General features: G+C 42.2%; 4 protein-coding genes and 1 non-coding gene across 6 annotated transcripts in view; 3 read left to right on the plus strand and 2 right to left on the minus strand.

The window, feature by feature from the left end:
* The first annotated feature begins 6,117 nt into the window (after positions 1-6,117).
* Positions 6,118-286,415, plus strand: LOC126163119 (NAD(P) transhydrogenase, mitochondrial-like). Of its 2 annotated transcripts, none has more exons than XM_049920042.1 (19): positions 6,118-6,196; positions 183,334-183,580; positions 188,568-188,722; positions 191,711-191,851; positions 199,736-199,858; positions 200,901-201,088; positions 201,258-201,413; positions 223,972-224,389; positions 229,210-229,436; positions 236,452-236,540; positions 246,216-246,414; positions 254,531-254,697; positions 262,898-263,035; positions 268,668-268,888; positions 270,779-270,930; positions 272,590-272,749; positions 272,860-272,964; positions 282,036-282,247; positions 285,485-286,415. In XM_049920042.1, exons 2-19 carry the CDS (start codon positions 183,348-183,350, stop codon positions 285,635-285,637), a joined length of 3,237 nt encoding a protein of 1,078 aa, XP_049775999.1. In that variant the 5' UTR covers positions 6,118-6,196; positions 183,334-183,347; the 3' UTR covers positions 285,638-286,415. The 2 variants fall into 2 exon arrangements, with proteins under 2 accessions (XP_049775999.1, XP_049776000.1); XM_049920043.1 differs by lacking the exon at positions 6,118-6,196 and adding an exon at positions 176,868-177,004.
* Positions 286,416-330,688: 44,273 nt separating this feature from the next.
* On the minus strand, positions 330,689-330,763 carry Trnal-caa (transfer RNA leucine (anticodon CAA)). The gene has a single exon. It is a non-coding gene; the product is annotated as a tRNA-Leu (tRNA).
* Positions 330,764-364,930: 34,167 nt separating this feature from the next.
* On the plus strand, positions 364,931-388,690 carry LOC126163121 (uncharacterized). Its single transcript, XM_049920044.1, has 3 exons — positions 364,931-365,218; positions 382,219-382,386; positions 385,664-388,690. Exons 1-3 carry the CDS (start codon positions 365,170-365,172, stop codon positions 386,020-386,022), a joined length of 576 nt encoding a protein of 191 aa, XP_049776001.1. The 5' UTR covers positions 364,931-365,169; the 3' UTR covers positions 386,023-388,690.
* Positions 388,691-481,945: 93,255 nt separating this feature from the next.
* Positions 481,946-516,585, minus strand: LOC126149915 (uncharacterized). The gene is made up of 3 exons (XM_049915839.1): positions 516,535-516,585; positions 493,710-493,874; positions 481,946-482,637 (listed from the first exon to the last, which is right to left on the minus strand). Exons 1-3 carry the CDS (start codon positions 516,581-516,583, stop codon positions 482,279-482,281), a joined length of 573 nt encoding a protein of 190 aa, XP_049771796.1. The 5' UTR covers positions 516,584-516,585; the 3' UTR covers positions 481,946-482,278.
* A 45,772-nt stretch (positions 516,586-562,357) lies between these two features.
* The window catches only part of LOC126149931 (uncharacterized), a 19,165-nt gene continuing 4,806 nt past the window's right edge, over positions 562,358-576,716 (plus strand). The window contains exons 1-2 of the mRNA XM_049915841.1: positions 562,358-562,409; positions 576,357-576,521. Coding sequence (XP_049771798.1) covers positions 562,361-562,409; positions 576,357-576,521 — 214 coding nt within the window. The 5' untranslated portion in view covers positions 562,358-562,360. The remainder of the gene's footprint in view (positions 562,410-576,356; positions 576,522-576,716) is intronic.

Here is a 576,716-nt window from a genome sequence, read left to right on the forward strand (position 1 = left end):
TCGTGGTGTAGCAATTTTAATGGCCAGTAGCGTAATAGCAATAAAGTCACTATACTGTGTACTTTTTTATTTACATTATTACAGTTAACTGCAAATATCATCATTGACACAATGAACGTACCATTTGTACTGTATCTTACAAAACAGACGGCCATCAACCTCAATGCAAGCATGACTTCGGCGAACAAGATTATGACACATCCTGACAAATATCGCTCGTGTGTCTCGAATCACATCACATAGAGCTACAATTCTGGCAACTAATTTCAACTCCGTATCCACTGCGATCTCATACGCATGTGACTTCAGATGCTCCCATAGAGAATAATCAAGGGGACTCAGGTTAGGTGTCCTCGCATGCCATTGAGTAGGACCTGTCCTTCCAGTCCATCTACCAGGAAATACTTCATTGAGATGGTTGCGGACATCCACACTGAAGTGACGCGGTGCGCCATCTTGTTGTATCCAAATCCTCTCATGAACAGCCAAAGGTGCGTCCTCCAACAGATTAGGTAGAGCTCTTTGCACGAACCTCAAGCACAGGGAGAATTAAGACGGCCAGGTAGAAGATATGGACCAATGAGATTGTCGCCTACAAGGCCGGCCCAGATATTCACAGCAAGACGTACTTGATGGTGTGAGGGTTTTTCTCATCCCACACATGGCTACTCCTGCTGTTCGAAATACCATCACGAACAAATGATGACTTCGTCAGTAAACAGCACCATTTGGAGGAAATCCGGTCGATCAGTCCATTGTTGGCAAACACTGACCCTTCGTGCAAAGTTAGTCACAAGCATTGCATGGACTCGTTTCGGGTGATTTGGGTGTAATTGTTGTCCGTGGTGCACTCGCCACACACTAGCATGTGCAGTGCCCATTTAATGTGCAATACGATGAAAATTTGTAGTGGGTTCCGCTAAAACACGTTCCAGCAGCTGCTGTACCAAATCGAGTGTGCGAGTGGTCCTCATGTTTCCAGGTCCCTCGTTTCTTCTTTCCAGTGAACCAGTCTCCCGCATTCGTCGATCGATAGAAATAAACACTCGTCGTGAAGGATGACGCCTGAGAGGAAATCGTTTCCTGTATAGCCTTTCAGCAGCGAGAACATTGCACCGTACTTTCCCATACACAAGGTGCATGTCAGTGAGTTCTGCAAAACTGTACCCATACAGTTCCATCGTATTATACTGTACGTCTGTGAATAGAACTGAGTAATTTATGGGTCTGCGTTGACTCGTGGCATCTTCTGTCATGGTACAACGTAAATACAGTACAACGCAGCTGCCTTATGAACAAGTAAAGTAAACAAAACCTGCTTCAGGACTTCCTAGTAATCAGGCTCGTTCTCCTTGTTTCCTTGTTGTTGTTGTTGTGGTCTTCAGTCCTGAGACTGGTTTGATGCAGCTCTCCATGCTACTCTATCCTGTGCAAGCTTCTTCATCTCCCAGGACCTACTGCAACCTACATCCTTCTGAATCTGCTTCGTGTATTCATCTCTTGGTCTTCCTCTACGATTTTTAGCCTCCACGCTGCCCTCCAATACTAAATTGGTGATTCCTTGATGCCTCCGAACATGTCCTACCAACCGATCCCTTCTTCTAGTCAATTGTGCCACAAACTTCTCTTCTCCCCAATCCTATTCAACACCTCCTCATTACTTATGTGATCTACCCATCTAATCTTCAACATTCTTCTGTAGCACCACATTTCGATAGCTTCTATTCTGTACTTGTCTAAACTATTTATCGTCCATGTTTCACTTCCATACGTGGCTACACTCCATACAAATACTTTCAGAAACGACTTCCTGACACTTAAATCTATACTTGATGTTAACAAATTTCTCTTCTTCAGAAACGCTTTCTTTGCCATTGCCAGTCTACATTTTATATCCTCTCTACTTCGACCATCATCAGTTATTTTGCTCCCTAAATAGCAAAACTCCTTTACTACTTTAAGTGTCTCATTTCCTAATATAATAGCCTCAACATCACCCGACTTAATTCGACTACGTTCCATTATCCTCGTTTTGCTTTCGTTGATGTTCATCTTATATCCTCCCTTCAAGACACTATCCATTCCGTTCAACTGCTCTTCCAAGTCCTTTGCTGTCTCTGACAGAATTACAATGTCATCGGCAAATCTCAAAGTTTTTATTTCATCTCCATGGATTTTAATACCTACTCCGAATTTTTCTTTTGTTTCCTTCACTGCTTGCTCAATATACAGATTGAATAACATCGGGGAGAGGCTACAACCCTGTCTCACTCCCTTCCCAACCACTGCTTCCCTTTCATGCCCCTCAACTCTTATATCTGCCATTTGGTTTCTATACAAATTGTAAACAGCCTTTCGCTCCCTGTATTTTACCCCTGCCATCTTCAGAATTTGAAAGAGAGTATTCCAGTCAACATTGTCAAAAGCTTTCTCTAGGTCTACAAATGCTAGAAACGTAGATTTGCCTTTCCTTAATTTAGCTTCTAAGATAAGTCGTAGGGTCAGTATTGCCTCACGTGTTCCGATAATTCTACGGAATCCAAACTGATCTTCCCCAAGGTCGCCTTCTACTAGTTTTTTCTATTCGTCTGTAAAGAATTCGCGTTAGTATTTTGCAGCCGTGACTTATTAAACTGATAGTTCGGTAATTTTCACATCTGTCAACACCTGTTTTCTTTGGGATTGGAATTATTATATTCTTCTTGAAGTCTGAGGGTATTTCGCCTGTCTCATACATCTTGCTCACCAGATGGTAGAGTTTTGTCAGGACTGGCTCTCCCAAGGCCATCAGTAGTTCTAATGGAATGTTGTATACTCCCGGGGCCTTGTTTCGACTTAGGTCTTTCAGTGCTCTGTCAAACTCTTCACACAGTATCATATCTCCCATTTCATCTTCATCTACATCCCCTTCCTTTTGCATAATATTGTCCTGAAGAACGTCGCCCTTGTATAGACCCTCTATATACTCCTTCCACCTTTCTGCCTACCGTTCTTTGCTTAGAACTGGGTTTCCATCTGAGCTCTTGATTTTCATACAAGTGGTTCTCTTTTCTCCAAAGGTCTCTTTAATTTTCCTGTAGGCAGTATCTATCTTACCCCTAGTGAGATAAGCTTCTACTTCCTTACATTTGTCCTCTAGCCATCCCTGCTTAGCCATTTTGCACTTCCTGTCGATCTCATTTTTGAGACGTTTTGTAAGTAGGCTGTTTAGGTTTTCTTGGCGCTCTGTATGAAAATCACTGGCTGGGCTTTGTGCAGTCTGTGGCTAGTTTGCATTGTTGTCTGCCATTGTAGTGTTGGGAAGCGGCAGCTGGATGTGAACAGCGCGTAGCGTTTCGCAGTTGGAGGTGAGCCGCCAGCAGTGGTGGATGTGGGGAGAGAGATGGCGGAGTTTTGAAATTTATAAAACTGGATGTCATGAACTACTATATATATTATGATGTTAAGGTAAATACATTGTTTGTTCTCTATTAACATCTTTCAATTGCTAACTATGCCTATCAGTAGTTAGTGCCTTCTGTAGTTTGAATCTTTTATTTAGCTGGCAGTAGTGGCGCTCGCTGTATAACAGTAGCTTGAGTAACGAAGATTTTTGTGAGGTAAGTGATTTGTGAAAGGTACAGGTTAATGTTAGTCAGGGCCATTCCTTTGTAGGGATTTCTGAAAGTCAGATTGCGTTGCGCTAAAAAATATTGTGTGTCAGTTTAAGCACAGTCCTGTACAATTTTTCAAAGGGGACGTTTCAGTTTGTATTCCTTTTTGCCTGCTTCATTTACTGCATTTTTATATTTTCTCCTTTCATCAATTAAATTCCATATTTTTTCTGTTACCCAAGGATTTCTACTAGCCCTCGTCTTTTTACCTACTTGATCCTCTGCTGCCTTCACTACTTCATCCCTCAAAGCTACCCATTCTTCTTCTACTGTATTTCTTTCCCCCATTCCTGCCATTTGTTCCCTTGCGCTCTCCCTGAAACTCTGTACAACCTCTGGTTTAGTCAGTTTATCCAGGTGGGATAACTGCAAAAAGGTGGGAATTTAAGGAGATGGAATTCCCACCTTTTTGCAGTTTCTTCAGTTTTAATCTGCAGTTCATAACCAATAGATTGTGGTCAGAGTCCACATCTGCCCCTGGAAATGTCTTACTATTTAAAACCTGGTTCCTAAATCTCTGTGTTACCATTATATAATCTACCTGATACCTTCTAGTATTTCCAGGCTTCTTCCGTGTATACAACCTTCTTTTATGATTCTTGAACCAAGTGTTAGCTTTGATTAAGTTGTGCTCTGCGCAAAATTCTACCAGACGGCTTCCCCTTTCATTTCTTACCCCCAATCCATATTCACCTACTACGTTTCCTTCTCTCCCTTTTCCTACTACCGAATTCCAGTCACCTATTTTCGTCTCTTCACTTTCTGAATAATTTCTTTTATTTCATCATACATTTCTTCCATTTCTTCGTCATCTGCCGAGCTAGTTGGCATATAAACTTGTACTACTGTAGTAGGCGTGTGCTTCGTGTCTATCTTGGCCACAATAATGTGTTCACTATGCTGTTTGTAGTAGCTTACCCGCATTCCTATTTTTTATTCATTATTAAACCTACTACTGCATTACCCCTATTTGACTTTGTATTTATAACACTGTATTCGCGTATTCTTGTTCCTCCTGCCACCGAACGTCACTAATTTCCTCTATATCTAACTTTAACCTATCCATTTCCCTTTTTAAATTTTCTAACGTACCTGCCCGATTGAGGGATCTGACATTCCACGCTACGATCCTTAGAACGCCCGTTTTCTTTCTCCTGATAACGACGTCCTCTTGAGTAGTCCCCGCCCGGAGATCCGAATGTGGGACTATTTTACCTCCGGAATATTTTACCCAAGAAGACGCCATCATCATTAACCATACAGTAAAGCTGCATGCCCTCGGGAAATAGTACGGCTGTAGTTTCCCCTTGCTTTCAACCGTTCGCAGTACCAGCACAGCAAGGCCGTTTTGGTTAGTGTTACAAGGCCACATCAGTCAATCATCCAGACTGTTGCCCCTGCAACTACTGAAAAGGCTGCTGCCCCTCCTCAGGAACCACGCGTTTGTCTGGCCTCTCAACAGATACCCCTCCGTTGTGGCTGCACCTACGGTATGGCTATCTGTATCACTGAAGCACGCAAGCCTCCCCATCAACGGCAAGGTCCATGGTTCATGGGGGGACTTATTAAACTGATAGTTCGGTAGTTTTCACACCTATCAGCATCTGCTTTCCTTGGGACTGGAATTATTAGATTCTTCTTGAAGTCTGAATGTATTTCACTGTCTCATACATATTGCTCATCAGATGGAAGAGTTTTGTCATCTCATCTTCAACTACGTACTCTTCTATTTCCATAATATTGCCCTCAAGTACATCCTGCTTTTATAGACCCTTTATGTACTCCTTCCACCTTTTTGCTTTCCCTTCTTTGCTTGGGACTGGTTTTCCATCTGAGCTCTTGATATTCTTCAATCTTTTCTCCAAAGGTCTCTTTAAATTTTCCTGTAGGCGGCATCTGTCTTTCCCCTAGTGATGTATGCTTCCAAATCCTTACATTTATCCTTTACCCATTCCTGTCGTAGTGCGACCTTTGCTATGGTATGGTTCTTGTATTTGAGATTGATTATGGGGTAGGCACGACCGCACTGTTGGGATCGGAACAGATGGTTAGCCCATACGAAAGTATGACACAAATGCACAGGGAAAGTAAAAGGTTGCTGCCACTATCGTACATCTCTCGTAGGGGCTACGAGAATAAGATAAGAGGGATTAGGGCACAGACAAAGAAATACACAGTTATATTTCTCTCGCTAAATCTGCGAATGGAACAGCAAATCGCTAATAACAGGTACGATGTACGCTCTGCCTTGCGCTGTACAGTGGTTGCGGAGTATATGATGCAGATGTAGTGTGATAATGCTCTGATAGGGTCTCAGTGTGTAAGAGCTTTCCTTATTCCAATGAATTCTGCCATCAGTGTTCTTCGTGACTTCCTGCGCTACTGTGCGTGCGTGCTGGGTGTGTGCTTGCGCGCTGTTCATCTCGACCGCCGCTAGTGACATCTCGGCGTTGGGTTGGTAGCACTGCCAGAGACGTGCGGCACTTGTCGCAGAGTGGCTCTCAGTTCCTTGCCGAAGTGCTGCGAGTTGGACCTCGTGTACGGTAGGTTGTCACAAGCTGCTATTTTTTTTCCCGCCCTTCGCAACCAAACGAAGCTACCGGCGCTCCCGTTTCTGTCGCCTTCCATGATCTGCACACCAACCGAATTTCCTTTCTCGTGCAGTGTGTAATAGTCTTCGTATAGAAAGCTGTGCAACGGCCGTGCAGGGATAATCTGATTCGAAGCATCATCAACCGGCCGGTGTCTTCCGGTGATGTTTGAAAACCGACAACGTTTTTCTATTTATTGTTCAAGAACTATTGTAGTGTGTGTGCCTATGACTAACATCTACTCGCGAGACAGATCCAGAAGTTCGTACCGTTTGTGTTAAGCGAATGTTTGTATGCCACCGTATGTGTGACAAGTTATTCGAGCACGTGTTGCTGCTTTTCTGCGTGAAAATAGAACCGCCGTGGGAAAACACCAACGAATGGACGAGCTCCCACGCGCAAGCGCGGCACCAGAAATGAACTACGTGCGTGCCAGTCCACAACGCACTTTTTTTTTTTGTGACCGTCGGCTGCTTCTTTGTTGACCTATTGCAGTGTTGTTCACAGTTAATACTGTGTTATGACGCCAGTAGTTGTGAAATTACTTCCTGGATACTGAGTTTGTATATTGGCCATAATGAAAGAAGAAAATTACTTATGCGCATTCTTCTCCCACGCAGTCATTCATTTGTATCAATTTGCCCGGTCATTGTGTTCTAGAGGAAAGCAAAAGAGCTGCAGAAGCAATAACCTCGATCATTTGTATGATGCTTACAAGGCATTTTCTTCAAGTGTTTTAGTCCACGAAGTTGTTCTACTCCAGTCGCGTGGCAGATATCCAAAATATACATCCTGCGATAAATTATTTACATAAACAGTAGGGCTCGGATAAATTCGAATGGGTATCATGACAGAACAGTATAATAATGGCATATTTAACGCGTTTACACTACCATGCAATCGTGAATTAAATTACAGAACGTCGGTCTTCCAAAATTAATTGGACGTCATGCTCGTAGAAAATATGTTGGCGATAGGTTTTATAACGCCAGTTTTCAATGATCATTTTTACTGCCTGTGCTGCACTACAGAAAAGCGAACTTGTAGCTCGGTGTATTTAACCGACGAGAAGGAATTTGTAATAAGGTTTTTTTTTCTATTTTTAATGTGTGTAGTTACTGAAACAAATGGTGAGAGTGAAATGCTGGTATTGTCAATAAACAGTGTGATATTCTCGTTTGTCATTGTGATTAATTTTACGTCACATATTTCACGGTGTTAAAGCTTATAGTTGTTCACTAAAGATATAGTCCTGGACTGCAGGTCGTACCTGTTTATGTCGAAGAAGTGGTGGGACTATGGACAGAAGAGAGAGACAAATTTCTGTTCCTCTGTGTGACTCGAACTTACGTAAAGGCTGAGAGCACACTTTAACATTAGTGTGCAGCTGCCCTGTGCTGCGATAAACAGGTTGAACTGCTGCAACTTTCGCTCTCGATCCCCACTACAATAGTACGTGCCGCGACATGAAACCTGGCAGCGCAGTGTACCGTGCCGATATTGAAACAAGAAAAACTTCGACGGGAATTTTTACCCAAAATGTGTACGTACTAACATTCCCCAAAACGAAAATAGTTAGTATCGGGCGGGTGACAAAACGCAAAGCGGCTTGACTTTTGTACCAATGTGCATAATTTTATTTACAGAGACGAAATGCATTGTTGAGTTTTAATGAAATAGTGTTTCTTGGTAACACTTGAAAAGGGCACAGTGAAATAAGGCTTCGTCCTGTGCGCGGTAAAAGCTTTAACAAAAATATCCAGAAAATATGCTATAAGTGGACGACAAGCAAGGTTTCTGGGACAGCGCAGTTTCGCCTTCACCGCCACGTAAACATTGCGTAACTGTGCTGAAACTACTGTGCCAGAAACCTTGGCCCTCACTTCCAGAACATTTCCTGGATATTTTTGCAGCCAGTTCGACACGAAACAAACGATAGTTTATTACGCTGATTACAAGCGTCTTAAAATACTCATCCTTTATTGTTTCATTCGCTGACATGTTTACTCGTAAATATGATTGGTTGGATGGTTGAGTCTGGGGAGGGGACCAAACAGCGAACTCATTGGTCCCGTCGGATTAGGAAAGGATGGAAGGAAGTCGGCCGTGCCCTTTCAAAGGAACCATCCCGCCATCTTCCTGAGGCGATTTAGGGAAATCACGGAAAACCTGAATCAGGATGGCCGTACGCAGGTTTGAACCGTTGTCCTCCCGACTGCCAATCTATTGTTCTAACCGCTGCTCCATCTTGCTCGGTCCTCGTAAATATCGTGAACATTTCATTAAATAGTCTCTTGAAGTTTTCATGTTAGTTGAGAGTAATCCAAATCCCAAGGAATATTTTTCAAAGTTAGTTTCCATGTTCTATTTCGTTTCATGGCTTGATACAGTATTATGGTCAACAGCAGTTTTCCAAGATGACAACAGCTGGGAAAACATACGGGCTGTCTATTGAACTTATACAGGTTGCGGCAAAACTTCCATAAACTACAGTACGTTAGATAAGACAGTACGTTAGATAAGAGTGTTTGGGGTCGGAAATTTGAATAAAAAATCTTGCAGTTTGGTTTGTTTAGGTGCCATTAATGTTGCCATGGTAGAGGAAAATGGAATAATAACGCTAGACGTTACTTTTAGAGTTTTAAATTTTTCATTAATGACGGATCTTTGGGACACGAAAAAATGTGGTATTAAATCATCAGTTAACGACATTTGAATTCAGTGAACTCATACAGGCGCCTGCGTGTAAAGTCTGCGGGGACATGAAAAGTAATCATCACATAGGCTCAATCGAAGGTAATGCAAGTGGTAATTTTCCGCTCCTTGGCATAACATGGAGCCGTACCAGTTAAGACAAATAGGGGACATTTAACCTAAACAAAGAAAAGCAGTATGAACTGTCTGTTAGGCTCACGATACTGAAAACCCTGAACTATTACAGAACGAGGGCTCAACTGTGCCTCGAAAACCTAATTACTGAGTATGAAGGACCAGTATTAAGGTAGGACTCTAATGGAAGTGAAAAATAATTACAAGACATGTTGAATGGAATGAAGAGTCTAATGAGTACAGAATGGGGATTGAGAGTAAACCGAAGAAATATTAAGTAGCAGAAATTATATTAGCCATGAACTTAATTTCAAAGCAAGGAGGACATGCAAAAGAAGATTAGTACAGGCATGAGGACATGCCTGACCACGAGAAGATTGTCAGTATAAAAAATTGGCCTCAGTCTGAGGAAGAAATGTCTGAGTATGGATGTTTGGAGCACATCATTGCATGGTAGTGAGTAATGGAATGTGGGACAACCAAGTAAGAGAATCGAAGCGTATGAGATATGGCACTACAGTTGGATGTAGAAAATTAGGTGGGCTTATGATGTAAGGAATGACGGGATTTTCAGCAGTATCGGCGAAAAAAGAAATGTTATGGCAAGAACGTATGCTAATATATCAGGGTATAACTTCCAAATGGCATTAGAGTGAGCTGTAGACGGTAAAATCTGTAGAGGAAGACAGAGATTGGAATACATCCAACAAATAACCGAAAACACAGGGTGAAAGTGCTACTCTTGAGACGAAGAGGTTGGCATAAGAGAGGAATTCTTCGCGGAACACATCAAACCTGTCAGAAGACTGTTGACTCGAGGAAAAAAATTAAAAAAAGATCGCAAGGACAAGATTAAGTGCGCACAGAGAAATTTAAGCTGTCATTCTGCCGGTGCCTCATACGCGATTGGAACGGGGAGAAACCCAAATATGTGGTGCATTGGGAAGTACCTTTTGCTATGCACGTCAGTCGTTTGCTGAAAATAGATATAGATTATTTCCAGATCATTTTTTTTGGGGGGGGGGGGGAATTACAGGAAGGATACTTCAGTACTAGACAGCGCCTAATTATTTTCCACGCCGTTATAGAAAAGAGAGGTCCTGTGTCCCTACTGCCCTCACTATCTGCAGGACGCAAAATATTAAAACGTTGCACGTTAGAGTATTGAATGTTCCAGCTGCTGGTGCTCATACCGAAATACGTAACTGGTTTCCACTGGAGGTCGCAGCGAGCTAGTTTGGCGTTCGTATTTCTACTTACATAACCTCCCCTTTTGTAATCGGTGCTGCTGAGTTACTGTGTACCCGAAACGAATCCTCGTGTGCTGTGTTTCATCTCATATGAAATATTAAGTGCCACGCAAGTCAGTGTGGCGAAAGACGTCGAAAGAATTCAGAAACCTGCCGCTAGTGTCGTAACTGGTCATTGCAGCCCATAAGAATGAGTAACCTAAGTGCTCAGGGAACTTAATGCAGACCGTTGGAGAAAAGGTGAAGTCCTCGTGAAACCCTCGGTCAATTTATATAGACTATGCAATAATTTTACGTCTTCCGTCGTATATGACACTCAGGAATGGTGACCTTAACAGAGATTAGGGGGAAAACGGAAGGATATTCAATTTTTCCTAGCTCCTTGCGCAAATGGAACCAGCAAGAAAACACTAGAATTAGAGCACAAAGAAGGTGAATTTTTTCCTGTTTAAAAGACTGACTGAAATGTGAGGCTCCCAGCTACCGCATTTTATCTTCCTTAGTGCCTTTAGCCGGCCGCGGTGGTCTCGCGGTTCTAGGCGCGCAGTCCGGAACCGCGCGACTGCTACGGTCGCAGGTTCGAATCCTGCCTCGGGCATGGATGTGTGTGATGTCCTTAGGTTAGTTAGGTTTAAGTAGTTCTAAGTTCTAGGGGACTGATGACCACAGCTGTTAAGTCCCATCGTGCTCAGAGCCATTTGAACCTTAGTGCCTTTAAAAATTCTCACAGAAACTTTGGTTTGCGAACATATTCGTGCTCTTTTTAACATGCATCTCGCTTCTCATTTTCACAAGCTGTCCTAACTGTAGCTCACCCATACCCAGAAGTCCATCGCTATAAGTCGCTCATATCCGTTCAATCTCACTTGACCATTCTCACTCATTCAGCCAATTCATTGCCATTATCCCTTTGTATACCTCGTCTCTCCTTTGTTCTGTCCTACTACTGCTGTCTCGTGTCACTTCCCACTGTCTTTGCTTTCTCTTACTGCTTTTAATACTGTCTCATTTATTTCTCTCCCTCTCTCCCTCTCCCCCCCCCCCTCCCTCTCTCTCCCCTTACTCGTTGTTATAGATTTTCTCTCGTTATCACTGGCTTTCACCCACTTCCACTTTCTTCTTCTCCTCTTTTATTGATCTCTCACTTCCACTGTCTCCTTCATTCTTCTCCTAGCACTGTTCTGTCACTGTCAGCTATGTTCCAATGACACCGTGTCCCCGTTTCACAGTGCCATTTTCTTCGCTCTTTCTATACCACAACAATGGATAAAATTAAACTACGTTTTCGTCTCGCACCGGATTGTACGTATACATGTAAGGTAGCTTTGAACCTCTGTATACTTGCACTATAGTCTGGCGTGTTATAAATGTACATCTAAAACGTTACCTATTGGGAAGACTTGTATGTCAGTTTCAGTGATGTGAAATACGAAAGCTTTTATTTATCGTATGATTGATTTCAAAACCACAAACAAGCAGGAGAGCTTTTATTTATTGTGTGATTGATTTCAAAACCACAAACAGTAGGAGCGGTCATGTTTGAAATGGTACACTTAGCAGCATTCAGCTGGCCTGAGAACCGGTTTTCAATAGCCACTTGAGGAGGGGACCTACAGTTAAACGTGCAATCCATGACGGAGCAGCCTACCACTTTTCTCACGAAGGATTGCTCAATGTATAAGTCGTGTTAGCTGAAAAAGGAAAGAAAGCAAGTATGTACTTACCTGACCTGTGAGCAACCCACCCAGGACCCTTTTTCATGTCTACCAGGCCACACAATATCTTCTTCAAGTGTCAAATATCACGCAAGTGAATCTTACACCAGACCGTAGCGGGGACGAACTTCGTCGCGTAACTAGGTATAGTCACCTCCCAGTTCAAAGTCTTGACACCTCGTCGTGCAAACACGCATAGTGATCGCGATAAATAATTTGGAGGGTATCTGTGGCAGCTGGCTGTCATTAAATTTATTGACGATGAGGAGGAGAAAAGAGACAGGGTTGACGTAACAGGTGACCGAACGTACAAGCAAAATGTTAAGGTTGGGTAATTAGATGGTGTGCAACAACGGCAGGATGGAACGACGCTGAGCAGAATAATGATCAGTATGGCCGCCGAGGAAGAAGAAGAGAGCCGGCCGTTGAGGCCGAGCGGTTGTAGGCGCTTCAGTCCGGAACCTCGCTGCTGCTACGGTCGCAGGTTCGAATCGTGCCTCGGGCATGGATGTGTGTGATGTCCTTAGGTTAATTAGGTTTAAGTAGTTCTAAGTCTAGGGGACTGATGACCTCAGATGTTAACTCCCATAGTGCTCAGAGCCATTTGAAGAAGAAGAAGAAGAAGAAATAGTAGCAGTTAACTGCACACAGTAAACATCTCATTGATGATTTGGGTGAATGTGCTGTTAGATAGCAATCAGCAACATCCCTCCGAACCTGAGTCCTTAAAGAGTGGAACTCCTATGTATAAAACAGCTTCAAACATCTGATTACGTTACAAATGAGCTAATAGTGTTGAAAATTTGACGATGTGCTCCGTGTTTATGACACCATATTTCCTGAACCGTGTCGCACCGTGATGTTATTTTGCACGTGCATTCAGTGGCACATGTGGATACCGTCAGCAAAATGTGTTGTGAATAAAGTTAAAAGTGAAAAAGTATTAAACTATAACGTGGAGGCTGATGCCGAAGTTTTACTGAATGAGCGATGCAAATGTAGTAAGCGATAAATCTATTTATTTTCATCGTTCTGTGGAGGGCTTCAATGAGAAAAAGTTTCGGAAAGATTTGAAATTTTGCGTAAAGTTTGTTAGAAGTCGCTAATTGCTCTCACACTCAAATACTGGATGAAAATTTTGTTGTCTGTGTTACTAAACAAATTGGTAATCACACCAAACAAGCAAGAATCAGCAGAGGAAATTGAAAATAATGTCTTTCAGAAAATCAAGTGGTTCTCTGCAAATACACTCTCACAAAATTTTTAGAAAACGATAGTTTATACAATTCTGTACAGTAAATGGCATAATACCATTGATAAATATAGACTGTAAACAGAAGTCTGTTGCTAAGGCAGAATATTCAAAATTATGTTCCTAAGGCAGAATATTCAAAATTTCTGAGTGTGTGCATTGATGAGAAATTGAATTGGAAGAAACACATCGAAGATCTGCTGAAACGGTTAGGTTCATCTACTTATGCTATTAGAGTTATTGCAAATTTTGGTGATAAACATATCAGTAAATTAGCCTATTATGCCTATTTTCATTCACTGCTTTCATATGGCATCATATTTTGGGGCAATTCGTCAATAAGAGAGAGTATTCACTGCACAAAAGCGTGTAATCAGAGCCCACCCAAGATCATCTTGCTCGGGATACTCACAGTACCTTCGCAATACATATATTCACTTATGAAATTTGTCATTAATAACCCAGCCCAATTCAAAAATAGCACAAAGCTACAACACTAGAAGAAAGAATCTTCACTATTCTGCATTAAATCTGCCTTTGGCACAGAAAGGGGTGAATTACGCTACCACAGAAATCTTTGGTAATTTGCCAAATAGCATTAAAAGTCTGACAGATAGCTAACCAACATTTAAAAGCTAACTAAAAGAATTTCTGAATGACAGCTCCTTCTACTCAATAGATAAATTTTTAGAAATGAAGTAGTAAGTGTAAAAAAAAGTTAATTATTTTGTGCAAAGAAAACTTATGTTAACGTGACACGTTCCACACCATTACCGAAATGTATTCATGGTCTATGGAACAAAGAGTAATGTATGTATATGAGTTGACCCTGCCTCTGGGTAATTTGTGTGCCATGAGTCAACGCTGACTCAAAAGACGTACAGTTTTTCACTTTAATACTGCCTGTCTTAACGTAGAATTACACCCCATAATGAGCAGGGCATGACAACATTTAAATTTTTCAATGCGGTCAGTAAGTATATGAAATTAGCTGAAAAACCCGGCATTGCACGGATATTCATGTTGCTAATTTTCTACTAGAAACGAAAACAAAAAATGAACTGTTTTTGTAGTGTAATATCGTTATTTCATTCACACATATTCCTGAAAACGCCTTTGAAAGTCCTACTAATAAATATGCATACAGAAGATATGTGTGAGTTCAGTACCCAAATTAATAAACGTCGTCTCTGTACGGTGGGTTCAGCTACTTCGCGTGCCTACAACGCGATTTAGTAAACGGTTCTATGGCAATGCCTCTTCATAGCTCTATAGACTGTTAACGTTTCGCCTACAGCCGTTTGCGCTTGGCTGTTGAAAGCTGCCAAAATCGTTGCTAGATGTCATGGATCTCCTTAAGTTGAATGTGAATACTGAAGAATGGCACACAACCCGTCAGCTCTGCAAAGTATCGTCACGAGCTACAATAGACGATGCATTGCTAAGACGTTGACGAGTATTGAGAAACGAAGGGGTGCAGTAAAAAGAAAACAGATATTGAACATATACCACTCATATCCATATTTCCAATGTAATGTTACATTTATCGCTTCTTTCGCAGTAGAAAGTCCTAGTAGCCTTTTCTTCAGTTGAACTCTATAGCTAATCTGAAGGATAGGATACTGGTGCTAGCGAAAGCAAAAAAAAGCGACATTGGCGTGGAATACCTCAGCTCACATATATAGGTTGTATCTTATACTTCAGCTGACCTATATGCATATGAATTGAAGTACAGGATACAATTTTAACGTATGTCGCTATTTTCAACTGAAGAATAGGATACTAGTACTAACGAAGCCCAAACCTAAAATCTGTAACCCGTATTTTAGTTCACCTATACAGGTCAACGTAAGAATAGGATACAACGATGGTAGTTCAACTGAGGTTCAAGATGCCAGTGTTATGTACGTGTTGCTTTCGCCAGAACTAGTATCCTATTCTTCAGTTGACCTACACAGCACGGATACGAATCAATTGCAGAGGAAACAGCAATCGGAACGACCCACTATCAGACAAAGGTATATTTCAGCTTGTGTACACAAATGATTTAAAATTGCCTCAAGCGACAAAAAAGCGTACACAATATCAATACCTGAATAACACACTCATTTATTTTTATTTACGGTTATGACGCTTTGACATAGAAAATAACAGATTTATTATCTATACTTCGAAAATAAACTCATATCTATGACTATAATATGACATCATTGGTCAAAGCCGACGAGTTGTATCCCTGTTGCGCAGAATAAATGTATTAAAGCTTCATGGGTAATGTGGCATTTTTCACGGGTCTCAAGGCTTATCATGTCACACCTCTTGAACTATTTGTCGTACCGTGATATAGGCCTATTTGCGTAGGTACGTTCACCGCGATATGTGGATAGTGTCTTCTGAATATGTTGCCAGTAGAGCTAGTGGGAAAGAAGTAACAAATTTAAACGTCATTCATTATGTGGCATTTGTTCACGAATCTGTGTTTATTACGTCATATCTCCTGAAGTATGGGCCATACAATGAAATAATTTTGCAGGTACATTCAGCGGCATATGTGGGTACTGTCTGCAAAATGTGTTGCAAATAGTTAGTAAAAAAGAAGTAATAAATTTAAACGCCACGCACAATGCGGCAGTGTTTCGCGCATCTCATTGTTTATGACGTCATATCTTAAGAACTATGTGTGGTACCATGATCTAATTTTGTATGTGCATTTAGCGACATATGTTCAAAATGTTACAATGTGTGTGAATTCCTAAGGGACCAAACCGCTGAGGTCATCGGTTCCTAGACTTACACACTATTTAAACTATCTTAAACTAACTTATGCTAAGAACAACACACACACACACACACACACACACACACACACACATTTCCGAGGGAGGACTCGAACCTTCGGTGGGAGGGGCGGCGCAATCTGTGACAGGGCGCCTCAAACCGTACGGCCACTCCGCGCGGCATTTAGCGACATATACGAATCCTGTCTGCGAAATTTATTGCGAATAGGGTAACTAATACAGAAGTAACAAATTCAAACATGGGTGATGCAGCGTGTTTCACGCATCTCATTTTTTATTACGTCATACCTTCTGAACTATGATAGGTAGTTAGTTCTTACCAACGCCGCGATTGTTGCCTTACGGTATGGGATACGTGTACGAAGTCGAAATCGGTCCAGTGGTTTAGAAGGAAACGTTGAGCATACACACATACGTATATCTGTTTTTATAATATACAGGGTGTTACAAAAAGGTACGGCCAAACTTTCAGGAAACATTCCTCACACACAAATAAAGAAAAGATGTTATGTGGACATGTGTCCGGAAACGCTTAATTTCCATGTTAGAGCTCATTTTAGTTACGTCCACCTACGCTCAATGGAGCACGTTATCATGATTTAATACGGGATACTCTACCTGTGCTGCTAGAACATGCGCCTTTACAAGTACGACACAACATGTGGTTCATGAACGATGGAGCTCCTGCACATTTCAGTCGAAGTGTTCGTACGCTTCTCAACAACAGATTCGGTGGCCGATGGATTGGTAGAGGCGGACCAATTCCTCCTCCTGACCTCCTGACCTCAACCCTCTTGTCTTTCATTTATGGGGGCATTTGAAAGCTCTTGTCTACGCAACCCCGGTACCAAATGTAGAGACTCTTCGTGCTCGTATTGTGGACGGCTGTGATACAATACGCCATTCTCCAGGGCTGCATAAGCGCATCAGGGATTCCATGCGACGGAGGGTGGATGCATGTATCCTCGCTAACGGAGGACATTTTGAACATTTTCTGTAACAAAGTGTTTGAAGTCACGCTGGTACGTTCTGTTGCTGTGTGTTTCCATGCCATGATTAATGTGATTTGAAGAGAAGTAATAAAATGAGCTCTAACATGGAAGTAAGCGTTTCCGGAAACATGTCCACATAACATATTTTGTTTCTTTGTGTGTGAGGAATGTTTCCTGAAAGTTTGGCCGTACCTTTTTGTAACACCCTGTATATGGATCTTAAAATAAAATTTTGTTGCCCCTGGAAGCCGTTAGATAGGCATCTTGCAGATAGGATGCAGTGATAGTCTTAGCTGTTCAGTAGTATGTTTCTGCGATGTTCTAAACAATACAAAGAAATTCCAGCTTTCCGAAAATATCACATCTTTTGTCGCAGAGCTGTACTTGCTCTAGAGAAATTGGACAATATAATTTCCGAAAATGCATAGTATGTTAGATTTTTACGAAAAAAAAAGATTTATAATGGTCAGTCGTTCATTCAGACGAAACATGAATGCATAGTATTACACCGTGAATAAAGATTGCCACATTGGTAATGTCAGAGAAATATTGTCAAATGTGGTGTCTGGTGGGCCACGCCTTCAGCTTGATTTGCTGGGAACAAATGTTCATCAGAGAATAGTGTTTTTGTTGGCTGTATCAAACCCGTTTTGTTTTCGCATTTGCAAAGATAGTGCGCGAGATTAAAATCCAAATCTGTACCCAGTCTTTCCAAACCATTGAAGTACGCGGCAGAGGGTGCTTTCCATTGTGCCACTTGTTAAGGCTTCTTCCCATTTGCATTTGCGCATTGTGCTCGCTGTAATTGTCTTCGCTGTCCTGTGGAACCCTAGTCAAATGATCTCGCTTAGCTCTTTTGCATCGTATTTCTCTTATATTATTTTGTCGCTTATATTACAGATATGAAAGTTTGATTTTGTAGCTCTGTTGGATTCCAAAGACTGTGTCTGTGATTCCTGGTAGCTCTGACAATGTTGAAGGCTTAAACGAATCTTGCGCCTCTGACGGCACTTTGTGCAGTTTCAAAATGGCACAGTGCGCTGTGGTTAGGGTTTCATGTAGACCTGTCTGCCGCCCGTAACCGGTTGGGCGAGCAGTTTTTCAGCTCGGCCAACGATCTGCGTGTACAATCTCAAATAGCAGCAACGTATGGTGCCACCAATGTGACATCCAGCTTCATCTCTTGTTTGTGCGAAGCCAGGAGAACGTTTAGTTGGTATTTTATTGTCTGCACTGATCACTGTTCCGGCAGCCATGACTTTTTTTTTTCCACATCGAACTAGTTTCAATAAGTACGATATTGCAGTACCTGTATTGTGCCGAATTGCGATGCATACTTGTCCGGTCGGAATGGTACTATTGCGACTACAGACTTTATGAAATACATGAAATGCATTCGCAGTTGCGAGTATGGACAACCACAGCTGCATAACAGATTGACGACAGTGAAAATGTGGGCCGGACCTGGAATCGAACCCAGATTTCCCACTTATCGCTTGCGGTCGCCTTACTATTAGGCTACCAGAGCACGACTCGCGGCCAGGCCCAAACAAGGTTGACGGCGTATGGAAGCTTGGGTGCGGTCGTGAATCGTGCTGCGTAGCCGAATGGTAGGTGACCGCTCGTGACAAGTGGGAAATCTGGGTTCGATTTCAGGTCTGGTCCAGATTTTCACTGTCGTTATTCCGTTATGCAGCTGATGGTATTGTATTATATTGTATTGTATGTTAACCGGAGACCTAGAAACGACGGAGAGGCTCCGTCCCCACCGCAGCCGCAGTGGTCCACTACCCCACGACGACTACCGTAGTCCACTTCACCCCTCCGCCGCCCCACACCGAGCCCAGCGTTATTGTGCGGTTCGACCCCCGGTGGACCCTCCAGGGAACGTCTCACACCAGACGAGTGTAACCCTTATGTTTGCGTGCTAGAGTAATGGTGGTGTACGCGTACGTGGAGAACCTTTTTGCGCAGCAATCGCCGACATAGTGTAACTGAGGCGGAATAAGGGGAACCAGCCCGCATTCGCCGAGGCACATGGGAAACCGCCTAAAAACCATCCACAGACTGGCCGGTTCATCGGACATCGACACAAATCCGCCGGGCGGATTCGTGCCGGGGACCAGGCGCTCCTTCCCGCCCGCAAAAATCCATACTCGCAACTGTGAATACATTTCACAGTTTCAACAAGCGCTAAAGATAAATATACCTACGTGCAGCTTCGGCTCCTGATGATAGAAACCGAACTGCAGTCCACCTCTTTGGGTGGCATTGCAACTCACAAAGCGGAGACCTGGGGCTAATCTAATCGGTTTTAAGTGTGTCATTACTATATTTGTACTTTATAGTTGTGGAGTGCGAACATACCAATAATGATTGAATCAAAATCAGGAAAATTCATTGAAACTATTAAAAACTTGATATGTAACACGCTTTATAAAAAAACGTACGTGGGTGGAAGGGACCTCAGAACACTTGGGTGCATGTATATATTATTTTTAAGTGGGGGGCACATTTTAATCATGATACAAAATGATTTTCAAAGCAGATTTCATCATTGGTGTTTATTGCAAGAAAAATCCAAGCTTTTCCGAGAACCCTAGAGTTTATGCTATTTCAGTTTCCGGTAGTTGGTTGAAAAGATTAGATATAAAAGTTTTTACTAAATCTTTCCGAGGAGGGGAATCTACGCATGATGAGTAAGACCAATCAACAAAAAATCATTTTTGATTCAATAATAAAGCGTGTATAGATGAACCGACTATGTAAGTTTTCCTTTCTATTTCCATTAGAGAACGAGAGCTTTTTGTGACTGCACTATTCTCGCTTTCGTTGTGTGTGGCTTTTACAGTGCAGATTGTCAGACTTCTAACCTTCATTCCATATACAAACCATGTTAGTTACTGAACACCCACTTCTTTGCTCTTCAAATTATCAGTTTTAATAGTTTTCATAGTTTTTTGAATAGTTTTTCGAAAGTATGAATTTTGTTGTCCTTGCCAAAATACTTTTCTTCTTCTTCTTCTTCTTCTTATTATTATTATTATTATTATTATTATTATTATTTTGTATTCTGTTAAATCGCTGGTCCAGGGCCAATTGCACTTCATTTTCTTCTAAGTAGAATGCTTAATAATTCAGGAGCTGATTTTCCACTACTTTTTTGTTTACTGATTAAGTACAGTAATATGGACTCACCTTAGACTATTTCATAACTTCATCATGAAGATACCGTTCATAACTACGCATGAGCTATATAAAGGCTAGCAGACAAATGCGCTACTTTCGTAAGTAGACAATTCCAGGGCTTAGTTTCTTCAAAACTTGAATGGTATATCTTATTTCCAGTTTAAAAGTTGGTGCCTTGTCTTATTCAAGGATTATATTTATAAACGCAATTAATCGAAGCTACGTGGTCTTAAAAAGAAAGTACTCATATTTGGGACTGAGTTCGCTCTCACGCAACACATTAGTTGAAGGAGTTGAACAATGCTTCAAACGAGACTCCTCATTTTGCGTGCAATTTGTTCGCATAGGAGGTACCGCCATTGTAGACAGTTATGCAACACAGGTGTCTTTGTTAATGGCTCGCATCTACATTTCGCCATGAAAGCAAAACACACGGAGATGATGTCATGTATGACAATCATTATGCACTCCAGGATCTGAAAAGAGAAAGAGTGAGTCTTTGTCTTTCAATATCGTCAAAAGTTCGCAAAATGTTTGCCGAAATTGTGCTGCACCAATGTCTTAATGGAGTCATAACGAGTTACACAGAGGTACTTCGAAACTAGTAACACTTCTTGGAAAGTAGTACCTAATCAATCTCTAAAAGCTGTGTACCTGAAACAAAACATCCTTTCCAGCCGTACCATTGTACGCTTAACGGAGGAAACAAGGAAACACTTGGTTCTCTTTCTTGGAACTGTTTTGCAATAATCTTGCGTAACGCGATGCTATTGCGCCAGTCACAATTACTTGTATATTCACTAGTTACAATAGCCTCAGATTGATACGGATATCACGTGGAGCACTGTTCAGGGCGATACCACAGTATCAAGTATCTTACTTTGTCATACGCCCTTTAGAAGGTAATTGTATAAGAAAGAAAACACTTGACCACTTTCTGTCGTTAGCCACTTTGGTATTATTACTTCAACACGCCAGTGCACTCGATTAACTAATGCGACGGTTCTCGTGTGAGGGGGAAACAGGGATCATACTTTGTGCGGCTATTACTGCACATACAGGGTGAGGCATTTAAACTGTTTGTCGGAATATTTGGCGAAATACACATAGGATTAAAAGAAAGTGGTAGTAAACGCTGTTCACCTCGAAGAGGGACATCCATTAACATAACGCTCGACCAACCTGCAGCACCCCAGGGGGCGGGAGGAGGGGGGGACTAAAAAATATTAAATAGGAACCCCAGTTTTTTATTGCAGATTTGGATTCTCAGTGAAAAAATAAGTATTTTTGTATGAAAATTTTTTTTCGTTTCATGATAGATGGCGCTGTAATATGCAAACATGTAAATGAGGTGACAATTGTTGCAACACGGTACTATCTCAAACAAATACACATCCGATAAGGACAATCGAAGTACTTTTTTGAAATTTTTGATAATGCTATCATGTGACCACAATCGAATGCAGCACAGACCATGATCATGCGCTAAGTCTGCGGTCAGACTGTCGCATATTACTTCAGTGATTCAAACTGTACACGTCTTGTCGCAATTGTTCCGTGATGTTAATAATTGCAGAGAGGGTCGATATCATTGCAGCGTACTTTGAGGCTCATAGAAATGTTGACGAAGCTCCTCAAAGGTATGCTCCTCTGTTGCCCGATAGGAATGTTCCGTCTGCAACGACGTTCCGCAGTATTGCCCACCTGTTGACTGAAACGGGGAGTGTTAAACCTAGAGAAAAAGTCCGACCGCCGTCTGTGACAAACGAAAATAACACGGGAAAATGTTTTAGCTGCGGTTGCTGCATATCCTCACATTAGTTCTCGGCAAATTAAGCGAGGTTCAGGAATTTCGCAAAGAAGTGTTCTACGTATACCGCATGCACACAAATGGCACCAATTTAATTTATCGTTGCATCAAGAACTGCATGGTGACGATTTTCACAATCGCCTGAATTTCTGCAACTGGATACAGGAAGAACTGGCAGCCAATGATAGTTTCATTCCACAGATACTTTTCTCAAATTTTACGAATAGTGGTCAAGTGAATCTACATAATATGCAGTATTGGTCAGTGAAGAAAACCCATTGGGAAAGGTACGTTGAACATCAACGCCCATGGAATGTCAACGTTTGGTGCTGTATTTTAGGTGCGGATGTAACTGGTACATTCTTCATAGAAGGTAATCTGACTGGTAAAATGTACAGCGACTTTGTGGATAATGTTTTACCCATACTAATTGACGATGTCCCATTTCAAACAAGACTGGATATGTGGTTTCAACACGATGATTGCCTAGCGCATTATTCACGGCTAGCTCGACAAGTTTTGAATCGAAACTATCAGGGTCGATGGATTGGACGAGGTTTCCTCAAACGTGGGCTGCATGTTCACCCGATTTGACTTCCGCCGATTTTTTCCTGTGGGGATGGCTAAAAGAGAGAGTTTATATTGATGTACCAACAATCCCCGAAGATATGTGGCAGCGAATTCGCAATGAATGTGCAAACATTAGCGCAGAGGCACTAATACATGTCGGATTGCCGTGCAGACACGGAGTTGCAATGTGCGCTAGAAACAACGGACAACATTTCGAACATTTACTGCACTGAAACACTTGTTAGAGGCAAGGTGCTCACTGTAATCGAGTACCCCGAGATAGTGGAAGGCAAGGGGACTCACCAAAATGAAGCAACCCGAAGGTAACACATCACTACTAGGTCCATGCCGTTGTTCCTGGGTAACGCTAAATGTAATGTAAGAATGCATTGCGGGAGGTTAGACGGTGTCAGATTATAGCATTTTCCCAAATATCAAATAATGTACTTTGATTTTCCTAATCGGACGGGTATTTTTGTGAGATATTACTGTTTTGCAACAATGCCACCAAATTTTCATGTGTGTCGATTACAGCAACATCTATTATGAAACGAAAGAAATGTTTCATACAAAAGCTTCATATTTTTTCACGAAAACATCCGAATCTGCAATAAAAAAATAGGGGTTCCTATTTAAAATTTCAGTGTCACCTCTTCTCCCACCCCCGGTGGTGGTGCACGAGGGTCGAGCGTTATGTTGATGGATGTCCCTCTTCGAGGTGAACAACGATTACTATCACCTTTCTTTAATCCGATGTTTATTTTGCCAAGTATTCCGACAAACAGTTTTAAATGCCTCACCCTGTATATTCTGTCACCCTAACGTGAATGGTAAAAGTTACCTCGTGCCAATATTCGTGTTTCATTCTCGAATCGACCGAGGCAGAAATTATTGTGTGCCTCTGTACGTGGTCTATCTCGTACCTTCTTCACGTGATGCTGACGCCACACCTACGAGGGATGCAGCAGAATTTTCGCGTAGTCTCTCTCTAGTACCGGTTGTTTAATTTACCCCAACACGGTTTCGCGAGAATAACTTGGCTATTGTTACTTTAGTATGGGCTGTACTGACATACTACGATTCTACAGTAGCGCGGCTCTGATTTCGTAGGATGTCTGTCGTCATTCCCACTCGATAAGGATTCCAAACTCTGTAGCTGTACTCTAGAACAAGTCGCACTGTCGTCTTACTTCTTTTCCAGGCGAACTGCACATTTCCAGAACCATTACAACAAATCTCCCTTTTGCATTCCCTAATCCGGATTTTTACGTGCTCGTCCCATTTCGCAACATTTCTTAGCATTAACCCTGAATATTCAAAAATGTGATGTGCTACGAATATTCAACACTAAACTTTTAACCAGACTCTAACTTGTCATTTCTCTTTGTTATCGGCGTTCTTTCGTTTATTGAGATTTAGAGAGGGCTGCCGCTCATTACACCGTGCACAAATTATGTCCAAGTCGGTCTGCATTTCTTTGGATCATATAAAGGTTCGTGTAGACGATCAAACAATTTGTCAAACTTGAAGTGTTTGTCAAATTATTTCGATGTGCGCCACTTTGTATGACGTGTTTGAGAGAAATTTTGATTGATGAGCAGTTTGTCAAACAAGACTGACATTCAGACATTCGTTTTTCGCACAATAGTTTGTTTCTTGCCGGATTATTATCTGTAACTTTGAAATATCTGGCAACTGGAGCAAATTTCGAAGATTTAATGTTTGTATCCTGCGCTGTACGTCGTACATTGTCCATTAGGGTCAAAATACTTCGCTACACGATATGAACAGTGTGACACCTGCTTCAAAATTTAAATTTGACGAACTAGGTTGTTACGTATGCGCGTCAAGTGGATTGCAAACAGTGAATTTCGCAAACACGTATACAGTTTCCTCAAGGTGATACTTTTCTGTGCGCAACAGCTTCGTCAGCGAACGATTTGAAAATACTTCTGACCTCAAACGATAAGACGGTAACGAGTACTGAAAACGTTTCAATGATAAGATTCGCTAATATCATTGCTATCTTGAGTGAAAGTGAAGAAGAATTACAGGATCTGTTGAATGGAATGAACGGTCTAATGAGTACAGAATATGGATTGAGACTAAGGCAAAGAAGAAAGTAATGACAAGTAGCAGAAATGTGAAGAGTGAGAAACTTAGCATCAGAATTGGGGATCACAAAGTACAAGTTCAGGAATTGTGCTAACAACGCAGCAAAATAACCAATGACGGACATCGCAAGGAGGACACAACACGCAGACTAGCACTGGCAGAAAGGGCATTCCTGGCCAAAACAAGATTACCGATGTCGACCATAGGCCTTAATTTGAGGAATAAATTTCTGAGACTGTACTTTTGGACCACAGTATTGTATGGCACTGAAAGATGGACTGTGGGGAAAACCGGAACAGAGGACAGAAACATTTGAGATGTGCCGCTCCAGAAGAATGTTGAAAATTAGGATTATTGATAACGTAATGTTTGAGGTGGTTTTTCACAGAATCGATGAGGAAAGGGATAGATGGAAAACACTAACAAGAAGAAGGGACAGGATTGTAAGACGTCTGTTAAGACATCAGGGAATTACTTCCATGGTACTAGAGAGAGATGTAGAGGGTAAAAACTGCAGAAGAAGACAGAGATTGGAGTACAGGCAGAAAATACACTACTGGCCATTAAAATTGCTACACCACGAAGATGACGTGCTACAGACGCGAAATCTAACCGACAGGAAGAAGATGCTGTGATATGCAAATGATTAGCTTTTCAGAGCATTCACACAAGGTTGGCGCCGGTGGCGACACCTACAACGTGCTGACATGAGGAAGGTTTCCAACCGACCTCTCATACACAAACAGCAGTTGACCGGCGTTGCCTGGTGAAACGTTGTCGTGACGCCTCGTGTAAGGAGGAGAAATGGGTACCATGACCTTTCCGACTTTGATAAAGCTCGGATTCTAGCCTGTCGCGATTGCGGTTTATCGTATCGCGATATTGCTGCTCGCGTTGATCGAGATCCAATGACTGTTAGCAGAATATGGAATCAGTAGCAGTCGAGATGACAGGCATCTTATCCGCATGGCTGTAACGGATCCTGCAGCCACTCTCGATCCCTGACTCAACAGAAGGGGACGTTTGCAAGACAACCACCGTGTGCACGAATAGTTCGACGACGTTTGCAGCAGCACGGACTATCAGCTCGGAGACCATGGCTGCGGTTATCATGGCGCTGCATCACAGACAGGAGCGCCTGCGATGGTGTACTCAACGACGAACCTGGGTGCACGATGGCAAAATGTCATTTTTCGGATGAATCCAGGTTATGTTTACAGAATCATGATGGTCGCATCCGTGTTTGGCGACAACGCGGAGAACGCACATTGGAAGGGTGTATTCGTCATCGCTGTACTGGTATATCACCCGGCGTGATGGTATGGGGTACCATTGGTGTACACGTCTCGGTCACCTCTAGTTCGCATTGACGGCACTTTGAACAGTGGACGTTACATTGCAGATGTGTTACGACCCGTGGCTCTACCCTACATTTCAGCAGGATAATGCACGACCGCATGTTGCAGGTCCTGTACGGGCCTTTCTGGATACAGAAAATGTTCGACCGCTACACTGGCCAGCACATTCTCCAGATCTCTCACCAACTGAAAAGTCTGCCAGAATGAGATTTTCACTCTGCAGCGGAGTGTGCGCTGATACGAAACTTCCTGGCAGATTAAACTGTGTGCCGGACCGAGACTCGAACTCGGGACTTCTTCCTTTTGCGGGCAGAACGTCTGGTCAATGGTGGCCGAGCAACTGGCTCGTCACAATACGCCAGTTACTACTCTTGATGAACTGTGTTATCGTGTTGAAGCTGCATGGGCAGCTGTACCTGTACACGCTATCCGAGCTCTGTTTGACTCAATGCCCAGGCGTATCAAGGCCGTTATTACGGCGAGAGGTGGTTGTTCTGGGTGCTGATTTCTCAGGATCCATGCACCCAAATTGCGTGAAAATGTGATCACATGTCAGATCTAGTATAATATATTTGTCCAATGAATACCCGTTTATCATCTGCATTTCTTCTTGGAGTAGCAATTTTAATGGCCAGTAGTGTAACTGAGGTCTTAGGTTGCAAATGTTACTCTGAGATGAAGAGCCTGGTACAGAAGAGGAATTCGTGGCGGACCCCGTCAAACCAGTCAGAAGACTGATGACTCAAAAACTAAATAAATAAATAAATAAAAAAGACACCAGCTGTCACAGGAAACGAATATGAATGATGTGTAATGTTTAAATTCGTGTCATTACTTAAAGAATTATGACACTCTGTAGGCCTGTACGAAGATTCTGTGGCGTCTCGACTTACTTTGATAAGAACGTGCGTCGAAGATTGTAAAACAGAACGATGTGCGTTTTATCGAATGATGTATAGGTGGGTGCTCTAGCCGTTGCGCAATTCGTGTAACGCAATCGCTGAGTATTTCTTTTTGTAGACGTGCTACATTCCTTCTACATGTATCTTCGTCTACATGGCTACTCTGCAAATCACGCTTGAGTGCCTGGCAGAGGGTTCCTCGAAAAATAATTCACAATAATTCTCTATTATGCGACTCTAGAACAGCGGGTGGAGAAAACGATCACGTATACCTTTCCGTGCGAGCTCTGATTTCCCTTACTTTATCATGAAGATCGTTTCTCCCTACGTAGGTCGTCGTCAACATTTTCGCATACGGAGGAGAAAGTCGGTGACTGAAATTTCGTGTCCGGGACACACTCTCTCTAATTCTCTTTAAAACAAAACGTGCTGCTCTTCCTTGAACTTCCTCGATGTACTCCGTTAATCCTATTCGGCAAGGATGCCAGTGGTCAGCCATCGTTGATCAAGCTTACGAGACGTAGAGGACAGCCGGGAGTAAATCATGTCGCACTGACGACAGTTGACTTTTATGGCCAGTAAAATTCTTCTGGGCTGTTGACCGCATTGTCAATACATAAAATTGTCCGACGTTTCGGCCGCAATTTCAAACGGTCTTCCTCAGGGCTTTGTGCTGAATTGAGTACAAAGTCTAGCTCAGCACAAATCCCTGAGGAGGGGCGTTTGCAATTTCGGTCGAAACGTCGGAGTTTTATATACTGACAATGTGGTCTACAGCCCAGAAGAATTTTATTGAAACTGACAACGGCCGCGAAAGCCTACGCTTACATGTTGACATTTCTGTCTGGTTACTCGAGTTTGTGTGTATGTAGTATTTTGTCAATATTCGGGCCATCGTTTCCACATTAAGCAAAATCTCCGCCCTCAATAGAGAGCTGATGTTTTGATATCTTAAGCCCGCTGTTAAATAATATGTGTTTACTTTTCCCAGTTTCCCAGTTTCTCAGTTTCCACACTAGAAAGAATCTGAGATGACGATCCACGCTACACCACACTGCTGAAGGAGATACAATTTGCTAGAAGGCAGTACAGAGAGACGTAGAAGTAGGAGAAATAGGAAAGAAAAGGCTCAAAACGTGTCCCTAAGCCATTTCCGACACAAAAACGTGTAATATTCGATAAAATATTTTAAAATGTTTGTTACATCTCGTAAGCGGGTTAGTCTCTCATCAGCGTATTCGGATTGTGTACGGAATGTATATTTCAAATCTGTCATTTGAGACTTTGTCGCGGCCGCCCAAACAGATGCGAAGATAATGACATCATAAAATCTCTTGTCAGATGTTCTTCATAATTATACTGGCAACTTTATCATCTTAGATTGATACTATTAATTCTACATCGTTGGGTAAAAAAACTTAAGTGGCTTAAACAGAAAAATAATTTCCATTAGAATAATTGTGAAGCGATTCAAAACAGGGAGGACAGCACTTGGGGGAGGGGGGTACACTTATTACAGAGTCAAGTCTTAGCATCATCTTCAAGATGCCACTCCGCTTCTGCTGTTTTTTGTAATCTCGCAAACTACCGGCTCCTTTTAGGCTGTTTTTTTAATAATCGGATTTGCCTGTTATTTGTATGGAAATCTACTCCCAGGTGTTACACATTTCCATGGCATTTTTTAATTGTTTCAGTGCAGAACTCCACAGTTAATATTATGCCTCAAAAAGTACTGTGATGTTTGAAGATGTCGTTCAGCTTGGTGATTACTTCCAGAGATTGACTACAGCACTCTCTGGGTCTATTTTCTTCTTTGCATATGTGGAATATTAGGAGACGGTGGATCTAGCTCCCATGTGGGCAACGATAGGTACGTGTTCTCTGCTGAGAATAAGTTTAAAAATAGCTCGCTGCTTTGTGAGTAAGCAAAAGAATGGCGCAGTATGATTCGTACTGTTTATGAAGAAAACGCTTTCGTACGATCGTTACTGTGTTATTGAACGGATCTTTTTTGGCCAGCTTTCATTTAATAGACTGGGGTTTGTACTGTTTATGAAGGAAACGCTGTCGTACGATCGTTACTGTGTGCTGAACAGATCTTTTACGGCCAGCTTTTATTTAATAGACTGGGGAGCATTGGCTACCGATACCAGCGAGGGCTGCCATGTGTAGCGCTATAAAGGAGGGACGTTCTTGTGTGTGTGTGTGTGTGTGTGTGTGTGTGTGTGTTGCTGTTTCCCCTACCAGGGGCCAGGGGTGCCCACACGAGGCGTTTAACTGCTTGCAGGGGTGGACAGACTGTTGATTCAGGCCTGTTGATCATTATCCGCTCAAACACGCTACGCCGTGTAAACACGAATCGCATATCGTAAATACGAAAGTAAAATATTACGTCTATACTACTTTCCTGATGCTTCGGGGGCCTTGAATGTTTCCTAATGCTTTCTGGGTGCGTCTACCTCTCATACATTATTTCTGTATGGTAATAAATCGTTAAAAATTACAGACTCATATATACAGTCCTTTTTTGTGTTCCTGTCCGAAATAACATCCAAACGCGTAACTAGGTAACCTTGCGGGAACTCTTCGTTATGATATCAGGGTTGCCAAGGAGATAATTTCATGCTGTACTAATCCGTAACTGGTTTTTAATCTCTGGAATGTTATCTCTTATCTGGTTGACCCGGATGAAATATTCCACATTCCAAGTTTTGTCACAGATTGCTAACATGTGAAGCATCTTCCTTCCTTTATTGTTCTGCTTACTACAAAGAACCTATCAACTACTAAATATTCATTTACTTATTTTGCTTTCTCTTCTTCTTCTTTGCCTATTACGTCTTTCTAACGTTGTCCCGTGGTCGTAAGGTTCGCTTTATGGATGAATATTCGTGAGTTGTTTCAACACGTTGTGTGTTCAGGACGTAGTTCGACATTACTAGTATCTACATTATCTGTATCAGTCCATCGATTATGTGGTCTACATCCACCCACATTGAATGGGTACATATAGTCTGTCATTAAGCCCTACGCTGCTCTTTGTAGATACTGATGATTTCCCTAAATCACATAAGACTAGTTCCAGTATGGGATGGAATCTTTGAAACGCCACACCCGATTTCCTTCTCCATCCTTTCCCATACTTCCCTAATCTAAGTTCGTGCTCCGTTTCTAATGATATCATCGTCGACGTACGTTAAATCCTAATGTTTCTACTTTCCTCTGTACTGATGTACTGAATTGTGGAGCACGCCTTAAAAAAAAGTAGGATAGTAATGGGTCAGTAGAGTCCACACGAAAGTGTGACCAGTCATCTGTAGTTTGGTTGCTTTGTTGCAGCTCCCCTCAAGTCTCTCTCTTCCGAGATAATCAGCGAATGTAAATGGGAATCAAACTACGTAGCAGATTAAAACTGTGTGCCTGACCGGGCCACAAACTCGGAACTTTGGCTTCAACAAGTAATGACACTTACTGACTGAGCATGCAAGACAACTCGTGACGTGTTCTTACAGCTTCAATTGTCAGCACCCGTGTCTTGCCTTCAGACCTCACAGATACCATCCTGCACACCTTCGGGACTATCATTACTGGAAGAAAAAGGTATCGTGAGAAACTGCTTTGAATGGTTCCTTTGAACGGGCACGGCCGACTTCCTTCCCTAATCCGATGAGACCGATGTCCTCGCTGTTTGGTCTCTTCCCCCAAACAACCCAACCCCTAAGGACATCACACACATCCATGCCCGAGGCAGGATTCGAACCTGCGACCGTAGCCGTCGCGCGGTTCCAGACTGAAGCGCCTAGAAACGCTCGGCCACAACGGCCGGCTGTGTATGACAAGGTTTGTTTCAAAAAATATATACATCTGTCACTTAACCAATATATAATTTTACAAGCTGCTAGATTTTGATCATAGGGAGTGGCACGGATCGCAGTACCTCAGCACATAAATTTCAGCCAAAACATTAAAAGCAGTTTTACTTGGCACATCAACATTATAAATAGCTCGAACATGCACTGAAAAGCCAAAACATTATAACCACTTGCTTAATAGCTTGTTTGCCTGTCATTGGAACGAAACACACAACTGATTCTGCGCATCAGGGATCCCACAGTTTGTTGGTAGGTTTGCGTAAGTATGTGGCATTAGATGTCTACGCAGAGGTCACGTAATTAGCGTAAATAACGAGATGCTGACTTGTGTACGCAGTGAAAGCACCCTATAGGGATCCAGATGGATTCCGTAGGATTTAAAGCAGGCGACTTTGGTCTCCGGGACATCAACGTTCACTGTAATGCTCCTTAGACCATTGTAGCATGGTTCTGGCTCCGAGACATGGACAGTTATAGTTATGAAAGACGACGTCACCGTCGGGGAAGACATCAAGCATGAAGGACTGCAGGTGGCTCGCAGCTGTCGGCGTGCCTTCGATTACTGCCGCAGGTCCCATGTAGGCGCAGAAGAGTATCTACCATAAGATAGTACTGCTCCCACCAGCCTGCATCCGTGGCGCTCTGCACGTTTCGAGCCGCCGATCACCTTGATGTCGGCGTTTGTGTGGACGGCCATCGACCTAGTGTAGCGAAAGTGTGATTCACCGAAAGAACCTGTAACCTCCCCCTCACAGTGAAAAATTAAACCGCGTGTACCTAATGGAAATTTGGGAAAAGCAATCGTCACCGAGGTTAATTTGTCGGTAAAGAGGGAGGAAAGGGTTACATCTAAATGAAAGGAAAAATGCTAATGAAACTGGTGGAAATTAATTTTTAAATAGGGGTAAAGTTAATAAAGAAAGTAAATGTGCGGCCGTTACGTTAACAATCAACTAGCGGTAATTAGATATTTGAGATTTGGGGGAAATTACGGTCGCCAGTCCTAAGGACAATTACTATAGTAACTGAAAAAGAAAGATTACTACACATATAATTAGCACTAGAAGCGTGGCAACTGAAGGTTGACACGTTGTTGTTATGGTCTTCAGTCCTGAGACTGGTTTGATGCAGCTCTCCATGCTACTCTATCCTGTGCAAGCTTCTTCATCTCCCAGTACCTACTGCAACCTACATCCTTCTGAATCTGCTTAGTGTATTCATCTCTTGGTCTCCCCCTACGATTTTTACCCTCCACGCTGCCCTCCAATACTAAATTGGTGATCCCTTGATGCCTCAGAACATGTGCTACCAACCGATCCCTTCTTCTGGTCAAGTTGTGCCACAAACTTCTCTTCTCCCCAATCCTATTCAATACTTCCCCATTAGTCATGTGATCTACCCATCTAATCTTCAGCATTCTTCTGTAGCACCACATTTCGAAAGCTTCTATTCTCTTCTGGTCCAAACTATTTACCGTCCATGTTTCACTTCCATACATGGCTACACTCCATACAAATACTTTCAGAAATGACTTCCTGACACTTAAATCTATACTCGATGTTAACAAATTTCTCTTCTTCAGAAACGCTTTCCTTGCCATTGCCAGTCTACATTTTATATCCTCTCTACTTCGACCATCATCAGTTATTTTGCTCCCCAAATAGCAAAACTCCTTTACTACTTTAAGTGTCTCATTTCCTAATCTAATACCCTCAGCATCACCCGACTTAATTCGACTACATTCCATTATCCTCGTTTTGCTTTTGTTGATGTTCATCTTATATCCTCCCTTCAAGACAGCATCCATTCCGTTCAACTGCTCTTCCAAGTCATTTGCTGTCTCTGACAGAATTACAATGTCATCGGCGAACCTCAACGTTTTTATTTCTTCTCCATGGATTTTAATACCTACTCCAAATTTTCTTTTGTTTCCTTTACTGCTTGCTCAATATACAGATTGAATAACATCGGGGAGAGGCTACAACCCTGTCTTACTCCCTTCTTAATCACTGCTTCCCTTTCATGTCCCTCGACTCTTATAACTGCCATCTGGTTTCTGTACAGATTGTAAATAGCCTTTCGCTCCCTGTATTTTACCCCTGCCACCTTTAGAATTTGAAAGAGAGTATTCCAGTCAAAGGTTGACACATGTAGGTTGACACATGTAGTGTGAAAACTGAAAGTTTGTCAGAAGTAATAAATTTCGCTACGCTCTGACTTAATCTAGCAAAAGAATTAATAAAACAGGAAAATCGAAAGTTAATTTAGTGACTGAAGTTAATAGTGAGCTTTCTTTCTGAAGCACATCGAAATTCAGTAAAATACGGTTAGTCTTGGACTACCTCAACAATCATTTCAAAAGCTACTTGAATCTACGCAATTTAGAAATAAGAGATTTAACTTTGAACTCTAATTAAATGATTCTGAACAATTAACAATAGTAAAATTTAGTACGTACCAAGCTGAGCTGCAGTCACAGGTAAGCTAAAATACGGTAACAAAAGTCGCACTCTTAATTTGTGCTTGTGCAATCTAAATACTGTAGCCAGCTATGAATACCTTAACTGAACTTTGAAATTAAAGCAGTGAAATAAAATGAAGCTGGCGTTTGAATCTCAACGACACTCGGGTTCATTCCGGAAAAGGAAGGGATCCTGCTTGGTAATGCAACTGGGACAATGAGCAACAAAGGTTCATGCTAAGTTGCTGTAATTTTGAGAGGCAAATGGAACAATTTTAAAAGCTGAGGTCTGCCATACAGTTCTAAAACTTTACGTGCTTCCAGTCTTCCTTGTTGGTTGATTGAAGGTTTGAAGCCGTCGATCGAGGAGGTGGCGGCAGTCACTCATTGTCGGCCGTCGCTGTTGTAGAGGCTGGATGTTGGCGCGCCTTCTTCTCGACACGGTCACCAGACGAAACGGGCTCTTGATGTGCGCCAGCTAATGCTTCCCGTCCGCGACACCATGTCAGAAACTATCATCGCGAGTCGAGCGCAATTACATGCTGCCAAACCCCGAAAGCGCAGCAACTCGCGGGAGCTTCACACAACACACCTGCTCCACTCGCTACTCCAGCCAGACTCCCTCTGCCCACGCTCCACCCGGCCGAGTTAACACTACCAAAGATCCTACACACTTTGATTCTTCACACGACCTATCGATGTAATCGTTCGATAGCAGTTTTCCCTAGGCAAGACCCAGCGTAAAAAGACAAATAATATTTACGAAAAAAACCAATTATACATCGACATAAATGCATAAATATATATATACAAATAGTAAAAAAATTACAATATGTAAAGACACAGAAATGTCATATATTCAGGTAAGAAAAATAAGGAAAACCAATTTATAGTACAATAGATGGAAATAGGAGGATATGCATTTCCGGCGTTACAAACCGACACGTTTCCATTGTTCGACTGTGGAATCCTGATGGTCCCATGCCTGCTGCAATCGTAATTGACACCGTCATTGGGTCAACATGTGAACACTTGTGCATGGCCGGCCGCGGTGGCCGAGTGGTTCTAGGCGCTTCAGTCCGGCATCGCGCGACTGCTACGGTCGCAGGTTCGAATCCTGCCTCGGGCGTGGATGTGTGTGATGTCCTTAGGTTTGTTAGGTTTGAGTAGTTCTAAGTTCTAGGTGACTGATGACCTCAGAAGTTAAGTCCCATAGTGCTCAGAGCCATTTGAACCATTTTTGAACTTGTGCACGCACCAGCATTGCGCTCTTTCTGCAGAGATGCCCCAGACCACCGTGTATCCTATTTTACAGAGCAGTCAAGCCTCGGACACTCATGTTCTGTGAAGAGTCTCGGACGTCCGACCATTTAGCGCCTGGTGATAGTTTCACGTCTTCCTACCTCTTTCGGCAGATGATCACAACAGTGGCATGTGAACGTTCGACCAGCATCGCCGAGGTAGTCTTTTACAGACTCTGCGTAATAATAACCTGTCTTTGTCAAAGTCTCGTATCTCAATGGATCCCCCCCCATTTGCAGGCCATATCTCCTCTGAGGTGATTCCCCGTCCGTGTCTGCTGCGCTTACATACCTTATTAGCGCGTCACGTGGCAGTAACGCCACCAGGCGGCATTCAACGTCGCGGTGGGCAGTGGTCGTAATGTTTAGGATTATCAGCGTTATAAACCTTATTTTTAAGAAATGATGATTAAATTAAGTTCCTACGCTGCCGACAGGCGTTGGTATACATCAACGGGGACAGTTGGAAATGTGTGCCCCATCCGGGACCCGAACCCAGGATCTCCTGCTTAAATGGCAGACGCTCTAGCCATCTGAGCCACCGAAGGTACAGAGGATAGTGCGACTGCAGGGACTTACTAACATTGGAAGAAAAGGAACTCCTGTCACTTGTGGCTCAGTAGTATGTAATCCTTGTAACATCGAGATTGGTCATTATAGTTTCACTATAAAAATCGTTAGTAATTGCAGTTACAAATAACTACCAAAAAGGCCGTAAATGCAGTGCTTAAGGTTGCTGAATATCTGCTGATGTGAAATAGAGACACCCGTGTGCTGTAGAGATGGGCAAACTGAAACACTTATCTGTTTCGAAACAAATGAAACAGTACAATGTAATGTTTCGATACGCTGTTTCGAAACAGTGAAACAGTTTGTGTTTTGTAATCTAATAAACGTACACATTTAATCATCTTGAATGTCTACTGTATAAGTATGTCCATATAAACACAAGTGAGGTGCGAGAGCGCTAATCATTTCGCAGACAGTATGAAACTATCACCTGGGCGTCTTGGCAGTTTCGTATTTCCTGCAGCAAACGCGCTGCTTTCGTGTTGTGTGACTTTCATACTTTTCAATTGGCTGAGGACAGCCATAGCTGAAGACAGAAGAATCACCACGAACGGAACTGGAGGTAGGAGCAAACTGCAGAAACAACGGATATGCTACTGGGATTCCCACATTCCGTTAGTATGGGTAATATACCCATCCTGCTAATTTCCATGCACACAAAGGGAATCATTGTGGATAATAGGCACAGTGACTATAGACTCAAAAATAACGCCAAATAATTCGAATAAATAACAAAATAGAACAGAAAAAAATTTTGTCTTTCAAGGTGTTTCGAACCTTTACTATAAAGTCACCATGCTTCCCAGCCCTTCCCGTTTACCATTACACTATCAGTGATATGTCAAACAGATTGCTTGCAACTATACCTAGATCAAATTTATGTATGTGTCTAATAACTGTCACTCTAAGCCTTTTTTTATTCAAAATGTTGTAGGCTTACTTGCGTTTCTTAATACGATTACTGTACATGAAAAGAGAAGCGTATGTTATAAAAAAAAGTGTAATTTAATCGAATGATTTTCACATATTTATTGTTTTGAATGGGAATAGTATGCGTTGTTTCATTGTGTGGTTAGTGTTTATAAAGCAGATGTTACGCCATTTCGTAATAGGACAGTGAGCTAGAAACGAAGCTTCATTTTCGGATATCTTAAGCTTCATTCTATTGCTTGTCAAAAAGAATTCGACACTCTTGAAAGTGTTTCAATGAAGTGTTATGTTGTGTTTCAGTATCTGTGCCGAGCCCGAATCTCGTACGACACAGAGCGGAATGAAACATCACTGTTTCGATACAATTAGTCCGTTCCAAGCGCAGGTGGACTGAAACAGCCTTATTTTGTAACAACGATACAGTTTCTGTGTCTGGCTCGAGATCGAATCTGGTGCGGTTATCCGAAATAGGTGCGGAATGAAACACCACTGTTTCGAAGCAGTGAACCACAGCCGTTCCGAAACACTGAAACAGTTCCACGTATCGATACACTGTATCGAAACATAGAAACAGTGGCCAAGTCTAGTGTGCTGCGAACGAACTATAATGGGATAATTAGATCGTTAAAAGTGGAAGTGAAACTAAGGTTAGGAGCCAGTGCATGGAGCAGTTACCGCTTCGCAAGGAAGGTGACCAGTGGACGGAGAATAATTTTGTATCAGAATGTGTTTTGGTCCGTTCCATGTCCTTCAGAATTGGTTCTCCTTCCATTTCCGTTCGTAAAGGCGTAATTTTCGCATCCACAGAGCAGTGCAGGTATAGCAATAACCTTGTACGAGGATTGTTCGGAAAGTAAGGTCCGATGGGGTGCAAAATGCAAACCACAGTGAAAATCCGATGAAGCTTTGCACAGACGGCATTGGGCAGTGTCTCTAGTATGCCCGTCGATCGCAGTCATGTCGCTCTTTTCAGTTCTGAGCGCACAGTGAGCACGTAAAGATGCTAAGGACAATAGTGTCTCCCGCCAAGTTTGAGGGCCTCGTGTGAGATTTCGCCGCATGTCATACAGCTCACGTATAGTCTGTCGGTAAACTGAAGAGCGAGCGCGCGAGTCCCCACTCTGCCTACCCTGCCACGTCACAGGGCGCTTCTACAGGCTGTTTCACAACGTAGCGGCGCGCGCTTTAAAACTGTGACGACGCCGTGTACAGATACGTCCCGTCTGCGTTTATTTTTAGACAAATGCGTTAAGAGTATAAGGAAAACAAAAGACGATAGCTTCTTCCGAAACACAACATTATAGGGTAAGTAATATTAACGTAAGAACGGAAGTCAGGATTCTACTACAAACATAGAACCAAATGCCTGTTCACGTGAATGTATGTTACTCTATTGCTATTCGTAAAATGAACCCCATATAATGCAATGTCTGTAGAATTTAAGGCTTGTTCTTACTTTGTGTTTCTACTAAAAGGTAGAAGTTATCTTTGAAGGGCTGCATTAAAACATAACAATTCTGGCAACACGAAGAGTGTTTAAAAAGTAACCAGAAATTCATAATTACGTGTGTTGTATTAGTTCGATTCGCACTGCTTTTTTTGTCATTGTCTTCGTAAACGTGTCTGAAAAGTATTTCCAGGTAAATCCCATTTCACGCTATGTCTTGTGTAAAACATCTTTCTGGAACGAAAATGTATTTTTTTTGTTTCACGCCAGTGAGTAATTTCCGTAATGTGGGCATTATTTTTTGGTTTATGTAAAAGTCCTCCATCGTTTGTCGAATGACCGATTTTGTGAAACTGTCTATAACGATGGGTTTCCTCTCTAAATTATTAGTTTTTCTTCGCGGCGATTCCAGTAAACCATGCGCCTTGTTTTCGCGTTCCTTCCTTATGCGTCCTATTTTGGCGAGGCTGACGTTTGCATAAACTGCAGCCCTTCGATTGGGACTGGTAATATTAGTCAACAGTTCTTTTTGTGTAGCCTCCTTATCACAAGCTGTAATAACGTTAGAGACGATCGAACGCTCATTCTGCGCAAATATCTCCTTCGTATTCTGCACATTTTCTTGCAATGCAGAGCGATTATCCAACACTTCCGGATACTGAAGTGTATCAGTGAGTACACAAAGTCAACTGACTGAGATTGGCAACTAAGATCCCACGAACAGAAACGACGTATATCACTGCACGACGGACTACACCGCTAGATAGGTAGCAGGCAACTGATTTTGGGTTGCCCTGTAGGCCAGTGGAAGGGTTCTTCCAGGAAAGACCACTTCCCCCACCAAAAGCGCTGCTCGCTCTTGAGTTTACAGACAGACTTATAACAGGTGTCGAGCTGTACCTGCTGCTTGACAATTCTCGGCCGCACTCTGCAGGGGCAATGAAGATGCTCCTGCAGCGTTTTCGATGGGAAGTGTTTTTATCAACCACAATAGAGCCCGCAATTGACTCTCCCCGAATTTCATCTCTGCTCACATGAACAGCTATCTATGAAGACAATGGTCTGGCACAGATAACGAGCTTTAGACCAGCGTAGAGAACTGGCAGGAAGCACAGGCGGCTGCCTTCTATGACGAGGGTATCGTAAACTTCGTACAACGCTGCGACAAATGTCTCAATCGGAGCGGCGACTATGTAGAAAAGTAGCTGAAAAGTGTAGCTAACTGGTGCAAATAAAACATTTTTGATTTTCACAGTGGTTTCCATTTTGTGATCGATCGGACCTCACTTTCCGAAAAAGGCCTCGTAGAACTTAAGCAAAGGTTCGACAGAATCAGTTAAATGAGTCTAATTTATTTTGTATTTAATTTTGCCCCATACGTTGTGATATTAATGTAACGGTCCGTAGGCGTATGCGTCGTTCTCGTTGCATTTTGTACAACAGCCAGGCACGTACTGAGCAAATTGTTAATATACCCGTAAGAAGGGGGGGGGGGGGGAGGGGGCAGGCTGCAAAAAGTGCACTGGCGCGCGACGAACAGCTGACTCAAATATTCCGAGGAGCTGACCGGAAACATCGAATTTTTCTTTTGTTTCCTTTACTGCTTGCTCAATATACAGATTGAATAACATCGGGGAGAATTTAAAGTAAGTCAGACAAAATACAGCGCCACAACCGGTGGAGAACGAAGGTCGCGACGGGCGCTTGAAAGTTCCGCCGGGCAGCGCAGTAGCGACGTGCGGGCTGCGGCGACTTCCAAGGTCCAGCGATTAGCGTCCAGTGACTCGGCGGGCGGTTGTTGACAGCGCCGCTGCGCGGTAAACATGTCAGCCTCCACGGGCGTTCGCATGGCTGCCTCTGTCTTGCTCACAATTTGTTGCCCGTACTTGCAAGGGAGCGTCTCTGCCGCAAAGGATATAGTGGCGGGCTTTGTGGCCATAAGCTATCACAGTGTTCATCATCATCAGGGGTTGGGGCTTAGGGTTCGTTCTGCCTCCTTCAAAATTGTTTTCTCTTTCCACTTCTCTCCGTAAGGGTCCACCTTTCGCATCCGTAGAGCAGAGTTAGACGGAATAAGTTAAACGGGTCTAATTTATTTTTATTTCATTTTTCCCGCTACATTAATATTGCGCCCTAAATATTTAAATATATTAACTTGTTCTATGATCTGCTTGTCAGTTTCGATCGTAATTCGCATCAGATGTTATCCCAAAAATGCCATTGACTGGAGATGTTCAGACTATAATATCTGGCTATTTTTTTTTTTTTTTTTTTTTTTTTTTAAAGATGGGCTGGGGCACCTCTGTTTCTTAAAATTTTGGTTTGGATTTACTTTGTCAAACGTCTTTTTATAGTCAATGGAGGCAAGAAAATTCGGTAAATTGAATTTACGGTGTTTTTGTAGTAGCTCTGTCATCGTGAAAGTCCGCAGCTCGTGGTCTCGCGGTAGCGTTCTCGCTTTCCGCGCACAGGTTCCCGGGTTCGATTCCCCGCGGGTTCAGGGATTTTTCCTGCCCCGAGATGAGTAGGTGTTGTTGTATCTTCTTCTTCTTCTTCTTCTTCATCATCATCATCATCCATCCCAATTACGGTCGGAGGAAGGCAATGGCAAACCACCTCCGCCAGGACCTTGCCTAGTACTCTCCTCGGAGTGTGGGACATCATCATCATCATCATCATCATCATCATGGTCAGGGATAATTCCTGCCCCTAGATGACTAGGTGTTGTTGTATCGTCTTCATCATCATCATTCATCCCAATTACGGTCGGAGGAAGGCAATGGCAAACCACATTCGCTAGGACCTTGCCTAGTACGCCGGTGCGGATCTCCCGCATCGTCCGTTACGCTCCTTTGAGTATGGGACCTCATCATCATCATCAAGGTGAAGATACAGTCTGAGCATGATCTTCCTTTGCGAAAACCAATTCGGGCATTTGATAATATACGAATAGTTCCAGCAATTGCCGATAGTCGTTTTGTTAAAATTGTAGCATATAATGTATAACATGCATTAAAAAGAGGACTAATACCTCTGTAATTCATGCCTGTTTCCTTTCTTATAAATTCGGCATATTCGGGCGATATTCCATTCTTCAGGTAGATAACTACGTTGGCAGTACGTGTTCACAGAATCGAGTATTATTAGGATGAGATTTTCGCTCTGCAGCGGAGTGTGCGCTGATGTGTACCGTCCTGGCAGATTAAAACTGTGTGCCGGACCGAGACTCGGGACCTTTGCCTTTCGCGGGCAAGTGCTCTACCAGCTGAGCTACCCAAGCAGCCCCGCTGCAGAGTGAAAATCTCATTCTGGAAACATCCCCCAGGCTGTGACTAAGCCATGTCTCCGCAATATCCTTTCTTCCAGGACTGCTAGTTCTGCGAGGTTCGCAGGAGAGCTTCTGTAAAGTTTGGAAGGTGGGAGATGAGGTACTGGCTGACGTAAAGCTGTGAGGACGGGGTGTGAGTCGTGCTTGGGTGGCTCAGATGGTAGAGAACTTGTCCGCGAAAGGCAAAGGTACCAAGTTCGAGTCTCGGTCCGGCACACAGTTTTAATCTGACAGGAAGTTTCGAGTATTATTAGTTTGGCAATATTTTCAATGTGTTAAGCAGGTATTGAAAGTATATATATATATATATATATATATATATATATATATATATATATATAATGTGTGTGTGTGTGTGTTTTGGGGTGGGGGGGGGGTGAGGACCTGAAACGCTAAGGATTGTAGAGGCACATAAAGGCTTGAATTCATTAAGCTTAAAAGTGGAATTGTAGGCTACAGTAGTTGTGCAGAGATGAAGAGACTTAACAGGGTAGAAGTCGTGGAAATGAGCAGCGAACAAGCCTTCGGACTGAAGATACCACCACAAAAACAAGAATAAGTCGCCATTGGCCTGACTGCAAATAGAGTGCAGCCTTTCTTTGTTGCGGCGTTAGGAAGGGAAGGGTGGCAACCCCACCGTCCCGGCAGCTTTTAACCCCCACCCTCGTAAAAGGTATCAGATAGATTATATAATGGTAAGACAGAGATTTAGGAACCAGGTTTTAAATTGAAAGACATTTCCAGGGGCAGATGTGGACTCTGACCACAATCTATTGGTAGATTAAAACTGAAGAAACTGCAAAAAGGTGGGAATTTAAGGAGATGGGACCTGGATAAACTGAAAGAACCAAAGGTTGTACAGAGTTTCAGGGAGAGCATGAAGGAACAATTGACAGGAATGGGGGAAAGAAATACAGTAGAAGAAGAATGGGTAGCTTTCAGGGATGAAGTAGTGAAGGCAGCAGAGGATCAAGTAGGTAAAAAGACGAGGGCTAGTAGAAATCCTTGGGTAACAGAAGAAATACTGAATTTAATTGATGAAAGGAGAAAATATAAAAACGCAGTAAATGAAGCAGGCAAAAAGGAATACAAACGTCTCGAAAATGAGATCGACAGGAAGTGCAAAATGGCTAAGCAGGGATGGCTAGAGGACAACTGTAAGGATGTAGAGGCTTATCTCACTAGGGGTAAGATAGATACTGCCTACAGGAAAATTAGAGAGACCTTTGGAGATAAGAGAAGCACTTGTATGAACATCAAGAGCTCAGATGGAAACCCAGTTCTAAGCAAAGAACTGTAGGCAGAAAGGTGGAAGGAGTATATAGAGGGTCTATACAAGGGCGACGTTCTTCAGGACAATATTATGCAAAAGGAAGAGGATGTAGATGAAGATGAAATGGGAGATATGACACTGCATGAAGAGTTTGACAGAGCACTGAAAGACCTGAGTCGAAACAAGGCCCCGGGAGTATACAACATTCCATTAGAACTACTGACGGCCTTGGGAGAGCCAGTCCTGAGAAAATTCTACCATCTGGTGAGGAAGATGTATGAGACAGGCGAAATACCCTCAGACTTCAAGAAGAATATAATAATTCCAATCCCAAAGAAAGCAGGTGTTGACAGATGTGAAAATTATTGAACTATCAGTTTAATTAGTCACGGCTGCAAAATACTGACGCGAATTCTTTACAGACGAATGGAAAAACTAGTAGAAGCCGACCTTGGGGAAGATCAGTTTGAATTTCGTAGAAATATTGGAACACGTGAGGCAATACTAACCCTACGGCTTATCTTAGAAGCTAGATTTAGGAAAGGCAAACCTACGTTTCTAGCATTTGTGGACTTAGAGAAAGCTTTTGAGAATGTTGACTGGAATACTCTCATTCAAATTCTAAAGGTGGCAGGGGTAAAATACAGGGAGCGAAAGGCTATTTACAATTTGTACAGAAACCAGATGGCAGTTATAAGAGTCGAGGGACATGAAAGGGAAGCAGTGGTTGGGAAGGGAGTGAGACAGGGTTGTAGCCTCTCCCCGATGTTATTCAATCTGTATATTGAGCAAGCAGTAAAGGAAACAAAAGGAAAATTCGGAGTAGGTATTAAAATCCATGGAGAAGAAATAAAAACTTTGTGGTTCACCGATGACATTGTAATTCTGTCAGAGACAGCAAAGGACTTGGAAGAGCAGTTGAACGGAATGGATAGTGTCTTGAAGGGAGGATATAAGATGAACATCAACAAAAGCAAAACGAGGATAATGGAGTGTAGTCGAATTAATTCGGGTGATGTTGAGGCTATTATATTAGGAAATGAGACACTTAAAGTAGTAAAGGAGTTTTGCTGTTTGGGGAGCAAAATAACTGATGATGGTCGAAGTAGAGAGGATATAAAATGTAGACTGGCAGTGGCAAGGAAAGCGTTTCTGAAGAAGAGAAATTTGTTAACATCGAGTATAGATTTAAGTGTCAGGAAGTCATTCCTGAAAGTATTTGTATGGAGTGTGGCCATGTATTGAAGTGAAACATGGACGGTAAATAGTTTGGACAAGAAGAGAATAGAAGCTTTCGAAATGTGGTGCTACAGAAGAATGCTGAAGATTAGATGGGTAGATCTAATAACTAATGAAGAAGTATTGTATAGGATTGGGGGGAAGAGAAGTTTGTGGCACAACTTGACCAGTAGAAGGGATCGGTTGGTAGGACATGTTCTGAGGCATCAAGGGATCACCAATTTAGTATTGGAAGGCAGCGTGGAGGGTAAAAATCGTAGGGGGAGACCAAGAGATGAATACACTAAGCAGATTCAGAAGGACGTAGGCTGCAGTAGGTACTGGGAGATGAAGGAGCTTGCACAGGATACAGTAGCATGGAGAGCTGCATCAAACCAGTCTCAGGACTGAAGACCACAACAACCCTCCCCCCGGGAAAGCACCGCAGTATTCAGTTGGTAACAGGCTGAGTGGAGCTGGGGCCATCCTAGGGAAGTGGAACGAGGAAAAATGGGCTACTAGTAGCGAATTGTGCGAAGTAAGTGACAACTGAAAGTTTCACCATGAATTTTAACAATTATTTGGCGGCTGAATATCCACACCTGCGCAAATACACACAGTCTGTAATCACCTACAGAGCTAGAGGCTACAGCTCTATCCGCTCCACCACCACGCCCAAATTATACGAAATGTGCAAACATAATTATGATTGTGTTATAATTGTTCTGATCGCGCTCAATACACCCCTAGACAAAGAAAAAAGACGGATCACGAAGGAATTATGCGAATGGAACGGAAATGGGCAGATGTGATGTACATGAACAGGCAAACAAATGATTAAATCTTTTTATTCCAGTCTTTGATCACAATATAAAATCCTTCGATGATGACCGATTTCAGTCAGTAATGACCATCTTCAGATTTGTTCTACACCATTTCCTACTGTGGTACAGCCGTAATGGCGTCGTCAAAACATACAAATACACTCAGCAAAGCATGGTCACGTAGAACTAAAATGTAATGTAAAATAGGCCACATCATCCACACAGTCATTTTCCAACTGGCCGTTACTGACTGAAACCTGTCATCATCGAAGGACTTTATATTGTAATCAAAGACTGGAATAAAAAGAAACATTTGAGAGTACCTGGACCACGGTTTGTATTACAGACTACGTCGCAGCTTGTGAAACAAATGATTAGAGAAATGGTTCAAATGGCACTGAACACTATGGGACTTAACATCTGAGGTCATCAGTCCCCTAGAACTTAGAACTACTTAAACCTAACTAACCTAAGGACATCACACACATCCATGCCCGAGGCAGGATTCGAACCTGTGCGGTTCCAGACTGAAGCGACTAGAACCGCTCGGCCACAGCAGCCAGAAAATGATTACAGATTCAGAAAAAAAGTTGGATGATTTATTCAGAGAGCGAGCTTCAGAAACTGAGCACCAGTTGGTCCACCTCTGGCCGTTATGCAAGCAGTTATTAGGCTTGGCTTTGACTGACAGAATTGTTGGTTGCCCCCCCTGACCGATACTGTAACAATTTCTGTCCAATTGGCGCTTTGGAGCGTCAATATTTTAAGCTAGTTGGACGACCCTGCCCGTACAGCTCCACACGTTCTCAATTGGGGAGAGAAACGGCATCCTTGCTGGCCAAGGTAGGGTTTAGCAAGCGCGAATTTTGGCAGTAGAAACTATCGCCGTGTGCGAGCGGGCATAATGTTGCAAGCCCAGCACGGCTTGCCGTGAAGGGCAACAAAATGGGGCCTATAATATCGTCGATTGTGCTGTAAGGGTGTCGCGGGTGACAACCAAAAAAGGTTCTGCTATGAAAGAAAGTGACACTTGAGACACACTCTTTGTTATCCGACCTTATGGCGACAGTCAGGTTCGTATTGCACCTCTTCCAGAGTGTCTCCAAACGTCTTCGGCCTGGAGTCTCATTGACTGAAATAGAACTGCTTTCAGTGATGAGTCCCGCTTCGAACTGAGTCCCGATGACCAGCAGAGACGTTATGAAACGTCCCCTTAGAACAAATTATACACGACTGTGCTTAAACTGACACACAATATTTTTAGCGCAACGCAATCTGACTTTCAAAAATCCCTGCAAAAGAATGGCCCTGACTAACATTAATCTATACTTTTCACAAATCACTTACCTCACCAAAAATCTCCGTTACTCGAACTACTGCAATACAGCGAGCGCGACTACTGCCAGCTAAATAACAGATTCAAACTACGGAAGGCACTAACTACTGATAGGGATATTTAGCAAATGAAAGATATTAATAGAGAACAAAGAATGTATTTACCTTAATAGTCATAATATATATATATATATATATATATATATATATATATATATATATATATAGCAGTTCATGACAAATTACAAAACTCCCTCTCTCTCCCCACATCCACCACTGCTGGCGGCTCACCTCCAACTGCCCAACGCTATGCGCTGTTCACATCCAGCTGCCGCTGCCCAACACTACAATGGCAGACAACAATGCAAACTAGCCACAGACTGCACACAGCACAGCCAGTGATTCTCATACAGAGCGCTACGTGGCATTACCAATATAAAAATCTAAACAGCCTACTTACATAGCCCCCATGCTCCCCACAAAAAATTTTACAAATTTTTTTTGGCCAGTGGCCAATAATGATTTGATAAAATTTTTCATAATTACACTAACAAAGATATCCAATTCACACACTTATTGATACAAAGACAATGCACACGGAAGTAGTGGATTTCCATGCAGTCTTGAAGAAGTACTGTTGTCCTTCCAACTGAAAGACAGTGCTGACTCTTGACATGCTGATAGGTAATGGGCCACAACAGAGCAAACCCACAGCAGAGTCAGTCGAAGTTGATGAATATTGGTAGGTAGGTCATCACAGAGTAGACCCACTGTAGTCCTGGTAGAGAGTATGGTATTGGTGGGCCACCAGAGGTGCAGACCCACTGCAGTCCTTGTAGAAATAATGGTATTGGTGAGTCATCAAAGGTGTAGACCCACTGTAGTCCTTGTAGAGGCGGCCTGCAGCCATCTGTTGCAACTGTGCAGGTGCACAATCACCACAATGGCAGACAACAATGCAAACTAGCCACAGACTGCACACAGCACAGCCAGTGATTTTCATACAGAGCGCTACGTGGCATTACCAATATAAAAATCTAAACAGCCTACTTACAACGTGTCTGGAGGCGATGTGGGATATCGACCTGACCGCCGCCCGCCATACAGCCAGACAACGAGGAGTGCCATTGCATTGCATTTCAGAGCAGGACTGCTTTGGTTGTCGTCGGCGTCATCCTTACAGCACAGCGATACATCGACGATATTCTGCGGTCCCTTTTTGTTGCTCATTATAGTGAACCACCTGGACTTACATTTCAGCAAGATAATGCCCGTCCGCACACGGCGAGAGTTTCTATTGCTTGTCTTCGTGCTTGTCAAACCTTACCTTAGCCAGCAAGGTCGGATCCCCCCCCCCCCCCCCCCCAAATTGAGAACGTTTGGAGGATTGCGGTTGGAGCATACAGCTCGGGATTTTAATGGTCTAACGCACCAATTGGACAGAATTTGACACTACTACTCGGGAGGAGATTCGGTAACTGCCAGTCAGAGCCGAGCGGAACTACTGCTTGAACAAGGGCCAGAGGTGAACCAACGCGTTATTGTCTTTCTCGAGTAGCGAACCTCTTTCTCTTGAATAAATCAACCGATTTTTCTGAAATTATAATCATTTGTTTTGTCTGTACATGTACATGACATCTATCGATTTCTGTCCCATTCGGGCAATAACTTCGTAGTGCGCCGTTCACCAGCGCTCAGATACACAAGACCGCGGCAGCAGGATGTCTTAAAAGACACCACCTACTGAGTATCATCGCCACCCGCGTGGTTGAACGTTAGCGGAAAGAAGACACGTCTCTCCAACGACCCGACTAAGTGTTACAGACGTTCTCATCAGTAACTGCGCGGTCAACGCGGCAATTTGCTAACTGAAGGGGCTCCGGTTCGTTTCCCCGCCATGTCGGACTTTTTCTCTGCGCGAGGACTGGCTGTTGTGATTTACTTCCGTTCGTATCGTCTTATTTGGACATTACACTGCTGAGATGGCCATATGGACAGGTCCCAAAAGCTAATAAAAGTTGAGAAAAAAGAAGTGCTACGGGCTATTAGAACGGTTTGAAGTGGAATTTTTAATTTATTTATCACCTATAACTTGAATGCGAATGGTTTGGTGACCTCACACACAGAGGTGACCGCGGCTGAGCTGACTCGATTCACCTGAACCCGCATCTGTGCCCGACCTTGGGTGCTCGCTCACACGCGGCCTCTTGCCGACCTCGTCAATTTTTTTTCGCCCTATCGACTTGGGCTGCAAGTTTGACGGTCGCCTTCCCAAGTGATGTTCGCCGTGTGCTGCTGCTGCCGTTACAGGTGGTTGCTACGCATTTAACGATCTCGAACTTTGGTTGGCTGTGGCTACTGTACGTGGAAGGGAATGAACGCGATTAACTAAGCTAAACAAACCTGCCTGGCTGCAGGTTGACTCGTTCTTTCTGAACTGCAGTCGCGAGACCAATTGTTTAAATGGTTCAAATGGCTCTAAGCATTATTGGACTAAACATCTGAGGTCATCAGTCCCCTAGACTTAGAAATACTTAAACCTAACTAACTTAAGGACGTCACACACCTCCATGCCCGAGGCAAGATTCGGACCTGCGACCGAAGCAGCAACGCGGTTCCGGACTGAAGCCCCTAGAGCCGCTCGGTCACAGCGGCCGGCCGAGACCAATTGTCTCTGCATCTCTGATGCCCGTCGTGACCAGATATTCAAAGTAACTGTAGACTGGAAATGGGAAACACTCAAAGTACGAAATGTCACAACGTAAGAAAACAGGAAACAACCATAACAGATTAACGCTACAAATCATTTTATTTGATGGAATGCAAATTATCACAGCAACGTTAGGAAGATCACACGTTAATTTAAGCACGAGAGAAGCCACTCCAAATGTGAAATGCTGATACATTAATAACCGGTGTAATCACCACAATGTTGAATGCAAACGTGGATGCATTTTGTTGTGTACGTGCCGGAATCAGTTTGGGGGATGGATTTCTATGCCTGTTGCAGTTGGTCGGTTAATATAGGAACGGTTAATGCTGTTTGTGGGTGACGCTGGAGTTGTGGCGCGATGATGTACCATATGTGCTGGACTAGAGACAGATCTGATGATAGAGTAAGCCAAGGCGACATGTCGACAATCTGTAGTGCGTGTTGGGTTACAATAGTGGTATGTGGCTGAACGTTATCCTGTTGGAAACAACCGCCCTGTAATGCTGTTCATGAATGGCAGCACAACAGATGGAACCATCAGATTGACATACAAATTTGCGCTCAAACTGCTCCTGCTTTCGTTCGAATTCGCGTCCCAGTCGATAACTCCAGGTGTAGGTCCAATGTGTCTAGCACGCAGACAGGTTGGTTGCAAGCCCTCAACTGGCCTCGTTACAACCAATTCAAGGCCATCACCGAGGCAGAACTAGCTTTCATAAAAAAGACACAAACCTTTAACCTGCCCTCCAATGAGCTTTCGCTTGCTAGCACTGAAGCCGCAAATGGTGTTGGCTTGGGGCCAGGGGAATGCACGCTACAGCCCATCTGTCTGGAGTGACCCGCTTTATAACAGTTCGTTGTGTTCTGTGGTGCGAACTGCTGCTGAAATGGCTGAAAATGCATTACGATGCGCCAGAGCCGTACGCCGGACTAGATGGTCTTCCCTCTCGGTAATGCCACGTGGCTCTCCGTAGTCAGGTCTTCTTACGACCATATATTCTCGTGACCATCGCTGCCAGCAATCATCTACAGCGGCTGCATTCCTTCCAAGTTATTCTGCAACATCGCATCCCGTAGTCCTTTTACACGTACTCGTTCATTACTCAGTAAGGTGTTGATAATGGTGTCTTCGTCGTCTTAGACAAATCACCACGTCCAGTCTCAAAGGTAACTAAAGCTTACGACGGTGACAGCCTGTATTTAAATCAGACTTGATTTGTATCTTCATTATCTTTCAGATGTGCACTCCGTGTGCATACCGGGGGGAGTCATTCCAGATGTGGAAAGGGTCCTTCCGGATGCCATGAAGGGTACAGGGTGCACCCATCTGCAGGTGGTCGCTCATGTCGGCACCAATGATGTGTGTCGCTATGGATCGGAGGAAATCCTCTCTGGCTTCCGGCGGCTATCTGATTTGGTGAAGACTGCCAGTCTCGCTAGCGGGATGAAAGCAGAGCTCACCATCTGCAGCATCGTCGACAGGACTGACTGCGGACCTTTGGTACAGAGCCGAGTGGAGGGTCTGAATCAGAGGCTGAGACGGTTCTGCGACCGTGTGGGCTGCAGATTCCTCGACCTGCGCCATAGGGTGGTGGGGTTTCGGGTTCCGCTGGATAGGTCAGGAGTCCACTACACGCAACAAGCGGCTACACGGGTAGCAGGGGTTGTGTGGCGTGGGCTGGGCGGTTTTTTAGGTTAGATGGCCTTGGGCAAGTACAGAAAGGGCAACAGCCTCAACGGGTGCGGGGCAAAGTGAGGACATGCGAGGACCAAGCAGCAATCAGTATTGTAATTGTAAACTGTCGAAGCTGCGTTGGTAAAGTACCGGAACTTCAAGCGTTGATAGAAAGCACCGAAGCTGAAATCGTTATAGGTACAGAAAGCTGGCTGAAGCCAGAAATAAATTCTGCTGAAATTTTTACAAAGGCACAGACGGTGTTTATAAAGGATAGGTTGCATGCAACCGGTGGTGGAGTGTTCGTCGCTGTTAGTAGTAGTTTATCCTGTAGTGAAGTAGAAGTGGATAGTTCCTGTGAATTATTATGGGTGGAGGTTACACTCAACAACCGAGCTATATTAATAATTGGCTCCTTTTACCGACCTCCCGACTCAGCAGCATTAGTGGCAGAACAACTGAGAGAAAATTTGGAATACATTTCACATAAATTTTCTCAGCATGTTATAGTCTTAGGTGGAGATTTCAATTTACCAGATATAGACTGGGACACTCAGATGTTTAGGACGGGTGGTAGGGACAGAGCATCGAGTGACATTATACTGAGTGCACTATCCGAAAATTACCTCGAGCAATTAAACAGAGAACCGACTCGTGGAGATAACATCTTTGACCTACTGATAACAAACAGACCCGAACTTTTCGACTCTGTATGTGCAGAACAGGGAATCAGTGATCATAAGGCCGTTGCAGCACCCCTGAATATGGAAGTTAATAGGAATATAAAAAAAGGAGGAAGGTTTATCTGTTTAGCAAGAGTAATAGAAGGCAGATTTCAGACTACCTAACAGATCAAAACGAAAATTTCTATTCCGACACTGACAATGTTGAGTGTTTATGGAAAAAGTTCAAGGCAATCGTAAAATGCGTTTTAGACAGGTACGTGCCGAGTAAAACTGTGAGGGACGGGAAAAACCCACCGTGGTACAACAACAAAGTTAGCAAACTACTGCGAAAGCAAAGAGAGCTTCACTCCAAGTTTAAACGCAGCCAAAACCTCTCAGACAAACAGAAGCTAAACGATGTCAAAGTTAGCGTAAGGAGGGCTATGCGTGAAGCGTTCAGTGAATTCGAAAGTAAAATTCTATGTACCGACTTGACAGAAAATCCTAGGAAGTTCTGGTCTTACGTTAAATCAGTAAGTGGCTAGAAACAGCATATTCAGACACTCCGGGATGATGATGGCATTGAAACAGAGGATGACACGCGTAAAGCTGAAATACTAAACACCTTTTTCCAAAGCTGTTTCACAGAGGAGGACCGCACTGCAGTTCCTTCTCTAAATCCTCGCGCAAACGAAAAAATGGCTGACATCGAAATAAGTGTCCAAGGAATAGAAAAGCAACTGGAATCACTCAACAGAGGAAAGTCCACTGGACCTGACGGGATACCAATTCAATTCTACACAGAGTACGCGAAAGAACTTGCCCCCCCCCCCCCCCTTCTAACAGCCGTGTACCGCAAGTCTCTAGAGGAACGGAAGGTTCCAAATGATTGGAAAAGAGCACAGGTAGTCCCAGTCTTCAAGAAGGGTCGTCGAGCAGGTGCGCAAAGCTATAGACCTATATCTCTGACGTCGATCTGTTGTAGAGTTTTAGAACATGTTTTTTGCTCGAGTATCATGTCGTTTTTGGAAACCCAGAATCTACTCTGTAGGAATCAACATGGATTCCGGAAACAGCGATCGTGTGAGACCCAACTCGCTTTATTTGTTCATGAGACCCAGAAAATATTAGATACAGGCTCCCAGGTAGATGCTATTTTTCTTGACTTCCGGAAGGCGTTCGATACAGTTCCGCACTGTCGCCTGATAAACAAAGTAAGAGCCTACGGAATATCAGACCAGCTGTGTGGCTGGATTGAAGAGTTTTTAGCAAACAGAACACAGCATGTTGTTATCAATGGAGAGACGTCTACAGACGTTAAAGTAACCTCTGGCGTGCCACAGGGGAGTGTTATGGGACCATTGCTTTTCACAATATATATAAATGACCTAGTAGATAGTGTCGGAAGTTCCATGCGGCTTTTCGCGGATGATGCTGTAGTATACAGAGAAGTTGCAGTATTAGAAAATTGTAGCGAAATGCAGGAATATCTGCAGCGGATAGGCACTTGGTGCAGGGAGTGGCAACTCACCCTTAACATAGACAAATGTAATGTATTGCGAATACATAGAAAGAAGGATCCTTTATTGTATGATTATATGATAGCGAAACAAACACTGGTAGCAGTTACTTTTGTAAAATATCTGGGAGTATGCGTGCGGAACGATTTGAAGTGGAATGATCATATAAAATTAATTGTTGGTAAGGCGGGTACCAGGTTGAGATTCATTGGGAGAGTCCTTAGAAAATGTAGTCCATCAACAAAGGAGGTGGCTTACAAAACACTCGTTCGACCTATACTTGAGCATTGCTCATCAGTGTGGGATCCGTACCAGATCGGGTTGACGGAGGAGATAGAGAAGATCAAAGAAGAGCGGCGCGTTTCGTCACAGGGTTATTTGTTTACCGTGATAGCGTTACGGAGATGTTTAACAAACTCAAGTGGCAGACTCTGCAAGAGAGGCGCTCTGCATCGCGGTGTAGCTTGCTCGTCAGGTTTCGAGAGGGTGCGTTTCTGGATGAGGTATCGAATATATTGCTTGTCCCTACTTATACCTCCCGAGGAGATCACGAATGTAAAATTAGAGAGATCAGAGCGCGCACGGAGGCTTTCAGACAGTCGTTCTTCCCGCGAACCGTACGCGACTGGAACAGGAAAGGGAGGTAATGACAGTGGCATGTAAAGTGCCCTCCGCCACACACCGTTGGGTGGCTTGCGGAGTATAAATGTAGGTGTAGAAACATGCCTACGAATTTTCGACCTATCGAGGTGGCGCAGTGGTCAGCACTCTGGACTGACGCTGACGCTGCACAGGCGAGGGTGGACCCTCGACGTGATCAGGAAGTTCTAGCGCTGGTGCGCTTCGCCTTCCTCGTGGCGGTGTGGCGAGTGGAGTCGTGGCAGTATGGAATGGCATGACGGTGTGCATATGTTTTTTTTTTTTTATTTTTTATTTACCCAAAGATGACAGGAGAGTATGGACTGGTATTCGGGAGGACGAGGGTTCAAACCCGCGTCCGTCATTTCCCAAAATCGCTTCAGGCAAATGGCGGGATGGCTCCTTTGAAAGGGCGTGGCCGACTTCCTTCCCCATCCTTTCCCAGTCCGATGAGATCGATGATCTTGCTGTTTGGTCCTCTCCCACACATCAACCCACCGAGCAACCAACCAAACTTCCGTTTGTCGCACTATTGCGATTTGTTTGCCGTCATTTTCTATACAAAGAAAATGTAGGTAAAGATGTGCCAGCTTCACTTCCGAGGACTCATTGGATGTCCTCACCATCACCTCACTATTTCTGGGCAGTGGCAAAGATTTCAATATTGATATCACTGATACAACGAGAAATTCAACAAAATCAACCATTGCTAAGAGGCTCTCCCTAGTTAGTGAATGAAAGGCGAGTAGTATTTCGTTGGATGGGAAGATGATGCAGTGTGGACCCCAAATTCACATGGTATTTTGGTTTATTTCATGACGCTACACAATACATAGTTAAATTCTAATGATTTCAAATTAAAACACTTTGTGATGGTTCTTTCTGAGCAACAGCAGTCTCTTTTTTTTTTTTGTTACACACGGCTTTCCTTGAACTCATAGCTCAGTATTCTCCTTTACGTGTCTAATCTTGACGTACCTTTCCATCATAAAGCACTGGACATGAAGATTCACGGCGAAAATAACTGAAAAGAAGCGGACTGTTGCTTGTAGGAAAGCGAGCGAGAAACAGGTTATAAGGCGAAACATACTGGCAGATTGAACTGTGTGCCCGATCGTGACTAGAAACCGGGACCTTTGCCTTTCGCTGACAAGCACTTTCTTCACTAGTTCCATTAGTAGAGCAAAAGTTCCTGCGGTCAGACAAGTTCAGCACACACAACGTTTTTCATATCACGAACAAAGGAAGTTACACACTGCTAAACCTATCGGATGTCTTGAAGTATATGCAGGCATCTCTAGCACTACCAACCTATCTCACGTCATTAAACATGGCACGCCCAATGGTTTACAGGCAAAAAAGGAAAAATCTCTAGTTCTGGTACTCTCAGCGTTTCTTATTGCAGTCTTGAGAAATTAGTTTTCTGTAGGTTTGGACTGGAGGAGTAGTTACGATACCGAAGCCTGTAAGAGTTCGTACTTTGTGTTTCCCCTTTATGAGCCTAGTTCGTGTGATGCTTTCAGTCGTGGTTTCGACGGGGTTCCCTTGGCTCTTAGGTGAATATCAAAGATATCCCCAGTAATCCACTTCCAATAAATTCTTAATTGAGGGATATAATTTGCCCACCTCCCTTTTTGAATAAATTGTGTCAAAACAAATAATTCCTAAACCAGTCGGCAGAATGGAACTTACAAGAAGCACTCGAAAACTGGCCCTAACCATGATATATAGACAGAAAAACGCTGTGGGGGACTTTAATTTATAATAACATCAAAACGATGCCTATCGGGAGGTCGCATCTGACATTATAAAATATGCATGAAAAACTTGTTTCTCTGTAGATGAAAACTGAAATGCGCAGAGAAGTCTGGAAGTACCCTTTTGCAACAGTGGCTATCAAGTAAAAAAAAAAAAAAAAAAAAAAATAATAATAATAAAAGAATAGGCCTCCGTTACGTTCTGCCAGTCGTAAAAGGCGACGAAAAGAACAAACCACTAATAGGGCTAACCCCCCTTTTAGTGTGATTACTTGGTTCAGGACAGAACTAAAGAAGCCTCGGACAAGCGCCGTCATGGTCGGGGACGACGCTTGAACCCTATCCCCTCCCACAATGGTAACGACACTGCTAGCCAACTGGAAAATGATTTAAATCCAAATAGAGGTGTTTTGCAGGATATGCTTCCTGCAACCACCCTAGAAGGAAAACAGACAGAGGATGAGATGGTCAGATGAAGTTAATCGACACCTCATGTTCTGTTATTACCAAGCAACAAACCTAGGAACCAACGCAACTGGATACAGATCACAAGTGTACACAACATTTATTACCAGATACCCAGAATTAAAATTTTTAACAGAACAACGACTAGCTGATCAGATCCGTGTAATAATAAAAAATAACAGGATACCCCAGTCAGAATTAGAAAACATCAAACAACAAGTACAACAAGTACTGGAACAAAATAATGTACAATCAGAAGAAGAAGAAAATACAGTAATTGACTCAAACATCCCAGAGAAAACCAACAAAGAACATAACGCATCAATTAAACAATCAGAGGAAAACGAAATCTTAAGACAGCCACCAGAACAAGCACAAATAGAACATGAAGTGACACACATGTTAGATATAGAAGAAAAATTTCAGTTGACATATATAGAATACAAAGACACACATACAGACATTAGACCATTCTTGCATAGACCACCAAATAACCCACAAGTCGAAACAACAATAACACCTATCAACACAATCATACACAACAAAATAAATGAAAATACAACTATGGAAGAGTTACAATTACTGGTTTATGTAGGAGCACTCACTACACTAAATATACACACTAGGCAGAGATCAGAACCAACCAACACCCAGAAGAAACCCACAAAACCAGCATGGCAACACAGGCTACAGATCAGAATAGAAAAACTGACAACTCAACCAATTACTAAAGATAACAGAAGTATTCAGCAATGATATAAATATGGCTTTTGGAACAGACAAATGTAAGAAAAATAGCATAGTCAAGGGAAAATACACTAAACAAGAAGATTACATGTTGAATAACCACAGTGACTCCATAGAAGCGATGGAAAAAACAAATGCCTATAAATATCTAGGATACAGACAAAAAATAGGAATAGATAATACAAATATTAAAGAAGAACTAAAAGAAAAATATAGACAAAGACTAACAAAAATACTGAAAACAGAATTGACAGCAAGAAACAAGACAAAAGCTATAAATACTTATGCTATACCAATATTGACCTACTCATTTGGAGTAGTGAAATGGAGTAACACAGACCTAGAAGCAATCAATACACTTATACGTTCCCAATGCCACAAATATAGAATACATCACATACATTCAGCAACAGAAAGATTCACATTAAGCAGAAAGGAAGGAGGAAGGGGATTCATCGACATAAAAGACCTACATTATGGACAGGTAGACAATTTAAGAAAATTCTTTCTAGAACGAGCAGAAACTAGCAAAATACACAAAGCAATCACTCATATAAATACATCAGCTACACCATTGCAATTTCATAACCACTTCTACAACCCTTTAGATCACATAACATAAACAGATACAAAGAAAGTAAATTGGAAAAAGAAAACACTACATGGCAAGCACCCGTATCATCTAAAACAGCCACACATAGATCAAGACGCATCCAACACATGGCTAAGAAAAGGCAATATATACAGTGAGACGGAAGGATTCATGATTGCAATACAGGATCAAACAATAAACACCAGATATTATAGCAAGTATATTATTAAAGATCCCAATACCACAACAGATAAATGCAGACTTTGCAAACAACAAATAGAAACAGTAGATCACATCACAAGCGGATGTACAATACTAGCAAATACAGAATACCCCAGAAGACATGACAATGTAGCAAAAATAATACATCAACAACTTGCCATAAAACATAAACTAATAAAACAACACGTTCCCACATACAAGTACACACCACAAAATGTACTGGAGAATGATGAATACAAATTATACTGGAACAGAACGATTATAACAGATAAAACAACACCACATAACAAACCTGACATCATACTCACCAATAAAAAGAAGAAATTAACACAACTAATTGAAATATCCATACCCAACACAACAAATATACAGAAGAAAACAGGAGAAAAAATTGAAAAATGCATCAAACTGGCTGAGGAAGTCAAGGACATGTGGCATCAGGATAAAGTTGACATTATACCAATTATACTATCAACTACAGGAGTCATACCACACAATATCCACCAATACATCAATGCAATACAGCTTCATCCAAACTTATATATACAATTACAGAAATCCGTAATTATTGATGCATGTTCAATTACCCGAAAGTTCCTAAATGCAATATAACATATACCGCACAGTTAAAAGGAAGTGACGCTTGATCAAGGTCCACGTCACTTTCCATTTTTAACCAGACTTAACGTCTGAGAATAGAAAGAAATAATAATAATAATAATAATAATAATAATAATAATAATAATAATAATAATTATTATTTTTATTATTATTTTTATTATTATTATTATTATTATTATTATTATTATTATTTTCCTGTGTACTCTGTTGGGTAATGTAGTGCTTATAGATTCGTTTACTTGATCTTCCATAAGACTTTTATTCTCCTGCGTGGGCAGCTTTTCTTTCTTCAGAACACTTAGTTCCTGTTTTTTTTTTGTTTTTTTAAGCATCATTGTCACGCTGTATTTCCCACAAGTTTACCTTTTGTAATCTTTTTTAAATTAATTAACGACTTTCAGAGGTTACGCACAGCAGACAAACTGGCAGGTTGCTCTGCATATACAGCGATGTGAAGACGTTAGAAATTTGAACGAAGTCCGTTAATCATTATAAAGATAAAAGCGATAGTAGACCACAATAAAATTATTAGAATAATAGTAAATTGTCTTGGATATAATTCTCCATTTGTAATGCCAAGCTTTCTTAAGTTTAGGCTTTGACTGAACAGAATCCTGTATACTACTTCCAGTGCTTCTGTCTGGGCCTTCCCGAGGTCCTTTTTAGAACTTGGAGGCTCCATTGTTTATTCCTTCGCTCGTGCAAAACTCAGTACTATTGTCTCACATGATTTCCTGCGAACCATGGATGGGGGGCAACAAGTAGGTTCCATATTCTTAGATTTCCGGAACGCTTTTGGCACAGTGCTCCAATGCAGACTGTTAACGAAGGTACGAGCATACGGAATGGATTCCTGGATATGTGAGTTGCTTGAAGAGTTGTTAAATAACAGAACCCAGTACGTAATCCGCGACGGCGAGTATTCATCCGAGATAAGAGTATTGTCAGGGGTGCCCCAGGGACGTGTGACAGGAGCGCTCCCGTCCTCTGTATACAGAAAATGAGCCAACTAACAGGGTGAACACAGTCTGCGGCTGTTCTCTGATGACGCTACGGTGTACGCGAAGGTGTTGTCATTGAGTGACTATAGGACACAAGATGAGTTAGACAGAATTTCTAGTTGGTGTGATGAATGGAGGTTGCTCTAACTGTAGAAAAATGTAAGTAGGGTAAAAAATCACTTAGTGTTCGAAAAATGAAATAGTAGTGTGCTGCTTGACTCAGTGGCGTAGATTTAATATCTAATTCGTAACGTTGCAAAACGGTATGAAAGGGTAGGACGTGTAATGGTCGCCTAGTCGTAGATATAGCTAATTGCTATAATCGCACTATTTCACTCCCATTTACGGAGCTTGTCAGCACTTGATGTTAGGTTGGCGCCATTAAAATGCATTGTGTTGTGGTAATCGCTGCTACTTGCTGGATCGCTGCTGTCTCTCGATGCTGATGTTGGCTCTACATCTGGTTGTCTAGGGCTAAAAACATGAGGTCCCGTGTTTTTTATGTGCTTTTGATGATAAAGAACGAGCGAAACCAACAAATATGTAATCTTCAAATATTTATTACTCTGGTGGCCATCTTAATTCCACTGTCCACCAAAGACCATGACTCAACACAAAATAGTACTTCCGTTACATGTTCTTTGCATTGTTTATCCACCTCAAACAATAACACACAAACACACTTTACCAAAGTGACATTCCGACTGCCTCCCGACCGTTCTTGCTGCTTGTATTTATAACATTGTCAAAGAACTACTAAAAAGAGATACAGTTTACAAGTCACATGTACATCTGTTATCATAATTTGTGCAGAAAAGTTATTAATTTGCATCGAGTGACATAATTTAACATGTTATTAAAATGACAGGCAGATTTGTTGACTTGACAGAATAATTCTTTGTTACAAAAAGGCCGTTTTTTAGAAGTTTGTCAATTGACTTCTCTAATTTGCATAAATAAGTAAATAACATGAATTATTAAGAATTACATTGGTTTTCGTCTAAAATAGGATTGATTACGTGAATACTGAGTGAAAACGCTCCTAGTGAACAAATAGGTTTCACTGGGTGATTTTTAAGGAGATCCAAAATACTTAAGTTGGCCACTATTTTTCGTACTTCATTTTAATTATTTAAGATGAACTTAGTGTTTTTACATGATGACATTTGCTGTGTCAGTGATCAAGTGATATAAACTTTTGTGTGGGTCAGTTATTCAGTATAGATGATGATGTTTGGTTTGTGGGGCGCTCAACAGCGTGGTTATCAGCGCCCGTACAATTACCCAATCTTTGCTCAGTCCAATTGCGCCACTTTCCTGGATGATGATGAAATGATGAGGACAACACAAACACCCAGTCATCTCGAGGCAGGTGAAAATCCCTACCCCGCCGGGAATCGAACCCGGGACCCCGTGCTCGGGAAGCGAGAACGCTACCGCGAGACCACGAGCGGCGGACAGTTACTCAGTATAATTTAATGGGTTGACTGTTTATGCAGACATGTTACGCAATCATTGTTAACATACACAATAACTTTTCTATAATCATAAATACTCGTTAAACTGGTTGAATTTGGAGGGTATCGCATACTTCGGTACAGTAAAGCCTTTAATATGTTCCGTTACAGATGGCAGGGGGAAGACGAATGGTCGACTTCGGTTTATTCGTCGAATTTTAGGAAAGTGTCATTCATCTGTAAAAAGACTACGTATATAACACTAGCGTGACCCATTCTTGAGTACTGCTACAGTGATTGGGATCCCCACTAGGTCGGATTAAAGGAAGACATCTAACAAATCCAGAGGCGGGCTGCCAGATTTGTTACCAGTAGGTTCGAACAGCAGCCCGGGTATTTACGGACACCCTACGCGAACTCAAATGCAAATCCCTGGAGGGAGACTATGCTCTTTTCACACTGTTGAGAAAAATTTGAGAGCTGGCGTTTGAAGCTGACCGTAGAACGAATCTTCTGTCGCCAACGTACATTTCGTCTAAGTACCGCGAAGATAAGAGAAATTAGGGCTCATACGGAGGCATATAGACAGTCGGGTCTAGACCTCGGTCTCTTTGCGAGTGGAACAGGAAAGGAAATGACTAGTATTGATACATGCGCCAAACGTTGGCTTGTCTTGTGTTTATATTGATGTAGATAAGGTGTAAACCTTATTGCTGGGAAACTTTGAATGTGCCTATAAAATCTTTTTTCAATTATTTTTTTCTTTGAGCCAAGAATTTTCTTCGTAATCGTTCGTATTTCTTTCAGGATGTTCTCCAAATCGCCTTCAAGTTTGACTTGAAGTTTCGCTCACGAACGGAGCTTCAAGTTTGATCACAATGTTGTGATGTCTAACCTTTTTCATGTGAATGTGCACATTTTATTCTCTTGATGGCAATGATTATTATGATTACTATTGGTGGTAACAATTCGTTTGTGTTTAGTGTTAAGTGACTATTACCAGGATTGTCCGCATCTCGTGGTCGTGCGGTAGCGTTCTCGCTTCCCACGCCCGGATTCCCGGGTTCGATTCCCGGCGGGATCAGGGATTTTCTCTGCCTCGTGATGGCTGGGTGTTGTGTGCTGTCCTTAGGTTAGTTAGGTTTAAGTAGTTCTAAGTTCTAGGGGACTGATGACCATAGCTGTTAAGTCCCATAGTACTCAGAGCCATTTTTTTTTATTACCAAGATTCATTCCAGAGGCTTTTCAAAGACAAAATCAGGAATGCATGTACCCGAAAGAAATCATAGTCACAGCACGGTAAGATTAGAATTTTCGCGCCTTGGGAGGTGAAATTCTAACACGAACTTTCATTTAGTTTACATAGAAACATTGTCTTTAAAAATCCCCTGATTAGAGAAAACAGCCTTGTCCTAAGAGAGTACGCTCTTATGGTCGACAGCGTACTTTTTTTGAACAAAATTTCTACGGAAAACAACGGTTACTGTTTTTATAAGTTTCTTTCGCTACTAGAAGCTGCACCCAGTTATTCCGTCGCACGAAAAACTTTTCATGACCGATGACGATTAACACATGTGCATACAGTGGTTGTACCTCACGGAACGGCTCACTTGCGAAAAGGGACATCTTTGCTGATTACCACATAAAATCTCCATTTCGTATGTCTGTTTAGGCTTGCAGGGAGGCATATTGACAGTAATTCTTAAGAAAGCAAAGCATATAGGAGCACAGTCAGCCGGCCGCTGTGACCGAGCGGTTCTGGGCGCTTCAGTCCGGAACCGCGCTGCTGCTACGGTCGCAGGTTCGAATCCTGCCTCGGGCGTGGATGTGTGTGATGCCCTTAGGTTCGTTAGGTTTAAGTAGTTCTAAGTTGTAGGGGACTGATGACCTCAGATGTTAAGTCCCATAGTACTTATAGCCATTTGAACCATTTTGTAGTTTACGCACCAGAAACAGCACAAATTGAAGATAAACATAACAGAAGACCAGCCTTTCGTGAGTGTTGTCGTTGCCGCCTCCGATAAGCTGCATGAGCTCAACTTACCATCCAGCGTGTAATAGTACTCCTGGTGGCCGCGAAAGCCTGGCTAATTTGTCTTCATTGGCACACTCAGCAAGTGTTGTGTAAGTGAAGCTCTGTTCAGACACTCCTGCGAATCATGTGGTGCAGTTACAGATGCAGTGATGCTAATTCGCGGGTGTTACTATTATAACCAGGACGTCCGTGTCGTACAGTTCGCCCATACAGGCGTTCGACTACGACAAAGTGTCCTGTTTGTACGCCTGCGTGATATTTGCTGCGAAAGCGGTGTTGCGTTTCCTCTGAACAGTGTGTTCCACTTATACAGATTATTGATAGTTCCCGTAAATAGTCATACAGCTAAAACTTATCGTTCTGAATCGCTCCTATGTTGTCTGTATGTTCGTGATGATTCTTTCCTCATTTAAAACGAAAATACGCAACTGAGGCATTCACCTCTCAAATTCCTGCAAATTCCAGCAGAAAATCCTTAATTCCCCCAAGAATATACAGGCAGACGGCATCGAAGTCTTCGGAGTCGGAGAACAGAATCAACTGCAGTAAATTTAATGTGGCTGTTGTGTTGGCAGTTTTAGAGAGGATCGTCCGTAAAAAAGGCAGGTTGTTAGTTCGATTCTCAGTCCGATTAATGGTTTGATGGAGCTCTACGTTATAGTCCATGCTATGCAAACCTCATCATCTGTGCTTAACTGCTTCCTACATCCACTTCCTTGGGTGACAGAAGAAATATTGAATTTAATTGATGAAAGGAGGAAACATAAAAACGCAGTAAATGAAGCAGGCAAAAAGGAATACAAACGTCTCAAAAATGAGATCGACAGAAAGTGCAAAATGGCTAAGCAGGGATGGCTAGAGGACAACTGCAAGGATGTAGAGGCTTATCTCACTAGGGGTAAGATAGATACTGCCTACAGGAAAATTAAAGAGACCTTTGGAGAAAAGAGAACCACTTGTATGAATATCAAGAGCTCAGATGGAAACCCAGTCCTAACCAAAGAAAGGAAATCAGAAAGCTGGAAGGAGTATATAGAGGGTCTATACAAGGGCGATGTACTTGAGGACAATATTATAGAAATGGAAGAGAATGTAGATGAACATGAAATGGGAGATACGATACTGCGTGAAGAGTTTGACAGAGCACTGAAAGACCTTAAAAAAATGGCTCTGAGCACTATGGGACTCAACATCTTAGGTCGTAAGTCCCCTAGAACTTAGAACTACTTAAACCTAACTAACCTAAGGACATCACACACACCCATGCCCGAGGCAGGATTCGAACCTGCGACCGTAGCAGTCCCGCGGTTCCGGACTGCAGCGCCAGAACCGCTAGACCACCGCGGCCGGCGCTGAAAGACCTGAGCCGAAACAAGGCCCCGGGAGTAGACAACATTCCATTAGAACTACTGACGGCCTTGGGAGAGCCAGTCCTGACAAAACTCTACCATCTGGTGAGCAAGATGTATGAGACAGGCGAAGTACCCTCGGACTTCAAGAAGAATATAATAATTCCAATCCCAAAGGAAGCAGGTGTTGACAGATGTGAAAATTACCGAACTATCAGTTTAATAAGTCACAGCTGCAAAATACTAACGCGAATTCTTTACAGACGAATGGAAAAACTAGTAGAAGCCGACCTCGGGGAAGATCAGTTTGGATTCCGAAGAAATATTGGAACACGTGAGGCAATACTGACCTTACGACTTATCTTAGAAGAAAGAATAAGGAAAGGCAAACCTACACTTCTAGCATTTTTAAACTTAGAGGAAGCTTTTGACAATGTTGACTGGAATACTCTCTTTCAAATTCTAAAGGTGGCAGGGTTAAAATACAGGGAACGAAAGGCTATTTACAATTTGTACAGAAACCAGATGGCAGTTACAAAAGTCGAGGGGGCGGGAAAGGGAAGCAGTGGTTGGGAAGGGAGTGAGACAGGGTTGTAGCCTCTCCCCAATATTATTCAGTCTGTATATTGAGCAAGCAGTAAAGGAAACAAAAGAAAAATTCGGAGTAGGTATTAAAATCCATGGAGAAGAAATAAAAACTTTGAGGTTCGCCGATGACATTGTAATTCTGTCAGAGACAGCAAATGACTTGGAAGAGCAGTTGAACGGAATGGACAGTGTCTTGAAAGGAGGATATAAGATGAACATCAACAAAAGCAAAACGAGGATAATGGAATGTAGTCGAATTAAGTCGGGTGATGCTGAGGGAATTAGATTAGGAAATGAGACACTTAAAGTAGTAAAGGAGTTTTGCTATTTGGGGAGCAAAATAACTGATGGTCGAAGTAGAGAAGATATAAAAAGGAGATTGGCAATGGCAAGGAAAGCGTTTCTGAAGAAGAGAAATTTGTTAACATCGAGTATGGATTTAAGTGTCAGGAAGTTGTTTCTGTTGTTGTTTTTGGGGAAGGAGACCAGACAGCGTGGTCATCAGTCTCATCGGATTAGGGAAGGACGAGGAAGGAATTCGGCCGTTCTCTTTGAAAGGAACCGTCCCGGCATTTGCCTGGAGCGATTTAGGGAAATCACGGAAAACCTAAATCAGGATGGCCGGACGCGGGATTGAACCGTCGTCCTCCCGAATGCGAGTGTCTACGCACTGCGCCACCTCGTCCGGTCGAAGTTGTTTCTGAAAGTATTTGTATGGAGTGTAGCCATGTATGGAAGTGAAACATGGACGATAAATAGTTTGGACAGGAAGAGAATAGAAGCTTTCGAAATGTGGTGCTACAGAAGAATGCTGAAAATTAGATTGGTAGATCACATAACTAATGAGGAGGTATTGAATAGAATTGGGGAGAAGAGGAGTTTGTGGCACAACTTGACGAGAAGATGGGACCGGTTGGTAGGACATTTTCTGAGTCGTCAAGGGATCACCAATTTAGTACTGGAGGGCACCGTGGAGGGTAAAAATCATAGAGGGAGACCAAGAGATGAATACACTAAGCAGATTCAGAAGGATGTGGGTTGCAGTAGGTACTGGGAGATGAAGTGACTTGCACAGGATAGGGTAGCGTGGAGAGCTGCATCAAACCACTCTCTGGACTGAAGACCACAACAACAACAACAACAACAACAACAACAACATCCACTTGAACCATGAAGAATGTTGTGGAAGGAAATCGGGTGTGCGCTCTCAATGGAACCAACCCAGCATTAATCTGGATGACCAGACGGGGATTTACGTCAAGCGTGGCTACAGTAAATTACGGGAATCGGGCTCCACTTGATTATACAAAAAAAAAAAAAAAAAAAAATAAATAAAATAAAATAAATTCAGTTCCTAAACACATTTCAGCATGTTTGTGCCATTACCGGTGTTTTACGTTTTATTGTTGTGTGAAAGATACATGTCGTACCACATAAAGCCTGTGGAAAAACTGTGCCTTAAACATCTTTTTTGTCAACCGTAATCTGTACCATAGTTAGTATGAGGTCAAGCTACAAGGTAACTATTACTGTACTATATGAAAGGACCGTGAATTAGGTTGGTTGGTTGGTTTTGGGGAAGGAGACCAGACAGCGAGGTCATCGGTCTCATCGGATTAGGGAAGGACGGGGAAGGAAGTCGGCCGTGCCCTTTGACAGGAACCATCCCGGCATTTGCCTGGAGCGATTTAGGGAAATCACGGTAAACCTAAATCAGGATGGCCGGACGCGGGATTGAACTGTCGTCCTCCCGAGTGCGAGTCCAGTGTCTTAACAACTGCGCCACCTCGCTCGGTGACCGTGAATTAGTCACAAACTACGTCGTGCACACATTTTATTCGACATGTAAACGTCACTGCCATCACCTTGTCCTTAATACAGCCCCACAAAAAGGAGTCGCATGTGTTTAGATCCGGAGAATATGACGGCCAATCGCGGTCCACGCCAGTGGCCTCTGGCTATGCCACAGCCAGAATGCGGTCCCCAAGTGCTCCTCCAGAACATCCAACACACTCCTGCTTCGATGGGGTCGAGCTCCGTCTTGCATGAACGACATCTTGTCGAAATGAGGCTTACTTTGGATAATGGGGATGAAATCATCTTCCAAGACCTCCATGTACCGTTCGGTAGTCATCGTGCCGTCAAGGAATATCGGACCGATTAGTCCATGACTGGATATTGCTCACCACACACTCACCCATTGAGGGTGAAGGGACTAGTAAATCGCGAAATGCAGATTCTCAGTCACCCAAAAGCGCCAGTGGTGCCTATTGACGAACTCGTCCAAATGAAAGTGGGCTTAGTTGCTGAACCAAACCATACAGCGCATACTAATTCCCATCATGCCCCACGGCCAACCGGGCAGTTTAAAAGTCCTAAGGCAAACCGTTCAGAAGTTATGAAGATTTTATTTCATATAGTTGAATAATTGTTGCCCTGTTTATAGGACCGCAGTTAAATGGTAAAGTAGCTTGTCATCTGCAGCAACGTGTTACTTTTGGGAACTTACTTCGCGATTTAACAAAATCACTGTTTCTCCAATCGTAATTTCGTTGTCAGAATATTTTGCGAGAATATTATGTGTTTAGTTTTAGTCGTAGACCTTATCATATAGTTGTACAAATGGCAAGCTGTCTGTCGATTTAATTAATGTCCTGTAAACCCTAATGTTCAAGTTTTTTTTATGTTGCTCGTCCAGTTCCGTAGAATGAAACTGAAGAGCAAATCTTCATCGTCATCAAACGAGTCAGTATTAACACAATAAAAGTTAATACTAATAAATAAAAAAAATGTACACGAGTCTTATCCAGATGACAAGCTACCGATATTTGTATTAGAACAGTCAAAAATACAGGGTGAACATTAATAAAATCTGCAAACTGCAGGGACGATTTCCTGAGTAGAAATAGAGGAGGAAAGGTCCTATGAGGATGCGTCTCGAAATTGTCGGAGTGCGTGCAACGACAACAAATTGTCCCGGAACACAGGACAGACCTGCATGGAATTCACGTCACAACAGATGGGACAGGGATGGTAGCGGGTATCATGCGGGATACACACAATCGTACTGCGGCTTGTACCATGTTGGCGGGCCACTTGCCTGGAGCTTCTACTGGGGTTCGTCTCAATGTCCTGTAGAACACGGCCTTCCAAATCTGGTGGTCGTACAGTCCGCCGCCTCCCTGCATGTTCGTCTTTCTGAAATTACCCATGATCACACAAACCAAAAAAAGGGCTTGAAATGTTGCGTGGTGTGGTTGGTGTCTAGGAGAGTATTTGTTTTGGTATAGGCGTACTGCCTCTCGACCGTCCCTATCTGATTAGCCGTACACAAATACCATCTCGGCTTGTTCCCGACTTGAACACCGGACCACTCTGCTGCTTGCAGTACGCTGCGTCAGCCACACAACCTGAAACACACAAGGAACACACGTCACGTGGTTAGAGGAACCATCGTTCGTCAGCGCCATCTACTGTGGCAACGCTGCACTTCCGGACTCATGTACATAGGATCTTTCTTCCTCAATTACCAGTCAGGAATTCGCACCTGCAGTTTGTCGGTTTTATTGATGTCCACCCTTTCTGCTATAGTTGCTGAAAATTACAACCACGAATAAAATAACAATATTTTGTGCTGAGTTGAAGTTTTATTCATTTATCATTAAGTGGTAGAAATGACAAGTTATCTGCCTTTTTAATTAATGTCCCACGAACCCCAATGTTCTATTTTTTACTTTTGTTTTGCGCGTCTGGTTCCGTAGAACTAAACTGAGGAGCTAATCCATGCTCATCGAACGAGTCAGTACATGTAATTAACACCAGAAAAAACTGCCAAATATTCTCGAGAAAATCACCTTTGAAGTTTTCTGAGCACGGTTAATAACGTAAAACAATACCGTTTTCTCGATGAGCCGCGTGGATTTGTGCTTAGGTAGAATCCACGCCTTCCATTGGTGATTTGGGGTGAGGGGGGGGGGGGGGCGGCGCGGCTGCGTCAACACCACCTAAAAAAAGAAAAGCTGTGCGCTACTCTGTGACGTCATCGCGCGTAAACGGAGCAGGTCGCAGCTCAGTACGTTCGGAAAAGGGACCCTGAAGTCAAAATTTCTGAAGAAATCGATATGAACTTTATGATGACTTACGGAATTCCAACATTTCCTCTTTGAAATAACAATTATTTTATTTGAAACTTATTGCTGATTACTTTTAAATGGGTTTCAACCAATGCGAATGTTGTTCTGCTGCCTATGTACGACGCCATGTTGTGAAGTCAGACACTACGTGCACAGGGTTCGTTTTATTCATTTATTTATTTTTTAAAGATATGCTGGCAGGGTACTTGGCTGTGGTGAATATTTAAATAAAGTTGCATGTTCTACGAGCATTTCCGTGAAGCGTAAAATACAGAAAGCTGAGTTTAAAAATTCAATTTGTAATGCTTTTTTAAATTTAAACAATCTTCCATAAAATCGGTAATTAAGAATTTGTATTTTTAATGAAAACTGGATTTTTGTGTGCAATTTGTAATTAGAAATAAGTCGACGTTCATTTATCATAAGTCGGACGTTGTGGCCGAGCGGTTCTAGGCGCTTCAGTCCGGACCCGCGCTGCTGCTACGGTCGCAGGTTCGGATCCTGCCTCGGGCTTGGATGTGTGTGATGTCCTTAGGTTAGTTAGGTTTAAGTAGTTCTAAGTATAGGGGACTGATGACCTCCGATGTTATGTCCCATAGTGCTTAGAGCCATTTGAACAATCATTTATCATAAAAATTACAATTATAAATGTGCAGTTAGCATAAATTTGATGAATTTCATATTTAAGTGACGTAGTTATTCGAACCAAACTGAAAACGGAACCGAAAAGAGACTCGAACGCTACCATTTTTTGTCTTTGTGTTTTACGCTACACGGAAATGCTCGTAGGACATGTACCTTGGTTCAAAAATTTGCATCGGTCAGGAATCTTATCTAAGCCTCATCTCTGGTAGGCGAGGATTCTGCTACAGAGCTATACCGGCTGTCGAATCTTTGAGCTTACTATATGGGATTAAAGTTGCTCGGAAAACGACACAGTAGAGTTAGGTCGAACTGCTATGGGCTGTTGACATCTGAGTTCTGAACTTTGCGTACCGTAAATAAAAAAGAAAATCCAGTTGCCGAGTGGTGTCCTTGATGCTGGAAGTTTCTGATTCTCTGTAAAGATAGCAATAGCCTAATTTTTCACTCAGGAATTATTTTAAAAACAATTCTTTTTTTCACACCTCAAAAAAAAAAAAAGAGCCATGAGGATGGCACAAATGTGCCGAAACATATTTGAGCAATATGATTATACTTTTGTTGTTTGCATAACCAGGCGGAACGCAATTTGCGTAATTTAGTTTACAAACACGGCTATTGCTAGAGCATCAAAAATAAGAGGGTAATGAAGTGTCTATGGTACTTTAGTTCGAACCATAGTAATACAATGTTCAGTATTTCTAGGAGGAACGGCATGTAGAAGGAAGTAGTATTTCCCTAGATACTTGAAGTTTTCTTACTTGTTAGGAAATCTTTGTCGGGAGGCAGGCGTTATTCTCTCTTTCTCTGACATAATCCCACAAGTCACGCTTTTGGGATACCCTCCTCTGTGCCTGCTCTGTATCTCCAGTTAGAATATCTGGTCTGAATCACTAATATTCGAACAGTTTCTTCTCTCAGACGATCCTACCCAGGTAAAAGTTGTCTTGCCCCACTTGCAAAACGTTTCTCAATCGTCAGAGATGAGCTTAATGCCGTTCACTAGTATTACCAACACGCTCACGAATTGTGTAGGGGAGAAAGACAGCGCCCCCTTATATGGGAGCAGACGGCTGCGAAAGAAAGGAGAAAAGCTCTACCTTTAACTGCTTAGCTGTCATAAGATCTATGAGAATGCGAAAGCGTGAAAAGAAACCGGATAACACGTATATCGGCATCTGTACTATGCGCAGGTACCATACACCAACGTTTCCTTAAATCTTGTTCACAGATGGAACGTGGGAACAATTACTGCGTGTGCACCTTTTCGCAATCACTCTTTTGTGGGAAACCTGCACTTTGCCAGTATATCGCCATATATTGAAGATTATCGTGAGCTTTAGAAACAGCTGAACTATGTGATCGTTTCGAATAAGGTCTGTACAAATTGTAGCTCCAGGGTAATTTTAGGAAATGGCTGACTAAAGACGTGCACAGATTTATATTTGTCTGCATTAGCAGCAAGCTACAGGCCGGTATTCTGTCCAGATTTTGTTTTTATGAGATATAATTTCATCCTTTGTAACTCATATGTGGAAACGCTTACAAGGCAGCTAACACCAAATGTTAAACCGAGCGAGGTGGCGGAGTGGTTAGACACTGGACTCGCATTCGGGAGGACGACGGTTCAATCCCGCGTCCGGCCATCCTGATTTAGGTTTTCCGTGATTTCCCTAAATCGCTCCAGGCAAATGCCGGGATGGTTCCTTTCAAAGGGCACGGCCGACTTCCTTCCCCGTTCTTCCCTAATCCGATGAGACCGATGACCTCGCTGTCTGGTCTCCTTCTCCGAAACAACCAACCAAATGTTAAGTCATAAATGCATAAGGTGAATAATAATAGTCTGTTACACATTATAAAATTATAAACAGCCGACCAGTTGCAATGGATAAAGAATTCTTTACCTAGATTTCAACAAATTTAAATTTGTCTTCTTCAGAAGGTGGCAATTTTACATTAGTATGGACTAATGTACCATCGCCGTTTTTACAAATGTCGGCATAGATCCATTTGTCAAAATTAAAATATAGCCCTAGAAATAGGGTTTGTCACGTAAATATAAATTAGTACATGGATGTTGCAGAGCTCACATACTAAAACCTCCGGCATATGAGCTTAGGCTTTCAGAAAGTTTCGAAAGCTGCACTATACTTCTCTCATCGTAACCCGTGTGAAAGACACAAGTTAGGTTTCACATGGTCGATGTTTTCGAAATCAGTGTTGAATTCCCCCATGGATAACGCCATTTCATTCCAGGTAGGTCATTACATTGGAACTGCAACTGAATCTTTGAATTCTACTACAAACAGAGGTAAGAGATTCAGACTGAGTTCTATGTATCAATTGTTGATACGTGTGACTTGTGCCATTTTCCAGTAGCAGGGATTAATTCCGTGCTCAAGTAACTAAAGTCGTAGAGGAGCACCGTGTACTTAGCGGGGAGAAATTATGGCAGCTGGAAGAGGTAGTTCGACACAACAACAACAACAATAATAATAATAATAATAATAATAATAATAATAATGTCAGAAGACTGATGACTCAAAAATAAAGAAACAGCATCAAGGACTACTTAGAGACTGCAAGGAGGTTCAAATGGCTCTGAGCACTATGGGACTTAACATCGGAGGTCATCAGTCCCCTAGAACTTAGAACTACTTAAACCTAACTAACCTAAGGACATCACACACATTCATGCCCGAGGCAGGATTCGAACCTGCGACCGTAGCGGTCGCGCGGTTCCAGACTAAAGCGCCTAGAACCGCTCGGTCACAACGGCCGGCTGCAAGGAGGAATGCGAAAAATGGTGTGGACTAAAGACGAGTACCAGAATACGTATACTAAACAGTCGGTGATGGAAAAGTATGCTTTCGATTTTGCTACATTTTACAAGCACTTCAGAGTGATCTGGAAACTACACCAGCAGTTAAAATATTCCGGAATTGTAGCATGTGAGACGTCTGCTGTGTACAGGAATCTGTTGGTTGGAGAGTTCTTGCATGTGCATGATTTGTACTGTCGAATGCAACCTTGACTGGAAGCAACGCCAGTAATGTTGGTTTTGCTGGCCGTGCAGCTGTTATCGATTTCCAATGCACCGAGATGAAGAGATTGGGAGAGGGGGGGGGGGGAGAAGAGGGAGAGCGAGAGTCCATCAAATAATCACATCCCGTGCTGACAGCGACGTCATTTGCATCGTAATTACAACTGATGATTCTAACTACATTTTCTGCAGTACACATGGAAACTGAGAAGCACTGAAATCCATGGCGCAGCCAGTTCAAATGCACTCAGCACTCAAAAACTGCAACATACAACAGGAATGTAATCGCATCAGATGATCAAAATTGCTCGAAACAGGTCACTGAGTACGGCTTTACAGTAAGGCTTTTCTCAACTAGAAGATTACGTTAAACACACAGTGCATTAGTAGGTATGGTCGTATTGAAGTTTTTCCATATCAAGTGCCATAACCTTAAATTTATCAAGAGACATTTCCGTTGTCGTTGGCTGTATTATGATCACAGCCGTTTATTTCGTACGATCAGTTGATCTCGGCGATGTGCCAAATTCAAGTGCTTACACAGGGTGACTAAAATTACGAGGATATGAGAGCACTTGAAAATGGCACATCGCGTGTGAAACAACGCCAAGTGGAAAACGGAGTTGTCTTACCTATTGGAAGTCGTATGCCCTTTGCCTTCCTCCGCTCTTTCAATTGAACGTCGTAAAAAAAAAAAATGCTCCCAGTTTTCCATTCGGTATTAAAATTAATCACGTGTCATAGAGGAGGATCTGTTTGAAGAATTAACAGCCATTTGTACTGTGTGGAGGCTTATCTTGAGTAGATTTCAAACTAATGCAAAGATTGCCAACTTGGTGAGGGGTGAAGCGATGGCGTTGAAGGTAACAACGATATAGCATACACATATTTGTTTGTTCAGTTCAGTGACTGGCTTTGATGGTTACCACCAGAACCAGATTGATTTGTCTCCTAAACCTTATTAAAAGAAGCAAATAAAATTGTTAGCTTGTCGAGCATCGTCACAAAATACAAAAACATGATAAAAGCCCGATGAACAGTCATGGTCCTTGTCCTAGGGCCACCGCTAGTACACTGTCCTAAGATTGTGTGGTATGCTAACGGCACGGACCGTGACTGTTAATCACATTTTTACACGTTTTTGTATTTTTTGACTATGCCTATCTCGGCTAAAACTTTGTTTGCTTCTTGTACAAAGTTGGAGGAGACAGATTAATCTGATGACAGTAAAAGATGTAATTCGATTATTAAATTGAATTAACAAATTTTCGAGCAAAAACTGTTTCGGTTTCCGTGGTTGTCAACTTGTTTTGAAGATACAACAATATAAAATCGCGTATTACCAGAACTCAAAAAGTTGTCCTGTTACGAATATATAGATGAGGCCCAGCTGGAATCGATCAACTCTCACAAATACCTGGGTGTAAAAATCTGTATGGGTATGAAATGGATCGATACACATGTTGAGTTGTAGATAACACAGGTGACAGCCTTTAGATCATTGGCAGGATGCTTGGAAAATGCAGTAAGTCTGCAAAGGAGACTGCCTACAAATAACTCGTACGTTCCATCTTAGAATATTGTTCAAGAGGGTGGGACCCATACCAAGTATGTCTAAAAGGGGACAGTGAAATTTCACGAAGAAGGGCAGCAAACATGACTCCGGGGAGAACGTCATGGAAATGCTAAAAAGCCTGAATTGGCAGACGCTTGAAAATTCTAGATCTTGGCTGTAAACAGTGGTAAGCGACAGTTGTTGGGTAACTGAGTTATTGCAGGCAAACAAGTGAGTCATATGCTTTAGTCCTATTAGTTCAAATTTCCGTGATAATCCGAGGGATGGCACCTTTATCTCGAAATTCAGACTCTGCCTAGTAGCGACTTCGTTAGGATGTGTCCATGCGATCAGCGATAAGTGCCACAAATGTGGCTACCTGCAGTCGTAACGTGTGCGGCTGCCATGCCAAGAAAAACCTCCAATAAGGATCCTGCATATGTGCCTGAACGGAAATGTGCATTAAAAGGTGTTACTAAACGTGGAAACTTCGTTAAGAAAGAAAACAATTTTAAGTCGTGTCGCTTACCATAGTCTACGACCACTTACGGTGACAGTGCGATGGCAGGTATGTTAAGCACCATCCTTAACGTTGTTGACGCGCTGTAGTATGGTGCTTGCACTGGTTACTTATAAAGCATTATCTTCAGCTATATCCATACCCTGAAAACCTTACGGACAAATGTCAGTTATGTATTTCTCTGCTAAACGCACATTATTACCGCATTTATGCATTCCACAATGCCTATGTTGTCTGTATATTTATAAAACGAAACTTCCTGGCAGATTAAAACTGCGTGCCCGACCGAGACTCGAACTCGGGACCTTTGCCTTTCGCGGGCAAGTTCTCATTCTGGAAACATCCCCCAGGCTGTGGCTAAGCCATGTCTCCGCAATATCCTTTCTTTCAGGAGTGCTAGTTCTGCAAGGTTCGCAGGAGAGCTTCTGTAAAGTTTGGAAGGTAGGAGACGAGGTACTGGCAGAAGTAAAGCTGTGAGTACCGTTCGTGAGTCGTGCTTCGGTAGCTCAGTTGGTAGAGCACTTGCCCGCGAAAGGCAAAGGTCACGAGTTCGAGTCTCGGTCGGGCACACAGTTTTAATCTGCCAGGAAGTTTCATATCAGCGCACACTCCGCTGCAGAGTGAAAATCTCATTCTGTATATTTATATTTCGCGTTTTGTGTTGAGGAGTAGATACTGCAAACTATCGATGGATGTATTTTACTTTTGTGCATGAAATTATCATGGGATACGTGGAAGACGTTAAGCTTATAGCTTCAGAGGAACATCACAGAAATACATACGTCCGAAGTTGCACCACGTCCTGACATTTTTGCAATCAGATGCAGTTCATGGAAATGATAAACGGAGCCGACAGAGGTGTCAGAAGAGGGTAAAACATGGATGTATTCAGGAACAAATGAAGAAAAAGGGAAATGATGGAAAGAAATATGGTAGGCCTACATACGAGGGCAAGGGCGGGTGGTGTTGTATGAAAACACACAGGCCCTCCATGTGAAAGCTGGAAAAAGTGTTTTGAGCATATAAGTAAGAAGAAAAGGAGCGCATATTCACGAATGTCTGGCAGCTGCGTTACTGTGATATGCAAAATGCGCACCTACGGGGTTGTTTACTGTCGAAAACGTTATTCGTAAAAGGACCTTTGATATCTGTACGGTACTGCAGTGCCTGAACCGACAATGGGCAAGAGACGTTTCAAGTTTCCTGTACAGGAATATACACTGATCAGTCAGAGCATTATGACCGCCTACCTAATAGCCGGCATGTCCACCTTTGGAACGGGTAACGGCGGCGACGCGTCGTGTGGTATGGAAGCGATGATGCCTTGGTAGGTCGCTGGTGGGAATCGGCGCCACATTTGCACACACAAGTCAGCCAACTCCCGTAAATTCCGGGGAGGGGTAACGATGAACTCTGACGCCACGTTCAATCACATCCTAGATGTGTTCGATCGGGTTTATAACTGGCGAATTGGGGGGCCAGTACATCAATTGGGACTCCCTACTGTGCTCCTCGAACCACTCCATCACACTCCTGGCGCTGTGACATGGCACACGGTCTTGTTGAAAAATGACACTGCACTCGGGAAATACACTCCTGGAAATTTAAATAAGAACACCGTGAATTCATTGTCCCAGGAAGGGGAAACTTTATTGACACATTCCTGGGGTCAGATACATCACATGATCACACTGACAGAACCACAGGCACATAGACACAGGCAACAGAGCATGCACAATGTCGGCACTAGTACAGTGTATATCCACTTCTCGCAGCAATGCAGGCTGCTATTCGCCCATGGAGACGATCGTAGAGATGCTGGATGTAGTCCTGTGGAACGGCTTGCCATGCCATTTCCACCTGGCGCCTCAGCTGGACCAGCGTTCGTGCTGGACGTGCAGACCGCGTGAGACGACGCTTCCAGTCCCAAACATGCTCAATGGGGGACAGATCCGGAGATCTTGCTGGCCAGGGTAGTTGACTTACACCTTCTAGAGCACGTTGGGTGGCACGGGATACATGCGGACGTGCATTGTCCTGTTGGAACAGCAAGTTCCCTTGCCGGTCTAGGAATGGTAGAACGATGGGTTCGATGACGGTTTGGATGTACCGTGCACTATTCAGTGTCTCCTCGACGATCACCAGTGGTGTACGGCCAGTGTAGGAGATCGCTCCCCACACCATGATGCCGGGTGTTGGCCCTGTGTGCCTCGGTCGTATGCAGTCCTGATTGTGGCGCTCACCTGCACGGCGCCAAACACGCATACGACCATCATTGGCACCAAGGCAGAAGCGACTCTCATCGCTGAAGACGACACGTCTCCATTCGTCCCTCCATTCACGCCTGTCGCGACACCACTGGAGGCGGGCTGCACGATGTTGGGGCGTGAGCGGAAGACGGCCTCACGGTGTGCGGGACCGTAGCCCAGCTTCATGGAGACGGTTGCGAATGGTCCTCGCCGATACCCCAGGAGCAACAGTGTCCCTAATTTGCTGGGAAGTGGCGGTGCGGTCCCCTACGGCACTGCGTAGGGTCCTACGGTCTTGGCGTGCATCCGTGCGTCGCTGCGGTCCGGTCCCAGGTCGACGGGCACGTGCACCTTCCGCCGACCACTGGCGACAACATCGATGTACTGTGGAGACCTCACGCCCCACGTGTTGAGCAATTCGGCGGTACGTCCACCCGGCCTCCCGCATGCCCACTATACGCCCTCGCTCAAAGTCCGTCAACTGCACATACGGTTCACGTCCACGCTGTCGCGGCATGCTACCAGTGTTAAAGACTGCGATGGAGCTCCGTATGCCACGGCAAACTGGCTGACACTGACGGCGGCGGTGCACAAATGCTGCGCAGCTAGCGCCATTCGACGGCCAACACCGCGGTTCCTGGTGTGTCCGCTGTGCCGTGCGTGTGATCATTGCTTGTACAGCCCTCTCGCAGTGTCCGGAGCAAGTATGGTGGGTCTGACACACCGGTGTCAATGTGTTCTTTTTTCCATTTCCAGGAGTGTATGTTCGTCATGAAGCGGTTTACATGGTCTGCAAACAGTGTACGATACTCCTTGGCCGCCATGCATGGTGGCTTGCACGAGCTCCACTGGACCCAATGTTGCACAGACCGTAACGGAGCCACCGCGAGCTTGGCTCCGGCCAGCAGTACAGGTGCCAAGGAGCTGTTCCCCTGGAAGATGACGGATTCGCGCCCTCTCATCGGCATGATGAAGAAGGACCATGCAACGCTCTGCCACCTGTGTTAACGTTGAGTGCCGACGGTCACGTGCCCATTTCAGTCGTAGTTGCCGATGTCGTGGTGTTAACATTGGCACACGCATGGGTCGTCAGCTGCGGACGCCCATCGCTAGGAGTGTTCGGTGGGTTGTGTGCTCAGACACTCTCATACTCTGCCCAACGTTAAAGTCTGATGATAGTTCCGCTACAGTTCGCCGCCTGTCCTGTTCTACGAGTCCGCCCAGCCTACGACGCCCGACATTTGTAATGAGGGGTGGCCGCCCAAACCAACGTCGCTTGAATGTGGTTTCACCACTCCTTGAAGACACTAACCACAGCACTCCTCGAACACCCGACAAGTCGTGCGGTTTCCGAAATGCTAGTACCGAGCCTCGGTGCAACCACAGTCTACCCTCAGTCAAACTCAAGACAGATCGCGCGTCTTCCCCATTCCACACGGACAGCACGCTCACTGATACTACATTAAGAATGTGTGTGTGTGTGTGTGTGTGTGTGTGTGTGTGTGTGTGTGTGTGTGTGTGTGTGTGCGCGCACCAATTTGAATCGCGCGCCAAAAACACGTCAGCCAATCAGAGACTGTGCTCGACATCTATTGAGCCTCCCAGAGAGCATCCCAGAGAGCCCCAGAGAGCATCCCAGAGTGCCCCAGGGAGCTACAACACCAAGAAGAATCGCTTCTCGGCTTTTGGCAAGATCAATGTGTAGTATTTGTGGCCCTTGAAAGGGCCGTTTGTTGAGAACTACTACTTTCAATGATTATATAAAGTACAGTCACCCACAATGCGACAATCTTCCAAAGAAGAAGGACCACTCGCCCTCACCCATAAGTGAACGCTACAATCAGAATTTATCTTACAACGTCTACGACAAGACAAAGACAAACTCCCGTGCGGAAAAAGGTAGGAACCCTCACTAGCAATGATAATCTCAGAAACAGGTATAGTACGGTATACTAAGATTTCCCTAGTTTCAAAGGATTCCAAACCTGCTCTACCTGCATTGTTACAAGCAAAGAAAGCTACAGTGAGCCATCCGTTACCCAAACTAGAGGAAGAAGAAACTTTCATTAAAGAAAAATTTAACCTCGCACCACAAAATAAAGTGGGTCCATTAATAAGAACAAACTGAGTAGTTTTACCAAATCCTCTCGTTTCGTTCTGTTTACCCTTCGCAGAAGATGTCGAAGCACCTAGAGTGCCGTCCACATTGGTAAGTGATTTGTAAAACTACTCAATTTGTTCTTATTAATGGACCTACTTTATTTTGTGGTGCGAGGTTAAATTTTTCTTTAATGAAAGTTTCTTCTTCCTCTAGTTTGGGTAACGGATGGCTCGCTGTAGCTTTCGTTGCTTGTAACAATGCATGTAGAGCAGGTTTGGAATCATTTGAAACTAGGGAAATCTTAGTATACCGTACTATACCTGTTTCTGAGATTATCATTGCTAGTGAGGGTTCCTACCTTTTTCCGCACGGGAGTTTGTCTTTGTCTTGTCGTAGACGTTGTAAGATAAATTCTGATTGTAGCGTTCACTTATGGGTGAAGGCGAGTGGTCCTTCTTCTTTGGAAGATTGTCGCATTGTGGGTGACTGTACTTTATATAATCATTGAAAGTAGTAGTTCTCAACAAACGGCCCTTTTAAGGGCCACAAATACTACACATTGATCTTGCCAAAAGCCGAGAAGCGATTCTTCTTGGTGTTGTAGCTCCCTGGGGCACGCTGGGGCTCTCTGTGATGCTCTCTGGGGCTCTCTGTGATGCTCTCTGGGAGGCTCAATAGATGTCGAGCACAGCCTCTGATTGGCTGACGTGTTTTTGGCGCGCGATTCAAATTGGTCTCTGCAACACGCTGCCTCTGACAGACTAGCAGTCATTGCTCGCCAGGTGACAATAAAATAGCTGATGAGTGTACATAATTTATGTACGCGTACAGGAGGTTGTAGACACTTGGTTGACAATATATGGAAGTTTAGGTCTGGCCATGAGTCGTGCTCGGTTAGCCTAATGGGATGTACTGCGTCGGTGTAATGGTTATGCCGGCACGGTAACCCCGCGTGTTCGGTCAGAGGGTTAGCTGCCCTCTGTAATAAATAAACTGAGTTGATGGATCGACGACGACCTGAAACGGGTGTCTTGCGACGTCCGCCACAACCAGATGCAACGAACGAAAACGAGCAAAATGAGATTTAAGAAGAAAAAAAAATGGGAAAGCGACTACTCGCGACGAATCTTCGAATCCCGGTCCGGCACATATTTTCATTGTCTTCATTCCATTAAAAAGCTGATGGTTGCCTCTATTCGCAACTGAAAATACATTCATGTTTTTTGTATTTGTATTTTGGAGAGGTTTCGCAGTAATGTTTAATTAACTGGCCCAGCAAGTAAACAGCGGTACGTCAGTGGTAACTGATGTTAAGTGCTCTAGCTTTGTAAGTAAACAATGTTAAGTACGCACTGACGAAATTTTAAGAATAGAATTGTGGATATAATTTGTCAGTTTAAAGATATGTCATATATGAGAAAATAATGAGGAATATGGAAAAAAATCATTTGGATATCATGCAATATCTTATTTATGGGGATCTATTCAAACTTCACTGCGTGATTTCTTGAAACAGCCAAGAGATGCCGCATACAACTGTTTATAGCCGAGGTCTTTAATTACCCCGCAAAAGCCTACTTACAAAGTAGTAGATGGATGATCTAGGATATGAGTCAGCCCACTGCGTATCGCTTCCGTAGACATCGCGAAAGTAAGATTTGACCAACTGCATACGCGATTGGAACGGGAAGAAATCTTAACATGTGATACAGTTCAAAGTACCCTCTACCATGCACTTCCCAGTGGTTAGCAGTGTATGTGTGTGCGTGTAGATGTAAGACAGTGATGATGTAGCAATCTGATTAATGCTGGTTGTTGAAAGCTGTTTTCCATCTGGACAGCATCAATGCATTTGGCTTCTAACATATGGTGACGATAGATAGCTCATTACGCTTTCTAATTATGGCGTCCAGCTGTGGCACAACTTAGTTAAAAAATCAGAAAGTGATCGGTAGTGAGGGTGTTTCCTGCTTGAAACGTTAAAAAACGTCAGTGTTCTGCGAAATAACGAATAAGCGAACTGAAAAACGATATAATAGTTCGCTGTACAATTTTTGTTGTTGTTGTTAGATAGTGTCACAGAAAACATTTAAATGTGAACAGCTTCAGCCAAGCGTTGGCTATCTTCAGAAAGCATATTAAGCGTCATAAATAAGGCACCGTCAATACCGACCGGCCGCCGTGTCCTCCATTGCCAACGGCGTTATTCGAATACGCTATGAAGGGCATGGGGTCAGTACACAGATTCCCGACTGTTGTAGGCTTCCCAGACTTTAGAGTTGCTACTTCTCAATCAAGTAATTCCTCAACTGACATCACGAGGCTGAGTGTATCCACAATGGAAAAATCGCTGGAAGTACCGGGAATTGAACCCGGTTCCCCGGCATAGCTGCCAGGCGCGCTGACGACTTGTTCTTATTCTTCCAATGAAATATGGATATTTGCCACACATACTTCTCCCACCATCTGTTGTAACACATTTCAACTGGGAAACAGGACGGTTGACTGTACCCCTTGACAGACACGTTCTTCTGTTGTATCACGAAAGGAAATCAGATGTAGCAGTTCTTTCGTAGCATTCGAAGTCTGTATTAATACCTCTAAAAAATATGACTTGAGCAGTATCAGAGATGTCTGTAGATTCGTTCAGGGCTGTTGGGAACCAAGGAAACATAGACGCCTTTCTTGTAAGTGATTTTATAAATTAGAAGCAATATCTTCCACTGTATTTGCTAAAGAGTGACAGCTATATACTCTTCAGTTTTGTTAGAAAACAGTTCTTCAGCTGTAATTAAAATGCAGCTGATATGTAATCACGATTAGTGAATGGCTTGCCTTGTTCGGAAATTTTATTGGCAGTTCGTAATGGCTTAACGTTCCTGAACACGTTTCCTAAAAGTGTTTTTATTGAAAACGAAGTCCACGTTTCAGTATTTCGAGTTTATGTTCGCGAAGGTTGTCCTTGACTGTATCAAACTATGCACCATACTTTATTTCGTAGTGGCGACGAATATTGTATTTCTTAAGAATAATGATAACTTCGTTACACGTAACACATATGGTTTGTTGTCTCTCTATACTTCACGGCCCACTTATTGGAGGTACGACCTCGCTATCCACTTTTCTCTTTTTAATTTCAACGGACATACTGTGTATGTATTCGAAAGATAGAAAACTTGAAAGAAAGAACAACACAGGAAACACAGCTAGGAAGTCACAATCAGCTGCAGGCAGAGCGCTTCTGGTGGCATCTTTGTTATTTATGAACAAATGAAGGCAGAGCTCCTAGCGGTCTCCGGAACAAGTAAGTTAAGTATTACTCGAACGGGAAGAATCGCGCGCTGCCTTAAAGAAACTTTCACTCAAACGCGAGCCGGATGCGGCCGGCAAACCGTATTTCGGAGACCCTGGCCTAAAGTGTTGGCCATTATGCTACGGCGCTACTGATCATTGAGCGACAGGGCGTACCTTTAAGTATCATACGGCTGTCATAATGTCCACTGGATGCTCTGTTCACCATATGCTGCTTGAGACGTAGGGTTTCTTCTAAAGATGGCAGAAACCGTTCACTGTTAAGAGTGGGTTCTGTGATTGCGTTTAAAAGGAATAAAAGGAAGTGAGTAACACATGACAATCACTTTTCTCACTTTTTTATTCACTGAGCTCTAATCTACATTTATACAACGCAAGTCAACTTAGCATCTCTCTGTGGGTGCTTTCCTTTGTTCTCTGATCCATTCACAAATGGTGCGTGGGAAGAATTGATTTTTCTCGTCGTAGTCATTTCAGGAAACATGCGGGGCGGTGGGGGAAGTAGTATGTTGACAACATTCCGTGGACGGTATGCTCTCAGAATTCCAACAGTAAACCTTACCAGTTTCAGACTGTGCCACTTGGGTTTGTTGAGCATCTGCGTGACCGCTTCGCGCTTTCTAAATTATTCCGTGACAAAACGCGCCGCCCTTGGCTGCATCTTCTGTATTTCTATTAATCCAGCCTGGCAGCGGTCCCAGTCCAATAAGCAGTACTCAAGAATGAATCGGACAAGAGTTTTGTTTCTACAGTTAATTTTGTGTGGTCATTCCACTCCACGTTTCTTCGGTCGTTCACTGCTAGGTATCTTACGGTTGAGGTTCCATTGGTCTATCGTCAATCGGAGTAATACGTCTCATCGCCTATTTATGTGAAGTATGTAGAGGGTCTTTCAAAAATGACCGGTATATTTGAAACGGCAATAAAAACTAAACGAGCAGCGATAGAAATACACCGTTTGTTGAAATATGCTTGGGACAACAGTACATTTTCAGGCGGACAAACTTTCGAAATTACAGTAGTTACAATTTTCAACAACAGATGGCGCTGCAAGTGATGTGAAAGATATAGAAGACAACGCAGTCTATGGGTGCGCCATTCTGTACGTCGTCTTTCTGCTGTAAGCGTGTGCTGTTCACAACGTGCAAGTGTGCTGTAGACAACATGGTTTATTCCTTAGAACAGAGGATTTTTCTGGTGTTGGAATTCCACCGCCTAGAACACAGTGTTGTTGCAACAAGACGAAGTTTTCAACGGAGGTTGAATGTAACCAAAGGACCGAAAAGCGATACAATAAAGGATCTGTTTGAAAAATTTCAACGGACTGGGAACGTGACGGACGAACGTGCTGGAAAGGTAGGGCGACCGCATACGGCAACCACAGAGGGCAACGTGCAGCTAGTGCAGCAGGTGATCCGACAGCGGCCTCGGGTTTCCGTTCGCCGTGTTGCAGCTGCGGTCCAAATGACGCCAACGTCCACGTATCGTCTCATGCGCCAGAGTTTACACCTCTATCCATACAAAATTCAAACGCGGCAACCCCTCAGCGCCGCTACCATTGCTGCACGAGAGACATTCGCTAACGATATAGTGCACAGGATTGATGACGGCGATATGCATGTGGGCAGCATTTGGTTTACTGACGAAGCTTATTTTTACCTGGACGGCTTCGTCAATAAACAGAACTGGCGCATATGGGGAACCTAAAAGCCCCATGTTGCAGTCCCATCGTCCCTGCATCCTCAAAAAGTACTGGTCTGGGCCGCCATTTCTTCCAAAGGAATCATTGGCCCATTTTTCAGATCCGAAACGATTACTGCATCACGCTAGCTGGACATTCTTCGTGAATTTGTGGCGGTACAAACTGCCTTAGACGACACTGCGAACACCTCGTGGTTTATGCAAGATGGTGCCCGGCCACATCGCACGGCCGACGTCTTTAATTTCCTGAATGAATATTTCGATGATCGTGTGATTGCTTTGGGCTATCCGAAACATACAGGAGGCGGCGTGGATTGGCCTCCCTATTCGCCAGACATGAGCCCCTGTGACTTCTTTCTGTGGGGACACTTGAAAGACCAGGTGTACCGCCAGAATCCAGAAACAATTGAACAGCTGAAGCAGTACATCTCATCTGCATGTGAAGCCATTCCGCCAGACACGTTGTCAAAGGTTTCGGGTAATTTCATTCAGAGACTACGCCATATTATTGCTACGCATGGTGGATATGTGGAAAATATCGTACTATAGAGTTTCCCAGACCGCAGCGCCATCTGTTGTTGAAAATTGTAACTACTGTAATTTCGAAAGTTTGTCTGCCTGAAAATGTACTGTTGTCCCAAGCGTATTGCAACAAACGGTGTATTTCTATCGCTGCTCGTTTAGTTTTTATTGCCGTTTCAAATATACCGGTCATTTTGAAACACCCTGTAAGATTTATATACTTTGAGAATCAACAATCAGTTCCTGCACCAATAGTTGCGCGTGACTTTTCTAGGTTTTGTCGCACAACCTCATGCAGCTCCAGGATTTGTCCACTGGATCATTTATGTACAGTGTGTCATAGGAGAAATAGTATATATAAGGGGCAGTCATATGAAAACGAGACGGGGGGGGGGGGGGGGGAGTAAGTAAGTTGTTAATACATTTATCCCACCGTGAGACAAGATAGTCAACACCTTCAAGGAAAAATGTTAGCCATTGCAGACGGAACCATGATTGTACCCAGCCGTGCATCTCATCGTCCGAAGCAAATCGAGAGCCACGAATGTTTTTCTTCAGGTCTCCAAAATTTTGGAAATCACGTGGGGGAGAGATCAGGTCTGTATGAAGGATGTGTAAGGGGTTTCCAGTGAAGCTTCTGCAGCGTAGTCGAAACAAGAGGCACACCAGCTTCGGGAAAGTCATGGTGACCTTTTTCTTTGACTACAATGGCCCGCTGCTCATTGACTTTCTGGAACACGGCGCCACAGTTAACGCACAACGGTACGTGGACGCTTTACAAAATCTGAAGCGCGCCATCAAGTCCAAATGCCCAGGAATGTTGACGAACTGTGTTTATTCTGTCTCAGGGCAATGTCCATCCACATGCTGCAAAGATTGTTTAGACTACGCTGCAGAAGTTGCGCTGGAGAGGCCTTATACATCCTCCATACAGTCCCAATCTCTCCTCATCCGATGTCCAAATTTTTGGAATCCTGAAAACATTCGTGCTGTCGATTTGCTTCGGACGAAGAGGAGCACGCCTGGATACAGTCATCGTTGCGCAGGCAGTCACAAACATTTTTTCATGGAGGCATTGACAGTCTCGCCTGACAGTGGGATAAATGTATTAACAGTTAAGACGATTACTTTTGAAATGATAAGACAGTTTACTTACTTGTTTTTCCATCTGTCTCGTTTTCATTTGACTGCCCCTCATATTTTAAGAGGTGATCTATAGACCGATTCGAGTAAAACGTTCCATATAACGCGCCCATTTCTTATTGGTTACGGAGACACAGGTGTTGGAATGTAATCGAGACAAGTACTCAAATGAGATGTACTGATTACGTTTCAAAGTAATTTCCAAAAATTCCTCTTCAACTACAATGCACTTTCGAATCATCGTAACACCACTACTATAGCTCTTTGACATCTTCTTGGCTTCCTTTTATGAGGACAACACATTTCATAATAGGAACGATCAATTCGTCCCTTGTGTTTTTCTTTGTAGACTTCGGTGCGGACTTTTGGTGGCTAAAAAACGAGACCATTTTTGTCGATCCGTATTCCGGGAAATGTTAGGTTTCGATGTTGTGTCACCTGGCTACTAGACTGTGTAATAGCCATCGTTCTGGCCGAACCTGCCGGTCACTGTACACAAAGCAACCTTTTCCAATAATGGTGGTAACTCGTTTTCAAGGAAGTCTAGATTAAGGGGCCTTGAAAGACGATACAGTAAAACAACAGGTCTAATCAGCTGACTGTCACACCGCACCATACTTCCTTCTCGAGGGCGGTGAATCAGCTGTAAATGATGAAGATAGAGGTCGTGCATATGTACTGTCAGCTATATTCTTGCATGTGGATACATGCAGAAATTCCGCGCATGGTTTCGATGTACTGCATAACTGTACTCCATGCAGACTGTTCATTTCCATGTTCGGATGAAATAAGACTGTTGAGCACTGGACCAGTCGCACATAGTTTAGTACAACTCGCGATGTGGTCCCTAGATCGCCGCTTCCCGAGTTCGATTCCCGGCCGGTTTACTGACTTCCTTCGCTGAGGGATTGGGTGTTTGTCTGTTGCCATAATTATTTCATCTCATTTACAACGAAGCGCAAGTCGCTTAAGGCGTCCAGCAGTCGGCCGAACAACCACACGAGAGAAGAAATCGTATTTCTGTAAGCAGCTGTATCCATGTGACAATTAAAACTTGGACATATGTTATGTGGAATGTTTTATTCTAATCAGGCTATACTACCACCTCCTAAAATATTTAGTGTTACTAGTGTATGGGGTAAACACTGGCGCCCCTAAGAGACGCCCTTGAGAGTGATAATACGCCTTGAATTGAGATGTGTATGTTGAGTTGGTGTGTGTGTGTGTGTGTGTGTGTGTGTGTGTGTGTGTGTGTGTGTGTGTGTGTTTATGTTTATGAGAGAGAGAGAGTCAGGCTACCCGACTTATCTCAGAGGATGCATAGCCCATGTGCTTTACACCTGACACCAGCTTTGGGTCTTCTGTTAGAACCTCGATTCAGGAAAATGGCCATCGGCTGTCCATGCTCGGCATGGACAAATTCTTGACGGAAAATGGGCCATGTCCTTTTCAGAGGAACATCACCTCAGGCGATTTGGGAAAATCACTACAAAATCCAGACCAGGAAGACCAGTCCTCCTCTTCCGGTCTCTTTCGCGCCGCCGCCAGTTTCAACTACATGCCGATGGCAGAGGTCGCTGTCAACAATCGCGGATTGTAAAAGCGGTACACTGACCGTAGTACAGCAAACCACTCGCAAATTCAGTTTTGGACAACAGCATGCGGAGAGCATCTTATCATTGGAAGCCCTCTCTTCGCTATGGGGTTACAGAAAAAAAATTACTGCACAGAAGTGTGAGCTGGTCGTCACAGTAAGTAAACTGGCTAGATCTGTAGCAAAGACAACACTCGATAGGGAGCAGCTAAAAACGCTGGAGAGCTTGAAGTACCTGCGGACTACAGTGCAGGAACATGGAAGGAATGACGGACAGAAGAGAACGTGCAAAGCAAGCTGACAGCTTTATGAGAATTGTGAGATGAATGATACAGAACAAAGAACTCCAAAAACGAACCGGTGCAACTTAAAAACAAGAATTTTTTTAGATACTTTCAGGCTCTTATTTTTGACACCAAAACAGGATGGCTTCTATTCATGCAGGCTGTAATGAAGATGTTATTTTCTTCTTTCCCATTCTCCATTTATTATTGCCTCTTGCAAAGAGGTGTTAATTAAGTATAATTTTTTGATTTAGACTTTTACTGTTCCTGCTGTATATAAGATTGTATTTCGGTGTTTACTGCAGACCGCAAATTATGTAACTCCTAATTTTTGTCGGTGTATTTTTATAGTAACGTCGGTGTATGGTGTCTGATTCTTTTCTTAGGATTTATGGTGTCGATTACGCTGCAGGTAACTACTTGAATCTCCCCCCCCCCCCCCCCATCTTTCCCCATTATTTCATTTATTTCTCCCTTCTCTCTCTGCCTCCTCCGCCCTCCCCCCCCCCCCCCCCACATACACACAGACACACACATACACCTTTATTACTTACAAATGGCGTATTTCAGGTTTTTTATACTTGACTTACGTCATTGGTTCCTACAAAATTTTTTGGACGATAACGAAATAAAACGCTGTAGATTTGTCTTCTCTTAATGTTATATGGGCACTAAGTCTATTCCCGTTTTTATGTCAATCTTTTAATACTGTTGTTGTTTTCTAGTTAATTCAGTGCGATTCTTTCCCTTACCTTTGCGCACTTATCCTGGGCCTACATGTACTGCCCTACTGCGTCCTAAAATTTCATAAACTTAAAGAGATATCGGTGCGACGTCTGTTCACTAGCTGCAGTTGTGAAACACCTTCTAACAACAGTCAGCACGATATGATGTGATTTTATTACGAGGTAGTCGATTTTATCTTCGCTTGTGCCTTATGGCTACATTTTTAACATATCTTACAACATTATGTAACCAGTAAGTTACGAATGAAAACACAACACAGGTGTAATATTCTGCAATATTGTAGAATGTGTGTTTTTATTCACAACGTATAAAATATTCTACCAAGAACTGACGGAACAGTCAATCAGTGAAACCGGTATGTATAAAAATTCTTTTCAAGTCACTGATGTTATGTCAGTTTATTTTAACATGTATGTAATATTAACCATCTTAGATGTCAGCCATTGATCCTTTTGACCGGCCGGAGTGGCTACAGTCTGGAATCGAGCGACCGCTACGGTCGCAGGTTCGAATCCCGCCTCTGGCATGGATGTGTGTGATGGCCTTAGGTTAGTTAGGTTTAATTAGTTCTAAGTTCTAGGCGACTGATGACCTCAGAAGTTAATTCGCATTGTGCTAAGAGCCATTTGAACCATTTCTGATCCTTTTGAGACTACGTTTTTAAAGACGTCGAAACGTACGTCAAGGGGTTTTAACAAACACTTTTTACTAGTGCAGCTGATTTGGCTGTTTTCCACCTTCTTCTCGCGAAACAGCTCTAGAAAAGCAGGAATGTGCTTTACCAAACACATTGTACACCAAATCTGTTGTACGCTGCAGAAACGGGAGCCTTGAAGGAAAAGGACAGAATTAAGATGCGTCCCGGTGAAATGAAGTTTTTGAGAAGTCGATAGTTGAAACAAAAATGCAGAAGATAAAAAAATGAAATTGTTAGGGAAATAAAAACATGAGTACAACGAGAGAAGAAAAGACTTCAATGGTGCGGGAAAGTGGGAAGAGTGGATGAAACTAGGGGTGCTTAGGAACGTGCTCGAGATGAGGATGGAGGGCAAGAGAACAAGGAGAAGGCCAAGTGACGAGTGGCTAAAAAGAGAGGAGCAAAATACGAGGGCAGTTCAATAAGTAATGCAACACTTTTTTTTCTGAAACAGGGGTTGTTTTATTCAGCATTGAAATACACCAGGTTATTCCCCAATATTTTAGCTACACAACACTATTTTTCAACGTAATCTCCATTCAATGCTACGGCCTTACGCCACCTTGAAATGAGGGCCTGTATGCTTGCACGGTACCATTCCACTGGTCGATGTCGGAGCCAACGTCGTACTGCATCAATAACTTCTTTATCATCCGCGTAGTGCCTCCCACGGATTGCGTCCTTCATTGGGCCAAACATATGGAAATCCGACGGTGCGAGATCGGGGCTGTAGGGTGCATGAGGAAGAACAGTCCACTGAAGTTTTGTGAGCTCCTCTCGGGTGCGAAGACTTGTGTGAGGACTTGCGTTGTCATGAAGAAGGAGAAGTTCGTTCAGATTTTTGTGCCTACGAACACGCTGAAGTCGTTTCTTCAATTTCTGAAGAGTAGCACAATACACTTCAGAGTTGATCGTTTGACCATGGGGAAGGACATCGAACAGAATAACCCCTTCAGCGTCCCAGAAGACTGTAACCATGACTTTACCGGCTGAGGGTATGGCTTTAAACTTTTTCTTGGTAGGGGAGTGGGTGTGGCGCCACTCCATTGATTGCCGTTTTGTTTCAGGTTCGAAGTGATGAACCCATGTTTCATCGCCTGTAACAATCTTTGACAAGAAATTGTCACCCTCAGCCACATGACGAGCAAGCAATTCCGCACAGATGGTTCTCCTTTGCTCTTTCTGGTGTTCGGTTAGACAACGAGGGACCCAGCGGGAACAAACCTTTGAATATCCCAACTGGTGAACAATTGTGACAGCACTACCAACAGAGATGTCAAGTTGAGCACTGAGTTGTTTGATGGTGATCCGTCGATCATCTCGAACGAGTGTGTTCGCACGCTCCGCCATTGCAGGAGTCACAGCTGTGCACGGCCGGCCCGCACGCGGGAGATCAGACAGTCTTGCTTGACCTTGCGGCGATGATGACACACGCTTTGACCAACGACTCACCGTGCTTTTGTCCACTGCCAGATCACCGTAGACATTCTGCAAGCGCCTATGAATATCTGAGATGCCCTGGTTTTCCGCCAAAAGAAACTCGATCACTGCCCGTTGTTTGCAAAGCACATCCGTTACAGACGCCATTTTAACAGCTCCGTACAGCGCTGCCACCAGTCGGAAGTCAATGAAACTATACGAGACGAAGCCGGAATGTTTGAAAATATTCCACAAGAAATTTCCGGTTTTTTCAACCAAAATTGGCCGAGAAAAAAAATGTGTTGCATTACTTACTGAACTGCCCTCGTAGTTAAAGGGAGTCTGGGATAGCGTAGGGGCAGAGAGGTGGTGTGGGAAGACCAGAGAAGATGGAGGAGCTACTGTTGCCAGTAGACACTACTTGTGGCGGGAAACTGTGTAATATGGTGATGAACTGGAGCAGAGAAGATTTTTTCGGCCTCGCAGATAAACGTTTCCCTAGTTAACAGCGTCAAGTAATTTGTCTCAAGGGCTAAGAGCGCGTGAATTTCGGCCAAGGCGGCCAGTGGGACGTCACGGAAGTTCTCAGAAGGAAACGGAGGAACATTGCAACCTAAGTCGAGTAATAAGAAAATACCATTTACGTAAAATACTGTTATACACATATCCAGAAACGTAGAATGTGTGCCGACAAAAACTCAAGCGTAAGAATAAGCACCGCAATATGAGTACATAGTCATTCATAAAGGTAAAAACGTCTCTATGTACAATACAGCGCACTAAGCGCATTCCTTGCTTCTCGCGCGATGATTGGAGGAAATCAAATCAAGTGTAGCAAGTTGCTAATAAAGAATTCTTAAACGGTTGAAAAACTATTTGCGTTTTGTTTGCCAGGTAACTGGCAAGTTCTTGCGAAACGGGCCTGGCCAGTTGTTGACCAGCTAGTTAGTGGTCAGGTAACTGGTACGGTAATCGTGGCAGAAACACTGAAACACTGCCTTTTAACTGTTAAACGTAAACGTCTAACACACAGTTACTTGCTCTGTCACAGGCGGCATAACTGCGCGCACACTTGGTTTTGAATGTTAACTTCACGCGCTCCGTACTTTATCGAGCATTCCTAGAAAACAGAAATCGAGGCGATGCAACAAAAGTGCACACTAATTTTTAGGCGAGACACCAAAGCAGGTAGCTCTGGAATTTTTGTTAAATGATGTATTACTGTATACCATGAGCTGCATGTAAAATATTTAACTGCCAAACCTTATTCGGGTACAGAGCTCATCGTCAGTGAAATGTGATACAGAGATCTCAAGAAACAACGTAAATATATCGATATGTAAAACATAATAACATTTGTATACATATGTTGTAGACATTTTAGGCTCGGAAACGGGCGGTTGTGACAATAAGCGGTGTAAGTTCGCGCACCTCTTGTCGACTCCTGTTCATGAGTCTGGGTATTGTGACGCTGGCCTCTCAAAATATATATATATATATATATATATATATATATATATATATATTCTTTGCTGTCGTTTCTTGTTAACAATATCAGTTTATTCCCAAGAATTTGCAGCTTTCACTCAGTTAATACTAGGCAAAAATCCGTAACTCTTGTGCAGAAAGGTGTCCATTATACTGTTGCATTCATTTTCAATAAGCTACCACAAGAATTCGAAAATGTTAGCAGTAATCCACGCGCTTTCGAATCGAAACTGAAAAGTTTCTTCATGAGTCACTTCTTCTACTCTGTCGAGGAGTTCCTTGAAAAATTCAGCTGATTTCTATGCTATATTGTTGACTGTTTTTACATAACTTATGGCGTGTTTTTTTTTTAATTCATAGACGTTTTATTTTATCTGTTATTACTTTTAGGTTGTAATGTTATGTACTGACAAGTTCCACGACCTTGGAGATTTTCTCCTCAATTTGGCCCTACTGAACTAGACTTGTAAAATTAAAAAAAAAATCAATTCGTTGTTTGTTTGCCCTCTGTATGAGACGCCACTGACGATGGACTCTATTCCCCAATAAGGTCTGGCAATTAAACATTTTACATGCAGCTCACGGTGTACAGTAAGTAGATGTCTTTCAACAAATATTTAAAAAGTGCGGAGCACCAAGCATGCAAGATTTTCTAAAAAAATTGCTGATCATGAATTTGTTTTAAGTCAGTGACACCTCGCTGACGTCTACTGCCCCACGCACTACTTCCTTTGGAATTTATACCGGATATGTGTCGAAACGTTATCAACATATATGGTAATATGAAACATAAACAGTGTTAAACTTTACAGCATACGACTTAGGTTTCGTACAAGGAGTCAACAAGAAAACTGTCTCGCCAGACGCTGATTATAGAAGAGATTAAAACCACAACAACCAATGACAAGAATAAATCGACTCACGGTTTACGACTAAATCACTATTTCAGAAAATAAATGTATTACTAAATCAAAGAAAGAGATTTATATTTTTATGTGAAAACGATGCTCAAGAACTTTCTCTGCCTTCTGACTGGTCTGCTGCTGCCCGCCACGATTTCCTCTCCTGTGCCAATCTCTTCATCTCAGAGTACAGCTTGAAACCTACGTCCCCAATTATTTTCTGAATGTATTCCAGTCTCTGTCTTCCCCTACGGTTTTTGCCCTCTGCAGCTCCCTGCAGTACCATGAAAGCCATTCAAAAATGGTTCAAATAGCTCTAAGCACTATGGGACTTAACATTTGAGGTGATCAGGTCCCTGACTTAGAACTACTTAAACCTAACTAACCTAAGGACATCACGCACATCCATGCCCGTGGCAGCATTCGAACCTGCGACCGTAGCAGCAGCGCGGTTCCGGACTGAAACGCCTAGAACCGCTCGGTCACAGAGGCCGGCCTGGAAGGCATTCCCTAATCTCTCAACAGATGTGCTATCATCCTGTACCTTCTTCCTGTTAGTTTTTTTCCCCATCATCTTCCTCTCCCCTCGCCGATTCTTCGGAGTAATTCCGCATTCCTCACCTTATCAGTCAATGTAATTTTCAATATTCATTTATAGGACCACAGCTCAAACATTTCGATTACCTTTTTTCAGTTTTTCCTACAGTCCATGTTTCAATGGCATACAGTGCTGTGCTTAGGTCGACGATTCCTCTCAATTTTTTTCATGCCTTGCTTCCATTATCAAGCGGGACTACCACTCTAGTGAAGAGGGCCGGCCAAATGGCCAGTGCACAGGGCATTTGCCCAGAATTTGCCAAAGCAGTTTTAAATTCCGAATATCTGGGAATTTATAAGAAAGTACTTTTTAAAGTTTTTAGTGCTAGAATGGATAATTTACCAATTAAAATAGGAGCCGGGACGATATTCCCAATATTAAAATTTAGTAAATGTTTACACTGAAATTTACTTATACCGTTCATTGACACTATTATTATACAGGGTGATTCAAAAAGAATACCACAACTTTAGGAATTTAAAACTCTGGAACGACAAAAGGCAGAGCTAAGCACTATTTGTCGGCGAGTTAAGAGAGCTATAAAGTTTCATTTAGTTGTACATTTGTTCGCTTGAGGCGCTGTTGAGTAGGCGTCAGCGTCAGTTGATGCTAAGATGGCGACCGCTCAACAGAAAGCTTTTTGTGTTATTGAGTACGGCAGAAGTGAATCGACGAGAATCCGCAGGAAACAACTCAGTATGAACGTGACTCGCCTAAGGTGAACGTTTTCTGTGCCATTTCAGCCAATAAAGTTTTTGGTCCCTTTTTCCTCGAAGGTGCTACTGTAACTGGACTACAGTATCTGGAGATGTTAGAGAATTGGCTGTTCCCTCAGCTCGAACAAGAAGCACAACAATCCATATTTCAGCAGGATGGAGCGCCACCACATTGGCACTTATCTGTCCGTAACTACCTGAACGTCAACTACCCGAGGCGATGGATCGGCCGCCAGGCAGCCCGTGACAGAGCACTTCATCACTGGCCTCCAAGAAGCCCTGATCTTACCCCCTGCGATTTTTTCTTATGGGGGTATGTTAAGGATATGGTGTTTCGGCCACCTCTCCCAGCCACCATTGATGATTTGAAACGAGAAATAACAGCAGCTATCCAAACTGTTACGCCTGATATGCTACAGAGAGTGTGGAACGAGTTGAAGTATCGGGTTGATATTGCTCGAGTGTCTGGAGGGGGCCATATTGAACATCTCTGAACTTGATTTTGAGTGAAAAAAAAACTTTTATAAATACTCTTTGTAATGATGTATAACAGAAGGTTATATTATGTTTCTTTCATTAAATACACATTTTTAAAGTTGTGGTATTCTTTTTGAATCACCCTGTATTATTAATAACAAAAGGAAACAAGAGAGAAGCAAGTTGTCATTTTTCTTTTTACCATTTCTATTCTTCTCTCCTCCTCTCTCTCTCTCTCTCTCTCTCTTTCACACACACACACACACACACACACACACACACACACACACACACACCGCGTTGAACAGCTGTGCCTGCAGCTTGAAATAAGGAAGAGAGTTCTGGATGATGATGTTTTATGGGGAGAGTTAAGGAAATGATAAGAGCCCACGAACCCAATTATTAATTTGATTACAGCTTAAGAGGTAAACGAGCCTCAAGTTCACAAAATAGCCACAAAGTACAATAAGTTGAAAGGGGGTTTTCATCGAGAAACTACCGCTCTCTCCACTGCAGTTTGCAGAAGAAAAGTCAGTCTAAATTCCAAGCTAGGGAGGAATTCGCTGTGTGTTCTATCCGCCTTGCAGCTAATCTTCTTGATCTAGCAGTGCACGATAGTGATTGAAGCCTATCAAGATGCTTGATGCAACAAGATTTTTTTTGTGGCACAGCAAAGAACACTGGACTAAATATTACTCAGTTTAGAGAGCACTTGGCTGATTATATGGAGAAACAGAGAATTTGGTTCAGACAGTTTGTGTGGGAAGAAGTGGGTCATCATCCTCAAGACGACAAAAATCATCGTGTGAATTGTGTATTGTGGTTGCTAGGTTTCAGAGGAGTTTGTGAATTGCGGAAGTTGCTGTAAAAGTTCTGGGCGCACCAGTTACATCTGCTGCCACAGAGCGTTCCTTCAGCACTTTTGGATGGATCCGCAGTAAAAACAAGAAAGATCAAAGAAGGCTGCAAAACTAACCTATAACTCTTCTACAACTCGAAATTGATGACTGGAGCAGGAACACGACCTTAGCCTGTTGATCCCATGGAAAAACCCATACTGAACGGTCGAAGCAAAGACAAAATGGAAAGTAATCTAGTAGTCAGCGAGAAATCAGATTCAGGAGAATCAGTGACAGAGCCGGAACTTCATGTTTCTTCTTCAACTTACGAAGACCAAGAAACTTATTGAGCAATTTTTTATTTTTTTCTGCAGTAACACAATAGAAGCAAGATTACTACCTATAGGCTGGCTATGTAATACAACCTGTACTTTATTTCAGAAACGACTTTTGAACTTGAGTGGTGGTTTTTTTTTCTTACTACTCCAAGAATTGATCTCATTGGAGACCTTATAAGTTACGTTTACAGCCCAATTTATTTCCCCAAATAACTCTCTCCTAATCTGAAGCACCCTTTTCAACTTGATTACTCAACCACTTGCAGAACATCTTTTCCAATATAAAATACCAGCATAAATGTTTTTTTCATAGGCGCCGCTTCTCAATTAATCTTTAAAATGCATAAATGCCCGGGAATTTATGAATTTCGGGCCTTTGCCCATGTATTTATCCTGGGCATTTGCCCCAACTTGTAAATACCTGCCCGCATCTCGTGGTCGTGCGGTAGCGTTCTCGCTTCTCACGCCCGGGTTCCCGGGTTCGATTCCCGGCGGGGTCAGGGATTTTCTCTGCCTCGTGATGGCTGGGTGTTGTGTGCTGTCCTTAGGTTAGTTAGGTTTAAGTAGTTCTAAGTTCTAGGGGACTTATGACCACAGCAGTTGAGTCCCATAGTGCTCAGAGCCATTTGAACCATTTTTTTGTAAATACCCAGGCATTTTACACCACTATACCACTTTGGTGCCTTTGCGTTTCCTAAAGCCAAGGTGATCGTCATAGCAGATTCTCAGTTTTCTTTCCCATTCTTCTGTACATTATTCTTCTCAGCAACTTGAATGCTTGAACTGTTGATCTGGATGTGCGATAATTTTCACACTTATCTGCCCTTGACACTGTGGGGATTATGTGTATAACAGTTTTCCGAAAGACTGATGGTACGTCTGCAGACTCACAGGTTTTAGAAATCAACCTGAATGTTGTTTGGCAGCTAATTTTGCCAATGTTCACAAGTGTAACAGTGAAATCCTAGGCGTTTGGCGACGTTATCAGATTTCACAGTAGATGTGATGACAATCTAGTACAGTAATTTTCCAGCTTAGTGTTTGGAGCTACATTTGTACGCAGTATTCTAAAATTTACGAGATCAGAAGATCAGGATGTTATCCATAGGATCGGCGAAGAAATGAGTAAGTGGAATACATTGACTAGAAGAAGCAACAAGATGATAGGGCGTATGCTGAGACATCAGAGATGAAGAGATTTGAACAGAAGAGATAATCGGTGCACCGGCTGGGGTGGCCGAAGTTTCTAGGCGCTACAGTCTGGAACCGCGCGACCGCTACGGTCGCAGGTTCGAATCCTGCCTCGGGCATGGATGTGTGTGATGTCCTTAGGTTAGTTAGGTTTAAGTTGTTAAGGTGACTGATGACCTCAGAAGTTAAGTCCCATAGTGCTCAGAGCCATTTGGACCATAGTCGGTGCATGCCCATCAAACCAGTTAGAGCAGTGATGACTCAAAGTGAGCGAATGGCTGCAGGAGGTCCGTGGATAGTAGGACGTTCTAGATACATTGTTTTGCGCGATACAAGGTCTCTTCTAAAATAAGATCAAAGGCAACAATAAAGAGAGTCGCTAGAAATGGAGAAAGCCTTAATTTCACAAGGTTCTATTGTCTGCAGTAGTTTCTTCAGAGGAACCTTCCTTGCGTTCGTCTACAGCGATTTAAAGGATCCATAGAATTTCTGAATCAAGATAACCAGGTGAAAATTGCCCCGAATGCTGGTATAAACCCGCAATTACTGTAACGGCTCATCGCTTATACTGATCACTTCGAAAAAACTGATCTGGGCCGAGAAACTTGATGAGTCCTGAAGTTCTAGCCACCGTTGAATGCCACACGTTTTTCCTCAACGATCGATGACTTGGCGGAGACCTGGCTGTAGAAGTCTGCGTTTTGTCTGTTCAGGAAACGTTGCAACCTGAAAATACCGCCTTTTCGTTCTGGAAATCTTTGCCACGCAGTGGATTCATCATGCGAGGTAAGAGGAAGAAGTCAGTGGATGCCACGCCAGAATAATGTAGAGGGTGGGGGGAGGCAAAATCTGACAGCCCAAAGAAGCAATGGTTTTCATGTTTTCCACATTCCTGGCCGAACTGAATATTCTTGCCACGCGTTTGGGTTTCGTTAATAATGAGTTCACTTGGGGCAAGGACGTTGGGATTGTGAACCTGTTGTGCAAGCCTTATCTGTAGCCTTAGCGCGCTGATAACAAGTAGTGTCTACAAGCAGGAACAGACCTTATGTAATTACACATGCTGGTCGTGTTCACACAACTACCTGTTAGACTAGAGGTTTCTAAGTCGTAGGCGCGATATGCTTCTACTATAGCTCGAATAAAATAACTTTTGAGATTGCAGTAGGGTAAGGGGGGAAGAGAGAGAGAGAGAGAGAGAGAGAGAGAGAGAGAGAGAGAGAGAGAGAGAGAGGGGGGGGGGGGATGGGAGGAGGGAGTGTTTCAGGCGTGCAGTGAACCACACGTGACAATACAGGCAACACCATGAGCAGGTGGTTCCCGAGGAAAAAAGATTCGCTGGCCCCTACCAGTTGAGTCGCTGAAATGTCAGTCACAAAATTAGTTTAATCAAAGTATAAACATATAATTTTTGAGACTTGCGACTCGTGGCCTAAAAAGACTGAGATGAACTTGGTAGCTTTCTCTTTTAAACGGGAGAGTAATTGCGCTATATATCATAAACGCGAGCAGCCTGTCCGTATTCTATGGTATAGGAAATGTGATCAGATCTTAAAGCACCGGATTTCTGTGCCGTGCTGCCGGTGAAAGATAAATTCCTGTAAATGACGACAGTTCACGCGTTAGATGTTTCATAACGAGATTCTGAAAGAAGCGATTTTCTTTTTATACTGCAAGACATATGAGTGCAACCTTCTACCTACAAAAGGCGTCGTACCACCAAAGGGCAACCTAAACCATATCATTGTATTTTTGGTTTTAAATGGCTTTAGGCTACATAATGCACACAACTAGCATTAAATACAGTTGTACAAGTTGCAAATTGCATACACACACTATACAACTGTGTACAACGCTGTGCATAATATACAAGAAAACCATAAAAAAAGCACGGCTAATATTATATACAAACAAATTGAGACGTTCTCTAGAACAGCGACTTAAAAGAAGTTACACTGTCATGTCCTATACCCTGAAATCACAATTTTGTTTTATATGTCCCATGAAACTTAGTCCATGTGCGAGGGTTTAAAATGAATTAAAAATTATTTAAAATGTTTGATGCTCTGTGTCTTGATCTGAATACATTCCAGTAAAGCCGTTGTTCCGCAAGTGTTTATTTTTTTCAAACATTTTTACTCAAGATAATGAAACTTATTTTCCAAAATTTTTTGAATTCGTAGACAATTTTCTTCGTACTCACTGTTAAAATCTGAAGCTCTGTTGTAGCGCTCCACAAGTTTTTTGAGATCTTCTTCAGACTCAGCTGCCGCAAAATTGTTGAAGCTCTCACTAACGTCATTTTTCAGCTCGTTGCCGTTTTCATAGTTTTTTCAGTCCAAAAGTTGCTTCGAACTGGGAAAAAAGATGGAAACCGCTCGGAGCTAAGTCCGAGCTATGCAGTGAGGTGACAAGTCAACACCGTGTCGGACCTCCTCTTACCCGGCATAGTTTAGCAACTCGGCGTGGCATTGACTCAACATGTCGTTGGGTGTCCCTTGCAGAATTATTGAACCATGCGGCCTGTATAGCTGTCCGTAATCGCGAAAGCGTTGCCGGTGCAGGGTTTTGTGCATGAACTGACCTCTCAACTGTCCCATAAATGTCAGATGGGATTCATGTCGAGATGTCTGGGTGGCCAGATCATTCACTCGATGGCACATTGTCATCCATTAAGGGGCTCCGGAAAGGCTCAAAATCATGAAAAGTTCAATTTTTACTTTTTTGCGTTTTCTGAATCTGCAGACTATTACCTTTTAATAGATATATAATTTATTCAATTCCGAAGACTACAAGTATTTTTAAATTTTTTTTGAAATGTGGCGTGACCCACTGTGGCGCTGTTGAACTGCTGTCAAATGGTGTTATTATTAACGTCCGTGTTCATCAGGCACATTTTAGTGATGTGAGATAAAGTATGTGTTGTGGCTAACCTATTTTCAGAGACTTAGCAGCACCTGAACTGTTGAAAAAGTGTATTCACGGAAAAACTCAAAACTCAAAACAAGACTGTATTTGTTGGAATAGAAACACTTCACTTTGGTGTGTATGATGCTGTTGCGACTTTGAATGATGGAAACATTGTAAGGGGCATGGTATTTAGAAATATGGGAATGAAGATAGGTTCTAACATGGTACGAGCGATGCTTGCATTAGACAAGGAACGCCTTCGGGCTGCAGACAGGGCTGTAAAGAGTCTAGAAATACAAGCAAGAGTAAACAGGAGGAGGAACAAGAGAAAGCTGGAGGAGGAGTTTGCAGAGGATGAAGATAATCCATCCTATGGACCCGGAATAGACTAAAAAGTTAATCCAATCTTTGTCGCTCGATTCCCAAAACTTTTATTTTCTCATACTAATTACATGTTTTCTAAGGATCTTCCAAACATATTTGTTTCAAACTTTCAGTAAATGTTACACAGTACCTTCTGCATAATTTAACACAGCCTTTTTCCAAAAAACTGTAAATTTTTGAATATATAAATAAAAAATTGCAAAAAAATGTTGTGAATTTTCATTACAATTGAAAAAAATCATCTTTAATAACTGAACTAAAATTTTGTAAAATCCCTGTGTTAAGTTGTAGCCCATATTCCAATAAATAATCTGTAAAAAGTTCAACTTCCTACCTCAAATACTTCGTGAGGAAAGATGTAATTTATAAGCGTTATTTTAACATTGCAAGTATAGGGCGTTCCGGAGCCCCTTAAAATCCATAGTTATTTGGGAAAATGAAATGCTGCAAATGGTCTCTAAGTAGCCAAACTTAACTATTTCCAGTCAATGAACGGTTCAGCCGGACTAGAGGACTCAGTCCATCCAATATAAACTGAGCCCACACCATTACGGAGCCACCACCAGCTTGCACATTGCCTTGTTGACGACTTGGATCCATGGCTTTGTGGGGTCTGCGCCACTCTAGAACCGTAACACCAGCTCTTACCAACTGAAATCGGGACTCATCTGGCCAGGCCACTGTTTGGCAGTCGTCAAGAGTCCAACCGATATGGTCGAGAGCCCGGGAGAGGCGCTGCAGGCGATGTTGCGCTGTTTAGCAAGGGCACCCGCGTCGGTCGTCTGCTGCCGTAGTCCATCAACGCCAAATTTCGCCGCACTGTCCTAAAGGATATGTTCGTGACGCATCCCACATTTATTCAAATGTTCAAATGCGTGTGAAATATTATGTGACTTAACTGCTAAGGTCATCAGTCCCTAAGCTTACACACTACTTAACCTAAATTATCCTAAGGACAAATACACACATTCATGCCCGAGGGAGGACTCGTACCTCCGCCGGAACCAGCCGCACAGTCCATGACTGCAACGCCCTAGACCGCTCGGCTAATCCCGCGCGGCCCCACATTGATTTCTGCCGATATTTATCGCAGTGTTGCTTGTCTGTTAACACTGACAACTCTACGCAAATGCGACTGCTCTCGGTCGTTAAGTGACGGCCATCGGCCACAGCGTTGCCCTTACACCTACATCTACATCTACATTTATACTCCGCAAGCCACCCAACGGTGTGTGGCGGAGGGCACTTTACGTGCCACTGTCATTACCTCCCTTTCCTGTTCCAGTCGCGTATGGTTCGCTGGAAGAACGACTGTCTGAAAGCCTCTGTGCGCGCTCTTATCTCTCTAATTTTACATTCGTGATCTCCTCGGGAGGTATAAGTAGGGGGAAGCAATATATTCGATACCTCATCGAGAAACCCACCCTCTCGAAACCTGGCGAGCAAGCTACACCGCGATGCGCAGCGCCTCTCTTGCAGAGTCTGCCACTCGAGTTTGTTAAACATCTCCGTAACGCTATCACGGTTACCAAATAACCCTGTGACGAAACGCGCCGCTCTTCTTTGGATCTTCTCTATCTCCTCCGTCAACCCGATCTGGTACGGATCCCACACTGATGCGCAATACTCAAGTATAGGTCGAACGAGTGTTTTGTAAGCCACCTCTTTTGTTGATGGACTACATTTTCTAAGGACTCTCCCAATGAATCTCAACCTGGTACCCGCCTTACCAACAATTAATTTTATAAGATCATTCCACTTTAAATCGTTCCGCACGCATACTCCCAGATATTTTACAGAAGTAACTGCTACCAGTGTTTGTTCCGCTATCATATAATCATACAATAAAGGATCCTTCTTTCTATGTATTCTCAATAATTACATTTGTCTATGTTAAGGGTCAGTTGCCACTCCCTGCACCAAGTGCCTATCCGCTGCAGGTCTTCCTGCATTTCGCTACAATTTTCTAATGCTGCAACTTCTCTGTATACTACAGCATCATCCGCGAAAAGCCGCATGGAACTTCCGACACTATCTACTAGGTCATTTATATATATTGTGAAAAGCAATGGTCCTATAACACTCCCCTGTGGCGCACCAGAGGTTACTTTAACGTCTGTAGACGTCTCTCCGTTGAGAACAACATGCTGTGTTCTGTTTGCTAAAAACTCTTCAATCCAGCCACACAGCTGGTCTGATATTCCGTAGGCTCTTACTTTATCAGGCGACAGTGCGGAACTGTATCGAACGCCTTCCGGAAGTCAAGAAAAATAGCATCTACCTGGGAGCCTGTATCTAATATTTTCTGGGTCTCATGAACAAATAAAGCGAGTTGGGTCTCACACGATCGCTGTTTCCGGAATCCTTAGTGGGCAGTAATGCCTGAAATTTGGTATTCTCGGCACGATCGTGACACTGTGGATCTCGGTATATTGAATTCCCAAACTATTTCCGAAATGCAGTGTCCGATGCGTCTAGCTCCAACTACCAGTCCACGTTCAGAGTCTGTTGATTTCCCGTCGTGCGGCCACAGTCACGTCGAAAACCGTTTCGCATGAATCACCTGAGTACAAAATGAGAGCTCAGCCAATGCACTACCCTTTTATACCTTGTGTACGCGATGTTACTGCCATCTGTATTTGTGCATGTCGCTTTCCGAAGACATTAGTCAAGCAAATCCTTCCTCAAAGCGGCAGACTGTGAGCAAGCATTACTGTGAAGAAGGGTCATTGCCGCAGGGCAACAATCGTCGTCGTGTGTTTTACTCCGTGTTGTGCAGCCGGTGAAGCATCTGTCAGGGGGCCGCTCCATTTACGATCTTTGAACTGAGCATAAAATCGATGCGCAGGACTCCCTTTCGATCCAAGAACACTGTGTCCATAACCTTTTTGGTGATCAGAGTTTGTTTGCCTTGTTTTTTATTTTGTTGGGGATCATGGAGATATCGTTCGATTGACTGATGCGATGTTTCTGGATTTTTTATGTAAATATTAGGTCTTGTTACCAGTAACAGTGTGGTTCAAAACCTCTTCGCCATCCTTGTCGCATCGAGGGAGGGAAGTCAGTGCGGCTCCAGTACGTCGTTTCTTGGTTCATCTGACAAAAGTCGAGGTACCCACCTCGCACACACTTCTCTATAGCCCACTAACAATTAGGTAACCAACTGACCGTGGAATTTGAAGAAACCACAATTTCTGCCCATCAGTAGTGAACCTTTGATTCGTCAGCTGTAACTGAAGGTCGGCCTGATCGTGCTTCAGTATGAATATTCGTTCGTCCACCCTTAAACTTAATGCATCATTTTCGAACTGAAGTTTCATTCATCACGTTTCCATAAAGTTCAGTTATCTCTCCAAATTTCGATAAGGTGGACTTTTCCTCATTTTTGTACTGCAAACCTCACACTTTGCGAGACCATTCATTTTGTTCCATATTTTAAAACCGGTCAACTAAACGGTAAACGACTGTTTTTAGCATCATACGGGTGCAAGCGATTAGGAAGCTCTATGACATGGCAGTGGGGGTGGTGGGAAAATTGTGCGCCTCGTCGGATTAAGTTGTTCTTTACTTTTAGAATGATCCCTGTATTACAATCAAGGCGGAGCAGTACAGGCAACCCACGTTCCGCAGCCTGGAAGTGGCCACTTGACAGAATTAAACTCTCTATCGGCCGATTGGATGGACTGCTACAAATAGCCGAATGACCACTCGCTGGCTTTCCTCCGAACGCATTCGTCAGACGCAACCAAGAAATGAATATCTCCGCTCCACATTTTATTGTTAAGCGCTACTCACGATGCGTGATGTGACTGGAGACATATATATATATAACTTTCTAAGGCTGAACACAAATACTGTAAATATTCTGTATGAATCATGGGTGTGTACAGTGGTTGAACAAAAATTTGGAAACACCGAGAGAAACGAATGCTTGACCATTAATGCAGATGTTAGCCAAGGCTGCAGGTTGCGCTGTTGTACACTCCTGGAAATTGAAATAAGAACACCGTGAATTCATTGTCCCAGGAAGGGGAAACTTTATTGACACATTCCTGGGGTCAGATACATCACATGATCACACTGACAGAACCACAGGCACATAGACACAGGCAACAGAGCATGCACAATGTCGGCACTAGTACAGTGTATATCCACCTTTCGCAGCAATGCAGGCTGCTATTCTCCCATGGAGACGATCGTAGAGATGCTGGATGTAGTCCTGTGGAACGGCTTGCCATGCCATTTCCACCTGGCGCCTCAGTTGGACCAGCGTTCGTGCTGGACGTGCAGACCGCGTGAGACGACGCTTCATCCAGTCCCAAACATGCTCAATGGGGGACAGATCCGGAGATCTTGCTGGCCAGGGTAGTTGACTTACACCTTCTAGAGCACGTTGGGTGGCACGGGATACATGCGGACGTGCATTGTCCTGTTGGAACAGCAAGTTCCCTTGCCGGTCTAGGAATGGTAGAACGATGGGTTCGATGACGGTTTGGATGGCCCTGTGTGCCTCGGTCGTATGCAGTCCTGATTGTGGCGCTCACCTGCACGGCGCCAAACACGCATACGACCATCATTGGCACCAAGGCAGAAGCGACTCTCATCGCTGAAGACGACACGTCTCCATTCGTCCCTCCATTCACGCCTGTCGCGACACCACTGGAGGCGGGCTGCACGATGTTGGGGCGTGAGCGGAAGACGGCCTAACGGTGTGCGGGACCGTAGCCCAGCGTCATGGAGACGGTTGCGAATGGTCCTCGCCGATACCCCAGGAGCAACAGTGTCCCTAATTTGCTGGGAAGTGGCGGTGCGGTCCCCTACGGCACTGCGTAGGATCCTACGGTCTTGGCGTGCATCCGTGCGTCGCTGCGGTGCGGTCCCAGGTCGACGGGCACGTGCACCTTCCGCCGACCACTGGCGACAACATCGATGTACTGTGGAGACCACACGCCCCACGTGTTGAGCAATTCGGCGGTACGTCCACCCGGCCTCCCGCATGCCCACTATACGCTCTCGCTCAAAGTCCGTCAACTGCACATACGGTTCACGTCCACGCTGTCGCGGCATGCTACCAGTGTTAAAGACTGCGATGGAGCTCCGTATGCCACGGCAAACTGGCTGACACTGACGGCGGCGGTGCACAAATGCTGCGCAGCTAGCGCCATTCGACGGCCAACACCGCGGTTCCTGGTGTGTCCGCTGTGCCGTGCGTGTGATCATTGCTTGTACAGCCCTCTCGCAGTGTCCGGAGCAAGTATGGTGGGTCTGACACACCGGTGTCAATGTGTTCTTTTTTCCATTTCCAGGAGTGTATTTGATCGTGAACGGCACTTGTGCAGTGTCCTCAATACGTTGTAATAGTCAGTCGTGGTCACAACACTGTTCCGTGTAGTTGTAATGGCACTGAGTCGCAGCTGAGTGACTTCGAACGCGGGCAAACTGTTGGTGCTCCTAGGACGGGCGCATCTATGAGGCAGCCGAAGTGTTAGGTTGTTAAAGAGACACCGTATTGCAGATTTATACAGGGAAAGCGAAAAAAACATCATCCGCTTTATTTCAATAAGAGTGAAAATGTGTATCGAGAGTTCGTGACGCGCGGTCATTGAAGACGATTGTGACGAAAAATAAGACGACGTCAACTGCAGAACTGAATGTCGCAGTCGCGAACCCCGTCAACGCGGAAAGAACATGAATGGAGCTCCAGATGCATGGAATTGCAGGTCGAACTCGAATTTCCGAAACCGCTTACTGCAGTAAAACGTAGACCATGTAGCAATGGAAGAAAGTCATCTGGGACGGATGAGACTTGTTCTATACTGTTTCCAACTTCTGACGGAGTTTGTATCCCAAGAGCGGAACGTGGGAGGTGTTCGGTGATGCCGGCCGCTGTGCAGAGCTGTTATAGGCGCTTGAGTTCGGAACCGCGCTGCTGCTACGGTAGCTGGTTCGAGTGCTGCCTCGGTCATGGATGTGTGTGATGTCGTTAGGTTTAAGTAATTCTAAGTTTAGGGGACTGATGACCTCAGATGTTAAGTCCCATAGTGCTTAGAGCCATTCGACCCTTTGTTCGGTGATGATTTGGGCAGCCAAGTCGTCATACTTCATGGGTTCCTTCGTACTCTACAATATCGCGTCACTGCCAAGGATTATGTGACGATTCTGAGTGCTAAAGTCCATCCGCTACTACAGTGTTTGTTCCTCAGTGGCGATGCCCACGGTCCCCATTTATACAGCCCGTATCGTCCAGGATTAGTTTCGTGATCACGACGATGAATTGTCGTATCTGCCCTGGGTACCACAGTCACCGGATCTCAAGATTACGAAGCCGTTGTAGTCTATTTTCCACTATTTTGCAGGAAAGATAGTACACGATTCCGTTGAAAACCATATAGGATATGTATTTATCCATTCCGAGACGACTGGAAGCTACTGCGAGTGTCAACGGTTTTGTTCAAATATTCAGAAATGGTTCAAATGGCTCTGAGCACTATGCGACTTAACTTCTGAGGTCATCAGTTGCCTAGAACATAGAACTAATTAAACCGAACAAACCTAAGGACATAACACACATCGATGGCCGAGGCAGGATTCGAACCTGCGACCGGAGCGGTCGCTCGGCTCCAGACTGTAGCGCCTAGAACCGCACGGCCACTCTGGCCGGCTCAAATATTCAAATGTGTGTGAATTCCTAAGGGACTAAACTGCTGAGGTCACCGGTCCCTAGACTTACACACTACTTAAACTGACTTATGCCAAGAACACCCCACACACCCATGCCCGAGAGAGGACTCGAACCTCCGGCGGGAGGTGTCGCGCAGTCCGTGACATAGCGCCTCAAACCGCGCGGCCCAGCGTATTTGCTACACAGTGTTAGGCATGATAATGTGCTGTTTTTTTTGGGGTTACAATACTTTTGTTCACACCCTGTATGTGTATGTGTGTGATTGAATCCGTCATTTAATTTGTGGCATATCATGTAGTATATCAATGGCTGACTTAGTGGATGATGTCCTAAGGCCACATATAAAATTTTAAATAATGTTTGCGCAGATAAGTAATATGTTTTTCCAGTTGACGTTTCTTGTGCAGTTACTTTCATCCTGACACTGTTTTATTGCTCCCCGAATGTCAGACTCTTGGTAAGAGTTAACCCGAGGTACTTAGGGGTAGAGCTGTGAGAAAGTGGATTTCCTGACCAGGAGAATTTTAACACGTAGTTGGCAAGTTTGTTACGAAGGGGAAAGCATTGCGTATTGTTTTATTATGATTTAGCTTCAGGCTGTTGGCTTCGTTATACTTTCCCATGTCGGGGAGAGCAGACGAAAGTTCTCTCTCGAGCCTTCAGATGTCTTATGCTGGGTGGAGATTCCAGGTCGTCGGCATAAATAAAGTAGATGCAAACCCTGTTATGTGACTGGTCGTTCGTGTAAAAGTTAAGTACCATGGTAGTAAGAACGCTTCCTTCGGAAAACCCATTTTCTGTTTTTCGCTACCCATTTTCGAAATGTTTCCAATTGAATTATAAACTCGGACAGCAACAAAGAGGCAGATAGTTTCTCAGAAACACATTTAAAGCCTTTTATTGTGTGACTTGGCATAAGGGTACTAGTGCAGCTAGTGGTGGTGACAGTCCATTACTTTCCAGTAACTGCATCATCTTAAGTCATTTATCACTGACAGTCACGTGCGACGTATAATTTAACACTTCTCTGGTCATTTCCTTATGGTGGTGTTTATAGCCAAACCAGGTGCGTTTATCCCACTTTCACGACTGGTATACACCAAGCGTGCCGTTAATCGTACGTACGGTGCCATAATGTGTAGTTGTTTCTCAATTGATCCTGGGCATCGACCTTGTCATCCAACAGAAAAATTTCGGACTAGTGGAGGAATTTGTGGAAATGAACCACTAATGACGCTATGCCGGAACGCTCTGTGTGTGTTTTGGCGTTTACCCTAGAAACACACTAATGGAAACAGGACGGCAACAGTAATAGGGAGAGGTCACTGTAGCTTCCACAAATGACACTACAAAGGAAGGTTCCCCTAGTGTTTCAGGAGAGGAAAAAGGTTTGTGACCAGATTGGATTTCAATGGAATGTCTTCATTAAAAGTAAATCTGAAATCTACATCCACATTTACATACATCCTCTGCAAGCATGGCATAGTGTACCCTGTATCACTACAAGTTGTCCCATTTCCACTTCCTCTCGCAGCTGGGGAAACGGAAAAACAACAGCCTGCATGCTTCCGTAGGAGCTCTGATTTATCTATTTTGTGTTCGCTGCCCTCACACGTCATATACAGGGTGTTTAAAAAAGACCGGTATATTTGAAACGGCAATAAAAACTAAACGAGCAGCGATAGAAATACACCGTTTGTTGCAATATGCTTGGGACAACAGTACATTTTCAGGCAGACAAACTTTCGAAATTACAGTAGTTACAATTGTCAACAACAGATGGCGCTGCGGTCTGGGAAACTCTATAGTACGATATTTTCCACATATCCACCATGCGTAGCAATAATATGGCGTAGTCTCTGAATGAAATTACCCGAAACCTTTGACAACGTGTCTGGCAGAATGGCTTCACATGCAGATGAGATGTACTGCTTCAGCTGTTCAATTGTTTCTGGATTCTGGTCTTTCAAGTGTCCCCACAGAAAGAAGTCACAGGGGTTCATGTCTGGCGAATGGGGAGGCCAATCCAAGCCGCCTCCTGTATGTTTCGGATAGCCCAAAGCAACCACACGATCATCGAAATATTCATTCAGGAAATTAAAGACGTCGGCCGTGCGATGTGGCCGGGCACCATCTTGCATAAACCACGAGGTGTTCGCAGTGTCGTCTAAGGCAGTTTGTACCGCCACAAATTCACGAAGAATGTCCAGATAGCGTGATGCAGTAATCGTTTCGGATCTGAAAAATGGGCCAATGATTCCTTTGGAAGAAATGGCGGCCCAGACCAGTACTTTTTGAGGATGCAGGGACGATGGGACTGCAACATGGGGCTTTTCGGTTCCCCATATGCACCAGTTCTGTTTATTGACGAAGCCGTCCAGGTAAAAATAAGCTTCGTCAGTAAACCAAATGCTGCCCACATGCATATCGCCGTCATCAATCCTGTGCACTATATCGTTAGCGAATGTCTCTCGTGCAGCAATGGTAGCGGCGCTGAGGGGTTGCCGCGTTTGAATTTTGTATGGATAGAGGTGTAAACTCTGGCGCACGAGACGATACGTGGACATTGGCGTCATTTGGACCGCAGCTGCAACACGGCGAACGGAAACCCGAGGCCGCTGTCGGATCACCTGCTGCACTAGCTGCGCGTTGCCCTCTGTGGTTGCCGTACGCGGTCGCCCTACCTTTCCAGCATGTTCATCCGTCACGTTCCCAGTCCGTTGAAATTTTTCAAACAGATCCTTTATTGTATCGCTTTTCGGTCCTTTGGTTACATTAAACCTCCGTTGAAAACTTCGTCTTGTTGCAACTACACTGTATTCTAGGCGGTGGAATTCCAACACCAGAAAAATCCTCTGTTCTAAGGAATAAACCATGTTGTCTACAGCACACTTGCACGTTGTGAACAGCACACGCTTACAGCAGAAAGACGACGTACAGAATGGCGCACCCACAGACTGCGTTGTCTTCTATATCTTTCACATCACTTGCAGCGCCATCTGTTGTTGAAAATTGTAACTACTGTAATTTCGAAAGTTTGTCCGCCTGAAAATGTACTGTTGTCCCAAGCATATTGCAACAAACGGTGTATTTCTATCGCTGCTCGTTTAGTTTTTATTGCCGTTTCAAATATACCGGTCATTTTTGAAACACCCTGTATGTTGGTAGTACTAACTTTGAATATTCTCCCCTGGTAGAACCAGGAAAACTGCTTTCTCGATGACCACATATTCTATTTAAATGTGCTCCTTTGCCGATTACGCACCGTTCTGCGCAATTACGCATGCACGCAACGTTCGGACGCACCCTCCGCAGAGCTGACGTATCCTGTGCATGTAAGTTAACTGTTTCTCGTTCTGCCTCCAGAACTTGCAAGCGGCGTTATAAACTGACTCAGAGGTCCTGTTTGTATGCAGCTAGTCTGCTGCGAAAGACATTTCATTCGTAGAGAACGTGTTGTCTAAAACATTACACCTGTCTCCACATGGACTCCAGTTCCAATCGTTACGTTATTTTGGTGCAGGTTACAATACCATTCACGGCTTTTACGTTATTACCGTCATATGCGAGTAATAGTAGAACTACTAAATAAAAATTAACGTTTTACTATCGCTGGAGCTCTTGATTTTCTCAAGTATTTCTCACAATTTGTTTCTAAGGAAAGTACAATGTATAATATGTTATGGCGCTTATGACAGGCGATTAGTGATGAGGGAGCTCGAAAACTTTAGTAATTTTGTCGTTATAATAGACATAGAAATAAAAGAGCCATAGAACAGAAGGCTGTTTCGGACATTACAATGCTTTACTAATCATGGTCCGTTTGGGAGTCGTATGTTACGAGGTGTGGCTAGAAAAAAACCGGACTAGTACTGGTGAAACAATAAAACGAATGCAATAAGGCTGAAAGTCACGTGGCCTGTCACGTGACTCTCGCTCCGCCTACTGCTCGAGTTTCATCTGCCTCCTGCACTCAGTCTGCCCGTGGCGTCTGTTTTAAGTAGTTGACGTTTTGTCTGTGCGTCGGAAAATGTTGAGTGTACAGAAAGAACAGCGTGTTAACATCAAATTTTGTTTCAAAGTAGGAAAATCTGCAAGTGAAACGTTTGTAATGTTATAACAAGTGTACGGCGTTGATTGTTTATCGCGAACACAAGTGTTTGAGTGGTTTAAACGATTTAAAGATGGCCGCGAAGACACCAGTGATGACACTCGCACTGGCAGACCATTGTCAGCAAAAACTGATGCAAACATTGAAAAAATCGGTAAACTTGTTCGACAAGATCGCCGTTTAACAATCAGAGCAGAGCAGCGATCTTGTCGAACAAGTTTATCGATTTTTTCAATGTTTGCATCAGTTTTTGCTGACAATGGTCTGCCAGTGCGAGTGTCATCACTGGTGTCTTCGCGGCCATCTTTAAATCGTTTAAACCACTCAAACACTTGTGTTCGCGATAAACAATCATCGCCGTACACTTGTTATAACATTACAAACGTTTCACTTGCAGATTTTCCTACTTTGAAACAAAATTTGATGTTAACACGCTGTTCTTTCTGTACACTCAACATTTTCCGACGCACAGACAAAACGTCAACTACTTAAAACAGACGCCACGGGCAGACTGAGTGCAGGAGGCAGATGAAACTCGAGCAGTAGGCGGAGCGAGAGTCACGTGACAGGCCACGTGACTTTCAGCCTTATTGCATTCGTTTTATTGTTTCACCAGTACTAGTCCGGTTTTTTTTCTAGCCACACCTCGTATTGCCGCTCGTGGTCTTGCGGTAGCGTTCTCGCTTCCCGCTCACTGGGTCGCGGGTTCGATTCCCGGCGGGGTCAGGGATTTTCTGTGCCTCGAGATGACTGGGTGTTCTTGTGTCGTCGTCGTCATCATTCATCCCCATCACGGTCGGAGAAAGGCAATGGCAAACTACCTCCGCTAGGACCTTGCCTAGTCGGCGGTGCGGGTCTCCCGCATCGTCCCCCACCCTTCTCGGAGTATGGGACCTCATCATCATCACGTTCTTACCTTCCGTTCACTTGAGATCGACTTACTGGTGCAGCTGGAATCCGAACTATGGTGTAGCTTGTGGTTTTGGTCATGTAGATAAAGAATTACCCTCAATGAGAGATACATTTAAAGCCAGTTAGAAAGGTAGCACCGATTTTCTATTTTCCAGAATTTGGGATGTAGCATAATCCACAGTGCACATCATTACTTATCAGAATGAACAAAATTGGGAAAAATAGCTTACGTTATTGCGAAGGATCAGACGTTTTTATTACAGCAGATACTTAGAGGCAAAACTGAAACTGGCCTGGGAAGTTCCGCTGTGAACACTAGTCTCAACATTGTGCAGCGGCGTCTCAATTTCTTGATGAGATTTTCTGGTGCATAGAGAAGTGAATTCCGTGAGCTGACGTATTCGAACAGGCTGAACCTAGTCTCATCTGAAGAAAAAAAAACAAAAGCAGACAAGTGCTTCGATTACACTTCAGTCAGAAACCAGATGGGAGGAGAAAACATGCAAATTAGTCTGGAAGCTATAGCCCATGTACTACAGAAAATTTGTGAGGGTAAAGACGCCGGCCCTTTCTGATAATGTTCTGACATGAGGATATTTTAATTCTCAGTTTTTCTGGTAACCGGAGTTGGACTTCCTTGCAAAATTACCTTCCACTTGAGCAATATTTTGTGGTGTTCGGATTCGTACCGAATGGATTTCTAATTGTGTGTAGATTACGTTCTCATGAAATACCTAGAATTCTCTTCGGATCAGTATTACTTTGTCACCCCCGTAGAACCACGTGAGTAATGAACTCAGAAATAAATATGAAATAAATACATTCCATTGTTTTTTTTTACATGATTTTGTGTAAGGTAAATACAGAGTGGTTACTTCGAGGACATCGACACTGGGGCAGACTATAAGGTGCCACTTATTTGCAGATAGGAGTGCATTTTACTTTGTTCTCAATTTTGCTATGTCAGCAACGAGACATGTGGGGAAAGTTCATTTATTCTGGCGCGAGTCAAGGAATTATTAGTAATAATAGTTAGCTTATAATCAGTGTGAACAAGTTCATTTTAAGGTTTTTCTTTAATAAACGAACCATAATGGCATTCTATGTACTAATTATTTGCACAAAAAAAACTACTTCTCGCTTCATTACGTAAAACATACAGAGTGTCCTGCAAGGGGACATAAAACTAAGTGAGCATCTTCACATAATAGGTAGAAAGAATTCCTAGGAGGCGGCTCACTAAGTCAGTTCAAGGACGGACTGGCTTAATTATCCCAGAACTTGGGTGGGAAAGTATGGCCAGTTATACTGTAAGCCTGCTATACCACCATCTACGGACTCACCGGCTAAACTGAGACATTTCTAGAGGTTTAGTACGAATGAGGGGTTCTTGCAAGATGTAAAGGTAAAGGATAGGCATGCTGAAGGACTGCGGTTCAAACCCCTGTCCGGTCATCCTAAAACCATTAAGGCGAATGGCGGGATGATTCCCTTGAAGAGTTTTCCTCGCGCATCCATATGCTGTGCGAGCTTGAGCGTTCATCAGTAACCTAGTCATCGACGGGACGTTAAATCCAAATCTTGCATACTTCCAGTTATTTTCCTGACAGAAGAAAAAGGAACTCAAAGATAAATTACCCCTCATGACATCTGATTAGGTAACTTTCCTAACAGATGCTAATATCTACAATTATTTTGTCACATTTGTTGACATGCATCAGCGGCAAAGTACGAACAAAGTACGATTTAGGCCATCACCATCCTTTGTAAGCCGTTGATTACAGTAACGCATGACTCGCAACTTTAGGAAACATCCCTGCACCTCAGGACATTACTCCTGTGTGCTGGACCAAAATACTGACTGAAATTGCTGGAAAATGGAATGCTCTGTAGAATCATCGTCATTTATTATCTTACCATTTTGCGTTCTGAAAGTACCACAGGAGCAGCTGTTAACCATTTCAGTGTTTCCCCACAGCGTAACACGATAATCACCGACAAGTGCACCATGATACTTTTATCGAACAGGCATCCTCATGGAGGACGTGGTGATCTGGCACGGCCAATAAAGTGATGCAACAGATTCCATGTTCGTTAGTCCAAATCGCTTTTCCTGCCCAGAGAATTATAGTCTCTGTTAGTTATGCGTCAGATTTCTACATCTTCTGCTTCACGCAACGACCACAGTTACGGCGTCCATTTTCATCGAAGGGTTGTGGACATCTAAAACCTTTTCGACATTAGTTATTTAACAGCCATTCGACCACTTTCATAAGACGCTACAGGAAAGAGTTGACAATGTTTGACGACCCTCACAGATACTATGGTATTCACATAGAGTCGTAAAAAAGCACGACCTGACTTTGACAGATGTTACGAAAAACAACAAATTTTCCCACTCTCTGGCTCAGGTAGTCTATCCAGTGAGTGGTTGCATCTCTGGCATTGTTATATTCTCGTTGTACAGGGTTATTACAAATGATTGAAGCGATTTCACAGCTCTACAATAACTTTATTATTTGAGATATTTTCAAAATGCTTTGCACACACATACAAAAACTCAAAAAGTTTTTTTTAGGCATTCACAAATGTTCGATATGTGCCCCTTTAGTGATTCGGCAGACATCAAGCCGATAATCAAGTTCCTCCCACACTCGGCGCAGCATGTCCCCATCAATGAGTTCGAAAGCATCGTTGATGCGAGCTCGCAGTTCTGGCACGTTTCTTGGTAGAGGAGGTTTAAACACTGAATCTTTCACATAACCCCACAGAAAGAAATCGCATGGGGTTAAGTCGGGAGAGCGTGGAGGCCATGACATGAATTGCTGATCGTGATCTCCACCACGACCGATCCATCGGTTTTCCAATCTACTGTTTAAGAAATGCCGAACATCATGATGGAAGTGCAGTGGAGCACCATCCTGTTGAAAGACGAAGTCGGCGCTGTCGGTCTCCAGTTGTGGCATGAGCCAATTTTCCGCGGGCTACGCGTGAAACTTTCCCGCACGCGTTCAACCGTTTCTTCGCTCACTGTAGGCCGACCCGTTGATTTCCCCTTACAGAGGCATCCAGAAGCTTTAAACTGCGCATACCATCACCGAATGGAGTTAGCAGTTGGTGGATCTTTGTTGAACTTCGTCCTGAAGTGTCGTTGCACTGTTATGACTCGCTGATGTGAATGCATTTCAAGCACGACATACGCTTTCTCGGCTCCTCTCGCCATTTTGTCTCACTGCGCTCTCGAGCGCTCTGGCGGCAGAAACCTGAAGTGCGGCTTCAGCCGAACAAAACTTCATGAGTTTTTCTACGCATCTGTAGTGTGTCGTGACCATATGTCAATGAATGGAACTACAATGAATTTATGAAATCGCTTCAATCATTTGTAATAGCCCTGTACTTCGTCATATTGCTTGTATATTATCTACACGAATACGTTTCAGTGGTAAAGCGTTGGAGTTAGTGTTCTGATTCATTACACGACCATAATCTCACACACGGAAATTTCTGCAAACGTTTCGAAAGATTAGACAAAAATCGGTTTTTGTATTGGCTGTGTGTTCGCCATGCAACTTAGAACTAAGTACGTAAAAAAGTAGTATCCATTTTCAGGATGTAATGAAATGGAAGCAGGTGCGAACATTCTTAATAACGATAGGGTATTTCGCAAAGATTACGAACGAGTGATGTATTTCGTTTCAGTCGAAAACATCCAAACGATAAGGATTTTAGAATCGCGACATGGAAATTATAGAGGATGTCGCAAAATCATAATGAGGCTCAAGAACGGAGAATACCCTTCCGCAATTGCTTAGAGGTTGCAAATTGCTATCAGTAATTAATTGCGTCAGAACAGTTGAAAGTTATGTCCTCGGAATGCTTTGGATCACTGTGTGTAGGCGTTACAAGGAGGGTACACGTGATGCGTATTACCGATTATTGTAGTATTAGAACCAGAGCGGCGAAGTAACAATATCGCACCCGGTTTCCGCGGAAACGGCCGCTCAACAGAGCCACAGAGGCTATATAAGGAGAGGCGCTGCCCCCGAAATTCAGTCCAGTCCAGCAGCAGGAGGGGGCGGCACAGGGTGATGGCAGCTGACCGTTTCCACGAGAGAATGGCCAAGTCTGTGACTCCGCAGGTTGGTCGGCTAATTCGCGCCTGCGGCTCTTCACATCTGCTGCTCACACGACTGCACGTTGGCGACTTGGCGCGTCTGTGGTTCTACACATCTGTCTGGGCCAGCTCTTCTGCGACTTCTACATTTGTGGTGCAATGCGTCTGGAACTCTACCATTTGTGCTACAGGGCTGTGACTGAGGTATTTATGACCGTGTATCTAGAACTCATACGTTTCTGTACTCTGGTTGTCTGTGAATCAAGTCGTCGAGGGCTGTACGCTGGGCGTCTGAGAATCTTTTGCCAGTAGTTCGCGGTCTGTGAGTCTGTACTACGCATTCAGCAGTCTACGCACGCGCGACTCTACACTACGCGTCCGAGAGTCTACGCTGCGCATCCACGGGCCTGCGATAAAAGTCCACGAGGCTATACTCTGTGTGTTCACGAGCTTACGTGATGCTTCGGTCAGGAGAACAAAAACTGCGCAGGTAATGGCACGCCTGCACAGTATGCTTCAGACTGTCGGGGCTGACCGTTGGCGAGTGGACAAAGTGTTGTCTCGTGAATTTGTAGCGTAGGTTGCGTCGATTCGGCTGCGTCGATTCGTGGGCTTAGGGTGGAGAATCGCAGACGCTTAAGACTCGTTGATGCATCGTACAGACTCGCAGACTCGTAGCGAAGATTCTGTGACATGAAGCGTAACGTCCCCGATGACTTGAGTCGCAGATGTGTAGAGCAGACCCGTAGAAGGTTTAGGTATGTGGTTCTAAATATGTCACAGCCCTGCAGGCACAACTTTTAATGTCCCAGGATGTACCGCCCCAGACATGTAGGAGTCAGAGAAGAGCAGTCCCAGGCAGATGTGTTGAGCCACAGAGGCGTATAAGTCGCCAACGCTTAGTCGTCCAGACGTGTGAGCCGCGGATGTAGAGCGTCACAGACACGAATTCGTCGACCAACCTTTGGAGTCAGACGTGGCTACTCAGGCGAAAACACGCAGTTGCCGTCATCCCGTGTTGCTCTCTCCTGCTGCTGGACTGAATTTCAGGGGCAGCGCGACACACACTGCGCTACCGGTCGGTGATGCATCGACCGCTCTACGACTACGAGACACCTCAGCGCCCCCTATGCGGCACTTCATCAACTCTACGTATCTGCTCGGCGTCGTGGCCCCCCTGCACTGCGACGAGCTGTCTACGGGCAGCTGCCCCTCAGTTCCGACCAGGGTTTTCGGGAGGTTTTCCTTGGTTGTAAGGCGAATGCCGGAACTGTTTACCGCCTCCCATCGATCTTGTAAAGAAGAAATTGAGAAATAAAAGCTATAAGCTTAGTCTGCCTTGCCTTTTATTCAATTTTGATGTAAATGAATTGAGCAATTAGTGACACTATTCCATTCACTGTACTTGTGTAATTGCGGTGTATAGCTAGCTGACTGCATTGCAAGTTGCCGTAGTACGTGAAGAGGGATGTGGTGTCACCGCCAGACACCACACTTGCTAGGTGGTAGCTTTAAATCGGCCGCGGTTCATTAGTACATGTCGGACCCGCGTGTCGCCACTGTCGGTATTTGCAGACCGAGCGCCACCACACGGCAGGTCTAGAGAGACGTACTAGGACTCTTCCCAGTTGTACGACGACTTTGCTAGCGACTACACTGACGAAGCCTTTCTCTCATTAGCCGAGAGATAGTTAGAATAGCCTTCAGCTAAGTCCATGTCTACGACCTAGCAAGGCGCCATTAACCATTTCTAGATAGAGTCACTGTGGACTGGCTGTCTTGTCAGTCCACAACAAGGGAAATCAGTGGACATGGCCGCTGTTTTGAGAAAAAAAACACACACAGACTGAAGTGAAGTGTTCGCTTTTAGCAAGAGAAATGCTGCGGTAAGTGTAGATTCTTACTGGAACCAAACGAACCTACAGCAGTGTTCACACTGTGACAGAACTGCTTTCGTTAGAGCTGATGTGCTACATGGTTCCCCCTAGGGACATCACACACACATCCATGCCCGAGGCAGGATTCGAACCTGCGACCGTAGCTATCGAGCGGTTCCAGATTGAAGCTCCTAAAACCACTGGGACACACCGACACCGTATTTAAACCGTCATAAAGCAATTCGTTGGGATGCTCCGGAAAATAGGAAACCGTCCATAGTGTGTCTGACTTACTTGCAACAGGAGTAGAGGTCGCTAACGCACGCTTATGCGATGGCGCTCACCCTGTGGTGGCACGCTTATGCGATGGTGCTCGACACGGAGAGACGCCAGTTCGAACCCTGTGGTGGAAAATTTTCACTGCCAGTATTTGACCGGTAAGGGGAAGACAGGTGGCGGGATGTAAAGATTAAATTTCAAATCTTTCCGCAGTGTCTCATGAAGGAGGGCCACGTACAGCCTGTTGGAGACCCTTAGTCTACGTGCCAGCACCGGGTTTCACCCTCTCCCTTCGCTTCGTCCGTAACTTCACAAACCGTAACACTGTACAAGCACTCATCAAAGTCATCCACACGACACAAATACACCCTCGACACGCCATAACAGATCGGAGGAACCTCCAATAGAAGCTAGGCCAGGGCGGCGATACAGGATTCCTACATCTGCTCCCCTTAATACAGTCTCTGAGTGTAGGACTCCTTTATGCATCTTACATTTGCTTACGACAGCGACAAAAAAAAAAGACATGTAAAACACAGTCGTCAGTGGCCATTTGGTCTGTACAGTACCAAGGTGACCAAAAGAGCTCATGTTGTGAAGCACTATTCTAATGTTCAAATTTTCAAATGTGTGTGAAATCTTATGGGACTTAACTGCTAAGGTCATCAGTCCCTAAGCTTACACACTACTTAACCTAAATTAACCTAAGGACAAACACACACACACACCCATGACCGAGTGAGGACTCGAACCTCCGCCGGGACGTGCCGCACAGTCCATGACTGCAGCGCCTCAGACCGCTCGGCTAATCCCGCGTGGCTCTAATGTCCAATTACACAGTCTGTTGCTCTTTTAGAGAAGTAATCTCGAATAAGAGCGTCGTATTCTCGACCTCTGCTCTTGTATTTTAACCAATATTGTACTGCTTTGCTACATAAATGGACAGGAACGGCTTATTTATCGGTCTACATCTGCGTCTGCGTCTACACTCCGCAGGCCACATTGCAGTGTGGGGCGGAGGGTCGCCTTTGGTACCACTAACATTTTGTCATACTCGACTGTTGCAGCGCTCATCGAAGCGTCGTGTGTTTCCCCGGAGCAGTCTCAGGCAGGCCGCTTTTTACTGATGACGAGATACTGCAAATGAAAAACTGCGTGCCATTAAGGAGACTACGAATATGTGGCAGTCCTCCGTGCGGGCCTCTTGCAGGGACTCTGTGGTTTTCTGCCGGCTCCGCATCGGCCACGCTTGGTTGACACATGGCTACCTCCTGTGCAGAGGAAGATTGCACTGTAGTTCCTTCTCTAGATTGTCGCACAGATGACAAAATGGTAGATATCGAAATAGACGACAGAGGGATAGAGAAACAATTAAAATTGCCCAAAAGAGGAAAGGCCTCTGGACCTGATGGGATACCAGTTCAATTTTACACAGAGTACGCGAAGGAACTTGCCCCCCTTCTTGCAGCGGTGTACCGTATGTCTCTAGAAGAGCATAGCGTTCCAAAGGATTGGAAAAGGGCACAGGTCATCCCCGTTTTCAAGAAGGGACGTCGAACAGATGTGCAGAACTATAGACCTATATCTCTAACGTCGATCAGTTGTGGAATTTTGGAACACGTATTGTGTTCGAGTATAATGACTTTTCTGGAGACTAGAAATCTACTCTGTAGGAATCAGCATGGGTTTCGAAAAAGACGGTCATGTGAAACCCAGCTCGCGCTATTCGTCCACGAGACTCAGAGTGCCGTAGACACGGGTTCCCAGGTAGATGCCGTGTTTCTTGACTTCCGCAAGGCGTTCGATACAGCTCCCCACAGTCGTTTAATGAACAAAGTAAGAGCATATGGACTATCAGACCAATTGTGTGATTGGATTGAGGAGTTTCTAGATAACAGGACGCAGCATGTCATTCTTAATGGAGAGAAGTCTTCCGAAGTAGGAGTGATTTCAGGTGTGCCGCAGGGGAGTGTCATAGGACCGTTGCTATTCACAATATACATAAATGACCTGGTGGATGACATCGGAAGTTCACTGAGGCTTTTTGCAGATGATGCTGTGGTGTATCGAGAGGTTGTAACAATGGAAAATTGTACTGAAATGCAGGAGGATCTGCAGCGAATTGACGCATGGTGCAGGGAATGGCAATTGAATCTCAATGTAGACAAGTGTAATGTGATGCGAATACACAGAAAGATAGATCCTTTATCATTTAGCTACAAAATAGCAGGTCAGCAACTGGAAGCAGTTAATACCATAAATTATGTGGGAGTACGCATTAGGAGTGATTTAAAATGGAATGATCGTATAATGTTGATCGTCGGTAAAGCAGATGCCAGACTGAGATTCATTGGAAGAATCCTAAGGAAATGCAATCCGAAAACAAAGGAAGTAGGTTACAGTACGCTTGTTCGCCCACTGCTTGAATACTGCTCAGCAGTGTGGGATCCGTACCAGATAGGGTTGATAGAAGAGATAGAGAAGATCCAACGGAGAGCAGCGCTCTTCGTTACAGGATCATTTAGTAATCGCGAAAGCGTTACAGAGATGATAGATAAACTCCAGTGGAAGACTCTACAGAAGAGACGCTCAGTAGCTCGGTACGGGCTTTTGTCAAAGTTTCGTGAACATACCTTCACCGAAGAGTCAAGCAGTATATTGCTCCCTCCTACGCATATCTCGCGAAGAGACCATGAGGATAAAATCAGAGAGATTAGAGCCCACACAGAGGCATACCGACAATCCTTGTTTCCACGAACAATACGAGACTGGAATAGAAGGTAGACTCGATAGAGGTACTCAAGGTACCCTCCGCCACACACCGTCAGGTGGCTTGCGGAGTATGGATGTAGATGTAGACCCACTTCAGTGTCGGTGCGGCGCCCGGCTGCCACTGGCCCATATCTGGGTGAACTGAACTGTCCTCCTTTGACTGCCCTGCGACGGACTCTTCAGTTACTGGACTCGTTACCATTAATTTTAGCTGACAACGCTTCACCCGCAAATTTAGTTTTACGTTTTATACGTATCATCCTGTACAAGTTTTAGCGTATGTCCTTTGTCCCTTTGTGTTCTGTCCTCTGATGCTTTTAGGGTGGATGCTTTAAGGTGTCGCAGAGTGACCGGCTTTTCCTTTTTATTCTCGTGGTCGGCCAGCCACGGAGGTCTGCTCTCGTGTTGTCACCCCCCCCCCCCCCTTCTACCTGTTTTTTGCTCTCTCTCTGTGGTTTTCTTTTCCTGTTTTGTCCACAGTAGTGCTGGTTGTCCTCCTGTCGTTCTCTGCTTCTTCCTTTCTCCTGTTGTGCTGTACGTCTCCTTTCTTTTCTTCTTTCCCTTGCGTAATTATTTTACCGGGAACAAGGGACCGATGACCTAGCAGTTTCGTCCCCCCCCCCCTCCACCTCATTTAAACCAACCAACCAACCAACCCACCCACCCCTCTTCCCTGTTCCATTGGCGAAAGGCGCTTTGGAAGAACGAGGTTTGGCAAAGCTCCGTATGAAACCTAATTTCTCTGCTTTTTTCGCGTTGGTCATTTCGCGAGACGTGTATGAGAGAAAGTTATATTGTCCGATCCTTGTTGGAAAGTGACAATAAATCTCTCCGTGATATACAACTCCTTTTGTAAGTAGGCTGTTTATGTTTTCTTATTGGCAACGTTACGTAGCGCTCTGTATGAAAATCACTGGCTGTGCTGTGTGCGGTCTGTCGCTAGTTTGCATTGTTGTCTGCCATTGTAGTGTTGGGCAGCGGCAGCTGGATGTGAACAGCGCGTAGCGTTGCGCAGTTGGAGGTGAGCCGCCAGCAGTGGTGGATGTGGGGAGAGAGATGGCGGAGTTTTGAAATTTGTTATACTGGATATTATGAACTGCTATATATATTATGACTATTAAGGTAAATACATTGTTTGTTCTCTATTAAAATCTTTCATTTGCTAACTATCCCTATCAGTAGTTAGTGACTTCCGTAGTTTGAATCTTTTATTTAGCTGGCAGTAGTGGCGCTCGCTGTAGTGCAGTAGTTCGAGTAACGAAGATTTTTGTGAGGTAAGTGATTTCTGAAAGGTATAGTTTAATGTTTGTCTGGGCCAGTCTTTTGTAGGGATCTTTGATAGTCAGATTGCGTTGCGCTAAAAAAATATTGTGTGTCAGTTTAAGCACAGTCTTGTATTCTAAGGGGACGTTTCACTTTCTTGGAACGTCTGCCACTGGAGTTTGTTGAGCATCCCGTGACGAAACACGCTTATCTTCGTTCGATCTTCTCTATAGACACCAGGAGTGCGGTGCGGTAATCCCATGCCCCTCCATACCGCAGTCACATGACGACATTGGCAGTGGATGGTACGGCGGTCGGTCGGTCCCGTTAGCCCATCAGGGCCAGAACGCGGAGTTACTGAGACATAACACCCCCTTGGCGCACTCCCTAAATTGCCTTTACATTTGCCGATTTTGTTCCGTTAAGAACGCCGTGTGTTGAGTACTATATGCAAGGAAATCTTGTATCAGATCACAAATCTGGTCCGATACTCGTCAATCTCAGTCTTTTGTTCACTAAACGAAAGTGCGGAATGGTATGGTATGCCATCTGGAAATGAAGCAACACGGCACCAGCCCGAAAGCCTTTGTCGGCGCCGCTCTATATCTCATGGGAACAAAGCGAACGGAGTTCCGCAAGATCTCTGTCTGCGGTTACTTCGTTTCAGTACGTCTAATAGTATCCACAGGATACAATGAAGTACATTATCAACAAAGAATAGATTCCAAATTTACTGTGGAGAAATAACTAGGCTGTTCAAAATAACAATGATTTTTTTCCCATAATATCGATGTGGTGTTTGTGCCCAGCTAGTCCTAGATCTCAAAAACTGCCTTCCTTCGCAACGGTTCGAATAAACTGAAAAACATCAAAGTCGATTTTCTCGAGAATTTTTTAGAATTTCAGCGAACTGCTTTGGATGATTCATATTTGTTTTCCAAACTTCGCGTGCCACAAATATAAATACTTACAGACACCTGAGTATCGTGTGGCCTGCTTGCAAGCTCAAGGAGCTTGTTTACTGTCTGAATCTGCTAGTAACAAGTTTAGCAACACGCCTCTGAATTGCTTCGATGGTATTTCTTCAATCCGACAAACATTTTGTTCCCGGTCATCCTTTGTAGATGAGCTACGCTTTCTCACAACTCTACCAATAAACTGTAACTGCCCATTCGTCAGACCTGCAACGAAACAGATGTGCTTATTATTCTTTAACTGACGTGACACGAGTCAAGCAACAAAGCATTAATATTGTATTCGTATGTTATAAGAATGTTTCATTCCCATTCGCATTAACTTACATTTGTCCACGTTTAAAGCAGTCTCCCATTCATAGGACCAAATACAAATTCCGTCACTGTTATCCTAAACCCGCTGCCGCCGTGGCTGAGCGGTTCTAGGCGCTTCAGTCCGGAATAGCGCGACTGCTACGGTCGCAGTTCGAATCCTGCCTCGGGCATGGATGTGTGTGATGTCCTTAGGTTAGTTAGGCTTAAGTAGTTCTAAAGTTCTAGGGGACTGATGACCTTAGAAGTTAAGTCCCATAGTGCTTAGAGCCACTTGAACCATATCCTAAATCCACCCAACAATCACTCTATGACGACACTTTCCTTTTCACGCAATCAGCAAAGAGACATATATGTTTACGTCGTGTTCTTCACGTTCGCTAACACTTGCCGTCGCCGTCTCTCTGATATTCAAGTTCTAACCTTTGCACCTTAGCAACCTCAATTATCTGTATTTGTGGGATGTTTTCCAGCCACTGTCCTCCCCTACAGTTTTTACCCTATACAGCTCTCTCCATTGGCACGGAGGGTATTCCCTGATGTCTTTACAGATGTCTTTACAGATGTCGTGTTATCCTGTCCCTTCCTCTTGTCAGTGTTTCCAACATGTTCCTTTCTTCGCCGACTCTGCGAAGAACTTCCTCGTTCCGCATCTTGTCAGTCCACCTACTTTTCAAGATTCTTCTGTAACACCACATCTCAAACCTTCCTCTTCTCTTTCAGTTTTCCCCGTTTTCCACGGTTCACCATCATACATTGCTGCGCTTCAAAATTACGCTCTCAGAAATTTCTTCCTCAAATTAAGGTCTCTGTTTGAGACAAGTAGACTTCTCTTGGCCAGGAATACCATCTTCGCCTGTGCTTGTGTGCTTTTTATGTCCTCATTGCTTTGTCCCTCATCGGTCATATTGCTTGCGAGGTAGCTAAATTCGTTAACTTCGTCTAATTGGTGATCGAAAATTTTGATAAATTATTCACTGTTCTCATTTCTGCTACTTCCCATTACTTTTGTCTTTTTCCGGCTCACTCTCAGTCCATATTCTGTACTCATTAGATTGTTTATTCCTTTCAGTAGATCCTGTAATTCTGCTTCACCTTCACTGACGATAGCAATGTCCTCAGCGAATCTCACGAGGGTGGTTTGAAAAGTTTTGGAATCACCACGAGAGGTCAGCGCTACAGCAACGAGTTGTTCACCCGATATTCATTGGACTGTTGTCTTTAAACACGTGCCACGTCAGTGCTCTGGGAAGAGGGCTGTGGGGGTGACGTGGCTCTATTGTTGTTCCATCGTAGTGATTTGCTAAGATGGAAGAAATCGAGACTCGAGCAGTTATTAAGCAATTCGTAAAGAAAGGTTTGAAACCAAAGGACATTCATGCCGATTTCCAGAATACACGGGGGGAGGGAGGGGGGGGGGGAAGGACTCTGCTCCTTCGTATTCAACTGTTGCCAAGTGGACAAATGAATTTAAATTTGGTCGGGAGAGCTTAGATGATGACCCACGCAGTGGTCGGCCAAGATATGTCACTACTCCAGAAATCACTGCAGAAGTGCATAAAATGGACATGGAGGATCGTACAGGGTGTTTCAAAAATGACTAGTATATTTGACGCGGCAATAAAAACTAAACGAGCAGCGATAGAAATACACCGTTTGTTGCAATATGCTTGGGACAACAGTACATTTTCAGGCGGACAAACTTTCTAAATTACATTAGTTACAATTTTCAACAACAGATGGCGCTGCAAGTGATGTGAAAGATACAACGCAGTCTGTGGGTGCGCCATTCTGTACGTCGTCTTTCTGCTGTAAGCGTGTGCTGTTCACAACGTGCAAGTGTACTGTAGACAACATGGTTTATTCCTTAGAACAGAGGATTTTTCTGGTGTTGGAATTCCACCGCCTAGAACACAGTGTTGTTGCAACAAGACGAAGTTTTCAACGGAGGTTGAATGTAACCAAATGACCGAAAAGCGATACAATAAAGGATTTGTTTGAAAAATTTCAACGGACTGGGAACGTGACGGATGAACGTGCTGGAAAGCTGGGGCGACCACGTACGGCAACCACAGAGGGCAACGCGCAGCTAGTGCAGCAGGTGATCCGACAGCGGCCTCGGGTTTCCGTTCGCCGTGTTGCAGCTGCGGTCCAAATGACGCCAACGTCCAAGTATCGTCTCATGCGCCAGAGTTTACACCTCTATCCGTACAAAATTCAAACGCGGCAACCCCTCAGCGCCGCTACCATTGCTGCACGAGAGACATTCGCTAACGATATAGTGCACAGGATTGATGACGGCGATATGCATGTGGGCAGCATTTGGTTTACTGACGAAGCTTATTTTTACCTGGACGGCTTCGTCAATAAACAGAACTGGCGCATATGGGGAACGGAAAAGCCCCATGTTGCAGTCCCATCGTCCCTGCATCCTCAAAAAGTACTGGTCTGGGCCGCCATTTCTTCCAAAGGAATCATTGGCCCATTTTTCAGATCCGAAACGATTACTGCATCACGCTATCTGGACATTCTTCGTGAATTTGTGGCGGTACAAACTGCCTTAGACGACACTGCGAACACCTCGTGGTTTATGCAAGATGGTGCCCGGCCACATCGCACGGCCGACGTCTTTAATTTCCTGAATGAATATTTCGACGATCGTGTGATTGCTTTGGGCTATCCGAAACATACAGGAGGCGGCGTGGATTGGCCTCCCTATTCGCCAGACATGAACCCCTATGACTTCTTTCTGTGGGGACACTTGAAAGACCAGGTGTACCGCCAGAATCCAGAAACAATTGAACAGCTGAAGCAGTACTTCTCATCTGCATGTGAAGCCATTCCGCCAGACACGTTGCCAAAGGTTTCGGGTAATTTCATTCAGAGACTACGCCATATTATTGCTACGCATGGTGGATATGTGGAAAATATCGTACTATAGAGTTTCCCAGACCGCAGCGCCATCTGTTGTTGAAAATTGTAACTACTGTAATTTCGAAAGTTTGTCTGCCTGAAAATGTACTGTTGTCCCAAGCATATTGCAACAAACGGTGTATTTCTATCGCTGCTCGTTTAGTTTTTATTGCCGTTTCAAATATACCGGTCATTTTTGAAACACCCTGTAGATTGAAAGTGCCGGAAATTGCTCACGCTTGCCAGATGTCATCTGAAAGGGTATATAACATTTCAACTGAAGAATTAGAAATGAAAAAATTATCTGCAAGATGGGTGCTGTGACTCTTGACGCTGGATCAAAAACACATACAATGGACATATCGGACAATGTTCGGTCCGTTTTAGGAGAAATGAACAACCTTTTTTGCGCCGGTCTGTGACCACAGATGAAACTTGGGTGCACTGCTATACCCCAGAGACAAAACAACAGCAAAAGCAGTCGAAACATGCTGATTCTCCGCCACCAAAGAAAGAAAAGACAATTCCTTCGGCGGGAAAGGTCATTGGCATCAGTGTTCTGGGATGCGAAGGGGATCCTGTTTGTAGATTATCTCCTCACTGGGCAAACAATTATTGGAGAATACTATGCAACAATAGATATGCGAAAAAAGGCCATGTTTAGCAAGGAAGAAAGTCATATTCCATCTAGACAGTAGGCGCCTGCACACGTGTGCCGTAGCCATGGCAAAATTAGACAAACTAAGGTATGAATCGTTGCCACATCCGCCTTATTCACCTGATATGGCTCCGTCAGACTTCCATCTCTTCCCAAAACTGATAATTTTTCTTGGTGAACGAAGATTCACTTCAAACGAAGAATTTATAGCCAGAGCTGATAACTCATTTTCGAGATGGGATCAAGGCACTGGAACATTGTTGGACTAAGTGCATAAATCTACAAGGAGACCACATTAAAATAAAAAAAACTTTCAGTTATGTAAGTACTTTTTTTCTATTCCGTTACGAGAACTTTTCAAATCACCCCCGTATCATCGACATTCTTTTATTTCCGTCATTGCTTCTTCGATATTGAGATTGAACAGTAGGGGCAAAAGACTGCATCCCTCTATTACACCCCTTTTTAATTCTAGAATTTCGTTCTTGGTCTTCCAATCTTTCTTGGTTCAAATGGCTCTGAGCATTATGGGACTTAACATCTATGGTCATCAGTCCCCTAGAAATTAGAACTACTTAAACCTAACTAACCTAAGGACACCACACAGATCCATGCCCGAGGCAGGATTCGAACCCGCGACCGTAGCGGTCACGCGGTTCCAGACTGAAGCGCCTAGAACCGCTCGGCCACACTCGCCGGCCCCAATCTATCTTCTTGTACCCGTACGTATCGTATATTATCCGTCTTTCCCATTAGCATATCCCAATTTTTCTCAGAATTTAGAACATCTTGCACGATTTTCTTGTCGAACGCTATTTCTAGGTCAACAAATCGTGTATGTCTTATTTATCTTCAGTCTTGTTTCCATTGTAAAGTGCAATGTCAAAACTGCCTCTCTGGTCTCTTTACCGTCCTAAGGCCGAACTGACCATCTGACAGAACCTGTTTTCATTTCTTCTGAATGTTTGTCACCAGCCTGTATGCATGAGCTGTTGAGCTGATTAAACACGGAATGCTGAATTCTGAAAAACTATTGCTATCGTGTACACAGTAGCTTAACAGCGACTCCCCAGGCCAGATCATATTAAACGCAACACAAACAGCTTGTTTGAGGAGTACCCTGTACCTGTTCAGATACTGAGTACAAGGTGAACAAACCGGTAGGTTTCTTCTTTGTACAGTTCTCTTGCTTCATCGACCGCGATAGTGATAAAAATCATTCAGCCGTTATTCCAGGAGACATCACAATACTTCTTTCTCGAAAGGCTTTTTTCCCTTATTACCTACAGTTTTCCAGTTTATTAACACTGCACAATGAGTTCGCTTACTTAGTAACAACTGAGACTTCTTTATCATACTTCGTAACGTCCGCAAAGATTATTGATCTAAGTATTTTTAAGAGATAAAAGGCGCCAGACGCGAACTCTTTAATCGTCTAATCAAACGAGATTATAGTCATCACTCAGTATAATGTAATACTTTAAATTCTTCTATAATCTACCTGTTCAGAGATAATATCTTATCAACAACTCACTTCACATTTGTGCAACATTTTTGCAATGGACATGTATTAACAGATAACGAAAATATGCTGATAAGGTGCAGGTAACTGATGTCTGCGAGGTTACTCTTGAAGAGATATGACTAACTTAAATTTTTCCACTGAGGTATGACGGAAGAACGCAGTGGCTTATACGAGTAAAACTGTCTTCACATTGACATGACCCTTACATTTGGTAACAAAAAAAAAAGTTGCTTATTCTCTAGCCACGACAGCATGATGCATCGTATCTCTCAAGAACTACAGGAACTGACGTCCAACTCATTAAAAAAATCGAACAATATCATTTTCGTATTTTTTTTGTTTTCCGTCGTTCTTTAGGTGCTTCAAAATTTGTGGAGTTATTTTCGTCTGTGCAACTAATCGAAGGCAGTTCGTTTATTGCCTTATACGTTTCGCTTCTTTTATTTGTGAAGCATCTTCAGTGGCCTGTAATACATGTTTTTTTATACATATAATAAATGTATTATGTGGTAAATACTGTGATACATTTTGTCACGTTTTTATCGTGTTTTTTTTAAGGATAGAATCAACTTTTGTAGCACAAATTTCGTGATGTGAAATTATCGTTCTGTGTTACTTACGCCGTGCGGGATTAGCCGAGCGGTCTTGGGCGCTGCAGTCATGGACTGTGCGGCTGGTCCCGGCGGAGGTTCGAGTCCTCCCTCGGGCATGGGTGTGTGTGTTTGTCCTTAGGATAATTTAGGTTAAATAGTGTGTAAGCTTAGGGACTGATGATCTTAGCAGTTAACTCCCATGAGATTTCACACACATTTGAACTTTTTTTTTGTTGCTTACGATTTCCAGCGCTGTTAGCCCATATATGTGCTCCTGGAGATGCTCCAGTTGCCCGATTTCCAGCGTTCTTTCACTCACATTTGATTCAACACATCGCATACATCACTTTGCACTTACATTTTGTGTTCAACATACGTGTGCTTTCGGTGTGTAGTGTTGCCAACGTCATTGTGTATTTATCTTATGTCGTGTGTGTGTGTGTGTGTGTGTGTGTGTGTGTGTGTGTGTGTGTGTGTGTTTGTTTGTTTGTTTGTTTGTTTTGCAGCCCGACGACACATGTTACACAAAGTAAATAACATCCCACCAGCAAAAAATGCTATGAAAAAAAATTACAAACAATACAACTCATCGCCAAAAAATAATGGTTACAACACCCATATAGCACAAAACTCAACCAAAGAATTAAAACACAACTAAAGAAAAATGAAAACAAGCTGAGAAGACAAACACCAAAGCACCCCACAGACAGTACAGCATAGCACACATGGAAACGCAAAACAATGTCACTCATGACTTGACTAACAGAAAAAAAAAATAGTACACTTTAACGCACAGAAACAAAGCAACACACAAGGTAGCAAATATATTAAAGAAACAGGGGTTTCGCATTGCTTACAGAACAAGAAACACACTTCATCACATTTACAAAGAGAAAACTAATTAAATACCGAGAAGCAGGAATATGTACCAGTCAGTGACAAGACTGTAAATCAGTATATCTGGGGATGACAGGTAGGAACTTCAAACTAGATGTTCAAAATATGTAAGAAGTTGAAAATATGAAAATAGTCATTTTCCCCTTTCCGAACACTAGATAAAACATGGACACGAACGATCCAACATGGAACATGAGATGACAATTGTTAGACTGAATAATCGCAACAGAAATCTCATGACGTTGCATGGAACCTGTCGCATACAAAGAGCCATGGCAATGAAAAAGGTGCTCAATGACCAAATCCATACAACTACTCTCTAATCATGTTGGCCACTAAAACAATAACAAACAGAGATCCGAAACAAAGGCGTTCAAAAAGTTTTTCACAGTCGCCTCTAATTTTTTTTTAATTTTTTGCCTCCGTTTCTTTTGTTCTGTATCGTCTGTGTCTATTCTGTTCCTCGTTTTTATTCTCTGTGGATGTTCTTTGTCTTTGGAAAAAGGGACCGATGACCGTAGCAGTCTGGTCCCTTTCATCCCCCAAACCAACCAACCAACCATCGGTTGACACAGGGAATAAGGTATTTCTCACTATCAAATTTTTTACCGCGCAGGTGGGCGTTCAGACGACAAAAGAGGAATAATCAGACGGAGCCAAGTCCGGACTGTAGGGAGAATGAGGAACTATTTTTCAACCCATTTTCCTGATTTTCTCCTCCGTCATAAGGGCTGTATGGTTTTTGGCACTGTCATGGTGTAGTGTGATGAGCTGACCCTGAAGCTGTCGCCTGTGGGTCTTGATAGCACGTCGCAGCTTGTCCAGTGACAAACAGTAACGTTCCCGGTCAGTTGTGGAGCCAGGTTCCAAAAAGTCAACCCCAGAAGGAGGAGGCCATCACCTATCGGCCTGCTCTTCGTGAAAGTCTTGGTGTCTTCTTCCGAGGGGAACCCAGATGGCGCCACTCTTTGGACTGGGTTTTTCTGTCAGGTTCGGACAAAAACACCATGTTTCATCCTATATAATGATGCCGTCAAAACACAGATTCCACTCTTCAGTAAAGGTCTTCATGAGACCCTCGCACACATTCTTCCTCATAGTTTTCATTTCTCTTGTCTAGGCACCCAACGTGCACAGATTTTTCTGTGACCTAGTGACTGTACCAGTGATACCACACTGCCCAATGACAAACGAGTCGTTTCAGCAAGCTGTCGTGTCGTCAAACATCTGTCAGTTTGGATGATTTGATCAATGGTCTCCTTATTCACATCACTCACTGCCGTCGATGGTCTACCGCATCGTGGACTGTCCAGTAGAGAGAAAGCACCTTCTTTAAACCTCTGCAACCACCGCTGGATACAGCTGCGATCCACTGTGTCCTTCCCATAAACAGGGAGCAATTTCCTGTGAACTGATGTGGAAGAGTCATCGCCGCTCTTGAAGAGGAAGTCCATCACCGACCGTTGTCGCACCCTGACTTCTACTTCACGGTCCATTATGGCTCACCTGTAAACAAAAGAAAATACTTTTATGTACCAACTTACAGCTAAATGTTCCAAGTATGTTCACAAAAAATTTCATTCTCCTCCTGCAAAAAAGTAAAAAAAATTAGAGAGGACTGTGCAAAGCCCGCATCTCGTGGTCGTGCGGTAGCGTTCTCGCTTCCCAGGCCCGGGTTCCCGGGTTCGATTCCCGGCGGGGTCGGGGATTTTCTCTGCCTCGTGATGGCTGGGTGTTGTGTGCTGTCCTTAGGTTAGTTAGGTTTAATTAGTTCTAAGTTCTAGGGGACTGATGACCATAGATGTTAAGTCCCATAGTGCTCGAGAGCCATTTGACTGTGCAAAACTTTTTGAACGCCCTTTGTAAATCTACTTCCCCCCCCCCCCTCTCTCTCTCTCTCTCTCTCTCTCTCTCTCTCTCTCTCTCTCTCTCACACACACACACACACACACACACACACACACACAAACAACAAATCAAACCAAAATACCAAATCGCGCACACAACACAAACAAAAGACGAGAGATAAACACACAGCGATAGCTGACAACCCTACATACCGAAAACATACGTATGTTGAACACAAAATGTAAAGTGCAAGTGACATATGCGATGTGTTGAAGCAAATGTGGGTGAAAGAACGCCGGAAGTCGGCCAAGTAGAGCACATGGGCTACGGCTAACAACGCTGAAGATCGAAAGTAACACTTAACGATGATTTGTGCTGCAAAAGCTGATTGTAACCTAAAAAAACCTAACATAATAAAATACAGTAACTACCACGTAATACATTTATTATATGTAGAAGAAGAAACATGTATGGCAATTTGCCATACTAATTTGCTTTCAATTAGTTGCATAGTCGGAACATATCTCCACGGATATAGTTCTGTTGGATCAAACGGTTCTTGGAACATATTCCTCTGTATATATACACGGTGACACATTGTATAGTCATAACGGAGCGTAAGAAATAAGATTATTAGCGCCCTCTCTCCACCTTACTGGAATTAACAGTAGTGCGAGCGAAATATGTGGGCAGTCTTGAGACGCGATGCTGTATTCCTTCTATTAACGGTCTCCACACGAAACGTAAACTGAAGCCAGTGGAACATACACGGTCCAATTGATGAGACCACCGCGTAGGTCCGATGTCAAAGTGTAATAACCACTCACGACATGGTAGCAGTAGCAAAGCGTGTCGGGAGGACGCGGAAAACAGTGCACTCATTGTCTTAATGCGGAAACGGAGCGATTTATCTGACGTCAAGAAGGGCGTCATTGACTTTTGGGCAAAGGGTGGAAACATTTCTGAAGCGGCTAAGTTTGTAAACTGTTCACGTTCCGCCGTGGTTAAAGTATACCGTACATGCTGAAATGGCGCTATCCAAAACCGGCGCCGATAGAGCTGTGGTGCACGGGCCACAGATGGAAACGAGCGTTTGGCCTCATTGGCAGGGAGGCCCTTTACGGGGCAGGTCCGGCTGCCTTGGTGCAGGTCTTACTAAATTGGACGCCACATTGAACAACCTGCGCGCCGGATGGGGATGAAATGATGATGAAGACAACACACAGTCCCGGAGCGGAGAAAAATCCCCGACCCAGCCGGGAATCGAACCCGGGCCCATAGTAGAGATGGGAAAAATTGTTCTTTTCAGAGATTGGATCAGAACTGTTCACTCCCTGAAATGAATTAGCTCTTTTTCATGACTCACCACTCATTTACAATAGAAAATAAATGGAAGGCACATTGCCCTTTAAACTTGGTTTATTCCAGTACTATACCTGTATTTTGATCTTATTTGATCCTATTTTGAAGTAACACAGATAATGAGTAAGAATTTTGTATTGTTTATTGAAATTTCCACGATATTACAAAGTTTTTGATTATTGATTTATTTTGCACTATCGTGGTTTTTTGGGTGATCGGAAAATGTTGTAACTTGAGATTTACATTAACAATATTTTTGGCTATAATGTATAAAAAATTTCATTAACCTCATACAAATACATCGCAAGCCATATATTTTTAAAGTGAACGTTTCCTTCCGAAGACGCCTAAAATCGCAAAATCCGTACCAGAATAAGAAAAGAAAAATATAAATTTGACTGTAAAACGAAAGTGCTGCATGTAGCCTTACGCAGAATAAAACAAGGAAAATATTGGTGTATCACATTTTGCGATACGTTTATCGGTTCGCTCGTAATTAAAGCGTAAATTGGAGTGTCCATAATAAAAATCCTACAGTAAGAGGAGTCGTCAGGAACCTAATCTGATCAGTTTAAACAAATAAAAATAAAATAAAAATAAATGATGTATACATAACATAATAATGTAATATACATAGCGGTATTACTACGAAGAACAATATCCAGTAGAGACGAACTCCGATGCAGAAGCACTGAGTCGAGCAGGTCGAGTCGCGAGCTGTATTACTGCGTGAGCTAAGACCGCAGAGACCAGAGTGACACCTGAGTTGCTTTGCTCAACACTCTGGCTAGAGTCCGCAGAGACCAGAGTGACACCTGAGTTGCTTTGCTCAACGCTCTGGCTAGAGTCGAGAACGGTGGGGGCGAGTTCCGAGGGTGGGGGGAGCGGTGAACGGCCACCACTCACCCGCTCCGAGACAAATCGTCCGTTCCCTTGCGAGCAGGTTGTTGCAAGTAGTTCCTATGTTATCCGCTAGGTGGCTCTCTGTCCTGTTGTTCACATCAACTGCCCAGAGGGCAGGACGTGCGACTGAAACGATCGCCTACAGAGTGCGATGGGAAGTTAAGCTGCGCCAGACACTGCACGCGGCAGACGACGCACAGAGACGGCACGGCATATGTGAAACACAAAATCCAATGGGGCACTGCACGATGCAGGCAGCCAAGGTAGAAGCAGGGCAGAGGCCGGCGCTGGCTGTGTTGTGTGGCGTGCACTGTGCTGTGACCAGCAGAGGTGCTGCTGATATGCTCCGTCTCTCTCTCTCTCTCTCTCTCTCTCTCTCTCTCTCTCTGCCGTGGGAAACGTTTGGAGCTACCGTTCTTTTTTTCTGAATCACTGATTGTTCACTCCTTTGAAAGATTCAACTCTATGAATCAGTTCAAGAGCGGATCCCCCATCTCTAGACCATAGGACGGCAGTCCGTCACACTGGCCTCTCAGCTATCGGGGCGGACAGGGGCCATAGATGACATGGATGAACGACGGCTGTGGAGATGTGTGCACGCGACTAGACTTGCAGCTGTTGAGCAACTGACCGCCCGGATGAACCGAGTGTCTATACTCTATTCATCATAAGGATACACCTGATGCAAACATTACGCCTTTGTTTGAATCTCATTGGGTTTGGTTTCACGCGAAGCGGAAGCCAAGCAGTATGCAGTACAGTCAAGTATGATCATAAGGATACGTTTTATGCTGTGTTACAAGCACATGGACTGAGCGATAATGTGGGACAACAGCTCTAGCGGCGCATGTAACCTGGACAGCACTGGCGAGCCAGTTGGTCCAACTAACCTGCAGTGATGTGAGCAGTTTACAGGTTAGACGTAAAAATAGATGAGCAGAGAAACAGTATAGCTTCGAATGTCATTTAATTTCTGGAGAGAATGAAATAATATTCGACAAAACTCATGGACTACCGCACACTTCTTAGGTGACAAGACGGAAAGCATAAAATTCTCTCGTTCTCACCTAACATAGTATTCTAATTACAAACTAGAGTGATGAAAATTCTTCATTTAAACACAGAGTAATTTTTCTGAACGAGATATGTGTGATGCAAAAGCATACTGTAGGGGTTTCACCGTATTGTTGAATACTTAAGCCACAGAAGGTATTACTTACAGTCAGTCGTCTGGTAATCTCTGAGCTCCTTGCTTATCCGAAACCAAGAAATTCATTTCAGTTCTGGAACTGTCCTCTGCTGCGTTGGTAACGAATCGATCAACAACAGAATCCACGAAGCCACCTAGGCGCAGCATTTTCTCCTTTTACGACGTGCCGTTCTATGTCCCGCCAGCGTTCGGCAGTGACGTGTGAAAAAGCTTGCGTGTGATTTCTCGCGACAGATCTCTCAACTTGGCTCCAGACCAGTTCTGTTGGGTTCATATTGTAATGGTACAGAGGCAAATGTGTAAATGGAGCACTTGTATGGAATGCTCGATGCCGTGAAACTGACTGTTTTCCATGTTTCTACGACACTTATCACTCTGGTTCGTGGGAGACTGCATCTATGGTGTAAAACGATGGACATAGTTTTTGTCCTAAAAATTAAATTGTTATGGTTTATTAATTTAAGCAACCTTTATTAACAGTAGTTTATAAATTATCGATAATTAAGAATTTATATTTCAAATGAAAACAGGAATTTAGCGTGCAATATGTAATTAGAAACCAGAAGACGTGAATTATTTATAAAAAAGATGATGAATTTTGCAATTACGAGATGTGGGGATTTCAAATTGAACTAAAAAAGGGTGAACAAAACGAGACTTGAACTACACCAGATTATCATTCTGCTACGCTACTGATTCCGCTGTATCTCAGCTGTATCATATACAATCCGTCGGAAAACTTTAAAGGCGATTTTTTCTGCAAAGTTATGAATAACATTAAGAACAACCTATTTCTCAGCACTGTTTAACCGTATTCTACACGCGTGTTTCACTACGAAGCAGGAAACAGCCTCAGCCACTTACATACCGCGTATTAACAGCGCGACAATCAGAGCACAACAGTACAGAGACTGTGACTGTACACGAGTTTTGAAATAAAAACTACATAGCCAAAGCGTGGTTAAGAAAAATGTTGATGGTTGTTAAGACATTAGAATATCTTAAAAGTTTCATTTAACGTATCTTAATAATAAGGTATCTAATACATAAGTGGGACGAAATACCAATCACCACCAACATCCTCCTCCGAATGCGAAAATATTTTGTTGACACCGACGTACATAGGGAGGAACGATCACCACGATAAAATAAGGGAAATCAGAGCTCGTACGGAAAGATATAGGTGTTCATTCTTTCCGCTCGCTATACGAGATTGGAATAGTAGAGAATTGTGAAGGTAGTTCGATGAACACTCTACCAGGCACTTAAATGTGATTTGCAGAGTATCCACGTATATGTACTTCCAAGAGCTTAACAACACCAGTGTGTTCGTGTGCTACGTCTTCTGACCAATCATAGCGTTTGTGTTTGTTTACATCAGGTTTATTCTTATGATAAACGGAGTATACCAAAAGTGTCCCCTCAATGACAATTCAGCGAACATTGCTGCGAATGCGTCTCCGCAGCAGGCGCACTCATGCTGGCTGCTGTTCATCTGCGACGAAGGCTGGAATTTGCACGGCAACACCGTAATTGGACGTCCACTGAGTGGGGACTGTGGTGTCACCGCCAGACACCACACTTGCTAGGTGGTAGCTTTTAAATCGGCCGCGGTCCATTAGTATACGTCGGACCCGCGTGTCGCCACTGTCAGTGTTGGCAGACCGAGCGCCGCCACACGGCAGGTCTAGAGAGACGTACTAGCACTCGCCCCAGTTGTACAGCCGACGTTGATAGCCATGGTTCACTGAGAATTACGCTCTCATTTGCCGAGACGATAGTTAGCATAGCCTTCAGCTACGTCAATTGCTACGACCTAGCAAGGCGCCATTTACCTTTTGCTGGTTCTCTTATAAAGCCTGTACCGTCAGACCTATGTTCTCCAATTGTGGAATAAAGTTAAGTATTCTACCAGTTACCTCCTGTTTGCTAGTCTTATTTCTCTGACCTGTTCCAGACCTCACGACCGATTGCGTGAGCTTTCACAGCGTGCATTTCGGCCTCCTATAGCAACACAGTGTTGGCTCTTCTGCCAACGCTTCAGGGACAGATAGCCTTTTCAGATGAATCACGTTTCATGCTCTGTCCGCCAGATGTCCGTTGGACCGTCGAAAGAGCCCAGGAGGCAGAAGGGAGCCTTATGATCTGGTGAATGTTTCCGTGGAATTCCCTGGATGATCTTGTCGTTCTGCAAATCGCGGTGGATCAACACGAGTATGCATCTATCCTTGGGGACCATGTCTACCCCTGCATGCAGTTGGATTTTTCTCGGCGCGATGGGATCTACTAGCAGGACAGTTCAACGTGTCACACAGCTCGCAATGTACGTGCGAGGTTCGTAGATCACCAGGATGAGTTTACTCTACTCTTTTGGCCGCCAAACTCCCAGAATTTAAACCCAGTTGGAAACTGAGGGACCGCCTCCATCGGGCTGTTCACTCCATGGATCTTCATCCGAGAGACCTAGCGCAGCTGACCACGGCACTGAAGTTGGCATGGCTCCACATCCGTGCCGGTACCTTCCAGAACCTCGTTGACACACTTTCTGCGCGTCTCGCAGCGGTCCGCGCTGCCAAAGGCGCTTATTGAGGCTTTTGATAGGCGGTCACACCAATGTGAGTGGACAGTGTGTCTACAGTTTTGGTCGAGTACGGACACCGTGAATCTACAGATGTTATAAAGTCCTCTGTCGCGGTTTCTGTCTGTATGATCAGGTTAACCTCAAGAACTACTGTAGGTATTTTGGAGCGATTTTTACAGATAAGCAGATTAACGCGGAAATTTTTTGTATATAATTTATTACTGTAACGCCAGACAAGCCGTTCAACGGTAGGTACTTAGCGGTACCTGTGCGAAGCTTGGGCGGATCTCTAGTTCTTTGTGTCATTAGCTCATTACTTGGCGTTGTCCGGCTGCTTACGTGTCAATCAATCTTATACCAGGTAGGAAAAGGTGTTTGGGTCGATGAAGATAAATGGGATACTCACAAGGAAACCTCCCCATCGCACCCCCCTCAGATTTAGTTATAAGTTGGCACAGTGGATAGGCCTTGAAACACTGAACACAGATCAATCGAGAAAACAGGAAGAAGTTGTGTGGAACTATGAAAAAAAATAAGCAAAATATACAAACTGAGTAGTCCATGCGCCAGGATATGCAACATCATGGATAATGCGAGCTCAGGAGCGCCGTGGTCCCGTGGTTAGCGTGAGCAGCTGCGGAACGTTCGCAAAGTTATGATCTATCCGCTGTTCATTGACGTCTCTGTCCACTGAAATAAGTTTAGTGTCTGTGTTTTGCGACTGCACCGCAAAACCGTGCGATTAGTAAACGAAAGGACGTGCCTCTCCAATGGGAACCGAAAACATTTGATCGCAAGGTCATACGTCAACCGATTCCTCCACAGGAAAACACGTCTGCTATATTCTATACGACACTGGTGACGGCATGTGCGTTACATGACGGGAATATGTTGTCGACCCACCTAACTTGTACACTCGGCGAATGGGTAAAAAGATTCTTCTACCTTGCCCGTTTTAGGTTTTCTTGTGGATGTGATAATCACTCCCAAAAAAGTGATGAAAACATAAGAGTTTGTCACATAAACTGCAACAAATGTATGCAACAGTTTCACAGTCACACAGTTTTCCCTGTGCTCTGTCAAAACATATGTTTTTAACGTTTTCAAATTTTTCCGTGTGTAGACCGTCAAATCCTGAATATGTCCAAGCAAATCTGAACATGTACTGGAATTTTGGAGAGCGAAGTTGATTATGTGTAAGTGTCTAAACTTTCATAATTGTCTGAAAATAAAAAATTAAACTTTTCACTCGAGGGAAGACTTGAACCAAGGACCTCTCTTTCCGCAGCTGCTCACGCTAACCACGGGACCACGGCGCTCCTGAGCTCACGTTCTCCTTGATGTTGCATATCCTGCGCATGGATTACTCACTTTGTATATTTTGCTTATTTTTTTCATAGTTCCACACAACTTCTTCCTGTTTTCTCGATTGATCTGTGTTCAGTGTTTCAAGGCCCATCCACTGTGCCAACTTGTAACTAAATCTGAGGGGGGTGCGATGGAGAGGTTCCCTTGTCAGTATGCAAAACTTTCCTTTAAAATTTTTACACCATGAATGTTGTATGCAAGAAATAACATTCTGGCATGAAGCTCAGTACTGTGTCCTTGGATATAAGGGAAGATTACGCAGCAGGTTTCACAGTCAGAAATCGCATCTGAATATTCGTTGTTGTTGAGCTGATCATGTTCTGTCTGGTTTAAGAAGGCTACCAATACGTGCCGGGATTCGACATGGGCAGGATCCTGGAGATGTCGCGCGCTCTTAGTCAGGAAGTGGGCTTGTTCTCAACAAGACAAGTATCCACACCGACAGTATTTTGTCTTTTAAGGAGCTAAGGAGTACATAACATAATGTATTGGGTTCTTTTATTGGTTTTCATTCATGCATTTGCTCTTATATGTATAGGGAGAAAGTAAAGACGTACGATATGACGGGCTGGGAGACCTCGTAAGACAGATTCAGCGCACGCCTAATTGGGTAGGTTTTTCCAATATTTCAGGCCCTTAGGCACCTTTCCTTTGGGTAGTATGACAATTGTGTGGATAAGTGGAGGTACCTGTAGTGTGTGTGTGTGTGTGTGTGTGTGTGTGTGTGTGTGTGTGTTTTCTTCGTGTTGGAGGTGATGAGAGAAGGGAGAGGGCGGAACCCGGTGTCCGCCTATATAGCCTTTCTTGCGTCATCAGTCTTCTCATTGGTTTCATGCGGCCCTCCACGAGTTCCCCTGCTGTGCCAATCTCAGACCAACACTTGCAGCCTACGTCCTCAATTATTTGCCGGATGTATTCCAATCTTTGTCTTCCCCTACAGTTTTTATCTTCTACAGCTCCATCTAGTACCATGCTAGTTGTTGCCTGATGTCTTAACAGTTTTCGTATCGTCCTGTCCCGTCTTCTTGTCAGTGTTTTCCGTATATTCCTTTCCTCTCCGATTCTGCGGAGAACCACCTCATTCCTTACCTTATCAGTCAACCTAATTTTCAACGTTCTTTTGTAGCACCACATCTCAAATGCTTCAATCATCTTCTGTTCCGGTTTTACCACAATCCGATTTCCACTACCATATAATGCTGTGGTCCAGACGTACATTTTCAGAAATTTCTTCCTCAAATTGCGGCCCTGTTTGATACTAGTAGAGTTCTCTTGGCCCTGAATGCCGTCTTTGCTAGTGTTAGTCTGCTTTTTATGTCCTCCTTGTACCGTCCGTCATGGGTTATTTTTCTGCTTTTATAGCAGAATTCCTTGACTTCGTCTACTTCGTGATCCCCAATACTGATTTCAAGTTTTTCCCTGTTCTCATTTCTACTACTTCTCATTACTTTCGTCTTCCTTCGATTTACTCTCAATCCATATTCCGTACGCATTAGACTGTTCAATCAATTCAACACATCCTGCAATCCTTCTTCACTTTCACTCTGGATAACAGTGTTACCAGCGAATCTTATCATTGATATCTTTTCACCGTGAATTTTAGTCCTGCACTTAAATCTTTATTTTATTTCCGTCATTGCTGCTTCGATGTGCAGACTAAACAGGAGAGAGCGAAAGACTGCTCCTCTCGAATACACCAGAGCGGCCACAGAGCTTAACGTCTCCATCCGACGGGCGGATCACCATCTCCAGTGTCACATGCCCTCACTTCATGGAACACTGCGGAGAGGTCTGGAATTGAATCAGCACATTGGCGCAAAGGCTGATGATCGGGGACTTCACGCCAACACCCCTTCGGTACCCTCTGCCGTAAAGGGAAAGGCACAGTTGTCAACTGCGCGTGGCGAACACGGACAGTCACATATCCAAGTATTGGCCACGCCATGATGATGCCTAATTTCGGTGGTACGGCAACCGTTTTCTCCACCTCGGCACAACCGTTAACACCACCGACGAATCGTTTCCCGACATTTTGCTGTCACAAATTGTACCAAAAAGACCCAAGACACCGCGCTAGTGTCGTAAACTACATATTTTCGTAGCACAGGAGTTTCTCAGAAACCACCAAATACTGGCCGGCCGCTGTGGAAGAGCGGTTCTAGGCTGTTCTGTCCGGAACCGCGCTGTTGCTACGGTCGCCGTTTCGAATCCTGCCTCGGGCATGAGTGTGTGTGATGTCCTTACATTAGTTAGGTTTAATTAGTTCTAAGTCTAGGGGACTGACGACCTCAGATGTTAAGTCCCATAGTGCTTAGAACCATTTGAACCAAATACTGTAGCTTTAGAAAGTGTATTTCAATATGTTGTCTCTTGGGTTAAGTCTGTGGCGTAGAAAGCTATCTTCCATCGCATTGGTTCACGTTGCGAAAATCTGATGTGGTCTAACCCAGTTGTTCATTCTCGGAAATGTTCCGCGAAGTAAAGTTCTACGTTTTGACGTCACAAGTGTCCTATTCCATATTCAGCATCACGTTCACGTCTCTTGCAAGGGTCAATTTTGGGGATGTCAAAAGTGTGTTAAACAACCGTCACTGCCAAGTGGATCATACGCTAAAGTATTCCTCCTGTCGTATCACTAAGGCTTTTAAAAGCATCCATCAGAAATCATCTAATGCATTTACGACTACAACGCTCCAGTACTTAATTATTGATTCCTTCTCGCTGTGTAGAAGAAATAAGCTTCAAACTTATTCAGCACTATTCTTAAGTTAGTGAATTTCTCCCAAATAATTAATTTACTTCCACAAGTATAGATTCCGCAGAAAGGACGAAGAAGAATGATGAGTAGTAGTATCACATAAAAGATAAAAAAAGCTTAAGTATTCTAGATGGGTGAAGACTGGTGATAAATCTTGTGGAATTACATTTAATCAATAAAACGAGCTGACCGTATGATTAATTGTTACCATTTCCCCTCACAAGTATCCAGTTCCTTTCGGGCGGAGTATCTGATTCGATTCAGCTTCAGTGCTTGCAAAAGATTAAGTTATGAAAGCATGATTTAGTGTCTCTTTCATGAAGTGAATCAGTCACGACCTGAACTAATTATCTCTTAGATAAGGATATGTGGCACATAATAAAACTGATAGTATGTAGTTATGTAAGATGTTGACGTTAACCAGGAAGGAATACCAGTCAGCTCATGGAGATGGGCAAAGTTACCGAAACAGATACATGCAAAGATACATATAAAGCAGAATATGAAATAAAGTAAGTTCCGATGTCACTGAATTTGCTGTTCATAGCAGCATGGGCACGGCAATTTCAGAATATGTAGGACAACCTCAAAAAGAAATTGGACTTAAGAAGAGAAAAGAATATAATAAACTGTTTTACATTTAAGGTTGTCAGTAGCTACGACATTTGGTAAATTGATGTTTTAAAACCAAGTTTCCAGTGCATATGAAATGGAAGTTTACGATCGTTATGTATTTTTGGCGTACGGCAGCGAGAAAATTACATTCAATACGATAAATGTTGAAAAATCGAAGGTTTCTGACCAAACCGTGAAGGTACGCATTTGAGAATTTTTGGGGGGAGACAGGGAAACAAATTTCGGGAAGATTGGAACTGAAGACAAAATTTTACTGAAATGAAAACTGAAACAGAGGCTGCGATTGGCGGGACTTGTAATCGAGAGAATTTGCAGTATGTGGTCGGAGGAAGTCCTTTGATGAATTCCAAGAAGTAAGAAAAGAATTTTAAAAGGACTTCTATAATGCTCATGGGCAATACGTCATGTCAATCGTTTCTATTTATCGAGATGTTTCAAAAGACAAGATATATTAATCATGATATTCGACTTTCAACATATTCAGTTTATCGACATTCGTACTAGCATTGTAGCCTTCTTCACGACTGTCCTTGCAGGGTCGCCTGTTACCATATCAGCTTTGTGAAATTTTATGTAATCAAATCATTCAGTTATCTATCGGGACACTGTCGTAATTGATGAGAGAGATTACATCAGCTATTGTCGACATCCACGAGATTTCGACATGTCGATAGCGCTTGTGACCGATTTGCTTATCTTAATCGGCGCAAGTCCTTGACCACCTCCGAAGATGAGGTCCATAGTCACCTAACGACAGGGAGCAAGCGGAATTTGATGGCAAGATGGGCGTGGAGGTGAACTTCAGCCTGCATCATCATCATCATCATCATCATTTAAGACTGATTATGCCTTTCAGCGTTCAGTCTGGAGCATAGTCCCCTTTATAAAATTCCTCCATGATCCCCTATTCCGTGCTAACATTGGTGCCTCTTCTGATGTTAAGCCAGTTTCGTTCCACAGACCTGCAGTGGTGGGAAATTTTTCACAAAGGTACGGTAATACCTTTTTAAGAACGCGTGCCCCAAAACTCGTAAATATTTGAAAAATGCCATGATCCACTACCAAGTGCTGCTGATAAAAATTGATTTATTATACAACCAGTTTCGTTGCACAGACCATCATCAGGTATCGTAAAATACACTAACAGAAAAAAATCGCAGCACCAAGGAGGAGTTGTACCACATAAACAAAAGTTGGTAGGCTTCTTTCTACATGTGAAAGATGATTTCTATTGACATTTCGCGTAAGACCGCCATTAGTAGCGCCACTATGAGGCTGCAAATCAAGTTTGCTTTACGCTTTAACGGTCATGAGCGTTAGTTATATTTGAGATTGGACGTGGTGATGATGATGATGATGATGATGAGCTTTTGGCGTCATTGGCCGGGAGGCCCCTCGCGGGGCAGGTCCGGCCGCCTTGGCGCAGGTCTTATTACATTCGGCGCCACATTGGGCGACCTGCACGCCGGATGGGGATGAAATGATGATGAACACAACACAACACCCAGTCCCTGAGCGGAGAAAATCTCCGACCCAGCCGGGAATCGAACCCGGGCCCGGAGGACGGCAATCCGTCACGCTGACCACTCAGCTACTGGGGCGGACATTGGACGTGGTGAATTGATGGTAGTCAAGAATGCCTTTAAGGCGACACAGACACCACTATCAACTAGAGATGGGCAAAACTGTTCTTTTCAGAGATTGGATCAGAACTGTTCACTCCCTGAAATGCATTAGCTCTTTTTCATGACTCACCACTCATTTACAATAGAAAATAAATGGAAGGCACATTGCCCTTTAAACTTGGTTTATTCCAGTACTATACATGTATTTTGATCTTATTTGATCCTATTTTGAAGTAACACAGATAATGAGTAAGAATTTTGTATTGTTTATTGAAATTTCCACGATATGACAAAGTTTTTGATTATTGATTTATTTTGCACTATCGTGGTTTTCTGGGTGATCGGAAAATGTTGTAACTTGAGATTTACATTAACAATATATTTGGCTATAATGTATTAAAATTTCATTAACCTCATACAAATACATCGCAAGCCATATATTTTTAAAGTGAATGTTTCCTTCCAAAGACGCCTAAAATCGCAAAATCCGTACCAGAATAAGAAAAAAAAATATATAAATTTGACTGTAAAACGAAAGTGCTGCATATAGCCTTACGCAGAATAAAACAAGGAAAATATTGGTGTATCACATTTTGCGATACGTTTATCGGTTTGCTCGTAATTAAAGTGTAAATTCGAGTGCCCATAATAAAAATCCTATAGTAAGAGGAGTCATCAGGAACCTAATCTGATCAGTTTAAACAAATAAAAATAAAATAAAAACAATTGATTTATACATAACATAATAATGTAATATACATAGCGGTATTGTTACGAAGAACAATATCCAGTAGGGACGAACTCCGATGCAGAGGCGCTGAGTCGAGCAGGAGGTCGAGCCGCGAGCTGTATTACTGCGTGAGCTAAGACCGCAGAGACCAGAGTGACACCTGAGTCGCTTTGCTCAACGCTCTGGCTAGAGTCGAGACGGTGGGGTGAGCGTTGAGCGGGCTAGTTCCGAGGGTGGGGGGAGCGGTGAACTCACCCGCTCAGAGACAAATCGTCCGTTCCCTTGCGAGCAGGTTGTTGCAAGTAGTTCCTATGTTATCCGCTAGGTGGCTCTCTGTCCTGTTACTCGCATCAACTGCCCAGAGGGCAGGACATGCGACTGAAACGATCGCCGACAGAGTGCGATGCGAAGTTAAGCTGCGCCAGACACTGCAAGCGGCAGACGACGCACAGAGACGGCACGGCATATGTGAAACACAAAATCCAATGGGGCACTGCACAATGCAGGCAGCCAAGGTAGAAGCAGGGCAGAGGCCGGCGCTGGCTGTGTTGTGTGGTGTGCACTGTGCTCTGACCAGCAGAGGCGCTGCTGATATGCTCCGTCTCTCTCTCTCTCTCTCTCTCTCTCTCTCTCTCTCTCTGCCGTGGGAAACGTTTGGAGCTACCGTTCTTTTTTTCTGAATTACTGATTGTTCACTCCTTTGAAAGATTCAACTCTATGAATTAGTTCAAGAGCGGATCCCCCATCTCTACTATCAATGCCTCACTGAGTTTTAACGACGTCATGTAATAGGGCTACGAGAAGCTGGAAGTTCCTTCAGCGATATTGCAGAAATACTTGGTAGGAATGCAGCCACTGTACATGATTACTGGCAGCAGTGGTCACGAGAATGAACCGTCATAAGAAGACAGGACTCCGGACTGCCAAGTGACACTGACGACAGGGAAGACCATCGTGTTTGGTGTAAGGCTCTGGCGCATCGTACTGCGTCTGCAATAGCAATTTGTGTAGCAGCTGGAACTACATTGACACAATGAAACTATTGCAGATCGACTACTTCAAGGACAGCTCCGAGCCAGACGTCCTGCACCCCACTCACTACAAACCACCGCGATTTGCGACTTCGGTGGTGTCAAGAGAGAGCTCATTGGAGCGCATGGTAGAGGGCTGTTGCGTTTTCTGATGACAGCTGACTCTGCCTCGATGCCAGTGATGGCCACGTGTTGGTTAGGAAAAGGCGTTGAGGGCCTGCAACCGACCTGTCTACATGGTAGACACACTGGACCTGCATATGGAGTTACGGTCTAGGGTACGATTTCGTATGACAGCAGGAACACTGCCACCTGCCCTAACTGCAAACTTGTACGGCAGCCTGGCTCCTGTGCTGCCATTCATGAACCGCATTCCAAGGGGATAATACAGGGTGTTTCAAAAATGACCGGTATATTTGAAACGGCAATAAAAACTAAACGAGCAGCGATAGAAATACACCGTTTGTTGCAATATGCTTGGGACAACAGTACATTTTCAGGCGGACAAACTTTCGAAATTACAGTAGTTACAATTTTCAACAACAGATGGCGCTGCAAGTGATGTGAAAGATATAGAAGACAACGCAGTCTGTGGGTGCGCCATTCTGTACGTCGTCTTTCTGCTGTAAGCGTGTGCTGTTCACAACGTGCAAGTGTGCTGTAGACAACATGGTTTATTCCTTAGAACAGAGGATTTTTCTGGTGTTGGAATTCCACCGCCTAGAACACAGTGTTGTTGCAACAAGACGAAATTTTCAACGGGAAAAGCGATACAATAAAGGATCTGTTTGAAAAATTTCAGCGGACTGGGAACGTGACGGATGAACGTGCTGGAAAGGTAGGGCGACCGCGTACGGCAACCACAGAGGGCAACGCGCAGCTAGTGCAGCAGGTGATCCGACAGCGGCCTCGGGTTTCCGTTCGCCGTGTTGCAGCTGCGGTCCAAATGACGCCAACGTCCACGTATCGTCTCATGCGCCAGAGTTTACACCTCTATCCATACAAAATTCAAACGCGGCAACCCCTCAGCGCCGCTACCATTGCTGCACGAGAGACATTCGCTTACGATATAGTGCACAGGATTGATGACGGCGATATGCATGTGGGCAGCATTTGGTTTACTGACGAAGCTTATTTTTACCTGGACGGCTTCGTCAATAAACAGAACTGGCGCATATGGGGAACCGAAAAGCCCCATGTTGCAGTCCCATCGTCCCTGCATCCTCAAAAAGTACTGGTCTGGGCCGCCATTTCTTCCAAAGGAATCATTGGCCCATTTTTCAGATCCGAAACGATTACTGCATCACGCTATCTGGACATTCTTCGTGAATTTGTGGCGGTACAAACTGCCTTAGACGACACTGCGAACTCCTCGTGGTTTATGCAAGATGGTGCCCGGCTACATCGCACGGCAGACCTCTTTAATTTCCTGAATGAATATTTCGATGATCGTGTGATTGCTTTGGGCTATCCGAAACATACAGGAGGCGGCGTGGATTGGCCTCCCTATTCGCCAGACATGAACCCCTGTGACTTTTTTGTGTGGAGACACTTGAAAGACCAGGTGTACCGCCAGAATCCAGAAACAATTGAACAGCTGAAGCAGTACATCTCATCTGCATGTGAAGCCATTCCGCCAGACACGTTGTCAAAGGTTCCGGGTAATTTCATTCAGAGACTACGCCATATTATTGCTACGCATGGTGGATATGTGGAAAATATCGTACGATAGAGTTTCCCAGACCGCAGCGCCATCTGTTGTTGAAAATTGTAACTACTGTAATTTCGAAAGTTTGTCTGCCTGAAAATGTACTGTTGTCCCAAGCATATTGCAACAAACGGTGTATTTCTATCGCTGCTCGTTTAGTTTTTATTGCCGTTTCAAATATACCAGTCATTTTTGAAACACCCTGTACTTGCCACAAATCTCTTTTGTAACCCAACATGCTCTACAAAGTGTCGACGTGTTAGTTTGGCCAGCTCGATCACCAGATCTTTCTCCAGTCGGGCACATATCGAACATCATCGGACTACAACTCCAGCATCATCCACAACGAGCATTAATCGCCCCAGTATTGACTGCGCAACATGCATTTAACTCCATCAACAGGCAGACATCTGGCAGCTGGAAACAACGCATGGACGTTTACTGCATGCTTGCATTCAACATTCTGGCGGTTATACCGTTATTAATGTGCCAGTATTACACATTTTCAATGGGTTATTTCGCACTTACATTAACCTGATCTTGCAAAGTTAATCACTTAAATATGTTACCTAGATAAATGTGTTCATCAAGTTTCATTACTCTAAATTAATTATTTGTCGTATTCCGATTTTTTTTCCATCAGTGCATTTACAACAGAAAGACGACGTAAAATCAATAACGTCAAATAACGTAAAATCTATGGTTCGTCACTGTTGCCAAATTGTAATGTAAATTACATCTTCAGCAGTAAAAAATCTATCTGACGCTGCTCTCTTCCATGATATACTAAATCAGCTTAACACATTACAAGAGGAGACATTCATGGCAGTGGAGAAACATGCAGGAAAGTCAAAATAACTCTCGGTAAAAGTAAACGCAAGAGTGTCAGCAGTAACAGTCCATACTGAACGCAAATGAGAGCGCGGATAGGTGAATGGACTACGTTGAGTGTCATTGTGAGGCAGAGGAACTGTCTGCTGACGCAACAGAAGAAATAGGAGTCGATTCGGAAGAGGTGGTGCCAGAGATCTGAAAGAGCTGCGATCAAAAAAGGCAGAAGACCAAGATAATTTTCCTCAAGAATGTATAAAGCTGTTGGGGAAAGTGACAACCGAACAAATATTCAAGTTAGTATGTAGAATCTATGAGACTGTAGACGCACCTTGGAACTTTTCTTCAGAATACCATCCCCGCAACCCCGAAGATACCAAAGGCATACAAACGTTAGAAGTGATGAGCTTAACAGCTCATTCATCCAAGTTGCTCACAGGAATAATGTACAGAAGATTTGAAAATAAAATTGATGGGCTGATTGATGACGATCGGTTTGATTTTAGCAAAGGTAAAGGCACCAGAGAGGCAATTGTAAATTTGCACTTGATAATGGAGGCAAGACGTAAGAAAAATCAACACCTTCTTAAGATTTATCGATCCTGAATAAGATTTCGGCAGCGTAAAACGGAGCAAGGCTATCGAAATTTTCATAAAATTTCACTTTAGGGAAGGATGGGAATATATAGCATGTGAAAGAACAAAAAGAGAATAATGAGAATGGGAGACCAATAGAGAAATTCTCCTGTTAAAAAGGCCTTAAGGCATGGATATATTCTTTCGCCCCTGCTCTACAACCTGTATATCAAAGAAGCAATGCCGGAAATAAAAGAAAGATTCCGGTATGGGTTTAAAATTCAGACTGAAAATATATTAATGATAAGAATCACTGATTCTCGGTGAAAGTTAGAGTGAATTGCAGGACCTTCTGAATGCAGTGGACAGTCTATGAGCACGGTGTATGGAGTGAGAGTGAACCAAAGAAAGAAGGATGTGATGGATAATAGCAAAAATAGGACTGAATAATCATGTAGTAGACGAAATGATGGATTTCTACTAGAATAAAATTTTCACTCTGTAGGGAGTGTGCGCTAATATGAAACTTTCTGGCAGTTCAAAACTGTGTAGTGGACACAGATTCGAACTTGGGACCTCTGCCTTTCGTAAGCAAGCGCTGTACCGGTTGAGTTACCCAAACACGACTCAACCGGCCGGAGTGGCCGAGCGGTTCTAGGCGCTACAGTCTGGAACCGCGCGACCGCTACGGTCGCAGGTTCGAATCCTGCCTCGGGTATGGATGTGTGTGATGTCCTTAGGTTGTTAGTTAGGTTTAAGTAGTTCTAAGTTCTAGGGGACTGATGACCTCCGATGTTAAGTCCCATAGTGCTCAGAGCCATTTGAACCATTTGAAACACGACTCATGATCCGTCCTTCCGCCAGTACCTATCTCTACCTTCCACACTTTACAGCAAGAGAGCTTCTGTAAAGTTAGGAAGCTAGGAAGTGAGATATTGGCGGAAGTAACTCTGTGAGGACGGGTCGTGAGTCGTGTTTGGATAGTCCAGTCGGTAGAGCGCTTGCCCGCAAAGGCAAACGTCCCGAGTTCGAGTCTCGGTCCTGCACACAGTTTTGATCTGCCAAGAAGTTTCAGATCTCTGCTACTTCGGAAGCGAAATAACATTAGGCGTGCGAACCAAGGATGATACAAGAAGTGGACCGGCACAAGTAAAAGTGCATTCTTTGGCAGAAGGGAGTCTACAAGCATCAAACACATCTAGCGTCAATAACACGTCATTGTATGGAGGTGAATCGTGGGAGAACCAGAAAATAAGAGAATCGGATCGTTTGTCATTTGGTGCTGATAAGGTAAGGAATGAGGAGGTTTTTCACAGATTCGTCGAGGAAAATGGAGAAGAAGAGCGGAGAGGATAATACGGCGTATGTTAAGACATAGGGAATATGTCCATAGTATTAGAGGCAGTCGTTGAGAACAGAAACTTTAGGGGAAAACAGAGATTAGAATCTATCTCACAAATGATTGTGGAGGTTTAGTATAAGTGGTGCTCTGAGATGAAAAAGTTGACAAATGAGAGAGAGTCAAGGCGGGTCGCTTGAAACCAGTCGGAAGACTGATGGACTGCTTACATTCCCTCCCATCTAGATGATCATTAGATGATGATGCCTCGTGTCTGATGGGGTAAAGAAAGCACCATATGTTAGGAATTAATTGCACCTGCGATTGTAGAAGAAATACCTAAGAAACTGCATCAATTTCTCATTTAATACTAAATTTTATGCCCGCAAGTCACGAACAGGACGAAACCAGCTAATGATGGGGAGGTGATACCGTTTGCTTCATACTGTCAACCCCATATAACGCCCTAAGGACTTCCGTTTGTCCAGCACTCTTGGAGAAAACTCAACGGAAGTGCTTGTTAAATATTGCACTTTCAATGCCAAACTAGCAGAATCGTTCAGACGTAGAAACCAGAACAATCCCAGAATTGGGAAAGAGTCATAGGTGTATCTGCTAAAAACGCTGCGGTCTTATATCATACAGCCAATATTTTGACCAGATGTTTGGGCTGTGATTAATTGGACACGAGAGCAGCGAAAATGAGAGGTTATACAATGGAAAGTCTTAAATAATTACGAGAAACCTCTCCTTGCTTGTGGCTATTGCAACTCTGTCATAAACTGTTGGAGAAAAGATACCTAGTGCTACGCGATGTACAGCACGTCCGTCGTGCCGCTATCTGCCTGTCTGCAACCCAGGAAAGTACGCCTCTTCCCAAGGTGTCAGCCTTGAAAGATAAAGCACTCTGTCTAGACACCTTTACTGGGCGTACACGAGTCTCTTAATGCCGACTAGTAGTGCTGAGGAATTATTGCGACACAAACATTTAAATGTGGAAATTTCATTTTTTACTTCGTTACTTCAATTGTCAACCATTTCCAGCAGCGTTGAACAATTGTCGCTCAAAAAAAACGGACGTTCATCACTATTTGAGTGATAGAAAAGATTTTAGGCCGGTACTTACCAGCAGCATTACGCAGTGTCTATTGTATTGCGTTTAAAGACATTGCTGAACGCTGATTCTTAAGAATACGACCACTACTGTCGGTATTGCTATAGCGTCATTACTTCTATGGTTACTCTGTTCTTGCCGTCCGGGCTAACGTTTTCAAACTTGTGGAGCACTGAATACAACCTTCCAAATAGAGTATTCAAGGGGAACACGTTTCTACTATAAATTTGACCAAGCAGAGTGGTAGTTAACTGCCAGTGCTGAAATATTGGACTCATCATATTGTGATACATAAGATAGATATCTCAGCATGTTCCTGAGTAAAAAAGGTCCTAGGTTCTGGAAAATGAGACTAACGTTCTAACAGACGCGTATGTTGTGGGATAACTTCTGCCCCCACTTTTGAACATAACGTCCAAACTCCTGAGACAATTACATCTCGGGAGGGGGGGGGGGGGAGCATGGGGGCAGTGTCATACCGCCGTTTACAGCATTGCTGTTAACGAAGCGCGAAACCTTTCTGAAATGTGGGATCATTGATTTTGCACCACATTGCAAAGCTTTCTGTTTTTAAACAGCAGTATCACTTACCCAGGAGGATCATATGATCATCACCAACCTTGCGAGGCGGCGCAATGGATAATGGTTAAGACAATGGAATCGTGTTCTGGAGAAGGGGCTCCACTCCCCGTCCATCCAACCAGATTTAGATTTTCCGTGGCTTCCCTAAATCGCTTACGGTAGGTGATGGGATGGTTCCTTTGAAAAGCACAAGCCATATTTCATTCCCGATTATGAGCATGTGCTTCTTCTCTAATGACTTCTTCGTCGACGGGATGTAAAATCTTAATTTTCTTTCTGTCGATATCCCAAATTGGAAGTCTCACGTGTTTGAGGGCGGCGGCTGTAATCAGTGTATCGTCACGTTATCTGACATGGCTTCTTTTCACTACGCGGAAGGACGCCTGCACAGTATCGTTGAGATACTGCCCTACATACTTGAAGATTCGCTTAATTCTGTGTCGTGTGAAAGTTGAACTTTTAAGATGTTTCGTAAGTAGATAAGATTTTGATAATCGCCGTGAAAAGGAAACTCACAAGTGGCTTTGATCTTATCGTGAAACAGTTGGAAGTCATTTACACTGAAGAAAGAAAATCAGGGTGCTCATATATTGGAGAGTTCTAGAAGTAACTTCAAACGAAACCGATCTAGAAATCTTCCTGCTGTACTGTAACATTTATTGAAGTGTTTATATTTTAAAATTTTGTTGTTAAAACCATGTTGGGCAATTGTTTTATAGTGTACACAATTTTTTATTTTAGTCCTACGCCGGACAGCCGTTTTAATGTTTCGCGATCTGTTAAACTCATTCTGGAATTTAATTTATGTGGTGGTGAATTTATTCTACTGTTCAGCTTAACGTAATTTATATTTCTTAATCAGGAAATTGCCCTTGAGTGCTGCATTTGTTGTCGATATTAAATAATGCGGATAGTAGTACCAGCTGCAGGAATGTGCTTCGTGAAATGTACTACATTCTGGACGATAAGTAATTTGATTGTAATTACTATTTACAAAAATTATTGTGAAATAATTATCATCCATCACAGATAGGTATTGAAAGTTACGAGGGTTCACTGAACAGTAATGCCTCCACCTTCGTAACTCTTCAACAGTTGGTAGCATTGGTATGTGGCAGGTACTGGCTTGTTCCGTAGCCTCGTCTCTACAACTCCAGTGGGCGGGAAGTAGAAATGGGCAAACTGAAACATGTAACTGTTTCGAAACAGATGAAACAGTACAATGTAATGTTTCGATACGCTGTTTCGAAACAGTGAAACAGTTTGTGTTTTCTAATCTAATAAACCTACACATTTTATCATCTTGACTGTCTACTGTATAAGTATGTCCACATAAACACAAATGAGTTGCGAGAGCGCTAATCATATCGCAGAAAGTATGAAATTATCACTTAGGCGTCTTGGCGGTTTCGTATTTCTGCAGCAAATGCGCTGCTTTCGTGTCGTGTGACTTTCATACTTTTCAATTGGCTGAGGACAGCCATAGCTGAAGACAGAAAGGTCACCACGAACGGAACTGGAGGTGGGAGCAAACTGCAGAAACAACGGATATGCTACTGGAATTCCCACATTCCGTTAGTTTGCGTAATACACCCATCCTGCTAATTTCCATGCACACAAAGGGAATCATTGAGGATAACAGGCACAGTGACTATAGACTCACAAATAACGCCAAATAATTCGAATAAATAACAAAATATAACAGAAAAAAATTTTGTCTTTCAAGGTGTTTCGAACCGTTACTATAAATTCACCATGCTTCCTAGTCCTTCCCGTTCACCATTACACTATCAGTGATATGTCAAACAGATTGCTTGCAATTATACCTACATCAGATTTATGTATATGTCTAATAACTGTCACTCTACGCCTTTTTTTATTCAAAATGTTGTAGGCTTACTTAAGTTTCTTAATATGATTACTGTACATGAACAGAGAAGCGTATGTTATCAAAAAGTGTAATTTAACTGAATGCTTTTTACATATTTATTATTTTGAATGTGAATAGTATGCGTTGTTTTATTGCTTGGTTAGTGTTTATAAAGCAGATGTTACGCCATTTCGGAATATGACAGTCAGCTAGAAACGAAGCTTTATTTTCGGATATCTTAAGCTTCATGCTATTGATTGTCAAAAAGATTTTGACACTCTTGAAAGTGTTTCATGAAGTGGTATGTTAAATGTGTTTCAGTACCTGTGCCGATCCCGAATATCGTCCGACACAGAGGGGAATGAAACATCACTGTTTCGATACAATTAGTCCGTTCCAAGCACTGGTGGACTGAAACAGCCTTATTTTGAAACAATGATACAGTTTCTGTGTCTGGCTCGAGACCGAATCTGGCCCAGTTATCCGAGACAGGGGTGGAATGAATCACCACTGTTTCGAAACAGTGAACCGTAGCCGTTCCGAAACACTGAAACAGTTCCACGTATCGATACACTGTATCGAAACATAAACATAGAAACAGTGGCCAAGTCTAGCGGGAAGCCTTAGCATTGAACGGTTGTGTTGTTACAGTGTATAAAGTATGGAACCCTGCGCAGACGGTCGGTCAATGCGATTTAAGTAACGTGCGCAGTCATTGAATTCTTGACAGCAGAAGGTGTCACTCCAAAGGAGATTCATCAGAGAATGAAAGCAGTTTATGGTGATTGTGTTGATGTGAGTACTGTACTTCGTTGGGCGAGTAAGTTTAAAGATGTTGGGGCGGGAACACCTGACCTGCTTGACAAACAAAGAGTTCGACGTCCTGTGACAGCAGCCACCGAGTTTCACAAGCAAAATGCTGACAGATTGATTTAGGATGATCGTCGTATCATTCGGAGAGAAATTGCAAGCACAATCGGCATTTCACAAGAACTTGTGGGTCACATTATTGCTTTCCTTGACTAGCGGAAGATCTGTGCACGATGGGTACACCGGATGCTCAATCCTGAAATGAAAGCGCACAGACTTGAAATTTGCCAGGAACTCCTCTCGCGTTACGAGAATGAAGGTGACGCCTTTCTCCATTCAGTTGTGGCAGAAGATGAAACGTGGGTACACCATTACGACCCAAGACGAAACCTCAGTCTATGGAATATCGACACAAAGATTCGCCCCAGAAAAAGAAATTTTCAAGACGCAACCCTCAGCTGGAAAGAAATTTTCAAGACGCAGCCCTCAGCTGGAAAAATCATGGCCGCAGTGTTCTGGGACGCGGCGGTGTTATCCATGTTGATTTCTTTGATCGTGGAACAGCAAGAAATTCAGAGCGTTACATCACAAGAGAATAGAAGCTTTCGAAATGTGGTGCTACAGAAGAATGCTGAAGATTAGATGGGTAGATCACGTAACTAATGAGGAAGTATTGAATAGGATTGGGGAGAAGAGAAGTTTGTGGCACAACTTGACCAGAAGAAGGGATCGGTTGGTAGGACATGTTCTGAGGCATCAAGGGATCACCAATTTAGTATTGGAGGGCAGCGTGGAGGGTAAAAATCGTAGGGGGAGACCAAGAGATGAATACACTAAGCAGATTCAGAAGGATGTAGGTTGTAGTAGGTACTGGGAGATGATGAAGCTTGCACAGGATAGAGCAGCATGGAGAGCTGCATCAAACCAGTCTCAGGACTGAAGACCACAACAACAACAACATCACAACGCCGCGAACTCTGAAACGACGGCTAACAATGGTCCAAAAGGAAAAGGGAAATGGTTTCCTGTAGCATGACAATGCCAAACCACACACTTCACGTGCCACCACAGCAGAACTTCAGAGGCTGAATCTCACCACTGTACGGCATCCTCCATACAGTCCAGATTTAGCACCGTCTGACTTCCATTTGTTCTCGAGTATGAAAGACGATCTACGGGGACATCGTTATGCTTCTGATGAAGACGTTGAGAGAACTGTGAGACTATGGTTGCGGAAACAGTGTCGACTTCTTCCGTGATGTTCATCGTTGGCAGAAATATACCCAATTGGCTGGTGAATATGTGGAAAAGGGAATATTGGTAATTTAAGATCACATTGTAAGGATTCTTCCTGCGTTTCATTTCTTAAAATATTCCCATCTATACCCAATTAACGAAGGTGGAGGCATCACCCCTCATACTTACTTGCTTACTTTGTTATTTACATATTCCATGGACCGCAATTCCTACATCTCACTATGATAAGGAACGAGTCAGTTTCACAATTTCAGTACGTCTTTCCAGCTGGTAGTATGGCAGCATCTTTATCTTTCACATAATTGCTCAAGTTATCTGACCGAGCGACGTGGCGCAGTGGATAGCTTAATGGACTCGCATTCGGGAGGACGACGGTTCAAACCCGCGTCCCGCCATCCTGATTTAGGTTTTCCGTGGCTTTCCTAAATTGCTTCAGGTAAATGCCGGGATGGTTCCTTGGAAAGGGCACGGCCTCATCCTTACCTAATCCTATGGGACCGATGACCTCGTTATTCGGTCCCATCCCCCGACTCAACCAACCGACCAACCAACTCAAATTATTTGTTTGTCTTTTTAGAGACACGCGTGCTGTGATTTGTATTTGAATTTGACTATGTTCATTATTTCTCTCTTGCACGCACACACACACACACACACACACACACACACACACACACACACACACACACACACACACACTACCACCACCACCACCACCACCACACTACACAACACCAATGGGTAGACGGTCAAAGCCTGCCGGAATGGCCGAGCGGTTCTAGGCGCTACAGTCTGGAACTGCGCGACCGCTACAGTCGCCTCGGGCATGGATGTGTGTGATGTCCTTAGGTTAGTTAGGTTTAAGTAGTTCTAAGTTCTAGGGGACTGATAAGCACTGCAGTTAAGTCCCATAGTGCTCAGAGCCATTTGAACCATTAGGCGGTCAAAGATTGTTATGGCTTAATATCTCAATTCTTTCTGTGCCGCACTAAGGCTGAGCGTTAAGTATTTTTCCTTCTACTAGGGCTGTTATACACAGACGGACAAAACCTCGAGAAGCACCCATAAGACATGATCGGTTGTGAATGTAGCTCCGTTGTTGGCGGATCTGTAAATGATTTAGAGATGCAGTTCTCTTGACTGGTAGAACGGCCACCAGTGCTGATGTAGTGCAGTGTGTGTGCGTGTAGTGTGCCGTGTGTAAGGGAAGCGAACAGCATCAGATGTTGACTGATCACTTTGATCAGCTCCGCAACAGACCACCCCTACGTGTTCACACGTTGATCCAACGACACTGAGAATTACGACTGCAGTGTGCACGGGATCGTCGGGATTCGACCGTCGATCAATGGGAACGTGTCGGCTCTTCGGGTGAATCACATTTTTGCTACAATAGGTCGAAGGTCATCTCCACAAACGCCACCATCGAGATGAACGGGGCTCGAAATGTTCAGCGCGCCACGAACGCAGGCTCGTGGGAACAATATTATGCTATGGGTTCTGTGATAGTAATCGAAGACAAGGTCATCTTTCGGCAGTATAATTGTCCGTGTCTCGTAGCGAGAACCGTGCTACATGGGTTTGACGAGTATTTTAATGAACTCACGTTGATTCCTCTGCGACCAAATCCAAATGCAAACAATTTGGGTCGCAATTGGGTGCCATCACCGCATATGCAAATCAGCTGCCCGTTATTTACGCGATTTAAATGACCTGTGCGTAGATATCTAATGCCTTATAGCTCCTCAAACCTACCAACAAACTGTCGGATCCCAGATACGCCGAATCGGTGATGTATTTCGTTGCAAAGACGGACAAACAAGCTGTTAAGCAGGCATTCATAATGTTTTGGCTCATCAGTGTATGTACATTACGTGAAGTAAAGCGGTAAGTTTCGTGAATATGAGACGTCTGATATTTTAGGGTGAGGATGTTGGGAATCTTCCCGCCGGTATCAAGATACGTCCCCAAAGTAGCCCAGTGTAGGGGGCTGATGACGATGATGTTTCAGTACTGATGATGTCAGCAGCTGGGTATGAAAACTCAGAAGTGGTGGTTTTGAATGTGGAATACGCCTTGTTCTTGAACAGTGATCCAAGCGTAGTTCCAGAGACACTGGGCAGAATTCACGTTTTCCCTCTGCTGTGTCTCTTGAGTAGAGGGCATAGTGGTAATTGCCGGGACAACATAACAGCATTCCTCTCCTCCGTCTGTGGCCTCAGCTATCGCTGTCACGAAACTGGAGCCAGTTGACTCCCATTGCCACAAGGCGCGTGCCGGTGCCCTGGTGGAGACAAATCGCCTACCACCATGTCCACGCCGCGTTTTTCGGCCTCCCCGAAACAGTCCTAAGATCTCTTTCGGAATATAACGCGGTCTGCTGCAAGCTTCATTAAACGCAACGCTCCTCCTGTCATACGGTCGTTTCTGGAGTTTAAATCTCACGAATGTTTCAGCGAACTTTAAGATTTGTAATGTATAGAATTTAAAACAGACTTTGATAGCAGCTGTTTTCTTTAAAATCGTAAACACTACTTAGACGGTGAATCTAAACGGCAAGTCTTTTGTGTTTATCACAGTCTTATTAGACAGTGTTCGAAAACGACCTTTACAACTTCGATCACGTATGTTTCAGGAATGGGGATAGGTAGCAACATGCAGATTGCGGCATAATGTTCGCACACACCTAAAATTTTAATAGCCGCTTAGCAATGTGTACTCCATCAGTGGCACGCAGGATGTCTTTGCGATATTTCAGTTCCTCCCAGCCGGCCGTTGTGGCCAAGCGCTTCTTAGGCGTTTCAGTCCGGAACCGCGCTGGTGCTACGGTTGCAGGTTCGAATCCTGCCTCGGGCATGGATGTGTGTGATGATGTCCTTAGGTTAATTAGATTTAAGTAGTTCTAAGTCTAGGGGGCTGATGACCTCAGATGTTAGGTCCCATAGTGCTTAGAGCCATTTGAACCATATGAGTTTCTCCCACGTCATCAGTAAGGTGTGCAATAAATGCTATGATGGGAAATCGCAGTTCCTGCAGGCCCTGCACCACTGTCTGCTAGACAGCATCCTTCACAAAGACACGAGGCACAAAATGTAATAGGGTTATGCTTGGAGACCTTGAGGGGCTAGGAAATGGGTCCTCCCTGTCAGCTCATCGACCTCTAAATACACTCCTGGAAATGGAAAAAAGAACACATTGACACCGGTGTGTCAGACCCACCATACTTGCTCCGGACACTGCGAGAGGGCTGTACAAGCAATGATCACACGCACGGCACAGCGGACACACCAGGAACCGCGGTGTTGGCCGTCGAATGGCGCTAGCTGCGCAGCATTTGTGCACCGCCGCCGTCAGTGTCAGCCAGTTTGCCGTGGCATACGGAGCTCCATCGCAGTCTTTAACACTGGTAGCATGCCGCGACAGCGTGGACGTGAACCGTATGTGCAGTTGACGGACTTTGAGCGAGGGCGTATAGTGGGCATGCGGGAGGCCGGGTGGACGTACCGCCGAATTGCTCAACACGTGGGGCGTCAGGTCTCCACAGTACATCGATGTTGTCGCCAGTGGTCGGCGGAAGGTGCACGTGCCCGTCGACCTGGGACCGGACCGCAGCGACGCGCGGATGCACGCCAAGACCGTAGGATCCTACGCAGTGCCGTAGGGGACCGCACCGCCACTTCCCAGCAAATTAGGGACACTGTTGCTCCTGGGGTATCGGCGAGGACCATTCGCAACCGTCTCCATGAAGCTGGGCTACGGTCCCGCACACCGTTAGGCCGTCTTCCGCTCACGCCCCAACATCGTGCAGCCCGCCTCCAGTGGTGTCGCGACAGGCGTGAATGGAGGGACGAATGGAGACGTGTCGTCTTCAGCGATGAGAGTCGCTTCTGCCTTGGTGCCAATGATGGTCGTATGCGTGTTTGGCGCCGTGCAGGTGAGCGCCACAATCAGGACTGCATACGACCGAGGCACACAGGGCCAACACCCGGCATCATGGTGTGGGGAGCGATCTCCTACACTGGCCGTACACCACTTGTGATCGTCGAGGGGACACTGAATAGTGCACGGTACATCCAAACCGTCATCGAACCCATCGTTCTACCATTCCTAGACCGGCAAGGGAACTTGCTGTTCCAACAGGACAATGCACGTCCGCATGTATCCCGTGCCACCCAACGTGCTCTAGAAGGTGTAAGTCAACTACCCTGGCCAGCAAGATCTCCGGATCTGTCCCCCATTGAGCATGTTTGGGACTGGATGAAGCGTCGTCTCACGCGGTCTGCACGTCCAGCACGAACGCTGGTCCAACTGAGGCGCCAGGTGGAAATGGCATGGCAAGCCGTTCCACAGGACTACATCCAGCATCTCTACGATCGTCTCCATGGGAGAATAGCAGCCTGCATTGCTGCGAAAGGTGGATATACACTGTACTAGTGCCGACATTGTGCATGCTCTGTTGCCTGTGTCTATGTGCCTGTGGTTCTGTCAGTGTGATCATGTGATGTATCTGACCCCAGGAATGTGTCAATAAAGTTTCCCCTTGCTGGGACAATGAATTCACGGTGTTTTTATTTCAATTTCCACGAGTGTATGTCGTTAAAGACCTTCCTAACAATGTAGGCTTAATGAGGAGGGGCACCATCCACCTGCAGCATGATGTCGGGTTGCAGTTCTTAGGCCTATGGAAATGCAAACTGATCCAGCATGTCCAGATAAACAGGCAAGGTTATTGACGCCTCTGCCAAGAAAAACAGTCCGACCACACCACAGTTTACCTTTGGACTGTTGCGCACAATTTTCATGCTAAACTTGGGGTTCTCAGAGCCACAGATCGTCACGTTTTGTGGGCTTACTTTCCTCTGAAAGCAAGCTTCGTCCTCCAAAAGATCTTTTTCGAACATGTTGGGTTATTGTCGGTGCGACTCAGAATCTCAACTCAAATGGTTTACTCTCTGGCCTGTTATCTCGCTGAATCTGGGCACTGTTGCACCTGCTGCACTTGCTGCGTCATCAGGGACCCCAGGCTACCCACTGACACCACGACACTGCCAAGCACGGCTACTCTCGTGTCGTCAAACAGTCGACTGGAGAGTGGAATGGTACTCTATTGTCTTCAGTGATGGCAGTAGGTTCTGTCTGCATTGAGTGATGGACGTACACTTGTATGGCGAGGCACTCGAATCAAGCGTTTTCGTGGGGGGGAGGGGGAGGGGAAGGGGGCAGCACTTATAGAAATTTTGTACTACCGTGGAAAGAAGACGCCGTCTGAACAGGACTTGAAGACTCAACTATACCGACCGATCGCCGTGTCTTCCTCAGACCTTATGCGTCACTGGATGTGGATACTGTGGGGCACGTGGTCAGCACACCACTCTCTCAGCCGTTGTCAGTTTTCGTGACTGGTGCTTCTCGATAAAGTAGCTCCTCAATTGGCCTCGCCAGGGCTGAGCGCACCCAGCTTGCCAACAGCACTCGGCAGACCCGGACGGTGACCCATCCAGGTGCTAGCCAAGTTTGACAGCTCTTAACTCTGGCGAGCTGACGGGAACTGATGTTCAAAAAATGGCTCTGAGCACTGTGGGACTTAACATCTGAGGTCATTAGCCCCTAGAACTTGGAACTACTTAAACCTAACTAACCTAAGGACGTCACACACATTCATGCCCGAGGTAGGATTCGAACCTGCAACTGTAGCGTTCACGCGGTTCCAGACTGAAGCACCTAGAACCGCTCGTCCATATCGGCCGGCGGAACTGGTGTTACCACTGCGTCAAGGCCATTTTCTTGTATCGCCGTGAGGTCTCCAAATTCTGTGAGTAAACGAAGGAGTTTTCTTATTCTATTATATTACCAACTACAGCAACGGGAAAATTTTCGGGGCTGTTTAAGTATGAAACCTATGTTGCAAAGAATCTTTTTTTCGCTCTCTCTCTCTCTCTCTCTCTCTCTTCTCTCTCGTTCTCTCTCTCTCTCTCTCTCTCTCTCTCTCTCTCTCTCTCTCTCTCTCTCTCTATATATATATATATATATATATATATATATATATATAATAGAGGGAAACATTCCACGTGGGAAAAATATATCTAAAAACAAAGGTGATGAGACTTACCAAACAAAAGCGCTGGCAGGTCGAGAGACACACAAACATGCACACAAAATTCAAGCTTTCGCAACAAACCGTTGCTTCATCAGGAAAGAGGGAAGGAGAGGGAAAGACGAAAGGATGTCTGCTTGTGTCTGTGTATGTGCGGATGGATATGTGTGTGTGTGTGTGTGTGTGTGTGTGTGTGTGTATACCTGTCCTTTTTTCCCCCTAAGGTAAGTCTTTCCGCTCCCGGGATTGGAATGACTCCTTACCCTCTCCCAAAACCCACATCCTTTCGTCTTTCCCTCTCCTTCCCTCTTTCCTGATGAAGCAACGGTTTGTTGCGAAAGCTTGAATTTTGTGTGTATGTTTGTGTTTGTTTGTGTGTCTATCAACCTGCCAGCGCTTTTGTTTGGTAAGTCTCATCATCTTTATATATATATATTGTAGTTTGAGAAGAACCAGGTGTAGTTCTAAAGGGGGACGGGGAGCTGCAGCCCCATAGCCTGGATTCGCCTCTACAATGTAGACTTGGCGACCGCCCTATCCCAAATGCATTCACCCACGATACGCTTGCCGGCCAGAGTGGCCGAGCGGTTAAAGGCGCTACAGTCTGGAACCGCACGACCGCTACGGTCGCAGGTTCGAATCCTGCCTCGGGCATGGATGTGTGTGATGTCCTTAGGTTAGTTAGGTTTAAGTAGTTCTAAGTTCTAGGGGACTCATGACCACAGCAGTTGAGTCCCATAGTGCTCAGAGCCATTTTTGAACCACGACACGCAGGTCCCACACCAGGTTTCATGGTTCGAGGGGTCATCAGTTACAACTCGCGATCATACATGGTGTTTCTGCAGGATAAAGTAACCAGTGCCCACTACATTGCACAGGTCGTTAACCACGTGCTACAGCCATTTCTTCGACAGGAAGTTGGTGTGATTTTTTTTTAGCAGGGCAATGCACAGCCACATGCGGCTACTACGCCGCAACGTGCCCCTTCGTGGTGTACAACTACTGCCCTGACGCAAGATTACTAGACCTTTCACTAATTGAACACATGTGGGACATAGCGAAGCGGGAACTTACTCGCTGTCCAAAGTCTGCAAGAAAAATTGCCAAATTGCAACAGAAGATGCTTGGGACAGTCTATCTCACAAGGGAACCTCCCCATCGCACCCCCTCTCAGATTTAGTTATAAGTTGGCACAGTGGATAGGCCTTGAAAAACTGAACACAGATCAATCGAGAAAACAGAAGTTGTGTTCAAAAATGGTTCAAATGACTCTGAGCACTATGGGACTCAACTGCTGTGGTCATGAGTCCCCTAGAACTTAGAACTACTTAAACCTAACTAACCTAAGGACATCACACACATCCATGCCCGAGGCAGGATTCGAACCTGCGACCGTAGCGGTCGTGCGGTTCTAGACTGTAGCGCCTTTAACCGCTCGGCCACCGCGGCCGGTGAAGAAGTTGTGTGGAACTATGAAAAAAAGAAGCAAAATATACAAACTGAGTAGTCCATGCGCAAGACAGGCAACATCAAGGATAGTATGAACTCAGGAGCGTGGTCCCGTGGTTAGCGTGAGCAGCTGCGGAACGAGAGGTCCTTGGTTCAAGTCTTACCTAGAGTGAAAGGTTTACTGTCTTTATTTTCGCAAAGTTAAAATCTGTCTGTTCGTTCACTGACGTCTCTGTTCACTGTAGTAAGTTTAGTGTCTGTGTTTTGCGAACGCACCGCAAAACCGTGCGATTAGTAAACGAGAGGACGTGCCTCTCCAGTATTCATTGACCTTGTTATTGAAGTCGCGAGCTATATTTGCTGGATTCATATTGCCCACGGAATACATCTCACGTATTTAATGCATTCTCGTCCAAAGTAGCGAACAGTCAGCTGCCAGCCAGGGAGCCTCGTTAGCAGGAATACTCTCTTTTCCGTGCGCTGTAGTCGACTGACGTCCTGTGGCTAAAAATGGCTCTGAGCACTATGGGACTTAACTTCTGAGGTCTTCAGTCCCCTAGAACTTAGAACTACTTAAACCTAACTAACCTAAGGACATCACACACATCCATGCCCGAGGCAGGATTCGAACCTGCGACCGTAGCAGTCCCGCGGTTCCGGACTGCAGCGCCTAGAACCGCAAGACCACCGCGGCCCGCTGACGTCCTTTGTTTCGGTGTTTGTTTAGATGTAGCGTCCCCACACTATGGCGCAGTTACCTCGCATCGGACGGACGGACGGACAAACAATAATTGTCTGAAAATAAAAAATTAAACTTTTCACTCGAGGGAAGACTTGAACCAAGGACCTCTCGTTCCGCAGCTGCTCACGCTAACCACGGAGCTCCTGGATTCACATTATCCTTGCTGTTGCCTATCTTGCGCATGAACTACTCAGTTTGTATATTTTGCTTATTTTTTTCATAGTTCCACACAAGTTCTTCCTGTTTTCTCGATTGATCTGTGTTCAGTTTTTCAAGGCCTATCGACTGTGCCAACTTATAACTAAATCTGAGGGGAGTGCGATGGGGATGGTCCCTTGTCAGGCTGCCATCCCGCACCTTCATTGTCGTTTGCATGCGGGAATATACGCTTGCGTTGCTGCCTGAGGGTGTGCACTGTGTGTTGACGCGACTGTTTAAGCCCCTTTTCTGTAACATGTGTGTTTCATTTGGTCTGAATTTATCATGATATACTGTGTACTTGTACATTGATGAACTACCTGTCACAATCGTCACTTGTGTGTACCATATGGTCTGAATTTATCATCATATACCTGTACATTGGTGAACTACTTGTCACAATAATCATTTGCCAATAAAACGACCTTGTCTTTGAGAGTGCTGCTTTTTTACAACAGTGTAGATATACTAACTGTCATTTGATACTGAATACGTGTCCGCACATCGTAGTCAAATTAACGGACACTACCGAAAAAGAAAAGAAAAATCAGCTCAGATCCTTGGCGGTGTAGCGCATTCTGGCGCCCGTGATGGGACCCCCCTGGGACGTGTGTTCAGTCAGTCAACAAGGAGCTGTTAACGTCACTTAGTCCCTATTGCGTAAGAAATAAGGTCCTCTGGCGCCGCGGAGACGTACTACGCGCATTATCAAACAGGATCAAGTACCCACAGTAAGACGCAGTCGTCACGTACCTATTCTGGCATTAGTTCGGGTGCACACTAACATTGTTCAGTTCTGTGTAGTAAGGTACCAGATGAATAGTTTCTGCCTTATTTAATCCGTATAGATCGTTCTGATCACCTTCAGTCAATTAATCGTAATATTCTGGGAAAGGAAATATTCCGGTGCAAAGCTTGAATATCCTGCGTGCATTCGTAAAATTATTTGTAGTGCGGCAGCGCGGTTACTTTCGTCCATTACCAGCACCTACTTGCGAACTCGTTGCAGCAGATCGCCGGTAGGAAAGCCGAGCAGAAACCTACTGTACTGCAACTCGCACCAGGCTGCTGCATACAACGTAGCTATACCAAGAATCGGGAAAAGGTCTTAATTTTAATGAAAGATGGAAATACTGGCAAAACTTCGGTATATTCTGAACTCGAGAATTACGCGTTCACAGCCAAGCCCATGCTAATTTTAACACAGCCATGCACAAACCCTTTCATTCACGTTAGCAAGTTTATGGTAACGTATTTCCCGAAATTTGAACAGCTACTAAGCACAGATTGTTCTTAAATGAAAATGCTCGCCATACTATTAAGTTTATCGGTGTCTAACATATTAAAGTTTTTAGTCACCGATATGCTCAATATACGATGCGGAATTATTGTCTTGTCTCATACACAAAATTATTTAAAAAATCAGTACTTTCTAAAAAACACAAGAATAAATATGCCCTCACTTTAAAACACTTTTGAAACATGTAGCACAATAAAAACCGGCAAATTATAACTTCCTTCGAAGCTCATACTACACACGACCGTACCATTGCAAGGCTGGGCACCGACCCCTTTAGCATTCTCCATCTGCAAGAGAAAAGACGCACGAAGAATACTCCGTTTTCATTGGTCAGTTTTTTTTAGAGGCCAATAGAAAAACATTATTCTCCCGCGTTAGTCCGCGCTTTTCACAACAAACCAATCAACAAATAACACACTTTCGACCTGTACTTTTTCCCGAAATAAATATTTAACATTCTGATATTTTGTTTATACTTTTCGTTATTAACTATTTTCCTTTGCACTCAAATTAGCTTTTTTTTACCATAAACTGACTTAACGTATTATGATACAAAATTCGTCGTCGTCTGCAACCACACTGTCTTAAAACTTTCCCACACTACAGGATTCCTCAGTAGAAAATGATCTACATATTTACTTTAGACCACATTCACTCATAATTCATACTACTTAAAGCATATGCAAAACTGTACAAACATAAATAAACAAAAAAGCCTTCAGGAAAAAAATGACAGTCACGAAAACATTCTCTTGATCTGTTTCTTGAATGTCTGTGTACTGCTGTCCACTTAACAGATGAAAATTAGGACTACGTCCTCGACTGAACCAGCTTCAGACCATCTGTCACTGAGCACGTATGAGTCATTCTCCCGATACACAGGCCCTAGACAGGAGCGAAATAAGGCGCCACGCCTCAGTAATATTACTTGTCCTGAATTTGTCAGAATCGCACCGTAAGTCGATAGGAGTGGGACACAAGTTTCCTTCCAGGCATCGTAATGTAGGTTACTCGTGGTTTCCCTAAATTTCAGGCGAATGCCGGCATGTTTCCATCGAAACAGCCATGACCGAATCATTTTAATTTCTATCTTCAACCAAGCTGGTGCTCTCTTTAACGGTCTCGATGTCGACGGAATGTGTCTTGTCTTCTAGTTGTAGGATTTTATCCTCTCAACAGGGTCTTCTTCCGAGTGAGGGCGTGAAAAGTACTATGGAGCGAGAACAGCACTATTGGGCAGGTAATAAAGAACTGTGAAGCCTAGCCAAGGTGCATTGAAATCTGTCAGAAGCGCCGTAATTTTCTATTTGATTACTGGTTTTCCGAGACAGGCGACCATCTTCGGATTAAATCCTGCAGCAGCAACACATCAAAGACTGTATACTATGATGTGCACTGTAGTTTAACATAATATTTACACTGAAGCTGGTCTGTGTGCCAAACTGAAACTGGTAAGCAAATAAAAAAACTATGTGGCCGTGACGGTGTTAAGTACAGCAGACTATGTGTAATCACTGTTCCCATGGATTATGTTTCTGTTTGGGCTAGTGCAGTTAAGTAATACAGATTTGCAAATCATATGCTGGCGAGCTGTGCAGATGGAAGAAATGTAAGACAGCTGACGGGTCTAGATTTTAAACAGCTGGTTTTAAGCACCTCTTGTCAATTGTGGAGTGTTTGTTCCACATAGTACCATTCCGCAGTAATTACATCTTGAAAGGTCGTGCAGAAAACGTTCCAACATGCTACTCACCGTGAAAAAATCGTTGCTATAATCTTTTTGGCACATCTGAACTTTGGGACTGCGAGAGGCGGACAAAATGGTTGAAATGGCTCTGAGCACTACGGGACTTAACTTCCGAGGTCTTCAGTCCCATAGAACCTAGAACTACTTAAACCTAACTAACCTAAGGACATCACACACGTCCATGCCCGAGACAGGATTCGAACCTGCGACTGTAGCGGTTGCGCGGTTCCAGACTGTAGCGTCTAGAACCGCTCGGCCACCCCGGCTGGCGAGAGGCGGACAGTTTAACAGGAAACCACAACTTATTTTACTAGTTAGTTTTGTTTTGCAGTCAACCAGGGAATTAAAATTCTGAGAGAAAAAATTAAAATCTTAAGGTTTGAGATTAACGGGAAAAGGAATAACTATTGAACTATGCGTTCTGTTTTGAAAAGTGTTATGAACTGATCATAAAAAAGTAAAACAAGGATAACGGAACGTAGACGAATTAAATCAGATGGTTCTGAGGAGATTGAATTAGAAAGTAAGACACTAGAAGTAGTATTTGAGTTTTGCTGTTTGAGAAGCAAGCTATGATTATGACCGAAATAGAATATAAAATGCATACTGGCAGTAGCAATACAAACATTCCTGGAAGAGACAAGTTTGTCGACGTCGAATATAAATTTAAGCGTTGGGAACTTTTCTGAAGGTATTTGTCTGAAGTGTGGCCTTGTGCGGAAGTGAAATGTGGACGATAAGTACTTCAGGCAAGAGGAGAATAGACGCTTTTGAAACGTTGTTCTGCATAATAGTTCTGAAGGTTAGAGAGGTAGGTCGTACACTCTTAAGTAATGGAACGGTAAAGGTAGGTCATATAAGTAATGAACAAGTACTGGATCGAAGTAAGGAGAAGAGAAATTTACGTCACAACTTGACCAAGAGAAGTGATCAGTTGTAGGACACATCCTGAGACGTCAAGGAACCGTTAATTTGGTGATGGAGGGAATTGTTGATCAAAGCTTGTAAGGAGAGACCACAGCTTGACTTTTGTAACTTGTTTCAAATGGATTTGGGTAGCAGTAGTTCAAAGAGATGCAGATCCTTGGATAAGATAGACTGTCGAGGAAAGCTGCATCAAACCAGTCTTTAAACTGAGGCAACAACATCGAAGTAAGAACGCCCAGTTTTCTTCCCCGTAACCGTGCAACCCTTACACACCACTTAAAAAATTTTAAGAATTTCTTGGCGCCACGGTATGTGGTACTAGCAAAGAGTAATGATATCGTTTCATGTTTTCGCAGAAAAATATACCGTATTTTACAAACTATAAGATGCACTTTTTTCATCGAAAAATTGCCTCCAGTATTCAGGTGCGTCTTATACTCCAGTGTTTGAGTTCAAATTCACGCTGGTCTTAAAAATGGCCATGTATTCGATGGCGCGGAAAACCTACTTCAATGTGGCAACATTGGATTCAACTGGCAGCAGCAGTGCAGCGATGCGACGAACATGGGCAGTGGGGATTCACAAGCTTGCTAACACTGTCTCCCTCCCGCCCGCCATAACAAACCAAAGACACTATCTAGCCTATGTTGCGTCATTGCAGTCTACGTTGCCAGTGAACTTGAACTGAAACCGATTTGTGTTATCGATAACAGAACAATATTTTTGTTAGTAGCTGGTTTCGTAATGAAAAAAATGAAAGGTATTCATACGATGCGGGCTGTAAATTGAAAGTAACAGCAGATGCAGAAGAACATGGAAACAGAGCAGATTAGCGGCATTTCGGCCCTCCCCCAACAGAAGAAAGATCATTCGCTATTGGCGGACTAGTAAAGCAGAACTGGAAGAAACGAGGAGGACTATGTGCTAATAGAGCACTGAATGCAAAAAGACTAAAACTAGATTATGACGTACTGAAATGGATTCAAGGACACCGTCAAGATGGCATTGGAATTAATACAAAAATGATTCAAATACACGCTCGTAAGTTAGCGTTACAGTGGAACTTAACATACTTTGATTGGTGCTACAGATTCATGGAGTGTCATGGACTTAGCATGCGAAACAGCCAAAATATCTCAGAAAATACCACAAGAGTATGAAGAGAAAATAATTTCATTGCATCGCATTATTATTCAGCTTCGAAAAAAAAAACAGTGTGGGACTAAGCCAAATAGTGAATGTAGAGGAAACTCCTCTGACGCTTGATGTGCTAACAGTAATGTCGCCATGAAGGGTGGTAAAATTGTAACTGTGAAAAACAAGTGGGCATGCACTACACTGGTGCCCTTTCATGTTGTGCTTACGGAACTAAATCCAATGATCATTTTCAAGCGCGAAACAATGCCAGAACCTTCTGAAATACCGCTAGGCGTTGTTTGTTTACGTAAATGAGACGGGTTGTATGGATGAGACTTTTGAAATTGTGGATTAATAGAGTGTGGGAGAGAAGGGAAGACGCTTTATTGAAGAAGAGTGCTCTTCTTGTGCCAGATCAGTTTAGTAGTCATTTGAAAAATTCGGCGAGAGGGAAATTGAGACAGGGAAACGCAGAGCGTGCTGTTACTCCGAGAGGACTGACTTCACAATTGCAACCTCTTGTCCCGATAAATAAACAGTGTAAAGTGTGTATGAGAGAGGAATGGAAAAAAAATGGATGAGGGATGAAATTCAACATGAATTCACAACGAAGGGAGTTCTAAAACGACCCACAAACAAATAAGTGTTCAGTGGATGAAAAGAGTCGTGGTCTAGAGTGAGAGAAGACATTACTGTTAAATCTTTCAAGAAGTGCGGCATAAGTAACGCTCTCGATGGCAGTGAAGACCATCTTATATGTGGATGACGTTGGCGGCGGCGGCGACGACGACAAAGAAGAAGAAAAAGAAAGTTCAGATGACGATTTTCAGGGGTTTTAAAGGCCAGTTCGGTTTTATAAATGAATAATTTTTTTTTGTCAGGCCATGCAATCTATTAATGAAAATTGTGAAAATGTTATTTTTCTTAAAAATTAAGATGCGTCTTGTAGTCCGTAAAATACGGTAAACTGCACCGCTTGTTGGTGTGATGCCCACCAGTTTTCAGCCATCGCGACGTTCTTCAGTGATTCTTGAAAGAGATAAGTCCGTGCGAAACTTGTTTGGCGCTGACACCGTTTCTCGGTGCACACTGCATTGATAGTCCCTTTTCACTCAAATTTTTCTTGTAGTGCAAGTAACGACGACACACTACGGCGATCGCGTTTCCACCATTGTGGCGTGTCGTGAAATAGCCAATCTGCGACTACCTGTGTGCGCCACTTTTGCCAAAACTAGTTCAACCAAAATAGCTTACCTCTGAGGCGAGAACCTCGCAGACAGGCGGATCGCCGATGCCTACGCCTCGCGTCCGCTTTTTTTTCTCCTTTTTGTTTGCTTTGTAAGCGCATCAGCACTCAGAAAATAGTCAGAAAACCAGTCTGGGCAACAAAGAAGCAGACGTGTTACACAGTGTTTCGCTAGGATGAAAACTGAAAAGCAGTCGCGTGTAGTGAAAACATGAATGCAATTAATTTTGGGGACAAAATGTTCACTGAATATCTCGTGTTCAATGCGTTTGTCTTAACGTCTCTCAGAATGTATTGAGAAAGAGTTGTTTCGCGGAGAACAAAACAACGTTTGTGCATCTTCGTATATTGCAAGCCACTGTGAAGTGAATGGCAGTGTGTGCTGACCATGTACAACATGGCAGGGCTTGCTTCTGTTTTAATAACTCCGTGTGTGCTGTAGTTAATGTGGCTTTATTTTCGCGGCCCATATGGGCACGATACCTAAGGGGCCGAATTCTTCACTTAATACAGCTTCTTCGGACCTTCGCGGAATAAGTGGCGTTCATCTCCAAGCGCCTAAAGTTCATGTTTCGCGTGTTTCCCTGACGCTCTGCCATGAGTCAAACTAACTTTTCACTCTTTTTTTGTGACTGTGTAACTTGGGGATCCATCCCATCGTGAAGTGTTGCACTAGATACATATCTATCCAGTGTTTGCTCAACTATTCCTTTAAATTCGAGCCGCAGTTCCTGCTCATGCTCGTGCCCAAAGATGAATGTTTTGAATCCATACTTGAGCAGGTACGACATGATTGCATCTTTAGCTCGCTTCCTGACCATCTCTCTCTCTCTCGACTTTTTTTTAGTTATCTTTGGTACTTTCGTAATCGACGTTGCTACAACTGCCTCATCGTCACTGACAGCAGTTTCAGTGGGGACATCATTAAAATGCTCCGATTTAATGACTTAAATATAACATGTTTCCATGATATGTAGGCTTCCGATCAACTTCTCTGGAAAATTTACAAGTAATTAAGTCATACGGTAGGTATATGATGGAGGCTGTTCCTCCACACACTGGATATTCGTAGACAACTCCGTGCTTTACTATTACGATATTGCATCGTACTTCGTAACAGCAAAGACACTGCAATAATGTGTACCAGTGTCGGTTGTGACGCGTGATCGACGACATACGGTAGTGGGTTCTGGCTGTACCTGGTAAGTCGTACACGGATAGCCAAAGCGCTCAAGATGACCGCGTGCGTAAAGCGGGAAATCAGGATTCGAGAAACGGTCCGGCACAAATTTTCATTGCCGTTACTCCATTATGCAGCTGATGGCTGTCCGTATTCGCAACTATAAATACATTTGATGTTGCCTTCACTATTGTCCCAGTCAGCCACATCTACATCCAGCCACCTTACTGTTGTGACGAAGGGCACTTCGTATACTGTCAATTACCGCTCTGTAAAATGATTGCTGCTAAGCCTTCGAGTGAGCACGAAACTCTTTATTTTACCTTCACGGAGTTTTGCGAGGTACACACAGGAGGGTTAAATCTATTGGTTGATCCTTCTAGGAACGCACCCGTCGTAATTTTAACAGTAAAACCACATCGTGTTGCAAAATGCCTCACTTGTTGCGTCTGCCATCTACATGTACGTCTGTACTCTGCAAACAACTGTTAAGTGCATGCCAGAGGGTACGTCCCGTTGTACCATTTATTAGAGTTTTTTTTCCGTCACAATCACATATGGAGCGAGGGTTAATCATTGGTTAAATTCCTCCGTGCGTGCTGTAATTAATGTAACCTTGTCCTCGCGATCGCTTTGGGAGTGATATGTTGTGGGTTGTACTATGTTGCTAGAATCATCATTTCTAGAACTTTCTCAGGATAATTCACATCCATCTTCAAGAGTCTGCAGTTCAGTTTCTTCAGCATCTCTGAGATACTCTCCCATGTATCAGTCAAACTTGTGACCGTTCATGCCGCACTGTGTATATGTTCAACATCCTCTGTCAGCGCTATTTGTTACGGGTCCCACACACCTGAGCAATATTCTAGGAGTAATTTCTAAGCAATCTCCTCTGTAAACTGATTGCTTTTTTCTGGTATTCTACCAGTAAACAGAAGTCTACCACCTGCTTCACCCACGACTGAGGCTACGTGATCACCCCATTTCACATTTCATGTGAAGTGTTATATCAAGGTATTCGTATGAGATGACCAATACCAACTGTAATTCCTTGCTATTGCACTCATTGGAAATTACGTTTTTCCTTTTTGCAGAATGCACAATTTTACACTTCTGAACATTTAAAGCAAGTTGCACCACATTGAAATCTTATCAAGATCTGACAAATTATTTATGCAGCTCTTTTCAGACAGTACTTCGTTATTGGTAGCTGCATGATCTACAAAAAACCTGTGGTTACTACTAACATTGGTCTGCAAGGTCATTAAGATACAACATGAACACAGCAGAGGTCCCAACACACTTCCCTCTGGCACATCTGAAGCTATTTTCATCCAAAATAATTTGTTACATCCTCCGAAAAGAAAAAAAATCTCAGTCTTGTCACAAATTTCGTTTAATAGCCCATACAATTGTACTTTTGATAATAAGTGTAGATGTGGTACAGAGTCAAATGCTTTTTGGACATCAAGAAATACTGCATTACTTGACTGGATTGATCCAAAGCTTTAAGTAGTATGTCATGTGAGAAAAGTGTGAGTTGGGTTTCATGTGATCGATATTTTCGGGTCGGCCGTGTGGCCGTGCGGTTCTAGGCGCTTAAGTCTGGAACCGCGTGACCGCTACGGTTGCAGGTTCGAATCCTGCCTGGGGCATGGATGTGTGTGAAGTCCTTAGGTTAGTTAGGTTTAAGTAGTTCTAAGTTCTAGGGGACTGATGACCTCAGATGTTGAGTCCCATGGTGCTCAGAGCCGTTGAGTCCCATGGTGCTCAGAGCCATTTGAACCATTTGATATTTTTGGAATCCCATCTATTTGGCATCGAGGAAACCATTTATTTTTTATTTATTTATTTATTGTTCCGTGGGACGAAATTAAGGAGAAGTCTCCATGGTCATGGAACGAGTCAATACATGAAATTATAACACGATATTAGAAACAGATAAAATGAAATATAAAAAAATATATTCAGGTGACAAGTCGTAAGTTTAAATAAAGAAAATCAACAATGTAACACTGAAATTTGCTAAATTCTTTAGCTCTTCCAGGAGCTCCTCGACAGAATAGAAGGAGTGAGCCATCAGGAAACTCTTCAGTTTAGACTTAAAAGAGTTTGGGCTACTGCTAAGATTTTTGAGTTCTTGTGGTAGCTTATTGAAAATGGATGCAGCAGAATAATGCACTCCTTTCTGCACAAGAGTCAAGGAAGCGCATTCCAAATACAGATTTGATTTCTGCCTAGTATTAACTGAGTGAAAGCTGCTAACTCTTGGGAATAGGCTAATATTGCTAACAACAAACGACATTAAAAAAAATATATACTGTGATGGCAATGTCAGAATTCCCAGACTATTGAATAGGGGTCGACAAGAGGTTCTCGAACTTACACCACATATAGCTCGAACAGCTCGTTTTTGAGCCAAAAATACCCTCTTTGAATCAGAAGAATTACCCCAAAAAATAATACCATACGACATAAGCGTATGGTTGGTTGGTTGGTTGGTTGGTTGGTTTGGGGAAGGAGACCAGACAGCGTGGTCATCGGTCTCATCGGATTAGGGAAGGATTGGGAAGGAAGTCGGCCGTGCCCATTCAGAGGAACCATCCCGGCATTTGCCTGGAGCGATTTAGGGAAATCACGGAAAACCTAAATCAGGATGGCCGGACGCGGGATTGAACCGTCGTCCTCCCGAATGCGAGTCCAGTGTCTAACCACTGCGCCACCCCGCTCGGTAAAGCGTATGAAAATATGCGAAGTAGACTACTTTTCGTGTTGAAGTGCACTTATTTCAGATACTGTTCTAATGGTAAATAAATCAGCATTTAGTTTCTGAACAAGATCCTGGACATGGGCTTTCCACAACAGCTTACTATCTATCCGAACGCCTAGGAACTTGAACTGTTCTGTCTCACTTATAATATGCCCATTCTGTCTGATCAAAATATCGGTTCTTGTTGAATTGTGAGTTAGAAACTGTAAAAACTGAGTCTTACTGTGATTTAGCATCAAATTATTTTCCACAAGCCACGAACTTATTTCATGAACTACATTATTTGTTACTGTTTCAATATTACACACAAGATCCTTCACTATCAAGCTGGTGTCATCAGCAAACGGAAATATTTTTGAATCACCTGTAATACTAGAAGGCATAACATTTACATAAATAAGAAACAGCAGTGGCCCCAGCACCGACCCTTGGGGAACGCCCCACTTAACAGTGCCCCATTGGGACTGAACATCACTACCACTCTCAATATTGTGGAGAATTACCTTCTGCTTTCTGTTCTTAAAGTAAGAGGCGAACCAATTGTAAGCTACTCCCCTTACTCCATAATGGTCCAACTTCTGCAGTAATATTTTGTGTTCAACACAGCCAAAGCCTGCGTTAAATCAAAGAAAACACCTAGCGTTCGCAACCTTTTATTTAATCCGTCCAAAACCTCACAGAGAAAAGAGAATATAGCATTTTCAGTTGTTAAACCATTTCTAAAACCAAACTGAACATTTGACAGCAAATTATGTGAATTTAAATGCTCCAGTAACCTTGTATATGCAACCTTCTCAATAACTTTAGCAAACACCGATGGCATAGAAATAGGTCTAAAATTGTCAAATTATCATGTCTCCCTTTTTATAAAGTGGCTTCACTACTGAGTACTTTAATCGGCCAGGAAACCGATCACTCCTAAAGGAAAAGTTACAGATATGGCTAAGTACTGGGCTAACATACATAGAACAATACTTCAGTATTCTGCTAGATACCCCGTCATATCCATGAGAGTTCTTGGTCTTTAGTGATTTAATTACTAACTCAATCTCCCTCTTGTCAGTATCATGGAGGAGCATTTCAGGTAACAGTCTCGGAACACTTTTTTCTAAGAGCGCTATATGATTCCCTGTTGGGAATAGTTTCTATATAGTTCACCTGCTATATTCAGAAAGTGATTATTAAATAGTGTACATTCTGTTAGAGATACCACGTAATGTTTAAGCTCCGGATATGTTCTAAGATTCTGCAACAAAAATTGAAGTTTCTTGCCTACTGTGATAAACGCACACTGTCCTTTCAGTGTACACTTAAATTTTCCCCCAAAATCTCACTTCTGTCAGCTTAAGGTTTTAATCAGCTTTCTGTACCTAGTATTTTGTAAGTTTCGCTGCTTTTCAGGAGCACTTCAAACTCTGACACTTTGTTGCGATTGCTTTGACAGTTAAATACCAGGATTTTTATACTAACGTCTATGGGGGGTGGGGCATTACTTTGGATCTTACACTAGTATTTCCATGTCTTTGATAGCTGTCTTTATTTGGCCTGGATGGCGAGTTACATAATCTAAAAAGCCCTTGTTTGCATTCCACACACATTCCACTATCTGGATAGCAGTCTCTGATGTGTATTGCGAACTTGTCGCATTTAGTGGAACCCTACAGTTCTCTACCCTACAACACAAGTTTAGGAAGCCACAACTTAACCTGTCACAGAACCTTCAAAACCTCTGGTTTAGTCCTTCCACTCGACTTAGAACCAGAAGGCCATTATCATTACTGGGAACAATACAGCAAATTGTGACCTTCATTGAAACTCAACATGTGCAAGGCTTGTCTTCTCAACCTTGTCTGCCAATCACTGAAATGATGTAAGTATGACCTTGGAGCCTAGATGTCATGCATCATTTGTTTAAATGTGTGCCACAATCTGCAGTTGGCTGCACCCTCTTCCCTCAGATACTGTCAGAATAGCCTCTTCAACATGTAGAATGAGCACCCTTCATCTCTCGCCCCTCCCCAGGCGTACAGATGAAGTACACTTGGTGTTCCGTCCTGTGCCCTTCTGCTATTTCCCTAAGGGGTAGAATTATTCATCACACATTTGAACTGCTGATGATTAATTGGACTGCCCTTCTGGAAGTCAAGGTACACAGCATCTACCTGGATGCTTGTATGTACTGTTTCCGTGTCTTGTGGATGGACAGAGTAAGGTGGGTTTTATACAATCCTTGTTTGTAGAAACCATGTTGATTCATAAAGAGGAGATTTTTGGTCTTAAGAAAGTTATAATTTGCTAGCACAACACGTTTCAAAATTGTACAACATACTGACATCAGTGATATAGGCTTATAGTTTTGTGTGTCTGTTTTGACATCCTTCTTGAAAACTGAGAAGACTTATCCTTTTTTGCTATCACTAGACATGCTACACTCCTGCAGTGACGTATAATAGATTGCTGCTAGAAGAGTAGCAAGTACTTTCGCATAATATGCTGTGGTCACTTATTTTTATATCCATCAGTTTGTTTATGCAGAGATTTAAAGAAGGAACAGCAGTGCAATCTTCCTCATTGAAACAATTTTGCAAAAAGACATTTAGTATTTCAGTCTTCTCTTTGCCATCCTCTGTTTTGATGCCATTAGAATCATAATGTTATAAATATGTGGTTGAAATTTGGCAGCCATGAGACATGGTTTTCACATGAAACATATCTTTTAATTTTTGCTACTTCCTGCTACATGAGTGATGTTTTACATATATTATTATTTTAGAGTAGATGTTTTGTAACACTTGAAAATGAAAACATTTGTGGGGGCATGTGTTTTGCTTTGACATCTTCAGTAAAGTATTTTAAACTTGTTGACAGTTGTCAGATAACCTTAACATAGGTTATCAGCTGATGCAGTTTGGCTTTGCGCACATTCCTCTCTAGTGATGGGGAATAGTAACATTGGATAAAGTATACAGTTTGTGAAGAATCATCCTTGGTGTAAACAGTGTGACCGTTGTTAGTAGAAAGCAAGGAAGGAAACAGAGATCAGTGTGTACTGGAGTGTAGTAAGTAAGCCTATGAAAATTCTATGGAAAACACTGGGCTACTATTGTGAACATGAAATCTGTGTGGTTCTTAGAAGTGATTGACTGATATAAATGTAGTGAAATAATGTTTTACAAAATGTAATAGTCTGCTGGGAACACAGTAGCATAGTGCAGTGTAATGTTACAAGAATGATTGGCTTCCTTTCATTTAATAAAGAGGAGATATATTTGCTTGATGGATTTATCATTTTAGATTTTCCTTTAGTCCCAAAATATATTTTAGAAAATGGATAGTGACAGCACAATAGACAAGCTGAATAAGTATAACTATCTGCTTAATTTTTTAGATTACATATTTTTTCTTTCATAAGAATATGATTGCTTCTAACTTACTTGGTTAGAAAAGCCCTGCGATCATAATGTCATAATTTTATCCTAATGATATGGCTTTCATTAAAAACTGTGAATGCTTGCATTAAAAATTGCAAAGAGTTTTTTGTTTACTTATACTGAAATGAATAATGAATCTGTTGCTTCAGTGCTTCATTTGCTAGATATCAGCTATGGACTTCTGTTGTTTTGGAATCAATTCTACGACGTATATGAATCGCTAGTTCAACTTCTGATTGTTACATGACTGACCTATAGATAGATATACTACAACCACCTATGTATTGCTCTCACGGGGACAGTGGAGACAAAATTAGATTAATTATCATGTGCACAGAAGCTTTTAAACAGTGTTTCTTTCTGTCTCCATATGCAAATGGAAAGTGAAGAAACCATAATACAGGTACACTGTGAAGTTGCCTGTGCCATGCACTTCACAGTGATACAGTGATCTGCAGAGTATGGATGCAGATGTGGATGTTACATACAGTTCCATTAGCTTAAAAATCATTTGTTTGAAATGAAAGCCAACAGAAATTGAATTGAGCGCAATTGCTTAACACACTGTTAATAGCAGACATGCCCGAAATTCCATATATTCATTACTCTATTATTATTATTATTATTGACTTTTTTTTCTCAGACTTAAGTCTGGTTAAAAATGGAACGTGACGCGGACCTCGGTCAAGCGTGACTTCCTTGTAACTGTATGGTATATGTTATATTGCATTTAGGAACTTTCGGGTAATTGAACAAGTATCAATAATTACAGATTTTTGTAATTGTATATATATGTTTGGATGTAGCTGTATTGCATTGATGTACTGGTGAATATTGTGAGGTATGACTCCTGTAGTTGATAGTATAATTGGGATAATGTCGACTTTATCCTGATGCCACATGTCCTTGACTTCCTCAGCCAGTTGGATGTATTTTTCAATTTTTTCCCCTGTTTTCTTCTGTATATTTGTTGTGTTGGGTATGGATATTTCAATTAGTTGTGTTAATTTCTTCTTTTTATTGGTGAGTATGATGTCAGGTTTGTTATGTGGTGTTGTTTTATCTGTTATAATCGTTCTGTTCCAGTATAATTTGTATTCATCATTCTCCAGTACATTTTGTGGTGTGTACTTGTATGTGGGAACGTGTTGTTTTATTAGTTTATGTTTTATGGCAAGTTGTTGATGTATTATTTTTGCTACATTGTCATGTCTTCTGGGGTATTCTGTATTTGCTAGTATTGTACATCCGCTTGTGATGTGATCTACTGTTTCTATTTGTTGTTTGCAAAGTCTGCATTTATCTGTTGTGGTGTTGGGATCTTTAATAATATGCTTGCTGTAATATCTGGTGTTTATTGTTTGATCCTGTATTGCGATCATGAATTCTTCCGTCTCACTGTATATATTGCCTTTCCTTAGCCATGTGTTGGATGCGTCTTGATCGATGTGTGGCTGTGTCAGATGATACGGGTGCTTGCCGTGTAGTGTTTTCTTTTTCCAATTTACTTTCTTTGTATCTGTTGATATTATGTGATCTAAAGGGTTGTAGAAGTGGTTATGAAATTGCAATGGTGTAGCTGATGTATTTATATGAGTGATTGCTTTGTGTATTTTGCTAGTTTCTGCTCGTTCTAGAAAGAATTTTCTTAAATTGTCTACCTGTCCATAATGTAGGTTTTTTATATCTATAAATCCCCTTCCACCTTCCTTTCTGCTTAATGTGAATCTTTCTGTTGCTGAATGTATGTGATGTATTCTATATTTATTATTATTATTATTCTATATTATTATTATTATTCTATATTTATTATTATTATTATTATTATCATTATTATCATTATTATTATTATTTCTATTTTTCCCAGACCTTAGGTTTGGTTAAAAATGGAAAGTGACGTGGGCCTTCATCAAGCGTGACTTCCTTTTAACTGTACGGTATATGTTACATTGTATTTAGGAACTTTCGGGTTATTGAACACGTATCAATAATTACGGATTTCTGTAGTTGTATATATACGTTTGGATGTAGCTGTATTGCGTTGATGTACTGGTGGATATTGTGTGGTATGACTCCTGTAGTTGATAGTATAATCGGATCGGTATAATGTCAACTTTATCCTGATGCCACATGTCCTTGACTTCCTCAGCCAGTTGGATGTATTTTTCAATTTTTTCTCCTGTTTTCTTCTGTATATTTGTTGTATTGGGTATGGATATTTCGATTAGTTGCGTTAATTTCTTCTTTTTATTGGTGAGTATGATGTCAGGTTTATTATGTGGTGTTTTTTTTATCTGTTATAATGGTTCTGTTCCAGTATAATTTGTGTTCATCATTTTCCAGTACATTTTGTGGTGCATACTTGTCTGTGGGAACATGTTGTTTTATTAGTTTATGTTTTATGGCAAGTTGTTGATGTATTATTTTTGCTACATTGTCATGTCTTCTGGGGTATTCTGTATTTGCTAGTATTGTACATCCGCTTGTGATGTGATCTACTGTTTCTATTTGTTGTTTGCAAAGTCTGCATTTATCTGTTGTGGTATTGGGATCTTTAATAATATGCTTGCTGTAATATCTGGTGTTTATTGTTTGATCCTGTATTGCAATCATGAATCCTTCTGTCTCATTGTATATATGTGTTGGATGCGTCTTGATCGATGTGTGGCTGTGTTAGATGATACGGGTGCTTGCCATGTAGTGTTTTCTTTTTCCAATTTACTTTCTTCGTATCTGTTGATGTTATGTGATCTAAAGGGTTGTAGAAGTGGTTATGAAATTGCAGTGGTGTAGCCAATGTATTTATATGAGTGATTGCTTTGTGTATTTTGCTAGTTTCTGCTCGTTCTAGAAAGAATTTTCTTAAATTGTCTACCTGTCCATAATGTAGGTTTTTTATGTCGATGAATCCCCTTCCTCCTTCCTTTCTGCTTAATGTGGATCTTTCTGTTGCTGAATGTATGTGATGTATTCTATATTTGTGGCATTGGGAACATGTAAGTGTATTGAGTGCTTCTAGGTCTGTGTTACTCCATTTCACTACTCCAAATGAGTAGGTCAATATTGGTATAGCATAAGTATTTATAGGTTTTGTCTTGTTTCTTGCTGTCAATTCTGTTTTCAGTATTTTTGTTAGTCTTTGTCTATATTTTTCTTTTAGTTCTTCTTTAATATTTGTATTATCTATTCCTATTTTTTGCCTGTATCCTAGATATTTATAGGCATCTGTTTTTTCCATCGTTATTCAATATGTTATTCAATATGTAATTTTCTTGTTTAGTGTGTTTTCCTTTGACTATGCTATTTTTCTTACATTTGTCTGTTCCAAAAGCCATATTTATATCATTGCTGAATACTTCTGTTATCTTTAGTAATTGGTTGAGTTGTTGATTGGTTGCTGCCAATAGCTTTAGATCATCCATGTATAGCAAATGTGTGATTTTGTGTGGGTATGTTCCAGTAATATTGTATCCATAATTTGTATTATTTAGCATGTTGGATAGTGGGTTCAGAGCAAGACAGAACCAGAAAGGACTTAATGAGTCTCCTTGGTATATTCCACGCTTAATCTGTATTGGCTGTGATGTGATGTTATCTGAATTTGTTTGGATATTAAGTGTGGTTTTCCAGTTTTTCATTACTATGTTTAGAAACTGTATCAATTTAGGATATACTTTGTATATTTCCAATATCTGTAGTAACCATGAGTGGGGTACACTATCAAAGGCTTTTTGGTAATCAATGTATGCGTAGTGTAGGGACCTTTGTTTAGTTTTAGCTTGATATGTCACCTCTGTATCTATTATCAGTTGCTCTTTACATCCTTGTGCTCCTTTGCAGCAGCCTTTTTGTTCTTCATTTATAATTTTGTTCTGTGTTGTATGTGTCATAAATTTCTGTGTAATGACTGAAGTTAATATTTTGTAGATTGTTGGTAGGCATGTTATGGGGCGATATTTAGCTGGGTTTGCTGTGTCTGCTTGATCTTTAGGTTTCAGATAAGTTATTCCATGTGTAAGTGTATCAGGGAATGTGTATGGGTCTGCAATGTAACTGTTAAATAATTTAGTTAGATGTGAATGTGTTGAGGTGAACTTCTTTAGCCAGAAATTTGCTATTTTATCATTTCCAGGGGCTTTCCAATTGTGCATAGAATTAATTGCTTGGGTGACTTCATGTGGCAAAATTATCACTTCAGGCATTTGTGGTCTCATCTTGTATGAGTCTGTTTCTGCTTGTATCCACCGTGCATGCCTGTTTTGTTGTACCGGGTTTGACCATATGTTGCTCCAGAAGTGTTCCATGTCTGTTATGTTTGGTGGATTGTCTATTTTAATGTGTGTGTTATGGATTGTTTGGTAAAATTTCTTTTGGTTTGTGTTGAATGTTTGGTTTTGTTTCCTTCTATTTTCACTTTTTTTGTATCTTCTAAGTCGTTCGGCCAATGCTTGTAATTTCTGCTTCTTTTCATCTAATTGCTCTATTGCTTCTTGTTATGAGATTTTACCTAACCTTTTACGTTTTTTGTCTGATATTTCATTTCTTATAAATTGTGTTAGCTGTCCGATGTCTTTTCTCAGTTTTTCTATTCTGATCTGTAGCCTGTGTTGCCATGCTGGTTTTGTGGGTTTCTTCTGTGTGTTGGTTGGTTCTGATCTCTGCCTAGTGTGTATATTTAGTGTAGTGAGTGCTCCTACATAAACCAGTAATTGTAACTCTTCCATAGTTGTATTTTCATTGATTTTGTTGTGTATGATTGTGTTGATAGGTGTTATTGTTGTTTTGACTTGTGGGTTATTTGGTGGTCTATGCAAGAATGGTCTAATGTCTGTATTTGTGTCTTTGTATTCTATATATGTCAACTGAAATTTTTCTTCTATATCTAACATGTGTGTCTCTTCGTGTTCTATTTGTGCTTGTTCTGGTGGCTGTCTTAAGATTTCGTTTTCCTCTGATTGTTTAATTGAAGTATTTTGTTCTTTGTTTGTTTTCTCTGGGATGTTTGAGTCAATTACTGTATTTTCTTCTTCTTCTAATTGCACATTATTTTGTTCCAGTATTTGTTGTACTTGTTGTTTGATGTTTTCTAATTCTGACTGGGGTATCCTGTTATTTTTTATTATTACACGGATCTGATCAGCTAGTTGTTGTTCTGTTAAAAATTTTAATTCCGGGTATCTGGTAATAAATGTTGTGTATACTTGTGATCTGTATCCAGTTGTGTTGGTTCCTAGGTTTGCTGCTTGGTAATTAACTTCATCTGACCATCTCATCCTCTGTCTTTGTTTTCCTTCTAGGGTGGTTGCAGGAAGCATATCCTGCAAAACACCTCTATTTGGATTTAAATCATTTTCCAGTTGACTAGCAGTGTCGTTACCATTGTGGGCGGGCATAGGGTTCAAGCGTCATCCCCAACCATGACAGCGCTTGTCCGAGGCTTCTTTAGTTCTGTCCTGAACCAAGTAATCACACTAATAGGGGGGTTAGCCCTGTTAGTGGTTTGTTCTTTTCATCGCCTTTTACGACTGGCAGAACATACCGGAGGCTTATTCTTTTCCTGGGCCTCCATGGGGTTTATTATTATTATTATTATTATTATTTACTTATTTATTACCATAAAATTGTCGTCATATATTGCTCCTGGAGTATACATACCATAATGTCGATTTAAAAAATATGTAAAAGCGGATGTGAAGGCCTTAATCTTGCCAGGTAAAACAAATACATAAATAATAAATGCAGATATTATGGCAAAATAAATATTCTTGTAGATATTTGAGAGTGAGCCCATGGCTGTGGAGGTAGGAATTTTTTCATTACTTTAAAGAATTACTCCCTTTAGTGTGTGTATCAATCATATAAGCTCAGTTGCATGGCAGTGGGTATAGTCAGAATAACATTCATTGATCTGAAACCATGTACTGACTGACTTCCGAATTTCTGTTTAACTGTTGCAGTGCAGGAGTAAGAGATGCGCCAGGGAGTGCTGAGAGTGTTAAACCATCCAGGCCCCAGGGGCCTGGCAATGCTACCACTGTGTTGTGGCATTACTCAGGCTCCCCCCTGCCATCTCTGGAAGCGTCTCTTCTCCAGCACCGGGCATCTGCTGGAAAAAGTTGCTGCACCTGCACCTCCAGTTCGTGGCACTCCATACAAGCAACTCAAAATAGGGGTTCCCAAAGAGATATGGCAGAATGAGAAGAGGTAGTGGAAAATTTTACTTTGACTCATTTAAAATTTGGCAGTACATTGTCTTCTGATTCAGTATCCTTGCAGTAAATTAAATTTTTGTTCAATGAAAGTGGGCAAAGTGGATAACTGCACGTTCTTGTAGAGGTCTCTTTAGAGATCTTGGTATTCTTACACTCCCTTTCCAGTATATTTACTCCCTGATGTGTTTTTGTTACTGATAGTAAAAACCAGTTTCAACTGAATTGTGATTTGCACAACCACAGTAGACACAAAATAATTTTTATGTAGACTTTTGCCTCCTTTCTATGGTTCATAGTTGTGCTATATACTCTCATGTAAGATATTAAATGACTTCTCAGCTAATGTAAGCAAACAAAAACGGGGTGGGGTTGGAAATCCATGTCAGTTCAAGAGAAAATTAAAAATGTATCATAACAACCATTGTACCTGCAAATTACCTGTTTATCTAGATTCAAGGAGTGAAAATCCATGTTAGCTACAAAGGAAGTAGTATTATTCATTACCAAGGTGTTGACAGTAGTCATATTGTAGACAGACCTCTGTTGTTACTGACAGTGCTCTCTTTCTCAAAAAAAAGTTCAGGGATACTCTCACACTAAATATAATGCAGCAACAGCTACTGAAGTTACCAATATAGCTATTTTTTTATTTAACTATAAAACTACATTGTAATTAACATTACCTACATTACAACTGTTTCCACATTGGCATCAGTTTATGGCTGCTGTAGTCTTTTAGCCTCCTTATAATCCTATAACATCCTTTAAATAACTGATGATGGTTGAAGTAGAGAGGATATAAAATATAGACTGGCAATGGCAAGGAAAACGTTTCTGAAGAAGAGAAATTTGTTAACATCGAGTATAGATTTAAGCGTCAGGAAGTCATTTCTGAAAGTATTTGTATGGAGTGTAGCCATGTATGGAAGTGAAACATGGACGGTAAATAGTTTGGACAAGAAGAGAATAGAAGCTTTTGAAATGTGGTGCTACAGAAGAATGCTGAAGATTAGATGGGTAGATCACATAACAAATGAGGAGGTACTGAATAGGATTGGGGAGAAGAGGAGTTTGTGGCACAACTTGACCAGAAGAAGGGATTGGTTGGTAGGACATGTTCTGAGGCATCAAGAGATCACCAGTTTTGTATTGGAGGGCAGCGTGGAGGGTAAAAATCGTAGGGGGAGACCAAGAGATGAATACACTAAGCAAATTCAGAAGGATTTAGGTTGCAGTAGGTACTGGGAGATGAAGAAGCTTGCACAAGATAGAGTACCATGGAGAGCTGCATCAAACCAGTCTCAGGACTGAAGACCACAACAACAACAACATAAGGGGCAATCAAATGAAAATGAAACAGATGGAAAAAGTAAGTAAACTGTTTATTATTGCAAAGGTAATTGGCTAATTGCCATAACGTTAATACATTTATCCCACTAAAAGGAATGATGGTCAATGTCTTTATGGAAAAATGTTTGTAGTTGCCTAAGGAACCATGTTTGTACCAAGCAAGCACCTCTTCGTCTGAAGCAAATCAGCGGGCATAAATGTCTTTCTTCGGAGATTCAAAAATAACTGAAATCACATGCGTAGAGATGGAACTTTATGGAGGATGTGTAAGGGCTTCCCAGTGAAACTTTTGCAGCATAGTCAAAACATGTGGGTCCTCTGTAAAGCTCTTACACATGCTCCATACAGCCCTGATCTCTCTCCATGTGTGTTACATGTTTTTAGAGTCCTGAGGATGACATCCATTGCGTCGATTTGCTATGGATGAAGAGGTGCATGCCTGGATTCAATCTTGGTTGCATATGCAATTCCAAACATTTTTCCATGAAGTCACTGACCATCTTGTCTTACAGTGGGATGAATATATTGAGTTATGGTAATTATCTTTGAACTAATAAACAGTTTACTTAAGTTTTCCATCTGTTTTGTTTCCATTTGATCATCATGCCTTATACTTTACTCTTGGTATCAGTTGGAAGACATCTGCCTTTCATAAACCAAGTGTGTCCATAACCCATAGATTGGCAAACTTTTTAAGTTCTCCAGCATTGTAAAGAATTTCTTTTTCGGGCAGAAGAGTTGAGGCATACTCGTCCCCCAGAGAAAGAGCACTAGTAACAAATGTAAGCCACAGTCTTCTTTGTATGCTCCCAGTGTAATCAAGTAAATATTAATGTAATTGGATAGATAAAAAAATCTACTCACCGAGCAGTGTCAGGAGAACACACACACACACACACACAAAACGTTTTACTTATAAGCATAAGTAAAACCTTTCTTTGTGTGTGTGTTCTTCCTTTTTTATGTGTGCATTCTACTGCTGCCACTTGGTGAGTAGATTTGTTTATGTATCCAATTACCTTATATTTTCAAAAACTGGTTATTTTCATTGTTACAAATAAATATCAAGGTATCAATAGAAGATAAACAACAGATATTTAACTTGACTGAGGAAGTAGCAGCTTCTTTATAAAGTTGCAGTTATTACTATACGTTTAATGGGCACAGGCACAAATAGTGTTGAACAAAATAGTTATAGCTTATTGTCAATACAGTATGTAGAGTAAGTTCTAAGATTTTCTTGTCTTTTTGTTGACACACACCATGACTCATTCCACGTACCTGAAGGTTCACTTTCATGCCTTCGTGGTAGGATCAACAGAATATGGCAAATTAATTAATTAATGTAGTTCATTAAGAGGCTTCATTAGTACTCAGTTTGTGTGCGAGAGCAGTGAGAATTGTTTATGTTACTGTGCATGAGTGAAGATTATTGAATTAACTGGCAAATCTCTTTCAGATGAAGACATAATCTATTGAAAGTGCTAGTTCTGTGAGAGCATGGTGAAAACCTTTCATCCTGACAGTGAAAGACTGTTTTAGGGTCAAAATACACTTAAAAGTTTCTTTTTGGATCAGGGCAGTTTGCCCAACAATTTTCTAGCAAGTAGATTTCATCCTTGAAATGTGGTTGTGGAAGATTTGCAAAATGCCCTTCTGTCACTGCCATAAACTCTTCACAGGATTCAAAATGCATACCAGTTACAAATTTATTTAGATTCAGAGACAGGTGGCAGTCAGAGGATGTCAAACTGTTGAAGATGAAGATGGTGGGTTTTTGTAACAGTTTGTCCTTAGTTTTGCCTTGCAAAGTACTTTTGTTGTCAGGTGCATTGTCCTCAAAAAATAAGTGCATTGTCCTCTTTTTCAATAGAGGTACCTTCTTACAACTTTTACCCTGCTGGTCCAGAAGACTTGTGTAAAAAATGAGTTGTTGTTTTACCCTCTATAGTAGGGGTATTCAACCTTCTTCGCCTACTGCCCACTTTTGTATCTCTGTTAGTATTAAAATTTTCTAACCGCCATCTGGTTCCATAGTTAAGATGATTTATAACATAGTGAAGTAACTTCATTTTATAAACTTTATAAAGCAGAGTTACAACAAGTTAAAGCATATAATAATAATTACCAACCCAATACTTTGTCAAAACTTTATGAAACCATAATGAAATTTTTTAAAAAGGCCTTACTGCCTACAGCCTCCATTGATAGCTGAAATACTTACCATTGGGTGGTAGGGACCAGGTTGATTACCACTGCTCTTGGAGGCATAATGTCATCAATAAGGAGAATATCTTTTGCATCCCAGAATAAATATGGGTGTAGTCTTTCAGGCAGGTGAAATTAACTTTTACTTCTTTAATGAAAGTCAGGCTCTGGTGAAAAATTAAAACAATGAATTACTAACGTTATCCTGCTTATAATCAGTATGTGTGATCACTGGGAATGTTAGCCATCTGCTGGGTGTTACAGAAAAATCTGTCTGCAATCACCCTATTTTGATAATGGATAAAGATTGAAAGATGGAAATGAAATATCCATTGAATCTCTACCACAATTGAATGATGGATAGTGTTACAGCTGAATTATGTTGTCCTTTAATCAGGAGAAACACATAAATAAAGAAAATACAAAACACAGATGTGTTGGCATGAAGGGAAAGCTGCTGCAAACCATTCCTGAACTCGGTGTGTATCCAGATTTGGAATTTAGGTTGACATTGATTTCCCTTCTGTATCTGGAGCACCAGATCTGAAGAGTACCTACTGTTTCTAAATAGCTTTGAGACTTAAATACAAATCTGCAGACAAATATTTCCCAATTCTTCGACTTAGATTGTAATGTGCAGGCTAAATATTAAGACATTAGATTAAACTGACTTGTCTTATATTACAGGTATATGCTCCATACATGATGTAATCAAATGGGACCATGTAATAATCACTCAATCAACAGTTTACACTTTTTTCCTTTTCTTGTTCCATTTGAGCCTGTTCCTCTGGATGAAGAGAGTTTTTTAATATGCTGTTCAAATATTGGTTTACAGCTTTAAAAAATTGGACAGTTAATTCCATTAAGCCCCCCCTTCCTCCCAAAACTGCTCTACAGGAAATGTTTTGAATTGGCAATTTGTTTTAGTTGGGTGAACATCTTCTGGGCAATATAAATCATCAATAAAGCAATTATTTACAAATGAAGGTTTTTGGCATAATGTAGAAACATGTAGAATAGGTGTCTTTCTCATATATAGCTATCTCTTGCATTTGTATTTCATATCAAGGAACTTCGCACAAATGTGATTGTTGTGTTGATTTTTGTGAACCACAAGATGATCACTTCATCACCACTAGTCAATGAAAAGTATTATACATAGAGCAACTTTAGTGATTTTGTGATGACATTTTACAAAATCTCTAGAAGCTTGAGTGTTGCTGCAGTTCTTCCTGCCTCGGGAATAGGTGAATATTGTTGTATGCTGTACAGATGAGACACAAGTCTGAATTAATTTGTTGGAGCACTCTGTTATCTCATTTGACTGACACCAAGTTTAGAAATTATGAATGATGTTAGCATATGAGTATTTAAAACTTTATCATTATATTTTATTGAATATCGGTTTATTTATGTAGAGTGGCCTTAACTCCAGCCGTGGCTGCTACTCTTGTCAAGAAGGGCTTCACTGTTCAAGTAGAAGAAGGAGCGGGTTCAGAAGCAAAGTTTCGTAATGATGATTATACACAAGCAGGAGCCAAAATAGTGGATAAAACAACTGCATTTCACTCAGGTATAGAAGTAGTTACAAATCTACTTTTTTGTGTTGTTTGTTAATGGTTACTAGATACAATATATTTATTAAGATGCTGTAGATAATAGCAAGTTATATTCTTTACATGTACAAAATGTGTCTAACAAAATCTCATCTTACTTTTGGTAGAAAATTGACATCAAAGAAAGGCAGTTGGGCAACAGTGTATAGTCATATGTACAGCAGTTTAATGCTATTTTACTCTGCTGCACAGTTGATGAAATGGGTAATTTTTGTTAGAATACTCAAGTTCAAGAATTTGATTCTGGCTCTAAGTTTAGTTTTTTATTTTATTTTTATCTAATTTTGATCTGCCCAATAAAGTTGTAGAATACACTGTTTCGTAAATAATACATATCCTACAACTACAATTTTTTAACATTGAAAATAGGAATTTTTGGTCTGACATACCATAAATACTCATCAAGAGCAATAGTCAGTTACAGTTAATTACCTGTCATAGGGAGTGAATAACTACAAAACTTATCATTGTGGTGATGTTAGACATACACACCCCATTTAAAAAGAAGCAGCCAATTGAGTGAAAGCTGAAAGACACAAACATTTCATGATGATGATGATGATGATGATGATGATAAAAATAACAACAGAGTTTGGTAACTACAAGTGATGCAGGTTGCTATCCCTATGGGTGATGAATTCACTAAAGAAATCTAATGGGCAAGATACTTGGTACTAACCATTCAAACTAATGTCAGGAATTCATAACGGAAACTGGATCCAGAAGTAATTGATGAAGTACTGTGAAACAATATACTTAGAAAACATTATTTGTATGGTTGCAGGGTAACTACCCGACATAAAAGAAGTAGGGATAGAGCCAGGAGAAGAGGGTTGGTGTCAGTATTTTATTTTACATCGGGGGAAGGGGTGTAAGTGAAGAAAAGGAAAAGCTATACTGACAATAGAAGGGCAAAGATGGAGAGGTGGAGTGTGTGGATGGTTCAGATGGCTCTGAGCACTATAACATCTGAGGTCATCAGTCCCCTGGAGTGTGTGGAAGACAACAGAGTAAACATTTAAAGGCAAAATACATCATGAAAAGTATAAAAAAAGAACTCTAATTTCTGTGTTGGTATTAAATAGTTGCACATATTTTGTGTAAGACCTGCTGTAATTGTAGTAGAATGATTAAGAATCAAACACTTGAACTTGGGACATACAGGGTAGCCGCACAGTCGAAGGCGCCTTGCCATGGTTTGCGCAGCTCCCCGTCAGAGGTTCGAATCCTCCCTTGTGTGTGTGTGTGTGTGTGTAATGCAAAACTCCACCCATTGCACTAACTGGACAGCACAGCTACAGAATATTGAATTGAGACACTTGTCATGCATGTGATTATGAAGGGGGACTGATGACCTCAGATGTTAAGTCCCATAGTGCTCAGAGCCATTTGAACCATTTGATTATGATATTTTGTATTGCCGATCTTTGACGACAATTTTCTAACAAAATATGTGTGCTAAGAGATTTTGTAGTGACTTGTTTATGTTGCTTGAATACAAGTAATTGTGCTGTGATGTTAGACTGCACAATTTCTGGTTTACCATGTGTATAATGTAACAGATAAAATGAACATTATTTTCTTGGTTACTTGATGTCCTAGAAATGATGTAGTTTATGAAGGTGGGAAGACTGAATGGAGGACTTATATCATGTGGCATAGCTCACTTAAAGTAAAACCTCTTTAAGATAAAGTAAAAAATTAAGCTGATTGAAACCACATGTATAATTTAGCACAAAACTGTGAAAGACAAGACCATTGAAATTTTTTGTTAAGTTGAAATAAATTTGCTGGCTGTGATTAACTCTTGTGTCAGCTGTATTAGGTGCAGATATTCTACCTGTTGGTGAAATATGAAAATCTGTGCCAGACTGGAATGTGGCTTGGATTTTTTGCTTATTGCGAGTGGTGGTCTTACCATTAGGCTATCCATGTACACCTCCTGGACTGACCCAAACTTTTATATGTCACTCTGTCTACATCCTGATACCATATTCACCTACATTCATCACTGAATGCTCACGGCTTAATTCTGTATTCCAGCATTAGTGAAAATAAGACTATGGGGAAACAAGATCTATGAACTATCATGTAGTTTGTGCCGGTATGTAATATTTACATTGATGGTGATTACCAGCTATTTGAAATAAGATAGAAATAACTTTTCTGAAGGTAAATAACTTTGTGGTAGCTGTATTAGGTGCAGGTGTTCTACATGTTAGTCTGGGAGGCATGCACGGATAGCTTAATGGTAAGGTGACTGCTCACGATGAAATCTGACCAGGCACAGATTTTCATATGTCACCAACAGGCAGAAGATCTGCAACTGATACACCTGACACCAAGTTACTTGCATTCAACAAATTTATTTCAGTTTAATTTCAAATGGCTGTCAATAATCTTTATTGTAAATGTTACTTGCTGAGGTAGGCACTGGTCAATTATAGGTCTAGGTCTTATTCTCACTAATGCCAGAATACGTAATTAAGCACCAAGCATTCAGTGGAGGAGACTAAGGTATAGGGATGTCAAAAGTGTGAGATATGGAAGTTTGAGTCAGTATGGAGGATGTGCATGGATAGCCTAATAGTAAGGCAAATGCTTGTGATAAGCAGGAAATCCAGGTTCAAGTCTTGGTCTGCCACAGATGTTCATATGTCACCAGTAGGTAGAACACCTGCAACTAATACAACTGATGAATGCAGCAAATTTATTTTGATCTAATTTCAAATGGCTGTCAATTGTCATCAATGTAAATTTTTCATTAAGGTTTGAGTACATTTTATTTAATGAAGAAATTATCAAGTTTGATTTAATTACTTTCAAATTTTCTAATTATCATTATTATTGTCATTGTTATTATTATTATTATTATTATTATTATTACAGATTAAATAGATTATTACAACTCGAAACTCAGAAGCTTGTGTGTGTTTAATTTTCAGATTTAGTATTGAAAGTGCGCCAACCCACTCTCACGGAAGTTCCAAACTTCAGGAATGGAACAACTCTTATATCATTTATCTATCCTGGACAAAATAAAGAACTTGTGGATGCATTGGCTGCCAAGAAGATGAATGTTTTTGGTGTGTACTTCATAAGTTATTTCAGTTTGCCATAGATACTTCCACATCTCAAGACCCTCTCCATAGGATCCCATGCAATATGACTAACTTTAATGTAATTTCAGTATCACAGCATTTTATGTTTAGACAATTGTTTCATACAACAAAATATGCAGAATGTAGTTGTGGGGACTGCATACATCTACATCTACATTTATACTCCGCAAGCCACCCAACGGTGTGTGGTGGAGGGCACTTTACGTGCCACTGTCATTACCTCCCTTTCCTGTTCCAGTCGCGTATGGTTCGCGGGAAGAACGACTGCCGGAAACCCTCCGTGCGCGCTCAAATCTCTCTAATTTTACATTCGTGATCTCCTCGGGAGGTATAAGTAGGGGGGAGCAATATATTAGATACCTCATCCAGAAACGCACCCTCTCAAAACCTGGACAGCAAGCTTCACCGCGATGCAGAGCGCCTCTCTTGCAGAGTCTGCCACTTGAGTTTGCTAAACGTCTCCATAATGCTATCACGCTTACCAAATAACCCTGTGACAAAACGCGCCGCTCTTCTTTGAATCCTCTCTATCTCCTCTGTCAACCCGACCTGGTACGGATCCCACGCTGATGAGTGATACTCAAGTATAGGTCGAACGAGTGTTTTGTAAGCCACCTCCTTTGTTGATGGACTACATTTTCTAAGGACTCTCCCAATTAATCTCAACTTGGCACCTGCCTTACCAACAATTAATTTTATACGATCATTCCACTTCAAATCATTCCGTACACATACTCCCAGATATTTTACAGAAGTAACTGCTACCAGTGTTTGTTCTGCTAACATATAATCATACAATAAAGGATCTGTGAGGACTGTGAAGCAGTCAGAAAACATTTCAAATATACAGCCTCTGATGTCTACCTGAAGCAGATAAATACAGACATTCTTTGCTTCCAGCAGTCTGAGTCTGATTATTGTATTGTAAACATGTGTTTTAGCTTGTGCAGTGTTATTTGCAATGAAGTGGCTTTTGTCAACCATCTTTTGCGTATCTCTGTTAACCTCCCTACCCAGATAACTACATAGTTGTTGCACATATGGATGTTAAAAGTACGTATTGTGATTGCAGTTTTGAAGGATTGTAATTTTCAAGCATAGTGGCACATGAGAACATAGTAACCAGTAGTAAGAATTCAAATGTGTACGGTGGAATAAGTATATCCACTCTTCCTCACACCATGTTAGCATGAGCCATGTGGCTAGCACAGTAAAAGCTATAAGCTTCTGTAAAAATAAAAACTATAGCCACAATATACAGTATACAGCATACAGCATACAAGCTGTAGCTGAGTGGTCAGTGTGACAGAATGTCAATCCTAAGGGCCCGGGTTCGATTCCCGGCTGGGTCGGAGATTTTCTCCACCAAGGGACTGAGTGTTGTGTTGTCCTAATAATCATCATTTCATCCCCATTGATGCACAAGTTGCCGAATGGGCATCAGATCGAAAGACTTGCACCCTGTGAACGGTCTACCTGACAGGATGCCCTAGTCACATGAAATTTACATTTATATTTTTAGCTGATTTCTGTTACTGTGGTTGCCAAATGGCTCTTGCTTACATGGTATGTGGAAGAGCCAGTATACTTATACCATCATCCAACTATATTCCAGCATGTCATACCTTAACATTCTAGTGTGGAGCTTTACATCCCACTATGCTTGAAAGTGACAAAATGTCAAAATTTTAGTCACAAGAAATATTCTAACCAGCTGTGAGTGAAATGACTTGTCCAATAATTACATTAAGGCCATGGACCCAGTCCTCATAAAAATCTTGAAAATTTGCAGAAATTATGAGCAGCAAAGTCGGATCTGTTATGAAATACACCATGTAAATCAGGTATGCAGGTAGCACCTAATTTGTAAACAAAAAAATGCAAATTCAAATCTGATAGTCACTTCTCTCACATAGTCCCAAAATAATTTCCTTGTTTAGAAGATATGGATCTTTGACTGTATAATGATTATTCTTAGCAATTTAGGAAATATGACACATGCAGTATGTAGCTTAAAATGGGATGCATAAGGATCCCAGTAAAAAGATAAGGTCTTAGTCAGGATATGAATATTGTCCTAATTCATTGGATTGGAGAATATAAATACAGTGCTCTGACAGCATATATTTATTTGGCTGAAGAGGGCAGGTATGCCACCAATATCTGATGCCTTGTTGTCGTTTAATGTGTGGGATTTGTTTTATGTAACATTGATCACTTCAAACTAATTTTTTAAGATTCATGCACATGTTAGTAAGGTCATTCCTCAATACACTGAAAGACTACTGTCTTTGGTGGCGGATGGAAGATCAATTCAAATAGATTTGATATTTCTTTATAGTTCTGTTATTTAAGTAAAGTACCCCAAATAAGGAAGAAAGAATTTTTTGTACTCTTTGTATTGCTGTAGCTAATCTTGCATTCTGTCATAGAGAACTTGCTTGAATTAATGTCGATTGTAAGTGTGTCAGTTCATCCAGAAGTTTTGTACTAGCTTGTTCTGGAGATTGTCATTGTTGGGCACAAGATGGGACTTGTGAATCAATGTTCAAAGAATATCGTTGTAAATGACCTTGGCAACTGGGTGCCTTCACTTGTAAATCCATACTGCTATGGGAAAGTTTACAGTAAAAATAATGTCCTAAAGACCAATGTGCTCCTCCTGAACCACACACAAAAGCAGCAGACTTCCAGTTTTCTCACGTTACATGGTAAATTTAATATTCTTATGGACAGACTGCCTTCAGGAAAATTAAAGGGACCTTCGGAGAAAAGAGAACCACCTGTATGAATATCAAGAGCTTAGATTAAAAACCAGTCCTAAGTAAAGAAGGGAAAGCAAAAAAGTGGAAGTGTATATAGAGCTTCTATACAAGGGAGATATACTTGAGGGCATTATTATAGAAATGGAAGAGGTCATAGTTGAAAATGAAATGGGAGATGTGATGCAGCTGAAGGACTTGACAGAGCACTGAAAGACTTAATTCAAAACAAGGCCCTGGGAGTAGACAACATTCCATTAGAAATACTGATAGCCTTGGGAGAGCCAGCCATGACAAAACTCTACCATCTGGTGAGCAAGATGTATGAGACAGGTGAAATACCCACAGACTTCAAGAATAATATAATAATTCCAATCCCAAAGAAAGCAGGAGCTGACAGGTGTGAAAATCACCAAACTATCAATTTAATAAGTTGATGTTGCAAAGTACTAAAATGAATTCTTTACAGATGAATGGAAAAAATGGTAGAAGCTGACCTCGGGGAAGATCTGTTTGGATTACGTAAAAATGTTGGAACTCGCGAGGCAAAACTGACCCTATGACTTATCTTAGAAGATAGGTTAAGAAAAGACAAACCTATATTTCTAGTGTTTGTAGACTTAGAGAAAGCTTTTGACAATGTTGGCTGCAATACTGTCTTTCAAATTCTGAAGGTGTCAGGGGTAAAATACAGGGAGCAAAAGGCTATTTACAGTTTGTACAGAAACCAGATGACAGTTATAAGAGTTGAGGGGCACGAAAGGGAAGCAGGAAGCAGTGGTTGAGAAGGGAGTGAGACAGGGTTGTAGCCTATCCCTGATGTTATTCAATCTGTATATTGAGCAAGCAGTAAAGGAAACAAAAGAAAAATTTGGAGTAGAAATTAAAATCCATGGAGAAGAAATAAAAACTTTGAGGTTTGCCAACGACCTTGTAATTCTGTCAGAGACAGCAAAGGACCTGGAAGAGCAGCTGAACAGAATGGACATTGTCTTGAAAAGAGGATGTAAGATGAACATCAACAAAAGCAAAAAGAGGGTAATGGAATGTAGTGGAATTAAATCAGGTGATGGTGAAGTGATCAGATTAGGAAATGAGACACTTAAAGTAGTAGATGAGTTTTGCTTTTTGGGAAGCTAAGTAATTGATGACTCTCAAAGTAGGGAGGGTATAAAATGTAGACTGGCTATGCCAAGGAAAACGTTTCTGAAGAAAAGAAATTTGCTATAATTGAGTATAGATTTAAGTGTCAGGAAGTCTTTCCTGAAAGTATTTGTATTGAGTGAAGCCATGTGTGGAAGTAAAACGTGGACGATAACTAGTTTAGAGAAGAAGACAACAGAAGCTTTCAAAGTGTGGTGCTACAGAAGAATGATGAAGATTAGTTGGGTAGATCATGTAAGTAATGAGGGGATACTGAAGAGAACTGGGGAGAAGAGGATTCGTGGTACAAATTGACTAGAAGAAGGGATCTGTTGGTAGGACATGTTGCGAGGCATCAAGGGTCACCAACTTAGTACTGGATTGAGGTGTGGAGGGTAAAAATCGTAGAGGGAGACCAAGAGATGAATACACTAAGCAGATTCAGAAGGATGTAGGTTGCAGTAGTTATTCGGAGATGAGGCGGCTTGCATAGGACGGATTAGTATGGAGAGTTGCAACAGACAAGTCTCAGGACTGAAGACCATAGAAACAACAACAACATGGATAGGCATCAGATTCACAAAGAATTTCATCATTCTTTCCTCACCATGGAACCACACTGAGACTGTGTTATTAATATATTTCCAAGCCACCAGTGATTATAAAACTGTAGAATTCATTTCCTGTCAAAATTATAATGAGTTTATTGTTTATGTATGTTCTACATATACATATACCTGTCTTAGAAGTGTGAAACTGGAATTTGGTTGCAATAATTACAGGTCCGTAGATTGATTGTTCAGTATAACCTCCATTGTTATTTATACATTTCTCCTACCTCTCCGACAGGCTATGAACACCATGCCAAAACACAGTTCTTCTTTTGAAGCGAACCAGTCGGCGAGCCATTTTCATATATTTTCATAAGCTTGAAGCATTGTTCAGTGAGTGTGTGTCAGATGACAATCGGATGGAGCCAAGTCTGGAGAATAGGCTGCACCCCTAGTATTTCCCAGCTGATTGCCTTGATTGTGTCCCTGACATGTTTTGCTATGTGTGATGGGGCGTTATCATGGAGAAATATGACTTTGTGTTGCCTTTTCTATATTCCGGTCATTTTTCACATAATGATCAATTTAAATTGATCATTTGCTGATGCTAATGATCAGTGTTAATGGTTTTACCAGGTTTTCGCAACTCATAATAGATGACACCCTTCCGATCCCACTAAACACAGAGCATTGTCTTCTTTTGAAAGTGATTTGGTCATGCAGTGGATGTTGATGATTTTCCTGGATTCAACCATGATTTATGACACTTAGGATTCTCAAAATATGTCAATCTTTGATCACCTATCACTATTCAATGGAGAAACGACTTTCTTTTGTACCTGGCGAGCAGCATTTCACAAGTGGTCTTTAGATTTGCTTGCTGTCCTTCATTCAGTTCGTGCAGAAACCATTTTCCCACTTTCTGCACCTTTCCCATAGCTTTCAACCAAAGAGAAACAGCTTTCTGCATTACATTCAATAGTAGTGTGAGTTCCTGCTGAATTTGAGTATCATCTTCATCCAATAAGGCTTGCAATTCATTGTCTTCGAACTTTTTCAGTGCTTTCCTGTGCTCATTGTTCCTCACATCAAAATTACGACTTTTGAATTTCTTGACCCACTCAAAACACTGTGGTTTCCTGAGAGTATGTTTGATGAAAGCTTCAACAGGCATTTGATGCAACTCTGCAGCAGTTTTCTTCAAATGATATCAGAAAACCAATGCTGTCTGCAAATCATAGTTCATAGGCCCAAAACTCGATATGTTAATGGGTTTGACACAGGCATTGATGTATGGAATGTGGGTTACTGTGTGTTGACATTCGATGTCAGCCATTACAGGAAGTAGATGGCACTGCAGATGTGGTCTCATGGGTCCTACACTGACAGCTAGCACCATATATAGGGAAATTCCGGTTTCATACTTCTACACCTGGTATATATGTACTCCACAAGGCACTGTGTATTGCACGGTGGAGGGTACCTTGTCCCACTGCTAGTCACTTCCTTTCATGTTCCACTCGCAAACAAAGTGAAGGAAAAGTGACTATCTATATGCCTCTGTAAATGCCATAAGTTCTCTTATGTTCCTGTCCCTTATGCAAGATGTATGTTGGTGGCAGTAGAATAGTGCTACAGTCAGCTTCAGATGCTGGTCCTCTAAATATTCTCAACAGTATTCCATGAAAAGAACATTGTCATCCCTCCAGGCATTCCAATTTGAGTTTACAAAATGTCTCTGTAACACCTACATGCTGTCCAAATACACCAATACGAAATCTAGCAGCCTGCCTCAGAATTGCTTCAGTGTCTTTCTTTAGTCTGACCTGCTGGAGATTACAAACACTCAAGCAATGCTCAAGAATGGGTCACCCTAGTGTTCTATATACAGCCTTCAGATGATACCCTTGTCTCTGATGAACACTCACAATTGAGGACAACGTACTGGAGTCTATCACTTAAGAAGTCTCCAGACCACTGTCATATCTGGGAACCTATTACATATGCTTTTACCTTCATTAACAGTCTGCAGTGGAGCACTGTCAAGTGCTTTCCAGAAATACGCAATTTGCCTGTTGCCTTTCACCCATGGTTGGCAGGATATCATGTGAGTTGCATGTGAGTCATGCTTTATGAATCCATGCTGATTTGTGGACACAAGCTTTTTCATTTTTTGCTTTTCTTTGTAAATTGGAGTGGTGTCCCATGTTTATTATAAAATTATTTTCTTTGTAATGCAATTCACATGGTTTCTTCAGCAAACTGGGTGAATATTTTGAATCTTGAGTTGTTAATACTCTAATGTTTTGCAGTGACAGGTATTCCAGGATGAAAACAATAAAAAAGAGAGAGAGAGAAAGAGAGGTGATCCCTTACTTACAGTTAATTGATGTATGATGAATCTTTATGCAGTTACATGCATGTATGTGTGTCAGATAATTCATCTGTAGTGAGTGGTTAACTTTCTTCAGTTTCAGTGTTTAGTAATAAAATTGTTATTAATTATCCTCAGTAGTAACTAACTATGGCACATAGAACTAGTTTGAAAAATGAATATCAGTTAGTACACAAAATGTGCCACACTGCTCGAAAACAATTACACAATTTTTCGTTCACTGACTTGCCTCCTACTTTCACCTCTGTTTTCCTTAAATTAAAATATTAATGACTTCTCTAATTCACCCATTTTTCTTCATCAATTCTTCAAATCCTTATCATTCAATTTTACTTGTAGTAGCTTCATTTTAAGCAATCAACTGGATCTCTGAAAAGCTGCACATTTACTGTTTTCTTTATTTGTACGTTGTGCTTGTATCTTGATTGACTATTCATTTTTTTATGCTCAGCTTTTACCTTTCTCACTTTCACATTTATTTGTGCTACCTCACTTTTCTTCTTGGGTGAAAAATGTTAATAAACTCTACATATTGCATGAGACGTAATTGCTGCCTGAATATACCTTCAGGAGGCAAAATCTGTAGTACCGCCAACAGACAAACATAAAAATCTTCTCTACAGGTGAGTCACTCACATCCTGAGGTATGAATGACCTGCTCTTACTTTTAATGTTTCACAACCTATCCCCCTCTCCTTGCTGAGGAATGAACTAATGATTCTGAAAGCTAGAAGAGTGGCACTTTTACTCTTGTATGTATTTATCGGCAGTACTACACATCTCATATAGTGAGGGTAATTGATAGCCATTACATCTCATTTTTTATAAGTTTCCTCAATTGAATTTTCATTTGATACCATCTATATTTAGAATATATTTCATGTGTTTCCATTATTAATGTAGCCAGCTGTGATTTCTTGTTCCTTTGTTATATATATGGAAACAGTTGTGACACCGTTGATGACACACTATTTACGTTTTCCTATTGCTGTTTCAGGAATGGATTGTGTTCCTCGGATATCGAGAGCTCAAGTGTTTGATGCTCTTAGCTCTATGGCAAATGTCGCAGGTTACAGAGCTGTAATTGAAGCTGCAAATAATTTTGGACGATTTTTCACTGGTACTTTTGCGTTATTATTACACTTTCAAGTTTTGGATTTTCTTGTGTGTCCTGTGTTTCTTTATAATTTTGTTTCTTTACAACTTTTATTGTGTGCAACTACTATTTACAACTATGGAAATACTGTCAGAGCAGAAGTAAAACACAAAATTTGAAAATAAAACTTTGGCTAGTAAACAAGTGAAGAACAGGTATGGGCAGTCATGAGAAAGAAAAATTCATGTGGCATTGTCAGTATACTGATTGAGCCATTTGCATATTAGATACCATACTAAAACTGCAGGGTAGTATCTAAGGCTCCATTCATAACAACTATTTTGAAAGTTAAGAACTCATGGTCTGAAAGTGGCACACACAATAAGGAAAAATATTAGAAAACACAAATGGGAAAACTCATTTTTATGTGTATTGTGGAGTTATAAACAATTAATAAAATGATAGTGTACCATTCCCCTTAATGATTGATGAATTGCAAATAAGCTCATATGAGGTAATGATTTTATTCAGACTTGAGGGGAATTAATTTCAAGCAAAAAACTGAAAGACGTTGATGGTGCAGTAAGTAAAAGAAAGAAAAAAGGAAATATTGAAATAAATTTACACATGGGTCTATTCATTTGTTGCAAAATTAGAATATTTTTAAATTAAAGCAGAATACAACTGGATAATGAAATAATTAACTGGCCATGTTAATGAAATTTAAGAAGAAATTGTCATTTAATATGTATCAGTTCTGGAAGGTTCTCAAAATTCCCTATGTTTGTATATTCTGTAATATTCAGTGTTTGTATAAACAGCTGCCCCCTCCATCCAGGTGTTCAGTTCGGTTTTATTTTAGCTGTACATTCGTGTTTGTAATAAACATGATTTTATTGCTAAATGTTGTTCTACCCTGCTTCCAAATATGGACTTTATTTTGATTATAGTGTGACAGTATGTGTTTTTAAATTATTATTATTATTATTATTATTAATTTGAGGAAATTAAATTATTGTGATTGTATTGTTTCAATAACACATGAATTTTCTTTTCATTATTTAAGGTCAGATAACAGCAGCAGGTAAGGTACCACCTGCCAAGATCCTCGTTATAGGAGGTGGTGTAGCAGGCTTGGCAGCCATTGGACAGGCAAAGAACATGGGTGCAATAGTTCGTGCCTTTGACACAAGATCAGCTGTTAAGGAACAAGTGGAGTCTATGGGAGCTGAATTTCTGGAAATTTCCATTAAGGTGGAGTTATACATTTAAATTCTAACTCTCTTCAGTTTCCATTCAGTTACTGATATATTTTGATATGGAACAAAATAGTCATTTAGTTTTATGACTGTTTTTAAAAAAACTGGACTTCATTTACTAATGCAACATCTCATTTGGTATTTTTTCCTCATTTTCCATGCAGGAAGAAGGCGAAGGTGCTGGTGGCTACAGCAAGGAAATGTCAAAAGAATTTATTGAGGCAGAACATGCATTGTTTGCCAGACAGGCACGAGAAGTAGATGTTATCATAACCACAGCACTGATTCCAGGGAAGAAAGCACCTTTGCTAATTCTTAAGGTTAGTAAAAAATTTGTAAAATTGTACTCTGATAATTTTTTGGAACAAAATATCTGAATGTTTATTTATAGTGGGAAAGTTGTGTTAAAATGTATATAATTTTAGGAGTAAAGAATACCACACAACGAATAGTGGCAGAGTTTAGTCATTGACAGGTGCACCCCTCCCCCCCCCCCCCCCCCCCCCCCACTCTCACACACACTCTCTGTGAGAGAGAGAGAGAGAGAGAGAGAGAGAGAGAGAGAGAGAGAGAGAGAGAGAGAGAGAATATATGAGAGTATTGAACTCAACTCAGTTTATAAAGAGAGATGGGAAGCTAATAATCATTGGGGGGGGGGGGGGGGGGGGGGGGGAATGCTGTGGTAGAAAGCGACATAGAACACAGAGATAAAGGAAAATATCAGCTCATTAATAAGAATGAGAAAGGAGAAATCACCTTGAGTTCTGAAATATTTCAGCTGGTAACATCAGATGTACAGTTTGAGAGTCACAAGATGAGGAATACTTGGAAAAGGCTTATAGATGGAAAGATATCAGATGGATTACATCATGGTAAAACGGAGATTCCAAAATTAAATAATGGACTGTAAGGCATACCAGGAACACTCAGATCATGATTGAGGTACGACGAAGTGTAGGCTGAAGTTTAAGGGAATGGTCAGGAAGAATCAGTACGTAAAGAAATGGGATATTAAAACTTTGAGGAATGATGATGGGTGTCTGAAGTTATGTTAACCTGTAGTTATTATGCTAATGAATATTATGATGAGCAGTTCTGTTGAATAGCTAAAATGGCAATCACAGAAGTTGGACCAACATCTACAATATTATGAAAAGGATAGTTGCTACTCATCATATAGTGGAGAGACAGTGAGTGATGGAGAGGGGGGGGGGGGGGATAGCAGGAAAGGAGAGGAGTAAAAAATGCTTGGGTGGAATAGAGGGCTGTGTGTAGTGCTGGAATGGGAACAGGGAAGGGGCTGATGGGTGATGACAATGACTAACAAACCTTCGTTAGTCATTGCCATCACAGTCCTTTCTACCGTCTCCCTCTTCTGCTTTTCTGTCTCCCAATCCCTATCCACACTACCATGTCGTTGCCCACTAAACACAACTCTCTCCACCAGAGCTAGTTTGCCAATGCCACGTTCCTAACTTTTGCACTTGCTACCTCTACCTCCCAGTGATCCTTCCCTCCAACCCTTCTTCAACCTCTGCTTTTCACTCTGTCCTCATCGTCTGTGTTCTATAGCTGGTACTGTACTTATCAGTGTACTAACTTTGACCTCCTACTCTCTGATGCCTCCCTCTCCATATTCCTTTCTTCACATCCTCACACTGAGTGAAATAGCACAGTGGTTAGCACACTGAACTCGCATCTGGCTGTCCAGATTTAGGTTTTCCGTAATTGCCCTAAATCCCTCCAAGCAAATGGCAGGATGGTTCCTTTGGAGGGGCATGGCCAATTTCCTTCCCCATACTTCACACAATATGAGCTTGTGCTGCTCCTTCTCTAATGACCTTTACATCAAGGGGAAGTTAAACCCAATCTTCCTTCCTTACTTGCCCTCACAACAAATGGATTCCTCTACATCTACATTTGTCTTCCCAAGAAACTTTATGGTGGATGGGAGAGGGTACTTCTGGTACTAATAGCTTCACCCCCTCCCCCATCCTGCCCCTCCCCAAATCAGTGTGGTAATTTGAGAAATAAGGTGGAAGGAGGTAATATTTTGCCTCTCTCTTCCTGGAATGTTCATGTTAGAACTTCAAGTTTAACACGTATATTTCGGAACGACACAACAACACATATAAGTTACAGAGTAAGTTGACAAGTAAGACATGTGTACACATTAGCATTCGAATGAGCGCTGAGTCTCAGTCTAGCTGCCGCTGCTCAGCTGGCCACTTAGGTGGCGCAGCTGCTGCATGGCTGGCAGACAGCGCCGCACGTAGAGGACGCGCGTAGTTGCGCGGCAGCACTTCGAATGATCGGCGAGTCACAACACTTTCCCCCCCCTTTGAAATTGTTGCACTGGTCTTGATGGAGGTGTCCTGGAGATGGCTAATGTCCATAGGCATTGTTGGACTCACCGTAAAGTCTCGAGGAGGAGGCTTCCCGTACGGACGGAAGTGTCCCCGATGATAACGGGTCGAGATGACAGGAGATGTAGGGGTCGAATCTGCTGGGGCCCCATGCACCAATCTGCCCGTTGCGGCAAGTCCAGTTGATATGACAGGAGACATGGGTGATGTGTCGGCATCCGTTGGAGGAGGAGGCGAGTAGATTTGCTCTGACAGAGGATGGTCCTCTGGTTCCTGCATGGGCACGTCTCCTGGTGGCGTCCGTTCTGGTGCTGGCATTGCGATGACGGTGAGAGGGCTGCGTTGTGTGTATTGAGAGATGCCAAGATCCCGAGTGTCAGGTAGAGCCAAAGGTGGTGTGGCGGCATTTGGAACAGGCGTTGCTGGCACCCGAGGCCGAAGCTGGTCCGAATGACGCACTGCAACAGCCGTGTCCGTCTGGATTTCATACAGGCATCTGCCACGGTGTCTTAAGATGCGGCCCGGGCTCCATTTTGGCCACCTGCCATATCCCCGTACCCAGACGAGGTCGTCGGCGGTGAACCGGCCAAGTGAAGGCACCCGCAGCCACGAGGTGGGAGGCCACAGAAGATGAAGTAACGTGCGGGGCTGTTCGCCATGTAAGAGCTCAGCCGGGCTGTGGTCGCCCATGGGGGTGAAACGGTAAGATGCCAGAAACTGGAGAAGCGCATCATCAGCAGCAGAAGAAGTCAGAAGTTTCCGCATCTGAGCCTTAAATGTGCGGACCAATCGTTCAGCCTCACCGTTGGATTGTGGATGGAATGGCGGGGCCGTGACATGCGTAACGCCGTGACAAGCACAAAAATCCGCAAATTCGGAAGAGGCAAATTGCAGACAATTATCAGTAATGAGTAGAGGGGAGGCCTTCCAAAGAAAAAATGCGGGTGAGAGCACTGGTGGTTGCCGCGGTGGTAGGTGACGTGCAACGGACAATGAAAGGAAAGTTAGAGTAGGCGTCAATTACGAAGAGCCAATAAGTACCTAAAAAGGGTCCCGCAAAGTCAGCATGAATGTGCTCCCAGGGCTTTTCAGGCGAAGGCCACGGTGACAAAGATGACTTTGGGGCAGCGGCCTGTGACGCACAAGGGCCGCAGGCAGTGACTATGTGTGCTATTTCAGAGTCGATGCCAGGCCAGTACGCATGACGCCGCGCCAGAGATTTTGTGTGAGACATACCCCAGTGCCCTTGGTGAAGGAGGCGCAAGACCGAAGCATGCAAAGATGCAGGTACCACAACACGCGGCAAAGCATTGTCAGTGGAGAGGAGGGTTATACCATCCCTAGCCATGAGGCGGTAGCGCAAAATGTAGTAGTTCCGCAACAGATCAGAAGTCTTAGCAGATGGGCGATCTGGCCAACCCTTCTGAATACAGCGTAAAACCCGGGAGAGGGTAGGAGCAGAACCCGTAGCAGCCGCCAGCCTGTCCCCAGTGATGGGGAACCCGTCCACAACCCGCTGCTCGGCAACATCCAGGTGGAAACACAAAAGTTCGTCCCTATCAAATGCCTGATCAGGACCCATGGGAAGGCGAGACAGAGCATCAGCATTCGCATGTTGAGCCATTGGCTGGAAATGAATCTCATAATTGAAACGGGACAAGTAAAGAGCCCAACGCTGGAGGCGGTGTGCAGCCTTGTCGGGAAGTGACGTTGGTGGATGAAACAAGGAAACAAGTGGTTTGTGATCCATAACAAGATGAAATTTTGAGCCATAGAGAAAAACACCAAACTTATGAAGAGCATAAATGATGGCCAAAGCTTCTTTCTCAATTTGAGAATACTTTTGTTGGGCGTCCGTGAGCGTTTTGGAGGCATAAGCAATGGGTTGTTCTGAATCGTCAGAAAAATGGTGCATAAGGACTGCACCGACCCCGTATTGAGAGGCGTCTGTGGCAAGAACAAGATGTTGGCCAGGTCGATAAGTAGCCAGGCACGGGGCCTGTTTCAGCATAGTCTTCAACTTCTGGAAAGCCGCTTCACATGACGTGGACCAGTGAAAAGGCACGTTTTTATGCAACAGGCGATGCAATGGCTGAGCCACCGAAGCCGCAGACGGTAAAAACTTGTGATAGTATGCTATTTTCCCCAAGAAGGCCTGCAGTTCCTTAACAGATGTAGGGCAAGGAAGGGCATTGATCGCAGCGACAGTTTGTTGAATCGGACGAATACCATCCCGAGAGAGTTGAAACCCCAAGTATGTGATAGATGCCTGAAAAGAATTGTGATTTCTGAAGATTACACTTAAGACCGGCAGTCTGTAAGACATGAAAAAGTGTGCAGAGATTTTAAGATGTTCTTCAGTGGTGGAGCCAGTGACAACAATGTCACCCATGTAATTGATACACCCAGGGACAGGGAGCAATAATTGTTCCAAGAATCACTGAAAGAGAGCAGGGGCACTAGCAACCCCGAATGGCAAGCGTTGGTATTGATAGAGGCCGAAAGGCGTGTTAAGGACCAAAAACTGCCGGGAAGCAGCGTCGAGAGGAAATTGATTATAAGCTTCTGACAGGTCAATTTTAGAAAAATACTGGCCTCCAGCAAGTTTAGTGAACAGTTCTTCAGGACGGGGCATAGGGTAAGTGTCGATGAGGCATTGAGCATTTACAGTGGCTTTGAAATCGCCACAGAGACGAATATCACCATTTGGCTCAGCAACGACGACGACAAGAGAGGACAACTCACTGGAAGTGACAGGAAGCAAGATCCCTGAAGTAGTGAGACGATCCAACTCCCGTTTTACCCGATCACAAAGGGCCACAGGAATGGGCCGAGCCCGAAAAAACTTAGGCCGAGCAGTGGGTTTGAGCATGATATGAGCGTCAAGTTGTTTGCACGGCCTAACCCAGGAGAAAAAAAGGAACGAAAATGTCATCGACAAGGAATCCAGTTGAGCATAAGGAATAGCATCAGAGACAATATTGGCAGAGTCATCTATGGAGAACCCAAAAACGCAAAAGGCATCGAAACCAAATGATTTTCTGCGTTGCTCTGGTCAACCACAAATAGGGGAACAGTGTGAACGACGGATTTGTAAGATACCTCAGCATTAAACTGTCCCAAGAGAGAAATCTTCTGTTTATTGTACGTCCGTAATTGCCGAATGACAGGTGACAGGAGTGGAGAACTCAACTGAAGATACGTCTGAGAATTAATTATAGTGGCAGCAGAACCGGTATCCACTTGCATGTGAACATCTCGACCAAGGATTTGGACAGTGAGGAATAACTTCCCTGAAAGGGAAGAAGTGCAATTGATAGACAACACAGAATCAGAATCAGCGTCATATTCATGAACATCATGTATGCGGTCGGATTTGCAAACGGAAGACACATCACCTTTCTTTATCCAATTGTGACACACAGCCCAACGTTGGGGACAATCCTCGCGTGAATTTTTCGTAAAACACCGCGGACATGAAGGAAGTTGCTGGGGGTTTTGCTGCAGTTTCTGAGCGGGTTGTTTACGGCTAGGCCGTGGCTGTGCGTGGGAGCGCACTGCGGCCACGTCGGCCGGCGGGGATGCGCTGCACGCGTCGTCAACAGCGCACAGAGGTTGTATTTCCCCGATGTCACCCCACGCCTCTATTTGCGCCTCAGTTGGGCGAGAAATTTCAAAAGACTGCGCAATCGAGAGAACTTAATCTAGAGTCGGATTCGCCAACTGAAGGGCACGTTGCCGAACTTCTTTGTCGGACGCCGACCGAATAATAGCATCCCGTACCATGGAATCGGCATAGAATTCTTTGTGAACGTCAGTAACAAATTGACACTTTCGACTGAGGCCGTGAAGTTGAGCAGCCCAAGCGCGATAGGATTGATGTGGCTGTTTTTGACAACGATAAAAGGCAACACGAGAGGCTACCACATGCGTTTGCTTTTGAAAATAGACAGACAGAAGTGAGCACATTTCAGCAAAGGACAAAGACGCAGGATCCTTCAAAGGAGCCAATTGCGACAACAACCGATACATTTGAGGTGAAATCCAGGAAAGGAACAGAGACTTACATGGTTGTTCATCCGTGACATGAAATGCCAAGAAGTGCTGTCGAAGACGTTTTTCATAATGAGACCAGTCTCCTGCCGTCTCATCATAAGGAGGAAAAGGAGGTATAGCCAAAGACGAGAAATGCCCCGCATTTGATGCCGCGACGAAATCGCGAATCGTCGCTGTTAGAAGCGTTTGCTGTTCAAGGAGATTTTGCAATAGTTGCTTGACAGTAGCCATGGAACCCTGTGAGTCAACGGTGAAAAGGAAAAATCCACTACCTCGTCGCCAATTGTTAGAACTTCAAGTTTAACACATATATTTCGGAACGACACAACAACACATATAAGTCACAGAGTAAGTTGACAAGTAAGACATGTGTACACGTTAGCGTTCGAATGAGCACTGAGTCCCAGTCTAGCAGCCGCTGCTCGGCTGGCCGCTCAGGTGCCGCAGCTGCTGCATGACTGGCAGACAGCGCCGCACGTAGAGGACACGCGTAATTGCGCGGCAGCACTTTGAATGATCGGCGAGTCACAACAGTTCACTCATAGAATTTTAACAGCAAATCTCTTTGTGCGGCACAGCTTCTCTCTTATAGCATCTGTCACTGGAGGCAGTGGAGCCTGTCCATAACACTCTCACAGAGACTAAAACAGCCAAGTGATTAAAAACTTCTTTGTTGGCTTCCCCCCCCCCCCCCCCCCCCTCTCTCTCTCTCTCTCTCTCTCTCTCTCTCTCTCTCTCTCTCTCTCTCTGTCTGTCTTTCTGTCTTTTCCCTCTCTTTTCTATTAATCCAACTTGGTAAGGATCGAAGGCTGATGAACTCGAGAGCTGATGAAACAACTGTTTTTTAAGCCACTTCTTTTGTGCAAATATGGTTCTTGAGTGAGACATGAGATGTCGTTGAGTTGGTAAGGGGGGAGGAGGAGGAGAAGGAGTGTGTCTTGCTGCTGATGGCTGAGAGAATGTAATGGAAAAATTCTGATTCTGGGAGGGGTCCATTAAGATCCATGTAAACATGCTAGACTTAACCTTGGATATCAAATAGTAACTGTGTTTTGGCTGTGGATACCAACCTATTTTAGAGCATTGGCAAGCTGTACAAGCTTGAGCCCAATATTTATAATCATGTGTGATGTTGGGCCACACGAAACAGTTTGTGGCTAATCTAGCTGCTGCATGGACACCCAGATGTGATGGTCCATGCAGTCTGTCAAAAGTAGCCTGCCACATAATGACTGGGGTGAGGGGTCTAAGGTGTTTTTGTGACATGTCATTTAAAACTTATGCTGATGAACCAGGAACAGTGCAATGGTTGATCTGCAAGTCAGCCGTAGTGTCAAGTAGGAGGTCAAATAAATGTGTCTTGTAGTTGTACCATGCCCAGTGCATCTTAATCAGTATCTACTGAGAGTGAACTGATCCAGGAGAGAAGCCTGTGACAATGTTGTCTGCACAGTGAAGATATCAGATATCAGTCATTAAGTGTGCAATATAATCATGATAAGAAATACCGTGGATAGTATAATTTTCTTGATGTGTAGCAGATGGAGTCCATCAATGGTTGGTGATTGGTGTAGATGGTAAATGGTCTGCCTTCAATATCATCTTCAAAATGGTGCACTGCTTGATGCATCATGAACAATTCCTTATTGTATACTGACCACTCATGCTGAGAATCAGTCAGGTTCTTGGAGAAAAAATGTAGCTGTTGCTGTACTCCTGCTGTTGTCTGCTGAAGCACTAGATCAGTAGCAGAATTGCTCACATCACAGTGATCAACAGAGAGGCAGTAGGTAGTGGGTGTGGCAATGTCATAGCCTGGTCAAATGCTCATTGCATCTGCAGGGCCCACACAAGGTCTAATTTGCCAGAAGTGTGTTTGCCTGCCTGAACATTCATTGGAGTCTGAATGGCAGCTATGTAAGGTGAGAGCCTATGATAAAAGTTTACCATTCTGAGAATCTTGGTGTAGTTCATGGCCTTGGCACCTGCAAACTGAGTTCTGTGCTTTGTGTAATAGGCTGTATGCTGTTACTGCTAACAGCATGACCAAGAGAGGTAACTTCATGTTTCTGCAGCTGACATTTGTTATCACTGAGTACAGTGCCAAAATGTTGAAATGTTTTGAAAATGAGTGAGAGATGCTCTTCATGTTCATGTGGGGAAATGGAAAGACTGAGATATTGTTGACGTATGTGACGTGTGTAGTGGAAGGTGAACTTGAAAAGAATCTTGTCTGTGACTATTTGCCAAGTCTCTGCTGCATCTAAAGAAATTAATAAAGTGTAAATGGAACGATATTCACTGTCTTGGGTATGTCCTTGTACATAGGAATTTGCAAATAAGACTTTCCACAATCTAACACTCTGAACACAGAGGCACCTGCTGAGGTATGGGTGAAGACAGAATTGAATAGCTGCCCAGAATCATTCAGTTCCTGCCTTAATTGCTAGGGAATGGATACTAACTTCGGAGCTACTAATAACCTTTTTGTACAACCAGAATTTCTTTGGATTTTGTGAAAGATCATTTGACAATATTCTGCATTGGTAGGTCACTGAAGTCTTCATGCATTGCTCTCTTGACAGCTAAACATGTTTCCTCAGCATCTCTCTATCTATAGTCCTATGCTTTGTATTAGGTTTATTATGCAATAGTCTCTCTTTCTTCAGAAGTTTCTTTATAGTGAGTGTATACCAAGGAGGGTCCTTCACACTACGAACTGTTCTATTGGGTATGTATCTATCCAGTGTGTGGTAAATTGTGTTTTTAAACCCGAGCCATAGTTCCTCTACATGCTCCTGCCCTGTGCTGAAATTTGCAAGTTCCTTGTTGAGATATGACACTTTGGTAATCATTGTTGCCACAACTGCATCATGATCACAATGTGGACATCATCAAAGATGTCAGGTCTATTTCTTGACAGTAGATCCAATATATTTATGTAATGGGTGGGGTTTCGAACTATCTGTTCTAGGAGGTTTTCAGAGATGGCATTTATTAATGTTCCACAGGATGTCTTATCACACCAACCACTAGCAAAACTGTAATTGTAGGATTAAAGTCTGCATCGATGATTACATTATGATTCGGGAACTTACACACAAGCGAACTGAGGTTTTCTCTGAAGTTTTAAGTGAAATCAGGAAATGCGTCTGGTGGGTGAGAGAAGGAGCCAGTTATGTCCAGCCCTGATTCTGAGTTTTGCCCAAAAAATCTTACATGCAGCTTCAATGTCTATCTTGGCAGGTTTGAAAAATACACCTTATCCATTTCCCATTAGCCTGTCATTTCGATATACACTTAAATTTCCCCCTAAAATCTCACTACTATGAATTTCAGTATTCAATCAGCTTTTTTTATAACTAGTATTATGTGAGGTTCACTGCTTTTCAGGGGAGTGCTTTGAACAATGGCACTTTGTTGCAAATGCTTTGGCAGTTAACCACTAGGATTTTAATACTCTCATCTGCGAGAGGCATTTCTTTCGATCTTACACTGATACTTCTTGGCTTCCTATGGCTATTGTTATGTGGATTAGATAGTGTGTCACCTAATCTTTAAAAAAAGGAAAAAAAAATAAGTAAAACTTTGTGTGCACCCTGCACACACTAGCTACCTGGATAGCAGTCTCTGATGTTTAGTGCGCACCTGACCCGTTTAGAGGCACCCTACAGTTGTCAGTTTTAGTCTGTGTTCTTTTCTGTGATAATTTATTTCAATATCTGCCATTTTAGGCATTTTGTGCAGTACTGAAAGAAGATACCCGTGATATAATCTTGTGTGATGAATCGATCTTAGTTGAAATTTGTTATTTCAGGCTTCTCTCTTTTATCTTTTGTTTCAGTGGATCTAATAAACTTAGGATTTTTAGTTTGAATGGTTGGCAAAATTTTGCTTTTGAATTTACTGAACACTTCTTGCAGTGCTCTTGCTACACATTTTCTTGGCTTCACTCAGCTTTCATTTATTAACTAGCCTTTGATTTCACTTAAATCTGTGATTGAAATTGTTTTTGCTTCCGTAGCAACTTTTTTGTCAATCCATTAAACCATGGTGGAACATTCCCATACCTCACAATCTTGCTTGGCCCATACATGGCTGTACAGTGGTTTTGAATGTTATTGATTTATCTTCCTGATCTTTGGTCTTCAAGCTGAATAGATGATGTTGACTACTGAGATACTCTCCAGTCTGCATCTGTCACTTTTAGTAAGCAAAAATATTTTCCTATCTTTATTAACATTCCTTGCTGCAACAGCCATTATCTTCTGAGTGGGCAGCCATGATAAATTTGAGGGAAGGCATAATCCACAAGGCTGTGATCAAATATTGTGCTTTATTCTGCACTACAAGCTTAGGGCATGGCCCATTTTCAAATGCATCTACAACAGATGGGGATACATCATAAAAAAATGAGATGAAGATGATGTCTCCTTCACCTATTATAGATGTGCTTGAAAATGGGCCATGGTTGAAACTAGTAGTGCTCGACAAAGTAAAATTTTAAAATACAGCCCCATGGAATGATGTCTTTTGTTGTAACACTATTAATAATTGGTGCTGTCACAGCCTTAGGATCGCTGATGCCCTCCTCTACATTAACTGATTCAAAGAGTCCAGATCTGTCAGTTGCTACGAGGTCTAAGATATTTTCCTGATGATTTGGTTCTGTAATTCATTCAGAATCATCTCATGTGGATATCTGGTAGTAGTTTTAATCATTAGGTTCTCTTATTGCATAACTGTCAAGTCTGTCAAGTGGAGGACCCTCTCTTATTACAATAGCATAACCAGGAAACTTATTCATGACATTCTCAAAATTGTCTCTGAAGCATTTTGCCACTACAGCCTCTTACACTGCTGGTTTATGAAAGCATCCATTACCAAGGATCTACATTTGATGCTTAACTTCATCCAGATTATTTCACATTTGGATTCTGCAATGACCTCACCAGATATCATACGAGAGTTCTTTACAGTAATAAGTATGCCACAATCACTGGTGTCTAATCCATTCATGCCATATGTATTCCAGTCTGAATTTAGGATTTCACTTCTGCTTTCTGTTCCATTGCTATGTGAGGATTATTACCTTTCATTGTTCTGTAACCTTGTGATGGATGTTTGCGCAGTTTATTAATACCACACTGGCATTTTCTCTTTCCTGTCTGCAAGGATGAAAGTTCTCCTCTGAAAGTAATGTGGCTGATTTCTTTTCGATTTCATTAGGAAATTCATGAATGGTCTAAGGAGGGGCATCTAATCAAAGAAACCTTCATGTGTATGCCAGACATACTCTGCTACATGAGTAACCATTTCTTTTGTGTAGTGCATGTCTCACCCCATCAGAAGGGACTCTGCAGTTCTCAGTATGTTACTTCAGGTCAAGAATTTACATCTGACATCATAAAATTCACATTCCTCACCATAGAAAAATCATCTGAGCCACTTGTTTAATCTTACCACTCAGTTCCAGACACATGAATAGCAAAAACAGACCTCTAAAGTTTGAATAGAGCATTAGTAGTATGTTGCTTGACACAGTCACGTCAGTTATATATCTAGGCATAAAGTTGCAAAGTGATATGAAATTGAATAAGCATGTAAGGACAGTAGCAGGATAGGCAAATGGCTGATTGGTTTATTGAGAAAATTTTAGGAAAATGTTGCTCATATATAAAGGAGACTGCATGTAGAACACTAGTCCAACTCTTTCTTGATCGGTGCTCGAGTGTGTGGCATTGCTACCAGATCAGATTAAAAGAAGCATTTTAGAGGAACCCTGCTAGATTTGTTACTAGTAGGTCTGATCAGCATGCGAGTACACTGGAGAGCCAAAGAAACTGGAAACCTGCCTAATATCATGTAGGACCCCCGCGAGCATGCAGGAGTGCCACAACATGATGTGGAATTGACTCAACTAATGTCTGAAGTAATGCTGGAGGGAACTGACACCATGAATCCTGCAGGGCTGTCCATAAATCCATAAGAGTACAAGGGGGTGGAGATCTCTTCTGAACAGCATGTTGCAAGGCATCTCAGTTATACTCAATAATGTTCATGTCTGGGGAGTTTTGTCACCAGCAGAAGTGTTTAAACTTGGAATAGTGTTCCTGGAGCCACTCTGTAGCAATTCTGGATGTGTGGGGTGTCTCATTGTCCTGCTGGAATTGCCCAAGTCTGTCAGAATGCACAATGGACATGAATGGATGCTGTTGATCAGACAGGATGCTTATGTGCGTGTCACCTGTCAGAGTAATACCTAGATGTATAAGAAGCCCCATATCACTTCAGCTGCACATGCCCCACACTGTTTCAGAGCCTCCACCAGCTTGAACAGTCCCCTGTTGACATACAGGGCCCATGGATTCTTGAGGCTGTCGCCATACCCATATGCGTCCATCTGCTTGATACAATTTTAAAGAGACTCATCCCACCAGGCAACATGTTTCCTGTCATCAATAGTCCAATGTCAGTGTTGACGAGCCCAGGTGAGGTGTAAATGTAACGTTTGTGTATTGCAGTCATCAAGGGTACACCAGTGGGCCTAAAGCTCCGAAAGCCCATATCGATGATGTTTCATTGACAGTTTGCATGCTGACACTTGTTGATGGCCCACCATTCAAATCTGCAGCAATTAACAGAAGGGTTGCACTTCTGTCATGACGAATGATTCTCTTCATTCATCGTTGGCCATGTTCTTGCAGGTTATTTCTTCAGCCGCAGTGATGTTGGAGGTTTGATGTTTTATCAGATTCCCGATATTCATAGCACACTCATGAAATGGTCATATGGGAAAATCCCCACTTCATCACTACCTCAGAGATGCTATGTCCCATCACTCGTGCACCGCCTACAACAGCACATTCAAACTCACTTGAATCTTGATAACCTGCCATAGTAGCAGCATTAACTGATCTAACAACTGCGCCACCCACTTTTTGTCTTGTATTGGCATTGCCACCCTCAGCGCCTTATTCTTCCTGTTTACATATCTCTGTATTTGAGTATGCAAACCTATACCAGTTTCTTTGGCACTTCAGTGTATTACAGAGATGCTTCGTGAGCTCAGTGGAAATATCTGGAAGGAAGACAACATTCTTTTCATGAGGCACTGTTGAGAGAGCTGGCCTTTTAGACTGACTGCAAAGTGATTCTACTGTTACTAACATACATTTCGCATGAGGACCACGAAGAGAAGAGAAATTTGGATTTGTGTGGAGGCACATAGATATTCACTTTTTCCTCACTCCACTTGCAAATGGAAGGACAGGGAATGACTAGCAGTGGTGCAAGGCACCATCCACAATGCACCATACTGTGGCTTATCGAGCATATATGTAGATGTAGATGATTACTATTCCCTTAAGGAGCTACATTACCCACTCACTCATGATGGAGCTCTCAATGACCCACACACCCAACTTTTGTGCTTGCCCAAGCTGAGCATGAAAATTGCCCACTGGCCAACAGACATGCTAGCTCAAAAGTGTTATCACACTGGATAATACTTCACTCTTTAACCAGCTTTAATTGATTCCACCATCTTTCACCATTTGTCCTTGACTGAAGACAAACTTGTCAGATGTTGCATGTTGGGAGATGTAGTAAGAACAGAGTGTGCGGGGGGGACTCCAGTAGCACCAGAAGTGTAACAGCTCTTGACACAGATGCCCCAACACCACTGTAGCTAAGAGCAGCAGCCTGAAACCTGTTCACTGAGGCCAACATGCCTTCCAGTTGTTCTGGGCAGTGGCCAGTTAGCCTTATGCCTGCAACCACAGTACAGGCCCTATCAATTTCCTTCTTGTAAAAACTGTATAACATTTAATTTTGGGTCTGAGTAACCTGCTTCTTCTTTCTAAGCTTTTCCTGCTTATCCCTCTTTTTTTCTCTGAGGAACAAACCAATAGTCCTAAAGCAAGGTTGCTGAAGGTAAGGCGGCCAGCATTTTTGTCTTGTAATTGAAGGGCTTATTTCAATAGTGGTACAAGTCCATTTTTGTTTATTTTAAGATACAGAGTCCTAAAGTTAAATGAATTCTGAAAAATCTGCAGTTGAGATACCAGAAATATTCAAGCAAATGGCTTCTTGCTAGAGATGAACCTTCCTTTCTGTTTGTTTGGATCATTAATGTCAGAAGCACTATAACCAGAAAAGTGGAGGTAATGGACTTGTACCACTTGTGAAATAAGCCCTTCAATTAAGATGTTGGGTGTAAATTGTAACCACCATCTATTCAATAATACAGGAATATACTTTGTTGAATGGAGTAAAATGTATAATTGTCTGTTATTTCTAGTGCACTCTTTTAGCTAAAATACAGAGTGTCCCAAAAAGAATGACCTAATTTTAAATAGAATTATTTATTAGGAAGCAGGGCTTAACACCAACAAATTGCATACTAAATTACTCAGAAAAGACAGAAGTTTATAAAAATCCATCATAAGTGTTCAATATGTCCTCCATCGGCTGCACAGACGATATCTAGCCGATAGCTGAATTCATACCAAACTGAGCATAAGGTGTCTACTGTCACTGAAGCTACAGCAGCTGATATTCTGGTTTTTAGATCATCATTGTCACAAGGTATGGAAGAAACATAAACACATTGTTTAACATATACCCACAGGAAGAAATCACATGATGTTAAGTCAGGGGACCTAGGAGGCCAAGAGAGTAAAGCCTGGTCTCACGGTCCTGTACGCCCTATCCGACATTGAGGCACGTTGGCATTGAAGAAATGGCTCATGTTGTTGTGCCAGTGCGGTGGTGTTCCATCTTGCTGATATGCAAGATATGATTGTCCTGTTAAAGTTTCTTCCTCAAAAAGTAGTGTCTATAAACCTTGCTTTGCGAAACAGCACAAAAAACATTCACTTTTGGTGAATCACATTCATGTTCAGTTATTTCATGAGGATTTTTGAGCCCCCGTATACTTACATTATGACTGTGAACCAAACTGCTAATATGGGAAATTGCCTCATCGCTGAATATCAACCGTGACATAAAAGTGTCATCTCCCATGTCCTCTAGAATGTTGTTGTTGTTGTTGTTGTTGTTGTTGTTGTGGTCTTCAGTCCTGAGACTGGTTTGATGCAGCTCTCCATGCTACTCTATCCTGTGCAAGCTTCTTCATCTCCCAGTACCTACTGCAGCCTACATCCTTCTGAATCTGCTTAGTGTATTCATCTCTTGGTCTCCCTCTATGATTTTTACCCTCAATGCTGCCCTCCAATACTAAATTGGTGAGCCCTTGATGCCTCAGAACATGTCCTACCAACCGATCCCTTCTTCTAGTCAAGTTGTGCCACTAACTCCTCTTCTCCCCAATTCTATTCAATACCTCCTCATTAGTTATGTGATCTACCCATCTAATCTTCAGCATTCTTCTGTAGCACCACATTTGGAAAGCTTCTATTCTCTTCTTGTCCAAACCATTTATCGCCCATGTTTCACTTCCATACATGGCTACACTCCATACAAATACTTTCAGTTGCGACTTCCTGACACTTAAATCTATACTCGATGTTAACAAATTTCGCTTCTTCAGAAACGCTTTCCTTGCCATTGCCAGTCTACATTTTATATCCTCTCTACTTCGACCATCATCAGTTATTTTGCTCCCCAAATAGCAAAACTCCCTTACTACTTTAAGTGTCTCATTTCCTAATCTAATTCCCTCAGCATCACCTGACTTAATTCGACTACATTCCATTATCCTCGTTTTGCTTTTGTTGATGTTCATCTTATATCCTCCCTTCAAGACACCATCCATTCCGTTCATCTGCTCTTCCAAGTCCTTTGCTGTCTCTGACAGAATTACAATGTCATCGGCAAACCTCAAAGTTTTTATTTCTTCTCCATAGATTTTAATACCTACTCAAAATTTTTCTTTTGTTTCCTTTACTGCTTGCTCAATATACAGATTGAATAGCATCGGGGAGAGGCTACAACCCTGTCTCACTCCCTTCCCAATCACTGCTTCCCTTTCATGTCCCTCGACTCTTATAACTGCCATCTGCTTTCCATACAAATTGTAAATAGCCTTTTGTTCCCTGTATTTTACCCCTGCCACCTTCAGAATTTGAAAGAGAGTATTCCAGTCAACATTGTCAAAAGCTTTCTCTAAGTCTACATATACTAGAAGTGTAGGTTTGCCTTTCCTTAATCTTTCTTCTAAGATAAGTCATAGGGTCAGTATTGCCTCACGTGTTCCAACATTTCTGCGGAATCCAAACTGATCTTCACCAAGGTCGGCTTCTACCAGTTTTTCCATTCATCTGTAAAGAATTCGTGTTAGCATTTTGCAGCAGTGACTTATTAAACTGATAGTTTGGTAATTTTCACATCTGTCAACACCTGCTTTCTTTGGGATTGGAATTATTATATTCTTCTTGAAGTCTGAGGGTATTTCACCTGTCTCATACATCTTGCTCACCAGATGGTAGAGTTTTGTCAGGCCTGGCTCTCCCAAGGCTGTCAGTAGTTATAATGGACTGTTGTCTACTCCCGAAGCCTTGTTTCAACTTAGGTCTTTCACTGCTCTGTCAAACTCTTCACACAGTATCATATCTCCTATTTCATCTTCATCTACATTCTCTTCCATTTCCGTAATATTGTCCTCAAGAACATTGCCCTGTATAGACCCTCTATATAATCCTTTCACCTTTCCACTTTCCCTTCTTTGCTTAGAACTGGGTTTCCATCTGAGCTCTTGATATTAATGCAACTGGTTCTCTTTTCTCCAAAGGTCTCTCTAATTTTCCTGTAGACAGTATCTATCTTACCCCTCATGAGATAAGCCTCTACATCCTTGCATTTGTCCTCTAGCCATCCCTACTTAGCCATTTTTCACTTCCTGTCGATCTCATTTTTGAGATGTTTGTATTCCTTTTTGCCTGCTTCATTTACTGCATTTTTGTATTTTCTCCTTTCGTCATTTAAATTCAGTATCTCTTCTGTTACTCAAGGATTTCTACTAGCCCTCGTCTTTTTACGTACTTGATCCTCTGCTACCTTCACTATTTCATCCCTCAAAGCTACCTATTCTTCTTCTACTGTATTTCTTTCCCCCATTCTTGTCAATCATTCCCTAATGCTCTCCCTGAAGCTCTCTACAACCTCTGGTTCTTTCAGTTTATCCAGGTCCCATCTCCTTAAATTCCCACCCTTTTGCAGTTTCTTCAGTTTTAAATTACAGTTCTTAACCAATAGATTGTGGCCAGAGTCCACATCTGCCCCTGGAAATGTCTTACAATTTAAAACCTGGTTCCTAAATCTCTGTCTTACCATTATATAATCTATCTGAAACCTGTCAGTATCTCCAGGGTTTTTCCATGTATACACCCTTCTTTCATGATTCTTGAACCAAGTGTTAGCTATGATTAAGTTATGCTCTGTGCAAAATTCTACCAGGCGGCTTCCTATTTCATTTCTTAGCCCCAATCCATATTCACCTACTACGTTTCCTTCTCTTCTTTTTCCTACTGTTGAATTCCAGTCACCCATGATTATTAAATTTTCGTCTCACTTCACTACCTGAATAATTTATTTTATCTCATACATTTCATCAATTTCTTCTTCATCTGCAGAGCTAGTTGGTATATAAACTTGTACTACAGTAGTAGGTGTGGGCTTCATGTCTATCTCGGCCACAATAATGTGTTCACTATGCTGTGTGTAGTAGCTTACCCGCACTCCTATTTTCCTATTCATTATTAAAGCTACTCGTGCACTATCCCTATTTGATTTTGTATTTATAACCCTATGGGGGACTATTTTACCTCTGGAATATTTTACCCAAGAGGACTCCATCATCATTTAATCATACAGTAAAGCTGCATGCCCTCAGGAAAAATTACGGCTTTAGTTTCCCCTTGCTTTCAGCTGTTCGCAGTACCACAACAGCAAGGCCATTTTGGTTAGTGTTACAAGGCCATATCAGTCAATCATCCAGACTGTTGCCCCTGCAACTACTGAAAAGGCTGCTGCCCCTCTTCAGGAACCACATGTTTGTCTGGCCTCTCAACAGCTACCCCTCCGTTGTGGTTGCACCTACAGTACGGCTATCTGTATTGTTGAGGCATGCAAGCCTCCCCACCAACGGCAAGGTCCATGGTTCATGGTTCTTGCCTCTAGAATAGCATTGCTAAAGTCTACTCGCTTCACTTTGTCAGTATCTCGAAGAGCTTGTACCAGTTGTAATTGGTACAGTTTGAGGGCTAAATGATGCCGTGACACATGCCACACTGTCATGTGCCGTAACGCAAGTTCTCAGCTAGCACGACGCATAGACTTGGGGGGGCTCCACTGAAATGCTCGTTGGATTTGTTCCACTGTTTGTTCAGGAACGCGTGGCTGGCCAGGACTTTTGCTTTTACAGAGGCAACCTGTTTCTTTAGACTGTTTATACCACCGTTGAATGTTCTTTGGTGATGGTGGCTTAGCACAAAATCGAATATGAAATGCCTGCTGAACTGCGATCACTGATTGAGTATGACTAAATTCAATAAGAATACACCTTCTGTTGTGCGGATGCCATATTGCACCAGATTGGCTGCTCGCTCCAGGTCAGTGCTCGAAGTGACATCTAGCAGATTTTTTCTGAAACTCTAGACCAGGCCGTTTACATCTAGCACTGTTTCAGTTACCTAATGACATTTGTCTCAATATTATTACAAGTTAAAATCGGGCCACTCTTTTTGGGACACCCTGTATTGCTAGTGTAATGCACTTAATATCGTGAGAGAGAAATAGTACAAAATAATAATTTTAGTACTCATCTGTTTATAAATTCTCATCAAAATATAGCTCTTTGTAAAGATGTCTAGGAAGTACACTCCTGGAAATTGAAATAAGAACACCGTGAATTCATTGTCCCAGGAAGGGGAAACTTTATTGACACATTCCTGGGGTCAGATACATCACATGATCACACTGACAGAACCACAGGCACATAGACACAGGCAACAGAGCATGCACAATGTCGGCACTAGTACAGTGTATATCCACCTTTCGCAGCAATGCAGGCTGCTATTCTCCCATGGAGACGATCGTAGAGATGCTGGATGTAGTCCTGTGGAACGGCTTGCCATGCCATTTCCACCTGGCGCCTCAGTTGGACCAGCGTTCGTGCTGGACGTGCAGACCGTGTGAGACGATGCTTCATCCAGTCCCAAACATGCTCAATGGGGGACAGATCCGGAGATCTTGCTGGCCAGGGTAGTTGACTTACACCTTGTAGAGCACGTTGGGTGGCACGGGATACATGCGGACGTGCATTGTCCTGTTGGAACAGCAAGTTCCCTTGCCGGTCTAGGAATGGTAGAACGATGGGTTCAATGACGGTTTGGATGTACCGTGCACTATTCACTGTCCCCTCGATGATCACCAGTGGTGTACGGCCAGTGTAGGAGATCGCTCCCCACACCATGATGCCGGGTGTTGGCCCTGTGTGCCTCGGTCGTATGCAGTCCTGATTGTGGTGCTCACCTGCACGGCGCCAAACACGCATACGACCATCATTGGCACCAAGGCAGAAGCGACTCTCATCGCTGAAGACGACACGTCTCCATTCGTCCCTCCATTCACGCCTGTCGCGATACCACTGGAGGCGGGCTCCACGATGTTGGGGCGTGAGCGGAAGACGGCCTAACGGTGTGTGGGACCGTAGCCCAGCTTCATGGAGACGGTTGCGAATGGTCCTCGCCGATACCCCAGGAGCAACAGTGTCCCTAATTTGCTGGGAAGTGGCGGTGCGGTCCCCTACGGCACTGCGTAGGATCCTACGGTCTTGGCGTGCATCCGTGCGTCGCTGCGGTCCGGTCCCAGGTCGACGGGCACGTGCACCTTCCGCCGACCACTGGCGACAACATCGATGTACTGTGGAGACCTCACGCCCCACGTGTTGAGCAATTCGGCGGTACGTCCACCCGGCCTCCCGCATGCCCACTATACGCCCTCGCTCGAAGTCCGTCAACTGCACATACGGTTCACGTCCACGCTGTCGCGGCAGGCTACCAGTGTTAAAGACTGCGATGGAGCTCCGTATGCCACGGCAGACTGGCTGACACTAACGGCGGCGGTGCACAAATGCTGCGCAGCTAGCGCCATTCGACGGCCAACACCGCGATTCCTGGTGTGTCCACTGTGCCGTGCGTGTGATCATTGCTTGTACAACCCTCTCGCAGTGTCCGGAGCAGGTATGGTGGGTCTGACACACCGGTGTCAATGTGTTCTTTTTTCCATTTCCAGGAGTGTATATCCAAGTTTATTATTTGGAAAAGGACACTATGTTCTTATGATGTGTACATCCATTCATTTATTTCATATCTCCACAATAACTTGAAACTTCATTCTTCTTCACAATGGATGTTCACAGTAATAAACGCTTTACGTTATTCCACTAAAAAGAAAATAAACTTCACTTCATATAATTTTTGAAAACAATTTTTTACTTTGATGTGTTACCTAAGGCGCCCACTTACCAGATATGAAACACCTCAATGACATCATACTGCATCGTCTGTGCCACCTGGAGAACAATGTTACTGTACTGAACAAGACATTCCAGCATCGTACCATGGTTTTACCAGCATCTAGTGGACAACTTGTTATACACCAGAAGCCATCTCCACAGTATCTGTGTCCCTCCTCAATGACTGCAACAGCTAAGTGACCAACTCATGGCATGTAATTTGCTTGTTTCAGGCAACCGTCTCTCATTATATATACAACTGCATTGTATGGCATGTGATCTGCCATCCCTATCACAGTTATGAATTCTCACACTGATGATTCATACCCTACAATCACTGGAAGAAACAATTCGGTTATGCCTCATACTAACAAAGCTTACAGCACAGCCAGTCCCACACATATGTGTCTCCACCCTGCAAGAAACGGTCCACCTGCGCCCTGCCTTGCAGCCAGCCCTGATGTGTATGGTCATTCATACCTACATGAAGATGATCACAGCAAAATTTCAGCTTTCTTCTCTCCTGTCATCCTGTACTCCTCCATAGGGTAGGGGGGGGGGGGGGTGTCTACAGCCACTTGACCAGCAAGAATCCCCAGCATGACATCTCTGGCCATCGAGTGGTGCTGAGTAGATAATCTCTGGTTGTTTAGTCTGGACTTTGGCATGTGTTACAGTGGGATGTTTGGTCAACAACAGTGTACATATATTACGTAAATAAAGTAGTCAACTCTAATGTATGGCTCCATGTAGTATTTCATTGCACACATCTGTAGCCAAGTTCCTACAAGTTCAAACTGTGGTATGTTACGAAGTGCTACCCTAAAGTGAAGAGGTTTGCACAGGTGGGAAAGCCATGGTGGCCTGCATCAGACGAGCAAGATGACTGATATACCCACACACACACACACACACACACACACACACACAAGGGAAAGATTAGATGAAACGATAAACATGTAAATTACTCTGCTGAAGTATTCGTCTTGCACATATTAGAATGATGACAACAAAAGTAAATGAAATTAAAAGCAAGCTATGTGAACCAAATCAGGAGTTTCTTGTAAAAGATTAACTATAAAAGACTAACTAGAACTAGTTATCAAGACTGTATCTTAGAATGTAAATGTACTGTTTTGCATAATTCGGATGCAAAGCAAGCTGTGAGAAGTGTAGCTGAAAGATTGTGAAATATAATCTGTAAGCCCAAAATTGCCCAAACCTGTAAAATACAGTAAATAAAAATACTTGAAAGTCAAACAACAACAACTGAGCTGAAACCATGTCTCTGACGTTTAATTTTTATTTCATAGTCCAGTGTATTTCATTCTTTTGTTTGAATGTTAAATTGCTTCTTTTGAGGCTTACTGCTTTTATGCAATGAAATACCCCGGACTATGAAATAAAAATTAAAGGTCAGAGAAGTGCATAACATCAGTAAGCCTCAAAGAAGCAGTTTAGCATTCAAATAAAACAATGAAATACACCAGACTATGAAATAAAAATTAAAGGTCAGAGACATGGTTTCAGCTCAGCTGTTGTTGTTTGACTTTCAAGTATTTTTATTTACTGTATGTACCAGGTGTCACTAAGCTAGATACAGGTTTAATATGAAAATTAGTTCTGAAATTTGTGTAATTGGCTGTTTAAGCAAACAATATTTTTAAACTTTCTGTGCTGAAATAATATTTCTGTAGCATCAAAAAGATGCTACTTACAGATTATCCTCTTTGCATAACAGGATAAAACAGAAAAATGGTTTTCACTACTTGAGCATGCGAACTACCTATCAATATCTGTTACTAATATTGTTTCCCCTTCTGCATATTACATATTGTAAGTTCCGTACATGATTAGTTACATCTTTCTCAAAACTGTTACTCATAGAGAAATATATTTGGCCATATCATTTGCTGTTAGTAATTATTACAGTTTGTATGCCACACATACAGTAAATATATATCTTAACTCTTTCAGGAACATGTAGAAGCCATGAAACCTGGCAGTGTTGTAGTGGACCTTGCTGCTGAAGCTGGTGGCAATGTTGAAACAACACGTCCAGGGGAAGTTTACACGTATAAGGATATAGTCCATGTGGGGCTTACTGATTTACCCAGCAGACTACCTACTCAAAGCTCAACACTTTACGCCAATAATGTTTCTAAGTTCCTACTCTCTATGGGCACAAAGGACAATTTTGATATAAACATGGAGGATGAAGTAGTTAGAGGAAGTGCAGTTTTGCATGAAGGGAAACTCCTTTGGCCACCCCCTCCTCCTCAACAGCCAGCTGCCGCACCAGCTGCCAAAGCCAAAGCTGCTGTTCAGGAAGTTGCCAAGCCAGAGCCAAATTATTTTCTCAATACCTTCAAGGATGCAGCTATGTATACTGGAGGTAAGTCAACATTCATAACTGCAAGGTTACAAAATGTTTTAAGAATTCAATCTTCCTCCTCTGAAAAGCATTGGTCTTGGGGAAAGTTAAGGTAGCTATTTATATTTAGTGGGTGAACATTCCTGCATGCAGGGTACTGATGAGGCCAGTGTGTTAAAAGTGGCCCAAATACAGTTCTTTGTTTTGTACATATTCAACTTTCATTTTGTATGAATCTGGATAACTGACTGACATATGAGTGTGTATTCCTAAGTGTTGGTCTTAGAAGCATGACATTTGGATGGAACCTTTCCTACACAACCTGAAAGGATTTTTCAAAATTCAAGTCCTTAAAGGTATTAAAATTTTGTTTTGGGCACTGATGTGGAATGCTGACCATCCAACTGGTGTGTGTGTGTGTGTATGTGTGTGTGTGTGTGTGTGTGTGTGTGTGTGTGTGTTTTTTAGATGTCACTTCAAGGAATGAATGCGCACCGTTGGACTTGACAGAAAAAAAGTATATACAGTATTTAATAGAGACGTAATTTCAACAAATATATTTTGGAAAATTAATCCACCATAACTGGATGATGGTATCGAACTGTCCTGTATGTGAAAACTGCACAAGCATGTCAGTAGACTGACAGTTAGCACAGATAGTAAAGTGAAGCACAGGTATTCAGCTAATGGTGTAATATGTAAAGTACCGGTACATAGGTATTACATACCAATTTTACACTTGTAAGATGCTCAAGTGATGGGTTGTAGGAGGGTGGCTGAATGAGGAAACATGTCAAAAGCCTTTTAGCCAATGTTTCTCTCCTATAAAAAAGACTTGTGTACTACAAAGGGTTGCCAGTTTGACTTGGTGGGTATGATACATATAAAATGAAGATGATCAGTGCTTAACATTAAGTCAGTCAGTTGTTGCACGATTGAACTGTACAAAGGCAGTGAAGGATACTGGCAGTAGCTTTGTTTAAGAAACCTCTCCAGAGATGAGCCAAGTATTCACCTCGTGTGATTTAGAAAAGGGAAACGTAAAGGAGGGTGGCTTTAGGCCATTTGAACCCTACCTGTTGAGTCAAAAAATTTAAACACTGCACTTCCTCAAAAGGTGATCTGAAACAAGTCATTTTCATTTTATTCTTGGAATGTATGATGGACTAAAATACAGTTTTTGTTGCTGAACTCTGCTCATTTAACTAGACATTATGGTACATTTCTTCAAACAAGAGCTTCTCAGCAATATTTTACAAGCTCTGACTAATGAAAAGTGAGTGAAACCATCATCATACCACCAAACTAGAATCTTTCTTGGATGTATCAGTCTATATGATAGGTGTCATCAGGTAGCAGCCATTCTGCAGAGAACCAGCAGTTCTTAAATCATATTTATAATATTAGTGAGGGTAGTAATGAGTTTATTTGGCCCTGATTTAGTTGTTACTGCATTATATCTAGCAAGTGTATGGCCCTGTCTGTTATAAATGTTACTGTAGTTATTTTGTGCCTTAATTCCAAACAGAGTAATAATTCATTTGACATTGTTTGATGATAATACACTCATTATAATATGTTGATGATCAGGTATTCACATAATTCATTGTTACCAGTGAATGCTTCTGCATCTCTAAGTGTTTCAATTGCAGGCATCATATTGTTCAGTCAACATTTCTGCATGGCTGAGTGAGATTTCACAATGGTTGAGAAACTGAACTATGATTCAAGAGTGGATTCACCATTGTTGCTTCTTTTATGTGTTTGATCCAGGAAATGATGATGATGGTTTCTTTCTCTGTTTCTCTCACTGAAGAAGTCAAAGCCATGGAAATGACATTATTATCTTCCAGTATCTTAATGTCGGCACTGAGCGAGGAAACGCAGTAGCTAGCATACTGGTCTTGCACTCGGGAGGATAACGGCTCAAAGCTGTGCCTGGCCATCCTGATTTAGGTTTTCGGTGATTTCCCTAAATCACTTCAGGCAAATTCTGGGTTGGTTCCTTTGAAATGGCACAGCTGACTCCCTACCACATCTGTCTCTAAACTACTGGGACCAATGATGTCGCTGTTTGGTCCCCTCTCCCAACCAGCCAACCAACTAGCTGAATGTCAGTGCACTATCATTACCTCTGTTGTATTGTTTTTTGGTCTTGGGTATGTGTTGTCTTTGCTGGAGAATTTTTGTTACTTTTAATCATTATTACATTGACCTTAAATAGGAAGAACTATCCAGGTGAATCTAAAACCAGATACACTGCAATTCTACGAGCTTAAAAGAAATGATTTATTACTGCAGTCCCCTAATATTACAAAATACATAATAAACTTAACTTAATGCAAAGAATTTATCTTTGTGATCAGTACTGGATACTGTATAATTTTCTGTTAGAGTTTGTGACAAAGATACAAAATCTTGAAATAAAGACATCTGGTGCAGACCACAACTACTGAGTGTAAGTAGTACAGCTTGTGATATGGTTCGCCAACTCTCTCTCTCTCTCTCTCTCTCTCTCTCGTGTGGGTGGGTGTGTCGACATACACTGTTGCTATACTGGCTGAAAAATGGGGAGTGGAAGTCAAACATGGACTACTTTAAATGATGTAGCCAACAGGTACACATTTTTGTTTCACAGTTGTTCACTTTCACTGTTCACAACCCTCCATATACACATTTAATATGGCCACTGCACTATTGTTTAACTTTAGATAAGCCTCATTAATAGTTCGCAGGCAAACATCCACATACTGCTACAATAGTTTACTATTGAACATCTATGAGCAGTAAAAACCTAACCACACAGTTATTGAAGAATAACAAGATACTTATGGAACAGACACTGTCATTTTTTAACACATGGCCTAATTGTGTTACACTTATTTCACCAATGAATTGTTATTGATCTAACCAATACAGGTTCCTCGTCTGAAACTCAGCTGTGGACTGACTGTCTCGGGATTAAAATTTGGGCCCCTTATATATCCTCACAATAATAGGTACTGAAACTACACATTGTTTGAAGTTAAATTTACAGAAATTACAATTAAAATGTAACTCACTGAAATAACTGAATACATCAAAAAACTGGTTCTTGTTAACAGTTTCTGCTACTACAAGAATTAGGCTGAATTCTTTGTTTAAATCATGAAATTAAGAAATATCATTATGCAAACAATACTTTTGACAAAATTTTAATTACTTTGGAATTAATTAAGGGCTGGTTTTGCTAACATGTTTTTGAATAGAGTCAAATAAGTACTTAAAAATGCTATTATTTTTCCTCCAAATGTTTATAATTAGTACAGAATTTATATTTGTTTATACATCAACAATAGAATTTAAGTTATGAAACAGTTACTGATTTCACCCTATAACAAAATATACTAACTAGGAATAGTCAAAATAAATTAAAAAATTAATTACATACATAAAACTAAGCACATAATTAGATCTGGTGTTATATTCTTTAAATCTGAAGGTCAACCTTTCTCTTTTATGAAAATTCAGATTATATTCATGTATGTTATTGGTAATTAGTCAAAAATGAAAAAATGAATTTTAAGGAGGCAGATGGCAAAATGAAGAGGAAAATTAAAAATATCCCAGCTTGCTTCATCTCAAGCTTTAAGTTCAGGTGGACCATTATGAGGACAGCTCCCCTTAACCACTATCACTGAAGTCAATAAACACCAGTGAATGCCCCAGAGTGTGAGATACTGAGGCTCATAGCTGGAGGTTGGTAGCTCATTGTGGCTCTTGGAGGTATGATGTTCCAATGGCTGGAATTTGGTGAGAACTCGATTCTCCGTGGGAGGACAGCTGTGTAAGTGCTGCATGGACAGATGAACAGATGAATCTGGCACTGCCTATTTGCTGGCATATGACATGGTGGAAGAAGTAGTGCTTTGTTTGCTGTGCCTCTTAGTGATGAGACAGGTGCCACTGTAGTGGAACTGTGTGCTGTTCATTGCAGAGGCAGCCTTCAGAGTTACCCACAAAAACAACCTGGTTTTGTTTTCATCTGGGAATTTTTGTGTGTAGTTCCTGAAGATGTGTTGCCTGCTGGCCAGCACTTAAGTGACGTGTTGTGCATGCCTTTTACATTGGTGGACTATATGTCCCAATTCAGCACAACCAATTTTCTGCCTGTGAAACATTCTGTGTTTGTAAATGAAACCAATTGTTATCATTCCAAGAACTCTGCAAGACAAATTGTAAGCTTCCAGTGAACAAACTGTATCCAGCACAGTTGATATTTCTAGTATTAGGCAAATTTCTTAAAATTTGCTTCTTAGCTTTTCATTTAATGTGTACTCTGAATATTTCCACAAATAATTCTTACCACATACAAATTTTTGCGTTGTTTCCTATTGTGAATGTATATTCTTGTTCCTCTTCCACCAGTTGGAAGTTTTACTGCAATTGATTGCTAGACCAACAGTTTTAGCTCATGGCAACTTTGAAATGTACTTCTATTTTTCATGACAGCACTTATAAGTAAAACCACTGCCTCTTCTTATAATTTGTAGTATACAATGAAACAGACATATTGTGTCATGTAGAGTTTGTTATTATAAAACAATATATTATTGTATGATGTGAAAAAGTAGGTTTAGTTTGTGAAGCACGGACCACTGCATGTAAACTGTACCTTCTGTCATTAGTATTCTTGATTTGTAAGTTAAGAATAATCATCGGTAAGTGGTTTACGTTGTGGCTTCAAAATAGTACTCCTGCAGCTTGAATCATTAGGAAATGTAATTATATATATCTGTTTGAGGCTGTCATATACGTAGTCAGTCGTAACTAATGGTCTAAATGTTCTACTTGTTTTCTAGGCCTCAGTGGCATAATGGGCCTGGGAATGATCTCACCTAATCCAGCATTTACTACCATGATGACAACATTTGGCCTTGCTGGTATTGTGGGTTACCACACAGTGTGGGGAGTAACACCTGCTCTTCATTCACCACTCATGTCTGTCACCAATGCCATCTCTGGCATCACAGCTGTGGGAGGTTTGCTGCTTATGGGTGGTGGGGTTATGCCGCAGAACACTGTGCAGGTGAGAACTTTTGTTGATTACTAGTGAGGAAGTGATAAAAATGAAAATTAGTGTAGTTTGAATAAAAATATCTATAATCACTGATGCATGTAGGAGTGTATAAATTCCCTTTTGAAACTGATAGGCTATCTGGAAATCACTGGGTAGATGATGAGTAGATTAGGAATCCATGTTGGGAGATAAATTGTTTTCATGCTATAGGAATTAAAACTATGTTTTACAAGGTGTGTCCAGAAAGTAAATGCCATTTCCTTCTACCAACACCGCAGCACTAGCATCACAGTTCTGCACATTCACACTCACCTCTGTGGTTCATTGTTTTTCCACTGATACCATGACAGCTAGATTGTGTTGTGTTTTCATTTTCAGTGATCGTTCAGAATGTTTAGCACAATATCTGAGCCCGGTGATTGTGAAATGCATTTCATAATATGGTTTTGAATACAAAGATGTTAAGCCCACTGTAATTCATCATCAGTTTGTAGAGATTTATGGTGAACAACAATCAATGGAATGGAGGCATTAATGATCCCCCAAAAAACAAAAGCTCAAAACAATGTTGTCACTTCAGAAAATCATGAGCACTGTGTTCTGGGACAGACAGGGCATTCTGTTTGTTGAGTTGCTTCTGAGAGGTGAAACTGTCAGTGCAGTGTGATACTGTGAAACATTGAGAGAACTTCGCACCTCCCCATTCTGCTAGTGTCAGTCAAAACCTTATTCAGCAATTTGGTTGGGAGCAGTTCAATCACCCACTGTACAACCCTGATCTCGTACCTCTGACTACCACTTGTTCTTGAACTTGAAGCGTGATTTTGGAGCAAGGCGTTTTGACTGTGATTGACACAAAAAAGGTGTTCGACATTGGCTGTCATGACTGGCAACATGTTTCTATGGAGAGGATGTAGAAAAGTTGGTTTCCTGCTATAACAAATGTCTGAACAATGGTGGCAACTATGTAGAAAAATAGTTTAGGATATGCTCTTTCTTGAAAAAATACATTTTGGTCTGAAAATATGTTTTTATGAGTTTATTACCAGAACTGTACTTAGTTTTCATAAGTACCTCATAAATTTGTCTGCATCTGCTGGGTGATGTAGTCTGACATAATAAATTACAAAATTTACAAGCAACTAATTAATTTGGAAAGAATGTCCAGTGCTGAGGTGTACTCAGATTGTACAAGACTGTACATTTATTGTCTTTTTCTTCACTGCTGTTGTGCATCCTATTCCACAGTAGCTGCAGTGTTCAATACTGCGTAATGTTATCACACAAGTTATCTGGGTATGAGTGTAGTAGTTACATTAGAATGTAATATGTGCAATATTGTTGTGCTGAGCACTGGAAAACACAGGATGGAATAAGTGGTAATTATCAACCTAACATTTTTTCTGTAGTATTGAAATAATATAAGGGAATACATATTTACTTCGCAAATTACATTGATGAAATATTCTTAGCTTATCAGTTGAGTAACAACATTATCTTGAAGCAACATTTTGGTTCTGCCTGAAAATAAGTAGCAAACCTGTCATAGCATTGCTTCAAAAAGTGCCTCAAAAAGATACTGCTGCTCAGATGATGAGATGAGTTTTCAACATGAAAATGGTTTTCTCTGGACAGAAGTTTATATGGTGACCATTACCTATCTAGTGTCATCTAAGCAAATGTGTTTTTAAGGGGATTTTCCATAAAAATTTGCTGAGTTTGGACAAATCCTTTTTCAAGCTAGAGTACACATGCACATGCACATATGTGTACACCAGTATGGGTGAAGTGTGCTGCATAAGTACAGTGTGATGAGACTGCAGTTCTGCAGCTTGACTGGGGATGGGTGGTTGTATCAGGTGTACTGGGCAAGGTGTGAATGGAGGCAGAGAGTGGGAGGAAGGGTTGGAAAAGCATTGCTGATAGCCACAAGCGAGACATCAGGAGCACAAGATAGAAATGCAGGAGGGAGAGGCAGAAAGTGCATGGGATAAGAATGGAAGGCAGCAGCAGCAGCAGTAGTGAGTCAGTGCAGTAAATGGTGATGGTGATGGTGATGTTGGTGATGTTGGTGATGTTGGTGATGATGGTGATGATGGTGATGATGGTGATGATGGTGATGATGATGGGGGTAGTGGATTGGGAGGAGGTGACACAACAGAGGAAGGGAAGACTGTCTGTTTGAAAAACTTTCCAGGACACTATCCATTCCATTCAACTGCTCCTCTAAGTTCTTTGCCACATCTGACACTATTACAATGTCAATGGACATTTTATTTCTTCTCCTTGAATTGTAATTCTCTTCCCAAATTTCTCTTTGGTTTTCTTCACACTTGTTTGATATACAGATTGAATAACATAGCGATAAACTACAGCCCTGCCTCACTCCCTTCTTAATAACAGCTTTCCTTTCATGTTCTTTAACTTACAATGATATCTGGTTTCTGTACAATTGTAGATAACCTTCCACACCCCATATTTTGTGCCTGGAATCTTCAGATTTCAAAGAGTAAATTACTGTCAACACTGTCAAAAGTTTTTTCTAAATCTAAAAAATGTTATGAATGTAGGTTAGTCTGTCGTCATTCTATCTCCTAAGCTATTTCATACAGTCAGTGTTGCCTCAAGTGCCCCTACACTTCACCAGGACTAAAACTAATATTCTTCAAAGTTAGCTTCTACCAGTTTTTAGAAACTTACATAAATAAGTCATGTTTGTATTCTAAAGCATATAAGTAGAAAAAAGCAACTATACCATGCAGTGTTGTCTGTAACACCTTAAATATAAACAATTAAATGAGCAAAGACAGTTATTGATCAGCAACTGAGTTAGAGATGCCTGCTGTGTTGGAGAGAAAGTGTTCCTGTTACCCTGATGAATGAAACAGTTTGGCATGTTTTCTGACTGAGATATTCTTGGATTTTATATACTGCTGTCTTACCTGATAAGTGAGAGCAAGATAGACAAAATGTGACAGAACTGTAGATGACAGGGGCACAGTCAGCTGTTGTAGATTGTTACAAATTGTTGCAGTTGACTGACAGGATGCAGTGCACCAAACTGCTTGTCAATGCAACTCTGGATAATAACAACTGGTAACAAGGTATGTAACTCAGAATCACCAACTTAGTAGTGGTACAGAAACCACTGCTTTGGACATTTCCCTCTGATCATCAATTTTACAGTGCAAAGAGATGGGCATAGGTGCAGGAACATTGTCATTAAATGTTTAAACTATGGGAAAAAATTCTGGGATCGTGACTTCTGGTGCACATTGACAAATAGTGAGGGCGGGGTACAACTGTATTGAAAACAATGTAATATGATGGCTCCTGCTTTCCTTTTAGGGCACCATTCAAGTAGAAGAAATCATCACTTCCATCCAAGTGCATATAATTTATCATGAAACCGATAGCTCTTTTTTCCACAAACTACAATTACTTGGAAGTCTGATGATAGCCATGTAAACCAAAATGCAGCAAATTAACCCAGTAGAACATGAGCAATATAGTGCTTTTCATTTATTATAACATTATTTCCATTAATAATCCCAGTCTATGAATTAATCAGTAGCAAAGAATGATTCTGAAATACCACAGATGTAATGCTGTATGAAAGCGAATGTCCTTTGGGTCCATGTTAACTGGAATTTAGTTCACATTCAATGTAGTAGCCCACTCGCTAAGAAGCAAAGAAGGTTCACTTTGTTATGTTCTTTTGTCTGCCACCCAGACCAGTGTTCTGTATATTGTTTGGTTATCATTATTTTTATTAATTATTATTGTAGCTTTTACCACCAGAACTGGTAAGACATACAACTATAATTAACACAAAATAAGCTGAACAGATTCTGCAATAAATAAAGGGCCTCACTGTCAATAATACACATTTTTTCAACTTACATGTGTATTGCACAAAATTGACTTTAACCATTACATGAGAGAGTTATGTCACATCTACTAAAAAGAGGTAAGAAATTTTGACTAAGTCCCTCTGATGTAAAGTAGAAACATAACTTACGTCACTCAAGTGGTGCATTATAACTACGCCGCCTAACTAGCATTGCTATTTTCTTGAAATGTGACTTCCATAACTCTTGACAACTGATTAGACATGTTGACATCAACCTCTATTACTAATTGCTACACCACCCAAAGAAACAATGTGTTCAATCCCAGTTTTGTAGTTGCATTGAAGATCAACAAGCCACAAAATGTAGCATCCAGTATTGTGCACTGTGTTTTCACTAACATATAATTATAAATAATATACACTTCTTGTGAGAGCACCTCAAACACACTATTTTGGATGATCCAGAAAAGTGTCTTTCCATTCAGTATCTATAATAATAATAATAATAATAACCACCTTCACACTAATTCCCTCTTAAGTTGTACTTCACCAGTCCTTGTGCTAAAAATCAACTCAGAGAAACAATTTACAGCAGGTGTTCTTGTCTCTTCTTCTGACATTACTCAAATCGAGTATGTTGCACAAATACATAATCTCATTATTATCCAAAAATTCATCTCGCATACTTTACAAACATGTCATACAAGTTCTTAGATTATCCATATTATTACATGAAGCATAGTTACTTTACAAATGCATAAATACATTAAATACAATTATATTAAATTGGCAGCCCTTACATTTTTGCAAGAAGCTGTTGCAGTGTCTGATGGTATTGCGAAAGGCTTGTTGCTACTCATCGTAAGTTAGCGATAAACAGAGTAGTGGTTACATGATTTGGCTGCCAGATGATGCCATCAGCTGATAAGGGATTATGTGACTCGTAAGACACCTTGGTTTCTTGTGCAATGCACAAATGCTACAGAAGTATAGTTCGGAATTTTAGGGTAGATGTCTTTGCGATACATTAACACTTTGCTGTCTGCACGTCTTGTACAAATTTATTCGTGTGGTGCAGGCAGCTCTAATTCAGATTACTTGGCTTGTTGCTGGCCTCTTGTCAGCTTTCCGTTGATGACAAGCTTCAGACACATTGACTTTTGTGCAGTTCAATTTTCTGAAAATCCTATATTTTGCCATATCATTCCACAAACTCGAATTTTCTTTTCAAGTAACTTCTCTGCAAGTTCTACACTGCTACAATAATTATCCAAGCAAAGGTGATGCCACTTTCCGTCAGAAGGTGTCAATAGTTCCAACACAGTTTTTGCTAAAGGCTGTCCAGCACTGGAATATATCTCAAATGAGGAAATGTATCCTGTATGCAAATCACACAGCATCCAAATTAGTATGCCGTATTTTGTAATTTTCGACAGATTGTAAACTTTAAAATTTAACTGTCCACGCCATGGTCTCATTCTTTCGTCAGTTGAGATGTTTTGACTTAGATTAAATGTTTCTTTAAACTTTTTGGAAAAATAATCAATTACAAATTGCATTGTGACAAGCCGGTCTGCATTATCGGGTTTATTGTTGCTGTCGGAAAAATGTATAAATGATAATATTTGTCTGAATCAGTTGCGGGACATCGTTTTGTGAAATATCAGTGTGTCTATCAACAGATTCGTTGACCAATAACCATTGATCCTTGCTCTTTTTACAATTCTCATAAGGATAGCAAGCCCAAATCAATTTCTAAGTTCGGATCCTGTAACGTCAACAAATTTGGTATTTTTTAAATCCAGTTTCCTTCTATTGCAATTTTGACTGTAGTACTTGTTGGTTTCATTGCTAATACATTCAAATAGATCATTCCCAGTATATAATCCTACGATATCCTTGACACACTGTGTATTTTCGGAAATACATTTGGACCTGGGGATTCTTCAAATTTATTATTGGTTCTCGGTAAATCAAAGTCTGACCACTGTGTACTGTCTTCTTCATCTGATTCAGCTGAATCATTTGGCAACCGTGGTGTTCGCCAAATTCTTCTTGGATTTAATTTCACTATCTTCCTACGATTCTGCTTCACTTTCATTTTTTTGATATCCAATGTCTTCTTCCCAACCAGCCATGTCGTCCAGAACGTCGGACAAGATGTCCACGCATTCATCGTAAATAATCTTATTGTCTCTTTCATCCGCCATGATGAAATGGCACAAGTACTTATAAAAACAAAAAACTTGTTGAAATCTGTAACTTATTGTTACCTAAACAGAACACCAACAGAATGCAAAAGATACTAAATTGCTGTCACCGGCCACTGCGCGATACTACGCTCACGACACCACTGTGGTGTCGCCGGCCACTGAGCAATACTGTTGAGATGATACCACAGTGCTGTCACTGGCTGTTGACCACTATTTCGCATACGACACCACTGTGGTGTCGCCAGATGGCATAGTTTTAAGAGGTAACCTGTACCTTCCGCAAGATATTGCAACACTCCATCTCCCCTGATACTCCACATGCATGAGAGTGCTCTTTGTGTGCTTTGTGTGTGTGTGTTGGTGTGGGGGGCGAGGGGGGGGGGAGGGGGGGGAGGCATGTGTGTGCATGTGCATGTACCAATATTTACTGGGCTTGGACCTATTTTAGTACATCTGGGACACCATCAAGCAAAAAGTTTGCTTGTTGGATTCAGTTATAAGTATGTAAGTCCATGAGTTGTGAACAACAGTTAAGGAATTGTGCTCGAGGATGACTCCCCAATGCCTTATACATCTCACTGACTTTACTCTAAGCTATGTCAATGCTGCCTTCAGACATACAAATACATCTTGCAGATAGAGTGGAGCCCAAGCCATCAAAATAGATTTAAGATATCCAGAGAGATGACGCTTAATTTCTTGCCATATTTTAAATAGTATCTGTTATAACATGCCCAACAATTTTAATTTTTTTCCCTCCCCACTATCATTCATCATTTGATTTATGTTTCTCATTATCGTCTCTCATTAAACCATTTCAGTAAGTGTATGTTATCAATGCATTTGTTTAATGAGTTATCTGAAACAAAATTTCAGGCATAAAGTAAAGTATGTAAAATTAGTAAGTAAATGTGAGATAGTTATTAAAATTGTTGTTACTGTTGATCTTATTTTCTAGACTTTGGCAGCAGCTGCAGCATTTGTTTCCTTCATTAATGTTTATGGTGGCTTCCTGGTAACTAAGAGGATGCTGGATATGTTTAAGAGGTGTGTATCACTTATTGAGAGCTGTGAAATGTAAGTAAATATAATTAGAAAATTCCATAAATAAAAAGATAGATTCACAAGGAAGAAGAACCAGTTGTCAAGGCCAACAATAGGAGAAATAAGTATGAAGTTGTGAGTTTTTGAAACCTCTGTTCTTTCTTCACCAGCTTTGGAGAAGAGGAGATAGTAAGATCACCAAGAGCATTAAAGGATAAGGCAGACATTGTGGTTGACATTCCAATACTTATGTAGCCCCCTTCTGGACGCTTAGTATCAATTAAAGTTTTCCTGCTTTCCATTGACTAATTTAGTTATTTCTGTGTCATTTTGTTAAATTTTGTTTCCTTTACGATAATTTTAATTTCTATTTTTCCTTAATTTTCAGTTATTTTCACACTCAGATCTTCTATTCTAGCTTTTTAAATTTTCATTTATAGAATTTCTTATGATGGGCACTTACATTTTGTTGTAGTTACATAATTTCCTTAGTCCTGTTGTGTATCTTCCTTTGCCCTGGTTCTTTGTTAATTTTTCTGTTCAACCCCTGTGTAGTATAATTATCTCCCAAACTGTTCTGCTTTGCTAGATGAAAGAACCTATGACTGTTACAAATATAGTTTCATTGTCCTTTGGTTAGCAGAAACAGGCAACAACTCATTTCACACTACTTCCTGCATTTGTGATGTCATTTTGACATTACATGTTATATCAATGACAGTGTGATTGGTTATCAACTTTGTGACAAGGAAGAATATGAATGTTATTGTTCTTTGTTTCACCCAAAGCAATTTAAGCTGTCCTCTTAGATTCGTCCTAATCAAACACTCAGAAATCACCACACATTCGGATACAAGAGCCAGAAATTTGTAAGAAGAGATAATATGAATTTTATTGCAGCTTGTTGTAGTCACAGCATTTAAAGCTGTGCTCTTAGATTCCCGCCTAACCACCCTCTCAGAATTTGCCACATATTCATAAACAAACAGTGAGATATTTGTGACAGGGAGGAATGTTAATGTTATTGCTACTCGATTCACTCACAGCAGTTTAAGCTGTTCTCTTTGGTTCATGCCTAACCATACACTTGGAAGTCACCATGCATTTGGAAACAAAGAGCCAAATATTTGTGAGAAGGAAGACAATGAATTTTATTGCTGCTCATTTCAGTCATGATAAATTAAGCTGACCTCTGAGCTTCTTGACGAACCACATACTCCGAAATTGCTAACTATTTGTTTCCTCCTTCATTCTCTAATTAGGCAGAAATCTAAATGACACTGATATGGAAGATGTTTTGATTATGAATCAAAGACGCTATCCCTATACCACGGGTACATCATTATTAAAATAAAAAATTAAAAAAACAGCGATAGTTCATGTATACATGCTGACGTCGCAAGCTGAAGATGAACAGATAGAGAAAGTGTATGAGGATATTGAAAGGGTAATGCAGTATGTAAAGGGGGACGAAAATCTAATAGTCATGGGCGACTGGAATGCAGTTGTAGGGGAAGGAGTAGAAGAAAAGGTTACAGGAGAATATGGGCTTGGGACAAGGAATGAAAGAGGAGAAAGACTAATTGAGTTCTGTAACAAGTTTCAGCTAGTAATAGCGAATACCCTGTTCAAGAATCACAAGAGGAGGAGGTATACTTGGAAAAGGCCAGGAGATACGGGAAGATTTCAATTAGATTACATCATGGTCAGACAGAGATTCCAAAATCAGATACTGGATTGTAAGGTGTACCCAGGACAGGAGCAGATATAGACTCAGATCACAATATAGTAGTGATGAAGAATAGGCTGAAGTTCAAGACATTAGTCAGGAAGAATCAATACGCATAGAAGTGGGATACGGAAGTACTAAGGAATGACGAGATACGTTTCAAGTTCTCTAACGCTATAGATACAGCAATAAGGAATAGCGCAGTAGGCAGTAGAGTTGAAGAGGAATGGACATCTCTAAAAAGGGCCATCACAGAAGTTGGGAAGGAAAACATAGGTACAAATAAGGTAGCTGCGAAGAAACCGTGGGTAACAGAAGAAATACTTCAGTTGATTGATGAAAGGAGGAAGTACAAACATGTTCCGGGAAAATCAGGAATACAGAAATACAAGTTACTGAGGAATGAAATAAATAGGAAGTGCAGGGAAGCTAAGACGAAATGGCTGCAGGAAAAATGTGAAGACATCGAAAAAGATATGATTGTCGGAAGGACAGACTCGGCATACAGGAAAGTCAAAACAACCTTTGGTGACATTGAAAGCAACGGTGGTAACATTAAGAGTGCAACGGGAATTCCACTGTTAAATGCAGAGGAGAGAGCAGATAGGTGGAAAGAATACATTGAAAGCCTCTATGAGGGTGAAGATTTGTCTGATGTGATAGAAGAAGAAACAGGAGTCGATTTAGAAGAGATAGGGGATCCAGTATTAGAATCGGAATTTAAAAGAGCTTTGGAGGACTTACGGTCAAATAAGGCAGAAGGGATAGATAACATTCCATCAGAATTTCTAAAATTACTAGGGGAAGTGGCAACAAAACGACTATTCACATTGGTGTGTAGAATATATGAGTCTGGCGATATACCATCTGACTTTCGGAAAAGCATCATCCACACAATTCGGAAGACGGCAAGAGCTGACAAGTGCGAGAATTATCGCACAATCAGCTTAACAGCTCATGCATCGAAGCTGCTTACAAGAATAATATACAGAAGAATGGAAAAGAAAATTGAGAATGCGCTAGGTGACGATCAGTTTGGCTTTAGGAAAAGTAAAGGGACAAGAGAGGCAATTCTGACGTTACGGCTAATAATGGAAGCAAGGCTAAAGAAAAATCAAGACGCTCTCATAGGATTTGTCGACCTGGAAAAAGCGTTTGACAATATAAAATGGTGCAAGCTGTTAGAGATTCTGAAAAAAGTAGGGGTAATCTATAGGGAGAGACGGGTCATGTACATTATGTACAACAACCAAGAGGGAATAATAAGAGTGGACGATCAAGAACGAAGTGCTCGTATTAAGAAGTGTGTAAGACAAGGCTGTAGCCTTTCACCCCTACTCTTCAATCTGTACATCGAGGAAGCAATGATAGAAATAAAAGAAAGGTTCAGGAGTGGAATTAAAATACAAGGTGAAAGTATATCAATGATACGATTCACTGATGACATTGCTATCCTGAGGGAAAGTGAAGAAGAATTAAATGATCTGCTGAACGGAATGAACAGTCTAATGAGTACAAAGTATGGTTTGAGAGTAAATCGGAGAAAGACGAAGGTAATGAGAAGTAGTAGAAATGAGAACAGCGAGAAACTTAACATCAGGATTGATGGTCACGAAGTCAATGAAGTTAAGGAATTCTGCTACCTAGGCAGTAAAATAACCAATGACGGACGGAGCAAGGAGGACATCAAAAGCAGACTCGCTATTGCAAAAAAGGCATTTCTGGCCAAGAGAAGTCTACTAATATCAAATACCGGCCTTAATTTGAGGAAGAAATTTCTGAGGATGTACGTCTGGAGTACAGCATTGTATGGTAGTGAAACATGGACTGTGGGAAAACCGGAACAGAAGAGAATCGAAGCATTTGAGATGTGGTGCTATAGACGAATGTTGAAAATTAGGTGGACTATTAGATTGTAGAACATTCCAGCTGTTACCAGTTTACAAGCACAACAAAATGAAATGTTAGATGAGTATGACCAACAGCAATAACATTACAATAGTCACACAAATAATGGATGACATACAATACAATCATGTAGGTAAGCCAACATGAGTAGCAACAATTTGAAATAAAACAGAAGCTAATATTACAATTTTTCTTTATGTTTTTATTTAAGAACTTAATGGTATAATATCAGACTGTATAACAGCTCAGCTTGAAGTGGATGTGCGAGGACACAACATCTTAGTGTCTTGTGGTTGAGGATGTAGAGTTAGGATCATTAGTTGACAAAAACTGATGCTTAGGCAATTGTAATGCTGAAACAATGATCATGCTATTTTGGAATTGATGGATTCCATTTGGACATGTATTTATATGAAATGCAATGTGAACATGTAAACAGCATGGAAATGTAGAACTATGTATAACAAAGTAAGCATGTTGAAATGGCCACGAAACCCAAACATTCAACTTTCATAGGGTTAACCACTGTGTAATGTATATGCACAGGTATCTATATTCAATGCGAGAAGTTAAATTTACTGTGCCCATGATGTGGAATGCACGGGAAGAAGCATGGTTGTGCTGTGAGAAAATTTTAAAGTCAGTCAGATGAATAGGATAAAGTACTAATGTTGGCAAATGAAAAGTACCAATGCACTATACATCTTCTGTAATTAAAGGAGCTGCACAGCAAAGCAGATACACCCTGGTGGTGGCCTGCGAAAACAGTGGCTCCATCTCTTGGGGTCAAGTGAATCTATAGAAGAAACCTGGCAAGGCAGCCACATCAGATCGGCCCATGAAAATGGTGGCACCATCTAACAGGGTGGAAAATGCTGACGTACATTCAGCTATAATAGCTGCATCATATATAGCTCTCAAATTCTAGATGATTATGGCCAATCTTAGATCAATTGGTTCAACCCGAGATACATTTCGTGTAGTGTCTTCAAATAAATGTAAGAACCTGTTCCTACTGAAAAACTCCTGTTCATTAAGTAATTGATGTGACTGACAAATTCGGTGTGTACATGTTTTAAATTCTTCTAAAATGTCTAACAAATGACTGTGAGGGGTGACAATGAAACCTCGAGTCCTTCAGCTATCAGCAGCAAGCTATGCTTCTTCATTTTAGAATGCTGTCACAGAGCACTGGTGTTACTGGGATACAAGTGTTGTCTGTATCGAGTACTGAAATCTCTCCCCATCTTACCAATACATAAATTATCACAATCTTCACATTGTATGTTATGTACATCAGGTTCATTAAAAATACTCTTGATGTCTGTCCTATGTTGTGCCTTCATCACATGTGTAAATTTCCTCTTATTTTAATGAGAGGAAACGTGTACGGTACTTGTGTGTACTAGTTAATGAAACCCTTGATATAATTGGAAAGGATTTATTGATCCATGATGTGATTTCCATGGTGAGTTTGTGGAATTAATTGAATTACTAGAACTGTGCCTTTACATTCAGTGACAGTATATGCTCACAGCCAAATGGTTTAGCAAAGAGTAATTCACTTGCTTGCACCCTGGCAGAGCTTTTTGTCAATAATTTGGAATACGTGCTTTTTGAATCACACTCAAGAGTTCATACCAAAAATGAAAACATATCATCATTCTGTAGATGGCATATTCTATTGTATTGAGGATGTGACAAGGTCATTTATAGTTTATGTGCCCATTTTAGTTCCATGCTCTAAAATATTAAATTTATTTTCAAAGTGGAAGTGAATGATTCACTAAATTTCTGCAATCTCTCTATTACCAAGAAAGACAATTAATCTTACTTCTGGAGTATTTCATAAACCCACTTGCACTGATCTTATAATTAATGAAGATTCATGTCATCTGAGCACCTACAAATGGACATATTTGCATTCTATAATACACAGAATTTTGATGTTGGATAGAAATGAGGAGACAACATACAATGAATTGCAGACTATTGTTCAAGTAGGTGTAGCAAATGAGTATAAATCTAAAAGTATTTGTAAATTGTTTTACTCTATACAGAAGAAGAAATCCAGGGTAGCCCAAAACAGGGAAAGGAGGTCATTTTCTTAGTCTATCCAAGAATGGCATCCACTGTGATAAGATTGTGATAGTTTTGAAAATGGTAGCCAAAAACAGGGAAAAAAGGTCATTTCCTTAGGCTATCAAAGAAATGACACTCAATGTGATAAAATTGAGATAGTTTTGAAAAGGAATAATCTCAGTGTTTTGTTGAAAATGAAAGGCTCTTTATATATACAATTAAGGCATGACGTAGGACAGAAACCATGAAGTATTTTTAAAACCAGGTGTGTATAAGATACAATGTGGAGATTGCAATAATTTCTATATTGGTAAGATGGGGAGAGATTTCATTACTAGATACAGACAGCACTCATATACCAGTAATGCCAGTGCTCTGGGATAGCATTTGAAAACTAAGAAGCAGGGCTTGTTACCAGTAGCAGAAGGACTTGAGGTTTTGCACATCAACTCTCACAGTCATTTGTTAAACATTTTGGAAGAATTTGAAATATATACACATTGAATCTTGTCAGTCACATTGGTTATTTAATGAGCAGGAGTTTTTCAGTAGGAACTGGTTTTTAGATTCATTTGAAGACACTATACGAAACGTATCTCGGATTTGACCCAATCAATCTAAGATTGCTTAGATTAGCCATAATCACCTAGAATTTGTGAGCTATACACAATGTAACCATTATAGCTGAATGTATGTCAGTATCTTCAGCCATGTTACATGGTGCCATCATCTTCATGGACTAAACTGATGTAGCTTCTTGCGAGGCTTCCTCTATAGAGTCACTTGACCCCAAGAGATGGACCCACTGTTCTCGCAGGCTGCCACCATAGTGTATCTGATCCTTTAATAACAGATGATGCGTAGTGCATCGGTATTTTGCATTTGCAAACATTAGTCCTTTATGCTATTCATATGACTGACTTAAATATTTTATCATGACACATCCATGCTTCCTACCACACATTCCACATCTTGGGCACAGTAAGTTTAACTTCTCGCATTGAATATAGATACCCGTGCATGCACATTACACTGTGGTTAACCTAATGAAAGTTGAATGTTTGGGTTCCGCGGCCATTTCAACATGCTTACTTTGTTATACATAGTTCTACATTAGCATACTGTTTACATGTTCACATTGCATTTCATACAAATACATGTCCAAATGGAATCCATCAATTCCAAAATAGCATGATCATTGTTTCAGCATTACAATTGCCTAAGCATCAGTTTTTGTCAACTAATGATCTTAATCTGCATCCTCAACCACAAGATGCTAAGATGTTGTGTCCTCACACACGCACTTCACGCTGAGCTGTTATACAGTCTGATACTATACCTTTATGTTCTTAAATATAAAATAAAGAAAAATTGTATTATTAGCTTCAGTTTTATTTCAAATTGTTGCTACTCATGTTTGCTTACCTAAATGATTGTATTGTATGTCATCCATTATTTGTGTGGCTATTGTAATGTTATTGTTGTTGGTCATACTCATCTAACATTTCATTTTGTTGTGCTTGTAAGCTGGTAACAGCTGGACTGTTCTACAATCTAATAGTACACCATTAAGTAAAAAAAAAAAATACAAAAATCCCTTCTATTGTATAACTGTTCCTTTTCAATTCAAGTTGTTGCCAATAACCAAGGCTCACCTAAATGATTCTGTTATATGTCATCTATGATATTTTCATCTTTTCTAATATGACTACATTTGTGATACTTATGTAATGCTTAATTTAGTGATTGACGTAAACTTATTCTTTGACAACTTGTACATCAGTTTCATGTTTATGTTGTACCACTGCAGTTATTGGTTGCAAATATGTCTTCCGTTTTCATTATTGACTAATGGCTACCTCTGTAACATTGTTCATGATGCTTCCTAATAACATGCATTTCATGCTGTCAATATATGAGTTTCTCCTCTATAAAAGTAGCATAAATGTATCTTTGTCATGGTGTTCACAAGGTTCTGACATGTAGTTAATCGCAATGCATAGTTGTTTGTGAGTTTACTCTTTGACTTCCTTTTATGGTTAATGCTAAACCAACTAATGGCCTTCATTTGCTTATTTGATAACTTAAAAGTCTCTGGACCAAAGACAACAACAACAACAACAACAACAACAACAACAATCTTCACATTCATTTCAGCACTGGTTCCTTTCGAACAGACAGTGGCACTGTCAAATATGCCTACATGAGATGAGATCTGTCTTATATTCAGTCTGTGTGTTCACTTTCATGCACTGTGTACTAAAGTTTAATTTAAATTTAATTACAATACTACTTGAAATTTATGTATATTGAATACTAAGACGCATACTCACATTATTATGCATATATTTGCTATCATTAATTTCCTTGTACAGTTTATTCTACAGCCTCAGTCTTTCATAAAAAAATTGTGCAATCAAGATCTTTCTATGTTTCAAAGTTGTGTCATTAAAGGATTTGGCATATAATTGGTTTTTTATTTTACAGTCCACAGAAGGGTTTAGCTAAATCAGTTTCCAGTCACACACAATGATTATTAAGTTTATCAAATCAACGTAATTCTTCAAATTACTTTTTATGCAGTGTTTATGCAGGCACTCATCATGAGAAAAGTTTTTTTTCTTTTTTTGGTACATTCAAGCACCTCACCTGCCACCCTTCAATACAAAATCCTCCACTATTGATCTGTTTAGTTACCTGCCTCTGAACAGGTCAACCATATCTTGACAGTTGTAGAGTACTTCTTCATTTGTTCAAGATATTAAAACAAACGCTGGTAGTAAAAAAAATGCATTGCAATGTGTGTATGTTGCTGAATGGTGAATGACAGCGTAATAGTAATAGTAGTAGAATTAGTAGTGGTAATAGTATATTCTGACCTTATTTTAAGTTGCTTGAGTTAAATATGAGTCAATCACATACCTGTTAATATGTCTAATTTTCATTTTTATCAACAATGCAAGTACTGGGCTTTCTGCTTCCAGAATCTGTATGGCAGCATTGTCACACACTCCTGTCTTCATTATTACTGAGAAATGTCACTACATTGAAAATGCGTTTGTGTACAGTATAGGAATGATAATGTGTTCTTCTCAGATGAACAGCACATGTAAGGTAATTGTATGCTTACAGGCAGGTTGCTGTTTGCATGATTCTAATTTCTTCATTACAATACTCAGTTGATTTTCAGTCTAATAATGTAAGTCATGGCACATCTTCATCCTCCTTTCCAATGCACTCTCTCTCTCTGTCTCTCTCCATTATTCTTTCCTTCTTCTTGTTTGACTTGCTTACTGTTTTATAAAGGTTATAAAACTTTATACTCATTTGTGGCCTGTTTCTTGTTTTTAAATATTTATTTGTTCCAGTTTGCTTTCACTTCATATTGTGGGATTTGCACAGTATTGTGCACCTGCTTTGCTGGGCGGTAACATGCTCGCTTCCCATGCAAGTGTGCCGTTGTGCCCGGGTTCGATTCCCAGCCAGGTTGGAGATTTTCTCCATTCGGGGACTGGGTGTTGTGCTGTCCTCATCATTTCATCCTCATCACTGGTGTGGAAGTCACCCAGTGTGGTGTTGGCTGAAATAAGACTTGCATTTGGTTTCCGAATTTCCCCGGATGGGGCCCTCTGTCCAATGATGCCATATGCTCATTTCATTTCATTTTTGCTTAATATGACTGATGGAAAACCTGAGAAGAGTGTTTGCAACAGATCCATTGGAAATGGCTGAAAAGTCACATCACATCCACTGATTTTGCAGATCTCATTTTGTACCTATTGCTGAACACAAATTATTGATAAGGCATAAATTTTCTGTCAGTTCTGAAGTCACAATAAGTGTGTTGAAGTAGTAGAAATAACAATGTTACTCTTGATGATGGTGGAAAGTAAATAGATCACTGTTTCATATTAATGCAAGTGTTGTCATTTTATAATTCATTTGTCGCATCTGTATAGGCCGAGTGATCCTCCAGAATACAATTACCTGTATGCCATCCCCGGGGCATCATTCCTTGGCTTGTATGCTTTGGGTGCTGCGCAAGGTTATCCAGAGGTTCACCAAATGGCGTACCTACTTTCATCACTGTGCTGTGTTGGAGCCTTGGCTGGTCTCAGTTCTCAGACTACATCTCGTGTTGGCAATAATCTTGGAATTGTAAGTATTTACGTAGGCCTCAGTAAATTATCCAGATTATGTATTACTACCTCCCCTACTACAAACACACACATGCGCGCACACACACACACACACACACACACACACACACACACACACACACTCATATATGTCATTGATATACCTTTTATTCTTGTATTGCATTAGGCATATCATATATGTCATTCATATATAGGCAATGGCCATCACTGTTCTCTGATGGCATGGAGAGTAAGGGATTGTTTCTTGGTCTGATTTACTGCTTAATCTTGTGATAAAGTGTGGGTGATTGTGTTGCTGGTACAAAGTCTATCAGTAATGTTAGAGCTTCATTGCATAGGGTATAATCTTGGGTCCAATGTTTACAATCACATTTCACATTCAGCTGTACAAAATGGTCTGTGACTAATCTAGTTGTCAGAAGGATACCCGAATATGACAGCCCATGCAGTCAGTCAAAACACCTTTTGTCTAAGATTACTCTGTGACATGTCACACACAATGAACCAGGAATGGTGTTATGTTTGATTTGCAAAGTCAGTTGTGGTGCTGTGTAAGCTCTCAAGTAGTTGTGTTTCCAGTAGATGTGGCTTGGCCAACTCATCACAGTCAATATCCACAAAGAGATTCAGGAGGCAATAATGTTGTCTGCACCATGATCATGTCTTATGTCAGTCAAAAATTGTGCAACATAATCAAGATGGTCATCTTTTGAAGGGTTACAGATGGAGTCTGGTCACAGTCCATGATTAATGTAGATGTTAAGTGATCTGCATACAGTATCATCACTGAGATGGCACAATGTTTCATACACCATGAACAATTGGCTGTCATATGTTGACCACTTTATTTGGGAGTCAGTCAGTTTCTTGAGAAGAAAATATAGTGGTTGCTGTATACCAACTATCTCATGCTGAAGCATGGATAGCAGAAATGCTAGAGTTGGAAATGGTTGACAGAGGAGCAGTGGGAAGTGGGTGTGGTAGTGTCATAGCCTGAGAAAGACTGTCTTCAACCTGGCACCTGCTGGTGATGGGGGTATCCCCCCTGGATCCCTTTCCCCGGTGTCTTTCAGGCTGGAAGCCTCCTACCACAACTCGGCCATGAGACGCCCCATTCGTGTGTCCAAGGGTCGCCTTCTCTCTTTCGGTTCCAGATCTGTGCCCTGCCCTCCTCCATCTCCAAAAGAGAAGAAGAAGAAACATAAGTCCCAAGACAAGCCCCCACCCCCAGACACCTTGGAGGTGCCATCTGCCTCCCTTGCAATGAGAGTTTTAAATCTTATTTATGAATGTCACCCCATCCTTGTCAGTGGCAACCATTGACATGACCTCCTCCTGGCTCTGATAGGCTTTTACTAACCACTGACACCTTTTAGTGGTCTTCTTTGATCTGCAAAGGCATACGACATGGCTTGGTGCCATCACATTTCAGTTACCCTCCATGACTGGGGCTTCTGTGGCCCCCTTCCGATTTTTATCCGCAAGTTTTTATCTCACCAGCTCTTCTGGGTTCGAGTTGGCACTTCACTCAGTGCCCTCGGATTCAGGAGAATGGTACCCTAAGGTTTCTGTACTGAGTGTCACATTCTTCCTCCTAGCCATCAATGGGCTTGTAACCACTGTTGGGCTTGTGGTTACCTCGATGTTGTACATTGAAGATTTTTGCATCTGGTGCAGCTCCCACTCGGTAGCAGGCATCTGCTGAGTGCTGCCTCCAAGGTGCCATCCGACTGGCCTGTGCGTGGGCCATCTCCCATGGCTTCCAGTTTTCTCACTCCAAAACACAGGTTATGCATTTTTGTCTTTGAACCACAGTACACCCTGAACCTGAACTTTATTTACGCAGCCAACTTCTCAATGTTGTAGCACAGTCATGTTTCGTGGATCTTATTTTGATGAAAAGCTAACATGGCTGCCCCATATGTATGACACGTTCTCACACATCAAGGGATTTCCAATTTAGTGTTGGAGGGCAGTGTGGAGGGTAAAAACCATAGACGGAGACCAAGATATGAATACACTAAGCAGATTCAGAGGGAAGTGGGTAATGGGTAGGTACTTGGAGACGAAGAAGCTTGCACAGGATAGAGTAGCATGGAGAGTTGCATCAGTCCAGTCTCTGGACTGAAGACCACAACCACAACAAAGACTTCATGCATGCGGAAACTTAATTCTCCCTGCCTCCTGGTCCAAACATCTTAGGTTGCAGACCATACCAATCTTCTCCATCTTTACTGTGCTCTGATCTTGTCCAGACTAGATTATGGTAGTCAGGTTTATGGCTCAGCGGCTCCTTACACTTTGCAACTACTTGACCCTGTTCACCATTGTGGGGTGTGTCTGGCTGTTGGTCCCTTTTGCACTGGCCCCATTGACGGTCTTCTCACAGAAGTGGGGATTCCCCCTCTACAAATACAATGGAGCCAACACCTGGTTTCTTACACAATCGCCAATTGCCAGTTCCCCGACCATTCCGTGTATCCTGTTGTCTTTACAAACAAGGGATGTCTCCCTCCTGGCAAACAGCCCATGGATGGGAGGATTGCATGTGGGCATGTGTCTCACTTCCCTTCCACCAGGATATCAATCTCCACTCACTGGAATGCACCCCGTGTGTTTCCTCCTATAGCTTTGGATGGTGTCTGGACCACAGATTAGGACCGACCTATTCCAAGGTCCTAAGGTCTCTGTCACCCCTATGATTTCCTGCCATCTTGTACCTGGCATCCTTGCACAGTTCTACGGTGCAACCATCTTCTACACTGATGGTTCTAAGACAATCTATAAAGTGGGATACACTTTCATGTCCCCTACTGGCTTACAACACCATTTATTTCCAGGATCATGAAGAGTGTTCAAAGCAGAGCTTCTAGCCATTCACAGAGCCCTCCATTTTGTTTCTCAGACATCACTTGACAGTGCTTTAATTTGTCAGACTCAATGAGCAGCCTGCAGGCTATTAACTGATACTACTCTCATCACCCTTTGGTCTCTGCAATCCATGACCTTCTCCCTGCCCTTGGCCATGCCACCTGCTCAGTTGTCTTTTTCTGGGTCCCAAATCATGTGGGTGTCCCAGGGAATGAACTGGCTGACCATTTGGCTAGACAAGCAGATTCTTACCCCCCATTCCCTTTCATGATTCCAGCTGTGGATATGCGGATGTACATCAAATCTCTCTTTGCCCAAATGTGAAATGACATCTGGTGCACTACTGCTCATAGTAATAAATTCTGCACAATTAAATGCCATCTATACATTGGTCATACCAGGCTCACCCATTGTTTCCTCCTGCGTAACGAACTACCCCCACAATATGATTGTGGAGCCAGACTGACAGTACCCCCATATATTGGTGGAATGTCCCCTTTTTTTAGCCCTTCATGCTAAGTATAGTCTTTCCGATTCCTTAATTTTAATATTAGCAGATGATTCACAGATGGTTGAACTGGTCCTCAGTTTCCTCCATCAAAGTGGTTTTTGTTTCCAGATATAAGGCTTTGCTTTACTCCTGGTGCAGGGGCAGGGTGGTTGTGTTTTGAACCTCTCTTCATGTCTTCTTGGTCTGGGACCCCATGACCACTCCCCCACGTTAAGACCACCGTTTTTTTCCCGTCACCCATTATGCCTTTTACTGCATGTGTTTTAACTTCATTATTTTATAATTTGACTACCCTGACTGGATCCGTCAATTTTTGGTGGACCCTCTGTCTTCTGGGAGTTACTGTGGAATCACAGGACTGATGGCATCGCCGTTTCATCCCATAAACTCTCTCAGTTAATCAGTCAATCAATCTGGTCAAATGCTTACTATATGTGTGGAGTCCTTACAAGGTCTTGCTGCTGGATGTGTGCTGCTCACTGGAGCATTTGTTAATGGGACCTATATGGCCACTGCATGAGGTAAGTGCCAACAGTAAAAGTTTACCATTCTGAGAAAGTGGCATAATCTGTGGTAATTTTGTGGTTGTGAGATGTGGCAGATGAATTCCGTACATTGTGTAGTAGGCTGTATGCCGTCACCAAAACGGAATGGCCAAGGAAGGTAACTTGAGGTTTCTGCAGCTGACACTTGGCACCACTGATCACAATGCCAAAATATTGCAGTGTATTGAGAAGAAATGTGAGCTGCTGCTTAAGTTCATATGGGGTGGTGGACAGACGAAGATATCACAGAGGTATGTGTAACTGAAGGTGAACTTGAAAAGACTGTTGTCTATAACTCTGCCAAATCTGTGCTGCTTTTTGTGGGCTGTAGGATACTTAAAGAAAAGTCCAAATGGAATGATAGTGCTGTCTTGGATGTGTCCTCCTTGTCCAAAGAATTTGCAGGTAAACATTTTTACAATCTGAAACAATGAACACAGAAGCGCCTGCTATGGTATTGGTGAAGTTCCGAGTGTTTGGGATTGGATAGCTGTCCATAATCATAAGGGTGTCTATAACTCAGTAACTGCTGCAAATTGTATACGTGCCATCCTTTTTTGGGATGAGATAGATGGGTGAAGCCCAGGGACTATTGGTCTGTCTGATGATAGTCCTGAGGCGGTACCATGAGGAAGAGGCACTGTACTGAAGCTGTTGCTGTCCCGACGGAGTGTGTGTGCATGTGTGCATGGGTGCCTCTGCACCCGCTGAACTGTTTATGGTGGCAGTATTGGAAAGATGTGGCTGCTTGCATGTGTAGTGTTGCAAGTTAGAATGCATAGCATTAAGATTATCTAGATCTGAATGAATTTTGGGCACAGGTCACAGTTCCCTTCACATAAGATGAGCAGTTCTCATCTGACATCTTCATGGTACTGGGTTATCTGCCATAATTCCAGCTCCAACTCATGGTTATCATGTATTTTGATGAGATTAGTTGGCTGTGGTTTGGTATCTGTGAAGGCAGTTGTGTGTGTGGTGGTGGTCCATCAATCGCACCAGTAACAGGTTCTCTGCTGCTACGTGTGGAAGAGGTCCCTGTGCCAAATCAGAAGAAAGATATGTTGAAGGAAATCTGCTCCCAGTACAAGCTCTCTGATGTTGCTGAATAAAAAGTGCTATGGGAAAATGTCCTTCAGTCTGAGGTCCAAAGTTCGAGAGGCAGTTCCTATAACTGTGACGTGAAGCATGCTTGGAATCAATAGAGGTGTGACTGAGTCTGCCTGCCTGGGTGCAGAATATCGTTGACAGCCATGGGTGTTTCCAGAACAAATTTGCTGATGTGGACCAGGGGTGTGTTTGTTTGGAATGACTCAATGTCGCCACTCTCGCAGCGATTGTGAGTGATGTTATTCTCGGCAGCACTTGGGGTGGCTCAACAGCCTGTAGTTGCTATCATGGTGTGATCCATGGCTGGATTCAGGTGGTAATTGATGTCTGAGAAATCCATGTATTGTTGGTGTTGAAACACAGCTTGAAGCCTATCAGCCAAAAATGAATTTTGTTCTGTCACTTCTTTCTCATGTGAGATCATGGCCATCTTAACTGTGATGGTAACTTGATGATCCAGTGTCCAAAGTGCATGGTCTGGCATTAGGGTTGAGTCAGTTAATATTGATAGGCACCTCCAAATCTGAGAAAGTGTCATGGTGCCTAGTCATTCTTTGTGAGTGTACTTTTTTACTTCGATGTCCTTGCTAACTGGTGAAGCAATGCTGCCTTTGCGTGCCCTATTTATCTGTAGTTGGTGGTGTCTGAATGATGTCACTAATGGTGTCAGCATACTTGCCTATATGTCTCAGTAGTGTGATGAACTTGGAGCAGTTGTCAAAAATACTGTAGCTGTGCTGAATACACTCAGCAATAAGGAACAATGTTGCCAGTTGTTCTGTGCAAAGGGTTGGTAGTTTGGGATGAATTCCCAGTCAATAAGAGTTGAACAGAAATTTTGGCAAGGATGTGGTGGCATGGGAAGTTGGAGAGCAGAGCCATGGAAGATGAGGTCCGCTGACAGCATGGAAGAAAATCCCACAAGAGGTTTATCACATGGCCCGGGTGGCTGGGCTCTACGTGATGTCATGAATAGGTTCGGCAGAAATGTTCCTGACATGGCTGGTGTGATAAACTTGGATGCCTTCCCAGTATGTCTATCTGCAACACACTGATGAATAGTGTCTTGTTGGTATGAAAATATGTTACACTCATTACCAAAATCGCCCAGAAGGTTGACAGTCATTACAAATTGTTCATGTCAGTGGTCATTGCTGATACCAACAGTACAACACAGGAAGCATCACTTTCATACCTCATGGTGTGACAAAGCAAGCTGGGATCTCTTTACTTCCTTTCTTGTTTTGCCATCTACCCCCTTAAATTCATTTAATTTCATTTTTGCCTAATTACCTTTAACATACTTGAGTATAATCTGAATTTCCATGACAGAGAAAGATTAGCCCTCGGTCTCAAGAAATATAACACCAGAACTAATTCTGTGCCTATTTTTTTTAAAGTAATTGATTTCCTAATTTATTTTGACTATTCCTAGTTAATATCTTTTGTTATACGGTGAAATCAGTAATTTTTTTGTGACTTAAAAGCTATTGTTGACTTATAAACAAACATAAATTCTGTACTAATTATAAACAATTGGAAGAAGAACTACTAGGATTCTTAAAGTATTTATTTGGCTCTATTCAAAAACATATTATTTGATTCCAAAATAATTACCAGATTTGTTAAAAGCATTGATTGCATAACTGCAAATAATTCGGCATAACTTTTGTGATACAAGTAACTGTTAAAAAGAAGGAATTTTTCGATAGATTCAGTTAACTGAATGAGTTGTATTTTAATTGTTGTTTCTGTAACTTAAACATTGAACAATATGTAGTTTCAGTACCTATTATTGTGAGAATGTATAAAGGCCCGACTTCTGGTCCTGAGACAGTCAGTCCGTGACTGATTTTCAGATGGGAAGTCTGTTTCAGTTAGAGGAATAATAATGTGTTAACAGTGAAATTAGTGTAACACAAATAGGCCATGTATTAAAACAATGACAGTGTCTGTTCAGTTTATTTGAGAAATAGTGTCACGCATACCTTACTGTTCTTCAAGAACTGTGAACTGTGTGGTTAGGTATTTACTTCTCATAGATGTTCAGTAGCAAACTATTTTAGCAGTATGCTGATGTTTGCTTGCAAGCTATTAATGAGGATTATCATTTACCAAAAGTGAACTGGCCATATAAATGTGTAATATTGGGGGTTGTGAACAGTGAATGTAAAGAACTGTGAAATGCAACTGTGCAACTGTTGGCTAGATCATTTACAGCAGTCAATGTTGAACTTCCACCCCTCATTTTTCGGCCTGTATAACAGTGCAGTACGTCGACACCGAGGACTATCAACGAAGAAATAAAGCAGGCGAATGTCACAGTGTGAAACATAGATCATTCTTGCAGATTTGTAGCACTAAATGAAACAATAGGAAAGTCACTTCTTTACTCAGTGAGTTCATCAGAACTTTAAATGTGTGATGGCTCCATTGTGGGCATATAGGATAAGTATCTTGAGCTATCTGCAGTAGGTGCTGACATTTGTTGCAAGGTAACTCAACGCGGAGAGGATCCAGGTAGGGACACTCGTAGTGAATAGGGTAAGCAACAAGTGCAGGTAATTACACTTAATTTGCCAAAACTGCAGTACACAGGAGAGTGCTTGCACATACAGCTGTTATTCAGAGGGAACTGCCAGTCAAAGATAATACTGTAGAGGAGCTCTGCCCTGTTGATCAAAGAGTTTGCTAAGGCAATTGATGGTTGCCACAAACTTCTGCTATAATACAATCCTGAAATTCTCAAAAATTACTTTAAAGTAGTCAGATTTCTATTGCATTAACTGATTTAGTTTTCAGGTCATTTCTGACCTGTTCATCTAAGCACATTATCAACATTGGAAATTTGCTTGCTGTTCAAGTTTTTTTGAGTTCATAGCACAAGTTGGCATACATGAGCATCTTTATGTATATCTTGCCATCTTATATGTTACTGACTTATTAGTGTTAATTCATTGGTGTGGTATTTTAATTTTCTACAACTTTCTTTCATTTTGATATACTGATAAATTTTGTTCTTTCAAGTTTATCTGGGTTAAATTGAAAATGGGGTGGAATTGTGAATAACTTTTCAGATTGGTGTAAGTGGAGGTATTGCAGCAACACTGGGACAAATGGCACCAAACACAGAAGTGCTCACCCAGATGGCAGCAGCTATGGCGGTTGGAGGAGCTATTGGTACAACAATTGCTAAGAAGATTGAGATTACAGATTTACCTCAGTTGGTTGCAGCTTTTCACAGGTGAGAATGGTATTGTGCCTTTTCCAGCTGTTTCATACTTTAACAGCTTCATTCAAGAGATTCAGGAAAGACATGTAAAGATATTTAAATTATGAATATGAGTTGGAATGTGATACTGTTAATCATCACATCAAAATTAATCACATAACAATGATTAGTCATTGCTGGATTTACGTGTGTCATATGTCATGTCGTTGACAAAAATTCTAAGTGTGAAGGGTACCTGTTTCGTTTGAAATAATATTGACACAATTTGCTTTTTGTCCTTATAGCAGTTGATGATACTAAAACATTCACTGGTGAAACATGGTACACATCGAACAACTAGAGCTAGCTGGAAGTGCAGGTGTGGTGACTTAGTGGGTCCTAAGTTAATGCTTTGTTTCTTGCCTTCCTGAAATTTGTTGATACAGTTGTGTACCATGACATAATAAACAAAATACAGGGTGTCCATGGAAGATACCCCAGTTATAAATTTTAGTAGTATCAGCTGTAAGCATTGTAGTTTTGGTTCAACTCAAAATAAAAGAGTAATTCAAACAGATTTAGATAAGTGCTTATGTGAGTACTGCTTTGTTGTTTTACCATTGCAACACGTGCAAAATGTTTACTCCTGAGCATAAAGTGTTTTGTTTTCTGCAGTTTGCTAAGAATGAACCTGTAATTTCAGTTCAAAGTGCATTCCGTTTAAAGTCTAAGTGTGATCTCACATGTGGCAAGAACATCTGCTGATCATATACTCAATTTGAAATCCCCTCAGGGGCTCAGCATTCATTTGCTGAGTAAGAGCTTGCAACCCCGAGGTTCCTGAGCTGGGGACTAGTCAGCCCTGCCAGCCCTCTGTCACTGAAAGCTCTGGGCATGCTTCAGTGACCACTGTGCAGTGCAGCAGTGGAATGTTGTGTGTTATGGAGAATGGGGGTCTTGGCTTCACTTCCTGGACCACAAGGAAGGTACACACCTCTATAAAAAAAACCTCAACCGCAAGGTGTGCTACGTGCTGATCAGGTGAATGGCTATTGAGGTAAAACAGTCTCTAGTTGGCAACCTCTGGGGCAACTGCCACCCCCCAGTTGCATAAGGCTTACTCAGGCATGCAGGGCTCTGCCTGTGTCGACGGTTGTTTCCCTAGCATCTTGCGGGATCCCTATGGAACAGTCTCATCAAACTACTATTCCTTACAGGATGAGTGTACCATCAGGTACTACCTACATCCACCCATCAAAGAGAACTCAGTTTGTCAACCCTTCTGAAAAGAAGTCTCAGAATCATAGTAACAGAGCATTAGTGTGCCATAACACTTCCACTGTAATCCAGAAAATAGGGGAACCTTTGAGAAAGTCTCCCCTTTCTGCATTCACAAGGCATTGGAAGGTATTGCTGAATCTCTAAAAAGTGTCAAATGACTTTGTAATGAAACATTTATAGTTAAAACTGCTAATTCAACTCAAATACCTAAGCTCCTGGGATGTAAGGCCATAGATGACCACTGAGTTGTGTCGGAGTTGCATATTAACTTTAGTAAGGGTGTGGATACCTGCTCTAATATAATGGAGTTGGACCCCGCAAAGTTTACTTGAAGAACAGAAAAATATGGGCATCATGGAAGTACAGTACTATATGAGGAGAGTCAATGGCAAATTGGGAAAATCGGCAACATTTATTCTAAGTTTAGTTCTTCGGAATTACCTGAACATATCCTTGCAGGCTATATCCATCTTAAGGTTCACTCATTTGTTTCTAACCCAATGTGATGCTACAAATATCAAAGATTTGGCCATTCCACTATGGGATGTAATGGGAGGGCTATGTGTGGCAATTGTGGAGGCTCAGCTCACGAATCGGGCAATTCTTGTACACTTCCTCCAAAATGTGTGAACTACTCTGGAGATCACCCAGTGTGGAGCAGAAAGTGAGAGGTATACAATGAGGAAAGGAAAATTCAGGAGCTGAAAGTCAAGAGACGCATACCCTATGGTGAAACTCAAAAAACTTTCAAAGCTATGCAACCTCCAGTTTTCATTACTTCTTTTGCATCATCCCTTAAGATGCCAGTCGCCAAGTGTGATGCCTCCACACAAACTCAAGACCACAGATTCAAGTACGAGCACATGCACTTGTCATTGTACCTGTGCGGGAAACGCTCCACTTGCAACTGAAGTTGTTGGGAAGCCATCACCACCTAAGCCACCAACCACTACCCACCATCAGAAGCCAACTAAGCCATCCCCTCCATCCAGGCAACCACCTGTTCCCATCAGTAAAGAAAAACGTCCTTCAAAAAGTAGTTCCAAGTCCAAGAAAGTGGTGGTTAAACCTTCAGATCTGTGAGCTCTCTCCCTGTTTGATGGGGACTATGCTTAGGAGAATATGGACTTCCAATCGGAGGAACCGTAGAGCTGGGAACTAGCTAACATTATCTCCCTGGTAAATCACCGCCTCCAAGGGAGAAAGAAAAGAACAACCATCGCCAAACAATGGCTTCCATGGGGTTTCCTGTATTGGAGTGGAATTTAAATGGATATCGCTCACATTTGGAAGAATTATAGCTCCTGGTCCAGGAGAAACTGTTCTGCATCTGCTTACAAGAAATGCATCTTAAAGTCACAGACACATCTGCATTAGAGGGTTACCACCCATACGGGCGATACTACTGAGGGCAGGGCTAAAAGTGGAATGGCTGTCTTCATTCATGACAGATTCGACTCCTCTTCTGTCCCTCTTACCAGTGCCATGCAAGCAGTTGCCACGAAAGTTCTCCCAAGTGTCACATTGTTTGTCATTGCTATCAATGGCATTTCCTTCACAGTCAGGAGCCTTGTCAAATGCTCTTTGTTTATGAACGACTTTGCCATCTTGTACTCTTCCTCTGGTCTTATGACGATGATGAGGCAGCTACAGCTGACCATTAGGAGGCTGGAAACCTGGGCCTGGACAACTGGGTTTCGGTTCTCATGCAAGAAGACTACATATGTCAATTTTAACCATGTTTGTCGAGGTTTTAACCAACCAGTGCTCACAGTGGGGGATAATATTTTATGTTTTCAACGTACTGTGTGCTTTTTGAGGTTTATTATTTGACTTGAAATTAACTTGGCTCCCACAACTGAGAGAGCTACAAACAAAGGGCTTCTAGTTATTGAATATTTTGAAATGCCTTAGCAGAAAAACGTGGATAGCTGTCAGGTGCTGCCTGCTGCAGTTTTATAGAGTATTTGTTTGATCACATTTAGATTATGCTAGTGTGTTTTATGGACCAGCCTGTCCTTCGAACCTCAAGATGTTAGATGCTCTCCACCATGAGAGCATTTGGATATTGACTGGAACCTTTTAGACCAACCCAGTTCAGAGTCTGTGTGCAGAGGCTGGTGAACCACCACTCTGGATTCAGTGACATCTCCTTTTGGCTCGACAGGTGCTGAAAATCTGAGGGTCACCTAGGTCATTGACATTTAGTTTAGTGGTCCAATCCACCTTTGAACGGCCGTTCAGGAATCGGCCCCATGCAACCAAGCCATTTGGGATATGTGCTACAGACCCTCTCAAGGATCTGGATCTATCAGGCATCAAAATACACAGCCAGGGATGGACTGCTTTTCTGCCTTGGTGTCTTCAGAGGCCCAAAGTGATTTTAAGCTTGACAGAGTACAAGAAAACTAGTACTCCAGCTTATGTTTTTACAACTTTGTTATCATCCATTTTAAGTACGTCCCACTGTTTCATTGTTGTTTATGCAGATGGATCCGAGCAATAGAACATCCTCCATTGTTCTGCTGTTTTCTCTGACAGGGTTTTTAAAGAGTCTGTGAATTCTCTCTAGAATTCACAGACATCACTGTACAAGGTTTCTTGTTTGTTCAGACTCGCTTAGTGCACTGCAAGCACTTCATCAAATGTATCCAGTAGACCAGCTAATTCAGCTCATCCATGACTCCTTACAGTGGCTCCAACACCATGGCAAGGAGGTGATCTTCTGCTGTGTACCTGACCACATCAGGATGCAGGGCAATGACATGGGGACAAAGCTGCCAAGGAACCATGTTGGGGTGGTGCTGTCCATCAATGTCCCATCTCATTGCACGCCATCATCTCATTTTCTGACAGATGCATCATGTGTCAGTGGGAGACTGAATGGTTGTAGGTGGCAGAGAACAAACTGTGGTTGCTCAAATTGACCACAAAGGCTTGGTGGACTTCATGTCCATTGGAAGGAGGTTCTGGTTACCAAACTGCGCATTGGACATAGCCCTTTGACATATGGTGGGTTCCTCCTCTGGAGAAGAGGATCCACCACTTTGTGAAGTTTGTGGTGTGCCACTTTCAGTTCAGCATATTTTGTCAATGTGTGTCCTATATACTGATATTAGGGCAGTCGTCAGTCTTGATGGAGGTCTGCCCACCATCCTCGCAGATACTGATTCCAGTGTAACAAGAGTGGTGAAATTTTGTGAAATGTAAGGGCGCATCCCTAAATTGGAGGGGAAGGGAGACAGACTTTAATACGTTATAAACTACTCTGTCTGTAGGGACAGCCTTTGTCCCCACCCATGAGTTTAGCATGCTGACTTTTTGTTAGGACGCCGATGACCACTATGTCGAGCGCCCCTCATCAAATCATCATCATCATCATCATCATCATCAATTTGAAACAACCAGATGTGTGTAAAGTTGAAGGCATCAGATGACCAAAAGTATCTGAAGAATATGTTGGACCACGCCGGAGTATGTGACCTCCATAGTCCTAAGAAGTCTGTTCAGAAAGCAAGTCTACAACTTCAGTTGACAAAGATGACAATGTGGAAAGCTTAAAGAAAACGTTTACCCTTGTATCTATATTGGTTATTGTTGGCAAGGTAAATACTGTTGGGAAGGTTATACCCATAATTTTCTTATTTGGGTCAGAATATCCTCATGAACTTGTACAGTATTGAATAGATTCCCTAAAATTAAAAGTTTTCTGCACTGTGTCCCAACACGAAGTGTATGGGCTATTTTTTACAATGAAAATACTGTAAGAGGGTTGGTTGCAAGAATGGCTCTTTTGCCAGTTAGATGGTGAACTTGAAAACTTTTATCTGGCAAGCAAATGGAGCCCCTCCCCATTGGCATCTCTTTGTACTAGAGTGATTGAATGTTGATGTCTCTGACTGTTGGATTGGTCATAATGGTCCATACGATTGAGTTCTCCATGTTCACCTGACCTCACACCATGAGATTTTTTCCTTTGGAGCTTATAGAAAATTGTGTCTACATCCCAGTAGTAACTAACAATTTGCCAAAGTTGAAACACAAAACAGAAGAGGCTACTGATTCTGTTATTGTGGACTTGTTAACAAAAGTGAGGGAAGAATTGGGTTTTAGATTGGATGTGTGCTGTATAACTGAAGGTGCACATATTGAACACTTATAAGAAAAATTAGTTTAGTTTATTTTCAATTTGTAGTTTGATTTTGTGTGGACAGGCTAAATTAAACTGTTATAATAGGCCATTGAAACTGGGAAATTCTGTTATGGACATTCTGTACATGATCACAGAATGTGCATACAGGCTAGTACACTCTTCTATGTTTTCTCTCTGTGCTGTCCTATAGAATTATTTTTTGGCTCAGCGATACCATCTAGTTATCTTTGTAGTAAATAACAAGACTAAGTTGAGAATGAACCGCAGTTCACATCCACAATACAAGAGGTAAAAATAATTTACACACATCCTGTGCATTCCAAATTTTGGGTTTAGAATGGAGTTTATGGTCGGGTGGAAAATTTGTAACAGATTTCTGCTACACATTAGGCAAGAAATTGAAAACTCCAGATATACAAAACAAGATATTCTGTTACTTTGTTAGCAACTCCTATAGTGTGTCAGAAATTTGGTCTCAAGGATATCAATCTGAACAGCTCTAATAGTTATGTATAACAAATCTTGACTTCGCCAATACATAGATAGTTCATAACAACATGTGTAAAGTTTCACAAGGTAAACCAACAAAATCAAAATTAAGTCTTAGTGCCATGCAGACAATTCCACATGCCTCCACATTACCCCAGAATAATGTACATCTCCCCACATGTGATGGAAACTTAATTTTATTTCAGTACCTTAATATCAAGTTTTCAAAATCTAAAGCTGCTGAACTTGCTGTTCTGCTGAAAGGAAACAGAACAATTTTCTCTGTTAATAAACTTTGGATTATTATAAGAAGATATAAAAATCTATGTGCCACAAATTTTTTAATTTAGTTACAAGCTTCTGCAGACCCAGGCAACATTAAGGGGATAATACAAGATTTTAGTTTTTGGTGCTTACAACTCTGATGTGAGAAAAAAAAGACATTCAGGAATGATAATTATTTAACAGGTTGATCTCCCACAATATCTTCTTTGCCAATTACAGTTTTATACGGCATATTTCAGACTTCAATAATTTTACAAATATGTATAAAAGTGATTTCAGCTTAGGGTTATCTTATGTTAACAGTCTGTCAGACCAATGAACTGTGCAGAAAAACTGAGTTTTGACTCTCTCCTGACCTACAGCTACCTCCAATCATATCCCCATGCCCCTGACTTCACTCCTACAATCACACCATACCATATAATATTATCCCTCTTTTCTGTTCTAACTCCTCTTCTCATTCGGCCATCAGCCATTCTTCCCTGTAATCCTCTCCTTGCCTCCTTTCTCTCCTCACCCACTTCATGCAATACAATCCATTACCCCAGTAGAGCTACAGTGCTGGTTGAGACATTATTCTGAAGTAAGTTGCATCGAATGGTACATCCACATTAAAAATTCTGACTTGCTACTGATGAATGTTATGAAAAGATAGATTGCTACTCACTGTAAAGACAACACGTTGAGTTGCAGACAGACATCAACAAAAGGACCGTTACATTTGAGCTTTTGGCCAGAACGAAAGGACTGTTACATTTGAGCGTTTGGCCAAAGCCGTCTTCAGAAAAGGAAACACAAAAAACACACACACACACACACACACACACACACACACACACACACACACACACACACAGAGAGAGAGAGAGAGAGAGAGAGAGAGAGAGAGAGAGAGAGAGACATGTGATCACTGTTTTCGGTTGCTCTTGGAAAACGGAGCGGCCGCATTATGTTGGAAGCAGATTGCAGGCTGGCTGAATGGCCAAAGGAACTTCCTGAATGTGTTTGACAAACAAATTTTTCAAAATATTTAAGTAGTTTCGTTGCATCATTCTCTCTTCTAAAATGACTGGACCTATCAGCATGTTACCGATCTTTCTGCACCAAACATTGCTTGAAAAATGAACCTGGAAATTGGTTTCCCCTGTAGCATGTGTGTTTTCTGCAACCATCAATGATTATTAAGTGTGACGTTGATTCCATTCCATATAAACATGGCTTCATCAGTGAATAGTATTAATGGGAGTGAGTGACAATTGTCATTTAACCAGTGACAATATTCAAGCTGTATGGCATTGTTGCCAAAGTGAAGATTCAGTACAAGCTGAATCTAAATTGGGTACAAGTTTCCTGTATGCATAAAGTCACTACGTGCTGGTAGTAGTTCCATGCATTGTCTTGAAAACTCTGGTAAACATTTTATTATTATGAACCCAATGTGTCAGAAAGTGCTGATGGTATTCTTCGACACCACCATGGCAGAGGCCATAAACATACACCAAATGTGCATTTCCTTCACTAGTGTAGATGAGTGGTATTTTAGCCAGTGCATGTACAAACACTGTTAATTGATGCTTCTGTCTGATTCATTCTCAGTTCCTCTCCTTACTTCAGTCACAACACACCATGGACAACAGCCTGTTCATGGGCTAGTATATTGTCAGAAAGACATCCTGACCAAAGATGTTGAAAGCAGCTAGGTTGGTTGGGTTAGCATAAAATGTCAAAGATGTTGGGTTTGTAAGACATGTACATGCACCCCACCAGTCCCCCCCCCCCCAAACACACCAAAAAAGTGTATATTCAATGTGTTATATATCTGAAACCATTCAGAATAGGGTATATGTCCACATGATGTTGTTATCTTCAGATGAGCATTCCTGTCAAATCACTGAATATTGACCATTCCTCCTGGGACATCCTGTACAATTTGTGGTTGTGTGGATTAAATAAGTCTTTGGGATGATATCATAATGTCAAATCAAGCAGAATATATTTTGGTAAAATAACATTCATTTCTTTCAGCCTTGTGGGTCTGGCAGCTGTGCTTACATGTTTTGCTACCTACATTCATGATTTCCCAACTTTTGGAATTGACCCAGCAGCTAATGTCGTGAAGACTGCAATATTTCTTGGCACTTATATTGGTGGTGTCACCTTCACGTAAGTATGAAATTGTTTGTAAGTATCATAAACTACAGCTTTCTGTGTTTCCTGTTTTAGATCAAATGAAACTCTGACATATTAATCGATTACATATTATTTTATAAAATAAATTAAAATACATCCTAGGATTTAACTGAAATTATTGCTGCAGATAACTTATTTTACTTGGCATTACATTTGTTATTAGCAGTAAAGACAAATGTAAGTTGTAGCATTACAAGAAATATTTAATAGTCTGAGCTGAAATGTAATGACATTACTTGAATGGAATGACCTCCTTCATGCTGACTAGCAAGGGTACAGAAAACATTGGTTATACAAAATTTATTTATTTATTTATTTATTTATTTTCTGTCCATATAACAAGAAGTTTTTGGACATTGTCAGGAAAATTTAGATTACATTACACATATACAGTAAAATATTTACATTCTTTCATAACAACATATGGATCAGACACATGTCTGTACACATTATTTTTCAAAAGGGCACTACAAATAGATTCCTCTATAGTGTAACACAATTTAGCTTATATTTATAATAGTACAGTACACATAATACGGTGTATAATTACATTCTTTCATACCACTGATAGATCGGAGACATTGTCTATATACACTGTTTTCCAAGATGGCACTACAACTTAAACTCCTCTATAGAGTAACAACACTTCTCTATTAATAATTGCTTCAGTCTACTCTTTAGCATATTTAGATTTACTTTCTTGAGTTCACAGGGTAGTGCATTGTAGAAAATTGCTCCCATTCTGTGTGGGCTGTGGTCCGTTGCCTTTTCATTGGTCACAATTCTATGAAAATTTCCCTTCCCCATGTATCATAGTTGTGTACATTACTGTCTCTCATATTAAATTCAGGATTTTGTTTCACGAACATGACTGTCTGCAGTATATACATGGAGTACACCGTAAGAATTTTATATTTTCTAAAGATGTCTGTACAAGGCTCTCTCTTCTTTACCTTGGCTACCATTTTTACTGCCTTTTTTTGTAATCTAAAAAGTCTATCTGTATGAACTGCTGATGCCCCACCCCATACCTCAATACCATACTGAAGGTGCAGATGAATCAACCCAAAATATATTTGCCTTAAGATATCATGGTCCAAGAAGGCTGAGACCCATTTCAGTAGATAATTTCTACTGATTTTCTTGCAAATATTATCTACATGGTCTTTCCATGATAAGTGTTCATCAACAATGATGCCCAAAAATTTATGCGAATTTGCATATGCAAGACCCAATGGGGATGTAAATACAGTATCAGTTATGGCAGCGTTATAACTGTGGATGAACTTCATTATTATTGTTTTGTCTTTATTTACAAGAAGCTTGTCTGCTGTAAGGTATGCGGACAGAGTATTGAAACTGATCTTGGTACTGTTAGCTGCAGACTGCATATCACTGCCACAGCTGATGAAGGATATGTCATCAGCATAGCTTACAACCATGCAATTTTGGGGTTCAAATAAGTTATTTGCATATACAAGGAACAGAAAAGGCCCTAGTATGCTTCCTTGAGGCACGCCACATTGAAGTGACCTGAAGTTTGATTTGGTTGTTAGGAGCTGCTCATTATTTTGATAAGTTAGCTTTACACACTATTTCCTGTCTATCAAATAGGAGGTAAGTAGTTTCAGGGCTAGTCCTCTCAACCCGTACTCTTCTAGGTTACACAGAAGAATGGTATGATTCACAGTATCAAAGGCTTTACTCATATCTAGGAAAGTGCCTATTACCTTGTCACTTTTGTCCAGATTATTTAATATTTCATGTATAAAAGATGCTACTGCTGTTGTAGTAGATCTCCCTTTTCTAAATCCATGTTGTAGGTTGTTTAACAGATTTTTTTTGGTGAAATATGACTCAACTTGATTTAGTATTACTTTGTTTAACAATTTGCCTAGTTCTGAGGTTAATGATATTGGCCTGTAGTTTTCAGTGTCAGTTTTTAATCCCTTTTTATGCACTGGTATAATTTCAGTAATTTTCAAAAGGTCAGGGAATACTCCATTTCTGAGGGAGGTATTTATCAAGTGAGTCAGGGGTTTCACTAATTCGTCCCTGAATTCGTTTAGCAGTTTAGGTGAAATGTCATCCCAGCCACAAGACATTTTTGGTTGAAGTGCTGATATGATTGCTAGGACGTCCCTCTCAGTAATGCCGTGGATATAAAAGGACTGGCTAGATTTTCCAAGAGTAAAATTTTGTGGCTTGACATGAACTTCATTTGTACCAACTGTACTGAACTTTTGTATAAATTTCTCACACTTCTTTTGGGTCATTTATTTCTTCACCATTTTCTTTTAATGTTATGTTGCTGTGTTCATAGGAATTCTGTTTCCCACTTTCTTTATGCATTATTTTCCAGGCAGTTTTACTGATACAGCTAGAGTTCCTTATTTCAGAGGTATATTTCTGTGCTTTTAAGTTATTCAAGGACACACTGTATGTTTTTCTGAGCAGTTTATATTTTGTTGAGAAATATTGTAGTTTAGTATCTCTAAAAGGTGTATAGCAATCTTTCATTTTCTCCCTCAGTTCAATAATTTCAGAAGGGAGATTCTTGGCTTTATGGTTTACAGCTTTATTTACTTTTTTAACTAAAATGCAACTCATATTTTTCTAACATGATGCCTTGAAAGTCATGATAAAGGCAAGCAGGTGGTTGCAGTATTTCTCACTTTCAGAAACCACTTGATTCAGTTCAGTGTCAGTGGATATTAATGAAAGTAGTCATAAAGGATCATCAAACAAAATTTATGACTGGATTGAGAATTTCTTGTTTAGCAAGGTTGCAGCATATTTTCCCAGATGGATAGTCATTGACAGATGTAAAAGTAACATTAGGTATGCCTAGGAATGTGTGTTGTGACCGTTACTATTCATGTTGTATATTAATGATATGGCAGATAGTATTAATAATAACCAACCACTTTTGCAGATGATGCATTTATATTCTTATGTATAACTATACTGTAAAAACCTCACAGGTATCAAGATAGACTTTGACAATATTTCAAAATGATGCAGAGGTAGGCAACTTGCTTTAAAAGTTCAGAAATGAAAAAAATTGCACTTCAGAAAATGGAGAAATGTAGTTTCCTATGACTATGTCAATGAATTACAGTTGAAATTAGCCAACTCATTCATAAATCTGGCTGTAACAATTTTTGGAGATATGCAATGAAATGAATTAATTAGGTTCAATCGTAGGTAAGGCAGATGGCTAACATAGGTTTATTGGTTGGATGGTGGGAAAATATAGCCAGTATAAAACACTTATATGGCCAAAATAGAGTACGACTCAAGTCTGTGGGGTGCATACCAGATAGGACTAACAAGGGATGTTGACTGTATACAAAGAATGGCATCACCAATGATGAAAGGTTTATTTGACTCACGGGAGAGTCTCTCTGAAATGCTGGAAATCCTAAACTGGCATCACTTGAAGATACACACAAACTATTCTGAAAAACCTATTTACAAAGTTTCAGCAACCAGTACTAAGTGAAGACTTTGGGAATATACTGCATTTCACTGCATATCACTCATATTTAGACCACAAAGTCAAGATTTGACTATTTATAGCAGGCACAGAGACATTTTAGGTAGTCATTCTTCTCATGCTTCTACATAACTGGAAGAGGGGGGGGGGGGGGGGGACACCCTAACACATGCTACAACGGAAAGTTCCCTCTTACATATGCTTCATAGTGGTTTGTAGAATATGGATGTAGATTTCAATGCATTCTTTTTGTTTTGCTCTTATGTATTGTGTGGTTAACATATCACTTTTTGTAAAGCAATGTGCTACCCAACATTTGCTTGGCTGAAAATGATGACCGACCAACTGTGTAAATGTATTTGTTGTTATTTAATAGTATTATGAAAAGGAAAGTTTCTACACACACACACACACACACACACACACACACACTCACTCACTCACACAAACCCAACTCTCACACACATTACTGCTGCCTCAGGCAACTGAGGCCATTCAGTAATTCATTTAGAATTGTAAACTGTTTGGAAGTTGTGTCATTTGTGAACACTGAACACTGGTCCCGATGGACACTGGTTGTCTCAAAGGTGGAACAACAATGGGAGTTTTGTTACATATTTGGGATATCTGCTGGATGGGCAGTTACTCTATGTGATCATTTCCTGGGTCAGAGAAGTGAACTGCTCCATGGAACAGTATACACTGTTCCAATGGATGTGACACTATGGAATGGAGATGAACCTTAGTGGTCATTTTTTTTACAAAGCTACAATAAGTAAACATCTTAAAGAATCAGTGTTAGGTCAATGTATCTTTACTCTTTGATATACCATGGTCATACATCATCAGAGATGAAATTCATGCCCTTTTCGTGTGTGTGTGTGTGTGTGTGTGTGTGTGTGTGTGTGGGTGTGAGAGAGAGAGAGAGAGAGAGAGAGAGGGGGGGGGATCATAAAGATAAAAATTGTAGCTTGCAAACACAAGATTAAAGAGACTATTGCAAAGAACTGCTAATCTAACCCAGAATGATTGATATATATTCTGCGCAAGTGACCTTCCATGTAAGTGTCTCACTTGTTAACCACTGAACCAATCTTGGTTAACCATCCACTTCATACAATTTTAACCACAGAATGTCACTGTTGTCATTTAATTCATTCTTTGCAGTAGTTCTCAGTTGCACTGACATGCCCGAAATCACTCCAATTAAAGCTCCCTGTAATTATAGTTAAAACACATTCAAAAGAATTAGACTTAATTTTGGTTCACTATTTTTTATTGTTGCTATAATCTCCACGCGCGTGTGCGCACGTGTGTGTGAGTCTGTGGGGGGGGGGGGGGGGGGGAGTGCATGTGGGGGGGGGGGGAGGGATGAGGGGGGAGGTTCACATAGAGGAATAAGTTGAAGTGCCTAGTTACCAAATATAGATGTAGGAATCGTGCTGGTCAAATGTGAAAAGTGGACATCACACAGATCTGTTTTTGTTGTTCCATTTTTCTTACTTTCACTGGGGAAGAAATCTCATTCATAAAATCCTGAAATGGCAATGTTATTATATTTTTTAAGAGTATAATGAGCAAGCATTCTTTGATTGTGAGTAAGTGTGTAACATCTAAGTTTAGTGTTTGCACTTCTACTTTGTATAAAACTATTGTATCAAATGAAAGTGCTGGCAGGTCGACAGACACACAAACGAACACAAACATACACACAAAATTCAAGCTTTCGCAACAAACTGTTGCCTCATCAGGAAAGAGGGAAGGAGAGGGAAAGACGAAAGGATGTGGGTTTTAAGGGAGAGGGTAAGGGGTCATTCCAGTCCCGGGAGCGGAAAGACTTACCTTAGGGGGAAAAAAGGACGGGTACACACTCGCACACACACACATATCCATCCACACATATACAGACACAAGCAGACATATTTAAAGACCATTTTAGGTATAATTTTCCTTTGTGGAATGTTTCCTTCTATTAAAACTATTGTATCATTTACTTTCATGTAAATTCTGCATTCATGTATTATCACCATGGTTTTTACAAAGAAGAAAACTTCTGAAAGTTGCATTTATTTCAGACTATGCAAGGGAAAACTGTTTTCTTTTCAGAGGGTCGCTAGTTGCTTATGGCAAACTACAAGGCTTGCTGAATTCAGCACCACTACTATTGCCAGGAAGGCATGCTCTGAACTCTGGTCTTCTAGCTGCCAATCTAGGGGCCATGGCAATGTATTTTGCAGATCCTTCGATGAGCACAGGCCTTGCAATGCTGGGTGCAACCACTGCCCTGTCTTCTACTATGGGGGTCACGCTTACAGCAGCAATTGGAGGTGGGTACAGACAAATGCCTTTATTTACTTCATTTAAATATAACATTCAAATTATCAGAGCAGATGCTTCAGTACTGCATACTTTGGGCCAAAAAGTAGCTACTGCTTCTATTTAGTTTCATTTTTGTGTATGATAATGGTTTCCAAATAATATCAAACATTTCAAAATCTAATGTTTATGTTTGTGTGTTTTCTGATTTTTACTTACTGTTCTGACACTGAATGTTGTTTTTAAGTACCTTTACTTCCGTGAATTCAGTCATGTTTGTTATTTTTCTGTAATTATGGAGCTGTTGTCATAATAATTAATTGGGCATTCATTGATATAGGCCGTATTATGGCAGTATTACAAGATGAAAAGTTATCCAAACAGTGCTAAGATCACATTCTGTGTCAGAAAAATTTCATAGTTTGTGTGACTATTATTATTTATATTATTATTATTATTATTATTATTATTATTATTACAGGATTACAAAGATCAACTAATTAAAATATGTTTTCATGCTCCTGTTATCTTCTGCCAAGCCTCTCTATTTAGGGCATCCTCTTCGTGTACACCGTGATGCTCCGTTATTTCAATGATGTGGTCTTTGCAGGTGTGACATGGTTTGCTATTTCCAGAATGAAATTTTCACTCTGCAGCGGAGTGTGCGCTGATATGAAACTTCCTGGCAGATTAAAACCGTGTGCCCGACCGAGACAAAGGTCCCGAGTTCGAGTCTCGGTCGGGCACACGGTTTTAATCTGCCAGGAAGTTTCATGGTTTGCTATGTTTACATCTGGTTTCCATTCAAAACTTTTCTTTGGCCACCAGTGTGGCACTTTCAAAAAATGTCCATATCACTTCAGTGATTCTCTTTCAGTGTTATCGACCACTTTTTCATTTGCCGCATTCTAGCACGTACTTCATTAGTATGTTACCTCAGTTCTTAAGATTCTGGCACTCCTTCATAAATAATCCATTTCCACAGTTATTAGTCTTCTTTTGAGGTTAACATTTAAACTACGTAGTTCTGCTCCATAACACAGAACAGTTTCAGAACCACAAATCTTAGGGATCACAGTGTCTTTGTCAAATTAAAATATAGGATGAAAGAAAGATTAAAGAAAAAAAGTCAATGGAAAGGGAAAAAATCTATCGCAAGCTTTACATACATTTTATTTGTCTTCTTTGCCTTTCTCAGTTCCTAAACTGCATTTTTTAATACTTAACCAACTGCTTACAACTCAACATTCAAGGTCTTCCTAATTGTGTTTTGATTGCCCATAACCAGCTTCTTTAAATGTTTTCCATTTCTGGATTTAACGTAGTAGAACTTAGTGAGCTGCTCACAGAATGACCAACAATTTCACTGCACACTGGTAAGTTGAAAATGTGTACTGAAGATGTCTTTAGCACAGTGCTTTCCAAAGGGAAGAATGCTCTTCTTGTGACTAATTGTTGAGGCCCTGAAACTGTTGTCTGCCAGATGTCTCTTATTTTGATTTGGACATGAAGCATAATGTATAAGATCTGTCGGTCAAAGTAGAATATTTTCTTTCTCATCCAATAGCAACTTATTATTTTTTGTCTGCAGAGATGTTGTACATGGTATTTGTACCTGACATACTATCAGAAAGTGCTACTGAAAATTGTACATAATATTCAAGAATTGTTTCTCTTGTCAGTAATGGTGAAATTTGCCCTTTCTATAATTTATAACTTTTTATAAAATTGATTGTCACCAATTTCTCTAATAATAAACTATAACATTTCAGTATGTAGATTGTAATTGTATGAATTTTTAAGTTATTTCTATTTTTTCCTTTGGAGTGATAAATGTGTCAATTATTTGAGATTACATAAAATGTTACTTACTTTTTTCCCTTGACTTTACCTACAAACAGGTGCAGACATGCCTGTTGTCATCACTGTTCTCAACAGCTATTCAGGCTGGGCATTGTGTGCTGAGGGCTTCATGCTTAATAACAATCTCATGACAATCGTAGGAGCTCTTATCGGCTCCTCAGGTGCAATTCTTTCTTACATTATGTGCAAGGTATGATTTTCAATCTGTTTATAATTATTTAATGGACACATAGTAACACATCATCATTTCTTTGGCATCTGTGAATCAGACTACTCCATTATGTCAAAAGGAAAATTCACTTGAGGGAACTATAAAGTTATGAGACAGAATTGCTGATCAGTACTTTTTTTAAGGGAGCAAAATTTTACTACTGCTGGTAGACAAACAGAAAAGTACAGACACTAACTTAGCTTTTGGAAAAAAATAGTTCCTTCCTCTGAAAAGTGAGAATGGTAGGTGGGGGAAGATCAAAAAGGAAGGGCATGTCACTCAGATACCAGGATGAATATACCTAAAAACAAGGATGATGTGACTTACCAAATGAAAGTGCTGGCAGGTCGACAGACACACAAACGAACACAAACATACACACAAAATTCAAGCTTTCGCAACAAACTGTTGCCTCATCAGGAAAGAGGGAAGGAGAGGCAAAGACAAAAGGATGTGGGTTTTAAGGGAGAGGGTAAGGAGTCATTCCAGTCCCGGGAGCGGAAAGACTTACCTTAGGGGGAAAAAGGGACGGGTATACACTCGCGCGCACACACACACACATATCCATCCACACATATACAGACACAAGCAGACATATTTGGTCTTTAAATATGTCTGCTTGTGTCTGTATATGTGTGGATGGATATGTGTGTGTGTGTGTGTGTGTGTGTGTGTGTGTGTGTGTGTGTGTGTGTGCGTGAGTGTATACCTGTCCCTTTTTTCCCCTAAGGTAAGTCTTTCCGCTCCCGGGACTGGAATGACTCCTTACCCTCTCCCTTAAAACCCACATCCTTTCGTCTTTCCCTCTCCTTCCCTCTTTCCTGATGAGGTAACAGTTTGTTGCGAAAGCTTGAATTTTGTGTGTATGTTTGTGTTCGTTTGTGTGTCTGTCAACCTGCCAGCACTTTCATTTGGTAAGTCACATCATCCTTGTTTTTAGGTATATTTTTCCTACGTGGAATGTTTCCTTCTATTATTCTATTATAAGATACCAGGATGAGATATACATACCTGTTCTGAGGGTGAAGAGGGACACAGCTCAAACTTCATTGTCTCCCTTTGTCCTTACCACTATCAGGTCCCTCAATTTTGGGGTCTGAGTGACCAGACCTTCCTTTGGCCTTCCCAAAACTACCCTTCTTTACAGTCTGAGTAAGGAACAATTAATTCAGAAATCTAGGGTACCAGAAATGTATGTAATTTTTTGTTTGTTTATTGGCAGTACTGAAATTTTGCCTCTTGTAACGTAAGTATTGGACAGCAGTTCTCTTTCATAATTTACTTGTTTTCTCAAGTGAATTTCTCTTTTGATACAAAACCACTGTAATTATTATTTTTTATTCTTGTGGGTAAACTTACTTCTTAATATTTCTAATAGAAGTTATTTTTTAGCAATTTGAGAGTCCTTGTTGCAATACCAGACAGAGTAATATAAGAAAAAAAATCAGTAATCAAAACCTGCACGTCTGATAAAGAACTGAAAGGTCATTGTCATTAGAGACCTCAGCTTTCTGAGTAGTGAAAAGTTCAGTTGTTTTGTGTAGTGCCTGGTTACTGAGAGATGTATATAAAAGAAAATGCATTTTTTATGGAATCAGCACAATACTTGCGATAAAAAGTGAAATTTCCTTTTTGCAGGCTATGAACAGGTCCCTACCAAATGTAATTCTTGGAGGATATGGTACATCTTCAACAGGATCTGGGAAACCAAAAGAAATTACAGGAACACATAGCGAGGTTTCAGTAGACGGTACAGTGGACATGATCAAAAATGCGAAAAATATAATTATTACACCAGGTAAATAGACTTTAGAAGATGTAACAGTCATAGGGCAATTTTCTGTATATTTTATATACATTGTAATGTGGCAATGAATTTCCTTCTGAGAGATAAAATTATTGTTGTAGGGTATGGTCTGTGTGTGGCCAAGGCACAATATCCATTGGCTGAGATGGTGTCAATTTTGAAGAAGAAGGGGAAGAAAGTAAGGTTTGGCATCCATCCTGTGGCTGGTAAGTAAATGATAGCTATTAAGCTATATTTTATCCTCAAATTTCTAACTTTAGAAAATGGGAACAAGTGTTAGTTCTTTATTATTGTAATGCTTGCATTTCAGTTCACAGAAACAAAAAATAGGTTAATTTTCAGTTTTCAGAGCACAATATGGTGCGGCAAGTTCCATGTGTCATCATTATTTTCAGTTGATATCGGATCAATCACACACTGTTAATAATTTGTTGCAGTTTTACTTATAAATATAAGATATTTTGTAACTTATTGATTTTATGAAGTGTCTCAATAGTGGAGGTCAAGAATGACCTGATGTGTAAAGTTTCATATGTTTATGATGAGTAATTTATGAATTATTGAGGTAAAATCATAAATTTCATGGGCACTGTAAATAGAAGAATACAGTATGTATGGTTTTGGATAGGGTCTGCCTTTAGCAAAACACAATTTTGTTTTTTTAACCCAAACATGTTTCTCTGCAGTTGCAGCATCTTCAGTGGGCTTTTATTTTTCATCTGTTAAAGATAAAGAGTGTTCTTTGCTGTTTGTATACATCATACATATTTGAAAAAAACATGTAAATTATGAATTAATTTATGTGTTTTTTTTTAAATATCTGTAATTACGATTTAAAAACTGATAGCTACATGTATAGTAACAGCAAGGAACACTCTTTAACAGATGAAAAATAAAAGCCCACTGAAGATGCTGCAACTGCAGAGAAACATGTTCAGGTTAAAAAAAAAAAAAAAAAAAAAAATGTGTTGCTAAAGGCTGACCCTATCCAAAAACATACATATTTTTAAAGCAAATACAGAAAAAAAGAGCTTCAACCCCAGGAAGAATACAGGATATAGACCTGACATTTTACGTGGGTTTCGTGTTCAGAGAAAACATCACCCTCAATGGCAAAGTAGAATCAATCAATTATTTTTAGAGATTATTGTATATTTTGTATTTTATTGCTTTGCAAGCGTAATACACTATGAATTAAGTGGCAGTAATTGTTTTGTTTTAGACATGATACTTTGGAACAATTTCATGTAAATATATCTTGATGCTGTACCAAGTAACATCATTTTAGAGTAAATACATTGGCGACAACATAAAATTTTATTATTTTTCTTAGAGTGGCCACATTCATAGTGCTTTAATTTTTGGCCAAGAGTGGTAAACTCTATTCAGCTTCATCCAGTGAGCAATTTTCTCCTTAGGAAACATTATCAGATGGAAATGAATATCAAATTTGGTTAAGATAATTTTCATTTTTGTTAGAAGTGATAGGGTTGGCACAATAAATTCTCTTGGGATGGGTTCTTGATTAAGTTGTGATCAGTTAATGTTCTTCTTACATTATTCTTTGAAATAACTTCCATTAGCTTTAATTAACCCTGAAGTTTTATGGAATGACTGAGTATGAACATGTGTCTTGAGCAGATAATGGGCTCTAACTGAAAACTATAGACTTCCCAAGGATTTCTATTTTAATTTGTCACTGACAATGGAAATTACTGGATAGAATAATATGTAAAATAAAGGCACCACTCACCTATAGCTGACTGATGTGTGTCACATACAATCATGCAACAGAAGACAGTATTTACACTGACTCTTGAGTTTTTGCACTTTCTCTGGTAAAAGTGCATATATTCACACACACAACATCAAATACATCCAAATGCACACTCCTGCAGCTGCTGTGAGACTGGTTGTTGTTTATTAGTGGCAGTTGCCTGGACAGATGGAAGTGGGGAGAGGGTGGGGATGGATACACAAAGCAAGGGGAAGGGAAAGAAGAGTGGTGGGAGAAGGCAGTACATGGCCTGAATGGGGAAGGAGTGGTGTAGGCAGAAGAGAGAAGGGAAAAGGTAGGTTAAGGTGAGGAAACAGGTCAACAAAGGTTCAGGCCAGGGAGATTGTGAGTGTGCAGGATATGCCGTAGAGAAAAATCCCATCTGCATATTTCACAGAAACTGGAGCTGGAAGGGAGTATCCAAATGGCTAGTGCAGTAAAGCAGCTGTTAGTCACTTGTGTTGCAATGCTCAGCACATTTGGAAACTGGATGGCCAAGTTTGTAGTTAGCCACAGTATGGATTGGCTATTCATGCTGCTTTCACACACGCTCTTGCCTTTTATAGTGTGGGAAATGACTGACTGGAATGCAGTAAGAGGAGGTGGTTGGGTAAATGGGACAGGTCTTACACCTATGTTGGTCACAAGGCAATGACCCATGGGATGCAGAACTGAAATAGGAATGAACAAGGATATTTTGTAGGTTGGGTGGGTGGTGGAACACAGCTTTGGGCGACGTTGGTAGTATTTTGGATAGGATAACCATCATCTCAGGAAATGGGGAGGTAGTTGGAGCCCTGGTGAAGGATGTGGTTGAGCTTTTCAAGGCCAGGGTGATGCTGAATGATCAGAAGAGAGCTGGTCGGTCATTGGTTAATAAGTTTACTCGTGTAAGAGGAGGAGATGGCATGGGAGAGCTGTGTACGATTTCTTCACCACACTCCCCACTGACAACAGTCAACCAAAACTGCACAAACAACCTTGTTTAAACCAGTTCCAACCTCCATACAGCTATTATCCTCCTCCCCTTCCACCCAGTCATCCTGGGGTAATCTTTCAGGTGTTATTCACATCTAAGTTGGCAGTTGGCAGCCGTGGACAATGGATGCACTGAAGTGCTCGGACATAAACAACAGTGGTGGAGTAGTCTTCAAGAATTGTCTTGAATACACTGCAGTGCTCTCCATAACTTCTGGATTGTGTTTTGTTTAATATCATTGTTATAAATATCCTGTTTGTTAGAGTTTTCATACATTTCATGTCTTCCATGATTTAAAATGTACATTTAGGGAAAATCAGTGGTGTGTTTACAAGCAAGTGTTAACTTCTGCTCACTGTATAATCATTATGTGTTGCTTTGGATCCATTACAGTCCTTTGAATAATATCCTGATAGCATCAGTTTAAGAGTGGTGTTAGAAAATATTGTGCTTTTATAGTTTTTGTCTAGTGTTTGATACTATCTTTGTTCAATGAACTTTGATTTTGTTACTATGCATCTGACTGATGCCTGGAAGTTAGATGCACAACTCGCCAAAAGACTGATTAGTACTTCATTACAATTTAAATGTGTTGTAGTGCTTTTTAGTTTACCGTAAGGGTAGAGTCATGTGTGACAGATGTGGATGTTGCCATAAGTTAATTGGTATGGGAGAAATTTGGGTATGTGTTTCACTGGGGAGAGTGCAGTAGGGAAGCTAAAGAAGTGTCAAATGAGGGTATTTCCTGGAGTTGTAGATTATGTAACGAGGCAAGAAAATTGTGGAACAGGGACGGAAGATTTGTGCCCTCCAGGCAGAATTAGAAACAGCATATTTTGAATTAGATAGGTTCAAAGGGAAAAGAGATTGTGGGAGCTGGGAGAAGGTGATCAGCAATAGGAAAAAGGAGAAAATCTCAGAAATCAAATTCCGGTTAGTAGATGAGCTTCGGCAAGTTATTGAGTTTACTAGGGTAAAGCAGACTTGTAGGAATGACTTTTTAGGCTAAGTCTGTAGAAAACTTAGAAGGAAAAGAGTCTTGCTACTAGGGAGCAGTCATGGGAGAGATGAGGCCAACTGCTGTTACTTAGAAGGAAGAGAGTCTTGCTGCTAGGGAGCAGTCATGGGAGAGATGTGGCCAATTGCTACAGGAAAAGCTAGGCAAAGAATACCAAGTCACAAGCATCAAGAAACCTAGTGCCCAGCTTATCCAGGTGACAGAGAGCATAGTGGCCTTGAGTAGAGATTTTTATGATGAGGCTAAAGTACTTTAATAGGAGGAGCAGGAAACAGCCTGGCTATCAGCTTAGAATATAGCATTAAAAGTGACCTATAGGAAGTAGGATCAATTTTAATGATGAAATCTTCTTGGGTGATCAGTTGAGTGGCAGTGTCATATTGTTGCAATGTTTTGTTGAGTTTTGTGCCCATCATCTTCAAGTGAAGTCATTGCTAAATGGTTCTCTGAAAATGGACTCTCCCTAAATTTTGGAAAAACACACTAAATTCAGTTCTATAAAGCCATAATGACAATTGATGTGACAAATAAGCAGGAGTCAGTGAATCAGGTCACATGCTCCAAATATTTGAGTGTACATACTGATGAACACTTGAACTGGAAGAAGCATGTTACTAAGCCTCTCAAACAGTTGAGTTCAGGTACTTTTGTTCTTCAAATAATTGCTTATCTTGGAAAAAAAGTAGAGCCTCCTGACATATTTGTTTCCATTCAAGAATGTCATATGGAATAATTTTTTGGAGTAACTCATCACTTATAAAGAAATATATTGATTGCGCAAAAGGAACCAATAAGAATAATATGTGGTGTTCACCCATGGATGTCATGGGTACCTCTTCAAGGAGCTAGATATTTTAACTACACTGTCACAATACATAAATTTGCTAATGAACTTCATCATAAATAATCCATGAAAGTCTGAGAAAAACTGTGATGTACCTGCCTACAACACTCAGGAGAAAAATGAGCTTCGTTACCCATTGTTAAAGCTGTCAGTGACTTTGACTTAGAGAGGAATTCAATATGCAGCAACAAAAATTCTTGCTCATTTGTCTAATAACATAAAATGTCTGACAGGTAGCAAAGCAAGTTTTAAATATAATTTAAAATTATTTCTCCTGGACAACTTCTTCTAAACCATTGGCAAATTTCTGCTTAAAAACTAGTAACCATTAAAAAACGTTCAGTGTAGTTGAATTAGTAGGACTAAAAATAATAATGTGCTCATTAATGTAATCATGTAAACTGACTCATCATTCATATAATCTGTGCAATATGTGGATAACTAAATGAAGCTAAACTAACCTGGAATCACCTTCCTTTCCTAATTCCCCATCCAGTGAGTCCAACATTCTTTATAGGGAACACACAGCTATCTTTAACCTAAAAACTAGACCTTGACATGTTTGGAAGAAAGGGACTGCAAGTCAGTACTAGAATAGTTTGAAGCAAGCCTGAAGCACTTGTATGAAGATCCTGATACATCAGAATTCGGACAGTATTTTTTAAATGTTTATGGTAATCAAAAATAAATGTGGGCATATTGTTACAGGTTGCACTCTGGTGTTCAAACTAAAACGCACATCGAACGAAACATGTTGCAAAACCATTAAATACATTTACTTTCATAGCAAACATGTGAAATGCTGTGACAAAGCTATTTATGCAATCAGGAATTTCATCAGAGACAAGATTGTCCACCAACTAATGATCATGATTAAAGGCAAGGTAACGTCTAAGCTGTTTCATCCTCGGAAGAAGTGTCAGTCTAGTTTCATAATTTCAACTGTTCTTGGTTCTGAAGTTGGTGACTCTTGGGAAGTTGTGTCTTCCTCCAAAGTAAAGGAGATAATCGTGTGAGTTTAAGATCTTGTGCACTGATTACATGCAATGCATTCACCAACACACATGTGGTTGTCCTGATTCAGCAATCAAGTGGACCATGTGTAAAACATTTTCACTTGATATGCCAGATGAAAAAAGTAGTTCTCTTGAAAATAGGGTGGATAAAAAAAGCCAGCCGGCCGGAGTGGCCGAGCGGTTATAGGCGTTTCAGTCTGGAACTGCGCGACCGCTACGGTCACAGGTTCGAATTTTGCCTCGGGCATGGATGTGTGTGATGTCCTTAGGTTAGTTAGGTTTAAGTAATTGTAAGTTCTAGGGGACTGATGACCTCAGATGTTGAGTCCCATAGTTCTCAGAGCCATTTGAATGATTTTTTTGATAAAAAAGCTGGCATTGATAAATTAATGATGAACGTTGATGTAACCTGTGAGGAAAAGGCAGTGACACTCACAATAATATTAAAAATACAGACACTTCACTGCTGTGGAACAGGGAGAAATAATAAGTTGTGCAGATAACTAAATTAATTAAGAGTCCTGAGTGATTACATTTAGTGGCTGTATTTGGAGTTAAAGTTTTGCGATGCGTTTTGCGAACACAAGTAAATGTGCGATACTTTTTATGGACACAAGTTAAATGAACTGTCAGAAAATTCAGTGTAGTTTATTCAGTTGTTCACACATTGGAAGTAAATCCTGCCTGGACCACTGTGAATTGGAGCGATAAGGTATGTTGGAATACACATTTTTTTCATAGAAGTTTTCAAAGCATAAAATGAATATTTTAGGGTGTAAATACCATCCAACTGGCCATTTTATACAGTGTGCACCTGCGAGACTTTTTGTGTAGCCACTTTATGTTGCTCTCCAGTTGCTTAGATTTTTGAGGTAGTGCACATGATGAGCAACTGTTTCCTGACTGTAGACTCGTTTTTAATGGTTATTATAGTGCAATCAACAATTATAAGGTGTTAAAGTGGTTTGTACTCTCATCATTTGAAAAAAGTGTAACTTTTGATTAGTTAGTCATGGGAAAGACGAAACAGTAGTGCGACAGGAAGTCTCCCAAGTGTGCATGCCCCAAAGGTGGATTCACACTTGCTGGAACGTCACAGTCACGTTTTTCATCAACAGTCAGTGGGCATTCACACTACACGGCATGCCAACATTGAAAGAATGTCATGATGTTACAGGGTTCATAAAATACTTGCCAGAGGCGCTATTTCATAATTCATGGTAGATCGTCAGGAAATGCCTAAAATTAGTTCAAAGCAGTTTGCAATGCTTACCATTGCACTTGATGATGAGGAACAGAGAGAGAAGAGTCTAGGTTAGAAAAATGTTGAAAGATTGAGACTGTTAAGGAGAGTTCCACACTCTTTACAAGGAGCTGGAAGAAGAGAAGTCATTGTTCTGTATATGTTTCAGAATGTCTAAACACCAATTTTGGTGACGTGTTAAGCAAGATACAAATGTAAATTACAAAGGGAAATTCAAGATTTGGGTGTCCAATATCACCTCGGCAGAAGCTGATGGTTTGCCTATGGTATGGCTAAATGGGACATTTTTAGCATACTTGAACTATGTTTACATGTATGTCTGCTACCTCCTGTTCATCGTTAATTTATTATGGATCTTATTTTCAACTTCTGTATGCCACATCAGCTTTATTCATGGTTTTTATTGTTGCTATCCCACTGGAAAAATTGTGAGTAAAGCACATTGAGAAAGCTATGTATCGTTTATTTTGCAATGGATTCCTTCTGTGTATAAAATAAAATATTTTAACTTAGTATTGTCTTCCAATACATATTAAGATCTTTTTGCAATAGCAGTCTGTGGGGAATACTTTCATATTAGTTCACATTGTGTACTTAATGCAACAGTTGCTCACCAAGTAGGCTACGCTATGGCCCGTCAAAACATTCTTTCCGAGAAACCTTGACTTACGCTGACGTGACATACCAAAGACGTTCCGTTAATGGCGTGTGTTAACGCCACAATTGGAACTACAGAGGAGAATCTCTTGATGTGATGGTGAAGTTCCGTCAAGTGTGAATCCACCTTAAAGCAGCTCGCAGCACCATTGGCAGCAAGTATGGATCGATTTCTGACAGATGTGGTAACTTCATCTTGCTGTGTATATGCAGAAATAGTAAGTTTCAGTTTCAGTTTCAGTTTATTAACCATTGACCACTTACAGTGGAATAGGTCTGAACATTAAATATACAATTAACAGTGACTTTACAGTAAAGTTTTTACAATTTAATTCGTTTTCTTTTAGGAATATTCTTATACCCTAATGTCAATGATTATTTCAAAATATTCTGCTATCTTATAAAATGGGTGTTTGAGTAACCAGTCATAAACCTTACGTTTGAAAATATTACTGGTCAGTGACCGAGCAGATGCTGGAAGTTTGTTGAAGAGTTTTAAACTCATTATTTTGTGTGTGTTTGCAGTCTTTGTGAGTCTGTGTCTTGGTATGTCGAAGTACAGTTTGCCTCTGGTGTTGTGGGGATGTATGTTTTCTCTGGCCTCGAACTCATTTAAGTTGCTTTTGACATAAAGCAGTGCTGTGGAGATGTATAGATTTACAACAGTTAATATCATGTGCTTGATAAAGAGGGGGCAGCAGTGTTCCTTGGGCTTAACTTTGCTCATTATTCTGATTACTTTTTTTTGAATTTTCAGAATTTCACTGACAAAGCAAGAATGTCCCCATAACAATATGCCATAGGAAACGTGTGACTGAAAGAGGCCAAAATATACCACCTTTAGATACTCATCAGTGACTACATCTGTCAGTCTCCAGATGAGATAACACACTCTTGCTATTGTCTTGCAGATATGGCTAATGTGTACCTCCCAGTTTAATTTTGAATCAATGTGGAATCCTAACAATTTTATTGATTTGCTTTCAACAGCTGTAGTTAAACCCAGAATTAGTTCTTGTGTTTTATTGGGATTACACTGGAGTTCATTAGAAGAAAACCAATCCATTACTAGTTCTAGTTTTTCCTGTGTTGCCTGATGCAGTTCTGTTGTGTCATGGTGTGTATTGAGCAATGTTGTATCATCTGCATAACACACAATTGAATTTGCTCCTACATGATAAGGTAAGTCATTAATTGCAATGATGAACAGAAAAGGACCCAGGACCGAGCCCTGAGGCACTCCAGTCCGAACTTCCTTCAGTGAGGAGCATCTATTTTTAATTGATACAAATTGTCTCCTGTTACTTAAGTATGATTCGATTACATCCAAAGATGGTTTGTGTATGCCATAAAATTCCATGGAATGAAGCAGAAATTTACTATGGTGCAGCCACTTCTCTTTCATGATGGAAGAAGACTTGGCTCTGAAAGGTTGTTACAATGTTACATTAATGCATCTGATGTGCCTCTGAAACTGTTGTTGCTATTATATTCTAGTAAATAGGGAATGTGTGTGTTAAGTTTTACATCTGGGAAGATTAGAAGTGAAGCTAATGATTCTGTTACTTATAATGTGCACAATTAATTGTATTTTGTGTGTCACAATTCCAGTGATAATATTTACATTGCAGAGCAGCATGATTTGTGGTTTGTGCATAAGTGCTCACTCCACAGTATGCACAGAATGCCCTATAAACTGAAAAGTGCTTTCCTTGTTAATAGGTCGCATGCCAGGCCAGTTAAATGTGCTTTTGGCAGAGGCTGGTGTGCCATATGATGACGTACTAGAGATGGAAGAGATCAATGATGATTTTCCAGAGACTGATCTTGTACTTGTCATTGGTGCTAATGATACCGTAAACAGTGCAGCTGAAGATGATCCAAATTCTATAATAGCTGGTATGCCTGTCTTGAGAGTGTGGAAAGCTGATCAGGTTGGTTATCAAGTGAATTTTGCACAATAATAATAAATAATCATTAACATGAAGTGTAAGCTGTTTTTCTTTACAGTATTGTGTTTCAGCTGGGAATGTGTGTGTCGAAAAAGTTATTGTGGTCACCATATTTTGCTTTTCTCCATTACTTTACAAAATTAGTATACATAATGTTTTTTCTGCATTGCTATACATAAAATCAAGTTATTTTGTCTTGCCCTGTTGATAATCACAATACTACAAAAAGCATAGTTGTTACTTACCATATAGCGGAGATACTGAGTCGCAGATAGCACAGCAAAACGACTATTGGAAAGTGAAGTTTCGGCCAACAAGATCCTCGGTCGGCCCCCCCCCCCTTCCACACACACACACACACACACACACACACACACACACACATGACGACAGTCTCTGGCTACTGAGGCTGCGCAGATGCCCAGAGACTGTAGTCTTGTGTGTGTGTGTGTGTGTGTGTGTGTGTGTGTGTTGTCTGTTTACGACAAAGATGTTGTGCCTATCTGCAGCTCGGCATCTCCACTAGATGGTGAGTAGCAGCTATTCTTTTCTTAATAATGTTATGTTCCATCTTGGTTTTTCCATTGTTTGATTTTGCCTGTTGATAGAATATTTTAAGGCAACAACCAATTTATAAAGTTGAATAGCATCAAGTCTTTTGAATAAATAGTTAATTGTTGATAAATTGTCTAGAAGTTATAATGGTGGAAACTAATGTGTAATTAGAAGACAAACCTCTCTCATGATGATGGTCAAGTGTTGTCATCAATCATGAAAAAAGCATATGCAGTAAAAAAAAGTGAGAACCAGAAGCACTGAAAAAAATCTTTGAGTTTATGTCTACTCTATACAGCATCATTGATATTTTATAAAATCCTTTGTATATACAGTCAAACCTTGATAGAACAGTATTCATTTATAGCAGGGTTATTGTTATAATGAGGTTCTGTTAAGGGATTACTACTAGAGTACTGCACTTTAAAGATCAGTATATACAGTACTGTAGTACTTTTTTGACAAGAAACAACATTAAAAGACAAATAATCAAACACATTTTGTTCACTCCATTTATTAGTAGAGTTTCTTACACTTCTGTATAGAAAAACTCCCTTATTTTCCTTAGTTTTTTTTCTTAATGATTCTCTTGTAAATATTGTTGTTATTTCCTCTAATGCAATCAATTGTTTGGCTGTAACACTGGGAATTTAAGGTGCTATTTGATGAATAGTTTCCAACTGATTTACTGGCTCTATCAGAGGTGGAAGGATATGCACTTATCACATCACTGTCATTATCAGAATCTTCAACAGGCAAATTACACTTTAACTCTTTGATGATAGATTTGTCAGTGTATGCTTGAAAAACAAATATCTCATCATCCACTGACACATTCAACTACTGATATGTCTATGGTTTTATCAGTTACTGCTGAATACTTCTCAAGATCATTTTGAACATTGTCTTGCATTTTTCTGTCTGCCACAACATTTTCACCAACAGCTTTGCTTTTGGACATACCTGCTTTTTTCCAGCAGTTCACAATCACATTCGGCACTACACTGTTCCAGGAACTAGCAGTCATGTCACAAGCCTACTTCTTGTTGAAACTGTAGAGAATTCCCACCTTTCTTTCAATGTTTGCAGTTGCATGTTGGACTAGATGTGAATGGTATTTTGTCTTGCAGTTCTTAATTACGCCCATGTCTAGTGTCCTAAGGGACAAAGTACAGTTTAGGGAGAAGTAGCTTAGATCTATATCCTTCTACGCTGGTATTCTGTTGTGGCCACTGCAATTATCCACCAGATATGCAATTTTATTATTTTTCCTTGCCATCTCTTTATCAAGCAAAATCAACCATTTGCTAAAGAGAGCAGATATCATCCCTGCTTTTCAATTTGTCTTGCAATTGACTGTAATAAAAAAAATCCTGTTTAGAATAATGAAAAAAATATATAAAATTAATTTGACAGAGTACTGTACTGTATTTGCTCTCTGTGCATGCTCATAACATTGTAGCTGAAGATACTGAATCATCTACCAAAATAAGGGAAGGTAAAATAAAATGTATGTCCTCTTATCTGGTAAGCTTCTTACATTTTGTAAGCATCAGGGATTTGTTGATCACCTGATCATCACTGGTGTTGATTTCTGTGTCCCTGATGCATTGCTGCAGAGAAGAACCATTAGATGTACTTTAGACTGCTTTCCTCCTTTACATTTTTCTACTCTAAAGGCAATTGTCTTTTCTGGCATCAGTTGGTAAACATCCCATTTCATCTGCACTGCAAATGTTTTCAGGACTGTATTTTTTTACCAGTTTGCGCTTGTGTTTTTACACCAACTTTCTGCATCACCTAAATGTGCCAGTTTTCTTTGCTGGAAATGACTTTAAAAAAATGGTACCATGTCTCTCCTTAAATCTCTACAACCATCTGTTACTTGTTTTAAAATTAGAACTGCCAAGCAACTTAGTGAAATTGAAGGATTTTCAACATATCAATTGTCCATTAATTGGTATGCTCTACAAACATGTGTCATTAAACCACTGCAGTGTATCACTGTCCACATCATCGTCAGCAGCAGCTGTCTTCATTCTTGTTCTTGAAGGGTTAAACTTGCCACTAGAAAACATTGATTTGCAAGTATGTGCTTCCTCACCATGTCAACCTCTTTCAGTCTGTTATCGATGTCTTCAAAAACCTCCATTTTTGTCTCTAATCTTATCTGTTTGAGTTTCAGCCATTGTCTATATCTTATTAGCCAACTACAAAGTGTATTTACATCAACTTAAAAACATTTCATAGATTACAAAAAGAAATAAACTGTGTATGAGCCCAACAAACACTTCTGACTGCAACTCAAGCTCAACAATGTACAGACCAATACAGTTAACACTGCTTCAGACACGGAGCTGTGTGACTCTATTTGCCGAGAGAGTGAACAAATGATATATACCAGTATGGTCAGATTCTAAGAAGCAGAAAATAGTAAGATCCACAAAACTTTGTCTTCATTGTAATAGGTTGTTGCAAAAATTACTTAATCATTGTAATGAGGGGTAATTAACATCATACATGTAGGAAATAAGTCGGGGCCATGTAAAATTATTGCTGTATCATCCGGTTTATCATTCTACTGGCAGCCTTTGTACGGAGGTTTGACTGTATTTACAAAAGTGTTTGAAGAAAATATTTTCTATTGTGTGATTACTTTTGTAGGTTGTTGTCATGAAGCGATCACTTGGTGTGGGGTATGCTGCTGTTGACAACCCCATTTTCTACAATCCAAACACATCAATGTTGCTTGGAGATGCAAAGAAGATGTGTGATGCTCTTCTTACCAAATTAAAAGAGGAGTATGAGAAGAGCTAGGGTACTCTAGAACAATAAATCCGGCAGAAGTGAACTGTGGGTATCATGTGGTTACAATACTGTGCCAATAATCTGTACCTGCATATTCTTCATATTCCATCCCTTGTATCTGAGGGTCTTACTATTTTGTGATATTTAATGATCGTTCTCCAAGTGAAAAGTATTTTTGAACATATTGACATTATGCAAGAACTGCATTTGGTTGAAATAGGTACAAATAAAATTTGGGTAGAACACTTTACATGAGGATGAATTTTAGGTTCTGTTTTTTTTTTTTTTTTTTTTTTTTTTTTGTACATTGTGCAATAATATGTTTGTATTAATATTTGTCACTGCGTATAAACACATTGGACCATGTGATCAAAGAATAAGATACTGGAACACTATATAGGATTGTGAAAAGGAAAGTAGGTTTTTTGTTCGATATAAATCATTTGCAAAACAGTGATTTGTGGAAGAATATGACACTATACAATGTAAAATATTGATTCTTTATTTATTGCCTTAATTTTATAAATGTAGATCAGTGCAGTATTTTACAGTGTACTTGTAACATGTTGTCTGTCCATGTGTCCACTCTTGTTGCTACATTGGAAAGGAGGACAATACTCATTATGCAAATGGAAAATTAAAATCTGAAGATTTCAAGAACTGTGTTTTTTCACTGTTTTCAAATATTTCTTGTGGTCTTTATAAGTGCGGACAAAGAAATCATGACTTCTCCATAGTTAGAGTAAAAGGTGTCAAAGAAATCAATAAAACAACTATTTATATTGAAGGCTTCTTTGGTTATTTAACAGTGTGTGTAGATTTGTGGTGATATTTTATTCTGAGATCTACTGCTGTTCACTTTGTCACTTAAAAAGAATTGAATTTTGTTTGAGAGAAACAGTTTGATAAAGATATATAGAACATGAAGATAAAAAATATTCTTGTTCATAACTAAATACTACAGTTATTTATAACTCACTCCATATGCTGAAAATTCAGTCACCATTTTGCTGAAATGGGAATCAACTTTTTAGTTCACTACAGTGACAACTGACAAATGCAGTCCGTTATATCTGCGCCACTCAGATGTACATTCCTTTATTTTCTTCCAATACACCATCATGATACATTTAGGGGGGGGGGGGAAGAATAAAATGTAGTCTTTTTGTGTAAATTTATTAGTGGCAATCCAGAGCAGCAGCTTTCAAAACACACAAAGTATGTATTCATTTTGATAATTAATTCTGTGGTCAAATGTAAATGCTTTGATTTCAAATGTAACAAAACATTGAAGTACTTTTTGGATCACCAATAACAGCAATATAAGATCATCAAATGGTAGATTATCTCTTTTTAATGACATCACAATGATTGTGTTCACCCCTCACTATAAATTAAAAAAGTGGCCACTCTTCATATACAACAATCTCCTTACAAAAAATAGCTAAAACTTACGTATATTCTGTAGAGATTACTCTATGTAATCTCCAGCAGTATCCAATGTGTCACAGAAAAAAATATGATAAGTCATGAAAAACAGCATTCCAACACAAGGTGCACTCTCTTTGTATCAGAGGTATACGCCTTGTGTCTCTGTCTGTGGTTACACTACATCTAACAAATAAATAAGGAAGCAGAAATAAAAGGTGAAAAACGTAATACTGATTGTGCTCTACAGTAATTGTTGTGTTGGTCATTATCCCATAAACACAAAAGGAAATGGGGGGGCGGCGCACAAAATCTCGAAGAAGTAATGTGGCGAAAAACAGCAAGAAATTGAGAATCCTGTAGTTCTCCATGTACATTCCTGCACTCACTATAAACAAGCAGCACTCAATCTTCCATGCTAATCAAATTTTCTTTGACATCACATGAGAACTTTTTGCAAAAAATTGTTGAAATGAAACACAATGGCAGGACTAGCACTGTGTCCAAGAGTGGAAGTTGTGTAGCCATACTCAGAAATGCTAGTGGCCTATCTTCTATCAACTGCAGAAGTGCAAATGTGACAAATGCCAATGCACCCAACATTTATGATAACATAAGGAGTGACAATTCCAAATGTAGCAATGTCACTCCCAATAGCAGTAATTACGGGAAAGGCAATGTTATCATAGGTAGCATCATTGTTTTTCCTAAGGGGGAGCCTTCCAAACAAGAGTCCATTTCTGATGGTTGCAGCACCAGCATTAGGATTATCGCTAGAAACAACAACAGTGACGGTCACATAGACAACAATTCAGGTAGTGGTGGGAATGTAAAAATAACCAACAGAAATCTTGAGTGACCCAATGGTCATCACTCGTGAAGCGACAGTGAGCTAAGTGACAGAGAGTCTAAATGTGATGGTGATCATAAGAGCTTGAGCCAGAGCAACAGTAATAGTGATGAATAAAAAAATGATGGTAACAGAACCAGAAGTGCTAGTTCTGGCTATGATGTAGGTTAAAGTGACAGAGATGGAAATGGAGGTGACAAGATATCTATTGACAATCAATAGAATGATGTTGTCACCAAGAATCTGAGGTCTCCCAGTGGAAGCCACAGTGACACTGATAAGTGTGAAACTAGTGAATATGATGATGAGCATAACAGTGAGAGCAATAGTGGCAGAAACAAGGACCAGCTTATCAAAAACATTACCAAAAATGTCCAGAGGCTTGTTAGTTTTGGTCACATAGATGACAGTGGGAATTACTGTATGCATGACAGTAGTGGTCCAACTGCTGAAAGTAGTAATAAAACAAGTTTCAATGTCACTGAACTGACACCACTGATGGTGGAGGTTCCACCAGTGGAACACTTACAAGTATAAATGGTTGTGATAATGGTGCCTTGTGGAGCTCAGTGGCACCCTGTCAGTCCTAATAACAACAATAAAAATGACACTAACAATGATAGTAATGGTGCATGGTATTCCCACAAAATCAATTCAGAAAATAATTTATGTGTTGAGGATAATTTTACAATGCACATGAAGTTGGAACTCACTGCCAGTCTTGATTTTGAGGGGATGCAAGATGAAAGCTTTGAATGCAATTGCTTTGATTGTATTACTAGAGAATGAACTCACATTAAAAAAAAAAATAAACAAAAGGTCAGTCATCATGCACCTACGCCTTGGTGTAGTGTTTATACCAATACAAGTAATTTGTTTGACAGCACAAGTGAGATCATTTTATTTTTGTAAAATGATTTATTGTAGTTATTAGTTCTAAATTTGTATTTCTAACAGTTAATGAGTTTTAAAAATCAATATTTTTTTAAAAGCAAATTTACAGTCTGCTCTTTATGCTGTGAGGAAGCTGTAATCAGAGCATTCTCCCCCCCCCCCCCCCCTCACATACACACACACATAAGTAAAATGATATTTATCACTGAAAAAAGGGCATAGCAAACATCTGTTTCATTACCATAGGTATCATATATTCATAGTATATGATAACATGACAAGCCATTTTCTGTAATATTGCTTTGCAAGTGAGAATACAGATCACACGAATGTCACTTTATTGATTTAGCCAGTTAACATCATTTATGGTAAAGTGTCAATAATTAGCATTTTGGAAAATATGTTTGCCCCTGTATCAAATAATATATTGAAAGTTTGCCAGACACATAACTTTCTCCTAAAATTTGATGTGTTGTTCACCTATAAAAATATCTGCAAGAATAAGAGTAACAGCTCCACAAAGCTTTTAATTATAAGATCCATGGTGCAAAACATATCACGCCAAAAATCATTTACTATGAAGTAGTAAGACTCTTTAAAAAGGTGTGCTTTTCTTATTGTTTGAATAATAGAGGTATAAATTCTTAAAGCTGTGCTCACTTTTATTATTTTAAAAAAGTTGTCTTTTCTAAATTAAAAAGAAATCACTCATAAATACTAAAAGCTGTTTTCATTTTGCTGATCAGTTTGTGAAACCTGAGACTGTTACATCTAACTTTCAGTAAAGCCTATGGGTGCCAGCAAAAGCAGAATGACTGCCAAGCACTGATAGCAAATAGTAGTTCGAAGAAAGCTCCTTAAAGCAAATTGATATTGTAAGCTGTATTGCATAGCAATAGAGAGACAGGTTTTTTGTAAAGTAAGTAATGTTTGAAATGAAGAACTTCAGATGTCGAAAATGAAGTAATAATGCATTTTATGGCATTTGAATGTTTGTGCTTCAATAGTTACTTTTGTCAAGAAATGTTTGTTTATAAACAGTTCAGATACTCTTGATGTAGTATGCAAAACTGACTCTATGTGAAATTTGTATTATTAGAAAGATGATACAATTTGCAAATCTGCCATTCATGGAGAAAAATATTTCGCAACATGTATTGCTGCCTGTTACCTATTACCTGTTGCTTGATTTGTGTATGCTGTCAGTGGCATGGTTTTTTTCTGAATTTATTATAATATTTGTTTTGAATGGAATTACTTCAGGGTTATGTCTCTTTACTTCTTACTTATTGAGAAAGGAATTTGTGTTACACATATTGTGATGACAACATAAATGATATTATTTATATTAGCAAAGTCACCTTTTAGTTAAATGTGTTTTTAAAGAAATTATAGGCAATGTTAGGTAATTAATGTTACAACTCAAAGAAATATATTCTTTGTGTATCATATGTAAATTTAATGAACATATAGACTAAATTTGTGTGGCGATACTGAAAATCAGTTAAGTGTTGGGAATGTGATACTAGATTACGCTGCTGTATAACCAGTAAGACTGTAATATGTTTTGTTTGTTTGTGTATATTGTGCAAACTACAAATATCAACCCTGAAAAGAATCCACCTGAAACCTTATGGAGTGTGTCAGTTCATTTAGAAAATTACAGTTGTTCAGATCATACAAAATGATTTTGAGTTGCTTATCGCTGATCTAATACATCAATGACAAATTGTTGGGAGAAGAACTACACAAAAGTGGTCGCATAAATGTTTATATACGTAATTGTGTGTGTGTGTGTGTGTGTGTGTGTGTGTGTGTGTGTGTGTGTGTGTGTGTTTGGGGGGGGGGGGGGGAGGTTTTGTTCTAACTGGATGCTAGAAGCAGCTTGCAGATAGTCTTTGAATCCCTCCTTCCTCCTCATCCTTCTCTCTCTCTCTCTCTCTCTCTCTCTCTCTCTCTCCCTCTCCCTCTCCCTCTCCCCCCCCCTCCCCCCTTCTCTCTCTCTCTCTCTCTCTCTCTCTCTCTCATCTGTAATACTGAGAAACTCGGTAATTGTTGAAGTTAGCAAATTGGTGCTGAGTGTTTCACATCAGATAGTGTTAAGCAAACCACTTACACCTGGACAGTTAATCAACTGTCAAACACTGCCAATTAATTAGTTGACCCTCACCATTTTCTTATGAACCAGCAGTTGCTTTCCGTATGAACTGTGCTTCTTTTTGTTCAACAGGTGATACTCAGATAGTTGAGGATTCCACGTGAAATGATTATAAATGGATTTTTAAAATAAAGGGCTCTTTACCACAGACACTTCATTCTTACATAGACAGTGTAACACATATCAGACATAAATTGTTGAAAGTATCTGTATGAAGACATGAACTAAGTCAATCATAGTTTCCTTTCAAACACATTCATGTAACTTGCTTGCAGCGTGAAAGAACAAACTGTACATAGACATTACTAAGTCAATTGCTTTATAAAACTAACATTAACAGTAAGAAATAAAAATTTAGATCTAACAACAATCATAAATCAACATACAAAAATAAGATAGCTTGCTTGTGCTATAAAAAAATGAGAGTATTGGTATAAACACTATACCAAGGCATATGTGTATGTTGACTGAATTTTTTTTAGTGAAAGTTCCCAATGTGATTCTTAATAAGGTATTTCCTTCTCAATAAATGAAAGTAATCCCAACATATTGTACCAAATGTCAGCATATTCAATCATTTATTCTCTAGTAACATCAGTACAATCAAAGCAATTGCATTCAAAGCTTTCATGTTGTATCCTCTCAAAATCAAGATTGGCAGTGGGTTCCAGCTGCATTGATTTTGTGAGAATACCATCAATCATTACAACCATTTATACTTGTAAGTGTTCCACTGATGTAACCTCTACCATCAGTGGTGTCAGTTTCAGTGACATTGGAACTTGTTTTATTACTACTCTCAGCAGTTGGACCACTACTGTCAGGCATATAGTAATTCCCACTGTCATCTTTGTAACCACAGCCAACAAGCCTCTGGACACTTTTGGTAATGTCTTTGATAATCCTATCCTTGTTCATCTACATCTACATCTACATTTATACTCCGCAAGCCACCCAACGGTGTGTGGCGGAGGGCACTTTACGTGCCACTGTCATTATCTCCCTTTCCTGTTCCAGTCGCGTATGGTTCGCGGGAAGAACGACTGTCTGAAAGCCTCTGTGCGCGCTCTAATCTCTCTAATTTTACATTCGTGATCTCCTCGGGAGGTATAAGTAGGGGGAAGCAATATATTCGATACCTCATCCAGAAACGCACCCTCTCGAAACCTGGCGAGCAAGCTACACCGCGATGCAGAGCGCCTCTCTTGCAGAGTCTGCCACTTGAGTTTGTTAAACATCTCCGTAACGCTATCACGGTTACCAAATAACCCTGTGACGAAACGCGCCGCTCTTCTTTGGATCTTCTCTATCTCCTCCGTCAACCCGATCTGGTACGGATCCCACACTGATGAGCAATACTCAAGTATAGGTCGAACGAGTGTTTTGTAAGCCACCTCCTTTGTTGATGGACTACATTTTCTAAGGACTCTCCCAATGAATCTCAACCTGGTACCCGCCTTACCAACAATTAATTTTATATGATCATTCCACTTCAAATCGTTCCGCACGCATACTCCCAGATATTTTACAGAAGTAACTGCTACCAGTGTTTGTTCCGCTATCATATAATCATACAATAAAGGATCCTTCTTTCTATGTATTCGCAATACATTACATTTGTCTATGTTAAGGGTCAGTTGCCACTCCCTGCACCAAGTGCCTATCCGCTGCAGATCTTCCTGCATTTCGCTACAATTTTCTAATGCTGCAACTTCTCTGTATACTACAGCATCATGCGCGAAAAGCCGCATGGAACTTCCGACACTATCTACTAGGTCATATATATATATATATATATATATATATATATATATATATATATATATATATATATTCTGTCACAATTGCTCTCACTGTTATGATCATCACATATTCACCAGTTTCACACTAATCAGTGTTGTTGTGGCTTGCACTTGGGGACCTCAGCTTCTTGGTGACAACAACATCATTGTATTGATGGTCATTAGACTTCTTGTCACCTTCATTTCCGTCTCTGTCGCTTTCACCTACATCATTCTCAGAGGTGATTGCATCACACACACTGTCTCCACATACGTGTACACCATAATTACTCTACCACGCAACCACTGAGGTTACACTCATCTCAAATGAGATGTTCCCGGGGGGGGAGGGGGGGGGGGGGGGCGGCATTCCACTGGGGACTGATCTGCGCAATAACCCTAGGTGAGTGAGTGGACTCCTGTAGCCTGTTGTGGGGTTGTGTACCACTGAGGGCCATGGTGAGGACAAAGCCTCTACATCACTTCTAGGTCCCCAGTTCAATACATACATACCATCACTGTTATGGCTCAAGCTTTTCTGAACACCATCACATTTAGACCTTGTATCACTCAGCTTATTGTCGCTTCCTGAGCGATCGCCACTGGGGCATTCAAGATTTCTGTTGGCTGTCTTTACACCATTACCTGAATTGTTGGCTGTGTGACTGTCACTGCTGTCGTTTCTAGCGATAATCCTAATGCTGGTGCTGCAACCATCAGAAATGGACTCTTGTTTGAAAGGTTCCCCGTTAGGAGAAACAGTGATGCTACCTATGATAACATTGCCTTTTCCATAATTACTGCTATTGGGAGTGACATTGCTACATTTGGAATTGTCACTCCTTATGTTATCATAAATGTTGGGTGCATTGGCATTTGTCACATTTGCACTTCTGCAGTTGATAGAAAATAGGCCACTAGCATTTCTGAGTATGGCTATACAACTTCCACTCTTGGAGACAGTGCTGGTCCTGCCACTGTGGTTCATTTCAACAATTTTTTTGCAAACAGTTCTCATGATGTGTCAAAAGAAAATTTTATTAGCATGGAAGGCGAAAGTATCACAATCTGTAATCAGAAATGCACTTGCGTGGGCCCCTACACACACACGCACACGCACACGCACACGCACACGCCACGCACACGCACATGCACACACACACTTAAGCAAAACAATAGTACTCAATGACAAAAAAGAGCATGATCATAAGTATCATACGTTCATTGTATATGATAGTGTGAAAGCCACTTTCTGCAATATTGATCTGCAAATGCAAACAAAAGTCATATAAATGTCACTTTAACAGTTATGCAATTATCTTTCTTTATGGTAAAGTACTGATAATTAGCATTTTGGAAAATACATTTGCTCCTGCATCAAATGATTATTTGAAAGTTTGCATGACAAATAATTATTTTTCTTGAGTATGATGTGTTCTTGACCTATAAAAAGAACTGCAAGGATGACTGCAAGAACTCCTCAAAACTTTTAATTTTAAGAACTGTGATGTGAAACATCACCATGAACCATGGACCTTGCCGTTGGTGGGGAGGCTTGCTTGCCTCAGCGATACAGATAGCCGTACCGTAGGTACAACCACAACGGAGGGGTATCTGTTGAGAGGCCAGACAAACGTGTGGTTCCTGAAGAGGGGCAGCAGCCTTTTCAGTAGTTGCAAGGGCAACAGTCTGGATGATTGACTGATCTGGCCTTGTAACAATAACCAAAACGGCCTTGCTGTGCTGGTACTGCGAACGGCTGAAAGCAAGGGGAAACTACGGCCGTAATTTTTCCCGAGGGCATGCAGCTTTACTGTATGATTAAATGATGATGGCGTCCTCTTGGGTAAAATATTCCGGAGGTAAAATAGTCCCCCATTCGGATCTCCGGGCGGGGACCACTCAAGAGGCTGTCGTTATCAGGAGAAAGAAAACTGGCGTTCCACGGATCGGAGCGTGGAATGTCAGATCCCTTAATCGGGCAGGTAGGTTAGAAAATTTAAAAAGGGAAATGGATAGGTTAAATTTAGATATAGTGGGAATTAGTGAAGTTCAGTGGCAGGAGGAACAAGACTTCTGGTCAGGTGACTACAGGGTTATAAACACAAAGTCAAATAGGGGTAATGCAGGAGTAGGTTTAATAATGAATAGGAAAATAGGAGTGTGGGTAAGCTACTACAAACAGCATAGTGAACGCATTATTGTAGCCAAGATAGATACGAAGCCCACACCTACTACAGTAGTACAAGTTTATATGCCAACTAGCTCTGCAGATGATGAAGAAATTGAAGAAATCTATGATGAAATAAAAGAAATTATTCAGATAGTGAAGGGAGACGAAAATTTAATAGTCATGGGTGACTGGAATTCGAGTGTAGGAAAAGGGAGAGAAGGAAACGTAGTAGGTGAATATGGATTGGGGCTAAGAAATGAAAGAGGGAGCCGCCTGCTAGAATTTTGCACAGAGCACAACTTAATTATAGCTAACACTTGGTTTAAGAATCATGATAGAAGGTTGTATACATGGAAGAACCCTGGAGATACTAAAAGGTATCAGATAGATTATATAATGGTAAGACAGAGATTTAGGAACCAGGTTTTAAATTGTAAGACATTTCCAGGGGCAGATGTGGACTCTGACCACAATCTATTGGTTATAACCTGTAGATTAAAACTGAAGAAACTGCAAAAAGGTGGGAATTTAAGGAGATGGGACCTGGATAAACTGAAAGAACCAGAGGTTGTACAGAGTTTCAGGGAAAGCATAAGGGAACAATTGACAGGAATGGGGGAAAGAAATACAGTAGAAGAAGAATGGGTAGCTTTGAGGGATGAAGTAGTGAAGGCAGCAGAGGATCAAGTAGGTAAAAAGACGAGGGCTAGTAGAAATCCTTGGGTAACAGAAGAAATATTGAATTTAATTGATGAAACGAGAAAATATAAAAATGCAGTAAGTGAAGCAGGCAAAAAGGAATACAAACGTCTCAAAAATGATATCGACAGGAAGTGCAAAATGGCTAAGCAGGGATGGCTAGAGCACAAACGTAAGGATGTAGAGGCTTATCTCACTAGGGGTAAGATAGTTACTGCCTACAGGAAAATTAAAGAGACCTTTGGAGACAAGAGAACCACTTGTATGAACATCAAGAGCTCAGATGGAAACCCAGTTCTAAGCAAAGAAGGGAAAGCAGAAAGGTGGAAGGAGTATATAGAGGGTCTATACAAGGGCGATGAACTTCAGGACAATATTATGGAAATGGAAGAGGATGTAGATGAAGATGAAATGGGAGATACGATACTGCGTGAAGAGTTTGACAGAGCACTGAAAGACCTGAGTCGAAACAAGGCCCCCGGAGTAGACAACATTCCATTAGAACTACTGACGGCCTTGGGAGAGCCAGTCCTGACAAAACTCTACCATCTGGTGAGCAAGATGTATGAAACAGGTGAAATACCCTCAGACTTCAAGAAGAATATAATAATTCCAATCCCAAAGAAAGCAGGTGTTGACAGATGTGAAAATTACCGAACAATCAGTTTAATAAGCCACAGCTGCAAAATACTAACAAGAATTCTTTACAGACGAATGGAAAAACTGGTAGAAGCCGACCTCGGGGAAGATCAGTTTGGATTCCATAGAAATACTGGAACACGTGAGGCAATACTGACCTTACGACTTATCTTAGAAGAAAGATTAAGGAAAGGCAAACCTACGTTTCTAGCATTTGTAGACCTAGAGAAAGCTTTTGACAATGTTGACTGGAATACTCTCTTTCAAATTCTAAAGGTGGCAGGGGTAAAATACAGGGAGCGAAAGGCTATTTACAATTTGTACAGAAACCAGATGGCAGTTATAAGAGTCGAGGGACATGAAAGGGAAGCAGAGGTTAAGAAGGGAATAAGACAGGGTTGTAGCCTCTCCCCGGTGTTATTCAATCTGTATATTGAGCAAACAGTAAAGGAAACAAAAGAAAAATTCAGAGTAGGTATTAAAATCTATGGAGAAGAAATAAAAACGTTGAGGTTTGCCGATGACATTGTAATTCTGTCAGAGACAGCAAAGGACTTTTGCTATTTGGGGAGCAAAATAACTGATGATGGTCGAAGTAGAGAGGATATAAAATGTAGACTGGCAATGGCAAGGAAAGCGTTTTTGAAGAAGAGAAATTTGTTAACATCGAGTATAGATTTAAGTGTCAGGAAGTCATTTCTGAAAGTATTTGTATGGAGTGTAGCCATGTATGGAAGTGAAACATGGACGGTAAATAGTTTGGACAAGAAGAGAATAGAAGCTTTCGAAATGTGGTGCTACAGAAGAATGCTGAAGATTAGATGGGTAGATCACAGAACTAATGAGGAAGTATTGAATAGGATTGGGGAGAAGAGAAGTTTGTGGCACAACTTGACCAGAAGAAGGGATTGGTTGGTAGGACATGTTCTGAGGCATCAAGGGATCACCAATTTAGTATTGGAGGGCAGCGTGGAGGGTAAAAATCGTAGGGGAGACCAAGAGATGAGTACACTAAGCAGATTCAGAAGGATGTAGGTTGCAGTAGGTACTGGGAGATAAAGAAGCTTGCACAGGATAGAGTAGCATGGAGAGCTGCATCAAACCAGTCTCAGGACGGAAGACCATAACAACGATGTGAAACAAATTACAACCACTAAAACACAGTTACAATGAATTAATAAAACTCTTTAAAAAGCTGTGCTTTTGCTGCTGTTTGAACAAGATACACTCCTGGAAATTGAAATAAGAACACTGTGAATTCATTGTCCCAGGAAGGGGAAACTTTATTGACACATTCCTGGGGTCAGATACATCACATGATCACACTGACAGAACCACAGGCACATAGACACAGGCAACAGAGCATGCACAATGTCGGCACTAGTACAGTGTATATCCACCTTTCGCAGCAATGCAGGCCGCTATTCTCCCATGGAGACGATCATAGAGATGCTGGATGTAGTCCTGTGGAACGGCTTGCCATGCCATTTCCACCTGGCGCCTCAGCTGGACCAGCGTTCGTGCTGGACGTGCAGACCGCGTGAGACGACGCTTCATCCAGTCCCAAACATGCTCAATGGGGGACAGATCCGGAGATCTTGCTGGCCAGGGTAGTTGACTTACACCTTCTAGAGCACGTTGGGTGGCACGGGATACATGCGGACGTGCATTGTCCTGTTGGAACAGCAAGTTCCCTTGCCGGTCTAGGAATGGTAGAACGATGGGTTCGATGACGGTTTGGATGTACCGTGCACTATTCAGTGTCCCCTCGATGATCACCAGTGGTGTACGGCCAGTGTAGGAGATCGCTCCCCACACCATGATGCCGGGTGTTGGCCCTGTGTGCCTCGGTCGTATGCAGTCCTGATTGTGGCGCTCACCTGCACGGCGCCAAACACGCATACGACCATCATTGGCACCAAGGCAGAAGCGACTCTCATCGCTGAAGACGACACGTCTCCATTCGTCCCTCCATTCACGCCTGTCGCGACACCACTGGAGGCGGGCTGCACGATGTTGGGGCGTGAGCGGAAGACGGCCTAACGGTGTGCGGGACCGTAGCCCAGCTTCATGGAGACGGTTGCGAATGGTCCTCGCCGATACCCCAGGAGCAACAGTGTCCCTAATTTGCTGGGAAGTGGCGGTGCGGTCCCCTACGGCACTGCGTAGGATCCTACGGTCTTGGCGTGCATCCGTGCGTCGCTGCGGTCCGGTCCCAGGTCGACGGGCACGTGCACCTTCCGCCGACCACTGGCGACAACATCGATGTACTGTGGAGACCTCACGCCCCACGTGTTGAGCAATTCGGCGGTACGTCCACCCGGCCTCCCGCATGCCCACTATACGCCCTCGCTCAAAGTCCGTCAACTGCACATATGGTTCACGTCCACGCTGTCGCGGCATGCTACCAGTGTTAAAGACTGCGATGGAGCTCCGTATGCCACGGCAAACTGGCTGACACTGACGGCGGCGGTGCACAAATGCTGCGCAGCTAGCGCCATTCGCCGGCCAACACCGCGGTTCCTGGTGTGTCCGCTGTGCCGTGCGTGTGATCATTGCTTGTACAGCCCTCTCGCAGTGTCCGGAGCAAGTATGGTGGGTCTGACACACCGGTGTCAATGTGTTCTTTTTTCCATTTCCAGGAGTGTAGATGAAAATTATTAAAGCTGTGGTCACTTCTATTATTTTAAAAAAAAAAATGTTGAGTCATTTCTAAATTCTGAAATAAATAACTCATAAATAGTAACAGCCCCTTTCAATTTGCTTATCAGTTTGTAAAATATGTGATTATTATACGAAACTTTCAGTAGGGCGTATGTGATGATGTCTGCCAACATTCGCAGGAAGGCTACTAAGCATTGATAGCAAATACTACAAGAAAGCTGCCTAAAAGATTTGAGAATACTGTATACTTAGCAATACAGATATACTGTATACTTAGCAATACTTCTTTTTTAAGTATGTTTCAAAAGAAAAGCTTTTGATGACCAAAATGAAGAAGAAATAATCCATTTTATATGTTGCTGGCATTTGAATTTTTGTGTTAGCAATAATCACTTTTGCGAAGAATTGTTTGCTTATAAATAATATTAGGAAAGTATCCTAGAATGACCCTTTCCTAATATTGTTGATATTCCAACCTGGAGTTTCAATTGTCTTTTGTAAATAATTCAGATACTCTTGATGTTGTATGCAAAAATGACTATACGTTGAGTTCATATTATTAGAAAGATGATTCAAATTGCAAATCTGTTATTTATCAAGAAAAACATTCCCTGACATATTTTTACATTTTGCCTGGTATCTATTGCTTAATTTGTGTATATTGTCAGTTCCCTGATTCTTTTTTTTCTTTTTTTTTTTTGCTCTTCTGGATTTATTTAATGGAGTTACTTCCCAGATTATGTTACTTCAGTATTAATTTAGTGAGAAAGGAATCGTTTACACGTATTGTGATGACAAAGTAAACAATATTATTTATATTAGGGAAATCATCTGTTAGTTATATGTAAGATAATACTAGGTAAGTAACGTTACAGTTCAAAGAAATATATTTTTTGTGAACTGTGTGTAAATTTAATGAGCATAGAGTAATGTTACGTGAAGTGAAGTGTTGGGTAGTGTGTCACTAGATTGTACTGCTGTAGAACCAGTAAAACAATAATATGTTTTCTTTGTTTGTGTATAGTATGAAAGATAAAAATATCATCCTTGCAATGAATCCATCTGGAGTGTGATAGTTCCTTTAGAAAATTAAAGTTTCTGAAATCCTAAGAGATAATTTTGAGTTGCATATCACTTCATGTAAGACTGACCTAGTATTTCAATGACAAATTGTGGGGAGTGGTAGAGTACAACCAGAAGATCAATAAATGAACATATTTTTTTTTTTTGTTGCATTTGTGCTGAGTAACTTATTCCTGTTTCTGCTTCACTCCCCCGTTTCCCTGCTTCACTTCTGCATTTAAAATCTTATTAGTATTGATAACTAGCAGTTTTACCAAAATAAATTCTTGACTGTTATCAGTGTCCCAGAACACCACTTATCATTTATGTGCTAAGAATGTCAGTGAATAATGGAAGGACTGAAAGTAATTTTTTTTTTTCAAATTAAGAGCAATTACTGCTGCTTGGAAGTATGTTGTCATTCTAGAAACAATAGTTTCACTTCTCAGAGGAAGTACAAATGTAGATGAGTGAAATACATTTGGTTTAAGCACTCCTGAAATGTCACAATACAGTATTGGCTGAGTGGTGCTATGCTGGTTGTTGTTGGGGGGAGGGGGGGATCTGAAACCTAAATATTTCACAAGTTGAGGGGGATGGTGCTTATCAAATTATTTCAAGAGAGACTAATGACAATGTTATGAAAAGGATAGATTGCTATTTGCTATTCACCGTATACTGGAGATAATGAGTCACAGATGTTGTTGTTGTTGTTGTTGTTGTTGTGGTTTTCAGTCCTGAGACTGGTTTGATGCAGCTCTCCATGCGACTATCCTGTGCGAGCTTGTTCATCTCCCAGTAGCTACTGCAACCTACATCCTTCTGAATCTGTTTAGTGTATTCATCTCTTGGTCTCCCTCTACGATTTTTACCCTCCACGCTGCCCTCCAATACTAAATTGGTGATACCTTGATGCCTCAGAACATGTCCTACCAAGCGATTCCTTCTTCTGGTCAAGTTGTGCCACAAACTTCTTTTCTCCCCAAACCTATCCGATACCTCCTCATTAGTTATGTGATCTACCCATCTAATCTTCACCATTCTTCTGTAGCACCACATTTCAAAAGTTTCCTTTCTCTTCTTGTCTAAACTATTTATCATCCATGTTTCACTTCCATACATGGCTACACTCCATACAAATACTTTCAGAAACGACTTCCTGGCACTTAAATCTATACTCGATGTTAACAAATTTCTCTTCTTCAGAAACGCTTTCCTTGCCATTGCCAGTCTACATTTTATACCCTCCCTACTTCAACCATCATCAGCTATTTTACTCCCCAAATAGCAAAACTCCTTTACTACTTTAAGTGTCTCATTTCCTAATCTAATTTCCTCTGCATCACCCGAGTTAATTCGACTACATTCCATTATCCTTGTTTTGATTTTGTTGATGTTAATCTTATATCTTCCTTTCAAGACACTATCCATTCCGTTCAACTGCTCTTCCAAGTCCTTTGCTGTCTCTGACAGAATTACAATGTCATCGGCGAACCTCAAAGTTTTTATTTCTTCTCCATGGATTTTAATACCTACTCTGAATTTTCCTTTTGTTTCCTTTACTGCTTGCGCAATATAGAGATTGAATAACATCGGGGAGAGGCTACAACCCTGTCTTACTCCCTTCCCACCCACTGCTTCCGTTTCATTCCCCTCAACTCTCATAACTGCCATCTGGTTTCGGTACAAATTGTAAATAGCCTTTCGCTCCCTGTATTTTGCCCCTACCAGCTTCAGAATTTGAAAGAGAGTATTCCAGTCAACATTGTCAGAAAATGGTGGTCTTGCGGTAGCGTTCTTGCTTCCTGCGCACGGGGTCCCGGGTTCGATTCCTGGCAGGGTCAGGGATTTTCTCTGCCTCATGATGACTGGGTGTTTTGTGTTCATCATCATCATTTCATCATCATTGACTCGCAAGTCGCTGAAGTGGTGTCAACTAAAAAGGACTTGCAATACGGCGGCCGAACTTCCCCGCATGGGGCCTCCCGGCCAACAGTGCCATACGATCATTTCATTTCATTTTGTCAGAAAAAGATTGTCAAACAAGTAAGCTTTCAGCCAGCAAGCAGTAGTGCATGATGGGAGTACCAGTCTTGGTGGTGGGAGTAAAGAGGAAGCTGGAGCAGGGAGGAGGGAGGGACAGCAGGGTAGAGGTGGGGGACAGTAGAAAAGTGTTGCTTGTGGAAGCATACACAAACAAGGTAGAGAGAGGGTAGCACAGCTAGGTGTTTAATTGCTTAAATAATGGGCACCACGACTCATTATATGGGCAGCCCACATTTCTAATGATTTTCTTCTGAAGAATTAATAGCCTTGTGCTGCTTGTAGAATTTCCTTAGAAAATTATCATGTACTGAATAACTAATTTGAAATAACTATGATAGATGTTCTTTCTTGTGTTCATATGAGTGGCACCAGATAAAATACACATTGCGAAAGCTAGGATATTTAATTTATTATGTGTATTCCAGTTTTGACTTTTGTCACGGTTTATGCCTAGGAATTTCACATGGCTTTCTTCTATTATCAACTGATTATTATGAGGTATCTTTAGAAGGACCACTGCTGATGATTTAGAGACTGCATTATCTGGGTCTTTGTGGCATTTACTTTTAGTCCATTTTTATGGAACCATGATTCAAGTTTTTGTAGAACATTTTGTCACTCTCTGGAAACTTTTCAATAGTGTCATTTTCTATCAGGACTGAGGTGTCATCTGCAAACAGGAGTGAATGAGCATTGATATTTGATGGCAAATCATTGACGTACAACAAGAATAAGTATGGGCCCAATATTGAAAGCTGCAGGACCCCTTGGGAAATTGTTTTCCATTCAGAGTAGCAGTTAACTGAATTTCATGTTAAACTAACTCTTTGTTCCCTTTCTGTCATATAAGAATTGAGCTACTTAATGTGGTATCCTTGATCCTGTAGCTCGTAAGTTTGTGAAGTAGTGAGTGGTTCACTGAATCGAAGGCTTTTGTTAGATCATGGAATATGCCTGGAACATTTTTACTGGTGTCTAGTGAGGTGCTTATGTTTTCTGAAATTTCTCTGATGGCATGTATTGTGCTTTTTCCTCTTTGAAAACCAAACTGACTTTTAGAAATAACATCATTTTCTGTAAGAAATTTTTCAAGTTGTTTTGCTACAAGTTTTTGAGTTATTCTTGAAAAGACATGGAAAGATTTAGGACGATAGTTTCCCATATTTTCTGCTGATCCCTTTTTAAACTGCAGCTTTATCTCAGCATACTTCAGGATATTTGGGAAGCACTCTTTTTCAAAGGACTGATTTAGGGTAACACTCAATGGGTGTGAAATAATATGGCATACTGCCTTGATTGCTATGGGAGATATTCATCACATCCAGCTGAAATTTTATTTTTTAGTGATCATATAGTGCCATTCACATCTTTCTGAGTGATTCAATCAAATTTTTTTAATAGTATTTTGTCTGTTACCTATGTGCTCGAAATTCATGTTGTTCTGATGGACTGTCATATCTACATCAGATTTTACAATGTAATTGGACAGATGAAAAATCTCATCACCTGTCACCAAGCAGCAGCAGAACACACTTATAAAAGAGGTATATAATCAGCAAGCTTTCGGAGCCAGTGGATCCTCCTTCAGGCAGAAGGGTTGAAGGGAAAGGGAGATATGTTCTCATCCCATCTGGTCTCACCTGACCCACAGTTCTGTGCGACTTTTCCAAAATCTACCCCTTTTCCTAGACTTATTCAGTCCTTTTCCTTCACTCCTCTCCCTTCCCCTTCAACCCTTTTCGTGAAGAAGAAGCCACTGGCTCCGAAAGCTTGCCTAATTATAACCCTCTTTTACGTGTGTGTTCTACTGTTGCTTGGTGAATAGATATTTTATCTATCCAATTAAATTATATTTTCAAAAATTGATTGTTTTCATTGCCACATCTGATTTTGTTGCATTTACAAAGAACTGATTTAAGCAATTTGACATCTGAACAGGGTTTACAATAATATGAATGGCAGCTGGCTCTTAATGTAGAAAAATATAAATGAATGCAGATGAGTAGGAAAAACAAACCTGTAATGTTCAGATACAGCATTAATATGGTCCTGCTTGACACACACAAATCATTTAAATATCGGGGCATAACACTGCAAAGTGATATGAAATGGGACGAGAATGTGAGAACTGTGGTAGGGAAGGTGAATTATCAACTTCGGTATACTGGGAGAATTTTAGGAAAGCGTGGTTCATCTGTAAAGGAGAACACACATAGGATGCTAGTGCAACCTGCTCTTGAGTATTACTCAAGTGTTTGGGATCCACACCAGGTCAGATTGAAAGAAGACATCGAAGCAATTCAGAGGCAAGTGGCTAGATTTGTTACCAGTGTTATGGAGATGTTCCGGGAGCTCAAGTGGGAATCCCTGGAGGGAAAAAGATGTTCATTTTGAAGAACACTACTGAGAAAGTTTAGAGAACCAGCATTTGAAGCTGACTGCAGAATGATCCTAAAGATGCCAACACACGTTTCACCTAGGCACCATGAAGATAAGATGCAAGAAGTTAGGGCCCACACGGAGGCATATAGACAGTCTTTTTTCCCTCGTTCCTTCTGCGAATGGAACAGGAAAGGAAATGACTAGTTGTGGTAAAGGGTAACTTCAGCCATGCACTGTACGATGGCTTGCAGAGGATGTATGTAGATGTAGATGTAGAATATCATTATTAAATTTAATTTGTGAAATTCCTTGACTTTTAACATTTACTCCAAACTCTGATTTCAGAACAGTCTAGACTGCCCTTATTTTTACTTTTTTGTTTGTTTATGAATAAACTGTTTGCCAATTTATTTACTGGCAATACAACTGTCTTAAAGACGTGTGACATTCACCTGCTTTATTTTTTTTGTGATAGTCCTCGGCATCTATGTACAGCATGTAAAAAATGTCAAAAACGTGTTATAAAAGGAATCAGGTGTGTATGTGCAATTACTGGCTACATGAAAAGTGTGCGAAAATGTGTTTAAAATTCATCAGCAACGATTTTCAATGGTCATGTTTCGAGTGTTTACATACGGAAAACGTAACGTTAGCGACATCAGTGAACACAAAAGAACAAGTTATTAAATCTCTGAAAACTGAAATTGACAATCTAAAATCAGAAATAGCACTGCTGAAACAAGTAAATAGTGAGCCGATGAGACATGAAAAAAGTAATTATGAAAAATGCAAAAATGAAAAACACCATTTCAATAGCAATAACAGATTTGTAAACAAACGTTACAGTGAAAACTAGCGAATAGACTACACCCAGTTTACAGAATCTTCTAACTGCGTTGTATGTGTAGAAGATGAAATTGAAACCTTCTCCCAAGGCAGAAGCAGTGTAGTTAGCAAACTTAATGGTGAAAACTTGCAAAGTGATGATACCCAGTTTACTGAATCATTAAGCAGTTTGCTGAATCATTAAGTGCCACACTTTGTGATGGTCATATTGAAATTGTAAAATCTATCAAAAGCAGGAAAGGTGTTGTAAGCAATCTAAACAGTGAAAACTTGCGAAGTGACGATGCTCATTTTTCTGAACTTTTAATATCCACTGTTTGTGAAGAAGTGCAAAGTGAAAACACATATTCAAGAAACAAATATCACTGGAACAACGTCACATAGAGAAAAAAAACCAAGTAGTCATCACAGTACTGAATAGGAAAATCAAGAAGACTTTATCATTATAGGTGATTCACTACTAAAATATGTTGATGTTCTAAAATAGAGACTCGACGATCGCCCTGGTATCAAGATCCATCAATTAAATAATCACTTAATATTCAGAATTCAAATTGGGGATCTTCATGTGAAGCCACAAGAATCTACAAAGGTGTTTACATTCATGTAGGAACAAATTCACTATGCAGCACCACCGAGGAAGAAATTGTCAGTGAAACTAGAAACTTAATCCGATCAGCAAGAAACTTACACAGGTCTTGAAGAATTGTAATCAGCAGAATAATCTACAGAGGTCTATGCATGATATTTATTTATAGAGGATAAATTGTAATATTCCTGAGATCTGTAATAATATAGGAGCAATATTTATCAATCCAAATAAGTTTTTAAGCAACAAATGTCTGGGGAAAGATGGTACTCACTTAAACAGGTTAGGCTCCAAGACTTCCACTAAGATGATTACTGATATTTGCAACATTATAAATAATAAGGGAAACTAAAAAGCAGAAGAGGGGGCGATCATGCACAAAATGTGCCTGAGCCAGGCGGGATTAGCCGAGCGGTCTAGGCCGCTGCAGTCATGGACTGTGCGGCTGGTCCCGACAGAGGTTCGAGTCCTCCCTCGGGCATGGGTATGTGACTGTGTGTGTTTGTCCTTAGGGTAATTTAGGTTAAGTAGTGTGTAAGCTTAGGGACTGATGACCTTAGCAGTTAAGTCCCATAAGATATCACACACATTTGAACAAAATGTGCCTGAAGAAAGCAATATTTCTTTCCTTCATTATAATGTAGAGGGATTAGGTAATAAGATTGATGTTTTCGACCACTATCTTTCAGCTATTACACCCCCACATACTGCTTGTCAGTGAACAGCAAAAAATCTGCAGATAATATACACCTGTTTAAAATAAAAAATTATTCATTAACTGATTTTTACTGTCGTTCTAACCATAAAGGTGGAGGAGTGGCTATCTACCTGAGAACAAATAACTTAGTAGAATCTTATGAAAATATCACTTGGGTAAAAGAGTATTCCACTGATTTGCACTGTGAAGTTATAGCAATTGAGTTAAAATTCTTGTCTGTTGTATACTTTATTTTAGCATTGTACAGATCACCAAATGGAAATTTTGAATTCTTTCTTAATTCCCTTGATACAGTATTTTGTAAATTAATGTCCAGGAAAGAGCATATAAATGTTATATTATTAGGGGATATTAATGTCAGATTCCCAAGAAAGGAAATGCTTCAAAGACTGTATCTATTCTTATGGCGCAAAAGATCTGTTGGGAGACATGCCCACTAGAATCACTCCAACTAGTATAAGCTCTATAGACCAGGTTATTATTAATTGTGAAAATATTGCCACAGCTGCTGTTGTAAATAGTCACATCTCTAACCATCTAGGCCAACTATTAGTGCTAAAGGGAGATCCTTGTATAAAACCAAAGAAAATTTATGAATACAAAAGAAATCTCTCTGTTATCAACTGAGAGAGAGCCTTGGTCATGAATCTTGGCATCCAGTATTTCAAGCTGAAGGAGTGAATAACAAATGGGGTGCCTTTCTAGATACAATATCTTTATCATCTAAATAATAGTATTCCCATCAGAAAGATAAATATTAATAAGAATAAGGCAAGACAGTCAAGGCCCGTGGAATTTGATAATTCTACCAAAGAACTGAAAGAAAGAATGGAAGAAATGTATATGATACAAAGAGAGACCAAAAAAATGAGCACAGGGATAAATACAAACAACGCAAGTACCAGTTTCGCGAGCAAGTCAAAAGATTGAAGGCTGAAAAGGTTAACTCGAAAATACAAAATTCAAATTGTATCTCCGAGACCTGCTGGTCAATAGTAAATGAAATAAGAGACAGTAAAACAAAACTAAAAGGTAATATCAACATACAGATATCTAATAACAATATTGTGTCACCAACTCTCAAGAGATGAGTAACATTTTTAATGACTGTTTTATAGCTATCATAGAATCTGACTTTTGTACCACAGATAAAGTACCTGTTGAAATTCTTGTTGAGGACAGTTCTGAAGCTAATTAACTCCATGAACTTGAAATCAAGGATATTTTGCAGCTCTTCAGAGAATGTAAAAACAAAAAATCCGCTGGCTGGGATGAAATTTCTCCATTTTTACTTAAGCAGTATGAAAACAATCTATCGTATCCTTTGGTGCATCTAATAAATAATGTCTTAAAAGAAGAAGTGTTCTCTGACATACTAAAATTAGCCATTGTTAAACCTCTCTACAAAAAAGGTGATAAACAACTAGTAGAAAATTACAGACCACACACCTTAACTTCCATTTTTAGCAAGTTAATTGAAAAAATAATTCTGAAATATATGTTCGAGCATTATAATAAGCACAACATCCTGGGAGATTTTCAGCATGGTTTCAGAACTGGTCGTAGCACCATGACTGCAACACTTCAATTTATGCTGAAAGCTCTTGACAAAATTGATGAAGGCATGCAAGTAGCTGGAGTTTGCCTAGACCTATCAAAGGCTTTTAATAGGTTTGATCATAAGGTACTTCTGTCAAAACCGGACAGAGATGGCATAAGTGGAAAACTGTTGCACCTCATCACATCATATTTAAAAAACAGAAGACAGTGTACCTCAATCTCACACAATAATAGAGAAACTTAAAAAAGTTATATATCAAGGGTCAGGAATATTAAATTTGGTGTGCCTCAGGGATCGATAATTGGTCCCTTCCTTTTTATATGTTACGTCAATGACTTCCCAAAGATTTAAAAAAATGATACCTTCATTACAATGTATGCAGATGACACTTCAGGCCTTTGTTGGGGAAATGATATTCTTAATCTTGGCATAGAGGTAAAAAAATTTATAGATATTGCAAAGGAAAAGTTTGAAAATGACAATCTAAAAGCCAGCTTACAAAAAACAAATATAATTACCTTCAATGTTGGTGGTTTGCAAACTTGTATTGATTCTCAAGATAGTAATATTGTAGGGAAAATCTGCAGTGAGTGTAAATTCCTAGATATATGCATAGATACAAAGTACTATGGACACAGCAAATTGGCAATGTATGTGCAAGGCAATGTATGTATAGGTGCAGCCACAACGGAGGGGTATCTGTTGAGAGGCCAGACAAACGTGTGGTTCCTGAAGAGGGGCAGCGGCCTTTTCAGTAGTTGCAGGGGCAACAGTCTGGATGATTGACTGATCTAGCCTTGTAACACTAATCAAAACAGCCTTGCTGTGCTGGTACTGCGAACGGCTGAAAGCAAGGGGAAACTACAGCTGTAATTTTTCCCAAGGGCATGCAGCTTTACTGTATGATTAAATGATGATGGCGTCTTCTTGGGTAAAATATTCTGGAGGTAAAATAGTCCCTTATTCAGATCTCCGGGCGGGGACTACTCAGGAGGATGTCGTTATCAGGAGAGAGAAAACTGGCATTCTACGGATCGGAGCGTGGAATGTCAGACCCCTTAATCAGGCAGGTAGGTTAGAAAATTTAAAAAGGGAAATGTTTAGGTTAAAGTTAGATGTAGTGGGAATTAGTGAAGTTTGGTGGCAGGAGGAACAAGACTTTGGTCAAGTGAATACAGGGTTATAAATACAAAATCAAATAGGGGTAATGCAGGAGTAGCTCTGATACCGAATAGGAAAATAGGGGTGCGGGTAAGCTACTACAAACAGCATAGTGAACGGAGGAAGCCGCCTGCTAGAATTTTGCACAGAGCATAACTTAATCATAGCAAACACATGGTTCAAGAATCATGAAAGAAGGGTGTATACATGGAAAAACCATGGAGATACTGACAGGTTTCAAATAGATTATATAATGGTAAGACAGAAATTTAGGAACCAGGTTTTAAATTGTAAGACACTCCAGGGGCAGATGTGGACTCTGATCACAATATATTGGTTATGAACTGTTGATTAAAACTGAAGAAACTGCAAAAAGGTGGGAATTTGAGGAGATGGGACCTGGCTAAACTGAAAGAACCAGATGTAGAGAGCTTCAGAGAGAGCATTAGGGAATGATTGACAAGAATGGGGGAAAGAAATACAGTAGAAGAAGAATGGGTAGCTTTGAGAGATGAAGCAGTGAAGGCAGCAGACGATCAAGTAGGTAAAAAGATGACGGCTAATAGAAACCCTTGGTTAACAGAAGAGATATTGAATTTAATTGATGAAAGGAGAAAATATAAAAATGCAGTAAATGAAGCAAGCAAAAAGGAATACAAAAATCTCAAAAATGAGATCGATAGGAATTGCAAAATGGCTAAGCAGGGATGGCTAGAGGACAAATGTAAGGATGTAGAGGCGTATATCACTAGGGGTAAGATAGATACTGCCTACAGGAAAATTAGAGAGACCTTTGGAGAAAAAGAGATCCACTTATATGAATATCAAGAGCTCAGATGGAAACCCAGTTCTAAGCAAAGAAGGGAAAGCAGAAAGGTGGAAAGAGTATATAGAAGATCTATACAAGGGCAATGTTCTTGAGGACAATATTATAGAAATGGAAGATAATGTAGATGAAGATGAAATAGGAGATATGATACTGTGTGTTCAACACTGACTACTATTAATGATATTGCCAACAGTTGCACAGTTGGGTTTCACAGTTCTTTACTTTCACTGTTCACAACCCCCCAATATTACAGTCATATGGCCAGTTTTGCTATTTGGGGAGCAAAATAACTTCGGTAGCTCAGTTGGTAGAGCACTTGCCCGCGAAAGGCAAAGGTCCCGAGTTCGAGTCTCGGTCGGGCACACAGTTTTAATCTGCCAGGAAGTTTCAAAATAACTGATGATGGTCAAAGTAGAGAGGATATAAAATGTAGACTGGCAATGGCAAGGAAAGCGTTTCTGAAGAAGAGAAATTTGTTGACATCGGGTATTGATTTAAGTGTCAGGAATTCATTTCTGAAAGTATTTGTATGGAGTGTAGCCATGTATGGAAGTGAAATGTGGACAATAAATAGTTTAGACAAGAAGAGAATAGAAGCTTTCGAAATGTGGTGCTACGGAGGAATGTTGAAGATTAGATGAGTGGATCACATAACTAATGAGGAGGTATTGAATAGAATTGGGGAGAAGAGTAGTTTGTGGCACATCTTGACAAGAAGAAGGGACCAGTCACTATTGGTAAATGTTGAGCCTCATTAATAGATTGCAGGCAAACAGCAGCGTACTGCTACAATAATGTGCTGCTGAACATCTATGAGCAGTAAATACCTAACCACACAGTTCACAGTTCTTGCAGAATAATAAGGTAAGTGGTATTTCTCAAAGAAATTGAACAGACACTGTCATTGTTTTAAGCCATGACCTATTTGTGTTACACTAATTCCACTGTTAAGTTGATGCATTGTTGTTATTTGAAACAGTACTAATTTCCCTCTGAAAATCGGCCATGGACTGACTGTGTCGGGACCAAAAATCAAGCCTTTATATATCCTCACAATAATAAGCACTGAAACTACACATTGTTCAGTGTTCAAGTTACAGAAATTACACTTAAAACATAACTCATTCAATTAACTGAATACATCGAAAAATTCCTTCATTTTAACAGTTTCTTCTACCACAAAGGTTAAGCCAAATTATTTGTTTAAATAATGAAATTAACAGATACAGTTATACAAACAATACTTTTGACAAACCTGGTAATTATTTTGGAATTAATTAAGGGCTGGCTTTGCTAATATGTTTTCGAATGGAGCCAAATAAATGCTTTAAGAATCCTAGCAGTTCTTCTGCCAAATGTTCGTAATTAGTGCACAATTTATATTTGTTTAACAGTCAACAATAAATCTAAGCCACGAAACAATTATTATTTCACCCTATAATAAAAGATATAAACCACGAATAGTCAAAATAAATTAGGAAATTAATTACATACACAAAACTAAGCACAAAATTAGGCTGGTGCTATATTCTTTAAGACTGAGTACCAACTGTTCTCTTTTATGGAACTGTAGATTAAATTCATGCATATTAATGGTAATTAGGCAAAAATTAAAATAAAATGAATTTAAGGAGGCAGATGGCAAAACGAGAGAGGAAGTAAATAGATTATGCAGCTGACTTTTTCTGACACTAGAAACTCTTACTCCTGGTTAATCCAATCCAGGTTATCTTTACTTGTGTCATTGAACACACCAAAGAAACAATCTAAATATTTTTTGGTTGCATGGAGTACAGTGAACCAATTTACAAGACTTGACTTAACGGAGAACAAATCTGATTTTCTTTACTAAAATTCCTTCTCATATAAGATTCAGATTTTAGTTTTTCTGTTTTTGGACTCTCTATAAACAAAGCAGAGTGATCCATAGATCTAGGCAAAACCTTCTTGTACCATCGAACTGATAATTCATAAGAATGCAGGTTGCTGATTGGAAGTTTTCTCTAGTGCACACAATAAAGTTTAACTTAAACCCAGATTTATGGATTAAATTACTAAATTTTACAGCATCACTGCATTCAACTAATGTATTTAAATCGAAGTCTTCTGTGATAACAATCTTTTTTTTCTAATAGAGAGTGAAATTTGTCTAAAAAACGTTTAGTGACAGATCTTCCAGGAATTTTGTACATTGATATTATCACAGTATTCAAATCATATTACTCTTCACAGTAGGTTTCAAGAATACATTCTTCATGTAGACAGCTGAAATCCCCTTTCACATTATAGTTTACTGAGGCATCAAATATGATACAGGAGCCTCCATGAGATATATTGTTTCTACAAAAGCTGCTGGCAAGTTTAAAATTTTTAATTCTATTTAAAACTGCTATGCGCTCCTTTGCAGGCCAGTGTTCATTTAAGCATACTACTTTATGTTTATGAATTCTGAAAGTATAACTTGCAGTTCATCTATTTTAGAGTACCTGAGATTTGGACGTTCTGCTGTTAAACCATTTATATTCAAATGCATCAGGACAGAGTTTTTGTGTTTGTTTATCATTTGAAGAGCATCATAGTTTCCATTTTATTTATAGTTCATATTTTCAACTGCCATTTTTGATTTATCACACCCTTTGGAAATTTTCAGTTTCCCTTGCTTTTAATGATTCTGCAGACATCTACGAGCATTTCGCTGTGTCAGGTGCACCCCATCCTTTCCCAGACATTTATCACTTAAAAATTTATGTGTGTCAATGAAGACTGCACCCAGCTTGTCACACTATTCCCTAATTCCACTTTCGATCTTGTTTATATAGTGTATGTAATACTTATCAACCTTCTGTGCAAGATTCAACCAATAACAATTCTTGAGCTTGTAAAAATAGTTTTGCTGGCAAATAAAGTTTCAAGTTATACTTATTTTTTTGTTCCTCACTGCTGTTCTGAACGGAATTTGTCCTTACATGAATTAAAACACATACGTATTAGCCCTTTTTTCATTTCCCCTTCAGTTCACTTTGTTCCACACTCAGAATGTTTTGAAAATGTTTACTGATACTTTTTGACTGGATTCCAAGACAAACTTTGATTTCACAGCCTGAAACTGCAACATTTTTCAGTATGGAGTCACCAATAACAAGAAATTTATTATTTTCAATCAGCTTCGCAGCATTACTTTCACATTTGTCCTTTTTGTCAGTCCTTTTTGTCAGTCATTGTTTTCCATTTATATTTGTTTATTGATATTCCAGTGGATGGATTTTGCATGTTTTTGATCACATTTCACAATTTATATTTTTAAAGTGTTGTGTTATATTTGGCTGAGATTTTTCACTCACATGTGATTCTATTTCATGTAATCCCATTTGGTAGATTTCACATACACAGGACTGCTGTTCTTGTATTAATGTATCATTCTCTTTCCTTGTAGTCAATATTTAGGTTTTTAATGCCTCAATGCTCTTTCGAAGCAGTTCTACTGTACTTACAAGATCAGCTCTTTCAACTAGTAAACAAACATGGTATGCCCATGGAATATGATGAATTTTGGGTTTACTTTCAAACACTTTTTGTGTAACCAGTAGTTGCAACTGACACATCACTTGATTTTCAGATTCTTTCCATGAATAATGGTTTATTTTCTGCCTTTTTGACAAGAACAAAGTGTTACTATAATTTTCCTGTCAGCACTATCTTGCTGGAGTTACAGAGCATCTATGTTAAAACAGATAACTGGGAGGGGGACTGTTGGATAGACACTGGCAGTCCAGTCTTTGGGATTTATGAGAAACTGAGAGACAGAATTAAATACAACAAGAATTTTATTGAATTACCTGTTGTTGGTGTCAAGATTAATGGAGCTACTGGAAAGCACAGTAAAATACTTCAGTTATAAGTAAGGCTAGAGTTTGAAACTGTTAGTGTGCTCTTTGTACAAAGCTGTCTTGCCATTTCTGAGCTTAAAGATGACTTAATTTTGGAGTCAATTTTGGAGTATGATTGGATTGTTAAAGTAAAGGTATGGTTTTGTTGTAGAACTGAGGAACTCATTTTTACAGAAACAGAGAGTGGGATTACTGGGAAAAAGAAATTGTTAAGTTGCAGTAGCGAGGTTAGTCATATAGAAAGGATTGTTTCTAATGAGGATACCGAGCAAGGTGGCGCAGTGGTTAGCACACTGGACTCACATTTGGGAGGACGACGGTCCAATCCCGTCTCCGGCCATCCTAATTTAGGTTTTCCGTGATTTCCCTAAATCGCTTCAGGCAAATGCTGGGATGGTTCCTTTGAAAGGGCACGGCCGATTTCCTTCCCCATCCTTCCCTCACCCGAGCTTGCGCTCCACCTCTAATGACCTCATTGTCGACGGGACATTAAACACTGATCTCCTCCTCCTCCTAATGAGGATAGGGGCTATGTAACTGATGAAAAATACAGTAGTGATGAGGAAGAAGATGAAGATGGGTAGTATGAATTGGTAAATTCAAAAGATATGAGGCTAGTAAGATTAACCAAGAACAAGAAAGGGAATTGAAAGAATTTTTATTTCAATATCAAGATGTGTTTAGTGAGAAACTTGTAAGAGTTAAGCACTATCAGTGTAAACTAAAGCTGAACCTCATGAGCAAATTTTCATAACATCTTATTATATTCATATTTGAAAAAGAGTAGCAGCAATATTCTGAAAAGGAAAGTTGCTACACACCACATAGCGGAGATGCTGAGTCACAAATAGGTACAACAAAAAGAATGTCGCAAATAAAGCTTTTGGCCAGTAAGTCCTTCAACAACAACACAAACACACACACACACACACACACACACACACACACACACACACACACGACTGCAGTCTCAGCCAACTGAAACCACACTGCAAACAGCAGCACCAGTGCATGAAGGGAGTGGCGACTGAGCGGGGGTGAGGAAGAGGCTGGGGTGGGGAGGGGGAGGGATAGTATGGTAGAGGTGGCAGACAGTGAAGTGCTGCAGGTTAGACTAAGGGCTGGGGAGAGGTGGGGAGGGGAGCAACAGAAGAGGAGAGAAGTAGAAAGACTTGGTGTGATGGTGGAATGAGGCGTGTAGTGCTGGAATGGGACAAGGAAGGGCCTGGATGGGTGAGGACAGTGACTAATGATGGTGGAGGCCAGGAGAGTTCAGGAACATAGGATGTATTGCAGGTAAAGTTCCCATCTGCACAATTCAGAGAAGGTGGTGTTGGTGCCAAGGATCCATATAGCACAGGCTGGGAAGCAGTCATTGAAATGAAGGATGTCTTGTTTGGCAGCATGCCCAGAAACAGGGTGGTCCACTTGTTTCGTGGCCACAGTTTGCCAGTGGCCATTCATGTGGACAGACAGCTTGTTGGTTGTCATGCCCACATAGAATGCAGCACAGTGGTTGCAGCTTAGCTGGTAGATCACATGACTGGTTTCACAGGTAGCCCTGCCTTTGATGGGGTAGATGATGTTTGTTACCAGACTGGAGTAGGTGGTGGTGGGAGGATGTGTGGGACAGGTCTTGCATCTAGGTCTGTTACAGGGGTATGAGCCATGAGGTAATACATGATTATATTGTGTAGGTTCAGTGGATGGTGGAATGCCACTGTGGGAGGGGTGGGAAGGATAGTGGGCAGGGCATTTCTCAGTTCAGGGCACGATGAGAGGTAGTTGAAAGCCTGGCAGAGAATTAATTCAGTTGCTCCAGTCCCTGGTGGTACTGAGTTATGAGGGGAATGCTCCTCTGTGGCCAGAGAGTGGGACTTGGGAGGTGGTGTGAGACTGGAAAGATAAGACACGGGAGATTTGTTTTGTTCAAGGTTGCCTTATCTTTCCAGTTCCCACCAACTCCCAAAATCTCACAGTCATTTTTTAAGACAGCCATCTCTACAGTGGGCTTTTATGAACTGTCGATACTTCCACATGAAACACTAATCCTTATTAGGCACACAGTCTTAGGTCCGTGCAACCTGATGTCAGACGTACACATTCCTCCTAAAGATTCTCTCTAACATGATAAAAATCTCCACCCTCTTTCTCATGCAGAATGTTCCTGAACTGAATGACTTCCTTGTTGGCAACAAGCTATAGATTTCATGCCTATTGTTCTCTGTTTATGAAGACTGACAACTTTAGAGTTTTAACCAATATTGAGTTACAAGTTTTATTGCCATTATATTATAATGACTATCTCACAGTAGAATTCAATGCAATTTCATGAAACAATAGAGCTAATTGCTGTTAGAAAGAAACAAAAACTATTAATTATTTCAGATTTTTGTAAATAGGCAAAATTTAAATTGTTTTAATGTCATATTTTAAGCAATATAAAGGGAAAGACAGTAAGAGTAATTTATTCATTTTTGTTTTTAGTGTTTCCTATGCTTTCCTGCATTTTACACTTTCCTGCATTTTACACTTTTTTGGGTCAGTCTGCTCAAAAGTGTAAATAGTGTATTGTCTTTATGTGCTATTTCACATGATTTCTATGCTACTGGTAAATGGAAAATGAAGTCAGAGTTACTCAATGAGCATGATCACTATTACTTTACACTATTCTTCTTGCCATCAAGCTACTGAGTCTCCGACAGACTATTAAAAATAAGTCATTGGGGTTTATCTATAAGATGTCTCAAACATGTTCACATGAAAGAGTTCTACCTTGTTTGTGCTGCACACACCAATAAAAAAGTGATTTTTAATTGAACTTAATGTAAATACCCTATTATGTTACTGGGAATATCTAGGTGATAAAATCTGAATTATATTTATTTTGTGCTACACACACAGAAGCTATGAAAAGTCATATTGAATAATACTAACAAAGAGATAGAGGGGCTGGCCAGTACTTACCTCAGCTCAGTACAGCCGATAGATACACAAAAAACAGAACCGAAAATTTACGTTCCTAGCTTTCGGAACAAATGTTCCCTCATCAGGGAGGAGAGAGGGGAAAGAAAGGGAAGAAGGGAAGTAGATTCAGTTACTCACAACCCAGGTTATGAAGCAACAGGGAAAGGAAAACAGGGAGGGTAGCAAGGATGGAGGCATGGTCGTCAGAGGAAAGGGATTTTGATGTTTCATGAGTTATGGACTACTTTGCAGAGGGAGCAAGTGTAATGTCAAAATAAACATACAAACATGCGAAGAAATTGAAAATAAGTTGTTCATAGTCCGGTCTCAGCTGCCAGGGACTTTTTTTGACAAAGACATTGTTGACCAAAAGTTCATTTTGTGACAGTCTTTTTGTTGTGCCTATGAGACTCAGCATCTCCATTATAAGGTGAGTAGGAACTATCCTTTTCATGATATTGTTATATTCCATCCTGGATTTTCCATTGTTTGAAACTTATTACCATGCTGTGAAACAATGGAAAATCCAGAAAGGAATGTCACAGTATTATGGAAAGCACAGTTGCTACTCACCATAGCGGAGATGCTGAGTTGCAGACAGGCACAACAAAAAGACTGTCTTAAAGTGGGCTTTGGCCAATGAGGTGTCCATCTAAAACAGACTACATACACACAACACACTCATGCAAATGCAGCTCATACACACATGACCACAGTCTCTGGCAGCTGAAGCCAGATTGCAAGCAATAGCACATGACGGGAGAGGTAAGGAGGAGGCTTAGGCGGGGAGGGGAAGGGATAGCACAGTAGGGAGGGGCGATGGTAAAGTGCTGCTTGTGGGAGCATACAGGACGAGGTGGAGAGAGGATGGGGCAGCTAGGTGCAGTCAGTAGGTTAGGTGGAGGGCAGGGGAGGGGGAAGAAAAGACTGAGGGCGCATTGGTGGAAAGAGGACTGTGAAGTGCTGGAATGGGAACTGTGCAATTCAGAAAAACTGGTGTTGATGAGAAGGATCCAAATGGCACAGGCTGTGAAGCAGTCACTGAAATAAAGAATATCATGTTGGGTGGTGTACTCAGCAATGGGGTGTTCCAGCTGTTTCTTGGCCAGAGTTTGTTGGTGGCCATTTATGTGGACAGACAGCTTTTCGATTGGCATGCCTACATAGAAAGCAGCACAGTGGCTGCAGCTTAGCTTATAGGTCACAAGACTGGTTTCACAGAGAGGCCTGCTGCACAGGGTAGCTGTGCGGTCTGAGGCATCTTGTCACGGTGCTCGCAGCTCACCCCATCAGTGATTCAAGTCCTCCCTTGGGGATGGGTGTGTATGTTGTACTTAGCATTAAGTTAGTTTAAGTAGTGTGTAAGCTTAGGGACTAATGACCTAAGCAGTTTGGTCCCATAAGATCTTACCACAAATTTACAAACAGATAGCCCTGCCTCTGATGGAATAAGTGATGCTTGTGACCGGACTGGAGCAGGTGGTAGTAGGAGGATGTGTGGGACAGGTTTTCAATTGAGATCTATTACAAGCATACGAGCCATAACGCAATGGGTTTGGAGCAGGGTTTGGTAAGAATGGACAAGGATGTTGTGTAGGTTGGGTGGGTGGCAGAATACCACTGTGGGAGGGTTGGGAAAGATAGTGTAGGACATTTCTCATTTCAGGGCATGATGAGAGGTAGTGAAAATCCTGGCAGATAATGTAATTCAATTGCTCCAATCCTGGGTGGTACTGAGACGTGAGGGGAATGCTCCGCTGTGGCAGGTGGTGGGAGTTTGGGAAGCGGTGAGTGAGTGGAAAGATAAGGCGTGGGAAATGTGTTTTTGCACAAGGTTTGGAGGGTAATTAAAGCCTGTGAAGGCCCCAGTGACAACTGTGGTATATTTCAAGAGTGACTGGTTGGTTGGTTGGTTGGTTTAAAGAGGGGGGTCGACCAAATTGCTTTGTCATTGGTCCCAGAGTGACTGCTCGTCACTATAGATGCAATGGCCACAGGTAGCTAGGCTGTTTGGGAGTGACTTCTTGGTATGGGATGGATGGCAGCTGTCGAAGTCGAGGTATTGCTGGTGGTTGATAGGTTTGATATGAGTGGAGGTACTGATGCAGTCATCTTTGAGGTGAAGGTCAACATCAAGGAAGGTGGCTTATTGTGTTGAGTAGGACCAGGTGAAGCAAATGGGGGAGAAGTTGTTTAGTTTCTGGAGAAATGTGGGAAGGGTGTTTTCATCCTCAATCAAGATCACGAAGTTGTCATCAATGAATCTGAACCAGGGGAAGGGTGTGGGATTCTGGGTGATTGGGAAGGATTTTTCTTGATGGCCCATGAATAGGTTGGCATAGGATCGTGCCATGCCGATGCCTATAGCCACACCCCGGATTTGTTTCTAGGTAATGCCTGCAAAGGAGAAGTAATTGTGGGTGAGGATATAGTTTGTCGTGGTGGTTAGGAAGTAGGTTGTTGGTTTGGAATCCATCGGTTGTTGGGAAAGGTAGTGTTCAATAGTGGTAAGATCATAGGCATTAGGGATGTTAGTTAAAGGGAGGAGGCATCAATGGCGATGAGCAGGGCACCTTGTGGTAAAGGAACAGGAACTGTGGAGAGTTGGAGGAGCTAATAGTTGATATCTTTTATACAGGAGGATAGGTTGTGGGTAACAGGCTGAAGGTGTTGGTCTATGAGAGCAAAGATTGTCTCAGTGTGGGTAGAGTAGCTGTCCACAATTGGGCATCTTAGGGGGGTTGGACTTACGGAGTTTAGGAAGCCTGTGGAAGTAGGAGTGCAGGGAGTGGCAGGGGTGAGGAGAGAGATGGACTCCAGTGAGAGACTCTGGGACAGATGTAAGGATTTGCAGAGGGACTGGAGATCCTGCTGGATTTCGGGAATAGGGTTGCAGTGGTACGGTTTATAGATGGATGGATCTGACAGTTGGCAGAATACTTCTGCCAGGTAATCCTTGCAGTTCAAAACAACAGTGGTTGGGTCTTTGCCAGCATATAGAATTATAAGGTCAGGAACAGTTTTTAGGTGGTGGTTTGTGGTTCTTTCAGTGGATGTAAGTTAAGTTTGTATGTTGAGAGTATTGGGGAATGATGGTGAAGTAAGGTCCGAGGTTAAGAAATTCTGGAAAGTTAACAGGGGGTGATTTGGGGCAAGTGGGGGTAGATCACAGTTGGATGGAGGACTGAAAAGAGTCAGATAGGGTTCAACATTGGTCTTTGATTGAGTCTGATTGGTTGGTTTGGTGGTGAAAAAATGTTTCCACTGTAGGGAGTGGGAGGCTCCTGCATGACTGAATTTGGAAACGGGGCAAAAGCTGAGGCCTTTTGAAAGGACTGACACTTCTGCAGGGAAGGCTTTCAAAGGAAAGGTTCATGACTGTGTTTCATTTTGGGTCTGTTTAGGTTCTGGATTCTGTGTGGTGGTGGTGGTGGAGGTGATGGGGGAGGGGTTGGGGTGAAGAATGGAGTAGGCCTGCAAGGCAGGATTTGTCAGCTATATGGGGACGTGGGGGAGGTTTGGAGGTTGTTGCAGAGGTGGTGGATAGTGGTAGTCCAAGGTGGAGTAGGAAGTGGACAGGTTGGAGAGTGTTTTGGGGTGGTGTTGGGCATATTGCTCTAGTTCCTGGAGAGCAAGAGTTTCAAAGTGTGTTATGGGATCAAGGAATTTGGGATTTCATAGCAGGAGAAATTTGCGGATGGAAAGGATGTATTGCAACGAGATTTGGGCCTCATTCATACGGTTTTGCAGGGCTGTGTTGGCGAGGGTTAAGGGTTGATGGAATCTGAACAGATGGGGCTCATTGTAGAAGGAAGGGTGGCAGCCGGATGTGGGTAGTTTGGTGGTAAGAGCGTTTGGGAGGTTCATAAGCCAAGCAACAATGCAGTAACAGTATGTGGGAGTGGGTTCTGGTTATGGACAAGGAAACTTTCCTGTATTGACGCAGACCTAAGGAGCAGGGATCCATGGTGGTGGACAAAAACGCTTAAAAATACGCAAATAACGTAGAATTACGTCCGAAAATTCGCAAAAATACACCTAAACACGTTGGAAAAATCACGAAAAGGATGAAATGTACAAAGTATGAGGAAATAAAATGAAATCTGAGGGAGTAGGCTGATAGTGAAAAGCGAATACCAACTGAAATTGACGTGAAGACACAATGAAATCAAAGAAAAAAAAGGAAAAGAGTAGTGTCAGTGTCGTCGTAACTGCCGTCTGTCATGTCTGCTGTGCAGCGAGCTACGTTAATTTAAGTATTATCTGTATTTTACTTACTTGTCACTTCTTCTTCCGTGTGTTTTTGCTTTTAGGAAGCTTTAATTGTCGAGTGCTAGTAATAGTGTTCCATAGATTTCGTGTTTGTTTTAAATACAGTCAGAGAGAGTCCCTTTAGTCAACGATAGTGCCAATAGTGCTAGTGTTTGTTTTCAATACAGTCCAGAGACAGGTAGTGCTATTTTCATTGTTTTCTACAAGAAGGGTCTAGTAACCACAGTTTAGTCAACTATCAGCCGCCTTTAGTGAATTAGCAGTCTAGTTAAAGGTTGATTAACTCTCTACAGTAAATTGATTTCTTAGGATGGATAGGATGTGTGACTGCTGTGTACGGACGCAGGAGGAGCTGGCCACTGTTCGCGAACAGCTGAACGTGTTGATAGCCGCGGTCAGCCGTCTTCAGGCTGCTGCCTCGGAGTGTAGCGGCAGTGGGGAGTCTGGTGCGTCGCATGGTACACCCCAGGTGTTACATGCTTCACCCACTGTCCCTGCTGTCGAGACATCTTCGCGGGTATCGGGCGCGGTTGGGCCACCCTCTCCCCAAGGGGAGTGGCGGGTTCAGCGGCGTTCGCACCGCACGAGGCGGAGGGTCAATGTGGATGCTGGCCGTGTGGCATCGCCCGCTCTACCTGTCAGAGGGCATGTGGCCGCTCATTCAGCAAGGTCCGAGCACGCACAAGGGGGGGAGGGGTTTATTAGTTATTGGGAGCTCCAACGTTACGCGGGTGATGGAGCCCCTTAGGGAAATAGCGGAAAGGTCGGGGAAGAAGGCCAGTGTTCACTCTGTCTGCTTGCCGGGGGGTCTCATCCGAGATGTGGAGGGGGCCCTGCCGGCGGCGATAGAGAGCACTGGGGCACCCGACTGCAACTTGTTGCTCATGTCGGCACCAATGACTCCTGCCGTCTGGGTTCAGAGGTCATCCTCAGTTCGTACAGGCGGTTGGCGGAATTGGTGAAGGCGGAAAGCCTCGCTCGCGGGGTGGAATCAGAGCTAACTATTTGTAGTATCGTTCCCAGAACCGATCGCGGTCCTCTGGTTTGGAGCCGAGTGGAAGGCTTAAACCAGAGGCTCAGACGATTCTGCGGAGATCTGGGGTGCAAATTTCTCGACCTCCGCTATCGGGTGGAGAAATGTAGGGTCCCCCTGAATAGATAAGGCGTGCACTACACGCCGGAAGCGGCTACAAGGGTAGCGGAGTACGTGTGGAGTGCACATGTGGGTTTTTTAAGTTAGAGAATTCCCTCCCTAGGCCCGACAAGACGCCTTCTGAGACGCGGCAAGGTAGGAGTAGGCAAAATGCAACAGGGAATAACAATATTAATGTACTAATAGTAAACTGCAGGAGCGTCTATAGAAAGGTCCCAGAACTGCTCTCATTAATAAGCGGTCACACTCACGCCCGGTACTTCAGTAGCTCAGATAGTAGAGCACTTGCCCGCGAAAGGCAAAGGTCCCAAGTTCGAGTCTCGGTCGAGCACACAGTTTTAATCTGCCAGGAAGTTTCATATCAGCGCACACTCCGCTGCAGAGTGAAAATCTCATTCTGGAAACATCCCCCAGGCTGTGGCTAAACCATGCCTCCGCAGTATCCTTTCTTTCAGGAGTGCTAGTTCTGGAAATGGAATAGGATGTAGATGAAGATGAAATGGGAGATACGATACTGCGTGAAGAGTTTGACAGAGCACTGAAAGACCTGAGTCGAAACAAGGCCCCGGTAGTAGACAACATTCCATTAGAACTACTGACGGCCTTGGGAGAGCCAGTCCTGACAAAACTCTACTATCTGGTGAGCAAGATGTATGAGACAGGCGAAATACCCTCAGACTTCAAGAAGAATATAATAATTCCAATCCCAAAGAAAGCAGGTGTTGACAGATGTGAAATTTACCGAACTATCAGTTAAATAAGTCACAGCTGCAAAATACTAATTCGAATTCCTTACAGGCGAATGGAAAAACTGGTAGAAGCCAACCTCGGGGAAGATCAGTTTGGATTCCGTAGATATATGGGAACACGTGAGGCAATACTGACTCTACGACGTATCTTAGAAGAAAGATTAAGGAAAGGAAAACCTACGTTTCTAACATTTGTAGACTTAGAGAAAGCTTTTGACAATGTTGACTGGAATACTCTCTTTCAAATTCTAGAGGTGGCAGGGGTAATATACAGGGAGCGAAAGGCTATTTACAATTTGTACAGAAAGCAGATGGCAGTTATAAGAGTCGAGGGGTATGAAAGGGAAGCAGTGATTGGGAAGGGAGTGAGAGAGGGTTGTAGCCTCTCCCAGACGTTATTGCCTTGGCTCTGAGCACTATGGGACTTAACATCTATGGTCATCAGTCCCCTAGAACTTAGAACTACTTAAACCTAACTAACCTAAGGACAGCACACAACACCCAGTGATCACGAGGCAAAGAAAATCCCTAACCCCGCCGGGAATCGAACCCGGGAACTCGGGCGTGGGAGCGAGAACGCTACCGCACGACCACGAATGCGGACCCAGACGTTATTCAATCTGTATATTGAGCAAGCAGTAAAGGAAACTAAAGAAAAATTCGGAGTAGGAATTAAAATCCGTGGAGAAGAAATAAAAAGTTTGAGGTTCGCCGATGACATTGTAATTCTGTCTGAGACAGCAAAGGACTTGGAAGAGCAGTTGAACGGAATGGACAGTGTTTTGAAAGGAGGATACAAGATGAAAATCAACAAAAGAAAACGAGGATAATGGAAAGTAGTCGAATTAAGTCTGGTGATGCTGAGGGAATTAGATTAGGAAATGAGACATTTAAGGTAGTAATAGAGTTTTGCGGGAAGCCAAATAACTGATGATGATCGAAGTAGAGAGGATATAAAATGTAGGCTGGCAACGGCAACGAAAACGTTTCTGAAGAAGAGAAATTTGTTAACATCGAGTATAGATTTAACTGTCAGGAAGTCGTTTCTGAAAGTATTTGTATGGAGTGTAGCCATGTATGGAAGTGAAACATGGACGATAAAGAGTTTGGACAAGAAGAGAATAGAAGGTTTTGAAATGTGGTGCTACAGAAGAATGCTGCAAATTAGATGGGTAGATCACATAACTAATGAGGAGGTATTGAATAGAATTGGGGAGAAGAGGAGTTTATGGCAGAAGTTGATAAGAAGGGACCGGTTGGTAGGGCATGTTCTAAGGCATCAAGGGATCACAAATTTAGCATTGGAGGGCAGCGTGGAGTGTAAAAATCGTAGAGGGAGACCAAGAGATGAATACACCAAGCAGATTCAGAAGGATGTAGGTTGCAGTAAGTACTGGGAGATGAAGAAGCTTGCACAGGATAGAGAAGCATGGAGAGCTGGATCAAACCAGTCTCAGGACTGAAGACCACAACAACAACAACAACAACAATATAGTTTCATAATATGAATCATCCTAGCAAAACCTGTATATCGCATTGAATTTACCTTGAGGATCAAGTCTTACTCAGTCACATGTGATTTCTCCCATTCAAATACAGGGCTATTACAAATGATTGAAGCGATTTCATAAATTCACTGTAGCTGCATTCATTGACATATGATCACGACACACTACAGATACGTAGAAAAACTCATAAAGTTTTGTTCGGCTGAAGCCGCACTTCACGTTTCTGCTGTCAGAGCGCTCGAGAGCGCAGTGAGACAAAATGGCGACAGGAGCCGAGAAAGCGTATGTCGTGCTTCAAATGCACTCACATCAGTCAGTCATAACAGTGCAACGACACTTCAGGACGAAGTTCAACAAAGATCCATCAACTGCTAACTCCTTTCGGCGATGGTATGCGCAGTTTAAAGCTTCTGGATGCCTCTGTAAGGGGAAATCAACGGGTCGGCCTGCAGTGAGCGAAGAAACGGTTGAACGCGTGCGGGCAAGTTTCACGCGTAGCCTGCGGAAAATTGGCTCATGCCAGAACTGGAGACCGACAGCGCCGACTTCATCTTTCAACAGGATGGTGCTCCACCGCACTTCCATCATGATGTTCGGCATTTCTTAAACAGGAGATTGGAAAACCGATGGATCGGTCGTGGTGGAGATCACGATCAGCAATTCATGTCATGGCCTCCACGCTCACCCGACTTACCCCATGCGATTTCTTTCTGTGCGGTTATGTGAAAGATTCAGTGTTTAAACCTCCTCTACCAAGAAACGTGCCAGAACTGCGAGCTCGCATCAACGATGCTTTCGAACTCATTGATGGGGACATGCTGCGCCGAGTGTGGGAGGAGCTTGATTATCGGCTTGATGTCTGCCGAATCACTAAAGGGGAACATGTCGAACATTTGTGAACGCCTAATAAAACTTTTTGAGTTTTTGTATGTGTGTGCAAAGCACTGTGAAAATATCTCAAATAATAAGGTTACTGTAGAGCTGTGAAATCGCTTCAATCATTTGTAATAACCCTGTACATTACTCTGATTCATATATACATTTATTCACTTAACAGTTAAGGCTTCTTTGTCTTCATCAGGCTTTTGGTACATCAGAATCACTAGCAGTATTATTTGTTTCCATTTATGCGGTAGAAGCGAACAAAATGCATTTATAAATTTCAAACTTTTCAGCTTCTTGAGGATGCAACAGAAGGTTACCTCTAAAAGTAGGCTTATGTGTGTCAAAATGTGTCTGCATAATAGCGTTTCTGTTGTATTGTATTGTATGTTAACCGGGGACCTAGAAACGACGGAGAAGCTCCGTCCCCGCCGCAGTGGTCCACAACCCCACGACGACTATCGCAGTCCACGTCACCCCTCCGTCGCCCCACACCGAACCCAGGGTTATTGTGCGGTTTGGCCCCCGGTGGACCCCCCCCCCACCCCTTCCCCCGGCCTGCCAGGCAACAGAATATTTTAAATGTCTTTTGCCGACTACTACGTTTGAACATGAGCGTCTGCATCATGCACTTTCACAAATTCTTATTGCTCACTTGTGTTACTTATACAGGGTGATTCAAAAAGAATACCACAACTTTAAAAATGTGTATTTAATGAAAGAAACATAATATAACCTTCTGTTATACATCATTACAAAGAGTATTTAAAAAGGTTTTTTTTCACTCAAAAACAAGTTCAGAGATGTTCAATATGGCCCCCTCCAGACACTCGAGCAATATCAACCCGATACTCCAACTCGTTCCACATTCCCTGTAGCATATCAGGCGTAACAGTTTGGATAACTGCTGTTATTTCTCGTTTCAAATCATCAATGGTGGCTGGGAGAGGTGGCCGAAACACCATATCCTTAACATACCCCCATAAGAAAAAATCGCAGGGGGTAAGATCAGGGCTTCTTGGAGGCCAGTGATGAAGTGCTCTGTCACGGGCTGCCTGGCAGCCGATCCATCGCCTCGGGTAGTTGACGTTCAGGTAGTTACGTACAGATAAGTGCCAATGTGGTGGCGCTCCATCCTGCTGAAATATGAATTGTTGTGCTTCTTGTTCGAGCTGAGGGAACAGCCAATTCTCTAACATCTCTACATTTTCATCACTCGTTCTCGGCCGTCCAGAACTTTCCCCTTTGCACAAACACCCATTCTCTGTAAACTGTTTATACCAACGTTTAATACACCACCTATCAGGAGGTTTAACACCATACTTCGTTCGAAATGCACGCTGAACAACTTTCGTCGATTCACTTCTGCCGTACTCAATAACACAAAGAGCTTTCTGTCGAGCGGTCGCCATCTTAGCATCAACTGACGCTGACGCCTAGTCAACAGCGCCTCAAGCGAACAAATGTACAACTAAATGAAACTTTATAGCTCCCTTAATTCGCCGACAGATAGTGCTTAGCTCTGCCTTTTGTCGTTGCAGAGTTTTAAATTCCTAAAGTTGTGGTATTCTTTTTGAATCACCCTGTATAACCGCGCGGAGTAGCCGTGCGGTGTGAGGCTCCTTGCACGGTTCGCGCGGGTATCCCCACCGCAGCCTCGAGTCCTCCCTCGGGCATGGGTGTGTGTGTGTGTGTGTGTTGTCGTTAGCGTAATTTAGTTTAAGTTAGATTAAGTAGTGCGTAAGCCTAGGGGCCGATGACCTTAGCAGTTTGGTCCCGTAGGAACTTACCACAATTTTCCAAAAACATATCTGCTAATGTAAGCTAATCGGTAGAAAGCGTGCGCTCGTTGGCATTGGCAGCACTGGAATACAAGCGAGGAAGCATTCTCCCTCTCACGTCCCCGCGGTACTCTTGGCCATTGGTCAGTTTATCATATACAGACTGTGTGTCCGGGAAAATAGTCCCGATTTGACCCAGATGCCCGGAGTTTTCGAAATTATTGTCTGGAGTCGTCAATTTAAGTGATGGTACGCGTACCCCAGTGATATGTCAGCTTAATTACTTACGTGTTAATGGCACTTGGAACAACTTAATCCACAACAATGTATGAATCAGTTTTAAATGATGAAAATAAAATTACTCCATTCAGTATATAAGTAAACGAACATGGTTGGTCGGTCGATTTGAGGGAGGGGACCAAACAGCGAGGTTATCGGTCTCATTGGAGTAGGGAAGGATTAGGAAGGAAGTCAGCCGTGCCCTTTCAAAAAGGAAACCATTTCGGCATTTGCGTGAAGCGATTTAGGGAAATGACAGAAAAGCTAAATCAGGATAGTCGGACGTGGGTTTGAACCGTCGACCTCCCGAATGCGAAAACGGACATATACAATGCTTGTTTTAACTTTGTTATACCACTGAGATAAGCCTGCATTTACCCCTGGGTATAGTGCAAAGCTCTGGTGGAATAGATGTAGCACTGATTTAGTTCAAGTAATGAAAGTGCTGTATGGTGGTTTCACTCAGAAGAATGAATGGATAGCTCAGTCAGCTAAAGCACTGAAGAGTGGCTTCAGTTGAAAGAACGAATACATGGTTCAACCGACAGAAAAACTACTGACTGTTTTCACTGGAAAAGAAAGAATGAATAATTCAGTCAATATTCAAAGCTGCAACGATGTCGAATATTTTCATTCGGTTGTTCCTACAGACTTCTTTACCATGAAAAAAAAAAAAGAATAATAAGCCAACCCACATGCAAAACTACAACCGATTGTTTTCATTTGGTTGCTCCCACAGACTGGTTTCACTCCAAAGAATGAATGAGTAGTCCAAAAGACTGAAGCGACTGATTTCATTAAGTTGCTCCTACAGACTAGTTTCACTCAAAAAAATGAATGAATAATTTGCCCAATACACAAAACTACACACAAATGAGTTGTTTTCCAACAATCGAATAAATCTATTGTTTTCATTCGCTTGTTACCGTCACTAGCAGATGACACCTTGCCGGCCGAAGTGGCCGTGCGGTTAAAGGCGCTGCAGTCTGGAACCGCAAGACCGCTACGGTCGCAGGTTCGAATCCTGCCTCGGGCATGGATGTTTGTGATGTCCTTAGCTTAGTTAGGTTTAACTAGTTCTAAGTTCTAGGGGACTAATGACCTCAGAAGTTGAGTCCCATAGTGCTCAGAACCATTTGAACCATTTTTTGACACCTTGCATAATTAAATGCTTGAAAATGTACTTTCACAAAATACACTCCTGGAAATGGAAAAAAGAACACATTGACACCGGTGTGTCAGACCCACCATACATGCTCCGGACACTGCGAGAGGGCTGTACAAGCAATGATCACACGCACGGCACAGCGGACACACCAGGAACCGCGGTGTTGGCCGTCGAACGGCGCAAGCTGCGCAGCATTTGTGCACCGCCGCCGTCAGTGTCAGCCAGTTTGCCGTGGCATACGGAGCTCCATCGCAGTCTTTAACACTGGTAGCATGCCGCGACAGCGTGGACGTGAACCGTATGTGCAGTTGACGGACTTTGAGCGAGGGCGTATAGTGGGCATGCGGGAGGCCGGGTGGACGTACCGCCGAATTGCTCAACACGTGGGGCGTGAGGTCTCCACAGTACATCGATGTTGTCGCCAGTGGTCGGCGGAAGGTGCACGTGCCCGTCGACCTGGGACCGGACCGCAGCGACGCACGGATGCACGCCAAGACCGTAGGAACCTACGCAGTGCCGTAGGGGACCGCACCGCCACTTCCCAGCAAATTAGGGACACTGTTGCTCCTGGGGTATCGGCGAGGACCATTCGCAACCGTCTCCATGAAGCTGGGCTACGGTCCCGCACACCGTTAGGCCGTCTTCCGCTCACGCCCTAACATCGTGCAGCCCGCCTCCAGTGGTGTCGCGACAGGCGTGAATGGAGGGACGAATGGAGACGTGTCGTCTTCAGCGATGAGAGTCGCTTCTGCCTTGGTACCAATGATGGTCGTATGCGTGTTTGGCGCCGTGCAGGTGAGCGCCACAATCAGGATTGCATACGACCGAGGCACACAGGGCCAACACCCGGCATCATGGTGTGGGGAGCGATCTCCTACACTGGCCGTACACCACTGGTGATCGTCGAGGGGACACTGAATAGTGCACGGTACATCCAAACCGTCATCGAACCCATCGTTCTACCATTCCTAGACCGGCAAGGGAACTTGCTGTTCCAACAGGACAATGCACGTCCGCATGTATCCCGTGCCACCCAACGTGCTCTAGAAGGTGTAAGTCAACTACCCTGGCCAGCAAGATCTCCGGATCTGTCCCCCATTGAGCATGTTTGGGACTGGATGAAGCGTCGTCTCACGCGGTCTGCACGTCCAGCACGAACGCTGGTCCAACTGAGGCGCCAGGTGGAAATGGCATGGCAAGCCGTTCCACAGGACTACATCCAGCATCTCTACGATCGTCTCCATGGGAGAATAGCAGCCTGCATTGCTGCGAAAGGTGGATATACAGTGTACTAGTGTCGACATTGTGCATGCTCTGTTGCCTGTGTCTATGTGCCTGTGGTTCTGTCAGTGTGATCATGTGATGTATCTGACCCCAGGAATGTGTCAATAAAGTTTCCCCTTCCTGGGACAATGAATTCACGGTGTTCTTATTTCAATTTCCAGGAGTGTATATTCCCTACGAATGTTACAGCAGTGGATATCGATCAGCCTGGTCAGACTGATGTCGCCTGGAGACAGCCCGGTTTGTGGGTGGTGTGGAGGCCATTGCGAAATCACTGAGTGCAGAATGAGATTTTCACTCTGCAGCGGAGTGTGCGCTGATATGAAACTTCCTGGCAGATTAAAACTGTGTGCCCGACCGAGACTCGAACTCGGGACCTTTGCCTTTCGCAGGCAAGTGCTCTACCAACTGAGCTACCGAAGCACGACTCACGTCCGGTACTCACAGCTTTACTTCTGCCAGTACCTCGTCTCCTACCTTCCAAACTTTACAGAAGCTCTCCTGCGAAACTTGCAGAACTAGCACTCCTGAAAGAAAGGATATTGCGGAGACATGGCTTAGCCACAGCCTGGGGGATGTTTCCAGAATGAGATTTTCACTCTGCAGCGGAGTGTGCGCTGATATGAAACTTCCTGGCAGATTAAAACTGTGTGCCCGACCGAGACTCGAACTCGGGACCTTTGCCTTTTGCGGGCAAGTGCTCTACCAACTGAGCTACCGAAGCACGACTCACGTCCGGTACTCACAGCTTTACTTCTGCCAGTACCTCGTCTCCTACCTTCCAAACTTTACAGAAGCTCTCCTGCGAACCTTGCAGAACTAGCACTCCTGAAAGAAATGATACTGCGGAGACATAGCTTAGCCAGTAGGAGATGAGGTACTGGCAGAAATAAAGCTGTGAGGAGGGGGCGTGAGTCGTGCTTGGGTAGCTCATATGGTAGAGCACTTGCCCGCGAAAGGCAAAGGTCCCGAGTTCGAGTCTCGGTCGGGCACACAGTTTTAATCTGCGAGGAAGTTTCAAATCACTGAGTGGTTTGTCTACCGCACTTCATTGTTAAGCACTATTCTTCACTGTCGGAGCATTTCGTGAAAGATGTAACTATCGCTTTTGATAATTTTTCTTGTGTGAATAGTGTTATCCATAACCCCGAACATCGTAGCACGAGAATTGTTATCTGATTGCATGAAATTCACAGTAAAATGGGGGAATAAAAGCATCAATGTACCAGCGCAATATCTGTACACTTTCTGAACTGAGTGCAAACACACTCATCGTACGTCACCAGTGTAATGCTCTACTATGTAAGAGATATAGGATGTATGCTAACACAACCATCATCCGAAAAAGCACGCTCTTCTTTCATATTAAGTCAGTCTATGGAGGTAGATTTACACTTTTGGAAACCATTAATCCAACTGCCAGTGTGAGATCTCTGGCATGGAGTCTCAGTCACTACCTGCTGTCAAGGAGTTCCTGCAAATATAAACACCATATTCTTAAGAAGCTCCGGAACGCCCTATACTTGCAATGTTAAAATAACGCTTATAAATTACATCTTTCCTCACAAAGTATTTGAGGTAGGAAGTTGAACTTTTTACAGATTATTTATTGGTATATGGGCTACAACTTAACACAGGCATTTTACAAAATTTTAGTTCAGTTATTAAAGATGATTTTTTTCAATTGTAATGAAAATTCACAACATTTTTTTGCAATTTTTTATTTATATATTCAAAAATATACAGTTTTTTTGGAAAAAGGCTGTGTTAAATTATGCAGAAGGTACTGTGTAACATTTACTGAAAGTTTGAAACAAATATGTTTGGAAGATCCTTAGAAAACATGTAATTAGTATGAGAAAATAAAAGTTTTGGGACTCGAGCGACAAAGATTGGATTAACTTTTTAGTGCATTCCAGGTCCATAGGATGGATTATCTTCATCCTCTGCAAACTCCTCCTCCAGCTTCCTCTTGTTCCTCCTCCTGTTTACTCTTGCTTGTATTTCTAGACTCTTACAGCCCTGTCTGCAGCCCAAAGGTGTTCCTTGTCTAAAGCAAGCATCGCTCGTACCATGTTAGAACCTATCTTAATTCTCATATTTCTAAATACCTTGCACCTTACAATGTTGCCATCATTTTACTCATTATTATACTTCAACAAAACAGAGACTCAAGAAACAGAATTAATTACGAATATTTAATTACGAATGTTTTCGAGATAACGACAGAGTAAATAAACATGAAATAATCTACAATCACACCTGCGATATATATTGAACCATCACAGGTTAGCCACAACACATACTTTATCTCACATCACTAAAATGTACATAATGAACACGGACGTTAATAATAACACCATTTGACAGCAGTTTAACAGCGCCACAGTGGGTCACGCCCATGTAGAACACATTTCAAAAAAAATTTAAAAATAGTTGTAGTCTTCGGAATTGAATAAATTATATATCTATTAAAAGGTAATAGTTTGCAGATTCAGAAAACGCAAAAAAGTAAAAATTGAACTTTTCATGATTTTGAGCCTTTCTGGAGCCCCTTAAGCTCTGAGCAAGTAAAAAATGTGCTTCTATATATCTGTGATTTCCTTGTTCTCTTCTAAGAAAATTAGTTAAGATAAAGTTCTTGCTTTAAAGTTACTGTCTTGTCGAAAATTGTGTTGGCAAATAAATCTATATGAGTTCATGTTTCTGACTGTGTGGATTAACAAGGCTCACCATAATGCTTGTAGAAACAATTGTTCGTACTGCAGGTATAGCTCAAAAACTCCAACAAATATTACAACCAGAAAATCTTGCAATTTGTGACCCATAATTTCAGAGGCGATTTCTCTAAGCTGTACCACACTGTATTTGATTCGAAGCACTTTACAAAAAAAAAATCACGCCTTGAGACATGGGCACCTCAACCACATCAGCACTCAAGGCTACACTATCTGCCACGCTTTCCATTTTGCCCACCACATGGCGCTACAAGGTCATCCAAACAAGTAGGGAAAGGAGAAACCTTCGTGGAGCCCACCTTGCACAGTTTAATGTTTGAAACTTTACTTTCACAAAATATGTTCCTTAGGAATAGCAGTGTTATTTCCAATAGTATTTACATTCTTTGTTATATTATGAGGGTTGCCCAGAAAGTAATGCACCGCGTTTGTTTCTTCAACAATTCTTTATTGAACATAATGAGAATTACACACACGAAAGAACGGTGTTTTATCTATACACTAGAGATGGGCAAACTGAAACACGTAAATGTTTCGAAACAAATGAAACAGTACAATGTAATGTTTCGATACGGTGTTTCGAAACAGTGAAACAGTTTGTGTTTTGTAATCTAATAAACCTACACATTTTATCATCTTGAATGTCTACTGTATAAGTATGTCCATATAAACACAAATGAGGGGCGAGAGCGCTAATCATAACGCAGAAAGTATGAAACTATCACTTAGGCGTCTTGGCAGTTTCGTATTTCCTGCAGCAAATGCGCTGCTTTTGTGTCATGTGACTTTCATACTTTTCAATTGGCTGAGGAAAGCCTTAGCTGAAGACAGAAGAACCACTACGAACGGAACTGGAGGTGGAAGCAAACTGCAGAAACAACAGATATGCTACTGGGATTCCCACATCCCATTAGTATGGCTAATATACCCATCCTGCTAATTTCCATGCACACAACGGGAATCATTTCGGATAATAGGCACAGTGACTATAGACTCACAAATAACGCCAAATAATTCGAATAAATAACAAAATATAACAGAAAAAAATTTTGTGTTTCAAGGTGTTACGAACCGTTACTATAAATTTACGATGCTTCCCGTTCACCATTACACTATCAGTGATATGTCAAACAGATTGCTTGCAATTATACCTACATCAAATTTATGTACATGTCTAATAACTGTCACTCTACGCCTTTTCTTATTTAAAATGTTGTAGTCTTACTTGCGTTTCTTAATATGATTACTGTACATGAACAGAGAAGCGTATGTTATAAAAAAAGTGTAATTTAACTGAATGATTTTCACATATTTATTTTTTTGAATGCGAATAGTATGCGTTGTTTTATTGTTTGGTTAGTCTTTATAAATCAGATGTTACGCCATTTCGTAATAGGACAATGAGCTAGAAACGAAGCTTTATTTTCGGATATCTTAAGCTTCATGCTATTGCTTATCAAAAGATTTAGACACTCTTGAAAGTGTTTCATGAAGTGGTATGTTGTGTTTCAGTACCTGTGCCGAGCCCGAATCTCGTCCGGCACAGAGCGGAATGAAACATCACTGTTTCGATACAATCAGTCCGTTCCAGGCGCAGGTGGACTGAAACAGCCTTATTTTGAAACAACGATACAGTTTCTGTGTCTGGCTCGAGATCGAGACAAGGGCGGAATGAAACACCGCTGTTTCGAAACAGTGAACCACAGCCGTTCCGAAACACTGAAACAGTTCCACGTATCGATACACTGTATCGAAACATAGAAACAGTGGCCAAGTCTACAAGTCATAATGCGTCTGTCCTCGCTAATGACAACATCAGCTCGCTGCAACATGTCGGGTGTGACAGCCGTGGATGGTCTCCCCGACCGCTGCAAATCGTGAAGCTACGCCGAACCGCTTTCTGATGCCCTCACCATCAATGCCCAGCGACTAACTGTACTTCTGCCGACAACAGATGGTTCATAGACTTTGCACAAGCGTTTGTGAATATTCCCCACAGTTTCTTTCCCTGCAGTGAGAAATTCAATGACGGCACGTTCCTTGTAACGTACATCGCCTACAGACGCCATTTTTAAGCTGTCCTGCAGCTACGCTATCTGTCGGAAGTGACGGCAACCGGCACCCTCACTCAGGAGATTTCAGATAATACATACGTAACGTTTGGCATTCGTAGCATTGTCTTCGGATGAGAAAAAATATTGCAGTGCGTTACTTTCTGGGCAACCCTCGTATCAGAACAATTATTAACACATATTAATACATCTTCATTTAGCTGATTCCAGAGATTCACAACATTGTTAGCAGGTAAATATCGATAATTTGATACAAATTCTTTGCCTTAACATTTTATGATTTTTATACTGTTTATTTGTTAAGTGAAGCTGTTCCATTACGTATACCGCCATTTGTCTGAAATGTCCTATACGAACGTCTTCGAGGAAATGTATGTTTGCATAACATAACTTTTGTTTGAGTAGCAGTGTAACAATAGTTACACATTCATTCAGACTATCAGCTAATGAAATAACACATCCATTTTTTACGAAATACATATAAATAATAGACATTCTTCGTCAACTGTTTTCTATAAAGTCTGTGACTTTCTTTCAACACATTGTTTTACACTGTGTAAATTTTTGTAGATTCTCACCCAGTGAGATAAATTTCTTTACCAGTTTCTCATTTTCGTACCCTTTTTCATTCAGGTTTTGGTTGTTGAGTGACTCCTTTCTCACTGCACTTATCATATTTTTGTAATCCAATACTCTGTGAAGCAACTTTCAGAAAACTCTTCTTTATTTACTTTTTCGATTTGGGGTTTATGTAAAACACTGTCTTCTAGTTGGTCTGCAGATTTACATATTATATCATACAAGTTTTTCTGAAACCTGAAAACGCATATTGGTATTTTTCCAATTACATAACTTTACACATACACAGAGTAATGCATGAAATGTAAATGAAATATCGATTTTTCTTCAGCAACGTATTTACGTATTTTCGTGCCAGACTCTCATTTACGTCTGTGGTTTGTCATCTTGAACACTTGGTTCATATAGCTTTAAATCCATAATGTTTTCTACCTAGAAGCATTTTTTTGAAGTAGGTAATTCCAAATAATATGTTGGTAAGCAGTATGTTTACTATTTTAAATGGACTACTGTATACAATCTCAAAATTGTTTATTTCATGGTTTATTTTGCTTTATTTCCTGCTAGTCTTCATGAGAACCAAATCACCTATTTAAAATTTTTGAATTTTCAGATTTTCATGTATAAGAATTCTAGTTTAGGCTTGTTTGCTCATCTTGTCTCTATATAATTCTTTCTTCTCATCAATGATATTTTCATTATGTGCTGGAAATGCTATTGACTCTTCTACCAGAGTTTTAGAAAATTTATCTAGCAATGTATCTCGAAGAGTGAAACTTGTACTCTCGTGATTTAGAGTATTCATAATTTTTCAGTGTACTTACCCCAAACCCAATAACTATCACGGCAATGTATATGGCGTAGTCTATTTTCCGCATGTATCTTTAGCAGAATTCTTGTTTATGGAAGTTGCTTGTTTATGGAAGTTGCTTGTTTATGGAAGTTGCTGTGTTATACCAGTCCTCTAGATTTCTGGCCATGTGGATTAGTAACGATCACTATAATGGCTGTAGAAAAAATTGTTTGTATTGCAGATATGGCTCAAAAACTTCAACAAATACTATGAGGAGAAAGTCATGTAGTCTACGACCCATAGTTTCAGAGATGGCTTCTCTAAGTATCTTGAACAGTCACACCACGCTGTATCTGGTTTGACGCACTCTTAAGCACTTTACAAATGCACATCTCTAGATGTGGACACCTCACCCACGTCGTCTCAAGGTTAACCTGTCTGCAGTTCATCCAATTATGCCCGCCATTTGGTGCAACACCATCCAAGCAAGTGGGAAAAGGAAAATCCGTTGTTGATCCTCACCTTATGTAATTAAAGGAATGAAAATTGACTTTTATAAAATACTTTATCTAGGATGATTAAAATCATTTCCAATAATATTTATGTTCTTTGTTATCCTGTTTTAATAATTATTTATACATATCAACGTAGCTTCCTTTATGTGATTCCAAAAATTCACAGCGTTGCAGGTAGGTAACTCTCGATCCTTGCACACAATATGTTTGTCAAAATTTTTTAAGGTTTCCATGGTGTTCGCCCCTTGTCAAATAAAGCTGTTACGTTACAGTTTATACAAAAACACCAAAATAAGAAAAAGTACTGGCAAAGAGCTGATACCAGAAACAGGGATAAACCAGGTAGTGAAATAAGGCTGTAGTATGTCACCCGCACAGTTCAACATCTGAACTGATGACATGGTCAGGGAATGGATGATTGGCAGAATGCATCAAGGTATACGAATTGGGAGAGATAAAGTTCTAAAAATGATGCTTTTGTTGAGATCAGGTATCATACAGTAGAGTGAAGAAATTACAAATAACGATACATAAACGAACCACAGCAATGCATGCATTAAACGACTTAAGTCTAAATTATAACCTGAAATTATCAACAACAAAAACAAAAACAAAGATAATACTCCATAAGAACTAAGATAATCATCAGTAACACAATAACAGCACATGTGTTCAAATGGTTCAAATGGCTCTGAGCACTGTGGGACTTAACATCGGAGGTCATCAGTCCACTAGAACCTAGAACTACTTAAACCTAACTAACCTAAGGACATCACACACATCCATGCCAGAGGCAGGATTCGAACCTGCGACCGTAGCGGTTGCGTGGTTCCAGACTGAAGCGCCTAGAACCGCTCGGCCACACCGGCCGGCCAGCACATGTGTCCTATTTGCAATATCTAGTATGTGACATACATTTTCAAGAAGGAAAAGACGCAAGTAAGAAAATCAACACTCACAACAGTACAATATGTGGCGCGAGAAGAAGAAGATTAAAAGGTAAAACGAGATGAGAAGCACAAATGAAGTTTTGTAAAGCACTACCGACAGTAGTATATGGGGTAGAAAGCTGGATATTAAGATCACAAGACGAAAGAAAACTTAAAACTTCAGAAATGAAGTTCCTTGGATCTATGAAAGGTTGCACAAGAGAAGACAGCGTAAGAAATGAAGAAATAAGGAAGGAACTGGGGGTATAGCCATTAACTGAAAAAGTAATACAATGAAAGCAGAACTATAAAGAACATGTATTGCGTACGATGTCACCTCGGAAAACCCCTCGACCAGCGATAGAATATAATCCCATTGGAAGAAGGAGTATGAGAAGGCGGAGGAAGAGATAGTGATGCCAGAACACAGCTTAAGGCCTAATTCCGAAAGGAAGGAAATTAAATTAGGTTTTAATGTCCCGTCGATGCCTAATCCTGGATTGGCAGAAGAAGAGGAAGATACTGAGGAACCCAAATTCTAAGTTATAATTGACTCAAAATGGCAGTAACTGTTAGAAACGGTTCCTGCTTTAGAACAGCGTCGTCTTGCTCGTGGGACGGGGATAGATACAGAAAAACCTGCCATTCCGACGGTGCCAGGTTAGGTAACCCCTGGGCCATAGAACAGGGCTTAACAATTCGCCGGTTTTGAGCGCGAGTACTCGCGTCTGCTCAGGCACGTGCTCGCGAGCAGGTGCAAGGTCTAGGAGTAGGGAGGGAGGGGAGGGAGGGGAAATGCGCGCGCACGTTTGAATAGGGCCGCAGCGTGCCTATTGAATTCGCGACGACTGTGTAGCGTTTAAAGTACTACGATCAGCTCTAACAGTCACTTCGCTGGTTAAGAATGATGTCAAGTCGCCGTTGTGTAACCGCAACCATGCTTTAGCAGTTCAACCCCCAGTGGGAGGAACTGTACCTCTTTACAGAAAAAGATGGTGTTGCAAAATGTTTAGTATGTCACAAAACACTGAATTCTTTTAGGAAATTTAATTTGCAGCGACATTATATGTCGTACCACGCGAAAGACTACGGAAGTGGAAAATGTGATGGACCAAATAGTGCACAGGAAGTTATTAAACTTAAAAGGAAGCTATCCGAAGAAGATCTGGACGACGAAGAAAAATCAACTGAAGCAGCGCAAAATCCCTGCGCCCCTTCACTGATGGCGATTTAATAAAAGAATGTTTGGTAGTTGCAGCGGAACATTTGTGTCCATCTCAAGTTGAACAGTTTCGGATTGTGCCATTATCTAACATGACCATTATGCGTCGCATACAGGACATGGCAGACGAAGTCCAGAGCCAGCTTGCAAATATCTGTAAAGATTTTATAGTGTATTCTCTAGTTCTGGACGAAAGTGTTGATATCACTGGAACAGCGCAGCTTGCCATATTTATTAGAGGTGTTAACAGAGATCTTCAGGTGAGGGAAGAGCTCCTCGATGTAGTAGCTATGAAGAACACTACAACCGGCGGTGATATTTTAAGTAGTGTTGAAGAAAGTGTTGAAAATATAGGATTGTCGTGGAATTCTTTAGTTTCAGTGTCTACAGACGGTGCACCAGCGATGACAGGGAAAAAATCAGGTTTCGTTGCGCTGTTGAAGGAGAAAATGCAAAAACTGACCGTGCGGAATGAAATAAGGGGCGTTCATTGTGTGATCCACCAGGAAAACTTATGTGCAAAGAGTATCACTCTAAAAAATGTGATGAGTGTTGTTGTTCGTACAACCAATTATATAAGGAAGCATGGGCTACGACACAGGCAATTTAAAAGCTTTCTTGAGGATGTAGAAAGCCAGTATGGTAGCCTGACTTATTACAGCGAGGTCCGCTGGCTTTGTCGTGGCGAATTATTAAATCGATTTTTTTGCCTATTAGATGAGGTAAATATGTTCATGGAAATAAATAACTTGTGTGTTCCTGAATTGAAAGAGCCTTCATAGAAACGTGATCTCGCGTTCTTAGCAGATTTAACTAGCCATCTGAATGCTTTGAACATTTCACTACAAGGTAAAGATCTGCTAATTACTCATTTCATAGATCGAATACGAGCTTTTAAAATGAAATTGACACTTTGGGTGAGTCAGCTGGAAACAGGAAATCTAGCTCATTTTCCTAAATTATCATCCATGCAAGATGTTCAGAAAGACTGTGAACGTTATTCACATAGTTTAGTTGCCCTTAAGGAAGAATTTGATCACCGCTTTCAAGAACTGACAGCACTAGACAGTGATTTTGATCTGTTCTCTCCATATTCAGCGAATATTGAAGAGATTCGTCCTGAGCTGCAACTAGAAATTATTGACCTGCAGTGTGACAGAGAATACAGACAAATTTTAGAACAAGAAAAGCATTTTGGAATTCTACAGACACTTCCCTCAGGATAGACTTCCTCGTTTGCACAAACTGGCGGCTACAATAATATCAATGTTCGGTTTCACGTATGTTTGTGAACAACTGTTCTCTGCAATGAAATGTAACAAGACTCGCCTGAGAAACGCATTGTCTGATCGAAATTTAAACTGCACGCTGCGCCTACAATGCACAAGAACAATTACTCCGAACATAGACGCAATTGTAAAGGGCAAAAAGTACAAGATAACCGAGAATCCCACACTTCAGTGACACCTTTTATTGTGTAACAGTTCACAAATTAATACGAATGTAGATGCATACACTAAGCTAATAAAATTATGTGGCACGTGTACATTCTCCTTTATTTGTTTCATTTGTCGCAGTAATAATTCGTGAGTGATATCCCTGCAGGTGACCGCGGATTTACATTGACTGGCGGCAGCTGTTGTGTGCCCCACGTGACTCTGCCCACTCTCCGCTCTGGTCCGGTAGTGGGGGTAGCGTGCTCGCGCTGCTCCGTGCTCGCGCCTTGCTGCTCACAGCTTGCTCCGCGAGCACGTATGTTGTGAAGCCTTGCCATAGAAGAAGTGGACAGTTTCAGTGTTCCAGCAGGCAAGCTCCAGCTGCTCACCCTACCACGGAATTGGGCACAGTGTTTTTTTTTTTTTTTTTTTTTTTTTTTTTTTTTTTTTTTTACCATTAGTCGCCGTATTGGACAGTGTCTTGCTGTTGGATTTACCACTATGCAGTAGTAACAGCTAATTGTTCACTTCCGTGAACAGGGTGTTACAATGCCGCTCGACTTATTTTGCCGTTTTGTCTGCTTGGTGATCGTATCTCGCGATTCGACCGCAGAGCAATGGCGCCGACTATGCAGTAAGATACACCGACCCCCCCCCTCCCTCCCCCCATCATTCCTTCATCACCATTATGTGAGTCTCGTGTTTCAGCATTTTCTCTACGATTTTTTCCCCAACTGTATGTCTAACACTTTGATTGAATACTTGTTCTCTGTGTCGTTTTGCAATTGTGTAACTGCAATGAAGGCTACCCTCTGCTTGATGGTATTAGATTTCAGAATGAACGAGTATCTCTGTTTTCAGTACTTCTAAATCTTTTATTATTGTTGTTGTGGATTCTTACCACATTGCCCCAGTACTCAACATGGTCCCCAGCTAACAGGAACGTATCCTGTTTATTGGCTAAGAAATCAACCTAAAACCACGGTGACCTGTTTGTACTCACCTTGCCCGCAAACTGGAGACAGTTCTCGCTATTTATTCTGGCTGACATTACGAGAGAGTGCAGGCGCTGACTCTGTCATCCAGTCGCCGTATAGGTAGCGAATACTCTCCTGGGATACGTTACGCCACACCTGCTCGACCTGTACAAGTACTGTAAGAATTGTTGGCTGACGAGTCGCACAAGTCACTTCTCCCCTCATATCCCACAAGTGGAGATAAATGCGGAAATTGTGCTGGCCAAGAAAGTTGCTGCAAGTCTTGCAGTCTTGCAGTGCACGTCGAGTTTCACGGGCAGTGTGTGGGCAAGCATTATCCTGTTGGAACAACAGACTACTTTCCTGTTGCAATAACGGCAAAAGAACAGGTCGAACGACATTCTGCACGTATCGAGCGCTGGTTAGCGTACCCCCCCCCCCCCCTAGAAAAAAAATTGGTTCAAATGGCTCTAAGCACTACAGACTTGACATCTAAGGTCATCAGTCCCCAAACTAACCTAAGAACAGTACACACATCCATGGCGGTGGCAGGATTCGAACCTGTGACCGTAGCAGCAGCGCGGTTCCGAACTGAAGCGCCTAGAACCGCTCGGCCACAGCAGCCGCCCTCCCAGAAACATCAAAGTTGCACAAGAGCTGTAGCGTATTGCACCCCAGACCATAATGCCTGCTGTGGGGCCAGTGTGTCTCGGATGAATGTACTCTACGACTCAACACTCACCAGGTCTACGTCGTACGCGCAAAAGAGCTTCACTTGCGTGCAGGCAGTACATGCTTCCATCGCTGAAGACCACGCCGTGTCATTCCACCTTCCAGATGATCCTCTGATAACAGCTGTCGAGCCGTGCACATCGATCCTGAAGCGTGAATGGAGAACAGGTTGGACGTGCGTGCCCGTAATCCCACCGTTCGCAACAGTTCGTGTTGACACGCCTGGGATCAGAAGCCCTCTTACCTATGCTGTGTTAGCTGTATGATCTGCCACTGCTGCCCTTACAATACGACGATCCTGCTGGGCGTCTGTGCTACGTGGATGTCCAGCACCTCGTCTACAGGCGTGAGCAGGTTTACCTGAGCACTAATACCAGCTTCATTCCTCAACTGACGCAGCAGGCCCAAGTTGTGTCGCAATTCACCAGCCCGCCATTCGGAAGGCTACAATTTTACCCCTTTCAAATTCGCTCAGTTGGCTGTAGGCAGCACGAGTGTGTCTCTGCGGCATGGTTGCCTGCTTGCTTCACTCGTTTTCACTACAATGAGCCTTGTGACTAGTGATGGGGAGCTCGTGAATGAGTCGTTCAAATGAATTCTTCACTCCTGTGAAGTGTGAACTAACCACTCAATTTCAATGAACTGGTACTTCAAACTCTTCACACATGGCACACTCCACACTTTTTTCTAGTTCACTCACTCTCTTCCCCTCTCCCTCGCCCACGTCACTCATCCTCCCTTCACTTCAGTCCTCCCTGTGCTGCCTGTCGACGAATCGCGCGGTGTTTGTGGGGAACGATAGGTTTAGGAGGGGCGGGGGACGTGAGGAGCGAGGAGAAGATAGCGTCAGCTGCTACCTGCAGTCCTGACATCATTACCCGTGACTATTTGTGCAGTTAAACTTCGCGTCTACGGGTAGCCTACCGTTGACAGCGCTTGAAGACAAATGAATATTAAAGATGGAAACGAAGAGGCTATCTGTGTGAGCACGCACAGCCAACATGAAAATTAAAGGTTTGTTAATAACACTGAAAGAGGGATTTTACCTGAAATCGTACCAATGACTACAGGTGACAGTTTACGTTTTGAATCTAGTGGGTTATTATTGTGAACAAAAATAAAATCTACAGGAAAACTTCTGAATAATTACTTAACGTAGGTATATAGACTTTGTGACAGTGTTAAACATACTCATTCTATTTTGGATTAAATTTTAAAAGGAACATAAAATTGGACTGCATTTCGTTGGTAGCCCTATTTTTCAGTCCATGAATACAACAAATAATGTTTCATTTGGCAGATAAAGACTTTATTGGGCGCTTCACGAGAAAATGTCGAGCAAGATTAAATGTAGTACCTTCTTTATGCGTGACAGCCTTCTCTGTTTATCTTTCCTTTGTCCCCTTCGACCATGCTCTATTTAAGATAACTCAGACGCTGTAAGAGCGTAAAACGTTGCGTGCACGTTACTCCATAGTTCCGCCATCTGTTGGTACAATTGTGAAGTATTACGAAGCTTTATTGTACGAGCGAGGCAAAGCGAGCGTAGCAGCGGCTGAGCGGCGAACTGGGCAACTAAGCTAGGCTTCCGTACTTCACGAATGAACTACTTCATTTGAACGCTTCACGGCAAAGAGTGACATGAATGAAGTAGTTCACGGGAATGAACGAGTTCGACCCACCTCTACTTCTGACGGTGAGCAGTCCCTATTGAAGGACAGACACAGATGGCGCTCTGACAGCTGTCTGTCGGTGGACGACGCTGAAACCATTATCAGTACATCTACTATGCCGCCATCGGATCAAAATCGACATCGTGTTTCCAGGTGTGTTTCTTTTTCACCGGCGGTGTACACTCGGAAATTAGCACATAAATAGGAGGTTGCACTGACACTGTGTCTTCCTTAAGGTATCGCTCACAAACAATAGCCTCTTGAGGAGTAATTGACTTGCTGTACGACAAGTCAGAAGTTACAAATACGATGGTTGGAACTTAAATAGTGGCAACTATTTATTGACAAGCGATACAGAAGAGTTACATGTTTGCAACTGTTATTGTCCTTCAAAGTAGTCACCAGCGTTGTGTAGCACTCGTCGCCAGCGATGTGGAAGGCGTAGTATACCGTTAGCAGAGCCTGTTCTGTTGATGGTGCGAATGGAGCGGTCTAAAGTTACGGTGATTCTTGTGCACGACTGTGATGGTGTTATTCTAACGCATTACGTTCCTCCACGACAGACCGTCAGTGCACAGTATTACTGTTCGTTTTTGGAGCATCACCTGCGACCAGATTTGCGAAAGAAGCGGGGACACTTCATGCACGAGCCACCCATCATTTTGCACGACAATGCGCGGGCGCATACAACGAAAGCTGTGGCTGCTCTGCTCGGTCGATGGGACTGGGAAGTACTGTACCATCCACCATACTCCCCGGACTTAAGCCCTTATGACTTTGATTTGATTCCGAAGATGAAGGAACCACTTCGTCGCATTCGCTTCAGAACGGTTCATGCAGTAGACCGCTCCATTCGCACCATCAACAGATCAGGCTCTGCTAACGGTATACTTCGCCCTCCATATCGCTGGTAACGGGTTCTACACAACGCTGGTGACTACTCTGAAGGGCAGTAACAGGGTCAAACATGTAACTCTTTTGTATCGGTTGTGAATAAATAGTTGTCACTATTTAAGTTCCAACCCTTCTATTTCTAAAAATATTTACACTAATAGAATAAAATCCAGTCCTTAGAGAGAGAGTAAATCAAACTGAAATACGATAATGAAAGAAGGTAGTCTTATGTATCGAATACTGTCACAGAAAACAGGGTCGGGCGATGAAGCTTACCAGACTGCAGGCTGTGGATTTGCAATGTAGGTACCTCGTAGCACAGATCCCGCGGTGGCACAGCCGCGACCACCGTAGCTGCGGCGTGCCCACTAACCCAAATCGTGGCGAACACAAGGTTGCTCCCAGAGTGATGGAAGGCAACACTAGCAACAAAATGGCGGTAACTGCAGCGCGATAACTCTCGCCATGTAGGCTCGTCTAGGAACTGCAACTGATATTTTTTTAACTCTCATTCCTCTACCGAGGCGGGCTCATGAAGGCCTTAATGCACTTTGGAATCTTAGCTTTAAGACTTAACGTTATGCTGTTTTGATACTTTTTTTTAAATCTGGGTGGCGCTCTTGATTGTATCTCGATTTTTCTGTCAATTTTTGTAGTAATTTTTTCTGGAGGATATGCACTGCTACGGCATTCGTCATATGGCTGAAGAAAGCCCCTTGGAACCTCGGCAGTGAAACGCGTACGTTTCATATTCAGCGATGGCGAGCCATGAGAGAATCTCTGACCAGAGAGTTATTTATCGTTGCTAGTCTGCGCTTGACCGCGCGAGAGTTCAGTTCTGTTGCGAGTTAGCAGTTGCATGTAGCGAGTCGGTAGATACAGTTGCGAATGAGAGTGAGTCGCGAGTGGGACGCTGTTGCGAGTTAGCTGTTGTGTGTGAGGAGTCGGCGGGCGTCGACATGGGACTCTGGTCGAGATTCAGGACGAGGTATATTTTTTAAATAAGGTAATGAAGCAGCATTGCGCTCAGCTAATAATGTATTGTAATTGTAATTAATTTGTTCAAGAAATGCCCCAATAATAATTTTGTTTTCAATCCAAGCATTTTAACAAAACAAACATTTTATTGAAAGAAAATTTCCCATGCATTTCCATAAAGAAAAAAATTTACTTAAGTTCAAAGAATTTTTGCGATGCATTTCCTCCAAGCTATGGTAAAAAAAAATAAGAGCAGATGCAATTTTACTGAGGTAAGAACAGGGCCTAAGATCGACATTTCGGTCTATTTGCGTTTTCATTGTCACTGAGATTTCATTATCATTGAATTGTCTTACATTTTTGTGGGCAGCTTACACATGCCTCAGATTGCTAGTTCTCATTTAATTGTCATTGTCAATAAATTATTTTATTTGCTGGGAGGTTACACTAGGTTCTATTCTCGTTAACATTTAAGTATTGTCTTTCAAAATTCTCCGGGGAGGTTACACTTGGCTCCATTTATATTAAATAATTGTCATTAGAAATTTTTGTGGGGAGGTTACAGCAGGTGTTGGTTTTTATCTTGCATTGTGTAAGAGGCGATCGAAAAGTTCCCGTTCGAAGGCCGTTCATTACAGAACCAGTATGCCAATCAGGCAAAACCGCCGAGAGCATTGCAGCGATCACCTCACCGACGCACCAGGTTGAAAATACCCGCCTGATAAAACACTGTGTCCTGCTGCGTGAAGAAGTCCGTAACTGCCTGATGCACATCCTCGTCCGACAGGAATGCTCGTCCCTTCTAGGCCTTTTTTTTAAGAGGCCGAAGGCGTGCGAATCGCATGGGGAGAGACCAGTACTGTGGGGTCAGTGCTGGAGAGTCTCCCACTTGAGATGCTGTACCTTCTGCATTACGACTTTTGCGATATGGGGACGTGAGTCGTCACCAAGCAGCAGCACCCCCTTGCCGCAGTTTTCCCGTACTTGGTTTTCAACAGACAATGCTGCCCCATATATATTCGATATATTCGTCTTTCTACGACGGTCACTCCAAAATAAATGCACACTATTTTTTTTAAATCCATCTTTTATTCTACACGTTTGAAAGTTTTACAGCGTGTAGATACATCCTTTAGGAACAATATTTTCATTTCTCCACATAATTTCCATCCCTCTCAGCTGCCTTACGCCATCTTGGAACCAGCGCCTGTATACCCGCACGGTAAAATTCCGGGCCAACCTGTTGGGGCCACTGTTTGGCAGCGTGCGCAAGAGAGTCACCATCTTCAAACCTTGTTCCACGAAGAGAATCTTTCAGTGTCCCAAAGAGATGATAGTCACATGGAGCCAGGTCAGGACTGTAAGGCGGGTGTTTCAGTGTTGTCCATCCGAGTTTTGTGATCGCTTCCATGGTTTTTTTGACTGACATGAGGCCGTGCATTTTCGTGCAACAGCAAAACATCCTGCATTTGCCGATGTGGTCGAACACGACTCAGTCGAGCTTGAAGTTTCTTCAGTGTCGTCACATATGCAACAGAATTAATGGTGGTTCCACTTGGCATAATGTCCACAAGCAAGAGTCCTTCGGAATCGAAATACACCGTAGATATAACTTTTCCAGCAGAAGGTGTGGTTTTGAATTTGTTTCCTTGGGTGAATTTGCAAGATGCCACTCGATTGATTGTCTCTTCGTCTCTGGTGAAAAATGATGGAGCCATGTTTCATCCCTGTCACAATTCTTCCAAGAAATTCATCTCCACCATTCTCGTACTGTTCCAAAAGTTCGCCGCATACCGTTTTTATTGTTTCTTTGTGGGCCACTGTCAACATCCTGGGAACCCACCTGGAACAAACCGTTTTTAACGCCAACACTTTCAGTATTCTGCAAACACTTCCTTCCCCTGTCCCAACGTAGCGTGACAATTCGTTCACTGTGATGCGTCTGTCAGCAGTCACCAGTTCGTTAACTCTCTGCGCATTGTCTGGAGTGTGTGCAATACGAGGCCTGCCGCTGCGAGGACAATCCTCAATATTGCCGTGCCCGCTTTCATCACGTAACCTGCTTGCCCACCGACTAACTGTACTGCGAACGACAGCAGCATCTCCATACACCTTTTTCAATCTCTTGTGGATGTTTCCCACCGCCTCGTTTTCATAGCACAGGAATTCTATGACAGCACTTTGCTTCTGACGAACGCCAAGTGTAGCAGCCATCTTGAAGACATGCTGTGAAGACGCCACTCATGGGGACAGGTTGAACTAAGTTTGAAAACAGTCAGGAAGGATTTATTTACACACTGTAAAACTTTCACACATGCAAAATGAAAAATGTATTTTTACAAAAATACAGGGTTATTACAAATGATTGAAGCGATTTCACAGTTCTACAATAACTTTATTATTTGAGATATTTTCACAATGCTTTGCACACACATACAAAAACTCAAAAAGTTTTTTTAGGCATTCACAAATGTTCGATATGTGCCCCTTTAGTGATTCGGCAGACATCAAGCCGATAATCAAGTTCCTCCCACACTCGGCGCAGCATGTCCCCATCAATGAGTTCGAAAGCATCGTTGATGCGAGCTCGCAGTTCTGGCACGTTTCTTGGTAGAGGAGGTTTAAACACTGCATCTTTCACATAACCCCACAGAAAGAAATCGCATGGGGTTAAGTCGGGAGAGCGTGGAGGCCATGACATGAATTGCTGATCATGATCTCCACCACGACCGATCCATCGGTTTTCCAATCTCGTGTTTAAGAAATGCCGAACATCATGATGGAAGTGCGGTGGAGCACCATCCTGCTGAAAGATGAAGTCGGCGCTGTCAGTCTCCAGTTGTGGCATGAGCCAATTTTCCGCGGGCTACGCGTGAAACTTGCCCGCACGCGTTCAACCGTTTCTTCGCTCGCTGCAGGCCGACCCGTTGATTTCCCCTTACAGAGGCATCCAGAAGCTTTAAACTGCGCATACCATCGCCGAATGGAGTTAGCAGTTGGTGGATCTTTGTTGAACTTCGTCCTGAAGTGTCGTTGCACTGTTATGACTGACTGATGTGAGTGCATTTCAAGCACGACATACGCTTTCTCGGCTCCTGTCGCCATTTTGTCTCACTGCGCTCTCGAGCGCTCTGGCGGCAGAAACCCGAAGTGCGGCTTAAGCCGAACAAAACTTTATGAGTTTTTCTACGTATCTGTAGTGTGTCGTGACCATATGTCAATGAATTGAGCTACAGTGAATTTATGAAATCGCTTCAATCATTTGTAATAGCCCTGTAGTGTGAATTTCTTTTGGAGTGACCCTTGCACGATGGATGTCTACCGGTGTTTGTCCTTCGGCAGCCAAGAAACGAATAACGGCACGTTGGTCCTGTCTGGGCGCATTTGGTAATAACTGCGCCATAGTTCGTTTCCACATTTACCCACCCATGTCTGAAAGACATGAATGCTACACTAATTCCCTGACCACCTGTCGACGCATATGTACTCGCACCGCAGTCGCGCTACGTTGCATACTCTGAGGTAACAAAAGTTACGGGATAGCGATGTGCACACTTACAGATGGCGGCAGTATCGCGTACACAAGGTGTAAAAGGGCAACGCAATGGCTGAGCTGTCATTTGATTCACGTGAAAAGGTTTCCGACGTCATTGTGGCCGCACGACGGGAATTAACAGTAGTTGGAGCTAGACGCACGGGACATTCTGCTTCGGAAATCGTTACGAAATTCAATATTCCGCGATCCGCAGTGTCAAGCGTGTGCCAAGAACGCCAAATTTCAGGCATACGGACAACGCAGTGGCCGACGGCCTTCACTTAACGTCCGAGAGCAACGGCGTTTACGTAGGGTTGTCAGTGCTAACAGACAAGCAACACTGCGTGAAATAGCGACAGAAATCAATGGAGGACGTACGACGAACGTATCCCTTAGGATAGTGAGGCGAAATTTGGCTATAATGGGCTACGGCAGCAGAAGACCGACGCGCAGTTGCTTTGCTAATAGCAGCTCCTCTCCTGGAGTCGTGACCATATCGGTTGGTCCCCAGACGACTGGAAAACCATGTCTAGTCAGGTGAGTTCCGATTTCAGTTGGTAAGAGCTGATGGTAAGATCGAACGTTGGGCAGACCCCACGGAGCCATGGACTCAATTGTCAATAAGGCATTGTGCAATCTGCTAGTGTCTCCTGATGGAGTGCACTGTGTTTGCACGGAATGGACTGGATCCCAGTTAAATTCGGCTACTTGGGGCCCATTTGCAACCATTGATGAACTTCATGTTCCCAAACAATTACGGATAGCAATGCGCCATCTCACCGGGCCCCAATTGTCCCGACTGATTTGAAGAATATTATGAAACGTCCCCTCAGAAAAATTATAGAAGACTGTGCTTAAACTGACACACAATATGTTTAGCGCAACGCAATCTGACTTTCAATAATCCCTACTATCCTGACTAACATTAACCTATACCTTTCACAAATCACTTACCTCACCAAAAATCTTCGTTACTCGAACTACTGCAATACAGCGAGCGCCACTACTGCCAGCCAAATACACTCCTGGAAATGGAAAAAAGAACACATTGACACCGGTGTGTCAGACCCACCATACTTGCTCCGGACACTGCGAGAGGGCTGTACAAGCAATGATCACACGCACGGCACAGCGGACACACCAGGAACCGCGGTGTTGGCCGTCGAATGGCGCTAGCTGCGCAGCATTTGTGCACCGCCGCCGTCAGTGTCAGCCAGTTTGCCGTGGCATACGGAGCTCCATTGCAGTCTTTAACACTGATAGCATGCCGCGACAGCGTGGACGTGAACCGTATGTGCAGTTGACGGACTTTGAGCGAGGGCGTATAGTGGGCATGCGGGAGGCCGGGTGGACGTACCGCCGAATTGCTCAACACGTGGGGCGTGAGGTCTCCACAGTACATCGATGTTGTCGCCAGTGGTCGGCGGAAGGTGCACGTGCCCGTCGACCTGGGACCGGACCGCAGCGACGCACGGATGCACGCCAAGACCGTAGGATCCTACGCAGTGCCGTAGGGGACCGCACCGCCACTTCCCAGCAAATTAGGGACACCGTTGCACCTGGGGTATCGGCGAGGACCATTCGCAACCGTCTCCATGAAGCTGGGCTACGGCAACCGTCTCCATGAAGCTGGGCTACGGTCCCGTACACCGTTAGGCCGTCTTCCGCTCACGCCCCAACATCGTGCAGCCCGCCTCCAGTGGTGTCGCGACAGGCGTGAATGGAGGGACGAATGGAGACGTGTCGTCTTCAGCGATGAGAGTCGCTTCTGCCTTGGTGCCAATGATGGTCGTATGCGTGTTTGGCGCCGTGCAGGTGAGCGCCACAATCAGGACTGCATACGACCGAGGCACACAGGGCCAACACCCGGCATCATGGTGTGGGGAGCGATCTCCTACACTGGCCGTACACCACTGGTGATCGTCGAGGGGACACTGAATAGTGCACGGTACATCCAAACCGTCATCGAACCCATCGTTCTACCATTCCTAGACCGGCAAGGGAACTTGCTGTTCCAACAGGACAATGCACGTCCGCATGTATCCCGTGCCACCCAACGTGCTCTAGAAGGTGTAAGTCAACTACCCTGGCCAGCAAGATCTCCGGATCTGTCCCCCATTGAGCATGTTTGGGACTGGATGAAGCGTCGTCTCACGCGGTCTGCACGTCCAGCACGAACGCTGGTCGTGATGGCTGGGTGTTGTGTGCTGTCCTTAGGTTAGTTAGGTTTAAGTAGTTCTAAGTTCTAGGGGACTGATGACCGTAGCAGTTAAGTCCCATAGTGCTCAGGGCCATTTGAACCATAGTGCTCAGAGCCAGCCACGAACGCTGTTCCCACTGAGGCGCCAGGTGGAAATGGCATGGCAAGCCGTTCCACAGGACTACATCCAGCATCTCTACGATCGTCTCCATGGGAGAATAGCAGCCTGCATTGCTGCGAAAGGTGGATATACACTGTACTAGTGCCGACATTGTGCATGCTCTGTTGCCTGTGTCTATGTGCCTGTGGTTCTGTCAGTGTGATCATGTGATGTATCTGACCCCAGGAATGTGTCAATAAAGTTTCCCCTTCCTGGGACAATGAATTCACGGTGTTCTTATTTCAATTTCCAGGAGTGTAAAAGATTCAAACTACGGAAGGCACTAACTACTGATAGGGATAGTTAGCAAATGAAAGATTTTAATAGAGAACAAACAATGTATTTACCTTAATAGTGTTGAAAAATCATAATATACATAGCTGTTCATAATATCCAGTATTACAAATTTCAAAACTTTGCCATCTCTCTCCTCACATCCACCACTGCTGGCGGCTCACCTCGAACTGCGCAACGCTACGCGCTGTTCACGTCCAGCTGCCCAACACTACAATGGCTGACAACAATGCAAACTGGCCACAGACTACACACAGCACAGCCAGTGATTTTCGTACAGAGCGCTACGTAACGTTGCCAATAAGGAAACATAAACAGCCTACTTACAATATACTGGACAATTCCAGCAAATGATTTGGCCAACCAGATCATCCGACATGAATCCTATCTAATATTTGTGAGACATAATCGAGATGTCAGTTCGTTCACAAAATCCTCCACCTGCAACACCTTCGCGATTATGGACGTCTATAAAGGCAGAATGACTCAATATTTCTGCAGGGGACTTCCAGGGACTTGTTGATCTCATGCTGCACTACGCCGGACAAAAGGATGTTTGATACGATATTAGAAGGTATGACTTTTGTCACTTCAGTATATGCTGCAGCAACGCCGTAAGCGGGCCGGCGTGGCAGAGCGGTTCTAGGCGCTTCAGTCTGGAACCGCGCGACCGCTGCGGTCGCAGCTTCGAATACGGCCTCGGGCATGGATGTGTGTGATGTCCTTGGGTTAGTTAGGTTTAAGTAGTTCTAAGTTCTAGGGTACTGATGACCTCAGATGTTAAGTCCCATAGTGCTCACAGTCATTTGAACCATTTTTTGAACGCCGCCAAACGGAAATTTTTTGATCGCCCCTTATATTTAGCTTCTTAGTGTATTCGTAAGTGTTGTGGTAGGTCTTTGTCTTGCTTGACTGAATTTTGGCGTGCTTTCCTGGATGTAGTTTTGTCGTGGCTATTGCCGTGATGAATGGTCGGTATGGATAGTTGTATCCTGGTACGTTTAGTTGGAGCGGAATTTTCGTTATGATTTTTTAAATCGCTAGTGATGTGCAGGTTGTCACCGTAGGTTGCTATTTGTTTAACTAACCTATCTCCCATGGCTACTGTTGCTAGTCTTGTGTGTAACGTTGTTGTTGACAAGTACGGTATTTGTCCGATTGCGCGTAACATTCTGCTAGCAGTGGATTTTATTCTCTTCCAGTTCCATATCATACTACTGCCGCATATTCTAGTATTGGTCTAACGGACATAGGTGTAGTACTATTGGGGGAGCTGATCCTCGGTTCTTATGTTCAAGCAGTTTCATCTTGCCCTGTTTTGTACTTTCTGTTGCTACACTCCTGGAAATTGAAATAAGAACACCGTGAATTCATTGTCCCAGGAAGGGGAAACTTTATTGACACATTCCTGGGGTCAGATACATCACATGATCACACTGACAGAACCACAGGCACATAGACACAGGCAACAGAGCATGCACAATGTCGGCACTAGTACAGTGTATATCCACCTTTCGCAGCAATGCAGGCTGCTATTCTCCCATGGAGACGATCGTAGAGATGCTGGATGTAGTCCTGTGGAACGGCTTGCCATGCCATTTCCACCTGGCGCCTCAGTTGGACCAGCGTTCGTGCTGGACGTGCAGACCGCGTGAGACGACGCTTCATCCAGTCCCAAACATGCTCAATGGGGGCAGATCCGGAGATCTTGCTGGCCAGGGTAGTTGACTTACACCTTCTAGAGCACGTTGGGTGGCACGGGATACATGCGGACGTGCATTGTCCTGTTGGAACAGCAAGTTCCCTTGCCGGTCTAGGAATGGTAGAACGATGGGTTCGATGACGGTTTGGATGTACCGTGCACTATTCAGTGTCCCCTCGACGATCACCAGTGGTGTACGGCCAGTGTAGGAGATCGCTCCCCACACCATGATGCCGGGTGTTGGCCCTGTGTGCCTCGGTCGTATGCAGTCCTGATTGTGGCGCTCACCTGCACGGCGCCAAACACGCATACGACCATCATTGGCACCAAGGCAGAAGCGACTCTCATCGCTGAAGACGACACGTCTCCATTCGTCCCTCCATTCACGCCTGTCGCGACACCACTGGAGGCGGGCTGCACGATGTTGGGGCGTGAGCGGAAGACGGCCTAACGGTGTACGGGACCGTAGCCCAGCTTCATGGAGACGGTTGCCGTAGCCCAGCTTCATGGAGACGGTTGCGAATGGTCCTCGCCGATACCCCAGGAGCAACAGTGTCCCTAATTTGCTGGGAAGTGGCGGTGCGGTCCCCTACGGCACTGCGTAGGATCCTACGGTCTTGGCGTGCATCCGTGCGTCGCTGCGGTCCGGTCCCAGGTCGACGGGCACGTGCACCTTCCGCCGACCACTGGCGACAACATCGATGTACTGTGGAGACCTCACGCCCCACGTGTTGAGCAATTCGGCGGTACGTCCACCCGGCCTCCCGCATGCCCACTATACGCCCTCGCTCAAAGTCCGTCAACTGCACATACGGTTCACGTCCACGCTGTCGCGGCATGCTACCAGTGTTAAAGACTGCGATGGAGCTCCGTATGCCACGGCAAACTAGCTGACACTGACGGCGGCGGTGCACAAATGCTGCGCAGCTAGCGCCATTCGACGGCCAACACCGCGGTTCCTGGTGTGTCCGCTGTGCCGTGCGTGTGATCATTGCTTGTACAGCCCTCTCGCAGTGTCCGGAGCAAGTATAGTGGGTCTGACACACCGGTGTCAATGTGTTCTTTTTTCCATTTCCAGGAGTGTATTTTCTGTGTGGTCTTTCTTCCGTTTTAGCAGGTTATCAATTTTTAAGCCTAGATACTTGGCTGTAGCCTTTGATTCTACTCTTTTTCCTCATTGTGTAATAATTACGTTTCCTGGTTTTTGCTGCTGTGTTGCGTAGGGTGCCTGTGCCTGATTACACTAACAGATGGGATTTTGTTGGATTTGGAGTTATGCTCAAGGTTAAAATCCACTTCTCTAGAGTAATATATCTTTTTGAATTTACATCGCATTCGGAACCATGTGCTCAAAGATTGCAATATTAGTATTGTAAGCCAGAAAAAATTGTCAGCATCAGTCGTAAGAATTTTGAAATCATTTATTGCAGCAAATCGATTTCGGTCAATGTGTGACCATTTTTATTGCACTCTTGAAGACTCATGTAATAAAAGCACATATTGCAACTTCAACACGGCGTCAACATTTGCACTGAAGATGGACACACAGTGACTGAAATCGATTTGCTGTAACATATGATTTCAAACCTCTTGCGCCTGATCCTGCCATTTACAATATTATGTATCTGTCTTTTTAAAAATTGGGTCTTTTCTGGAGCGTGGCACCTGAAAGCCGTATCGTCGGCATGTAGCGCTAATTACCCGTCTAAGCCTGTTGGTTTTGGTACATCCAACGTGTACAAGTTTTACAGGAGTAGTGATATTATTGCCACTTGTGGTACTTCTGCTGATGGTGGATACCTTTTTGAGAGGTGTTGCCGACTTTTATGATGATGTTTCTTTCTGTTATCATGTTTAGATATGTTCACTTTGTTAGTTTATTGAGGAGCGCTATCTAATCCAGTCAACGGAGGGAAATAATGGGAAAAATTCGTGTAGTAGCAAATCTTTGTATCGTGGTAGAAGGCAGTGCCATGAACAACATACTAAAAATCCTGACCGATGGTATGTGAGCGCTAGAGTGGGGCGGCGTTTAAAGGTTATCTTTTTCATCTACGTTATACTCCGCAAACCACCTAATGGTGTGTGGCGGAGGGTACATTTTTACCATTAACTGGGCCCTCCAACCCTGTTCCACTCACGAATAGCGTGTGGGAAGAATGATTGTCGGTAAGCCTCTGTATTGGCTCTAATTTCTCGAATTTTCTCCACGTGGTCCTTACGCGAGACGTAATTGTGGGGAAATAATATGGTGTCCGACTCTTCCCGGAAAGTGCTCTCTCGAAATTTCAATAGTAAATCTCTCCGTGATGCACAACCCCTCTCTTGTAGCTTCTGTCAATGGAGTTTGTCGAGCATCTCGGTAACGCTCTCGCGCCGACTAAACGATCCCGTTTTACGTTTTCCTTCTATAACTGGAAAACCACAGTTCTAACGGAAACTTTTTCCAGTGCAAAATTAAACGACGAGGGTTATTCTGAAAGTAATGAACGATCGGTTGCGAAATGGAAATCACAGTGAAAATCCGATGGAGTTTTGCACACGTGTGTTGGGCAGTGTCTCTAGTATGCCCGACGATCACGTTACGTCGTTCTTTTTAGTTCTGAGCACACAGGGAGCACATAAAGATACCTAGAACAATAGTGTCTCCCGCCAAGTACGAGCGCCTGGTGAGAAATTTCTCCTGAAGCTATGCAGCCAACATTACATAGCTGTCGCGCGTTTTCTTCTTCAAGCAAATTCTCAGCCGCCTTCTGCAGGGACAATGAAGATGCTCCTGCACCGTTTTCAATTGGAAACGTTTGATTACCCACAATACAGTCGTTCATTGTCTCCCTTTGAGTTTCATCTGTGCTCACATGAACTGCTAGCTATGAAGACAACATTTTGGCACAGACAACGGGCTGTAGGCCAGCGAAGAGAATTGGTGGAAAGCACTGGCAGCTGCATTCTGTAACGAGGGTACTGGAAAGTTGGTACAACGCTACGACAAACGTCTAAGTCAGATCGGCGATTATGGAGATAAGTAGCTGGAAGTTGTAGGTAACCGTTGCAAATAAAACAATTTTGTTTTTCACTGTGGTTTCCATTTCGCGACATATCGTTCCTTATATTCGGAATAGCCCTCGTACATTAAATTTCCTACAGGAAGGGTCCTATTGATTTTCTTCTCTAGGACTTCTAGTTACTGAATTGCAGGGGATAAAAACATTGCATATTATTGAAAATAGTGTTTTAACGGTCTAAAATTAATTCAGAATGAAAGAGTCGTAGTTGCGAAGTTATTTAACGTTAATAACGAGTTTCGTCCTTTCTATGACGGATGGATTACATATCCAGTTACTGTCGAGTCCATTTTCCATTTTATAAGGTATTATGACGGATGGGTTTCATATCCAGCTACTGTTACACAACATGATGATGCCCTAAAAGGTTGAAACGCGTTGTTGATGTTAAATAACTTCGTAACCAAGACTCTCTTTATTCTGAAGTAATTCGAAACCGGTTGCTGTAGCATCCTGCCACAATGGAATGGAAAGAGTTTATATAAAATTAATGTTTATCTTTAAATAAAGAGGGTTAAGAAAAAATATTAAATGTGTGTATCACGTGTAAGTGCAGCAGAGCCGTAGCAGGGGTGTAGCAACATGGGACGGGAGCGGACAGGGATTTGTGGGGTAGAAGCACGCCGGATTGTGGCCATGCAGTTCCCTCCTTCACATGCCTGCAAGTTGAAGAGCGAGCAGGTGATTCCCCGCTCTGTCTACTCCACTTCACTACGTCACAGCACAAAGTTTACCGACCTTCCACAGCACGCCGTATGACTCACTGGCTGCGCAGAGTTAGACATACCCGGAGGTGTTTATTTTCTACAGGGTGCGTAAACCATTTTCTACAGGGTACGTAAACACTACATGGAATGCAGATACGAGTTGCTAATAACACTAACGCAAGAAACGTAAGGGAAGAATCTACGTAAATCGCTGCACTCCGTTGTACACTGCTAGAGGGGAAATTGATTCTTACCCATCCTGCAAGGCAGCTGTATTCTGCTAGGAAAGGCGACTTCATCCACCACGAGTGCTGCTCGATTTTCAGTTTACCGACAGACTACACTTCCCAGGAATTTGCTGTCCATCTTTCTTACGAGAACAGGCAAAATAATTTCACTAAGGACATGTTTACATATATTTGCAGTTGTTAAGTGAGCTTTTATGTAAAATGCATTCCTATAAATAGTGGCTGAGAAGTGTGTGGTTGGTAAGCGTCATGTTGGCTGTGACCTACACAGTACTGATAGGAAAAGGATTGGGCTTGTAATTGTGGCACTTTATTGCTGTCTATCAAATGGTTCAAATGGCTCTGAGCACTATGAGACTTAACTTCTGAGGTCATGAATCCCCTAGAACTTAGAACTACTTAAACCTAACTAACCTAAGGACATCACACACATCCATGCCCGAGGCAGGATTCGAACCCGCGACCGAAGCGGTCGCGCGGTTCCAGACTGTAAGGCCTAGAACCGCTCGGCCACCCCGGCCGGCTGCTGTCTGTCGTTGACAGCGTGTTGTAAAGCCATGTTGCAGTCACTTGGTTGTGAATTAATGAATGACCAAAAGTTATTACACTTCTCTCATCATTAACTGTTTTACTGGTTGACTACATAAGTCTTTTCCATTCAGGAATTACTGGCACTTTTAGAATGGTCTGCACTGACCGGAGCCACTTACCACAAATCCACAGTATATTTTCCAGGATGGGCGTTAATATTTGTGATGGAATGGGATTCATCATGTTCAAGTGTAGAACAGTAATATGCTGTAATGCACTGTTTGACGTACGTTAAAATATCTGAAATTTCGTTATACCTAGGATACCTACTTCTGTAGCAGAGGGAGCCAATTTAACTCTCTCGGTCTCTTTAGGTATTGCAAGAGCTGACGCTAGGTTGATGCATTTTATGAGCCTCATGCTTTGAAAAGCATTCCGGCCAGTGATAGTAGAGAAAATGAAATCGACCTTGTCGAATACATATTGACAGCGTGTTACACTGTGAGATGGTCTTCAGTGTGGTAAGCGTGTGATAGTTCAAGTGCTTGAACATTTTTTACGCAACAGCTCACTTAAGGGGCTCCGGAAAGGCTCAAAATCATGAAAAGTTCAATTTTTACTTTTTTGCGTTTTCTGAATCTGCAGACTAATACCTTTTAATAGATATATAATTTATTCAATTCCGAAGACTACAACTATTTTTAAATTTTTTTTGAAATGTGTTCTACATGGGCGTGAGCCACTGTGGCGCTGTTAAACTGCTGTCAAATGGTGTTATTATTAACGTCCGTGTTCATCAGGTACATTTTAGTGATGTGAGATAAAGTTTGTGTTGTGGCTAACCTATTTTCAGAGACTTAGCAGCACCTGAACTGTTGAAAAAGTGTATTCACGGAAAAACTCAAAACCCCAATGAAAGTGTAAATAGTGTTAGATGGTCGAGAATCCCCAAGACTGTATTTGTTGGAATAGAAACACTTCACTTTGGTGTGTACGATGCTGTTGCGACTTTCAATGATGGCAACATTGTAAGGTGCAAGGTATTTAGAAATATGGGAATGAAGATAGGTTCTAACATGGTACGAGCGATGCTTGCTTTAGACAAGGAACGCCTTCGGGCTGCAGACAGGGCTGTAAAGAGTCTAGAAATACAAGCAAGAGTAAACAGGAGGAGGAACAAGAGGAAGCTGGAGGAGGAGTTTGCAGAGGATGAAGATAATCCATCCTATGGACCTGGAATGCACTAAAAAGTTAATCCAATCTTTGTCGCTCGATTCCCAAAACTTTTATTTTCTCATACTAATTACATGTTTTCTAAGGATCTTCCGAACACATTTGTTTCAAACTTTCAGTAAATGTTACACAGTACCTTCTGCATAATTTAACACAGCCTTTTTCCAAAAAACTGTATATTTTTGAATATATAAATAAAAAATTGCAAAAAAATGTTGTGAATTTTCATTACAATTGAAAAAAAAATCATCTTTAATAACTGAACTAAAATTTTGTAAAATCCCTGTGTTAAGTTGTAGCCCATATTCCAATAAATAATCTGTAAAAAGTTCAACTTCCTTCCTCAAATAATTTATGAGGAAAGATGTAAATTATAAGCGTTATTTTAACATTGCAAGTATAGGGCGTTCCGGAGCCCCTTAACAACAGCAAATAAGTACTCTCCTAAAAACTGAAAATAACTCCACTGTTTACGCACGCGTTAAGTTAATTATTTTGTCTACTTATGTAAGAGAACTGTACAGGGAATGGTAGGCAGGTGTAATCTGTCTGCAAACTGAAAGGCGGGCAGTGCTGGTGGTGATAGAAGTTCCTTTCCCAGAAGAACACTACAGCTGCCATGCAGAACCAATTTCTCCTCTAGCAAAGCAGGACAGTGCGCAGAGGTTTGCGTAGATTCTGTCCATAAGCGTTTCTTGCGTTACTGTTATTAGTACTCCTACAGGGTGTTTCAAAAATGACCGGTATATTTGAAACGGCAATAAAAACTAAACGAGCAGCGATAGAAATACACCGTTTGTTGCAATATGCTTGGGACAACAGTACATTTTCAGGCGGACAAACTTTCGAAATTACAGTAGTTACAATTTTCAACAACAGATGGCGCTGCGGGGAAACTCTATAGTACGATATTTTCCACATATCCACCATGCGTAGCAATAATATGGCGTAGTCTCTGAATGAAATTACCCGAAACCTTTGACAACGTGTCTGGCGGAATGGCTTCACATGCAGATGAGATGTACTGCTTCAGCTGTTCAATTGTTTCTGGATTCTGGCGGTACACCTGGTCTTTCAAGTGTCCCCACAGAAAGAAGTCACAGGGGTTCGTGTCTGGCGAATAGGGAGGCCAATCCACGCCGCCTCCTGTATGTTTCGGATAGCCCAAAGCAATCACACGATCATCGAAATATTCATTCAGGAAATTAAAGACGTCGGCCGTTCGATGTGGCCGGGCACCATCTTGCATAAACCACGAGGTGTTCGCAGTGTCGTCTAAGGCAGTTTGTACCGCCACAAATTCACGAAGAATGTCCAGATAGCGTGATGCAGTAATCGTTTCGGATTTGAAAAATGGGCCAATGATTCCTTTGGAAGAAATGGCGGCCCAGACCAGTACTTTTTGAGGATGCAGGGACGATGGGACTGCAACATGGGGCTTTTCGGTTCCCCATATGCGCCAGTTCTGTTTATTGACGAAGCCGTCCAGGTAAAAATAAGCTTCGTCAGTAAACCAAATGCTGCCCACATGCATATCGCCGTCATCAATCCTGTGCACTATATCGTTAGCGAATGTCTCTCGTGCAGGAATGGTAGCGGCGCTGAGGGGTTGCCGCATTTGAATTTTGTATGGACAGAGGTGTAAACTCTGGCGCATGAGACGATACGTGGACGTTGGCGTCATTTGGACCGCAGCTGCAACACGGCGAACGGAAACCCGAGGCCGCTGTCGGATCACCTGCTGCACTAGCTGCGCGTTGCCCTCTGTGGTTGCCGTACGCGGTCGCCCTACCTTTCCAGCACGTTCATCCGTCACGTTCCCAGTCCGTTGAAATTTTTCGAACAGATCCTTTATTGTATCGCTTTTCGGTCCTTTGGTTACATTAAACCTCCGTTGAAAACTTCGTCTTGTTGCAACAACACTGTGTTCTAGGCGGTGGAATTCCAACACCAGAAAAATCCTCTGTTCTAAGGAATAAACCATGTTGTCTACAGCACACTTGCACGTTGTGAACAGCACACGCTTACAGCAGAAAGACGACGTACAGAATGGCGCACCCACAGTCTGCGTTGTCTTCTATATCTTTCACATCACTTGCAGCGCCATCTGTTGTTGAAAATTGTAACTACTGTAATTTCGAAAGTTTGTCCGCCTGAAAATGTACTGTTGTCCCAAGCATATTGCAACAAACGGTGTATTTCTATCGCTGATCGTTTAGTTTTTATTGCCGTTTCAAATATACCAGTCATTTTTGAAACACCCTGTACCTGCACTCCGTGTAGAGTCGATGCCCTTTGTGGCAGATAAACGCTCGCCCGGCGCGTCTGCGCGCTGCGTCGCCAGTGATTCATGAGGCGCGCGCTGAAGGGCCAGGGTCAGTAAACTAGGTGAAGCACCGTGCAGTAACTTCCTCTGACGTTGTGGGGAAAACAGAGTGGGGAACTACCAGCTCGGTCTTCAGTTCGCAGACCCGTGAAGAACGGAACTTGGAACTTCCCCCTTCCTAATCGGCCTACTGGATTACTACACAATTGACCGTATCGCGTATGCCTAATGAAGTTTTACAGTGAATATGGCAATCGTTACCGAAGAAAAATAATACCGGTTAGTTGGAGGTAAGTGTACGACAGACCCATCTGTAGGAAGTATCTTTTCTAAATACTGATAATAATTTTTAAAATGGGCGGAATATAGTGCAGTCACTCACGAACCACACAGGGGCGGGGTAGGGGGGGAGAGGGGGAGGAAGGGTACCACGCAGTATTTTAATACAAAAAGTACTGATTAGCAAAAAAGGGATAATTAAACGGTCGGCAGCCCATTAGGACAGTGAATATCTAGAATCTTAAGAAAGGTTACGGCAAAGAAAATTAAGCAAATAATCACCGGCGTGGCAACAAAAGGTTGTCACCCTTTTCCAAAACACAACAGTTCACGAGAAAATCAATGAATCACAAAGCGCTGAATTTGCAGTTACTTACTCTGAAACACTAAATTTTGAAAGTAAAGGTAAATGAAGTTGCTGATTAAATAAATGATTGACTGTAACTGAAGGTTTGTGACATAAAGAATGGCTTTCAGTAACCTCAGCGTATCGCAATGTAATATCTGGCAAAAAGGCAAGCAATTTACTTTTAATTATTGAAAGATTGAATTGAATTTACTTCCAGCAAATGAGCAACTTTTAACATAATAACAATGAAATGCGTACCTAGCCAGCAGAAGCCAATTGCTAAGCTAAATACAGGATAAATATTTCTGACTCTTAATTTGTGCTGTCATTAGTTATTACTTTTCCCAGTGAACTTTTACGTAACTTTCAGTGAGTGAAGTTAATACTCAAAATTGCAAATTAGTAAAGCCTATGGAGTACGACAGTGAACATTTACTGAGGTAGCAATATTTAGAATGAAACTGATCGTTAGCAAACAAACAAAACCGGCAGTAAATAGTTAATCAGTTTTCATATTTTTACAACACTCGGTGATTGCACTGGAAGGAAATGGCCTGCTTGGTAATAATGTCAGAGCACAATGACGACGCAGGTGAACTACAAGTTTTAATTATTGCAAGTTATTATTCAAGAAAGTTAAGCTTTGTGAAAGAAACGCCACTGGGTAATGAATGCCTGTACATTATTAGTTAACAGGACGACGGGGAATGTAGCCGACGACAATGCTGAGCTGCCGTTGTTGTTGCTGCTGCTGCTGCTGCTCGATGAGAAGAACCCCGAGTCGTCCCCAGAGCCACAGATAATTATGTGCCAGGCAATAGTTAGAATTGCAGCTTCCGCCGACTTTTCACTCCTTCCGTGTGCCCACACTGGCGCGATCATAGCTGCACACCACGTCTGAGGGAGCGCCCAACAAACACTTCCGCACTCTTTCATGACAAACTGTTCTGCTTCCTCTCTGCTCAGGGATTTTCACCTGCCTCGAGATGACTGGGTGTTTGTGTTGTCCTCATTATTTCATCATAATTCATGCAAGTGGCAAGATTGGACTGAGAAAAGGTTGGGAATTTGTACGGGCGCTGATAACTCCGCAGCTGAGCGCCCCACAATCCAAACATCATCATCAACATCCTCCTCTCTGCTCGCAGCGCGGCAGAGACCAGGGACGGTGGCGAGGGGGTGGCTATGGGGGCCATAGCACCCTCTCCCAAATGGATTATCATATTACAATGCATAAAATGACTTCAGAAATCAGTGAATATATTATTCCAACAGATTTAATCATTTTTTAAATAAGTATGTAGTAATATAGGTTGCAATGAATTTCAAACACATTTTAACAAAAGAATAAGAGCATCAAATAGCTTACTATCTAAACCAACAAATATCATTTAACTTAAAATGGGCGTCTTATTATTTATTAATACACATTTTTTACCCTGAACTCCAAAACGGTTACCAAAAACTACTTTAAGCTAAACCAAATTTTACCAATTTGTCGGTTGTAGGACCCCAACTCTCCTTTTGTTAAGCGATATTCCATTCCCCCAAACTCGCTCCCCCTCACCCATTAGCTCCACTCTTGACCGACTTCTAGAATCGCCCCTGGCAGAGACCCTCCATACGCAAAGATAAACAACTTTGCTATTGCCATTTCATCGTTCCTGTATTTACATTAAAATTTTCTCGGATATATCCCTGAAATTTATAATACTTGCATTCTAATTACCATGAATTATAAACAGTCAGACGCACTGACTCGGCCGTCAATCCGAGAAGATTTTATCATCGAGATTCGCCTGTATTCTCATAAAAGACGCCTTTGTTTTAATAATTGCCATTCTAACGCGCTTATCATATCCGTGACACTATTTCCCCTACTTCACGATAACGCAAAAGAAGCTGCAAACATTTCGGTGTCCTCTGTCAGTGCTATCTGGTAAGGATCCCATACAGCACAGCAGTACTCCAGCAGAAGACGAACAAACGTAGTGCAGGCAGTCTACTTAGTAGACCTGTTGCATTTTATAAGTGTTATGCCAATATTATGTATTCTTCGGTTTGCCCTCGCCACAATGTTATCTGCGTGATCGTTCCAAATTAAGCTGTTCGGAATTGTAATTTGTAGGTATTTAGTCGAATTGACAGCCTGTAAATTTATCACGTAATCGAAATTTAAGAGATTCGTTTTTGTACTCATGCGGAGGACCTCACATTTTAAAGACAATTGCCACTTTTCGCACCATTCAGACATCGTATCTAAGACATTTTGAAACTGTTTTTGACCATCTGATGACTTTATTAGATGGGAAATGACAGCATCATCTGTAAATAATCTAAGAGGGCTCCTCAGATTAACTCTTAAATCATTGATGCAGATTAAGAGCAGCAAAGGACCTGTAACACTTCCTTGGATAAGGCCGAATTTTCCTTTGATTTTCCGTCCATTACTATGTACTGTGACGTTTCTGAGAGGACATCACGGATCCAGTCGCACATCTGAGGCGATACTCCATGTTGACGCAATTTGATTACTCGGAATTTTATCAAGACTCCGAATCTGTGATCAAAATTTAAGAAATGATTTCATTTCTCTTTGTTCCTTCGTGGAAGGGATTGGACTGAACAGTAGCTGTGGCCGCACCACTAGCGATATCTCTGCTTACATAAATCAGTGCGTTACAGCTGTTATCGCCGAGTTTCGACAGCGAGTCCAAAAACATGTATACGTAACTTCTCTCGCAGTGTAGTACCATCACCCGGCTGCAGTCTCCGCCTTGCTGCAGGACCACTAATGCTGTTGCCACAATGTAATTCCATCGTGTGACGAACGTAGTCCCAACACATCTTAGTTCGTCGAAAAGGTCTTATCTCTAGGAACCCTGTACTCTGCAGTAGGAAGTAGCAGAGCCGTATAAAGGAGACCACAGTACAGCAACTGTCAAGTTTCCGCCTCCAGCCACAATGATGAAGACTCTGGTGATCGTCCTGCTGTTGGCAGCTGCTGGATCCGGTAAGACAGACGAACGAGTCCTGCAGTAGAGATATGCTGATTTTTCATGCTGTGGGAAGATCGGGTAGTGTCGAATAGGTAACATTTTGTCTCAATAATAGTATTTTATGAAGGTCGCATTGGAACATTCTTCACAAGAAACAACACTATGAAACTTTACTTAATAGAATTACAATACAATGTGTCAGAAGAATATACGTTTCTTGAATTGTTAATATTTCTTCTTCTCTTTGCTTTTTGATAGTTTTAATTTTTGGAGGGCTAGATCGAAAAAGAAACTGTAATGTCTAAAACAAGGCATTTTTGTCGCAAAAAAGTGTTACTTCGGTTGTAAATGTTTATAAACTTGAACTTGTCCATCAGCTCACACAGTTTGTCAATGAATCTGCCAACTCGTTCTTTGCTGTAACCTGCTACTGCTCGATGCAGGCTTGTGAACTGAGCTGTCTTCAGCCTTTTAAGTCTTCATGTCTTTTCAGAAAGACATAGTAAAAGTCTTTATCCGCTTCCATTTTGTCTCGTTGAAACGATGATGTATTTTCAGTTGCTCTGCATATTTGTGCGCTAGATTTAAGAATTCGTCTTTAGTCGCCGGCACAAGCTGGCGCTCTAAATTTTTAAAATGATCATGCTACACTGTTTCCTGTTCGTCACTGAATGTTCTCGGGCATAAATGTTATTATTGCCTAAAACAGATTTCATAACACCCTCTTTGCCTGTCACCTAATGTACTTCTTGGAACTGAAAATTCCTCACTCGCTTCTCAGAATATTTCAAGAAGTTGGTCTTTTTCTACGGCTTTCTTCATGTTGCTTTCATCCCATTTAAGTCAATACTTTTTCCTGTTAAAAAAGAATCAGAAAAGATTAAGATTATTCCATCTGCTTTATCCGGTACGACTAGAAAGTACTTTGTCCGATACAACCTGTATGTACCGCTGTGGTAGCTTCACGTTCCCATTGTTATTACTTGGGTTAAACATTGTCACAGCCTACAATATAGAGAATAATATGTTATTCCTAAAGATACAATAAAATGTAGCATTACTTACTTGTAAATAAAACACAACATTCTAAAATTAAATTCGTGCACCGAAAAATTTCTTGGTAACAGATAAATTGCCACTGCCAGACACCCTGTTGTTTTGATTCAAAATCGTATGAGGGTCTTGTTCCTCTGTAAATCCGCAATGGTACGACAGATTCTGTCACTAGCGTTAAAGATTAGAAACAAATGTTGTTCGATACAACTCTTATCCAGTAGTATCCCATCTTCTCCTACGGCGGTGGTTCCAAACCTGTCTGAGATCATCACCCCTAAATGGAATCAGATGTCAGCTAGTACCCCCTCCCCCCTCCCGCCTTGCCCTGACCCACATCATCATAATTAATCTTTGGAATGAAAAACAGTTTTACCTGAACAGTTCAATTTTCAAAATAACGAAATATGAATGATATTTAGTTCCTGTTGACGATTTGCTAAACCAGGAACTAATGAGTCAAAGAGGCAATTTGTATTGTTTATTTTTACCAACTATTTTTTTTTCACGGAATGATGAAGCAATTGTCAGTGTATCACCGAGTGCTACCCACAACACCTTGTCACAAAAGAAATCTATTCACACTTGTAACAAAACACCACCTCCTTCCCTACCGACATTTGCTTCATCCACACCCTGCACACCACTTAAAATCAACCAAATTAAAATGTATGCTCAATAATTAGGCCTGCTGTCTTTAAATCACTTGTTCGGTCTGCTTACTTCTGAACTGGCAGAAACTGGATGACTTTTGGCTGCCAGTGCTTTAGTCTCACAATTTCCACTAATAATAAAATAATAATAATACTGTGTAAGCCCTACAGCAGTGTGGTAACAAAGTTACAGTTGCGTTGTGCAGTCAGTTAATTCGTTTATTGTTTCTAAACGAATAATGATGCAATATTTAATCAACTGTGGGAACTGTCACAGATGTATGGTACAAACTACAAACTACCAAGTATGTGCATAGGGGGTGTATTTTGAGAGGAAGATGTGGTTCATACAGTTGTTGTACAAAATATAATCCCCTCCACATTATGTCTCACGTTAATGAAAAAAATCTAATTATTGTAACTTTTATCATCAGCCTTACAGTCGTATGAAATAGTGAAAACATTAATGAATAATAAAAATGATTTAGAATATTGTACTTTACCCGTCAGGGAGTAATTAGCCATAGGGTGGGAAGCACTGTTGTACGTCCTGTGTAGAACACTTCTACCCCAGCATTTATGTGTCTACCGGAAATGTGGGAACATTCTGATCGTAATATCCCATAGATCCAGTGCTGTACGTGAAAAGGATCGGGTAGTCGTAAGATTCGTCTCCAGGTTATCGGAAAACCATTATCTCCTAATTAATGCGATGTTAATTTATAAAACCTTTAGGCGAAAGATTTACAACCTTAAATCAAATATATTGCATCGTTTATGAGACCGGCCGCTACCACAAACAATGTTTGTGTTCCACTTTCACTCCCTTGCCAATGAAGACTGTCGTAACAAATGCGAAGATAATAATGTCATTTGAGGAGTCACAAACAGAAGGTAATATACCGAAGTCTATACAAAGAAAGTTAGAGAAAAGGTACATGATTCACTGTTTAGAGTTAGAGGCTGGATTCCAGAGGGGATATTTGCAATGAAAAGGCTAGTACAGAACTGCTGAAGATTAAAAGAAAGGGTCTTGACTGAAAGTGAGACATAACTTCTTCAACTAAATGTCTTTTATTTCTTGGCAGTAAAAATTATATTAGACTCGACGAAATATAGACAGTTCAGATGAGGGGTGTAATTCAGGTACTTAACTTCTTCCCATCCGATGTGCTGGTGTTCTTCACAGGATCAGGATGTGGACGTATGTCCACACAGCGTCCTAAGTAATTAAATAAAAGTTACCCCGATATGCAGTTTGTGACATTTTATTATTCAGAGCGACGTAGGCGGTCCGTCGTGGATATCAGATCAACAGAGAATCCCGAATTCCACAACTCACGCTCTTATAGACATTTCCAAACAATTTCTTCATTGTTGATATTTCAATTTTTAGATATTACAATTAAAAAACATTTCATCAAATTAATTTGAGATGAATAAAGGCAGAAACTTTCGCTTTTATTCGTTTCACGCAGAAAACAATGTTATCATTTGAATTTACATCAGCTATGCAGAACGAACAATGATCTTAACAGTTTCATTAATTACGCAATGACAACAGTAAGCACAGTGTTTGTACCATGTTTTTGATATACATTCGATTACAACCATTGGCCAGTATTAAGAGGGTTTTTTTTATACAAAGAAAGTATCTTTTGACGATTTGTTTACATGTATTGGGTTTCGTTATTTCGCAAAGTCTCATAATTATTTTGAAAATTAGTAAATTTGTTAACATAAATTAGTTACAAATGTGGACAATAATGGTTCTCATGTTATTTCAAACATTGCTTCAGTTATTTTGGCCGACAAAACAAAAATGAGCAATGTGGTATAACCCGATTTCATTATTTTTTAATTAAAACAGAATACGATAGTTTCAGGCGTTCCTACCATTTGACCGAGTTTTATAGGTTTGATATGCTGGTGTTTCATAATCATTTACATATTACGTCATCCAAGAGGTAGAGATTACTGGTACTGACATTATAATTATCTTTTTAATTGGAATCTGGGCGCTGCCTTGCCGTCAATGAACTGAGAGTTGTGGTACCGATCTGTTCAATATGCTTTCCAAACTGGTCTGTTATGCTTCAGGTGCAGTATCATGAACTAATGCAGCTGCTAAAAAAACTATTGTAGGTCAGGACATCCGACGTATTGAATACCTACATTGGAACGAAACTGCGCTGGTAACTTCAGATACTGATGTGTCCAGCTCAAGACAAATCAAGTGAGGGATAATATAGGGCTTAGTGCCAACTCTAATTTATTCATCCTTAATTCAGAAGCAAATATTCACAGCGCTTTAAAATATATGGAAATGAGACATCAAGAGAACGGAGAGTGGATCAACAACATCCACTATGCTGACGATGCGGTCGTAATCACTGACAACAAGATGACCGATAACAACTGACTGACGTAAAGGGAGAACACAGCAAATAAATGAATCACAATATCTATAGCAAGAATTTCGAGGGCCTTGAACTTAATTCGAAAAACTTTCTATGTGGAGCTGTACAACTGTAAGATACCGGTTTTCACTTGGAGTGATTTAGGAAAAAAACGGAAAATTGGTTAATCCCTTGTCTAGGGTTCAGAGTGAGATTCTGTATTTTGCGTCGAACATGTTTAATTAGTTGCCTACACAGTTAACGGAAGAAAAACTGAAAACTTAGGAAAAGTTAAAAAAAAAAAACCTTCTTAACCAGTCCTGTAAATTACCGAATTAGTTAAATCCAGTGACTGTAAATGCCTTTTAACAATGTGAGAATAAAACTGGCCTCTAACTAGAGCTCTATTCTTACGGAGTGTATGTAGCCTAAAATTTTATTCTTCTCGAGTTATGAGCGAACTTTACCAGTTAAATTTTTTTAGCATGCATTACTAGAATTTATTCTCATTTGCGAGTCCTGTGGTAATTTACATCATTTTTAAGATTCTGTATCTCAGTCGGCAAAAACGGAACCCTTACATAATCACTTCGTTACGCTAAACATGTTTGGGAGGTGACTATCAAAAGCTGTCAAGTTATGTGTAAAAGGCATGTTTGACCATGAGTTGCTTATATTTTAAACCCAAATATCAACGCCGACCTGTGTGGTCGAACGGTTCTAGGCGCTTCAGTGCGAAACCACGCTGCTGCTATGGTCGCAGGCTCGAATCCTGCCTCGGGCATGGATGTGTGTGATGGCCTTAGTTTAGTTAGGTTTAAGCAGTTCTAAGACTAGGGGACTGATGACCTCTGATGTTAAGTTCCATAGTTCTTAGAGCCATTTGAACCATATATCAACCGGTTTCAGCCATGGACCATATTTACGCACACTATAGGGTTAAAATAGTTTAAGCCACCACATGACATTTGTCATTACATAGATAAAGTGTAGAGCATGTCATGAATATCAATATATCTACGCATTATTTAATTAATGACACATGTAATGTGCCACCACATGCCATTTGTCATTACTTAAATAAAGTGTAGAGCATGTCATGAATATCAATATATCTACAAATTATTTAAGTAATGACAAATGTAATGTGGTGGTTTAAACCATTTTAGCCCTATAGTATCTATGAAGATGGTCAGTGACTGAAAACGGTTGATATTTGGGTTTAAAGTAAAAGCAGCTGATGGTCAAACACGTATTTTATACTTTTTTGTCTGTCTGTCTGTCCGTCTGTACGTCTATCCGACTGTTAAGACCCTATTTTCTCAGGAATGGGTGGAGGTATCAAGTTGAAGTTCATGTCACATACTAAGGTCTACGGTCCTTGGGGGGGGAGCTAAAATTTGAGGTTGTAAGTCAATGCAATCAAAAGATACGGCCATTTATGTCACATATTTCGATACTCGCAAACACATTCATCAAAGAAAAGCATTTTTTTTGCCGTCAACTGCATACATTTAAATTTAATCTCGACTGGTATAAATCATTTCAGTCATCATCACTGGAAGAATAATTATACATCTTTTGGATCAAAAATGCATGTTGCTCATAGAAGACACATTAGCATACTAAACGAAGCGATGAAAATCTGGGGAATGTAAAATAATCATAATTTGGCAGTATCTTGAGAAACACAGGCAGTTTGTCATCGTTACATTTGGTATGCTAATGTGTTTTCTTTGAGAAGCAAATCTACTTTGTGCAACAGATGTATAACTATTCTTCCAGTGATGAAATAAATTTAAATACATACAGCTGACAGCAAAAAAGTGCTGTTCTTTAAATATTTACAGCTGCAGTTAATTACTTACACAAACTGTTAGTCACTCAACATTTAGAGTATTTCTTTTCGAGTTAGCACCATTAAATTTGATGAGAAACAAGGTTTCACAGTAAAAGTAAAGGATAAGATACTAAAATTGTTAATTTGTTATTATATCAAACAAAAGATTTTAAACATGGCTGAAACAGCTACTGTTGAAATTCTTCACGGTAAATGATAACAGCCGAACAGTTGCAGGATCAAGATTTATTAAAATTCTTGACCACCATTTCGGTATATCTAAATATACCTTTATCAGAAGCAAAATACACTAAAATCACATTCTGCACTGAAGATACATAAAACAATTGTGCCAAAGGCGTCGTCAGTAGTTAAAACATCATCTCCATTTATACAACATAATTATAGACAGAGGGTTGATGCGAAAACAGCATAGCATCATTATCTCGCCTGTGAGCTGGAGAGATAATGATGCTATGCTATGTTCGCATCAACCCTCTGTCTATAATTATGTTGTATAAATGGAGATGATGTTTTAATTACTGACGACGCCATTGGCATAATTGTTTTATGTATCTCCAGTGCAGAATGTGATTTTAATGTGTTTTACTGCTGATGAAGGTATATTTAGATATACCGAAACTGTGGTCAAGAATTTTAATAAATCCTGCAACTGTTTGGCTGTTATCATTTACCGTGAAGATATCAAATAAAACATATTTTTTGCCATTTGTTATCGGCCTATCAGTCTGCCAGTTTTTTAAAACCCTTTTTTCTCAACAACAGGTAGAGATATCGAGCTGAAATTTAAGTCAGATACCAAGGTCTCAAGATCGGGTAGAAGTACCACACTGCAATTTATATCGAGCACTAAGGTCTACGGTGTCTTGGCAGAATAAGTAATTTAAGCTTCTGAGTCAATGAAATGGATAAGATACGTCGGCCCTGGTTGCCCAGCAGTAAAGCGCGTGCTTGGAAACCGAGAGGTCGCGTAATCGAATCTCGGTTGGACCGTCGATTCTTCAGTTTCCTTTTTAACCGAGCCTTCACCTCTCAACGGTGTGAGGAGTCTCCAGAAACAAGACGTCGTTCCAATTGCACGTAGAAATGTAGGTCCACTTTCCTCAGTTGGATAACTGGGGTGGGTTAGGAACATGCAAGTCGTCGAAGTGGCGTCCAGTAGAAAGATTTTCACCGAGCCATTGTGTCATACGAAGCTGTTAGTATTATCTATACACGTAAGTAAGTTTACACAGAACGCTAAGAGCAAGAATTCTGCTCGCATTTTTCCGATTTTTTTTTGCATATGACGTCGGCGTATGGGGATCTTTTTGACTCTTTCTTTCTTTGAAGTAGCTGTTTTATGATGTGTAGGCATTGTTCGCTCTTCATCGCGAAGAAATTGACTGACTCGCACCACATCGTTCGCAGTGGTTACTTTAAATGATAACATACAATGTTCTCAGGTAAATATTAAACCAATTGTAGTATGGTAACGCAGTTCGTGCGAACAGAGCAGAACACTGGTACACCCTGGAGGGAAAATCCGAGAGAGGGGAAGAGATTTGTGGTGTAGCCGATGAGCAAAGGGGTTAGAGGCGGTATGAGAATAAATAGGAACATGTAAGCGGATTTGTTTTACAAGCATAGCCTGTAAGTTCCCTGCTAAGTGTTTCTGTGTGAAATTTAGCCCAAAGTCTATAATAAAATCTACTTATTACCAAAACTATGTACCCACAAACTGTTAGCCAACTAAAGCTCGTATGCTAACTTTTTACTAAACAGAACCTAATTTGACTTGAACTGTAACTGGTCTGAGTACAACTTGTCTTTATATTAAATGTGGAACTGAAGTAAAACAATTATCTGGCCATAATCTAAATGTCTACTTACCTCGCGTCTTGATAACATTGTTCCAGATTTCTCGAAAGTACAACAGCAAACATCAAGCAGCAAGCAGGCAGTGGCTAAGCTGGATTTCTATTTTTAAATAAAATTTCTAAACAGTATTCAAACTGTTGCATGCCATGTGGCGCAATGTGGTAATGTGTAATGATAAAAAATGGGATGAGGAGAGCAACTATTCCTATGAAATGATATCCCAACTAAACTATTCAAAAACACAGAGTAAAGCTTCGCGTTATCTTCACACACATTGGTCTGAACAATACTATGCTTAAAAAAAAGTGAACAGTGATTTAAAAAGGGTATAATGTTAACAGGGAATTTCTATAAAAACCAAACAGCTTAATCAGCTGCGTTGTTAATGCATGACTCAGGGAAGTGCGGTGGTCTACCTCTGAGCATGTGAACAAAGTTCTCTTGACAAAGTAAAAAAAGAAAAAAAACAAAGTTTATATTCTTTTCGCCTTTTAATAGATACATCATATTGATCCTTGCTGTCCTTTACAATAAATCTTTCTTCATCTGACAGATACAATCAGAAGCTAACACAGCACTCCTGAATACGTCCATCACCTACCACACTTCAACTAAGAATGTATTACACTGCACAGAGGCGAAGACTGTGCCACAACACGACCAGCGACTGTTTAACAGTAACATAACTTGCTCTCTCTGATATGCATATCAATGATTGCAAAAATCGAAACGACATGCCCACCTTAGCAGTCTTGCGATACATACAGTTAGGTCGTAAATAATAGCTGTACTGTTAACAATACTTTCATAGACTTTTCGGGTAATTGCAGACACAAATGATCACGACGAATTACACAATTAATCGTTTGACTTAATAGAATCGATCATTTACTGTCACTTCTTCGACGCAGAACTTCTTCTTGAAACAGTACATGTTTTAGGCTATAAGCGCAATTATTTATTTTCCTACCGGTTTCGGTACGTAGTACCATCTTCAGCCCATCCCCTGGAATACAGTCGTCAAGTTCGCATTCTAAGTGTCAAACTTTCATTTGCTTGTGCCTTTGTCCTTCATCGGCGCGGGGTCCACATGGTTAGTGACGTGGCATAGTAAATTTAAGGGATGGCCTTATGCCCCTCCTCTGGCCACACCCCGTTAGCTCTTGGGACGCAGTATGTGTATCCGATTTGTCTGCGTATAGTGTTGTTGACGTGAAAGTGAGCGAAAGTCTTCTGAATTTTTTTTTGCGAATCATGTAACTGGTATTCACTTAGTGGGATGTGGAAAACCACCTGGCTGGCACACAGACCACTGTCGTTAATCAGCCGGGCGGATTCGATCTGGGGCCGGCGCACGAGCACTTTCCGGAAGCGGCATTTTTTTTTTTTTTAAGGAATAAGGGCATGCAGGGGGAGGGCAGAGTGGGTAGGGGTCGCAATACGAGGCCTAGCCACAGTGTCCCCTTCGCCATCAAGGTATTATAGAGAGAGAGAAAGTGTAAGAGGATATTGGAAGGGTAATACAGTATGTAAAGGGAGACTAATAGTCATGGGAGACTGGAATGCAGTTGTAGCGGAAGGAATAGAAGAAAAGGTTACTGGAGAATATAGACTTCGGACAAGGAATGAGGGAGGAGAAAGACTAATTGAGTTCTGTAACAAGTTTCAGCAAGTAATAGCGAATACTCTCTTCAAGAATATCAAAGGGAGGAGGTATACTTGGAAAACGCCGGGTGGTACAGGACGATTTCAGTTAGATTACATCATGGTCAGGCGGAGATTCCGAAATTAGATACTGGATTGTAAGGCGTACCCAGGAGCAGACGTAGACTCAGATCACAATATAGTAGTGATGGAGAGTAGGCTGAAGTTTAAGACATTAGTCAGATAGGATCAGTAAGCAACGAAATGGGATACAGAATTACTAAGGAATGACGAGATACGCTTGAGGTTCTCTAAGGCTATAGATACAACAATAATGAATAGCTCAGCAGGTAGTACAGTTGAAGAGCTGTGAACACCTCTAAAAAGGGCCATCACAGAAGTTGGGAAGGAAAATATAGGTACAAAGAACGTAGCTGAGAAGAAACCATGGGTAAAAGAAGAAATACTTCAATTGATCGATGAAAGGAGGAAGTACAAAAATGTTCAGGGAAACTCAGGAATAAAGAAATACAAATCGCTGAGGAACGAAATAAGTAGGAAGTGCAGGGAAGCTAAGACAAAAAGGCTGCAGGAAAAATGTGAAGAAATCGAAAAAGAAATGATAGTCGGAAGGACAGACTCAGCATACAGGGAAGTCAAAACAGCCTTCGGTGACATTAAAAGCAACGGTGGTAACATTAAGAGTGCAACGGGAATTCCACTGTTAAGTGCAGGGGAGAGAGCAGATAGGTGGAAAGAATACATTGAAAGCCTCTATGAGGGTGAAGATTTGTCTGATGTGATAGAAGAAGAAACAGGAGTCGATTTAGAAGAGATGGGGGATCCAGTATTAGAATCGGAATTTAAAAGAGCTTTGGAGGACTTACGGTCAAATAAGGCAAAAGGGATAGATAACATTCCACCAGAATTTTTAAAATCATTGGGGGAAGTGGCAAGAAAACGACTATTCACGCTGGTGTGTAGAATATACGAGTCTGGCGATATACCATCTGACTTTCGGAAAAGCATCATCCGCACAATTCCGAAAACGGCAAGAGCTGACAAGTGCGAGAATTATCGCACAATCAGCTTGACAGCTCACGCATCCAAATTGCTGACAAGATTAATATACAGAAAAATGAAAAAGAAAATTGAGGATACGCTAGATAACGATCAGTTGGCTTTAGGAAAAGTAAAGGGACGAGACTGGCAATTCTGAGGCAGCGGTTGGTAATGGAAGCAAGACTAAAGAAAAATCAAGACACGTTCATAGGATTTCGAACTGGAAAAAACCTTCGACAGTGTAAAATACTGCAAGATGTTCGAAATTCTGAGAAAAATAGGGGTAAGCCGTAGGGAGAGACGGGTAAAATACTATATGTACAAGAGCCAAGAGGGAATAATAAGAGTGGACGACCAAGAACGAAGTGCTCGGACCAAAAAGCAAAAAGGGTGTAACACAGTGGTGTAGTCTTTCACCCCCCTCCTCCCCTACTGGTCAATCTGCACATCGAAGAAGCAATGGTGGAAATAAAAGAAATGGTCAGGAGTGGAATTAAAATTCAAGGAGAAAGAATATTAATGTTACGATTCGCTGATGGCATCTCCTGAGTGAAAGTGAAGAAGAATTACATAATCTGCTGAACGGAATGAACCACCTAATGCGTACAGAATACAGATTGAGAGTAAATCGAAGAGAGACGAAAGTAATGAGAAGTAGCAGAAGTGAGAACAACGAGAAACTTAACATCAGGCTTGACGGTCACGAAGCAGGTGAAGTTAAGGAGTTCTGCCACCTAGGCAGTAAAATAACCAATTCCAGACGGAGTAAGGAGGATATCAAAAGCAGACTAGCAATGGCAAAAAGGACATTCGTGACCAAGAGAAGTCTTTTTTTTTTTTTTTTTCGTCATCAGTCTACTGACTGGTTTGATGCGGCCCGCCACGAATTCCTTTCTAGTGCTAACCTCTTCATCTCAGAGTAGCACTTGCAACCTACGTCCTCAATTATTTGCTTGACGTATTCCAATCTCTGTCTTCCTCTACAGTTTTTGCCCTCTACAGCTCCCTGTAGTACCATGGAAATCATTCCCTCATGTCTTAGCAGATGCCCTATCATCCTGTCCCTTCTCCTTATCAGTGTTTTCCACATATTCCTTTCCTCTCCGATTCTGCGTAGAACCTCCTCATTCCTTACCTTATCAGTCCACCTAATTTTCAACATTCGTCTATAACACCACATCTCAAATGCTTCGATTCTCTTCTGTTCCGGTTTCCCCACAGTCCATGTTTCACGACCAGACGTACATCCTCAAAAATTTCTTCCTCAAATTATGGCCGGTATTTGATATTAGTAGACTTCTCTTGGCCAGAAATGCCTTTTTTGCCATAGCGAGTCTGCTTTTGATGTCCTCCTTGCTCCGTCCGTCATTGGTTATTTTACTGCCTAGGTAGCAGAATTCCTTAACTTCACTGACTTCGTGACCATCAATCCTGATGTTAAGTTTCTCGCTGTTCTCATTTCTACTACTTCTCATTACCTTCGTCTTTCTTCGATTTACTCTCAAACCATACTGTGTACTCATTAGACTGTTCATTCCGTTCAGCAGATCATTTAATTTTTCTTCACTTTCACTCAGGATAGCAATGTCATCAGCGAATCGTATCATTGATATCCTTTCACCTTGTATTTTAATTCCACTCCTGAACCTTTCTTTTATTTCCATCATTGCTTCCTCGATGTACAGATTGAAGAGTAGGGGCGAAAGGCTACAGCCTTGTCTTACACCCTTCTTAATACGAGCACTTCGTTCTTGATCGTCCACTCTTATTATTCCCTCTAGGTTGTTGTACATATTGTATATGACCCTTCTCTCCCTATAGCTTACCCCTACTTTTTTCAGAATCTCGAACAGTTTGCACCATTTTATATTGTCGAACGCTTTTTCTAGGTCGACAAATCCTATGAAAGTGTCTTGATTTTTCTTTAGCCTTGCTTCCATTGTTAGCCGTAACGTCAGAATTGCCTCTCCCGTCCCTTTACTTTTCCTACAGCCAAACTGATCGTCACCTAGCGCATTATCAATTTTCTTTTCCATTCTTCTGTATATTATTCTTGTAAGCAGCTTCGATGCATGAGCTGTTAAGCTGATTGTGCGATAATTCTCGCACTTGTCAGCTCTTGCCGTCTTCGGAATTGTGCGGATGATGCTTTTCCGAAAGTCAGATGGTATATCGCCAGACTCATATATTCTACACACCAGCGTTAATTGTCGTTTTGTTGCCACTCCCCCCAATGATTTTAGAAATTCTGATGGAATGTTATGTATCCCTTCTGCCTTATTTGACCATAAGTCCTCCAAAGCTCTTTTAAATTCCGATTCTAATACTGGATCCCCTATCTCTTCTAAATCGACTCCTGTTTCTTCTTCTATCACATCAGACAAATCTTCACCCTCATAGAGGCTTTCAATGTATTCTTTCCACCTATCTGCTCTCTCCTCTGCACTTAACAGTGGAATTCCCGTTGCACTCTTAATGGTACCACCGTTGCTTTCAATGTCACCAAAGGTTGTTTTGACTTTCCTGTATGCTGAGTCTGTCCTTCCGACAATCATATCTTTTTCGATGTCTTCACATTTTTAATGCAGCCATTTCGTCTTAGCTTCCCTGCACTTCCTACTTATTTCATTCCTCAGCGACTTGTATTTCTGTATTCCTGGTTTTCCCGGAACATGTTTGTACTTCCTCCTTTCATCAATCAACTGAAGTATTCCTTCTGCTACCCATGGTTTCTTCGCAGCTACCTTCTTTGTACCTATGCTTTCCTTCCCAGCTTCTGTTATGGCCCTTTTTAGAGATGTCCATTCCTCTTCAACTGTACTGCCTACTGCGCTATTCCTTATTGCTGTATCTATAGCGTTAGAGAACTTCAAACGTATCTCGTCATTCCTTAGTACTTCCGTATCCCACTTCTTTGCGTATTGATTCTTCCTGACTAATGTCTTGAACTTCAGCCTACTCTTCATCACTACTATATTGTGATCTGAGTCTATATCTGCTCCTGGGTACGCCTTACAATCCAGTATCTGATTTCGGAATTTCTGTCTGACCATGATGTAATCTAATTGAAATCTTCCCGTATCTCCCGGCCTTTTCCAAGTATACCTCCTCCTCTTGTGATTATTGAACAGGGTATTCGCTATTACTAGCTGAAACTTGTTACAGAACTCAATTAGTCTTTCTCCTCTTTCATTCCTTGTCCCAAGCCCATATTCTCCTGTAACCTTTTCTTCTACTCCTTCCCCTACAACTGCATTCCAGTCGCCCATGACTATTAGATTTTCGTCCCCCTTTACATACTGCATTACCCTTTCAATATCCTCAAACACTTCCTCTATCTGTTCATCTACTAGTATGAAATGTAGGCCTTAATTTGAGGAAGAAATTTTTGAGAACGTACGAACGGAGTTCAGCAGTGTATTGTAGTGAAACATGGACTGTGGGAAAACCGGAACAGAAGAGAATCCAAACATCTGAGATGTGGTGCTACGGACGAATCTTGAAAATTAGATAAGGTGTGAGAAGCTTCTGCGCAGAATCGGAGATGAAAGGAATATGTGGAAAACACTGGTAAGCAGAAGGGAGAGGGTGACAGGACATCTGTTAAGACATGAGGGATTGATTTCCATGGTAACAGAGGGAAATGTAGAGGGCAAATATTGTAGAGGAAGACAGAGATTGGAATACATCCAGCAAGTAACTGAGGACGTAGGTTGCAAGTGCTACTCTGAGGTGAAGAGTTTGGCACAGGGGAGGAATTCGTGGTGGGCCGCATCAAACCAGTCAGAAGACTGATGACACAAACAAAAAAATCAGTATTTTGATTTTTCACATTAACAAAGTCGAATTTACATTGTTCCCACCTATTATACAAAAATACGTCCGATAACATCAGAGGCAAGCTTACGACTTTCACACTCTGCGGAAAATGACAATATTCCAAAGGGTTTACAACTTTTCTTAACAAATGAATTCCTGAAGTTAAAATCTTCTGGGTTATTAGGCCGCGTCATATTTCTACTAAAATGATCGACGTCTCGACCCCTCTGCTGGGATCTTCCTCAGGATCTTATGGTGTCCACTACTGCTAAAACACTGTTCTAGCAGTAGTGGACACCATAAGATCCTCATGAAGATCCCAGCAGAGGGGTTGAAACGTCGATCATTTTAATAGCGGCCTAATAACCCAGAAGTTATAACTTCAGTGACAACGGCCACGAAAGCCTGCAGAATTACGTAAATGAATTCCTACTAGTTTTCGTTACATTATTAGTCTCGATTATTATTTCATAAATGAATCCAGAGATAAACGTAGTAAACAGTACAGGATTGCGTAATTATAATTAATAATAGAAATTTTAAGTGTGCAAGTAATTCGTAATTTCAAATGTTTCTAAAAAATAATTTTAACTGTACATTCAGAACTAGTACTTATAGATTAAAATATCGAAACTAAAATATTTTATAAAGTAATTCATTTTCATAAATTTTAGCTTGAAATATAACTTCCTGTGTATGAAATTATATGGCCGCGCGGGATAAGCCGAGCGGTCTGGGCGCTGCAGTCATGGACTGTGCGGCTGGTCCCGGCGGAGGTTCGAGTCCTCCCTCGGGCATGGGTGTGTGTGTTTATCGTTAAGATAATTTAGGTTAAGTAGTGTGTAAGCTTAGGGACTGATGACCTTAGCAGTTAAGTCCCATTAGATTTGACAGACATTTGAACATTTGAAAATTATATGAAAGTTTTCAGAAAAACGACTGAAATAATACTGAACTGTCCAAAATTCGAAAAATAATAGTGGAATACACAACTACTGCTGAGGAAAAGTAATGCTAGAGGAGGATGTCTCGTTACATACTTACAGTGTGTTTCAAAAATGACCGGTATATTTGAAACGGCAATAAAAACTAAATGAGCACAGAAATACACCGCTTGTTGCAATATGCTTGGGACAACAGTACATTTTCAGGCAGACAAACCTACGAAATTACAGTAGTTACAATTTTCAACAACAGATGGCGCTGCGGTCTGGGAAACTCTATAGTACGATATTTTCCACATATCCACCATGCGTAGCAATAATGTGGCGTAGTCTCTGAATGAAATTACCTGAAACCTTTGACAACGTGTCTGGCGGAATGGCTTCACATGCAGATGAGATGTACTGCTTCAGCTGTTCAATTGTTTCTGGATTCTGGCGGTACACCTGGTCTTTCAAGTGTCCCCACAGAAAGAAGTCACAGGGGTTCATGTCTGGCGAATAGGGAGGCCAATCCACGCCACCTCCTGTATGTTTCGGATAGCCCAAAGCAATCACACGATCATCGAAATATTCATTCAGGAAATTAAAGACGTCGGCCGTGCGATGTGGCCGGGCACCATCTTGCATAAACCACGAGGTGTTCGCAGTGTCGTCTAAGGCAGTTTGTACCGCCACAAATTCACGAGGAATGTCCAGATAGCGTGATGCAGTAATCGTTTCGGATGTGAAAAATGGGCCAATGATTCCTTTGGAAGAAATGGCGGCCCAGACCAGTACTTTTTGAGGATGCAGGGACGATGGGACTGCAACATGGGGCTTTTCGGTTCCCCATATGCGCCAGTTCTGTTTATTGACGAAGCCGTCCAGGTAAAAATAAGCTTCGTCAGTAAACCAAATGCTGCCCACATGCATATCGCCGTCATCAATCCTGTGCACTATATCGTTAGCGAATGTCTCTCGTGCAGCAATGGTAGCGGCGCTGAGGGGTTGCCGCATTTGAATTTTGTATGGATAGAGGTGTAAACTCTGGCGCATGAGACGATACGTGGACGTTGGCGTCATTTGGACCGCAGCTGCAACACGGCGAACGGAAACCCGAGGCCGCTGTCGGATCACCTGCTGCACTAGCTGCTCGTTGCCCTCTGTGGTTGCCGTACGCGGTCGCCCTACCTTTCCAGCACGTTCATCCGTCACGTTCCCAGTCCGTTGAAATTTTTCAAACAGATCCTTTATTGTATCGCTTTTCGGTCCTTTGGTTACATTAAACCTCCGTTGAAAACTTCGTCTTGTTGCAACAACACTGTGTTCTAGGCGGTGGAATTCCAACACCAGAGAAATCCTCTGTTCTAAGGAATAAACCATGTTGTCTACAGCACACTTGCACGTTGTGAACAGCACACGCTTACAGCAGAAAGACGACGTACAGAATGGCGCACCCACAGACTGCGCTGTCTTCTATATCTTTCACATCACTTGCAGCGCCATCTGTTGTTGAAAATTGTAACTACTGTAATTTCGAAAGTTTGTCCGCCTGAAAATGTACTGTTGTCCCAAGCATATTGCAACAAACGGTGTATTTCTATCGCTGCTCGTTTAGTTTTTATTGCCGTTTCAAATATACCGGTCATTTTTTAAACACCCTGTATCACTTAAAGATTTCATTATATGCTCAGTAACGTATAAATAGTTGATCGCTTAGTGAGAAGTGTGCTCTTGCAGCAACAGTGGCGCAGTACGCACGCTACGAGGAGGTGGTGCGCAACCCCAAGGAAACGGACCTGCTGTACGGCTCCACCTTAGGACATCGCAATGAGACGTGGTACTTCACCACCGGAGCCACCCTAACGTCCATCATCATCCCATCGCAGATCAACTTCTGCGGCTCAGGTAAGCTACTGACTTCAAAGCACCTTAAAAGCATTCGGTTGTTATGAGCCTGGTTGCACAGTGATTAAGCACCAGACAAGAGGTCCAAAGATTTGGTGTTCGACACCCGGACAGTACATTTAAGGCCTCTATAAGGGGGAAGACTTGTCTGATGACGTGATGGAAGAAGAAACAGGAGTTGAGAGGGAAAAGATAGGTGATCCAGTATTAGAAGCAGAATTTAAAAGAGATTTAGAGTGTTAAAGATAAAATAAGGCAGACAGGGTAGATAACATTCCACCGGAATTCCTAAAATCATTTGTAAAAGGTATGACACTGGCGATATACCATCAGCCTTTCGGGAAAACAGCATCCACACAATTCCGAATTTAGAGAATGCCGACAAGTGCGAGAATTATTAACTGCTCACTCAAGTTTCTGACTAGAATGATGTATAGAACAATGGAAAAGAGAATTATGGGTGTGTTAGACGACGATCAGTTTGGATTTAGGAAAGCTAAAGGCACTAGGAAGGCAGTTTGGAAGTTGCGATTGATAATGGAAGCAAGACTGAAGAGAAATCAAGACACGTTAATAGGATTTGTCGACATAGAAAAGGCGTTCGACAATGTCAAATGGTGCAGGATGTTCTAAATTATGAGAAAAATCAAGGTAGACTATAGGAAAAGACAGGTAATATGTAATACACTCCTGGAAATTGAAATAAGAACACCGTGAATTCATTATCCCAGGAAGGGGAAACTTTATTGACACATTCCTGGGGTCAGATACATCACATGATCACACTGACAGAACCACAGGCACGTAGACACAGGCAACAGAGCATGCATAATGTCGGCACTAGTACAGTGTATATCCACCTTTCGCAGCAATGCAGGCTGCTATTCTCCCATGGAGACGATCGTAGAGATGCTGGATGTAGTCCTGTGGAACGGCTTGCCATGCCATTTCCACCTGGCGCCTCAGTTGGACCAGCGTTCGTGCTTCATCCAGTCCGAAACATGCTCAATGGGGGACAGATCCGGAGATCTTGCTGGCCAGGGTAGTTGCCTTACACCTTCTAGAGCACGTTGGGTGGCACGGGATACATGCGGACGTGCATTGTCCTGTTGGAACAGCAAGTTCCCTTGCCGGTCTAGGAATGGTAGAACGATGGGTTCGATGACGGTTTGGATGTACCGTGCACTATTCAGTGTCCCCTCGACGATCCCCAGTGTAGGAGATCGCTCCCCACACCATGATGCCGGGTGTTGGCCCTGTGTGCCTCGGTCGTATGCAGTTCTGATTGTGGCGCTCACCTGCACGGCGCCAAACACGCATACGACCATCATTGGCACCAAGGCAGAAGCGACTCTCATCGCTGAAGACGACACGTCTCCATTCGTCCCTCCATTCACGCCTGTCGCGACACCACTGGAAGCGGGCTGCACGATGTTGGGGCGTGAGCGGAAGACGGCCTAACGGTGTGCGGGACCGTAGCCCAGCTTCATGGAGACTGTTGCGAATGGTCCTCGCCGATACCCCAGGAGCAACAGTGTCCCTAATTTGCTGGGAAGTGGCGGTGCGGTCCCCTACGGCACTGCGTAGGATCCTACGGTCTTGGCGTGCATCCGTGCGTCGCTGCGGTCCGGTCCCAGGTCGACGGGCACGTGCACCTTCCGCCGACCACTGGCGACAACATCGATGTACTGTGGAGACCTCACGCCCCACGTGTTGAGCAATTCGGCGGTACGTCCACCCGGCCTCCCGCATGCCCACTATACGCCCTCGCTCAAAGTCCGTCAACTGCACATACGGTTCACGTCCACGCTGTCGCGGCATGCTACCAGTGTTAAAGACTGCGATGGAGCTCCGTATGCCACGGCAAACTGGCTGACACTGACGGCGGCGGTGCACAAATGCTGCGCAGCTAGCGCAATTCGACGGCCAACACCGCGGTTCCTGGTGTGACCGCTGTGCCGTGCGTGTGATCATTGCTTGTACAGCCCTCTCGCAGTGTCCGGAGCAAGTATGGTGGGTCTGACACACCGGTGTCAATGTGTTCTTTTTTCCATTTCCAGGAGTGTATGTACAAGGTCCAAGGGGGACCAATAAGAGTGGAAGACCAAGAACGAAGTGCTCGGATTAAAAATGGTCTAGCACGGGGAAGTAGTGTCTCGCTCCCGCTGTTGAACCAATACATCGAAGAAGCGATCAAAAGAAAGGTTCAAGAGTGGAATTAAAATTCAGGTTGAAAGGATATCAGAGACAATTTTCGCTGCCGGCATTGCTGTCATGAGGGAGAGTGAATCTGGATCTGTTGAATGGAGTGAACAATCTAATGAGTATGGAATATGGATTGAGAGTAAATCGAAGAAAGACGAAAATAATGGGAAGTAGCAGACATGAAAAGAGCGGGAAACTTAACATCAGAATTGGGGATCAAGTAGTTAAGGAATACTGCTGCCTAGGCAGCGGAATAACGCGTGACCGACGGAGCAGGGAGGACATAAACAGCAGACTAGCACTGGCAAAAAGAACACTCCTCGCCAAAAGAGGTCTGTTAGTGTCAAACATAGATCTTAATTTGAGGAATAAATTTGTGAGAATGTTCCATTGGTAGTGAAACATGGACTGTAGGAAAAACCGGAGCGGAAGAGAATCGAAGCATTTGAAATGTGGTGCTAGAAACGGAAGTTGAAAATTAAAAGGACTGGTAAGTAAGAAACGAGGAGGTTCTCTCTAGAGCCGGCGACGAAAGGAATACAAAGATAAAATTGACAAGAAGAAGGGACTAGTTGAACAGGATGATAGGACATCTGCTGAGACATCATGGAGTAAATTTGATGGCATCAGAGGAAGCTGTAGAAGGTAAAAGATGCAGACTGGAATACATCTAGCAAATAATTGAGGACGTAGTTTGCAAGTGCTATTCAGAAATGAAAATGTTGGCACAGGAAAGGAATTCATGGCAGGCCGCATCAAACCGGTCAGGAGACTGATGGAAAAAATCTATTTTTTTCTCTGACGTACGAGGCACGGGATGTACGACTGCTAAAAGGTGTCTGTGAGCGCTGCAATTAGTCTGACCTTGTCTTCGCGATCCCTACGGGCTCGAAATGTACACGGTGGTAGCATACTCCTGTATTCATCACTCAAAGTTGGTTCTTGAACGTTTGCAAGCAGGCTATTACGGAACAATTTGCGCCTTTTTCCAAGCGTTGGCAGTTGTTTTTTAGCTTCCCTATCACCCTGTGTTAAAAAAAACTGCGACTACTCGTGTTGTTTCTTTTTCCAGGTCCATTGGCGAATGGAATGTACGACGAGGCGGTTGACCTTTTCGTGTACGAGACGAAACTCGCGAGCAGTGCGGCCGCGGTGAAGACGTACCTGGTAGCGTCCGGGTCCTTCAAGGGCGCCGCCAGCTACGGCCAGGAGCTGGACATCCCGCTGTGGAACTCCACGCTCAGTCGTGCTCCACGTGTCCAGAGTTACATCAACCCCAGCAGCGGCTACAAGTACACGCTCAACATCGTCTTCAAGACGACCGGCATATACCCGTGGTACACGACGAGGTCTCTGTCCACCTACTCCATCGTCCATGCTGGGACGAATGTACCTGGTATTGCTATCGGACTGTCGTACGCTCTTGGCTAAAGGGTCATGCCAAATCAGGCCGTTACAGTTGTCAAAAACTCTGATAATAAATTGGAGCTGAGCTGCAGACCAAGACAGCAGGCATATTTCGATTGTTTTGTGTAAGCATTAAGTCTGCTGACCATGCTGTTTCATGTAGGAAACCCAAAGCGAACTCCCTTTTCTATCTGTACTTCATTAAAAGTTGGTTCCCAAAAATCTTATTTTGTGTTCTGTTATATCGACAGCAAATTTCGCCGAAGTGGAAAATAAATATACGAACAGCTACAACAAAGTTGTTCGCTGAATATGGTAGTACACATATTTCACTAATTTTCTGTAATCCATCCTGAACAACAACAAACAACCATAGAAAAGATTTGTTGTTTTGGAAATATTTGCAGTAGCTTAGAGCCATTTTCTACATACACACATCAAAAAAAGTTTTGCATCACCTCGGTTCCGAGAGTTCCGGAACCTGCACAGAAAATTGGAATAGAAATCAACATAAAGATCATTTCCGCCCTTTTTATTGCTCACGAAAACCACACACTGCATGTTGTACCACCATACAGCGAGACCTTTAGAGGTTGTGGCCCAGATTGCTGTACACACCGGTGCCTCTAATGTCCAGTAGCATGTCCTCTTGCATTGATGCATGCCTGCATTCGTTGTGGCATACTATCCACAAGTTCATCAAGGCAATGTTGGTCCAGATTGTCCCACTCCTCAACGGCGATTCGGCGTAGATCCCTCAGAGTGGTTGGTGGTTCACGTCGTCCGTAAACAGCCCTTTTCAATATATCCCAGGCATGTTCAATAGGGTTCATGTCCGAAGAACATGCTGGCCACTCTAGTCGAGCGATGTCGTTATCCTGAAGGAAGTCATTCACAAGATGTGTCGATGGGGGCCCGATTTGTCGTCCATGAAGACGAATGCCTCTCCAATATGCTGCCGATATGTTGCACTATCTGTCGGAGAATGGCATTCACGCATCGTACGGCCGTTACGGCGCCTTCCATGACCACCAGCGACGTACGTCGGCCCCACATAATGCCACCCCAAAACAACAGGGAACCTCCACCTTGCTGCACTCGCTGAACAGTGTGTCTACGGCGTTCTCCTGACCAGCTTGCCCCCAAACACGTCTCTGAAGATTGCCTGGTTGAAGGCATATGCGAGACTCATCGGTGAAGAGAACGTGATGCCAATCCTGAGAGGTCCATTCGGCATGCTTTTGGCCCTATCTGTACCGAGCTGCATGGTGTAGTGGTTGCAAAGATGGACCTCGCCATGGACGTCTGGAGTGAGGTTGCGCATCTTTCAGCCTATCGTGCACAGTTTGAGTCGTAACACAACATCCTGTGCAGCACGGAAAGCACTATTCAACATGCTGGCGTTGCTGTCAGGGTTCCTTCGAGCCATAATCCGTAGGTAGCAGTCATTCACTGCAGTAGTAGCGCTAGGGCGGCCTGAGCGAGACATGTCATCCACAGTTCATGTCTCTCTGTATCTCCTCCATGTCCGAACAACATCGCTTTGGTTCACTCCGAGACGCCTGGACACTTTCCTTGTTGAGAGCCCTTCCTGGCACAAAGTATCACTGCAGACGCGATCGAACCACGGTATTGACCGTCTAGGCAAGGTTGACCTACAGACAACACGAGCCGTGTACCTCCTTTCTGGTGGAATGACTGGAACTTATCGGCTGTCGGACCCCCTCCATCTTATAGGCGCTGCTCATGCATGGTTTTTTACATCTTTGGACGCGTTTAGTGACATCTCTGAACAGTCAAAGGGACTCTGTCTGTGATACAATATCCACAGTCAACATCTATCTTCAGGAGTTCTACGAACTTGGATGTTGCAAATATTTTTTTGACGTGTGCATATTCGTTACAAAAAATTGCCTCTTGTGTCTATAAGCAGGGTATGATAATTATTTGTTCACAATGGCTTAACACTTAAGATAAACCTATCACCAAATTTAATCCATACTTATAATATAATCTGACTGAAACTAATGATCTGTAATCGCTACTTTGCAGCATTTTGAGATAAGCTGTTAAACGCAGTCCACAGAAGGGTATTAGGTGAAATTTACAGTAGAGTACTGAATGGAATTTCTCTTTAAATTTGCAAGGTAGTGCCCATAAACAGGTGAAAGAAAAAAATATTATACCGACATTGAAATGATCTCCTTCGCAGTATCAGTGAACTGAATTACAGCTATAGCTTCAAAATAAATCTAATGATCTACCCAGTGACAACTAAGCACCCTTCTTCCCGAAAATCCAAAATCCATAGCTGTAACAGCGAATCAAGATTTACCTCCCTTGGTACTCGCTACGTCACTTATTCCAGTTTTGTTCCCGAACTGACGATTGGATTTTCGTATTCGCTTGTTGCTACTGAACCTACTGCTATATTGTTTTCATTAATGATAGTAGTATCATTGTTCATTTCTAGCCAGCAGCGATAATTACAAATAGCTTTTGATATATGAAGAATGATTCTTGCAGTTCCGTTACTACCATTATTGTTAGTAATGTTATTTATAGAATTTTACTTATTATCTTATTAAATTGAACTAAGATGCAGAAAATGTACGGATGAAACCCTGGTCTGATGTAAAAGAAAGTCTGAAGGCTCTAATCTTATCAGATTAAACAAATGAGTAAAATATTATGGGATTAGCGTTAAGCATTTTAATCCTGTTACATATCTCAAACACCTGGCGGTAATATAGGAAGCTATATGAATTGGAACAAGTGCTTGAAATCAGTAGCAGGGAAGGGCAATGGAACATGCTGAGAGACAATATCACGAATCTGGACACAGTAATATAGACGCCAGTGATACCAATTCTAGACAAGGCTTCTGTCCCAGTATATGAAATACTAAAGTATTGAACACTGGTGGAATTTATAGACATGCTGAAATTTGATTGTGAATCCTTCAAATACGGTGAAGTTCTTCTGACTAAACACTCTTGGGTGAAGTTAGAAAACCGACACTGACGTAGATACAACAATTCTGCTGCATTTACCGTTTATCTCGTGTCGTGGGAATGGGATGAAAGAGAATGGGGCACCTAGGGAGGTATACAGACAGTCCTTCTCCCCTCTATGCATAAACGAAAGGAACAGAACAAAGAGTGGATAATACTGGAGCCTAACGCCACCTGCCATGAGCTTTCTCGGGGACTACCAAATACTGTATGTTTAACAGATTACAAAACGAAATACACTGCTTCAACTACTGCTATAAAATACTAAAAGAAAAAGAGGAAATGAAATAAAATGAAAAACTGTATGCCAACAACTATACGATTGTGTTTCCTACTCTAATTGTGTACAAAAATGGAGTGGGATGTGCCACATACTAAAATTTTCAATCTTCAAATAAATGTGTCTTAAATATTGGATGATTATATTAATTTTCTAAAAAAATATGTGTATATCAAAATACGTCAACAAAACATGATAACTGTTTTTTATGAATGTGTATAAAGGGAACAAAACTAATATGGAAAAAGTAGTGCCATTCTTTCGTTATCTGTAAAACACTGGAAGTGCCTTACTAAGTTTGTGAAAAGGATGTAAGTCAAGGGTTTATGTTAAAAAAAGATGGTAAGTACGTTGTAGTTTTGAGAACATTTAATAACTTTACATACAATTTTACTCTTTCAATGGTAGGCTAATATAAAAAAAAGATATAAAATAAAATTTTGGATGGTTTTTTTGAAGCAAAGTTGTTTGACTTCAGTTTATTTCGCTTCTTCTTTCATCGATAAGTATAAGCCACCTGAAAACCATAAACTGAATCAGACGTCTAAATTTATTTTGGGTGTCTCAGGTGTATTCATGATATTTTGACTTTTTATTCACTTTCGAAATTTGTTCTGATACAGTTGACCGTTTATGACTAAATCAATTTTATTTTAAAAACATGTATATGTACGAGAAATGAAATGCAGAGTTATCTGTATTTAGTAATCGAAATAAACTTACAGTGCTGTACTTCTTTCCTCCAGGCAGTCCTATTCTTCATCTTCTTCCTACACCTTCATGTTGCAAGTCTCTTCATCTTTTTTCTCCAACAGGGTCCTGTAGAAGTCCTTGCCTTCCTCTTTCTCTACATAATCTATCATTTCCAAAAGATCATTCTTCTTTTCTTGTGAGATTTTGGATTTAAAGTGAATTTTTGGCAAGTCATGAATATCCGGTACATTGTCAAGACTAGCATCTTTCTTTAAAACAACTTTTTTTCCAAGTTACCGTAACATCACCTTAAAGACCCAAAACTGATGCCACTTTCACTGTGCTAGGATTCTTGTGGGAAATGCGGAAGTGGGAAATTTTACTTACAGCCAGATCTTTTGTATTTAGGTAGTCTTTAGCAAGGCCTTTAAAATCTATGAAGTCATCAGAATTCATAGATACTACAGTAAAAGGTGGTGTCAATTTTGCACTTGCAACTAACGTTTCAAGATCTTTAGGTGTTATCGCTTTCGCAGCTTTGCGTTTTTTCTCAATCACCCCAAAATCACGGTCACAGCTCATGTAGCTGTATCCACTTACAACATATTTCACATCAATTGAACGATAAATTCTTTGTGGACTAAATAAATAACAGACATTAACATCATCTGGTCTTTGTTTTGTGATCCGCAATTATCGCACCATAACACAAGCTTGTTTTAACACTTTTGCGTAAAAACTGTATGTAAAATCACTTGCAGGATTTCGTTTTTTAAAAGCCACGTACATTCGGTGTTTATTTAGATCAGGTGACAAAAACTCATTACTTGATGTTTTTCGACTGTCGTGACTTTCTTATCTGGGGAATGAGTTTGTATGACATCTTGCAAGATTTCGATCATCTTCCGTAAATTTAAACTTGTGTGCATTTGATGCAGGTGTTTTCCCTCTTTTGTCCTCAAAAACCAAGCAACCTAATTTATTTTTTGTTTGTAAAATTATCAGTTTCCTTTCAGATATAGAAAAAACTTCTTTGAAGGTTTTTTTTCCACACTTGTACATTTTCCCTGAACCATCGGGGATGTTATAAGCAAAAGTACAAGTCCACCTACTCTCTGCTGCACTTTCGTACGTCCCATGACGTCTGCGACCAATAGGTAATATTTGAATACGATTCAACAAATATGTTCCTTGTCTTTCTTCATCAACTTATAAAACTCCAAAAACCGTAACTGTTTTTGTTCACTGCTTATGTTTTTACACTTGTACTTAAAGAGCAGCTTGCCTGTTCTGCTGGTGCTTGTTTTGCAGGTATCTCTTTTTCACGACTGTTAAGGTACGGCTGGCCCTTTTCTCTTGCTTCACGTCTCTTACGAACAATCAGCCTCTCCTTAACAGGCTTTTCCATTTTCTGGTTGGTACACTAAACACACAACCGAAGGACACACACGTGAAACGACCAAAATCACTGCCGTGTCAACGTACTGTCACCAACGAAAGCTGCTGCGTAGCTGAGGCATATACACTCCTGGAAATGGAAAAAAGAACACATTGACACCGGTGTGTCAGACCCACCATACTTGCTCCGGACACTGCGAGAGGGCTGTACAAGCAATGATCACACACACGGCACAGCGGACACACCAGGAACCGCGGTGTTGGCCGTCGAATGGCGCTAGCTGCGCAGCATTTGTGCACCGCCGCCGTCAGTGTCAGCCAGTTTGCCGTGGCATACGGAGCTCCATCGCAGTCTTTAACACTGGTAGCATGCCGCGACAGCGTGGACGTGAACCGTATGTGCAGTTGACGGACTTTGAGCGAGGGCGTATAGTGGGCATGCGGGAGGCCGGGTGGACGTACCGCCGAATTGCTCAACACGTGGGGCGTGAGGTCTCCACAGTACATCGATGTTGTCGCCAGTGGTCGGCGGAAGGTGCACGTGCCCGTCGACCTGGGACCGGACCGCAGCGACGCACGGATGCACGCCAAGACCGTAGGATCCTACGCAGTGCCGTAGGGGACCGCACCGCCACTTCCCAGCAAATTAGGGACACTGTTGCTCCTGGGGTATCGGCGAGGACCATTCGCAACCGTCTCCATGAAGCTGGGCTACGGTCCCGCACACCGTTAGGCCGTCTTCCGCTCACGCCCCAACATCGTGCAGCCCGCCTCCAGTGGTGTCGCGACAGGCGTGAATGGAGGGACGAATGGAGACGTGTCGTCTTCAGCGATGAGAGTCGCTTCTGCCTTGGTGCCAATGATAGTCGTATGCGTGTTTGGCGCCGTGCAGGTGAGCGCCACAATCAGGACTGCATACGACCGAGGCACACAGGGCCAACACCCGGCATCATGGTGTGGGGAGCGATCTCCTACATTGGCCGTACACCACTGGTGATCGTCGAGGGGACACTGAATAGTGCACGGTACATCCAAAGCGTCATCGAACCCATCGTTCTACCATTCCTAGACCGGCAAGGGAACTTGCTGTTCCAACAGGACAATGTACGTCCGCATGTATCCCGTGCCACCCAACGTGCTCTAGAAGGTGTAAGTCAACTACCCTGGCCAGCAAGATCTCCGGATCTGTCCCCCATTGAGCATGTTTGGGACTGGATGAAGCGTCGTCTCACGCGGTCTGCACGTCCAGCACGAACGCTGGTCCAACTGAGGCGCCAGGTGGAAATGGCATGGCAAGCCGTTCCACAGGACTACATCCAGCATCTCTACGATCGTCGCCATGGGAGAATAGCAGCCTGCATTGCTGCGAAAGGTGGATATACACTGTACTAGTGCCGACATTGTGCATGCTCTGTTGACTGTGTCTATGTGCCTGTGGTTCTGTCAGTGTGATCATGTGATGTATCTGACCCCAGGAATGTGTCAATAAAGTTTCCCCTTCCTGGGACAATGAATTCACGGTGTTCTTATTTCAATTTCCAGGAGTGTATTTACAACATTGGTAGTGGTCTGGTATGAAACATATTTACTATATTGATCTTGGTTTTCCATTTTAAAAACAGTTGCTTTTTGTATGATACTGGTGTGTGATTCTTGCGTATTTTATTTACGTTTGATTTTTGTTTACTCACGCTTCAATAACCTAGACAACGGAACATCTCCCTCCACAACAACCTCTCTTCAAAACTGTCCAACCACATCTCAGACATGTGACGTCTGCAGTAGCCACTAGATTACTGAGACAGGACAAGACATTCACCAGTATTCAGCAGTTAACTGCTCTGAAGGGGACCATAGCAAGTCGGTCTAAACGCCGACAATTTAGTGGCTTTAGTGTTTTATAATCACGCGGCCTAATACCCAAAATTATTTTCTTCAAAGTAGAAAACGAAATCTGAAACCATAACCAGAATGGTAAATAAACTGGCTGAGTTGAAAGTAAAGCACCCAGAAAAAGTATCCGTATTTCAGTGAAACTTCGGACAACATACACACCATCTTAGGGTACATACGAGAGGAAGACAAAATGTAAAGTGACTTTTTAGAAAAGGAATATTAATTCTAATGATAGACAACTGAAATATACATTATTTTTCTACATAACCTCCCTGAACACAGCGCACTTTGTGCAGCGTTTCACAAGTTTTTTGATTCCGTCGGAAAAAAAGGTTTTTGATTGCGCACGTAAGCAGTTTTGCACTGCATCTGTTGCAGATCTTCTTCCCCTGAGAGTTTCCTTCAATGGTCGAAACATACGCAAATCGCTTGGACACAGGTCTGGACTGTATGACTGGTGTTTCAGCAATTCGAATCCCAACTCCTTTATTGTTTGGGCCGTTCGTTTGACAGAATGTGGCCGAGCGTTATTTTGCTGCAGGATGGCGTCTTTTCGAAGTTGTCCGCTACTTTTGGATCTGATTGCAGGTTTCAGTTTAGTTCGCAGCACACCACAGTAGTTCTCAGCGTTCACAGTTTCGCCTCTTGGGGTGAAATGAACGGCTACAACACCTTCCATGTGCCAGAATACTGTTAGCATAATCTTACCAGCTGACGGTTGACGTTTAAATTTCTTACCTTCGAATTGATGATGGGTGTTTGCAAACCACGTTCGCCGCCTTACTTTCCTGTTCGTGATGATGCATCAACGTTCGTCTGCATTTGCTGTAAAAATCAATCCCCCTTGCGACGATAACGGTCCAGATGTTTGCGAGAGATGTCCATCCTTTGCGCCTTATGCTACTCTGACAGTTCGTTCGGTACCCACCTTGCTCACACTTTCTGAAAAATTAGCCTGTCGTGCAAGAAGGAAGAAGCTGAACCGTGACTGATAGGTAAAGTATTAACGATTTCATCCACTTGATTCGTCCGTTTTCCATCACCATAACCTCAACGACTTCTAGCTTGTCCTCAGCTGTTGGCGTCGATGGCCTGTCCGATCTTTCCTTGTCGCACAGAGAAGTTCTTTCCTGATTGTAGCGCTCTATCCATTCGCAGATTCTGCTTCGCGATAAACAAATGTCACCATACTGATCTACATCTACATCTACATTTATACTCCGCAAGCCACCCAACGGTGTTTGGCGGAGGGCACTCTACGTGCCACTGTCATTACCTCCCTTTCCTGTTCCAGTCGCGTATGGTTCGCGGGAAGAACGACTGTCTGAAAGCCTCTGTGCGCGCTCTAATCTCTCTAATTTTACATTCGTGATCTCCTCGGGAGGTATAAGTAGGGGGAAGCAATATATTCGATACCTCATCCAGAAACGCACCCTCTCGAAACCTGGTGAGCAAGCTACACCGCGATGCAGAGCGCCTCTCTTGCAGAGTCTGCCACTTGAGTTTGTTAAACATCTCCGTAACGCTATCACGGTTACCAAATAACCCTGTGACGAAACGCGCCGCTCTTCTTTGGATCTTCTCTACCTCCTCCGTCAACCCGATCTGGTACGGATCCCACACTCATGAGCAATACTCAAGTATAGGTCGAACGAGTGTTTTGTAAGCCACCTCCTTTGTTGATGGACTACATTTTCTAAGGACTCTCCCAATGAATCTCAACCTGGTATCCGCCTTACCAACAATTAATTTTATATGATCATTCCACTTCAAATCGTTCCGCACGCATACTCCTAGATATTTTACAGAAGTAACTGCTACCAGTGTTTGTTCCGCTATCATATAATCATACAATAAAGGATCCTTCTTTCTATGTATTCGCAATACATTACATTTGTCTATGTTAAGGGTCAGTTGCCACTCCCTGCACCAAGTGCCTATCCGCTGCAGATCTTCCTGCATTTCGCTACAATTTTCTAATGCTGCAACTTCTCTGTATACTACAGCATCATCCGCGAAAAGCCGCATGGAACTTCCGACACTATCTACTAGGTCATTTATATATATTGTGAAAAGCAATGGTCCCATAACACTCCCCTGTGGCACGCCAGAGGTTACTTTAATGTCTGTAGACGTCTCTCCGTTGATAAGAACATGCTGTGTTCTGTTTGCTAAAAACTCTTCAATCCAGCCACACAGCTGGTCTGATATTCCGTAGGCTCTTACTTTGTTTATCAGGCGACAGTGCGGAACTGTATCGAACGCCTTCCGGAAGTCAAGAAAAATAGCATCTACCTGGGAGCCTGTATCTAATATTTTCTGGGTCTCATGAACAAATAAAGCGAGTTGGGTTTCACACGATCGCTGTTTCCGGAATCCATGTTGATTCCTACATAGTAGATTCTGAGTTTCCAAAAACGACATGATACTCGAGCAAAACACATGTTCTAAAATTCTACAACAGATCGACGTCAGAGATATAGGTCTATAGTTTTGCGCATCTGCTCGACGACCCTTCTTGAAGACTGGGACTACCTGTGCTCTTTTCCAATCATTTGGAACCTTCTGTTCCTCTAGAGACTTGCGGTACACGGCTGTTAGAAGAGGGGCAAGTTCTTTCGCGTACTCTGTGTAGGCATTCGACGAATAATTTCAGCACCTGTAACACCTCTCGCAAACAAAAGGCGAATCACTGTCCCCATTTCCATCTTGGCGCAGATCGACGACGGAGCTGCCACGTTTCGCGGCCTGCTACAACACAACGACTAATGCGGGAATAAGAGTGATACGTTGTACGGAATTGTTGCAGACAACAATACTTCGGCCCCGAATACTAGCAGTGTTACCAAGCCGTAAGGCGAGAAACTGCAACCCTTTAATTTTTGACCTTCCTTCGTACATGACTGTTCTCTGTGACAGGTATAACGGTTCAAAATGGCTCTGAGCACTATGGGACTCAACATCTTAGGTCATAAGTCCCCTAGAACTTAGAACTACTTAAACCTAACTAACCTAAGGACATCACACACACCCATGCCCGAGGCAGGATTCGACCCTGCGACCGTAGCAGTCCCGCGGTTCCGGACTGCAGCGCCAGAACCGCTAGACCACCGCGGCCGGCTGACAGGTATAACGGGTACCAGAGAGTGTGTGATACGGGCTTCACTGTCAGTTTCCATTTGTCCAGATAGTCGAATTGCGTAATGTGAGGCAGTCGGATGTGACAGCAGCGTGATGTTGAAATGCATGAGAATGTGAGGGCAGCCACACCCGTCCTTAAGGTTCCGGTCTACCACGTATGACCACCACAAGAGAAGATCGCCATATTATGCACCAAACACATCGTAATCCAGAATGAGATTTTCACTCTGCAGCGGAGTGTGCGCTGATATGAAACTTCCTGGCAGATTAAAACTGTGTGCCCGACCGAGACTCGAACTCGGGACCTTTGCCTTTCGCGGGCAAAGGTCCCGAGTTCGAGTTTCGGTCGGGCACACAGTTTTAATCTGCCAGGAAGTTTCATATCAGCGCACACTCCACTGCAGAGTGAAAATCTCATTCTGGAAACATCCCCCAGGCTGTGGCTAAGCCATGTTTCCGCAATATCCTTTCTTTCAGGAGTGCTAGTTCTGCAAGGTTCGCAGGAGAGCTTCTGTAAAGTTTGGAAGGTAGGAGACGAGATACTGGCAGAAGTAAAGCTGTGAGTACCGGCCGTGAGTCGTGCTTCGGTAGCTCAGGTGGTAGAGCACTTGCCCGCGAAAGGCAAAGGTCCCGAGGTCGAGTCTCGGTCGGGCACACAGTTTTAATCTGCCAGGAAGTTTCACATCGTAACCCCTTCATACCTGCGACTCTGTGGAACATTCTGTGTCTCCCGCACCATTGGTCGGAGACTTTTCTTTCCAGGTGCATGATGACTACTAGCACTTGCCATCTTACTATTTTATGAGGGCCATGGTGCCCCAAACAGACCTCCTAGCCAGCGCCCACGTCCATCGCGGCGCTGCAGAAGTATGCTGCGCAGTTGAAGCCGCGGGCACTGTTGCCCAAGCAGCTCCTCGAGGTGGGGCTGCGTGGAGTTCTTTCGTCTTCTCTTTAGTATTATCTTTTATTTACTTGCAGCAGCTGGACTAATTTTATAAAAGAAAAGTGCATGATTTCGGTAGTAGGGTATTACAAATATGTGTCACAGTTTAGGAGGAGAACAAAAATAAGACAGGATAGTTTAGACAGACATGCCCCTTCCCACCCGGGAAAGCGGACTTGGTGAGTCCAGTGCTCCCGTGTAGTGCCACCCACGTTAAGGGGCTCCGGAACGCCCTATACTTGCAATGTTAAAATAACGCTTATAAATTACATCTTTCCTCACAAAGTATTTGAGGTAGGAAGTTGAACTTTTTACAGATTATTTATTGGAATATGGGCTACAACTTAACCCAGGGATTTTACAAAATTTTAGTTCAGTTATTAAAGATGATTTTTTTTCAATTGTAATGAAAATTCACAACATTTTTTTGCAATTTTTTATTTATATATTCAAAAATATACAGTTTTTTGGAAAAAGGCTGTGTTAAATTATGCAGAAGGTACTGTGTAACATTTACTGAAAGTTTGAAACAAATATGTTTCGAAGATCCTTAGAAAACATGTAATTAGTATGAGAAAATAAAAGTTTTGGGAATCGAGCGACAAAGATTGGATTAACTTTTTAGTGCATTCCAGGTCCATAGGATGGATTATCTTCATCCTCTGCAAACTCCTCCTCCAGCTTCCTCTTGTTCCTCCTCCTGTTTACTCTTGCTTGTATTTCTAGACTCTTTACAGCCCTGTTTGCAGCCCGAAGGCGTTCCTTGTCTAAAGCAAGCATCGCCCGTACCGTGTTAGAACCTATCTTCATTCCCATATTTCTAAATACCTTGCACATTACAATGTTGCCATCATTGGAAGTCGCAACAGCATCATACACACCAAAGTGAAGTGTTTCTATTCCAACAAATACAGTCTTGGGGATTCTCGACCATATAACACTATTTACACTTTCATTGGGGTTTTGAGTTTTTCCGTGAATACACTTTTTCAACAGTTCAGGTGCTGCTAAGTCTCTGAAAATAGGTTTTATCACCTCCATTATTGCATGAGGCAGACTATGCTTATGAGTGTACACTTCACCAGTTAGCAATCCTTTGTTATATTTACTCCAACTGTCTTCTTCTTTGGGACACAAGCTACGTTGGGGATTTTCATCGGTTGAAGAAGTATGAAAAAAAAAGAGTCCAAACAGCCTTCTTCATTTCGTCGACACTTTGTGTATTTTGCCTAATAGCCTTTACTTTTACTCATTATTATACTTCAACAGAACAGAGACTCAAGAAACAGAATTAATTACGAATATTTTCGAGATAACGACAGAGTAAATAAACATGAAACAATCGACAATCACACCAGCGATATATATTGAACCATCACAGGTTAGCCACAACACATACTTTATCTCACATCACTAAAATGTACCTGATGAACACGGACGTTAATAATAACACCATTTGACAGCAGTTTAACAGCGCCACAGTGGGTCACGCCCATGTAGAACACATTTCAAAAAAAATTTAAAAATAGTTGTAGTCTTCGGAATTGAATAAATTATATATCTATTAAAAGGTAATAGTCTGCAGATTCAGAAAACGCAAAAAAGTAAAAATTGAACTTTTCATGATTTTGAGCCTTTCCGGAGTCCCTTAATATTACCCACACAAAAACCACTCCTCGGGAACACTCGATTTGTTCAGTCCACGTTGATCTATTTCGATATAGGGTGCAACGTCATATTGATCAGTGGGCTCATACTGCTCAAGTTCTTTGTAAATATGACTCCATACTTTAATCACTGAAATAACACCACATAACCATTAACTGAAGTTTCATTTCGTTTCTTCCTCCTCCTTTTTGGGTGCTTTACTTTTTTTCTCAGGCGGTGTATGTTTTATTTCAATCCACTGACGATGTTTCAAATGAATTAAATCAAACGCCCCCTCGTGGACTGCCGCCTAACCGTGTCGAGGTCTGCTCGCTCTGTTGTGATTCGGAGAATTACGCTGGCGGGAGCTTAAACTGCTGGCAGACCACCCAAACCAGACACGTCTGTTGGGCGGGAATCAGACGGAGAGCAGTCCACAACGTACGGGGGGACTCAAAGGCTTTGGGGAGCAGTAGTTCTTCAGCCGAGGGTAATTATTTCATGAGGGGTAAAATAAAATTTTCTGAGGGTTAAAAACAAAAGTGTTCAGTTGTGTTTCGATCGCGGCAGTAAATTATTTTTAAAAGATAATTACAACAGCCTAAGATAAGAAAAAAAAAGACGCACCACGAAGGAATTATTCGAGTGAGACAGTAATCAGCTGTTATGATGTATATGAACATAAAAACAGATGATTACAGTTGCAGCCAAAATTGGATGAGCCGGCCGCGGTAGTCTAGCGGTTCTGGCGCTGCAGTCCGGAACCGCGGGACTGCTACGGTCGCAGGTTCGAATCCTGCCTCGAGCATGGGTGTGTGTGATGTCATTAGGTTAGTTAGGGTTAAGTAGTTCTAAGTTCTAGGGGACTTATGACCTAAGATGTTGAGTCCCATAGTGCTCAGAGCCATTTTAAAATTGGATGACTTATTCAAGAGGGAGAGTTTCACAAACTGAGCACGTCTATAATGCGTTGGTTCATCTCTGGTCCTTATGCGAGTAGTTACTCGGCTTTACATTGATGGATACAGTTCTTCGGTGTCCTCCTAAGGAATATCGAGACAAATTCTGACCAATTTGGGCATTAGGTCTTCAAAGCCCCGAGGTAGGTGCAGAGAACTGCCTATAACGTTCTGAAAGTTCTCAATTGGGGAGAGATCCGGCGATCTTGAGGCCAAGGCACGGTTTGGGAAACAGAAAGAACAGCACTACAAACTCTCGCATTGTGCGGGCGGGCGTTATCTAGCTGAAATGTAAGCCCAGGACGGCTCGCCACGAAGGGCAACAGGCGGCCGTTAGTGGCCATGCGGTTCTAGGCGCTTCAGTCGGGAACCGCGTGGCCGCTACGGTCGCAGGTTCGAATCCTGCCTCGGGCATGGACGCGTGTGATGTCCTTAGGTTAGTTAGGTCTAAGTAGTTCTAAGTTCTAGGGGACTGATGACCTCAGATGTTAAGTCCCATAGTGCTCAGAGCCATTTGAACCATTTTTTTGAAGGGCAACAAAACAGGGCGTAGAATATCTTGGCCGCGCCGCTGTGCTGTAAGGTGGTGCGGATGACAGCCAGAGGGGTCCTGCTATGAAGTGAAGCGGCAGCCCGGACCGCCACTCCTGGTTACTGGTCCTCACGGCGGGCAGCACTCAGGCTGGTATCCCACAGCTGTCCGAGGCGTCTCAAGCCACAGCTTCACTGTTCATCGGGGCTCAGTTCGAAGCGGGACTCACCACTGAAGACAATTCTATTCCAGTCTGTGAGATTCCAGCCCGAACACATGTCTGGGTGAGTAGGTGATTCACAAACAATAAGTTGAGTGCACATATTTTAACGTCATTCATTTTAAATGGGGTCGCAGGAAATGGTTTAAACGAGTGTCGCTAGGGAGAAGAGGGGTGCAGATGAAGTATTTTTAGTAATAATTTAATAAAACGCTAGTTGGATACTAATACTAATGATTCCATACTCCACCCTATAATGCTGTCCCTTTGCCAGTAATATACACTCCTGGAAATGGAAAAAAGAACACATTGACACCGGTGTGTCAGACTCCCATACTTGCTCCGGACACTGCGAGAGGGCTGTACAAGCAATGATCACACGCACGGCACAGCGGACACACCAGGAACCGCGGTGTTGGCCATCGAATGGCGCTAGCTGCGCAGCATTTGTGCACCGCCGCCGTCAGTGTCAGCCAGTTTGCCGTGGCATACGGAGCTCCATCGCAGTCTTTAACACTGGTAGCATGCCGCGACAGCGTGGACGTGAACCGTATGTGCAGTTGACGGACTTTGAGCGAGGGCGTATAGTGGGCATGCGGGAGGCCGGGTGGACGTACCGCCGAATTGCTCAACACGTGGGGCGTGAGGTCTCCACAGTACATCGATGTTGTCGCCAGTGGTCGGCTGAAGGTGCACGTGCCCGTCGACCTGGGACCGGACCGCAGCGACGCACGGATGCACGCCAAGACCGTAGGATCCTACGCAGTGCCGTAGGGGACCGCACCGCCACTTCCCAGCAAATTAGGGACACTGTTGCTCCTGGGGTATCGGCGAGGACCATTCGCAACCGTCTCCATGAAGCTGGGCTACGGTCCCGCACACCGTTAGGCCGTCTTCCGCTCACGCCCCAACATCGTGCAGCCCGCCTCCAGTGGTGTCGCGACAGGCGTGAATGGAGGGACGAATGGAGACGTGTCGTCTTCAGCGATGAGAGTCGCTTCTGCCTTGGTGCCAATGATGGTCGTATGCGTGTTTGGCGCCGTGCAGGTGAGCGCCACAATCAGGACTGCCTACGACCGAGGCACACAGGGCCAACACCCGGCATCATGGTGTGGGGAGCGATCTCCTACACTGGCCGTACACCACTGGTGATCGTCGAGTGGACACTGAATAGTGCACGGTACATCCAAACCGTCATCGAACCCATCGTTCTACCATTCCTAGACCGGCAAGGGAACTTGCTGTTCCAACAGGACAATGCACGTCCGCATGTATCCCGTGCCACCCAACGTGCTCTAGAAGGTGTAAGTCAACTACCCTGGCCAGCAATATCTCCGGATCTGTCCCCCATTGAGCATGTTTGGGACTGGATGAAGCGTCGTCTCACGCGGTCTGCACGTCCAGCACGAACGCTGGTCCAACTGAGGCGCCAGGTGGAAATGGCATGGCAAGCCGTTCCACAGGACTACATCCAGCATCTCTACGATCGTCTCCATGGGAGAATAGCAGCCTGCATTGCTGCGAAAGGTGGATATACACTGTACTAGTGCCGACATTGTGCATGCTCTGTTGCCTGTGTGTATGTGCCTGTGGTTCTGTCAGTGTGATCATGTGATGTATCTGACCCCAGGAATGTGTCAATAAAGTTTCCCCTTCCTGGGACAATGAATTCACGGTGTTATTATTTCAATTTCCAGGAGTGTATATATGATGAGGTCCCATACTCCGAGGAGCGTAGGGGGCGATGCGGGAGACCCGCACCGCTGACTAGGCAAGGTCCTAGCGGTGGTGGTTTGCCATTGCCTTCCTCTGACTGTAATGGAGATGAATGATGATGATGAAGACGACACAACAACACGTGGTTTCACGGCTTACAGCCGCTTCTACACGTCCAACCGACATATTTAAGAACTGAAATACGATCATAAACTGTTTTGCAAGTTTTTGCTGTTAAGTGAAGGTTACTAGAAGACTTATAGTCACAAAAATTATCGGATTAACCCATCGTAGGTGCACATGACGTTCTTAGTCAAGATATTCACATTCAGAGATATTGTCAATATTCCCTTTAAAACAAAGGCTGCTTGGCAGGGTGGTCAATGTAATATCCTCTACTAGTGTGTCTGGGTAGATAGGACCGATATGCTGGCCATTCATTGCATGTGCAAATATCTATGAGAGAAAGAAACAGTGCTGAAGGCTAAAACCCAGTCGCTTCGCCTCTATGCGCGCAAAGTGCCATCCTACGTGAAATGGCTCTGAGCACTATGGGACTTAACATCTGTGGTCATCAGTCCCCTAGAACTTAGAACTACTTAAACCTAACTAACCTAAGGACATCACACAACACCCAGTCCGTCCTACGTGAAGCGGGCTATAATAAACGCTACTGTGTACTGTTGCTTCCGTATACGTCCGCCAAACAAACTTTCTCTTGGAAGTGTAGTTTAATTCAACAGCGCGTTTACATTCTTTACTGTATATTTGGTAGAAATTAAATTTTTTTCAGATGAATGACAACACCGCTGACAGTGGGTAATACTTGGGTTTTAATTGCCGTATCTTCAGGTGCAACAATACAGGGTTATTACAAATGATTGAAGCGATTTCACAGCTCTACAATAACTTTATTATTTGAGATATTTTCACAATGCTTTGCACACACATACAAAAACTCAAAAAGTTTTTTTAGGCATTCACAAATGTTCGATATGTGCCCCTTTAGTGGTTTGGCAGACATCACGCGGATAATCAAGTTCCTCCCACACTCGCCGCAGCATGTCCCCATCAATGAGTTCGAAAGCATTGTTGATGCGAGCTCGCAGTTCTGGCACGTTTCTTGGTAGAGGAGGTTTAAACACCGAATCTTTCACATCACTATGCGTGAAACTTTCCCGCACGCGTTCAACCGTTTCTTCGCTCACTGCAGGCCGACCCGTTGATTTCCCCTTACAGAGGCATCCAGAAGCTTTAAACTGTGCATACCATCGCCGAATGGAGTTAGCAGTTGGTGGATCTTTGTTGAACTTCGTCCTGCAAGTGTCGTTGCACTGTTATGACTGACTGATGTGAGTGCATTTCAAGCACGACATACGCTTTCTCGGCTCCTGTCGCCATTTTGTCTCACTGCGCTCTCGAGGGCTCTGGCGGCAGAAACCTGAAGTGCGGCTTCAGCAGAACAAAACTTTATGAGTTTTTCTACGTATCTGTAGTGTGTCGTGACCATATGTCAAAGAATGGAGCTACAGTGAATTTATGAAATCGCTTCAGTCATTTGTAATAGCCCTGTATATGTAAGAACTGAAATATAATTGTAAACTTTATTGGAAGTTTGTGCCAACAGCCTTGCGTGCAAGTTTGTGCCAACAGCCTTGCCCATATGGTAACACACGTTCCCGTCAGATCACCAAAGTTAACGCTGTCGTGCTAGGCTTGCGCTTGGATGGGTCACCGTCCGGGTCTGCCGAGTACTGTTGGCAAACAGGGTGCACTCAGCCCTTGTGAGGCCAACTTAGGACCTAGCTGACGGAGAAATAGCGCCACCGGTACGAAAACTGACAACGGCCAGGTGAGTGGTGTGTTGACCACATGGCTCTCCATATCCACTGAGGATGACATGGCGGCTGGATGGTACCTGTGGTGTCACCGCCAGACACCACACTTGCTAGGTGGTAGCTTTAAATCGACCGCGGTCCATTAGTACGTGTCGGGCCCGCGTGTCGCCACTGTCAGTAATTGCAGACCGAGCGCCACCACACGGCAGGTCTAGAGAGACGTACTAGCACTCGCCCCAGTTGTACGACGACTTTGCTAGCGACTACACTGACGAAGCCTTTCTCTCATTTGCCGAGAGACAGTTAGAATAGCCTTCAGCTAAGTCCATGGCTACGACCTAGCAAGGCGCCATTAACCATTTCTAGAGAGAGTCTCACTTGTATCATCAAGAATGCTGTATACAAATGATGGAGTAAAGTTAAGTATTCCTGGAGCTACGTACTTTTCTTTATAGCATTCATTAAGTATCCTGTTCCAGACTTCACGCCAGCCGGCGTGTGTAACGCGTGCATTTCGGCTACTTCCGAGTGGCGTGGCTGTCTTGCTACGCCACAACAGTACCTTTGGGCCTTCAAGGCCTATTCGGATGGTGTTATGTTACTGTAAGTTTGTGCTACTACATAAATTTTAATTGAAGGCTTTTAATAAAAAAAATAATCACATTAATCCATCCTAGGTGAACCCAACGTTCTTAGTCAATGTAGTTCCATTCAGAGATATCGTCAATATTTTTTAAAGAAAAAGAAAAAAAAAATGAAGGCGGCTTGGGAGGATGATCCATGTAATATCCTCCACTAGTGTGTCCAGGTAGATCGAACCGACATACATGTGCATGTGCAAGTATCCATAAGAAAAAGAAACACTGCTGAAGGCTAAAACCGATTTCGAACATATACGAGCAACTGAAACGTAGTTACCGGTAGAAATAGTGCAAGAAAATGTTCAAATGCGTGTGAAATCTTACGGGACTTAACTGCTAAGGTCATCAGTCCCTAAGCTTACACACTACTTAACCTAACTTATCCTAAGGACAAACACACGTCTAGGCGCTCAGTCTGGAACCGCGCGACTGCTACGGTCCCAGGTTCGAATCCTGCCTCGGGCATGGATGTGTGTGATGTCCTTAGGTTAGTTAGGTTTAAGTAGTTCAAAGTTCTTGGGGACTGATGACCACAGATGTTAAGTCCCATAGTGCTCAGAGCCATTTGAACCATTTTTTTTGACAAACAGCCGGCCACGGTGGTCTAGGTGTTCTGGCGCTGTAGTCCGGAACCGCGGGACTGCTACGGTCGCAGGTTCGAATCCTGCTTCGGGCATGGATGTGTGTGATGTCCTTAGGTTAGTTAGGTTTAAGTAGTTCTAAGTTCTAGGGGACTGATGACCACACATGTTAAGTCCCATAGTGCTCAGAGCCATTTGAACCATTTTTTTGACAAGCACACACACCCATGCCCGAGGGAGGACTCGAACCTCCACCAGGATCAGCCGCACAGTCCATGACTGCAGCGCCTTTGACCGATAGTGCAAGACCGTGGGTGCAAAGTAGAAGGAACTAGCCACGCCGCTTTCTTACTATCTCAATGATACGGAAGGTATAGCTTGAAAGAATAGGACCTTTTTACTTTCTTTCATCTTTTTACTTTTTTACATCCAAATAAAAGTTTACTCCAAGAAGAAGAGCCAGCACGCAGAATAAGTATCCGTGAACCTTTCCCTAAGGGAACTTCAGAACCGCCAGCATCATCACTCATTTTGCAGCAGGTATTCACGGAATGATTCTAGTTCACTCATGTTTCTCCAAGGTAGAACTGTAGAACTGTCTCCTCCTATGGGTGTCGTGAATCTTTATAACGGACGTGGTTCGTGCTGCTTCTATGTCACCTCTTTCAATTAAAAACATTCTTCTTAACATATCTGAAACCAATTTAAAATTCTTTCTATTGACGAAACGCTACCTTTGAAGCCAGTTTACTCAGGCATAATTGTAACAAGTTTTTGTGAAGTTGAGTATTCCCTTCTTATATACAGGGTGTTTCAAAAATTACCGGTATGTTTGAAACGGCAATAAAAACTAAACGAGCAGCAATAGAAATACACCGTTTGTTGCAATATGCTTGGGACAACAGTACATTGTCAGGCAGACAAACTTCCGAAATTACAGTAGTTACAATTTTCAACAACAGATGGCGCTGCGGTCTGGGAAACTCTATAGTACGATATTTTCCACATATCCACCATGCGTAGCAATAATATGGCGTAGTCTCTGAATGAAATTACCCGAAACCTTTGACAACGTGTCTGGCGGAATGGCTTCACATGCAGATGAGATGTACTGCTTCAGCTGTTCAATTGTTTCTGGATTCTGGCGGTACACCTGGTCTTTCAAGTGTCCCCACAGGAAGAAGTCACAGGGGTTCATGTCTGGCGAATAGGGAGGCCAATCCACGCCGCCTCCTGTATGTTTCGGATAGCCCAAAGCAATCACACGATCATCGAAATATTCATTCAGGAAATTAAAGACGTCGGCCGTGCGATGTGGCCGGGCACCATTTTGCATAAACCACGAGGTGTTCGCAGTGTCGTCTAAGGCAGTTTGTACCGCCACAAATTCACGAAGAATGTCCAGATAGCGTGATGCAGTAATCGTTTCGGATCTGAAAAATGGGCCAATGATTCCTTTGGAAGAAATGGCGGCCCAGCCCAGTACTGTTCGAGGATGCAGGGACGATGGGACTGCAACATGGGGCTTTTCGGTTCCCCATATGCGCCAGTTCTGTTTATTGGCGAAGCCGTCCAGGTGAAAATAAGCTTCGTCAGTAAACCAAATGCTGCCCACATGCTTATCGCCGTCATCAATCCTGTGCACTATATTGTTAGCGAATGTCTCTCGTGCAGCAATGGTTGCTGCGTTTGAATTTTGTATGGATAGAGGTGTAAACTCTGGCGCATGAGACGATACGTGGACGTTGGCGTCATTTGGACCGCAGCTGCAACACGGCGAACGGAAACCCGAGGCCGCTGTTGGATCACCTGCTGCACTAGCTGCGCGTTGTCCTCTGTGGTTGCCGTACGCGGTCGCCCTACCTTTCCAGCACGTTCATCCGTCACGTTCCCAGTCCGTTGAAATTTTTCAAACAGATCCTTTATTGTATCGCTTTTCGGTCCTTTGGTTACATTAAACCTCCGTTGAAAACTTCGTCTTGTTGCAACAACACTGTGTTCTAGGCGGTGGAATTCCAACACCAGAAAAATCCTCTGTTCTAAGGAATAAACCATGTTGTCCACAGCACACTTGCACGTTGTGAACAGCACACGCTTACAGCAGAAAGACGACGTACAGAATGGCGCACCCACAGACTGCGTTGTCTTCTATATCTTTCACATCACTTGCAGCGCCATCTGTTGTTGAAAATTGTAACTACTGTAATTTCGAAAGTGTGTCCGCCTGAAAATGTACTGTTGTCCCAAGCATATTGCAACAAACGGTGTATTTCTATCGCTGCTTGTTTAGTTTTTATTGCCGTTTCAAATATACCGGTCATTTTTGAAACACCCTGTATGTTACCGGCCAAACCAGCTTTTAGGATCAACCAGTTTCCGTTAGGTCAAACTCGTTCACCCTGTTACAGATAGGATACAACAGTTTAGCCTAGTTCGAATCGGGTTATCCTAGTTAGAATTTACATGCTTTAGTCTGAACTAAGTTTACCTAGGCGGAACGCGTGTTGCTGCCTATACGAACGGGGAATCCCCGAATCATCTCTGGATCGTCCCCCGCGCCTCTCAACCGTTGTTCGCTCGCACCGTTCTTTGTTTTGAACGGTATTTTGCATCGACGAGTGGGCGCGTTAAGTTGCTGGTTGCATTTAAAAGATTTTATTATGATCCTAGTATAATTATTGTGAGGCGTTTCATCATGGATGAGCCTTCGTGTAGTAGACAAGCCAATCAAAAGCTGTGGAGAGAAAAGTTTCTGAAGGAAATTTTGCAGACTGAAAACAAAATGTCTTCTCCTTACAGTGTGTTATCAGTAGACGAATTTGCGGATTTGGTTAAACAAGTAGAAGACACGGAAAAATTGAAAAAAAAGAACATCATTACAAAAAAGAAGACTGAAACGATTTGCTACTTTGAAAATTGGTTATGTAAAAAAGCTCATTGCACGGTGTGAAGGGAATATAAAATACTTTGTTCCAGCTGATGAACTTTATTGATTGATTGACGCAGCTCATGTAGCTGTTGGTCATGGTGGCCGCGATAGGATGTTAGCCGAGCCATCAAAAAAATATGCCAACATCACAAAGGAAATGATATGCCTCTATTTATCAATTTGTGATGTTTGTCAACAAAAGCAGATAAAAGATAAAAGAGGGCTAGTTTCAAAGCCAATTGTCCATTTGGAAATGAATAGCAGATGCCAAGTCGATTTGATTGAATTCCAAACACAACCATAATGGAATTTAAAATTCATTTTAGTTTACCAAGTCCATCTCACAAAATTTGTTCTCCTTCGTGCGTTAACATCAAAGGGGGCTTATCATCTGAATGACATATTCCTAACTGTAGGGGCGCCGTGCATTTTTCTATCTGATAATGGCAGAGAATTTGTCGATAATGGTATAAGCGAACTCGCAAATTTTTGGCCAGAACTGAAAATTGTGTGTGGAAAACCAAGGCACAGCCAAAGTCAGGGCTTTGTTGAACGTGCCAACCAAGACATTGAAAATATGATAAATTCTTGGTTAACGGTCAACAGTTCGACGAAGTGGTCCAATTCATGAAAAATCGAGCTTACCACTCTGGCATAAAACAGTCACCTTATGTAACATTATTCGGAATCGAACCTAGAGTAGGGCTTTGCACTTCCTCGTTGCCTCGAGAAATCATAAATGATATTCAGGATGAAGATGACCTAAAAAAGGCAATCGAAGATGTCAGCAATACTGAACAGTACGAAGACAGTGATGATGATAACATTGTAAAAATTGACACAAACGACCTTCAAAACGCTAGAAAAATCGCGACAGAATTTTTTTTAAAAAAGAAACAAGCTAAAAGAATGAAAGCTTCTTCTGACAAATTCCATCCACCAGCTGACACTGGAGACAACGTAACCATAGCCTACCTATTTCAGATATAGATAAAGGCAGAGGTGACCTTCGAAACATAATTGGAGTAATACTTCAAAATCTGATGAGGGCCTCTACAAAGTTGGCACCAAACATGGCGTATTTCAAAAACATTATGGCAGGTATAATTTTATTAAAATTTGCCATGATTTTTTGTAATAAAATATTTAAAAAATATTTGTTTTAACTTTTCTTATGGTTTTAGAACTGATTTCGACGTCTGCATTCAGAGGTTTTTAGATGTGGCAGATATTAACCATGATATTGAAATATCTTTAAGGACTGCAGCCACAAAACATTGTGTTGGATCAGGGCAAGGCTTCGTGAAAGGCTGTTACATGAAAAACTGTACAACAAACAAATGCAACTGTAATAAAAACACTCTGCAATTCTAAGTGCCACCAAAGTAAACCTTGCAAACAAAAAGTAAATAAGCAAATTGCAGATAACGTGATTTCTGTGATCTAGTAGTAAATGTGGAATTACTGATTAGTTAATAAATAACTTTAATGAATCATATTGACTATTTTATTTCTATTCCTTTATTCAGTTCACTTTGAAAAGCTTATAGAAGATGCAAACTAGGTGAAATTAGTTCAGACTAGGACCTACCAGTTTATCCTAAAGCATGTAAATTCTAACTAGGAAAAACCGATTGCACCTAAGCTAAAGTGTTTTATCCTATCGGTGACAGGATGAACGAGTTTGACCTAGGCGAAACTAGTTCATCCTAAAATCAGGTTTGGCCGGTAACATATACATTTCAAATGCGGAGCATTGTAAAACACAGTTGTCAAAATCATCTGTTTGTGTTACAGGTTTCTTGAGTTACAAGTCTCTTTCAGGTGACACTAAAACAAATTTCCCTGAGGTTTCTACAGCTCCGACACTTTTGCTTTCTATTCTCTGTACAGTTCTCTTGCCGACGCGTGGTTCTGCAGTTCGTTTTTGAGTCTTCAAAATGTCCAAAATAGAATTATCGCTTTCAGATTCATATTTGAAGAAGTTATAAATGCTGGAAATAAACCTCCTCGACTGCTTGTGAAGCATCTACATTACATCTACATAACTACTATTGAATTCACAATTAAGTGCCTGGTGGAGCGTTCATAGAACCACCTTCAAGCTATTTCTCTACCGTTCCCCTCTTGAACAGCGCGCTGGAAATACGAACGTTTTAACCCTTCCGTGCGAGCTCTAATTTCTCTTATTTTATTATGATGATCAATCTTTCCGGTGTAGGTGGGCTCCAGCAAAGTATTTCACATTCTGACGAGGACGCTGGCGACTGAAATTTCATGATAAAATCCTACCACAACGAAAAACACCTTTGTTTTGATGATTGCCACCCCAAGTCGCGTATCATATCCATGGCAGTCTCTTCCCTATTTCGCGAAAATACAAAATCAGCTGCCCGTCTTCGAACTTTTCCAATCAATCCTATCTCCTGTGGATCCCACACGTGACAGAAATACTCCAGAAGAGGGCGGAAAAGCATAGTGTAAGAAGTCTCTTTAGTAGACCTGTTGCATTTTATAAGTGTTCTACCAATAAATCGCAGTCTTTGGTTTGCTTTCCACACAACGTTATCCATGTGACAGCTGCATTTTAAGTTATTCGTAATTGTAATCCCTAAGTATTTAGTTGAATTGATAGCCTTTAGAATCGTTTACAGGTAAACCGAATTTAGCAGATTCCTTTAAGTACTCATGTGGATGATTTCAGTCGATTCATTATTTAGAGCCAATTGCCACTTTTCTCAGCGTACAGATATCTTGTCTAAGTCGTTTTCTAATTTGTTTTAATCTCTGAGACTTTATAAAACGGAAATTTACAGCATCATCTGCAAACAGTCTGAGAGGTCTGCTCAGATTGCCTCCTACATCATTTAGTAGATCAGGAGCAGAGGAGCCCCAAAACAAAATCAAATGGGGCTTAACATCTGAGGTCATCAGTTCCCTAGACTTAGAACGGCTTAAACCTAACCAACCTAAGGACAGCACACACATCCATGCTCGAGGCAGGATTCGAACCTGCGATCGTAGCACCCGCGTGGTTCCGGACTGAAGCGCCTAGAAACGCTCGACGAAGCCCCAAAACACTTCGTTGCAAACGCCAGGCACCACTTCTGTTTCACTCGATGATTTTCCGTCAGTTACTACATACAGTGATCTTTCTGACAGGAAATCACGAGTCCAGTCGCACAACTAAACTGGATTGTCGCAAAATACGGCAACAACGCAACGTGCGGGAGAGAGATTCTCGCAAGCTGGTTTGTAACTTGCGGCTATCTTTAGGAAAAAGAATGAATCTTATTGGCTGCAAGTAGTTAATGGCGGGGGATGCGCAGAACGGCTGAAAATGGGGCCGCCTTCCAACGTGACGCGAATTTTTTTTTTTTTATAGCGAAATAACTATCATGAGCAGAGCTGACATCTGTAGAAGTACAGTGTCAACAAACTACTTCACACTATCGTACGGCATGCGTTTCAGAGTGTAAAGATAATGCTTATTACATGCACCACTCGACAGGGTAAAGAACTCATAATTTGGACATGAAGTGACCCTAAATCTTCGCTTCAGAATGACGGTAATTTCGATACAGTCACCACGCTGTTATTTTAACTAAAATGAGCACTGATAGTTTTCATAAACTATATTTAAATCTTCGCATTGTACATAACATGAGTTGTACACAAGGACCCTGAGTCTATTATAATCCAAGTAAGATAATGCAACTCATGATTTTCATACGAGAGTTGGAACTTTAATAGTGGCAACTATTTATTTACAGCTCGTACAAAATAGATACGTGTTTCAAAGTTTTACTGACCTTCAGAGTAGTCACCAGCATTGTGTATAACCCGTTGACTGCGATGTAGAAGTCGTAGGATACTCTTAGCAGTGCCTGTTATGTTGACAGTTCGAGCGGCGCGGTCTAATTGCCCGACGAATTTGTAGCACTTCTGAAGCGAATGCCGTGATGTGTTCCCTTCAGTTTAGAAATCGAGTTGAACTCACGAGGGCTTTAGCATTCTCCTGCGAAATGATGGTCAGGTCCTGCAGAAAGTGACATCACTTCTGGTCGTAGGTTGCGTTCCAAAAATGAACAGCATAGAGACTGAAGTGATGACACTTTCTGCAGGACCTGACCATCATTTTGCAGGACAATGGTCAAGCACGTGCAGTGCAAGTTGTTGCTGATTTGTTCGAGTGATGTGGCTGCGAAGTGCTATACCACCTACTGCACTCCCCTGACTTAAGCCCTCGTGAGTTCAACTCGATTTCTAAACTGAAAGAAACACATCACGGCATTCGCTTCAGAACTACTACAAATTCGCCGGGAAATAGACCGCGCAGCTCGAACTGTCAACACAACTGGCACTGCTAAGAGTATCCTACGAGTTCCCCATCGCTGGCAACGGGTTATACCCAATGCTGGTGACTACTTTGAAGGCCAGTAAAACTTTGAAACACGTTTCTATTTTGTACGAGCTGTAAATAAATAGTTGCCACTATTAAAGTTCCAACCCTCGCAGCAAGGAATAAATAATTCATAAAGTTTTTACATGAACTTTCACTGTGGCTTCATGGTTATCTGACTATAACGTAAGAGAGACTGTAAAACTGTTCTGTCTCACAGCACACGTCCTGGTGAAGTCTTTCAATCCTTTTACTATAGACTGAACTTCAGAACTCTATCACATGGAGAACATCACGTAAAAGACTTCTTACAATACCAAATCCTATTGCTCCATAAAATTTATCAATTCTTTAATTAACTGCAATTAATAATTTAAGTACTTTCACCTTATACAAAAAGGGAAATTCGTAACATTCTTGTAGCAGGAACAGGATCACTTCATGGTGAGTGACTCAGTTTGTAATACATAGTTAGTACTAATCATTTATTATTTGAACACTTCAGCAAACACTGGTCCATGCACGCATTTACAGGATTAAATATTACTTTGCTCAAAGGTGGATGCAGTTGCGATCTTTTGAGGTGTTTGAACAAAGTCGTATGGTGCAGTGATGGTTCTTGATGCAGTATCTTCTGTAAAATATTTTCTTGGAATCGTAAATGCAGATTTTAGAGCAACCCAGTGAATGTCATGATAAACGGCCAACAACAACATACATCTGAGGCATAACTGCTCCACTTTTAGGGACTGATGGTGTTGACTTGTGGAGATCTAGTCAGTCACTGACTACACAGCACAACGACTTCTCACATCAAATCGCACCACTCCAATTTTCACAAGCTCGCTTAAGCGTTTTCGTTGCAGACAGATTTCGTTCCAGTATCGTGTTCAATCCTGCATGTCCTAAGCATGGACGAGCTATATATGTTGTAATCCAATACACAAAGTGACATAGCTTAAAATATGACATTTACAAAATACTTCCAGAGTTTGTCAAATTACAGGATAGGAAAAAATATTTACGTATGTATCAAATTAAAGAAATTAAAGAATACAGATGTTACATTGTTGATGATTGACTTAAGTGTTACGTATGCCCCAAGTTTCAGTGTTGTTTCCTGTTAAGAATACCATCAGCGAAACATCTATAACACTTCATTCAGTGATGAGCATAGCCACAAACAGTGTTCATGAAAAACAATTAGTTCATACACAGATTACATTTTGGAATATGATTTCATAAAATTGCCAAAGAATACCACCATTTAAGTTCAGTATAAACACACTAGCATAGTAAGTGTTTTTTTATCACAGAAAATTTTGCATAACAGTGTGTAGAAAATATACATAGAAAAATTATACATCGTTAAAAATTATAAAAAAACTATACAAGATATATTCTTTTCAGTTCATTACATACAATATTATCTACAAAATAGTTTCGATACATTAAATGTTTTTTTATAACTTTAAGCGGTTCATTTAATTTGCATTATGACAAATATTTACTCTTATAATTATTTAAATTTCAGAAAACTAATAGAAGTTTTCTTTTCAGTTTATGAAAGTCACTAATCAACTGTCTTTCATAAACTTATTTGATATGAAAGTAATCTCTCTGTTTAAAAGAGATTACTTTTATCTGAAGTACAGTATATAGTGTGGTGCTACAGAAGAATGCTGAAGATAAGGTGGGTAGATCACGTAACTAATGAGGAGGTATTGAATAGGATTGGGGAGAAGAGAAGTTTGTGGCACAACTTGACTAGAAGAAGGGATCGGTTGGTAGGACATGTTTTGAGGCATCAAGGGATCACAAATTTAGCATTGGAGGGCAGTGTGGAGGGTAAAAATCGTAGAGGGAGACCAAGAGATGAATACACTAAGCAGATTCAGAAGGATGTAGGTTGCAGTAGATACTGGGAGATGAAGAAGCTTGCACAGGATAGAGTAGCATGGAGAGCTGCATCAAACCAGTCTCAGGACTGAAGACCACAACAACAACATATAGTTATCTATTAATTAATATAAGCAGTCCATTGAAAGAAAACAAAACATTATTGTACAGACTATTTACAGTAAGCAAAAAATTTTTGCTGCCACTTTACCAATTCAGACAGTCCTTAATAAACACTTCTTTATCATATTCGCTTAGCAAAACCATTTGCTGCCCACTTAGAATGTCGGCAGTCCATTTTCACCTTCTATAGACTTAGTCATATCCATTATTATGCTGCAGATGACTATGCATTGCAAACTCTGGATTATCATGTTTCTTTTCACATCGTTTCATTCCATTTTACTGAAAATCTTGGTTATTACAAACCCAGTTAAATCGCCCAGAATCTGAAACTTATACTTTTAAATTAGCAGGATTGTAATGGTAACTCATATGACAGTATGAACTCAAATTCACAAGAAAAATATTTACAAGAATACTTATACGACAACATTTCACAGAGTATTGTCTCCATGTTCCTGGATAACTGTGTTCCTTATTCTGTCCATGGACATAAGCTTTTAAGCCCAACACACTGCAAACACCAAATAGTTTCTTGTATTTTGGATGTAACAGATATCATAGGTTAGTTTGAAGAGTCCTTTGTACTTCAAACCATTGTAAATACATTTAAATTTCGACATAAACCTCTCCCACACTCTCTAATTATGATAGCAGTAATTTCATTTCGCTGATCTTTCTACGACAAGTCTTAAAGAGGCCTAATTTCGTCCAAAGGAATGTTGGCTACAGTGCTTTAGCTGTCTTCGGTGGTTTCTTTGGTGCCGAGATGTGTAAATCATTAACGGCCTGAATACTATGTTGCCAGTGTAGTTATCATTCACCGGTCCTTTCATTTTCGGTTCTGTCTATACTTCCGGTACGAGTTTTGAAATTATCTCGTCTTCTGGTGCGTAACTGTACTCAGCCGGGAATTCATCAAATCTAATTGTCTTCCGAATCTCACCACCCAGGGACACTATTTGGTTCCGACATAAACGCTTTTTTTGTTGTGTGGTAAATTATTTGTCTCATCTTTTATCGTAATTTGAACATTTAACGCTACAGCATTCTTCTGTGTTCATAATTCCTTCTCTATCACAGCAGGCTCTTCATGTAAGCTGTCTTCATCGGTTCTAATGAGACTTTTACTTCAATAACTCGTAAGAAATCGTCTTGCTATTTAGAACAGTCTGCTCTATTATATTTTCATTGTTCGGGAATACTTCATCAGCAATGCTAATGATTTCCTTTTCGTCTATCATCCTCCTGTCTGTAACCGTACTCGTTTCGCTATCACTAACTTTTAATTTCATTTGCAGCTCGTGTACTTTTCGCAGTAGATATTACTTCCCTTCCTACTGAGGCGTAGCGCGTTACATCGTGCTTATTGAGATCACACATAACAGCAGTGAACATACGTGCAGTATGAGTCATGTGCAGGACATGTGGCATCAGATGCCGGAGAGTATGTAGTTTCTATGCGGCCTGGTAGGGATCACTAGCTGACGGACACTGCTGGAGCTGCAGTCAAAATACTGTAATTTTTATTTGCAGTTTTGCTTGTTTACTTTTCTAATTTTTTAAATTACCATTATAATTGTGCTTAGTCATGAGAGTGAATGAAAGTGTGAATATGAAATAATGTTTTATGTGAAGTTTTTATACTATACATTGAAGTAACTAGTCTCGTGAGGATGTTCGAAATGACGTGCGTGCCAGTCATTCGTACCGGGGAATCAGTTTATGGTACTGGGGGAATGAGATTATGATTGCCGTAAAACATTTTTGTTAAGAGGGAGTTAATTTTACATTTGTGCGTTTTCAAAATTTATTTATGGTAATTTACTGTCTGATTTAGTGACACATTTTGATTAGTTCTGTATATATGCGCGGGACTGAGCGAGTTAGATGCTGATTTCCGATTAGCTGCGATGTTTCTCTGCTAATTAGCAATTAGCATATTGGAGCGTATTTTGGGAACTGAAACTTCTTTTGTGTAGGGAGATGCGGAGGGTCGGGGCTTGGATCTCACAGTCATCAAACCTACTGATATGTGCTCCGATGAAAATGCTTAATATTGTGATATTTCGGCACCAAAATGTTTGAGAAGTGCCGTAAAGTGGGGAAATTCAGAACTTTTGGTGACATTTTAGACATCTAAATTCCGCGTAGCGTGTTGCTTACTCGCGAACGTGAACATTTTATTACGTGTGACTGATTTTACAAACATTTGAGCGAGCTATTTTAAAAGAAACAATCCGTTTGTAAACTTTCTGTGAAGGATAACTAATAATTACCATAAAGTGGCTATGGTTATGAACGATGCGCGTCTGTGGACTGTTCAGACTTTGTACGGCTTAGCGTAAGGCTTTTGTAACTGGTGTACTCAAGATTACCGTAACAGAGTGAAATTTTTCGCACGTAATTACGTTCATTTAATTATTATTAACCTTTCACCGACAAAACTACGAGGGCAGTTCAATAAGTAATGCAACACTTTTTTTCTGAAACAGGGGTTGTTTTATTCAGCATTGAAATACACCAGGTTATTCCCCAATCTTTTAGCTACACAACACTATTTTTCTACGTAATCTCCATTCAATGCTACGGCCTTACGCCACCTTGAAATGAGGGCCTGTATGCCTGCACGGTACCATTCCACTGGTCGATGTCGGAGCCAACGTCGTACTGCATCAATAACTTCTTCATCATCCGCGTAGTGCCTCCCACGGATTGCGTCCTTCATTGGGCCAAACATATGGAAATCCGACGGTGCGAGATCGGGGCTGTAGGGTGCATGAGGAAGAACAGTCCACTGAAGTTTTGTGAGCTCCTCTCGGGAGCGAAGACCTGTGTGAGGTCTTGCGTTGTCATGAAGAAGGAGAAGTTCGTTCAGATTTTTGTGCCTACGAACATGCTGAAGTCGTTTCTTCAATTTCTGAAGAGTAGCACAATACACTTCAGAGTTGATCGTTTGACCATGGAGAAGGACATCGAACAGAATAACCCCTTCAGCGTCCCAGAAGACTGTAACCATGACTTTACCGGCTGAGGGTATGGCTTTAAACTTTTTCTTGGTAGGGGAGTGGGTGTGGCGCCACTCCATTGATTGCCGTTGTGTTTCAGGCTGGAAGTGATGAACCCATGTTTCATCGCCTGTAACAATCTTTGACAAGAAATTGTCACCCTCAGCCACATGACAAGCAAGCAATTCCGCATAGATGGTTCTCCTTTGCTCTTTATGGTGTTCGGTTAGACAACGAGGGACCCATCGGGAACAAACCTTTGATTATCCCAATTGGTGAACAATTGCGACAGCACTACCAACAGAGATGTCAAGTTGAGCACTGAGTTCTTTGATGGTGATCCGTCGATCATCTCGAACGAGTGTGTTCGCACGCTCCGCCATTGCAGGAGTCACAGCTGTGCACGGCCGGCCCGCACGCGGGAGATCAGACAGTCTTGCTTGACCTTGCGGCGATGATGACACACGCTTTGCCCAACGACTCACCGTGCTTTTGTCCACTGCCAGATCACCGTAGACATTCTGCAAGCGCCTATGAATATCTGAGATGCCCTGGTTTTCCGCCAAAAGAAACTCGATCACTGCCCGTTGTTTGCAACGCACATCCGTTACAGACGCCATTTTAACAGCTCCGTACAGCGCTGCCACCTGTCGGAAGTCAATGAAACTACACGAGACAAAGCGGGAATGTTTGAAAATATTCCACAAGAAATTTCCGGTTTTTTCAACCAAAATTGGCCGAGAAAAAAATGTGTTGCATTACTTATTGAACTGCCCTCGTATTTTTAGTGCGACTTGTGGTTACGAAGTGAACATCTGTTTTCTCTATAGCCTTTTCCGGCTGAGAACTACATTTCAGTAACTTAAAGGAGGTGTGCGTGTGAGAAGAGACTCACGAGATGACTGGAATGTTATCAACGGCAGCATAGCACCGCACCGCTGCACTATCACCTCTTCGAATTTTTCTTCACGCAAACTCTGTGCGGCACTTTTCGCACTTTCACCATTCTCCTCTTTGTCGGTTTATGAGCTACTTTTTATGATCCCTTTTCTACCTATATCTTCATTTGATTTTCTGATAGCACAATCTCTTTCAAAATCTGCACATTGCTTTAGTCCCTTATACACATCGTCGATCTGGTCACATCAATTGGTCATTGCTAACAATTCATGATGAGAAGTATTTTCTACTTTGTTATTGTTGAAGCTATTAAAATGTAAACGTCGAGCGACTAGGGCCACCCGTCGGGTAGATCGTTCGCCGGGTGCAAGTCTTTCGGATTTGACGCCACTTTGGCGACTTGCGCGTCGTTGGGGATGAAATCGAACCCGGGTCCTTAGGATTGACATTCTGTCGCGCTGACCACTTTTTCTTTTTTTTTTTCATTTTCTTCGTTGTTGATCGTTGTGCTTGGTCGTTGCGGACGTCACGTAACATCCGTTCAAGTTCGTTGTTGATCCTTTCACTCAGTTTTTTATTACAGAGGCCAACCAGCTCTCTTATCAAACACGCTTTTTTCTTTAATCTCGTTTTGTTCATTTTAGTTCGTTGCATCTGCTCGGGGCGGACGTCGCAAGACACCCGTTTCAGTTTGTCTTTCATGCATTAACTCAGCTTTTTTTTTTCCTTACAGGGGGCTGCTAACCCTCTGACCGAACACGCTGAGCTACCTGCCGGCACAACTCAGCTATCAGTGGCGGACTATTGGAACTTCTCTCTTTACTTACCTACATTTTCACTGGCGAAGATCTCATCTTGTAACCTCCCCCTCGCTTATCGACCTTAATGACAGTGAAAAATTAAACCGTGTGCACCTAATGGAAATTTGGCAAAAGCAATCGTCACAGAAGTTAATTTGTTGGTAAAGAGGGAGGAAAGGGTTACATCTAAATGAAAGGAAAAATACAAATGAAATTGGTGAAAATTAATTTTGAGAAAAGGGTAACATTAATAAAGTAAATGTGCGAACGTTACGTTAACAATTAATTGGCGTTATTTAGATATTTGAGATTTGGGGAAAATTACGGTCGCCAGTCCTAAGGACAACTAGTATAATAACTGAAAACGAAAGATTAATGCACATTTAATTAGCACTAAAAGCGTGGCAACTGAAAGTTGACACGTGCTGTGTGAAAAATGAATGTTTGTCAGAAGTAATAAATTTCGCTACACTCTGACTTAATGTAACAAAAGAATTAATAAAACCGGAAAATTGAAAGTTAATTTAGTGAGTGAAATTAATAGTGAACTTTGTTTCTGAAGCACTACGAAATTCAATAAAATAAGGTTAGTCTTGGGCTATCTCAACAATCACTTCAAAAGCTACTTGAATCTACACAATTAAGAAATAAGAGATTTAACTTTGAACTTGAATTAAATGATTCTGCACAATTAACAATAGTAAAATTTCCTTCGTACCAAGCTGAGCTGCAGTCACAGGTAAGCTAAAATATGGTAACAAAACTCGCACTCTTAATTTCTGCTTGTGTAATCTTAATATTGTAGCCAGCTATGAATACTTTAACTGAACTTTGAAATTAAAGCAGTGAAATGGAATGATATTACTTTAATGCTGGCGTATGAATTTCAACGACATTTGGGTTCATTCCAGAAAAGGAAGGGACCCTGCTTGGTAATGCAATTGGGACAATGAGCAACAAAGGTTCATGCTAAGTTGCTGTATTTTTATGATGCAACAGTTTGAAGAGCTGAGGTCTGCCATACAGTTCTAAAACTTTACGTGCTTCCAGTCTTCCTTGTTGGTTGAATGAAGGTTTGCAGCCGCCGATCGGGGAGGTGGCGATAGTCACTCATTGTCGGCCGTGGCTGTTGCAGAAGCTGGATGTTGGCGCGCCTTCTTCTCGACACAGTCAGCAGGCGAAACGGGCTCTCGTTGTGCGCCAGCTAATGCTTCCCGTCCGCGACACCATGTCAGAAACTATCATAGCAAGTCGAGCGCAATTACATGCTGCCCAACCCCGAAAGAGCGGCAACTCTGGGAGTGTCACACAACACACCTGCTCCACCGCCCTAGTCCAGCCCGACCTCTCTGCCCGCGCTCCATGCGGCAGAGTTCACACTACCAAAGATCCTAAACGCTTTGGTTCTCCACACGATCTATCGATGTAATCGTTCGATAGCATAGTTTTCCTTAGGCCAGACTCAGCGTAAAAATACAAATAACATTTACAAAACAAACCAATTATACATCGACATAAATGCATATATATATATATATATATACACAAATAGTAGAACAATTACAATATATAAAGACACGGAAATGTCATATCTTCAGGTAGCAAAACAAGGAAAAAAATTATAGTACAATAGATGGAAATAGGAGGATATGCATTTCCGGCGTTACACGTGCCCCACATTGACTGAGGATGTTCGTCTAACCTAATCAGACTCAGAAAATGTCCCAAAAAGGAAAAAAAAAGCAGCGGAAATGCATATGCTCAAAATATCAAGAAAATTTAGCATTAGGCTAAATAACCATAAACCAATTTTTAGACCATAATAATTGAGTGGAGACACTCCTAACCTTATTCCAGTCTGTCATCTTACACAAAAGAAAACAGGTTGACAACATATTAAAATTCATAGAAAACATAGAAAATGGTTCAGCTGTTCTAAATCCGCAAAATCCCTAACAGTATCAAGAAATGGAATATTATTTACAAAATTAACCAGCCCGGCTGTGGGGCACGCTAGATCTTACTCGCCTGTGTAACGGCATTTCCAGAACGTCCGTTTCACTGAATTCTTTCGGAAAAACTCACTCCCGAGTAATCTCAAGGAGTCCATTAACACTATCACAGTGGATAACTCAATACTGTCCATCATCACACGCATGTACTAGTCTGAAACTTAAAACAGCGTCTAAGTACATCGGCAATGACTAGTAAATCACATATTTATGAAATTTTACAGCTAGTTACAAAATCATATTTACATTCCTTAATCTAGTGTCACTCAGCTGAAAACTTAAACTAGCAGCTTAGATTTTTCAATTGATTAATAATCAGTTACTCTTAAATCATTTAGTCAAAATTAATTACTTATTAATTACAACTTCTTTAATGTCCTCTTGGTCAGGCAAAAGCATGGCAATCTAGCAAATCGTTAAATCTTACACTCTATATTTACATACTGTACAAATTACCCATTCTGTGGTATTAATCAATCCTAGGTTGGTACAATTTCAAGTCTACAATGTTCCGTATACCTAATAGTTTTCCAGAGCTTGGATACTCTAAGCAATAAGCATCTGTCTGAGGTATACCAATGACTATACACATGGTCCATTATAAACAAACTTAAATTTAGAGATTTCATTGTCTATCTCGCTCGATTTCTCATGAGCTTTTACAAGTCTCGGATTGCAAACTTAGCAAAACGCGCTTTAGCGTCATGACGACGTATGAGAGCATCGGCTTTTAGCTTCATTATTTCTCGCAAACGATCTTTTTTCACACCAATACTAATGTCAATCCGTGGAGGGAATTTGATTATCTCTTCCACTAAACTTTTACTTTTGTCATCTAACAGAATTTCCTCTGGAGAAAATCCCGTAGACTCATGTCTCAAGGTGTTCATAATCCTCTCAAATTCTGCTACCCATTTGCCCCATGCCCTATGGTTGTGATGGCAATAGGTACGGCAAAGTCGGCCTAGCTCGCGAATATACCTCTTAGTGGGATTTCCAGCCGGACAGTAAGCTGAAATATGGACCACTTCGACCCCATTACTTGCCATGCCTTCATTCCACAACCTAGAAGTAAATTGTGCCCCATTGTCTGATAGAATCGCCTTGGGCTTACCAATATGAACAAAATAATCGTCCACAAGCTTGCTATAGACCGCTTTGGCTGTAGCTTTCCTAATCGGGTGTAGTTTGAATAATTTGGAAAAAGCTTCTAGCACTACTAAAATGTAGGCAAAGTTTCCTGATGGCTTGGGCAAAGGTCCATACAAGTCCACGCACAGTAATTCAAAAGTGTCGTTAGACCTTATACTTTGCATAGGACCACGACTCGTACAGTTGGTAACCTTCACCTTCTGACATAAATCGCAAGTTTTCACTCTGTCAGTAACGCGTTTTAACATATTCAAAAAGATTTAGGGCTTGCAGCCTGTCGTCGTTAACTTCCATCCACGATATTTCGACTGGACAACTGCCAGCCATCCTCAGTAACCATCGAAGACTGACGAAGACGCCCTCCGTTCCGTAATACATAGTATTCCGCGCATGCGTCAAAATCATGTGGAGGGACGAACCACACCGCCCGCCAGCAGAGCCCTCGCTGGTGCAACTGCAGAACTCAGCCGTCTTCGGCGTTGTCAATTGCCGTGGCCATCTTCGTCTGGAGCAGATCTTAGAGATGACGGGGTTCCACGCATTATCTAGCTGGTAGCCATTGTCACGGTTGATAAGATTGTCTGTCATGCGAATTTCCACTGATTCTTTTATGACGGAGTCCCAAAAGGATGTTGCTGTGGCCAAAATTGTTGTCTTGTCATACTCCATTGAGTGTCTAGTGGAAATGCAGTGCTCAGCAATTGCAGACTTGCTAGGTTGCAAAAGGCGAGTACAGCGCTGATGTTCAGTGCAACGTTCTTCTACTGTTCGCAATGTTTGTCCTATATATGACATGCCACACTGACAAGGTATTTTACAAATTCCCGCCTTCCGCAATACCAGATCGTCTTTCACTGATACCAGCAGGTCGGAAATCTTCGATGGTGGATGGAAAATTACTTTCACTTCGAAACCGTGGAGAATTCTAGCAGTTTTGAAGGAAATGTTGCCAACAAAGGGAAGAAAAGTTAGAGATTTAGTAGACGTGCTCTCTTCTTTCTCCACTCCCTGTTTCTTTGGCTTAATTGCAAGTGCCTTGCTAATTTGCCGGGTAGAATATCCATTCTCTTTGAAAACCCTCTTCAGATGGGCAAGCTCTTCAGGCAAACTATCTGCATCTGACACTGCATGAGCTCTGTGTACAAGTGTTTTAAGTACACTCATTGTTTGTGATGGGTGATGGCAGCTGGACGAATTTAAATACAAATCAGTATGCGTGGGCTTCCGATAAACCGAATGCCCCAGAGAGCCATCACTCGTCCGTCTAACTAGCACATCCAAGAACGGGAGGCAACCATTTTTCTCTAATTCCATGGTAAACCGAATGTTCTCATGAATGGAGTTGAGGTGATCTAAAAACTCCATTAATTTTTCTTCTCCATGAGGTCACACTACGAAAGTGTCATCCACGTACCCCCAAAAAACAGTTGGTTTGAGGGCTGCTGATTCAAGTGCTCTCTCCTCAAAATCCTCCCTAAAAAGGTTGGCCACCAAGGGAGACAGGGGGCTACCCATGGCGACGCCGTCAATCTGTTCAAAATATTCTTGGTTGAACATAAAATATGTTGAGGAGAGAGCGTGGCGAAACAAAGCAGTGATTCCCACCTGAAACTTAGTGCCAATCAGTGCCAAGGAGTCCGCAAGAGGTACCTTTGTAAAAAGAGACACGACGTCAAAACTAACTAAAAGATCAGAAGTACTTAGGCAGAGAGCCCCCAGTCTGTTGATAAAATTGGCCAAGTTACGTGTGTGATGTGGACATTTGCCCACAAATGGCCTCAGCAAGGATGCAAGATGTTTGGCTAAATCGTAAGTGGTGGCCCCAATATTACTCACTATTGGCCGTAAGGGTAGTCCGTCTTTATGTACCTTCGGAAGGCCATACAGTCTTGGAGGTACGCTGCCATGAGGTCTTAAGCGCTTGATCGTCTCTGGAGGCAACGAGGAAGAATGCAGGAGTGTAGATGTCTTCCGTTGCACACATCCTGTAGGGTCGTTATCAATATTCCTGTAGGCAGAATCATTTAGGAGACCATACATCTTATCCACACACAAACTGCGAGGTAACAGTACAGTTAAATTGCCTTTATCAGCCTTCAGTACCACAACGTCCGGATGTTCTCGGAGATTTCGCAGTGCAGCCCTTTCTGCGGAGGTAATGTTACTGTGTTGAGGAGGAGCCTTCAGAGGAGCACGGCAAGTTTCCCTCCTTACTTCCTCTGCAGTTTCCATAGGAAGGCGTCATACGGCTTCTTCAACATGACTCACAAAACTTATCAAAGGTGGTGCTCTAGGTGTTGTTGTTGTTGTGGTCTTCAGTCCTGAGACTGGTTTGATGCAGCTCTCCATGCTAATCTATCCTGTGCAAGCTCCTTCATCTCCCAGTACCTACTGCAACCTACATCCTTCTGAATCTGCTTAGTGTATTCATCTCTTGGTCTCCCTCCACGATTTTTACCCTCCACGCTGCCCTCCAATGCTAAATTTGTGATCCCTTGATGCCTCAGGACATGACCTACCAGTCGATCCCTTCTTCTAGTCAAGTTGTGCCACAAACTTCTCTTCTCCCCAATCCTATTCAATACTTCCTCATTAGTTACGTGATCTACCCACCTAATCTTCAACATTCTTCTGTAGCACCACATTTCGAAAGCTTCTATTCTCTTCTTATCCAAACTATTAATTGTCCATGTTTCACTTCCATACATGGCTACACTCCATACAAATACTTTCAGAAACGACTTCCTGACGCTTAAATCTATACTCGATGTTAACAAATTTCTCTTCTTCAGAAACGCTTTCCTTGCAATTGCCAGTCTACATTTTATATCCTCTCTACTTCGACCATCATCAGTTATTTTGCTCCCCAAATAGCAAACCTCCTTTACTACTTTAAGTGTCTCATTTCCTAATCTAATTCCCTCAGCATCACCCGACTTAATTCGACTACATTCCATTATCCTTGTTTATCCTTGTTTGCTCTAGGTGTAGGTGCAAAATTCAAACCCTTACTTAAATCCGACAGCGTCGCGTCGTCCAAATTATTGTCCGTGAGGTTAACAACGGAACGACGTGCAGTAATGCCCTGTGGCGACGACTGTTGTGGCACTAGACGATCAAATTTTGACATCTGCCGAGATCTTGCATCCTTGTGTACCCATTCAGATTTGGCGGAGGTTACCCCATCAATCCAGTCCCATGATACAGTAGACAGATGTGCTGCAATCTTCAGATGCAGATTGTAATGGTCGCCTGGTCGTAGATATTGCTAATTGCTATAATCGCACTATCTCACTCCCATTTACGGAGCTTGTTAGCACTTGATGTTAGGTTGGCGCCATTAAAATGGATTGTGTTGTGGAAATCGCTGCTACTTGCTGGATCGCTGCTGTCTCTCGATGCTGATGCTGGCTCTAAATCTGGTTGTCTAGGGTTAAAAACATGAGGTCCCGTGTTTTTTATGTGCTTTTGATGATAAAGAACGAGCGAAACCAACAAATATGTAAACTTCAAATATTTATTACTCTGGTGGCCATCTTAATTCCACTGTCCACCAAAGACCATGACACAACACAAAGTAGTACTTCTGTTACATATTCTTTGCATTGTTTATCCAACTCAAACAATAACACCAAACACACACTACCAAAGTGACATTCCAACTGCTTTTCGACCCTTCTTGCTGCTCGTATTTATAACATTGTCAAAGAACTACTAAAAAGAGATATAGTTTATAAGTCACATGTACATCTGTTATCATAATTTGTGGAGAAAAGTTATTAATTTGCATCGAGTGACATAATTTAACATGTTATTAAAATGACAGACAGATTTGTTGGCTTGACGAATAATTCTCTGTTACAAAAGGCCGTTTTTTAGAAGTTTGTCAATTGACTTCTCTAAGTAAATAACATGAATTATTAAGAATTACACTGGTTTTCGTCTAAAATAGGATTGCTTACGTGAATACTGAGTGAAAACGCTCCTAGTGAACAAATAGGTTTCACTGGGTGATTTTTATTTAAGGAGATCCAAAATACCTAAGTTGTCCACTATTTTTCGTACTTCATATTAATTATTTAAGATGAACTTCGTATTTTTACATGATGACATTTGCTGTATCAGTGATCAAGTGATATTAACTTTTGTGTGGGTCAGTTACTCAGTATAATTTAATGGGTTGACTGTTTATGGAGACATGTTATGCAATCATTGTTAACATACACAATACCTTTGCTATAATCATAAATTCTCGTTAAACTGGTTAAATTTGGAGGGTATCGCATACTTCGGTACAGTAAAGCCTTTAATATGTTCCGTTACAAGATGGAACAATTCTTCTGAAATGGCATCCAATCTTCGTCGTGTGTGGCAAATCCTCTCTTTAACAATAGCGTGACTGGCCCTTTCCGTTATCTTCCGTGCAGTGGCAGTCTTAATAAAATGCGTCACTCTGGCAAATTTTGGTATTATGGCATGGAATGGATATTCTACCCGGCAAATTGGCTCTGAGCACTATGCGACTTAACTTCTGAGGTCATCAGTCGCCTAGAACTTAGAACTAATTAAACCTAACTAACCTAAAGACATCACACACATCCATGTCCGAGGCAGGATTCGAACCTGCGACCGTAGAGGTCGCTCGGCTCCAGACTGTAGCGCCTAGAACCGCACGGCCTCTCCGGCCGGCCCCGGCAAATTAACAAGGCACTTGCAATTAAGCCAAAGAAACAGGGAGAGGGCACTAAAGCCTTTAAAGCTTCCACCTTCTGTTGGTCCTCTTTTTGCACTAATTGAATTTGTTCCGTCACCTTATTCTCCATGATCGGAGCAACTGCTTCTCCTACACTTTTCTCGATTCTGCTGATTTCGGAATCAAAACGAGTATTTATGCTCGCAATTTCCGCCTGAACGCTTACCATTTCCTGTTAAAGATTACCAATTTCGGTATTAATCACAACAATATCTTCTTTGATTTTATCAACTTTTGTGTTAACAACTCCAACATTGTTGTTAACAACATTAATAGCTTTGTTCTGATTGTCTAGCTTCCTATCAATTTTTTCGGACTGAGCTTCTTGCTTGGCAGATTGAGCTTTAATTTCTGCCGACTGAGTTTCTATCTTGCTAGACTGAGCCTTGATTTCGTTAATCAAAACATTCAATAAATCAGTTAAATTCCCGGAAACCAGCGGTTTTACTTCCGTAGCGGGTGCATCTTTAATTGTCCAACCGTATTCGTCATCAAGGGGTTCAGATTTGATTTTCACTTCCGATTCCGAAACATTTTCTTAAGTATGGAATTCCATTACTGCTCTTTGTTGCGTTTCGGCGGTCGCGTCTTTCATGCTAGCCGCCTGCCCCTGAACAATAGGTTCCGCGGTGCGCGTTTCCCACTGTAGGACCGTTGTTCCGTATCCAAGTCTACCAAATTTTGGTAATTGTTGCCTTCACTCATTTTAATAATTTTCAGTAAAAATGCCAAATCTCAAATCTAAGTAGGATTCCTCCCACCACTTATTCTCGCTGACGTAACTACCTGTTTGTAACAAGTACTTTGTTACAAGATTTTCACAATGCAAAATTCGAATCCAGAACAACCTGAAATCCGAAGCTTGTCCTGTCACCAGGTCGCCACGTGTAACCTCCCCCTCACAAATCGACCTTAATGACAGTGAAAATTAAACTGCGTGCACCTAATGGAAATTTGGGAAAAGCAATCGTCACAGAAGTTAATTTGTCGGTAAAGAGGGAGGAAAGGGTTACGTCTAAATGAAAGGAAAAATGTAAATGAAATTGGTGAAAATTAATTTTGAGAAAAGGGTAACATTAATAAAGAAAGTAAATGTGCAGTCGTTACGTTAACAATTAATTGGCGTTAATTAGCTATTTGAGATTTGGGGAAAATTACGATCGTCAGTCCTAAGGACAACTAGTATAATAACTGAAAACAAAAGATTAATGCACATTTTATTAGCACTAAAAGCGTGGCATCTGAAGGTTGACACGTGCTGTGTGAAAACTGAATGTTTGTCAGAAGTAATAAATTTCACTACACTCTGACTTAATTTAACAAAAGAATTAATAAAACCGGAAAATTGAAAGTCAATTTAGTGACTGAAATTAATAGTGAACTTTGTTTCCGAAGCACTACGAAATTCAATAAAATAAGGTTAGTCTTGGGCTATCTCAACAATCACTTCAAAAGCTACTTGAATCTACCCAATTAAGAAATAAGAGATTTAACTTTGAACTTGAATTAAATGATTCTGCACAATTAACAATAGTAAAATTTCGTACGTACCAAGCTGAGCTGCAGTCACAGGTAAGCTATAATATGGTAACAAAACTCGCACTCTTAATTTCTGCTTGTGTAATCTTAATATTGTAGCCAGCTATGAATACTTTAACTGAACTTTGAAATTAAAGCAGTGAAATGGAATGATATTACTTTAATGCTGGCGTATGAATTTCAACGACACTCGGGTTCATTCCAGAAAAGGAAGGGACCCTGCTTGGTAATGCAATTGGGACAATGAGCAACAAAGGTTCATGCTAAGTTGCTGTATTTTTGTGATGCAACAGTTTGAAGAGCGGAGGTCTGCCAGACAGTTCTAAAACTTAACGTGCTTTTAGTCTTCCTTGTTGGTTGAATGAAGGTTTGCAGTCGCCGATCGGGGAGGTGGCGACAGTCACTCATTGTCGGCCGTCGCTGTTGCAGAAGCTGGATGTTGGCGCGCCTTCTTCTCGACACGATCACCAGGCGAAACGGGCTCTCGATGTGTGCCAGCTAATGCTTCCCGTCCGCGACACCATGTCAGAAACTATCATAGCCAGTCGAGCGCAATTACATGCTGCCAAACCCTGAAAGCGCGGCAACTCCGGGAGCGTCACACAACACACCTGCTCCACCGCCCTAGTCCAGCCCGACCTCTCTGCCCGCGCTCCATGCGGCAGAGTTCACACTACCAAAGATCCTAAACGCTTTGGTTCTCCACACGACCTATCGATGTAATCGTTCGATAGCATAGTTTTCCTTAGGCCAGACTCAGCGTAAAAATAAAAATAACATTTACAAAACAAACCAATTGTACATCGACACACACACACACACACACACACACACACACACACACACACACACATATATATATATATATATATATATATATATATATAATCATCTTCATCATCATCATTTAAGACTGATTATGCCTTTCAGCGTTCAGTCTGGAGCATAGCCCCCCTTATACAGTTCCTCCATGATCCCCTATTCAGTGCTAACATTGGTGCCTCTTCTGATGTTAAACCTATTGCTTCAAAATCATTCTTAACCGAATCCAGGTACCTCCTCCTCGGTCTGCCCCGACTCCTCCTACCCTCATATAAATAGTAGAACAATTACAATATATAAAGACACGGAAATGTCATATCTTCAGGTAACAAAATAAGGAAAAACATTATAGTACAATAGACGGAAATAGGAGGATATACATTTCCGGCGTTACAAGCTATTGGGGCAGGTTCGTTGCTTGCTATTGTGTCGTCACTACACTCCTCCGCTGACAGGGCTAGTGCATGCACAACTGATCTTTCGGCTCTGTCCGTTACTAGTGGGAGCTCTGGCTGTAATCACACAGTTTTTTTATTACCTGTTTGCCGTGATTCATTTCCGTGCACATATGTTTTTAAGCTGTTAGCACTCCCAAGACTTCATATCTACATCTATATGGTTACTATCTTGTGCACAGAATTCATAATACGTATTTCAATGCTGTTTCCTATGTCTGGTCTGAGATACTTTCTCCGCATTACTTTGGCCTGCAACATATGTAGCCCTTATTTTCCTCATTGTTTTTGTGCTTATAACTTTGTAGCACAAAACCTATACCGTGCATGGCTGAATTAAATCGTCCTCTATCTCTTCCTCGGCGCATTACATTGACGCGATATCTTCTGTTGTCATCCTGACTATTATCATTGTGATAATTCCAGTTGTTGTTTGCCCGTCGGTAATCACGATTCCCATTCCAGTGGTCTTCTAAAAAAGTATACGTCTACAACTTTGCTTCCACCGTTTTGCAATAGACGGCAGTAGCGGCAAGTGGGGTTCAGGTGGTAGGTCACAGGTGTAATACAATAAGCTTAGGCATCTGAAAACATAGTGCCATAAAAATATTAGTCGATTTGTGATTGCATCGTAAGGTTATTCTCGATTAAGTACGTCAACTTACGTAGCCATTTCTCGCCATTTGCGGGAAGTTTTAATTTTCTGTTTTAATGAAGAAATCTGCGGTTGCGGCTCTTAAAATGCTGGGTAAGGCCAATGGTGGGAGAACTATTAGTGGAAGAACATGCAGAGAATGGTTTCAAAGCCTTAAGAACGGTGATTTTGACGTCGAAGACCGGCATGGCGGTGGAAGACAGAACGTTTTCGTAGCTACTGAAACAGACGAAGACAGTCACAGGACATCATTATCGAAAGCAATTGGTGCGTTCGAGCCCAGCACAGAAACACAAATGGCCACAATACAGCGATAGACACGTAAAGGTAATTTTGCAGCAGGTCGGTGCTCGACCCCATATCGCAAAACCCGTCAAAATACACATGCAAACTTTGAAATGAGAAGTCCTATTCCTCCCGCCGCATTCTGCATACGTTAATCTCTCTGACTACCACCTTTTTCGATGAGTGACATAAAGTCCGGTTGACCAGCACTTCCGATCATATGAACAAGTGCAAAATTGAATCGATTCGTGGATCCCCAAAAAAGACGCCCAGTTCTTCCGTCACGCGATTCGTATGCTATCCGAAAGATGGGAGAATGCAGTGGCCAGCGATACGCAATACTATGAATCATAATTTTTTGGTAAGTTTTTCGCAATAAAGCCCCGAACTTTGAGAAGAAACGGCGAAGCAAACTTGTAGACCTAGTAGAAAAGAATTTGTGATAACTACATACGTACTTTTCTGAATCTTCCGGGAGCTTTTTTTATAGCTTGTAAATGATTTAGGATACGGATGGTCTGCTTCTTAAATGGATTAATTTCTTGAACCTTGATTTGCAGAAACTTTTCATAGAATTTCTGCTCCTGTTGTCATACCTTCTGGGCATTATGAACTCTCGCCACAACAATCTTGTTTCAGTTCAGACTATTATTCTTCAGTAAACTTTTGTTTAAAATCCGTAAAAGTAATTTGATTTGTGTCGAAATTCAGGCCCCATCTTTTGGCATCACTCGCCAATACACTGATTATTACGTTAATCTTTTCCTGGTCTGTCACGTCTTCATGAAAAATTCTTCTGCAGTTTTCAACTAATTCAATGGGTACCACCCATTATGCCTTTTACTAAAGAAAAATAACCATATAGAAGAATGTTTTCATAAGTTGTTATTTCATTTAAACGACCAATTTCAGCATTTATTTAATGCTCTCTTCAGACCTCTATGCACTCGATGTATAGAGGATCAGCTACAGCGATGCATGTTTGACCGGAGCCATCAGTAATTTAATTCCGTGAATTTTTTTGTAGATTGAGCACTTCGAAGGCTTGACAACAGCTCTTGACAAGTCTTCGAAGTACACAATCCACAAAAAACTCACGGCACCCAGGTATTGATGGCTCCTGTTACACATGCGTCGATGTATCTGACTCTCTGTACATGGAGTGCATGGGGACCTGAAGATAGCATTAATGAGACGCCGAAACTGGTTGAGTACGTAAAATAACAACTTCTGAAAACATACGGCTGTTTGGTGATGTTTCTTTGACAAATATCTCACCAGCCGCTGTCCCTATCCACGATGGATCAACAGAGATTATGCCTTTTAGCTGAATCAGATTTGTCTTCACCATCCAACAATTTACTACAAGCAACTCAGTAACATAATTCTGTTTGTCTCTAAATTTTTTTTTCAAGATAGCAAATTGTGCTTTAAATGTGAGAGTGTTTTGATTACTCTTCTGTTCATAATCATTTACTTGTTTATTCAGTCCTTTTCCGAATCAAATATGGTTTTTCTCAAATGTGGTATTCCTACTTTATATGTTCACCAACAATGTCGGTTGTCAAACCAGGAACCTTTTCATGTACTATTCTATGTACTGTAGGTTCCATACTTTCCAGGACATTTTCGATTTCCGAATCGAACTCTGAACTTATGTCGTTAATTTTTCCTTGTATAATAGCAACACTAGTGTTTATGTTGCCTGTTTCCACTTTCATTTCCTTGATTTTATTATTCAAAATGTCTACTTTTTATTTACATTGTCAATCCTTTGATTTTAATGGTTCAAATGGCTCTGAGCACTATGGGATTAACTTCTGAGGTTATCAGTCCCCAAGAACTTGGAACTACGTAAACCTAACTAACCTAAGGACATCACACACATCCATGCCCGAGGCAGGATTCGAACCTGCGAGGCTAATAATACTACTTGAGTTTATTATCAAAGACACTAGCAATTCTACCCGACTGATTAACCAATGTTTCAATTTGATTACTACGGTGACTACTCTGTGATCTGATTTATGAGGTCAAAAGTTGTAACAGGTTATTTGTGCTTAATAATTTTTCGCTATGCTGCCTTAGCACGTCTTCATGATCTGATTCTACATCGTATATCTATATCTGTTCTTTCTTTATTTGCGATGGACTGAGCATTTCAATAGATTCATTCGCGTATTTACTGTCTTCCACGCAAGCTTCGTCATTTACCTCGTCCATTGACTCTTGTTTTAATTGTGACGGGCTGAACATCTGGATGTGATTGTTCATACACTCGTCAAGCTCGTTACCGTACGGTAGCATCATCGGTGTGTTCATCTGGGTAATTACTAGGTGCCAGCACTTCATCCCTCTTCGCCTCATGTAATTTTCCATTCTGCTCTCTATGATCTGCTACTGTTCTCGTGTCCATTCTGTTATTAAATATGGGCTGCAGTGTACTTTACGAACTCCCGTGATATTTAATTATTGTTTTTCCTTTCAATGTCATTGCAAATAGCATAGCAGGTAACTCACGACTTGTGTTTTTCCCGCGATTTCAAGTTATACTGATAGACGTGTACTATTACAGTCCAGATGAAAGACTGTCCTGTCACGGGGTAACAAATATAGCATTATAGCGTGGAATGACCAGTAAAGTATCCCCCTTAAATGTTATGAAGTATGTAATCTTTCTTTTCTGGCAAGGAGCTGTAAGTACCATTCGCGATATACTGAGAATTACTTCATCATCTTATAGAAAAGGTTGTTAGAAATAAATAATACCAGTTGTCCCTTTGACTCATTAATTCGTGGTTCAGTAAAGCACCTAGAAAAATATAATATTATTTAGTGTTCAAAGAAAATTCGTTTTCGTTCTAAAGTTTATTTAGGCGCTAATTCTGATGATAGTGGGTATGGGGAAGGAGGGTGGCAGTTAATGTCTGGTTACACTCAAGGGTCAGAAGTGGTCTCAGGAAGGTTGCGAACCATTTCTCTTGAGGAAGAAACCTTGATGGAAAACAGGGAAGGACAACTACAAAACTTGCAGAGAAGGATCCCCAGCTATAGCGAAGGCAACCGTCTGAGAAAGACAGTCTGATCTCAAAAGAAGAGGTTTTCTGGGACACCTAATGGCGGCAGACCCAGCACCCAGCTATCCTAGCAATAGGCCGGTATCCTGTAATGGGGGGATGGTAATATTATTCCCAGAATCTCGACAGAAAGCAAGCCGGACTGATAAACTGAACACCACCTCAAGAAACAACAGGAGAAAACTACTTGGAATAGACAGTGTGTTCCAATTGTCTACTTGGAATGTCCGTAGTTTCAGAGATAAGGAATCAGAACTGGAAAAATGACCTAAAGACACAAAATATTGAAATGGTCATAATAACAAAAACCAAAAAGAGGTTCTAAAATAATGAAACAGGAATGAAATGATATGTTGTTATTTTTACTTGTTTAGGACGCTGAACATCGTGGTAATCAGCCCACTTACGATTACTGCCTGAGACGGATTGGGTTAAGACATATCAGATGAAGATGTGCTTCCTCTTGCATTCTTCCTCACATTAGCACTCACAGTCCTTCCGAAAGGTATAAGGAGAGAAACGATTCGAGACAGACTATTAAAACACCAACCTGATCTGAAAAGACACAAAGAGTAGTTTCAGAAAATACGATTCGCCGATCATTAATATAATAACCATCCTCTACACAGACTAAAAACTTCTACTTAAGAGTATAGGTAGAATGGCAAACAAACCACAAAATCGTAAAACATGTTCCACATTCATATCACCGCCTAAAATTGAGGGAAGTCTGCTAATAAATCGGCTTGTAGCCTGTGGTTATTATATGCACTACAGTCAGTTAAAATGTAGTGAACTGTAATCAGCAAGCCACATACATCACAAACTGGCGGTTCTTCAAGTCAGAGAAGAAAGCCATGCGTCAAGGGGCTGTGACCAACTCGAAGACGTGTTAGGCAGACTAAGAGACCGGAGCAGGTGCGCCACAGCCTTATAGCCCCCTTTTATTGATCTCAGCTTGTTATCTGTCACACACCCTGCCACTCTTCCCCCAAAGACGCATTACCGACCTACCCAGCTACGACAGCACGACACAAGGGCATTGGGTTACGTTCAGAGGGGTATATTCTTCTGTAACTAACTCATTCTCACAAATCCCCACGTGTTAGAGGGACCCCCCCTTGGGCGAAACGATAAAATACCTGACGGCTTACCAGAGAGGACATTATCATCGTTGATAAAGAACGTCCGTCCTCAGAGACCAAAAACAGGAAAAGTTAACGTAATATTGGTAAACTGCAGGAGTATCCAGGGCAAGGTTCCTGAATTAGTATCTCTTATTGAAGGAAATAGTGCGCATATAGTATTAGGAACGGAAAGTTGGTTAAAACCGGAAGTGAACAGTAACGAAATCCTAGACACAGAATGGAATATATACCGCAAGGATAGGATAAACGCCAATGGTGGAGGAGTATTTATAGCAGTAAAGAATTCAATAATATCCAGTGAAGTTATTAGCGAATGCGAATGTGAAATAATCTGGGTTAAGCTAAGTATCAAAGGTGGGTCAGATATGATAGTCGGATGCTTCTATAGACCACCTGCATCAGCAACCGTAGTAGTTGAGCGCCTCAGAGAGAACCTGCAGAACGTCGTGAAGAAGTTTCGTGATCATACTATTGTAATAGGGGGAGACTTCAATCTACCAGGTATAGAATGGGATAGTCACACAATCAGAACTGGAGGCAGGGACAGACTCTTGTGACATTATCCTGACTGCCTTGTCCGAGAATTACTTCGAGCAGATAGTTAGAGAACCAACTCGTGAAGCTAACGTTTTAGACCTCATAGCAACAAATAGACCGGAACTTTTCGACTCCGTGAATGTAGAAGAGGGTATCAGTGATCATAAGTCAGTGGTTGCATCAATGACTACAAGTGTAATAAGAAATGCCAAGAAAGGAAGGAAAATATATTTGCTTAACAAGAGTGATAGGGCACAAATCGCAGAATATCTGAGTGACCACCATCAAACGTTCATTTCTGAGGAAGAGGATGTGGAACAAAAATGGAAAAAATTCAGAAACATCGTCCAGTACGCCTTAGATAAGTTCGTACCGACTAAGGTCCAAAGCGAGGGGAAAGATCCACCGTGGTATAACAATCATGTACGAAAGGTACTACGGAAACAAAGAAAGCTTCATCATAGGTTTAAGAGTAGTCGAATCATAGCTGATAAGGAAAAGCTGAACGAGGCGAAAAAGAGCGTAAAGAGAGCAATGAGAGAAGCATTCAACGAATTCGAACATAAAACATTGGCAAACAATCTAAACAAGAACCCTAAAAAGTTTTGGTCATATGTAAAATCGGTAAGCGGATCTAAATCCCCTATTCAGTCACTCGTTGACCACGATGGCACCGAAACAGAGGACGACCGAAGAAAGGCAGAAATACTGAATTCAGTGTTCCGAAACTGTTTCACTGCGGAAAATCGTAACACGGTCACTGACTTCAGCCGTCGCACGGACGCCAAAATGGAAAATATTGAAATAAACGATATCGGAATTGAAAAACAACTGCTATCACTTAGTAGCGGAAAAGCATCCGGACCAGACGAGATACCCTTAAGATTCTACAGTGATTATGCTAAAGAACTTGCCCCCTTTCTATCAGCAATTTATCGTAGATCGCTGGAAGAACGTAAAGTACCTAGCGACTGGAAGAAAGCGCAGGTCGTTCCCATTTTCAAGAAGGGTCATAAATCAGATGTGAATAATTATAGGCCCTTTTCGCTTACGTCAATCTGTTGTAGAATAATGGAACATGTTTTGTGTTCTCGTATTATGACGTTCTTAGATAATACAAATCTCCTTCATCATAACCAACATGGATTCCGCAAACAGAGATCATGTGAAACTCAGCTCACCCTATTTGCCCAAGAAATTCACAGTGCCGTAGACACTGGCGAGCAGATTGATGCCGTATTCCTGGACTTCAGGAAGGCATTTGATACGGTTCCGCACTTACGTTTAATGAAAAAAATACGAGCTTACGGAATATCGGACTAGGTTTGTGATTGGATTCAGGATTTCCTAGAAGAAAGAACACAACATGTCATTCTTAACGGTTCAAAATCTGCAGATGTAGAGGTAATTTCGGGAGTACCGCAAGGAAGCGTGATAGGACCTTTATTGTTTACAATATACATAAATGACTTAGTTGACAACATCGGTAGCTCCGTGAGGCTATTTGCAGATGATACGGTTGTCTACAAGAAAGTAGCAACATCAGAAGACTCGTACGTACTCCAGGAAGACCTGCAGAGGATTAATGCATGGTGCGACAGCTGGCAGCTTTCCCTAAACGTAGATAAATGTAATATAATGCGCATACATAGGGGCAGAAATCCATTCCAGTACGATTATGCCATAGGTGGTAAATCATTGGAAGCGGTAACGACCGTAAAATACTTAGGAGTTACTATCCGGAGCGATCTGAAGTGGAATGATCACATAAAACAAATAGTGGGAAAAGCAGGCGCCAGGTTGAGATTCATAGGAAGAATTCTAAGAAAATGTGACTCATCGACGAAAGAAGTAGCTTACAAAACGCTTGTTCGTCCGATTCTTGAGTATTGCTCATCAGTATGGGACCCTTACCAGGTTGGATTAATAGAAGAGATAGACATGATCCAGCGAAAAGCAGCGCGATTCGTCATGGGGACATTTAGTCAGCGCGAGAGCGTTACGGAGATGCTGAACAAGCTCCAGTGGCGGACACTTCAAGAAAGGCGTTACGCAATACGGAGAGGTTTATTATCGAAATTACGAGAGAGCACATTCCGGGAAGAGATGGGCAACATATTACTACCGCCCACATATATCTCGCGTAATGATCACAACGAAAAGATCCGAGAAATTAGAGCAAATACGGAGACTTACAAGCAGTCGTTCTTCCCACGCACAATTCGTGAATGGAACAGGGAAGGGGGGATCAGATAGTGGTACAATAAGTACCCTCCGCCACACACCATAAGGTGGCTCGCGGAGTATAGATGTAGATGTGTGCAGGTATCCACAGGGTGTTTCAAAAATGACCGGTATATTTGAAACGGCAATAAAAACTAAACGAGCAGCGATAGAAATACACCGTTTGTTGCAATATGCTTGGGACAACAGTACATTTTCAGGCGGACAAACTTTCGAAATTACGGTAGTTACAATTTTCAACAACAGATGGCGCTGTGGTCCGGGAAACTCTATAGTACGATATTTTCCACATATCCACCATGCGTAGCAATAATATGGCGTAGTCTCTGAATGAAATTACCCGAAACCTTTGACAACGTGTCTGGCGGAATGGCTTCACATGCAGATGAGATGTACTGCTTCAGCTGTTCAATTGTGTCTGGATTCTGGCGGTACACCTGGTCTTTCAAGTGTCCCCACAGAAAGAAGTCACAGGGGTTCATGTCTGGCGAATAGGGAGGCCAATCCACGCCGCCTCCTGTATGTTTCGGATAGCCCAAAGCAATCACACGATCATCGAAATATTCATTCAGGAAATTAAAGACGTCGGCCGTGCGATGTGGCCGGGCACCATCTTGCATAAACCACGAGGTGTTCGCAGTGTCGTCTAAGGCAGTTTGTACCGCCACAAATTCACGAAGAATGTCCAGATAGCGTGATGCAGTAATCGTTTCGGATCTGAAAAATGGGCCAATGATTCCTTTGGAAGAAATGGCGGCCCAGACCAGTACTTTTTGAGGATACAGGGACGATGGGACTGCAAGATGGGGCTTTTCGGTTCCCCATATGCGCCAGTTCTGTTTATTGACGAAGCGGTCCAGGTAAAAAATAAGCTTCGTCAGTAAACCAAATGCTGCCCACATGCATATCGCCGCCATCAATCCTGTGCACTATATCGTTAGCGAATGTCTCTCGTGCAGCAATGGTAGCAGCGCTGAGGGGTTGCCGTGTTTGAATTTTGTATGGATAGAGGTGTAAACTTTGGCGCATGAGACGATATGTGGACGTTGGCGTCATTTGGACCGCAGCTGCAACATGGCGAACGGAAACCCGAGGCCGCTGTCGGATCACCTGCTGCACTAGCTGCGCATTGCCCTCTGTGGTTGCCGTACGCGGTCGCCCTACCTTTCCAGCACATTTATCCGTCACGTTCCCAGTCCGTTGAAATTTTTCAAACAGATCCTTTATTGTATCGCTTTTCGGTCCTTTGGTTACATTAAACCTCCGTTGAAAACTTCGTCTTGTCGCAACAACACTGTGTTCTAGGCGGTGGAATTCCGACACCAGAAAAATCCTCTGTTCTAAGGAATAAACCATGTTGTCTACAGCACACTTGCACGTTGTGAACAGCACACGCTTACAGCAGAAAGACGACGTACAGAATGGCGCACCCACAGACTGCGTTGTCTTCTATATCTTTCACATCACTTGCAGCGCCATCTGTTGTTGAAAATTGTAACTACTGTAATTTCGAAAGTTTGTCCGCCTGAAAATGTACTGTTGTCCCAAGCATATTGCAACAAACGGTGTATTTCTATCGCTGCTCGTTTAGTTTTTATTGCCGTTTCAAATATACCGGTCATTTTTGAAACACCCTGTATCTTTGCAACTGGAGGAGGGTGTCTTGGACGTTATCGACGAGTGTATGTACTGGGTACATGTGCTGGATAGTCTGTAGAGCTGTAAGTGAATCAGAGTCGGATTGGAATTTGAAATCACGATCACTAGGGCGGTGCTTTGCGCGAACCCTATCTCTGCACGTTCATCGGATCACTCCTGGATAGACCGAGCGAGGTGGCGCGGTGGTTAGCACACTGGACTCGCATTCGGGAGGACGACGGTTCAATCCCGCGTCCAGCCATCCTGATTTAGGTTTTACGTGGTTTCCCTAAATCTCTTCAGGCAAATGCCGAGATGGTTCCTTTGAAAAGGGCACGGCCGACTTCCTTCCCCATCCTTAACTAATCTAATGAGACCGATGACCTCGCTGTTTCGACTCCTCCCCTAAAACAACCCAACCCAACACTCCTGGATTCAGTAAATGCCGCCTTGCCCGTATACCGAACAGTTTCAATCGTCACCGAGCAGACAATGACAGCTCGCCGTCTCTGCACACACGCTCTGTATAGGGCTTGTCCTGTAGGCTCCTTGGCCAATGTCGTGCCACAGTGGTGTAGTTTAGCATCTTCTGTACCGTGAGCGTGAGGAAATCTATCGGTAAGATGATTCAAATGGCTCTGAGCACTATGGGACTCAACATCTTAGGTCATAAGTCCCCTAGAACTTGGAACTACTTAAACCTAACTAACCTAAGGACATCACACACACCCATGCCCGAGGCAGGATTCGAACCTGCGACCGTAGCAGCCTCGCGGTTCCGGACTGCAGCGCCAGAACCGCACGGCCACCGCGGCCGGCTCTATCGGTAAGAGTAGTTCTTACTCTGCACTGGAAATGAGGTTCAGCTAGGAAGGAGAAGACGACCACGAAACAGCCATTCGTGTAACTGACAGATGATACTGTTCTTGTAGTGCCGCATGCCTTTTCAATTGGTGTTAAATGCTACTTTCGTAGGAAACCCTCCTGTATAGCCGCCTGCAGTGGGGGTCCACAGCCTCAACGTGTTTCGAGAATGAAAACACGGTCCACGTAGACCGTAATCTGTTTATTACTCGTGTAATTTGCCAATTTCAACCTCACGTAATTTTCAAGCAACTGCAATACGTTCAGAAATGGTGACATTCGTTTATACATTAAATGTCTCCACGCTCTCGCACATACAAATGCTGTGTATCCCAAGTTACTAACATACAGGGTGCGCCAAAAAAATGTATAGACACTTTGAACTGTCATAGACAATTTATTTCCCGTTCTACTAGGTTAAATATCTGAATATCTGTGAGAAAGTAATGTTATGTTTCTTCAACAGGTGGCAGCAGTGGCAAGGAAGTAATTCCAACATGGCGGACTTGCGTTTGAGCTTTGAAGCGCGGAAGCAGCTAATTAAGTGGTACTGGAAGTTTGAGAATGTAGCTACGGTTCGAAGACAGTGGAGAAGTGAGTATGGTACAGAACCACCTTCAGGGTTAACAATTACACGTCTACGAGACAAATTCGAAATTCATGGAACAGTGTGTGATGTGCATAAAGGTCGATCAGGGAGAACTCGTACAGCTACAAGTGATGATTCCACAACTGCGGTCTTGGAACTGTTTCAGCGTTCGCCTCAAAAATCTTCAAGGTAAGCGGCACGTTAGAGTAATGTAAGTGCTAGTAGTGTGCTAGGCATTGTGAAGAAAGGCAAGTTTCGTGTGTACATTCCAAGGCTGGTGCAACAGCTAACTGACGACAATCCAGATCGAAGGTTAGAATTTTGTGAATGGGCTCAGGAGATGGTGAGACGTGAACCGGGATTTATGGGTAGCATAATTTGGTCGGATGAAGCCCAATTCAAACTCAATGGAATTGTCAATAGGCACAGTTGTATGTGCTGGGCTGAAGATAATCCTCACATTACAGTTGAAAAGGCTGTGAATTTGCCTGGTGTAAATGTGTGGTGTGGTTTGTCTGCAAGGGGACTCATTGGGCCTTTCCGCTTTGAAGGTATTGTTACTGGAGAAACGTACCTAACAATGCTTGCTGACTCCATATTCCCTGCCATTCGTGCACTATACGGTAATGATGAGTTTTATTTCCAACAAGATGGCGCCCCGTCGCACTATCATGGGGACGTACGAGCATACCTGGATAGCAATGTGCCAGGCCAGTGGATAGGACGCAGGGGACCAATCGAGTTTCCTGCACGCTCTCCAGACCTCACGCCGCTGGATTTCTTCTTATGGGGCACAGTAAAAGATGAGGTGTACAAACGTAAAGCCACGTAACCTGGACACACTTTGGAATGAGATTCAGGCTGTGTGCGCAGAAATCTCATTGGACACTTTGGTACGATGTACGGAATCAGTGGTGACTCGTATTCAGAAATGTATTGATGTTGAAGGCCACCAGTTTGAACATTAATCACATTTGCAAAGTACATTTATTTTTCCAATTGGACTTTAAGCTTTCCACTTCCAGAAATTTAACGTTGTAGAACGGGAAATAAATTTTCTAGGACGCTTCAAAGTGTGTATACATTTTTTGACGCACCCTGTATTTTAAACTTACAGCTTCATTTCACATGTGGATAGGTATACATAGTACTTCTGTGCGTATGTGATCAAAAATAACGTAATACTGTGCATGACTACGTCCATCTGCCGACACAGAAAGCTGCCAGTACAGGCACAGCCATTATGGTATGACCAAAGATGTTTAGAATCCTATGTATGGTCGAAAACATTAAGTAAGCTACTAGCGCAATATTCACCGACATGTTATGTTCGTTATTCTCGTATGTGCTCCCTTATTAAAAGTATATGTCACGCCATATGTAGTATTAGAAATTACAGTACAAGTCAGAACTACGAGAGATTACATCAGGCCTTTTAATGAAGTGTACCAGTCCGTCGAAAATGATGTAGTAACAAATACGTCATATGGATCATTAGAACCAGTAACAGATTATATACAGGGTAATTTTTTCCACCACGTTCAACTCTAGGGATTGATCGATGAGAGGATACGGAACAAAAACAGTCTAACGAGCTTATATCCGGAAATACTAGACGCCATTTATTCAACCATATTTTGTTACAATACGCGCTGTAACATTCAGCCACAGTTACAGTATGCTTGTTTTCCTCCTAGAGGCTGGTACTGTTCCTCATACGTCATGCTCTAGCGCCCTCTTCTGTCACAGTCATTGGTAATGTTGTGTCCGATTCACTTCTCTTACTGACTCACATTGTGGTGGATGTGATATAGCGTTGTACACAATGGGTCAGTATTCGAATCCAGAGCTTGCCGACAAGTGTTTACTTATGGCAAGGCAAATGGCAACGGGCTGCTGGCAGCAAGGTTGCATCAGAACACCTATCCCCGCCGAAAACAACCACAGCATTCAATGTTTGCAAAAGTGTTCCGCCGTTTTTCGGAGACAGGGTCGTTTCAGGAAGCAGAAAATCATGAAGGACGTTCCCGAAATGTTCAGACATCAGACCTGGAGGAATATGTGGTTAACACTGTGGGAGGCGACCGCCGTGTCAGTATCAGGCAGTTGGCCCGCCAGGACAGGGTAAGCCAGACGACCGTGTGGAACATTCACATGGTAATTGTTACTACCCGTATCACTTACAGCGTGTGCAGGTCTTACTGACGACAGACTTTCCACTTCGGGAACAGTTTTGTCACTGGTTTCTTCACCAGGCAACAATGATTCTGGGATTTACGAGGGCAGTTCAATAAGTAATGCAACACATTTTTTTCTGAAACAGGGGTTGTTTTATTCAGCATTGAAATACACCAGGTTATTCCCCAATCTTTTAGCTACACAACACTATTTTTCAACGTAATCTCCATTCAATGCTACGGCCTTACGCCACCTTGAAATGAGGGCCTGTATGCCTGCACGGTACCATTCCACTGGTCCATGTCGGAGCCAACGTCGTACTGCATCAATAACTTCTTCATCATCCGCGTAGTGCCTCCCACGGATTGCGTCCTTCATTGGGCCAAACATATGGAAATCCGACGGTGCGAGATCGGGGCTGTAGGGTGCATGAGGAAGAACAGTCCACTGAAGTTTTGTGAGCTCCTCTTGGGTGTGAAGACTTGTGTGAGGCCTTGCGTTGTCATGAAGAAGGAGAAGTTCGTTCAGATTTTTGTGCCTACGAACACGCTCAAGTCGTTTCTTCAATTTCTGAAGAGTAGCACAATACACTTCAGAGTTGATCGTTTGACCATGGGGAAGGACATGGAACAGAATAACCCCTTCAGCGTCCAAGAAGACTGTAACCATGACTTTACCGGCTGAGGGTATGGCTTTAAACTTTTTCTTGGTAGGGGAGTGGGTGTGGCGCCACTCCATTGATTGCCGTTTTGTTTCAGGTTCGAAGTGATGAACCCATGTTTCGCCGCCTGTAACAATCTTTGACAAGAAATTGTCACCCTCAGCCACATGACGAGCAAGCAATTCCGCACAGATGGTTCTCCTTTGCTCTTTATGGTGTTCGGTTAGACAACGAGGGACCCAGCGGGAACAAACCTCTGAATATCCCAACTGGTGAACAATTGTGACAGCACTACCAACAGAGATGTCAAGTTGAGCACTGAGTTGTTTGATGGTGATCCGTCGATCATCTCGAACGAGTGTGTTCGCACGCTCCGCCATTGCAGGAGTCACAGCTGTGCACGGCCGGCCCGCACGCGGGAGATCAGACAGTCTTGCTTGACCTTGCGGCGATGATGACACACGCTTTGCCCAACGACTCACCGTGCTTTTGTCCACTGCCAGATCACCGTAGACATTCTGCAAGCGCCTATGAATATCTGAGATGCCCTGGTTTTCCGCCAAAAGAAACTCGAATCACTGCCCGTTGTTTGCAACGCACATCCGTTACAGACGCCATTTTAACAGCTCCGTACAGCGCTGCCACCTGTCGGAAGTCAATGAAACTATACGAGACGAAGCGGGAATGTTTGAAAATATTCCACAAGAAATTTCCGGTTTTTTCAACCAAAATTGGTCGAGAAAAAAATGTGTTGCATTACTTATTGAACTGCCCTCGTACATCATCCATCCTAATCACAGATTAGGCCAACTTTACGCGGAGTGGTATCTTCAACTTTCATAACAGTCATCTGTGGGATAGAGTGTGCAGAGGCCCCATAGTATGGTGACAGCGAATCACCAGCATTGGTGCACCCAGAATGTGTGGGCTGGGATAATGGGCGACCATATTTTGGGACATCTTCCTTTCACGTCGCCTAACAGTCCAGAATCATCGGCGTTTCTCACGGGTAAATTTACCTCCCCCGCTGGAAGAAGTGCCATTGATGATTGAAAGTGTTATGTGACTGCTACACGATGGTGCTCCAGCCCAGTTCGCTGTTAAGGGGCTCCGGAACGCCCTATACTTGCAATGTTAAAATAACGCTTATAAATTACATCTTTCCTCACAAAGTATTTGAGGTAGGAAGTTGAACTTTTTACAGATTATTTATTGGAATATGGGCTACAACTTAACACTGGGATTTTACAAAATTTTAGTTCAGTTATTAAAGATGATTTTTTTCAATTGTAATGAAAATTCACAACATTTTTTTGCAATTTTTTATTTATATACTCAAAAATATACAGTTTTTTGGAAAAAGGCTGTGTTAAATTATGCAGAAGGTACTGTGTAACATTTACTCAAAGTTTGAAACAAATATGTTTGGAAGATCCTTAGAAAACATGTAATTAGTATGAGAAAATAAAAGTTTTGGGAATCGAGCGACAAAGATTGGATTAACTTTTTAGTGCATTCCAGGTCCATAGGATGGATTATCTTCATCCTCTGCAAACTCCTCCTCCAGCTTCCTCTTGTTCCTCCTCCTGTTTACTCTTGCTTGTATTTCTAGACTCTTTACAGCCCTGTCTGCAGCCCGAAGGCGTTCCTTGTCTAAAGCAAGCATCGCTCGTACCATGTTAGAACCTATCTTCATTCCCATATTTCTAAATACCTTGCACCTTACAATGTTGCAATCATTGAAAGTCGCAACAGCATCATACACACCAGAGTGAAGTGTTTCTATTCCAACAAATACAGTCTTGGGGATTCTCGACCATATAACACTATTTACACTTTCATTGGGGTTTTGAGTTTTTCCGTGAATACACTTTTTCAACAGTTGAGGTGCTGCTAAGTCTCTGAAAATAGGTTTAGCCACAACACATACTTTATCTCACATCACTAAAATGTACCTGATGAACACGGACGTTAATAATAACACCATTTGACAGCAGTTTAACAGCGCCACAGTGGGTCACGCCCATGTAGAACACATTTAAAAAAAAATTTAAAAATAGTTGTAGTTTTCGGAATTGAATAAATTATATGTCTATTAAAAGGTAATAGTCTGCAGATTCAGAAAACGCAAAAAATTAAAAATTGAACTTTTCATGATTTTGAGCCTTTCCGGAGCCCCTTAACGCCTGGATGCATCTCAGTCGTGTCTTCCCTGTTCAATGGGTGTCCAGTTGCATGCACTGCTCGTTCACTGGATCTCAGCCCATGCGATTTCTGGCTACGGCGCCATCTCAGATGTATCATGTATGCAGAGCCCATTCCAGATGTGGAGATACTGGGGCAACGTATTCGTGCTGCCTTTGACATTGTTCAGATGCAGCCTGACCGATGTGAACGTGTGAGACAGAATACGCTAAGGCGCGTACAGGCATGCGTTGAGGCAAATAGAAACCATTTTCAGCACATACTGTTACTGTGGTTGCGTGATACAACGCGTATTAAAGCGCAGCCTCTGTAACGAAGTATGATCGAATAAATGGTCTCTAGCATGGAAACCATGCGTTTTCGGACATATGTTCATTAGACGTTTTTTGTTCGGTATCATCTCATCGAGCAATCCCTAGAGTTTGTACACAGTGAAAAAAAATCACCCTGTATATTGGGAGCATTTTTCACTTTACTTTTATAAGGTTTTATAATAAAACTGTAAACCATACTTGGCTTACACCATGTCACTGCATTTATTTCAACAATATACTACAGTACAGATGTTGGAACCTGCAGGTTAAGTGAATGGGACTACTTTCCATTGCCTTTATGGGGAATCAAATTACTGTGCAGCTTGATGCGAAATGGAAGTAGTAGCTATAGTTTTGAGGAACATAGCCTCATTTGGAACTTATACTTTGTAAGTTTTATAGCACTAGCTGATTCATAGCTCAAATATCATGTGTCATCTTACTTGTGGAAAAGTGACATTAATTGTCATGTTAAAACCACTACAAATATGCCGGACTTCCTACGGGGGATATTAGCCTGACTAAAAACTAAGATCTCCATTGGTAAATGTCACAATTTTTTAGCATATTACAATTACTTGAAAATGACCCACAGTTGAAATTGGCCGATTGCATGTATAATAAACAGAATACAGCCTACCTGTAGCACGTTTTCATTCCCAAAATATCTTCTGAATCCATACTGGAAGCGACTGAGGAGATTTCTAGATTCCAGAGTTCAACCAAGGTGCAAGTTGGTCGTCTTCTCTAGTGTCTCTCCTTCATAGCTTGCAGGAGCAACATTACGGTAGCTGCTAGGGTGTATGCTGTCCTTCGCTGGTTTAAGAATGGGGATCATTACTGATTCGCTCCAAGCATCAGGTTATTCTTCATCACTCCATATCTCACGAAAAAAGGTAAGTGCGATTTCTTTAGATACAGGATAAAGTACCATAGCACCCCATACTGTATCAAGTCCTCTCGGGGACAGTCTCTCCAGCTGCAGTTAATGCTGTGTCCTGTTCCTAGACATTGTAGCAATCGAAAAGATGTCCGCTTCTCTCCTAAACTTCGTAAAAATACTGTGCCACGGTCTGTGCGATCTTTACAGTCGTAACGTCCAGGAGTTCACTGTCTCATATGGCGGCTAATGGACCCAACATACCTTTCCCAGATATCTTCATTACTGATTACGATACTCCATTGGTGGAACCTGACCGATTAACAGACCTCAGAAACTTCTACCAAGACCGTTTCTTCCTCATCTTTACTGTCTGCCGGGCTTTCGCTCATGCTAAATGAAAGCCGCCAAGGTTCTCTGCCAATAGACTGTACTTGAATCTATACAGTGCTGTCTGCCTGATCCATATACCGCAACGACATTGACTGTTTCACCAAGCAACAGGTTGCCTCCTGTGAAGGCCACTCGATTATGGTATGGACTCATCAGCAGCAGCATGGATCACATCGGTGATGTGATGGGTCGAATCTCAGACGTTGTGCTGGCACTCAAGTACAGCCAACTGGCTATAAAGCGTCCAGTTTGCCTGCAAACCAACCACTTGGGTAGTTTTCTCTCTCTCAGACTCTGTTCTGTGTAGAAGGTGGACAGAAATACGGGAGTGGTCGCTAGAGTGGAGGTCATCCACCACCTTTCACTGGCCAGAATCTGTGAGACCAGGAGAGCAAACAGTTAGATCAAAATGGCTCTAAGCACTACGGAACTTAACATCTGAGGTCATCAGTCCCCTAGACTTAGAACTACTTAAATCTAACTAACCTAAGGACATCACACACATCCATGCCCAAGGCAGGATTCGAACCTGCGACCGTAGCAGCCGCGTTGTTCCGGACTGAAGCGCCTAGAAACGCTCGGCCACAGCGGCCGGCAAACAGTTAGATCAATGACGAAAAATGACCCTGTTACTGTGCAAAAATGTGTCATGGAGACCGTTTTCAGGAGGCGTATCGTTTCAGATCTTAATACCCTTTCAACTACTCGACATCTTGGACAGGAATAATTATATACATTGAAATCTCTTAAAAGGAGGAACTCTGGGGGAGAGTGGTTGAGTAACTTGAAGGGTGCCTCGCTATCCAGTGATGCCTACGGCGGCAGATTAATGAAACACAATTTCAAGTGAAATGACAAAAAATGCACAGTGAGCAACTGTTTGTTACGTGGTTGTTAGGGTGACCGTTGAAGAACAAAAAGTGTCACGACGGAAGCTGCCACACCTCTCTTAGTCTTTTCGCTACTTAACTCATCTTTTTTGTGTGGGCGATAGCCCCTCAGCTCAGGAGTATTAGAATCTCTGAAATGTATTTCCTGAAGGCATAGGCACGCTGGTTCTTCTACATGATTTCTGAAGCTATTTAATTTCCATTGCCTTCGTTTTCTCTTTCCACTTTGGTGGGGAACCCAAGAGCACTGGATGTGGACCACTTCCAGTGCCAAATTTCAGAACAGCAGTGGCTGTTGATTCGTCACTGTTGCATTAGGTTCCATTTCATTGGACTTTAACTTCGTCTTCGTGCTAACTTTCCCGTTTTGGGCAGAAACACGTGAAGATCCCTCAGTGAGTGTGCCAGACAGTGCAGGTGGAAAATTTTCTGTTGGGGGCAATGGCAGCGCATTGTCAGTCTTATAAGTTTGTGAAACTGATACTCTGGCAGGCCACTGGTTTACTGGCGCGAGTTGGAACAGTTAACACATTATTGTGAGGATGTATAAAGGCCAGACTCAGCATACAGGAAAGTCAAAACAACCTTCGGTGACATTAAAAGCAAGAGTGATAACATTAAGAGTGAAACGGGAATTCCACTTTTAAACGCAGAGGGGAGAGCGGATAGATGGAAAGAATACATTGAAAACCTCTAAGAGGGGGAAGATTTGTCTGATGTGATAGAAGAAGAAATAGGAGTAGATTTAGAAGAGATCGGGGATCCAGCAGTAGAATCAGAATTTAAAGGAGCGTTGGAGGACTTAAGATCAAATAAGGCAGAAGGGATGGATAGCATTCCATTAGAATTTCTAAAATCATCAGGGGTAGTGGCAACAAAACGACTATTCACGTTGGTGTGTAGAATGTATGAGTCTGGCGACATACCATCTGATTTTCGGGAAAACATCATCCACACAATTCCGAAGACTGCAAGAGCTGACAAGTGTGAGAATTACCGCACAATCAGCTTAAAACCTCATGCAACCAAGTTGCTGACTAGAATATGTGGTGTCACCGCCAGACACCACACTTGCTAGGTGGTAGCTTTAAATCGGCCGTGGTCCATTAGTACATATCGGACCCTCGTGTCGCCACTGTCAGTAATTGCAGACCGAGCGCCACCAGACGGCAGGTCTTGAGAGACGTACTAGCACTCGCTCCAGTTGTACGACGACTTTGCTAGCGACTACACTGACGAAGCGTTTCTCTCATTTGCCGAGAGATAGTTAGAATAGCCTTCAGCTAAGTCCGTGGCTACGACCTAGCAAGGCGCCATTAACCAATTCTAGAGAGTGTCTCACTAGTATCATCAAGAATGCTGTATACAAATGATGGATTAAAGTTAAGTATTCCAGCAGCTACGTACTTTTCTTTGTAGCATTCATTACGAATCCTGTTACAGACCTACCGCCCACCTGCGTGAGTTGACGCGTGCATTTCGGCCTCCTCTATAAATTAGTGTACGTTGTGTTGGCTAATCTGCCGACACAAATAATATACAGAAGAATGGAAAAGAAAATTGAGGATGCGCTAGATGATGATCAGTTTCGCTTTAGAAAAGGTAAAGGCACGAGAGAGGCAATTCTGACGTACCTGTTAATAATGGAAGCAAGGCACTTTCATAAGACTTGTCGACCTGGAAAAAGCGTTAGACAATGTAAAACGGTGCAAGATTATCGAAATTATGAGAAAAGTAGGGGTAAGCTATAGGGAGAAACGAGTCATATACAATATGTACGACAGCCAAGAGGGAATAATAAGAGTGGACGACCAAGAACGAAGTGTTCGGATTACAGAGGGTGTAAGACAAGGATTCAGCCTTTCGCCTCTACTGTTCAGTCTGTACACCGAGGAAGTAATGATGGAAATAACAGAAAGTTTGAGTAGTGGAATTAAATTCAAGGTGAAATGATATCAATGATACGATTCGCTTATGACATTGCTATCCTGAGTGAACGTGAAAAAGAATTACATGACCTGCTGAATGAAATGAACAGTCTGATGAGTACAGAATATGGATTGATAGTAAATCGAAGAAAGGCGAAGGTAATGAGAAGTTGTAGAAATGAGAACAGTGAGAAACTTAACGTCAGTATTGAGGGTCACAAAATAAATGAAGTTACGGAATTCTGCTACCTAGGCAGTAACATAACCAATGACGGACGGAGGAAGGAGTACATCAAAAGCAGACTAGCAATGATAAAAAGGGCATTACTGGCCAAGAGAATACTACTTGTATCAAATGTCCGCCTTAATTTGAGGAAGAAATTTCTGAGATGGTACGTCTGGAGTACAGCATTGTATGGTAGTGAAACATGGATTGTGGGAAAACCGGAACAGATGAGATGTGGTGCTACAGACGAATGTTGAAAATTAGGTGGACTGATAAGGTAAGGAATGAGGAGGTTCTGCGCAGAATCGAAGAGGAAAGGAATATGTGGAAAACACTGATAAGGGTAGGGAGAAGATGATAGGACATCTGTTAAGACATGAGGGAATGACTTCTATGGTACTAGAGGGAGCTGTAGAGGGCAAAAACTGCAGAGGAAGACAGAGATTGGAATACATCCAGCTAGAAATTGAGGACGTAGGTTGCAAATGCTACTCTGAGATGAAGAAGTTAGCACAGGAGAGGAATTCGTGGCGGGCCGCATGGAACCAGTCAGAAGACTGATGACCAAAAAAAATCCTGAAGATATATACTTTCTTTCCGAAGCACCAACATCACACAATAACAGAATCACATACCACCATGAACCGAAATGTTGTCCTGTCGCCGGCCGCGGTGGTCTAGCGGTTCTGGCGCTGCAGTCCGGAATCGCGGGACTGCTACGGTCGCAGGTTCGAATCCTGCCTCGGGCATGGGTGTGTGTGATGTCCTTAGGTTAGTTAGGTTTAAGTAGTTCTAAGTTCTAGGGGACTGATGACCTAAGATGTTGAGTCCCATAGTGCTCAGAGCCATTTGAACCCTTTGTTGTCCTGTCGTGGCGATTGTTGTCTACGTCAGCTACATATATGTTGTTTAATTCATTCAATTGAACCGCTTCTGAAAACTTTTACTGCTTGACTCTATACAGCTCTTACAAGATGAGATGGCGTCTCTTTGTTTCTTAAAATTTCCCACAATTTGATTCGATTTACTTTTCAAACCTCTTTGCGTTTTTCAATTAATGAAGTCGTAGTGATTCAAGGTCCGAAGATGATCTTCCTTCACGAAAATCTTTTTGGTCATCTGTTAGTATAGTTTCAGAGACTGGCATTCGTCGTTTTGTTAAAAGTGTAGCATACCGTATTTAAAACATGCATAGTAGAAACCTAATCCTTCGTAATTATGACATTCGTGTCTGTTACTCTCTTATAAACTGGGTATATCTGGGCTATAACTACTTTACCAGCACGTATTCAGAAAACTGAATGTGCATATTTTCTCAGTTCTGTACTGATTCAATCACATCCTGGAGCCTTCCGTTCTTTCTAGAACGTATTGCATCCTGTAATTCCTCCAAGATTATTAAGTCTACATCCCTACATGCTTCAGTGGGAATCATATGACTATCTTGCACATTTGTCCAGAGACTTTCATGGTATTGTAAGAATTAGTTTCAGAAATTGTATTGATTTCTCTATTGTCCTTACATTCTTTGTTATATGTTTCGTTATTTTGTAAGCTTTGTTTTGTCATCCTCTTAGATCATATTGAATATCTGTAATATGCTTTTTCCAACTATTATTTTTAACTTGCCTGACTTCTCCTATTCAAAAGAGCTGATTTTCTTTAATACTGTAGTCTCAGATCTTGATCGCCTCGAGAATTCAACAAGTAAGGCAGTTAATTGTCTTAAATTAGACGACGTATATCAACATTACAGTATCGCAGACCTCTTTTGAAAGGAACTTTTGTTACTTGTGGCAAGTGCTCCTGCTGCTAAAAGATTGCTTCCTTTGTATTGTTCCATTCCTGGTTGACGTTAACCACTTTTAAATTGAAACTCTCTAAGCCATTTCTCATATAGTGACCAGATGAAATAGATGTACTCGCAATTTAAATGCATTATTTTGTTTCTGTTTAGAAGTTATCTGACATAACGTAGTTTTGTTTTTGAGATCTGACATAAAGTAGTTTTGTTTTTGAGACTAACGAGGAATGGCCTGAAGAGATATCTAGACGTTCGAACATACTTGTGTCTTTCGCTAGAGAAAAAGTCTTCTTATTAGCTGTCACATAGTCTATAATTGAGGTATAGCCTCTAGCTGACATGGTATATTTGTAGATCTGTTTATGCCTGAAGAAAATGTTCGTCATTTTAACTAGTTAATGGGAATACCTTCAGTCTACACTCCTGGAAATGGAAAAAAGAACACATTGACACCGGTGTGTCAGACCCACCATACTCGCTCCGGACACTGCGAGAGGGCAGTACAAGCAATGATCACACGCACGGCACAGCGGACACACCAGGAACCGCGGTGTTGGCCGTCGAATGGCGCTAGCTGCGCAGCATTTGTGCACCGCCGCCGTCAGTGTCAGCCAGTTTGCCGTGGCATACGGAGCTCCATCGCAGTCTTTAACACTGGTAGCATGCCGCGACAGCGTGGACGTGAACCGTATGTGCAGTTGACGGACTTTGAGCGAGGGCGTATAGTGGGCATGCGGGAGGCCGGGTGGACGTACCGCCGAATTGCTCAACACGTGGGGCGTGAGGTCTCCACAGTACATCGATGTTGTCGCCAGTGGTCGGCGGAAGGTGCACGTGCCCGTCGACCCTGGACCGGACCGCAGCGACGCACGGATGCACGCCAAGACCGTAGGATCCTACGCAGTGCCGTAGGGGACCGCACCGCCACTTCCCAGCAAATTAGGGACACTGTTGCTCCTGGGGTATCGGCGAGGACCATTCGCAACCGTCTCCATGAAGCTGGGCTACGGTCCCGCACACCGTTAGGCCGTCTTCCGCTCACGCCCCAACATCGTGCAGCCCGCCTCCAGTGGTGTCGCGACAGGCGTGAATGGAGGGACGAATGGAGACGTGTCGTCTTCAGCGATGAGAGTCGCTTCTGCCTTGGTGCCAATGATGGTCGTATGCATGTTTGGCGCCGTGCAGGTGAGCGCCACAATCAGGACTGCATACGACCGAGGCACACAGGGCCAACACCCACATGGTGTGGGGAGCGATCTCCTACACTGGCCGTACACCACTGGTGATCGTCGAGGGGACACTGAATAGTGCACGGTACATCCAAACCGTCATCGAACCCATCGTTCTACCATTCCTAGACCGGCAAGGGAACTTGCTGTTCCAACAGGACAATGCACGTCCGCATGTATCCCGTGCCACCCAACGTGCTCTAGAAGGTGTAAGTCAACTACCCTGGCCAGCAAGATCTCCGGATCTGTCCCCCATTGAGCATGTTTGGGACTGGATGAAGCGTCGTCTCACGCGGTCTGCACGTCCAGCACGAACGCTGGTCCAACTGAGGCGCCAGGTGGAAATGGCGTGGCAAGCCGTTCCACAGGACTACATCCAGCATCTCTACGATCCTCTCCATGGGAGAATAGCAGCCTGCATTGCTGCGAAAGGTGGATATACACTGTACTAGTGCCGACATTGTGCATGCTCTGTTGCCTGTGTCTATGTGCCTGTGGTTCTGTCAGTGTGATCATGTGATGTATCTGACCCCAGGAATGTGTCAATAAAGTTTCCCCTTCCTGGGACAATGAATTCACGGTGTTCTTATTTCAATTTCCAGGAGTGTATATCCACTACATTTTCCCGTTCAGAACCAAAAATATCTGACACTAGAGTGTTACCGCCCTTGTATTTAAATCTTCTCTTATTATCAGACAAACATTCTGGTTTATCTTACATCGAATTCTTTGCAAAATGTCGTAGATTCCTTCAGAGACATCATATACTCCAGTTGCCGATAGTGTAAGAATGTATTCTCTTCATTAAAGTCTTCTTCCACAGAATAGGAAATCCATCACTGGATCTTTCCTTTTAAGGGAGTCCGCTGTAGATCATGTTATAGCTGTTTATTGTTGTGGAACCTCTTGCTTTCCTTTTGGTTTCTGCTATGATGGCTATGTCAACATATTGTGAATGTAGTTTGTTTCCCAGATTTGCTTCTTTTTCTTTGCAACTGCTGACATTCCAAGTACCCAGCCTGAATAAACTGTCAATTTCAAGTCGTTTGTTTCTGTTGCATGCCAAGATCATCCTTAGTTTGTATGGCTCCCTTTATCTATCTGGCTCCATTTTTTCTGGAGATTCTGAGCAGCATTATAATTTCCCGTTATAGGATAACGGCCTATAACCAGGGATGCTAGGTGGTGGGGCTGCAATCTCTCGGTGTCCCAGAACACCTCTTTCAGGATTGCCTGCTTTGGATGGCATCCTTTACTAAGGCTGTGGAACCATCTCCAGGTTTTGTAGGTAGTCCTTTCCCGTTTTTCACTGTCGTTGCCTCCTCTGGGTGGCACGGCTTGCCTACTTGTAAGAGCACTCTTCCCCACTTCACCTTGTCGACTGCTCTTCGTCTGACACCTGTCCAAGGGACCCGTCTGTCTTAGGAGGCCCTGTCTTGAGGCTAAGCTGCGGCCAGCGAAGGTCTCTGGATCCTGGCAGGGCGCAGAGACCTCCTTGCCTCGGAAATATGACAGTCCACGAGGTGGGTTTTGATTTAATTCATGTCAATCATCGTCAATAGTATGGATTCAAACATACAGATCCAGACATAAAACAGTGTAACAGCCAGAAGGGAGACGGAAATGAAATGAAACTTTACGCGTTGAGATTTATGTGATTGATTTCAATTATTAGAACGTCGAGCCAAGTTTATTAATAACTGGCAGCATGAGTGCACTGCTCTGCGTGGCGCTGCCCCACCTCTGGCTGGGCGTATGCACGGCTTCGGTTGGGAACGGTGTCTAAAAGCCGTTCTATACTCCGAAAGGATTCTAGTGTGGCGACTTGTGTGTAGCACCAGAATAAGATAAGAATATTAATAAATTAAAATGAAACTAGTACACTATGAACGATGAAAGTCTCTGATAGGTTCGATAATGCGGATTGCTGACTGCGCGCGACCGCACAGCCAAAGATACTGCTTTGTTGAAGTAAGAGAAAGCTGGGTGCACAGTTGTAGGTAGCTGACTGTGAAGGAAAGACGATGGCACTCCGTTTTCAGGCCACAAGTGGCCCATCGGGATCATCCGACCGCCTTGTCATCCTCAGATGAGGATGCGGATAGGAGGGGCGTGGGGTCACGATGGTTTTCTTTGACCGGAGCCGCTACTATTCGGTCGAGTAGCTCCTCAATTGGCATCACGAGGCTGAGTGCACCCCGAAATACGAGGTGCAGACAAGTTCTAAGGCCTCCGATTTTTTTTCTAATTAACTACTCACCCGAAATCGATGAAACTGGCGTTAATTCTCGACGTAATCGCCCTGCAGACGTACACATTTTTCACAACGCTGACGCCATGATTCCATGGCAGCGGCGAAGGCTTCTTTAGGAGTCTATTTTGACCACTGGAAAATCGCAGAGGCAATAGCAGCACGGCTGGTGAATGTGCGGCCACGGAGATTGTCTTTCATTGTTGGAAAAAGCCAAAAGTCACTAGGAGTCAGGTCAGGTGAGTAGGGAGCATGAGGAATAACTTCGAAGTTGTTATCACGAAGAAACTGTTGCGTAACGTTAGCTCGATGTGCGGGTGCGTTGTCTTGGTGAAACAGCACACCCGCAGCCCTTCCCAAACGTTTTTGTTGCAGTGCAGGAAGGAATTTGTTCTTCAGAACATTTTCGTAGGATGCACCTGTTACCGTAGTGCCCTTTGGAACGCAATGGGTAAGGATTACGCCCTCGATGTCCCAGAACATGGACACCATCATTTTTTCAGCACTGGCGGTTACCCGAAATTTTTTTGGTGGCAGTGAATCTGTGTGCTTCCATTGAGCTGACTGGCGCTTTGTTTCTGGATTGAAAAATGGCATCCACATCTCATCCATTGTCACAACCGACGAAAAGAAAGTCCCATTCATGCTGTCGTTGCGCGTCAACATTGCTTGGCAACATGCCACACGGGCAGCCGTGTGGTCATCCGTCAGCATTCGTGGCACCCACCTGGATGACACTTTTCGCATTTTCAGGTCGTCATGCAGGATTGTGTGCACAGAACCCACAGAAATGCCAACTCTTGAGGCGATCTGTTCAACAGTCATTCGGCGATCCCCCAAATCAATTCTCTCCACTTTCTCGATCATGTCGTCAGACCGGCTTGTGCAGGCCCGAGGTTGTTTTGGTTTGTTGTCACACGATGTTCTGCCTTTGTTAAACTGTCGCACGCACGAACGCACTTTCAACACATCCATAACTCCATCACCACATGTCTCCTTCAACTGTCGATGAATTTCAATTGGTTTCACACCACGCACATTCAGAAAACGAATGATGGCATGCTGTTCAAATAAGTTAAACATCGCCATTTTAAGTATTTAAACAGTTCTCATTCTCGCCGCTGGCGGTAAAATTCCATCTGCCATACGGTGCTGCCATCTCTGGGACGTATTGACAATGAACGTGGCCTCATTTTAAAACAATGCGCATGTCTCTATCTCTTTCCAGTCCAGAGAAAAAAAATCAGAGGCCTTAGAACTTGAATGCACCTCGTATGGCAACAGTGCATGGCGACCTGGATGGTCACCCATCCAAGTGCTGGCCACGCCCGACAGTGCTTAATTTTGGTGATCTCACGGGAACTGGTGTATCCACTGTGGCAAGGCCGTTACCAAAGACGATGGAGTAGGCAGTTTTTGTGGTGTGCTGTGTGAAGCCACCAAGTGTAGGTATGTCAGTATTGTTGAACATGGAAACAGAAGTCTTCATGCAACCAAGGTAAAGATGTTAAATAATTATGATTTCTGTTTTTGCTGCCAGTGCGTAAGTATAGATGAGTTGGCTGATTATTTGTAATTGTTGAGTAACCGCAGAATGCACATAAACCGTCTCGATAAAAAGGCCAGTTAGATATTTCGCTTTGTAATGCTTCTACGATTTGTTAACAGAGCTATATTTAATTTGATGATTTGCATTTATGTTGGATTAATGAAGTTAGATAATATTTACCGTTTAAATCTCATTGTCTGTGAAACATTTGTGAGTAATGTAACTTCAATTGTCAAACGTTTTTGAAAAGCCAAACTTAACCTGCAGTATAATTTTTCTAAAAGAACTCTGTGTTATTAATGCACCACAATCAGTACTGCCTACCTATCCAGGTCACATATATATTTTTTTAAGAAGTTGGATTTTCTTAAATGTTCTAGTTTATCAGCCAAAAGAATTTCATGTGCATTTCAAGTATTATGGCCAGAATTGCACACTGCTCAGCCTGTAGCTGGCATTCATATTTTTTGTGAGAGACCAGAATATATCGCATTCCACCGTTGCTGCTTTAGAGGTAAGACAATTTAATTTATTTGCTATGTGCACATTGACCAAAGTTATTAGTTTTGAAGAGGGCCAGATGATTCAGTGCCCAAGGGACTGAATGTATTTTGCAGTGACTATTTCTTCATTGGTATCGGGAGTTGCATAGCTCAATAGTTCGTGTAAAGCGTTTTTAACAATAACACAGTGTAAGTACACCACTTGCAGTTACAACACGCCACACAATAATTCGAGTTTAGTAGCCATTCCATAATTTGGACATTCATTCTACCTAATCATAAAGTTTTCTTATTGTTTATTAAAAGAACGTTACACATGGAACGTTACAACTCTCCTGAAGCCAACTGGCACACAACTGTTGTAACTGATACGTGACATTCTGGTTGCTGGGATTGGGACATAAGAGATGGTCCTATCCACATATGAGGATCTTACTGGCCACGGGCGTACCTTAGAATCATGCAGCCAGTTCACAGAAATACGTACCACTTGCGGAAGTGAATTGCCGTATTGAAAAATAGCACCACGAAACTGTCACTTGGTGCCCGTGACATTTCGCGCCGAATCACTACCAGTAGCGACCTGTGGGTCGTACCTGATGGCTCCCAACACCGTGACGCGAGGAATTACATTCGTTTGTCTCTCCAAAACATTGCAAGAATATGATCCTTCCTCAAGTCGCCGCTATACTCGCTGGCTATGCTCATCCGTGATAGTGCAGAACCGCAGTTCATTGCTGAATTCAGTCCAAAGCCATTCATGCCCAGTCGACACTTCTCGGTCACGGGATCGCTCCATACGCAGCCATTTGTGTTGTTGTGTCAACAACAACCTACACATGGGACGGTAACTGTCTACTCCGACTGCCGACAACCTCCAATCAATGGTACGGGTTGACACAGACGTTGCAGGGATCACATTACCTGTTCTCGGATGGGAGACGCAGATGTGAAGGGGTTACGATGTGCTCAGTGCACAATACTGCGATCTTCGCTTTGTGATGGCTAGGCGTGGTCGACCAAAACGTTGATAACGAATGTGGCTGCCTGTGCAGTTGGTCATCGGGCCACTGGCACGCCCGAACTCCCCACGACTCTGGACAGTGTACGATTAGACCAGTCGGCCATAACAGACTAACAGTGCGGGCTTTTTCAGGCTGTGGATACCATTCTACCTGCCACACAGAAATGTAGCTCTAATCATACACAGGGTGTTTCCCTAAGAGCGTGCAAAATTTAACAGGAGGTAGAGGATGCTTCACCGAACGATTTGAGGTAGGGAAACTGGGGTCAGAGAAACCAGCTTAAGGAGATAATACGAATAAAATCACATTACTGTGTGCTTTTTGTATTTACATTGTATTGTAATGTATGTTAACCGGGGACCTAGAAACGACGGAGAGGCTCCGTCCCCGCCGCAGCCGCAGTGGTCCACAGCCCCACGACGACTACCGCAGTCCACTTCGTCCCTCCGCCGCCCCACACCGAACCCAGGGTTACTGTGCGTTTCGGCCCCCGGTGTACCCCCCAGGGAACGTCTCACACCAGACGAGTATAACCCCTATGTTTGTGTGGTAGAGTAATGGTGGTGTATGCATACGTGGAGAACTTGTTTGCGCAGCAATCGCTGATGTAGTGTAACTGAGGTGGAATAAGGGGAACCAACCCGCATTCGCCGAGGCAGATGGAAAACCGCCTAAAAACCATCCACAGACTGGCCGGTTCACCGGACCTCGACACAAATCTGCCAGGCGGATTAGTGCCGGGGACCAGGCGCTCCTTCCCGCCTGGAATGTGTTTACATTAGTCGCAGTTAACTGAAAATACCACCATTGACACAATGAGCGTACCGTTTATAATGCACGTTACAAAATGTGCTGAAACGGACGGCCATCAACCTCAATGCAAGCATGACTTCAGCGAACAATGTTGTGACGCACCGCCGGCCGGAGTGGCCGTCCGGTTCTAGGCGCTATAGTCTGGAACCGCGAGACCGCTTCGGTCGCAGGTTCGAATCCTGCCTCGGGCATGGATGTGTGTGATGTCCTTAGGTTAGTTAGGTTTAAGTAGTTCTAAGTTCTAGGGGACTGATAACCTCAGAAGTTGAGTCCCATAGAGCTCAGAGCCATTTCCATTTTGTGACGCACCCTGATAAATATCCCTGGTGTGTATCGAATCACATCACAGACAGCTACAATTCTGGCAACTAATTCCATCTCCGTATCCACTGGGATCTTATACACAAGTGACATTAGATATCCGCATAGAAAATAATGAAGGGGATTCAGGTCAGGTGACCTCGCGGGCCATGCAACATGATCTCCTCTTCCAATCCAGCGACAAGGAAACATAGCATTGAGATGGTTGCGGACATCCGCACTGAAGTGAGGTGGTGCACGGTTCTTGTTGTATCCAAGTCCTCTCAAGAACAGCCACGTTCTCCAACAACTCAGGTATGACCCTTTGCGCGAACCTTAAGAAAACAAAACCTGCATCATGACTTTCTACTAATCAGACTCGTACTCCTTCTTTCCTTGCAGGAAATGAAGATTATACATATAAATAAACAGCACAGTACGGTTAAACTAGTTGCAAATAAGCTGGAAAACAGCAATTCTACAGAAAGCAGTAGACATTAAATGAAACAACAAGTTTACTGTTACCAGTCACCGTTTTATTTATTTCCACGACGCGTTTCAAAGATTTAAAACTCCATCATCGGGTGGATTTACATTAGTTAGTATGACATTTGTGTGTGTGTTGTGTTACGATTTTTTGGAGGGACTTGTGGCACTGTCTAGTGGAGAAACAAGACACTATTTCAGAACATGGTTTTGGGTTTCTTCTGACAAAAAATTAACTGATACGAGGGCTATCCAAAAAGTACATTACGTTTTGGAATTAAAAATAAATAAAGTATTGGAAATATTTTTATTATATACAGATGAAAGCCACACTTAAATACTACTTTTCTACGTAGTTGCCATTTAAATTAAGGCACTTATCGTAGCGATGGACGAGCTTGGAAATTCCTTCGTCGTAAAATTCGGCCGCCTGCGCCTTCAACCACGTGGTTACCTCTTCTTCTGGGACAGAAAAGGTGTGATTTTTGTAGATTTCCTGGAAAGAGGCACTACAATAAACTCTCAAAGGTATTTCCAAACTCTGCACAACCTCAGAAGAGCAATACAAAACAAGCGCAGGGGAAAGTTGGGCTCAAAGATCTTGCTGATTCACGACAACGCCCGGGCCCACACGGCAAATGCCACTCGTGAAGTTCTCGAATCTTTTAAGTGGGAGTTGTTTCCTCATCCGCCGTACAGTCCCGACCTGGCACCGAGCGACTTCCACTTATTCCCAGCAATGAAGAAGTGGTTGGCTATGTAGCGTTTTGATGACGACGCACAGCTTCAAGAAGAGGTAACCACGTGGTTGAAGGCGCAGGCGGCCGAATTTTACGACGAAGGAATTTCCAAGCTCGTCCATCGCTACTATAAGTGCCTTAATTTAAATGGCAACTATGTAGAAAAGTAGTATTTAAGTGTGGCTTTCATCTGTATATAATAAAAAAATTTCCAATACTTTATTTATTTTTAATTCCAAAACGTAATGTACTTTGTGAATAGCCCTCGTATCTAACGTTAAACATAAAATAAGTAAAACAGAGTACCTCCAGTGGTCACAGGTTCCTTTCGCTGTCGTAACACATCACATGTATACTGTCATATTTGTAAACAAATATGGCGTCTGGAATCTGCTGGGTGCAAGGTTGGTATAGCAAAGTACAAAGAATATACATCGTAACGACATTATTACAGAACAATTATTTAAAGGATTTGGAGGCGTTTGTTTTGAGTTGTCGAATTCATGTGTGTATACTTCAGGTGGCATATAAATCCGATTTTGACAAGTTTAAACACCTTAAACTTCATACTCGTGTATACAATCAGGTGAAATATTAAAATGTCTTAAACTTCATACTTGTTAATAACAATCAGGTGAAATGTTACAGACTTTAAGTATAATAATCATATTGCCTACAGCAGTAAGGTTATACATAAATGACAATATTTGAATGGGATTAATAGACAGACGTGGGAAGCTGGAGGCAGAAGGAGAGGCAGAGAGAGAGAAAGTGAGAGTGAGAGAGAGAGAGAGAGAGAGAGAGAGAGAGAGAGAGGGTGGAAAAAGTGATGTATTATTTTATGTTACCGTTAGATATCAGTTAATTTTTTGTCAGAAGAAACCCAAAACCATGTTCTGAAATAGAGTCTTGTTTCTCCACGAGACAGTGCCACAAGTTCCTCCAAAAAATGGTAACACAACACACACACAAATGTCATACTAACTAATGTAAATCCACCCGATGATAGAGGTTTAAACCTTTGAAACGCGTCGGGGAAATAAATAAAACGGTGAATAGTAACAGGAAACTTGTTGTTTCATTTAATGTCAATAACAGTCACTATAAAGTCTAACCTAAAATGTTTCCATTTAAAGCAGTAGACAAATTTGTTTCCATACCTCCTTATGCTGGCTTCTCCATCCCATGTTCCCTACCTCTAATTGTCCAGTGTAGCATTCTCTATAGGCTGTTATATTTCTGAATTCTTATGGAAACACTCTGTACACATCATCCGATGGTGACTAGGTGTATATTGACGTTCGCCCATGTCCTCTGTTTGCTTCACTTTTTTGTCAGAGAACGTTTTTAACATTTTGGTTATCGTTTTAGATCTAAAAACATTTCGTTTTCAATGTTATGGAAGGGCAATAAGCAAAATTCTGACGAGAAAAATGTTGTTGTTGTTGTTGCGGTCTTCAGTCCAGAGACTGGTTTGATGCAGCTCTCCATGCTACTCTATCCTGTGCAAGCTTCTTCATCTCCCAGTACCTACTGCAACCTACATCCTTCTGAATCTGTTTAGTGTATTCATCTCTTGGTCTCCCTCTACGATTTTTACTCTCCATGCTGCCCTCCAACACTAAATTGGTGATCCCTTGATGCCTCAGAATATGCCATACAAACCGATCCCTTCTTCTAGTCAAGTTGTGCCGCAAATTTCTCTTCTCTCCAATTCTATTCAATACCTCCTCAATACCTACCCATCTAATCTTCAGCATTCTTCTGTAGCACCACATTTCGAAAGCTTCTATTCTCTTCTCGTCTAAGCTACAGTATTTATCGTCCACGCTACACTTCCACACATGGCTGCACTCCATACAAATACTTTCAGAAACGACTTCCTGACACTTAAATCTGTACTCGATGTTAACAAATTTCTTTTCTTCAGAAACGCTTTCCTTGCCATTGCCATTCTACATTTTATATCCTCTCTACTTCGACCATCATCAGTTATTTTGCTCCCCAAATAGTAAAACTCATTTACTACTTTAAGCATCTCATTTCCTAATCTAATTCCGGCAGTATCACCCGATTTAATTCGACAACATTCCATTATCCTCGTTTTGCTTTTGTTAATGTTCATCTTATGTCCTTCTTTCAAGAAACTGTCCATTCCGTTCAGCTGCTCTTCCAGGTCCTTTACTGTCTCTGACAGAATTATAATGTCATCTGCAAACCTCAAAGTTTTCATTTCTTCTCCGCGGATTTTAATTCCTACTCCAAATTTTTATTTTGTTTCTTTTACTGCTTGCTTAATAAACAGATTGAATAACATCGGGGATAGGCTACAACCCTATCTAACACCCTTCCCAACCGCTGTTTCCCTTTCATGCCCCTCGACTCTTACAACTGCCATCTGGTTTTTGTACATATTGTAAATGGCCTTTCGCTCCCAGTATTTTACCCCTGCCACCTTCAGAATTTGAAAGAGAGTATTCCAATCAACATTGTCAAAAGCTTTCTCTAAGTCTACAAATGCTAGAAACGTTGGTTTACCTTTCCTTAATCTTTCTTCTACGATAAGTCGTAAGGTCAGTATTACCTCACGTGCTCCGAAATTTCTACGGAATACAAACTGATCTTTCCCGACGTCGGCTTCTACGAGTTTTTCCATTCGTCTGTAAGGAATTCGTGTTAGTATCTTGCGCCCGTGACTTTTAAACTGATAGTTCGGTAATGTCCACATATGTCAACACATGCTTTCTTTCGGATTGCAGTTATTATATTCTTCTTGAAGTATGATGGTATTTAGCCTGTCTCATACATCTTGCTTACTAGATGGTAGAGTTTTGTTAAGCCTGGCTCTCCCAAGGCTGTCAGTAGATCTAATGGAATGCTGTCTACTCCCGGGGCCTCTTTTTGACTTAGGTCTTTCAGTGCTCTGTCAAACTCTTCACGCAGTATCATATCTCATATTTCATCTTCATCTACATTCTCTTCCATTTCTATAACATTGTCCTCAAGAACATCGCCCTTGTATAGAGCCTCTATATACTCCTTCCACCTTCCTGCTTTCCCTTCTTTGCTTAGAACTGCATTTCCATCTGAGCTCCTAATATTTATGCAAGTGATTCTCTTTTCTCCAAAGGTCTCTTTAATTTCCTGTAGGCAGTATCTATCTTACCCCTAGTGATATGCGCCTCTACATCCTTACATTTGTCCTCTAGCCATCACTGCTTAGCCATTTTGCACTTCCTGTCGAGCTCATTTTTGAGACGTTTGTATTCCTTTTCGCCTGCTTCATTTACTGCATTTTTATATTTTCTTCTTTCATTAGGTAAATTCAATATCTATTTTGTTCCCCTAGGATTTCTATTAGCCCCCGTCTTTTTACGTACTTGATCCTCTGCTACCTTCAGTATTTCATCTCTCAAAGCTACCCATTCTTCTTCTACTGTATTTCTTTCCCCCATTCTTGTCAATCGTTCCCTAATGCTCTCCCTGAAGCTCGCTATAACCTCTGGTTCTTTCAGTTTATCCAGGTCCCATCTTATCAAATTTCCACCTTTTTGCAGTTTCTTCTGTTTTAATCAACAGTTCATAACCAATAGATTGTGGTCAGAATCCTCATCTGCCCCTGGAAATGTTGTACAATTTAAGACCTGGTTCCTGAATCTCTGTCTTACCATTATATAACCTATCTGAGACCTTCCAGTATCGGCCGGCCGGTGTGGCAGAGCGGTTCTAGGCGCTACAGTCTGGAACCATGCGACCGCTACGGTCGCAGGTTCGAATCCTTCCTCGGGCATGGATGTGTGTGATGTCCTTAGGTTAGTTAGGTTTAAGTAGTTCTAAGTTCTAGGGGACTGATGACCTCAGAAGTTGAGTCCCATAGTGCTCAGAGCAATTTGAACCTTCCAGTATCTCCAGGCTTCTTCCATGTATACAACCTTCTTTTATGATTCTTGAACCAAGTGTTAGCTATGATTAATTTATGCTCTGTGCAAAATTCTACTAGGCGGCTTCCTCTTTCATTTCGTATCCCCAGTCCATATTCACCTACTACGTTTCCTTCTCTTCCTTTTCCTACTATCGAATTCCAGTCACCCATGAGTATTAAATTTTCGTCTCCCTTCACTATGTATCTCATCATACATTTCATCAATCTCTTTGTCATCTGTGGAGCTAGTTGGCATGTAAACTTGTACTACTGTGGTAGGCGTGGGCTTCATATCTATCTTGGCCACAATAATGCGTTCACTATGCTGTTTGTAGTAGCTTACCAGCATTCCTATTTTCCTATTTATTATTAAACCTACTCCTGTATTACCCCTATTTGATTTTGTATTTATAACCCTGTATTCACCTGACCAGAAGTCTTGTTCCTCCTGCCACCGAACTTCGCTAATTCCCACTATATCTAACTCTAACCTATCCGTTTCCCTTTTTAAATTTTCTAACCTGCCTGCCCGATTAAGGGATCTGACATTCCACGCTCCGATCCGTAGAACGCCAGTTTTCTTTCTCCTGATAATGACGTCCTCTTGAGTAATCCTCGCCGGGAGATCCGAATGGGGGACTATTTTACCTCCAGAATATTTTACCCAAGCGGACGCCACAATCATTAAACCATACAGTAAAGCTACGTGCCCTCGGGAAAAATTTCGGTTGTAGTTTCCCCTTGCTTTCAGCTGTTCACAGTACCAGCACAGCAAGGCCATTTTGGTTAGTGTTGCAAGGCCAGATAAGTCAATCATCCAGACTGTTGCCCCTGCAACTACTGAAAAGGCTGCTGCCCCTCTTCAGGAACCACACGTTTGTCTGGCCTCTCAACAGATACCCCTCCGTTTTGGTTGCACCTACGGTACAGCTATCTGTATCACTGAGGCACGCAAGTCTCCCCACCAGCGGCAAGGTCCATGGTTCATGGGGGGCAGACGAGAATACTGTATGTAAAAATAATAAATGAATAATCTACAAAAACCAAAATTGTTATTGTAAATATGATTGTGTCCACAGAACATCACTGTTAAAATTTTTGAGACATTTCGGATCACACCCAAAGTTAATTAAACTGATATAACTTACCTTAGTAAATGCAAATTCGAAAATTAAGTTCACAGAGGTACTTTTTGAATCATTCTTGGTAAAAACTAGTTTATGGCAGGGAGACAGCCTTCCACCACTTCTTTTTAAATGTGGCCTTGAATACATAATGAGGGAATAGTACAAGGATAGTTCAAAGGAGATTAAGGTTGGAACACAAAAAGATGACATAATATTGAACTGTTTAGGATTTGCTGATGCTCTCACTATTCTCGTCAACAACATTCAAGAAGCTAAATAAAAAATGTAATCATTAGAGGAAATATTCCACAGTATTGGCCTTAATATATCTTTTGAAGAAACAGAAATGATACTAACGTAACCGCCACTGGGAAACAAAATTAGAATTGGAGAACACTACATAAAAATTATTGAAAAGTTTGAATACTGGAGAGAAATACTAACACACAACCTGAATGAGAAACCATCATGGCAGAGTGGAATAAACAAATTAATTAAAACACATCATGTTATAAAGAACACATAACAAAAAACGCCTCTCAATAGCCACAAAACTGAAACACTGCAAAATAGTCACACAGCCACAAATAATATATGCTAGCGAAACTATATTTTTATCAAACAACACTGCAGCAATAGACAAATTACGCAAAACAGAAAGAAGGATATCCAGAACATGTATAAATAAAAAATACCAAAAAGATGGAGTTTGGAGAATGGTTTCAAATGAAACAGTTTATAAAGAAATAGAACAAGTGACAAGTGCAATGAAAAAGAACCGGATATTTTTCCTAACACATTTGATGACGACAACAGAAAATAGAATTAGGAGGAGAATAATTTGGAAGTTATGGACTAGTAAGAGATGAAATTACAGATTATGAGGGAGAATTTGAAAGGCAAGACAGACGCGCTCAAGGTACTTCAGAATAAACATGTCGCACTACCAATAAAAATTAACGAACAGAGAATGGGAAGGTTGATTCTCGATGAGGAGAGAAGAGAACGATCTGAAAGAACGAAAAAGTGTTGGAACAACAAAAAACAGAAGAATTTACTTCATAATATTGACTAAAGTGGTGCAATGTAGGCCATTAAATAAAATAATAAAATATGTCCAATAGAAGACCACTGATGATGTAACTTAATATAACGAAGCGTGTACGTTAGAATAAATGTGCATTTCTTGCAGTTTCAGAGACGTTCGTGAAGTATCTTAAGTAACAGTAGATTAATCTTTCTGATGGGAATGCGAGCCTGCCTATTACCAGAGGAAAGAATCAAGGTAGCAAATATACAGGTGTTGGGATATGGCTTTTCATTTTATTAGCTCATTGCTTGATTTTTCCTTGTGGTATTTTATAGCAGCAGTCCGCCCAAAAGGATTTCATTTTTTAGTGGGTTATGTATATTGGGTAAGCGCAGAGAAAGTACATGGCGGAGAGTATTCGGAATCAATATTACCAACTCTCTGTCCTATTCCATTCGTTTATGGATGCAGAGGAGAAGGACTGTCTGTAAACCATCCTAGGCATCTCAGTCTCTCACATCTCTTTCCGACAACATGAGATAAACGAGAGATGCATGTACATCAAGTGCCGGTTTTATAACTTTACTGACAATGTTTCATCAAAGAAAATTATGTTATTCGAAATAGTCCCACTTAAATTTCAACTTAGCTGCTGTTGCAGTTCTCAGATGGACTACATAAACCCGTTACGATTTTAGCTGCGCATCTCTTAATTCCATCAATGTTCAACACTTCATAAGTATATCAAAACACAGGAACAATAGCCAACTGGTATGGCTGGCGTCTAGAATACTGTGTATCCCGTGAAATGTTCCCTTAGAAAAAATTATGAATTACAATGCTGATAAATCTCTTATGTCATTTGATTTTTAAACAGCTGAGCAGAACTGAATATACTCAGACATTTCTCTCTTTACTTATTCTGATCAACACTAAACTAACACACAATATTTTTAGCGCAACGCAATCTGACTTTCAATAATTCCTAGAAAAGAATGGCCCTGATTCATGAAAGATATAGGTCGTTGTTAAACAACCTATACATTTCATGAATCAGTTACCTCACAAAAATCTTCATTACACGAACTACTGCAATACAGCTAGCGCCAATACTGCCAGCTAAATAAAGGATTCTAACTACTGAAGGCACTAACTACTGATAGGCATAGTTAGCAAATGAAAGATTTTGATAGAGAACAAACAATATACACTCCTGGAAATGGAAAAAAGAACACATTGACACCGGTGTGTCAGACCCACCATACTTGCTCCGGACACTGCGAGAGGGCTGTACAAGCAATGATCACACGCACGGCACAGCGGACACACCAGGAACCGCGGTGTTGGCCGTCGAATGGCGCTAGCTGCGCAGCATTTGTGCACCGCCGCTGTCAGTGTCAGCCAGTTTGCCGTGGCATACGGAGCTCCATCGTAGTCTTTAACACTGGTAGCATGCCGCGACAGCGTGGACGTGAACCGTATGTGCAGTTGACGGACTTTGAGCGAGGGCGTATAGTGGGCATGCGGGAGGCCGGGTGGACGTACCGTCGAATTGCTCAACACGTGGGGCGTGAGGTCTCCACAGTGCATCTCGATGTTGTCGCCAGTGGTCGGCGGAAGGTGCACGTGCCCGTCGACCTGGGACCGGACCGCAGCGACGCACGGATGCACGCCAAGACCGTAGGATCCTACGCAGTGCCGTAGGGGACCGCACCGCCACTTCCCAGCAAATTAGGGACACTGTTGCTCCTGGGGTATCGGCGAGGACCATTCGCAACCGTCTCCATGAAGCTGGGCTACGGTCCCGCACACCGTTAGGCCGTCTTCCGCTCACGCCCCAACATCGTGCAGCCCGCCTCCAGTGGTGTCGCGACAGGCGTGAATGGAGGGACGAATGGAGACGTGTCGTCTTCAGCGATGAGAGTCGCTTCTGCCTTGGTGCCAATGATGGTCGTATGCGTGTTTGGCGCCGTGCAGGTGAGCGCCACAATCACGACTGCATACGACCGAGGCACACAGGGCCAACACCCGGCATCATGGTGTGGGGAGCGATCTCCTACACTGGCCGTACACCACTGGTGATCGTCGAGGGGACACTGAATAGTGCACGGTACATCCAAACCGTCATCGAACCCATCGTTCTACCATTCCTAGACCGGCAAGGGAACTTGCTGTTCCAACAGGACAATGCACGTCCGCATGTATCCCGTGCCACCCAACGTGCTCTAGAAGGTGTAAGTCAACTACCCTGGCCAGCAAGATCTCCGGATCTGTCCCCCATTGAGCATGTTTGGGACTGGATGAAGCGTCGTCTCACGCGGTCTGCACGTCCAGCACGAACGCTGGTCCAACTGAGGCGCCAGGTGGAAATGGCATGGCAAGCCGTTCCACAGGACTACATCCAGCATCTCTACGATCGTCTTCATGGGAGAATAGCAGCCTGCATTGCTGCGAAAGGTGGATATACACTGTACTAGTGCCGACATTGTGCATGCTCTGTTGCCTGTGTCTATGTGCCTGTGGCTCTGTCAGTGTGATCATGTGATGTATCTGACCCCAGGAATGTGTCAATAAAGTTTCCCCTTCCTGGGACAATGAATTCACGGTGTTCTTATTTCAATTTCCAGGAGTGTATTTACCTAAATAATATTCAAAAGTCATCATATATATATCATATATATATGATCTGGCCTTGTAACAATAACGAAAACAGCCTTGCTGTGCTGGTACTGCGAACGGCTGAAAGCAAGGGGAAACTACGGCCGTAATTTTTCCCGAGGGCATGCAGCTTTACTGTATGATTAAATGATGATGGCGTCCTCTTGGGTAAAATATTCCGGAGGTAAAATAGTCCCCCATTCGGATCTCCGGGCGGGGACTACTCAAGAGGATGTCGTTATCAGGAGAAAGAAAACTGGCGTTCTACGGATCGGAGCGTGGAATGTCAGATCCCTTAATCGGGCAGGTAGGTTAGAAAATTTGAAAAGGGAAATGGATAGATTAAAGTTAGATATAGTGGGAATTAGTGAAGTTCGGTGGCAGGAGGAACAAGACTTCTGGTCAGGTGACTACAGGGTTATAAACACAAAGTCAAATAGGGGTAATGCAGGAGTAGGTTTAATAATGAATAGGAAAATAGGAATGCGGGTAAGCTACTACAAACAGCATAGTGAACGCATTATTGTGGCCAAGATAGATACGAAGCCCACACCTACTACAGTAGTACAAGTTTATATGCCAACTAGCTCTGCAGATGACGAAGAAATTGAAGAAATGTATGATGAAATGAAAGAAAGTATTCAGATTGTGAAGGGAGACGAAAATTTAATAGTCATGGGTGACTGGAATGCGAGTGTAGGAAAAGGGAGAGAAGGAAACGTAGTAGGTGAATATGGATTGGGGCTAAGAAATGAAAGAGGAAGCCGCCTGGTAGAATTCTGCACAGAGCACAACTTAATCATAGCTAACACTTGGTTTAAGAATCATGATAGAAGGTTGTATGCATGGAAGAACCCTGGAGATACTAAAAGGTATCAGATAGATTATATAATGGTAAGACAGAGATTTAGGAACCAGGTTTTAAATTGTAAGACATTTCCAGGGGCAGATGTGGACTCTGACCACAATCTATTGGTTATGACCTGTAGATTAAAACTGAAGAAACTGCAAAAAGGTGGGAATTTAAGGAGATGGGACCTGGATAAACTGAAAGAACCAGAGGTTGTAGAGAGTTTCAGGGAGAGCATAAGGGAACAATTGACAGGAATGGGGGAAAGAAATACAGTAGAAGAGGAATGGGTAGCTTTGAGGGATGAAGTAGTGAAGGCAGCAGAGGATCAAGTAGGTAAAAAGACGAGGGCTAGTAGAAATCCTTGGGTAACAGAAGAAATATTGAATTTAATTGATGAAAGGAGAAAATATAAAAATGCAGTAAATGAAGGAGGCAAAAAGGAATACAAACGTCTCAAAAATGAGATCGACAGGAAGTGCAAAATGGCTAAGCAGGGATGGCTAGAGGACAAATGTAAGGATGTAGAAGCTTATCTCACTAGGGGTAAGATAGATACTGCCTACAGGAAAATTAAGGAGACCTTTGGAGATAAGAGAACCACTTGCATGAACATCAAGAGCTCAGATGGAAACCCAGTTCTAAGCAAAGAAGGGAAAGCAGAAAGGTGGAAGGAGTATATAGAGGGTCTATACAAGGGCGATGTACTTGAGGACAATATTATGGAAATGGAAGAGGATGTAGATGAAGATGAAATGAGAGATACGATACTGCGTGAAGAGTTTGACAGAGCACTGAAAGACCTGAGTCGAAACAAGGCCCCCGGAGTAGACAACATTCCATTGGAACTACTGACGGCCTTGGGGGAGCCAGTCCTGACAAAACTCTACCATCTGGTGAGCAAGATGTATGAGACAGGTGAAATACCCTCAGACTTCATGAAGAATATAATAATCCCAATCCCAAAGAAAGCAGGTGTTGACAGATGTGAAAATTACCGAACAATCAGTTTAATAAGCCACAGCTGCAAAATACTAACACGAATTCTTTACAGACGAATGGAAAAACTAGTAGAAGCCAACCTCTGGGAAGATCAGTTTGGATTCCGTAGAAATACTGGAACACGTGAGGCAATAATGACCTTACGACTTATCTTAGAAGAAAGATTAAGGAAAGGCGAACCTACGTTTCTAGCATTTGTAGACTTAGAGAAAGCTTTTGACAATGTTGACTGGAATACTCTCTTTCAAATTCTAAAGGTGGCAGGGGTAAAATACAGGGAGCGAAAGGCTATTTACAATTTGTACAGAAACCAGATGGCAGTTATCAGAGTCGAGGGACATGAAAGGGAAGCAGCGGTGGGGTAGGGAGTAAGCCAGGGTTGTAGCCTCTCCCCGATGTTATTCAGTCTGTATATTGAGCAAGCAGTAAAGGAAAGAAAAGAAAATTTCGGAGTAGGTATTAAAATCCATGGAGAAGAAATAAAAACTTTGAGGTTTGCCGATGACATTGTAATTCTGTCAGAGACAGCAAAGGACTTGGAAGAGCAGTTGAATGGAATGGATGGTATCTTGAAGGGAGGATATAAGATGAACATCAACAAGAGCAAAACGAGGATAATGGAATGTAGTGGAATTAAGTCGGGTGATGCTGAGGGAATTAGATTAGGAAATGAGACACTTAAAGTAGTAAAGGAGTTTTGCTATTTGGGGAGCAAAATAACTGATGATGGTCGAAGTAGAGAGGACATAAAATGTAGACTGGCAATGGCAAGGAAAGCGTTTCTGAAGAAGAGAAATTTGTTAACATCGAGTATAGATTTAAGTGTCAGGAAGTCATTTCTGAAAGTATTTGTATGGAGTGTAGCCATGTATGGAAGTGAAACATGGACGGTAAATAGTTTGGACATGAAGAGAATAGAAGCTTTCGAAATGTGGTGCTTCAGAAGAATGCTTAAGATTAGATGGGTAGATCACATAACTAATGAGGAAGTATTGAATAGGATTGGGGAGAAGAGAAGTTTGTGGCACAACTTGACCAGAAGAAGGGATCGGTTGGTAGGACATGTTCTGAGGCATCAAGGGATCACCAATTTAGTATTGGAGGGCAGCGTGGAGGGTAAAAATCGTAGGGGGAGACCAAGAGATGAATACACTAAGCAGATTCTGAAGGATGTAGGTTGTAGTAGGTACTGGGAGATGAAGAAGCTTGCACAGGATAGAGTAGCATGGAGAGCTGCATCAAACCAGTCTCAGGACTGAAGACCACAACAACAACAACAACATATATATATATATATATATATATATATATAACAGTTCATGATATACACTATTACAATTTTACTCTTTCTGATGGAAACACATCCAAATCGTCCGCTCTCATCTCTCTCCCACATCCACCACTACTAGTGTCTCACCTCCAACTGCGCAACGCTACGCGCTGTCCACATACAACTGCCCAACACTACAATAGCAGATATTCCAACAATGCCAGCCAGCCACAGACTGCACACAGCACAGCCAGTGATTTTAATACAGAGCGCTATGTGACGTTACCAACATAAAATCCTAAACAGCCTACTTACATAGCCCCCATGCTCCCCACACAAAATTTTACAAGTTGTTTTGGGCAGTGGCCAATAATGATTTGATAAAATGTTTCATAATTACAATGACAAAGATATCAAATGCACACTTATTGATGCAATGTTGGTGAAAAGCAAAAATTGTTCTAATGAAGACAGTCCTGATCATTCATCACAATAGTAATTACAGTTTTCTTTTTTCTTCTCAAAGTCTGGGCGGTAAAAGAAAATGCACATGGAAGTAGTGGATTTCCATGCAGTCTTGAAGAAGTAGTGTTTTCCTTCCAACAGAAAGACAGTGCTGACTTTTGACATGCAGACAGGTAATGGGCCACAACAGAGCAAACCCACAACAGAGTCAGGCGAAGTTTTGAAGAATATTGGTAGGTAGGTCATCACAGACCAGACCCACTATAGATCTGATAGAGAGTACGGTATCGGTGGGCCATCAAAGGTGCAGACCCACTGCAGTCCTTGTAGAGACGGCCAGCAGCCATCTGTTGCGACTATGCAGGTGCACAATCACCATAGAAGAGTTTTGTGGACAATATAGCAAGTCCATAAACCACCACTTGTCCACTCACAAAGTTCTTGGAATTGTCCTTAGAACCAGCAATGCTGTTAACCAGTCCATTGCTGAATTATTAACACATGTGCAAACACTAACAGTCCCAACTTCTCACATATTGTGCATATACTATGATCGACAGAAACGTGTGCAGTGAAATGAAACTTAATTTGAAGAACTGGTGTCTATACATTTATAAACAGCATAAGAATACAACTACAAAGGTACAAAACACATCATTAAAGAACATAGCAATACAGATAACATTTGTAGTAATATGGGCTTTACAAAAAATAGAAATAAACGTATACATCAGTGTTAGAGGAATTATGACATAAGTAAATAAATAAAATAATGAGAATAGTTTCCGAAACATTAACTTCTCACATGAACATTAAAACAAAACAGAATAAATAATGTCTAAACATCTTTACAAAGTAAATAACATATTATTAGAAAATTTCTACAACACAACTCTTATCAGATAAACACATAAAGTCAGGAAGAACACAAATACACAAGGGTACACAAACACATAGCGGAATAACACAAAAGGAAAGAACAGGGTTTGTTTTACTGCAGTATTTTGCAAACAGAACTTTGTTTACTTCTTGGAGATCTTCCTTCGTTCATTGTTATTCCCAAAAAGTCCTATCTATACCTGATTTCTGTATTCTATTCAAATCGTCTTTCAAAATAATTATTCTTCATTGCACAGTACCTTTTTTTAAAAAACTTTTTTCATTTAACTTCTCAATGCATTTCTTCCAATTCATTGCAACTCATTCTCTTATATAGCCTACCCCCTCTTAAGCTTACTTAAATCTACTGAGCTCAGATGCATAAACTAAGGGACGATGCAATGCAGCAGCAAAAAAATTAACACAAACAGCAATGACAAAAAAATGCAAATTGGCAAAGCAAGCAGCAGTATATATGAATTAGCAAAGCAGATGCAATATTACAACTAATATAAGGCAATATGCAGCGAACAAGAAAAATAAATCAATAGTAAAACTGGCTTCACTGAGTAATACAAAGTGAAATTCAGTAGCACTATGCCTGGCAAACAGCAGCAGCAATTGTAGTAACTTATATCTAAACATGACAAACCCACAAGCAGAAAAAATAGTACACTAAAGACAACAATGCAGATAAGGGAAATGTCTATTCACATCTTAATGTCTGTGTCATTAAAGTGGTGCACCACAAGAACTAGTCTACAAAAAAAATACCAAGTACTTGAAAAGAAAATTATGTATGCAGTTACTGTTATTAGTCCCTTCTTATTGTTCTTTCCTTTCCAAGTGCTCCTTTTTTGAAGAATGTGGATCATAAAATTGTTATTTAATACATCTGTTAACAGAAAGTGTTCACATTAGCAAATGCATTTAATTTTATTTTATAAAACCAATGCTGCAACACAGCTGGAAACCAGATATAAAATGAAACAAGCAACTATATACAAAGCAAAGCATAAAAACATCATTCAATAGCCATGTGGCATTTCATAAGTCAGTAGAAATTCTCTCAACTCTCGTAGAAAGACACTTGTCATAATCAGGTGTGCAGATGAAAGAATATTTCCCATCAATTCATAAGCATTTCAGTAAATAGCACAAAGTATGAGCTCCAAAGTGTAATCATATGTCTCCAAGTAATGAGCGTGTCGTATTTGCTATGCTTTCTACAAAGGAATGTCAATAGCGAGGTAAATCGCCTGTTTTTTCTCCTCCTAATGGCTTTTTCTCCAGGCCACTGGCGCAGTTTGGAGCCCACAACACATTACATCAAGGTCACGTAGCTTTCTTACCCAAATATTTACGACAGCAGTTTGCGCTACAGAGACAGTCTCATATAAAAAAAAAATCACAGGTCGAGAATTTGCGTTACAAATGTGTAGAAACATAGAAACAAAATCCTATAAATATAACAGTGTCCAAAAATTTTTCGCCATCACTGTGATGCATTCATGCATGTGCACACATTTCATAACTCTTAAAGTACGATTCTTGGTTTCCATAATCCTTTTTCACAAATCACGAGTCCCTACCCACTACTCATTATTCCTTACCTTATTACACATATACATATTCATCGACACTTCTTCAATAATTCATCATAATAAATACGCAGCATAATCAAATTCCTCAAATAGCATCAGTTGTGTAGCTGTCAAATAAACTAACCACTGTGTCATCTGGTATCTCTCAGAAAGTACTTTAAATCCAGAATGTATTTTCAATTAAACCAAAATGTTGAATTAAAATCTCATTAGCAGTACCGGTATATGTTCTAAGTATGTGAGGCTTATAGTCATTACGTAATTGTGCAACTAACAAGCAAGAATGAACACACACAATAACACTGTGTTTTGTGTTCACTATAACAATGCATTCATAATGACTGTCTAAATATGTTCCCTAGGTTCTAGACTGGATAGTTAACTTCAAAACATTGTTGCATGTTAACAGTTTCTAAGTGTGACATAGTGTACTAGTAACGTGAAGTGAAAAATTTTATAGCAAAGATTAAGTTAAAAAGCAGATTATCTCTCAATAAACGGTTTTACATGTGAAATGTGGTGCAATCTTTTACCATTTCTAGTGCGCAGAGTTTCATCTTCAAAGCAATTATCATGTTGTATACGTCGGTAAGGAATGCTAAAATTATTCTCAAAGTTAGTGTCTATGTTATTTTTCTCTGAGCCAGCCGGCGCACGTGGCTGCCTGCAGTGCGAGTCATTTTCTGTCTCTTTGTTGACCCGCGTCCTTATTAGGATTCGGAGACCTAACTTCTACAAATTCACCTTGTCGAGAGGGCCCTGCCCTATTCGAATTTCGCCAGTTCTGATGAAATTCTGATCTGTCGTTATGTTTATATCGTCTGTCGTCATGTCGGTAATTTCTGTAATTTCTTTCTTGTCGGTCATGTGGTGGAGAACTTCTCCCTGAGTTGTAACTGCACGGTGAACCGTTGTGTGTGATGTTATTGTCTACCTTGATAATAATTGTGTTGGTTCTCATATTGTCTGTTTCTATGGTTATCTCTGTCATATTCATTGCTAAGGAAATGCGATCTTTCTCTGTAACTATTTTTACTCTGCCAACGATTTTCAAACGGGTGGTGTCTGTTTTGGTCACGATTTGCGTTGTAAGAATAGACTTGTGTCCAGCTATTATTTCTGTCATCGCGGAATTGTAACAAATGTGACTTGTAATTGTTGTGTTCCTGTTTCTGTGTCCCGTGACTGTCATTGTCAATTTCCAATTCTTGTAACAGTCTCTGAAAAGCTTCAATTTCGTCTTTGCAACGTCCTGCCAAAATAATATGTCGTAAATGTTCAGGCAATTCGATTAAGCAAATGCGGATAAGTTCTGAGGGGCTGTATGGGTTTGACAGATACTGATTCTTATGCAATATATCTTCAAAATATTTCACAAGATTGGAAAATTCAGATTGTTCAAAATGTTTCATCATTATGATGCTATGTTTTACTCGGTCTTGTGTAGCTTGAGACCAATATGCTGAGAGGAAGGCATGATAAAATTCTCCTTCACTGTGACAATCGTGAATGACCGATCGCATTCTTACAGCTGGTTCATTCTCTAAATAGCCACACATCAATTCTAATCTGTGCTCTGATGACCAGTTGGGAGGAAAACAATGAGAGAATTGATGAAGCCACGCTTATGGATGAATGTCATTGCCAGAATTCTTAAATGTTTTGAATTTACGTGTAGTAATGAACAGCTTATAGTCAAAGTCATCGTGTCGGCGAGTCGCATATCGGTCATTGTTATGTCAAGTTGGCGGTTCCATCTCAAAATTCGGTGCACCTTTCCAATTTCTTTCATAATTACCGAAATGCCCTGTGTTATTATTTTGTGGCTTTTCCGTATTTCTAAGTTCCTCTTCCCGTGTTGGAGCGCGAGTGTCCTCTGAAATACGTAATTCTTGTATTACCTGTGTCAACTGATCTTGTACTTCCCGGATTTCTCTTTTGTGTTGGGTATTAATTTGATTTTGATTTTGTTAAAATTTGTTAATTTGTTCATACTCTTCTGTGTCAGTGAAGGCTACGGGTCTTGTGTCATTCAGATTATCATCTACCTTTGTAGATAAATTATTTAGCTGATCCGAAAGTTCGACTACTTTCTCTGATAATGAACTAATTTCCCCCATGTGACTTTCTGAACCAATTTTCAGGGTATCTACTGTGTCCTTTAAGTTTTCCTGAGTTTTTGCAAATTGCGTAACCGAATCGGTAGATGCAACTGAGTCAATTTTAGCCCGCAAGGTCTGGTGATTTTCATGAACAATTGTTTGCAGTTCTTTTATGGCTGCTTCGTGATTCTGTAATGCATTTCCATGCCGTGAAAAAATAGGTTCAAAATGCTCACTAATTTGTATTTTTACGTCATTACAGACTTTTTGACATTTCGATTCGATGTTATGTGACTCAGTAGTTAAATCTTCACGTGTTTGTTGAAGTGATTCTTTAATTTGTTTCTGATTTTGTTCCATTTGTTGCTGTGACTGGTTTTGATTTTGTTCCATTGCGTCTAACTGTCGCTGTGTTTGTCTCTGGTGTTGTTCCATTGTGTCTAACTTTTGAAGATTTTGTTCCATTGTGTCTAACTTTTGAAGCTTTTGTCCCATTTGTTGCATTAATTGTAATAACAATGCACTGATGTCTGAAACATGTTGTTCAGTGCTATTCGGTAGTGCATTTGAACCGGCAACATTCGCATTTTGAAAATGGGTCTTGACTTATTTGAGAAAACGGTGAGGACGCAAAACCGGAATCTACAGTATTTGCAAGATTGTGTCCTGTCATTTCGGATTCCTGAGGCAAGCTGTTGCCGACCGATCGATCGATAATTCTTCACTGTTCACTAATTGTTTCACTGTCTACACCATTATTTGCCGCCCGCTCCATTTCCCTATGCACAATTACCAAATTGCTACTTTGAATGTCTGTTAATTCATTACACGGTGGTGCTGATAAGCTACGCTCGTCGTCACTATCATTTTTCAATTTACTTTGGAGCCTAGTGTTACGTTTTTCACACACCCTAATTATCACGCATTTCACACGATAACACAGAAAAGCATAATTTGAAGAGTAAAATAAGAAAACACATTAACATAGCAGTGAAAATAATACTTATTTAATTGCAAGCGCAGCTGCGAAATAATTGGTGCAAACTACATGCATGCCACAACTGTTTTACTGTACAACAATGAAAAACTACAACTACAAATGAAATTCTCTCTACAGTTACGCTCTAGCAATAAACAATACCTACACTAATTACACAAACTACAAGAAAAAATCAGAAGATTCCAGTGAGGTATACTCGGCTAAGGGTCGCCATATGAAACGTCGCCTTAGAAAAATTTATGAATTACAGTGCGAATAAACCTCTTACGTCATTTGATTTTCAAACAATTGAGCAGAACTGAACGAACTCAGACGTTTCTCTCTTTACTTATTCTGATCAACACGAAACTGAAACACAATAAATCCCTACAAAAGAATGGCCCTGACTAACAATAACCTATACCTTTCATTAATCACTTACCTCACAAAAATCTTCGTTACTCGAACTACTGCAATACAGCGAGCGCCAATACTGGCAGCTAAATAAAGGATTCTAACTACTGAAGGCACTAACTACTGATAGGCATAGTTAGCAAATGAAAGATTTTGATAGAGAACAAACAATGTATTTACCTTAACAATAATGAAAAGTCATCATATATATATATATATATATATATATATATATATATATATATATGTTCATGATATACAGTATTACAAATTTACTCTTTCTGATGGACACACGTCCAGATAGTCGGCTCGCAAAATTCTGCCATCTCTCTCCCCGCATCCACCACTGCTGGCGGCTCACCTCCAACTGCGCAACGCTACGCGCTGTTCACATCCAACTGCCCAACACGTCAATAGCAAATATTTCAACAATGCCAACCAGCCACAGACTGCACACAGCACAGCCAGTGATTTTCATACAGAGCGCTACGTGACGTTACCAACACGAAAACCTAAACAGCCTACTCACACCAGATTCGCGATACTGTCTCTCGGCATCTTCAATTTCTCTTCCGTGCTACTGATTTCAAGTGCTCGTTCTATTTTGTATAGCTTCGTAATATTACAGTCAAGTGCTCGTTCCATTTCATACAGATTCGTAATATACAAGTCACGAATTTAATCAATGTATCAGGATCAAAATGCTTAATGCTAATCTTGCAATATTTTCGTTATATAACCTAATCAAACCAGGGTTTTAAACGTACATTTTTTGCATCGCAGTATAATGAAATGATGATAATAATTGAAATGATATAATAGTGATATCACTAACAAAAACGGCACTAACAGAACTGAAAGAATGATTCTGCATATACCTAAAGCTGTTTGGAATTATTACTGCTGGTTAAAAATTAATAACAGTGGAAATACTATGTAAGCTTTCACGGCAGGTATTGTCTTCACTTAAGACTTCCGGGCTGATAGGCCGTGGTCGAAGTTCGCCGCTTTACCTCCGAGGATGTCTCTCGCATCGGAGACGAAACGTCAGGAGAGAGTTCTATACTCCGACCACGGCCTATCAGCCCGGAAGTTTTAAGTGAAGTGGAAATACTACTACTAGTAATTGAAGCAAAATAGTAGTAGTAACAAGGTAATACAAAATAAACCGTGAGCAAGGATAAAAAACTAAGACAATTTGACGTAACGAATTCTAATGGAAATTCATGTAGGCTGCTCCAGCTATGGCCTTTGGGAATAGAGGTTGCTTGATTGTAACGGGATAGGCCATCAGTTATCATCTGGAACCAGAGAGTAATTCTATTCTCTGATACTGCGAGGGAGATAATTCCAAAGTCTGTATACTATCGGATTCTTTTACCTGTTTATTTTGCGTTTGTAGAAATTTAAAGATAACTCCAATTCAGTATATCAACTGGAAACATCGTCTAAGTCCTTTCTGATGATTGTGTTTCATAGTTTATCTCAACATGTTGTAAAGTAGCAGCTGAAGATAATTTGTGTAAGACGAATTGTTTTATGTAGTTTCATGCTAGTTTGCCATCTGCTAAGGTTTAATTAGAGGGCAGGTTTATCAAAAGTGTAAAGGCATTGTAAATAAATAACAGCCATAATCTGGTTATACATACACCAGGCAAATTTTTGTGACGAGTGTACAGAATATGACCATAAGCTACTATCCCTCAACAACGACAACATTTATCAAGGATGGTTTGTCGTTGTTTAAGATGTCTTGTGGAAATATAGTAAAATATGTGTACTAGTGTATTCAGCGAACACCTTTGTTATTTTTGTGCTTACTTTTCCACTGCAGTGAAACTTGCTGTCGGTTGGCTCTTATATAATAAAATAAGAATTTTACGAATCAGATTTTTAATGTAATACATAATACAACTGGAAACGAAATCTAACAGCTTTTCTTAAAATACAGAGTGGAATTCATTTTGAGACTCCTACTTCAAACAACAGGGTCGGCTGAATCGCTGCTCACAAAACATGGCCGAAAAAATGTTTGCTGTATAGGTCTGAATCTCAGCTTAAATTTATTATCAGATATTTTCAATGGTAAACTGAAGCTGAGAAGCTAAACAAGAAAACAAAATTTGCTGTGAACAGTGAGTGAGCTAGCCATATTGTCTGAAATATCTACAGCAACAGCAGCTTGAATACCGAATAAAGTCGAAGTCTACAAGCCACTACGACAGTAGAGTGCTGCATCCAACCACGGCGATGGGCTTGTTTGGCATAAAATCTTAGATAGCGTACGACAGACCAATAGCAATTCCAGGTTCATTCGTCAAAGAATTGATGGGGGAGTAGCTGGAGAGATACCTAGTCGTGTACCACGGGTATATGCCGGTCGTCTTGAAGACGATGTCGAGCGTGTACTTGTAGAACTTGGGGCCGGAAGTGCTGTATTGATATTTTTCAACTCGAGGGGGGTGGCCTTGGGTGCCATTTGTCAGCGGGATGTCCAACTCCTGGCCGTGTCTTGCGGTGCCTTTGAAGGAGCCGGACGCCACCTCGTACGTCTGCACCGGGGACACAGAGAGTTTCCACTCGAAAAGTCTAAGTTCAACCTCCTCCTCGTACGTTCCATTGGACAACGTGTCTGTAAAGAGAAACAACAAGGGAAGCTGTGAGTATGAGATGCTTTTTATCGGGATGAATTTTGAACAACTATATTTACTTGCTTTTGTATCCTCACAACGTGGTGATAAAATCTCCAAATGTAACTAACAAAAATACCAGCAGGTGAGAGAAGAGTGCCAGTTTAACATCCATATTGACGAAGATTTTGGAATTAACTCGTCAGTTTGGTCATCAGCGCGCTTCCAACATAAAAATCTCTTTGTTTGTCAATGTCTGTTCTCACAGGCCAACTTTCTGAGACAATGCCTCTATAAGGCATACACTGATCAGCCAGCACATTATGACGACCTGCGGTGGCCGAGCGGTTCTAGGCGCTTCAGCCGGAACCGCTTGACTGATACGGTCGCAGGTTCTTATCCTGCCTCGGCTATGGATGTGTGTGATGTCCTTAGGTTAGTTAGGTTTAAGTTGTTCTAAGTTCTAGGGGACTGATGACCCCAGATGTTGAGTCCCATAGTGCTCAGAGCCATTTTTAATGACCAACTACCTAACTGCCGGTGCGTTCACCTTTGGCACGGATAAAAGCGGCGACGTGTCGTGGCATGGAGGCAGCATGTCCTTGGTAGACCGCTGGTGGAAGTTGCCACCACATCTGCACACAAGAATCACCTAATTCCTGCAGATTTTTTGGCAGTGGGGCGATGAGCTCTGACCCCACTTTCAATGACATTCCAGATGTGTTCGATCGCGTTCAGGTCTGGCAAGTTGGGGTGCCAGCACATTGATTGGAACTCACCACTGTCTTACTCTGACCACTCCATCACACTCCTGGCCTTGTGACACGGCGCATTTTTCTTTCTTTCTTTTTGGGTCATCAGTCTTCTCACTGTTTTGATGAAAGCACCCCACCGTCAGGCCACTAGTGGCCTACCGGGACCATCCGACCGCCGTGTCATCCTCCATGGAGCATGCGGATAGGAGGGGCGTGGGGTCAGCACACCGCTCTCCCGGCGGTTATGATGGTATTCTTGACCAAAGCCTCTACTAATCGGTCGAGTAGCTCCTCAATTGGCATCACGAAGCTGAGTGCACCCCGAAAAGTGGCAACAGCGGCAACAGGCCTGGTTGGTCGCCCATCCAAGCGCCGACCACTTCCGACAGCGCTTAACGGGAACCGGTGTAACCACTGCGGCACGGCCTTTGCCACTGGTCTGATGAGGTCCAGCATGAATTCCTCTCCTGTGCCAACCTCTTCATCTGAGAGTACGACTTGCAACCTACGCCCTCAATCTCTGTCTTCCTCTACAGTTTTTGCACTCTACAGCTCCATCTAGTACCATGGAAGTCATTCCCTCATGTCTTAACAGATGTTCTATCATCCTGTCCCTTTTCTTCATCAGTGTTTTCAACATCTTCCTTTCCTCTCCGATTCTGCGCGGAACCTCCTCATTGCTTACCTTATCAGTCCACCTAATTTTCAACAATCGTCTGTAGCACCACATCTCAAATGCTTGGATTCTTTTCTGTTTTTCCCACAGTCCATGTTTCACTACCATACAGACCTGCACTCCAGAACTTTCTTCCTCAAATTAAGGCCCATATTAGATACTAGTTGACTTCGGTTGGTCAGGAATGGCCTTATTGCCATTGCTAGTCAGCTTTTGATGTCCTCCTTGCCCCGTCCGTCACTAGTTATTTTACTGACTAGGTAGCAGAACTCCTGAATTTCATCTACTTCGTGGCCATGAATCCTGATGTTAAGTTTCTCACTCTTCTCATTTCTGCTACTTCTCATTACCTTCGTCTTTTTTGCGATTTACTTTCAGTCCATATTCCTTATTCATTAGATTCTTCATTCCATTCAGCAGATCATGTAATTCTTCTTCAATTTCATTCAGGATAGCAATGTCATCAGCGAATCGTATAATTGATATCCTTTCACCTTGAATTTTAATTTCACCCCTGAACTTTTCTTTTATTTCCATCATTGCTTCTTCGATGTACAGACTGAACAGTAGGGACGAAAGACTACACCCCTGTCTTACACCCTTTGTAATCCGAGCACTTCGTTCTTGGTCGTCCACTCTTATTACTCCCTCTTGGCTCCTGTATATATTGCACATTATCCGTCCCTCCCTACAGCTTACCCCTTTTTTCAGAATCTCGGAAGTCATGCTCCTTTGTACATTGTCGAACGCTTTTCCCAGGTCGACAAATCCTATGAACGTGTTTTGATTTTTCTTTATTCTTGCTTCAATTATCAGCCGCAACGTCAGAATTGCCTCTCTCGTGCTTTACCTTTTCTAAGGTGAAGCTGATCGTCATCTAGCACATCCTCAATTTTCTTTTCCATTCTTCTGTATATTATTCTTGTCAGCACCTTGGTTGCATGAGCTGTTAAGCAGATTGTGCGGTGATTCTCACACTTGTCATCTCTTGCAGTCTTCGGAATTTGTGGACGATATTTTTCCGAAAGTCAGATGGTATGTCACCAGACTCATACATTCTACACACCAACGTGAATAGTCGTTTTGTTGCCACTTCCGACAATGATTTTAGAAATTCTGATGGAATTCTTTCCTCCAAAGCTCTTTCAAATTCTGATTCTAATACTGGATCGCCAATCTCTTCTAAATCGACTCCTGTTTCTTTTTCTATTGCATCAGACAAATCTCCCCCCTCATAGAGGCTTTCAATGTATTCTTTCCACCTATCCGCTTTCTTCTCTGTATTTGACAGTGGAATTCCCATTGTACTCTTTATGTTACAACTATCGCTTTTAATGTCACCGAAAGTCGTTTTGACTTCCCTGTATGCTGAGTCTGTCCTTCCGACAATCATTTCTTTTTAGATGGCTCCACATTTTTCATGCAGCCATTTCGTCTTAGTTTCCCTACACTTCCTGTTTATTCCATTCCTCAGCGACTTGCATTTCTGTATTCCTGAGTTTCCCGGAACATTTTTGTACTTCTTCCATTCATCGACCACCTGAAGTATTTCTTGTGTTACCCATGGTTTCTTCGCGGTTACCTTCTTTGTACCTAAATTTTTCTTTCCAAATTTTTCTTTTTAGAGATGTCCATTGCTATTCAACTGTACTGCCTACTGAGCTTTTCCTTATTGCTGTATCTAAAGTCTTAGAGAACTTCAAGCATATGTCGCATTATCTTGTTGAAAAATGGCACTGCCATCGGGAAACATGATGGTCGTGAAGGGTTGTACGTGGTCTGGAACCAGTGTGCGATGCTCCTTGGCCGACGTCGTGCCTTGCACGAGCTCCCTGATACCATGGATGCCCACGTGAATGTTCCCCAGAGCGTAATGTTACCGCCACCAGCTTGTCTCCGTCCCGCAGTACAGGTGTCAAGGAGCTGTTCCCCTGGAAGACGGCGGAATCGGACCCTCTCATCGGTTTGATGAAGAAGGTATCGGGTCTCAACGCTTTGCCACTGCGCCAATGTCCAGTGCCGATGATCACGTGCCCTTTTCAGTAACAGTTGCCGATGTCCTGGGGTTAACATTGGCACACGAATGGGTCGTCGGCTACGGAGGCCCATAGTTACGAATGTTCGCTGGACTGTGTGTTCAGACACGCTTGTGCTATACCCGGCATTAAAGTCTGATGTTAGTTCCACTACAGTTCTCCGCCTTTCCTGTTTTACGAGTCTACCCAGCTTACGACGTCCGACATCTGTAATGAGGGGTAGCCGCCTAATCCCATGCAGTCTGGACGTGGTTTCACCACGGTTTCGCCACATGTTGAAGACACTCACTACGGCACTCCTCGAAAACCCAACAAGTAGTGCAGTTTCCGAAATGTTGCGGAACATTACAATCTGCCCTCGGTCAAACTCAGATAGATCGCGTGCCTTCCTCATTCTACACACAGACTACACACACACTGATACTACATTCGCCAGGCTTGTGTCTGACGAGCAGTCATCCGTCGCCAGAGGACGTTGCTATCGCCTGGACGGGAGCTATATTAGGTCGGCCGTCATGATTTTGTTAAAACAACAGTCGAAATCGCAATAACATTTGTTTATTGTGACCGGTTTCTACTTATGTTTAAGCCATCCTCAATTTTTTTGGGCCCTGAAAGGATAGGAATAGCAAAGTTACAAACAGTACTGTTACATATGGCGTTAAAAGGAAACAGAGGAATGCTCTAGCCTTTACCCCTATTTCTGGTGCTGGAGGCTCCTCGGTTTTTCACGTGATATCACGTTCTTATACGGATTATGTCAACAATAGGCAATGGCAAACGTTTCACAAGAACTGAAATGTCGTTGTTGTAAGAGATTTGCAGAATAAGTTCTCGTACACCAAGTACGAGTATATAAGAAGTTAAAAAGTTATAAACCAACAGGTAAGTGGTCATCGGTGTTGAAATAAAATAAACAAACTTAGAGAACGAGAGAAGAAGCAGTGTTATTCAGTGACACTAGAGTGAATTACAAACACATCATTCTTATTAATGTTTTGTCGATAAGAGAATAAACTAGAGACTAGTAATTATATGCTCATGGATATTACATAAAGACATAATAAGAGGTAAAACTATATTCAAAGACACAACCATTAAAATATGTACTCGTCGTTGTGTATTTACTAGGCAGTATCGTCTGGTAAGAATTCAAATCAAATTGCCTAGGCAACGTAAAAACCAAAATGGCTGCCATAAAATCATAGACGTGTACTGTCATGGTAACGTAAAGGCCGAAGGGGTAGCTAAGAAAGCAAAGAAGTACACATTGGGGTGATGGGGGGGGGGGGAGGGGGGCGACTGCGATCAAGATATCGATCCAGGTCGATATCATCAAAGACGTTTGTGCAGACGAGTTATAAATTGCTCGAAAAAACTGAAAAACACCGCTACCTTATGACGGCGCGTGCCTCATAATTGGCTCAATATCAGGAGAAAATTTTAATGACAAAATAGGTACTGAAATGGAAGCGATCATGTTACAAACGCTGTAGAAAAGCTACTTTGTATCCTCTAGTCTCATTAGTGAGACCAAGTGTGGTGACACATCAGTCACTAGAGCAGCTGATGTTGTCAAGGTGCCAGGGTGACAAAGTGGCAGCTATGAAAACAGCAAAACAGAAAACTACATTTACTGATGCCGATTTTGGCCTCAGTAGCGCAGAAGGTGTAATTCCTCAGTTACCTCTGTGTGGACGTTTCCACGGCATGGGTTTCTAGAAACTTGAATAGACATACGACATCTTGTGGTTAGTAATCTGATGAATAAAAATCTATAGAGGTCTTAACAGCATTAAGATTAAAGTTATTCAGGATTGGAAAGTAAAGACGTTAAAAACGATAGATATGCGCCAGCACGTATTAACCTAGCTGATCCCAAAGTGCACGATAAAATGAAACCTATGCGAGATGGTAAGCTTGATCATAACAAAGTGGCGCTAATGTTAATGTGAGACGTGAATAAATAGGGGTATCGTAATTAATTTTCGTAAAACAAAGATAAGACAGGAGACAAGGCAAGAGTCCTAAATTAAAAGAGGGAAAGCAGCATTATTGGGTTCAAATGATATTCTGAAATAGATCAAAATATCCCTTATCTCGAAATTCTATGCGTTCGTTAAGAAGGAGGGATGTGTCGTTTTTCTAGTGGACGAAAATCTCAAGTTCTTCCAAGGTATCTACCAGGAAGCCTTTTTGGACAGTGTGTGGGATTTGCGTATCGTGTTCTATATCGCATCCTGAATGGTTATTACTCGTCAGATGTTGTCCAAGTGCAGATTTCCTGCGTGCTCTACCCTGCATATGTTTTTTGATCTTGTTTGAAAACTCCTACGAGTCTGTCCAGTATATATCTGATGGCAGTCTTACATGTTAAGTTATATACCCCAATCTAGAGGATTGATATTTTGAATTTCCGATAGTGTGTTTTAGTTTGTTTGCAGGTATGTTTGTGGTAGCTTAGCTATATTCAGTATTTTTAAACGATCTGTTTATCCTATCTGAATCAGTTTCCATGTAGACCATTTGCGAGAAATACAACGGAGACATTTTAGACAGTGTGGCAAAATTATACGCGCCGTAGTAGCACATTGTGACTAAATGTTGGCAGTGAGAAGTCGATGAAGTACACTGCTGGCCACCGTAAATGCAACACCCTGAAGGAAGCATCCGAATCAAGTGAAATTTACACCATGAGTTTGCAGCGATGAGATATGCAACTGATTAGAATTTCAGCGCCGACGCACATCACGCGCGCCTATGGCGCCACCTCATAGCGCCATTTAAGGCTTGGCGATTTCGACGAGTGTACGTTCGGCACGCGTGTTTACCTTGTGGTTGTTTCACAAGACGATCAGTTGTGCCTCGTAGAAAACAGCGAACATCTTTTGATCAAGTATCCAAGTTCGACAGAGGAAGGATAGTGGCTTACCGAGATTGTGGATTATCATACAGAGAAATCGCTAGTCGTGTTGGACGAAACCAAACAACTGTAATGCGGATATGTGACCGTTGGATGCAGGAGGGTACGACGGACCGACGTGGTCGATCGCATTCACCTCGGTGCACCACTGCACGTGCTGATAGGCAAATTGTGCGCATGGCAGTGACGGATCGCTCAGTGACATCCCGAACCATAGCACAGCACATTGCGTCTGTAACGCATCATCCAGTGACTGCGCGTACCATTCGACGCCGTTTACAGCAGAGTGGTCTGTCCGCAAGACGTCCATTGCTTCGTCTACCATTGACAAAGAACCACAGACGTCTCCGTCGCGAATGGTGTGATGACAGACGGATGTGGACGGCAGAATGGAATGACGTTGTCTTTACTGACGAGGCACGCTTCTGTCTGCAGCACTACGATGGTCGGATTCGAGTGTGGAGACACCGTGGAGAGAGGATGCTGGACGGCTGCATTATGCACCGCCACACTGGTCTTGCACCGGGTATTATGGTATGGGGCGGTATTGGATATTACTCTCGCACGCCTCTAGTACGCATTGCCGGTACTTTAAATAGCCGGCGCTGCATATCCGAGGTGCTGGAGCCAGTTGTCCTTCCTTACCTTCAGGGCTCGGCCACAGCCATATTTCAACAGGATAATGTGTGACCACACGTGGCACGCATTGTCCAAAGGTTCTTCGTCAATAACCAGATTGAATTGCTTCCCTGGCCGGCTCGCTCTCCGGATCTTTCGCCGATAGAAAACATGTGGTCCATGGTTGCTCAACGAGTGACCCAGATTACATCCCCAGCTGCCACACCAGATGATCTTTGGCAACGTGTGGAAGCTGCTTGGGCTGCTGTACCCCAGGAACACATCCAACGTCTCTTTGACTCAATGCCGAGATGTGTGGCAGCGGTGATCTCCAACAATGGCGGCTACTCTGGCTACTGATTCTGGCAGGAACCACATGTCACAGACGTCTGTAAACGTAATCATTTGATACTTGGTCAACATGTTATCTAAAAAATAAATTGTGTTGTGCTACCTCTTGTCTTTCTTGGTGTTGCATTTACGGTGGCCAGCAGTGTAGTTAGAACGGACCGTAATCACGTAACTCCTTTCGTTGCAACCATCCAAACTCTTGTGAAGCACTGACTTGCCAAACAGAGGGATTTTGCAGCCTTCGTGCACACAGTGCTTGAGACAGTTCTAACCGTCGCGGTTCTTGAATTACGTCACATCAGTAGAGGTTCAACGTAGATTGTTAATGTCTACGATTTTTACTCAGTCCAACAGTGGATTTTCGAATTATTGGCTCATGATGATGGTTAGGATGTTGGAAGTCGACTCATTAATGAATAGATACAATAAACGCGAAGGATATTCGGAAAGTAAGGTCTGATCGGTCGCGAAATAGAGAAAATCAAAAATGTTTTATTTGCGAGACTTAGCTAAACTTTCCAGCTACCTCGATACACAATTGCTGCTCAGACTGAGACGTTTGTCATAGTGTTGAACCAACTTTCCAGTACGCTCGTCTCAGAGGGCAGCGGCCAATTCTCCACACTGATCTGCAGCTTGTTGTCTATGTCGTAATGTTGTCTTCACAGCCAATGTTTCATGTGAGCGTAGATGAAAATCGGAGGGATGCGCAGTATGGTGGTGGGTCGAACACTTCCCATCGAAAAAAGTGCAGCAGCGTCCGTTTTGCCCCTACAGTGTGCAGCCGAAAACTGTCATGAAGGAGGAAATGCATGAGAGTTACACTGTGTAGGCTGTATGATTTTTGGCGAAATCTCGCACAGGAACTCAGGCTTGGGGGGGAGACACTATTTTCTATGAAGGTTTACGTGCTCACTATGCGCTCAGAACTGAAAAGAGCGACTGACGCGTTCGATACGCATTCTAGATACACTAGATACATCTATTCAAAGCTTCATCGGATTTTCAATGTGGATTATATTTGGCGATCAGTCGGACCTTACTTTCCGAATAGCGCTCATACATTTGGGACTTCAGTAATTAGAAAAAAAAGTTAATGTAACAGTCGCCCGCATCTCCTGGTCGTGCGGTAGCGTTCTCGCTTCCCACGCCCGGGTTCCCGGGTTCGATTCCCGGCGGGGTCAGGGATTTTCTCTGCCTCGTGATGGCTGGGTGTTGTGTGCTGTCCTTAGGTTAGTTAGGTTTAAGTAGTTCTAAGTTCTAGGGGACTTATGACCACAGCAGTTGAGTCCCATAGTGCTCAGAGCCATTTGAACCATAATGTAACAGTCAATAGTCCACGGTAGTGTCCCTATTTCTCACAAAACGAAATCAAGAGGAACTCAGAACTGAAGCTCAGTAAAACTGCAGATCTCGGTGGTTTCAGGTACTACTGAGATGAGAGAGAATTTTTGATGTGCAGTTACCGAGTGTATATTTCAGAGCCACAAAAAATAATCACAGAGAATGACATGTATGTGTGACTGCCGAATACGATACAACTAAATGTATGAATAACAGGAGCTGGCTGTACGCCAACGTCGTCAGATAACAATTGAAAAAAAAAAGAGAGACAAATCGTGGAAGTATCAGGTCAAGTCTTTTGAGGATAACACACCCGAGTAGAAAGCGTTGCTTCTGCGCGAATAGAGGTAAAGCTGTTATCGAGTCGAAGGTTTTCTTAAACATCACAGTGCTTTACTTGGTGTGGTCTAACTGCAAGTAGAGTGCCATTGTCTATCTCGGACCACTGATCTGACTTACCCAGCCGTATAGACGAGGAACTCGAGTCCAACGTGGACTACGAAGCACAGTACCTCTCAGCATTTTTCACACTAAGTAACACTGCCAGAAAAAATTTGACTTCACAAAACGGAAAAGCGTAGTATCTTGTGACTTCAACATCAATGACTACACGGAGTCTACATGTTTTAAACTTTTACAGTGTGGAGATACATCCTTTAGGAACAATATTTTCATTTCTCCACATAATTTCCATCCCTCTCAACTGCCTTACGCCATCTTGGAACCAGCGCCTGTATACCTGCACGGTAAAATTCTGGACCAACCTGTTGGAGCCACTGTTTGGCAGCGTGCACAAGGGAGTCACCATCTTCAAACCTTGTTCCACGAAGAGAGTCTTTCAGTTTCCCAAAGAGATGATAGTCACATGGAGCCAGGTCAGGACTATAAGGCGGGTGTTTTAGTGTTGTCCATCCGAGTTTTGTGATCGCTTCCACGGTTTTTTGACTGACATGTGGCCGTGCATTGTGGTGCAACAGCAAAACATCTTGCTTTTGCCGATGTGGTCGAACACGACTCAGTCGAGCTTGAAGTTTCTTCAGTGTCGTCACATATGCACCAGAATTTGTGGTGGTCCCACTTGGCATGATGTCCATAAGCAAGAGTCCTTCGGAATCGAAAAACACCGTAGCCATAACTTTTCCAGCAGAAGGTGTGGTTTTGAATTTTTTTTTCTTGGATGATTTTGCATGATGCCACTCCATTGATTTCCTCTTCGTCTCTGGTGAAAAATGATGGAGCCATGTTTCATCATCTGTCACAATTCTTTCAAGAAATTCATCTCCACCATTCTCGTACTGTTCCAAAAGTTCGCTGCATACCGTTTTTCTTGTTGCTTTGTGAGCCACTGTCAACATCCTGAGAACCCACCTGGCACAAAGCTTTTTTAACGCCAACACTTTCAGTATTCTGCAAACACTTCCTTCCCCTATCCCAACATAGCGTGAGAATTCTTCATTGTGATGCGTCTGTCAGCAGTCATCAATTCGTTAACTCTCTGCACATTGTCCGGAGTGTGTGCAGTTCGAGGCCTGCCGCTGCGAGGACAATCCTCAATATTGCCGTGCCCGCTTTCGTCACGTAACCAGCTTGCCCACCGACTAACTGTACTGCGATCGACAGCAGCATCTCCATACACCTTTTTCATCTTCTTGTGGATGTTTCCCACTGTCTCGTTTTCACAGCACAGGAATTCTATGACAGCAAGTTGCTTCTGACGAACGTCGAGTGTAGCAGCCGTCTTGAAGACATACTGTGGCGGCGCCACTCACGGGAACAGGTTGAGCTCAAGTTTGAAAACAAGCGGGAAGGATGTATCTACACACTGTAAAACTTCCACACATGCAGAATGAAAACTGTATTTTTACAAAAATAATGTGTATTTCTTTTGGTGTGACCCTCGTATCAGTCAAGTGTGGGGGATCCGTGCCAAACAGGACTAACAGAGGATACTGAATGTGTGCAAAGAAGATGGCAAGAATGCTCACAAGTTTTTTCACCCATGGGAGAGCGTGGCAGAGATGAAGAAAACTCTTGAAGATAGACGCAAACTGTCACTTGGTGGCAATGTTGAAAACGTTCAAGAATCAACTTTAAATGACGTATACAAGACTATACTAGAACACTCTTCGTTTCGATCCTGTAGTGATCGCAAAGACAAGATTTGACTATTTTCAGTACGCAGAGGCGTTTAAGCAATCAATTTTAGCGCGCTCCATGCTTGAGAAACAAAAATTGTAGGACTGACGGAGCATCAACCCCAGACCTTTGGGTCTACCGTTTGGCGCTTATTCTCAATGCCGCCGGGTCCATAATGACTTAATAAACGCAGATACCATACAGTGAAGTCAGCAGCTATTTTAACAGTGCCTACCTGAGCCGCAGAAGTTGATGATCTGCGACGGGATGATGATGGACGTCAGGTAGGTTTGAGTGTTGAAGTACCAAGTCTCGACGTGAATTCCAGAGTTGGTGCCGTAGAGCAGGTCAGATGTTTTGGGGTCACGCACGACCTCCTCATATCGCGGGTACGGCCATGCTGCAACAGCAAGGACACACTTGTCAGCTTATTGTGATCTCACATAAAATCGCTAAGGGGCTTAAGGCTTCTATTCAGCAACTCGTCGACCAGTCTAGTGTGGCAGTAGAAGACAGCAAGAGGAAAGCGGAAGTTCTGAATTCCACGTTTCAAAAATCATTCACGTACGAGGATTGTACACATTGATCATCGCACAAACTTCCGTGTCGAGGCCATATAAACAGGCATTCCTGGTTAAATACAAACGTAGGCTTCCGCGGCCATTGTCACAGTCAATAAAATTTTTCTGGGTTTATGAGCGGATTGTCAATATGTAAAACTAACGACGTTTCGGTTCAGGAAACAAAAACACCCTGAAGAAGGTCACTTACAACCGAAACTCCGGTAGTTGTACATATTGACAATGCGGCCACAAACCCAGAAAAATTTTATGACTGAGACATTCCTGGTGTCGTGGAGCAATAGAAAATGTTTAAGTCACCAGATCAGGATGGGATCGCATTGTGGTTTCACAGACAGTACTCTTTGGCACTGATCCATTACTTAACTTGCATTTATCGCGAATCTCTCGCCCACCGCAACGTCATAATCGACTGGAAAAAAGCGAAGGTGACTCTTGTACATAAGAACGGTAAAAGAAAGGACCTACAAAATTAGATACCAATATACTTAACGTCAGTTTTCTGCAGAATTCTTGAGCGTATTATAAGCTGGAATATAATGAATTCCTTGAGGCTGAGAACCTTCTGTCCACAAATCTGTACGTATTTTTAAAGTGTCACTATTATGAAAATGCTTGACACAGTCACGTCTCTTTGATATACATTTAACATTGAAAAGCTTTATGAAATGGAACAAGTGCATAGCCTCAGTAATGATGGAGTTGTCCAGTTTATTGGGAGAATTTAGGAAAGTGTGGATCATCTATAAAGGAGGCCGCATACCGAACACATGTGTGACCCATTCTTGAGTACTGCTCGAGTGTTTGGAATCTCCACCATGTCGAATTGAAGGAAGATGGAACAATTCAGAGGTGCGCTGTTAAAATTTTGTTAGTGGTATGTAGAACCAGTACGCGAGCATTACTGAAATGCTGCATGAACTCATGTGGGAGTCTCTAGGATGAACACGACGCACTTTTCGTGGAAGCTTAGAGAACCGCCGAAAGCACTGACTGCAGAACGATTTTACTACAACCAACATCTTGCTGGAGGACTGCTGTTGTGTACATAGTTCCGCGTAGTCAGCGCATACACAACTTTTCCCACTAGAGCGCGCCCCGCTAAGCACAACAGCGCAGGCGCAGCGCTCGTCCGTCTCCGCACTACGAGATGGCGCTGTCATAGAGACGGGCCAAATTCTGCTTCCGCCGATCCACTTATTAATATGTCACGCAGCCAATGAGATTGCTGCTAACGTAGAACCTTTTCTCCTCGCGGATCACACTCGCGCAGTGATACCTGAACGCGCGAGGTATTATAACGAGTGTACTGACCTCCGATTTGTCAGTCTGCATCAGTCTGCATTTGTCTGTACCAGTCTATAGTCAAGTTTCAGTCTGCGCCTAATAAGATTATCATATTCCTGTACATAGCCATGAAGAGAAATGTATAGACACTTTGTCAAGCATCAGAGATATGTGAGAATAAGATTAACGTACCAAGACCAAAGCAACTTCAGATTGTCAATTGTAAATAGCATCCAGAATCAAGTTAAGTAAGGTCTATGATTATTATTTTAATAAATGTGTGTGAATCAAGTTAAGTAAGGTCTATGATTATTATTATTTTAATAAATGTGTGTGAAAATCAATCAAGTTCTGTTTAAAGTTGGTCACCGTCATCGTCAATCTGCTACTCTAAACGTGCAAGTGGCATTTCTATCGTCTGACCTAACGGCAGAAGATAAACACGCCACGATAAGACCACGAGACATATTGGTGACACTCGCCTACTTCGTTAGAGCGACAAGTCAAGTAATCTGATGGCGTGTGTACCGAAGATCTTACAGTATGGACACCACAACTGCGAAGACAAGATAACTTAGGGTTCGCACGGAGGAGGCATATAAACAAACGTTTCCTTTGTTCAATTTGCGATGGAACATCAAAGGGATTGGGTAGTAGTGGTACAATGTACCCTCCACCATGCACCCTATGGTGCCTTGTGGAATTTGTATGCAGATGTAGAATAACAGGTAACTGTCATTAAACTCATATATTCTTTTTATTCTTATTCGTACCTTAGATGACAATAATAAAATGGCACTTGTTTGGAGCATCTATCATTGGAATGTAGTCGAATTAAATCAGGTGATGCGGCGGGAATTAGATTAGGAAATGAGACGCTTAAAGTAGTAAATGAGTTTTGCTATTTGGGGAGCAAAATAACTGATGATGGTCGAAGTAGAGAGGATATAATATGTAGACTGGCAATGGCAAGGAAAGCGTTTCTGAAGAAGAGAAATTTGCTAACATCGAGTATAGATTTAAGCGTCCGGAAGTCGTTTCTGAAAGTATTTGTATGGAGTGTAGCCATGTATGGAATTGAAACGTGGGCGATAAATAGTTTAGACAAGAAGAGAATAGAAGCTTTCGAAATGTGGTATTACAAAAGAATGCTGAAGATTAGATGGGTAGATCACATATGTAACGAGGAGGTATTGAATAGAATTGGAGAGAAAAGAAATTTGTGGCACAACTTGACTAGAAGAAGGGTAGGGCATATTCTGAGACATCGAGGGACCACCAATGTAGTATTGGAGGGCAGCGTGGAGGGTAAAAATCGTAGAGGGAGACCAAGAGATGAATACACTAAACAGATTCAGAAGGATGTAGGTTGCAGTAGGTACTGGGAGATGAAGAAGCTTGCACAGGATAGAGTAGCATGGAGAGGTGCATCAAACCAGTCTCAGGACTGAAGACCACAACAACAACAACAACAACTGTAAATAATAAGATGTGGAGGAGGCCCTGTTCACTCTATCACGGGCGTCGGACGGGTTGCCGCCGTATCAGGCGGAGCACTCACCTAGTAATTGCTCTGCTGGAGAACATTCGAACATAAAAATGCCACCAGTACCAAGCACGTTCAAGACGTAAGTTCTTCATAGCCAAACACTCGAACTGGTTGCAAACATCTACCAATTTATGAAGAAAGAAGCTGTGCTAGGTGGTCCATTGAAATTAAAATCCGCATTGAATAAAGTGATGAACCAAGAGGTGTAACGTTTACTTCCGTTCAGCGAAGCAAAATAGAATTGGAGTGAGTCTGGGCTACTGAGTGCCCGGCGTTTCATAGCCCCATAAGGTTTTTGAAAGGCCAGTTCAGACAGTTCTTTTTGACCAAGTATTTCACTAAGCGGTGAATAATTTCTAATTTACAGATGAAAGAAAGTTCATAAAAATAGGGTAATTTAAAAATTTCCGAAGAACTGGGAACATATTTTGTTGAAACCTTGGCATTCTAGGATTCAGGTGGAAGAAGACGGGAATAACCTAGAAGTACTTCCGGAACAAAATAGCGTCAGAACAAAGTGAACCACGTATCCGAGGGTACAGACGTGAATGTTCATTTGTCTGGACATTTACCACACAGCATCGTAATGGTACGGCTACAATTCATTATAGGGTCTGTCGAAACCTATGTAGAAAAAGTTCTAGTGGACTTATGACCACAGATGTTGAGTACCATAGTGCTCAGAGCCATTTTGAACCTATATAGAAAGGAAACAGAATTATCATCATTCGCGCTAGCAGCGAGGACAGTTTTATACCGAATGCGTATGTAAGGTTTAAATCTAGCTAGAAAATGTGGGATTATCACAACGGCATGGAATCCTTAAATTATGAAAACTGATTCAGGAAGAAATTAATATCTAATCTGCTACGTCATACTATCCTCACAGGTAACGCCCCTGCCACAATAAGCAGCTGACTAGTGTTCTAACATCAAACTGCACGAGGAGAGAAATGACGTCTTGCTTAACCGAAAGCGAAATTCCTTTCTACAAGAATATGCTCAGGACCATGTAATATTCAATAATTTTTTCATAATGCGGGGCCACAGTCATAATATATTTCTTTAAAGTCAGTACCGCCATTAGACAGTTTTTATTTGTAGTGTTACATTTACACTTACACAATTATGATTTCGGCTTCAGAGTGCCATTATCAAGTGTTTTAAGTGTTATAAATTGCGTAAGATGGCACACTGTGTATTGAAATACACTATTAGACACATTGTCTAAGGGTCTTGTAGTACTTAAAACACTTGATAATGGCACTTTGAAGCCGAAATCGTGATTGTGTAAGTGTAAATGTAACACTGTAAATAAACAACAGTCTAATGGCGGTACTGACTTTAAAGAAGCATGTTATAGTCATTCATCAAAATGAACATAGCAGGTCAGGGCACTTATAAAATATACAGTATGTTAAGTGAAAATTCTGCATTTAGACTTCCTTCATACCACTGTGAATGGAATCCTGTACAGCTCATGTGAGCAAATATCAAGAACTGTGTTTCTGAACTTAATGTGACATTCAGAATGGAACTTAATGTGACATTGAGAATGGACATCTTACTGAAACCTACACACGGATGAAGTGAAGAAATGCTCTGAGCACGTAAAGAAAATTGAAGAGCAGTAAATTTATTGTAGCGAAGTGAATAATGAAACGATTTCAAGTGAAAGTTTGCTGGTCCAAGCGCTGGAGATCATAAATGAGGGAAGTGGTACAGACTTGAACAGTGATGGAAGCAATACTGATCATGAACGGAATCCACCAACACTGCCAGTGGAAATGAAACAGACGTGGCTACAGGAGGTGAAGAAACGTAGGGTGGGGCATTTCCTAAATCTGTTCTTTTATGTGGAAACAATGACAGTCAGTGACCCATAGTATAATGTAACGTGGAAGGGCCGAGTGACCAACGAAGCAGTGCTATCTAAAACTAACTGGAACAGTATTTCAGCTATCTTGAAGCAGAGACGACTCCGCTGGCTGGGACACGTCCACCGTATGGATCCTGACAGATTACCACGTGAGGTGATGCTTGGAGAGATCTCTATAGCCAAAAGACCTGTAGGACGTCCTGTATTGAGGTTCAAGGACTTCTGTGAACGAGATATGGAGAGCTTTGGAATCGACACAGATGGGAGGCACGGGCTAGCATGAGACCAGAGTGGCGTGATGATATATCATCTGGAATGTCGATGCATGATGAAGGCTTGATAGACAGATTAAGGCAGAAAAAGCTTCGCAATGCTACCACTGCTCCTGCTTCAGCAGCCAGATACACTTGTGACAATTGCGGCAAGAGATGCCGTGCTGCCATTGGCTTGACAAGTCATATGCAACCCATAAACACACAGACACTGCAACAATTATCTACCACGATGTCGTGGCCAATATATTATTGTGAATGTGCAGACTTGTCTGTAATTTCTCGGAAGATCTGTGAACGTCTTTTTAACAGTGAAGCTTCTGGTTATGACCAGACTATGTCAGTTAGCTATGTTTGCAAAATAAACCCGCTTATACTTTTCTATATACGCCATTTGCCCAAAAGCTTTCACAAAAAGATTAATAAAGGAAGAGAAAATTGGAGATGGTGGTTTTAACGCTTCAGGTGTTTTAAATAATCTCCCCCACCCACTTGTAACGCCGGAAATGCATACCTTCTATTTCCATCTATTGTACTATAGATTTTTCCTTATTTTGTTACCTGAAGATATGAAATTTCTGTGTCTTTATATATTGTAATTGTTTTACTATATATATATGCATTTATGTCGATGCATAATTGGTTTGTTTTGTAAATACTATTTGTATTTTTACGCTGGGTCTTGCCTAGGGAAAACTATGCTATCGAACGTATACATCGATAGGTCGTGTGGAGAACCAAAGTGTTTAGGATCTTTGGTAGTGTGAACGCTGCCGCGTTGAGCGCGGGCAGAGCAGGGAGAGTCTGGCTGGGGTAGGGCGGTGGAGCAGGTGTGTTGAGTGACGCTCCCGCGAGTTGCCGCGCTTTCAGGGTTTGGCAGCATGTAATTGCGCTCGACTTGCTATGATAGTTTCTGACACGGTGTCGCGGACGGGAAGCATTAGCTGGCGCACATCAAGAGCCCGTTTCGCATGGTGACCGTGTCGAGAAGGAGGCGCGCCAACATCCAGCTTCTGCAACAGCGACGGCCGACAATGAGTGACTGTCGCTGCCTCCCCGATCGACGACTGCAAACCTGCAATCAACCAACAAGGAAGCCTAAAATAAGGTAAAGTTTTAGAACTGTCTGGCAGACCTCAGCTCTTCAAACTGTTGCATCACAAAAATACAGCAACTTAGCATGAACCTTTGTTGCTCATTGTCCCAATTGCATTACCAAGCAGGGTCCCTTCCATTTCTGGAATGAACCCAAATGTCGTTGAAATTCATACGCCAGCATTTCACTGCTTTAATTTCAAAGTTCAGTTAAAGTATTCATAGCTGGCTACAATATTTGGATTACGCAAGCAGAAATTAAGAGTGAGAGTTTTGTTACTATATTTTAGCTTACCTGTGACTGCAGCTCGGTTTGGTACGTACTAAATTTTACTATTGTTAATTGTTCAGAATCATTTAATTCAAGTTCAAAGTTAAATCTCTTATTTCTAAATTGCGTTGATACAAGTAGCTTTCGAAATGATTGTTGAGGTAGCCCAAGACTAATCTTATTATTGAATTTCGTAGGGCTTCAGAAACAAAATTCACTATTAATTTCAGTCACTAAATTAACTTTCAGTTTTCCGATTTTATTAATTCTTTTGCTAAATTAAGTCAGGGTGTAGCGAAATTTATTACTTCTGACAAACATTCAGTTTTCACACAACACGTCTCAACCTTCAGTTGCCACGCTTTTAGTGCCAATTATATGTGCAACAACCTTTGTTTTTAAGTTATTATAGTAGTTGTCCAAATGACTGGCGACCGCAATTTTCCCCAAATCTCAAATATCTAATTAACACCAGTTAATTGTTAACGTAACGAACGCACATTTACTTTCTTTATTAACTTTACCCTTTTTCAAAGTTAATTTCCACCAATTTCATTTGCATTTTTCCTTTCATTTAGATGTAACCCTCTCCCCCCTCTTTACCGACAGATTAACTTCGGGGACGATTGCTTTTCCCAAATTTCCATTAGGTACACGTGGTTTAATTTTTCACTGTCATTAAGGTCGATAAGTGAGGGGGAGGTTACAAACTTCAGTTCAACAAAAAGGACATTCAAACAACCGCGTGAAATTGTCAGAAGAGTCCCTCTTTGGGATGTTGTTACATTTGGTTTCACATTGGATTAAGTACAGGGCTATTACGAATGATTGAAGCGATTTCATAAATTCACTGTAGCTCCATTCATTGATATATGGTCACGACACACTACAGATACATAGAAAAACTCATAAAGTTTTGTTCGGCTGAAGCCGCACTTCAGGTTTCTGCCGCCAGAGCGCTCGAGAGCGCAGTGAGACAAAATGGCGACAGGAGCCGAGAAAGCGTATGTCGTGCTTGAAATGCACTCACATCAGTCAGTCATAACAGTGCAACGACACTTCAGGACGAAGTTCAACAAAGATCCACCAACTGCTAACTTCATTCGGCGATGGTATGCGCAGTGTAAAGCTTCTGGATGCCTCTGTAAGGGGAAATCAACGGGTCGGCCTGCAGTGAGCGAATAAACGGTTGAACGCGTGCGGGCAAGTTTCACGCATAGTGGTGTGAAAGAGTCAGTGTTTAAACCTCCTCTACCAAGAAACGTGCCAGAACTGCGAGCTCGCATCAACAATGCTTTCGAACTCATTGATGGGGACATGCTGCGCCGAGTGTGGGAGGAACTTGATTATCGGCTTGATGTCTGCCGAATCACTAAAGGGGCACATATCGAACGTTTGTGAATGCCTAAAAAAACTTTTTGAGTTTGTGTAAGTGTGTGCAAATCATTGTGAAAATATCTCAAATAATAAAGTTATTGTAGAGCTGTGAAATCATTTGTAATAACCCTGTATTTATCTACGAAATACACTCATCTGACAGCGCAAAAGCTGTTAATGTGGCTCAGCGGGCGGACTCTGAAAAAGAGTTGTCAGAAATCTATGTGCCTTTTCTTCTGAGAGCAGGCTTTACTTAAGAGCTTAATATAATTTCAGTACTCTCTCTGCGGGAACGAACAAAGATAACCAACTTGTTTTAGTAAGTGACAATAATACATGTTACTGTATGTCAACAAAGTTACAAAATTCCTTTAGACAAGTGTTTCCCAACCTTTCTGAGACTATTAACGCTGAGTGAAATCAGATATTGGCTAGTACCCACGCCCTTTCCCCAACCATCAACAACATTAGCGTCTAACTAATCTTTATAATGAACAATAATTTTCTTTGAACGCTTTTATTTTTAAATGATGGAAGATAAATGATACTTACGTTTCGTAGGTTTCTTATTAAACCCCAAAAGAATAAGTCAACGAGACAATTGGTACCGCTTTATTCTAACATTTTATTTATATTCATAGGAAGAGAAATTAATTCTCACTACATCGCGAGTGATACCTACAACTCTTATTCAGAAAAGAAAGCTAATTATTCACACTGATGGTGCATACTTATCACAAAATGTGCTTCTTCTGCACGACTCCTCTCCGCAGTGACACTCGCTACACTCACACCCTGAAACCTCATTTTAAAATAAACCAAGTCAAACGGTGTACACTACAGCGACTGTTTGTGTATCACTAGATTCCTGGACTCGTACCCCTGAAATGGTGGACATTGGAAGACTTTAGGCTGCCAATGCTTTGCGTCTGACCAATTCCGCACAGCAAAGTAGTAGCCATTACATAATTACTGCTGTGTTGTGATCTCAATCACATCGTTTATTGTAGTGAAGTGAATAATGAAACGGTTTCTGCTCCACTGTGGGAACTACATACAACTCGGAGAAGGCATTTTCGTGAGATATATGTATCAATTTTACTGTTACAGATGGATGATACAATGTATATGTGCAGTGGCTGGACTACGTGCGGAACAAAGAAGATGCTGTTCGACATTCGTTTCACATTCTGTAACCTCCACCACAGTGTCTCACGCATTAATGTTAGTATCTGAAAAAAACGTAATTATTGGTAACTTACGTAGGCGGTATTACAGTTTTACGAAATAATGATGATCATAATTATCTTCTGAAAATAGCTCAGTTTCGAAACCCAAAAACTACTCCATTCTTTCTTTTTTTACCTCTTAAAAATTTTCATTTTATCCCTCAGGGGGTAATAACCAACAGATTGGACGCTCCTTTCGTACTGCGCGCATGTCGAAGTAATTGAAAAGTTTAATTAGAAATGTTACCACATCAACACCCGTCACGTCACCGGCTGCCTACGCAGCATTATGTAATATGTGTGTGGGGCATCCAGCTCCCACAAGATTTTCGTTTACTTCACTTTTCAATGTCGCGAGCACATTGTTTGTACCAGCTTGTTGCGTTCCTCCAAAATTAATGTTGCCACTGTCATAACAAAACACTATGCACTTACATTTATCAGCTTTGGTTTCCTCTAAGGCAGTGACGCACTACATAGTTATTAGAGAGGTTGTTCCATTTGGCAAACAAGTTAATTTAAATAATCTCACTCAAACGCCATTTTCGGCGTAAAACACCGAAAAATTCATGGAAATATTTTTTATGTTTTGTGCTTACTAGCGTCTGCAGCTGTACTAAAATAAGGAACCTTTGAAAGATCATTGCATATTTGTTTGACAGTGTCGAGCGCTAACTCTAATTTCACAATTGCTATTGATTTTGTTCAGTCCAACATAACACTTTTTGCTGTTTCGGAAACATTAAGAAGTTTGGAGCTTAGGCTAGAACTACTCTTCACTGATTTCAAAGACATATGATGTTTAAGGGTATGGTAGCACATTGCTAATTCCACTGCTGTTACTAATTTACCCTGCTTAAATGAATTTGAAGAGTCGTAGCGAGCTGGAATATTGTATCCCCCAAATTCTCCAGGAACAAACGAAAAATATACCTAGTCAAAAAAGCAGATAAAAATTCACGTGATGCCTTCCTGAGAGAAAATCTAAACTCCTTCGAGATTAACAATGTAAATGTAAACCAGATGTGGCTTGAATTTAAAGAAATAGTATCGGCAGCAATTGAGAGATTTATAGCAAATGAATTTATACACGACGGAGCTGATAAACGGGTCAGAACGCTCTTCCAGAAACAACGAAAAAAACATGCCAAATTCAAACGAACGTAAAATCTCCAAGATGGGCGATCTTTTACAGAAGCTAGAAACTTAGTGCGGACATCAATGCGAGAGGCTTATAATAGCCTCCACAACGAAACTTTATCTCGAAACCTGTCAGAAAATCCAAAGAAATTATGGTCGTATGTAAAGTGTGCTAGCGGCAAGAAACAATCAATGCCTTCTCTGCGCGATAGCAATGGAGATACTGTCGAAGACAGTGCTGCCAAAGCAGATTTACTAAACACAGCCTTCCGAAATGCCTTCACCAAAGAAGACGAACTAAATATTCCGGAAATCGAATCATGAACAGCTGCCAAAACGAGTAACTTAAATGTAGATATCGTCGGAGTAAAGAAGCAACTTAAATCACTAAATAAAAGCAAGTGTTCCGGTCCAGACTGTACACCAATTAGGTTCCTTTCAGAGTATGCTGATGCAGTAGCTTGCGACCGAACCGCTGAATCTTTCCATCAGTAAATGGGGTATGTTCTCCACTGACTCGGTTGTTTTAACCCCCTCCACTGACGGAATGACCCACTTCCCAATTCCGTATGTATAAAACCAATACGGACTTGTAGCTGTCACGCCTTTGCGCTTACTGCTACGTATTTTAACTGTAAATAGCTCAGTACCAATGGTAAGAGGCAGTAGTGAATTCACGTAGTTAATATTTGAATCCAGCACAGCTGCCACAAGCTCAGCTCACTTTTACTCCACTCCTACCCTCGCCATTGCACCACATTAACTAGGTGCTACGTGGACCTTGCTAAATTCATTTGCGTATACATTTTTGACCGTTACTCGCCAGTATTTACCTAATGAATAGTACACTCCTAACCGGACTATTTCCCTAAGAGCTGTGATGATTGAACGGGTTCGATCCACGGCCTACAGTGCCCTACAGTTCACACGGTAACACTGCCTACCTGACCCACTTAACTTGGTAGTGAGCTTATGTATCCAATCACCACTGCTAGCAGCAGTGGATAATCCTATCAGCACGACGAGAGCAGCAGACTTACCGTCGAATCCTCCTGAAAATACTTATAACTACAGTCGCCAGCTCTGAAGGAGCAAAAGAATAAATCAATTTTTGGGCTCGTTTCAAAGTGAAATGGGTTGAGTTGAATTTAAACTTAATTCTGAATATTACTATTTCTGATCATTCTAGATGATTCTACAAAGCAAATACTCTCTCAATTTCTGTGAGGTGGCTTGGTAATTACTACCAAGACAGGTTATGCAACTTCGGTTAACAAAATTCTATCCTTCAACTTATTTAATGATTTTGGATATTACTCTTTGGAGCATTGATACAGAATCAGTTAAGTGACTTTACTTGAAAGGTTGCTCAGAAAAATTTAAGTAACTGTAAATAGGCGACTCATTCTGGTGTGACCATTGCTCTTTTCAACATTCTTATACGCTAAAGTATTCTACAACCAAAAGAATTGTAAATGAAAGAGGCGATGGTGGCCTCAGTCTGATTTCACTATACTATGTTTGAGGTTACTACACTTTACAATGAACAATATGCGTCGTAATTTTACTCATTACTATATTCTGTCCTCTGCACTTGCATAAAAGAAAACTGGTATTCTCCTTTTACATGTATACAAAGTTCGACTTAACAATTGCAAGCAGTCTTGCCTTGGGTGGACGTGTCGGTGCTGGTGGTGAGATGCCGGTGGCTAACGCAGCTCTTCACGCCTCATGCCCTTAATGGCGGCTGGAACTATGAGCTGTAGCACTCGTATAAGCTACTGCACGTCCGCCATAAAATCTGGGCACAGGAACTCTTACAATCAGCCCCAGTGGCATAGAGGCGGCTTCAACAACCATTCGTCGCGTTTTACTCCAAAAACGGCGATATTCGCCTCTTCGCTGTTGCACAATCACTTTTGCGTGAGCACAGTTACGCACGTCCGATCACGTCAACACTCCCCAGGCCATTCCCTTGTTCAGTCCCTGTGTCTCCAGCTACCCCTAGCTACGCTCGTATCACCAAGAGTGGGGGCGCTCCCCTACCACCTTTTTACCGAAATCATTTAGTATTTAAGAATATTTATATTTACTACCCTGGAGTTCATACCAGTCATAATAATTTACTACTAGCGCTTTACAACATTAAATTATACAGTAATAACTTATAATTACCAAGAAAAAGAATACATTTGACTCTGAGAGCTTAGTGCATTGTCTGACAGGCCGCGCTAATTCCCAGTTTCGCCAATAGATGGCATCAGGGTGCACTCCCTGGCAGTCTCACACAAGCGCGCCCGTTTCCGACGCGCGGGCTCCAAATTACTGTCAGCCCACCATCATTTCAGTTCCGTTACAAGCTCCATACTTAACAATCGTATACCACCGCCCGCTCGACGAAAGACCCACACCCAAAGACTGGAAAGTTGCACCGTTTACATAAATATTCAAGATAAGCATTAGGAGTAATCCAGTAAATTACAGGCCCTTATCATTAACGTCGTTATACAGAAGGATTTTTGAACATATATTGTTTTCGAACATTATGAATTACCTCGAAGAGAATAGTCCATTAACACACAGTCAAAACGGATTTAGAAAACATCGCTCTTGTGAAACACAAAGAGCTCGCTACACACACGAAGTTTTCAGTGCTATTGACATGGGACTTCAAACTTATTACGTATTTATAGTTTTCCAAAACTCTTTTGACACTGCACCACACAAGCGGTTTGTAGTGAAATTGCGTGCTTATGGAATATCGTCACAGTTATGTGACTAGATTCATGATTTCCTGGCAGAGAGGTGACAGTTCGTAGCAACTGAGGGAAAGTCATTGCGTACAACAGAAGTGATTTCTGGCGTTCCCAAAGGTAGTGTTGCAGGCCCTCTGATATCCCTCATCTATATGAACGCCTTAGGAGACATTCTGAGGAGCCGTCTTAGGTTGTCTGCAGATGACGCTGTCGTTTATCGTCTAGTAAAGTAGAAGATTAAAACCAACTGCAAAATGATTTGGGTAAGATACCTATATAGTGTGACCCTAAATAATGAAAAGTGTGAGGTCATCCACAGAAGTGCTAAAAGGAATTCGTTAAACTTCGGAGATACGATAAATAAATCTAATATAAAGGCCGTAAATTCAACTAAATACATAGGAATTACAATTGCGAACAATTTAAATTGGAAAAACACATAGAAAATGTTGTGGGGAAGGCATACCGAAGACTACGTTTTGTTGGTAGAACGCTTAGAAAATACAGGGTGATTCAAAAAGAATACCACAACTTTAAAAATGTGTATTTAATGAAAGAAACATAATATAACCTTCTGTTATACATCATTACAAAGAGTATTTAAAAAGGTTTTTTTTCACTCAAAATCAAGTTCAGAGATGTTCAATATGGCCCCCTCCAGATACTCGAGCAATATCAACCCGCTACTCCAACTCGTTCCACACTCTCTGTAGCATATCAGGCGTAACAGTTTGGATAGCTGCTGTTATTTCTCGTTTCAAATCATCAATGGTGGCTGGGAGAGGTGGCCGAAACACCATATCCTTAACATACCCCCATAAGAAAAAATCGCAGGGGGTAAGATCAGGGCTTCTTGGAGGCCAGTGATGAAGTGCTCTGTCACGGGCTGCCTGGCGGCCGATCCATCGCCTCGGGTAGTTGACGTTCAGGTAGTTACGGACAGATAAGTGCCAATGTGGTGGCGCTCCATCCTGCTGAAATATGAATTGTTGTGCTTCTTGTTCGAGCTGAGGGAACAGCCAATTCTCTAACATCTCCAGATACTGTAGTCCAGTTACAGTAGCACCTTCGAAGAAAAAGGGACCAAAAACTTTATTGCCTGAAATGGCACAGAAAACGTTCACCTTAGGCGAGTCACGTTCATACTGAGTTGTTTCCCGCGGATTCTCAGTGCCCCATATACAGACATTGTGACGGTTGACTTTCCTGTTAGTGTGGAAAGTTGCTTCATCACTAAACACAATCTTTGAAACGAAAGATTCATCTGTTTCCATTTGAGCAAGGATAAAATCACAGAAATCGATTCTTTTAATCTTATCAGCTGCAGACAGTGCTTGAACCAATTTCAGACGATAAGGTTTTATAACTAACCTTTTTCGTAGGACTCTCCATACAGTTGATTGTGGAATTTGCAGCTCTCTGCTAGCTCTGCGAGTCGATTTTCCTGGGCTGCGAACAAATGCTTGCTGGATGCGTGCCACATTTTCATCACTCGTTCTCGGCCATCCAGAACTTTTCCCTTTGCACAAACACCCATTCTCTGTAAACTGTTTATACTAACGTTTAATACACCACCTATCAGGAGGTTTAACACCATACTTCGTTCGAAATGCACACTGAACAACTGTCGTCGATTCACTTCTGCCGTACTCAATAACACAAAAAGCTTTCTGTTGAGCGGTCGCCATCTTAGCATCAACTGGCGCTGACGCCTAGTCAACAGCGCCTCAAGCGAACAAATGTACAACTAAATGAAACTTTATAGCTCCCTTACTTCGCCGACAGATAGTGCTTAGCTCTGCCTTTTGTCGTTGCAGAGTTTTAAATTCCTAAAGTTGTGGTATTCTTTTTGAATCACCCTGTATAACACCTGCTAAAGAGATTAGGAACGGAAAGTTGGTTAAAACCGGAAGTGAACAGTAACGAAATCCTAGACACAGAATGGAATATATACCGCAAGGATAGGATAAACGCCAATGGTGGAGGAGTATTTATAGCAGTAAAGAATTCAATAATATCCAGTGAAGTTATTAGCGAATGCGAATGTGAAATAATCTGGGTTAAGCTAAGTATCAAAGGTGGGTCAGATATGATAGTCGGATGCTTCTATAGACCACCTGCATCAGCAACCGTAGTAGTTGAGCGCCTCAGAGAGAACCTGCAGAACGTCGTGAAGAAGTTTCGTGATCATACTATTGTAATAGGGGGAGACTTCAATCTACCAGGTATAGAATGGGATAGTCACACAATCAGAACTGGAGCCAGGGACAGAGACTCTTGTGACATTATCCTGACTGCCTTGTCCGAGAATTACTTCGAGCAGATAGTTAGAGAACCAACTCGTGAAGCTAACGTTTTAGACCTCATAGCAACAAATAGACCGGAACTTTTCTACTCCGTGAATGTAGAAGAGGGTATCAGTGATCATAAGTCAGTGGTTGCATCAATGACTACAAGTGTAATAAGAAATGCCAAGAAAGGAAGGAAAATATATTTGCTTAACAAGAGTGATAGGGCACAAATCGCAGAATATCTGAGTGACCACCATCAAACGTTCATTTCTGAGGAAGAGGATGTGGAACAAAAATGGAAAAAATTCAGAAACATCGTCCAGTACGCCTTAGATAAGTTCGTACCGACTAGGGTCCAAAGCGAGGGGAAAGATCCACCGTGGTATAACAGTCATGTACGAAAGGTACTACGGAAACAAAGAAAGCTTCATCATAGGTTTAAGAGTAGTCGAATCATAGCTGATAAGGAAAAGCTGAACGAAGCGAAAAAGAGCGTAAAGAGAGCAATGAGAGAAGCATTCAACGAATTCGAACATAAAACATTGGCAAACAATCTAAACAAGAACCCTAAAAAGTTTTGGTCATATGTAAAATCGGTAAGCGGATCTAAATCCCCTATTCAGTCACTCGTTGACCACGATGGCACCGAAACAGAGGACGACCGAAGAAAGGCAGAAATACTGAATTCAGTGTTCCGAAACTGTTTCACTGCGGAAAATCGTAACACGGTCCCTGACTTCAGCCGTCGCACGGACGCCAAAATGGAAAATATTGAAATAAACGATATCGGAATTGAAAAACAACTGCTATCACTTAGTAGCGGAAAAGCATCCGGACCAGACGAGATACCCTTAAGATTCTACAGTGATTATGCTAAAGAACTTGCCCCCTTTCTATCAGCAATTTATCGTAGATCGCTGGAAGAACGTAAAGTACCTAGCGACTGGAAGAAAGCGCAGGTCGTTCCCATTTTCAAGAAGGGTCATAAATCAGATGCGAATAATTATAGGCCTATTTCGCTTACGTCAATCTGTTGTAGAATAATGGAACATGTTTTGTGTTCTCGTATTATGACGTTCTTAGATAATACAAATCTCCTTCATCATAACCAACATGGATTCCGCAAACAGAGATCATGTGAAACTCAGCTCGCCCTATTTGCCCAAGAAATTCACAGTGCCGTAGACACTGGCGAGCAGATTGATGCCGTATTCCTGGACTTCAGGAAGGCATTTGATACGGTTCCGCACTTACGTTTAATGAAAAAAATACGAGCTTACGGAATATCGGACCAGGTTTGTGATTGGATTCAGGATTTCCTAGAAGAAAGAACACAACATGTCATTCTTAACGGTTCAAAATCTGCAGATGTAGAGGTAATTTCGGGAGAACCGCAAGGAAGCGTGATAGGACCTTTATTGTTTACAATATACATAAATGACTTAGTTGACAACATCGGTAGCTCCGTGAGGCTATTTGCAGATGACACGGTTGTCTACAAGAAAGTAGCAACATCAGAAGACTCGTACGTACTCCAGGAAGACCTGCAGAGGATGAATGCATGGTGCGACAGCTGGCAGCTTTCCCTAAACGTAGATAAATGTAATATAATGCGCATACATAGGGGCAGAAATCCATTCCAGTACGATTATGCCATAGGTGGTAAATCATTGGAAGCGGTAACGACCGTAAAATACTTAGGAGTTACTATCCGGAGCGATCTGAAGTGGAATGATCACATAAAACAAATAGTGGGAAAAGCAGGCGCCAGGTTGAGATTCATAGGAAGAATTCTAAGAAAATGTGACTCATCGACGAAAGAAGTAGCTTACAAAACGCTTGTTCGTCCGATTCTTGAGTATTGCTCATCAGTATGGGACCCTTACCAGGTTGGATTAATGGAAGAGATAGACATGATCCAGCGAAAAGCAGCGCGATTCGTCATGGGGACATTTAGTCAGCGCGAGAGCGTTACGGAGATGCTGAACAAGCTCCAGTGGCGGACACTTCAAGAAAGGCGTTACGCAATACGGAGAGGTTTATTATCGAAATTACGAGAGAGCACATTCCGGGAAGAGATGGGCAACATATTACTACCGCCCACATATATCTCGCGTAATGATCACAACGAAAAGATCCGAGAAATTAGAGCAAATACGGAGACTTACAAGCAGTCGTTCTTCCCACGCACAATTCGTGAATGGAACAGGGAAGGGGGGATCAGATAGTGGTACAATAAGTACCCTCCGCCACACACCGTAAGGTGGCTCGCGGAGTATAGATGTAGATGTAGATGTAGATGTATGCTTGTCCGTCCTCTTTCGGAGGGGATCCTTACGAGATAGGATTAACGGGGTATATCGAGAAAGTTCAAAGAAGAGCTGCACGTTTTGTATTATTGTGAAATAGGAGAGAGAGTGTCAGGGGTATGGTACAGGATTTGGGATGGACACCATTAAAACAAAGGCGTATTTCGTTGTGACGGAATCTTCTCACGAAATTTCAATCACCATCTTTCTCTTCCGAATGCGAAAATATTTCGTTGACGCCGACCTACATAGGGAGAAACGATCTTCATAATGAAGTAAGGAAAATCAGAGTTCGGACAGAGAGATATAGGTGTTCGTTTTTTCGGCGAGCTGTTCGAGAGTGGAATAATAGAGATTTATTGTGAAGTTGGTTCGATGAACCCTCTGCTAGGCACTTAAGTGTGATTTGAAGAGTACCCATTTAGATGTAGATGCAAAACAAAACAACTGTCCATTTTTAAAGTGCTTACAAAGTACATGTTTGATTCATGCTTCACGCTAACTAAATGATCCTTAATACGTACTCTTCCCCTTGTGCAACGGAAACATAAAAGTTACAAATTACACATATTACTTCATAGTCACTTCTGCCCCGATTTATGAACAACCGTTCATCTGAATCTTTTTCTCGGCGTGAACACTTCCTGTTTGACATTCTGAGATCAAGTGGAACAGTCAAATACTTTAATAACAAATTAACCGTGATACGACTCAGACAAACATAAAACCACGTTGCTACAAAACCTAAACTGAAGCAATGGACAATAACGGAAACTTAGCAGCGTTACAGCGCGATAATATTCTTAAGGGACTCATTCAGCTGCGATAATAAAAACTTTCGTGATTTAGCTTAGCAGCTGGATTTGAAATATAGATCCACCAAGAATTTGGAGGAAAAATAGACATTACGATCATATTTCTCTGTAATCCGAAATCCGGGACAAACTGCCCTCCAGAAAGGTTGTTTCGGGATATGGTCTGTTTTAAGCTGAAACATGGACTGTCCTGAAAAATCTGGACGTCTGGCAACCCTACACGAGTGACATCACTGGCGAATGTAATAAGTGTTCTACACAGGATGTGGGATGAAGTGGGGTAGAATTCGACACCGAATTGTATCAGACAAGAGTTGTTTCTATAATATAGCAGTAGCGACAGCAAGTGTCACACCACTGCACTGTGAGCTATGGAGAAACAAGATCACTCACATGGTTTTGAATCAATATAACAGTACGTTTCAGAGTGGCGACATATCTAGCTAGTTTTCCGATGCATGAACTTAACTTTGGCGTGTCGTGTTTTGTCTGCAGGTAAGTAACATTACATTTTATTGCATATTTAGATGCAACTGTTATTATCTTTTTTGAATTGTAACCTGTGACAATGTTAAGCCTAACTAATAACAGTGAGAATGTTAAGCTAACACAGCGGTACGTACGGCTTGTATCACACAAAGCAATTTCGGGTTGTACCGGTAAAAACTGATAGCATAAAAATTTTAATTTTTATGATTTTTTTCGTTAACAGGCACACATCGAGCGTCAGGACAGATACGGGATGAAAATAATACGAAGCACGCAACAGAAAAGTCATAATTCTTGAAATAACATTCTGGAAAGCGAGTGAGAAATATTCAGTTCCAATGATGTGCTAGATGGTAGACAAGGAGGAGGGTCATGAAATGTTTTTTTTTTAGGAAATAATAAGTTTTTCGTTCGAGAGCGTTCAGTGACGAACAGGAAACGGGGTTTTATAATCCTGTTAAAAATTTAGATAGCCTGCTTGTGCCTTAGAGTAAAGGCGACTTCTTAAATCTAGTGTACACGTAAGCGCAGCAACTGAAAATAAACCATCGCTGCAGTAAGGCGAACATGAAACCGGGCAAGGACTTTCACTGTAACTTTGTGAAAGACTTAAGGCTGAAGACAGTTGAGTTCACAAGTTTGCGGCGAGCAGTAGCTCGTTTCAGCAATTAACAAGTTGGCAGATTCTTTGACAGACTTGGTGAGCTGATTGGGGAGTCCGAGTTTATAACCATTTACGTTCCAGTTTGCCACAAAAATTTTTTATTTTCGATACAACCCTCCGAAAATTAAAAGGTCTAGAACGCAAAGGGAGGAAGAAAGTCAACTAATATATGTTGTTGTGACATAGGGTTTTGTAATTTATTAAGTAACTTGTCACAGTTTTGTTTAGTGTGGAGAATGTTCCAAGACAACCTTCACAAAATGTTATTACACTGAGCTGACAAAAATCGTGGGATAGTGATATGCACGGAAATCGTTAGGGACATTAATATTCCGAGGTCCACGGTGTCAAGTGTGTGCCAAAAATACCAAATTTCAGACACTACTTCTCGCCACGCAGTGGCCGACGGCCTTCACATAACAGGGAGAGCAGTAGCGCTTGGGTAGATTTGTCAGCGCCGGCCGATGCGGACGAGCGGTTCTAGGCGCTTCAGGCCGGAAACGCGCGCGGCTGCTACGGTCGCAGGTTCGAATCCTGCCTCGGGCATGGATGTGTGTGATCTCCTTAGGTTACAATAGTTCTAAGTCTAGGGGACTGATGACCTCACAAGTTAAGTCCCAAAGTGCTTAGAGACATTTGAGCCAGATTTGTCAGTGCTAACAGACAAACAACACAGCGTGAACTAACCGCAGAAATCACTGTGGGACGTACGACGAACGTATCCGTTAGGACATTGCGTCGAAATTTGGCGTTTAATGGGCTATGGCCCTTCTTCAAGAAGGGTCGTCGAGCAGATGCGCAAAACTATAGGCCTATATCTCTGACGTCGATCTGTTGTAGAATTTTAGAACATGTTTTTTGCTCGAGTATCATGTCGTTTTTGGAAACCCAGAATCTACTATGTAGGAATCAACATGGATTCCGGAAACAGCGATCCTGTGAGACCCAACTCGCTTTATTTGTTCATGAGACCCAGAAAATATTAGATACAGTCTCGCAGGTAGATGCTATTTTCCTTGACTTCCGGAAGGCGTTCGATACAGTTCCGCACTGTCGCCTGATAAACAAAGTAAAAGCCTACGGAATATCAGACCTGCTGTGTGGCTGGATTGAAGAGTTTTTAGCAAACAGAACACAGCATGTTGTTATCAATGGAGAGACGTCTATAGACGTTAAAGTAATTTCTGGCGTGCCACAGGGGAGTGTTATGGGACCATTGCTTTTCACAATATATATAAATGACCTAGTAGATAGTGTCGGAAGTTCCATGCGGCTTTTCGCGGACGATGCTGTAATACACAGAGAAGTTGCAGCATTAGAAAATTGTAGCGAAATGCAGGAAGATCTGCAGCGGATAGGGACTTGGTGCAGGGAGTGGCAACTGACCCGTAACATAGACAAATGTAATGTATTGCGAATACATAGAAAGAAGGATCCTTTATTGTATGACTACATGATAGTGGAACAAACACTGGTAGCAGTTACTTCTGTAAAATATCTGGGAGTATGCGTGCGGAACGATTTGAAGTGGAATGATCATATAAAATTAATTGTTGGTAAGGCGGGTACCAGGTTGAGATTCATTGGGAGAGTCCTTAGAAAATGTAGTCCATCAACAAAAGAGGTGGCTTACAAAACACTCGTTCGACCTATACTTGAGTATTGCGCATCAGTGTGGGATCCGTACCAGATCGGGTTGACGGAGGAGATAGAGAAGATCCAAAGAAGAGCGGCGCGTTTCGTCACAGGGTTATTTGGTAACCGTGATAGCGTTACGGAGATGTTTAACAAACTCAAGTGGCAGACTCTGCAAGAGAGGCGCTCTGCATCGCGGTGTAGCTTGCTCGCCAGGTTTCGAGAGGGTGCGTTTCTGGATGAGGTATCGAATATATTGCTTCCCCCTACTTATACCTTCCGAGGAGATCACGAATGTAAAATTAGAGAGATTAGAGCGCGCACAGAGGCTTTCAGACAGTCGTTCTTCCCGCGAACAATACGCGACTGGAACAGGAGAGGGAGATAATGACAATGGCACGTAAAGTACCCTCCGCCACACACCGTCGGGTGGCTTGCGGAGTATAAATGTAGATGTTGATGTAGATGTAGATGACCGACGCGAGTTCCCTTGCTAACAGCACATCACCTGCAGTACCCCTCCTGGCCTCGTGACCATATCTGTTAGACCCTAGACGACTGGCAAACCGTGACCTGGTTAGATGAGTCCCAATTTCAGCTGGTAAGAGCCGATGGTAGGAGCTGAGTGTGGCGCAGACCCAATGAAACCATGGACCCAAGTTGCCAACATGGCACTCAGCAGGCTGTTGGTGGCTCCATAATGGGTTGGGCTGTACTTACATGGAATGGACTGGGTCCTCTGTCCAACTGAACCGATCATTGACTGTAAATGGATATGTTCGTCTATTTAGATTACAAAAAAGGGGTTCAAATGGCTCTGAGCACTATAGGACTTAACGTCTGAGGTCACCAGTCCCCTAGACGTAGAACTACTTAAACCTAAGGACATCACACACGTCTAGGATTCGAACTTGCGACCATAGCAGCAGCGCGGTTCCGGACTGAAGCGCCTAGAACCGCTCGGCCACAGCGGCCGGCATTTAGATAACATTTGCAGCCATTCAAGGACTTCATGTTCCCAAAGAACTAAGCCATTTCACCAGAGTATTATTGTCCGCAATTGGTTTGAAGAACATTTTGGACAATTCGAGTGAATGATTTGCCATCCAGATCGCCCGACATGAATTTCATCGAACACTTATGGGACATATTGAGAGGTCAGTTCGTGCCCTATACCTCGCACCTGAAACACTTTCGCAGTTACGGACGGCTCAGTATTTCTGCAGGGGACTTCCAGCATCATGATGACTTCATGCCATCTCGAGTTGCTGCACTGCGCCGGGGAAAACGAGGTCTGACACGACAGTAAGAGGAATACAATGACTTTTGTCACTTCTGTGTATTTCTAAAAAGCTTACGTATTCGCTACTACCCGACCATCCCCTAACACGGTAAATCAGCTAGGCCCGTGTCTCTCTTACCGGATACTGCAGCAGCCAACAGTAGGACGACCACCGAACTCTTCAACATTGTGGCTGGAGGCGAAAACTTGACAGTTGCCGTTCTGCGGTTTCCTATATAAGGCTCTGCTAATTCCTGCTGTGGTGGGAAAGAATTATCTCTAAGACCTTACCGACTAACAGGGGTGTAAATTTTGGGTACCTCGTCCGTCACACGATGGGACTGCGTTGTGTCATACAGCATTAGTGTTCCTAAAACAAAGTGGAAACTTTAGCCAAGAGCTCGCACTACACTGCGAGATAAGTTACGTATACATATTTCTGGACTCGCTGTGCAAACTCGGCGATAAGAACAACGTTTCTCTAAAGCGTGAGGAAATACTAGATACTACCTCCTGCTTTTCAAGAAAACATTTGTCGCGAGAACTTCCGCTAGCACACACTGGTTGTCTGGCACAGCTCTCGTTACCCCACAAAGCGTAAATTACCTGAACTAAGGCCAGATAGTAGGCGAGATACATACATGGTGTTTCAGAAGTGATGGTCACTATTCAGGGATATGATAGGAATGATCATTCGAAACAAAAAAGTCAAGTAAACGTGCGCTCTAAAACGCATATCTAAAGAGCTATGAGCAATTCTTAATCTTCGATTCTGTGAAACAAATCTCTTCTACTGCATGCCCTTTGCTTTCCATATTGTGTGAAGTGGTAGTATGGAACAAAACAAGAAAAAAAGTCCAGTAAACGTGTGCTCTAAAATGCATACCTTAAACGTTATGAGTACTTGTTCATTAGAAGAGTTGTGTTTCAAAGCAGCGAAGATGAACAAGTGCTCATAGCTCTTAAGGCATGCATTTTATAGCACACGTTTACTAAACTTTTTTCTTGTTTTATTCCATACTACCACTTCACATAATATGGAAAGCAAAGAACTTGCGGTAGAAGAAATTTATTTCACAGTATCAAAGATCAAGAATTGCTCATAGCTCTTAAAGTATGCGTTTTAGAATGGTTCAAATGGCTCTGAGCACTATGGGACTTAACTTCTGAGGTCATCAGTCCCCTAGAACTTAGAACTACTTAAATCTAACTAACCTAAGGACATCACACACACCCATGCCCGAGGAAGGATTCGAACCTGCGACCGTAGCGGTCGCGCGCTTCCAGACTGTAGCGCCTAGAACCGCTCGACCACCCCGGCCGGCTGCGTTTTAGAACCCATGTTTACTTGACATTTTTGTTTCGAATGAACGTTCCTGTCATATCCCTGAATATTGAATATCACTTCTGAAACACCCTGTATAAACAGGCCGCCAGGGATTTTAGGTTGACTATCGACCCAATATCCTATCTACAGTTCCTGATTTGTCCGGGTGCTGGGGACAGTTGGCAAGATGTAGCAATATGAAAGATACAGAACGATACAGTGCTAATGATGAGACAACCGACTGGTTTTAAAAGTCGATTAGCTAGTCCATTTTTTTCTTTCAGTCGGTTTTTTCGGTCGAATGAGACAACCGACTGTAACTAATTCGTGACGGTGACGTCAGTTATACGAATGTTTTCTCTCAGATTCTGGGTTTGAGTGAAATTTACATACTTTTTCAGTGTTTGTGGTTGTAGATGAACCTTGAATAGGGTTGCCAACTTTTCTTGAGACTAATACTGCGTTTTACTTCAAGGAAAGGCGGAAAAAAGTATGCAGGATGTAACAAGTTCTCCACGTACGCGTGCACCACCATTACTCTACCACGCAAACATCGGGGTTACACTCGTCTGGTGTGAGACATTCCCTGGGGGGGTCCACCGGGGGCCGAACCGCACAATAACCCTGAAAGAGTGGTTCAGTGTGGGGCGGCGGAGGGGTGCAGTGGACTGTGGTAGTCGTCGTGCGGCTGCGGACCACTGCGGCTGCGACGGGGGCGGAGCGTCTCCGTCGTTTCTAGGCCCTCGGTTAACGTACCATACAATACAATGCAGGATGTATCAAAAAGAATCACCCGATTTGAAAAAAATCGTAACTATTATGATGTTTGAGAAATGTGAGTGATCAAAGTACTATTAGAAAGAGAAAACTCTCGAGTTTTACATGGTTCCCACGAGGTAGCAGCAGTGTGCGTCCACTTCAGTTCTAGTAAAAATGGCGTCGGGACTGAAACCAAATGAAAGATTTTAATAGAGAACAAACAATGTATTTACTTTAATATTAATCAAAAGTCATAATATATACAGCAGTTCATGACATCCATTTTTACAAATTTCAAAACTCCTCCATTTCTCTCCCCACATCCACCACTGCTGTCGGCTCACCTCCAACTGCGCAACGCTACGCGCTGTTCACATCCAGCTGCCGCTGCCCAACACTACAATGGCAGACAACAATGCAAACTAGCCACAGACTGCACACAGCACAGCCAGTGATTTTCATATAGAGCGCTACGTAACGTTGCCAATAAGAAAACATAAACAGCCTACTTACATAAAGAAAACATAAACAGCCTACTTACATAGCCCCCATGCTCCCCACAAAAAAATTTTACAAATTGTTTTGGGCAGTGGCCAATAATGATTTGATAAAATTTTTCATAATTACAATAACAAAGATATCCAATGCACACACTTATTTATACAATGTTAGTCAAAAGCTAAAATTTTCTCACAGTCCATAAAGACAGTCCAGATTGTTCATCACAGTAAAATTTCAGTGTTTTTTTTTTTTTTCAAAGTCTGAGCAGTAAAAGACAATGCACACGGAAGTAGTGGATTTCCATGCAGTCTTGAAGAAGTAGTGTTGTCCTTCCAACGAAAAGACAGTGCTGACTCTTGACATGCAGACAGGTAATGGGCCACAACAGAGCAAACCCACAGCAGAGTCATTCGACGTTTTGAAGAAGATTGGTAGGTAGGTCATCACAGAGCAGACCCACTGTAGTCCTGGTAGAGAGTATGGTATTGGTGGGCCACCAGAGCTGCAGACCCACTGCTGTCCTTGTAAAAATAATGGTATTGGTGGGCCATCAAAGATACAGACCCACTGTAGTCCATGTAGAGACGGCCAGCAGCCATCTGTTGCGACTGTGCAGGTGCACATTCACCATCGAAGAGTCTTGCGGAGAATATAGCAAGTCCATGAACCACCACTTGTGCACTCACAAAGTTTTTTGGAATTGTCCTTAGAACCAGCAATGCTGTTATCCAGTCCCTTGCTGAATTATTAACACACGTGCAAACACTAACAGTCCCAACTTCTCACATATTGTCCATATACTATGACCAACAGAAAAGTGTGCAGTGAAATGTAACTTACAAGTTAATAATTTGATGAACTGGTGTCAATTACAATTTTATAACATAAGAATACAATTACAAAGGTACAAAATACATCATTAAAGAACATAACAATACAGATAACATTTGTAGTACAGGCTTTACAAAAGAATAGAAATAGACATATACATCAGTGTTACAGGAATTATGACATGAGTACATACATAAAAGATCAGAATAACTTTCGAAACATCAACTTTACACATGAGCATTAAAACAAAACAGAATAAATAATGTCTAAACATCTTTACAAGGTAAATAACATATTATTAATGCCAATTATATTTGAGGAGAACAGTATTCCTCATCATAGTGAATGTAGCTTAATATTAAAAGAAGAAAAAATTCTATGAAACTACACAGAAACAGGAAGAAAACAAATACACGAGGGTACACAAACACATCCATTTTTACAAATTTCAAAACTCCTCCATTTCTCTCCCCACATCCACCACTGCTGGCGGCTCACCTCCAACTGCGCAACGTTACGCGCTGTTCACATCCAGCTGCCGCTGCCCAGCACTACAATGGCAGACAACAATGCAAACTAGCCACAGACTGCACACAGCACAGCCAGTGATTTTCATATAGAGCGCTACGTAACGTTGGCAATAAGAAAACATAAACAGCCTACTTACATAAAGAAAACATAAACAGCCTACTTACAGGACAATAGAAAGCGTTTTATGTTCTACGTTTTGCGCAGTGCGGGTCAGTAATAACTGTTGAGCGTGACTTTCGTACTGGGTATAGTTTGGGTCCTCCTACAGCGTGGAGCATTAGACGATGGCGTGAAGAATTCCGAGAAACAGGGTGTTTGTGTAAAGGCAAATCGCCTGGTCGTCCCCGACTGTCTGACACAGACGTCGAATGTATCCCCTATAGTTTCACAAGGAGTCCGTAGAAATCCTTTCGCTGTGCTGCTCGACAGCTCAACATGCCTCCGATGTCCATCTGGAGTGTGTTGCGTCAACGTTTACACATGAAACCATACAAAATTCAGCTACTGAAAGTTGGTCGTGACAGTGACAAACAACAACGTGCGGAGCTCTGTTCAGAAAGGTTCAAATGGCTCTGAACACTATGGGACTTAACATGTGAGGTCATGAGTCCCCTAGAACTTAGAACTACTTAAACCTAACTAACCTATGGACATAACACACATCCATGCCCGAGGCAGGATTCGAACCTGCAACCGTAGCGGTCGCGCGGTTCCAGACTGAAGCGCCTAGAACCGTTCGGCCACACCGGCCGGCTGGAATTATGTAATTTCGTTCTTTTCCACGCTTAGTGTTTGGCGTCGGGGCAATATTCCACATAAATGGGAAGGTGAACCGTCATAATGTGAGAATTTGGGTACGGAAAAACCGCACGAAGTTGTACAACATGAGAGGGACTCTCCAAAGTTTAATGTGTTTCGTGCAGTTTCACGGGAAAAGGTATATAGTACATTTTCTTTGCCGAGAACTCTGTTACAGGAAGCACATATCTCTATATGCTTGAGAACTTTCTTTTCCCACACTTGAAGAGTGATTCGAACGACTTCATGTACCAGCAGAATGAGGTGCTGCCACACTGACATCAGGAAGAGCAGGAATTTTTAAATCAAAGGACTACTGAGCGATGGATCAAACGGTTCAGCCTTACGTTATTGGCCTCCATGGTCACAATACCTGACTGTATTTGATTATTTCTTGTGGGGGTTTATAAAAAACTGTTTGTGCGCATCCAATACCAACAAGAATGAATGCACTGAGACATCGCGTAACGGCATTTGTGGGAGCTGCTACTCAAGATATGCTCGCTGCAATGTGGGAAAAATTTGAATACCGCATTGACATATGCCGTGCAGTTCAAGGGTGTCATATTAACACCTATGAAAAGGTATGAAAAAAAACTTTTTGAGTTTCCCGTTCATGAAGAACCAAAATTGATTTTGTACGTTTATTAGTTTCAGAAATATAGACGTGCCAAATCGGATGATTCTCTTTGATACCCCATATTCCTAAAAATGAAAGTTTCTCAAAATTTATGTATTTATTTACTTAAATACGAATTGTTCGTACTTTTGGCATTAAATGTGCATGTTTTGTTGGTCTTTTAAAGTTAATAACTGGTGCTACATTATAGATTTACATAAATACATTAACAACAACATTTTATTTAAAATTATTGAAACTCTGTCTCCTTCTTCCAACTGGTTTGCACGCGTCACTGGTAATTCTACTTCGGTAAATTTTGAACTGAAGTGAACACGAAGCATATGAGACAAAAATTTTTAAATTCTTGGTGACACACTTGATTTTTTAAGCATATACGTGTTATATACTACATTTGGCAGAAATCATCATCATTATCATCATCTCAGCTTTTTCCCGCGTCATGTGGGGTCGGCGTTGCTTTGCTGGATCCTTCTCTTCCATAAATGCTTATCCAGTGCTTCTTCTCTGAGCCATACTTTCTCTTGTAGATCCCCTGCTACCTTGTCTTTTCATCTTAGTTTCGGTCTTCCTCTTCTCCTTGATCCTTCGATTTCTAGGTCTTCAACTCTTCTCCCCATATAGTGCTCCCCTCTTCTCTGCACGTGCCCATACCATCTTAGCCTACTTTCTTGGATCTTCTTCCCTACAGGCCCCACTTTCGCTGTTCCCCTGATGTACTCATTCCTTAGTCTATCCTTTCGTGTCACCCCACTCATGCACCTTAAATTTCTCATTTCTGCCACTTCCATATTTTTCTCTTGGGCTTTTGTAATTGGCCTCACCACAGACTTGTAATGCTTCCCTTTCATTCTGCAGCTAACCTTCTTATCACACAATACTCCGCTCAGTTTCCTCCAGTTCATCCAGCCACTATTTATTATGTGCTGTATTTCGGCCTCCAGTCCTCCATCACTTTGAATCTAAGACCCTAGGTTTTTAAATTTCTTGACCAATGTCAGTTGTTCTCCTTGCAGGTTAATATAAATATCTTTGGCATCCTTTGTACACATATACTCTGTTTCCCCCTGCCAATACTCATTCCCGATTCCTCTAGAGCTCTTCTCCACTGTTCGAGCTTTTCTTGAAGTGTCTCCTGGGTGGGCTCACAGATTACGTCATCGGCAAACATCATGCTCCAATGTGCCTCTTTTTCACATCTTTGACTAGTACATCCATGACAATGTCAAAGAGATATGGACTGAGAGCAAATCCCTGATGTAGTCCTACTTTCACTGGAAATGCCTTTGTTGCACCTGCACTGCTTCTGACTTGTGTCATTGCACCTTCGTACATGTCTTCTACCACACTGATATATTTTTCTGGCAGGCATTTACTTCAAACATATCTCCATATCTCTTGCCTTGGCACGCTGTCATATGCCTTCTCAAGATCGATAAAGGCCATATGCAATTCGGTAGTGCAAATACTGCGTCGGTTGTTACTCTTTCCAGCATAAATCCAAACTGTTCTTCACATACTTCAGTTTCTAGGCGCAAGCTCCTCTCAATTATCCTTTCCCAGATATTCATTGTGTGGGACATGAGCTTTATCCCTCTATAATTGCTACAGTTTTGGATATCCACTTCCCCTTGTATATGGGAACCAGTATACTGCCTCTCCACGGATGTGGCATTCTTTTTCCTGTTCAGATCTTCTGCATTTAGATCCCAGAGAATATCAGTTCCCTTTTCTCCCAGACTTTTCCATGCTTCTATTGGGATTTGGTCTGCCCTTATGGCCTTCCCATAATTAATTTTCTTCATCGCGTGTTCGACTTCTTCCCTACTTATACTTTGGGTCATTCCTTCATTTATATGTCCATCCTCATACTTCTCTCGTACATTTTCCTCATTCAATAGTCTTCCAGAGTACTCCCACCACCTACTCAGGATTTTCTCAAGGACCTGTATGTAACGCCGGAAATGCATATCCTCCTATTTCCATTTATTGTACTATAAATTTGTTTTCCTTATTTTTGTTACCTGAATATATAACATTTCTGTGTCTTCGTATATTGTAATTGTTTTACTATTTGTATATATATATATATATTTATGCATTTATGTCGATGTATAATTGGTTTGTTTCGTAAATATTATTTGTATTTTTACGCTGGGTCTTGCCTAGGGAAAACTGCTATCGAACGATTACATCGATAGGTCGTGTGAAGAATCAAAGTGTGTAGGATCTTTGGTAGTGTTAACTCTGTCGCGTGGGGCTGAGCAGAGGGGGAGTCTGGCTGGGGTAGGGCAGTGGAGCAGGTGTGTTGTGTGACGCCCCCGCGAGTTGCCGCGCTTTCGGGGTTTGGCAGCATGTAATTGCGCTCGACTCGCGATGATAGTTTCTGACATGGTGTCGCGGACGGGAAGCATTAGCTGGCGCACATCAAGAGCCCGTTTCGCCTGGTGACCGTGTCGAGAAGAAGGTGCGCTAACATCCAGCTTCTGCAACAGCGACGGCCGACAATGAGTGACTGTCGCCACCTCCTCGATCGACGGCTTCAAACCTTCAATCAACCAACAAGGAAGACTGGAAGCACGTAAAGTTTTAGAACTGTACGGCAGACCTCAGCTTTTCAAACTGTACCATTTTCGTAACTATAATTACAGCAACTTAGCATGAACCTTTGTTGCTCATTGTCCCAATTGCATTGCCAAGCAGGGTCCCTTCCTTTTCCGGAATGAACCCGAGTGTCGTTGAAATTCAAACGCCAGCATTAAATTAATATTATAGCATTTCACTGCTTTAATTTCAAAGTTCAGTTAAAGTATTCATAGCTGGCTACAATACTTAGATTACACAAGCACAAATTAAGAGTGCGAGTTTTGTTACCATATTTTAGCTTACCAGTGACTGCAGCTCAGCTTGGTACGTACTAAATTTTACTATTGTTAATTGTTCAGAATCATTTAATTCAAGTTCGAAGTTAAATCTCTTATTTCTAAATTGCGTAGGTTCAAGTAGCTTTGAAATGATTGTTGAGGTAGTCCAAGACTAACCGCATTTTACTGAATTTCGTTGTGCTTCAGAAACAAAGCTCACTGTTAATTTCAGTCACTAAATTAACTTTCAATTTTCCGGTTTTATTAATTCTTTTGCTAAATTAAGTCAGAGTGTAGCGAAATTTATTACTTCTGACAAACTTTCAGTTTTCACACTACACTTGCCAACCTTCAGTTGCCACGCTTCTAGTGCTAATTATATGTGTAATAATCTTTCTTTTTCAGTTACTGTAGTAATTGTCCTTAGGACTGGCGACCGTAATTTCCCCCAAATCTCAAATATCTAATTAACGCTAGTTAATTGTTAACGTAACGGCCGCACATTTACTTTCTTTATTAACTTTACCCCTTTTCAAAATTAATTTCCACCTGTTTCATTAGCATTTTTACTTTCATTTAGATGTAACCCTTTCCTCCCTCTTTACCGACAGATTAACTTTGGTGACGATTGATTTTCCCAAATTTCCATTAGGTACACGCGGTTTAATTTTTCACTGTCATTAAGGTCGATAAGTGAGGGGGAGGTTACATGTACTACTGCAACTGATTCATCCTTTATCTGCCTCATTGATGATATATCCTTGGTCGCCCTATCTCTTGCTTTAGGAATCCGTAGGAGTTGCCTGCCGTCCTGTCATCTTTCCAGCTCTTCATATGCCTCATCCATTGCCTCAGCCTTTGCTGTTTCCACTGCTCTTTTTGCCATCTTTTTTGGATTCTCTGTCCTCCTCTCATCTTATTAAGTCCCAATGTTTTTTTGCATCTTTCTTCACTTTTATCGCTTTCTGAACCTCCTCATTACACCAGAATACCTCCTTATCTTCTGGTGGTCCCTTTCTTGTTGTTACACCCAACACGTCTTTTCCAGCTTTTGTAATTACAATGCTATTACAACTCCACCACTTCTGTACATCCTCTGGTGATTTCACTTCTCTTAATACTGTTTCCTTGAATTTTTTTTGCAACACCTCTTCTTTCAGTTTCCACCACTTTATTCTTCGTTCCTCTCGCTTGATACATTTACGTCATTTCCCCACTACCATTTCATAATCGGCCACTACGAGTTTGTGTTGCGCAGCCACACTTTCTCTGTGTATAACCTTGGTATTCTTTATTTCTTCATGTGTTTCCTTCTGGACAACAAGTAGTCTGACTGTCTTTTATGGTCTCCGCTCCTGTACGTTATAAGTTGTTCTCCTCTACGACTGAAGTAGGTATTGGGATGATTATGTCAAAAGATACAGCGTATTCTGCAATCTTGTGGCCTGCTGCATTTCTTTCTCCATAACTCCATCTACCACGAATTCCATCTTCCCCATCCCTCCTCTCATCAACATGTCCATTCAAATCTTCCCCAATTATCACCCTTTCATTGTATGGTATTTCCGTTGTTACTCTATCTAGGATTTTCCAAAATTCGTCCTTCTTTTCCTCCAAACACCCTGTCTGGAGTGCATTCATACTTAGAACTGTGATGACGCGTCCTCCGATAGTACGTTTTACGCTTATGATTCTGTCATTGATTCTGTCCACTCCACAAATTTCCTCTTTTATATCTTTATCCACAATAATCCCTACTCCATTTCTGGACTCTTTGTTTGCACTGCTATAGAACAACTTGTATCCTTCTGCCACTAGTTTGGCTTTGTCACCGTTCCACCTGGTCTCTTGTAAGCACGAGATATTTACCTTCCTTCTTTGAACCATATCTACAATCTCTCGACTCTTTCCCTTCAATGTCCCAATGTTTAAAGTTCCGACTCTGATTTTGCACTTCATTACTTCTTTCGCGCCCTCTTCTTTTGTTGGATTCTTCACAAAACTTCTTCCCCGGAGATCCGATTGGGAGACTATTACTCCGGAACATTTACCTTGAGAAGTATCCGTTTGAGAAGTATTAAATTTGGCAAAATATTTGTCATTATTCTTCAATTTTCTTAGAATTTCTTTAAAATATATATCTTCATAATATGAACCATCCTTGCAGATACTGTATATCAGATTCAATTAATCTTGATCATGTTTTATCCATTCCTTTCGTTCACACGCCACTGAGCGTTTCGACCTTCTGATGCATGGTTCACTATTACGAAAACGCTTATTCATAAGCGCGGACGAAAAACTGAACAGCTACTTATTGATATTCAATAAGAAGCAGATATAGGAACGACAATGACTGACGACGGGCGATAACAGAGTGCAGTCAACAATAACGATATAACAACGACAAAACGATCGAATGTTTGCTCTCAGAACTGAACGAGCCAGGCTGCACCGACTGTTTTCATTTGGGTGCTCACACGCACTGGTTTCACCCAAACGAATGAATGAATATTCAGCCGACACGTAAAACTAAAACAGCGTGAGTCCATTGTTTTCCAACAGCTGACTGGCTCGATTTTTTTTCATTCGGCCGTTTTCATCACTATGCGGAGAACAAGGATATCGTTTTTGTTGTTGATAGTTTTAGCTCATCATTTAGCCTTATATCGTGATATCGTTTAACCTATGTATAACTGTTTGTAATTTGTCTTCCATATCCATTCTATTCTCTTCTTGTCCAAATTATTTATCGTCCATGTTTCACTTCCATACATGGCTACACTCCATACAAATACTTTCAGAAACGACTTCCTGACACTTAAATCTATACTCGATGTTAACAAATTTCTCTTCTTCTTTTAAACTTTCGCGTCAAGTAAAAAACGCAGTGTCAAGAAGAAGGTAATATTTAAGTGTTACTCAAAATAGAAAATCATTTGCCTGCCAAGATGAAGAATTTAAAAAGACAATAAGAACAGATACAGTCTTCTAGCGATCAGCTATACGTCCAGAACAGAAATTAGTAACGAAAGGGAAATTGGAGAAAAGTCTAACGATTTGAAAGTTTAAAGTGCAAGTCAGTACAGTTGCAAGAACGAATTGGCAGAAGATGCTGACAGTATGCAATTTCATAGAGGGCGATACCACCTACAACTTAAGGCCTAAACGATCTGCGGCAGTTAGTTTCCCTTTTTCCGTCCCGGGACGACTTCAATGGTTCCCATATCATGCAGGATGGCGTGTTATGTTGATTATGGTTATTATCTAAGAAAGTGTAAGATCATCATACACATGGGATTCTGCGCCGGCTTTTTTGCAGTATGTGTTCAGTACTCTATACCAGTGGTGCCCAAACGGGGATAATTACACCCTGAGGTGTAAAATGAAATTTTCTGAAGGGTAAAAACCTGAACGATTCGATTCTGTTTCAGTCACGAAACTGAATTACTTTCAGAAGACGATTATTATTATCATCACAGTTTTGTTAGACTCAATTACAGGTTCCTCACACAGTCCACTAATACAAACATATGTTATGCTTTGTTTTATACATCGCTGATGATTAAAGTGAGATATATACGTAACAAATGCTAAGTATCTCAAGAAAGTGTCTTTTAAAGTTGCAGACAGTTCCTGCAATGATCCAGAAATTGCTTCATCAGTCGCTTCGAAACAGACAATGAATTGATTGACAGCACGAGACAGCAATAATTACACAAGGGCCACTCATATCAGTATTATTATTATTATTATTATTATTACTATTACCATTAGCGGCTGTGGTCAGACACAAAGCATTAACAGTCTGAAGTCTTCCAATTTCTGCTAGTTCAGAAGAAAGGTGTGTAGCAATGAAGTGATTTACGAACAGTAAGTACAGTGTACACACCTGAACCTGTTTGATTTTAAACTGGGCTACAGTGTGCACGTCGTGCAGTTACCGTAGTGGAGAGGAGTAATGCAGGGGAAGTATGTTTTGTAACAAGTATCTACACTCACTGTGCATAGTTAGCTTTCTTATCTGAGAAGGAGTTGTGGTGAGAACTTGCGATGCACCAAGAATCCCTTCGGCTTTCATTCTAACACACACACATGCACACACACACACACACACACACACACACACACACACACACACACACACACACACACAAACTAAATATCATTCATATTTTATCATTTTAAAAATAAAAGTGTTCTAGGAAAATCCTTTCATTCTACAGTTTAGTTAGGTGCTGAAGTTTTAAGTTGGTGATAATGTGAGAGAACCTGTAAGCGGTTTCCACCCAGCATATGCATAAAGTACGAAGAAGAGCAAATAGAAGAGGTTGACAGTCTTAAATTCCTGGGATTACAACTTGATAATAAATTCAGTTGGGAGGAGCACACCACAGAGCTGCAGAAACGCCTTAACAAATCTGTATTTGCAATTCGAGTGTTAGCAGACATAGGTGACATAAAAATGAAAAAGCTTGCATACCTTGCCTACTTTAATTCCATAATGTCTTATGGTAATAATATTTTGGGGTAACTCTTCAAGTCAAACAAAAGTTTTCAGAGTCCAAAAGGGTGTAATACGTATTATTTGTGGAGTAAATTCATGGACTTCCTGTAGAGACCTCTTCAAAGAACTGGGTATACTAACTACTGCCTCTGAGTATATTTACTCCTTAATGAAATTTGTTCTAAATAATATATCTCTTTTTCCAACAAACAGCTCAGTTCATACATACAATACCAGGAACAAAAATGATCTGCACAAGGACTTAAAAGCACTAACTTTAGTTCAAAAAGGGGTCCACTACTCAGGAACACTCATCTTCAATAATTTGCCAGTAAACATAAAAAATTCAGTTACAAATAAAGATCAGTTTAAAAGGAGCCTGAAAGACTTACTAGTGGCCAACTCCTTCTACTCCACTGACGAATTTTTTAATAGAAACAAATGATGTATTGTATATATTAATACTATTAGTATTGTTATTTCAGTTTTAAAGAAAATGACATGTTCCACATCCACGAGGATCTCCTCAGCACGGATCTATGGAACGAAAAACTAATCTAATCTAATCTAATCTAGGTGGAAGGAGGAAGGGGAGGGTGGGGGTACTAGCTGATGTCTAATTGCACTCAGGGGTGATGGTGCACGAAAGGCTGGGAATCACTGCTCTCCGCAATGCCTAATATGTTGCAAATTCTGCGATTGTGTGTAGGTAATGCAGATATAGAGCAATGGTGTAATATTAATGATGAGTTTGGATCTATTCCGCAAATTATTATATTTTTTACTCGTTGTACACAAACATACGATTAGTTATTTAACTGTATTGATATTGCCGTATAGGCCATAGATGCATTAATTGCATTAAAAGATGTTTTGTTTGTATAAGATGTAGTGAGCTGTATTTGTTGTGAGCCTTACAGAGCTGAGAGCTGAATATGGGCATTGAATTGGCTGAAACTGGTTATCTATGGTACAAAACTTGCGGTCTAGCCAATACACTGTTCTAAACGATAATAGATTCTCCAAAAGTTCAGAAAATTGAGCGATTTTAGCTATGCTATTTACTCACTTTAAATGCAGTATATCGGGTACCTCGATGGATATTAGCAGATGGAGAAAATTCATGACGTGATGGAAAAGTTAATAATTAGCAAGGTCTAAGCAAGAAAATAAAAGTATGTGAAACCTGCGCTACACATTTAAATGCGTGTGTTACTTCAGCGTATGGAAACAAGGCAAAACTAATAACAGACATTTCGATGAACGATGTGACAAAAAGAAAGCCATAATTTCTAGAATACTGGATGTAACATGGACTTTAGCTGTGTTTCAAATTGCATTGCGCAGACATCGTGAATCTGTAATAGGGTAACAGAGTGGCAGTTTTTAAGTTGTAACGTCCTTTGGATCTTCGGTCTTGGCTAACACTCAGCGGTAGAGCAATGAGATTGTTATTTCTTATTTATCGATATCGACCTTACAAACAGAACATTGATGAACTGAACTCGCGACTTGTGCGAGATATTTACCCCACCAAATGTCGTGATTACATCGTTTATAACCGGATGTTTATCAGTTGCTATTTAAATATTAATGATAGAAATTAGTTCCAGCGACACCAAATTCCCTACAGACTGATTGTAATCGCAAATCTATAGACAGTAGGAACAGTGTTATTAATTCCTAACGTCAAGGAGTTTCTATATAAGCGCCGAGCGCTTCAGTCAATTTCGCAGCACGTTATCTCTATAAATAATATTGTAAAACTTGAATGATAAATGCGTGAATTGACACGATATGCTGGATTATTACACAATATTAGTCACTTCCTAACAGAGCCGTGAGGAAGAAGCTTTCCCAGGTGTTGGGGGGGAATTATAAATTATATGCTTCGTAACTATCGCCAAGTTCCATAGTACATTAGTTATTACGAATGAAATTGTCTATCTGTGTTCACTTCCAAAATAGCGTAAACTTCAAGTTGTTGTTGTTGTTGTTGTTGTGGTCTTCAGTCCTGAGACTGGTTTGATGCAGCTCTCCATGCTACTCTATCCTGTGCAAGCTTCTTCATCTCCCACTACTTACGGCAACCTACATCCTTCTAAATCTGCTTAATGTATTCATCTCTTGGTCTCCCTCTACGATTTTTACCCTCCACGCTGCCCTCCAATGCTAAATTTGTGATCCCTTGATGCCTCAGAACATGTCCTGCCAACCGGTCCCTTCTTCTTGTCAAGTTGTGCCACAAACTCCTCTTCTCCCGAATTCTGTTCAGTACCTCCTCATTAGTTATGTGATCTACTCATCTAATCTTCAGCATTCTTCTGTAGCACCACATTTCGAAAGCTTCTATTCTCTTCTTGTCCAAACTATTTATCGTCCACGTTTCACTTCCATACATGGCTACACTCCATACAAATACTTTCAGAAACGACTTCCTGACACTTAAATCTATACTCGATGTTAACAAATTTCCCTTCTTCAGAAACGCTTTCCTTGCCATTGCCAGTCTACATTTTATATCCTCTCTACTTCGACCATCATCAGTTATTTTGCTCCCCAAATAGCAAAACTCCTTCACTACTTTAAGTGTCTCATTTCCTAATCTAATTCCCTCAGCATCGCCCGACTTAATTCGACTACATTCCATTATCCTCGATTTGCATTTGTTGATGTTCATCTTATATCCTCCTTTCAAGACACTGTCCATTCCGTTCAACTGCTCTTCCAAGTCCTTTGCTGTCTCTGACAGAATTACAATGTCATCGGCGAACCTCAAAGTTCTTATTTCTTCTCCATGGATTGTAATACCTACTCCGAATTTTTCTTTTGTTTCCTTCACTGCTTGCTCAATATACAGATTGAATAACGTCGGGGAGAGGCTACAACCCTGTCTCACTCCCTTCTCAACCACTGCTTCTCTTTCGTGCCCCTCGACTCTGCCATCTGGTTTCTGTACAAATTGCAAATAGCCTTTCGCTCCCTGTATTTTACTCCTGCCACCTTCAGAATTTGAAAGAGAGTATTCCAGTCAACATTGTCAAAAGCTGTCTCTAAGTCTACATATGCTAGAAACGTAGGTTTGCCTTTCCTTAATCTTTCTTCTAAGATAAGTCGTAAGGTCAGTATTGCCTCACGTGTTCCAACATTTCTACGGAATCCAAACTGATCTTCCCCGAGGTCGGCTTCTACCAGTTTTTCCACTCGTCTGTAAAGAATTCGCGTTAGAATTTTGCAGCTGTGACTTATTAAACTGATAGTTCGGTAATTTTCACATTTGTGAACACCTGCTCGCTTTGGAATTGGAATTATTGTATTATTCTTGAAGTATGAGGGTATTTCGCCTGTCTCATACATCTTGCTGACCAGATGGTAGAGTTTTGTCAGGACTGGCTCTCCCAAGGCCGTCATTAGTTTTAATGGAATGTTGTCTACTCCCGGGGCCTTGTTTCGACTCAGGTCTTTCAGTGCTCTGTCAAACTCTTCAGGCCGTATCGTATCTCCCATTTCGTCTTCATGTACATTCTCTTCCATTTCCAGAATATTGTCCTCAAGTACATCGCCCTTGTATAGACCCTCTATATACTCCTTTCACCTTTCTGCTTTCCCTTCTTTGCTTAGAGCTGGGTTTCCATCTGAGCTCTTGATATTCATACAAGTGGTTCTCTTTTCTCCAAAGGCCTCTTTAATTTCCCTGTAGGCAGTATCTATCTTACCCCTAGTGAGATAAGCCTCTACATCCTTAGATTTGTCCTCTAGCCATCCCTCCTTAGCCATTTTGCACTTCCTGTCGATCTCATTTTTGAGACGTTTGTATTCCTTTTTGCCTGCCTCATTTACTGCATTTTTATATTTTCTCCTTTCATCAGTTAAATTCAATATTTCTTCTGTTACCCAAGGACTTCTACTAGTCCTCAACTTTTTACCTATTTGGTCCTCTGCTGCCTTCACTACTTCGTCCCTCAGAGCTACCCATTCTTCTTCTACTGTATTTCCTTCCCCCATTTGTGACAATTGTTCCCTTATGCTCTCCCTCAAACTCTGTACAACCTCTGGTTTAGTCAGTTTATCCAGATCCCACCTCCTTAAATTTCTACCTTTTGCAGTTTCTTCAGTTTTAATCTAGAGTTCATAACCAATAGATTGTGGTCAGAGTCCATATCTGCCCCTGGAAATGTCTTACAATTTAATACCTGATTCCTAAATCTCTGTCTTAGCATTATATAATCTATCTGATAGCTACTAGTATCTCCAGGATTCTTCCATGTGTACAGTCTTCTTTTATGATTCTTGAACCAAGTGTTAGCTATGATTAAGTTATGCTCTGTGCAAAATTCTACCAGATGGCTTCCTCTTTCATTTCTTTCCCCCAATCCATATTCACCTACTACGTTTCCTTCTCTCCCTTTCCCTACTCTCGAATTCCAGGCACACATGACTATTAAATTTTCGTCTCCCATCACTACCTGAATAATTTCTTTTATCTTATCACATTTCATCAATTTCTTCATCATCTGCGGAGCTAGCTGGCATATAAACTTGTACTACTGTAGTAGGTGTGGGCTTCGTGTCTATCTTGGCCACAATAATGCGTTCACTATGCTGTTTGTAGTAGCTTATCCGCACTCCTATTTTTTTATTCATTATTAAACCTACTCCTGCATTACCCCTATTTGATTTTGTATTTATAACCCTGTATTCACCTGACCAAAAGTCTTGTTCCTCCTGCCACCGAACTTCACTAATTCCCACTATATTTAATTTTAACTTATCCATTTCCCTCTTTAAGTTTTCTAACCTACCTGCCCAATTAAGGGATCTGACATTCCACGCTCCGATCCGCAGAATGCCAGTTTTCTTTCTCCTCTTGAGTAGTCCCCGCCCGGAGATCCGAATGGGGGACTATTTTACTTCCGGAATATTTTACCCAGGAGGACGCCATCATCATTTAACTATACAGTAAAGGTGCATGCCCTCGGGAAAAATAACGGCTGTAGTTTCCCCTTGCTTTCAGCCGTTCGCAGTACCAGCACAGCAAGGCCGTTTTGGTTAATGTTACAAGGCCACATCAGTCAATCATCCAGACTGTTGCCCCTGCAACTACTGAAAAGGCTGCTGCCCCTCTAAGGAACCACACGTTTGTCTGGCCTCTCAACAGATAACCCTTCGTTGTGGTTGCACCTACGGTACGGCCATCTGTATCGCAAGCCTCCCCACCAACGGCAAGGTCCATGGTTCATGGGGGGGGGGGGGGGGGGGAGGGGGAACTTCAGGTTATCTAATTAAAAGTCACTTCTGTCGAATATATAGAAGTCCTGTATCTGAATTCTAAATAACGTTATATTTGAAGTCAAAGTATCGTTTCACTGCGTCATAGTAGATCGCAATAATCAATTCACCCCCCCTCCAAAAAAAAAAAATTGCACCTACATATACGAGCATTCAAAAGCATGACCTGCTTCGGCTAACTCTCGTAACGTAGTGACAATGGATTGAATTATCCTTAGCCATTACTCACGAATCTCAAAGGGTACTCACACGAAGTATTCTTTGGGAACGTTGGTTCTACTTTGCGGATTTTAAGTGTAATGATTTTGCGATTTACTGTGATATTGAATTTTGAGATGATGTTACTGGAATCCTATCTTTCTTTCGTATGTTAATAAATTACTAAGTATTAGATTCCTGATTCAGTCACTGGTTAATATCCAAGTAATAGTGTTAACCGGAAATTTGTTTGCTTGTTCATTTTTCATGGAATTTGGAATTTGTTTTGGGAAAATCTTTGGGAATTTTGGAGCTAATTTTTGATTTTCATTTCTCGTCCGAGGAAGTAGCATTACAAAGTGTATCCAGCTTCCATCCCTCAAGAGATGATCCTCTATGCAGGGTACATCCCTCAAGTGTAACTGAGGGTACATTCCTCAATTTGAGCCCACTAATTCAAAATGCGGCTATACGGCTGTTAAGTGATCGTGTTGTAGAGTGGATCATTGGTGAAATTAAACTGCAGCCGTTCACTTCACTTATTGTAGACACAGCCCCCATCTATCAAGAAAGGACGAAGATAATGTAGTTCTAAGATACTTGCACTTAAATTTAAGCAAATAACATTCCATGATGCTGAGACTTTTGAAAAAGAAATAATAACTGATTTAGAGAAGACGAAAATACAACTGGATAGGTGCAGAAGGCAAGAATACGATGACATTGCATTCGTGAGAGGCAGATACTCAGGTTTGCAATCGAGAAATAAAGCACAGGCCCCAAAGTCAGGGTCTACATCTACATCTACATCCATACTCCGCAAACCACCTGACGGTGTGTGGCGGAGGGTACCTTGAGTACCTCTATCGGTTCTCCCTTCTATTCCAGTCTCGTATTGTTCGTGGAAAGAAGGATTGTCGGTATGCCTCTGTGTGGGCTCTAATCTCTCTGATTTTATCCTCATGGTCTCTTCGCGAGATATACGTAGGAGGGAGCAATATACTGCTTGACTCTTCGGTGAAGGTATGTTCTCGAAACTTTGACAAAAGCCCGTACCGAGCTACTGAGCGTCTCTCCTGCAGAGTCTTCCACTGGAGTTTATCTATCATCTCCGTAACGCTTTCGCGATTACTAAATGATCCTGTAACGAAGCGTGCTGCTCTCTGTTGGATCTTCTCTATATCTTCTATCAACCCTATCTGGTACGGATCCCACACTACTGAGCAGTATTCAAGCAGTGGGCGAACAAGCGTACTGTACCTACTTCCTTCGTTTTCGGATTGCATTTCCTTAGGATTCTTCCAATGAATCTCAGTCTGGCATCTGCTTCACCGACGATCAGCTTTATATGATCATTCCATTTTAAATCACTCCTAATGCGTACTCCCAGATAATTTATGGAATTAACTGCTTCCAGTTACTGACCTGCTATATTGTAGCTAAATGATATGGGATCTTTCTTTCTATGTATTCGCAGCACATTACACTTGTCTACATTGAGATTCAATTGCCATTCCCTGCACCATGCGTCAATTCGCTGCAGATCCTCCTGCATTTCAGTACAATTTTCCATTGTTACAAACTCTCGATACTCCACAGCATCATCTGCAAAAAGCCTCAGTGAACTTCCGATGTCATCCACCAGGTCATTTATGTATACTGTGAATAGCAACGGTCCTATGACACTCCCCTGCGGCACGAAAGCGTGCTAAAAAGTGTGTGAAACTCTTGAAGCTTTTTAAATAAAACAAATTTTACTAACATTCTACATGCTTATTCTTCCTGACTACATATTTATTTCTTAACAGTCACCTTGGCAACGAATACATTTTCACCAACCAGAGACCATGTTGTTGATACCGCCAGGGTGGGCTGTTTGAATTCGTTCACGGAGCCACAACCTTGCCTCTGCTTGCATCGCCTCATCGTTATCAGAGTGTAGTCCTCGAAGGTGTTCTCTGATTTTTGGGAACAGCTGAAAATAGGGTAGGACCAAGTCGGGAATGTGTGGAGGACGATCGATGTCAGTGAAACCGAGGCGTCGGTTTTTTGCAAATGTCGCAACGTTCGTGTGTGGACTGGCATTGTCATGCTGAAGAAGAGAGTGGTCTATGCGTGGACGAAATCTTTCAGTTCGCACTGTCAGTTTTCTGAGGGTCTGTTTCTCACGCGCCGACGTAGTTACGTTACACACCGCGATGTTACACTTTAGAATTCGAAACTCTCTGGCGGCAGCGGGCAGCATCTTGCGTCAGCGGAGCGGAAAACTTGATGAGTTATAGGCATGACATGTAATACTCAAACCGACATTGAGAATAGAATAAAAATTTCCGGGGCATTACTTATCAGCACCCCCTTGTACACTCTATAGCGTAAATTAACTTCGGTACCACACTACTGGCCATTAAAATTGCTACACCACGAGGATGACGTGCTACAGACGCGAAATTTAACCGACAGGAAGAAGATGCTGTGATATGCAAATGATTAGCTTTTCAGAGCATTCACACAGGGTTAGCGCCGGTGGCGGCACCTACAACGTGCTGACGTGAGGAAAGTCAGGAAGAAGATGCTGTTATATGCAAATGATTAGCTTTTCAGAGCATTCACACAGGGTTAGCGCCGGTGGCGGCACCTACAACGTGCTGACGTGAGGAAAGTTTCCAACCGATTTCTCATACACAAACAGCAGTTGACCGGCGTTTCCTGGTGAAACGTTGTTGTGATGCCTCGTGTACTCTCACGTTCCCGACTTTGATAAAGGTCGGATTGTAGCCTATCGCAATTGCGGTTTATCGTATCGCGACATTGCTACTCACGTTGGTCGAGATCCAATGACTGTTAGCAGAATATGGAATCGGTGGTTTCAGGAGGGTAATACGGAACGCCGTGCTGGATCCCAACGGCCTCGTATCACTAGCAGTCGAGATGACAGGCATCTTATCCGCATGGCTGTAACGGATCGTGCAACCACGTCTCGATCCCTGCGTCAACAGATGGGGACGTTTGCAAGACGACAACCATCTGCACGAACAGTACGACGACGTTTGCAGCAGCATGGGCTATCAGCTCGGAGACCTTGACGCTGCTTCACAGACAGGAGAGCCTGCGATGGTGTACTCAAAGACGAACCTGGGTGCACGAATGACAAAGCGTCATTTTTTCGGATGAATCCAGGTTCTGTTTACAGCATCATGATGGTCGCATCCGTGTTTGGTGACATCGTGGTGAAAGCACATTGGAAGCGTGTATTCATCATCGCCATACTGGCGTATCACCCGGCGTGATGGTATGGGGTGCCATTGGTTACACGTCTCGGTCACCTCTTGTTCGCATTGACGACACTTTGAACAGTGGACGTTTCATTTCAGTTGTGTTACGACCCGTGGGTCTACCCTTCATTCTATCCCTGCGAAACCCTACATTTCAGCAGGATAATGCACGACCGCATGTTGCAGGTCCTGTACGGGCCTTTCTGGATACAGAAAATGATCAACTGCTGCCCTGGTCAGCACCTTCTCCAGATCTCTCACCAATTGAAAACGTCTGGTCAATGGTGGCCGAGCAACTGGCTCGTCACAATACGCCAGTCACTGCTCTTCATGAACTGTGGTATCGTCTTGAAGCTGCATGGGCAGGTGTACCTGTACACCTGTTTGACTCAATGCCCAGGCGTATCAAGGCCGTTACTACGGCCAGAGGTGGTTGTTTTGGGTACTGATTTCTCAGGATCTATGCGCCCAAATTGCGTGAAAATGTAATCACATGTCAGTTATAGTATAATATATTTGTACATTGAATACCCGTTTATTATCTGCATTTCTTCTTGGTGTAGCAATTTTAATGGCCAGTAGTGTAGAATGTTTGAGTCGTGAAGTGGAACTGCATCTGTTTTATGAAAAAATACAGTGAATTTTTGTTTTCTTTAGTGGTTCTGTGCTACGATGGCAAAGAATAAATGAAACTTTTGCAAGAGACAGACGTGTTACGACTCTGAAGAAACTGTCGAACTAGATGTCTTCCATATTTAATTCAATGTCGTCAATGAGGCAGCATTACACACAAGTTTTGCAGTGCTTATCTAGTATCATTTTAAAGAGTAAGAAGAAAGCAGAGAAAGAAGAAGCTTCTAATTTGATAGAAAAATGTGGAAACTTTTGATTGTGTCCTGCCTCTCGCATTTCAAAGTAAAATTTTTAAAAATATTATCCTAGTTTCCAAAGTACTGCAGTCCCCTATGCTGATAGAGAGACCCCTTCGCAGCTTCTTCAAACCGCAAGAGACAATATAGTCACCATCAGAAACAATTTTGAACTTGTAGTAGAAGAAGCGAAATTACTAGCGAAATTCAGGAGCGCTGAACCAAAGCTGACATCAAAACATATCCATAACGGGAAGAAACTTTTTGGTGATTTTTTCAGAAGAGCAGAGGGAAGGCAAGGGAGAAAGCGAAGATGCTCCACTAAGGGGGGGAAACACGTACACTGAGTCTCCAGAATGCAGGTGGAAACTTCCCTCATTTATGTGCTCGTATTGCTGTAATCTACACACCTGTGTTCTCAGTCTTTGCGCTATTATAGCATAGAATATTAAGTGGTAGGAAATTTGAATGAAAAAAAACCTCATTAACACTGCCACAGGCAAAATCAAGTCACGACGGAGACAGAGATGAGTGAATCAGAGGGAGACCCTTACTGCACTTCTAATACGAGATAGGTCGCATACCAGAAGTGTTTCCAATGGGCACCCAGTTCAGATGCTGGCAAAGACAGTGAGGTGAAGAAGAAATTCTAATGTGTGAATATCGTCACAACGACTAGTAGTTGTTAGTTGATGGTTATTAAGCATGAAATATAATTGCACCTCTTTCAAAACGACATTAAAATAGTTCCTTATACTTAACAGCGATTAAAAATTAAGCATTTTTACGTCTTAGGTTTAAGATAATATTCGTAACAGTTTCAATGTTTATACTATAATCCATAAAAAATTATACCAATTTGCCCCGCGGGTGGGGCGGAATACGCATGTGCAAGTAGTTCTTTGAAAAAATATAAAAGATGCAAAACATAAAGTTTTAGGTGATTTTGAAGTAAAGTAAGTTGGTTGTGCTTCATGTTGAATTTTTATACCTTTGAGAAGTGCTTTCTTGTATTTCTTTATTTTGAAAAAATTGTTAAACATTAAGTATCCTGACTATCCGAAGTTCCGCTGCATAGTAAGTGCTGATCGACCCAAGTTGCAACCCTGTGCCGCTAGAGGGCTCATAAGTGTGGCGTGTAACATGGAGCCGTGTATCGTAACTAAATAGATGCATGAGGAGCACAGTGCTGCAGTCGAGTTTCTAGTCGTCCAAACATGGAGCACCCTCTCCTTCAGACTGACAAAGTCAGGCCACAAACGAGAGCTGCGACATCTGCTACAATCCGACACCTTGGCTTCACTAGTCTTATGTGAAAGCGGTAGCTGGATTAATACACTCTGCGACCAAAATGGTACTGAAACAGAGGATGACAGACTAAAGGCCGAAATACTAAATGTCTTTTTCCAAAGCTGTTTCACAGAGGAAGACTGCACTGTAGTTCCTTCTCTAGATTGACGCACAGATGCCAAAATGGTAGATATCGAAACAGACGACAGAGGGATAGAGAAACAATTAAAAGCGCTCAAAAGAGGAAAGGCCGCTGGACCTGATGGGATACCAATTTGATTTTACACAGAGTACGCGAAGGAACTTGGCACCCCTTCCTGCAGCGGTGTACCGTAGGTCTCTAGAAGAGCGTAGCGTTCCAAAGGATTGGAAAAGGGCACAGGTCATCCCCGTTTTCAAGAAGGGACGTCGAACGGATGTGATGAACTATAGACCTATATCTCTAACGTCGATCAGTTGTAGAATTTTAGAACACGTATTATGTTCGAGTATAATGACTTTTCTGGGGACTAGAAATCTACTCTGTAGGAATCAGCATGGGTTTCGAAAAAAACGATCGTGTGAAACCCAGCTCGCGCTTTTCGTCCACGAGACTCAGAGGGCCATAGACACGGGTCCCCAGGTAGATGCCGTGTTTTTTGACTTCCGCAAGGCGTTCGATACAGCTCCGCACTGTCGCCTGATAAACAAAGTAAGAGCCTACGGAATATCAGAGCAGCTGTGTGGCTGGATTGAAGAATTTTTAGCAAACAGAACACAGCATGTTGTTATCAATGGAGAGACGTCTACAGACGTTAAAGTAACCTCTGGCGTGCCACAGGGGAGTGTTATGGGACCATTACTTTTCACAGTATATATAAATGACCTAGTAGATAGTGTCGGAAGTTCCATGCGGCATTTCGCGGATGATGCTGTAGTATACAGAGAAATTGCAGCGTTAGAAAATTGTAGCGAAACGCAGGAAGATCTGCAGCGGATAGGCACTTGGTGCAGGGAGTGGCAACTGACCCTTAACATAGACAAATGTAATGTATTGCGAATACATAGAAAGAAGGATCCTTTATTGTATGACTACATGATAGTGGAACAAACACTGGTAGCAGTTACTTCTGTAAAATATCTGGGAGTATGTGTGCGGAACGATTTGAAGTGGAATGATCATATAAAATTAATTGTTGGTAAGGCGGGTAATAGGTTGAGATTCATTGGGAGAGTCCTTAGAAAATGTAGTCCAACAACAAAGGAGGTGGCTTACAAAACACTCGTTCGACCTATACTTGAGCATTGCTCATCAGTGTGGGATCCGTACCAGATCGGGTTGACGGCAGAGATCAAGAAGATCCAAAGAAGAGCTGCGCGTTTCGTCATAGGGGTATTTGGTAACCGTGATAGCGTTACGGAGATGTTTAGCAAACTCAAGTGGCAGACTCTGCATCGGGTGTAGCTTGCTCGCCAGGTTTCGAGAGGGTACGTTTCTGGATGAGGTATCGAATATATTGCTTCCCCCTACTTATACCTCCCGAGGAGATCACGAATGTAAAATTAGAGAGATTCGAGCGCGCACGGAGGCTTTCAGACAGTCGTTCTTCCCGCGAACCATACGCGACTGGAACAGAAAAGGGAGGTAATGACAGTGGCACGTAAAGTGCCCTCCGCCTCACACCGTTGGGTGGCTTGCGGAGTATAAATGTAGATGTAGATGTAGATACAGTTCCCCATAGTCGTTTAATGAACAAAGTAAGAGCATATGGACTATCAGACCAATTGTGTGATTGAGGAGTTCCTAGATAACAGAACGCAGCATGTCATTCTCAATGGAGAGAAGTCTTCCGAAGTAAGAGTGATTTCATGTGTGCCGGAGGGGAGAGTCGTAGGACCGTTGCTATTCACAATATACATAAATGACCTCGTGGATGACATCGGAAGTTCACTGAGGCTTTTTGCGGATGATGCTGTGGTATATCGAGAGGTTGTGACATTGGAAAATTGTACTGAAATGCAGGAGGATCTGCAGCGAATTGACGCATGGTGCAGGGAATGGCAATTGAATCTCAATGTAGACAAGTGTAATGTGCTGCGAATACATAGAAAGAAAGATCCCATATCATTTAGCTACAATATAGCAGGTCAGTAACTGGAAGCAGTTAATTCCATAAATTATCTGGGAGTACGCATTAGGAGTGATTTAAAATGGAATGATCATATAAAGCTGATCGTTGGTGAAGCAGATGCCAGACTGAGATTCATTGGAAGAATCCTAAGGAAATGCAATCCGAAAACGAAGGAAGTAGGTACAGTACGCTTGTTCGCCCACTGCTTGAATACTGCTCAGTAGTGTGGGATCCGTACCAGATAGGGTTGATAGAAGAGATAGAGAAGATCCAATGGAGAGCAGCGCGCTTCGTTGCAGGATCATTTAGTAATCGCGAAAGCGTTACGGAGATGATAGATAAACTCCAGTGGAAGACTCTGTAGGAGAGACGCTCAGTAGCTCGGTAAGGGATTTTGTTGAAGTTTCGAGAACATACCTTCACCGAGGCGTCAAGCAGTATATTGCTCCCTCCTACGTATATCTCGCGAAGAGACCATGAGGATAAAATCAGAGAGATTAGAGCCCACACAGAGGCATACCGACAATCCTTTTTTCCATTAACAATACGAGACTGGAACAGAAGGGAGAACCGATAGAGGTACTCAAGGTACCCTCCGCCACACACCGTCAGGTGGTTTGCGGAGTATGGATGTAGACGTAGATGTAGATGTAAACTGTAGTCGATCATCCTCTATGGAGTTAGTCCCGGCTTTACCCCAATCATTTTCATCTATTCCCAGAACTGAAGAAACATTTCCGAGAATTTCACTTTGATAGTGATGAAATGGTACAAGCAGAGGTGAGGTTGTGGGCCCATCAGAAAAGTCGATCATTTTACAGTGACGGTGTGAAAAACTGGTCTCTCGTTGGGAGAAACGTGTTCGTCGCCAGGGTATGTTGAGAAATGAGCTGGATATACATGCGGAATAAAGATGTAGAATGTTAACAGAGTTTATTTTACTTAAAATGCTTGAAGATTTTTCTCAAAAAAAAAATCGGTGTCATTACTTTTCAGCACGCTCTCGTAAGCTAATCAAGTGGTCACGACGTCACTTCCGTTTCTGAGTGCTAAAATTGGGGTACTCAGTGACACTACTGACAAATATCGTTTTACATTCTACATATTACTCTGTCACACACAATGCACCTAGACGTCCAACATTTTCCTCCGTTTTGCAGAATGTGCCATATCTTATTTACTTATACATTTTATCTTAGAATTGAAATGCGGATATTTGGAGTACTTATGGCTTTGTTTTTAACACACTATGAGGGTGGTCAGATCGTCACTGCAGGCATCGAGCCGAAGGTGCTGTTTGTGTACAAGGATTGTGCTCGCTTTTAGTGGCAGTAGACAGATATTGTTTGCCTGAGTTGAATACACACTGCGAACTATATATGGTCAGCGATCAGTCTGTGGAACAAACAAATTCGTGTCAAGTGCATTGCACCACTACTACCCACGTTTGAAGGAAACTGCTTGAAATTTTCCTCCACGCCAACCTTACCAAGCTATAGGACATACTATGCCTTGAAGGGTGGATGGAATAATAACTTATTTTCCGCCATTTTGCAGAATTGGAAAGGACCAAATTTAGAAACAACGTCATATATTGTAACGAATGTTGTAGTCTTCCACAATACTGGATAAATCTTTCAAAATATTCCCCCCTTTTTGCAGAATATTCCGTGATGTCATTACATTATGGTACGAGTACCTTAGCGGCGCCCGTCACGCACTGCATTGTCAAACTATGTTGTGTCATAAGTTTTATTAATATTTACCAAGATTTCGCAGAATATGCCGTAACGTTGATAAATTACACTATTTCTGCCAATAGGAGAAAGAACTCTTTTTAACAAACACACTTCGACGTCAGACATACACTAGGAATGTTGGGGTGACGGAGATGTGTTAAAATTATGATAAACTGTCGTAATATTAACCTTAATTTTCGATAATACATCATGACGTTATTAATTCATACACACACTGTAATGTTCGAGTGTGTTAGCTCGTAACTCTCCGCCCCTGGTAGATGAGTGGTCAGCGTGACAGACTGTCACTCCTGAGGGCCCGGGTTCGATTCCCAGCTGGGTCGGAGATTTTCTCCACTCAGGGACTGGGTGTTGTGTTGTCCCAATCATCATCATTTCATCCCCATCGACGCGCAGGTCACCGAAGTGGCGTCGACTCGAAAGACCTGCACCAGGCGAACGGTCTACCCGACGGGAGGCCCTAGCCACACGACATTTCATTTCATCTCGTAACTTACACTAATATTTGCGGCCATTCTTTTTAAGTAGGTTGATCCTACTACTACTCGAATGGCGAAACTCACGTAATTCGAATAATAATAAAATTAATTTATTATTATTATTATTATTATTATTAGTTGTAACAAATACTCACACCGTGACCCCAACCAAACCTGATCTCAGTACCGCGTACAGACTTCGGGGAAGCAGCCAGCACAGCTGCTCTAGTATCAAAAGGGGGGGGGGACGTTCCTTAAATTTCTTTTATTTCCGTCTATTATCACAAAATTGTTAGGTCCTTAGACTACCGGTTTCGGTCAGCTGTGATTGTATTCAGACCTGCTCCTAATGTAATGAAGCTGCAGTGGCAATGTTATTGGTCTAGAGAGAAAAGGGGTTGGAGGAAGGGGAAGGCGATGGATATTTCTCTTGGTAACGGGTGGGGGATGACATCGAGTATACCTCGCCCAGTTTGACACAGATTTTGTAATACGATACCACTTCTCTTGTGAGTGATCTTAAGATAAGACCGTTAACTCAGCTTGTAAAGGTATTGCTAGAGTGTTACCCAGAAAATAATGCACCGCATATTTTTTCTTCAACAATTCTTTATTGAACATAACAAGAATTACACACACGAAAGTATGGTGTTTTATCTGCACACCATTTTTTTTTCATGTAATCTCCATCCCGTTCTATGGCCTTCCTCCAGGGCGAAACAAGGGCGTGTATGCCCTGTCGGTAAGAATTCTTATACTGGAGGCGGAGCCAGTGCTTCACTGGGTGAATTACCTCCTCATCGTCCTCAAAACGTCTTCCTCGAATGGCATCCTTTAGCGGCCCGAAGTCCGAGAGAACTAGGTGAGGTCCCAGTCTTGAAGAAGGGTCGTCGAGCAGATGCGCAAAACTATAGGCCTATATCTCTGACATCGATCTGTTGTAGAATTTTAGGACATGTATCATGTCGTTTCTGGAAACCCAGAATCTACTCTGTAGGAATCAACATGGATTCCGCAAACAGCGATCGTGTGAGACCCAACTCGCTTTATTTGTTCATGAGACCCAGAAAATATTAGATACAGGCTCCCAGGTAGATGCCGTTTTCGTTGACTTCCGGAAGGCGTTTGATACAGTTCCGCACTGTCGCCTGATAAACAAAGTAAGAGCCTACGGAATATCAGAGCAGCTGTGTGGCTGGATTGAAGAATTTTTTAGCAAACAGAACACAGCATGTTGTTCTCAATGGAGAGACGTCTACATACGTTAAAGTAACCTCTGGCGTGCCACAGGGGAGTGTTATGGAACCATTGCTTTTCACAATATATATAAATGACCTAGTAGATAGTGTCGGAAGTACCATGCGGCTTGGACTCGCATTCGGGAGGACGACGGTTCAATCCCGCGTCCGGCCATCCTGATTTAGGTTTTCCGTGATTTCCCTAAATAACTCCAGGCAACTGCCGGGATGGTTCCTCCGAATGGGCACGGCCGACTTCCTTCCCCATCCTTCCCTAATTCGATGAGACCGATGACCACGCTGTCTGGTCTCCTTCCCCAAACAACCAACCAACCAACCATGCGGCTTTTCGCGGATGATGCTGTAGTGTACAGAGAAGTTGCAGAATTAGAAAATTGCAGCAAATGCAGGAAGATCTGCAGCGGATAAGCACTTGGTGCAGGGAGTGGCAACTGACCCTTAACATAGACAAATGTAATATATTGCGAATACATAGAAAGAAGGATCCTTTATTGTATGCTCAGCGACTAACTGTACTTCTATCGACAGCAGATGCTCCATAGACTTCCCACAATCATTTGTGAATATTCCCCACAGTTCCTTTCTCTGCAGTAAGAAATTCAACGACGGCACGTTGCTTGTAAAGTACATCACCTACAGACGCAATTTTGAAACTGTCCTGCAGCTACGCGATCTGTCGGAAGTGACAGAATTTGACGGGCCCGCTCAGGAGACTTCAGGTAATACATACGTAACGTTTCGCATTCGTAGTATTGTTTTAGGCTGAGAAAGAAAATGCGGTGCATTACTTGCTGGCCAATCCTCGTACATAACTTAAGGTAACCATGAAGCGTTGGGCAATTGCCATTAGTGACGTGAGTTTCTTGGGTCTGCAGAATACGATTCGGGTTAATGTCCTTTCGGCAGCAAGATCATTAGAGGCAGCGTATAAGTTCGGAATGTTTCAAGTACGGGGAAGGAAATCGCCGTGCACTGTCAAACGAAGCATCCAGGTATTTGCCCGGAGCGATTAAGGAAAATCATGGAAAACGTAAATCTGGATGGCCAGACCCGTTATAGTCCGTACTGCGCGTCCAGTGTGCGAACCACTGCGACACTTCGCGCGGTCTGCAGAATACGTGGAAGTTAGTTGCAGCAGTTCCGGCAGGTGACAGTAGTACCACAATTCAATTGGATCACCGTGTTGAGAATGTCCCCTATAGTCGTGAAAGGGCCACCGAGAACCAGTCACATTCCGGGACCAGTCTGTCATTGGTGACGGCGGGGCAACATCAATGAACATTTGCTCTGGTTCCGATGGTGTGAGCGGATCTGGCGCCACCGGAGTCGCTAGAGTAGCCTGCTCTCGGTTCTTCTCCTCCTCCTCCTCTTTCGCAACTTTTGGTGGCCGTGTTCTTGCGACTGCTTACCCACTGTAGGCATGAGGGCAGATGAAGGGCGGGCAGCTATGGAGCCCACAGGCCACGATTCCTTCTAACATTGGCTGATGTCATGCGTCTGATCTTTACGTTTCCGTGGAGAGGGGTCTCGAGACGTAGGATTTGTCACCAGTAGATGCTGGAGGAGGAAGCCCCTTCTCGGGCCGGGTGTACAAAATAGTTCTCGAAGATAGTGACGCAAGAACGATGTGAGTAGTGGAGAGTTGTAGATCTGGTGCGTAAATAATTGAGGTGTTGGGACGGAAGGTGAATGCAGTGACTTTGCGTAGTTAGTCATCAATTCGACAGGATGCAGGGGTTAATTTTTTTCTTGTCTAGTATATGCCAAGTAGTTACATGATTTATAATCGTTTATTTACATTACTGGCCATTAAAATTGCAACATCACGAATATGACGTGCTACAGACGCGAAATTTAACCGACAGGAAGAAGAGACTGTGGTATGCAAATGATTAGCTTTTTAGAGCATTCAAACAAGGTTGGCGCCGGTGGCGGCACCCACAACGCGCTGACATGAGGAAAGTTTCCAACCGATTTTTCATACACAAACAGCAGTTGACCAGCGTTGCCTGGTGAAACGTTGTTGTGATGCCTCGTGTAAGGAGGAGTAATGCGTACCATCATGTTTCCGACTTTGATAAAGGTCGGATTGTAGCCTATCGCGATTGCGGTTTATCGTATCGCGACATTGCTGCTCGCGTTGGTCGAGATCCAGTGACTGTTAGCAGAATATGGAATCGGTGGGTTCAGGAAGGTAATAGGGAACACCGTGCTGGAACCCAAAGGCCTCGTATCTCTAGCAGTCGAGATGACAGGCATCTTATCGGCATGGCTGTAACGGATCGTGCAGCTACTTCTCGATCCATGAGTCAACAGATGGGGACGTTTGCAAGACAACAACCATCTGCACGTACAGGTCGACGACGTTTGCAGCAGCATGGACTATCAGTTCGGAGACCGTGGCTGCGGTTACCCTTCACGCTGCATCACAGACAGGAGCGCCTGCGTTGGTGTACTCATCGACGAACCTGGGTGCACGAATGGCGAAACGTCATTTTTTCGGATGAATCCAGGTTCTGTTTACAGCATCACGATTGTCGCATCCGTGTTTGGCGACATCGCGGTGAACGCAAATTGGAAGCGTGTATTCATCATCGCCATACTGGCGTATCACCCGGCGTGATGGTATAGGGTGGCGTTGGTTACACGTCAACAGGCAGGTTGTTCGCATTGACGGCACTTTGAACAGTGGACGTTACATTTCAGATGTGTTACGACCCGCGGCTCTACCCTTCATTCTATCCCTGCGAAACCCTACATTTCATCAGGATAATGCACGACCGCATGTTGCAGGTCCTGTATGGGCCTTTCTGGATACAGAAAATGTTCGACTGCTGCCCTGGCGAACACATTCTCCAGATCTCTCACCAACTGAAAACGTCTGGTCAATGGTGGCCGAGCAACTGACTCGTCACAATACGCCAGGCACTACTCTTGATGAACTGTGGTATCGTGTTGATGCTGCATGGGCAGCTGTATCTGTACACGCTATCCAAACTCTGTTTGACTCAATGCCCAGGCGTACCAAGGCCATTATTACGGCCAGAGGTGGTTGTTCTGGGTACTGATTTCTCAGGATCTATGGACCCAAATTGCGTGAAAATGTAATCACATGTCAGTTCTAGTATTATATATTTGTCCAATGAATGTCCGTTTATCATCTGCATTTCTTCTTGGTGTAATAATGTTAATGGCCAGTAGTGTACTTTCTTAAATGCGGGACAAACCAGTGAATGTGGAGGCTGGTGTTCAGTAAAATTGACATACAAAGGCGGTTGTTCACAAGGGCTACCTTCGTGGAGCTATTGTCTGCAGTTTCTGCATTTGGGCCCGCTGTACTGCCGAATGACGTGCAAGTAAAGCATTAATATCGGAAATACCTCATTGACGTCACGACATAAAGTTTCACATCGCGCCTGTACACCTTATCTTCTACATTTTCTGGGAAGATATTATCTTCAAAGCTAAAATGGAAGCACCTGTTTCTGTTCAGTTAGCCTTGGGACCTTTATATAATCATCGAACAAAGTATACAGCTCGCCGTTCGAGCTTAGCTCGTAGCTCCTCGTCCGTCTGGAGTATGAGGTCTCTGTGAAAGACAACTCCTTGCGCCATGTTCAAAATGTTATGTGGAACAACAGTATTGATGTGTCACCCAGTCGTTCACATGCCTGGAGAGTTTGAGATTGGCAGCAGAGGAAGCCTTAATTAACAGCGATCCATCGCGCATTTTCCCAATGAGAAATGGTTGAAATGGCTCTGAGCACTATGGGACTTAACACCTGACGTCATCAGTCCCCTAGAACTTAGAACTACACTCCTGGAAATTGAAATAAGAACACCGTGCATTCATTGTCCCAGGAAGGGGAAACTTTATTGACACATTCCTGGGGTCAGATACATCACATGATCACACTGACAGAACCACAGGCACATAGACACAGGCAACAGAGCATGCACAATGTCGGCACTAGTACAGTGTATATCCACCTTTCGCAGCAATGCAGGCTGCTATTCTCCCATGGAGACGATCGTAGAGATGCTGGATGTAGTCCTGTGGAACGGCTTGCCATGCCATTTCCACCTGGCGCCTCAGTTGGACCAGCGTTCGTGCTGGACGTGCAGACCGCGTGAGACGACGCGTCATCCAGTCCCAAACATGCTCAATGTGGGACAGATCCGGAGATTTTGCTGGCCAGGGTAGTTGACTTACACCTTCTAGAGCACGTTGGGTGGAACGGGATACATGCGGACGTGCATTGTCCTGTTGGAACAGCAAGTTCCCTTGCCGGTCTAGGAATGGTAGAACGATGGGTTCGATGACGGTTTGGATGTACCGTGCACTATTCAGTGTCCCCTCGACGATCACCAGTGGTGTACGGCCAGTGTAGGAGATCGCTCCCCACACCATGATGCCGGGTGTTGGCCCTGTGTGCCTCGGTCGTATGCAGTCCTGATTGTGGCGCTCACCTGCACGGCGCCAAACACGCATACGACCATCATTGGCACCAAGGCAGAAGCGACTCTCATCGCTGAAGACGACACGTCTCCATTCGTCCCTCCATTCACGCCTGTCGCGACACCACTGGAGGCGGGCTGCACGATGTTGGGGCGTGAGCGGAAGACGGCCTAACGGTGTGCGGGACCGTAGCCCAGCTTCATGGAGACGGTTGCGAATGGTCCTCGGCGATACCCCAGGAGCAACAGTGTCCCTAATTTGCTGGGAAGTGGCGGTGCGGTCCCCTACGGCACTGCGTAGGATCCTACGGTCTTGGCGTGCATCCGTGCGTCGCTGCGGTCCGGTCCCAGGTCGACGGGCACGTGCAGCTTCCGCCGACCACTGGCGACAACATCGATGTACTGTGGAGACCTCACGCCCCACGTGTTGAGCAATTCGGCGGTACGTCCACCCGGCCTCCCGCATGCCCACTATACGCCCTCGCTCAAAGTCCGTCAACTGCACATACGGTTCACGTCCACGCTGTCGCGGCATGCTACCAGTGTTAAAGACTGCGATGGAGCTCCGTATGCCACGGCAAACTGGCTGACACTGACGGCGGCGGTGCACAAATGCTGCGCAGCTAGCGCCATTCGACGGCCAACACCGCGGTTCCTGGTGTGTCCGCTGTGCCGTGCGTGTGATCATTGCTTGTACAGCCCTCTCGCAGTGTCCAGAGCAAGTTGGTGGGTCTGACACACCGGTGTCAGTGTGTTCTTTTTTCCATTTCCAGGAGTGTACTTAAACCTAACTAACCTAAGGACATCACACAGATCAATGCCCGAGGCAGGATTCGAACCTGCGATCGTAGCGGTCGTGCGGTTCCAGACTGAAGCGCCTAGAACAGCTCGGGCACAGCGTTCGGCCCCAAATGAGAAATCTTCTACATTTTATCTTCTATGTGTTACTGAAAAGTGTAACGACTTTCTCGCCATAAAAGTATCTCAATCTGTTCACCAACACACTAGGTACTGAGCAAATTGTTTCGCTCTCAGTCGTCTGGCTTGTCCCTCTTTCCATGGAATAGGCAAGTCTGTGTTGAAATATATAGACCTGCCCGTTGATACGGCAGAATCAGAATGGCCATGTGTTGGTTCAGTGTGCATAACATCTGTCGTGATGTCACCTACTCCGAGCAAGCGATCTCTCCACAGGTGCCAAGCAGCCGCAGCAAAGGTTATCTGGCACGAGAGCCATTGCTGGGATGTCCCAGGAAGATGGGAATCTACTCCATGGCATGCATCGGGAGTTAGCAACACATGCATGGCCCGCGTCATCCCTCTGTTGTCAGGGAGCTTTGCCAGACGCGTAGGTAATGATCCCACCATGTCGGATTGGCTATCGCGTCAGCTTTTAACCTCATATAACACTCAACATAATTATTTTCTGCAGAGGATGGTCAACATTGTAGGCAGTAGGCACTGTTTAAGGAGTTCTTCATCCGTCAGTCCACACTAGAGGAAAAAATGGAGGCAAACGCAGAATGAGACCAAAATTACTTCAGATGAAAAGTGATGTAAGGGAAAAGAGTGAAAATGTCTACGAGAGAAAGAAGAACCTAGGAAAATAGCCGGTTCAATATCGAAGGTTGCCACTGTGAGAAGACATGAGACACTGCAGCACAGGAAGTACGCTGCAATAGATAGTGTTTGTGCGTCCCAGATCAATTTATGGTGAACATTCCAACAAATTTACATAACTGAAAGTTGTCTTTCTCCCTCAGAGCAGGTCAGTAAGGACCCATCTGATGCGCCCGACGACTGTAGCAGACCAATCTACCTCAGAAACATGGGTTTTTGACCAAAAAAAACTGACACGTCGAGAAAGTGATTTGTTGAAGAAGGAAGTACTGACACGAGCATACAGATCTTTTACTCATGTGCCGGCCTCGGTGGCCGAGCGGTTCTAGGCGCTTCAGTCCGGAACCGCGTGACCGCTACGGTCGCAGGTTCGAATCCTGCCTCGGGCATTGATGTGTGTGATGTCCTTAGGTTAGTTAGGTTTAAGTAGTTCTAAGTTCTAGGGGACTGATGACCACAGATGTTAAGCCCCATAGTGCTCAGAGCCATTTGAACCATTTTACTCATGTCAGAACGGTGTCCTTATTGAACAGAGAGCTTCCGGAAACCAAAAGGGAACAGAGAAATCTTCCATTATCACAATAATCTTCTTGCTAAATATGCTACCTAAGAACTTATAAAACCCGATCGAACTCCAGTGACTCATATTTTACTATCGGGCGTCGCTATATCGGCACGCTGAAAGAGCGAGCTTGTATTAAAGAGTTACTCGTATTCCATGCCATACGTGTCAGTTGCAGAAAGTTTTACATTTTATCTCGTCAGTGTAGATATAGCACAGTTCGATACATAGCACTTCACTGCTTGATTTACGAAGTTTTAAGTAGAAGTGGTAATGTCCTGTGGTGCATTTCTTCAGGAATGGTCAGTTTACTGAACGATTAAAATACTAAATGGCGAAAAAAGGAGAGTGATTATGCAGGTAACTTTAGACCTATTTCTATGACATCAGTGTTTTTAAAAGTTATAGAAAAGATCGTATGTATAAATGTAATTGACCATTTAAATTCAGATAATTTGCTGTCAAAATAATAGTTGGGTTTCAGCTGAAAATCCTATATTCTCTTTTGGTTTGTGAGCCGTTGGAAGGATTAAAGGAAACGTTGGGAAAATTAGGTTCAAATGGTGCAAAATGGCTCTGAGAACTATGGGACTTAACATCTGAGGTCATCAGTCCCCTAGAACTTAGAACTACTTAAACCTAACTAACCTAAGGACATCACACATATCCATGCCCGGGAAAATTAGGCGACTTCTATGATTTCACTAAGGAATCAGCTTGTTTTAATGTGAGCTCATTCCTAAGAATTAACAGCTTTTTCTCAATTAATAGAAGACTGAAATCCAATATGCTTTTGGATCGTACCTCCTTGAGTCTTGTCCAGAAAGGTACGTAGTTTTCTCTGGCATCCATTTCCAATAAGATACACAAGAATTTAAAAATACTGCAGTCTAAACTGAAGGGTTTCCTCATAGATCACTTCTTCTTTTCTGTCAGGGAATTCCTGAAAAAAATTAGACTTATGTCTATGTAATATTGTTGACAATGCTAATATTTACTAGCAGCTTGTCGTCTGAATAGGATTCGTGTACATTTTATTTTATGTATTACCACTTTTCTGTTGTTAATTTCGTGTACTGACTCGTTCCATGACCAAGGAGATTTGCTCCTTAATTTGGTAAAGTAAAAAAATAGATGGAAAGAATTGTGTTCAGATAGCTGGAAGTGTTCCTTAATTTATGGACGTAAGAGTATAAGACCATAGGTTTACTATAAATATTAAAAAAAGGAGACAAGCAGTAGGCCTAGAAGAGGGGCGCTAGATTTTCCTTAATGGACCCGGTCGTGAGCGAAATTCCAATGGCTGGCCATACTAATGTTGGAACACTTTCCTCAAAAATTATCAAACCAAATTTAAAACATGCATAAGTTGTCATATTTTCTTCAGAGTGTGTTACTTATACGACAATATCATTGCTATCATAGAAGAAATTCCGAAAAAGATACGTGACCTAAGAAATTGATATTTAAAAAGGGAACACCTAAATATTTGTTAGACCCTGGATTTTATTGCCATTATTCTAGTACATTTGAATGAAAGGGACGTAATTAATCTTTGTACCAAGTTCCATTCACATAGATATATTAGATTCAGGGAAATTTGTACCTAAAACCAAAAATTTCAAACTTTCGAGAAAATGCACTGAAATGTTTTGGTACAACCTTTTCAACCTCCATTCAAAGTTAAAAGTCGCCAGTTATACTGTGATCATCGTTGTGGGTTTCTGTATCCTCCAGCTTACATTGGGAGATCCTCTTCTGAATTCTGGCATCTTTTATCGTTTGTGGGGTATTTCTCTCAGCCTCCCACACCCTCAGCTGGTCAAATGACGGAAGCTGAGTCGTCACGTGCACCTCAGGATCTATGGCCATATCTATGAAACATTTCAGGCTAATGACTGACCTATCATCGAAACACAGCGCTGGATCCATAACACCATATTTTAGGGGTTTGAGACTCAGAAATATTGTTTTAGGCAAGCATTCCAGCACACGGTTCGTTGGGATTTTGAGTTCTCTCATGAATGTATTAAGAAAACAAGTTTTTGCTAGTTCAGTCACTATAGATAGGTTTTACAACGTCTGCTATTGCCATTGGTAGAAGATAGTTATGTCTATATACAGGGTGTGAATCAAAAGTTTCAAGACTTATTCAGAACTAGAAATTTATTGGACATTTAAGTACAGCGGACTAAAATTCTTCAAAAATATAATCCTTCAGCATCAACACAGCGCTGCCAGCGGGTCTTCCACTTTTCGTAGCCCTTCTGAAAGGCCTCGGGCGTCATGCTGTCAAGGGCTCTCGTCGAAGCCTGCTGGATGGCGTCAATGGAGTCGGATCGCTTGCCTTTTAGGCCTGTTTTGATTCGAGGGAAGAGGAAAAAGTCACTTGGAGCCAAGTCGGGGCTGTAGAGTGGCTGCGGCAGTGTTGTCACGTTGAAATTGACCAAAAGTTCGGCGGCGGCGGGCGACGTGTGAGCGGGCGCCTTGTCCTGGTGGAGAATCCAATCGCCCTTGATCGCCGGGCGAACTCGATTCCTCAAGCGGCGGAGCACTCCAGCGTAAAAGTCACCTGTGGCAGCCTGTCCACGAGCAACAAACTCCTTGTGAATCACTCCTTTACCATAAAAATACCAATCAGCATGCACTTCACACACGACCTGCTCATGGGAGCTTTCTAGGGCTTTGGAGAGGAAGCAGTGTGCCATTCTGAGCTTTGACGCTTCGACTCAGGATCTTACATGTAGACCCAGGTCTCATCACCAGTAACCACTTTCTCCAGAAGGTTCGGATCAACATTCAACCGTTGGAGCTTTTCCTGGCAAACAGTCACGTGCCGTTTCCTCTGATCCACCGACAAAGCTTTTGGCACACACTTTTTGCATCATCAAATTATCCGCCACAATCCTCCACACTGTACTCTGACTGAGTCCCAGTTCGTCGGCAATCAATCTAGTACTAAGACGATGGTCATTGTTTAAAAGTTCCCGCACTGTCTCCTCATTTTGATCCATTCGGCTTGATGATGGCCTCCCAGAGCGGTCGTCGTCTTCAACATTCCCGCGGCCATCTTTGAAACGTTTGTGCCACATGAAAAACATTGCATGGGACTTGGCTTCTTCCTTAAAGGCCTATTGAATCTTACCGAGAGTCTCCATGGCGGTTTTGTTCAGTCGCACGAAAAAAACTTAATCACATAACGCTGCTTCAGGTGCCGCTCCATTTCCGCCTCTCCCACTTTTCGACCGAGGTTAATGACACGCACTCACGCTGCAAGCGATGCGCATTCTCCAGGGTTCCGGAGGCAACTGCTGCAGTGTCAGTTCGTTCCCTGAGACCTCCTACTACTTCCCCCACCCGGCGGAACCGATCCGGGCGCTCTCCCCTACTGAGAAAAGAATCAGTTTTGAAACTCCTGAACCACACCTTGTAGATCACCAGTGACACTAGCTCTCTGATACTTACACCGCGACGCGGGGACCTTTGGACAGCAGAGTGACAAGAGTCCTCTGTTGCCTTTAAACGTATTCCTACAGTTAAAGTTCCTTATTACGTCCATATTTACGTTCTGCACTAGTAGAATATATCTATAAACACAATAAGGTTACTTCCTAAAATAAAGTACTATATGAAACCACTACGACGAGTAAAACGAAAGCGAAATGCTGAACTGGTGTTCAGCTGCTACCTACACTCGCTTAGCACCATGATGACCAACTTGCAAAGCAGCGGTCAAAGAATCTATAAATACAAAGGAAGTCTGCTGCAGCCGGTATAAACATAGCTCAATTGACGGCAGACAGAAGGGGCCCTGTCGTTATTTAGAAAATGCTCTTTCTTTCTTATTTACATGCACCAAATGTGTAAAAACCATACATATTATATTTCAGAAAGGACTACGAAGTAACTGAACACAATAAACAAAATCGTTATTTCGATGGATTTTCCACTACCTGGTTCCCTTAAAGTCAATTTGCTTTAGAATATTTTCCAAATTTTCTGAAATAACGAATCTGTGAGTTGGAGAGTGTGACTGGAAGTCAAAGAGATAAGAATTCCTTGGAAATTAAACTATAGTGTTTACTACTGTGACAAATGTTTATTATTGTGCGAAACTAAGACTAGTTATACGCAAATAAATCACGAACGACTAAAAGATCCCATCCTTGGAGTAACGGTTACGAATCAACTGGCGAGCCACCATTACTTGTGACAGTTTGAGCGACAATGTGATAATTTAGAGACATTGGTCGTTTCTGACTTGAAGTATGGAACTCTCGTCAGTACTAAATTTTTGAACGAAGAAAGCTGCGTGCCTAGCTACTCATCCAACCTCCTACGTCATACGCTGGCTCCCAAGAGACAGCTTGGGTGCTTTGAGGATAACAGTGTAACGTCTATTAGCAAAAGACGTATTATGTAGTAACGAGAAAACCTTGTGTATCATATTTTGTTATTGTATAAAATTATGTATTTTTTTAAATTATTTATTTTAGATAATATCTGTGTCGGATAGTACTGAAACCGCCACAGACGATAAATATCAAACAAAGACGAGAATGTGCAACTAGTATAAATAATACAGAGCGAACATTAATTTCTCTGTCTTCTTCTTGGAGTTAAGCGAGTAGGATAGCCTGTGACGTTGTATTGTACGCTAGCGTAGCCTTCTTTTGTCAAGACTGAGAGATGTACGCCATTACGTACTCATTTTAAACGTGTGTAATAGTTAACATATTTAAATGTTTTGAATAGAGTTATTTAAATGAAACCTTGCATTATTATTTGTAATAGCTTGCTTGGCATATTATCCCATCCTTTTGAGACATTTTCAGTTATTTAAATATTATCCGCGGTGCCGAGCTGCGCTACGAACGAACGAGCCGCTGCCGCGGCGTATTCAAACGACATTAAATGAAATCTATCATACCGCAAAGAAGCGGGAAGGTAATAGTGAAATAAAATTATTTCTTTCAGCTTCCGGGCTTGCAGAGCAGAGCAGCAGATTTTATGATGTGTTGCAGGTTGACGCGGGCCGCTGATAATATATATAACTAACAGTACAAAAAGATAATTTACCTTCGTAATATAATAGGAATCTTGCTGTGCTTGGTTCTGGTCTGGCAAACCTTATAGTGAAAACGTATTTTTCTCCGATAATAGTCTCATGTTCTTGTGCTAGTCGTGGTACCGAATGGTGTTTTACTGATAACCAAAATCCACTGCAAAATTTTGTTGTTGAACAATCATGCGAACTGTAACAGCAGTATTCATAACAAAGTAATTTTCATTTTCAATAACTGTAAGGTAGGGAAGATATGTTGACTTTTAGAGTGAGTTACAGTAACGAAAAATGTTCCTTTAATAGAAAGCCAGACACAGAACAATAAGAACCCAATATATTCTGTTTTGTTGAAAATTAATGATTATAAAGAAATTCATAGCACAGCATTACTAAAAGGTATTTCGCGGCTCTTTTCATATATGCGTTGTTACGCAAATAATAATAATAATAGTAAAGCAAAACAAAGCAAATAATAGAAATGAGTATACGAAGCGAAAACAGGTAACGCGTTCGACAGTGTAAAATGGTGCAAGACGTTCGAAATTCTGAGAAAAATAGGGATTACTATAAGGGAAGACGGGTAATACACAATACGTACAAGGACCAAGAGCGAACAATAAGACTGGAAGACAAACAAGAAGTGCTCGGATTAAAAAAGAGTGTAAGATAGGGATGCAGTATTTCGTGCCTACTGATCAAGCTACATTGAAGAACCAATGACGGATATAAAAGAATCTTTCATTTCAGCGAGAAAGAATGCCAATGATAAGATTCGCTGATGACAGTGCTGTACTCAGTGAAGGCGAAAAAGAATTATAGGCCATATTGGAAGGGATGGACAACCTTGTGAGTACAGAATGTGAATTGAGAGTATACCGAAGAAAGACGAAAGTAATGAGAAGTAGCAGAAATAAGTATAACGAGAAGCTTAATATCGAAGTTGATGATCACGAAGTAGGCGAAGTTAATGAATTCTGCTACCTGGGAAGCAAAATAATCCATGGAGGACGAAACAAGTAATTCATAAAAAGCAGCATAGCACGGGCAAAGAAGGTATTCCTGACCAAGAGACGTCTAGTACCAAACATAGATCTTAACATGAGGAAGAAATTTCTGAGGATGTACGCTGAAGTACAGCATTGTGTAGTAGTGGAACATGGACACTAGGAAAACCGGAAGAGAACAGAATCGAAGCATCTAAGATGTGGTGATACAGAACAGTCTTGAAAATTTGGTGTACTGATCAAATAACTAATGAGGACTTTTTCGAAGAATCGGCGAAGAAAGGAACATATGGAGAATAAGGACAGGAAGAAGGGCTGGGATGACAGGATATGTGTTAAGACTTCAGGGAATAACTTCAGTGGTCCTCGAGGGAGCTGTGGAGGGAAAAGAAAATGGTTCAAATGGCTCTGAGCACCATGGGACTTAACATCTGAGGTCATCAGTCCCCTAGAACTTAGAACTACTTAAACCTAACTAACCTAAGGACATCACATACATCCATGCCCAAGGCAGGATTCGAACCTGCGACCGAAGCGGTCGCGCGGTTCCAGACTGAAGCGCCTAGAACCGCTCAGCCACACCGGCCGGCGGAGGGAAAAGAGCTCTAGCGGGTGTCGGAGAACAGAATACATCCAACAAGGGAACGGGGTCGTAGGGAGCAAGGTGAAGACGTTAGCAGAGAAGAATAATTCATGAAGAGATGCATCAAATCAGCCAGAAGACCCAAAACAAAACAAAAAAGTCATTTTAACTACTTGTGCGGGGCTTTTCTGATTGCAATAAAGATATAAAGAATAAGACAGTAAAATTTAAGGGTGTCTGTGGAACAATAAAAAAGAGGATTCAACAGGAAGACAACTAAAAAAACGCAACTGTAATTCTATAAAGCACTGGCTGTTTCATTGAGACTCTACAGGCGTAATGCTTTGGCAGCAAAAAAGGAAGACATAACTCGAACAGTTACGTCGGAAATGAAATTTCTTAGGTCAGTTAAGAGCTGTAAACTAGAAGACACATTAAGAAACGAGTTTAAAGAATTTGCAAAAACAGAAAAAGTTGACACGTACAGGGCAATGCAACTGAAATCGACTAGTGGTTTTATGCAGCCCGCAACGGCTTAAAAAAACCACATGCAAGATTTTCATTTTCCTTCGCTCGCTACGCGCAAACTATTAGTTCTACAGAAAAATAAACGTAATTTATTTTGTAGAAAATTAAATGTACTTATATAATGTAATTTTGTACTGCAATAAGTTTTCGCTGGAGGCCACAATTTTCGAGTTATTCGAGAAAAACGCATTTGAAAATCAGTTTTGAATGTTTTTCTTTAACAATTCGAAAACTAAGATCTCTAGGTGAAACGTATCCCAGTGCCAAATTTAGGAACATGAAATTTCCTACAACAAAGGTCCCATTGATTTTCTCTGCAGGAGTAATAGTCTGTGCATAGTGAATGGGAGAAAATGTAAACCTTGTACGTGGTTTTTGAAGGCGTTACAGGTTGCATAGCACCAATAGGTAGGCGCAGCTGAATCATCCTGTATAAGCAGAAATGAAAAAAACAACATGTACACAGAATGCAACATGTCAGATATCCTAAAACGGCTTTGCAATATACACTACTGGCCATTAAAATTGCTACACCACGAAGAAGACGTGCTAAGACGCGAAATTTAACCGACAGGAAGAAGATGCTGTGATATGCAAATGATTAGCTTTGCAGAGCATTCACACAAGGTTGTCGCCGGTGGCGACACCTACAACGTGTTGACATGAGGAAAATTTGCAACCGATTTCTCATACACAAACAGCAGTTAACCGGCGTTGCCTGGTGAAACGTTGTTGTGATGCCTCGTGTAAGGAGGAGAAATGCATACCATCACGTTTCCGACTTTGATAAAGGTCGGATTGTAGCCTATCACGATTGTGGTTTATCGTATCGCGACATTGCTGCTCGCGTTGGTCGAGACCCAATGACTGTTAGCAGAATATGGAGTCGGTGGGTTCAGGAGGGTAATACGGAACGCCGTGCTGGGTCCCAACGGACTCGTATTAGTAGCAGTCGGGATGACAGGCATCTTATCCGCATGGCTGTAACGGATCGGCAGCCACGTCCTGATCCCTGAGTCAACAGATGGGGACGTTTGCAAGACAACAACCATCTGCACGAACCGTTCGACTACGTTTGTAGCAGCACGGAATAGCAGCTCGGAGACCATGGCTGCGGTTACCCTTGACGTTGCATCACAGACAGGAGCGCGCCTGCGGTGGTGTACTCAGCGACGAACCTGGGTGCACGAATGACAAAACGTCATTTTTTCGGATGAATCCAAGTTCTGTTTACATCGTTATGATGGTCGCATCCGTGTTTGGCGACATCGTGGTGAACGCACATTGGAAGCGTGTATTCATCATCGCCATACTGGCGTATCACCCGACGTGATGGTACTGGGTGCCATTGGTTACACATCTCGGTCACCTCTTGTTCGCATTGACGGCACTTTGAACAGTGGACGTTACATTTCAGATGTGTTACGACTCGTGGCTCTACCCTTGATTCGATCCCTGCGAAACCCTGCATTTCAGCAGGATAATGCACGATCGCATATTGCAGGTCCTGTACGGGCCTTTCTGGGTACAGAAAATGTTCGATTGCTGCCCTGGTCAGGACATTCTTCAGATCTCTCACCAACTGAAAACGTCTGGTCAATGGTCGCCAAGCAACTGGCTCGTCACACTACGCCAGTCACTATTCTTGATGAACTGTGGTATCGTGTTGAAGCTGCATGGGCAGCTGTATCTGTACACGCTATCCAAACTCTGTTTGACTCAATGCCCAGGCGTATCAAGGCCGTTATTACGGCCAGAGGTGGTTGTTCTGGGTACTGATTTCTCAGGATCTATGCACCCAAATTGCGTGAAAATGTAATCACATGTCAGTTCTAGTATAATATATTTGTCCAATGAATATCCGTTTATCATCTGCATTTCTTCTTGGTGTAGCAATTGTAATGTCCAGTAGTGTATACTCAAACGGGTAAGTGATCTAGCAAGCTGACCCTGAGTAGGACGCTAGGACCAGAACAGGTTCATCGAACCTAATTCATGAATACATATTATGATGAGGATGATGATGATGAAGGCCAATGGCATCATCCAAGTGGTAAGATTCACCCAAGTGCCACCTCGACCTCCTCCCCCCTTCTCCTCCCTTTTATCACTTTGTTCTGCTTCTCGTGGTTCAGCAGTCTCTCTACAATTTATTCTTACTTTTCTGACGTTAAATACTTGTTCCCCTCATCGTTTTGTAATTGTGTAACGCCAGCGAAAGCTGTCCTCGGCTTCATGATATCCTTTTCTTTTACTGTTTCAGAACATATGTCTGTTACATTACATTTAAATCTTTTTGTTAAGAGTGTTGCGAATTACTAAACCTTTCTAGAGTAGCCAAACAAATATGGGAACACCCTGGCATTAGCAACATTCATGACGCCTTACACGGGCCCTAACTGGATAGAAAATCAACCTAAAATGCCTGAGACTTCTTTATATTTATATCACACACCGACTGGGGCTAGTTCCCGTCATTTACGCGGCCTGGGATTACGAGAGCTGTGTCAGACGAATGTCTTCTCGGGAAGAAAGAGGTAGTACCTGGTATTTCGCTAGCGCATTGGAGCATCGTTGTTCTTATCGCCGAAATTCGACCACGAGTCCGAAAACATGTTTACGTTATGTATCTCGCGGTGTAGTGCGAGCACTCGGTTTCAGTTTTAGGAACACTAATGCTGTTTGCACGTTGTAATCCGATGGTACGACGAACGCGATACACAAAATTTAAGACCCAGTTCCTCGGCGAGGTCTTAGAGGTAATCTTAGAGATAATACTGTCCCACCGCAATAGGAAAGAGGAGCGTCTTATAAAGGAGACCGCCGAACGGTAGCAGTTATGCATCCACCTCCAGCCGCGATGGTGAAGAGTTTGGTGGTCGCCCTGCTGTTGGCTGTTTCAGGATCCGGTAAGAGAGACACGCGGCTAGCGATGAAACTACGAGGATCTTTCAAGTTAGAAGAAGGTCCGGTAGTGTTGAACACGAAAGGTTCTTCGGAACTTCACTCCTGGAAATTGAAATAAGAACACCGTGAATTCATTGTCCCAGGAAGGGGAAACTTTATTGACACATTCCTGGGGTCAGATACATCACATGATCACACTGACAGAATCACAGGCACATAGACACAGGCAACAGAGCATGCACAATGTCGGCACTAGTACAGTGTATATCCACCTTTCGCAGCAATGCAGACTGCTATTCTCCCATGGAGACGATCGTAGAGATGCTGGATGTAGTCCTGTGGAACGGCTTGCCATGCCATTTCCACCTGGCGCCTCAGTTGGACCAGCGTTCGTGCCGGACGTGCAGACCGCGTGAGACGACGCTTCATCCAGTCCCAAACATGCTCAATGGGGGACAGATCCGGAGATCTTGCTGGCCAGGGTAGTTGACTTACACCTTCTAGAGCACGTTGGGTGGCACGGGATACATGCGGACGTGCATTGTCCTGTTGGAACAGCAAGTTCCCTTGCCGGTCTAGGAATGGTAGAACGATGGGTTCGATGACGGTTTGGATGTACCGTGCACTATTCAGTGTCCCCTCGACGATCACCAGTGGTGTACGGCCAGTGTAGGAGATCGCTCCCCACACCATGATGCCGGGTGTTGGCCCTGTGTGCCTCGGTCGTATGCAGTCCTGATTGTGGCGCTCACCTGCACGGCGCCAAACACGCATACGACCATCATTGGCACCAAGGCAGAAGCGACTCTCATCGCTGAAGACGACACGTCTCCATTCGTCCCTCCATTCACGCCTGTCGCGACACCACTGGAGGCGGGCTGCACGATGTTGGGGCGTGAGCGGAAGACGGCCTAACGGTGTGCGGGACCGTAGCCCAGCTTCATGGAGACGGTTGCGAATGGTCCCCGCCGATACCCCAGGAGCAAGAGTGTCCCTAATTTGCTGGGAAGTGGCGGTGCGGTCCCCTACGGCACTGCGTAGGATCCTACGGTCTTGGCGTGCATCCGTGCGTCGCTGCGGTCCGGTCCCAGGTCGACGGGCACGTGCACCTTCCGCCGACCACTGGCGACAACATCGATGTACTGTGGAGACCTCACGCCCCATGTGTTGAGCAATTCGGCGGTACGTCCACCCGGCCTCCCGCATGCCCACTATACGCCCTCGCTCAAAGTCCGTCAACTGCACATACGGTTCACGTCCACGCTGTCGCGGCATGCTACCAGTGTTAAAGACTGCGATGGAGCTCCGTATGCCACGGCAAACTGGCTGACACTGACGGCGGCGGTGCACAAATGCTGCGCAGCTAGCGCCATTCGACGGCCAACACCGCGGTTCGTGGTGTGTCCGCTGTGCCGTGCGTGTGATCATTGCTTGTACAGCCCTCTCGCAGTGTCCGGAGCAAGTATGGTGGGTCTGACACACCGGTGTCAATGTGTTCTTTTTTCCATTTCCAGGAGTGTATTTTCTGAAAGTTGTATTGGACCGTCCTTCACATTAAGCAGTAAGATACGTTGCTTAACAGAATCAGAAAACTCGAGATCAGAGGAATATACATTCATTGATTTGAAACATTCGTTGATTTGAAAATGCCAACAACCTTGCCGCAGCGGGAACACCGGCCCGTCGGGGCTAATTAGCACTTGGGTGGGCGCCCATCTGGTCTGCTGGGCGCTGTTGGCAAGTAGGCCGCACTCAACCCTTCTGAGGCAAATTGAGGAGGTCCTTGATTGATAAGTAGTGGCCCCGGTCACGAAAACTGACAACAGCTGGGAGAGCGGCGTGCTGACTTCACACCCCTCCATATCCACATCCAATGACCCCTATAGGCTGAGGATGACACGGCGGTCGGTCGGTTCCGTTAGGGTCGTCCGGAACCGGTTCGGACGGAGATTAAGTTAGTTCCTCCTTCCTCGCTTTGCGTTTTGGTCGTTTTAATTTTTGGAGGGTTATATCGAATATGACATCGAAAGGTGTAAAAAAAAGTCATTTTTGTGGCAATAGTATATTGGATCGTAAACGGTTGTAAACCCGAACTTGTTCATCAACGCACTTATTATGTCAAAGAATTTATCAACTTGTTCCTTGCTGAAACCTTCTACCGCTCGCTGCAAACCCGTGCAAACTCGTGGTCGGAGCTATCCTTAGCATTGAGCCTTCATTTTTTTTCATAAAGCCATAGTAAAAGTCTTTCCTTGTGTTCAGTTTTGTCCTACAGAAGCAATGCTGTATTTCCAGTTGTTCTGCAATTTTTTACACTAGTTTTAAGAAGTCATCTTTAAGCTGTAAGCTGGCTATCTAACTTCTTAATATGATCTTACTACACTGTTCCCTGTTCATTACAGAATGTTCTCGGGAAATACTTATTATTTCCTGAAACTTATTTCGTGGCCACGACTTTGTCTGTCACCTAATGTACTTATTGCGGATGAAAATTTATCGCAATGTCTGCCGCAGTGTCATTTCAAGAAGTCGGTCTTTTTCTACTTCCTTGAAGTAGAAAGAAACGTTGAGGGGAGACACGTGAGTCGCTGGTTGGGTTTAGAGAGAGGCTAAGTACAAGAGAGGGGATAGCTGCAGCTAGAAGACTTGTTCACAGTTTTCGTAGTTTACAAAAGAATGCTTCTGATCACATCGTCAAAAAAAAATTAGATCAGAAGAAGATCCACTGTGTTAAGGACATATTGAAACGGAACTGCGCTGTTAACTCCAGATAAGGATGCGTCGAGCTCTAAAAAGATCAAGTGAGGGGTAATATTGAGCTGTGTGTCGTCTTCAATAAAAATAACGGTTTGATTCAGCGATTACACGCAAATGCACAGCGCTACATCAGCGCAATTGAATTTGATGATTAATGACTAATTTTCTCACTTGTATTGAAGTGTCGGCAGAATTGCCAACACTGTTTTTAGAGGAGGCCGAAATGCGCGCTATAAGCTCACGCAGGCTGGCGAGAGGTCTGAAACAGGATACGTAATGAATGCTATAAAGAAAAGTACGTAGCTTCTGGAATATTTAACTTTAATCCACATTTGTAGAACATTGCTCTTGATGATACAGAAGTATTATAGCAATTGAATACGGCGCCTTGCTAGGTCGTAGCAAATGTAGCTGAAGGCTATGCTAACTATCGTCTCGGCAAATGAGAGCGTAGTTGTCAGTGAACCATGGCTAGCAACGTCGGCTGTACAACTGGGGCGAGTGCTAGTACGTCTCTCTAGACCTGCCGTGTGGTGACGCTCGGTCTGCAATTACTGACAGTGGCGACACGCGGGTCCGTCGTATACTAGCGGACCGCGGCCGATTTAAAAGCCACCACCTAGCAAGTGTGGTGTCTGGCGGTGACACCACATGTATTATTTAGATTCATACGTGATACTTTTTAAGATTTTACCGTTTTTAACAGCTTTTATTCATAGAGTGACACTATATCTGGCACGGCTGCCATTTAGCCAGATAAAAGTAAGCAAGGGCTGTATATTCTTCGTTACAATAAATGTACAACAGTTTCAATGAGATTTTTTCAAATCGTGGTTCTATTTTGAGACACAAATAACCAAAGAATTTTCTAATTGAAGCTTGTTTCTCTTCTTAGTTTTTACGTTGACCATTGAAGAAAATACCAATTCACATTGGTAGGAAGTGGCGATGGCACTAATAATTATCATACTTTCGGTTGCTAGTTGTAGATATTCCAGTTGTTGATATTCTTCTTTTCTCTTCCTCCAGAACAGTTCAATCTTTTTCAAATTAAATTTCATTTTTAGCATTCCATCAGCAACAAAATCAATAAAAGTTTCTTTTATTCTCGTGCTCAGGTCAGCCAACTGTACAAACATATAAAAAATAGGGTTTAGTATCCTTTTATGACCGTTGTCAGCTTCAGAGTTCAGTTCTGGAATATAACTTAATAGCTTATCTTCCAAATAGTGCAATGAATGTGTGAACTTTTTATCACCGACTGGTCCATTGCAGTTTCTTCGAGAATATTCTGAACGAAAATAAAACCTCAAACCCCATCTATTGTAAAAACTTTGATGACGTCGTGAGGAATCCTTTCACTTAATTTTTGTCCTTTATAATATTTCTTTGTCTCCCTCGAAAGCTCTTGCCTAAAATATTTAGATCGTTAAGAAGATCGGCGCGAAATGCTAATTCTAATAGCCAAACAGGGTAACAAAAATAATTCGTATATCCAGATTTAGATTTTCGCAATAAAATTAACAGTTCAGCTTTTAGTTCCAGAACTCATGTCAGTACCTTTCCTTTGGAAAACCACTTGACCGCTGCGTGATAAATGAGATTTTGATGGAGCAAACACATATCTTAACAAATGATTTTAAACAGTCAAGTTCGCAAGGCTTTACCTTTAAAAGTGTGCACAACACTGATCGTCTTTCGAAGCACGTCATTTAAGTCAGAACGTAAAACCGTGGCCGCCAGAGCTTGTCGATGAAGGAAGCAGTGCTTCAATGAAACATCTGGCTTTACTGATTTTAATCACGTAACGAAACCACTTTCATTGCCAGCACCATCAATACAAATAGCGACACATTTTCTCTAATCAATCTCTTAGCTGCGAGTGCTTTCTAAAAGCCCGTAGTGTTCGCAAGACGTGCTTTGCAAAATAAAACGTCTTCTGTGACACTTTCATCTGCTTCTGAGAGCACAGATACCGTAAATTACGTACAGTCTGAAACATCAATAGGTTCTTCAAACTGCAGAGCAAAATGTGAGCTCTTGTTTAATTTTTCGACTAGTAGTTCTCGAATATCATCAGCCATATCGTTTATTTTCCGTTCAGTTGTAATCAGAAAGTGGAGAGATTTATAGCTTGTTTGTCTCCTGCTTACCCAACATAGTTTCAACCATATCAAGGGCTGCTGGCAAAACGAGATTCGCGGCATCTGTGTACAGCTTCCCTGCGTTAGCGTTTCGGTAGCAAGGTAATAACGCTTCCTCGCTGACACTGGGTATCTGAAATCAGATAAAAATAACGTTAATTCAGAAAAAATAAGTAATCAATAACGTAATTTTATTTTCCATCAATAAATAACACTACTATTTGATTATCTGATATCGTTGTAGTTTGCTGCTGGTTAAGGGTTCACAGTTAAGGGTTTTCAGTTTCCTTTCGAAGAAATAGAACGGTTTATCGGCTTCCTTGGAATGTTTGGTTGTGAGGTAACAGTGCAGTAGGTCACTGTGAGTCTTTTCGGAATCTAGGAATACAGAATTTCGCTGTTGCCCATGACCCATGATTCTCAGGATATCGTGTGAGAAAACGGGAGCCGAGCATCAAAGGAGCGATGCTTTCTAAATATGTGCTAATTTGTGGTCGGAACTTTTTCTGTCCTAAGGAAATTCATTATATTCGAACTTAGAAAATGCTCAAAAACTCTGCAGCAAAATGACGTCAAGGATACTGGTTTGTTAATTTTGCGGGTCTATTCTTTTGCTCTTCCTAAGAAGGGAAATCATCAACGCGTTTTACCAGTCGCTTCGGACATTTCACTGGTCTAGAGATTCGTGATGAAAAGAAGCTAAGTAAGAGGCCGAAGAGTGCTGTCTGTGAAACCAAGTCGGGATTCCATCCGGACCTGGCGACTTCTGTGTGTTTGCAAGTCCTTCATTTGCTTCTCAACGCCAGGGATGTCTGATTATAGGCCCTGCGTATGGAGCTTTGTGCGATGGTCAAACGATGGTATATCTGTATAATCTTCGTGTGAGAAATGATTTTTTTTGTACGTGAAATTTCATCTTGATCCCTTCTGTTGCCGCACCCGACTGGTCGACGAGTGTTGAATAGAAGCCTTCAACCCACATAGCTGTTTTACGTAGGACAAGAAGTTTTGTCGTGTTCCTGGTCTTTCGTTAACAATTCCGAAATTTGTTATTAAACCATGGTGTGTTTTCCGTTCTTAATATACACTCCTGGAAATTGAAATAAGAACACCGTGAATTCATTGTTCCAGGAAGGGGAAACTTTATTGACACATTCCTGGGGTCAGATACATCACATGATCACACTGACAGAACCACAGGCACATAGACACAGGCAACAGAGCATGCACAATGTCGGCACTAGTACAGTGTATATCCACCTTTCGCAGCAATGCAGGCTGCTATTCTCCCATGGAGAAGATCGTAGAGATGCTGGATGTAGTCCTGTGGAACGGCTTGCCATGCCATTTCCACCTGGCGCCTCAGTTGGACCAGCGTTCGTGCTGGACGTGCAGACCGCGTGAGACGACGCTTCATCCAGTCCCAAACATGCTCAATGGGGGACAGATCCGGAGATCTTGCTGGCCAGGGTAGTTGACTTACACCTTCTAGAGCACGTTGGGTGGCACGGGATACATGCGGACGTGCATTGTCCTGTTGCAACAGCAAGTTCCCTTGCCGGTCTAGGAATGGTAGAACGATGGGTTCGATGACGGTTTGGATGTACCGTGCACTATTCAGTGTCCCCTCGACGAACACCAGTGGTGTACGGCCAGTGTAGGAGATCGCTCCCCACACCATGATGCCGGGTGTTGGCCCTGTGTGCCTCGGTCGTATGCAGTCCTGATTGTGGCGCTCACCTGCACGGCGCCAAACACGCATACGACCATCATTGGCACCAAGGCAGAAGCGACTCTCATCGCTGAAGACGACACGTCTCCATTCGTCCCTCCATTCACGCCTGTCGCGACACCACTGGAGGCGGGCTGCACGATGTTGGGGCGTGAGCGGAAGACGGCCTAACGGTGTGCGGGACCGTAGCCCAGCTTCATGGAGACGGTTGCGAATGGTCCTCGCCGATACCCCAGGAGCAACAGTGTCCCTAATTTGCTGGGAAGTGGCGGTGCGGTCCCCTACGGCACTGCGTAGGATCCTACGGTCTTGGCGTGCATCCGTGCGTCGCTGCAGTCCGGTCCCAGGTCGACGGGCACGTGCACCTTCCGCCGACCACTGGCGACAACATCGATGTACTGTGGAGGCCTCACGCCCCACGTGTTGAACAATTCGGCGGTACGTCCACCCGGCCTCCCGCATGCCCACTATACGCCCTCGCTCAAAGTCCGTCAACTGCACATACGGTTCACGTCCACGCTGTCGCGGCATGCTACCAGTGTTAAAGACTGCGATGGAGCTCCGTATGCCACGGCAAACTGGCTGACACTGACGGCGGCGGTGCACAAATGCTGCGCAGCTAGCGCCATTCGACGGCCAACACCGCGGTTCCTGGTGTGTCCGCTGTGCCGTGCGTGTGATCATTGCTTGTACAGCCCTCTCGCAGTGTCCGGAGCAAGTATGGTGGGTCTGACACACCGGTGTCAATGTGTTCTTTTTTCCATTTCCAGGAGTGTACTTAGTCGGCACGTACTCCTCTAGAGCGTCATTTACAATCAATTTATACTTTGCTCAGAGTTTGTCTCGTCCATCATATTGGAGGTAAATGATTTCCATTGGTTGTCTGTGTAGGATGCGTGCTTAACGTTGCGCTCCGAAACACTAGTGCCTGCACCGAGCCAGGTGGCGCAGTGGTTAGCACTAACACTGGACTCGCATTCGGGAGGACGACGGTGCAATCCCGCGTCCGGCCATCCTGATTTAGGTTTTCCGTGATTTCCCTAAATCACTCCAGCCAAATGCCGGGATGGTTCCTTTTAACGGGCACGGCCGACTTCCTTCCCTAATCCGATGAGACCGATGACCTCGCTGTTTGGTCTCTTCCGCCAAACAACCCAACCCAACCAACTAGTGCCTGCGCTAGTATCGCACATTGCCGTGAGTTCTGTCACAGATCGCAGCCTATCTTCCATTGGGAGAGAGGGCAAGCCTCCGAAGTCCATGTACTCTGACACGCCGTGGAGGTCCAAGACCTCGCCTCCCAGCCGCGGATTTATCGTCCTTTATACGCTTTCCATTGATATTCACTACAGCAGCACGCGAAGAGCCAAACTTCTCCGTTCCAGGTAGTGGGCCACAGCGATCGGCGCTTTGTCAGTGTCGTTTGACAGTGGTTTCCCCATTGTCAGCTCGTATAGTCCCTAGAATGATTCCCCATTCTTCTCTGCCTCGCTTACACACTTATCGCCTTAAGTGGTCATAGTGGCATCAGTTGACATTAAGACTTGCGGTGGATGATGGTCATAATGTTTGGCTCAACACTGTATCCGAGAGGAAGGAATATGGTGTTTGACCTAGACGCTATCGCAATATTAAGAGAAAGGCTTTACCTACTGCTCGACGTTGCATCCCCTGCTGTGGATTGTTGAACCACGAATTCCTGTCGTGCCAGCCTCTTCATCTCAGAGTAACACTTACACACTGCGTCCGCAACTGTCTGCTCGATATATTCCAATCTCTGTGTTCCTCTACAGTTTTTAACTCTCTACAGCTCCCTCTAGGACTGAAGTTATTCTCTGGCGTCTTAACATCTTCGTTATTTTATTCACACGTCTGCGTTCGTAGGACCAAATTGAGAAACTACTCTCAAAGGGCAAGTATGCTGAAGATTAGATGGGTAGATCACATAACTAATGAGGAGGTATTGAATAGAACTGCGGAGAAGAGAAATTTGTGGCACAACTTGACTAGAAGAAGGGATCGATTGGTAGGACATGTTCTGAGGCATCAAGGGGAAACCAATTTAGTATTGGAGGGCAGCGTGGAGGATAGAAATCGTAGAGTGAGACCAAGAGATGAATACACTAAGCAGATTCAGAAGGATGTAGGTTGCAGTACGTACTGGGAGATGAAGAAGCTTGCACAGGATAGAGTAACATGGAGAGCTGCATCAAACCAGTCTCTGGACTGAAGACCACAACAACAACAAACAGTTTTCTTCTGGTTGGTTTGATGCAGCCCACCATGAATTCCTCTCCGGTGCCATCCTCTTCATCTCAGAGTAGCACTTCCAACCTAAGACCTCAGTTATTTCCTGGCTGTATTTAAATCTCTCTATTCCTCTACAGTTTTTGTCCTCTACAGCTACCTGTAGTACCATGGAAGTTATCCCTTGATGTCTTAAGATGTCCTACCATTCCGTCCCTTCTTTTGGTCAGTTTTTTCCGTACATTCCTCTCCTCAGCGATACCACGGAGAAACTTCTTATTCCTTACCTTATCAGTCTACCTAGTTTTCAACATTCTTCTGTACCACTACATCTCAAATGCTCGAATTCACTTCTTTTATGGTTTTCCCACAGTCCATGTTTCACTATTATACAATGATGTGCGCCGAATGTACATTCTCAGAAATTTCTTCATCAAATTAAGGCCTATGTTTGATACTGGTATCTCTTGGTCGGGAATGCCCTTTTCGCCAGTGCTACTCTGCTTTTGATGTCCTCCGTGCTCCGACCGTCATGGATTATTTTGCTGATTAGGTAGCAGAATCCCTTAACTTCATCTACTTCGTGATCATCAGTCCTAATGTCAAGCTTCTAGCTGTTCTCATTTCTGTTACTTCTCATTACTTTCGTCTTTCTTCGATTTACTATTACTCCATATTCTGTACTCATTAGATTCTTCGTTCCATTCAGGGAACACCGTAATTCTTCTTCACTTTCACTTAGAATAGCAATGTTATCAGCGTATCTTATCGCTCATATTCTTTCGCCTTGAATTTTAATTCCATTCCTACATCTATGTCTACGTGATTACTCTGTTATTCACAATAAAAGGCCTGGCAAAGGGTTCAATGAACCACCTTCAAGCTGTCTCTCTACCGTTCGACTCTCGAATGGCGCGCGGGAAAAACGAGCACTTAAATTTTTCTGTGCTAGCCCCTTCTTTTATTTCCGTAAAAGCTGCTTCGATGTACAGATTAAACAGTAGGGGCGAAATATTGCAACCCTGTCTTACTCTCCTGTTAAACACAACACTTCGTTCTTCGTCTCCGATGCTTATTTTTCCCACTTGGCTCTTGGACGTATTGTGTATTACCGGTAGCTTACCCCTATTTTTCTGAGAAATTCGAACATCTTGCTCCATTTTACACTGTCGAACGCCTTTTCCAGGTCGACAAATCCTCTGAACGTGTATTGATTTTTCTTTAGTCTTGCTTCCAGTATCAACCGCGACGTCAGAGTTGCCTCTCTGGTGCTTTGACCTTTCCTAATGGCAAACCTGATCGTCATCGAACACATCCCCATTTTTCTTTTCCATTTTTCTTTACATTATTCTTGTCAGCAACTTGGATGCAAGAGCTGTGAAGCTGACTGTGCAATAACTCACCCACTTCTCTGTTCTTGCAATCCTCGGAATTGTTTCGATGGTATTTGGTGATATATATCACCAGTCTCAAACATTCTACAAATCAGACTTTTATCCATTGTGGATGTGGAACACTGCGACTGTGGTGTGAAAAGGTTTTCAGAAATTACTGCAACCAGTCGCCTTTTATGTAGATGTACATAAAAGGCGACTGGTTGCAGTAATTTCTGAAAACCTTATTCTACAAATCAACGTGAATGAGCGTTGTGTTACCACCTCCCCAATGGTTTTAGAAATTATGATGGAATGTTATCAATTCCTTCTATCTTAGTCGATCGTAAGTCCTCCAAAGCTCTTTTAAATTCTGATTCTAATGCTGGATCCCGTATCTCTTCTACGTCGACTCCTGTTTCTTCTCCTATCACGTCGTCAGACAAGTCTTCCGCCTCATAGGGGTCTTCTGCGTACTCCTTGGACCTATCTGCTCTCTCTTTCTCCCTCTCTCTCTCTCTCTGCCTCCCCCCCTCTCTCTCTCACACTCTCTCTCTCTCTCTCACACACACACACACACACACACACACACATCACACATACATACACCTCTTATTTGACAGTGGAATTCTCAGTGCGCTATAAATGTTACCATCTTTGATTTTCATTTCACTGAAGGGTGTTTTGACTTTTCTTTATGCTAAGTCAGTACTTCCGATAATCATTTGATTTTTGATTTATTCACATTTTTCCAGCACTCATTTCACCTTAGTTTCCCTGCCCTTCCTGTTTATTTCATTTCTAAGTGACTTGCATTTTTATATTTCTGAATTTCCATGAACATTTTTTTTGCTTCCTTCTTCCATCGATCAACTGAAGGATTTCTTGTGTAACCCATGATTTCTTCGCGGCTACCTTCTACGTACCTATGTTTTTCTCTCCAACTTCTGTGATTTCCGTTTTCAGAGATGTCCATTCCTCGTCAACTGAGCTAATTCTTAACGCAGTATCTATAGCCTCAGAGAACTTCAGGCGAATCTCCTCATTCTTTAGTACTTCCATATTCCATTTCTTTGGCATTGATTCTTCCTGACTAGTTTCCTGAAATTCAGGCTGCACTTCATCACTACCAAATCGTGATCTGAGTCTACACTCCTGGAAATGGAAAAAAGAACACATTGACACCGGTGTGTCAGACCCACCATACTTGCTCCGGACACTGCGAGAGGGCTGTACAAGCAATGATCACACGCACGGCACAGCGGACACACCAGGAACCGCGGTGTTGGCCGTCGAATGGCGCTAGCTGCGCAGCATTTGTGTACCGCCGCCGTCAGTGTCAGCCAGTTTGCCGTGGCATACGGAGCTCCATCGCAGTCTTTAACACTGGTAGCACGCCGCGACAGCGTGGACGTGAACCGTATGTGCAGTTGACGGACTTTGAGCGAGGGCGTATAGTGGGCATGCGGGAGGCCGGGTGGACGTACCGCCGAATTGCTCAACACGTGGGGCGTGAGGTCTCCACAGTACATCGATGTTGTCGCCAGTGGTCGGCGGAAGGTGCACGTGCCCGTCGACCTGGGACCGGACCGCAGCGACGCACGGATGCACGCCAAGACCGTAGGATCCTACGCAGTGCCGTAGGGGACCGCACCGCCACTTCCCAGCAAATTAGGGACACTGTTGCTCCTGGGGTATCGGCGAGGACCATTCGCAACCGTCTCCATGAAGCTGGGCTACGGTCCCGCACACCGTTAGGCCGTCTTCCGCTCACGCCCCAACATCGTGCAGCCCGCCTCCAGTGGTGTCGCGACAGGCGTGAATGGAGGGACGAATGGAGACGTGTCGTCTTCAGCGATGAGAGTCGCTTCTGCCTTGGTGCCAATGATGGTCGTATGCGTGTGTGGCGCCGTGCAGGTGAGCGCCACAATCAGGACTGCATACGACCGAGGCACACAGGGCCAACACCCGGCATCATGGTGTGGGGAGCGATCTCCTACACTGGCCGTACACCACTGGTGATCGTCGAGGGGACACTGAATAGTGCACGGTACATCCAAACCGTCATCGAACCCATCGTTCTACCATTCCTAGACCGGCAAGGGAACTTGCTGTTCCAACAGGACAATGCACGTCCGCATGTATCCCATGCCACCCAACGTGCTCTAGAAGGTGTAAGTCAACTACCCTGGCCAGCAAGATCTAGGGATCTGTCCCCCATTGAGCATGTTTGGGACTGGATGAAGCGTCGTCTCACGCGGTCTGCACGTCCAGCACGAGTGCTGGTCCAACTGAGGCGCCAGGTGGAAATGGCATGACAAGCCGTTCCACAGGACTACATCCAGCATCTCTACGATCGTCTCCATGGGAGAATAGCAGCCTGCATTGCTGCGAAAGGTGGATATACACTGTACTAGTGCCGACATTGTGCATGCTCTGTTGCCTGTGTCTATGAGCCTGTGGTTCTGTCAGTGTGATCATGTGATGTATCTGACCCCAGGAATGTGTCAATAAAGTTTCCCCTTCCTGGGACAATGAATTCACGGTGTTCTTATTTCAATTTCCAGGAGTGTATATCTGCTTCTGGGTACGCCACGAAATAAAATATCTGATTTTGGAATCTCTGCCTAACCATGATGTAATCTAACTGAAATATTCCCGTACCACACGGCCTTTTCCAAGTGTACCTCGTCCCCTTGTGATTCTTGAACCGAGTATTCTCCCTTACTAGCTGAAATTTATTGCAGGTCTCCATTTGCCTTTCTCCTGTCTCATTCTTTGTCTCAAGCTCATATTCTCCTGTAACCGTTTCTTCTACTCCTCACCCTTCAACTGCACTTCAGTCAGCCACGACTATTAGATTTTCATCTCCCTTTAGTTACTGAATTGCCCATGCAGCATGCTGAATACTTTATCTCTTCATTTTCGGTTTGCGAGTCGGCATGTATAACTAAACTATTGTTGTCGGCGTTGGTTTGCTGTCGATACTGGTGAGAACAAGCCTATCACTGTACTGTTCACAGAAACCACTCTCTGCCCTACCTTACTATTCATAAAGAATTCTGCTCCCGTTACACTATTTTCTGCTGCTGTTGATATTACCCTACACTCATCCGATCAGAAATCTTGTCTTCTTTCCAATTCACATCATTGTCCTCTACTAAATGTAGATTGAGTCACAGCATTTACCTTTTCAGATTTTCTAGTTTCCATATAACTTCAAAACTTCTGACATTCCACACCCCGACTTGTAGAACATTATCCCTTAATTGCTTATTCAATCTTTTACTCATGGCCACCTCCGCACTGTCAGTCCCCTCCCGGAGATCCGAATAGGGGACATTCCAGAATCTTTTGCCGATGGAGAGATCATCATGGCACTTTTTCGTTACAGGCGACGTGTCCTGTGGATACACAGTACATGTCTTTAATGCAATAGTTTCCATTGCCTTCTGCATCTTAGTGCCGTTGATCATTGCCGATTTTTCCGCCTTTAGGGGCAGTTTTCCACCCCCAAGAGCAAGAGGGTGGATACTGATAAGTGTTTGAGATTGTCAGGGGTTCTTGGGACTGATATGGTATAGCGCAGAAGTCATACTCAGTTTTCATAAGGTGTGGAATTCCTGAAATCTTGTTTCTACTTGAAACTTTGACTTTTAGGGTAATTGAGATTCAAATGCGCTCTTGCTGTTGCAGTGGCGCAGTATCCGCGGTACGAAGAGGTTGTGCGTGACCCCAAGGACCCCGACCTACTCTACGGCTCCAAGTCAGGACCTCACAACGAGACATGGTACTTCAAGAATTCTGGATTCAATCTGACGTCCATCGTCATTCCGTCGCAAGTCAACGTCTGCAGCCCAGGTAGATACTGTTGAAACAGCTACTGATTTCAAAGTACCTGAAAGTATTCAGTCGTAATGAACGCGGTGATTAAGGGCCAGACTATACGTCCAAACGTTTGGGTTTGATACCTGGTAAGTCTTACGATTTTTGTCTCTCACTTATCGAGAGTGTTGAGAGTGATCGCTTGAACGCCTCTGTATGCACTGTAATTAG

This window comes from Schistocerca cancellata, chromosome 2 (genome assembly GCF_023864275.1).
Source record: "Schistocerca cancellata isolate TAMUIC-IGC-003103 chromosome 2, iqSchCanc2.1, whole genome shotgun sequence".
NCBI lineage: Eukaryota > Metazoa > Arthropoda > Insecta > Orthoptera > Acrididae > Schistocerca > Schistocerca cancellata.

What these genes read in the sequence shown, in the direction of transcription:
- LOC126163119 (XM_049920042.1), top strand. Translation starts at nt 183,348, where the DNA reads ATGCGCCAGGGAGTGCTGAGAGTGTTAAACCATCCAGGCCCCAGGGGC. An exon ending in TTTTGGACGATTTTTCACTG is followed by an intron (nt 199,859 to 200,900) that starts GTACTTTTGCGT and finishes TCATTATTTAAG; the next exon opens with GTCAGATAACAGCAGCAGGT. An exon ending in TGGCATCCATCCTGTGGCTG is followed by an intron (nt 272,965 to 282,035) that starts GTAAGTAAATGA and finishes CCTTGTTAATAG; the next exon opens with GTCGCATGCCAGGCCAGTTA.
- LOC126163121 (XM_049920044.1), top strand. Translation starts at nt 365,170, where the DNA reads ATGATGAAGACTCTGGTGATCGTCCTGCTGTTGGCAGCTGCTGGATCC. An exon ending in GTTGGCAGCTGCTGGATCCG is followed by an intron (nt 365,219 to 382,218) that starts GTAAGACAGACG and finishes GTGCTCTTGCAG; the next exon opens with CAACAGTGGCGCAGTACGCA. An exon ending in GATCAACTTCTGCGGCTCAG is followed by an intron (nt 382,387 to 385,663) that starts GTAAGCTACTGA and finishes TTCTTTTTCCAG; the next exon opens with GTCCATTGGCGAATGGAATG.
- LOC126149915 (XM_049915839.1), bottom strand. Translation starts at nt 516,583, where the DNA reads ATGTTGAAGAGTTCGGTGGTCGTCCTACTGTTGGCTGCTGCAGTATCC. An exon ending in GTTGGCTGCTGCAGTATCCG is followed by an intron (nt 493,875 to 516,534) that starts GTAAGAGAGACA and finishes TTGCTGTTGCAG; the next exon opens with CATGGCCGTACCCGCGATAT. An exon ending in CATCAACTTCTGCGGCTCAG is followed by an intron (nt 482,638 to 493,709) that starts GTAGGCACTGTT and finishes TTCTCTTTACAG; the next exon opens with ACACGTTGTCCAATGGAACG.